General features: G+C 42.4%; 12 protein-coding genes and 2 long non-coding RNA genes across 53 annotated transcripts; 7 read left to right on the plus strand and 7 right to left on the minus strand.

The window, feature by feature from the left end:
• Positions 1 to 5,928: 5,928 nt before the first annotated feature.
• LOC139747441 (uncharacterized) lies at positions 5,929 to 7,353 on the minus strand. Its single transcript, XR_011712393.1, has 4 exons — positions 7,282 to 7,353; positions 6,871 to 7,010; positions 6,676 to 6,737; positions 5,929 to 6,338 (listed from the first exon to the last, which is right to left on the minus strand). It is a non-coding gene; the product is annotated as an uncharacterized lncRNA (long non-coding RNA).
• Positions 7,354 to 22,439: 15,086 nt separating this feature from the next.
• On the minus strand, positions 22,440 to 23,890 carry LOC139747256 (uncharacterized). The gene is made up of 4 exons (XM_071659346.1): positions 23,751 to 23,890; positions 23,239 to 23,368; positions 23,053 to 23,126; positions 22,440 to 22,799 (listed from the first exon to the last, which is right to left on the minus strand). The coding sequence occupies exons 1-4, from the start codon at positions 23,751 to 23,753 to the stop codon at positions 22,710 to 22,712; spliced, it is 297 nt and encodes a 98-aa protein (XP_071515447.1). The 5' UTR covers positions 23,754 to 23,890; the 3' UTR covers positions 22,440 to 22,709.
• Positions 23,891 to 34,617: 10,727 nt separating this feature from the next.
• Positions 34,618 to 46,016, minus strand: LOC139747498 (uncharacterized). 2 transcript variants are annotated; one of them, XM_071659893.1, is made up of 10 exons: positions 45,827 to 46,016; positions 44,034 to 44,157; positions 43,562 to 43,672; positions 41,978 to 42,096; positions 41,689 to 41,805; positions 40,448 to 40,574; positions 39,665 to 39,810; positions 37,599 to 37,656; positions 36,626 to 36,810; positions 34,618 to 34,955 (listed from the first exon to the last, which is right to left on the minus strand). In XM_071659893.1, exons 1-10 carry the CDS (start codon positions 45,856 to 45,858, stop codon positions 34,847 to 34,849), a joined length of 1,128 nt encoding a protein of 375 aa, XP_071515994.1. In that variant the 5' UTR covers positions 45,859 to 46,016; the 3' UTR covers positions 34,618 to 34,846. The 2 variants fall into 2 exon arrangements, with proteins under 2 accessions (XP_071515994.1, XP_071515993.1); XM_071659892.1 differs by lacking the exon at positions 45,827 to 46,016 and adding an exon at positions 45,440 to 45,595.
• A 395-nt stretch (positions 46,017 to 46,411) lies between these two features.
• LOC139747247 (uncharacterized) lies at positions 46,412 to 69,174 on the plus strand. 10 transcript variants are annotated; one of them, XM_071659313.1, is made up of 12 exons: positions 46,413 to 46,446; positions 49,151 to 49,216; positions 50,033 to 50,195; positions 51,679 to 51,872; positions 53,652 to 53,834; positions 55,545 to 55,606; positions 61,003 to 61,058; positions 63,353 to 63,393; positions 66,166 to 66,217; positions 67,321 to 67,430; positions 68,785 to 68,819; positions 68,988 to 69,174. In XM_071659313.1, exons 7-12 carry the CDS (start codon positions 61,012 to 61,014, stop codon positions 69,078 to 69,080), a joined length of 378 nt encoding a protein of 125 aa, XP_071515414.1. In that variant the 5' UTR covers positions 46,413 to 46,446; positions 49,151 to 49,216; positions 50,033 to 50,195; positions 51,679 to 51,872; positions 53,652 to 53,834; positions 55,545 to 55,606; positions 61,003 to 61,011; the 3' UTR covers positions 69,081 to 69,174. The 10 variants fall into 10 exon arrangements, with proteins under 10 accessions (XP_071515417.1, XP_071515419.1, XP_071515414.1 ...); XM_071659316.1 differs by lacking the exon at positions 53,652 to 53,834 and having other exon boundaries at positions 46,412 to 46,446; XM_071659314.1 differs by lacking the exon at positions 51,679 to 51,872.
• Positions 69,175 to 72,822: 3,648 nt separating this feature from the next.
• On the plus strand, positions 72,823 to 201,164 carry LOC139747248 (beta-1,4-glucuronyltransferase 1-like). Of its 9 annotated transcripts, XM_071659323.1 has the most exons (8): positions 72,823 to 73,306; positions 73,494 to 73,602; positions 74,338 to 74,452; positions 76,561 to 76,632; positions 77,117 to 77,167; positions 144,215 to 145,378; positions 171,331 to 171,547; positions 192,739 to 201,164. In XM_071659323.1, coding segments are annotated over exons 2-7 (1,602 nt in total). In that variant the 5' UTR covers positions 72,823 to 73,306; positions 73,494 to 73,600; the 3' UTR covers positions 171,529 to 171,547; positions 192,739 to 201,164. The 9 variants fall into 9 exon arrangements, with proteins under 9 accessions (XP_071515424.1, XP_071515432.1, XP_071515431.1 ...); XM_071659326.1 differs by lacking the exons at positions 72,823 to 73,306; positions 73,494 to 73,602; positions 74,338 to 74,452; positions 76,561 to 76,632; positions 77,117 to 77,167 and adding exons at positions 82,866 to 83,215; positions 126,265 to 126,303; XM_071659324.1 differs by lacking the exons at positions 72,823 to 73,306; positions 73,494 to 73,602; positions 74,338 to 74,452; positions 76,561 to 76,632; positions 77,117 to 77,167 and adding exons at positions 88,934 to 89,335; positions 126,265 to 126,303.
• A 3,401-nt stretch (positions 201,165 to 204,565) lies between these two features.
• Septin1 (Septin 1) lies at positions 204,566 to 245,988 on the plus strand. Of its 6 annotated transcripts, none has more exons than XM_071659684.1 (11): positions 204,566 to 204,912; positions 224,019 to 224,124; positions 229,911 to 230,016; positions 231,947 to 232,033; positions 232,556 to 232,679; positions 234,437 to 234,571; positions 235,707 to 235,824; positions 237,109 to 237,195; positions 238,030 to 238,190; positions 240,042 to 240,212; positions 240,961 to 245,988. In XM_071659684.1, the coding sequence occupies exons 1-11, from the start codon at positions 204,887 to 204,889 to the stop codon at positions 241,088 to 241,090; spliced, it is 1,251 nt and encodes a 416-aa protein (XP_071515785.1). In that variant the 5' UTR covers positions 204,566 to 204,886; the 3' UTR covers positions 241,091 to 245,988. The 6 variants fall into 6 exon arrangements, with proteins under 6 accessions (XP_071515785.1, XP_071515783.1, XP_071515782.1 ...); XM_071659682.1 differs by lacking the exon at positions 204,566 to 204,912 and adding an exon at positions 206,571 to 206,727; XM_071659681.1 differs by lacking the exon at positions 204,566 to 204,912 and adding an exon at positions 211,627 to 211,676.
• Positions 245,989 to 248,588: 2,600 nt separating this feature from the next.
• LOC139747291 (uncharacterized) lies at positions 248,589 to 289,630 on the plus strand. 2 transcript variants are annotated; one of them, XM_071659405.1, is made up of 15 exons: positions 248,589 to 248,748; positions 251,393 to 251,479; positions 251,678 to 251,944; positions 254,458 to 254,643; positions 264,516 to 264,658; positions 266,184 to 266,361; positions 267,964 to 268,117; positions 270,116 to 270,363; positions 271,111 to 271,520; positions 278,776 to 278,902; positions 279,507 to 279,706; positions 281,004 to 281,216; positions 283,576 to 283,707; positions 286,275 to 286,391; positions 288,323 to 289,630. In XM_071659405.1, the coding sequence occupies exons 2-15, from the start codon at positions 251,410 to 251,412 to the stop codon at positions 288,500 to 288,502; spliced, it is 2,625 nt and encodes an 874-aa protein (XP_071515506.1). In that variant the 5' UTR covers positions 248,589 to 248,748; positions 251,393 to 251,409; the 3' UTR covers positions 288,503 to 289,630. The 2 variants fall into 2 exon arrangements, with proteins under 2 accessions (XP_071515506.1, XP_071515507.1); XM_071659406.1 differs by lacking the exon at positions 248,589 to 248,748 and adding an exon at positions 248,811 to 248,867.
• LOC139747295 (uncharacterized) lies at positions 254,656 to 259,854 on the plus strand. Its single transcript, XR_011712366.1, has 3 exons — positions 254,656 to 256,766; positions 258,513 to 258,569; positions 258,676 to 259,854. It is a non-coding gene; the product is annotated as an uncharacterized lncRNA (long non-coding RNA).
• A 3,187-nt stretch (positions 289,631 to 292,817) lies between the features above and the next one.
• On the minus strand, positions 292,818 to 357,487 carry Pi4KIIalpha (phosphatidylinositol 4-kinase II alpha). 5 transcript variants are annotated; one of them, XM_071659412.1, is made up of 9 exons: positions 357,467 to 357,487; positions 357,225 to 357,365; positions 310,337 to 310,455; positions 308,134 to 308,334; positions 306,055 to 306,213; positions 305,432 to 305,626; positions 301,509 to 301,736; positions 299,454 to 299,593; positions 292,818 to 297,075 (listed from the first exon to the last, which is right to left on the minus strand). In XM_071659412.1, the coding sequence occupies exons 2-9, from the start codon at positions 357,334 to 357,336 to the stop codon at positions 296,976 to 296,978; spliced, it is 1,254 nt and encodes a 417-aa protein (XP_071515513.1). In that variant the 5' UTR covers positions 357,337 to 357,365; positions 357,467 to 357,487; the 3' UTR covers positions 292,818 to 296,975. The 5 variants fall into 5 exon arrangements, with proteins under 5 accessions (XP_071515513.1, XP_071515514.1, XP_071515515.1 ...); XM_071659413.1 differs by lacking the exons at positions 357,225 to 357,365; positions 357,467 to 357,487 and adding exons at positions 323,757 to 324,059; positions 344,101 to 344,168; XM_071659414.1 differs by lacking the exons at positions 357,225 to 357,365; positions 357,467 to 357,487 and adding exons at positions 323,757 to 324,059; positions 344,106 to 344,121.
• LOC139747292 (4-hydroxyphenylpyruvate dioxygenase-like protein) lies at positions 322,015 to 364,734 on the plus strand. Of its 4 annotated transcripts, none has more exons than XM_071659407.1 (6): positions 322,015 to 322,376; positions 358,123 to 359,091; positions 360,119 to 360,282; positions 360,670 to 360,821; positions 361,478 to 361,608; positions 363,636 to 364,734. In XM_071659407.1, exons 2-6 carry the CDS (start codon positions 358,130 to 358,132, stop codon positions 363,802 to 363,804), a joined length of 1,578 nt encoding a protein of 525 aa, XP_071515508.1. In that variant the 5' UTR covers positions 322,015 to 322,376; positions 358,123 to 358,129; the 3' UTR covers positions 363,805 to 364,734. The 4 variants fall into 4 exon arrangements, with proteins under 4 accessions (XP_071515508.1, XP_071515509.1, XP_071515511.1 ...); XM_071659408.1 differs by having other exon boundaries at positions 322,015 to 322,226; XM_071659410.1 differs by having other exon boundaries at positions 322,015 to 322,185.
• A 9,277-nt stretch (positions 364,735 to 374,011) lies between these two features.
• LOC139747407 (uncharacterized) lies at positions 374,012 to 385,198 on the minus strand. Of its 2 annotated transcripts, none has more exons than XM_071659737.1 (3): positions 384,939 to 385,198; positions 382,452 to 382,567; positions 374,012 to 376,396 (listed from the first exon to the last, which is right to left on the minus strand). In XM_071659737.1, exons 2-3 carry the CDS (start codon positions 382,565 to 382,567, stop codon positions 374,320 to 374,322), a joined length of 2,193 nt encoding a protein of 730 aa, XP_071515838.1. In that variant the 5' UTR covers positions 384,939 to 385,198; the 3' UTR covers positions 374,012 to 374,319. The 2 variants fall into 2 exon arrangements, with proteins under 2 accessions (XP_071515838.1, XP_071515839.1); XM_071659738.1 differs by lacking the exon at positions 384,939 to 385,198 and adding an exon at positions 384,390 to 384,742.
• A 2,014-nt stretch (positions 385,199 to 387,212) lies between these two features.
• Positions 387,213 to 404,084, minus strand: LOC139747368 (nitric oxide-associated protein 1). Of its 4 annotated transcripts, XM_071659588.1 has the most exons (11): positions 404,043 to 404,084; positions 403,631 to 403,700; positions 399,172 to 400,048; positions 398,758 to 398,991; positions 395,160 to 395,378; positions 392,852 to 393,003; positions 392,181 to 392,316; positions 391,874 to 392,055; positions 390,360 to 390,508; positions 388,922 to 389,139; positions 387,213 to 387,706 (listed from the first exon to the last, which is right to left on the minus strand). In XM_071659588.1, the coding sequence occupies exons 3-11, from the start codon at positions 400,001 to 400,003 to the stop codon at positions 387,525 to 387,527; spliced, it is 2,304 nt and encodes a 767-aa protein (XP_071515689.1). In that variant the 5' UTR covers positions 400,004 to 400,048; positions 403,631 to 403,700; positions 404,043 to 404,084; the 3' UTR covers positions 387,213 to 387,524. The 4 variants fall into 4 exon arrangements, with proteins under 4 accessions (XP_071515689.1, XP_071515686.1, XP_071515688.1 ...); XM_071659585.1 differs by lacking the exon at positions 404,043 to 404,084 and having other exon boundaries at positions 403,631 to 403,708; XM_071659587.1 differs by lacking the exons at positions 403,631 to 403,700; positions 404,043 to 404,084 and adding an exon at positions 402,089 to 402,677.
• A 3,550-nt stretch (positions 404,085 to 407,634) lies between these two features.
• On the plus strand, positions 407,635 to 443,049 carry eRF3 (eukaryotic translation release factor 3). 4 transcript variants are annotated; one of them, XM_071659592.1, is made up of 10 exons: positions 407,635 to 407,948; positions 412,030 to 412,305; positions 414,056 to 414,202; positions 417,931 to 418,076; positions 427,782 to 427,979; positions 430,973 to 431,251; positions 433,839 to 434,012; positions 434,731 to 434,895; positions 436,256 to 436,349; positions 441,355 to 443,049. In XM_071659592.1, exons 1-10 carry the CDS (start codon positions 407,765 to 407,767, stop codon positions 441,396 to 441,398), a joined length of 1,707 nt encoding a protein of 568 aa, XP_071515693.1. In that variant the 5' UTR covers positions 407,635 to 407,764; the 3' UTR covers positions 441,399 to 443,049. The 4 variants fall into 4 exon arrangements, with proteins under 4 accessions (XP_071515693.1, XP_071515694.1, XP_071515695.1 ...); XM_071659593.1 differs by lacking the exon at positions 407,635 to 407,948 and adding an exon at positions 408,053 to 408,179; XM_071659594.1 differs by lacking the exon at positions 407,635 to 407,948 and adding an exon at positions 408,053 to 408,167.
• A 7,626-nt stretch (positions 443,050 to 450,675) lies between these two features.
• On the minus strand, positions 450,676 to 502,657 carry cysu (Curly Su). Of its 2 annotated transcripts, none has more exons than XM_071659590.1 (19): positions 502,453 to 502,657; positions 472,228 to 472,384; positions 471,197 to 471,270; positions 470,757 to 470,847; positions 465,730 to 465,921; positions 464,689 to 464,885; positions 463,489 to 463,662; positions 463,215 to 463,293; positions 462,771 to 462,916; positions 461,862 to 461,989; positions 460,809 to 460,922; positions 460,213 to 460,345; positions 459,782 to 459,909; positions 458,828 to 458,937; positions 457,781 to 457,873; positions 455,325 to 455,494; positions 454,247 to 454,355; positions 452,934 to 453,039; positions 450,676 to 451,506 (listed from the first exon to the last, which is right to left on the minus strand). In XM_071659590.1, the coding sequence occupies exons 2-19, from the start codon at positions 472,371 to 472,373 to the stop codon at positions 451,420 to 451,422; spliced, it is 2,277 nt and encodes a 758-aa protein (XP_071515691.1). In that variant the 5' UTR covers positions 472,374 to 472,384; positions 502,453 to 502,657; the 3' UTR covers positions 450,676 to 451,419. The 2 variants fall into 2 exon arrangements, with proteins under 2 accessions (XP_071515691.1, XP_071515690.1); XM_071659589.1 differs by having other exon boundaries at positions 472,228 to 472,389.
• Positions 502,658 to 520,468: the final 17,811 nt, after the last annotated feature.

Below are 520,468 nucleotides of genomic sequence, written 5' to 3' on the forward strand. Positions count from 1 at the left end.
ATATATATATATATTATATATATATATATAGATATATATATATATATATATATTATATATATATATATATATATGTATATATATATATATATATGTATATATATCCATGGGGATAGGGGAGAAAGATACTTTCCCACGCATCACTCACGTGGCGATAGAAGGCGAATAGAGGGGACTCTGGGAGCGGGGGATGTTATGTATATACGCCCAGAACACCAGAACCCCAGACCCAGAAACGAACCAGATCAGAACCCAGATCACCCCCCCCCAGTACCAGAACCCCAGAACAGCCCAGCAGAACAGAACAGAACCAGACAGAACAGAACAGAACAGAAAACAGGAAGCAGGCCCCCCACAGACCCCCAGCAGACAGAACAGGACAGAACCCCCCAGAAGCCAGAACCCAGAAATCCTCCCCTCCTTGTATTTTAACTTTCTAAAATGGAAACAGAAGAAGGAGTCACGCGGGGAGTGCTCATCCTCCTCGTTGGCTCAGATTGGGGAGTCTAAATGCGTGTGGATGTAACCAAGATGTGAAAAAGGAGAGATAGTTAGTATGTTTGAGGAAAGGAACCTGGATGTTTTGGCTCTCAGTGAAACGAAGCTCAAGGGTAAAGGGTAAGAGTGGTTTGGGAATGTCTTGGGAGTAAAAGCAGGGGTTAGTGAGAGGACAAGAGCAAGGGAAGGAGTAGCACTACTCTGAACCAGGGTGAGTTGTGGGAGTATGTGATAGAATGTAAGAAAGTAAATTCTAGATTAATATGGGTAAAACTGAAAGTTGATGGAGAGAGATGGGTGATTCTTGGTGCATATGCACCATGGGCATGAGAAGTAAAGATTCATGAGAGGCAAGTGTTTTGGGAGCAGCTGAATCAGTATGTTAGTGGTTTTGATGCACAAGACTGGGTTATAGTGATTGGTGATTTGAATGCAAAGGTGAGTAATGTGGCAGTTGAGGGAATACTTGGTATACATGGGGTGTTCAGTGTTGTAAATGGAAATGGTGAAGAGCTTGTTGATTTATGTGCTGAAAAAGGATGGTGATTGGGAGTACCTGGTCTAAAAAGCGAGGAGATAGATATACATAAGTTATACGTATGTAAGTAGGAGAGATGGCCAGAGAGCGTTATTGGATTACGGTTAATTGACAGGCGCGCGAAAGAGAGACTTTTGGATGTTAATGTGCTGAGAGTGCAACTGGAGGGATGTCTGATCATTATCTTGTGGAGGCGAAGGTGAAGATTTGTAGGGTTTTCAGAAAAGAAGAGAGAATGTTGGGGGGAATTGGGTGGTGAGAGTAAGTGAGCTTAGGAAGGAGACGTGTGTGAGGAAGTACCAGGAGAGACTGAGTACAGAATGGAAAAAGGTGAGAACAAAGGAGGTAAGGGGAGTGGGGGAGGAATGGGATGTATTTAGGGAATCAGTGATGAATTGCGCAAAAGATGCTTGTGGCATGAGAAGCGTAGGAGGGAGGAGGGGGCTTGATTAGGTAAGGGTAGTGTGCGGTGGGATGAAGAAGTAAGATTATTAGTGAAAGAGAAGAGAGAGGCATTTGGACGATTTTTGCAGGGAAAAATGCAATTGAGTGGGAGATGTATAAAAGAAAGAGACAGGAGGTCAAGAGAAAGGTGCAAGAGGTGAAAAAAAGGGCCCAAATGAGAGTTGGGGGAGAGATTTTTCCATTAAATTTTGGGGGAAAAATTAAAAAGTGTTCTGGAAGGGGAAAATTTAAAGGCGTAAGACAAGGGAGCAAATGGGAACTTCAGTGAAGGGCCCCAAATGGGGAGGTGATAACAAGTATGGTGATGTGAGAAGGAGATGGAGGGGAGTATTTTGAAGGTTTTTTGAAGTGTTTGTGATAGGTGGCAGTAGAAGGGGGGTTTTGGTTTGAAAGGGGGTGTGAAAGTTTAGAGGGTTAGGGAAAATGATTTGGTAAACAGAGAAGAGGGAGTAAAAACTTTGCGGGATGAAAACCCCGGGAAGGCAGCAGGTTTGGATGGGATTGCAGTGGAATTTATTAAAAAAAAGGGGGGGACTGTATTGTTGGGCTGGTTGGTTTAAAGGGATTTTTAAAGTTGTATGGGGTTTATGGTGAGGTGCCCTGAGGAAATTTGGGGGAATGCGTGCATAGTGCCCCTTGTAAAAGGGGAAAAAAGGGGTAAAGGGGAGTGTTTAAATTACAGAGGGATAAGTTTTTGGGTTTGGTAAATTATATGGGGGGGTATTTATTGAGAGGGTGAAGGCATGTACAGAGCATCAGATTGGGGGAAAAGCAGTGTGGTTTCAGAAGTGGTAGAGGATGTGTGGATCAGGTGTTTGCTTTTTTAAAAAATGTTTTTGAGAAATACTTAGAAAAGCAAATGGATTTTTATGTAGCATTTATGGATCTGGAGAAGGCATATGTAGGGTTGATAAAGATGCTCTGTGGAAGGTAATTTAAAAATATATGGTGTGGGAGGAAGTTGTTTTGAAGAAATGAAAAGGTTTTTTTCGAGGATGTAAAAGGGATGTGTAAAGTGTAGGAAGGAGGAAAGTGATTTGGGTTTTCGTGAATGTAGGTTTGCGGCAGGGGGGTGTGATGTCCCATGGTTGTTTTAAATTTTTTTATGGATGGGGTTGTTAGGGAGGTAAAAGCAAGAGTTTTGGAAAGAGGGGCAAATATGAAGTCTGTTTTGGGGGTGAAGGGGAGCTTGGGAAATGAGTCAGTTGTTGTTCGCTGATGATACCGCTGGTGGGTGATTCGGGGGAGAAACTGAGAAGCTGGTGACTGAGTTTGGTAAAGTGTGGGAAAAAAGAAAGTTAACACGTAATCCAATAACGGCTCTCTGGCCATTTCTCCTACTTAATAAGTATAATTATGTATTTCCGATTTTTAATATATATATATATATTATATATATATATATATATTATATATATATAATATATTTTTTTTTTTTTTTTTTTTCTTTCATACTATTCGCTATTTCCCGCGATAGCGAGGTAGCGTTAAGAACAGAGGACTGGGCCTTTGAGGAAAAATCCTCACCGGACCTCTTCTCTGTTCTTCTTTTGGAAAAAAAAAAAAAAAAAAACGAGGAGGGGAGGATTTCCAGCCCCCCGCTCCCTTCCCTTTTAGTCGCCTTCTACGACACGCAGGGAATACGTGGGAAGTATTCTTTCTCCCCTATCCCCAGGGATATCAAAAAATATATCTATTAGTGTGCGACTGGTGGGAGTGCGTAGGTGCTTGCAGGATGCGGGTATAGGTTATTATGTTTGCATGTTATTATATAGTTATATAAGAAGCGCTCTATTAATTTTATGTATAGTTTGTATTGATAAATATACGCCGTATATATTATATATGTATATGTTATGTATATTAATAGTTAAGTATGTAGTGTTTGTGTAGGTAATAATATTGAGTTTGGTTCCTTGGTGGTGGGTGCAATTTTGTTATACACGTGTTTTGTTAAGTCCATACATATATGGCAATGAAGGGTACAAAGATGACAAACTTTTGATAAGAGAACCATTACCTTTCAGTAGGCTCCATCACATAAATTGTCAAAATGGGTAATTTCTTTACTAAGCCATTTATGGGTAAGATATCAAATTCTAATATCACGAACAATGTAGATTTAGTTAACAAGCTCCAACAATATCAATGTCAATTTTGATTTCAAACTTGTTAGCTTTGATGTTTCCTCACTTTTCACAAAAGTTCCAGTTGATGATCTTTTAGAATATTCATTTGATGTTTTGGATGATATTCATTTACCTGTTTCCAAGTGCTGTTTTCAATGAACTGATAAAATTGTGTATAAAAAGACTGTGTATTTCAATTTAATGGAGATTATGTGTGGGTTTGCTGCTCGGGATGGGGTTGATGTATCGAGCAAAAATTTTTGCATATGGCACTGGGTAACCCTCTTCACCAGTGCTAAGTGATCTTTATATGGAATTTTTTGGGGACCGTCGTGCGTAAACAAAAAAATTACTAAAGGATGTTGACCTTCTAATGCAATTTGGTTTTAAGTATATAGATGATGTTCTTTGTGTTTGGCCAACAAATGAAAATTTACAAATATTTCTCCCCTTACTTAATAATTTAGTACCTTCCATCAATTTTACTGTAGGAAATGAAAATAATGGATGTTATCATTTTTAGATTGCATGATTCATAAGCAAGGAAACAAGTTTAAGTTTAATATATACAAAAAACCTACCAATGTATGCTCATATATCCATTATTACTCATCTCAACATGACCAAGAGGAGTTATTTGTTGGAGGGGGGATTATCATTCATTTCATTCTATGTTCCTTAGGCCATTACGTATTTGCAGCCCAGAGTATACTGATGATGAGTTTTGAGAAAGATATATTCTATTGGATCTACGTTAAAGTACTCTAGATCTTTCATTGATAAATCTCCGTAAGTTAGACATATAAAATCATTTTATAGAGTTCCCGAGTCCAAACCTCCCATTGACACCCAAGGAACTTATAGTTCTCCCTTTCAATAATAATTTTACTTTACTTCCATGTTGCTTAAATCCTGTAATGTAAATGTTGCCTTCAGCAACAATAATACTATAAAGAAATATCTTAATCAGGAACTCACCAGAAAATTCTCCTGGGTGAATCTATAAAGTGCCTTGTAGAAATTGTGTTGTGATAGAGTTTGTGTTGGGCAGACGGTAGGGATCTTTCTGTTCACTTAAGCAACATGAATATAGTAAAAGAACGGGACAAGAATCAAATGCCTTGTTTAATCACGTTGAATACTATGATCATTGTATTGACTTGGAGTAATGCTATCTCAGTTATTAACCAACTCCAGTACCACGAGAAATATCATTGAATCTTCTATTATCAAAATGCACAAAGAATTATAATCTTAATGTTAGTGATGGTCTGTACAAATTGGATAATCTTTATTGTTCGATAAGATATGTGAACAATTCACCTTCTTGTCCACATAATAAGTTTATGATACGCTCGTTGTCTGTCTTGGACAATTGCATGTTTGCCAAATGGCGTCCTGGCTACGTCTCTTCGCTGTATATCAACTAACTGTTATATTTCTCTCTTGTGTCTCCCCTGATAACGTGATTTTTACACGAAGTGCACTTGTGAACTTATCGTGTTTCATTTTTCCTGTGGACTCATAGGAATATATATGATCGCGCGCAAAACTGTGATCCTTTCCAATATATCTGTGTGTGTGTGTGTGTGTGTGTGTGTGTGTGTGGTTGTCTGTGTGTGTGTGTATTAGCTGAGACGGTACAGGCATATTCTTCCCTCATAGATGGCATGAATCACACAAAGGCTGGTCACGCCACGTTGGTGCTCACAGTTAGAAAAATTAGGTCATCGACCATATGTAAGATCACTTCTCCTTGAGAGCGTCATATGCATGTATTGACAATATACCTTATCTATGTATCTTCTTTCTAAATATATGGGCAGCGGAAAAAGGTACCCTTGTTATAAGAAGAGTTCTGGACATCCAACCGACCGCGGCCATCATCCCAGTGTTTGTGTAGAGACTATCATCTTAAACCCTTCCCTCTCCTTTTCATCCCCCACTGTTTACTTTGTGTGCGTTTTCATTGTATATTTTCAACCTTTGTCTACAGCTGAATCATTCAATAAATCATAGAATGTCATTGATATTCAAGTTGTCAGACAGATAATACTTGTCAAAGTGGACGTCATTTTTCAGTCTACATCACAAGTGATATTCGTAAATTTCTTGATGTGGCGCCCGACAGACCAGGTGTTGACCATTAGGTAGTAAGTACCCTTATGGCTGCCCCGGAACATAGAGCTTACTGCAGACACTTTTCCAAGATAAAGAAAGGTATAAGAACTTGGAGCCTTCCCTCAGTATAATTATGGTACAAGAAATTGAGATCTTCTCAGGATAAGATACAATAAATAAGAATTTAAGATAAGTTTATGAAGAACCAACAGTCTTACTTAAAACAAATTCCAATTCATAAGGCGAGGAAATGATACAAAATAGAAATATACGTTGCAATATAGACAACAGTCCATACGGCATGAAGGACGGTAACACATGGACTTGATGTCAACAACTGAACAATGATGCAATAATAGAATAACAATAATAATGGTAGTTTTCAAGTTCAACACTTTCCAGTAACAACTGTCCTGGCAAGGCTTAGAAAGTCAGGCGTGTTGATTCATACTTGGCTAGGATGCAGCTGAGGCAAGTGATGGCTACCTCTAATGCAACTATTCTGCATCTTTGCACGAAGTATGCCCAAGACATGTGTCATAGCAACATTTTTGATGAAGACTACAATATCCGTCATGAGGACACACCTGCAGGGCAGACAGAACATTATTAAGAATATTTACTTATTTTCTAATGAGTCCAGCTGGAGTCAGTATATTTGTGATAAAATTTCATACATCTTTTAATTATATATCATGGGAAGAGAATCTTTTGCTTTCTCATATGTTTATTTTGTTTTCCTTCTATTTCCATCGTGGGGGGTTCATGAGAATTTTCTATCATGTAAAAACTTCCAGGATACAGGGAGTGCCAATATGCATAAGCAGACAAGTAAATGATAACAAACAGAATAATGCTGTAGGTCTGTGATGAATGAATAAGGTACAAAAGTTTGTGATTAGCATAATATCATTTTACACTTACCTGTGCTGACTGTTTAAAACCTGGACAAACCTCTCGGTAGGGAGGACAATCGCCATCGTGGACTGAGGAAGAGGGAGGACATGCGGTCAACCTTAATGTAGTCTTATCGCTAGATAACCGTAACCTGGCAATACATGTCCGTCATATGATCATTTATGTATAATATTTATATATGGACAGTGAATCATCACTTACTTTCTTCAGGAAGTGTGGGAGCGCCCTTCACCTCACAACAGAATTTTTCCATAAGGTTCAACCGGCTGCTTACACCAGTACTTGCAACCGTCCCTGCCGACCACCACACAGACCACCGCAGCCAACACCAACAGACGCAGCTGTTGAAACAAACCACCTTAGACCATAGACAAATACCCACAAGGAAATGTTGCCAGCGAAACCAACATTGTATCTCTTATATGTAAACAAGATTACTGCTGGACACCAAGAAGTGAAACAATATAATAAATCGGCATTTGATGAATGAGTCTATCAATCAATAACTTGGACTGATTACCCACAGTTTTGAGAATGTAAGATAAAGTGACCATGGCATTAATCTTTAATAAATTAGGAGACACATGAGAAAAAATTTCTACCATCACTAACCATAGTTAACCAGATTTGGTTTTAGGCAGGTGCTGAGAAGACGAGGAGCCTCCAGTGAGTGTGTCTAGCCAGGCTGAACTCGCTTTATATACCTGTCGAGGACAGCCCGAGGGCACCCGCAAGTCCATGTGTGTGCATACGTACGTCCCACTTTCTTAGACGAGTGTGAATCACACTCCAACCACACATGAAATTATTTCCCCGTATTCTTTGAATGTTAGATTAGGTTCTGTTTCTTTGTTTATTTGGCCATTGCTTATAGCGTGCATAGTGCCATTGTACAAAGGCAAAGGGGATAAAGGTGAGTGTTCAAATTACAGAGGTATACGTTTGTTGAGTATTCCTGGGAAATTATATGGGAGAGTATTGATTGAGAGGATGAAGGCATGTACAGAGCATCAGACTGTGGAAGAGCAAAGTGGTTTCAGAATTGGTAGAGAATGTGTGGAGCAGGTGTTTGCTTTGAAGAATGTCTGTGAGAAATACTTAGAAAAACCGATGGATTTGTATGTAGCATTTATGTATCTGGAGAAGGCACAAGATAGAAATTGCTCTGTGGAAGATATTAAGAGTATATGGTGTGGGAGGTAAGTTGTAGAAGCAGTGAAAAGTTTTTATCAAGGATGTAAGGCATGTGTACGTGTTGGAAGAGAGGAAAGTTTTTGGTTCCCAGTGAATGTCGGTTTGCGGCAGGGGTGCGTGATGTCTCCATGGTTGCTTAATTTGTTTATGGATGGGGTTGTTAGGGAGGTGAATACAAGAGTTTTGGAGAGAGGGGTAAATATGCAGTCTGTTGTGGATGAGAGAGCTTGGGAATTGAGTCAGTTGTTCGCTGATGATACAACGCTGGTGGGTGATTCGGGTGAGAAACTGTAGAAGCTGGTGACTGAGTTTGGTAAAGTGTGTGAAAGAAGAAAGCCGAGAGTAAAGGTGAATAAGAGCAAGGTAATTACGTTCAGTAGGGTTGAGGGACAAGTCAACTGGGAGGTAAGTTTGAATGGAGAAAAACTGGAGGAAGTGAAGTGTTTAGATATCTGGGAGTGGATTTAGCAGCGATTGGAACCATGGAAGCGGAAGTGAGTCACAGGGTGGGGGAGGGGGCGAATTTTCTGGGAGCGTTTAAAAATGTGTGGAAGGCGAGGATGTTGTCTCGGAGGGCTTTTAAAAATGGGTATGTTTGAAGGAATAGTGGTTCCAGCAATGTCATATGGTTGCGAGGCGTGGGCTATATAGATAGGGTTGTGCGAAGGAGGGTGGATGTGTTGGAAATGAAATATTTGAGGACAGTATGTGGTGTGAGGTGGTTTGATAGAGTAAGAGAGATGTGTGGTAATAAAAAGCGTGTGGTTGAGAGAGCAGGAGAGGGGAGGGTGTATTGAAATGGTTTGGTCATATGGAGAGAATGAGTGATGAAAGACTGACAAAGAGGATATATGTGTCAGATATGGAGGGAACGAGGAAAAGTGGGAGACCAGATTGGAGGTGGAAGGATCGAGTGAAAAAGATTTTGAGCGATTGGGGCCTGAACATACAGGAGGGTGAAAGGCGTGCAAGGAATAGAGTGCATTGGAACGATGTGGTATACCGGGGTCGACTTGCTGTCAGTGGATTGAACCAGGGCATGTGAAGCGTCTGGGGTAAACCATGGAAAGTTTTGTGGGGTCTGTATGTGGAAAGGGAGCTATGGTTTCAGTGCATTACACATGACAGCTAGAGACCGAGTGCGAACGAATGTGGCCTTTCCTGTCGTAGTGCTACCTCGCGCGCGTTCGGGGGAAGGGGGGTGCCATTTCATGTGTGGCGGGGATGGCGACGGGAATGGTTGAAGGCAGCAAGTATGAATATGTACGTGTGTATATATGTATATGTCTGTGTATGTATATGTATGTATACGTTGAATTGTATAGGTATGTATATGTGCGTGTGTGGGCGTTTATGTATATATATGTGTATGTGTGTGGGTTGGGCCATTTTTCGTCTGTTTCCTTGCGTTACCTCGCTAACGCGGGATACAGTGACTAAATATAATAATGATAAAAAGATTATATATATATATATATATATATATATATATATATATATATATATATATATATATATATATATATATATATGTATATATATATATATATATGTATATATATCCATGGGGATAGGGGAGAAAGAATACTTCCCACGCATTCCTCACGTGTCGTAGAAGGCGACTAGAGGGGACGGGAGCGGGGGGCCAGAAATCCTCCCCTCCTTGTATTTTAACTTTCTAAAATGGGAAACAGAAGAAGGAGTCACGCGGGGAGTGCTCATCCTCCTCGTTGGCTCAGATTGGGGAGTCTAAATGCGTGTGGATGTAACCAAGATGTGAAAAAAGGAGAGATAGTTAGTATGTTTGAGGAAAGGAACCTGGATGTTTTGGCTCTCAGTGAAACGAAGCTCAAGGGTAAAGGGGAAGAGTGGTTTGGGAATGTCTTGGGAGTAAAAGCAGGGGTTAGTGAGAGGACAAGAGCAAGGGAAGGAGTAGCACTACTCCTGAAACAGGAGTTGTGGGAGTATGTGATAGAATGTAAGAAAGTAAATTCTAGATTAATATGGGTAAAACTGAAAGTTGATGGAGAGAGATGGGTGATTATTGGTGCATATGCACCTGGGCATGAGAAGTAAGATCATGAGAGGCAAGTGTTTTGGGAGCAGCTGAATCAGTATGTTAGTGGTTTTGATGCACAAGACTGGGTTATAGTGATTGGTGATTTGAATGCAAAGGTGAGTAATGTGGCAGTTGAGGGAATACTTGGTATACATGGGGTGTTCAGTGTTGTAAATGGAAATGGTGAAGAGCTTGTTGATTTATGTGCTGAAAAAGGACTGGTGATTGGGAGTACCTGGTCTAAAAAGCGAGATATACATAAGTATACGTATGTAAGTAGGAGAGATGGCCAGAGAGCGTTATTGGATTACGTGTTAATTGACAGGCGCGCGAAAGAGAGACTTTTGGATGTTAATGTGCTGAGAGGTGCAACTGGAGGGATGTCTGATCATTATCTTGTGGAGGCGAAGGTGAAGATTTGTAGGGGTTTTCAGAAAAGAAGAGAGAATGTTGGGGGGAATTGGGTGGTGAGAGTAAGTGAGCTTAGGAAGGAGACTTGTGTGAGGAAGTACCAGGAGAGACTGAGTACAGAATGGAAAAAGGTGAGAACAAAGGAGGTAAGGGGAGTGGGGGAGGAATGGGATGTATTTAGGGAATCAGTGATGAATTGCGCAAAAGATGCTTGTGGCATGAGAAGCGTAGGAGGTGGGTTGATTAGAAAGGGTAGTGTGCGGTGGGATGAAGAAGTAAGATTATTAGTGAAAGAGAAGAGAGAGGCATTTGGACGATTTTTGCAGGGAAAAATGCAATTGAGTGGGAGATGTATAAAAGAAAGAGACAGGAGGTCAAGAGAAAGGTGCAAGAGGTGAAAAAGAGGGCAAATGAGAGTTGGGGTGAGAGAGTATCATTAAATGTTAGGGAGAATAAAAAGATGTTCTGGAAGAAGGTAAATTAAGTGCGTAAGACAAGGGAGCAAATGGGAACTTCAGTGAAGGGCGCAAATGGGGAGGTGATAACAAGTAGTGGTGATGTGAGAAGGAGATGGAGTGAGTATTTTGAAGGTTTTTTGAATGTGTTTGATGATAGAGTGGCAGATATAGGGTGTTTTGGTCGAGGTGGTGTGCAAAGTGAGAGGGTTAGGGAAAATGATTTGGTAAACAGAGAAGAGGTAGTAAAAGCTTTGCGGAAGATGAAAGCCGGCAAGGCAGCAGGTTTGGATGGTATTGCAGTGGAATTTATTAAAAAAGGGGGTGACTGTATTGTTGACTGGTTGGTAAGGTTATTTAATGTATGTATGATTCATGGTGAGGTGCCTGAGGATTGGCGGAATGCGTGCATAGTGCCATTGTATAAAGGCAAAGGGGATAAGAGTGAGTGCTCAAATTACAGAGGTATAAGTTTGTTGGTAAATTATATGGGAGGGTATTGATTGAGAGGGTGAAGGCATGTACAGAGCATCAGATTGAGGAAGAGCAGTGTGGTTTCAGAAGTGGTAGAGGATGTGTGGATCAGGTGTTTGCTTTGAAGAATGTATATGAGAAATACTTAGAAAAGCAAATGGATTTGTATGTAGCATTTATGGATCTGGAGAAGGCATATGATAGAGTTGATAAAGATGCTCTGTGGAAGGTAATAAGAATATATGGTGTGGGAGGCAAGTTGTTAGAAGCAGTGAAAAGTTTTTATCGAGGATGTAAGGCATGTGTACGTGTAGGAAGAGAGGAAAGTGATTGGTTCTCAGTGAATGTAGGTTTGCGGCAGGGGTGTGTGATGTCTCCATGGTTGTTTAATTTGTTTATGGATGGGGTTGTTAGGGAGGTGAATGCAAGAGTTTTGGAAAGAGGGGCAAGTATGAAGTCTGTTGGGGATGAGAGAGCTTGGGAAGTGAGTCAGTTGTTGTTCGCTGATGATACAACGCTGGTGGCTGATTCATGTGAGAAACTGCAGAAGCTGGTGACTGAGTTTGGTAAAGTGTGTGAAAGAAGAAAGTTAAGAGTAAATGTGAATAAGAGCAAGGTTATTAGGTACAGTAGGGTTGAGGGTCAAGTCAATTGGGAGGTAAGTTTGAATGGAGAAAAACTGGAGGAAGTGAAGTGTTTTAGATATCTGGGAGTGGATCTGGCAGCGGATGGAACCATGGAAGCGGAAGTGAATCATAGGGTGGGGAAGGGGGCAAAAACTGTGGGAGCCTTGAAGAATGTGTGGAAGTCGAGAACATTATCTCGGAAAGCAAAAATGGGTATGTTCCAAGGAATAGTGGTTCCAACAATGTTGTATGGTTGCGAGGCGTGGGCTATGGATAGAGTAGTGCGCAGGAGGGTGGATGTGCTGGAAATGAGATGTTTGAGGACAATATGTGGTGTGAGGTGGTTTGATCGAGTAAGTAATGTAAGGGTAAGAGAGATGTGTGGAAATAAGAAGAGCGTGGTTGAGAGAGCAGAAGAGGGTGTTTTGAAATGGTTTGGGCACATTGTTCTCACCTTTTTCCATTCTGTACTCAGTCTCTCCTGGTACTTCCTCACACAAGTCTCCTTCCCAAGCTCACTTACTCTCACCACCCTCTTCACCCCAACATTCACTCTTCTTTTCTGAAAACCCATACAAATCTTCACCTTAGCCTCCACAAGATAATGATCAGACATCCCTCCAGTTGCACCTCTCAGCACATTAACATCCAAAAGTCTCTCTTTCGCGCGCCTGTCAATTAACACGTAATCCAGTAACGCTCTCTGGCCATTTCTCCTACTTACATAAGTATACTTATGTATATCTCGATTTTTAATATATATATATATATATATATATATATATATATATATATATATATATATATATATATATATTTTTTTTTTTTTTTTTTTTCTTTCATACTATTCGCTATTTCCCGCGATAGCGAGGTAGCGTTAAGAACAGAGGACTGGGCCTTTGAGGGAATATCCTCACCTGGACCTCTTCTCTGTTCCTTCTTTTGGAAAAAAAAAAAAAAAAAACGAGAGGGGAGGATTTCCAGCCCCCCGCTCCCTTCCCTTTTAGTCGCCTTCTACGACACGCAGGGAATACGTGGGAAGTATTCTTTCTCCCCTATCCCCAGGGATATCAACATATATATATATATATATATATATATATATATATATATATATATATATATATATATATATATATATATATATATATATGTATGTATATAATATATATATGTATGTATGTATATATATAGGTCTTGCTGGGAAATTTTGTTTATACACGTGTTTTGTTAAGTCCATACATATATGGCAATGAAGGGTACAAAGATGACAAACTTTTGATAAGAGAACCATTACCTTTCAGTAGGCTCCATCACATAAATTGTCAAAATGGGTAATTTCTTTACTAAGCCATTTAGTGGGTAAGATATCAAATTCTAATATCACGAACAATGTAGATTTAGTTAACAAGCTCAACAATATCAATGTCAATTTTGATTTCAAACTTGTTAGCTTTGATGTTTCCTCACTTTTCACAAAAGTTCCAGTTGATGATCTTTTAGAATATTCATTTGATGTTTTGGATGATATTCATTTACCTGTTTCCAAGTCTGTTTTCAATGAACTGATAAAATTGTGTATAAAAGACTGTGTATTTCAATTTAATGGAGATTATTATGCTCAAAAATTTTGTATGGCAATGGGTAACCCTCTTTCACCAGTGCTAAGTGATCTTTATATGGAATTTTTTAAACAAAATTACTAAAGGATATCTTACCTTCTAATGCAATTTGGTTTTAAGTATATAGATGATGTTCTTTGTGTTTGGCCAACAAATGAAAATTTACAAATATTTCTCCCCTTACTTAATAATTTAGTACCTTCCATCAATTTTACTGTAGGAAATGAAAATAATGGTATGTTATCATTTTTAGATTGCATGATTCATAAGCAAGGAAACAAGTTTAAGTTTAATATATACAAAAAACCTACCAATGTATGCTCATATATCCATTATTACTCATCTCAACATGACAAGAGTTAGATTATCATCATTTCATTCTATGTTCCTTAGGCCATTACGTATTTGCAGCCCAGAGTATACTGATGATGAGTTTGAGAAGATATATTCTATTGGATCTACGTTAAAGTACTCTAGATCTTTCATTGATAAATCCGTAAGTTAGCATAGAAATCATTTTATAGAGTTCCCGAGTCCCAAACCTCCCATTGACACCAAGAACCTTATAGTTCTCCCTTTCAATAATAATTTTACTTTACTTCCCATGTTGCTTAAATCCTGTAATGTAAATGTTGCCTTCAGCAACAATAATACTATAAAGAAATATCTTAATCAGGAACTCACCAGAAAATTCTCCTGGGTGAATCTATAAAGTGCCTTGTAGAAATTGTGTTGTGATAAGTTTTATGTTGGGCAGACTGGTAGGGATCTTTCTGTTCACTTAAGCAACATGAATATAGTAAAAGAACGGGACAAGAATCAAATGCCTTGTTTAATCACGTTGAATACTATGATCATTGTATTGACTGGAGTAATGCTATCTCAGTTATTAACCAACTCCAGTACCACGAGAAATATCATTGAATCTTCTATTATCAAATGCACAAAGAATTATAATCTTAATGTTAGTGATGGTCTGTACAAATTGGATAACTTTATTGTTGATAAGATATGTGAACAATTCACCTTCTTGTCCACATAATAAGTTTATGATACGCTCGTTGTCTGTCTTGGACAATTGCATGTTTGCCAAATGGCGTCCTGGCTACGTCTCTTCGCTGTATATCAACTAACTGTTATATTTCTCTCTTGTGTCTCCCCTGATAACGTGATTATTACACGAAAGTGCACTTGTGAACTTATCGTGTTTCATTTTTCCTGTGGACTCATAGGAATATATATGATCGCGCGCAAAACTGTGATCCTTTCCAATATATCTGTGTGTGTGTGTGTGTGTGTGTGTGTGTGTGGTTGTCTGTGTGTGTGTGTATTAGCTGAGACGGTACAGGCATATTCTTCCCTCATAGATGGCATGAATCACACAAAGGCTGGTCACGCCACGTTGGTGCTCACAGTTAGAAAAATTAGGTTCATCGACCATATGTAAGATCACTTCTCCTTGAGAGCGTCATATGCATGTATTGACAATATACCTTATCTATGTATCTTCTTTCTAAATATATGGGCAGCGGAAAAAGACACACTTGTTATAAGAAGAGTTCTGGACATCCAACCGACCGCGGCCATCATCCCAGTGTTTGTGTAGAGACTATCATCTTAAACCCTTCCCTCTCCTTTTCATCCCCCACTGTTTACTTTGTGTGCGTTTACATTGTATATTTTCAACCTTTGTCTACAGCTGAATCATTCAATAAATCATAGAATGTCATTGATATTCAAGTTGTCAGACAGATAATACTTGTCAAAGTGGACGTCATTTTTCAGTCTACATTACAAGTGATATTCGTAAATTTCTTGATGTGGCGCCCGACAGACCAGGTGTTGACCATTAGGTAGTAAGTACCCTTATGGCTGCCCCGGAACATAGAGCTCACTGCAGACACTTTTCCAAGATAAAGAAAGGTATAAGAACTTGGAGCCTTCCCTCAGTATAATTATGGTACAAGAAATTGAGATCTTCTCAGGATAAGATACAATAGATAAGAATTTAAGATAAGTTTATTTGAAGAATCAACAGTCATACTTAAAACAAATTTCAATTCATAAGGCGAGGAAATGATACAAAATAGAAATATACGTTGCAATATAGACAACAGTCCATACGGCATGAAGGACGGTAACACATGGACTTGATGTCAACAACTGAACAATGATGCAATAATAGAATAACAATAATAATGGTAGTTTTCAAGTTCAACACTTTCCAGTAACAACTGTCCTGGCAAGGCTTAGAAAGTCAGGCGTGTTGATTCATACTTGGCTAGGATGCAGCTGAGGCAAGTGATGGCTACCTCTAATGCAACTATTCTGCATCTTTGCACGAAGTATGCCCAAGACATGTGTCATAGCAACATTTTTGATGAAGACTACAATATCCGTCATGAGGACACACCTGCAGGGCAGACAGAACATTATTAAGAATATTTACTTATTTTCTAATGAGTCCAGCTGGAGTCAGTATTTTTGTGATAAAATTTCATACATCTTTTAATTATATATCATGGGAAGAGAATCTTTTGCTTTCTCATATGTTTATTTTGTTTTCCTTCTATTTCCATCGTGGGGGGTTCATGAGAATTTTCTATCATGTAAAAACTTCCAGGATACAGGGAGTGCCAATATGCATAAGCAGACAAGTAAATGATAACAAACAGAATAATGCTGTAGGTCTGTGATGAATGAATAAGGTACAAAAGTTTGTGATTAGCATAATATCATTATACACTTACCTGTGCTGACAGTTTAAAACCTGGACAAACCTCTCGGTAGGGAGGACAATCGCCATCGTGGACTGAGGAAGAGGGAGGACATGCGGTCAACCTTAATGTACAGTCTTATCGCTAGATAACCGTAACCTGGCAATACATGTCCGTCATATGATCATTTATGTATAATGTTTATATATGGACAGTGAATCATCACTTACTTTCTTCAGGAAGTGTGGGAGCGCCCTTCACCTCACAACAGAATTTTCCATAAGGTTCAACCGGCTGCTTACACCAGTACTTGCAACCGTCCCTGCCGACCACCACACAGACCACCGCAGCCAACACCAACAGACGCAGCTGTTGAAACAAACCACCTTAGACCATAGACAAATACCCACAAGGAAATGTTGCCAGCGAAACCAACATTGTATCTCTTATATGTAAACAAGATTACTGCTGGACACCAAGAAGTGAAACAATATAATAAATCGGCATTTGATGAATGAGTCTATCAATCAATAACTTGGACTGATTACCCACAGTTTTGAGAATGTAAGATAAAGTGACCATGGCATTAATCTTTAATAAATTAGGAGACACATGAGAAAAAATTTCTACCATCACTAACCATAGTTAACCAGATTTGGTTTTAGGCAGGTGCTGAGAAGACGAGGAGCCTCCAGTGAGTGTGTCTAGCCAGGCTGAACTCGCTTTATATACCTGTCGAGGACAGCCCGAGGGCACCCGCAAGTCCATGTGTGTGCATACGTACGTCCCACTTTCCTAGAAGAGTGTGAATCACACTCCCACTACACATGAAATTATTTCCCCGTATTCTTTGAATGTTAGATTAGGTTCTGTTTCTTTGTTTATTTGGCCATTGCTTATAGCGTGCATAGTGCCATTGTACAAAGGCAAAGGAGATAAAGGTGAGTGTTCATATTACAGAGGTTGAGTATTCCGGGGAAAATATTTGGGAGATTATTGAATGAGAGGATGAAGGCATGTACAGAGCATCAGACTGTGGAAGAGCAGTGTGGTTTCAGAAATGGTAGAGGATGTGTGGTTCACGTGTTTGCTTTGAAGGATATATGTGAGAAATACCTAGAAAAACAGATGGACTTGTTGTATGTAGCATTTATGGATCTGGAGAAAGCATATGATAAGAGTTGATAGAGAGAAGCGGGAGACCAAATTGTTAGTAGAAGGATGGAGTGAAAAAGATTTTGAGCGATCGGGGACTGAACATATAAGAGCGTGAAAGGCGTGCAAGAAATAGAGTGAATTGGAACGATGTGGTATACCGGGGTTTGACGTGCTGTCAATGGATTGAACCAGGGCATGTGAAGCGTTTGGGGAAACCATGGAAAGGTCTTTGGGGCCAGGATGTGGATAGGGAGCTGTGGTTTTGGTGCATTACACATGACAGCTAGAGTCTGAGTGTGAACGGATGATCCTTTTTTTTTCTTCTTCTTCTTCTTATTACTGGCGGTACCTCGCTCGGGGGGGTGGGGGGGATGCTATTTCATGTGTAGCGGGGTAGCAACGGGAATGGATGAAGGCAGCAAGTATGAATATGTACATGTGTATATATGTATATGCATGTATACGTTGACATGTATATGTATGTATATGTGCGTGCATGGGCGTGTATATATATATATATATATATATATATATATATATATATATATATATATATATATATATATATATATATATATATAAGGGGAGGGAGTGTTACAGTGAAGTCCAGTAAGGAGAGGGTGTTACAGTGATGTCCAGCAAGGGTAGGGAGTGTTGCAGTGAAGACCAGAAAGGGGAGGGGGTGTTACAGTGATGCCCAGTAAGGGGAAGGGGTGTTACAGTGATGCTCAGTTAGGGTAGGGAGTGTTACAGTTATGTCCAGCAAGGGGAGGGGTTTCAGTGATGTCCAGTAAGGGGACGAGGTGTCACATTGATGTCTAATAGGAGGAGGGGGTGTTATAGTGAGACCCAGTACTGTTGGGCAACTGTATATAAACTGTTTCACACATTCTCAGTTTTCATCTGTTCAGGTCTACCAATCCTGCAACCACGCACCTGCTGGAAGTATATTTCTTTGTGTCTTGTTGTGTGACGAGTTTCTTGTCTGGCATCATGTTACGGTTTGTGATGGCTCTGTCTTTGGCTTGTTCGAGGAAATGCTCACTATTGACGTCATCATCCTAGCCTTCAGAAAACTTTAACGGGGCTGTGATCACATTAGTCCTTGCTCTTTTCTCTTCCATGGTGGACAAATTCATAACCTCTCATTGAAAGAGCTTTCCCAATTCTGATACCATTTTTGTTTTTCTTTCTATTTTACTGCTCCTCTCCTCTGGACCTTCTCTGTACTTCTGTAAGTGCTTTAACCAACTTTAATAAGAAGCATTTTCTTGGTCTCATATATAATATGGACAGTTTGCAGAATATTTTCTCATCCACGGACTTGAATACCTCTCTTATGTATGCCACCAGCAGACAATTATTATTTTCTTTTCTTCTCCCCCTCTCTACACGTCGCCTTAGATAGGACTTTGTCGGGAGGTTCATCTCTACTCGTCGCCTTAGATGGGACTTCTTTGTCGGGAGGTTCGTGCAGCTAATAATATTCGTCCGGGTAATGTTTTTGAAGATGGGGAACCTTCTTTGTCTATACGTGTCATCCTCATGAGTCTCTCAGTCACTCGGGTGTTGGACTTCATCAGCCGTGTCACAGGCTGACTTTAGAGTTGACATAGATCATCCTCTTTTAAGTTTATGCATGCCTCATGATTCCTCTATACTCCCTCCCTGCCCGTGTGATCTTGGTATCTTTCGGAGAAGATAGTCACGTACTGCTCCAGTCGGTCACCTAAATCAAATGAAGCAATGTTCCCAGAACCGAACTTAAGTTACATACTGACGGTGATCCCCATTCCATTTCGAGAGGGTTCCTTTGACATGCGTCCTTTGACCCTTCCCATTGAGGTGATTCTCCAGCTATTAAAACAGTCTCCTCCAAAGCCCTGCCCGAAGATCCAGCATTATTTTTTTTTTTCTTTTTTAACCGCCATCATGTTTGTTACAGTGTCAAACGGTTTCTGGCTGTCCAGCTGTACACGATTCACCCATCCTTCTCTAGAGAGAGAGAGAGAGAGAGAGAGAGAGAGAGAGAGAGAGAGAGAGAGAGAGAGAGAGCTGGGGTGGATAGAGAGGAATAAGCGAGTACGTGGCATGTAAGACCCACGAGGTCATTAACTTGGTTGAAGAATCTTGTCAGCATTTGAGTGGTTCTTTTTTGGTTCCTTTCTGATGCCACATGGTTTTAGTCTCTCTCTCTCTCTCTCTCTCTCTCTCTCTCTCTCTCTCTCTCTCTCTCTCTCTCTCTCTCTCTCTCTCTCTCTCTCTCTCTCTCTCACACACACACAAAAAAGAAACTCACCGCAACCAGATTTCATCGCAGGCGGATCTCACCTCCACGTAAGTCCAGGGCCTGTGGAATTTTCCTAGTCTGCGCCCAACCGCACCGGCTGGGTACACGGAGACAGAGGAGCTTTGTGTGTGTGTGTGTGTGTGTGTGTGTGTGTGACGGGAAGAGATGTTTGAGCCCATGTTGCCCTTTATGTGCAGTTACCTCTATTCCTAATTGGGGGGAGGGAGGGGGGGTAGAGTTTTAAACACACGGGGCCCCACCACTTGACCTTTCTATTCTCCGTGGTGGGCATATTTGAAGTTATCACCTTTTCATTGTAGCTCAAGCTCTCCTAAGAGAAGCTTAGTCCAGTGCTTAGGGTAATTCACCTCGTGAACAATTTAGCAAACTTCTCATTTTCCACGTACATCAGTGCCATTCTAATATCTGCCTGCAGCCACTTGACCAGCTTACCTCCTTAACAGTTCTCCTGGTGATCGAGCAACAGATTAGGCACTGTCAACCCGTACGTCTCTTTCACACAGTTATCTCTATCCGTGTCGTACGGATTTGCCTGGCTGTACTATAGGGTTGGTGAGGGGGGGGGGGGGGGGAGGTTTGTTCGTTAGATCGTCGGACCTCTACTTGGTCCGTCACGGGCCTTCTCCTGTCAGCGGCCCGTTCCGATGGGGAAGTCTGCACTCGTTGGGGGGAGTGGGGGGCATTTCTTGATCTTTCGCTACAATCATGCAACTTTTTCAACTCCTGAATGTCGTCCACGTTGGCAGTTCACCACTCTCACTCTGTGAGATTACTTCGTTACTCACGCACAGACGAGACATAACAATATCCCTTATACTGACCCAAACTGAGAGAGCACATATGTGCTCTCTGTTCCCACCCAGTTCTGTTGCTTTACTTTGCCATGGTAAGTCCTGCAGTAACGTTACACCAGCTTGGGACATACTATCCCCTTCATCCACTTCCTCCAGAGAACAATGTCAAAAGCCTAGAGGTAATGTGGAAATACACAGTCCTTCAGATATGTTATACCAGACTTTTGCCCCCAAATTTATTTTCTTTTGCAGAATTCTTTTCATGAGACCTCATAGAACTTTTTCAGCCTTAAGTTAGTTTCCTCAGTACCTATACCTGCAATTTGCAGAGGGTCGTTTTCTTTTTCCCTTTTGTCTGCAAAGTTCTTCAAATTTTACCTTTATCAAGAGTCTTCCACGCTCCTCTGGAACCATAACAAATGCAGCTCCTGAGATGCAGACAGGAATACGCTGTCAGAAGACTAGAGTACACAGCTACATGACAGTACACATGGCCAGATGACAGGAATACATGACCAGGTGACAAAGGTTAATTGTTTGAGGACAGTTATGATAACCTAGATATCCAGTCGGCAGAGATAGGGACACGAGGGTGAGGCACAAGGCTCCTCCTCCATTCCCTCTAGGGCGTGCTAGGAACACAATATACTGACACTGAAATCTTACAGTAAGTAAAGATTGTCGTAAAATATATTTACTCAGTTACAGCGCCCGAATACTCTAGTCAAATACGTTAAATAGTAATGATGATTATCATAATGATGATAATAATACATGTTAATGAAACTGCAGGTAAAGGCTGAAAAAATGATAAAAGCATTGCTCATGTTTACTTATACCGTCATTCGTGAAACAGCATTTGACACGATATGAATTTGTTAACTGTTGTCCAGTCATTACCATCAGTCCCTCTAAGTATTTGTTGTATTGGCTATGACAGTGCCTAGTGGTAGTCCAGTACAGTCTCTTGTAGATTTGTTCTGGAACTTTTAGCAACATTTACAACACATCTTCCGCCGCTCAGACTTCATTCCATTATTTTTAGGCAGTTGTGACTAGGCTTAACAGGATGCAACAGTGCCGTTTGCTGTTTTTTTTTTTTTTTTTTTTTTACATGGATTTGCTTCCGTTAGATTAATCTGTTGACGTGAGAAAAGAATGATCGATGGATTATTCTCATGAAAACTATTTGATATTCTGAGACTGCTCCAGTGTCGGAGTCTGGGCCCCAGACTGCGTGGAGTAATTTCGTGGGGTTGTCTTCAATGTGACAGAATTTGTTTCGTCGGCATTTTCTGTACGCGTCCTAGGTTGTCGTTCACCTTTCATGTGGTTCATTAAGAAAAACTGAACAACTTCATCATATGGTATTACAAGACCGTTATATAATGTACTGAACTTAGTATTTTATGATCTACACTACATTGACGAAGCAGAATCTAGCTTGCCTTATTGCACTCAGATAAACACTGTTTGGTGTGTATCTGAGGTCGTCACGAATGATAACTTCAAGATCTTTCCATTCCGCTTTTAGTAATGGCCTCCCAAATGTCTTCTACGAGATATGTTAATCGGTGGAATACTTTAATTTGCACCGTACACCCTTTGACTTGCTTCTGACTGCTGTGTCACTGTTTAGATACTTTTGTATCATTAATCAAGCTTCATGTATCATTAATCAAACTTCCTGTATCATTGATCAACTTCTTGAATTTGTATTATTGATCAAACTTCCTTCGTACCTTCAATGAAGCTTCCTGTATCATTAATCAAGCTTCCTTTGTTTATAATTAATCAAGCTTCCTTTGTTTATCATTAATCAAGCTTCCTCTGTCATTAATCAGGCTTCTTCCCTCTCAGGTCTATGTCATATTTTCGTATCGTTTGCAAATTTGGACCTGGCTTGTTTGTAAATGCTGCTTAACAATCATTGGTATAAAAGAATGAAAATGGGGCAATAAGTTTTATTGAACAGAAGAGATGACCAGAAAGTACTGATACAAACAATATAAGCCTGGCACTTAGTCAGTTAACAAATGACCACAAAGAAAATAACAATTGAAGAGAAACTGCAGGCAAACAGCGGCGCCGACACACGGTGCTCCTCACTGTCCCACCTTGCTCCACATCTTATGACAGGTGGTGACAGTAAGATCTCAGTCGTTCCTGCCATGGCCTCTCATCTTCATCACTACATGGTCCTCCGTCTTCGTAAATCATTACTCGGAGTCTTTACAGGTTTTGTGTCCGAGACAAACATCCTGGCAACACTTCTGTGTCCTGGGGCATTCTGGATCATACACACATATCTGAAACAGAAGGTGTCCCGCAAGGTAAAGAGTGGTACCCAAATTTTATATACAAAATACTTATATTGACCAAAACGTGAATTACGAGGATATAGATTGAGGCAGGTGTGTAACAAGATAAAGTCATAAGTGCAAGTGTGTATCAAGAGATGATTCATGTTAGTAGATGTGTATCGATAGACGAGTCACATGTTTGCAGATGTGTATCGAGGGTCGAGCGTGTGGCAATTTCTAGTATAAGAAAGGTACTCACAGTTGGTGCTGATTCTGATTGTAGCTTATTTCGTGGGCACTCCTTACGGACGGGGGGGCAGCTGCCTGGATTTTCTGGAGTGAGAAATAACATATCAATGAACTTTCTACATCCCATCCAAGTGTAACCATTTGTCATTGTTATTCACAAGCCTCATTACTGAGTCTGATCTCCATTGTTACTTACGGTCACAGCAGACGTAGTGCCCAAAGCCTATGACTGGATCTTCGCAGAATAAGACACAACTCGAGTCGGATTTCTGTGGAGCTCCCAGCACCATGGCGGCACAGGCCAACAACACCAGCGCGCGCAGGTTCTGTATGTGTACACACGTGTGGGTAAGGGAGGCAGAGGTAAGGTGTGATAACTCCTGTAGTTACCGAGGTCTTTGTTGTCATCTAACTCACAGTGTTGACTCATAAGACAATAGTTGCCATTTAACTCACAGTGTTGACTCATAAGACAATATTTGCCATCTAACTCACAGTGTTGACTCATAAGACAATAGTTACGGTCTGCATGCGAATGGTTTGGCGACGGCAGCGGCAGGGAGTATTCGCCCAACCCGTATTCAAGCCACATGCCAGCAGACATATGACCAACTTAGCCTTAGAATTCATCTTTAAACAAGTTATAAAATCAAAAGAGAAAATACATGATAACAAATGTGGAAGAATGCATAAGAACTGGCAACAAACCATGCTTTTTTTGTTTTGTTTTGGTGGCGATAACGGTCTGAGCAGGTCTGGATGTGCTTGTTCGGTGGCAAGAACTGTATGAGCTGTGTTCTTCGGTGGGACGCGCTCATATATATACTACCCAGCTCCCACCGCTGTTAGTGCGTGCGTGTGTTTGACGCTCTTGCTGAAGCTGACTTCTTAGTAGCGTCTTCTTCGTCCTCCTTGGAGTTTCTCCCTTTTGCTGTATTTATCAGTCGCCTATTTTCGTGTCTGTGTATGATTCAGTTCGTGTATTGGTGGGTAATTTTACCTATTTGTACAGTCCGGTAGGATAGTTTTACACTCGTAGAGCTAACCAACCTGTGCGACATTTCTTGTTTGTATCCACTTTTTTTTTTTTTTTTTTGCATCTGGTGGGTAAAACTTACCATATGAAACTATGTAATGTATGTACTGAAATACGAATTGTAACATCTTATGGAACATCAACCCACTGGGGTTTGAGTAAGACCCTTTGTGACCTATGTAATCCTTTTGCGTTACAGCTCACAGGATGAGCATGGGATGCACAGTAGATTTGTCGGGGACACCGGCACAAATCAATCGAGGGTCCCGTCTCCCGCGAGCGTTTGTAGTAATATTCGAAGATACATTTGATTACCTGCGACCAGAGTCTGAAGCATGCAGAGAAAATAGAGGCAGCTATAAGAAAGGGTTTGAGAGGGGCGTTGTTGAGCAGCGTACATGGATACGAAAGTGGATGACAGTGAGACTTGTACACTCCCGGCTCTCTCTCTCTCTCTCTCTCTCTCTCTCTCTCTCTCTCTCTCTCTCTCTCTCTCTCTCTCTCTCTCTCTCTCTCCCTCTCTCTCTCTCTCTCTCTAACCCTCATCTGTGATTCATTTAAAACTCATTTAAAGCCTAACGTAAGTTCAGCAACAACGAGGACTTTTGCTTGTGACTGGAGCCTTCGGCATAGAAAAAATAAATAGATGAGGCCGAGAGAGAGAGAGAGAGAGAGGAGAGAGAGAGAGAGAGAGAGAGAGAGAGAGAGAGAGAGAGAGAGAGAGAGAGAGAGAGAGAGAGAGAGAATATGAAGCTTCCCTCCCCCTTCCCTCAAAAGGGAAAAAAAAGAAGCCAATTCCTCAGACCCGTCCCTCCAAGCAAAATTCAAGGAGACTTTACATAGATCAGTTGCAACCGCCTGAACTGGAGACATGTTATGAAGGACACCCAAGGAATTGTACCAACCACACCTCTAGTGTACCTGCCACATCCCTAGAGTACTAGCCACACCCCTAGTGTACCAGCCACATCCTTAGTGTACTAACCACATCCTTAGTGTACCAGCCACATCCCTAGTGTACTAGCCACACCCCTAGTACACTAGCCACGCCCCTTATGTAAAATGCTAGGTAACCCTTGCAGGAAACTGGTTGAACAAGAGGCAACTCAGGGAAAGCCGAACAGTAGGAAAATTTTCGACTGGAACGTTCTCTCTCTCTCTCTCTCTCTCTCTCTCTCTCTCTCTCTCTCTCTCTCTCTCTCTCTCTCTCTCTCTCTTAAGCACGGTGGCATGACCCTTAGAGCATAAGGGTAAAAAAGAGCACGGCCGTTGAACACGATGATGCAACCCTTGGTCACCTCCCTGCCACCTTTATTCGTGTTGGTACGACCCTTAAGCACGACTGTTCTACCCTATTGCATAAATTAATGACCCTCGTGTGTGATGGTGTGCCCTGTTGTTGGTTGTTGGGTTTTACGGGCACCGACCTATGATGAAGGTCATAGGTCTGCAACCCTGTTGAATATGTGATTGAAATTATCCCCAAATACCTATTCTAAAATTTTGGAGTACTGTTCCGGAACCATCTCATAACCTACACGTCAGGAATGCTGGTCTTACTTCTATTCTCGTCAAGAGCGAGCTAGGCTTTACAGTGCTTATTCGTAGCGGACACTGCACGGCGGGGAAAACACACCATCTCGATTAAAAGATAAGAGTACACAAATAACATCGGCCCTTGGGTGGTTTTTCATTGGCACTTTGACAGACTCAGAAGTGAAATATATCGATGAAATTTATTTATTTATTTGTCCTTACGAAATTTTATATCAATAGAGTTTTATCGTGACCAACTGTATTCATTTGCTGAATCAAACATGTGATCAACTGTATAATTAGTTGAATGAAATGTACTGTTATTCTCCCCGCACCATTGTTCTTGTAGCTGCATGATGAACTTTATGTGTCCACTCCTGCCGGCGACGCACATGTTCAGGGTTCATCACTCGGGCAGGGGACTAGCGTGGCTTAGCGTCCGTCGGTGGTCGGTCGATCGCATGGAGGTTATTCAATATTTTTTTTCCCCTACGTCTCGTATATTTTTTTTTCATTTAACTTCTCATTCTTGAGTGAATGGGTGTCAGGAGAGTAGTGTTGACATGTTAGTTACCGATGTATATTTCTTTTTCTTTTATGTTCTGAGCGTAAAACATAAAAGAAATAATATGTGAATTTTTCGTTTCTTTTTATGTATAGGTGTTTAGAGAGAGAAAACAAATGGAGGTAAAACAAATGTATGGCCCATCCATCATTTTGTTTCGTAATCCGGCCTTACTCCTAAAGTAATTGAATAACCCTGTAAATTTAAACCATACTCTTCAGAGTGGAAAGGTTCTAGGAAAAAGGAAAGGCGAAAGAGAGTTCAATAGCTTCGTTAATCATGGAAAGGTGTTGTAACGCTCTTTCCTCGAGTGGCTGGTCTCCACACACAATTTATGGATAACAGCAGCCATTGTGTGGCAGGAATACATCTAGACACCTCACGAGAGCAGTGGTCGAGACGATTTTTAAGTTATATTTGTCTGTACCGTAGACAAAGCAAATCTGGTTGCCGTTTCTCCTCTAACTCTGCTTTGGATGACTAACTTTGTTCCACCCACTGATGCTCCTCTTACTAATCCTATGGCCCTTCCAGTTATGTATTTTCGAACTGTCCCACAAGTGCCTCTCCCTTTGCACACAAGCAAGGCGTATTGGTCCTGAGAGCATCCATCCCCTTGTAATGAAACAGCGTGCCTCTGAACTTGCACCTATGCTTGATCGTCTGTTTCATACTATTTACGAGACAATTGTCCCCTCTTGGAAGCATGCGTTAGTACGTTCAATCCATAAGATGAATGACCGTTCTGACCCTTCTAGCTATCATCCTGTTGCTTTGACATCTACCATTTCCAAAGTCTTTGAATCCCTCTTCAACTCCCAATGGCGAACAAATATAGAAATAGAAATAAAGAATCAGAGGACACATGATGTATTTTTTATGTATTTTTTTAAGAGTTGTGAATTAATGGAATAAAATGAATGAGGACATGGTTAATTTGGGCAGTAAAAGATATAAAAGAAAAGAATGTGCAATTGATGAAAAGGTTCGAGAGAGAGTGTAAAGCCCTCTCCCCGCATAATACAAATAAGTGACTACAATTGGGTGATAACAATGTATATATGATCCATATTGAAATGTGCTTCCCATTTTGGTCAACTAAGGTCCGTATGAGAGCAAGAGGGATGAGCTGAGTTACAGCGAAGGGTTAGAGGCCAAAAAATTTTGCATTACGATTGTTATACAGAGGAGTAAGACGTGACTTGGTCGTAACCTTCAAGCCTGAAAATCAGGTTGATGATACTGAGCAGTTCTCGGAAGAAAAAAAAAAAAAGCCAAGGACAACCAGAGGTCATAACACGAGATTAAGCAATAAGCTTGACAAAAAGATATAAACAAGTGCTTTTGGGAGTTTTAGTGGTGAAGTTGAGAATGCTGACAGTATACGAAAAGCTCGAATAGTTCTGTGGTAAATAAAATTCAAAAGATGGGGCTTCACGAGTGTAGAATTCCCTGCACCATACAAATAAGGTAATTAGATAATTTACATGAGTTATCATGATGGCAACAGGGTATACCACCACTAAATGGAACCCGAGTGCCGCCTACAGTACAGTGAAGGACATACAGACATAAGCTCCGTTTCAGAAGGTCTTGTAAAAACTACTCTTTTGACTTCATCGAACTGGTCCACATCAGATCCAACTTTGAGTCAGTTCTCGTTTTGACGGTAAAAATGTTGGCGAGCGACGCCGGCAGCCCAGGGAAATTCCATGCTTAGTGTTCCATGTTTTCGCGGGCAGTAAAGCGCACGAAACCTGTTTGTAATATTTTGTTTATTTAGAGCATATTTTCGTATTTAGAATCATATTGCAGTTTTCCTATGTTAGTATCTATAAAAAGAGTATTAAGGAAACCATGAAAATCAGACTCGACTGGAACAGTGGGCATCACGAAATCTCCAGAAGCGCTCACCTTACTCAGCTTTTTTCTGCTGTTGAAGGCCCTAGTCACTGTATCACGTGCTCCCACATTGTGAGACGTAATGATTGTATAACCATTCTCAGAAAATCACTACAAGTAGGAAAACATTCCGGTGTGTGCAGACAAGAAGAGCGGGCACAGAGGCGGAGCCTGTTCTGTGACGTAAATAGTTATATAAATTTTTGGTTTCCACCTTTGTTTGATCATTAAATGACCTTTAGTCAGCACAGGAGCTTGTCATAATCATGTTCCATATATATATATATATATATAACCATTCTCAGAAAATCACTACAAGTAGGAAAACATTCCGGTGTGTGCAGACAAGAAGAGCGGGCACAGAGGCGGAGCCTGTTCTGTGACGTAAATAGTTATATAAATTTTTGGTTTCCACCTTTGTTTGATCATTAAATGACCTTTAGTCAGCACAGGAGCTTAAGTCATAATCATGTTCCATATATATATATATATATATGTATATATATATATATATATATATATATATATATATATATATATATATATATACATATATATATATTTTTCATTATTTGCCATTTCCCGCATTAGCGAGGTAGCGGAAAGAACAGAGAACTGGGCCTTAGAGGGAATATCCTCACCTGACCCCCTTCTCTGTTCCTTCTTTTGGAAAATTAAAAAAAACAAGAGATGGGAGGATTTCCAGCCACCCGCTCCCTTCCCTTTTAGTCGCCTTCTACGACACGCAGGGAATACGTGGGAGGTATTCTTTCTCCCCTATCCCCAGGGATATATATTTTCTTTCTTTTAAACTATCCGCCATTTCCCGCATTAGCGATGTAGCGTTAAGAACAGAGGACTGGGCCTTTGTGGAATATCCTCACCTGGCCCCCCTCAGTTCCTTCTTTTGGAAAATTAAAAAAAAGAAAAAAAAACGAGAGGGGAGGATTTCCAGCCTCCAGCTCCCTCCCCTTTTAGTCGCCTTCTACGACACGCAGGGAATACGTGGGAAGTATTCTTCATCCCCTATCCCCAGGGATATATATATTTTATATATATATATATATATATATATATATATATATATATAATATTGTTATTATTTTTATAGATGGTATTGCAGTGGAATTTATTAAAAAAAGGGGGTGACTGTATTGTTGACTGGTTGGTAAGGTTATTTAATGTGTATGTATGACTCATGGTGAGGTGCCTGAGGATTGGAGGAATGCGTGCATAGTGCCATTGTACAAAGGCAAAGGGGATAAGAGTGAGTGCTCAAATTACAGAGGTATAAGTTTGTTGAGTATTCCTGGTAGATTATATGGGAGGGTATTGATTGAGAGGGGGAAGGCATGTACAGAGCATCAGATTGGGGAAGAGCAGTGTGGTTTCAGAAGTGGTAGAAGATGTGTGGATCAGGTGTTTGCTTTGAAGAATGTATGTGAGAAATACTTAGAAAAGCAAATGGATTTGTATGTAGCATTTATGGATCTGGAGAAGGCATATGATAGAGTTGATAGAGATACTCTGTGGAAGGTATTAAGAATATATGGTGTGGGAGGCAAGTTGTTAGAAGCAGTGAAAAGTTTTTATCGAGGATGTAAGGTATGTGTACGTGTAGGAAGAGAGGAAAGTGATTGGTTCTCAGTGAATGTAGTTTGCGGCAGGGGTGTGTGATGTCTCCATGGTTGTTTAATTTGTTTATGGATGGGGTTGTTAGGGAGGTGAATGCAAGAGTTTTGGAAAGAGGGGCAAGTATGAAGTCTGTTGGGGATGAGAGAGCTTGGGAAGTGAGTCAGTTGTTGTTCGCTGATGATACAGTGCTGGTGGCTGATTCATGTGAGAAACTGCAGAAGCTGGTGACTGAGTTTGATAAAGTGTGTGAAAAGAAAGTTAAGAGTAAATGTGAATAAGAGCAAGGTTATTAGGTACAGCAGGGTTGAGGGTCAAGTCAATTGGGAGGTGAGCTTGAATGGAGAAAAACTGGAGGAAGTGAAGTGTTTTAGATATCTGGGAGTGGATCTGGCAGCGGATGGAACCATGGAAGCGGAAGTGGATCATAGGGTGGGGGAGGGGCGAAAATTCTGGGAGCCTTGAAGAATGTGTGGAAGTCGAGAACATTATCTCGGAAAGCAAAAATGGGTATGTTTGAAGGAATAGTGGTTCCAACAATGTTGTATGGTTGCGAGGCGTGGGCTATGGATAGAGTTGTGCGCAGGAGGATGGATGTGCTGGAAATGAGATGTTTGAGGACAATGTGTGGTGTGAGGTGGTTTGATCGAGTAAGTAACGTAAGGGTAAGAGAGATATGTGGAAATGAAAAGAGCGTGGTTGAGAGAGCAGAAGAGGGTGTTTTGAAATGGTTTGGGCACATGGAGAGAATGAGTGAGGAAAGATTGACCAAGAGGATATATGTGTCGGAGGTGGAGGGAACGAGGAGAAGAGGGAGACCAAATTGGAGGTGGAAAGATGGAGTGAAAAAGATTTTGTGTGATCGGGGCCTGAACATGCAGGAGGGTGAAAGGAGGGCAAGGAATAGAGTGAATTGGAGCGATGTGATATACCGGGGTTGACGTGCTGTCAGTGGATTGAATCAAGGCATGTGAACCGTCTGGGGTAAACCATGGAAAGCTGTGTAGGTATGTATATTTGCGTGTGTGGACGTATGTATATACATGTGTATGTGGGTGGGTTGGGCCATTTCTTTCGTCTGTTTCCTTGCGCTACCTCGCAAACGCGGGAGACAGCGACAAAGCAAAAAAAAAAAAAAAAATTATTTTCATTATGATTATTATTATACATAATCGTCGTTTCCCGCGTCAGCGAGGTAACGCCAGGAAACAGACGAAGAATGGCCCATCCACTCATATATATATATATATATATATATATATATATATATATATATATATATATATATATATATATATAATTTTTTCTTCGCTGTCTCCCGCATTAGCGAGGTAGCGCAAGGAAACAGACGAAAGAATGGCCCAACCCACCCACATACACATGTATATACATACACGCACATATACATACCTCTACATTTCAACATATACATATATACACATATATATATATTCATACTTGCTGACTTCATCCATTCCTTTCACCACCTCGCCACACATGAAATGGCACTCCCCTCCCTCCGTGCGCGCACGAGGTAGCACTAGGAAAAGACATCAAAGGCCACATTCGTTCACACTCAGTCTCTAGCACCGAAACAGCTTCCTTTCCACATCCAGGCCCCACAAAACTTTCCATGGTTTACCCCAGACGCTTCACATGCCCTGGTTCAATCCATTGACAGCACGTCGACCCTGGTATACCACATCCTTCCAGTTCACACTATTCCTTGCACGCCTTTCACCCTTCTGTATGTTCAGGCCCTGATTGCTCAAAATCTTTTTCACTCCATCCTTCCACCTCCAATTTGGTCTCCTGCTTCTCCCTGTTCCCTCCATCTATGATACATATATACACATGTACATACTCATACTTGCGTGCCTTCAATCCATTCCCGGTGCCACCTTGCCCCACAGGAAACAGCATCGCTCCCCTTGTTTCAGTGAGGTAGCACCAGGAAAACAGACAAAAAATGCCACATTTGTTCACATTCAGTCTCTAGCTGTCATGTGTAATGCACCGAAACCACAGCTCCCTATCCACATCCAGGCTCCCATAGACCATACCATGATTTACCCGAGACTTTTTACATCCCCTGGTTCAGTCCATTGATAGCACGTCAACCCAGGTATACCACATCGTTCCAATTCACTCTATTCCTTGCACACTTCTCACCTTCCTGTGTGTTCAGGCCCCAATCACTCAGAACCGTTCTCACTCCATCATCGACCCTGGTATACCACATCCTTCCAGTTCACACTATTCCTTGCACGCCTTTCACCCTTCTGTATGTTCAGGCCCTGATTGCTCAAAATCTTTTTCACTCCATCCTTCCACCTCCAATTTGGTCTCCTGCTTCTCCCTGTTCCCTCCATCTATGATACATATATACACATGTACATACTCATACTTGCGTGCCTTCAATCCATTCCCGATGCCACCTTGCCCCACAGGAAACAGCATCGCTCCCCTTGTTTCAGTGAGGTAGCACCAGGAAAACAGACAAAAAATGCCACATTTGTTCACATTCAGTCTCTAGCTGTCATGTGTAATGCACCGAAACCACAGCTCCCTATCCACATCCAGGCTCCCATAGACCATACCATGATTTACCCGAGACTTTTTACATCCCCTGGTTCAGTCCATTGATAGCACGTCAACCCAGGTATACCACATCGTTCCAATTCACTCTATTCCTTGCACACTTCTCACCTTCCTGTGTGTTCAGGCCCCAATCACTCAGAACCGTTCTCACTCCATCATCGACCCTGGTATACCACATCCTTCCAGTTCACACTATTCCTTGCACGCCTTTCACCCTTCTGTATGTTCAGGCCCTGATTGCTCAAAATCTTTTTCACTCCATCCTTCCACCTCCAATTTGGTCTCCTGCTTCTCCCTGTTCCCTCCATCTATGATACATATATACACATGTACATACTCATACTTGCGTGCCTTCAATCCATTCCCGATGCCACCTTGCCCCACAGGAAACAGCATCGCTCCCCTTGTTTCAGTGAGGTAGCACCAGGAAAACAGACCAAAAAAGCCACATTTGTTCACATTCAATCTCTAGCTGTCATGTGTAATGCACCGAAACCACAGCTCCCTATCCACATCCAGGCTCCCATAGACCATACCATGATTTACCCGAGACTTTTTACATCCCCTGGTTCAGTCCATTGATAGCACGTCAACCCAGGTATACCACATCGTTCCAATTCACTCTATTCCTTGCACACTTCTCACCTTCCTGTGTGTTCAGGCCCCAATCACTCAGAACCTTTCTCACTCCATCCTTCCACCTCCAATTCAGTCTCCTGCTTTTCCTTGTTCCCTCCACCTCTGACACATATATCCTCTTTGTCAACCTTTTCTCACTCATTCTCTCCATATGTCTGAACTATTTCAACACAACCTCTTCTGCTTTCTCAACCACATTCTTTTTATTAACACACATCTCTCTTACCATTTCATTACTTACTCGATCAAACCACCTCACACCTCAAACATTTCATTTCCAACACGTCCCCCCTCCTTTGTACATTCCTATCTATTGCCCATGCCTCACAACCATATAATATTGTTGGAACTACTATTCCTTCAAACATAACCATTTTTCCTCTCCAAGATAACGTTCTCTCTTTCCACACATTCTTCATCACCCCTAGAACCTATGCACCCTCCTCCACCCTGTGACTTCCTTCTGCTTCCATGGTTCCATTCGCTGCTAAGTCCATTCCCAGATATCTAAAACACTTCACTTTCTCCAATTTTTCTTTTTTAGTTGAGATGGCACAGCAACTGGGGCCCTAATCAAGGCTATCTCACTAGCCTGGGCCAGGTACCTATTTTATCTACCAAACCCTAGGGGTGGATGAACAGCTGCGTTGACTGTGGCCTGACTGCTGCAACTAGGATGAATGTATGCGCTCGACCCTGGATAGCCTGTGAATGTGTCACACTCAGAAATGCCAGCAACTACAGCATGGAGTTATATATAATTTCTGGCCCATAAGGCCTCTCTATCTTTACGAGATTCCTGCAAAGCTCTGCAAGCTGACCACATCAATCAGTTGAGACCACAGGTCATAAAAAGTAACTATGTTGTGTTGTGTGCCTATGTGCAAAGACCATAGGGCAATTACATTGTAAGTGCTCAGCATCTTTATTATGGTAGATGTATCGTGGGCATAAAGGGTCTTAGGATATGTTGAAATGGTGTTTGTGGTATTGTAGGGATGAGCAATATCCAGAGCATAAGAGTATGAATGTATGTTTGGGGAGTCTTTCTTCTGTTGAGTGAATGTCTAGTTGGATGAAGTTAAAGACTAAGTTAAGAGAGCTGCTGTCTAGTACTTGTCGGGTCATTTAAGTGTGTGCATATTTTGTCAGAGTTATATGTGTTGTAGAAAGGGGGAACTGTGAGTAAAGGTTACTGATATTTGAGGCAATGGCAAGCTGTTTATTTCTACTTAGGGGTTGATGGTTTGTTTTGGAGTGGTTTGGGTAAGCGAGGTCTATATTGCCAATGAATAGAATTGAGTGATGATCATTTTCAGCTAGGACTGAATTGGGAGAATTTTTGTTTCATTTGAAGGTGTTAATTGTCTGTGGTTGCTAAGGAGCCAGTGACTGTTTTCAGTTTATTATTTTGTGTGGCTTGCAGCTTTGTTATAAATGCAGTTGAAAGGACAGAAGACCAGGCAGGCGAGGAGCAGTTTAATTTAGAGTGGATGAATTGTATGTAGTGGATGCTGTGGGATTCTATTAGTCCAAATCTCATGCCACTTAATGCTTTGAGGCCATGGCTCAAATTAGCCGAGTTAAACAACCTAGCCTTACCACTGTAATTTCTTTTGCTAAAAGCATCTACGCTACAGTTGTTCTGAAATTATACACAAAAATACTATTATAAAAAAATTCTTTATTTCAAAAGTTATTACATTTTAACCATGTCACATTACTCAGAGAATGCCAATTTTTCTGGGACAAATGAATTTCCTATTTCAAATTTCATTAATGAGAACTGATAAACAAAGGCATACAAAAACAAAGATTAAAAATTAATTCAAGGTTAATACTATTCTCAAGTCTTGATTATATCAATGCTCTGTTCTTCCAAGAAAGTGCTCATCACATTAGTTGTCTGAGTCTAGATAGCAGCTCTGGTGTGAAGAACCGTGTCAACTGAGGAGCATGTCTGAGAAGTAACTGCTTCTCTTCTTCTTCTAAAATATTTTTCCTGTTACCAGAGAAAAAAAAAAAAAGCAATCTTGTACAGAACAGTGTCAATACAAAAAATGTATATGACAATTTACAAAACATTAAATGACCTGGCTAAAAACATCAGTTTTAAATAGAAGAAAAATATATCTTTAAATTAGACCTCTCCTTTAGTCCTACTTTTATGCAGTTTTCTTTTATACCATTTGATATCCTGGATGAGGGGGAAGAAAATTATTAACCTTGCCACAATTAAACATAATGTACTTAAAAAAGTAACTATAATGTACACAGATCATTCCTAAAAATGTTCTTAAAAAACACTTACTTCCTGCCCCTGGAGTCTGTTCTCTTTATAGGGCTCCTACAGAATTAAGGTGGAACCATAGGTGATACAATGTAATATCTATGTCTATCTAGGGATAGTGCAGGCAACTATGCAGAGTAACTATGTATTATCATCACTGTGGTAATTACATTGTGAGCATCTAGAATCTTAGGATATGATGAACTGGTATTGGTAGTGTTGTAGGGACAGGTGATGTCCCGAGCAGAAACTGAATCTTGCAGGGTGTTGCTTAAGACTGAGTTGGGAGGTATTTGGTGCTTGTTTGGTAATTTCAGCATAAAAGTATTTTATCTGTGTAGTTTTTGTTTTGCATGAAGGCAGGGGTAAACTGTATATTTCTATTTCGGAAATAATGGTTAGTTATGGAGTGGTTCTGATGGGCAGGCAAGATCTAGTGCTGTTGCAAAGAACTGAGTGCCGAGCATGAGGTGGCATTGTTCTGGGATGATCTTGTTTCACTGTGTAGGTGTTAAGAGTTTGTCGTTGCTTAACAGCCATTGACTGTTTTGACTGCTTTATTTTATGTGATTTGTAGCTTTGTTTGCTTTTGAGAGGATGGATGATCAGGCATATGGAATGGATGAAGTATGAATATTATGCTCAAAGATTCTTTACCTTGGAAAAAAACTAATTACTATCTAAATCATTACAAACTCAAACAACTAGCTATGAAATCATCCCACTGACACCCACCCTACTTCAGCCAATATGATTGCCAGTCTTGAACCTCCATCATTGTCCACTGCAGTTCCTAGAGCTGAATTCGTGTGTGAATCTATTGCTCTTTGTATTCAGTTATCTGCCTCAACTCTTTGTTTAATTATTGAACAGGAAGATAAAATTAATGGGTAAGTCATTTTCTTCATTATCCATAGGGACAGGGAAGAAAGAACACTACCTATGTATTTCCTGCCAAATAAGGCTATTAAGAAGAGTGGGAGCACAGGCTGGAAATCTTCCCCCTTGTATTATTACATTCCAAACAGAGGAATTGAGGAAGGACACAAGTTTTGTCCTCTAAAGCTCAGCTGTCTATTCCTAACACTACCTCACCAATTAGAAAAGGGCAAACATGTATGGGAAACAGAAAGATTTTGTTTCATGAGTAGTTCAACTCAATAACAGCAACATATACCACCAAAACCAATGCTCACGGGAGTTGCCAAGTTTCTTTCAAAACGATGATAATAGGCTTCCCCCTTGGTTAAGTTTGACAATCAACTGCTAGGAAGTGTTCATCGTTCAGAATTGGCTAATGCTATTTTAAAATGCATATGTTGTGATGAACTGAATTACCTTGATCCCTTGTTGTATATTAAACAGACATAATATTTACTCACCTGAGCATTTCGTACTGATAGGCATACTCATGCTCCTCCTGCTGCTGCCGCTTGATAGTATTTCGCATGGCTCGCCTTTCCTCCAATAACCGATCGACAAGTAGCCTGTGGTCTAACTGACGGCGCTTACGAGCTTCAGAAACAAGCTTATCAAGGTGAGCCTCCTCTGCCAATACTTCAAGAAGCTGTAAAGTTAATATATTTTACTTTTTGATATTAAAATGACAGATGATTCTTCTAATAACTCTAATTAATTTTCAGTAGAAAATATAGAAATTATTGTAATCATCATATATCATCATATATGACCTTTCTCAGCTATCCTCAATCAATCAAGAGATTCAAAATTCTTAATTTAAAAACTTGAGCCACTCACTTAGAATCCCTCTTAAAATATTCCAATCAATGTCTATGTCTAAACATTCTACTGTAAGAATGAAGGTTGTTACTAAATAAAAGCACACGTACTTTTACAACAGTTATTTCTCAATACCAGGATAGTTTTACAAAAATTACAGGTAAACCAAAGTATATGATTTTTTCAAACATTTATTCTGTTTCTTATACTAGATCATCGTTTCCTATGTCAGCGAGGTAGCACCAGGAAAGACAAAGAATGGCCCATCCTCTCATAAACACACATATACATATATTTCTTTTTTCTTTCTTCGGGAGTTAACTGAAGGTGTTAACTGTCAATTGGGAGGTAAGTTTGAATGGAGAAAAAGTGGAGGAAGTGAAGTGTTTTAGATATCTGGAAGTGGATTTAGCAGCGGATGGAACCATGGAAGCAGAAGTGAATCATAGGGTGGGGGAGGGGGCGAAAGTTCTGGGAGCATTGAAGAATGTATTTGTGCATGTATGGGCATATTTGTATATGAGTGGATGGGCCATTCTTCATCTCTTTCTTGGCACTACCTTGCTGACATAAGAAATGACAATCAAGTATAATAGATAAATGAATATTTCTTACCAAATTCTTATATTCAGCTTCTTTTTCTCGTTCTTTGGCATTTTGTTCTTGTTTGAATCTGAAAATCAGATTAGTACATAAGTACTACAAAAAAATTCATCAAAATATTTTGACTTAAGAATTAAACTTAGTTTCAATCTCTAAAGACAAAATGGCCATTAAAAAAGACCACAAATATATACCTGACATAAACTAAAGTTTGAATAATGGTGGATGTCTAGCTAATTCTATGTGATATACACTTTTAAAAAACAAACCATGTGATACAATATTAACAAAATATGATAAAGACTACCAGTAAGTACAAAACAGGATATACATCTGATAGTCCTCTCATCATTCTGAACTATACTTACTTAAATTTCAATCCATCTGTATTATCATGGATGAATCATAGGTTTAAAACCTCTCATCTCACTCATACATACCCTCAACTCAAGTTTATGCAAAGGCTTCAAAAATACTACATTGTTTCTTGATTACTTCACTCTGCACACTGAGTTAAACTTAAAAGTCAGATAATGGTACAACACATCTTGAGCTAAATTGCTAACCACATCACATATACATAACTTGAAATGAATATCCTACAAAAGGGCCCTAAATCTCTCAAACTTCATTTTATTGTCTCTGTATTTCTTTCTAATACTTCTTTATATTAGTTGAGACAGCATGGGCAGCTGAGGCCCTAATCAAGTGCAGCCCATTAACGCTATATATTTATTCATTTTTCATTTATTTTACTTGATCGCTGTTTGCCGCATCAGCGAGGTAATAAATGGTAACAAGGAAAAAGACCCATCCACTCGTATACACATATATATACATACACACACATAAATACATATACATATATACACATGTACATATTCATACTTGCTTGCCTCCATCCATTCCTGGCGCCACCCCACCCCTCAGGAAACAGCATCGCTACCCCCTGTGTAAGCGAAGTAGTGCCAGAAAACAGACCACAAAAGGCCACATTCAGTCCAGCTGTTATGTGTAATGCACTGAAACCACAGCTCCCTATCCACAACCAGGCCCTACAGACCTCTCCATGGTTTACCCCAGACGTTTCACATACCCTAGTTCAGTCCACTGACAGCACATCAACCCCAGTATACCACACTGTTCCACTTCACTCTATTCTTTGCACACCTCTCATCCTCCTGCATGTTCAGGCCCTGATAGCTCAAAATCTTTTTCACTTCAACCAACCTTCCACCTCCAGTTTGGTCTCCCGCTTCTCCCTTTTCCCTCAACCTCTGACACATATATCTTCATTATCAACCTCTCCTCACTCATTCTCTCCATATGTCAAAACCATACTCTTCTGCTCTCTCAACCACACTCTTTTTATTACCTCACATCTCTCTTACCCTTTCATTACTTACTTGATCAAACCACCTCACACCACATATTGTCCTTAAACATTTCATATCCAACACATCCACCCTCCACCATACAACCCTATCTATAGCCCATGCTCTGCAACCATATACTACTGTTGGAACTACTATTCCTTCAAATATATCCATTTTAGCTCCGAGGTAACATTCTCTCTTTCCACACATTCCTCATCACTCCCAGAACCTTTGCCTCCCCCCCCACCCTATGACTCACTTCCTTTTCCATGGCTCCATTCGCTGCTAATTCCACTACCAGGTATCTCAAACACTTCACATCCTCCAAATTTTCTCCATTCAAACTCATATCTCAACTAACTTGTCCATCAACCCTGCTGAACCTAATAACCATGCTTTTATTCACATTTACTCTCAGTTTCTCCTTTCACACACTTTGTCAAACTCTGTCACCACCTAGGGATTGATAAACAGATGGGTTGACTGTGGATCAACTGTCGCAACCAGGATTCAAACCTATACGCTTAACATCCTGGGCGGCCCGTGAATGCGTCACGGTCAGGAATGCTACCTGCATCACCATATTCACATCATGTGATCTATTCCATGTACTTACTAATTTCCTCTATCTTGTGTACCAATTTTTCTATAAAGAAAAATAATATTCTAAATACCATATACTGTAATACAGCTTTTACTGACTGTAACTGACTATCCCATTCTTCCTTCAAACGGAGCTTTGCTGCTTCAGCTTGTCTCTGATTTTCTTCTGCGTGCTTCTTCTCCTGAGCTTGTTTCTCCATTACCTCCAGTTCCAAAAGTGTATCACGAATAACTTCCCTCTTATGCTGGCAAGGTAAATAAAGCAAAGTTAACCAATAACTTCACAATTAAAGTAATTTTCCTTATTAGTAAACATATATGGACTTTCTAGGCTATTTCAGTCGGACTAATTATTAGTTCTAATAGTAATAAGTTATCTATCATATCAATTATCATTAACCTTCTTCCCATTTACAATGTGTGAATGAGGTGCATTAACTCACTTTTTCATACACATCCTCCATTCATGTTCACTGTGTTAAAGAAAACATGAACATTTACACTAATGTAAATGCTTATTTAACTTTTCCATTCTGCATACCGCATTCATTTGCCATGTGAGACATAAGTTCTGCAAGACCATTTACTCTCACACATTTACCACAGTCATTATAAGAGTTCATCATTAGTCAGAAGTCTTACAAAACATACATGCCATATAAAGTCAGAACTCCCCAGTTAACTCTGTCAAGTGAATGTTTTAATCCTATCAATACTGCAATCACTTTCTTCTTTGAAACTTTCTCCACTATGTGCCTAAGAGCATATCTTGTTCGTCACCTATTAATCTTTTCAACATATCATTCACATTCCTACTATACACCTTGCCAACTGTACTGAGGGGACACATGAAAATAACTGTTGCTTAGTATTTTACCTCACCTGTTCCTTCTCAAGTTCTTTAACCATGGCTAACTCTCGATTGTTCAGTTGCAGTCTCTTCATCTCTTCTTTTTGTCTCTCTAATTCTTTCTGTAGCTCCACTCTCAAATTATACTCCTCTGCTGTCCTACATATAAATCATAAGTTATAAAAAATTATATTTTTGTTATCACTTAATCCCATTTCCAGTTCTAAAGGATGCACATAAACTCCTTTTCACTCAAATAAACCTTCAGTTTACCAGTTATTTGATCTATATATAACTACTTGTTATCAGTGTTAACACTCATTCCTTTATGATGACTGTCATGAAATGAAAGCTGTGAGCATCTACATGCATTTTACTAATCATGTGCATAATTCCAATAACCTGTCACCAATGGTCACTCATCATCCCTTTAAGGAGAAAACAATTACTAAGCTTCATCACTGAGCTGTTCAATCATTATAATTATTATATTTTATTATTATCATTATCAATCACTATTATATCTATTATTATTATCAACATGTAATATTAAAGTTATTATTATTATCATTGTAAAAATATATTTTTGCAGTGTGATTTTATTGACATATGTATGTGATGTTATGAAACAATGGTTAACAATTAAAAATACTTTAACAATTATATTGTAATTTGGAGTAAATTTTCTTATTCTATAACATATGAATAACTTAAAAGTGATCAGGGCTTTGTAGATGAGGGAAATTATAAGGTTAGGAAATGTAAAAGAAAGAAAAACATATATGTATAAGTAAATAGAACTTACGAAAGCGTAACAACTTTCACTGGGGTTAAGATATACCTTACTTTCAGTGCTATGATACATCAATATTACTGTCATATACTCTCATATGCTTGATGCAGCAATTGAACAGGATGTGTGTGATTTAGGTCACTGACCATTTGCTCCTAATGCTAACTTGCTAAGATGGGAAAAGCAATCAGGTGTAGAAAGACTCTTCATCTAATACATGGTAATATTATATAAAATGAGAGGTTGTGACTCTTTATGAGACTATTTAATATAAGAATTACTGTCAGGACTTTTCACATGACTAATAAGTTGAATTACAACTTCTACACCCTAGATCCTTGTGCAGAGTGACACACAGCATGTACAGTTAAATAAAAAAGAATTAAAAAATTTGAAAAACTGGTTAAACTTTTTACTTCAAAATCGAAAATAAACGTAATAATGACATTCTTTCCATCAGAATTCACCAACAGGACCTACCTTGCCAGATTTCTGTCAAGACATTCCTCCTCTTTTAGCTGAAGCTGTTTAAACTGACTCTGCTTCAAAAGGAAGTGACGAGTGAATTCATGACATTCATGTTTCCTTTTTAACTGTCTGAAAGGAGAAAATATCTGTTATTTGTCAATTCATAACAGTTTCAACACTAATGAGTATCGTTCCCTTCAACTGAGCAGTTTATTTTCAAATCATACCCCAAATTGTGTATATAATCACATCAAAATTATATATATAAAGTTATCGCCAGATTTCATAAAACAGAACTTACTCTTCTTTCTCCCTTTTCATTAATTTGTCCTCATCTATCTCAGACAGCATGGCAAGAGTTTTCTCAGCCTCAGCCTTTGCGTTACTTGCTGCTTTCTCTGCTATCTGCTCTTGAAGAACCTAAAGAAAATGGTTTTAAGGCCAACAGACTCTTTGCCATACGACAGGCAGAATAAGCCAAGAACTATGGATAATGAACATGTGCATGGGTCAGGTGAGTATGTCAAATTAAAAATGTTAAAATATTAATGCTGAAAACATAAACATTTGTACTTTATCAATAAGTTCAGTATTAAGATAGGTCACACTATCCTCATTGATGATCACATAAAGATCAACAAAAAATGTAATGTCATCAACATTATTACCACTCACAGGCATCATTCCCCTTCATACTCCTCAAAACATTATTAACAGTCTTAAATTGTTTAAGCCAAAATCAGGGCAACGAGTTGGCTTTAAACCTTCAGCTTACCCAGTCACGTTTTAAAATTTCTTGCTCTCAAAATCAAGCATAATTCAGCCTTTGCTTTCTAAACTTCCTTCCTTCAGCTATTCTCTTTAAATCCTGTCAACAACGATGTCCCTCAGGGTTCTGTCCTATTGCCTACTCTCTTTCCTCTCTCCATAAATGATCATTTCTCTTCAACTGATGACCCTATTTGCTCTTATGCTGATGATTCTACTTCACACATTTCATCTCCCTTTCAATCCTTTCCTCACTCCAATACTCATTGTCTTTCTTGCTCTGAACATACTATATGTAATTTGGAATCGAGAGCCTGGTAAAATTCAACAGTGCTAAAATGCAATTTCTACTTATATATCTTTCTAAATATTACTTTTTCTGTTTTCTTTCATTCTGAATCACCACAATTCAACACTGCAATTACACAAACATGCTGTGGATAACCATCTCCTCCACTCTCTCCAAGAAACCCCACATAATCAACATCACAGGTATGCTTCTCAAAAGTTGGGGATGATGAGTAATTATTTTTCTTGTAAGCATATATTTCACACACTTCGCATGAAGCACTGCTTATCTATTTGGGGTGGTTCTTTCTTCACCTCTCAATTATATTAGCCAAAGTGGAATCAAAAGGCTTCTGTCTAATTCTAATTCTGGCACCATCTCTCTCAGTCAATTTCTTTCTGCCATAATGTTGCTGCTCTCTCCCCCATTTTACAGTATCATTTTGCCTACTGCCCTCATAAGCAGTCTGAATGTGTCTCCTACAGCTAACGTTTGAACTCGTGGCATGTGTCTGGCTGCTCATTACTATACTTTCTATGAAGATACCAGTCATAAGAGGACTGACCATTATGATTTTTCTTTTATTCTTAGAACAATGAAGCTGTGAAACTCTCTTTCATCTCTCCCTCTTCCTATACTCTTTTCATATTTAAGACACAGGTCTACAAACACCAGAGGAACTCTGATGAATTTCTTTACTATTTTCTCATAATATGTTTTCTTTTCAAGTAATATGGCCGTGATTAAGGCTAGTCATTTCCTGTATCATGCCAGTCGCTATAAAAAAATGCAAATGATATGAAAATATCTACAGAAAAATTAACTTGCCCTCTGTGTTTCTAGCATCTTTGCATGTTTTTCTGCATTTGTGATTTTGAGAGACAACTGTTCTTCAGAATCCAACTGCTCCAAAAGTTTGGCATACTGCTTGTCTTTAGTCTGTGGGGAAAAGGAGCAGATGTTATAAAACATGCAAGAATTATCCATAAGTCAAATGAGAACTGTAACCATATGCAGTGAAAAGTATTTTGTTTTTTCAAACTGCTCCAAGTGCTATGAAAAATGAGTCTAATCTTAAAATAATGCTAAGCACTATCTATTTAAATACATTACCTAATAACCTCAGCACACAGTTTATGCTTTAATTTAGTGATGTTAAGTAATTAACATATGAACTTATCAATCCCCCAAAAAATTGTTTGACTAACATTCTTAGAACATACTGTGCTTTATTATTTACCACAGACAAGATGGTGATTAACATAACGTGATGAAATATACACAGATACATATGTCTTACTTTTTTTATTTTCTTTTGGGCCTCTTTTTCTGCAATAGCTGCACTGTTATCACATGCCAAAGCACATGCATGGAGCTTTGACTCTAAAGCTCTTAACTCTGAACTTGAGGACATAATCTGTCGTCTGAAAAATAAGGCCACACATAATTAGATTCATCCCTGGGGATAGGGGAGAAAGAATACTTCCCACGTATTCCCTGCGTGTCGTAGAAGGCGACTAAAAGGGGAGGGAGCGGGTGGCTGGAAATCCTCCCCTCTCGTTTTTTTTTTTTTTATTTTCCAAAAGAAGGAACAGAGAAGGGGGCCAGGTGAGGATTTTCCCTCTAAGGCCCAGTCCTCTGTTCTTAACGCTACCTCGCAAACGCGGGAAATGGCGAATAGTATGAAAAAAAAAAAAAAAAAAAAATAATTAGATTCACTGATCGGAAAATCTTTCCTTGATATGAATGCCTACATGTATGGTATGAAAAATAAGAATGGGTTAGGCTTAAAAACAACCAAGCACTTCACTAACAATATTTAAAATACTGTTTGATGTATTTTGTTTCCAAAGTTAAGAACAGGATGAAATTAATTCACAGCTTCTGACCTGAGGTAAATAAGTCTGGTGTCTCATTATTGATACAGAATGTTGTGCTGAGGTGGTACAAATATGAGAACAGAATTAATTAAAGTACAAGAGAACAAACTGGACTGGAGTGAGCAGATGCAAAGGTGGTAACAAGGAAATTGAAAATGAGATGGAATAGGTATAATATTTTGAAAGACCACTGAATGTTAGATGACAGGGTGTTGGATGTGGTGTTTGGGACATAGTGGTATGTGAAACTGGAGAGTCACAGCAAAAGGTTTCATGAAAGGAGAGGAGAAAGTGAAAGCCTTGGAAAAGAGTTGTGGCAAAGTGGCAGGAGAGGTGGGATTGCAACTGATAATTTAGTCAAACATTTCAACAAATATATCGCCCAAGTTGAGGTGCCTGATTATGGCAGAATGCATGGATAGTACCCTTACATAAACACAAGGTGGACAAAAGTGAATATTAAGCTCGCATAAATATAACTCTATTGAGTATATTCTGCCTCTGCTGGTGTATGGGATAGAAGTCACTAAGATGGCAATGGCATACGTAGTAGCATGGACACATCAAAGTGAAAAAGAGGGCTGCTTAGGGGGGGTTAGTACGTGCTTGTGGGGTTACTGAGGTGCTAGCACCACTAGGTGTTAGGAGAGAGACCTTCCAAAACTGTCAGGGTCAAATGCTTTGCTCAGAGATTTTAAGGAGTATTAAAATTCTTTGCAGTATTGCCGAATAACTAAAGTTAGTCAATCTGTTGTCAACTTAAGAGCTTGGAACAACCTTCCCTCTCCCTCCTCCAAGATATGTGCACAATGCTTGGTGGGCTTACATGTCCATTGCAAACCAATTTTTATTGGAACTGGAAACATCCTTAGGTGTACATCCTTGAGCTATCATCATTGCCTTGATCTCCTCAGAAAATTAGCAGCAGCAGCAATGATTACCGACAGCCTTTAAGGATAACTTGAACAGAATCTGTCATTTATTAAACCTCAAAGTTCAAGGCAGCATTAATGCTAGAGCATCAGGTGCCTAAGTGCTTTTTGCTTTCTTTAGTGCAAATGTCCACTACCATTTAGAGTTATTCATGAACATGTCAATAGACAGCAATAATTTCGTATAAAATACCAATAATGATAATACAATGTTCCTAGATTATATTTTTACCCTTTACAAATTATATTACTTAGAGAAACTGTTTACGTGAAAGATTTACCTTAACGCAGCTGCATTCCAATTATTTTCCATGATTATTCTGTATTGTCATATAATAACCCAACCCCCATTCACCGTCTTTGTTATGCGTTTGTTTGGAGTTGACTTCCTACTACTTTATATTTCCTTCTTTCTTATTTAATTGTTCATTTGTCTTATAGTTATTACAGTTTATGTTTAAACTTTTATTGTGATTTGTGTAAACCAAATCCGCCATAATTGCTAGTTATGTGGAGGATATATGACTACATTTTTTTTTTTTTAAATAATAGGACATTATATGCAAAATGTCATTCATTATATATGTATATATATATATATATATATATATATATATATATATATATATATATATATATATATATATATATATATATATATATTTGGGTTGAATGATACTACAAATGTTTGTGAAAAAATATTTTTCATATAAAGAAATATTAAAAAGCTCCCGAAAACTTTAAAGTAAAAATCGTTTTTTTTATAAAGATATTCCGAAATTATTCATATAGTTCGAAATAACTGATAGTGAAAATTAAAGAAAACATGGTAACTTAACATATCTAAAAAGATTCGCGCACGCCCTGCATCTGCCTCATTCTGGAACACCGGTCAGCTGAGGCAAGTTTGAAAATTTTTTGTCTTTAGGAATCTACTGCATCCGTGGATGCTTTGAGTTAAGATTATCCTTAAAATGTTCTACGATCATGAGGTTTACGGAAGGAATTGTTGATTTGTTCTTGAGAAAGCGTTGTATTTGAATATTTAAACCTATGTTTGTGATGGCTTTTATGGTAGCACGAGTTGCGTGCGTCCGACCCCATTACGAGTATGTGTTGCTGTATCTTGTAGGGACGAGATAATTATGCTTGTATTGTAATCACTCATGGCGAGGCCGTAACTTGTTTTAAGGACATCCCTAAATAACATAGAATTGGGGAAATGTATGTAAATGTAAGGTAGTCTCGAGATATCCTTGGGTGCGTGTATTACAGAACTGCCAAACGTCGAGATGGTAGCCATTGGAATGGCTCTAAGGTAAGTATTGCCAGGAAGAGCCAGGCAGGGCCAGTATAGGTGATATTACTTGTTACTCTTGAAACCTCATTTTCCCCACGTCTTTGCTGTACTCTTGTGGTTGGTTTAGCTCCGCGTCTGTACAAGCTTTTTATTGTGGGTCATTGTGTGGAATGCAGTTTTATTATTTAGTATACATCGAGTACGTACCTTATAAGTTTTAGTTATCAGTTATTGAAAAATCGGATTGATGGATGTTTTGAGCCATAATGGAGATGGGTGTAGACTGATAACAATGAGCCATGTGGTCCATAGCGGAAATGAGTAAGTTTGAAATGTTCTCGATTGTTATTGTTCTATAGGTTTATTGCTCTTAGATTGCCACATTTTTTCATGATAAACTCTGTAACTTTAGGTTTATGTTCCATTGTATATCTGATGAGCAGAAGGTTTCCCGAAGAAGCCTAACCACCGGTTTTGGTATTTTTCTAGTGGTTACAGATTGTTGAATGTTATGTTTATTACTGTATATTAAGAATTGCATTGACATTGTTGTAATTAATACCACGCCATAATCATCCGGCTTGTAAAGTTTTTTAGGAAAGTCCTCTATTGAATCTTGTTAAAACCTTCAATGGACAGCGCCTACTTTTGGTTTGGTTTAAAATTAGGCTCCGGGTTTATTTTTACATATTTGGAAATGTATAATTTCTTAAAACTTGAAACTTTAAGGTTTACTCTGGTGAAGCTCAAGTAGGTTATAGCAATATTTCATGACGTTCTAAACATTAAGTTGCCTTGAAATGAATTATAAATCAACTGTAATGAAGATATTTCATGTTTTCTACCCTCTGCCAGGGCTGGAAAATGAAGATGAAGAAAGCATCTGGAAATGGGTGAGCTTGGGGGATAGAAGTGTGCATTTTGTGGAAGGTGGGAATGTGGAAAGGTAGATTAGGGTTTTGAAGTGAGGTGAAAATCGACGTGAGAAAGGATTGTTTAATAAATTTTAGAGAAAATAGTACTTAGTTACTTGCAGGGAAGGTATATACTTCAACTGAAAAATGGTAAGTGATGGGGCAAGAAGGCTTGGTTAACTTAAATGGAATTATTCTTTTGTATGTTAATGGTACGAAAACAAAGGGATTGATGAGGTGAAAAGGAGATAGAACAAGTATTTAGTTGGTATGCTGAATGTTGATTGGTAGATGTGGAGAATTTTGGAAACAAGGTGGGCTAAATGAAAGGCATAGCAAGTGGTTTGGCAAAAAGAATTTGTGAAAGCTAGTCATAGGATAAAGGTCAGCAAAATGGCTTGAGTGGATGGATTTTGTTGAATTTGAGTAACGTTGTGATATTTATATTTATGGACCTTCTTGAGGTGTTTGTTGGCAGAATACCTGTGTAGTGCTATAGTATAAAGGCTAGGGGTACGAAAGTGGATGTTCATGATAGGTGTATAAGTAGATTGTTTAACCAGTAAGTTTTATAGGAGTAGTGGTCAAGAGGTGGATGGTGTGCATAAAATATCAGAATGGGTTGGTACAATCGATGAACTTGTAAAACCATTATTCAGATGTTAACTTTTATCCTCTTGCCTTCATACATTGGTAATGTAGAGGCTCTTCACCAATCCTGACACTTCACAAAGATCTGTACATGTACTGAATATCCTAAATTACAAGTGGTGCACAATTATCCCAATCTTTAAGAAATTCATCTGCAATCCCATCCACTCCAATTGATTTGCTGGTATCACTGCATGTTTAAAACATCAATGAAGTCTGTGAACAGTTCTTTGATAGACATAGGAATAAAACAATGAGAACTTAAGGAATAAAACAGAGAACTTTAACTTATTAAGCAAGAAACTTGACAAAGATATGCGGTACTTTCTGTTACTCGTGTAAAATGTTGCATGCTAGCGGAGAATGGCGAATATAGGGCCCCACACGTTTATAACTCCTGTCCAGTAAAGTTTAGATAGGTAATTAAGTAATGTGTTGCCATACTGCACCTGCTTGTCATGTTGACACTTGGTGAGGTTTTAGCTTTATCATTTAACAAATGATGGCAGTAGTCTTCATGAAACTTTTTGATGTTAGGGAGTCTATAATTATAATTTCCCTGCTTCTGATATAGTGCAGCATGGAAGTTGTTTTGGGATTACATATAATTGTAACATGTACTTCATCTTTGGTTTATGTAATATAGTAAGATGATGCTCCAACAGGGTCCATCACTTGTCTGAAATAGAGCCATAGGTAATAGAAGTAATGATAATGAACATTTTAAATCATTTTTGCAGGTTATGCAGTTGAAGTCTGTCTCAGCACTTGGAGATATGCTGCTGTGGCCACAATATTCAACCAAGGTAATTATATAAACTTTCTTGTTCGTCTTTCAATATTGTATTTGGTACTTTTTATTCCTGACTTTCCTGATGATAATGGAGAGGGTTCGCATTTATTTTGCTGAAACCTGACGAAATTTCTCCTGCCTGTCTGATGTTTCTCTTTAACATGGTTGCATACCCAGAACTCAAATTATTTCATACATCAGTACTCATAAAGCATGTAATGATCTGAACCACCAGTCCTACAATTTGCTTGAATGGCTAAAAAAAAAAAAAAAAAAATCAGATGTTACCAGTCTTACAGGGTATGAAAGGAGAAAGTTGAACTTATGGTTTAATGTGATTTGTAGATGAATGGAATGGATTAAGTGGATGACCAAAGTATGATTATAGTGATAAACTTAAATGTTGTGCAGTAATTGTAGAACTTCCTCTACATAGTACAAGTTGTAGATGAATAGAATATACATGAAATTGCACAGCGTACAGAAGTCAAGAAATGGCAAATTTCGACATGGCCATGTAAGTATAAATTTCTTCAAAAGATGTAATTATGCACCATGACAAATGTGGAAAAGTACTGGGATTCAGTGTGGGCCAGCCTGTGGTTGTATCAGCATGGGTTCAAATGGTGAGCATTGTAGTCTGCCTTCGACCATCCCTTAGGACGTGTGTACATGGTTATGAGATGGTAACGAGTGTACACCACGCCCCTCAATACAAATATTGTAATAAAAATTCTTTAGTGTGGAACTAGATTGTTTTCAGATAGGTGCTTTGTGACAGGCATGCTCAAGTAATATTTTTGTCAATCTTTTTCTCCCACCATGAAAGCCCCTTGTGTTTGGATTGTGGCAGAGTGTTAGAATGGACATGTGTAGCCACATGGCAGAGCCAGCCTCTCCTGCCCCCAATCACCATGCAGTTGCAAAGTTGAATGATGGCTTTAGGCAATTCATTGGATGGATCTTTGATTTCCTCTACTGCATCCCTCATGGTAAGCATCCATTATATTTTGTTTTTGCACTGAGAATACAGTGCATTGGTTGAATGTTGCATACTTCATAAACTGTTCCACTTTACATGTAGAATGTTTCCCTACAAGTAAGGTTTGAACTGGTATGTCATCCTGCTCATTCCTATAGTTTCTTATAGAAACCAGTCATAAGAGGATTGTCTTGTTTTGTTTCAGGAACAGTGAAGCTGTGAAGTTTTTTTTTTTTTTCTCCTTGTACCCTTTTCACATTTAAGACACAAGGTCTTTAAACTCTAGGAACTTTACTCTTTTCTTGTATGTTTTCATTTCAGATAATGTGGTTCTGATTGAGGCAAGTTACTGTCATATCAGTTGCTATAAAAAAAATACCAAAGGAAAGATTTACTCGCTCATTGTTTCTAGCATCTTTTATTTATTTTTTTTTTTTTTTTTTGTGACATGAATTATTATACTTGATAGCCATTTCTCACTTCAGTAAGGTATCCCTGGGAAACTGGCCCGTCCACTCGTGTATATAAATGCCCATTCACCTAAAGGCATATACATGATTGCGCATACATGTAGACGTATACATATACACACGTACATATTCATGCTTGCCTTCATCCATTCCTGACGCTCCCCTACCCCACAGGAAATGGCATCACTGCCCCCTGCTTCAGCAAGATAGCACCAGGAAAATTGACAAAAAAATACCACATTCACATCATCTTTAGAGGTAATGTGATGCACCGGAACTACAGCTCCCTATCCACCCACATCCAGGCCCTACAAAACTTTCCATGGTTTACTCCAGGTGCTTCACATGCTCTGGTTCACTCCATTGATAGCATGTCGACCCCAGTATACCACATTGTTCCAATTCTCTTATTTGTTGCACATATTTTGCCCTCCTGTATGATGAGGCCCCAATTGCTCAAAATCTTTTTCACTCCATTCTTCCATCTCCAGTTTGGTTTCTCACTTTGTGTTCCCTCCACCTCTGACACATTCTCTTCAATCTTTCCTTGCTCATTCTGTGTCCAAACCATTTCAATGCACCCTCTTCTCTCTCAACCACACAGTATTACCACGTCTCTTACCCCCTTCATTACTTACTCGATCAAACAACCTCACACCACATACTGTCCTCAATTCATTTCCAACACAAGCACCCTCCTCCACATAACCCTATCTTTAGCCCATGCCTCGCAACCATATTGTTGGAACTACTATTCCTTCAAACATACCCATTTTTTTTTCCTGAGGAAATGTTCTAGACTTCCACACGTTCAACACTCCCAGAACCTGTCACCCCCTCCCCTACCCTGTGACTTGTTTTGCAGGGTAACACTGGTGTACACCGCTTTCCCCTTAATGCAAATATTGTATTCAAAATTTCTCTACGAGGCTTCATAATTGTGGAACCAGACCGTTTTCAGATAGGAACATTGTAACAAGCACATGCAAGTAATATTTATCGAGTATCTTTTTCTCCCCCCAGTGTAATGGGTTGCTTTACCCTAGCGTGAAAGCCCCTTGTGTTTGGATTGTGGCTGAATGTTATAATGAACATGTGTAACCACATGGCAGAGCCAGCCTCTCGTACCTGCAATCACCATGCAGTTACGAAGTTGAGTGGTGGCTTTAGGCAACTTGTTGGAATAATCGTTAATTTCCACTACTGCATCCCTCTTGGTAAGCATCCATTCCATATGTTGATACACATACCACAATACTGCAAGGAACTATAAAGGAGCTATTTTTGACTTGGTGAAAAATAGTTAGGCAAACATTGAATGTATTTGATTTATTGTAGTCATCCCGATAGTTCTTGCTCAAAATGTCATATCCAGCCCCTGGGTCATGGCATTATTGTTCTAGTATTCCCTAGCCATTCACCCACCAAATTTATGTTTTAGTACTTTTGGTCAGGAGCTGGGGGTATAGCAATACACACACTGAACCATCTGCTATTTCATGTTAGCAAGTATGGGTCATGGTGGTGGTACACCAGTTTTTCTTTAAAGTGGTGGGTCATTCCCTTAGTGACAACTAGTTATACACAGGTAGCAAATAAGTGGTCAATTATTTAATCCCTTAATGTACAGAAGGAAAAAAAATTCCAAGAATTGTTCATGTGAATACAGTACTGGCATTGGTTGTCTGTAACATACTTCATAAGCTTTTCCACATTGCTCTTTTCATATTGCCTTTTGTGCAGTTGCCTCCATACTTCATCTCTCAACATGCAGGAAAACAGTTTGAACAAAAAATATTGGAAGTTGGTATGTATCATTTTGCCCACTGCTCTTGTAAGCAGTCTGAATGTGTCCCTAAAAGTAAGGTTTGAACGAGCATGTCTTCCTGCTCTTTCCTGTAGTTTCTATATAGAAACCAGTCATAAGCTGTGAATTTCCTTACCTCTCTTCTTATACCCTTTTCACATGTAAGACACCCTTTTCACATGTAAGACACATTTTTGAACACCAGAGGAACTTCACTCTTTTTCTTGTATGTTTCATTTCAGATAACGTGGTTCTAATTGAGGCAGGTTACTGCATGTCATATCAGTTGCTTTAAAAAAGATAACCTAAGGAAAGATTTACTTGCCTGTTATGTTTCTAGCATCTTTGAATGTTTTTAGCATTCGTGACTTTTAGATGACTTTTCTTGATAGTCGTTTCCTGCTTCAGTAAGGTAGCCCTGGGAAACTGATGGAGAATGGCCCATCCACTCGTATATATAAATGCCCATACACACGCACATCAGCATATACATAATTATGCATAGGTATTGACGTATACATATACACACGTGCATAGTCATACTTGCGTGCCTTCCATTCCTGAAGCTACCCCACCCCACAGGAAATGGCATCACTACCCCCTGCTTCAGCAAGGTAGCACCAGGAAAATTAACAAAAAATACCACATTCACACACCATCTTTAGAGGTCGTGTAATGCACCAAAACCATAGCTCCCTATCCACATCCAGGCCCCAGAGGACTTTCCATGGTTTACCCCAGACTTCACATGCCATGGTTCAATCCATTGATAGCACATCTACCCCAGTATACAACATTGTTCCAATTTACTCTTTGTATCACACCTTTTACCCTCTTGAATGCTTATGCCATGATCGCTCAAAATCTTTTTCACTTCAGCCTTCTACCTCCAATTTTGCTTCCCCACTTGTTCCCTCCACCTCTGACACATATCTTCTTTGTCGATCTTTCCTCGCTCATTCTTTCAGTGTCCAAACCGTTTCAACACACCCTCTCTTGATCTTTCAACCACACACTTTAATGCCACACATCTCTCTTGGCCCTTTTTATTACTTGATAAAACAACCTCACACCACGTGGATACTGTCCTCAATTCATTTCCAACACATGCACCCTCCACACAACCCTGTATGTAGCCCATGCCGCTTAACCATATAACATTGTAAGTCGATCTTTCTCTACCCCCCAGTGTAACTTTGCTTTACCCAAGCATGAAAACCTCTAGTGTCTCGATTGGTCGAATGCAAGAATGAACATCACATGGCAGAGCCAGCCTATCATTCCCCCAGTCACTATGGTTATGTAGTTGAATGATGGCTTTAGGCAACTCATTGGTTGAATAGTTAATTTCTACTCTACTGCATCCCACTTGGTAAGCATCCATTCTATTATGTTTTTACATTGTGTCCATACAGTATGTTGATTTGATACACATGCCACAATACTGTAAGGAAGTATATAAAGGTGTCTGAGGAAGCCATCCTTAAGTAGCTCCTCAGGTAGAGATTATCTATTCCATTTTGTATATCTATTAGATTGACTTTTAAGATATTTTGAAGATATTTTGCAAGCAAGATCAGATAGATTTACTTAGTCGTAAGACTTTTCTGTTGGGAATCATCGTGGTTTAGTTGCTTTGTTGTATGGTAGTGTATTTATCCTTAACAGGCCTTTTACTCAGATTATAGATTAATGTTTAATGTAGTTTTAATCAATATACTCTTGTTGCAATAGTTTATATTGATTAGGTACTTTGTTGATGTTTTATCAATTCCTGCAGTTTGCATTTGAACCACTGCTGATCAGATGGTACACTTGTGTGTGTCTGTCTTTTGCATAGTGGAAGATTAAGAGTGATCATCTTTCAGACCTTATTGTATGTATGGTCTTCCCAGAAAATCTCGTACATAATCATTTAACTATTTCTTTATAACTGCCATTTTTATGTGAAGATCATTGGCTCATCAGTATATTAAGGATGGGTACCTAGTGTTGTGAATGAAAATTACCAGCTGGTTGTGTATGCTGGCAAAGAACTAGATTAGGAAAACCTAGTTTTAAATAAGACCTTCAGAAGCATACATTAAAGAGTGAAGTAGATGGTAAGTGGGCATTTTTGGATTATATACCAATTGATAGGCATATATGGATACTCTTGGTTATGAATGCAGTAAGGTGGGCAGCTGATTGTATGTTTAGTCACAGGGTGGGAGAAAGTGCTAGTTTGTCAAGGTTTCAGGAATGAAGGAAATTATATGAGTGGCAAGGGAGAGGTTGAAGTGAATGTGCTTAGAAAATGACCTATATGAAGTGGAAGTACTAGAAAAGATTGAGTGAATGATTGCAAAAAAAAGTGAGAGTAAAGGAAGTTTGGGTGAATGATTGAAAAAAAAAAAAGGGAGAAAATGAAGCTGGTATTGGGCAAGCAGTATGATACAAATGGAAGTGGTGCAACCTTGTGCTAGACCAAGTGTGGCATGTAGAAGAGGGGAATGTGAAGATGATAGATTGGGGTGTTTGATGTAATAAGGTGGAAAATTGCCTTGAAAAAGTATATTTAGATGAGATTAAGAAGCGAGTTAAAAAGAAAAGAGAAGTAAAGGTATTACTAACAGGGAATGTGTACACTTGAAAGAAACTGAAAACAGGGCGAGTGAGTGAGCAAGGCTTGGCAAACTTGAGGGAGAACATTCTTTGGATGTTAATAGTACAAGAATAAATGGGATGATCGATGAAGGGAAAAGTGGTAACAAACTGTAATGGAGTGAAGAGATGGGATGAGATTTTCAGGTATTTTGAATGTAAATTAGTAGGTGTGGAAAATTTTTGACAAGGTGGGCCAAATGAGAGGCATAGCAAGTTGTATGGGAAAAGGTGTAGGCAGAATACCTGTATAGTGCCATAGTATAAAGGCTGGGATTACAAGATTGGATGTTCAAAATAGAGGTGTATCTGTATAAGCAGATATTGTAGCTGATGAATATTTTGCAATTTTGATGGTAATGGAAACTGCCCAAGTCTGTTTTATTAACTAGTACATACTTTGTTGGAAACTAGTTTTACAATTATTTTTCCATTCCAGGTCTGGAGCAGTTGTAGTGGAAAGCAGTGTTGCCCAAGGCATTGACCAGTGTTTTTCCCTTGGTAAGTAATGGGACATTTAATGACTACAAAACCTACATTTTGGAAATTTTGTTTGTCAGGTTTTTATATCTCGTCTTCCTGTTGCCTCATACGAAGCAGCAGCACCCCCTGTCCCTACACGTACGCTAGGAAAAGATGAAATTTTTTCAATGTCTAACCATTGTGTAATGCACCAAAACCACAGCTCCCTTTCCACATTCAGGCCCCGCAAAACTTTCCATGGTTTATCTCAAATGCTTTACATTCCTTGATTCAATCCATCAACGGCACGTCGACCTCAGTATGCCACATCGTTCCACTTCACTCTATTCCTTGCATGCCTTTCACCCTCCTTATGTTCAGGCCCCAATTGCTCAGTCTTTTTCACTCCATCCTTCCACCTCCAATTTGGTCTCCCACTTCTCATTCCCTCCACCTCTGACTCTTGTATCCTTGTCACTCTTTTCTCGTTCATTCTCTCTCAGACCAAACCATTTCAATGCACCCTCTTCTGCTCTCTCAACCACACTTTTATTACTGCATCTCTCTTACCCTTTCATTACTTAATTGATCAAACCACCTCACACCACATAATGTCTCATTTCATTTCCAACACACCCACCCTCCTCTGCACAACCTTATCTATAGCCCATGCCTTGCAACCATATAACATGGTTGGAACCACTATTTCTTCAACATATCCATTTTTGCTCCAAAATAATGTTCTCACCTACCATAGTCTTCAATGATCCCAGAACCTTCATCTCCTCCCCCACCCTGTGCTCTCTTCTGCTTCCATGGTTCCTTCTGCTAAATCCACTCCCAGATATCTAAAACACCAATCACTCCAATTTTTCTCCATTCAATTTAATCTCCCAATTTACTTGGCCCTCAACCCTAATGAACCTAATAACCTTGCTTTTACTCTCATTTACTCTAAACCTTCTTTCACACACTGCCACCGTCACCGACTTCTGCAGTTTCGCCTGAATCAGCCACCAGCACTATCATCAGCAAACAACTGACTCGCTTACCAAGCCCTTTCATCCACAACAGACTGCATACTTGCCCCTCTCCAAAACTCTTGCATTCACCTCCCTTACAACCCCATCCTTAAACAAATTAAGCAACCATGGAGACATCACGCACCCCTTCCGCAAACTGACATTCACTGACAACCAATCACTTTCCTCTCTTCCTACTCGTACACATGCTTTACATCCTAGATAAAAACCTTTCTCTGCTTCTAGCCACTTGCCTCCCACACCACATACTCTTTATACCTTCCATAGAGCATCTCTATCAACTTTTATCATATACCTTCTCCAGATCCATAAATGCTACATACAAACCCATCTGTATTTCTAAGTATTTCTTGCATATATTCAGATCAAACACCTGATCTGCACATCCTCTACCACTTCTGAAACCACACTGCTCTACCCCAATCTGATGCTCTGTACATGCCTTTACCCTCTCAATTGATATCCTCCCATGTGATTTCCCTGGAATACTAGACAAACTTATACCTCTGTAATGTGAACACTCTCCTTTATCCCCTTTCCGTTTGTTCATTGGCACTATGCATGCATTCTGCCAATCATCTAGCACTTCATTATAACCCATACACACATTGAATATCCTTACAGTGGCATAATGCATGCATTCTGCCAATCCTCAGGCACTTCACCATGACCCATACATACATTGAATATCCTTACCAACCAGTCAACAAGTCACCCCCATTTTTTATAAATTCCACTGCCATGTCATCTAAACCTGCTGCCTTGCCTGCTTTCATCTTCTGCAAAGCTTTCACTACCTCTTCTCTGTTTACCAAACCATTCTCCCTGACCCTCTCGCTTTGCCCACCACCTCAACCAAAACACCCTATATCTACCAATCTTCAAACATATTCAACAGACCTTCAAAATACTCCATCTCGCTTCACCACCACCTTGTTACCTCCCTGTTATCCCCCTTCATGAATGTTCCAATTTATCTTGTCTTATGCACTTCACCTCATTCCAAAACTTTTTTCTTCCTAAAGTTTAATAATGAAATTTAATATTCTCTCACCAACTCGCATTTGCCCCCCTTTTCACCTCTTGCTTGCACCTTTCTCTTGACCTGCCTCTTTCTTTTATACATCCCCCAGTCATTCCCATTACTTCCCTGCAAAAATCTTCCAAATGCCTCTCTCACTATAAAAGTTTTGCTTTATCCCACCACTCACTACCCTTCCTAATCTGCCAACAATTCTCATGCCACAGGCATCTTTTGTGCAAGCCATCACTGCTTCCCTTAATACATTCCATTCCTCCCCCACTTTCCTTACATCATTTGCTGTCACTAATTCTATTCTGCAGTCAATCTCCTGGTACTACTTCACACAAGTCTTAAGCTCGCTTACTCTCACCACTCGCTTCACCCCAACATTCTTTTCTAAAAACCTCTACAGATTTTCACCTTTGCCTCCATAAGATAATGATCAGACATCCCTCCAGTTGCACCTCAGCACATTAATATCCAAAAGTCTTTCACGCGCCTATGATTAGCACAGTACGATAACATTCTATGGTCATATCTCATACTTGCATAGGTATACTTGTGTATATCTTTTTAAACCAGGTATTCCCAATCGCCAATCCTTTTTCAGCACAAATCTACAAGCTCTTCACCATTTCCATTTACAACATTGAACATCCCATGTATGCCAATTATACCCTCAACTGCCACATTATTCACCTTTGCTTTCAAATTACCCATCACTATAACCGAGTCATGTGCATCAAAGATTTATCAAGTTGTATATCTGATGGGCATAACCTTCCCCAAAGAAGCCTAATCTTGCTATTTTTGGCATTCTAAAGTGGTTATTGGTAGTGGAATAGGAGTTATAATACTTACTGTATTGAAATTTCATTGACATGGTTTTGTTGTGGAAAATACCACATGACTTAAGGTAAATCATCCAATTTGCCAGATTTTTAGAAAAATCATATTCTTAGAACCTTTTACTAGAGACCAGTGTTTAGATAATCTTTCCCAAACATGTTAGTTGTATTTTTAGATATTTAGGTCAAGAGAAAGGTGCAAGAGGTGAAAAAGAGGGCAAATGAGAGTTGGGGTGAGAGAGTATCATTAAATTTTAGGGAGAATAAAAAGATGTTCTGGAAAGAGGTAAATAAAGTGCGTAAGACAAGGGAGAAAATGGGAACTTCAGTGAAGGGCGCAAATGGGGAGGTGATAACAAGTAGTGGTGATGTGAGGAGATGGAGCGAGTATTTTGAAGGTTTGTTGAATGTGTTTGATGATAGAGTGGCAGATATAGGGTGTTTTGGTCGAGGTGGTGTGCGAAGTGAGAGGGTTAGGGAATATGATTTGGTAAACAGAGAAGAGGTAGTAAAAGCTTTGCAGAAGATTAAAGCCGGCAAGGCAGCAGGTTTGGATGGTATTGCAGTGGAATTTATTAAAAAAGGGGGTGACTGTATTATTGACTGGTTGGTAAGGTTATTTAATGTATGTATGACTCATGGTGAGGTGCCTGAGGATTGGCGGAATGCGTGCATAGTGCCTTTGTACAAAGGCAAAGGGGATAAGAGTGAGTGCTCAAATTACAGAGGTATAAGTTTGTTGAGTATTCCTGGTAAATTATATGGGAGGGTATTGATTGAGAGGGTGAAGGCATGTACAGAGCATCAGATTGGGGAGGAGCAGTGTGGTTTCAGAAGTGGTAGAGGATGTGTGGATCAGATGTTTGCTTTGAAGAATGTATGTGAGAAATACTTAGAAAAGCAAATGGATTTGTATGTAGCATTTATGGATCTGGTTTCAGAAGTGGTAGAGGATGTGTGGATCAGGTGTTTGCTTTGAAGAATGTATGTGAGAAATACTTAGAAAAGCAAATGGATTTGTATGTAGCATTTATGGATCTGGAGAAGGCATATGATAGAGTTGATAGAGATGCTCTGTGGAAGGTATTAAGAATATATGGTGTGGGAGGAAAGTTGTTAGAAGCAGTGAAAAGTTTTTATCGAGGATGTAAGGCATGTGTACGTGTAGGAAGAGAGGAAAGTGATTGGTTCTCAGTGAATGTAGGTCTGCGGCAGGGGTGTGTGATGTCTCCATGGTTGTTTAATTTGTTTATGGATGGGGTTGTTAGGGAGGTAAATGCAAGAGTTTTGGAAAGAGGGGCAAGTATGAAGTCTGTTGGGGATGAGAGAGCTTGGGAAGTGAGTCAGTTGTTGTTCGCTGATGATACAGCGCTGGTGGCTGATTCATGTGAGAAACTGCAGAAGCTGGTGACTGAGTTTGGTAAAGTGTGTGGAAGAAGAAAGTTAAGAGTAAATGTGAATAAGAGCAAGGTTATTAGATACAGTAGGGTTGAGGGTCAAGTCAATTGGGAGGTGAGTTTGAATGGAGAAAAACTGGAGGAAGTGAAGTGTTTTAGATATCTGGGAGTGGATCTGGCAGCGGATGGAACCATGGAAGCAGAAGTGGATCATAGGGTGGGGGAGAAAATCCTTGGAGCCTTGAAGAATGTGTGGAAGTCGAGAACATTATCTCGGAAAGCAAAAATGGGTATGTTTGAAGGAATAGTGGTTCCAACAATGTTGTATGGTTGCGAGGCGTGGGCTATGGATAGAGTTGAGCGCAGGAGGATGGATGTGCTGGAAATGAGACAATGTGTGGTGTGAGGTGGTTTGATCGAGTAAGTAACGTAAGGGTAAGAGAGATGTGTGGAAATAAAAAGAGCGTGGTTGAGAGAGCAGAAGGTGTTTTGAAATGGTTTGGGCACATGGAGAGAATGAGTGAGGAAAGATGGACCAAGAGGATATGTGTGTCGGAGATGGAGGGAACGAGGAGAAATGGGAGACCAAATTGGAGGTGGAAAGATGGAGTGAAAAAGATTTTGTGTGATCGGGGCCTGAACATGCAGGAGGGTAAGGAATAGAGTGAATTGGAACGATGTGGTATACTGGGGTTGACATGCTGTCAGTGGATTGAATCAAGGCATGTGAAGCGTCAGGGGCAAACCATGGAAAGCTGTGTAGGTATGTATATTTGTGTGTGTGGACGTATGTATATACATGTGTATGGGGGTGGGTTGGGCCATTTCTTTCGTCTGTTTCCTTTCGCTGCCTTGCAAACGCGGGAGACAGCGACAAAGCAAAAAAAAAAAATCCATATGTTTTGGAACTGAATTATCAAATTTCTCAACTGATCAATATATTTATCTTTAAGGGTTATTCTCAGTGGTGTAGCACAAGTAGATTAAAGCAATATATGATGATCTTAAAGAGCTTGATTATGGAGATGAAAGCTTCTTATCTTGGAGAACTGAGTTGTTATAATCATAACACTTGAGAATGTATTGAGGATAGTATTTCATTTTACTCCCCTATCTTTGCTAGGACTGTGAAATGAAGATGAGATGCCTAGAACCTAGGAAGAAAGGATCTGGAAATGGGTAAGTTTAGAGCACGAACTTGTATGGTGAGGTACAATATATGTGAAAGATTACAGTGCTGATACAATTGGAATAGATGTTTCATTAAGGTTAAAACACCATCCTCAGCATTTTTATCAAACATGTCATCTGGTGTCTCTAGATTCATGAATGCCATATTCAAGTCCTTTTGTTTTTCCAAGGATTGAAGTCTTCAAAGCAAAGACCTGATCCACACACCGTTTACTCAAATATGTGCATGCCAGTTCCCTGTCATTGCTTTCCTTTGCAACTGATTTAGGCATCCAACAAACATTTCTCTTGATTTAAACACTGCCATACGTCTCCCTTACCATTCGACATTTCATCAATCCTCAGGCTCCTTATCAAGAGCCATACGTACACTGAAACTTGACGAACCAGTTGGTAGCCTAATTATCCCCTTTTATAAGAGATTCAACTAGTCTCATACATTACAATTGCTTTTCTGCAATTTAGCTTTAGATAGATTTTCACAAATCTTCAGACAACTTTTCATGATTCTTCATAAGTACTTGCCACATGTGAAACCACACATTGTTGTACAACACAGGAAATACATGGGAAGAAGTTTTCTTTATCCTAATAATGAAGTATATGTAGCATTTATGAATATGGAGAGGGCATATGAAAGTGTTGATAGAGGTGCTTTGTGGAAGGTTTTAAGGGGAAATGGTGTGGGAGGTAAATTTCAAGAAGTGGGGAAGTTTTTACCAAGGATGTAAGGCATGTGTAGGAGTAGGGAGAGGGTCGTGATTGGTTCTCAGTGAATGTCAGTTTGTGGCAGGTGTGTGATGTCTGATGGTTTAATTTTTTTGCGGATGGTATGGTTAAGGGGGTAAATGCAAGGTTTGGGGAGGGGCAAATATGCAGTCTGTTATGGATGAGAGTGAGTGGGAAGTGTCAGTTGTTCACCAGTGTTACAGGTCTAGTGGCTAATTCAAGCGAGAAATTGCAGAGGATGTTGACCGAGTTTTAGAAAAGTGTGAAAGAAAATGTTGAGAGTAAATGTGAATAAGAGCAAGTTTATTAGGTTCAGTATTTTGAGGGACAAGTTAATTGGGAGGTAAGTTTGAATGGAGGAAAATTGGAAGTGAAATGTTGTAGATATCTAGGATTGGACTTAGCAGTGGGTGGAACCGTGGAAGCAGAAACGAGTCTTGGGGTTGGGGAGGGGTCAAAGGTTCTGGGAGTGATGAAAAATGTGTGGAAGGTGAGAATGTTATCTCAAAGAGCAAAAGTCGCTATGTTGGAAGGAGAAAGTTCCTAAACTGTTGTATGGTTGCAAGGCATGAGCTTTAGATAGGGTTGTACGCAGGTGGATGAATGTGTTGGAAGTGAAAGGCTGTGAGGTGGTTTGATGAATTTGTCATGAAAGGGTAAGAGAGAAGTGTGGAAATAAAACATGGTTGAGAGAGCAGAAGAGGGTGTTTTGAAATTGAAATGGTTTGGACATATGGAGGTGAGGAAAGATCGTCAAAGAGGATGTGTTAGAGGTGAAAGGAACAAGAAGCATGAGACCTAATTGGAGGTGGAAGGATGGAGTGAAAAAAATTTTGAAAGATCGGGCCCTGAACATACATGAGGGTGAGAGGCGTGCAAGGAATAGAGTGAATTGGAACGATGTGGTATACCGGGGTTGACGCACTGGCAGTGGACTGAACCAGGGCATGTGAAGTGTCTTGGGTGAACCATGGAAAGGTCTTTGGGACTTGGATGTGGATAGGGAACTGATTTCAGTGCATTATATGACAGCTAGAGACCGAGTTTGAATGAATGTGGCCTTTTTTTTTGCCTTTTCCTGGCACTACCTCACAGAAGTGGAGGTTAGCACTGAAGGCAAACAAGTATGAATATGTACATGTGTATATGTGTTATGTATGTGTGTGGGCATTTATGTACATTTATGTTTGTGAGTGGATGGGCCGTTGTTCATTGTTTCCTGGCGAGAAAATTTGTGAAAGTTTCCATTCAAAGTTTTGATGATTGACTTCAGTATTTAGGTGTTAGTAATTGCTTGTGTATTCTGCATTTACTAAGCTCTTCACAGCTTATTTAAATGGTATTATAGTTGATGGTAATGATTAAAAATTATTGCAGGATTTTTTTCTCAATGATTACTCCAAACTGCTTGTTTGTGTGTATTTTTTGATGAATATCTTGCGATTTTGATTTTAATGAAAACTTTGACTAAAGTCTGATTTATTATGTAGTGCATACTTTATTGGAAACTAGTATTACGATTATTTATTTATTTTTTCCATCCCCCCTTCCAGGTCTAGAGCAGAAGTTGCAGTGGAATCATCTTTGTTGCCAGGTATAGTGTATTATTCTTAGCGCGCCCCCCCCCCCCCCCCCCCCCCCCCTCTTTTTTTTTTTTTTTTTTTTTTTTTTTTTTTTTTTCAGATTATAGATTAACTTTTCTAAAAGGGGAAACAGGAGTAAGTAAAGGAAGGAGGTAAATAAAGTGCATAAGACAAGGGAACAAATGGGAACTTCAGTGAAGGGAGCTAATGGGGAGGTGATAAGTAGTGATATGAGGAGATGCAGTGAGTATTTTGAAGGTTTGTTGAATGTGTTTGATGATAGGGTGACAGATATAGGGTATTTTGGCTGAGGTGGTGTGCAAAGTGAAAGGGTTAGGGACAATTTGGTAAACAGAGAAGAGGTCGTAAAAGCTTTGCAGAAGATGAAAGCCGGCAAGGCAACGGGTTTGGATGGTATTGCAGTGGAATTTATTAAAAAAGGGGATGACTGTATTGTTGACTGGTTGGTAAGGTTATTTAATGCATGTATGACTCATGGTGAGGTGCTTGAGGATTGGCGAAATGCGTGCATAGTGCCATTGTACAGAGGCAAAGGGGATAAAAGTGAGTGCTCAAATTATAGAGGTGTAAGTTTGAGTATTCCTGGGAAATTGTATGGGAGGGTATTGATTGAGAGGGTGAAGGCATGTACAGAGCATCAGATTGGGGAAGAGCAGTGTGGTTTCAGAAGTGGTAGAGGATGTGTGGATCAGGTGCTTGCTTTGAAGAATGTGTGTGAGAAATACTTAGAAAAGCAAATGGAATAGTATGTAGCATTTATGGGTCTGGAGAAGGCATATGATAAGAGTTGATAGAGATGCTCTGTGGAAGGTATTAAGAATAATGTGGTGTGGGAGTTAAGTTGTTAGAAGCAGTGAAAAGTTTTTATTTAGGATGTAAGGTATGTGTAGGTGTAGGAAGAGAGGAAAGTGATTGGTTCTCAGTGGATGTAGGTTTGCAGCAGGGGCGTGTGATGTCTCCAGTGCTGTTTAATTTGTTTATGGATGGAGTTATTAGGGAGGTGAATGCAAGAGGGGCAAGTATGCAGTCTGTTGTGGATGAGAGAGCTAGGGAAGTGAGTCAGTTGTTGTTCGCTGATGATAGTGATGTTGGCTGATTCATGAGAAGCTGCAGAAGCTGGTGACTGAGTTTGGTAAAGTGTGTGAAAGAAGAAAGCTGAGAGTAAATGTGAATAAGAGCACGGTTATTAGGTACAGTAGGGTTGAGGGACATGTCAACTGGGAGGTAAGTTTGGAGAAAAACTGGAGGAAGTGAAGTGTTTTAGAAATCTGGAAGTGGATTTAGCAGCGGATGGAACCATGGAAGCGGAAGTGAATCATAGGGAGGGGGAGGTGGCGAAAGTTCTGGGAGCCTTGAAGAATGTGTGGAAGTCTAGAACATTATCTTGGAAAGCAAAAATGGGTATGTTTGAAGGAATAGTGGTTCCAACAATGTTATGGTTGCGAGGTGTGGTCTATGGATAGAGTTGTGCAGAGGAGGGTGGGCATTTGTGTACACGAGTTGATGGGCCATTCTTTGTATGTTTCCTGGCGCTACCTTGTTGATGTAGGAAACTGAAATTGAGTATGAGTAGGAGGTATATTTGAAATGACATTGATGATCGATGTGGTTTGCATAATTGGATTGAGCAGGCCAACCAATGTGTGAAGTGGTTTGGGCATGTAGAGAGGTTGTGAAGAGTGGTCAGAGAGGGTATGTCTCAGAAGTGGAGGAGAAGGTTAAAAGTGAGAACAAGGTGAATATGAAGGGTTAAGTCGAAGGAGCTCTAAGGTAGTTTTGGCCCAAACATTCAGGAGAGCAAGTGTATGTGGAAGTGCCCAAATCATATGAAGTGGAAAGGCTGAATTGTGGATTAGTACAAGAAGCCTATCTGTTGTCAGATTATTACGTTTTACATAATAGATGGTATGATACACTGCCTGCTCACTTGCTTTGTCTGCAGTAGTTAGTGACCTCTTTCATACATAAGGGCCCCGGGGTAGCAAGGTTTAGTTTCATGTTCATTCACGATTTAATATTGTAGTATTTGTTTTTCATTGAGCTTATGATCCAATTTAGGAAAAAGATATTGGATATGGTTTTAACCTGAAATTTCTTTCACGTATATTCCAATTCTCACGAACTTTTTGATAGACTAGGTGTTCTGTGAAGTTTTATTATTTGTTGTAATTTGTAAAATTTTTGCATCATTTGTTCATGGTCGATATGAGTGGGCAGCCATTGAATTTTTGTTGTAACATTTCTGTTGTATAGGTTGTGAAGCTGATGAAATTTTATTGGCTAGAGTCGCTGAAACAAATTTGATGAAAAGCGCATCTGAAATGTTACTTAAGTATACTTAAGGATGTTTTTGATTATTTTATTTAGAATTTCTTTTACAGGCAAAGTTGGACAAGATGTAATTGCTTCGTTGTGCACTTTTTGGCCTATTGGGTAAGAAAGATTTTTTCATAATCTTTGAAATGTTTATTTTGAGATTATTTTGCTCATTAGGTGGTTAATATACTCTCTCAACCAATCATCTGCCATGTAGTACATTACCATACAATCCTAATGCATCTCATTTGTTTGTGATTGATATGAGTGGGCAGCCATTGAATTTTTATGTTAGCATATCTGTTGTATAGGTTGTGCAGGTGATGAAACCCTTTACAAGGCTAGAGTCGCTGAAAGAAATTTGATGATAAGCAGATCTGAAATGTGTTACTTAAGTAATTAAGGCTGTTTTTGAATATCTATTTTATTTAGAATTTCTTTTACAGGCAAATTTGGACAAGATGTAATTGCTTCGTTGTGCGCTTTTTGGCCTATTGGGTAAGAGATTTGTACACAATTGAAATATTTTTTGAGATTATTTTGCTCGTTAGGTGGTTAATATACTGTCTCAACCAATCATCTGCCATGTAGTACATTACCATACAATCCTAATGTCATTGCACTTAATCTGTGAAGTGCTCATGATGCCAAGTCTCTGTGTTCATCTGTACATGTTAGTAGTCCTCCTCTTCCCCTTGTACTTTAAAGTTAGCTATACATTTTCTCCACAACCTTTATTATGTATCTTGCCTTTTTTTTTTTTTCCAAAAGAGGGAACAGAGAAGGGGCCCAGGTGAGGATATTCCCTCAAGGGCCTAGTCCTCTGTTCTCAACGCTACCTCGCTAATGCGGGAAATGGCGAATAGTATGAAAAAGAAGAAAAGCCTAACCAAACCATTAATTGGCCATCAAGTTTGAGTGCATTATTTTATTTCACGTTTAGGGTGATTTTTGTATAGTGAAATTTAGAAGCATGGATATGAGTGGGGATTAAGCCTCTTGATATTACTGCACCAAACGTCAATTTTTGAAAGAAACGAGGGTTGTTTAAGAGCAGTTGAGCTAACATCTAGTCCAGTCCCAGGGCCCTAAAACTTGTTCAAGGTTCTCCCCATTCAAACTTTTTTTTGTAAACCATTGTATTTATATGAATGATTTAGCCAAATTGATGGCATTTGTGTAGTACACTACTAGAAATATCTTTGAGTTATGGCGTAGCCCCATTAAAGTTTTGCTGCTTCACTTCAAAGTTCTGGTAAACTTTACCTGTAGTCCCTTGTATAGTTAAAAAGAGTAAGGTTTGTTTGAGTGCATGTAATAATCACTATATAAATTTACTCGTATAGAGTCCTGTTTCTTGAATTTTCATGCAAATCTATAAACTGTATGAAGATGTTAGAAGTATTATGATTAACTTACCTACATCGAATTGATCATACAAATCTATAAACAGTATGAAGATTTTAGAAGTATTATGATGACTTGATTTCCTTACCTATATTGAGTTTAATGAAAACAAAAGTTTCTGATGAACTTATGAGTATAGTCTGGTTTCAGTTTGCTTACTTCGAAAATTAACCCCCTCCTGTCTTCATTTTCAGGTTTGTGATAATGGTAGGAAATATGAGCTACAAATGGATTTTTGAAATACAATTGCTGGTACTGGCTTGTACTTTGCAGATGAATGAATTGGACTATATAGCATGGAAAGGTAAATTGTCAACCATTGTTAGTGGTATATTCTTTCTATGAATGCAGTTTATAGATGCCAGATTTTAGTGGTTTTTTTTTTTTTTTTTTTTTTTTTTTTTTTTTTTTTTTTTTTTTTTATACTTTGTCGCTGTCTCCCGCGTTTGCGAGATTTTAGTGGTATGATAAGGATTTTACTTTGTCAGAAATCGTCCATGGCACTTGCGCGCAAACCTCAGATTTGTTTTTACTGCCATGTGGAGAATGTATAAATGTGCCAGAATAACTTTTATTGTCCCCCTTGAGAAACTCTTGTCTTTTGGGCTCCCACAGCAAAACACATTCTACTGTAATCTGACTAGTAAACTTGTGTACATCACCCAGCTCAAACATAAGTAGAGGACTTGCAACATTTGTTGATGGAATTTTTGATACTTTCCATTTAAAAACCAGAAAGCCTCTTGATATTACTGCACCAAACATCAGTTTTTGAAAGAAACAAGGGTTGTTTAAGAGCTGATAGGTCCTCCAGAAGATCCTCTTAAATTTTCTTTAAGGTGTTAGTGAATTATGCATTGTGCTTGATTCTGTGGCAGTGTTTATTTTGTTTGTGTTGGGTAAGGAAGAGAGGAAAGCATGGTGAATGCAAGTTTTGGAGAGGTGCAAGTATGCAGTCTGTTGTGGATGAGAGGGCTTGGGAAGTGAATCGGTTATCTGTTGATACAACGGTGGTGGCCGGTTCGGGTGAGAAACTGCGGAAGCTGGTGACTGAGTTAGGTAAAGTGTATGAAAGAAGAGAGCAGAGTAAATGTGAATTAAGAGCAAGATTTTGGTTCATTAGGGTTGAGGGACAAGTTAATTGGGATGCAAGTTTGAATGGAGAAAAACTGGAGGAAGTACAATAATAAAGGTACTTAGCGAGGTAGCGCAAGGAAACTGACAAAAGAATGGCCCAACCCACCCGCATACACATGTGTAAGGAGGGTTTATAACAAGAAATTATGGGTAACAGATGCATAGGGAGTGTTTTGAGAGATGGTGGTAGAGGTGACAAGAAGTGGTTATCTCCTCTTTATCTTCCCATGTCCAAACTATTTCAGCATAGGACCTGAGCTCTTGTCTTTTTACTACTGCAGGAATCTTTCTCATTTGTCTTGCAATCTTATTACTACTACTGGACATTTTCCATATCATTTACATGATCCAATCCCTCAGTTTTGTCTAGGGCCCAACCTTCCGTCCATACATCACCGTCTGGACTACTGTAATTGATTTAATGTACTAAAGCATTTTTGTTTCGATATTTAATGAATCACTTCACTGAATTTTAAGGATGTTTATTCCATTTGACTGATATGAATTTTCTTTTCATGTAGGTGCTCAGGCTTGCTGTAAGACGGAAAATGAAATGGTAAGTCAGTGTGTTGGTTTTTTTTTTTTTTTTTTTCACTATATATAAATAATGATGATTAAACCATCTTTCGGCTGAAACTTGATGCCAACCTGTTAACTGAGGTTCATGTTAGCAGTTTCTTCCACTGGTGTTATAACTGTAGTTTAAAGGAACTTAATGTTTCAGGCATGGCAACCAGTGTACTTGAAGATTCCAAATATTTGTTCCCATGCTGGAGACAACGATGCAAGACTGGTTCTCTCATCTACTCGAGTCTGATCCACTGTAAAAATTAAAAAGCTTAAACATGTTAATAAAGAATTTTGTTCTAAATGTTTTATATTTTCTTAGTCTTAATAAATAGAAGAAATGATCTTTTCTTATTACTCCAAGATTACTCGATTATAGGTAATTTAATAACATGAAAATCGAGATTATGCCAGCTTTTTCAGGTATATCACGATTTATATGAGTATATGGTCGCTAAAAGAAGTGAACAAGAAGCGGGACCAAATTGAAGTGAGAAAGAATTTGAGCGATAGGAGCCTGGACATATTAGGAGGGTGAGAAGCATGCCAGAAGTGAATTGGAACTGGTGTATCTGGGTCGACATACTGTTAATAGACAACCATGGCATGTGAACCGTCTGGGATAAACCATTGAACCATTGGCATTTGTCTTCCTGGCGCTACCTTGATTAGGCGGGCAGCGATCAGTTTCCTGTGGGTTTAGATGGCGAGCAAGTGTAAATATATGTGTGTATGTACGTGATGTGTATGGGCGTTTAAGGTGCATGTACGTGTATGAGTGGATGGGCCATTTTTCGTTTTCTGGCGCAACTTCGCGCCCTCTAAGGAGGAAGTGTACTGTTTTATGAGTGGATGGCGACTGAATATGAATATATATTCATAAATATGTGTGGTGATGGGAGTGAATAAAGGCAGTGTGAATTGTGTGCATGGGTATATATGTATGTGTCTGCGTGTGTATATATATGTGTACATTGAGATGTATAGGTATGTATATTTACGTGTATGGGGGTGGGTTGGGCCATTTCTTTCGTCTGTTTCCTTGCGCTACCTCGCAAACGCGGGAGACAGCGACAAAGCAAAATAAATAAAAAAAAAAAAAAAAATATATATATATATATATATATATATATATATATATATAATTTGTATTCGCCATTTCCCGTGTTAGCGAGGTAGTGTTAAGAATAGAGGATTGAGCCTTTAAGGGAATATCCTCGGCTGGCCCCCTTCTCTGTTCCTTTTGGAAAATAAAATGTAGGGGGGGGGATAGGATTTCCAGCCCCCCGGTCCCTCCCCTTTTAGTCGCCTTCTACAACAAGCAGGGAAAACGTGGGTAGTATTCTTTCTCCCCTATCGATAGCCCAGGGATATACCTTTATATACAATCTATCCTAAGCCAGTTGCCCATTTTGACCAACAACCCCAAGGGATACATTAACATCAAGAGGACTAGAACGACAGCCGAAACCTGGATTCGAACGAAAGCTGCCCGTGTAATCATAAGGAATGACAACATAAACCAAGGAAACACACCGAGATCTAGCTGCTCTCTTTAAATATCTCTCCATCTCTGCCGGCAGATCCTCTTTTTGTACTCCCTTAAGGTGACCAATGCCAACCAGTCTCCATAACTAGAAATACAATGCCTCCTATTAGGCTTTTGAACTAGCCTCATCCTTAATAAAGCCACGGGTTTGGACAATGATCCTACATATTTGTCATTTTACGCGTTAAGAACAGAGGATAACTAAAGGCCTGTCTACACGAGCGGGCCTGATCGGCTGGTTTGCCCGTTAACGGGCAAATTCTGGCGGGCCTGCCCGTGAATGTCGGCCACACGACCGAAGTAATGAACAGCCGGGCCTGCCCGACGATGTTGCCAGTAGCGGGTGGAGTGCGGTACGAGAACCATGGTGCCTAGCATTGTCAATAAAAAGATTTTGTGCTCTATGATAATAGCTTTGTGTCTCAAGAAGAAAGAAAAGGATATGGTGTAAAGATTGGTTAAAGAAAAGAAGTATGTTTGGAAGCACTGCAACAATACTTCATGAACTACAAAGTAGTGAGGAACACTACTTCAGACGTATCCTCACCATTCCCAGTGTTTTGGCTTGTGTCCAAGTTTGACAAGGAAGGTCTTTGATTATCACTGTCATGGAGGAAAATCAGGTCATAGAAGCACCACAAGTTAGGTACATAGATATCCTCACTCCCAGCTCCTGACTTATGTGAATGCTTTACTTTCTTGCATTCACGCCGAAATTGGTTACGCAGCGTGTCTATTTTCTTTATGTCATCCGTCGTAACGGAAGTACCATGCTCTCTCATCTCCGCAGCAATACCCTTCACTGCTGTTATGCGTTTGTCTCTGTTCTTATAGCATTTCAGCTTCACATTCCATAAACATGGATTCTTACGTTAAAGGTCAATCAAAGTACTAGTAAGTGCTTTAGACCAAAAAATTGTTGGTGGCTCACTGGAGTTATCCTGGTCTGCCATCGTTAAATGTTCACTGTGCTACTATGCCGTGGGATGTGGGATGAAGGCCCGCTGTGGGTTCACGACATTATCTTGCGTCTGGCAGGGTAGAAACTCCAGCTACCGGGCACCAGCTCAGTGATTTCGCTCGGCGGGCTTTCGGGCAATTTGATCGTATGCCCGTCAAATATGCCCGTTAACGGGCAAGCCCGCTGATCAGGCCCGCTCGTGTAGACAGGCCTTAAGGAAAGCTATTATAGTACAAATATAGTCATGCGAGACCTGGTACAAAAGTTTTGAATGATTTAAAGCAGTATACGCGAGTATGACTTCTTTTCCTTTTTCATACACTTACGTGTGCATGTCTTAGATCCTTTACGCGTAAGATGGATTTCTCGCCGCGTTGCACGATCGCAGTAAGTCTCCCTGGTGCTGCCTTCCGCCGCCTATCTTGTTTCTTCAATATTGAGTTCATTTTTTTTTTTTTTTATTATTTGCCCGTTAAAAAGATCGCGATGCTCGGTGAGGCGGTGATATTCATGTTCACAAGCAAACTCCGCTACCGTTGTGTGTTGTTGAGTATTTTGTTAAGGTACTGGCAAAGACCCGGGTCTATGTATAGGCGTGATTAAGGAACTGATATATGATTTAGAAATCCCCAGTTTCGTATGTAGTGACAGTTCAACCTATTCTCTAAATATTTGGTCAAAAGAGAACGTTGCGATGCTCAGAATTTATGTGCAAGTATTTTCTAGTTGCCTTTCCCACTTTTATATTGTCTACATTGACAAAGTAGAATTTTACCATGGGTTCAGCACTAGTTATGACGGCAGAAATGTAAAATATTTTTCAGGCACCGACTAGCCAGTACCACTAGAGATTCGCCTCCTCCCTGGAACGGCTAGGCTTCTTTATGAAAACACTTGGAGGTGTTTGAAAGATGCCTTAAATTCACAGGAAAATGCCACGGAAAGAGGAAGCTTACTTTGACGAAGTTAATTGCTTTTACGTCATGTTCCGTGTTAGATAGTAATCTTTGGGCAATTCCTATGGCTTGTGAGTTGCAATTACGGGTGAATGGCCTATCTTGATTTAGGATTATTTTCTCGGTGCAAATGAAATGTTTAGATTGATTTTCTATTCTATTCCTTTAGGGAATAAAAGTACCATTAATGGCCGTGACCCCTGAGGACCTCGTCTTAGAAAGCATAGATAAATGGTTAAATTCAGCGAAACGAGATGCGGTTCATGGAGTAACGGTGCGACTGTGACGAACCGATTCCGGGGAGGGTCGCAAGTAGACGCTTGATTGAACCTGGGGGTGGTGATTGAAATAGGGTGGGGGTGGGGAAGGGATGGATTTGAAAGCGTGGCGTGGGAGGACTGGTGATATATATATACTGGGGTCGGTGAGTCACCACCATCACTCACTCAAAACAACAGCGATGGCTGGTGTCAAGTGCAAGATAGTTAGTAGCGCAGCAGTGTCAGTAGTAGTGCTGACAGTGTCTCAGTGTTAGGAGTAGTGCCGACAGTGTAGTAGTAGTGCCAGGAGTATCGCGGACAGTGCTTAAGGTTTAAAGCAGTTGATATTGCATCCGTTGCTTTCACTACATCCTCACCATGAGCCACAGTACGCACTTCACGCTTTGTCACATTGAGCCACAGTACGCACTTCTCAAAGCCACTCTACACTTCACAGTGAACCACAGTACACACACACACACGCGCGCGCGCATCTCACACTGAGCTGCAGTCCACACTACTTACGCTTGCTCCTGACACACGAGGGGGTCAGAGTGGCAGGTCATGACCGAGGGAACCAACGATCTGGTCCGGATGGCTGCTTGTCCCTTTATAGCCTCGTGTTCCTCCTGTAATGTACTTTTTGGTTGTCTCCTCAGAGCCTGGCGACCAGGGTCGTGTGTACGTGCAGCTGCCTCCTCTTGGTGTCGGCCCAGCAACTGCAGCATACGACAACCGCTGACCAGCAGGGTAAGATAAGCTGCATCCACTCTTTGAGTCTGTTTCTACTATCTTTATCATCCTAGAACAAAGCCTTCTATTGTAACAAGCTTACTGGATCCTCGATACACCAAGTGCTGCTGGTCTGGTGCAGGCGGTCCACCTCCACACCAGGTGTCGCCCCAAGTGTCACGTGCGTCTGTCTGTCTGTCTGCAGGGCTGGAGGCTGCGGTTGCCGCCGCCTCTGAGGTCGACCTGGCCACCGCCGCTGCTTCCCTTTCCCCCTACGGTCATGGCGGAACGCACGACAACGGCAAGTTTTTCATGTAAGTAAACCTGCAATGCCTCTCTCATTTAAGTAAATTTTTATCAGCAATTAAAGTAGATTATTTCCAGAAAGAAAAGCCTCCATGAAGATAGACTTTGATTGGTAAGTCATGTAAGTTTATTTTTCTCGTAACTTTTGTTAGTAATATGTGAATTTATGGTCACGTCATATACGTTACTTAAAGTACTTAACTGAAGTACTTAACTGTTGCTTGTACTTGAAAACAAGTATATTTAAATAAACTTCTACTTGTACTTTATGTAGCAAAATATCTTTTCTCACTAATGCTTCATATATTGCAGAGATTTCTCTAAATAACGACAGATAAACCTAAGAATACGAAGATATTCTTAGCCTGATGGTATGTGCACACGCAAACATGATCTGTTTTGCTTTAAGACAACATACGAGATTCCTCCTCACGTAACATCATGGTGTAAATGAGTTCCTTTGGGAAGTTGCTCTTTCCTACGACAAAGATTGTGGGTAATATGAAGAATTTCCTCGTTGAATTACAAGCAACCCTTTAGCCAGCATCACTCCATTTTCTATAATCGTACAAAGCTCGTGAACACTTTGTGCAATTTTTTTTTCTGTTTAGTTTTTAAGAGACTTAGCAAAAAGATATTCGCATCCATCCCAATTTCTGGTGCCATATTTATGAAAATATTTCCCTCGCGCAATGACGACTTGAATAGTAACTCCCATTTTCACTGCTTTTTGCGTCTGGCAGGTACGCGCACCAGCCGGACAAGAAACAGTACGAGTTTGGCTTCAAGCGTGGCAACAAGTACCATAACATTGAGCGGTATGAGAAAGCCGGACCCAACCATAATTTCAAAACCAAGGTCAGTGATGTATCGACCAGTTTATATATATATATATATATATATATATATATATATATATTTCAAACTATTCGCCATTTTCCGCATCAGCAAGGTAGCGTTAAGAACAGAGGACTGGGCCTCTGAGGGAACATCCTCACCTGGCCCCCTTCTCTGTTCCTTCTTTTGGAAAATTACAAAAAAAAACAAGAGGGGAGGATTTCCAGCCCCCGCTCCCTCCCCTTTTAGTCGCCTTCTACGACCGCAGTGAATACGTGGGAAGTATTCTTTCTCCCCAATCCCCAGGGATTATATATATATATATATATATATATATATATATATATATATATATATATATATATATATATATATATATATATGTACAAATGGATTTGTATGTAGCATTTATGGATCTGGAGAAGGCATATGATAGAGTTGATAGAGATGCTCTGTGGAAGGTATTAAGAATATATGGTGTGGGAGGCAAGTTGTTAGAAGCAGTGAAAAGTTTTTATCGAGGATGTAAGGCATGTGTACGTGTAGGAAGAGAGGAAAGTGATTGGTTCTCAGTGAATGTAGGTTTGCGGCAGGGGTGTGTGATGTCTCCATGGTTGTTTAATTTGTTTATGGGTGGGGTTGTTAGGGAGGTGAATGCAAGAGTTTTGGAAAGAGGGGCAAGTATGAAGTCTGTTGGGGATGAGAGAGCTTGGGAAGTGAGTCAGTTGTTGTTCGCTGATGATACAGCGCTGGTGGCTGATTCATGTGAGAAACTGCAGAAGCTGGTGACTGAGTTTGGTAAAGTGTGTGAAAGAAGAAAGTTAAGAGTAAATGTGAATAAGAGCAAGGTTATTAGGTACAGTAGGGTTGAGGGTCAAGCCAATTGGGAGGTAAGTTTGAATGGAGAAAAACTGGAGGAAGTAAAGTGTTTTAGATATCTGGGAGTGGATCTGGCAGCGGATGGAACCATGGAAGCGGAAGTGGAGCATAGGGTGGGGGAGGGGGCGAAAATTCTGGGAGCCTTGAAGAATGTGTGGAAGTCGAGAACATTATCTTGGAAAGCAAAAATGGGTATGTTTGAAGGAATAGTGGTTCCAACAATGTTGTATGGTTGCGAGGCGTGGGCTATGGATACTCTAGAGTTGTGCGCAGGAGGATGGATGTGCTGGAAATGAGATGTTTGAGGACAATGTGTGGTGTGAGGTGGTTTGTTCGAGTAAGTAACGTAAGGGTAAGAGAGATGTGTGGAAATAAAAAGAGCGTGGTTGAGAGAGCAGAAGAGGGTGTTTTGAAATGGTTTGGGCACATGGAGAGAATGAGTGAGGAAAGATTGACCAAGAGGATATATGTGTCGGAGGTGGAGGGAACGAGGAGAAGTGGGAGACCAAATTGGAGGTGGAAAGATGGAGTGAAAAAGATTTTGTGTGATCGGGGCCTGAACATGCAGGAGGGTGAAAGGAGGGCAAGGAATAGAGTGAATTGGATCGATGTGGTATACCGGGGTTGACGTGCTGTCAGTGGATTGAATCAGGGCAAGTGAAGCGTCTGGGGTAAACCATGGAAAGCTGTGTAGGTATGTATATTTGCGTGTGTGGACGTATGTATATACATGTGTATGGGGGTGGGTTGGGCCATTTCTTTCGTCTGTTTCCTTGCGCTACCTCGCAAACGCGGGAGACAGCGACAAAGCAAAAAAAAAAAAAAAAAAAAAATATATATATATATATATATATATATATATATATATATATATATATATTGCCCCAGTGATAAAAAGATAGGAAACATCTCTTTTGGAAACTTAAAAATCTTTGATCCTCTTGAAGATGAAATCATCAGATCAAGATGTCATACGCCATAGTGTTAAGGTGGATGCTATTTCGATTTCTATTCACATTTGTCATGAGTTCCAGACTTTCATTTTATTTAGGTCCCGTTCGATTATTGTTTCCCCCCCCCCCCCCCCTATATCACAACGCATACGGTGCCGAGTGTAATCTTGAACTAAGTTTCCTTACGACACGTTTACTGTATCATAGTATTTTTTTTTTTTAATTTCGGGGATACGACTCACACTCCGGATCTCTCTCTCTCTCTCTCTCTCTCACTTTGGCACTGGTATCCTGCAGGTGCGGTGGACGGACGCTAAGGGAGGTCATGGGGAACACTACTGGGACTACAACCACGGCCCCAAGTACCACGTGAGTACCACTTCCAACCACGTGCCCAACACCAGTGCCACGTAAGTATCATCGCTTTTTACCACGTGCCAACGCCAGTGCCACGTGAGTATGGCCTTGATAGCCACGTGCCGACACCAATGCCACGTGAGATACCACTTCCAACCACGTGCCAACACTAGGTTGGCTGGCAACTCGTGTCATATCCTGGAGGCAGGATTGGCATGTCTTGATATGATCCCATTTGAGAACGACGGTACGACCGTGGCGTATGTGATACGACTTCGCTTGGACCTTGGGTCCTTGGGGGGGGGGGGGGGCTGTGTGTGTCTATGTAATTCTGTGTCCCTGTGTAAGTCTAAGGGTTTCCCATCGGCTGTGTTGGGTTCCATCAACTGATACAAACAAGAGTCACATCTTGAGGAAGTGTTAGATGATTAGATAAGACTGGAGCCTTTTTTTTATTTCTCCCTTTTTCTCACTTTGTTTTCTGTTTCCCATCTAGGACGACCATGGCGACCACCACGGCGGCTACGGGTACCATCACCAGCAGGACGTGAGTACCTTTAGAGGGCCGTGCATGAACTCCTCCTCTAGGGCTGATATGTTCCTTCCCCTCTTCCTCCGCCTCTCTTGTCCATGTCTTCCTTCACTTGGCGTGTTGTCCTCCTCCTCCTCCCCCTCCTCTCTTGTCGTCCATGTCTTCCTTCACTTGGCGTGTTGTCCTCCTCCTCCTCCCCCTCCTCTCTTGTCGTCCATGTCTTCCTTCACTTGGCGTGTTGTCCTCCTCCTCCTCCTCCTCCCCCTCTTCTCTTGTCGTCCATGTCTTCCTTCACTTGGCGTGTTGTCTTCCTTCTCCTCCTCCTCCTCCTCCTTGCATTTCCTTCGCCTTACGATCTGTTTGATTTTTCCCGCTCCTGATGAAGCCAGCGGAGGCTACTTCGTGAGGGTGACACCAGGAGAAGCCTCAGGTTCACCATAAGTCGACATAAGTCATCATCCTTGAATTATCGAGATTTTCACCGTCACTTTGTTCAAGTATGTCTTTGACGCAACGGCAGGAACTTCGTCGAAGGCGGAGTATTGTATCTTCCAGTGCTGGAGGTGTGGTCTCTCCGTCTCACTTGGTAGGGTGCTGGAGGTGTGATCTCTACCCCCACAATGCTAGGTCGCTGGAGGACCGACCGTCTGCACGGTTGGTATGGGTGAGGAAGGCTTTCGTTAACACTCTCTCTCTCTTTCGCGCTACAGGGCGGCCACGGCTATGCGCCCGAGAGCAACGACGGACATGATGACCCAGGACACGGTGGTTACGGACATGACGGCGACTACGGACATGGTGGCGACTACGGACATGACGGCGACTACGGACATGACGGCGACTACGGACATGACGGCGACTACGGACATGGCGGCGACTACGGACATGACGTTAGTATACGGTAGTGTCTACAAAGCAAACGAAATACGTGGCATGAAACAGTTTGGTAATGTGTGGATGACACCTGAACGTCAATGACCGTAACACTGGTGATAGGGAAGGACACTACGATGAGGAGGGAGGGGAAACATGTCCTACTGGATGTAAAACGTATTTTAGAATCAGGTCACGTCGAGTCGGGCCTGAATTCTTCGTCCATGCTGGAGCGTTAGTGGATATTGTCCTTTCGTGAGCATTAATGATTGCTAGGTTGGTTTGAGTATTAGTGTACACGTCCGTGTTTTAGTATTATGGGTAAAACCACATCCATAACACTCTATCTCCTTAAGACTTGACTGTTATTGTTCCTCCAACCAATTGGCTTAAAAGGTGAATCCAAAACAGGTATCTTGCACTGTGCCTGCAAGATACAGGTACAGTGTATGATGGCTTGCAGGTACAGTGTATGGCTCATAGCCACAGTCTATGGTTTACAGCTACAGGGTTCTCTGGACATCATATGGTTCAGTGGCAGTTCACATTGGAATATATCACGATAGCTCCTGCATGAGTCAGTATATGCCTTGGTGTTCTGATACGGCCTTATTATATAATTTTCCATTCACCCCTTGAGCACGACCATACGACCCTTGCATATGATAGCTGAGCCTTCGCGCCCCCCCTCCGTCATATCCAAAGGTCGTACCGTCATGCGCAGATTCAAATGTAAATTGCCAGTGTGCCTGTGTGCCTACAGGAACACGGAGGGTACCACAGTCGGCCCGTCCCTGAGTACACTCCAGCCACACGTGCCGCCTCTGATTCTACCGTGACCTCCGCCGCCGTCTTCACCGACGCCCTGCCTCCGCTGGGGAAGCAGGAGAGGCCCTCCCACCGCAGCGAGCTGCACAGATCCACGGATGTTCACGGGACCGAGAGACAGTCTTCTAAGAACGTCTCTGACGAAGTAGGAGTTGATAAGGACGCTGGGTCGGGGAAGAACTATCATTACTACAAGAAGAAGCAGACCTTCGAGTACCGGGAGACTAGCAGCGGCGATGACCTCGATCTGGGCGAGGAGAGCTCCTCAGCGCTTCCTAAACCACCGGGCTTCAACCCCTACCTACAACTAGGTACTGACAAGGAGGACTACGTACCTCAGAGTCCTTCAGTCCGTCGCCCGTACCGTTCAGCACTAAGGCGCCGCGGAGGAGGGAGAAAAGACTTTCCATCAGCCATGGAAAATTGTGGAGCTTCGACGACATCGGCGGAGGCTTCTACAGCAGCGTCCTCCTGTCTGAGCATCGACCCGGAGACTGGGCGTGTGTACAGTGAGCACACTGGCCTCTGGTACAACCTGGTTCCGGCCGCGTTGCCCTGACCTCCTCTCGCTGGGTCAACCATATCTTCGTCAGCCATTATGTTAACCACCGCTGGAGCCACAGTTTTCATTTTTCGTCATGTCATTTTCATTTTCTGGTAAATTTGCCTCCCACCCCAACTTCTTCCAACTTCCTCCATATCTTCAACGTTCTCGCCGTAACTGTCGACGGCACGCCCCACGGCCAGAGTTACTGTAGGCCGCCAGGTCTCATGCTTATTCGTTCCCTTCTCTCCAGACTTGTACCTTCCCCGTCGTCTGTCACGGTCGCCTGTCAGCCCTGGTGCTGAGTGTGAAGAACGCGGTACGTTGTGTTGTACCCTGTCTACGTTCGACTGTCTTTTGTCCTTGGGAGCATTTCTACCCATCACTTCTGTATTGTCTCCTCCTCTTCTTCTATAGGGTCTCCTTCTCTCCTTATTTACTGAAAATCCTTTTTCTTGAACGGTACTATTGTCTTCTTTGTACCCATGTTTAGCTTTTTTTTTTTTGTCCTCTCCGTGTTGTCGTCCTGAGCGTTGCACAGTTTAGTTATCATGTTTACTTCCTCCTTTCATGTACGTATTTACTTTCCTGTGTACGGTCTTCTGTCGCGTACGTTTCAAAAAGTCCACCTGCCTTGATCATGGTATTGTTTACTTCTGTGTACGTATTTATTGTCTTCTGTGCATATTGTCTTGTTTTTTTGTACCTGTTTACTTTCTTCCATCTGTCCTGTACACGTATTGCTGTCCTCTTTCTTGTACATGTTTACTGTCTCCTGTCCACATCTTTACTGCCTTTTCTGTCCATGATTTTTGCCCCATTTACTTCGTCTTTACGTTTCCCCTTTCTGTCTCGCCTGTCGTCTGTCACGCAGGTATTTCCTGTTGTATATTTAGATGATTTTGTCAATTACTTCCACCTCTCCCCTTGTGTTAGATGCCTTCTGTCCTGTAATACATGTCCTATTTATGTTTCTTGTATTTTGATGTCATGTAATAACTCACGTTTATTGGTCATCCTTACTTGTTTTGCTTGTGATCTGTGGTTTTATTTGCTTTTTACGAGTTTTTCTGTAAATATTTAGTATCTTAAATGTATAGTCATATGAACGTCTGTAATCTCATATTGTTTACATTATGGCCGAGGGTGTTGTTGCCAAGTATCGCCAGGCGCGCCGTAGTTTTAAATGGCCTCCTGTTGCTAGGGTTTCCTCAAGTTTTTAAATTTACGTTGTCTGTATGAGTTCTCGCCCTTACCTGTTGGTATGTGAGGTTATGACCTCGTGCAGGTTTGCTGATAGAACGAGTGATTACTCTGATGACGTAGTCCACACTTGTCAGGGCGTCTGGCTCGTTAGTTCTAATTAAAGATATGGCAATACTCTCTGTGATGACCCGCCGCGTGCACAGTCTCTTAGGTTGGCCACCCAGTCCTCTCCCCTTACCCGTCCAGTGTTACCCCGACCGTTCCCGTACTAAGGTGGTTTATACCTTCACTTGGCCTCCTCATCACGGCGCACTTGTCCCTCCATCCTCTCTTGAGCTGCACTTGTTGCCTCGCCCCTCGTTCCCTCCACCATTGTTATGGTACCCTTCCCTTCCCCTCCACCATTATGGTACCCTCCCCTTCCCTTCCCTTCCCTCCACCATTATGGTACCCTTCCCTTCCCTTCCCTCCACCATTATGGTACCCTCCCCTTCCCTTCCCTCCACCACTGATAGTACCCTTCCCTTCCCTCCACCACTGTTATAGTACCCTTCCCTTCCCTCCACCACTTATAGTACCCTTCCCTTCCCTCCACTGTGATAGTACCCTTCCCTTCCCTCCACCACTGTTATAGTACCCTTCCCTTCCCTCCACCACTTATAGTACCCTTCCCTTCCCTCCGCATGCCCTATCCTTTGGTACATCTCGATGGCCGCGTCGTCCCTCATTGTCCTAAGAATAAACATATGAAATCTAGATCTTGAATTTCTCCCTTTTACCACTTGAGCATTGTGATGCGACTATTGACCTAGGCTTTGACCTCTGACTATGTTAGGTCAAAGTGTTAGTCTTGTACCGTCGCTCAGAAATGCCTTAAGAAAGAAAGGTCACTACCTGCCCCAGAAACTCTAAACTCTGCTGCTTCACCCATGATCGTAGACGAGAGAGACCATGTCTACGTAACACAGTGTGTGAAGTTACATGTGAACGAAAATGATACTGCATTATGATCAAATTTGGATGGTAATCAGGGGTGGGTACGTGTGTGTGTGTGGGTGTGTGTGTCTGTTCCAGGGGCTTGGGGGCGCAAAATGGCGTCGACTTGTGTTGAGTCAGCGTATAGTGTGAAGCTTTTTACTTTGTTTATCGTTTTCTCTTACCTGCCTTTTCTAGTTTCCTTTTTATTCTCTTTTTAAGTTAACTTTCTTGATTGCTCTCTTCTCTGTCTTTTACATTTTATGACGTTCGTGTTCTATTATTTTGTCTTCCGTGTTTATTTTCGCTCCTCTTCCGTACCCTACTCGCTCGTTATTTGATAATCATTTGTTCACTAATGGCCGTGTTATTTGCCGATTTCTCAGCGATGTTGATTTGCGTCGTCTGTATCACTCACGAAGTCATAGAACTTCGTGGAGAAAGCAGCCGGGAGGGGTCGGCTGATCGCCTGCCCAGCATCGGGTCCTCCGCTAAACTCGTAAACAGCTTTGGTTCCTGGGTACTAAACCTGGACGATCTCTCTCTCTCTCTCTCTCTCTCTCTCTCTCTCTCTCTCTCTCTCTCTCTCTCTCTCTCTCTCTCTCTCTCTGTGTGTGTGTGTGTGTGTGTGTGGTTAGCGTCTTTCATGAAGAAGCGGTTCCGTCTTGAGTCCCCTTCCAATACAGATGTCGCCAACATCTGCCGTTCTCTCGTGACATTGCCTATCAGCAAAGTGTACGTAGTTTTAACATGGCTCTGAAGGCCATACAGTCGTGGTCCAGAGAACTTATCTTCCATATGATAGATTCTATCGCAAGTTCCTTACATGCATGGAATATATTCAGTATATTCTCCGTAATTGTGCTTTGGAATTATCATGTCACTAAATGTAGTTGAGAATTTTTCTCAACAATTTTCAGGTCGCATTTCTCTCAAAAAGTTATAAATCTCTTTTGTCACAATGTAGTGGAAACTGTTGAGAAGGTTCGTGCGTAACAAACCCATAAGTGACAAGGTGGTGATGCTTGGCGTGAAGGCGAGGCATCGGAAACCACCAGTTTCATAACAACGAGCGTTTGCGGGTCGCGTCATCTGCCACGCAGGGTCGGGTACTTTACCGCCTGGGCCCAGTCACTCCGACGCTGACGGCCGGGTAGGTCGTACTGCTCTGCCTGCCGAGGCGTCGGTGTGATAAAGTTCTGGTCTCGACGATTTGTTTGTGACGTACAGTGAGTGAGTGACTCGATCTTGAACTGATGTGACCGTCAGTGCTGGAGAACCGTAATTATTATGAGGAGTTTAAGATGAGACAGTTAGATCATTTGTAAATTCAATGCTTTATTAATCTTGTCTACATTTGTGATGACTGATTTCCGTAGATAATGTTCTCAACACTTATGCATACCCAGTTCAAAATACAACTTAAGGGACACGATGTATGAAACATCCTAAAACAAAGCGAAACAAAAACAAAAACAAAAAAAATGTTTTTTTCCTGGACTTCGTAAATTCAGTTAGCAACAAGATCGAGCAATAGGCGAGACAGTAACACCGTGGGACGTCGGAGGGAGGCAGTGGCTTCGGTACCCAGGGGCGGGTGGCTTTATCCCTCTCGTCGCACCTCCACACAACTCTAGGTATGATACAATTGATATGGCACTTTTACTGTGTTGAAAGTAACTGTAAAATTGAGGCCAATTTTACATGTAACTGGGATTGCCATAGCAACAAGGGACGTCCTCACTCGACACAAAGGAGAACCTTGGTGATATATGCTCGTTTTCAGCATTTTTCCTGTTATGTAAGACCGTACATTACACTTGCCATCATAAGTATTCCTTGGTACTTTTTTCGCCCTCCTATTCGTTGCCCAAAGATGACGGGTCATCGATGCTACCCTGGTGAAGAGTTGGATGTGTGTGTGTGTGGGTGTTGTTGCGTGAACGTGCGCTACCAAGATGCTTGGACTGCGTGCTCGCGCAAGCATGGATGTGGAAAGGTTCGCACGTGCTGTGATTGTGTAGTAGTGATAGTAGTAGTAGTAGTGATGCTCTTGAGAATTTTTACTTGCATTCATAAGGGTACGGGTGCTAAGAAACTTGCTTATGCCGTATTGAATGTTTAAACTCTGTGTTGCCAGCTCGAGCGATTGTGGTCGCTTCGCTTGCCTCGGTGGCTGATGCCATTACCTAGTTGTACATATAGGGAAAGATTTATTCACTTGTAGCGCCTCTGTCTGGGTAATTCTGTTTATGTTTGCTTATTTTCTTTTGTATTTATGTGTTTCTGGTCATTTTACGTGGTAGGGCAAGGCTGTTCTGTCATCTTAACGGATAGGAGGACAGTTCATCTCCAGTACAGTCTAGATAGACTGTATATGAAGAGGAGACAGCCCTTCTGGACAGAGGGGCAGCCATACTGGTAGACAGGGTTGCCCATAACATGGACAACGGGGCAGCTAGGATATCCCATAGCATGGACAGAGAGGCAGGCATCTCACGCCAGCCACTTCAGTCTGAGATTCGCCCTGACATAGGCTGGGACGCAGGATTTACCGCAGAACAATAAGGTATACGATTGAGTGGTGTGTGTGTGTGCACTAGGCTACCACTCGAGGGTAATACGACTAGTCTCCTCCAGCCGTCTAACATAGCACTCCTCCAGGTTATGGGCGCCCCGTGAATTTACCATGTTGGAGGAGGGATGGTGAGAGTTATACAAGAAAAAAGTATACAGTAATGCAGGGAGGGGGGAGGAGTAATCACATGTTTTCCTGTAAAAGTAGAGTCGTCCGCTGCGAAACGTTCTGGATGTACATGTTAGTGAACACCTCTCTCTCTCTCTCTCTCTCTCTCTCTCTCTCTCTCTCTCTCTCTCTCTCTCTCTCTCTCTCTCTCTCCCCGCCTGGACAAAGGGGCTGCAGAAAATGTCGAGAATACAAATGAAAGACATAAGAAAAAAAAAAAATAGCGATGAAAGTGATGTAAAGGGAGAAGCACGAAACACAAGCATGGTGTTAATAACTAGAATCAATCTGTACAGAAAATGAAGAGACGAGCCAATGAGACTAAGAAACGATTACACGCTGACAGTACCTGGGAGGCAGACGGGAGATGACTCAAGAATATGTACGAAGGCGTCGCACGAGGGTGCCAGAGGATGCTGCAGTAGGAAAGAGTTTCCATATTTGACAAACATGTTCCCTTAAGATGACGGCCAAGAAGATGGTCTCGATTTTTTTTTTTTTTTTTGTGCGAAATTTTCGATCGATCCATTTGCTTCGGAAAGCTACTTTCGAGACGGTTTCATTAAGGTATTTGGAAACAAGGAGTCAGTTTTTCTGGTGAAGGTTAAGTCCAGAAAACGTGAGCTGAGGAGAGTAGGCGGATTGTGTCATTTTGACCAGATACTCTCTCAGATCCATCAAGCCACATGCAACATTGGGACAGACGTTGATGTATATTATATATGGAAACTTTTTGAACCCGTTGAGAGCGTCGTGAATTTTGCCACTGCCTTGAGACTGAAAAGCTTCAGATGTTTCGGAATCTCGAATACTTTTGGACTGGTAAACTAGTCCCCTGTCGATACCTACATAGACATCAGGCATTGTCCAATAAATACGATCGTTTGATTGGCTCATTAACGATGGATGCAGCCATTTGATTGGCTGAATCGATTTGCCAGCCGTCACCATAGCCCGGAAGCATACCCTCTTGTTCTTGTCCCTTTCTACTTTCGCCTGTGAAATGAGTTTTCTCGACGTTCTTATGAAAAAGACACGAGAATATTGTGTTAACCAACAAGTTTTTATTTTGCCACCTGTCATGTAAAAAGAAAAGAAAATGTAGGTAAATGATAGTGTCTAGCTAATTTCGAAAGAGGGATTGGTGATCTATGTTCCATTTGCACTGGAGAACTTCAAATGGAGTATGGTTTTCTTAACCTTGGTCGTAGGTCGGCAAAGGCCTCACGTACTCCTTCCTGTACCTGGGGCAGACGTCTTTTGTTCCTGTGCTCAGCGTCCGCCGCTTCCAGGGTTATGGACGAGACTCAATCGACGTGGAGGCCGACTCCACCTGAAAACAGATGGGGGCACTGATGGGGTCAGAGCGAGAGCGACGAGTTAGCTGCGAAAGCTTTTGGGAGAAGTCATCGAGGGTTGGGTGCTGGAGCAGATTGCCTTAAGGGATGAGGAAGAGGAGGAGTCAGTCTCCGGTAACTTGTCATGGTCATCTTACGAATATAAGTTGAGTAACTCAACCGATGTACGTTACTCACGTTTACAGTATCTTGTTGCTTCACGAAGATGTAACGCACGAACCGTAAAATATATGAGGCTGTGGACCGTCCATTCTGAGATGTTGACAATGTACAGCGGACGAAAAATCTTCGAACGAGGCCGATCCTGACACCGAGCCTGTCGTGTGTCTCTCGCCAGTGTTCAGTACTGCCTCAAACCACGTACTCGCCCGAACTTCCAGACTGATGTCTCTGCCTGTAGTTTTCTGTCCTTGATGCCTCGTACAGGTGTAGATCTAAGAGGCCAATTAAATGGTTTTCGTTTAATTTTCCAATCCACATGGCAAAGTTGCGTGAAGGTGAGCAAATAAGATTCGAGCTAAGCCATTGTTTTTGGCCTGTACCTGATGATATATATACACGTTACAATTCAAAAGCATATAAAGCAGAACTTGTCACCGCCTCATAAGTGTTTTCAATGAATTGCTTCAGCCCGCTGTTGTGTCAGAATCGTGGATGATAATGTAAGATCAAATTTTTAAGAAGTTACCTCTGGCAGTGCTATACCTAAGACACTTGACGAGACACAGTCAAGTCAAAGAACTTGTTGCTTCAAAAGAGTCCATCATCATCCTGCTGCTAAGTGTCATGCAGCCTTGGAGTTGCAGGAGCCCCTCAGAAAAGTGTCTGGCAGTAAATGAAAACGTAGATCTATCTTAATGTTGACTTTCGTATATGATTGAAAAAATCAAATTTGCTCTGCTAAAAACATTGGAACTCATTGTTGTGTACGACTGTTTTAACGTGTCATCAACGGTAAGGAATTGTCGGAAACGTATACTGGAATGTAGCCTAGTTTAGTGTGTGAGTTTTCATGGTTAGAATTACTGAGGTGTTGCAGTTTGATGGTTGGGTCATTTTCTGTGATGCATTCACAGCCCGTGGGGCAATTTTGAGTACGAAACGGAATTTTAATGGAGGAAAACTTCCGTGGCAGAAGTGTACAAGGACGAAACTGACCCCCTGAAAAAAAAAAAAAGAAGAATCGAATCGTATCTGAATGAAAAGATTGTGTCACGAGAAGCCGAAACAAAATCATGCAGCCTACCGCAAATCACCAGCTCACAAAAAGAAATCCCCTGAAAATAAAACCCTATTTTACACTGAGTTTTATCGTAAAAGCCCACATAACCCAACCGAGCACGAAGCCGCAGCGGATGACACAGTTGACCGAGGACGACCAAGTGGTCATTTGGCCTTTGTGAAAAAAATTGGGTGATGGCTGAGCTTTGACTGATAGGGGAAGACCGCGTGAGGCTTGGCGCGCCGCGCGACTGGATGACCCCTCTCGAGATCGTTATTAGAAAACGGAAAGTCTTGATGGGATCCTAGCCTACGTATCCGGCCCGGGCAGCTTCACTGACGTTCCTTGTAGCTTAATGTAGTTGTTACTCTCATTAGCGTTTCGTATCACAACCTTGTATACAGTAGGGAGAGAAAAGGGGTTGGGTAGGGAAAGTAAATGTTTATTTGTAGTATATGCTGTATTATATACGTTGTTCTTGGCTAGGCGGGAGAATATTTACCCTCCCATAATAGAAATGTATTTCAGATGGCCAGTATTTTGTAATCGAAAACGAAAGCGGCTACTTTGGTTCGAGGGTGGCCTCACAAGAATACAGCAACCACTGTATGAGACGATGTGTTGTTTAGTGGTTAGCTACAGGTTTATGGAGTACACGTACACAGGCAGTAGACCTCCAGCCATAATTGTATTCTAATAATATATGTAGGATGACGAGTGGTGGCTCCTCTTCACCTTGCAAACATAGATATATACGTGACTTGGAATTGGCTGAAGTCTGCTGCCGGTGATAAGCAGACCGGAAAATTCCTTGTATCCCTTGATAAAAAGATAGAATTTCCAAGTTTGCTATTCTTCTCCTTCAGAGGATGTAGAGGCAACAAGTCGAAACATTTGGGTTCCTATGATCGTCTGGATAGTGACTTTCGCTATTTATCGTGCTTAGAATGGTTTTTAGTTATAAAATCAGATTAATTTCACGTAAAATTAATTGTTTACAAATATTGTAGGTATCAGTGTATTTAGTCGTAATATCAGTTTGGTTTGGTTGGATTATTTAAACTGGCCGTAGCCTAGTTGGATCAGTGGCTGCCTAGGCAGTTCGCATGCGTTCGTTTCGACAATGTCCCGAGCTTGATTGTTTGTTTACGGGCTCGACCTGTTGACTCAAATATTTTACATCGATTATCGGTCCTCTTCTTATTTGTTGTTTGGCTTTGGCTCTTGACCTGCAGTCAGAATCGGGATTTATCATCATATAGACTGCAACATACCTATACCTTTACTTCAGCACCATCTGTTGTCAGCTGAAGTTCACATTAAAGAAATGGTTTCCATAAGCAGCATGTTAGGGGCATGTTGAATCTTGGACATGATGGGAAGGTTAGAGGGGCTCTTGGTAAATATTCCATGGGTGAAAGGGGGGGGGGGGGCCTTTAAATGTTCTTGGTAGGTGACAATGGCCTTTGTGAATGCTTGAAGGGTTCTTGTAAGTGCTTGGGGGATTTGGGATGTTTTCGGAAGTCCTTGATGGGGAGAGGGGGGCAAGTGTCCAGAGACTATGTACATGGTGAGTGTATATGTTGGCTTAGATTTCTCTTGAACGCTTCATGTTGTTCAAGATTCTTCTTTCGTAATTATGACTTGACGGTTTTTCGTCCCTGACATCCGATGGTCTTAAACTTTAACCAAATAACCAGCCATCCTAAAAGGCTCCGAGTGGTAACTTGATGCTCCTCGTATGGCCTGCTGGTAAACCCTAGCCTAGCAACACCCGATGGAAGGAAGGAAGGAAGGAAGGAGCACTTGTTGTGGGACAAGACGGCCCCTGGTGGTGTCTTGCGACGGGTCCCCGGCTGTAGTACCCGGTAGGCGCGAGGTTCCCCCTCCCCCCCGCCCCCAGCTCACGCCGGGTGTCACGTCGGCACTGTAGTACCGCCGCCTCCTGCTGTTTTCATTACATTCTTCACTTTCCCAAAGTTGATTGTTGTTCGTGGGGGAGGGGGTTTCAGGACGGTCGGGTGGTTGGCTGCGACGGAGGCCACGCGCTGCTCGACTCTAACCTGGCCATGCTTGTTGCCGCTGACCCTGGAGTGGCGGACAGGGCACCTTTGGGTAGCGTGGCCACTGAAGGCACCCCGTGTGGCCTTCATGAGGGCGTACAGGGGCATGGCAGAGGGGCAGGTGTCGGGGTAGCGGCGTGTGGCATCGGGAAGGTGTTATTGATTGCGCGATGCTGTGTGGACTGCGGCAGCTGGCGGCCAGTGTGGTGGGTGGAGGCTCGCGCGACGCTCAGGCATGGACGGCCCTCCCGCCAGCCAGGCCTTCCTCCTCCTCCTCCCCGACCCCGACCTCTCCGCCATCACCTCCACCATCTCCACCACAGCCACCATCTCCACCACCACCACCGCCCACCCGCGACACCATCACGGTAGGCACCATAGTGTTCAGCATATGATCAGTGCGGATATATTGTATTGTTCTGTTATCTAAGTATTGATGTGATGTGATGTCATGTGCGACTAGCTATGGACCCCTCATGGACCTCGTTGCTTCGGTAATACCTCGATGATCCAGGACACGAAAATGATGACGAAAGGAAAACCTGTTTTAATTCACGTGTGAAAGACATTTGACAGGGGAGAATCATGAACCCAAACAATGAATGAAGTGTATTTTACCATCAAGAAAGAATCGTTGTACATGTGAACAACATCTTTGACACAGACTCGTTGGCTGAGTCTTGGCGATTGTGACAGGTGAATATGTGAGTTACTGTTGACACAATGCGGAACCCATTCATGGGGCAGGTGACCGCGTCTGCTGCTGAGGGTATAAAACTCACTGTTGGAACACCTAACCTCGTTACCTGTCAACCGAAGGAGCGCTTCCATGCAACAGCAGCTGCCACAGCGTAAGGTTCCTTGAGATGCGACTCGGTGTAACGACCACTGATACGTCATTAACTAGTGACAACGACCTGGTGTGACGACCGTTGACACTTCGTTAGTGATAACGACCTGGTGTGACGACCACCGATACGTCATTAACTAGTGACAACGACCTGATTTGACGACCACTTGTACGTCATTAACTAGTGACAACGACCTCATTTAACGACCACTTGTACGTTATTAACTTATGACGACGACCCGATGTAACGACCATTAACGCATCATTAACTGAGGATGACCAGCTGAGGCGACTCCTAACACGTCACGAACCTGACTGTCAACAAGGTCGTGGTGGGGTCGTTCAAGTTCCCTGACTTGTTAAGAAACTGATGACTTATGAACGACTAGATAACTGATGACTTATGAACGACTACATGATTGGTGACTCAGTAACTGACGAGGAAACAAACTGATGAATAACTGACTAATACCAGAATGACTGACAAATGACTGACGATAACTAACGACTGATAAACTGAAGGATATATATATATATATATATATATATATATATATATATATATATATATATATATATATATATATATAGAGAGAGAGAGAGAGAGAGAGAGAGAGAGAGAGAGAGAGAGAGAGAGAGAGAGAGAGACCTGCTAACTGACGGATAATTAACTGGACAGTAAGGAATAACTTACACGCAACAAGTTAACTGACGAATAAAGAATTATCAACTGACTGACGATCAGTTATATTTTATTACAAATAACTAACTTACGATGAACGGACGACTGAAAACCGACGTTTGTCTGACGAATAACTTAATTAACGACTGAATAAGGAAGGACCAGGTAACTAGCTAAGACTACCACAAACTGGGCCTCAGTCACGCCAGTGACGTACCGAGACGACTGTACGACACGACTATTGTCGCCCTTTAACGAGGGGACGACCCAATGATACGACCTCAACGACACAACTGCGTAATGACTGTTTAACGAGACACCTCTGCCACGACGGCCTGTCGGAACGATAGCTTCGTAACGGAACTACGAGTTAACGAGACCACCACCACACGACGACAGCCACGCCGTTGCCTAACGAGCAATTCCACAACCCTGAGGGGTGGTTGGGGAGGGGGGTCAGTAACGAGCGCCCCCCCCTCTAGCTTGATGAAATAAGCAATCTTATCGCATGAACCAATCGCTTCATGAGGAGACGACCATACGGCACGACTACCACCAGCCGACTGCGAGTCGTTTGCACGGGAACGACCCGTAACGAGGTGACAGTTAGCGGTTGTTTAATCGTAAATGACACAGCCTGGTGAGGCGGGCTCGATGATCGCTAACCTTAGTGCTAGTTGTATTACTGTAGCCTAGTCGCTAACCTTAGCGCTAGTTGTATTACTGGAGCGTAGTATAGATAGTCCTATGCGCTAACTAGTTCACACTAGAACGTTGGTAGAGAATTGTATTATCCTGCAGAGGAAGGGTTGGGTTTTGTGTCAGTTTCCCTCTTTGATTTGTACGTTTTCTTTACGAATGTTCGTGGGAATATTAGCTCGCTAATTCGCTTTCGTGTGGTAACAGCATTATGGGGTGACTGTTTTGGTGGTGCTGGTGACGGAGCATCGCCTGGGGGGGCTCGGGTTTTGTGCGTCAGTTCGCTGCTAATCCCAGACATCGTCAGCGTCTGTACATTATGTTTACGTCTACAAGTGTGTGTGTGTGTGTGTGTGTGTGTGACCCCAGATCACCATCCTGAAGCCTACTACAGCCTTCCCATGTCATCCTCCTGAAGGCCATCCACGTTCCAGGTCATCTTCCTGAAGCCCTTCGACGCTCCAGGTTGTCTTCCTCCTCCCTCACCCTACCTCCCAACGCAGCCCAGTTTTTCCCTCCGGTCGTCCTTCACGCTCCAGATCATCCTTCTGAAACCCATCCTCCCTCCTCCTCCTCCTACGCTCCAGGTCATCCCTCTGAAACCCCTTACCCGCTCGAGGTCCTCCTTCAGTATCCATCGGCAGTAGTAGCCGCTCGAGATCTGTCAGTTTCCCGTAGTGGAGCCTCTACAGTGGTGGAGAGGGGAGCCGCTCTTATACCAGGTTGTTGGTTCTTGTCGTGTATCCGAATTTAGAATTATTCCAGAATTGGATATTATCTGGATTTATGTTTTCCTTGGTCCGATTGTCCGATTTTTCTTTTTCAAAATTCAGTTGCATAAGATTATTTAAGGATTTAGCTGTATCATTTTATTTTCAGTTCAGCTATCTAATTTTTTTCAGATATCTGAAAAAAGATTATATATATATATATATATATATATATATATATATATATATATATATATATATATATATATATATATATATATATATTGTAGCTGTAAGTGCATACTTCGATTTTAGAATCCACCTGCATTCGATTTTTTCAAATATGTATGTCTGAATTATAATTTTCAGAATTAGATTATGAATTTTTAAAAATTTAACAGTATTTATGTTCAGATATTTTCCAAATTTGAGTATATTTGAATTACTCGTTTTCAAAATTGAATTTTCGTGGAATATGATTTTTTTGCAAGTTCAGCCGTATCGGAATTTAAATACTTTTATGATTCATTTGTATTCGAATACAGTTTTTTCATAATTACTAAAAAAAAAAGAATATTAGAATCTCGATTATTTAGATTTCAGTTTGACGTGTTCCGAGGACAAATGGAAGACAAAATATGATTAAATTGTTGGATTCCAACGTCACTCACAATCCGACGACGAGTTCAGAACTTCATTGGTCTGAGGATCGGGCGTCGGATGAGGGTCGGGCGTCGGATGAGGATCGGGCGTCGGTTACGGCGTCGGCCAGAGCCGCGTCCTCTTGCCCAGTCCGTTAGTGGGAGGAGGAGCGAGGCGGCCATCCGCCAGCCCTCGTAACCGGATAATCGGTTATTATAGAATATAGAATATGCCCAGCTTAACATGACCCGTTCTTGTTGACCTGGCTTCCAGGGGACCAGGGCAGGTGACCTGGGAGGATACTTGGCCTTCCCTTAATGATGTATGGCTAAGGTCAGGGAGGTTGTTGACACGCTAGGTATGTGACCTGACAAGTTTGTTAACAGGTCATAGTATAGCGTAAATTTACGCCTGTATATCCAGTGTCTCCTCCCGCCATACGCACGGTATATCCATGATGCAGATATTGATAGATTGTCTTGTTCGCAGGTGTTGGTATATCGTGGTGGTGCAGGTGTTGACAGATTCTCATGATGGGGAAATGTTGACCGATCGTCTCAGTGCAGTTGTTGACATTATGGTGCAGTTGTTAACGAATTTCCATAGTGCAGGTGTTGACAGATTGTCATGGTGCACATGTTGACTGACTCGCTTGGTGCAGGTGTTGACATAGCCATGGTGTGGGAACTGACGTTGCCTTAGTGTAGGTGTTGACATTATCTTGGTGCAGTTGTTGACAATTTTGTGATGTAAGTGTTGGCAGATTTGTGTTGTTGATATTGTTTTGAAGCAGGTGTTTGACTTTGTTTTGGTACGTGTTGACAGATTGTCTTCTAGCAGATGTTGACGGACTTTGACATAATGCAGGTGTTGATAGATGGTCCTGTTTGCAGTTGTTGATAGATCTGTGATAGTGTCGTGTGATGTTGGAGTGTGTGTGTATGTGTGTGTGTGTGTGTGTGTGTTTATGTGTGTATTTGCGTGTTATGCGTAGTTTTACACTCGTGTTGCCCTGCCTAGTAACTTTGTGCGTATATTACCATATCTTTACTTTTGTACATACACACACACACCACCTTAAGTCACGTACCCACTTCGACTAGCGCTAAGAGGAGGATGAATAGCTAGTTTAGCCATGGGGCCTACTGCCGCGCCCAGGATTCGAACCCAAGCGGGCCCGGGCGTGACTCATGGTCAGTAACGCTAACCACGACACCACTAAAGCGATGTGTGTCTGTGTGATTGTTTGCCTGTTTGTAAAGTGGAGTTAGTGTGGGTCAGGGTCAAGTAAGCACATAAGTTTAATGGTGATCGTTGCAATAACGAAACGTTCGCCTCTTAATGTGGTTGAGTTGTTGAGTTGGGATTGTTTAGGTTGAAATTAAATTTTTTTGTTAAGGATAGGAAAGATTCCTTTTGGTCAAGCTAGCTTAGGTTACTCTAAGGTAGGCTAGCTTAGGTTATTCTAAGGTAGGCTAGCTTAGGTTACTCTAAGTTGGGATTTCTTAGGTTACTCTAGGTTAGGATAGCTTAGGTTATCTAAGTTAGGCCGGGTTAGTACTCTAGGCTGTGCTAGCTTAGGCTAGGTTAGGTTAGGTTAGGTTATTCTAAGGTAGGCTAGCTTAGGTTATTCTAAGGTAGGCTAGCTTAGGTTACTCTAAGTTAGGATTGCTTAGGTTACTCTAGGTTAGGATAGCTTAGGTTATCTAAGTTAGGCCGGGTTAGTACTCTAGGCTGTGCTACTTAGGCTAGGTTACATTACGTAACTCTAGGTTAGATAAGCTAAGATTAAATACATTTTTTCTTTAAATCTTACCTGTGTTGTAACCTGTGTAATTTCTAGTTGTGTTTATGGCCTTCAAATGTTTAAAAACATTTCACAAATCGGCGCAAATATTTCCGTTCGGCTATAGCGAGTTTTTTTTGTAACGGAAACACGCTTACGAAACTGACCCTCCACTCTTTGATGAAACCTTGTATTGTTATTTTACAGTTTATAGTTTGTTTACCCAGTTGTTATGTTGCCAAGTCGGCACCGGTGGGTTAAGGGATGTTTTACCGACTGGTTTATTGAAGTTTATCCTTAATTTATTATTGGGTTTATCGACTTTTCTGACTGAAGAAAAGATGTTTACGAATATAGAGACGGATACATCCGTAGTGTAGCGGTTAGCATTCACTGGCCGCTCAAGGTCGAGCGCAGAGGTTCGAATCCTAGTCGGTCCACAGTCAACCCAGCTGTTCATCCACACTTTGGGGTTGATCGATAAAAGGGGTACCTGGTCCAGGCTAGGGTGCCATCATACAGCGTTAATGAGATGGCCTTCATTAGGGCTTCCATTGCCCGTGCCGTCTCAACGAACGTCAAAGAAAATGTTATTAGTTCTGATGAACGAAAAGGTCAGTGATGATTGCACTAAGGCCATCGGGGGTCGAGGATGAGACCTCAGACTCGTCGCCATACTGAAGTCCAGGGAAACTGTTGGGTTGAGATAGTCATGCTAATCACCACAGCTTCCTTAGAGCAGGTCGCACGACCAGGCCAGTCTCTTGGGGTTGATAACTGAAGCCTCCACTACGGGCCGTACGGGTGTGGCCTCCACCCAGGGCCCACGCAGGTGTAGCCTCCACCCAGGGCGCACGCAGGTGTAGCCTCCACCAGGAGCTGTATGGGTGAACCCTTCGCCAGGGGCACGTTCAAGTGGATTGTCCTTAAACAACTTCATGGCTGAATCAGCCAGAAAAACCATGTATGTGTTGCTGATTCATTACGGCTGTATGTGATCGCCGTCCACTGCTGTTGTGTGACGCTGCTGGACTGAGGAAGAGAACAATGTGCATTCTTCATGACGTGGAAATATTAATCACGATTATATTTCATCACTCAGGATCGCCAATGTCATACAAGTGATTCATTCGCAGGTGGAATAAAATGATCGTCCTTGATAATTACGTGAGATTAATTTGAATTTATCGTGCCTTCAACTTCAACCGGGATAAAAGAATTCAATTATTTTCATGTATATATGTATTTTTTTTTCTTTACCACATCCCAGCAGTGACTGGCAGTGAAGGCCATACCCAGGTCATGGGGGAGTCAAAGGTCAGGGTTATACACAGATTCATTAGTAGTGTAAAACAAACGTGGCATTGTATAGCATGGCTCTCGGTCGGACCAGGAATTGTTCGAAGTATGAATGACAGCCATTGGCCGCTGACACCCCAGCAGGGGATCGTACCTGGGGGGAGGGGGTGTCTCGTTTGTTGCTGAGGAGCCAGAGCCAACCATCCGGGCCCTCACCGTGTGTGAGTTATGGCTCCACGCCCCAACAACAACACTGATCTGACAAAGATGGTTTGTTTTCCTGCATTGTGGTTTCGGTGTTGAGCAAGTGTTCCCTTGAGTACGACGCTGGGGCGACCCTAGAGCATGACGGAACGACCCTGGAGCAAGACGGAACGACCCCCTCGAGCGCGACAGGACGACCCTCGAGCAAGAAGGAACGACCCCCCCGAGCGCGACGGGACGACCCTCAAAGCACGACGGAGCGACTCTTAAGCTGCTGTTGCAGCTGCTGTCCACGCAGCAACTGTTCTGTCTCCCACTGAAACCCTCCCTCTCCTTCCCCTCGTCTTCCAGCTAAATCTTGTGTACTGACAACCGCTTGAGTGGCAGGCGGTGGGTGCTGCTCACCTGGTGTCGGGGTCTCCCGGCCTCTGCCACGCTGATTCCATGACCTGACGAGGCAGCGTCGGACTAACACACGAAGGACTGTCCAGACGGAAATGCTGGGATGAAGATGAGGACTTGTGTCATCACAACACTGGCAGGAAGGTTATGAAGAGGGAAGTAAGAATGGGAAGTAGATAGTAAGGTCAACGGAAACTAAAATAAACAGTATATAACGGAGAGGGAGACGTGTAGAATGAAAGAACTTGATACGTCAGATAAGGGAGGACACCTTGACTCGCACCTCCTCTTTACTGCCTTTGTTTATGACAAGTTATGTACTGGCCGTCCTCCACACCCCTGTCGCAGGGTGCGGCCGACCCTCCACACATCCCCCACAGGGAGCGGCCCGCTCTCCACACACCTGCCACAGGGAGCGGCCCGCCCTCCACACACCTGCCACAGGGAGCGGCCCGCCTTCCACACACCTGCCACATGGAATCAAGACAAGAATATTATTGACAAGAAACAGTGACGGAGCCCCAGGGTATGGTGCCCTGTGTCACGGGTGACAGGACCTTATGGTGTAACGGGTGACAGCGGGTCTCTGTGGCTGTGTGGACCCTTTGTGACCCCCTGTAATCCTTTTGCGCTACCGCTCACAGGATCAGCATGGGGGTGCACAATGAATTTGTCTGGGACACTGGCACAAATCAAATCACTATGGAAACTGATCCAGCCGGAGTTAAGGGCTGCAGGAGGGGGGTGATGAAGATTATTGTTGATAAGTCTCGGTCACGCTCATGACGCAGATACGGTGAGTCGTCGTCCTGGAGAGAGAGAGAGAGAGAGAGAGAGAGAGAGAGAGAGAGAGAGAGAGAGAGAGAGAGAGAGAGAGAGAGAGAGAGTTTGACGAGATTTACGTTCAAGATAAAAAGAGGACCTCGCGATAGATGTCAGGAATATCGTTATTATTATGTCGGATGAAAAAGGGAAAGGTTGGCATTATGGCAGGAGGGGGTCGCCCCGTAGCTGTTGTTGACATGAAGAGTGAGGCACGCGAGGAGGACTAGCCCTTGAGGGGGACGCGAGACCGGATGGTGTGGCAGGACCACGTGAGGGCCAGCCAGGAGCGGGCCGGGGCAGCCTCGCTAGTGTAGAAGGACCTCTCGCCACTGCCGCCTCACCTATGCAAGGATTGCTGAGAGAAATAGCGATAGATCCGCAGGTTATGAGGTACCTGAGCTCATCGCTGTGGTTGTGATACAGACGACACACAAGGCGCCGTGTACTGCTGGTGCAGCAGGGACGAGTTGTAGGAGGAGACAAAGTCAGGTGGTGAGGTAGTGGTGGCAACCGTGAGAGGAAGGCTCCTCGCGGCATCAACAGGAAAGGCTGTGGCTGCGGTACAGGATGAACGGCGGAGTGTGGCAGTTGGGGAATACTGAGGGTGTGGAAGAGACAGGAGCACAACGGGTGAGCGACGGACCAGTGGGTAGAGGGCACAGATATTTCACCAACGAAGGAGATGGAAACGAGGAGGGGGCATTAGCAGCGCTGCCACGGGTGGTTGTGCCTGGTCCACGCTGCGAAGCTGTGGTGGATGGCAGACCTGCAGAGTATCACTTCGTGCTGACGATGAGACGACCAAGGCGAAGGTGAGATCTCGTCCGCTGGCATTGTAACCACCAGCAGGTTTTTAGAAGCTTTAACTTAGCAAGAGGAAAACACGTCCGACCGGAGAATTCCTTAAAGGAACGTCAGACAGTTTGCCTCCGCCACGATTATGGTTTTTCATTCACGAATCGCGAGGACCTAAGAGAGAGAGAGAGAGAGAGGGGTCCTCCCTCCTCGGCCAGTGCGGCGTTGCTCTTGTTGGTTGAGGTTAGTGTGCGTCCACTGGCGGGGTACCGGTGGTTGTGAAGGAAGAGGTTTTTGGTCGGGAACAAGGTGGCTGGGGATATTGTGGTGAGGGACTGTAGTGGCGAGGTGAGGAGGGGCAGCGGAGGTGTGCTGGCGTAGGTGTGTCTGGTAGGAAGGAGGTGCAGATGAAGTGATGTGTGATGATGTTTTGTGAGGCTGTAGTGAAATGAAAAGGGGTATATAGTGGTGGTGGCGTGGTGTATGTGTGTGGTGGGGGTATATGTCAGGGGTGGTGTATGACGGGGGTGGTGGAGTGTGGTTAGTATGTAGTACCTACTTAAGGTCACCAGTTTGCTCAGGAACAGTGCTATACCCCCATCCCCCTCAAGGGCGTGCCTCCTACTTGCTGCGTCATGATAAACGTCCCTCTGGCACTGACCATGATAGTCCTGTTGCCTCAGCTCTGGGTCGCACCTGTACATTATTGAGATGGGTTTGTTTTGTCAAGGAAGTTGGTCTGGTCGATGGTTTCACTTTGGTCGTGACCTTTGTGGGTTGACTTTTGTGTTGGTCTTGACTATGGCCACCTGCCGCAGGTCATTGACTCACCAGTGGGGTCAGGACGGCAGGCGGGGCCTTAGAGGTCACTTACTACAGGTCACTAACTATACCAGAGACTAGTAGGTTAGGTTAGGTAGGTCTGGTCCTTATTCTGACGTGATTCAATGTATAATCGTTATTTGATATTATAATCCAATCTGCATAGGATGATTAGAACAACCCCGGGTAGATCCTCGTCTGCGCCTGCAGGTAGGGAGCGAGGGTTCTGTACCTGGCCTCAGGCAGGACAAACAAGAGCCTAATGATGGGCAGCCAGATAGGTCTTCTTCCTCGAGTTGGGGACCTGAATGTTTTACCCTGACTGACCGACCTCTCTCACGAGTCAGGTCTGTAGGTTGTGGTGTCATCGTTTCTCTCGCTTTGAGGAACCCAACGTAAGCTACGATTCTTGCGCATGTAGTCGTCAGTGACTCTCAGACTGCTGGAGTCGGGGCATTGGCCGACGGATTCGAGATCTCGGTTCGGAGGGGGTCGAGATATCGGCTGTAGGGGTTCGAAGCAACTTTTCGAAACTTTAAATATTGAACGAAAAAAATACATATCCATCTCCTGGAGTGGAAGAGGGAAGGGATTTTGTCACTATTTTTTTCCCCTCCGTCTTCCCGTTAGTAGACATTTACCTCTCACCTTAGAACTGTTTGTTTTACTTGAATATGATTTTCCTATGGTGATCCATCTACCCGACCCGCCTACCCCTCCGTGGAACTTCAAGTTGGACTTTGTTCATACTCACTGACGAGACTATAGTTCCGCCGTTCTTCCATTGAGGTTTCCAGGATGGAGCAGAGCTGGCTGTGCAGGCCTGTGTCCGTCCGTCCGTCCGTCTGGATGTACGTAGATCCCAGGCGCTGGGCTCCGAGCATCAGCTTTCATACGTTTTGTTGAGGTGGGAGGCGTACGGACCGGCGTCACGCATCCCGTCAACTGCGTCAAAAACATCTTTTATATATATATATATATATATATATATATATATATATATATATATATATATATATATATATATATATTCCTTTGCTGCTTAGCACCGAAAATGATGTACTGTAACCCACGGCATTTTGATGGTTGCTAAGCTACAGAGTTGAAAGAATGTAGGCGGAGGATGTGGACACATGGGCTGAGATGCCAGAACTCAGTAGCAGTGAAAATGAGGAGGATGCACGGCTCATCCGTCCGCCAGTGTGAGTGGACGTCCGGTAGTGTGGGTGATACAAAATGTCACCGTCTTGGGTCTCACCATCAGTTGTTGCCAGGTTATGGAGGTTGTCTTCAGAGTCGGTGCCTCAACCCATAGGTATCAGCGACCATTCTGCGTGTTTGAAGGTGGATCAGAACCATGTTTACGTCGTTCCGCCAAGGCTTACGTCAGTCCGCCCACTCATACGTCAGTCCGCCCACTCATACGTCAGTCCGTCCACGCATACGTCAGTCCGTTCACGTATACGCCAGTCCGTCCACACATACGTCTCATGTTCAAGAGATGTTACTTTTTCATAGTATTTGTTGAAATACTGTTATAACGATATTCTATTCCCACTGTGTTCGATATAATGCATTCACAGAAATGTAATATTTTTCCTGAAATGACGTATTCATTACTGTGGAAAGTGGGATGAAATCATGAAAACAATCGACTCTTTCGTTGTTCAAAAAAAAAAGAAAAGCTCCCATACTCGATTTTCGAATGATTTTTAGTAAAAAAAAACTGTTGTATTACAAGAATATTCTATCCTTATTGACTCGAATATATACTTGAACGGAAATATACAATATATTTGCTGAAACTACCCGCGTTTCAGTGTAAAGTGCCGTATCAAAAAATAAATAATTTGCCGTCGGCGCTTGGTGTTTCAGGCTCAGCGACCCTCAGTTTATAGAACGTAGATTGTTTTTTAGTGTGGATTTTCTGAAAAGAGTTTTATCTGCCATAAAATATGGCGCTTTATTACCCTAATTTGTTGTTCCGTTACCCTCAAAAACTTGGGACGACCTATACACGACGCATATCATGAATTATTGATTTCTTGGCCAAAAATCAAGGGTCGACCTATACACGAGGTAGACTTATAGACGAGTATATACGGTATCTAAAGACGGTATATATCACTCTCTATAAAATGATTATTCGTATTGTTAAGGCTTATCAACAGCTGAGAAAGTGTAGGTCACAAAATGCCTACGAGACGCCAGTGAAACTAAGGTGCAGCAGATTTTTGATTACGATGAACGAAAATGAGAGTTCCACTTCTTTATTGACAAAGAAAATCGCTAATCGAGGATCATCACTGTCACAAAGAGAATAACGCGAGAGTATCAGATGGCGTGTGTGTGTGTGTGTGTGTGTGTGTGTGTGTGTGTATAATTACTATACCTTTGTACGTCCATGCGTATTCATTGTCCGTTTGCATGTGAACATACTCGTGTGTATATGTTTCATGAATGCTGATAGAACAAGGTATATATTTTTTTCGGCGCCATGTGAGAGTGTGTGTGTGTGTGGCCGAGGCGAGCCTGGAAGCAGTGTAGGGTCCCAGCGAGGGGGAGCCTACCGTCGGTGCTGGTGGAGGCGTCCGGCCCGCTCACCTGGCCAAAAATATACCTGACTAGATTGATCGACGACGTCACGTGATACCCTCGTTGGTCCGGGAGAGACAGACCGTCCGGAATTATGGTAAGAGGGGAAACGCAATGACGATAACACGAGAAACTGGACTCTATAAGACAACTGGCGCTTAGATCCGTATTGGCCTAGGTATAGGGTGGGGGCGCCTCCCTTCCTCACCTGGCCCGTTCCGGCAGCCAATCGGGGCTCAGCTGGGAGTCGTGAGGACACAATCTAAGACGACACTCTGGTCGTTAGGGGGGCCAGGCAGGAAGTCTTGACGGTGCAAGATGGACGGGGGTGGGTTGAGGTTGGGGAAGGGATGGGGGGTAGGCGGGGGAAGTGAAGAATGAAAATAGACAGTGGCGGACGGACTCGGGACAGTGTGGAGTGGGTGAAGCCTTCTTGGGACGAGAGAGAGAGAGAGAGAGAGAGAGAGAGAGAGAGAGAGAGAGAGAGAGAGAGAGAGAGAGAGAGAGAGAGGGGGGGGGGGGGATGCATTCGATTTTCCTATCCATATATTCTTTTTCATGTCCTCAGCACAGGTCTGCACCAGCCAGCCCCCGTTGCCCCCCCAGATCTCCCCACACTAACAGTAAGGCAGCGTCGGTGAAGCTGCAGCACCTTCTGTTGTCCATCCTGCTGGGGGTGGTGGTGATGGGGCTCTCCTGCTGGTGGTTCTAGTGATCGTATGGCTGATGCTTGTTGTGGCTGTGGTGGGATTGATAGTCATGGTTGTGGTGGGGCTGATGGTTGTGGTTGTGGTGGGATTCGATGGTTGTGGTTGTGTCGAAGTTAGTGGTGGTGATTGTGGTAGGGCTGATGGTTGTGGTGGGGCTCTGTAATTGTGGTTGTGTTGAGGTTGTGGAGGTGGTGTTGATGGAGAGCTGGTAGTTGTTGTGGTAGTGGCGGAGAGATTTTGGTTGTGTTCAATGTTCACAGTGGCTGCTGGTGGGCTGGACGAGCTGGGATGGCCTCTATGCTGTAGTGCCGAACTACAAGCCCAGTTTGGCTTCCAGCTCGCGTGCATTTTGGCTTCTAGCGCACTCCCAGGACTAGCTGTCAGCACACGTCCAGAAGAAAGTGACACATATTTCAGTCTGTTTGGTTATAGGAGTTTTATTGAATTTGGTCCTAGCGAGTTGTTTGTGTGTGCGTGTGCGTGTGTGTGTGTGTGTATGTGTGTGTGTGTGTGTGTGTGTGTGTGTGTGTGTGGTGGCTTCCTTGGACTGCCGACTGCATGTACGTTATACACCCAGGTATATGACTTTGATGTATAAGAATGATATATCAAACTTGTCATGTTGAGAATTCCTTGATTCCTTAAAGAACTAACAACTAAGCAATTGACCGGAAGTTTGTCCTTTTTAGTTTTTGTTTCCGTCACAAAGACTCGCCATGTGTCAGGATTTTCCCCTGAGAATAGCGCCTTGGTGAACACTTAGAGGGGAAACCAGTGATAAACACGCAGGCAATGGCACGGGAAAAGGCCCGGTCGGTTCAGGAGCGACTACCACCGGCCGGGTTAAGGTGTGCAGGAGCCCCAAAGGATGATTTCGCCCTTCAACTCATCCATAGAGACCAGGTCATGATCCTCAGGGGGTCAGCACCGCTGGTAGCCACGCCAGGACCAGGTCAAGACCCCAGGAGGTCAGCACCGCTTGTAGCCACGCCACGTACCGGTATACGTCTTGGGCAGATCGGCCGCCGCGTTGAGATGGGAGACTCGTGATCGCGTGCCTTCGTGCTTTGTCCCGTGTCGGTCACAACTTCTTGTCTTTCGTTTTCAGGAACCGCAAGACATGACTCCCAGTTTTGCAGTCCTGGCACTGGGACTCACGATGCTGGTGTGGCCGTGTGTTGTTGGCGGAGAGGATTTGCGGGGTGTGGATGGGGAGAGGAGGAGAGCTAGCGTTGATGAGGGATATTTCCAGTCTATTATGTATAATCCACTCACATTCGGGAAATTATATATCCTTCCTGGTGTGACATGCCCCTCATTGTTTTCTTGTAGATTCTATACCTAGATCGGTGTTACCTATATCATTTCTTCCTCAAGTTTTGTGAGTAGACTTTACGAATGCAACGTCCGCTCAAGCTCTGGTCGTCTGTAAAAGACTCAGTAATGTATTGGATGTTAGGACTCGTAAAATGAAACACTCCCACCACTGTTGCTTCCCTGAGCATTAACGTATCTGGAGCACCATCATTACGCGATCATTTTTTCACGATAAAAACCGCAGGATCGATGCTTGTTTCGACACAACTATCGGTTAATTTACTGGCGCGTGGCGGGAGATGACAGCGCCAGATAGCAAGGCGTCGACAAGATTGTGTTTATGTCGGCAGGCCTGATGGCGGGGAGGCGTGACGTCACGGACCCGGCTCCTGCGCCCACCAATCACGAATGACGACGCCGCCTCACACGCCGACGCTCAGTGATTTATATATATACATTCACCTTGAAGATAGCGCAAGCATAGCGTCTTCCTGTAGCGGTCGGAAGAGGTCGCACAATTCCGGAAGCTCTTTGTATAACTGCTCACACTCCTTACGAAAATGATAACACGTACAGAGCATTAATACACCAAGCAAGCGGTTGGCGTTAAGTGCTTTTCATTCATATATAGCACTCTTGCGCAATGCGAGCATTTGAGGAAGAATTTTCGCGGCTAGCATACCTCTGTGAAGCGGACATGATCTCGGGCGTCGGTATGGTCAGCTAACACTAATGTCACGTCATGGATAAGGGGGAGGGGGGGGGGGGGGTTGTGCTGTGGTTTCCTTGAGGTTAAATACTGTGAGCGAACATTGCGATGAGGATGGGCACAGCGATAAGTCAGGAGCGCCGACTTTGAATGAAAATTCAGTCACCTGATATAAATAAGTCACGCATCGTCGGTAAATACGTGTCACAACACTGGATCAACAAGTCAGGCGGACCGGACCGATAAATAAGTCACACGTGCGAGGTAGATAAATCAGTGGTACCGGCTAAATAGGTCGCGTTCGAGATAAATGAGCCACATGCACCTGGGTGAATAAGTAACAACCACGCGCGGGTAAATAAAGTAACAGATAAAGGTCACGGGTATTAGGCAGATGTGTTCACGCGCGGAGGAAATGTCACAGGACAAGGAGCATGACTGGCACCAGGTATGTAAGTCATAACCACCAGGAGAACAAGTCACTGATACTTGGTACGTAAGTCATACGCAACAAGTGTTCAAGTCATGCGCAGGTGTCGGTAGAGCGCAGGCGGCGCGGCGGGTAAACAGGCCTTCATGTAAGTCGCAAGTTCGCAGTGTACTTCACTTCGTTGAACACGACGGTACGACCCATGAACACGATGCTACAACTCTTGAACATGACGGTACGACCCCTCAGCACGACGACCAAAACGATAGTTATGATGGCGTGACCTCTGAATTACCCGTTAAGTAGTTAACTCCCTCCGTCAGTACCTACCTACTAGGCTTGTGCCACCGCTCTCCAGGGTCGTGTTGCCGTGGTATGTGGTGGTACGGTCGTCCTCGATGTCAGAGTGAGAGTTATTTTCGTTTTGACCTACATTGCAAAACTGACAAAAGTAATAAACGCCTTCATTATCACGGGAAATATATTAGTAAAACAAAGCGGTCATGGTGTGTGTGTGTGTGTGGCCGTAACTGTCAGTTCCAAGTGATCGCTCAAAACACCGTTGTTATTAATGGCCCAGTACGTGTTTTGATTTTGGTGTATCTTCTTTTATTCTGGCCCATTGTGACTAAATTTAAATCATACCTGGTTATATAAGTTTCTTAAAAGCAAAAGTACAATCGTTGGTAGCCAGTGTTTTAAATAAAGCAGCGTTTTTGCTCCTTACTTTTGTCGTTTATCTGGTAAGGTTGGTTGGTTGGCTGTATGGGTTTTAGGGATGGCATATATCAGGATCAGTAAGGCTGTCATTGTTAAGCTACATTCACCAAAACCTCATTCAGGTCTTAAGATAATTCTAAGGCTACGTACGCTCTCTGTATATGTGGTCCGTATGATATGGCAGCAGGGCGGACAAAAGGCGCCACCGAATCTGGTATAACGCAGGCTGCGAGGAGTTCCATCCCATCCGGTCGCTTTCATAGAGTTGGCATTTAAATCGTCAAAAGCTGTTTAAGAATGGCATCGAAGCGGTTCGCCATGTGACAGTGAACAAAAATGATATAAATGGCTTGACATCAGTGGCGACATGTAGCATGTTCCCATGTTTTCTGAAATTGTCCTCAAATTTGACAACAAAGGGACAAAGTGACCCCCACCCGCCATTTCCAGGTTATGTTCAGAACAACGGACAATAACGACACATCACGACCAACAGAAGACCCTTCCCAACGCTGCCTTCATCCCAGTAGGACTTGTATAGGTGATCGAATACTACTGTTTTAGCTGATCTTCAATCGTCGGGTTTGTAACGTATTCATAAATGGCGGTAGTATGAACGCTTGCCTTTGCCTAGTTGTGAAGATGGTCGCACCGAAATGCTGCATACTTGTTTCGTTATATAAAGCGTAATATTAAACAATGGATTTGAAAAAGGAATATTTTATACTTCCAGGAGTAGAACTAGTTTTAATACGATACATATCATATATCTTTATTATTTGCGAATTACACATGATATCGTAGCTGGTGTAACATATAAGTGCGTAAATTGTAGCTCCTTAGCCAAGCGTGCAGTATGAACACTATGTATAAATACAGTTCATGGCGCTTACGTGACTGGGGCTTGATTATTTTTCACACAGTAGTCGAGGAGAAGAACAAGTTATGCCTTGAAAGAAACTTCATTTATGAAGACAATTTTTTTTTTTCATTTTTTGTAAGATAGTTTCAGTAACAAATGAAAACATGACATTCACTTGACAAGACATAGCTTTTTCTTTCGATGTACTTACTAAATATTGTATGTGGTCTTAAGTAACATTGGACATATACGACAAAAGTAACATGTAACTGCCAGGCACAGCTGATGTTTATGAGGGAAGTCATTGATTTATTCATTTGTACGTATTTATCAGTTGTGTATTGATATCTTAACGGGTTAATGTGGCATCGTCAGTGTCTGTAACAGGCTGTGTTACATGAATAAAGAAACAGGTTTTGAGGCTGCGTCTGCATAACGTATGTTGTCGTCTCGAGTCATCTGTTAAGTCCGTAGACGTCTCACATATTGAATCAACGCATTCAAACTTAGAGCTATAAGTCACAGATACGTGATAGATAATCACTGTCTCAAATATGATACAGGTAATCAGATGAAAAAAAAAAAGGTATATTACCAAGTAGATAAGATATATCAACTGGATCTATTACATAGTTTACTGGATATATTATAGATTATATCAGTGCTGGCAAAATGACTGGACTCATATGACGACGATAAATGGTTTAATCACCAGAGAAAAAAAAACCTTTTGATTTAAATGGTCAATAAATTTCGTCGATGACTAATAAAAACTCAATATCGGTAATGTCTGATCGAGTCAACTTGACCCAAGGCGATGACGTCATATACGTGCGTAGCTGATTTCCTTTGGTCATACCTCAGGTATTGTTAGGGCAGGTCAGCCAGCTGCTAGATGACAAGTTATCAGCGTGGTGGTGAGGGCGGCGGATAAGTAGGTCATGGCCGGAAGCGAGGGAGGGGTTGCAGGCAGAAGCAACTTGGCCGGCCGGGAGCCGCGGGTGGGTCGGGTCCTACATGTATGTTGGTTGGGATAAAGCAATTTGTGTTCTGCATCAGACAGACCCCGGGTTTATCCTGTGGTCTAATTTCACCTTGATCTCAAGTTGATATTCTGATTGTGTAGTTGTCGAGTGTCTCAGATGTTCGTTTATCTTCGGATTAGCAATATGTTTGAGGTACTTTTCTTTTTTTTTAAGTCTAGTATGCCTAGCTAACCCAACGAACTAGAACATGAGTTTTAGCTTGCTCGAAACACGGCCGTGGTCTCTCTCTCTCTCTCTCTCTCTCTCTCTCTCTCTCTCTCTCTCTCTCTCTCTCTCTCTCTCTCTCTCTCTCTCTCTCTCTCTCTCTCTCTCTCTCTCTCATGTGACTGGAAGATAGTCAGATATTATTTTCCTCGTTCATGCATATGCAGTTGAATGTGGTAGAAGGAAAAGCGATGGTGATGGCGAGGTTTCATATGTAATTTACATTTTTTAGGTGTGGGTGGCTGTATGTAGCTCACATTTTTAGGTGTAGGTGGCTGCTGGCTGGCTTCATGCCCTGATTAATGGATGGTGCTGGTAATGCAGATAGATATATGACACCTGTAATGACCAGTGTCAGAATTCTAGAATGAATGGCTTACAGGTCCCTCACTGTTGACCAGACAGTAACGTGAGATCACAAGGTATATATGTACATTTGATTATTATTGTTATTATTATTATTATTATTATTATTATTATTATTATTATTATTATTATTATTACTATTATTATCATTATTACCATTATTATTATGCTAGTGAAGTCTAGGATTCTCTCTCTCTCTTTCTCTCTCTCTCTCTCTCTCTCTCTCTCTCTCTCTCTCTCTCTCTCTCTCTCTCTCAATTTTAGAAATTTTATTTCCGATTTTAAACAAAAAGCATTTTATTGATAGCATTGGTGAAGGGTGCATAGTTAGGGGTAGGTAAAGGATAGATAGACTTGTGTGCGCAGAGGGTACTCTTCTTTCAGGAATTGGCCGATAAAACTGGTACTTGGCTCATATATATATATATATATATATATATATATATATATATATATATATATATATATATATATATATATATATATATAAATGTGTGTGTGTGTGTGTGTGTGTGTGTGTGTGTGTGTGTGTGTGTGTGTGTACTTATGCCGGTTATGAATGTAGTTCCATCATTTTTAACACTTATTTTGTCGAGATATTTGTTTATATCCGTTCTGTCACAAAAGATAGTCATGTTCGCATTGTAACTCCGTAGACACCGCGGTCTGTACTACCGTGTGCCTGTTGTGGTGTCCTGCCGCCCGCTGTGCTGTATACACAGACACGTCTTGTATATATCGAGATTAATGGCGGTGGCCACATCCCAGGAGGTTCGAACACAGTGTCGATATCTGTAGTGAGATGACAGCGTTGTAGGTGTTCCCCCCCCAGCAACCTACACCAACAGGATCCAGCTTCTCTTTCGAATCCTCCGCCTCAACACCACCCCTCTACCACCCACCCTGCTCTCGTCCCCCGCATCCTTTCTCAGCCTTCCTCCACCCCCGCCCTATCGGGGGCCACCCTTCTCTCTCTCTCTCTCTCTCTCTCTCTCTCTCTCTCTCTCTCTCTCTCTCTCTCTCTCTCTCTCTCTCTCCCAGCCTCCACCGCTCGCCGTCCCCTGTGTGTTTTCGTATCATCAGTTCCGTTTTTCCCGTTCGGCTGAACCGTTGCTTCCTGGGTCGACCCCTTACCAGCACAACGCTTCTTGTGCCGACTTCCCACGCGCCGGCTGGTGCTGATCAGACCCCCCAGACACGCTCCTCCACCTCCTCTCTGATTTCCCCCAGTGGGTATCCATCACCTCAGCCTCCCTCTGCTACATACACGTTCAAAGTAAAGAACAAGAAAAGATGGGGAAAAAAAAGGGCTTTTCGTTTATAATTGAATTCCCCGTGTTGGAGGTCGTGTGATGATGGGCCTGGAGGTGTGTGTGTGTGTGTGCACTGTGAGGCCGCGACCCACCTCACAGGCCCGAGGCCCCCGTGCGCCGGGCCTCCCTCACCGCCGCCTCCGTCCCGGGGGTTTTGCCTCACACTTGACTGACCTCGTAACTTCCCCTCATGCGCTAACTCGCCTTTCAATTTTCCCATCACTTTTTTCGCTCCTCCAGAGCAAACTTCCCAAAGATACGAAATCACCTCTCGCTTGTTCTGACTCGCTTGGGGTCATACGGGACCCTGTATCATTTTGGTCGTTGGCGTTAGCATGTGTGTGTGTGTGTGTGTGTGTGTGTGTGTGTGTGGAGGGGTGAGGTATGCTTGGGTGCCCTCCATCGGGGTGAGGTGGGCTCTCCATCTCGGGAGGTACCAAAGCAATGGGGTTTGTATGGGTTTAAAGAGGTGGACTCTTGTTTTGGTATCTCAGAAAGAGAGGTTTCGAAGGCGTATGATTCTCGAAACTGATGCTTAAGGGTCTTCCTGTATCTGGATATACGGTGAGTCAGCATAGCTTGGTGTACCAGAGGTGTGATCAAATATATTCCTATGAGTCCACGGGGAAAATTTTCCCGTGGACTCATAGGAATATATATATATATATATATATATATATATATATATATATATATATATATATATATATATATATATATATATATATATATATATATATATATATATATATATTGTCACTGCATTTCAATCATTAGTAAGTATGGCAGTTGTTAAGCGTGTTCTTCTCATAATTAACTCGCATGGAAAACGCAACTGGCTGCGCCCATCCTATGCCATTTGTGGCATTTTTTTTGTTTACATTCAGTATGACCTTTGAGATAGCGTAAGAAGATTGCTTATAACGTATCACTTAGGATTTTCCTCTATGAATTTTTCCTTGGTTTACTTTTTGAAGTGAAGAATGGCGATGTTCTGACAAGAGAAATTAGGTTTAAGTAGTGATAAGAGGGAATGTTCCTCCACCATCCATCATATGATGAGCGACACAGAAAACGCGCTCAATGCGAGCCGTGGTTGGCGGGCGCCGACCCTAGGCTGGCTGGTACTGAACACCGCCGTGGCTGACTCACGGGGCTTGACTTATCCCTCAGTGCTCTATTTTTTTTTTTTTTTTTACAATGGGAGATTCAGTTGCGAGTCGTATTATCCCTTTAAGCACGTCGATACGTATGACCCTTGAGCGAGATGGTTCGACCCCTGAGTACAAGTCAAAGATTAATAAGGCATTATACCCAAGGATCAGATCGGTATGATCAAGAGGTTATATATGTCAGGCCCTCGGGGCTGCTTTTTGATTATTTATGGCTATAATTTTCAGTAAATCACAAAGCCTAGATATATTACATACACAGAAAACGTCAAATATTTGCAATTGCCTGAGGATTTTCCCGCCATAATTTTTATCCTAGGCTAAGATAAGAGTGTTTGTATCCGTATCAAGCCAGCGAAGGAAAATATTAGCGAACGAATCTTGAGGTGGTGATCCAAGTTTTGTTTGGAGTTAAAAAAAGAAACGGATTTTCAACATATATTTTTCATAAGCGTCAACTTGGAACATAGCTATTGTGTTGCTTCATCTCTGATTGACGTAGAGGGAAAGGGTCATGTTAACAGTGGTGATGAATTTGCTGTGTTGCTTAAGTCTTGTAATATTACGTGCTTGAGGAGTGAGTAGCGTTTAGTGTGGAACACTTGAGTGAGTGGTCAGGTGGAGGGGAGGTGGTCAGGTGCAGAGCAATGCTATTGTCTGCCACCTGGCGCAGGGAAGCCAAACTCAGTACGTGACTGGCTGAGGGTGCTGCTGCAGTAGCCACCGCTGCTCCTGCCGTTCGTCTGACACCAACAGAGTTTTCCCAGTCCATAGTGTGCGGCCGCTGCTTGGCTGAGGCTCTTGTGTTGTGTCCAGGGAAGATGCGGAGTATCGCCATGCCCGCCAGACGCAGTTCGACGCCCGCGGTAGGTGCACGGCGAGGAGGTACTGGCTCGGGTTATACCGTGTTGGTGTGCGGTGATGGTTGGGTATGGCAGTTGGGAAAGTGTGAGGAGGGGGCACCTGTTAGAACGTGATCCTCTCGCATATGTTGCCGTGCACATAATGCATAGAAAAAAAAAAAGAATAGCCTTATGGCTCATGCGCTTGATATAGATGTTATAGACGTCTTTAACCCATGAACGGAATGTTACGACCCCAGGGCACGACGGCGTACGACCCCTGGCCTTTAACCTGATCCTGAAGGAACGGGTTAAAAGGTCTGGCCATCATCATCCCCCTCGTAGGACTCAAGGGTTTCATCTTGAAGGTGTCACCCCTAGCGAGTGTTCGGGCGTGAATAAATTTCTCTACTTTGGGAGAAAATGGTTCTTTTTTCCTTTACGCTCTGGAAGGAAAAAAAGTAAGAGAGAGAGAGATTGACAGTCAATTGAAAGACCGAGAGAAACACCAGCCTAACAAAAACAGAGCGACGCCCAGACGTGCAAAGGCTAACCTGACAACGGAGGCGAGCAGGGAGGCAGACTCAGCACTGAAGAACTTCATTGACTGGCTCATTGAACACGTCGCTTGGATGTACCAAGAGAAGTTCTCACTACCAGACATTGTACGTGTATACAGGACTGTACTCGCTGGTAACCACGATAATGGTTGTCAGCAAATGCTAGATCACACGCCTGTAACTATAACCTACTGCAGTATAATATTGAAACACACCAGCTCAGGTCTGAAAGAGCAGCGACATTTATACCGACACTGAGAGACGAGTCATATAAGGAAAGTGTTGAGGAAATTAGGTTCTCAGTGCAGAAGACGAGCCTTCGTGGGGACCTGAAGGCAAGAGACAGGAAACATCATGGATCAGCAGCAGCACGGGGGGCTGAGGGCGTGAGGTGAAAGGTTTCACACGGATGTAGGGGAGACATTGTGTAGCCCACGGGTCACTAAACACCGACCGCTACGCGCTACCGCCCACCTCCACGGTAGAATTGTAGACTCATCCTGGGAGAGAGAGAGAGAGAGAGAGAGAGAGAGAGAGAGAGAGAGAGAGAGAGAGAGAGAGAGAGAGAGACTGATGAAATCTGTTCTTAAAGTGAACATTAACTGGATAGATAAGGAGAGAGAGAGAGAGAGAGAGAGAGAGAGAGAGAGAGAGAGAGAGAGAGAGAGAGAGAGAGAGAGAGAGAGAAGAGGTTTTTCAGTGTGTGACGCGACTGCAGGGCAACAGATGCTGTGTTACATGTCACGAGTGTGTATCTAGGTAACTCCTCACTGGCTGGGTGGGGAGGGAAGGAGTGTGAAGCCCAATCGGTGCCTCTCCAACCCCCGGCTTTACTTAGCAACTGATCCCCTCCTGCTTGGCCACTGTCATATATATATATATATATATATATATATATATATATATATATATATATATATATATATATATATATATATATATGACATTAATTTGAATTTTGAGCTCATTTGCTTCACGCGCCAGTTTCTATCTAGCGCAGTCAGTGTTGAGACAAGCGTCGCCGGAGACGCACAGTTTATTACTGTCAAACGTAACTGGCACGACACGTGTTACGGAGATGTTCGAACCCCCGGTCCCGCAGCTCCCGGGGCCGAATACAGATGGCGTCCTTATTGGCGAAGCCGGGGAGGAGGGACCCCCGCGGGGAAGGAGGACCCCCTCCGGTTAATGACGTGCCATGTATAATTTCGAATTGAACGTCTGTGTTTGTTCCGCGTAGCACAAGGCAATGTTGGTGTTTGTTCTTCCTATGCCCCGAGGTGGTGGTGGTGGCGGCACCAGCACCGCAGGAGTGGCACAGGATATACCAGGCAAAGATGGGGGGGTAACATTGTGAGATGAGACGTGTGGACGAGTGTAGGAGATATTGCAGCTCAACCTGCCATGCTAATTGTGGGTAAGTGTTTGCCTCGATAGCGCTAGTTGGTCTAGTGTGACGTGCAATGGTCTGGCTCAGTGTGACGTGCTGTGGTGTGGCTTAGTGTGACGTGCTGTGGTCTAGCCTAGTGTGACGTACTGTGGTGTGGCTTAGTGTGACGTGCTGTGGTCTAGCCTAGTGTGACGTGGCCTGAGATTCAATAACGGAAGCATTCAATCCACTGTGGCAAGAAATGTGTGATTACTCTGTGTGTGTATGTGTGTGTGTGTGTGTGTGTGTGTGTGTGTGTCTGTATTACGTGCTAGGTTGCACATGCTTGCGTGCATGTGAGCGTGTGACCTCCCATTTGCCTGTCTGACTCACCACAGGAGACGGGTTGTCCTGCCTGTGGACCGACCTGAAGGAAAGGCAGCTCCTCCTGGCGTTGGGAGGAACACCCTGCTGGAGACGTTGTCGCGCTGAGCTTGGCAGGTATGTTGCTGGGGGACTCCTGCAACCTGGGATCGCTCCCTCCTCCTCATGCCAGCAGGTCGTGGTTAACCCCCGAGGAAGTCGACTGTTGGCCGCCTCATTCTCGGCGTCGTAAAGAAGCTTTTGATTTGGTACTTCGTGGCGAGTACATGCTGGGGTCAGGGTGTCTTGTCACCTGCGGGCTGGGATACCAGTCTGAAGTGGTACCCCTCGAAAGTCTAAAGTATACTAAAGTATACCGTGATATCCCTTTGTGTAGTGGTACTCTTAGAGAGCCTAAAGTATACCAAAGTTTACCGTGATAACCCTTTGTGTAGTGGTACTCCTAGAGAGCCTAAAGTATACCAAAGTGTACCGTGATAACCCTTTGTGTAGTGGTACTCCTCGAGGAGGTCATGTATACTGTCGTGTGTGTGTGTGTGTGTGTATTTAGAGATGTGTAGTGGAAGACGTTGTGGAGGTGTAGTGTTGGTGTGCTTGTGCAGACGATGACCAGCGTCTGGCAGCCAGACTCACTCACCCACGTAAGGTATGACCAATTAGATTTTACGGGACGGAAGTTAAGGCAGGAGTAAGTTTGCCTTGCTGTCATTACCTTTGTGTTGCTGGCGTTCATTACCTTGTGTTGCTGGCGTTCATTACCTTGTGTTGCTGGCGTTCATTACCTTGTGTTGCTGGCGTTCATTACCTTTGTGTTGCTGGCGTTCATTACCTTTGTGTTGCTGGCGTTCATTACCTTGTGTTGCTGGCGTTCATTACCTTGTGTTGCTGGTAATACGTGTGTGTCTGTCTGCCCTTACCACCCGTCATGTCCTCACGACCGTACAACACTCCTGGAGTTTCCACCAGTGCAGATGTCTCGCCCCATAATGTAGCGGTCCCCAAATACATAAGTTCCCCCCTAGTGTTGGAGTCCCCACACACACCCCCTTCCCTCTCCCTTCATGTTGAATTTCCCTTCGTTTTCCCCTCGATGAACTTCACCATTTGTGAAAGAGAACTGAAGTGGTTTTTTTTTCCCCTCTCTCTGAAACCCACACAGGTTTCAGGTGAGGCAGAGGTTAATACCTAGGTCGAGGTTGGGTTTGTGTGATAGACGAGTCTCGTGTCAGGCCGTGACACAGGCTGTGGGGAGTGTGTGTGTGGGGGGAGGGGGGCGGTCATTACCTTACTCTGGCACCAGGCGGGGAGGGAGGGAGGGAGGGAGGGGTGGTGGGCGGCAGCCTGGCATTACCTGCACCTAACTGTCTTACGACACCTTACGTATCACCAGGTTGATATGTGCTGGCTTGTGAGGTGCTTCTTGACTACCAAGGAGGATGGGTGGGGTTAAGCCTTCTTGACTCTCTCTCTCTCTCTCTCTCTCTCTCTCTCTCTCTCTCTCTCTCTCTCTCTCTCTCTCTCTTCTGCAGTAGTATTTCTTCTTTTTTTTACTTGCGGAAGAAAAAGTTACTTATACTTGAACATTCTATTGTCGTGTGTTCAGTGCTGTCTGGGTTCGGAATAGGAGGGAATGAGAAGGTAGGTAATGCTGTGTGGTTAATGGGACAAGTTTATGGGGTTGGTAAACTTGGGAAAATAAAGATACGATGGTTGAGATTTGCCTGTATGTGTGAAGCGAGGTGCATCTGGATGCTGTAAAGTGAAGTTTGTTGAAGTCTAATTTGTTTTTCTCTTCACATCGCAGTCCCAGCCTTACTTGTAGGCTGGAGTGTTGTTGTGACGTGCGATGACAGTGACGGGCACAATATTAACCAGGCGCACGATGCCTCGCTGCTGGGCGTACGATACTCTGCCCCCCACACGCTTCATGTCGCACATGATGCTGCTGCCGGGCCTACGATACTCTCTCTCTCTCTCTCTCTCTCTCTCTCTCTCTCTCTCTCTCTCTCTCCTTCCACACGCACACACACTCTGCACATGGTGCTGCTGCCGGGCGTACGACACTTGTCATGCAAACTTTGCGTTGCATATGACGCTGCTACCGGGCGTACGACACTTGTCATGCAACTTTCGCGTTGCATATGACGCTGCTGCCGGGCATACGACACTTGTCATGCAACTTTCGCGTTGCATATGACGCTGCTGCCGGGCGTACGGTAATTCTCCCCCTTCCATCCCTTTCCCCACAAGCTGTACATGACGCCGCTGCCAGGCGCACGACACTGACGGCCTGCAACCTTCGCACTGCACATGACGTTGCTGCCGGGCGTACGTGCAGTACTTTGGTTCCGCACGCTTCACGTGATGGGGCGAGGGTCTGCTGCCATAAACACGTCTCGTTTAAGGCTTCTGGTGTATGTAATGGGAAAGGGAAGGGGTGTGTGTATAGTGATGGGTAAATGAAAGCTGCATATAGTGTTAGGAAACGTAAGGGGGTTCATTGTAGTGATGGGGAAGGGTAAGGGTACACGTACTGATGGGGATGGGCAGCGGGCGTGTGTGGTGATGGGGAAGGTTAGCTAGAGGAGGAACTAGGAGAGGTAGTGATCGGGGGGAGGGGACAGAGTTCGCCTGGGGGCCTGGGCGTGGGGAATGGGGCTTGTGTGTGTGTGTGTGTGTGTGTGTGTGTGTGTGGCTGAGGCAGCGGTGAGGCTGTGGTCTAAAAATAAGATATAACAGATTAATTGTCTGGTTTCAGTACCTTCCACCAGGCGGTGGCTCTAGGCTGGTGAAACCCCTTAGGACTCGTTTTCTCTTGGGTGGTGACCTGTGATGACCTGTCGTGTGACCTCAGGGAAACTGACCTGTGTATACAAGTCACTCGCTGGACCACGTCATGCTGGTTTTAGAGTAGTGAAGTTTTCCTTTACATATGAACATAGATTTATATTTTTTTTGTGTATAGTTTTCTGTTCTTTCTTTTCTATGGTGGTCAAGATGGCACGGTCAGTTGTCTGCCACACACACACACACACACACACACACAGGCCTGTATGCCTACAGTTCATTGCTTGAGGTACGGGCGACGAGGACAGCCCCTTCAGGGGAATACTGTAGGAGGGGATGAGCCAGTCGACAGGAACCTCGACCCTCCAAGTGACGCGGTGAATAGCTGGGTCCCGCCCCGCGGTGCCTCGTATCGCTCGCGTTATCGTCCAGTATATGAATACAGGGGTGGTCGTCACACCCCCCCCCTCCTCCCCCCTGTCTTTCTGAGGGTGACGTCACGGCTGATACGGGGTCCTGCAGCCTCTCCACCCGCCCCTTCGCCGGGGCCGCCCTCCCGCCCATCACCTCCACCCACGCCACTTGGGTGAAGGGGTGGATGTGAGTCACTACGACGAGATTTTCGCCATTAGGCGTGGCTTGCGCGTAGCGCTTAACGCCAGGAAACGTACCTCACCTTCCTCAGACCTGGAAATTGTGGAACTAATAAGTCACCACTCGAGGGTAGAGGGTTAGGGCGGGGATGGGGACTGGATGGGGAAGGATGGGGAGTTGTGTGTGTGGGGTTTGAGGGTCGCACACATCTGTAGGTGGTAGGGGTCAGCAGAGCCTGGGAGTGCCTCTGCGGGAGGGCAGCCCTCACCCGGACACACTTTGCCTTGTGTGACTTTCTCGGAACTTTGTGTGACAAACTTTTGCTCTGTGATCCCACCAGGTCTTTCCTGTGACTCACTTCTGCCGTGCGATTCCCGTCTTTACCTCGTGACTCACACCTGCCTTGTCACTCATCCTCTGCCTCACACCCGAGTCATCCTGCTCACCTTGGAAGCTTCGCGAGGCGCCGCTCCACAAACCCTTTGAGTGACATCGAGTTGAGTTTTTTTTTTTTTTGAGGTAAATCGAAGTGAAATGTTGACTACGAAGTACATTTAATTTAGGGGCTGAGGCGGAGTGTTGGAGTGGATTGGTTGGGGGGGTAAGTGGTTACATTGGTGGGGGAGAAGGGGAGGGGGACTGGGTTGTAACACTGGGGGTCGAGTGCTCGTGGATGCCGAAGATGCAGAAGGAAAGAGGTTCTTCCGGTTGTAGAACTTCGTGATCCTATCTCACTATCATCACTAGTCAGTGGTACAGGTCCTCACTATCATCACTACCCAGTGTCCAGGTCCTCACCATCATCACTACAGGTCCCGGGACCGGTTAAGGACCGTCCTATCCATGCTCCCCACCAGGAGACACATATTCCCCTCCTGTGCTACAAGCGCTTCACTCCTGCAAGCGTTAAATCAGTTCCCGGTGACGTGGGTGTGTCAGACGCTTCCTGCAGTGTTCCTGGCTCCTTTGTGGGCCACAGCGGGGTGCTGGAGGGTCTGTTGTATCAGCAGTATGCAGGGTGTCGGTGGCAGGATGTGCTGGCTCAGTCAGTGTTGGTCGGGTGCCGACACCCCCACCCCCCCCCTTCCACCACCACCCCATCCACCTCACATCGACCCGACCTTGACCTCGCCGCCGACGTAGTGTGTGTGTGTGGGGGGGGGGAGTCACTCCCCTCACACACACACAGACACACACACACACACACACTCGAGGCTCCCACGTACCATGTCATGTGTCGAAACACACCACCACCTCAATCCCTGACTTAACCACACCCAGCACCACCTCATCCCTGACCCGCCACCTTAACAACCCTGACCTATTTCCGTCGCCTCAACCCTGAATCATCACCACCTCATCAGCCCTGACCTGGCCACCACCTTACCTAAACCCCACTACCCACTCAGCCATGACCAGCCTCCAGAGAGAGAGAGAGAGAGAGAGAGAGAGAGAGAGAGAGAGAGAGAGAGAGACTCCGACCTGTTTCTGGTGGAGTGGTCGCACAATGGTAGTCATGTCTGTAGCACCGCACACCAGACTACATCCTGGTGGATAAGGAGATCAGGTGTAGTTTGTTCATGTCCTCCTCCCTGGCATGATGGTGTCGTGTCAGCCGTCGGTGTGCGGGGTGGAGGGAGGTAGTCGAGGCCACGTTACTAAAATGTAAATTTCTAACATTTACCTTGAGTGTCGACACTAACCTGCCACCCGCACTGCCCTCCGTCACCTGTCTCTCCTTGTGTGTTCGTGCGGTCCGCGTTGGTTCTCCTCCAACACTGAGGGAGACTGAGCGCTGGGTGGGAGGATGAGCGAGTGTTCGTATGAGCAGCTTGACACTGAGGTCAGCACCTGGCGCCCCTCAAGACACACCCGACCAAGGTAATGTGTTACTCTCAAGCAGAGACGCCCTTGGTTCCCTATACCATCTTCCTTCCCCTGGCTACGCGCCGTCACCGCCTTCGTCAGCCGTATCCTAGCACTCTGGTGTCCATGCTTTCAGTCCGGCATCCCAGAAGTTCGTTACTTCCCAACATTTGGACAACGGGAAATATTAGCTTCTGTTTTCTCAGGTGGGACCTCGAGACTCCAGGAATTCCAGACCTATAATTTCAGACGTCTCGAACTTACGGATTCCAGGCCGCTGGAATACGGACTCCAGTTGTTCCGAGAATTCCGGACTCCAGCTTTGTCGATCATTCGGATCCCAGATGCTTCGAACCTACGGATTCGCAGTCTCGATCCCTGGGAACTCCAGCCATTGCGAGCCTGTGCCGTACTTTTCGTTGGAATAATTAGTGGCTTTAGCTGGTTCGAACCTCAGGAGCTGTGAACCTCCAGCACCAGCCATATACCTGCAACGCAAGTGTTACAGTGCCATGCAAGACAGTTACATTGAGTTACCGATGTTGTCTGTTGCCTTTGACTCCCTGTGAGGGTGTTGTTCCGGCCACCATTATCATGACTTCATCGCTGACGACCCGCCTCATCAAGGCTGGCGTGAACTCGTCTTCATGCAGACGGCGAGACTTGTGGAGGCAGCTTAGGTCAGATTAGTCGTGTGCACTTGGGTACGGACGTGATGGGAGGCTATAAGCCACGGGTGATGATGACACCGTTGTGTGATCTCACTGCTTCAAGCTGGCAGCAGTGAGCCTCGCCCCCCCACTCTCTCTCCCTCACACCGCCATCAATGCAGCCACTGATTCCAAGAAATGACATTCTCAGCGATGCGAAGACATCCTAGACCTGTGGCTGACCGCGAGCGGGACCGCATCTGCGGCGACTTTAGAGAAGTATTTCACGCGAGTGTTAACTGAATGTATATACCAAGGTTAGCACTTCATGTGCTATAGGTTAAATGTTGGTCAGTAGATGACGTGAGCCTAACCGGTGCCGATGTCAATCCCATGTCCAGATAATGACTTCGATCGATCCCGGCGGCGGGAGCCGTGACGCAGGTGGCCAGTGTTGCTGCTGCCACTCAAGGTCTCAGCCTGGTCACGTGAGTGTCAGTACAGGGACCAGGCCACGGTGCATTCCTGTCCTCTCACGTGTGAAGGACGACACCTCGATCATCACGACACCCTCCTGACCAGCACCTCACCCCTGCACATGTACTACTGGAACCCCCTCATCCCGGCCACACACACACACACCACTCCGTCCCTCCCCCCACAGCAGAATAGCATCTTACGCCAGCTTCCACATGTTTTATAGCCTGTGATTCTCTACACTACACACCTTCCGCACGAGCCTCGCTGGCGAGTGTGCCGCCTACCCTGGAGGCTGGAGCAGTAGTAGCAGAACTGTGCCACCCCCGCGGTAGTATTGAGGAACCAAGGGACGTCACGGCCAGGTGTATCAAAGTAAGGTGGCGTGGTCGGCCCTCTGTGTGTTCTTGCCGGCGGGGGAGGCACTGACTGCCTCAGGTCGAGGTTCCTCTCTACTGACGTCTAATTCCTGCTCACTTGATGCTGGATGGTGACTTGCTGTTGCCTCTCAAGACAGTGGTTGATGAGGTGATCATCTCTCTTAACACAAATACCACTCACTAGTGAGGTCGTGCGTCTGTAGTGGTGATCATGTCTCCCGCAGTTAACCTGACCGTCTGGTGCACACGAGCTGTCCCCACGCAGATGACGCATTCGTCCGGAAAATGTAGTGCTTCTACAGTATGCTCTCCTGAGGTAGTGAGGCTGTGGACGAGGTGCCCACACAGAGCCAGACCAAGAGGGGGGGGTCTATACATCCCTGGGGGTAACGAGATATGGTTACTGCACCAGTGCCCCAGGCTGGACCTGTGGTGCGGACTTGGGGAGAGATTAACAGATTGAACACGTCTGAAGGGCCCTTGCGTAAGATGGTCTGGTCTCTCAACCTTAGTGTGAAGTGTCGTGATAAAGGCCAGGCCAAGGATCGTACCGACATACTGAAGGACCTGCCCTGTCATTCTCAAGAGTTTCTGTGTAGACGTTCGAATGGCTGTAATACCACGTCACCAACGACAGTTTTTACCAACGATCGTTCCGCCAACGATTATCTGGCCCGCGACAATTTTACAGGCGACCGTCAAGGTCACTTCAGTTGTATATATTATGACCAAGGTCGTTGTGGTGGTTTTTGTGAGTGCCAGGGTCGGCACTTACCCTCAGGACAGTGCCATGGTCGGCACGTACCCTCAGGACAGTGCCAGGGTCGGCACGTACCCTCAGGACAGTGCCAGGGTCGGCACGTACCCTCAGGACAGTCCCAGGGGTGGCACGTACCTTCAGGATAGTGCTAGGGTCGGCACTTACCCTCAGGACAGTGCCAGGATCGATACGTTGCCTTAATACAGTGCCAGAGTAAGTGAGGCTCTTCGGGACAGTGCTGTAGACATCACGGTGCCACTGGACAGTGCCAGAGTGAGGGGGCCACACCACGGTAATGTCCACAGTAGTTTCCAAACTATCAGAACTGTGAGGTAAATCATCCCGTGATATTTACTGCTGAAGTTTCAGTGTTCTGTGTAAACGCATATCCGTAAATCGTTCACTGATATTCTTTTCTTTCTTTTTTTTTGCTCTTGATTTACCGAAAGTCAATGTTTATTGAAGCATTAGCTATTTGTCGTGTGTTTTTCTTCTTTATTTTCGTTTTCATTCGTTGTTTTGTGTGGTGGTTGTCCTTGTGAGGAGGTGAGGTGGTCCGTGATGTGTTTGTCAGTAAAGTGTTAAGGGAGATGATGGCGTGGACGGAATTGCCTCCCGTGTGTGTGTGTGTGTGTCTTGCACACAGTAGTACACACATACACACACTCGGTCTCTCATCATCATCTCTCTCTCTCTCTCTCTCTCTCTCTCTCTCTCTCTCTCTCTCTCTCTCTCTCTCTCTCGAGCCAAGGGGAGTCCAGGCTTACGCAGGTTGAGTGGGTGGGTGTGGGGCGGGGCGGTGGGTGGGTGGGATGGGGGTGGGTGGGAGTAGGCTGACCTTGAACTCACACAGACGTCGATTCCGTTTCTTTTTTCTTTTTTTTTTTTTTTAGGAAGAGAGAATGTCACGATGTCCCCCGACCCACCCACCCACCCACCCCTCACCATCCACCCACCCACCCACCCACCAGCCCACCCCCTTCCACCTGGTCACGATCATTACGGCTCTTTACACCCCTGCTGGTCAGTGTGTGTGTGTGTGTGTGTGTGTGCGTGTGCGTGTGTGTGTGTGTGTGTGTGTGTGTGTGTGTGTGTGATGTTGGATGAGCAAGTGTACAGTGACGAGAGGTAAGCCTGGGGATAGTAGTGTGGGATCAACCAGGGGATAGTAGTGTGGGAATGCCTCAGGTCATTCTCCCCGGGTCGATATGTGCACGGGTACAGTACACCGTAGTGTACACTCCGTACATTGTACACCACATGTACTATCGCTCCCACTCGTCTTGCTCCTCCTCCTCCTCCCTCCCTCTCCTACCGTTTAGTCTGGCTCCCGTGAAGGCTAGGGAGACCTTCCCTCCCTCTGGTTCATCTCCAGCCAGCCATCAGACCCTCGCCAAGGGTTGTATCTTGCTCCAATAAGCCATAATAACTTCTCTTAGATTAATGACCACATTCTGATTTTACGTGGAGTGGGCGGGGGCCTCGGCGGGGATCAACATATCAGGTTCCAGTTTGTGCGATCCACCTCGCTATCATCAACAGTGCCACTTGCCCGCCCGTCTGTGGCCGGCCAGACCAGTGTTGACCTCCTCCTCCCTCCTCAAGCTCAGTGACCAGTCAGAACTTTTCCCCCTTCAAGTATTTCTTCGTCCACAGAAAACGGCGGGGGAAAAGCATACACGGGGACGTCACTATCCTCGGTGTAGGTCGCTAGCTGGTCAGCGTCCGTCCTTCCTAACGACCTAACCCATCCGATGTCCTCCTGATCGCGCCTTCGTCCGGCGACAGCGGCAGGAGGAGGGAAGAGGGCGGCGGAGGAGGAGGCGGAGGCGGCTACTATGGGCTGCTGCCCGGTGATCTGTGCGCGTGATGAGCGCCACATTCTGAGTCCCTCCTCACGCCACGAGAAATGATATTTATTCCCCGTGGAGGTCGCTCGAGCATGAACGCCATAGAAGATGTGAATTTTAGTGGCTAAGATTACCGTCCACGGGATGAGACGGGTGGCCGTAGACGGGGGTTGTTGGGGACGACTGTGTGGCTGGGGTCCTTCCTGTGGTGGTGGCACGTGCTGGTGTGCCTGTGGTGGTTGTGGTGGCACGTGCTGGTGTGCCTGTGGTGGTGGTGGTGGTGGCACGTGCTGGTGTGCCTGTGGTGGTGGTGGTGGTGGCACGTGCTGGTGTGCCTGTGGTGGTGGTGGTGGCACGTGCTGGTGTGCCTGTGGTGGTGGTGGTGGCACGTGCTGGTGTGCCTGTGGTGGTGGTGGTGGCACGTGCTGGTTTTTTCTGGAAATACGTCGATACTTAAGATTGAAGTCAATATCGTAAGTCGTGTATTTTCAAATGTATTTTATGATGTTTTTTTTTATTCATTTATGTTAAAAAGATTGCTAGGAGTAAGAGGATTTATGACCCAACATGAACGACCATAATGTGAAAGTAGTCAGGGATTTACTTCGAACAAGAGAGTGATGTAATCCGGGATTTGTCGTTGCTCTAAAGTTGGCGAAGCTCCCATCTCATTTGCCAACCATTAATTCCGACTAACTCAGTCGTTAATTGTAATCACAGATATCTCCATATTACTTATATATATATATATATATATATATATATATATATATATATATATATATATATATATATATATATATATATATATACACACCCACTGCTGTACCAGGGTTATGTGGAGCATATGTTCGACACCCCCCCCGTCTCTCTCTCTCTCTCTCTCTCTCTCTCTCTCTCTCTCTCTCTCTCTCTCTCTCTCTCTCTCTCTGGGCACACATTCGCCTCGGCATAACATGTCCAGAACAATACATGATATCATTTTCGTAATTACGCCATAGGATGGGTCCTGCCCCCTTTCCCCCCACTTTCCCCTATGGGGGCGACTAGCTAATTCGATTCTGGGACTCAGAGTTGCATAAATTTGCATACTGATCAGGAGAAGTTGACTTCGTTGTAAGTGGAGTCAGTCTGGAGTGCTGGATGATGGGAAGTTCAGTTTCACGAAATTATCCACATTGGCTAAAGATAAGTGTCGTGTTATGTGATGTATTTTTGACAAATAGAAAACTGAGTAGCTATGTTTCCTTCCATTTGTAATATATTCAACTCCTGGTAGAGCATTATACAACGTCCACAGGGAAAATGAAACACGAAAAGTTCTCAAGTGCACTTTCGTGTAATAATCACATCATCAGGGAAGACACAAGAGAGAAATGTAACAGTCAGTTATCCTTTCCAATATATATATATATATATATATATATATATATATATATATATATATATATATATATATTAGAGAAAGGTATCGTAATTTCTTAAGTTATTTAGCTATTATTTATTTTTCACACTAGTTCATGATAACGAATGTTAGGTTACCATGGCAGGGTCATGGGTGATCTGAGGTCACGGGTCATTACATACACACAGGGAGAGGATCTTTTCCCCAAGCATCAGTATGACCTGTTCTGTGATAGGTTAGTCTTCAGTGTGAGTGTGTTTGTGTGTGTGTATGTATGTATGTGTGTGTGTGGTGTGTGTGTGTGTGTGTGTGTGTGTGTGTGTGTGTTAGGGTGAGTGTAATGCGGCCTCGAATGAACCTTATGATGCAGTATGATGTAGTGTACGTATGATATTTCCTTTTTATACCAAAGGCCTTTGATTAGAAGACGACACAAGATAGAGAAGTAATACGAGAGAAAAATGATCTAAGAATTCTGGAAGACAAGTCTTATTAGGTCGTAGGAGAGACACAGGAAGCTTAAATGTATAGGGCAAGAAACAGACATGACAGTGGCTCATATTTGGCTAGGCACTGGCCAGACATCAGTCATGTGACGTAGTGTCATGCCCAGGTGTTGAGTGGCCTTGCTAGTGAGAAAGACACTCAGGTTGCCAGTTTACGGGAGCGGACACTGGCGTAATATCTGTAGAAGAGGGAAAGAGAACCAACACTGGTTCTCTGGGTTCAATGTAGGAAAGTCGGTACGTCGGATCACTTTGGACTCGAAGTGAATATATACAGCTAGAACCTCCCCTGAGAGCATTTGATCCAGTCAAGGACAAATTTGCTGTGTATAACTGAAGCAGCAAATTCATGAAAAAGAAATGCCATCTTGGAAGCAAACTTAACGATTTGTGAGGTGTGGAGTATCCATGATAGATAGATCTCAGGTGGGAGAACTACGTAGCCATCAGAGGAGAGACTTGTGAGAGGTTTTTAGAAAGATAGATGAGAAGAAGGAAGATTTTATGGACGTTAGACTTAACTAGGTTACATCTGCCCCACTGGGAAATCATGTCCAAATAGAGATAGATGTGAGGGAACGAGACGTAGAGCGAGCGATAGAGAGAATGAAGTGGATTTGAAAGCAGTAGAAGATTGCGGTGTTGAGTCGTCATGAAGCGCTGCTTTGTCGTTATGAGAAACGAAGTATCGCCTGAACGGGCTTTCGTTGGGGATGTAGGTAGGACAAGTTGGTTAGAGTTGCCATTCGCCAGCGCTTAGAAAGACCCATCACTGGAGGACGAGGAGAAAGTGTCACATTTCTTCATTTTTGGATAAAGGAACGTTTCGCGCCCCCCGTATAGCACAGTTGTAAATCATTTGGGCCGAGGATGGAGAGTTGTTGAGGTTCAGATTGGAAGAAGAGCTATTCTTCAGGTGAAGAGGGAATATGTGCCTTTATTTCCACAGCAGTAACCTCTGCTTTATGCTTAATTGAGACAGAAGTATCGCCCGAGGAGAGGCAGTTATCTTCCAAAGAAAATACAAAGAGGATCTTTTCATGAATTAGTCCAGCTGATATTGACGCTGAGGAGGGTCAGGCAGAGTTGGTGGATATGGACTTAGTAAGGAGACACTTACGAGAGTGTGGCCTGATGAAGCAGTCGGGGGGGAAGAGAGCGATCACGTTAAAGGATTAGAGGCGGGAGATAGATCCACAGTACAGTCTGGGAGGCGTAGCTGGTGTGGTGGGTGATTTGCTACCGATCGTGAAGACTGGGAGACGCCAGGGCTTACCACACCTGTGGCGGGATGTCAACCATGCCCCCACTGTGTGTGTTGAGGTGTCCTGTGTAGAGCGACGGTGGCAGGAATATAGATGGTCGATGCAGGTTGTACAGGTCGTAGTGTTAATGTGGGAGATTCGTTAGTAGTGTAACGCTGGAACTCGTGGTAATATACAAGTGTGCTCATGTGTTGTATTTTGTGGCCTCACACTAGCCCTCCCCCATGCAGTGTGCCAGTTGTTCTGAGTGTGTATTGTGTATGCACGTATGGTTGTGGCCTCACACTAGCCCTACCCTTTAGTGTGCACGGAGGTCTGCCGTACGCCAGCAACAACCTGTTGTTTGTTGACTGAACCCCTAGTGTGTAGAAGTAAGCGTACGGTGGGCCAGCCAAGTCAGCCAGCCACAAAACCTGTTGTTAATTGGTCTTCCTGCTGCCAGATGAGCGACCCCGCACTGATCGGTTATCACGCCCTGAGGGTGAGTACCTGCCTCCAGCTGCCTGCCTCCCCAAGCACCCCAGCCCAGCCACGCACTCCAGGTTAGATACACCCATGCCCAGCCTCCCCCACGCACCTCCCAGCCCAGCCACGCACTCCAGGTTAGACACACCCATGCCCAGCCCAGCACGCACCCCAGGTTAGCCACACACTTCAAAATACACACACACACACACACACACACACACACACACACACACACACACACACACACACACACACACACACACACACACACACACACACACACACAGCAGGCTGTGGGTAAAGTTAGGTCTAAGTGATCGTCATTAATGATAGATTGAATAAAGGCTATGTTAGGTCAACCTGGTAATGTTACGATAGTTAGTCGTCTAAAAGTGGCGTAGGTAGATAGTTAACACAACGTCAGTTTACAGCAGGAATTGTTTACGAGTAGATCAAAGGACGGGTCATATCAGGTCATCTAACTAGGTCTCTTCACAGTAAACAATTAAAGAAAAACGTTATCTGTTTTGGTCAGTGACACAGTAAAGATATGCTGGTGAGGAGGGGAGGTGAAGGTAGTTACGTCAAGTGAGGAAGGGGAGGTGAAGGTAGTTAGGTCAGGTGAGGAAGGTAGGTGAAGGTAGTTAGGTCAGGTGAGGAAGGGTGAAGAGGGACGCTAGGTCAAGCAAGGTGAACACATTACAAGGGGAACTAAAGTCATTCCTCCACATCTGAATCTCTTATGTTACTTGCACGTGTCACTGTAGGTCAGGTCAGGTTAGGTCAACTGGGGTCACAGAGACACGGCTGAGTTTAGGGTGTTCCATCACGCTGGCCCACTTGGCTATTTGTATACACTTAGTGCAAGGTAGATTAGGTCAGTACACGCCTTAACCTCTTTTGCCACGACGGGTCGATCCTTGAGCACGACAGCACGACACTTGAGCGCCCCCGGGGAGACGAGACCTTTCCCCCACTTCCCATAGGGGACTGGGGTCAGCCCACGAAACCCAGTGGTCATGGTCGTGCTCAAGTGTCGTACGGTCGTGTCGGTGGTCGTACTGTGGTGCACAAGAGGTTAAGGTCCACCTATCAGACTTGTCTATCAGTTACCTGTCTATTACACACACACACACACACACACACACACACGGCCTCGATGAGGTTACTTCACGGCAAGGTGACCTGCCGTGACCTGCTAGGGGTCACAGTGATCGATTGCCGTGTCACTGCACAACTCTTGCCTTGGCCGGTCATACACTGGTGGTGAGCCCCCCCGACCCACACAGTCCTATTTGTCATCGTTCGTGCCTGGGGTTTACCTTATACCCGTCATGCATTTATAACTATATCGTTTATTGAGTAAGATGTAGCATTTCAATACCTCCTATCCTTGTCCTTGTGTGCATGATTGAAGCACGACAGCACGACCCTTTCAGCATGATAGCACGACCTTATATATACATGATCCTTGGGTTTCGTAGCCTGGCGCGCGCCCCTCGTGAAACCCATCCTGTACGTAAATTGCTGCACAGGGAGGTAAATGTAGACGATAGTTATGCTTCGTGGTACAGGTATGGTGTACCCATGCCACATCTCCCTTGTTTCCGATGGTCATTTGTTCTGTATGGCAACATTTACTTGCTTCAGTGTCCAGTACGTAGCTTGTCCCTTGGTTTCTACGTCTGCTCGTGTTCCCGCAGAGTAATATTGTCTTGCGATGTTTGCAGTTGTGGGTGACTAGAAACGAGCTTCAGTAGATCAGTGATGTTTCCAGATGTTATGATGATAAACGAAATTGTATGTGGAGTGAACCATCTGAAAGGGGGGCGCGGGGGCGAGCCAGACTGTTACTGAGTTGGTATTAATGACAGTATTTCTTATCGTAGGACGTTCTGTGACCTGTGATGACTTAGGCTTTGTGTACTGGTGCATAAGGTGTGATGTTGTCAGTGACCGATCACATATTAGGACGAGGGTGGGGGATGAGAATGGTATACCCCGATGGGATGTTGAAAATATTGCCATTCGTGATTATGGGTTGGAAAGTTGCCAGATGCTGTTAGACAAGGGGAAGTCTTGACATTTCGGTATATGATCCAGTGACCTTCATCTTCCGTTCCATGGAGGATCCGAGACTAGAATTTCAGCAGTTACTTTCAGTATGATACCTCCCTCACCAGGGCCGCTTGTAGTCACCGTGTTATGGCTGAGGTTGAAGGCCACGACGCTATAAGCTTGGGGGCATATATAGGCTGGCTTGTGTTACAATGTTTGTGTGTACTATGTACAATATGCTAAACACGTATGTACATCAAGGAAGATATTTGAGCGTTCCCACCTCAAAGCTCCTGAAGAATATGGTTCCTGAAGGTCGCTTCGTTTGGCTCAAAAATGCTCACCAAGAAAGTGAACTAGAATGATTACATAAGCTCTCAAATGGAAACGTCCAGGAAGGACCAAAAGGCATTAAGAAACGACAGAAATTGATCCATGTCAACTACACCATGAGAGATGTATGAACTCGTCTCGTAGGGGAAGGTAGGTGAGACGCTTCGATAGGACATGGTCATTACTATTTTCCTCTATGACGAAGCCATATATATATATATATATATATATATATATATATATATATATATATATATATATATATATATATATATATATATATATATATATATTGGAAAGGATCACAATTTTGCGCGTAATCAGGATATTCCTGACTGTTATATTTCTCTCTTGTGTCTCCCCTGATGATGTGATTATTACACGAAAGTGCACTTGGGAACTTTTCGTGTTTCATTTTCCCCGTGGACTCATAGGAATATATATATATATATATATATATATATATATATATATATATATATATATATATATATATATATATATATATATATATATACACACACACACATACTCACTCTTATCTTCCCCCACACTTTTTGGAAGCATCGAAACTAAAGCTAAACTTCCTCTGAGTCAACTGGTGTACAAGATCTGTTGGCTGAAACAAAAATCGTATGAAAATTGATTTTTCGTCCGTCTTTGCAACGGCTGACGACGTACGATGAAACCATTCCCATAATGATAGGTTCTGCCGTGTGACCTATAGCCACCATGATGATGCTGCCCTCCCCATTCCACCATGAGACGACCCTCCCACGCCGCCATACCCACCCGAATACTAACCCTGTCTCATGGCACCATACCCACCCTGATATTACCTGAGGCAGTATACGTATGGGTAGTCCCAAGGGAGGCCGTTCGCGTGGTCCTCCCGTGCATAACGTCCATCCAATTTTAAGGAAAATTACATATAGTTATTATAATTGGCTCGGATAACCTCCTTTATTTTAAGCTCTGAATCGCCTCAGTTTACAACCGTAACGCAGACTATTAAATGATGATTTGACGATCGTGTTAATCACTTGGATGTGTAGAATTCTGTAGCACAATTTGTTCTCTGTTTTCTCTGTATCAGATGGGAAACGTTCAGTGTAAATAAGTATCAAACGAGAAACGTTTACCATACAGCTTGGAGTTCAGGGTAAATGGGACCGTATGACGTGGAGGGATTGCATTATGTGGCCCCCTAAGTGGATGTCTCATAAGGAAGTAATGGCTTGGCGTGTTGGTGATATTTTTATCCTGCGATTAAAGCCAAAAATAACGAAATTACCAGCTGGGTAATTGTTGTGTACGACCAAGGTGCGAGGCTAACATTGAGTGCTACGTTGGAAGGGGATAGTCTCCATCCCCTCACTGCCTGGTGACCATCCTTGGTACCCCTCACTGCCTGGTGACCATCCTTGGTACCCCTCACTGCCTGGTGACCATCCTTGGTACCCCTCACTGCCTGGTGACCATCCTTGGTACCCCTCACTACATGGTCCTTAGGTCCCCTCGCTGCTGGGTGTAGACTCTGGTAACAACGGAGGTATGTATATGTAGAGCCACCGTCGGTATTTATAACTCCTCGTCCCCTTTGCTCCCGGCTCTGTCTGGAGACTGGCCTCCTGTGTGGTGTTGGACCCTTAGGGAGTTCTGTACTGGTCCTCGTACTCCTGCACCCCTGAACCTGGTGGCTCTTAGCCCCGTTAGCCGTAGCCCCCAGATCCTAATTCCTGACCCTGAAGTTCCTTATCTCCAGGCATGTCCCCCAGCTTCTGGCCTCGACTACCTAGTACCTTAAGGTCTGACTTAGAGACCCCCTGGTCCTCACCCATAGCCCTAGGTTCGGGCTTTGAATAACCCCCCCTCACAGTCCCTACACCCCCGTGCACCTGGCTCCGCGGGGGCAACCAACTCATGGCACCGTCTTATGGGTCATAGTGCCAGACACCATCGATGTATAGGCCTCAACATCTGCCATTGAGAAGTTAAGATAATGTGTTTCATACCGTTCGTGTATGTCTTCCACATGTTACTACACACTCAGACAACCTGCGTTGGTCTGTGCCACACTGTCGCGCTACTTGTATCTCTGTTGGTCCAGATGGCAACGGAACAGTTGTGCCCAGTAGGCGCAAGTAGCAATGATGTTCCTGTAATGCTACTGCTACTGTTTTAAATGGGATCACAATGATGACTGTAGCCTTTTATTTACCTTCGTAGAAGAGAGACAGAAGATTGACGTATTTCTCTCAGAAGAAGGAAAAAGTAGGAGATTCGGTGTAGATGTGTTGGCGCAGATAGTCGCCACATGGATGCCTCGTGATCAGCATGTCTCTTGGAAGATAGTGAGGACACACACACACACACACACACGGTGTAGTCTGGGATCGCCAGACACCCCCACCAACACCCGAGGCCTGGTGACCACGGCTGTTGACACAGAGGAAAGTCTGGATTGCAGGCGAGATCCCAAACTTATCCCGGAAGTGACGCGGCCTAAGGTGGGGACTAAAGTTCCTGGTGTTTTGACGGATCGTCGTATTTTTTTTTTTTTATATAGGGGGAAGTTTGAGCCAGTCCTGGATCAGAGTGAGGGTTGGAAGGTGAGGATGGCATGGAAGGGAGAAGAGAGGGAAGAGGAGGCGGCATCCAGGACGCTTCGACGCTTGAGTACGACGGGACGACCCTTGAGCACAACGATGAGGACCTTAAATATGACGACCTGGCCCTTCACTTGATCCAAAGGTCGTACCTTCGTGTTCAGGGCGTTCGTGCCGTCAGAAATACATAAAAAAAAAAGTTTACAAGTTACAGGACGTCAGAAATGTCTGACGTAACCCCGGAACCTCCCCAGCAACACCAAGACTCTTAACGTAACTAGTTTAGGCTTAAAGTTGTGGCGGATACCATGTCTTGGGCAGCCATCTCACTGGTCGTCTTGAACACCACTTGTTCTTGCAGTTCCAGTCCCCTGGTGGAACCCCCATGACCCCCAGGGGGTCATGTGTCTCACACCCCTGCAACACCTCACTCCCCAGCACTCGTTTACCTCCCCTGGGGTGACACCACCCAGGCCATCAGGACCCTAGGCTTATGTTGGATGTAAATGATGGTCGTGTTGGAGCGTCGGCTGTCACACCTGAAGGGGTGGGTCGGCCTTCCTCATCGATACATCGAGTTATCGACTGGTGTTGGCGGCCTGGGATGGTGCTGATGGTAGCTAGATACCCTCTCGGTAGGCCATGGGGGCAGGACCTGATGCGACTCGAATTTTGATGTGTTTTTTGTTGTTGTTGTACAGTTAGATGGTTTGTTTACCCTGGACTTGACATGGGGGACCAGAGGGGTTCGAAGTGGAACTACGTGTTGCTCGAGGTCACAGCCTCACTCACCCTAGGCCGAATGGGTGAGTATGGTATGAGTCTCTGGAATGACGCTGAGTATGAGTGAAATTGATGTGGTACAGAGTAGACCTCTCTGGATTGACCTTCAGGATGAGTGAGTGTGAGGTGGGTACAGTGTGGACCTCTGAGGTGACACACACGATGAGTAAGTGTGAGGGACGGTAAAGTGTAGGCCTTTGGGTTGACCCCAAGGATGAGTTAGAGTGAGGAGGTACAGTGTAGGCATCTGGGGTGACCCTGACGATGAGTTAGTGTGTGGCATGAACTAGTATACGCCTTCGGGGTGACCCCTCAGGATGAGTGAGTGTGTTCGGGCTTAGTGTTGGTGTCTTGGGTGGTGGGGTGTGACCTTGGAGAAGGCCCTGACGTCAGTCATCACTCACCCATCCTGCTGACCGACCTCCTCACACCGAACGAATCGATGATCATAAGAAACATTATGTTCCCAGGCTTACTACAACACATGGAGCCCCTCCCTTGTGAGCATATACTCCCAGTAGTCTTTCCTTATGGTGCGGTGTTTGGCCATGACCTGTGGACGAGGTGGTAAGATTATAATCGTCAGCAGCGCTTGATGTCTTACCTCCTGCCTTGGTCTCCCTCAGGTGAGTTAGGAGCGTGCAAGACACCCCTCCTGCCGACACCACCACACACCCCCTCCCCCATCTGACACAGGTCCTTGCTTAGCTGTACACGCGTGTGTGTGTGTATGTGTGTGTGTGTGTGTGTGTGTGTGTGTGGGTGTGTTGATGTGTGGGTGGAGGATTGATGTCTCCAGGAACAGGTGACCGGTGTACCCAGGGTGTGAGCACTGTACATGGAATATTTAAGGCAGATTGTGGTCACCGGCGAGACAGTGACCTTGACTTGGCTTGCTCCGGCTGGCAAATGTCACCTGCCGCAGGAGCGACACTGCCTGGGGGAAATGCACGGTTCCTTCATCGTGAACTTGTGAAACTGAAAATGATATTAGTTGATGTGTTGAGGTCAGGACGAGAGGCAGTGTGGAGTCAAGCCTGACTTTGAGTGTTGCTGTTGACAATTTGGACGTGAGACACCCACCATGAGAGACCATAACGTGAGACACCCACCATGAGTCCATCCTCACCCGCTGGACTGTACCAGCGTCTGTGTTGGTTCCTGCAGGTGGACCGTGAGCCCTCAGCCGCCCATTCAGACGTCGGGGCGCTTACACGGGCCTCCGTGTGCTCAACCCTACCCTGGAGGAGGACTGGTGTGTGCACATGGTCCCTCACACCATCGTCCAGGTGTATGGTGGACCCGGTAAAGGCTCACATCCAGGCAGGATACTGAGTGGAAAATTAGAGAAAGACTTCTCCTGGAGCCGCTGGTGTCGACCAGCGCCATGGCCTTGGAAGACTCGCTTCTCATGTTGACTGAGGTACTGTTTACGGTGTGACTTAGGGCTGAGCACAGTGTCAAGTGCTTGGGTTACACTCGAGGTTAAGGAGAGGGGAGGTCAGGAAGGGGACGGCTCTTGATGGAGATGTGGAGGGTTCTTACGGGTGATGGGGAAGAGGGAAGAGATTTACGGGCACAAGAGAGGACGAGGAGAGGGAACAGTAGGGAAAGGAAGTGTTACCAGTCCATGCCAGGGGGGAGGGAGGGAGGATATATCGGCCAGGGTAGGGCGGGAGTCTGGAGGCGCCTCACACCGGGTGTCCCACCCTCTACACCCCTCACCATCCGCCTCTCATCACTCATCTCATACCCCAACCTTGTTGTAATGTCGCTCCGGTCTTAGCAACGTTGTGGCAATCATAGCGCCACTCTCATTAGCTCATGCGACACATTATGCGATAGCAGACTTGACCTGGAATTCACAGATTTCAGTCGATTTATGAACCGAAATAAGAGATCCCACACTAACGCTCACTAACCTCACAGTCACTAACCTCACACTGAAGTATCACATGAGATCCACTGGTCTTACTCAAGCCTACTCTCCACTGCTGATAGTCTCTCTCGCTCACCAGTCTCCCTCACCAGTATTCCTCATTACCTTCTCTTACTCTTCAACTCTCTCTCCAGTCCTGCTCTCCACCATCATCATCATCCTGTCCTCCAACACCACCACCATCATCCTGTTCTCCAACATGAGGACTGCGTCTCCGTTCCCCACCTCCTACCACCATCCTCACCCTGCTCATACTGGTAACCTGCCCATCCTCCCACCTGGCTGCCCCAAGTTCCCTCCCTCCCTCTCCCTGCCTCATGCACCGTTAGCTCCCCACTCCCCTCACACAGTTTTGCTCTCCTGGTTCCCTCTCTGCTCCTGCCACGGTCTCCCTGTGTTGCCCTAGGATTGTCCAGTGCCCCTCGTCCATCCCCCCCCCCCCCCCGAGGCTCCTGATCCTTCCATCCTCGCCGACCCACAGGATGGTACCACACCTTACCCTCACCCACTCCCTCCTTCCCTCCCCTGGAGCTGCTAATCCTTCCTGGCTCGACGTCGTTAACATTCGCCACCGCCACCGCCACCGCTGCTGCTGCTGCTGCTGCTGCTGTCCTCCCCCACCTGCTGGGGCTGGCCTCGTCCTGTCGACGTGTTCCTTGGTGTGCCGGGGGATACTTTCTGTTGCTGCTCCTGCTGTGACGACGAGAGAGAGAGAGAGAGAGGGAGAGGGTGGGTGGGACGTCCCCATATTTATGATAAAAGTTTATATTGTACCCTTCCTTCCTTCCTTCCTTCCTCCCGCTGACACGCTCTCCTGGGGCAAACTTTATGATGGAGGTCGATACAGTACGGAGGTTTGGTCTGCTGGAGGCTGGCTTGACTTCAGCTATTGTAAGTTTTTGGGTTCGTCTTCAATTTGAGTTGTCATGTTGTTGGTTCATAGTGATGTGATCTGTCCAGGCGATAAGACAGTTGACTAGCCATATTCCAGGTTTAGTTCCCCATGTTCCAGTCCCTATTTCCCCAATGTTTCACTCCCTGTGACCCATGTTCCATTCCCTGTATTCCATGTTCCATTCCCTGTGCCCCATGTTCCATTCCCTGTGCTCCATGTTCCATTCCCTGTGACCCATGTTCCAGTCCCTTTTCCCATATTCCATTCCCTGTGCCCCATGTTCCATTCCCTGTGCTCCATGTTCCATTCCCTGTGACCCATGTTCCAGTCCCTTTTCCCATATTCCATTCCCTGTGCCCCATGTTCCATTCCCTGTGCTCCATGTTCCATTCCCTGTGCCCCATGTTCCAGCATCATGATAGTGTGGGTTCCTCAACTCACCCCCTCCCCCCCTCCTCCCCCGGCAGCATAAACTGCTCCATTCTCCTCAAGTGAACCACAAACTTCCCATATTTTTTGGCTTTTTATACCAGGCGTCTCGTCAGTTACCAATGAGAATATTCAATGATCTTTAAATATTTCATTCCTTATTACTGAAGGTTTGGCAGTGGAGGGAGCAGGGCCGGTGGACGAGAGGAGGAAGTGGCGGTGGAAGATGAGAAGTGCAGGGGAAGGAGATAAGATGAGAGATGATCAGTGTAAGAGAAGTGAAGTGTTGTGAGAGAGGAGTAGGAGAGAGAGAGAGAGAGAGAGAGAGAGAGAGAGAGAGAGAGAGAGAGAGAGAGAGAGAGAGAGAGAGAGAGGTGGAAGGGAAGATGAAAGTGGAATGTGTGTGCGTGTGTGTGTGGCTGATCACCAGCTCAGAGACCCAAGTGTCACCAGACTTCGAGTGTGACATCTGAGGTCGAAGTTGGCCACAACGCAGGGCTGGCCCTTGAGATGCACCTGTGTCTGCCACTGTCAGGGAAGCAGAGTGTAGCTCATAGCTGGCTCAAACTGCCTTCATCTCAACCACGTCATCAGACAGTAAACAATAATAACAACAGAACTGGCGTCTGCATGAAATGAGCAGTTTATGTTTTATGATCATAAGAATCCCCCTCCAGTGTGACACATCTCGCGGGTGGCAGGTGTTAGTAAGGTCACTGCAGGTTGTAAGCCCTGCTCAGATCCCTCTCGTAATGACCGTGCATTCATTAACTTAATCGCTTCGAGGAAAAGACAAGTATGATCCCACCGAGAGGCGGAGTAGCTCGCTTACCTCCCGCCACAAAGACTATTGAGTAGATCTATCGCCTGCGTCCAAACCTTGAGTCGAAGCGGTGTGGCTCGCGTGATTCATGGACTTACTGAGGAGAAACGAGTCATTTACTAAACACGTCCTCGATGACGGGCCGCAGGTCACATTTTGGGGGAAAAGTGGGTCACACTTCGCAGTTCGTGGGAGCTGGGTCAAGGTCACTAGGAGGGAATGAGAGCGAACACGATCTGGAGACTGCAAAGCGCGGGGGACTCCCTCCCTTACCCTGGGGAGTGGCATGTTACGCGTGACATTAAACGTTACGTCAATCAGGTGCGCCAGTGAGAATCGACGTTACCTTGGTGTCGCACAGGTCACAAACGCAGCAGATGCCTTGACGTCGTGAGAGGGCGGAGGGACCAGCCGAGGGACGGCTGTATCCTGCTGGAGGGAGGGTGGCCTTGGTCAGGTAATTCCTCCTCCTCCTCCTCCTCCTCCATGTGGGGCATGAGCGGGCCGGCACACCACCCGCCTCGGTTGTCAATACTTACGTGGCACTTGTCTTAACTTAGCAGGAACTTGTCGTAACTTACTTGACGCTCTTTACTTAACTTGAGGCGTCCTCCACTTGCATCACACTTGCCTTAACGTACCTCACTTTTTATTTTGGGTAGGGAGGGTTAACCTCCCACTTGCTTTTTATTATACCTAACGTTCCTTACGTACATCAGCTCTTGCCCTACACCTGCCTATACCCTGTTGGGTGACACGCGATTTCTAGCACTTGTAGGGCAGATCAGACACCTGCATGTGAACGTTTGATGCAGGTTGATGACGTCTAGGGGTCACTACGTGTTGACACTCGACGTAAACTAAGGATCAACACACATGGAAGGTGGCACTTTAAGCCGTCGACGCTGGGAGCAGATGGTGACCCGAGAGAGCGAGGCCACACCCGGCGGGGTGAGGGAGGGAGGGAGGAAGGAGGGAGGAGGATCCAACTCTCCATTGATGAAAAGGATTAAGTGGCTTTTTTTTACCGCAGGATTAAGGAAGTTCTTGTGGTGAAGCTGTTGCACTTTCCAGGCAAGAGTTAGTCTTCTGTGAGGTGGGAGGCTGCAGCTGCCACTGCTTCCCATCGTCCTGGAATCTGTACAGAGTTGATTTGAATATTATTTGCATTATTCTTATCTATTATATATATATATATATATATATATATATATATATATATATATATATATATATATACATATATATATATATATATATATATATATATATATATATATATATATCGCGTATCTTTGCCGTTCTTTGTGTTTCCATGTTTTCGGATACTTTTAAGGTGGGTGCACATTTGCTCTCTCTCTCTCTCTCTCTCTCTCTCTCTCTCTCTCTCTCTCTCTCTCTCTCTCTCTCTCTCTCTCTCTCTCTGGAACTCTTCTGCCTGGAAGTTCTTGTTGGCAGTGGAACGTTTACCTGTCTGGGAGAGTTGAGCACAGGCTGGAGTTTTTTTTTTTTTTCATGTGTGTGTGAGAAAGTAATTCTTTACCTTCTCCAGCATCCACTTGTGCCTGGAAGTTCTGGAAGGACGGGAGAGGAGGAGGAAGGGAGGGAGAGGAGGGGTTCGGGGTTCTTACCTTCGCTGGAAGTCATGTTTTTTTTTTTTTTACCTTCCCTGGAAAATTCTCCTGGATGGGTCTCACTCTGACCTGCCCTGGCATTGACCTCTGACATGAGGTTCGGCCCGTAACCAGCGATTATATTTGTCGTCCTGGAAATCTCACACTCTTGGCGAGGACTGGTGTCGTGCTAAATGTAATTGCGAGTTTCAAGTAAGTAGTCACGATTACATTTATTTCTTTTAAAGATCCCGTGTGATACTGACACACACACACACACACACACACACACACACACACACACACACACACACACACACACACACGCAGATCAGCGACTCACAAGGGAAGCTGTATAATAGCCTTTCCAGCCTTAGTTTCTGTCTTCCACACAACGCTCGGGAATTTGGCTTTTTGTTTTTCACCCACGTACGTTTAGGAAATTAGGAGGCTTTGTGGTCGTGTGGATGTGGTCGTATAGATGTGGTCTTATAGATGAGGTTGTGTGGATGTGGTCTTATAGATGTGGTTGTGTGGATGTAGTAGAGTGGATGTGTTCGTGTGGGTGTGGTCGTATGGATGTGGCCGTGTGGATGTGGTCGTGTGGGTGTGGTCGTATGGATGTGGCCGTGTGGATGTGGTCGTGTGGATGTGGTCGTGTCTCCTGGGGGCTTTGAGCATATAAAATGCATAACTTTGAAAGTGTGATTGTATTTGTTAGAATACAGTTTGGAAAATCTGAGACCTTATGGTGAATTCTGCAGATGGGACCTTCACCTGGATATATATATAACGTGTGTGTGTGTGTGTGTGTGTGTGTGTGTGTGTGTGTGTGTGTGTGTGTGGAGAACGCTACGCGCTTGCCCTGCTTTTTGGTAAAATCTTGTCTCTCTCTCTCTCTCTCTCTCTCTCTCTCTCTCTCTCTCTCTCTCTCTCTCTCTCTCTCTCTCTCTCTCTCTCTCTCTCTCTCTCTCTCTCTCCATTAACCTCCACCGCTGCCTCCATCTCCCACACCCTCACTCACCCACCTCTCCTGCACCGTATAATCTCTGCTCTCGCGTCACTCTTCCCTCTCCCTGGCTACCACATCCATCACGCCTCGACCTGTGTTTTTGTGTGTGAGACCCTGGCTCTGGTATTAAGTCAACATGATCACCTGGAGATCTGGCAGAGGGAGGCTGCTGGTGGCGTGTGGAGGCTGCTGGTGGTATGAGGGAGGCTGTTGGTACTAGGGGGAGGCTGCTGGTGGCATGAGGGAGGCTAGTGCTTGCAGGGTGAGGCTGTTGAAGGCGTGGTGGAGGCTGTTGGTGGCGCGGGGAGGCTGCTGGTGGCAGAGGGTGGCTGTTAGTGGCGTGAGGGAAGCTGTTGGTGACAAGAGGAGGCTGTTCGTGGCAGAAGGGGGCAGGTGGTTGCGTGGGGGGAGACTGTTGATAGCAGGGTGAGGCTAGTGATGGGAAGGGATAAGCACAGGGGAGCGGAGGGAGTAAAAGAGGAAGGGATGGGAGGAGTGAAAACTGCAGCAGCAGCCAAAACAGTAACAAAGGCAGCAGCGCAACAGCAGAGGCAGCAGCAGCAGCAGCAGTAGCAGCAGCTGTGGTGCGTACCCCGCCCCTGACGCAACACCGAGTCGGCTGTCAGGTTTCCAGATGAGTTGTTCCTGTGTTGCTTGTGTTGCCGTCGTGACTCACCTGTGCCTCACTCATCCCCAGGGCGGGGTGGGTAGTATTACCCACTCCGCCCTGGGGACCGTATTGGAAATGAGAGACGAGACAATATCATTTGCAGCTGGAGACGCCCGCGCCCACGCGAGCGCTGCGTCTTGTATCACACGAAGTAAAGACACGACCCGCTCTGTCTTGCGTCTACACGGAACTCCACCACCTAAACGATTTTTAACTTTTCCATTTTTACCTGAAGTCTTCCCTTTTTCTATGTATTTTTCCCCCTTACGTGACTATAGGTTATATACATGGGTATAGTTCTGAGGGAATGTTGGATTTATTCATAGGACGAAGGGAAGGCGTCATTACCTTTGCAGTTCATACTGAGCGAGTGGAAGGTGGTATGGTCCAGGGGGCCGAGCCACGGCCGGACCCGACCTGTCTGTCAGTTCGGTCCTCCACCGTAGCCTATTCCTCCCTCCCTCCCTCTCTCTCTAAACACCCTCCCTCCCTCTCACCCTCGTCAGGGACGACTGGCTGATGATGTGGGGACGACACATCGGAACCCAGAGGGTCCACGACCACTGAACTGGAGGGGAGTCAAAGGTCGTTTACGGTAGACATTTCCATGTAAATGTTGGGTCAACTGCGTCGGTGGCTGGTAAATGATGAGGGTTGAGGCATGTCTGGTGTGAGATGGTGGGGGAAGGGGGAGGAGAGAATTTACAGAGCCCCAGCCATCATCATCACCGTCATTATCACCATCATCACTATCATCATCATCATCATCATCATCATCACACCATGATCATCATTATCATCACCATCATCATCATCATTATCATCGCTATCATCATTATCATCATCATCATTATCATCACCATCATCATCATCATTATCATCATCATCATCATCATCATTATCATCGCTATCATCATTATCATCATCATCATTATCATCACTATCATTATCATCATCATTATCATCACCATCATCATCATCATTATCATCGCTATCATTATCATCACCCCCCTAAGGGCGCGTGGTCGTATCCACACGTCCCGCGGAGGCGCGTAGTCGTACCCACACGTCCCCGGGGGCGGGTAGTCGTACCCACATGTCCCCTGGGCAGGTAGTCGTACCCATACGTCCCCCGGAGGCGCGTAGTCGTACCCACTCACACCCCCTGGGCAGGTAGTCGTACCCACACGTCCCCCGGGGGGGCTGGCAGTCGTACCCGCACGTCGCGCGTGCCCCCGCACGTCCCCCAGATATACACAGTGAGGACGGACGCTTCCAGCGTAATAGAGTCAGCGATCTCTTTTTTTCCTCCATCAGTTTCAGTGTGGATTAGTGTACCACGTATGCAAATTACTTGCGGCGCCTCGTGCTAATTCCGGCCTCGAGTCTCATCTCCCCCCTCCCTTCCCCTCCCAATATCCCCCCTGCTTCCCCCAACCCCACTCAGCCTACTGCCCCCTCCTTCACTACCTCACCCCGTCACCACCTCCTCCCTGCAACCCTTGCCACTCCCACCCACCCAACCTCCTCCTCCTCCTCCCTCGACACGTCCTACGTCAAAATCATATTTCTCTCTCTCTCTCTCTCTCTCTCTCTCTCTCTCTCTCTCTCTCTCTCTCTCTCTCTCTCTCTCTCTCGCTTCCGAGACTGGAGTCTTGGGAAGCCGGCAGAAACAGTTATGTTAGAAGTCTAAATTTCAAAGACAGTACATGTACGCTACCACGCTCAACGCGGGAAATGGCGAGTATGTATGGAAATCAAAAAAAAAAAAATGAGAGAGAGAGAGAGAGAGAGAGAGAGAGAGAGAGAGAGAGAGAGAGAGAGAGAGAGAGAACCTATGTAATTGTGAGTGACAGACAGACATGATGGTGTTGGTGTTGGCGCAGGGCGCGGATGGGTTGGGGGTGGTAGGAGTCGGTCAATCTACGGTGTTGGGTCGACATGTTTCACTTACAGGCACCTCCTCCTCCTTCTCCTCCTCCTCCTCCTCCTCCTTGCTTGACCAACCACCGAGCGGTAAGATCTATCTATCTGTCTAACTATCTATCTATCTAGCTGTCTATCGATCTATATATCTGTCTATCTCTGTCTATCTATACGGAGAAAAACACACATCGTGACGTCAACTAAATACGGATTTACGAAAATGGGTAAGAAAAACGAAAACAATTATTCACCACAACACTGAAATCCTCACCAGTATAGCAGCGCTTGCTCCTTCTCAAAGAAAGCAGCGCTTTCTAGCGCCTGTAGAAACACTTAACAGCACTTAAACACTTAATAGGAAGAAACACTTAATAGGAATACTCAACGTGGACATCCCTCAGGCGAGTCTTCCACTCCACACACCCAAGTTAAGAAAAGAATTCGGGAAAATCTGGCGAAAATCTAATTGAAAGCCTCACACGCGCTACACAGCAGACCAGAGCGAGAGTACGACATAGACAGCCCCGTTGAAGGAACCCGTTTTGTCTGAGTAGCGCAGGAGGGGCGGTGTTACAGGCCGTAATGAGATAGTTTTATTTACCCCTTCAGCCCGGCCGGCTCTGGAAATTGAAAAACGCAACCCTCCCCCTGTCCCCTTCCTACTCCCTTGCCAGCGAGCGCTCGAGCGCGCGCGCCACCCCAACACTCTAGCCCGAAAAACAGACTCTTTGTATCCCTTCCGCGTCGGACTGCGCCCGTCTGCACTCTTGGCTGGCCTGACGGTTCGCGCGCGCGGGAGGGCCTTCTTCTTCTTCTTCTTCTTCTTCTTCTTCTTCTTCTTCTTCTTCTTCTTTATCTTCTTCTTTATCTCTTTCGTCACCAGCGCACCTTCTGGTATGTGTAGGAGCACCAGATGGTTGATGGAGACTGTGAGCCCCTCTAAGGAGTGTGCTTTGGTGGCAGGGGGAAGGATTGGGTGTTATTGCCTAGTGGGATCGGGTTTTGTTTTCCCTAAACTTGGATTAAGGAAGGAAGAGGCAAATGGTCTGGTCGGTTTTATGGAGCTAAATCTCTGGTCGGTTTTATGGAGCGTAATGTTCTAGTCGGTTTTGTGGAGCCTAATGATTTGGTCGGTTTTGTGGAGCCTAGTGTTCTGGTCGGTTTTGTGAAGCTTAATGTTCTGGTCGGTTTTGTGGAGCCAAATGTTCTGGTCGGTTTTGTGGAGCCTAATGTTCTGTTCGGTTTTGTGGAGCCAAATATTCTGGTCGGTTTTGTGGAACCCTGTGTCTGATGTTACCATTTGTGTTCTCAAGAGCAGGTCTTGTGTTGTCAAGAGTTCTGCGTTTGGTGAAGCGTTTTTTGTGTTGAGGAGACATTGTGTTTCCAGAGAATTTGTTGTTCTACGTGAGGCTGTAGTCTGTGTTGCAGAGCTAGCCACGTGTTGCGTGTGTGTTGCGTTGTAGAACACTTCTGGTGAAGACCATTGTCCTCTGGAGCCTAAGTTCCCTGGGCCATTAAATGGCTGGCAAGGCGTTATTATTTTGCAAACTTTTTTCTAGTATTTTTTTTATCTGAGTTCTGTGTTTTATGGAGTATTTTATGTGTATATATTTTCTTGTAGTAATTCGTTTTGTAAGATGTGGAATATTTAGCAAAATATTGACGTTAAGGGAGCGTTTTTCTGTTATCGATTTTCTGAGCATTTTAATTGAGCGTTATTACTGTGTGGAAAGTTTGATGTTACATAGTTTTACTGGAACGTTTGATTGTTTTTACCGAACAGAGATTATATTATAGCATTTTGTGGTCTTATTTTCATTAATGATTTTTAAACGCATGTTCTTATCTATTTTGAACGTATCTTAACTATTTCTTTTCATTTGGTTTTATTGATATTTGAGGCATATGAGCAGTACTTACTTATACTTGTGGATAATACTTAACGAATGTATTTCATTATGTAATCTGAGCAATCTGTATGCTAAGTGTGAAGTGAGGGCGTGTCTTGTCCAGACGTGTACCCCTTATGAGCCGTGTTTTCCTGTGACTGTTAGTTAATGCACTTGGAGCGTGTGTGTCTTATTGGTAGCATGGTCGTTCATCACACACACACACACGCGCGCGCGCGCGCACACACACACACACACACACACACACACACACACACACACACACACACACACACACACAAAAGAATTATTTCACCAAATGGGGCCTGCACGAGTGTAGAAACTTCCTCCCCGTACTGTTTAAATTGGTCATTACACAAACACTGAACACTGCCGCACTTCTGCTCACACTAAGTAAAGGAAAGTGAGTGTAAAGGCTGTTTAGTGGCGAGGTGAAGCGGTGGCTGGACACGGCCCTGGTGCGGCAGGGAAGTGGAGAGGATTGAGAGGAAGGAAGGAAGGGGGGGAATTAATTACCATGATGTGTGTCGGGGATGATTACACGACCAGTGGCGGCCATCACCCCCTGTCCACGGGTTTTGCCCTCCACTTGCCTCCCCAATATCTTCTCCCCACTCCTCATCTCCCCTGGCAGGAAGCTGACTGTTTCTGTCTTTTTTTTTTACCTCTCTCTCTCTCTCTCTCTCTCTCTCTCTCTCTCTCTCTCTCTCTCTCTCTCTCTCTCTCTCTCTCTCTTTGGTGTCTCATCTTAACTGGTGTTGACCGAGTTCACTGTATTTCTTTGACAGGTTTTGCGTGTAAGTACTTTATTTGTTGAGAGGTATTGTTATACAGTGTATTTGTTACTTTGGTTTGTGTGTATGCAGTGTATTTATTACAAGATACTGTGTGTCTTTGCTAACGCTCGGATGTTCCCTACTACAGGTGATGGTGGGGTGGCGGCGCAGCGTGCTGGTGCGTGGCAGCTTCCTCCTGAACGTGGTGTTCGCGCTGTACGTGGCCGTACGTGTGGCGGCGCCGCCCCGCCTGGTGGCGCCCCGCGGGGCCCTCCCCAACATCCACGACAACCTCACCGCCTCCCCAGAGCTTGCTGACTACCCCACGGAGGCCGAGCCCACCGCCGATGACCCCTCCGAGTCCCCCGCGCCGCCCACGCCCGCGCCCACCCTGCAGGAGAAGGTGTACCCTGACCTGCACACCTGCCACACGCCCACACTCACGGCACGGCCGGCCCTGCACGGTACACACTGGGTGCTATACAACTACGTGCCGGCCGACACCCAGCCCGCCTGTAATGAGTCCGTCACGTACACTACGCACGCCGACTTCACCTTCCTGGACAATGTGGTGCCGCTGGTGGAGCGCTGGCGCGGCCCCGTCAGCGCCGCCGTCTTCGCGCCGGGCGGAGACTTCAACTCGACGCTGCGCACCGTGGCCTTCTTGCGCACCTGCCGCCCACTCGTGGCCAAGCACGTCACCTTCCACCTCTTTTTCCCGGCCGACCACATGCCCAGCCACGTGCCGCCCACCGCCCAGTTGCTGGCTCAGCGTCCCTCCTGCTCCACGCCGCCGCCCTACCTGGCCGCCCACACTTACAAGCGCGCCCACAACCTGACCTACCCCGTCAACATCGCGCGGAACATCGCGCGGCGGGCGGCCGCCACCTACTTCGTGCTGGCCAGCGACGTGGAATTGTACCCGTCCCTGGACTTCATCACCTTCTTCATGGACATGATGCGGCGGCAGGACGCCTCGCGGGCGCCCGCGCCCACCCGCCGCGTCTACGTCCTGCCCATCTTCGAAGTGAAGAGCGGCTTGCGGCCGCCCTCGACCAAGGCTGCGCTGGTCCGCATGCTCAAACGGGGATCCGCAATCCCCTTCCACAAGTTCGTGTGTCCGCAGTGCCACAAAGTGCCTGGCATGCGGGAGTGGGCCGACTCCAACGCTACCGACACCCTGAACGTGGTCATGGTGGCCAAGAGACACCCGCCCTACCACCACTGGGAACCTATCTACGTGGGCACGCACCTCGAGCCTCTGTACGACGAACGTCTCACCTGGGAGGGACGCTCGGACAAGATGACGCAGGTTAGTACACTTAAGTCTTCCCTTCTCCGGTGTTCAGGACCCTGTAGTGTGTATGACCTCGTCCAAGAGCCTGGCCACTCCCAGACCACTGGGTCGAGGTCAGGTCAGGCCAGATGACTTGGAGAGGCTGACTTCGCTTCGGGAGGAACCCTCTTGTTTCCATATATCGTAGTAGTTAATGACGCCATTGCTCTGCCGAAAACACATGATTAACATAACGGGACGGGAACTTTAGCGTCCTGGTTGGTCAAGATAGGATAGACTGGGTTAAGTTAGATTAGCTTGAAATAGAAAAAGGACGAAGTTAAAGGTAGGCCATGTTAGCTGTGTCCACTTCCCTTGAAGCCAACATGGGGACGTCGACCCCCTTGTTTCGCCCTTAAAGGTTATCTGACCCGAAGTGAATACCATTTTCTTCTCAATGTGTCACTGTGATGCATGCCTCCCGCATCTCGTGTCACCTTCCCATGAGCTTCATGTAGATCACGCAGGCAGAACAAAGACTGATGCGAAGATATTCATCTGCACATGTTGCAGATACTGACAGCTGACTGCCAGCTTATATATTAAATACCGAACGCTGAGTATTCATCTGTTTGTATACGAATATTGGCTTCGGAATATTCATCAGTTCCTGACGCTACCTCGTTCAGGCGGGAAATAGCAAACACCTACGTATGAAGGAAGAATACAGAGAGAAGTTAATAAATGACTCCCCTACAATTTGGGAATTTACGACAAAATAGACTGACGGACACGCTGGACCTACACGAAGGGAAGTTAGAACAAGTTAGACCCACACAAGGGTAAGTTAGAAGTGTGGTCGTTCCGTGAGGAGGTCATGGACAGACTGGATCTGGTCGAGGACAGACTAACCCTGGTCGAGGACAGACTAACCCTGGTCGAAGACCGACTGGCCCTGGTTGAGGACAGACTGGCCTTGGTAGAGGACCGACTGGCCCTGGTAGGGGATCGACTGGCCCTGTTCGAGGACCGACTGGCCCTGGTCAAGGACAGACGGGTCCTGGTCGAGGACAAACGGGTCCTGGTCGAGAGCTGAACCTGCGACTTTTCGTGCAAGGAAGGGATCACCCTGGTCGGTCTCTTAACATCTACTTCCCGAGGAGAAAAGGCACATTTGTTTTTTTGTAATTTGGGTTTGAGTATAATTTGCTGCATTGCAGAGTAATAATTTTCGTCCGGGTAATTTGAGCAGTGCCATAAACTGCCGTACTAAGGTAGCAAATGAAAGCGCTTAATTAACCTTGGCTTGAGAGATGGTTGGGGGGGAGGGGGAAGTTGTCAGGTGGGAGGGGCGGTAGGTCGTGGAGGGGGAAGTCAAGGGCCCTCCACAGGGGGCCTTATATGGGGCACTGTCCCGAAAGATCTCCTCACCAGGAGCTCCCTCCTCCCCCACTTACACCAACAGGAGGAGCGCCCTCCAATCCACGTCACAAGGGTTTTTTTTATATATATATACCCTGAGGGCTCCCTTCTTAGGAACCTTTTCCTTCGAGGGTCCTCGTAAGGGGACCTCACACAGCACTTCCCCCTCGAGGCAAAGCCCTCCGACACCGCGCTCTTTAGGGAAAAAGATCAGCAGGATAGGAGGAGCAGGAAGGGGGAGATGTGGTGAAGACTCCTTCACCTTAGGCGGCAGTCGGTTTGGTGAGGTGTTGGTGCTGGCAGGTGAGGTTGGGCACCAAGGGAGGTGAGGGTGAAGTGAACCAAGATTAATCGAGCTGGTGGAACCCCCTGGAGCACGACGGAACGACCCTCGCCTGGCCTTGGAATTGACCCATAAGGTCAGGTCAAAGGTCACATGAGTCGTAACACTGTCATTCTCAAAGGATCAAAACGACTGTGAAGCAAAGTCTTTAAAATAGGTGAAAATCCTCGTAGATAAAAATCAGTTTAGCGGTTGGCCATTATTACACAGACAAGATTGAACACACCAGCTTGTGTGACACACATGTCCCCCGCAGGAGACACACCCGAGCCTGGCACACACCTTCCTGCCTAAAGGGAAGAGACCACGTAATATGAAATATGTCAGGACCATATGTTTACATAAACCCTCTTTCCTGGGGATAAAAGACCCTAAAAAAAAAATATATATATATATACATATATATATATATGGTAGACGTGTATAGAAATAATATCAAGACCCCGGAAACTTTCCTCAAGGAAGCCGTGACGTCACTCGGGCTTAAGACCTCCGTAAACCGGAAAATACGACAACGGCCCTGGCGTATGTGAGGCTTGAGAAACCGGGTAAAAAAGAAATATGTTTTGGACGGGAACTGTTGTACATGTGAGGCCCAGTCTCCCGGCCGACGGGGGGCGCGCGTTCCGACTCTTCTGGTCCTTCATGATGGCGCGGGAGAAACATCTGCAACAGAAAAAGAAAAACTTTCTTACCCTCAATTTCTTCTCCATTATCCCTGTCTGTTTATTTACGATATATCGTCCCTAATGTTCGTGAGGAACACGTTTTCATCGTACAAGCGAAATTACGATGGAAAAAACGACGGGGAAAAAGAAAAACGGATCTTTTTTTTACTTTTTCCTGGAAATAAATTGTTAAGGTTTCAGGTCCACTGGAAATGAAGCAACAGTTTGCCGGAGTTGGTCAGGAACTGAAGTATTTAGGAACTGAACAAATACACTTGGAAGGTCAGGCGGTATGACCTGGCCTTGCTCGGTTGAAAAGGGGGGAGATGGGGTAGTATACTCTTGATGTGGGGGGTTGAGTATACCTCTGAGGGAATGGTATACCTTAAGTACACTACATTGAAAACGTAAACTATAAAGAATATACACTAGAAGACAGGTTATATTTTCTGAATATGATAGTGACAGTTATATCTTACTCTCGTAGTATGATATATGTAGGGACGGAGGGAGAGAGGGGTGTGTGTGGAGCGGGGTATTGATACATAAGGGTCATACGGTCATGCACGAGTGATGGGAGACGATGTTGTCAGTAGAGGAGGAACCAGCCCTCATGATGAGAGCAGCACCAGTGTTGCCTGTTGGCAGAGGTACACCCTGGTCTGCTCGGTACCCTCAGATGTAAACAGCAGCTGTAGCAACACAGGGCACATCCTCACTCCTCGAGGCTGGAGGGACCCATGCTGGACCCATGCTTCACGCTAGGCCAGGAGCAGGCATCACTGGTGGCTGGAAGACGTAGGGAGAAGACCTCGCCAGTGACCTGCAGAAAGTAACCTGAGGCGACGAGGAGTTAAGAAAGTCGGTTCCTTCCCTGGGGGTCGGCAGGAGGTGGAGGGAGATGGATCGCGATGAAGACTCGCGTTCAAGACTCAATCACAGATGATGAGTCTACCAGCGACCTTCTCATACTTGATGGACAGAATGTACAAGATGATGATTGCCTCGCCTCTCTCTCTCTCTCTCTCTCTCTCTCTCTCTCTCTCTCTCTCTCTCTCTCTCTCTCTCTCTCTCTCTCTCTCTCTCTCTCTCTCCAGGGGTTGGGTCGCTGATTTCACTGTTGGATATATTAAGGTCAGGAGGAAGAGGCATGTACGAGGAGCACTTCTAAATCATTGGAAGTGATAGGAAGATTAACTGTATGTTAAGTTTGGGGATCTGATATCTTCGGTCACGGCAGATTTGTGTGGCGCGAGGTCTGTGGTATGCGGACCCGGGGTGGGTGTCAGTCAGCCTTGTATGGTACGAAATCTGGAGTTTCAGGATCCGGGGTGAAGGTCAACCTTGTGTGGTGTCAGCCCTGTGGTATCAAGACCCGGGGTGGATGGATGTCAGCCAGCCTTGTGTGGTACGAAACCTGTGGTGTCAGGACCCAGAGTGGAGGCTCAAGACGTCAGCAGATACAGCCACTTGTCAGTCCAGAATCAACAAAGTTTTCAACTTTCTCGCTGAGTTCAGAGAACTTGCGTCATACAGATGTGAGTCGGGGTTGAGCAACGCACTCTAGGAGGGTTTGTGTCTCATGTGACTCTCGTCCCCTCAGACTGAGGTCAGTCCCAAATTGAGGTCATGCTTGTTGACCCCCAACGATTGAAAGATCAGGCAAAACTGTAGACTGTGGCTGATCGTCCCCATCCTGTAGACTGTGGCTGATCGTCCCCATCCTGTAGACTGTGGCTGATGGTCCCCATCCTGTAGACTGTGGCTGATCGTCCCCATCCTGTAGACTGTGGCGGATCGTCCCCATCCTGTAGACTGTGGCGGATCGTCCCCATCCTGTAGACTGTGGCTGATCGTCCCCATCCTGTAGACTGTGGCTGATCGTCCCCATCCTGTAGACTGTGGCGGATCGTCCCCATCCTGTAGACTGTGGCGGATCGTCCCCATCCTGTAGACTGTGGCGGATCGTCCCCATCCTGTAGACTGTGGCTGATCGTCCCCATCCAGTAGGTCGTGGTGGAGCAGGGGATAAAAATTGCGCAAGCCCACGAACTGTGCCACAGTGATCCAATGCTCTGTATGGCACAGTTGTGAAACAGTGACTCTGCACTCTCCATATGACTTGAGCAAGCCAGAGCCAGCCCAGAGGATGGGTGTAACGGAGGGATGTGGTGCAAGACACGCAGGGAGGATGGTGTGTGTGTGTGTGTGTGTGTGTGTGTGTGTGTGTGTGTGTGTGTGTGTGATGTAGGGAGGTGGAGGGGCCGTGTCAGGTGTCCAGCGGGGCTGTGCATGATGACGCTAACCGGCTGAGTCTGGGTTCAGCTGCCCCCGGCAACACACACACACACACACACACACACACACACACAGTGCTGGCCCCAGTCACTCGCTTTACGGAACAGGAGGTAAACGAAGAGAGAGAGGGAAAACCAGCTAGCGAAGGTTGGATGAATAAGATATAATAATGAGGCCGAAGAAGCGAGAGAGGACTTCGAGAAGCATGGCTGGAGAAAGCGGGTGGGGTGCGTGTGGTGGGCCGAGCACCCCAGCTGGGCAAGACCTGCCTCACATGGAACACTGAGAGACAACATCTTCTGGGCCAGGGAGCTGGTGAGATGAAGCAGTTGTGGAGAGAGACATGAAGAAGTGTGTGATCTCCAGCAGAGAGGAGGTTAAACCACCTTCGTCAAGAAACATTGGACGAGGTTTTAACGTCAGAATTTTTGTGTGAAACTTTCCTGGGCCTTCCCAGAGGCCATCACCAGCCTACTCTTAAGATTACGTTGGTCGGTGACAAATCCTTCAGGTCTCTGACAGAATTTTTTTTTAAAGTTTCCCCCAAAAGTTCTAATATTCTCGTCTGAGAAAAAAAAGAAAATAAAAGAGGTGGAGGAAGCCTTCGTTTGTGTGTGTGTGTGTGTGTGTGAGTGAGTGAGTTAAAGAGAGAGGCCGAGGGAAAGGAGAGAGAGAGAGAGAGAGAGAGAGAGAGAGAGAGAGAGAGAGAGAGAGAGAGAGAGAGAGAGAGAGAGAGAGAGAGACCGGAGAAGGCTCCTGCTGGCAGCCACTGAGCCAGCAAACTGATGTACGTGTTTGCCTCCTGACGGTCATTCACGAACTGGGGAATTTAGCATCTTATCCTCGGCGTCGGCGGCGGTGGTCTTTGTCAGGGGGAGGAAGGGAGGGAGGGAGGGAGGGAGGGTCCTTCAGCGGAGGGAGGGGGTGGGGGTGAATATTGCTGCCGGCCGAACCCGGCCCCCTCGGCCGGCCGTCGGGTCCTTCGCCCTGACCTTTTGTCCTGCAGGATGTACTGCCCCAGGGCGCCTCGCTCACTCCACCGCCAGATATTGTGGCAGGGTCTCCCTGTTGTTCAGGAAGTTTTCGCTCAAGTGCCTCTTATTTTCCCGTGGGTGTGTGGCATTCAGGAATGTTCAGAAGGAGGGAGGAGGAGGGGCGTGTTGAGAACTGAACTTGATTTTCAAATTCTGTTGTGAGAGGAGGAATTCTCTCTCTCTCTCTCTCTCTCTCTCTCTCTCTCTCTCTCTCTCTCTCTCTCTCTCTCTCTCTCTCTCTCTCTGCTTGACGAAGGCACAACCAGCCTGCCATTTTGATCCCGTCAAAACTTTATAGTTAATAATCATCCACTGATAAGTTTTAACAAGTAAAGCTTCATTTCAGTGGTGAACCATTGGGCACTGCGCCTCTTAAGTCGACCACGACTTAGAAAATGGATTCTTATACTGTACAAGAAAACGGGGATGTTTGCAAGAAAACGGAAGCACTTACAAGAAAACGGGAATATTGATATTAGTCCTCCGTCTGTCTCGGTTAATGCGTTAATTTGTTGTTGCAGCAGCGGCGGCTGCCGTCTCCTCACGATATACTCTCCAGTTGCCTCAGAAATCAGGTTAATTTGTCATATTAGAAGATGGTGGTTGATGAACGACACAGAGGTTCTGTTACCAACTTTCCAGTGGATTGTCGCGTGCCCGTTTTCATTATTTAATGCAGCTGCTGTTGGCTGCACCCCCTCCGGCAGCTGTCATGAGGGTGGGGTAGGGTTAGGGTGAGGAGGGGACTGGAGGAGATCCCTCAGTATCTAAGCACGAAAACAAGATATTACATTAAGTTTTATCAAAGATCTTTTAGAGAATTATTTTAGGTCTGTGTGTGTGTGTGTCTGTCTGTCTTCGTTTGGCGTATTTGTAGGGGGAAGGGACGGAATTAGTTTTGTTGATCCTCACTGAACTTGTTCATCTTTTTAAGTTTGTCGACGACCGGGAATTGGACCGTGTATTCCAAATGAGGTCTTACCAGGGTGTTATAGTGAATCAGTTATTATGGCTTAACCAGGGGCCTTCTGCCGACGAATGTATACTTTGGGTTGTGAGGAAAAAGAAAGAAAATGGATACTTCAATACGAAATAGAAGGAAGCAAGATTAGGTTTGTGGTGGAATGTAGGTGTTTTTGTCTGTCCTTCATGTTGCCATGCCGGATCCTCCTCAGTATATTCGTGGTTTGTGCCTTATACTAACCGAACATAAGCTGCCTCTTGGTGTACACGTCCTGGTCCTTCATTGGTGTGGTGAGGTTGTAGAAGGTTTGGATGAGGTTTATGGAAGGTTTGGGTGAGGTTGTAGAAGGTTTGGGTGAGGTTGTAGTAGGTTTGGGTGAGGTTTATAGAAGGTTTGGGTGAGGTTTATAGAAGGTTTAGGTGAGGTTGTAGAAGGTTTGGGTGAGGTTGTAGAAGGTTTGGGTCTGTAAGCGTGTTAACGGCACCATCCCGGGGACCCCCTGCAGCGCGCACCATTTTGCCCCACGGCTGGTAGCGTCCCGGGGCACCACTCACGGTACCTCCCTGGGGAGGGGCTTGCCACCCCACGGATGGTAGCGTCTCGGGGCACCACTCACGGTACCTCCCTGGGCACAAGTCTGTTGTTCCTTGTTTGTTTGCTACTTCCTCAAGCTTCTATTCATGCATTGTTATTGACGCTGCCACAGCACCGTGTGAGCTGCTGGGCTCTCAGTGTTGTGAGCCTGGCATTACCTGCATTGTCTTGAGCCAGCTGACGCCCTGGGGTTAGTTCCTCAACAACCCTTGAAGTGTGGCACAGCTTCAACGTGGGTTTTGGTGTACGTGTGTTGCACTCTGACCTGGTACGACCACCAGTCTATACAGGTCCTCTCCCGTAGGTGGAACGAGGTGTTTCCGCCTCCGTCAGCCCCTTCAGCACGACCATAGGACCATTGAGTATGTTGACCTGGGCTTTGACCTGACCCTCAAGGATCAGATCAGAAGCCAGGTGGTGTAGCCTTGTTAGCGTTTCTGACCCTGACGCATTCACGGGCCATTTAGGGTCGAGCGCATAGGTTCGAATCCAGGTTGCAGCAGTCGGTCCACAGTCAACCCACCTGTTCATCAGCACCTAAGGGTTGGTCGATAATGGGATGGCCTTGATTAGGGCCTCAGCTGTCCATGCCGTCTCAGTTGACATAAGAAAAGAAATTGTATTTCTAGAGAGGCACCGTCGCAACCAGAAAGGTGGCACTAAGTACATAATGGAGCCTCCTCCTTTGCAACCAGTGACCAGCCACCACCGATTTTCGTGTGAAGGGTAGTGTAGGGTAGGGCAGGCACGGCGGACTGTGGTATGATGCTCTTGATGAGGAACATGATGACGGCACAACGAACCACTTGTGTGGCGTCTTGGCGAGGGAGCCGCCACCACCCTACGGTCACTCCCGACCCTCCGCCGCGCCGCGCCGCCCCTCCCGCCCCCTTTCTTGAGTACCGCCAGTCTCCTTCACGAGACCTCCCCCCAACTCCCGCCCCCTCCATCCGTCTCCGCCTCGCCCCTTGTTTATCCTCCTCCTCCATCACCACTGCCTCGTATTTCCTGTCGGGGATGCCGACGCACGTCCTGCCTCCCGTGTCTCCCCTCACTCCACCACCACCGACGCCTCACGCACCTCCTCCCGCCTCTCCCATGTGCCGCTCCGCCACGCCATCAAGGGCCATACACGCTGTGTGTGAGTGTGAGTCAGATCGCACTATCATCTCACCCATTCTGATTTGCGCCGGTACAATTCATAGTGCACCCCGTGCTCCTCCTGTGGGCGGCAGCGCAAAAGGACTCAGAAGGTGCTTGTCCCGTTGGGAAAAGGAGAGGAACAGCGTTGATAACGTTATCATACAAAGTAGAGCAACGTCGGATGTACACAAACAGTGTGTTTAGGTACGGGATTGCTGACGTTGACAACAGTGTATACGATACACTGAAGAAGCGACATCTGACGCGAATGAGGTATACAGTACACAGGGTGTAGCTACACTGTTAATGATACGGAGGAAGTTTATGGCGTATCAAGTGCAGGGTGTATAACTTACAGGGTACGTCTTGGCACCGAAGGTTACATGACCAAAGTTGCATGATGCTCAGACAGACCATAGGAAACTCTGGGTATGGTTACGTAAAGGGTTGTGTTCGGGAGGAGTGGCGTCACGGACCACAAAGATCTCCATACCTTAGGCACTGAGGCTTGAAACCAGGGATTGTATACCACTTGATCCTCTAATGTTCATCTGACTAGCTGGCTGTCATGTGCGGAGGATCTCTTGGAGTTGTAGTTTTTATTGTCACATGCCAGATATACCTGTGACCCAGGGTGAATTCTCGAGGGCTGTTGTGACGAAGACGGTGCCGAGTATGACTCTCGTCAGCCCAGGTCTGGTGGGAAGGGATACCAGCAGACGTGGAAATGTGTGTCGCAAGTTTATAATGGTTATGTCCTGTACGTAAAGGTCCCTGTTGATATATATCGAAAGAACGATTAGAATATTGGACTTCATGAGAATTAGTTCAATATTGGATATCTTTAAGTATCATTATGATACTGGATATCTTAAATATCGTTATCTTACGAGATAGCTTAATTATTATCATGATATTAGATATCTGAAGTATTATTAAGATATTAGTTATCTAAAGCTTCATCATAGCATCAGATATCGTCAGAATTATTATGATCTGTACAAAAGCAGCAGTGAGTGAATGGCTGAGGGAACAAATGGTTGCAGGTCACTCTTTCTTGAGGGCGTTACAAAGAGTCGATTTTGAGTCGGAGAGGATCACAGCTTGAGGTCAGGGAGTCGGGCGGTGTTCGTCAGTGCCATGAGAAAACTGTACAGCTCACACTCCGTGCAGCTGTGGACCTGTTGCCAAGTGTTTCTTGCTAGGAGTGGATGAGGTCGTTGCCGCTATAGACATCGTAACCCCTCACTGTCCTGGCCCGCACGACTCCATCAGTATACGTGAAGAGAATTTTCCTGGCAGGTGGTTGAACACCTCGCCTGCATCTTCCCACGTCAGTCTGTGTAGGGACGTTAGAAGTAAACTGGCCAGGATGACGGTGGATGTGATTAGTTTACAGTGGTCTGCACGTAAGTCACTGGGTTGTATCCACCCACACCAGAGGGGCAAGTGCATCCACGGACCAGGGGTGACGTGGTATGTATGGCACCCCAACCCAACCATCCACCCTCTCCCTCCACTCCCTTCCCTCCCCCTCTCTTCTCCCCTCCCATGATGTAAACTCCAGACCGTTCCGCCTGCCTCCCCTCCTCCCCCACCTCCTTTCCTCACGTCACCTTCTGCAGTAGTTACATAAGCGGGATGGATCCTCCTGTCTCTTCCTCTCTGCCTCATCATCTCGTCTCCTGCTGGATATATGACAGATTTGGGATCCTCTTTTTCATCATCCTGTCTCCATTCTTATATACATCTTACAAGAATAAGACCCATTGCTTTAATATGTCACCATGTAGTAATAATGTAGGATAGTATTATTCTCCTGTAGCAGATAAGCTCGGCAAAGGTCATCAGGTCTTGCGTCATCTGGCAGTCCCCTTGTATTTCCTGTCAACCAACCTCTCCTCCTCGCACCATACACAAGCGTTAGGACCTTCTCTTGCCCTTTCATGCATTAACACAATTCACAAAACATCTACTGCATCTCCAGATTATGAACGAAGGTAATTTTCTTATATAACTCAATTTGGTGCGCTTTATCCTGACCTGCGAGAGATGTGCTCACCCACACCAAAGGCAGCAGCAGCAGTAGTGGCGGCGACAGCAGCAGCAGCAGCAGCAGCAGCAGTGGCGGCGACAGCAGCAGCAGCAGCAGCAGCGGCAGCGGCAGCAGCAGGCTTCAAGTGTCTTGCATAACACTCCGCCGACGCCGCCACCTCACAAGCCATGCTACCTAACTCATCGTACCCATTTTCTTTTATCTTTTTTTTCGGAGATATCCCGCAGAATGAGAATGAGAGAGAGATAGATAGATAGATAGATAGATAGATAGAGAGAGAGAGAGAGAGAGAGAGAGAGAGAGAGAGAGAGAGAGAGAGAGAGAGAGAGAGAGAGAGAGAGTGACTTTTCCCATGTATATAAGACGCAGAACAGTATTGCTGCAAATGAGGCATTCAGCCCTTGTGTCTCACAAGAGAAGTGTTCTTTTCCTCTTCTTTATACTCTAATACACACACACACACACACACACACACACACACACACACACATATATATATATATATATATATATATATATATATATATATATATATATATTTTTTTTTTTTTTTTTTTTTTTTTTGCTTTGTCGCTGTCTCCCGCGTTTGCGAGGTAGCGCAAGGAAACAGACGAAAGAAATGGCTCAACCCACCCCCATACACATGTATATACATACGTCCACACACGCAAATATACATACCTACACAGCTTTCCATGGTTTACCCCAGACGCTTCACATGCCTTGATTCATTCCACTGACAGCACGTCAACCCCGGTATACCACATCGCTCCAATTCACTCTATTCCTTGCCCTCCTTTCACCCTCCTGCATGTTCAGGCCCCGATCACACAAAATCTTTTTCACTCCATTTTTCCACCTCCAATTTGGTCTCCCTCTTCTCCTCGTTCCCTCCACCTCCGACACATATATCCTCTTGGTCAATCTTTCCTCACTCATTCTCTCCATGTGCCCAAACCATTTCAAAACACCCTCTTCTGCTCTCTCAACCACGCTCTTTTTATTTCCACACATCTCTCTTACCCTTACGTTACTTACTCGATCAAACCACCTCACACATCTCATTTCCAGCACATCCATCCTCGTTCACCGGGTCTCAATGATCAGGACCAGCGTGGAATGTAAACATTCGTATACCATTGACAATGAACTAAGGAAACTTGGGTCATTTATAAGTTCTTGGGTTAGATGACTGCCACTCCTGGAGTGGTCATTAAGTCGATAAGCTGCAATGTACATACATGTAAAACAATACATACCTTTTACAAAAAAAGATCGTTTTTCTTTTTTTATCGTCGTTATTAAGGATAAAGTGTGGAATGCTTTCATGTGCCTCACTAGTGTCACACTTATAGTAGAATTAACGTCTTTTTTGCATGGACATTGTGTTTGGTGATTTGTGAAATAGATGGAGATGGTTCGTGGTCGTTACTCGTATTGCCTATAGATTTTTTTTGTCATTTCCTCTATATATTTTTCTATTCACATTTATTGATATATTTGGTTTATATTACTATCTGCTTTATTTCATTATAACATTTTTGTTTCTCGCTTTTCCTATGAAACTTTTTATGTCATCCATGTCCTTGAGTTGATTCCTAAATTCCTGTATGAAATCATCTTTTTTTTTTTTTCAATTTCCTAAAACCCTCCTTTCCTCTGGCCTAACCCGCCCCTTCTTTTATCAGTATTCACCGTTAACCCCAGTGCAAAAGTATCTGGGCTTACCAGCTCTATCTGGCTGTTCGAGCCATTCATCACTTGCTGCCCTCGACTCGGGGCGTACCAAGCCTATCCCTAACCCTCCCTCGCCCACCGCATCTGCACCCTCGGATGTTTCCTGCCATTGCGTTGATCGAGAGTTAATGCAACTAGCTCGTTCTTCAGCAGGTGGTAGTAGGCGAACGACCTTTCTACCATCCAGCAGGTGGTAGCAGGCGAACGACCATCCCACCATCCAGCAGATGGCAGCAGGCGAGCGACAATCCCATCATCCAGCTGGCAAATGATCATCCCACCATCCCCCTTAGGAATCCCTCTCTAAATCCCTTCAGTGTAACGCACTGCAGGAGCCATTTCCCGTAACACAGACGTTTCCTCAAGTTACCGACACTCAACAAACTCTCCCAAGTTCCCTCCCTCTAGCACTGCACACAGTAACGCCCGTAAATTTTCCCTCAGATTCCATTCACTTTCCTCCTCCCCCACCCGCGCCATCCTAGCCTAAACTTATGCCGCCTGGAGAGCGACTCGCGTCATCGTTCCTCAGGCCTCGGCTTGATTCACTACCTCGCCTCTTAATCACGACGGTACGGCAGGGATGATGAAGGGGTTAGGTCAAAGGCCAACTTATCATACCTCAGACGGGACAGGTATTTATTTAGTATCCTCTTGGATGATGTTTACCTTAGTGCCTGTTCACTGTTAGCCGTTTTATACGTTTTCTTAGTCCTTATTATCTCCGAGTTTCATTATTTGTTAAGCTGTTTACTCCGTCCCTGGCCTTGCCCACCTCCCACCTCCAGTGCACCGTGTGTTCCTGTATGATCCTACCCGTGGCATCTGGTATCAATATCTTACCGTCTAATCCTACGATGGGCCAATGGAGGAAGGAGATGTATTCGCCTGTCTTCCTGGCCCAAATCTTAGTGCTACAAGGCCCAACGCCCATTGAGACAACAGTGATCATCGCCCTAAGGACTCCCCGTTGCATAGCCCACTCCAGCCAGTGAGGGGAAAGGCTGGCTACTCACTCCAACCGTCTCAAGCGGTGACCAATTAATGTACCAGATATATTTTTTTAAAATCTTCCCAAACTTGAAGCTTCTTATGTAACTAATTTTTCTCCCCGTGAGGGTTTCAAGTACGTAAGACTGTCGTGGGTAAATGTCGCTTTTCCTTGCCTTTCAGATGAACTGCATAAAATTAGCTGAGAATTAAAGCGGCGAGGGTCGTGAAGTGTGGGTGAATTTTAGTCGTTAATTTGTTGGGTGTTGCCTTACCGGAGGTGTAGTTTTTTCCCGTGGATGGGATGTTGGTTTGGTAACACTGTTAAGATACGTGTTGCTAACAGTAGCAGGTAATCTACTGACCCTAGCGGGATGAGAGATCTGGTATATAGTGTTATATGATGATTGTTTAGACAGGACAAGAGGCTTGGCAACTGCGGTTGTTATTTGTATGACTGGTGACGTCTGGTAACGTCGGCAGAAGGCAGGTTATGTAACACAAGTGATGAGGAGGAGGAGGGGTGAGGGGGGAGATGTGTGTGTGTGTGTGTGTGTTGCAATACTGTTACTGTGGAAACTCGAGCAACTTTGGCCGGGTTGTAATACCTGCAAATGAGATGCAACACATGCAACATTAACGCTTATGAGCGTGTCGGTGCGCCCCTTTAGCGCGTCGGGGACGACCCTTGGGCGCGTCGAGACGACCCCCTTCAGTAGGACGGTACGACCTTTGAACACTGGTTTGAACCTTTGATACGACGGTGCGACATTTGATGACGACGGTACGATCTTTAAGCACGACGACACGGCCCTTGAGCACGACGGAAGGATTTCAGCACGAAAACACGATCTTGAGGCACGACCTTTGATTATAATTTGTTTGACCTGACCCCTGAGAGGTTAGGTCAGAGGCCAGACCATCATACCCGAGGGATGTGACGTCATACTCAAGTCGTATCGCCGTGCTCAAGAATCGTACCATCGTCCTCAAGGGTCATACTGTCGTGTCCAAGGGGTAAAAACACGCCCATTACGACGACCTTTCCACTACCACACCGCACGCCGAGCCTTCTGACCCCTTGCGTTATTTTATTTACACGCTCGCGTGGGTTCCCGCCTCTGCCAAAGAAAAATTGGTATGAGTAACTCTGACTCGGGCTTAAAGGGCGGCTTTTGTTGGCGTTTTAAGGCTAGTAAGGTCCCAGTGGTACCCTTAGATCCTACTCTTGTTCCTAAGGTAAACTTCGCTACCATTTGAGACTCTTGGGTCGCGGTGAACGAAGTGTAATCTACGAGGCCTTTTGAAGAGCGACCCTTTTTTTTGGGGGGGAGGGGCCTCAAAATGGCTATGAAGGCCAGCTTGCGGTAGCTCAAATCCTTGCCTTTTGTTACTACGGCTGGGCACGCATCCGTACTTGTATGTATACGTGTGAATTTACGTGACTCGACATTGTATATCTGTGACTGGCGTGAGTCTCACCTCGGAAGAATTGTAAAGGAGACAAATTGGATGACAACAAATATTAGCAAAAAGACACATTCATTTATGTGGATAAGGAAATATATAACAAACCCTTCACATCCTACATTAGGCCAAAACTAGAGAATGCTTCTTACGTTTAGTCGCTGAGATGCACACAGAATAGTAGAAGGTCTCGTGCTACAGAGCAACAACGAGTGCACTGAATTTAAAAGAGGAGGTTCACATTAATGGGTTGGACGCCAGAGATTTGTCCACCTTGGACGAGGGTGGAGTAAGGGGGTCGACTTGACCACAGGCATTGAAGTTTTAAGACGAGTTTGATGAGGTAAACGGTGAACAGTTTTATCAAAATGCAGAGAGAACAACCAATTGATCAATCTATTTATCAGAAAATATGTCAGAAGTTGTTTGATGGGATGAAAATAGTGGAGGAATGGAATCAACGGAAGACTAGGAATGTGAATGTGGCCATCATGCAAAAGTTCAAACAAGGATATGAAAGAGAAAGTCCAAGAGCTGGGGACCCCACGAGGGTAGAGCTCCCTCCCCACACAGTATAGGAGGGTAATCACTTTTACACACACACACACACACACACACACACACACACACACACACACACATTATATTAAGTCGTTGGTCTTTCTTTGTTGTGCTGAGACTTCAGCAGTTCTGACCCAGGACATGACTGACTTGTTCACCTTGTTCTTTAAGTTCCAAACTGTCTAAATTTTTTCTTGACTTCAGGTAGAACAGGATTGAAATTACAATAACTGATATTCAAACTCATTTGAAATCCATACATTTGCATTTTTTTTTTTTCATTTTCATCAAAAGAATCGAGTAACTTAGGAAGCTATCGAGAAAATTCCATTTTGAAACAAGATGCTTCTCCCCCACACTCGCTGGGACGAGCCGGCAGCGCCAGCCTCGCCTCCAGCCGTCCAATACCTGCGGCAGGTAACAAGATATGCTATTGATCGTCCCACAGATGTACTCCGCTTGTTGTGTCACTGTCACACGCCCAGAGGCAAGAAGACTTGCAATCTGATTTCGTGATACTTCAAGATGGTAGACTCTTCAAGCGTGGAAGGACCAAGAAGCTTCTGTAGAGACACGAAAGCACTTTGAGGCATTTCCAGATGGCGAAGAAGACTGTGGACTATTGATGTGGGGAGCTCTGGCTGATGGAAACAGGTTCACGAAGCTTTGGAGTCTCGGAGACTGGAAGTACTGCTGGAAGCTCTGTGTGTGCTGGAATATGAATGTTGGTTCTAGTGCAAGAAGCGGGAAATTCCTTTCCTAGCTGGAAACTTGATGGCTGGAAGTACTGCTGGAAGCTCTGTGTGTTGGAATATCAATGTTGGTTCTAGTGCAAGAAGCGGGAAATTCCCTTCCTGGCTGGAAACTTGATGGCTGGAAGTTAGAAGTACTGCCGTTCATGGGGCAGGAAGTTGCCAGTGCGTCACAGTGGGATCTTGGAAAGTCAGATGGCTGTTCCAGGATGAGATGATGTAACTTGGAATTACCGTAATTTGGAGTACCAGATGTTGGCAGGCAGTGTCCAAATTGAAATTCTACAAGATTTCAACTGTGCCACTTGCGGTACTGCATGCTGGGGGAGGTGAAAATTGAAGTACTGGAAGGTAAGGAAGGCTTCAACAGAAAGATTATGAGTCTGATATTTCTGTAATCTTGCGATCCAGATGCAGTACTCTAGAGTGGGATGCTAGTGAATTGGGTATCTGGAGACTGGATGCTGGAAGTTCCGGATGCAGGATACATGGTGGCTGGTAATTGCTGGTAGATGGTAGAGTTGGTCACATGGCAACTGGAAAATAGTAGTAGTATATGTGTGTGTGAGAGAGAGAGAGAGAGAGAGAGAGAGAGAGAGAGAGAGAGAAGAGAGCGAGTGATATATATATATATATATATATATATATATATATATATATATATATATATATATATATATATATATATATATATATAAATATATATATATATATATATATATATATATATATATATATATATATATATATATATATATATATATATATATATATATATATATATATGTGTATGTGTGTGTGTGTGTGTGTGTGTGTGAAATCAGGAAGAGGAAGATGTAAGAAAGAACCTTATTCTGTTTACATATCATTTTGATATCGATGCCTGGCTCTCACTGCTGACAAGGCCACACTGGAGAAATCTGCATTTAGAAACTGATTTACAATTCAAATGGCCGGCGTCAGCCGCACTCAGCTGACGCCGGGACCTGCCTATAGCTTGTCAGCAGAGTCAGCGGGTGGAACATGAGCTTCTCGTATTAGTTCGATAATTTCCAGATCATTTAGAGACCTGAGGTAACCAAATCTCGCCGATATTTCCCAGAGAAGAGTGTGATGGAGCAGCCCAGAGTTTGATATTTACGGTGTGACCCAAGCTTCTCCTCGACCAGTCTGGATCGCCCCAAGTCTTAGTCGACCTGGGTCTTGAGGCGCCTCTAATTTCGTCAGCCGTCGTCTGTTCTTATATTCCTGGTCGTCTAGGGTCTTGTGACCCATGCTTCTGGTCGTCCAGGGTCTTGTGACCTATGATCTTGGTCGTCCAGGGTCTTGTGACCTATGATCTTGGTCGTCCAGGGTCTTGTGACCCATGCTTCTGGTCGTCCAGGGTCTTGTGACCTATGATCTTGGTCGTCCAGGGTCTTGTGACCTATGATCTTGGTCGTCTGGGAGCGTATGTAGATGACAGACACCCGGGGCGCATCAGGAGGTGTGTGACTGACTGGTGGCGGTGTCCTGTTAGGGACGGGCGACGGCGGGTGTGTGGAGGGAGGGAGATAACAGCTGCTCAGCTTGCGAGACATTAGCGTGTAATCCAACATCATCATCGTGTGATTATCCAGGTGTCAAGTGTGGCATGTGGGCCCGAGGGATGTGCAGGCCCCAAGTGGTGGTGTGGACCCAGCAGTGTGTGGCCCCCCGTTGGTGGTGTGACCCTTGGATGTATGCCCTTCAGTAGTGGTGTGAAACCAGGGATTTGTGGCCACTACAGGACCCGGAGGATGTGTGGTTCCCGTTGGATGTGGGGCTGTGGGAGATGTGTGACCTCCCATTGTTGGTATGACGCTGGGTGTTGATGTGGCCGTCTAACCTTCGGTGGTTTTGTGTGGCTGTTAGTGTCCCTCGACAATCCTCTCCTTCCCTAAAGCACTCTCCAACCCACCACGACTCCCGGTATTGTTTGACACATTCCAGAGTTTCCCAGGACACTTCCAGGATGGCCCACGACGCTCGCGGGTCGTCCACGACAACCCACCAAATCCTCTGCAGCAATACCCGAACTTGCACGACACCTCTCATCCATCCACGACACACGGGGGAAACGCTCCAATCTTCCATTATAGACGAATCTCCCCGACCACCCTTCCACGACACTGCCTGTCCATCCCTCAGGCCTAGAGAGGCAGGTGTGGCTAAGGGCAACAGATGACTGGCCTTTACCCGCGCACGGTAGAATCTGTGGCTTCCTTCACCTTCCCTTTGTTTTGTCTCGAGCCAAAAGAAGACACCAGTGTGTGTGGGGGAAGGGATCAAGTGCTTCCTCTCACTTTCCTTTAACGATCTGTTGTTCGTTTGTTTCCAGCCTGTGTCCTCCTCTTGCCGGGAAGATGTCCTCACTCTATGATCCCGACTCGTGCGTTCATATAAATGCTAAGGTAATTTTAGGCACAGGTTCTGGCAACCTGGTCTCGTGGCCTGGTGTGTGTGTGTGTGTGTGTGTGTGTGTGTGTGTGTGTGGTTAGGTCTCGTCTCCTCTGGCGACGCCACTCTCAGACAAGCACGTGACCCAGTGTTCCCTGGTGGAAGGGATTTAACAGGCACACAATTTCGTGCTCCCTCGCCCTCCTTTATTTGTTCGCAAGGATGTTATTTGTTCCAGTTTCCCTCCGTGTTGTCCATGCAGGGCGGCTGTACACCTGGGTACACCTCCCATGTGGCCCCTCGCCCCCACCACACACACACACACACACACACACACACACACACACACACACAAGGGTGTAGGTTGAGCCACACACAACGTGAGGTTAGCGAAATATAATGTATCCAACGTTTACGAAATCCTTGTGTGATACCCGTCACGCATGGAGCTACACATCACACACACACACACACACACACACACACACACCGATACATGGGTGCATGCACGCTTGCGTGTAATACTCACATTAGCTGCACGCATGTATGATCTTGAAGAGGTTGTAAACCACAAACTGAATGTGAACTTTGCTAGAGGGAATAGGAAATGGATGATACTCTAAAAAAAAAAAATCGCATCATTTCTTACCCGTTTTCTGTCGGACGCTGAGCAATAGGCGAGTTAAATTCTTCTTGGCCAAATCGTGTGATTGAATGTTTTCTTGCTCTCGTGGTAACCAAGGGAAGGAGGGAGGGGATTAAATTTAGTCTCAGTGCGCTTCGTTTTGCTCTGGGTAAGGTGGACTCCAGAGGCAGGGGAGGGAAACTATTATTCATGCTTTGCTTGCCATGGCCAACTTGGCCAGACATAATACCGAAGTAGGCCGGGATCGTTGCCATGTCGCGCTCGCCTCCTCCAGAAGCGCCCGCTGCGTCAGTGCTGCGGGATTCGTGTACTTCCTCCATTGTTTGGCGATTGAGGAAGTGGAGGCGGCGGCTGTGGCTGCAGCCACGGCCACTGGCCAGTCTGGCCTTGCCCCTCCGCTGGCTGTGGCTGCCCCGGATCAATAGTTTAGTGCCGTATGATGCAGGATATCGCAAATCACCGCCGATAATGAAGATGATCGTCGTAAACAGAGCAGGTGTGTCGGACGGTTGGTGGACGGGACACGCACTACGCCGACGGTGGTGGGTTCTGCTGACCTGCTCCTCACACACCATCCGCCCTCACCTTCCACACACCCTCCCTCACCTTCCTCACACCCTTTGTGGCTTCCTTATACCCTCTTTGCCCTCCTAACGCTCTTTCTGCCTCCCCAACACCACAGGAAGACCGGAGAGTTCCCACTCCCTAACCCTCCTACTTTTCTTCTCGGCTGTTGTGGGACATCCAGGAAGAAGCTTCACACTAAGGAGACAGGCCACGTAACACGAGTGGTAAACACATGTTGACCTGGCGATGGTCTGCAGTGAGCCACTCGTCTCTAGCTTTGCGGTCAACGTTTTTTGTGACCAGTCACTGGAACGTTTAACGGAACGTTTTGTTTGTACGCTTCGTGAAACACGTTTCTTTCCTCGTACAGAAACTAATTAGACGCTTTAATTAGTTCATCAAAGCGATGGTGCCGTGGTTAACATATTTTGTTTATAAGACTCCCCTCGCTGCAAAGACCAAGAGACTAATTACTTAGTCATACAAGGAAGATGGTCGAGAAATACACACCGCCAGATGCCGGTACAGTGTAAAAGTTATTCTCAAGGGTTGTGCATCACTTGTGAAGGTCTGCCTCTGTTAGTCTGGCTTCCTAACCTAGCCAGGTATCACTAGGTGCAAGTGACAAACTGACCCACCATCTGCCACTTGGGCACGAGGGTGACGCCCCTCCAGCACGTCAGTCCCAAACGCCTGGCCTTTGTACCTGCTGGTCCTTAAGGGTCATGTCATAAGGGTGAGAGAGAGAGAGAGAGAGAGAGAGAGAGAGAGAGAGAGAGAGAGAGAGATGCACGATCAGTCAGGAGGGCGACCCTACACCGTCTTCGTTCCAGTCTTGCCCAGCGGGTGTCGGGACGTACCTACAAGTCGGACCTCCACCCGTGTGGTGGCGGGCTGACCCGGCTCTATGATAGGAAGCTGACTCTGTTTTGACTCTGTTGTGCTGTTACCTCCAGCTCGCTTCAAGTACAAACGCCGCCTGGCTTTGATGGAGTTGATTATTTATTTTTGGACTTGTCTTTTCCTTTTACTGTCGTATTGATTATTCATTTCGTCTTTTCGGAGTGCAGACTTTAAGCTTTCGTGGTGTTTGATTTATTTAGGTTTGCATTATTGATAGAATTTATTCTGCTTTCCTGGACTGCACTTTATGCAGTTAACTGCTGAAATTTAGGCTATTAATTTAACTCTTGTCTGAGTATGACAGTTTCTTGGGAGAGTGGTAACACTGCCGACCCATGAACACGAAGACGCCCTGGATCAGGCGAGGAACGAGGGGCCAGACCCCCTGACTGCTTAGATTACCTGAGTCTAAAGAACCAGAGGAAGCAGGTTGGAGGAGTACTAGGGGGTGTGTTGGGGTCCCTAGTGGTGTGCCGTAAGGCTCAGTCTTGGGTCCATTGCTGTTCGTTTGAGACTTGGATGATGAGATTCATGTGTAATAGGTTGATGAAGATCAAGAGCTGCGGCCTCCACGAGTGTAGGACTCTGCAAATAGGTAATGACTCAGCTTCCTGGACATGTTACACGGCAGCCCGGGGGGAAGGAACACGGCTCCTGGGAAGGGAACACGGCACCCTGGGGGAGGAACACGGCACCCAGGATCAATAGGATGGTTTTCCCTCTAGTAAACATAACTTTCTCCCGGTAGGAAGCATAACGACACCCTTGAGTAAGCATAATGTGACCCCCTCCCCTCCGTCTCAGACTACAGTTCCGCTTCCCCTTTGGAATTACCGTACCCAGGCAGGAGACGAACATAAAGAGCAACAGGAGTAAGGTAAGGATTTTCGAGAGACGGCATTTCAACTCTCGCCTGAATCCTGATTAATGTTGTTATTTGCAGCGTTGCCTCTGGTTAGACACAACAACACTGTCGTGGGTAGAGTTATATCAGTAAGTCATAAAATAACCCCAGGTCGCCTTGTACGAGTGTCCTGCAGCTTGAAGACTGCGGTACAGTCAGTAACTGGCTTCACACCATCCTCATGTATGTCTTTCAGTCATGCGTGTGACCCACAGCCTGTGTAAACAGAGATCATATTAGTGGAGGGGTTTGAAGCATCCACCTGAAGCTAACGTCTTGCAATCGCGAATCTCCATCTTGACCTAAGTCTTCCCAGAAGGCCATATTCTCTGAATGAATACATGTGAATCATTGCATAGCACTATGTATGACTGTTTGTCAATCACGTGAAATATGATTGGTATATTGCACACCCGCTGAGGACTTACATCCTCGGCACGCGCCCACCTGCTGCTTCCCATACTTTGTGGAGGCCAGCCACACGAGTATTGACCGTTGATGTACTTCCTTCTTCCCTCGAACAGCTAAGCTGCGGAAGTCCCTTTCCCTCCTTCTTCCTTCCCTCTTCCTTTTACCTTTCCACCTCTCAAGCTCAGGTCTTCGAACACCCCAAGAAGCTCAGATGGATTTCGACATTTTCTCCTTCAGATTTTTTTTTCTCTTTCGCCTTCCATCTGTGGTGGTCGCTATCAGGGCATGTCGGTGTCCGTGTCTCGCTGGCTGGCTGGCCACTGTGGAACGAAAACAAGAGAAGGACATTGGTGGATGTTTGATCCAACACCCAGTCTTGTTGCTATGTTATACCCTGGTGCAGGCCGCGCCACCTGCCGCTGATATAACACTGTCAAACACACACACACACACACACACAGTAGAAAACACCGTGAATGGAGAGAGTGCACAGGAGTGCAACAAAGAGGACACCAGTACTAAGAGAGATGATTTTTTCATTGAAAGGTTTAAAGGTTAAGAATTTGTCCACCAGCACAGAAGAGATGAAGGAGGAAAACCTGATGACGTTATACAAGTTTGGTCATGACGCTGACACTATAGACGGTGGTCAGTTCTATGAACGATATTAAGGAACAGAGCAGCTAGAGGGAGGTTAGAGCAACGTAGAATTTTGAAAAAAAAAATGATGTAAAGAAGTGATTCTTTCGTATCAGAGTTATGGATGGGTGGAATTAAGCTAAGTTATAGAAGTTTGAAAAGCTATAGTTATCATTTACAGTTATAGAAGTTTAGAAAGTTATGGTTATAAGCTAAAGTTGTAGAGGTTTAAAAAGATGTTTAACCGCCCACGATTGTAGAACTCCCTCCCCGTACTGTGCAAATGAGTTGTTACACGTAGAGTCTCTCTCTCTCTCTCTCTCTCTCTCTCTCTCTCTCTCTCTCTCTCTCTCTCTCTCTCTCTCTCTCTCTCTCTCGGACGAATAGCCGGGGCTTTGAGGGGGATGGGGGGGTTGGGGTTGGGAAGGCAATAGCGCTGCAGAGGGGACAAGGGAGCCTTGTAGAAGGATCAAGGGGAGGGTGGGGTATGTGTGTGGTGGGGGCTGAGGAGGGAGAGGGAGAGAGCTGCAGGGAGTAATGCCGGTGGTGGATGACCGTGTACGAGGGGAGGAGGCGCCCCGGACACCACGTCTGCTGTGTACATGTTGGTAATCATCTAGACGTAAGGGGTCGGGGGAACAGCGGTGAGCACCTGCCTCCGCTTCCCCACCAGTTAGATGCTTAACTTTCCCAGTTCACAAATTGTATATTTTCCCGTTTGCTTTTCCTCCTCTCCCCCCAATGCCCAGTTTCGTGGTTTGTACGGAAGGTGTGTCCTTGTTGATTAACTCTTGCTCGTCTTAACCGTTGTATTGTCCCGTTCAATACTGGGTCATCTCGAGGGAGGGAGGAGTGAGGGGCGAGTCAGCAACGACATCATCACCCGGGAGGAATTCAAAGTTTGTTGTCATGTCCTTCTCTCACCGAGCGTGGGCAGTTCGAGGACCCTTCTTGCTGCACTCCCTCAGTCTCCCCTCTTAACCCTGGCACCAGTCGTATGCATTTCCTCGGCATCTTAGTTGCTCTGTGTATGATCCATGTAGCCTCATCGGCAGACGTGTCCAGGGTGTCATTTCTGTCCCTCAGTCGCCCATCGTTACACAGACGAGAAATCACAGTGGTCCCAATACTGACCCTTGAGGAATGCCGGTCGTTCGTTTTAACCAAGTTGGACGGGCACTGACGCGGGTCCTTTGCTGCCTCCCAGTTACGTAACCTTTGGTGGTGCCTCGAGGGAGCCTGCCATATCTAAGAGAGGGCCTGGAATTTTAACTTCTTTATCAGTTTCTGCTGCTGGGGACGGTATCAGTCTCCTGTTGGGGACGGTATCAGTCTCCTGCTGGGGACGGTATCAGTCTCCTGCTGGGGGACAGTACTAAGGACTCAGTATATACCTATATTTGCAGTACAGGGAGGAAGCCTTGACACTCATGGAGGTCCTATACAGTTTATTCCTGTATGTCGCCAGTATTTACTTTGTTCCAGTGTCCCCACCGCCCTGCCACGGAAGCACTACTTCGCTACATTTACAGCCTTATTTTGAGAATGTTCCCTAGACCTCTGGCCTTTGTTCCCTTCCACTGAGGTAATTCTTCTATCCTGTTTTGGAGTCTCTCCCCTCATTCCTGCCCCATGGACAGCACCACCATTACCTGGTACAGCGTCAAACGCTTTCTGACATTCCAGCCATCCATCTCTGTCTACAGTGGAACCAACTCTCTCACCGAAGTCTAAATGCGATCTGTCTCCTTTCCTTATATCCACGTTGCCCCCCCTCACATAAGGTAGTTTTTCCTCTGGCAGTGTAGTCGCTTGTTTGCCTTACACCTCGGGTGATCTGCCTGGCGGAGGGCACATCGCCCCCCCCCCCCCCCCCCCCCGCCAGCAGGAGGTCAGAGTGTATCGGTGGGTGTAGGCGTAGGCCGCGGGGACGGACGGGGCTCAGAAGGTCAGTAAAGTAGACACTCCATAACGGAGGACTTCAAACACCGTCCTCAGGCGCAGGAGAACCCATTGTGCCTGGCATTGTCATCCCCGTCCAATCAGGGGCGACCGTGAGGGGGACACATTTGTGTTCGGTAAGGGGACCTGTTCACGTAGATGGCAAGGGCACGACGTGTCCTGCGAAGTATTTGGCACTACAAGCGGGCCGGAGGAGGCCCATACCTCGATTATGTACCCTTCAACATTACCGACCAACGCTGTGGTCGTCACCATCTCAGTCGCTAGTAGTAGGTTTCTTCGTCCTGATGTTTTACCGATCCTAGTTACTCGGGTACTGGACCACAGCGGTACAGCTGGACCGGTCCTGTGTTGGGAGACGAGGCACCGGCCCGGCACGAGAGTCGCCGCCCTGGCTGGACGGACCGGTACAGCAGTGGATAATGTGTTTCATGGCTCATGAGAGAGAGAGAGAGAGAGAGAGAGAGAGAGAGAGAGAGAGAGAGAGAGAGAGAGAGAGAGAGAGAGAGAGAGTCAGTCTCACGTGAGATATCCTGTTACAACGAGGTTAGCAACGGACCCACAGACCTGGGACGCAGCCTTTGGTTCGTGGTGAACCTTAGCATTACATAGCCACGCTGACCCTAAACTCCACATGGTTAAGCGCCAGATGCCGCCATGACGCTACAGCTCACTCTTGTAGAATCGAATTGGCCGATCATTCCCGCTGCAGGTCACACGGTGTGCGTCGACCACCTACCTCCTCCCCCACCTCCTCACCCTATAACAAACCACCCCCCCCCCCCCTTCCCCTGGGGAGGTGCCCTCATCTTTGTGTAGTGTCAATAGTTCACGTATGACGTAACTTGTTTCATAATCTCATCACTGCAACCCGGGTCCTGTAAACAGTTCCTAGTATTATGTAACTTCTGTACCTTGATACAGTCGGCTGAGGCCCACTTCCTGTACCCGTGGTGCGCTGTATCCGTTTTTTTTTTTTTTTTTTGTTCGACGTCTCCCGCACGACGGTAGACAGATATATAGATAGATAGATAGATAAGTAGATAGATAGATAGACAGATTGATTATGATTTCGTAGCTTTTGAGGCAAAGATGAGAACGACCCGTCAACAAATATGCTAACGCCCCCAGCTCTTCCCTACATGTACGTACGTGGAGGTGTCCACGTACATATGACCCCCACTGTCTTCCTCTCTCTAGAAATACATGTTTGAGTTTTTATTCCTAAGTTCTCATCGAGGCCACAACTTAAGTGATACGTGAAAAAGAGGGAGAAAAAAGATCCAGAGAATAAAGGAAAGGGTTTAAGTAATCTAGTGGTTTCTTGAGGTGGTGGGGGAAAAACATGCCCTTTACATAATGCTCATGAAAGACATGAGGAGATAGAAACCCCAGAGCTTAGCGATGTAAGGAAAGAAATAGATATCACAACCGCCCCCGCCACTCCTGGGGTTACCAGCGGTTACTACGAGTTCCACGTCCATTACCCGCTCCTCCCTCTCTCCCCAGATGTACGTGATGTGCGTGCTGGACTACGAGTTCCATGTGTTGGACAATGCCTTCCTGGTGCATCGGCCGGGCATCAAGCGGCCCCGGAGGGACCGCCAACGAGACCTGTTAACCGCCAGGCAGAACGCTCTCCTCCACAACAAGATCACGCCCGAGCTGCACACCATCTACGGCAAGAGGGGCCTCTGCTACTTGTAGCACCCCCGGGCTGATCCAGGTAGGTTCCTGCTACTTTTTTAGCTATCCTGGGCCGCTCCAAGTACGTTCCTGCTACTTACACTACCCCTGGACCACTCCAGGCAGGCTCTTGGTACTTATAGTACCCCTGGGCCATTTCTACTATTAGTACCCCTGTGCCATTCCTACTTATAGTACCCCTGGGCCAGTCTCGGTAGGTTCCTGCTATCTTTAGCAACACCAGACCAGCTCATGTAGGTTTCTGCTGCTGGTGGCCGAGTCGCTATAAATAGGTTCCTCCCATCACCTTCAGAGCGGCTCTTAAACAGGTTCCTCCTGCTTGCATTACCCCCGGGCCGCTTCAGGTGGGTTCCTGCTCACTGGCACACTACCATGACCATTCCAGGGAGGTTCCCAGTTAATGTAACCGCCTGAGGACGCTCCAGATAAGTTTTCCTGGTCATTTGGCACAGCGGGACGACTCCGCGTTGGTCGAGGCCAGATTTAGTGGATTTATTCCCATGTTCCTCCCATTTTATGTCTGGCAGAGGTTTATATATATATATAGGTTGATCCGTTCTCTCTGTTGTGATAATGTGCTTACGTAGTTTCAGTTACGTGTGTGTGTGTGTGTGTGGAGTGCAGCGTATCCCGCCACTTGTTGTATGGCCGCCGTGTACGTCGTTGGTTTGAAGTAACCTTCTCTATCTTCGTCGATGAGACTTGTTAAAGACTTTTTTTTGTCCACCTCCAGTTCACATGTTCGCGGTTCGAGGAATCATGCCATCGATATGATCCATTTCTGACTGACTCACGGGGGTTTTTGAAAGCGTTCTTGGAAAGGTGGTGTTGACTCATATGCGTCGAGAGATGTGCGTGACGACTCTCTCTCTCGACCCGTTTGTTCCCAAGGAACCATTCGTACGTCAGGTCTCGAACTGTGGAATGAAACGAGAACTGACGTAGAAAACGTAGTCTGGACGAGGCGACCTTGCCGGTGGTTCGGGATGGAGGTGATAGAACTAGTGGGAGGGATATTTTGCCAGTTGAGGGAGTAGATACGGTCATGCTCAAGGTTGCAGTGAGGGTGAGGACATTGCTTGGAGGTGAGGTGGTGGGAGGGGGGTGGGTCGTCACCACGGTCGTAACCTTCAAAAGTTGGATGGTCCGTCAAGAGCCAGCGTGAGGAGAGGCCCACCAGCCAACCCTCTCATGAGTGGACGAAATATTAAAGCTTCTTCACCCGCGGAGGCCAAGGACAAGGACCTTTATCTGGGGAGGGAGAGAGGACGACCTCCACTCTTGAGAGGCCGGAACGAGGACCTCTCGTCTAGGAGGTCCGGAACGAGGACCTCCACTCTGAGAGGCCAGGACGAGGACCTCCACTCTGAGAGGCCATGACGAGGACCCTTGCTCTGGGAGGCCAGGACGAGGACCTCCACCCTGGGAGGCCTGTGCGACGACCCCTTCTCTGGGAGGCTTGATCAGCACAATGGCAAATGAAATGAACCCGCCCTCCATGCTGACGTAGTCCAGTCTGGGTTGCCGACTGAGGCCATACCTTGTGTACAGAAGCGAGCACAGACCACCGTTGCCTGGGCCACAGACACCCACATAGGTCATGGCAACCGACACCACCTCCCATAGTCACGTAGACACAAACCAGGAATACCATTACATTCAAGACGAAGTCGTACCACCTTCACTACCACAGACATCACCGCAAGTCAACCACAGACACCCAGGCACTAGAGACAGACATAGACACACCCTCACAGCCACATTGAACCATCACAGCCAGAACTACAGACCGTTTTAAAGACATTGCCTCAGACGCCATCGTATTCGTAACCCCAGACGAACCCTGCCACATCTCAGGACTGTTACAGCTCCACCACAGTGGTTGTCCTCCTCAACCTTGCTTACTCACCACAGTGATGTCATTACTTGATGATGTCCAATTTGGCAGCCTTCTACCACAACACCACACTGACGTCATCACGTGTCGATGTTCCCTCAGGTAGCCTTCTACCACAACACCACACTGACGTCATCACGTGTCCAGAGTCTGCCTTATGGTCACCCCCCTCCCCTTCCCCTCCACCGCCACACTACCACCACCATTGATTGCCTGAAACACCCATATCGACCACAGTATTGCCACAGTCACTACCACCAGTGTGGCGGCGCTCGGCCACATCTCTCCACCACCACACGGCCCTCACCATCACCCTAATTTAAACAAGACATTCACCATCACTACACAGTCACCACGACGCTCACCATCCATACACTATCACCACTACACTCATCATCACGTCACTCACCTTCACTACACCATAACCGCTACATTGTCACTCATCATCACTACACTGTCACCACCACAGTTATCATCACTACTGCGCCACACAGTTATCATCACTACTGCGCCACACTGTTATCGTACAGTTACCCCACTGGCTTCCTTAACTCATGTCTCTCGCTCTCTTGGCCACCATGAGTCTTGGCTGTATGTCTCATGGTTCTGTGTCTACTGGCTCTGTCTGTGTCTTGGCTTGCAAGCGTCCTGACTCTGACATTTGGGTGGACCTTGGTTCGAGAGTGAGGTATATTTAATTAATTAAACCATTTCATACGAACAAAAAAGTTTTTTAAAAAAAACCATCTGACTCCATATGTATCTTAATTTTGCCATCAGTCTGTCTTAATTTTGACACTACTTACGTCTCGATGCTGACACCAGGTGTCTTAATTGGACTCAGATATACTACACTCGCTAATTATAATTTGAAATTGACAGAGATATTCATTAAGTCATGTGCAACACAAATTAGTTGCTCTAATTAGCGTAAACTTATCTGATTGCAAATTAAATAGATTTGGCAGCGGGTGAGGAGCCTCATGTGGATTATACCACTGAGGCTTTTGGAGGGGTTCTGGTTGTTGTGGTTGACGGGGTTATGCTCTCGTGGTTGTAGGGGGTTGCTATGTTCGTGCCAAAGAGCCTTGGTTGTGATGTAAGTGCTTGTGCCAGCTTGGTTATGGTTGCTGTGGTCGTGTTACCTTACAAGTGGTTGTTGTAAGGTATTGTAGTTTTGGTTGCCGTGTTGTGTTGGTGTGATTGGTGTAGTCAACGTGCTGTGTTGTTGGTGGATTTACAAGGATTACGGTTGTATTGTTGAGAGGTGGAGGAGAAGGTGCATTAAAGATGGAGGGGAGGTGGAGGGGGCTGGTGGATCATGGATGGAGGGGAGGTGGAGGAGGCCAGGAGTGGGGGAGTGTGGGAGGGACTCGAGGGGTCGCTTGACCCTTGCCTGTAATTTGGATAATAATGATGGTGAGGATGGTCGATAGTGGCGTGTTGGCCCCGCTCATGATGGGCGGCGGTACTGGCCCTCCCCCGTTCGTGATGGGCGGCGGTACTGGCCCCCGCGTTCATGATGGGCGGCGGTACTGGCCCTCCCCCGTTCATGATGGGTCGCGGTACTGGCCCCCCCTTCATGATGGGGTGCAGGACTCGTCCTCCTCATGATGGTTGGTGGTTCTGGACCCTTCGTGATGGGCGTATTTGCTGGTCTCCTCACGATGGGTGGCTGGTGCTGGCCCCTCCTCATAGTGACCGTGGGTGGTTGATGTTCGAGGTATTCCTCCAGCTCACGACATGTGAGCTTCAATCAGACCAATATAAAGAAGCAGTTAGTGTACGTATTTAAGGGTAAGGTAACCACCACCTTACATGTTCTCTCGTCTTACGAACTGAAGCCTTGTTGCTATTATCTGGTTTCACCTTCATCATAGAGGTCAGATTGTCGCGTCGGTCTGATTTACCCCCAAATGTCCTAACTTTTTATCTTCGCCATAAAGATAATGGGTCGTAAAATGCTTTCCTTATCTTTATACTGAATTTCCTGGACACGGTAGGCAGCCTGTGTGCGTCTGCTGTACTCTGCTTTATCGTCAGATAGACGAAGTCGTTTTCCGTTCCCGCCACAGTCACCGCACGTACGTCGACACAATGCAGTCCTGAGGAGGATTCGAACCAAGATATCTGAAATATGCGGTGCGAATTTTATGCCTAAGGCCACTTCGCCATACACGTTGAATGATTCATTTGTCCAAAGCTTCTGCTTTGTGTACAGTCGTGGCTGGTTCGAATCCTGGTCAAGACCACAGCATGTCTACACCCCTACTGCCATGATGGGGTCCCTGGCAGTATCTCTATTGTCTCATTCTCCTCAGTGCTGAGGGGATCTATCCCTCACGGGGGGAGCATGGGTGAGGCGCCACATGTTGTGGTATTCCAGGATGTGTTGTGGTCGCTGACGGCGCATCCACCGCCCCTTTTGAGATACGTTATGACTGATGAACTGTGTGTGTGTGTGTGTGTGTGTGTGTGTGTGTGTGTGTGTATGTGGGTGGGTTCCCCTCGAGACTGTGACCGAGCCAGGAGGATCCTGCAACGTTTGTCCTTTTTTTTTTTTTGGTCTCCCGTAGATTTATTGTGTCAGTATAAGGAGACAGCGATGGTCCGGGGGGCCAAGATACTACATCTGGCGAGTCTTGGTCGGGTAGATTATGGCTTGTTAATCATTCTCAGACGATGAGAGACATCCAAATAAATTTCCCCTTTTCTCCCTAGTTTCGTAAAATTGGTGTTTGGCGGTGTTCCAAGTGTATCATCCCTAGACCATAAAGATACAGTGGTCGTGTTTTATTTTTTTTTTTGTGTGTGTGTGTGTGTGTTTGTGAGCAGCGTCAAGTGTGTGACGAACTGGATCAGATGCCCGAAGTCTGCCCAGATGTGGCCAGGCAGATGTGGCCTGGGAGACCTGTGTAGGTGGCGGTGTGACCAGGCGCCCCTGGGCCGCGGCCACCAGGAGACTGCCACGGCACCCAGCGCTCTCTACCTCACCCGTGATGTTCCGGTTGGACGGCGGGAAATCGGCTCATCCCGGGCCATACACTTCCCTCACTCCCTCCCCGACGCCGTAACAGCACAACCTATCTTAACCTCCCACCTCGTTTTCTTGCCTGTCCATCTTGGTGTAGTCTTTGCTCTCCTTCCAGTCCTCCCTCCCTCCTCCCCCTTTGACCTCCCCTTCCCTTGCGTCCTTGACCTCTGGGTACCCCTCCCCCCTCACCCCTTCCCCACCAAGTGCCTCCTCCTCCTCCTCCTCCTCCCCCCACAACCCTCCGCCCCCCCCCATCCCTTCTTCTTCCCTCAGGGGTCTCCTTTAAGGGTCGTTTCAGTAGTCTCGTGAAGGTCCCCGCGCGTTCTTATCTTTCCGAGTGAGTGAGCGTCTGGGTCGTCTGGACGGAGAGAAATGTCGGGTTTTTGTGAGGCAGGTCTGTAAAATTCCCTGCGATAGATAGACCACCCCTCTCTCCCCCCTCAAAAAAAAAAAAGGTATAATGGTAATAATGATACGAGTTTAGATTTTTATATGTCTTATACAACCGGTGGGATGGTCTTCATGCTCTGGTGATTTCCCCCTCCTCCTCCTCCTCCTCATCTCGCTCTCTCCCACCCCCCGAACGACCCAGAGAAAATCTTTTATGAACTTCTGGGACGAAGATTTATATCGGCTGACGCAGTAGAAGGGTTATCATAAGACGCTCTCCTACTGACGGCCACGCGACGGAGGCGATGTAGGAGGGGAAATAAGACGAACGTACAATACACTTAACTTCACCATAAATAATTTTTTTTCTCTCTCGATAATTCCTTGGTGGACTGAGGGAAATCAGTCTGGCTGTGTAGAACATACTGAGGGGAATCTGATGCCATACATGATGTTGGTGATGAAGTAAAAGACGTGAAGAGTAAACAGGGTTTGTCCACACTCTCGGGGAAGGAAGACAAACGCTGTTTTCTCTTCACGTAGACGCACACCAACACACTGTTGGGGTAACTTCAGATTATTCCCATGTATCATACAACAAGAACATCTTGCCATCTCTTCACCTGCGTAAAGAATTATGATGATCATACCTGGAAACACACTGTCGTGTGTCCCCGATGATTATGTGAACTTTTTACAACATTCAGCAGACCCACTTCCCATTTCCCTTTGGTTAATACAGTCAAAGATTGAAGTCAGTTAAGTTTTATATGTGATTATATTAACAGGATTTAATCCTGTATCTCCGCTTATATTAAGTTTCATATACATGAATTGTAATATTGTAGGATAAGAATGGAACTGTAGTGGTAACTGTGGAATCTCTGTCCTTCTTGATGCACACCAACTTTGGCTTGAATACCTTGATACGAAACCTTCGAAGTCCGGGGCTTCGATTCCCACAGTGGACGGCCTCCCGGGACTGAGTCAAGTTCGCTCATCGGCTACGGAGGACCACTGCCTGGCCACACCAGTGATAGTGTAGTGCCTGTGAGGGGTAATAATCCTCCTCCTCCTCCTCCAGTCACCAGAACCTCACCTTTTTTCACGAACTGTTCATGGTTTCCTCAACTGACAATAGTGGTTCGCGATTCGGTTCGTAGCTTTCCAGCTAATGACGCTTGTATCGTATGGTGACCTCATCATCTCGGCCTCTTGGAGAGGTCAGTGTTGTGCTGTGTACGTCGGGAGGTCCCTGGTCTCCTGGTCGAGTGTGTTTTCGTGGTGTGGTCTGTGAGGTCAGTGGTCGGGGGTCATCAGTAGAGCGGGTGAGATCGGGGGTCATCAGTAGAGTGGGTGAGGTCGGTGGTCGGGGGTCATCAGTAGAGTGGGTGGCCGCGAGAAAATCATTATGCGGGGGCGCAATGCAGTGGCGGTCGGGCGGCCTTGCGGGCGCTGGCCCCACACACCGCCTCCTCCAGGTCCTCCACCCTGGCCTTCCTCGGACGTCCTCACCGCCGCTCCTCCTGACACTCCGGCTCACTCCTCCTTCCCTTCTCCCGCCTCCTGATCACCGCTCGTCCCCCGTCCCTCCTTTTACCTTCCTCCACATGGTGATGACTAATCATCCAGGGATTGGTGTCCCTCCCTCTGGCGTGTCCTCTAGGGTAGTATTGACCTCATAGCTTGGCTAATCCTCAACCCTCTACCCTCGCTGTCCCTCATGGTAAACCCTCACCCCCTGGTCCCGCCCTGTGGGTGACTGGTGATCCATACGAGCGTCGGACACTCGCTCTGGTGGTGTACGCCTGGCTCTCATCATATGTGAGCATCGGGCACTGGCTCTGGTGCTGTGTGCCTGGCTCACAGCACATGTGAGCGTCGGATACTGGCTCGGGTGCTGTGTGCCTGGCTCACAGCACATGTGAGCGTCGGACACTGGCTCTGGTGGTGTGTGTGCCTGACTCACAGCACATGTGAGCGTCGGACACTGGCTCTGGTGCTGTGCGCCTGGCTTAGAGCCACTCATCGGTCGGGCACGCACATCCCTTCTTTCCTCACCCCTACAAGTGGGCGACGACCCTCGTCCCGCGCCGCACATTTTACCTCCATTTCTTGCCCTGCCTCCCCATTACCCCGCTCCTCGCAGCCGTGTTTTTAATCTCCATTAAGCTGGTGTTATGTGGTGCGGGTGTGGCTGCCAGAGGAGGTCAGCCACTCGCCCGCCCCCCGGTCACTCTGCCACACAAATTTACGACAATGATTATTCGCCTGGACGAGTCCGAGATAAAACCAGTGGGGATGCCGCTGCGCTCTCTCTCTCTCTCTCTCTCTCTCTCTCTCTCTCTCTCTCTCTCTCTCTCTCTCTCTCTCTCTCTCTCTCTCTCTCTCTCTCTCTCTCTCTCCTGGCATCATGGACGTTGGGGAGCATCAAGTTGTTCCACCGTTTTGATAAAGTCAGCGAGTACGTAATGATGCTCCTGTTAGGATCTGACATACAAGTACCCCTCATCCGCCGGCTGTCTGCCTGGAGGGACACACAGACTGATGGAAAAGTTCGTGTGTTCAGAGACGCGTGTGTACAGCCACTGACCTGACCTGGTGCTCTGTGACTGCCTCCCTGGCCCAGGCTGTGTTGGATGCCAAGTCTGTGTCATGTAACTCTGTAACATAGAAGTGTAAATAGTGATAAATAGATGGATAGCTGTGTGGCCCAGACGTTAGTGGGTTAGTAAGACGCAAGATACCCTCTTGTTATAATTGATACGTTGTGGATTGTGATGACTTTTTAAATGTGGTTTTTTATGGTTGTGATATAACTGTACCTTGTTATGCAATGTTGTTGTGGATGCTTTTGGCTCGTGCCAGCGGTCTCTGTGTTGTGATCAGGATGGGTTGCCAAGGATACATAATGTGACGATTTATGGCAAGCGTTAGGAGGTTGTAGCTCCAGCCTCTGTTGTAGGAAATGTTTTTAGCCAAATGGTCCGTCGCTGTCAGGTTTAGGAAAATATGGCTCTCTCTGCCTAATATATGTGATGCCCTTACTGGGTGGGTGGAAGCCACAGATACTCCAGCAGCGTGGTGAGGGGAGGACCTGAGGGAGGCTGTAGGCACACCAGGAAAGGTAGACACTGAGGAAGGACTTGACGGAGGCTGTAGGCCCACCAGACGCCAGGAAGGGTAGATGCTGAGGGTGTAGGCCCACCAGACGTCAGGAAGGGTAGATGCTGAGGGAACACTGTGAGTCTTGAAGGTATCCCCAGTGTTGACGGTTGACTGAGTCAAGACCCAGCGAGTACTGAGGGCAGGGTAGAGTAAGGGACGTGCGTCGTGGACAGCGGACTCACCACCCGGGGCCGCGTCAGGTGTTCACACCCACCCACCAGCCAGCAAGTCTCGTCGCCTCACCCGCGGAGCACGTACGATGGGTCTCCTTTAACTTGTGGAAGACGCTTTCCATCTTAACTTTGTTGTGATTTCCAGATCGTCAGTTGCTTATTCAGCTTTTGTATCGGAGGAAAGTATGGAGAGTGTTGCATGGTGTGAGAGTGAGGGTCCGTGGTGCCAGCTGGTGCTGTGAGAGGCATCACGTGCCTGGTGTGAGAGTGAGAGGGGGGTGCGTTGTGCCAACTGGTGCTGTGAGAGGCATCGCATCATATATTGAAAACCTGGTCTCAGTCAGGGTCAGCCCCTCCTGGCAGGAGGTTGGCCCGTCAGCAGCCACACCTGAGGTGGACAGGGTTATGCCTATGCCCGTGGACCACCGTCCTCCGATACACTGGCCTTACACACACACACGGACCCAGCACAGACAACTTGTCTCTGTACTCTATACGACCCTCGTCCACCAGCCTTACACATGACCATCAGATGATCTTATGTGTGGACGAGTCAGCGTGTGTGTCTTCCTCACACACCCGAAGGAACCGCAGTTGGAGGAGACATTCATAAATTCCTCATCTGTTGTGGCGAGACCTGAGGCACAGGTGTTGAGCACCCCTGGCTACCGCCTCCAGGGGCATTGGACACCTTCCGCCAGCCACGGCAAAATCATGGAAGACGCTCAGAGCTTTTTTTCTTTTATTCCATGATATCTGGCAGACCAGAGGGTCACACAATGTGAGGCAACGTGTGACGAGCAGACGATGTAACGTGTCCCCACCGAGTGGTAGACCAGGGCCGTGTTATTCTGGTGTGGCATGGGCGGCGTCTGTGTACAGGTGGCGGGCTGTGCGTGGGCGTGGTACGGCCGGGTGAGTGGGTGGAAGCAGGGTAGGTAGAAAGAGGAACGTTGACCTTCGGTGGTAAAGGATACTGCAAAAATGATGTATGCGAGTCACTCTCTCTCTCTCTCTCTCTCTCTCTCTCTCTCTCTCTCTCTCTCTCTCTCTCTCTCTCTCTCTCTCTCTCTCTCTCTCCCCACCCCCCAACCTCCCCATATCACTACCCTCCACGCATCTCCTCCGATAAAATCATTACTTGGCGAAGATAATGAAATATTCACATACGACGGCCCTGACCTACGGCCACACACTAGCCCTTCCCTGGCCATACCACACCCCTGCCACACCCGCTGACCACGCCACCCACATCCCTCCACCACACCCCTGCCACACCCGCTGACCACACCAGCCACATCCCTCCACCACACCCCTGCCACACTTCCTTACGATCCCCACCTACACCCCGTCTTCCACACCACAACCAAACCTCTACCACAATGCAGGTATGTGTCTTGCTTGACGTGGTCCCTTCCTCCGGGTGTTGGAGACATCCTCTCTCTCTCTCTCTCTCTCTCTCTCTCTCTCTCTCTCTCTCTCTCTCTCTCTCTCTCTCTCTCTCTCTCTCTCTCTCTGGTATCTACCAAGTTATTCACGTCTGAATCTTTGGGGAAATCGAGTGGAAAATGTAGCCTGTGTGAAGACCGTGTGAGGAGGAGGACGACCCCCTCCCGCCCGTACTGTACTGAGGAGCAGAATGTTCGTCTCCACAACAACCCACCAGAGGAGGACCCTGACTTCACCCACCTGCTGCTATTGACTCACTCCTTCCCCACTCACACCTCACGCCCACACCTGGGGTCACTACATCCTCGTATTCACTCCCGCGACACACACACACACACACACACACACACACACACACACACACACACGCACACGAGAGTTTCTAGATTAACCACGAGGACGATTTGTTCTCGGGTGGTTCCCATAACAATAATGATAATGAGAGAGAGAGAGAGAGAGAGAGAGAGAGAGAGAGAGAGAGAGAGAGAGAGAGAGAGAGAGAGGCTGGCTGTCTTAACACCATAGGATCTCCATAACTGAGTCATGACAGGAACGGTCATCCTCGATGTGAGGGTCATCCTTGACCTGCCCCTAGCTTGGCGACACCGTCGTGCTCAAGGGTGGCACAGTCTTGCTCAAGAGCGTACCGTCTTACTCGTGGTGTCGTACCGTCGTGCTCAAGGGTAGTACCGTCGTGCTCAAGGGTCGTACCGTCGTGCTCAAGAGCGTACCGTCTCACTCGTGGTGTCGTCCCGTCGTGCTCAAGAGCATACCGTCTCACTCCTGGAGTCGCACCGTCGTGCTCAAGGGTCGTACCGTCGTGCTCAAGAGCGTACCGTCTCACTCATGGTGTCGTACCCTCGTGCGTCACAGTTTTCATACCTCATGGTGAGAACAGTCTCATGCGCCACGTTCAGTTCTGCAGTTGTTATTGCCACAGTTCCCCCTCTGTGCTGGTAGAGGGGGGCCCGTCGTCGGGCTACAGCTTTAACGTGTGATTATCCTCCTACAACCGTCACGTGACATGACATGAGTGGGGACCATCCAGGTAAATGAGCCAGGTTTTGTGTCCCATTAAAGTGGAAGCGGGTTCACACACGGAAGCGGCGTAAGAGTGATCATTTTGAGGAAATGAGGTAATACTGTAGCTATTGACGGGTGGTGAGCAGCGGTCGTAAAGTGTCTCAAGGTTACTCCCTGCACCAGGGAGGTGGTGTACTTCTGCACGTCCATGTACTCTACTGTACTGTGTCGATTCACCACAGTCTTCCATTTTCTTAGACGTTTCCTTCCAGTTACCTTCGTTCTCCTCCGATAGTCTTCCTCCTTTTCCTTCAGTTGTTCGAGGCCTGACGCTCCTCCCGTCCCCACACCTTCTCCTCCTTTCCTCATAGTTTCCCCAACGCTTGCCTCTCCACACTTTCTCTCTCAACCCCCTCCGTTGAGCCGCCGCCTCCTCCTCCTCCTCCTTCTCTACCCTTGCAGAGCGGGTGTAGCCAAGACCCCAAGATGTATAGATTGTTCCTTTTCATCTCACGTTCCAGAATCTCCAAGGTTTTCCTCCCTCAGCATCGATCTCTCGCTCCAGTGTTCCATTTTACAAGGATTTCTCGGGATGACGACCATGTGGGGCGTAGCTCCCTCCCCCCCACGGGGATCCACACACCCGACTGGTTCAGGTCCCCGGGTGACCTCATCGCTGTCTTTTTATTTATGAATATCTGCACGACCGTCTGGCCTGGGAGAAGGATGGGACGGTGTGGCTTCCAGTATGGCTTACCCTGGTCTTCACCTGGATTGCAGGCTGTTTTTCTTCCGCTCCCCAGCACACCACTGGCCCTCTGGAGATGGGCCGTCTTGCTTCCCGGAAGTACCACTCGAAAGGTTGTATCAGTTCTGATTCACACGTCCTCCTCGCAAGCTAAGAAGGCTACCCTTGGTGGAGCCACCTTGGGTCTGGTGGCACCTGGAAGGAGGGCTCACCACGTCCAGGTGGCAACCGGTGGGCCAGGTGGCACATGAGGCAAGACCCACCACACCCAGGTGACACACACCTGGTCCTTGAACCTTTATATGAATTTCCTCCTCCATAACACTTCAGACATTTTCATTTTCAACCTTTTCCTCCAGGTGCCGGTGGCTGTGTCCTGCCGCCTGGCTGCTCGGCCACAGAGCCATCGTCTTCACTTGTTATAATTACCCTCTTCACCTCACCTCCCCTTCCCTGCACAGCTCACCCTGCTTTCACTCTCCCTCTACTTCTGCTCTCACTTTTCCTGGGCCTTTTCTCCTTCCATTTTCTTCCATCTTATACTTTCCAGTTTTCCTTAGATTATAATCAGACGCTTCCATCCCCCCTGTGTCTGCTGCGCGCCCACCATTCTCTCACCTGTCCTTGCCACGTGCACCTACACTCCTCCCTCCCCTGCCACGCCCCAACTCCAACTCTCCTACCCTACCACGCCTACCTCTTAACCTCCACGCCCGTTTCCGCCATATTCACGCCCAACCTGACGCCGAGCTTCACAGCAGAGACGTACACTTCTCTTTCTTCTCTCGTCTTTTATCTCCCTATAGGAGTCTGGTGACAATCGCCCTTGAAGATGCTCAAGGATATGTTGTACTGTCCTGCTCAAAGGTCGTGATGTCGTCCATAAGGGTCACAGCGTCGTGCTTAACGAGGTGAAATGTGTCTTCCCAGTTTCTGTCATCATCCCGTCTATCACCCACTACCTTCATCATGCCGTCTACCACCCACTACCTTCATCATCCCGTCTACCACCCACTACCTTCATCATCCCGTCTACCACCCACTACCTTCATTCTCCCGTCTACCACCCACTACTTAGTAATTTCATCTGTCTCTCTGTCTGTCTGTCTCTATATTTTCATGACTATCCGCCTCTATCTATATTTCTATCCCATCCACCCGTATTATCTATACTATCCCTTCTCTATTACTTTTCATTCTTGTATCCTACCATCCCTTTAATTCAGCGCGCCTCCCTTTTCTTCCCCGAACCCTCTAAGCCTTCCATCATCGAGAGGAATGGTTGGTCTTCCTGTTCCTTCCCCTTCCACTGTGCTCCTCAGGATGACTCCCTCTCCTCACCCACTCTCCCAGACCCAGCTCCATCTCCCACCCCTCTTCCGCCTCACTCCGGAAATCGTATTAGTTGTCAGGATCTCCACAAGATGTCACTGGGCGTAGACAATGACCGCTTCACACCTCCCCGGTTCCAGGATGTGACCTGGGGTCGTGTGGTGGCGGCTACAGGTCAGTAGAGTGACCTGGTCTGCGGTCGAATGACGGCGCGGCACAGGTCATGAAGGTGACCCGGCCTAGGGTCGTACGTTGGCAAGGTACAGGTCAAGAGGTAAGCTACAGTGACGCATTTGTGGTACGATCTCACTGTTTCCATCTCACACACGTCACTGTTGATGTCCTCGTTGAACACACAAAACCTCGTTAAAATGGTAAGGTTGTCTGTGCACGTTAAACAGTTAAACTGTATCTGTGTCAACGAGAATCCTAAACGGTAAATGTTGCAGGCTGGCCATTTACCATCATGATGATTGCTGGAACTGACGGGTGGGTGGCTGTGCCGTGACCTGCACCAAACCCACCCACCCACCCTCACACCAGGCACTTCTGCTGGTGCTGCTGGCTGACCAGCACCACTGGTGGTTGACCCAGTGGTGCTGGTATGCCCTCAGCTGACTGCAGTGCCCCGCCACCAGCCCTCAGCTGACGGCAGTGCCCCGCCACCAGCCCTCATTATACCAACCCTGATTTCCTCATTAGTTCCTCGCCAGTGGACCGTCACTCTCTTCATCAGTGGGTTTTCCGCTGCCTGCCGCCACCCACTACCGGGGCGTCAGCTGCCTCGCGTGTCCCCCCTACCACCACCCCCTCTACTGCCCGGGCGTCACCTACCCACACCGTCTGGGCGCCGCTTGTCTTTTCGCCGTCCCGTTCCTCCCCCCGTTCCTCATCCCGGGCTCCGTCCCGTACCGTCCCGTCTCACCTCAGACCCCGTGATAGTGCTATTTTTCCATATTCATGACGTCATCACTTTCCCATTCAGAGGCGTAAGTAAATCAGGCGCGCTGGGCGTCGCGGCGCCCTCCGCCGGCGGCCCCGCAATTGACGACGTCCCTTTGTTTATAGCAGAGGTCCTTGTGGCTCCCTGACTGCAGGTGCTGGTGTTTTTTTTTATATACGTATTTTATTGGCGCTCTGGAGACAATTTACATTTTCGTAGGAGCTGGTGGCAAAGTTGAGAGTTTCTGGAGTTTTTTTTTTTCTTTTCTTGGTGTAAATAATGATGCTATTGTTGAGTCGCAGACCAGGGCGCGCAGGCAAGTCGTGTGGTCTAGAGGAGGGAGGCAGGTCGTGTGGTCTGAAGGAGGCAGGCAGGTCATGTGGTCTGTTCTGGAGGAGGCAGGCAGGTCGTGTGGTCTGGAGGAGGAAGGCAGGTCGTGTGGTCTGGAGGAGGGAGGTAGGTTGTGTGGTCTGGTCTGGAGGAGGCAGGCAGGTCGTGTGGTCTGGAGGAGGGAGGTAGGTTGTGTGGTCTTGTCTGGAGGAGGCAGGCAGGTCGTGTGGTCTGTAGGTGTTGGGTGCTAATGTGACTGCTGACGCATTGGGGTAGTACCTCACCTCCACACCAAGACCCAGTTGCTGCTGCTATTCCACCCATCACCCGTGACGCTGCAGCTGCCTCACCCATCACCCTTGATGCTTCTGCTGTTTCACCGTCGCCTTCGACGGTAGCAGGCATACGAGGGTGGTTGGGAGGAGTATTGCACGTGGAAGGGAGGGATTACTGGACACGTTAGGAGACGAAAAGGTGGATAACATACGACTGTGAGACGCGTTGACTCCTCCAGATACCTTCAAAACATAAGAACTAGTTGACAAGGAACAGATCGATCAGTCAACACGCTTGGCTCACATGCGAATGAATTAAGGGAAGGTAGACCTCTGTATTCAAAAAAACAGTCTGTCTTCAGGTGCAGGAGAACAGAGTATTATGTTCGTAATTTCCTCCATTTTTCACTCCCGCTCGGACGAACGCACGAAGGACACGACCCATCAGTCATGACGAAGTACAGTCGAGATACTCATAGAGACGCGGGGTGTCGGATATATATATATATATATATATATATATATATATATATATATATATATATATATATATATATATATATATATATATATATATATTACCGAGAAATTAGATTGAAAGACATTAGTAAACTCGACAGATGAAAGAGAAAATGACGCAGCTCCGAGATGACATTATTTTGTCGTTAGTGCGAGAGTTGAAGAGAGCGCGGGGGTAGCACGATACCTCCGGCCGGGAGAGACCGCCGGTATAGATTTATTTAACGTCACAAACCTTCACAGATTTATGGTGCTCAATTCCACGTTTCAGTCTTGTATTGGGATCGATCTATTATCAGGGGGACCCTAGGGATTCGATGCCCCCCCTCCAACCACCACCACTCTTTCCCAACCCTCCAAAAAAAAAAAGATACTGGGAGTTGCCAAGGATTGGGTATTTTTTTATTGTTTTTCTTATTAGTGGAATGATTTAAGTCTGACTTTTATTTGGATTTGAATTGTGCTTCGGTGTCGCTATAAGAGTAGGCGGATCATCTTCCCGGACAGGCCAGAGTTAGTGAGTATGGCTGAGCCTCTCCTGCAGCAGACGTTGGCAGATGGTCATCATAACTTGTGATGAAAGGGAAGGGGAAAAAAAATAATGTGATGAACCCTGATTGATGTTAATGGGGCATCCGTAATGAGGGAAGATAGGCTCAGGAAGGAGGGATCTGACTGGGGGCATGATGGTGATAGGTGGGTAGGTGACATTGTGGTAGATGGTGGGTAGATGATATTGTGGTAGATGGTGGGTAGATGACATTGTGGTAGATGGTGGGTAGATGACATTGTGGTAGATGGTGGGTAGGTGACATTGTGGTAGATGGTGGGTCTCGTGGTGAGATGCCGAACTTGGGATCTTTACAATAGAGAGTGATGATGGGAAAGCCAGCTGTGTTTAGACGATGATAGGAAGCGAGTCCTCTTGGTTTGAATGTTACTGGGAAGCAAGAACTCTTGGCGTAACTCCTTCCCTTCTCTTGGTTGAAGGTGTGAAATTAGCCATTGTTAAGACGTTCTCACAACCTGGCGGAACGTCTGGCCCGACACGAGAACATCAGGAGAACAAGAACATATTTTTTTTTTCCTCTAAAGATAACGAAATAGATCCTTTTACGAAGTGAGGGATGATATGGTGAAGGCAGCTCACGTCATGCCAAAGATATGGAGGCAGAGACGGGCTAGGGGTGGAGGGGTTACCTCCTGCCCGCCCGTCGCGATCAGACCGGCAGCCACAATAAAGAAATCAGAGGGAACCCAACCTCTCCTGATCAGGCGGAACACACCCGTCATCCCGCCCTCCCATCTCCCCTCCCGAATAGCCCAGCCCTCGACACGTCTCTCCTCATGACGCCATCTGGAAAGAATCATACGCAATCTTCCTCACTGTAGCTCACTGGAATTTCGCTGCTGATATTTTTCTTTTCCTTTCGTAAAGTTGAGAGGATTGAGTAAGACTTTAGTACCTTGGGAGTGTATAACATAATGACGTCGCTGTCTTTCGTATATTAGAGCCACATGGTATTTTGGGTGACGCATGTATGTTGCTGGACCTACAGAGAACGTGAACGTGTCGCGTGTGTCCACCTGACGGTGCTGTTCATGTTGACACGATCAGTTTATCCTGGGGGCGGGTCACCCCTCATCTTTCTGCTGACAGGGGGACAGTCACCCTTCATCCTTCCACTGGCTTGGGGCGGTCACCCCTCATCTTTCTACTGGCTGGGGGCTGTCACCCCTCAGCCCTCCACTGGTTGGGGGGTTCAGGGGGCGGCCATCCCTCCTGGGGGTATAATGAAGGAGTAGCGAACTAATGTATTTTATATGTTAGTGTGGCCAGGAGGAGGGAGGAGGCGGAGGAGGAGGTAGGAGGAGGCCGCTGCTGACTCAGACGGTGGCGGGGTAGAGGACCTGGCTGGGGCTTCCTCGTGTAACACATCATGTACCTCCTCTCATCCTTCTCTAGGCCAATATTTACAGCCGTGAGCCAGGACCAGACGCCCGCCCATATTGTGTTCTCCCTGTCTGTAGGTTTTTATGTGTGTGTGTGTGTGTGTGTGTGTGTGTGTGTGTGTTTTGCTTTAGCTTTTGTGAGTACGCGAGCCACCGTCAGGAATATGGAGATTGGTAAGGCTGGGGAGCAAGGCAGGAGGGGAGCCTCACGATGGGAGTGTATCCGGCCCTCACCCTCCTCCCACCCAGGTATATATAGAGGGACATAGCCACATACACACACCACCGTATCTCTTTTTTGTTTCAAAATAGAGGAAAGATAAGAGCAACGATCGAACGGAGGTTGTCACGTGACGCACGCTGCCACAGTGTCTAGAACATTTGGCTCGTGATGCGACGATATCATCCTCCACTGAGCGGGTTTGACCACTAATCCACTTTACTCTCTACCGTGGAGGGTGTGCGTGTTGGCCGTGGTGTTGACACCCCGTCTGACGCTGACAAAGGAATTGTCAGGTTACCTGCCACTTACACACGGCTGGTCAACGACACACACCATTGCTGCTGTCGAATTACTTCTGGTACAGTACTTTATGCACGTACAAACCGCCGCCCTGTTACTGATGGCCTGTCATGTACTGGTCAGTAGCCACGTCTGACCTTATCTCGGTCACCAGTCAGCCTTGCTGACGACAGAGTGTCAGAGCGACACTAGAAACGTCAGCAACAATAACCTGATCACGTCTGACTATTGGCTAGCGAGTTGGGGTACGAGACATGGCCAGTGAGGACGTCATGTAGGAGACGAGGGAGGGAGTACGGCAGATAGCGTCGTGTTCCGGGGTGCTGGGCTATGGACGCGGGGCGGGCCAAGCCGAGAGACCCCCCTGGGCCAAATGTGTTTATAATGCTAGGTGCGGGGGTAAAAACTTTTTTAAAGGGAGTGGAAAAAAAACATTTAGAACGGAACATTTTTTAGGAAGTTATGAGTATAGTTCTGTGGTTTCTCCCGTGTATGCTGCAGAATGTATCGGGAACAACAAATAGATTTATGAAGGAAATTGGATGATGAATGATGTGTATAGACAGTTTTACACTCATATCCCATTGTGCGTGTATATTCAAATTTGGATTCCATGCAGCATATGGATATAAACCACAAATGGCTGGGTTTTTTTTCGTATATAACCAAAAATTTAAGGCGAACTTTAGTATTGTGAAGCGGGTGTGTGTGTGTGTGTGTGTGTGTGTGTGTGTGTGTGCGTGTAGGGTTACTCCGTGGTGGAGGAGAGCTCGTTGTGATGCGCATCTGGTACTGCACCAGCCTCATCACCAGTGGTCCTCCCCGTACTGCTGCAGGTGACAGTACCGTGGTGAGGCAGGGCTGTGGACGGTGTGTCCCGCCCTAGAGGCGGCCCTACTCCCCTCCCGAGGGGACGCTGAAGCCCGACTGTACCCGCTCTGTCCTCCCCTTCCCCCACACCCCCAGTACACCCCCAGTCATGGCCACTCTCCCCCCCTCCCGCCTGTTGGCCACTCCCTCCCTCCCTCCCTCCTCACGCAGGAGAATCAGCCTGTCCCCCTCGTCCTCCCGCCCCAGTTTACGTCGGGCGTTACACTCGCCTTTAATTCTTGCTCGTCTTAAATACATATATTTCCTGCGGCCATCTTGGCGACACTTGCCATTCCAAGATGTTTATTGCCTCTGTGAACGGCGGCCGGCGGCCGGGTGCGGGTCCTCCTGCCCCTCTCTTTATAGCCTCCCGTGCCGTACTTATTGCATTGTTTACCCCCCTGGGCTGGCGACCTCCTCCACCCCTGGCCAGGCGGGGGCGTCCTGTCATCTCACCCTTGGTCCTGAGTGGTATATATAATTAGTGTGACTCGAGTGAATGTTGTTCCTCCTCACCGTAGTACAGTCAGTCACAATCTACACAGTCACGACCTCCACTTATATATATATATATATATATATATATATATATATATATATATATATATATATATATATATATATATATATATATGTATATAATGACGATGATACTGATGCTGTGACATTTGCTGCTACTGTTGCTCGTGCCTCTGTTGTTGTCTTCTCTTGATGCTACCGTTGCCTCTTTTTTTTTCTGTTACTATTACTTTCCTTGTTGTTATTATCATTACTGGTATGGACACTCCTGTATGCTCCTGTTCAGTTTCCTGGTATTACAGCACATACTGTTCCCTCTGTTGGTATACTGCTCATGTTACAGACGTTGATGTTGCTCCTGTTACCGTTTTTACTTCTTTTTTTGCTTCTGTTTGTGAATGCTACTGATTTACAGATAGAGAATGAAAAGGAAAATAAGTCAGAATTCACTAACATATTTTTTTCACTTTGATTGAGGTATCCATTAAATGGGTCTTACAGAAAACAGGGGGAACTAGAATTCTTTAGTTATCCATCAAATTTCAGTTACAGAAAACGAACCGAACTACAATCTTCGGGAGACACTTATTTATTCTCCCTAGTACCATAGGAAAGAGAGAAACAGCATTATTTTGAATATTAGTTTCCCAAGAGTCAGACCGTGTCTGTGGTACTAGCACAGCTCAGAGCTAGGCATGTCCCACATCACTCGGAAACGTCTGCAAACTTACAAAGTTCTGATACAGAAGTCGACTCGATGGGAAGAACTTATGTACTGTCAGCATCAGCAGGGATCATATCTTTGCCTCAGTGACACGCACGAATCATTTCCAAAACCCAACTGGAATTAGTTATCCTTTCTTAAATCTTCTGCCCAGTTTGTTATTTTAAGGTTTTCCTCACAAAACCGCCGCTTACAAAGTTCTGATGAAGAGTTGGTTTTATTTTAATGGAGTTTTTTGTGAATGTGGGAGTTGATCTGATGGGCATTACGGGCAGAGTCGTGTCTCCTTGTTCCGTGTGCCTCTCTCTCTCATGGCCTCGAGTGTCCTGGTGCTCATCACACTCACCCAGAAACCATGAGTGACTGTTGGTAACACTGGACGTCACGTGCTCTCTCTCTCTCTCTCTCTCTCTCTCTCTCTCTCTCTCTCTCTCTCTCTCTCTCTCTCTCTCTCTCTCTCTCTCTCTCTCTCTCTCTCTCTCTCTGTTTAGGTTGTGTGAGTTTAGGTTTGGGGAAGGAGGAGTGGTGACGGACGGAACCATTTGTCATGGTTTAACTTGATTGATCACAGGATACTGCATACCACCGTTGTGAGAATTGGCTTCTGACTGCTTCTTGTGGAGGAATATATATATATATATATATATATATATATATATATATATATATATATATATATATATATATTGGAAAAGATCACAATTGAACGTGTAATCTAGTATATTTCTATATGTCCACGTGTTTCATTTCCCTATGGACATAAAGGAATATATATATATATATATATATATATATATATATATATATATATATATATATATATATATATATATATATATATATATATATATATCATAGAACAGAGAGTTGGGCCTGGCACTGGATGGTAGGCGCTGGTTTCAATACATCATACATGACAGCCAGAGAATGGATATGTGCAAATGAAGCCATTCGTTTGTCGCTGTCGCTACCTCTCTTAGGCGGGTGAATCTATATATATATATATATGTATATATATATATATATATATATATATATGTGTGTGTGTGTGTGTGTGTGTGTGTGTGTGTGTGTGTGTGTGTATTGTTGAAATGTACGGTAAAATAACGTTATTTTGATAACTTATGACACTTTTTAATGTCAGGTAACCCGTAGATTTATGTGTACCTTCAATTAACATTCATTTGGTTGAGTCTTTTTGAGACAGGTTATGTATATAGTAACGACTCCCTGGGTCAGTGATGGTCAGGGTGCACGGCCTCAGCAAGTGTCCTTGACTGATTTTTTCTTGTTATTGAGGTACTTTACCACGGCTGGTAACACTGTCTTCCCTCTTGCAGGCGTGTAGTGTGCTGCCGGAACGACCTGCCACCCTCACGCTGAAGGACGACCACCCACCCCTTCGCTGAGGGACGACTACCGACCCCCTAGATTGTGGGACGACACCACCGTCGCCGGGGACAGCCACTCACCACGACACTTGGTGCGTAGCCTCCTGCTGGGGACGCTGTCTCGAGGCCTGGCTCCTGCTGGGGGATTACATCCCGTCAGGAAGAACCACCTGTGTGATCTTGCTTCTACAGGGACCACTTCGTCAGCACCACCTGCAGGAGGAAGACAAAGTAACTGCACTTGGCGGCCACCAGCTTGGGGAAGGACAGCCGCCAAACCCAAGACATCGAAGTCCCCACTATAGTTCCTAAACAACACTCGGGAAAGACGGTGCTGTACGTAAGGTCTCGCAGGATTAACTTGGTAGTAGTTATGTACGGCCATCACACTGTAGTGACCCAATATTTGGATATTTGGGGTTCAAACATATCAGGAGAAAACTCGGGGCGAACCGTAAGGTCATCCTTGTTAGAGGTCATGTACAGTGTCGGTGGTCTGGGTGCGTGAGAGGTACCTGGAGGAGAGGGTGGGTGGTTGCCCAGGGTGTCCTGTGGTGTGACGGAGGGAACGTCCTGCCGCGCGCCTTGCTCGAACAGGTCGGGTCGGGTCGGTCAGGAGTCTCGGAGCTTCACACGTTCAGAGATTCGGAGTTTTGGAGCTTCGGAGTCGCGCACCTTCGAAGTCTTGGCTCATGTCTTTCATTACATAAACGAAAATAAAGTCAGAACTCGTCGAATTCTGTGGGTATTTGTGTTACAAACCATGTGTTTCTGGGTAAACCATGGTGTTGCTGGGCAAACCATGGTGTTTCTGGGTAAACCATGTGTTGCTGGGTAAACCATGGTGTTGCTGGGTAAACCATTGTTGCTGGGTAAACCATGGTGTTGCTGGGTAAACTATGATAAATGATTCCTGTTGAGAACACAAACTGCTCATCGTCACTGACGAAGTGACGTCGTCTAACACGGGTTGTGAACGCTGTCTCTCCTGCTTCCCTCTACGAGACGATAATACTTGTGAAGAACACTGAACGACCTTCGTCAGCCTCTCTGGTCTTGGCCATGACCGTGATAACGTAGGCTAATTTTCATCCTCTAGTTGTCGAGTATTTCGGCTTCACGTTGCACTCCTCCCGTGGGGGGGTAACGGAGGTGGCGTCACGTGGGACGGGTGACGGTGGTCAGCCTCACCCACAGTGGCGTAGGTATACCCCCGGGGTCATGCAGTGACCCTTGGCCGTGCTACGCCATCGGCATCCCATGACTATCCTCAGACAGGACCATTCCTTCTCGTTGCCACTTTATTCCCACATGTTTAATTACATTGCCTTCCTGATCTTACCTACTATCCTTTTATTTATACGTGAGTCAGTTTAAACCACATTAAATCAACCCCTCACCCGCCTAAACCGATTTGGCTCCTCCCTTCTATGGCCAGTTTCCCCGCCTTACGCCATTTGGTTCCTTCCATTGGTCGCCAAAACCATTTGAATCACGCGTTGTTCAGTCTCATCATAATCCACTCCACACATCTCTACATACCCTTACACTCACCTGAATCACACTGTATCCATCATCAACCACCTAAACCACTATATAACCACCTGGATCACTTTATACTCATCCTTACCCGCCTGAACCACTTAATTCCCACTCTAGCTTGAGTCACTATATTCCTGTCTCACTTATCCTTGCCACTTGATTTCCACCCGCACCTCTATGAACCCCTCTTTATTCCCACCGTAGCAACGTACGCCTTAGTAATATAGCTTCGTTATATTCTGGTGCATTGAGCCCATCGTCTACTGGTCGGCCGTGACGCAGTCAGACACTGGGAGGTTGTGGAGCTCGGCAGGAGTGGGTGCTGGGTTAGGCCAGGTTCGTCTTTGTATCTTCCTTCACCTGTTGACTCACACGAAGGAAGGGTCGGATAATACTGGCCAGAAACTTCCCGGCTCACTGGACACGTTGCCCACCTGAGGAAAGAAAACAAAACATAGGCAGTTTAACAGCATTTCCCCCCTTTCACTAAATTATATATACATTCATTTATATTTTGTTTATGTGGTAAATGATTATATGGAATGTACCATGTGTCATGGGGGTTCAGCAGCTTTTAGAACCGTGAGAGACACATTTCTCCAAGATTTTGTGACTCGAAATACTGTCGAAGTAATCTTGACTTTGTGTTTTCACTTATTGCTGTAGGGAGGGTGAGAGCGGGGTAGTTCAGATGTGCTCCGGTGTGGTATGTTATGCAGGCAAATGCCTGCTGCACCCGAGGAATGAGCCACAATGTTTGTGACGAAAAACAACACTCGTGTCAATTTCGTTTGACTTGAGTTTATCCTCATACCCTCTACTGAATGGGGATCATTTAGTGTTGCACATCTTGATGTAATCATTGGTCACATATCTCTCAGGTGGTCATCGTTACCAGTCGCGTGTCGGCCTCTGGAACAGTAGTTATGATCAGCGTTACCAGTCAAATAACGTTGTCACTTAATTGTCAGGGGTCATTGTTAGTGGTCCTGCAATAGTCATGGGTCAGGTCAGACGTCAGCCCTTCATACTAATGGGTCGTCTCGTCAACCTTTAGTGCTGTATCGTCTTGCTCTAGGGATGAATTCTCGGCCGCTCCAGATGTAGGCCACAACTCAAGACCCACACCCACGCATGGGTACAGATGCCATCTAATCATATGCACATCCCTCAGTTGTACCGGAGCGGGGACTTTGTCATTGGCTTATATGTGTATAGTATACTTTCCTACAGTCAGTTTTACATATACGTTCGGGGAAACTATCCTGGTTTCGGACAAGTAAATTGCCTTTGATTTATGACATTAAAGGGAAGTTATACGAATAATTTGTGGATAATGATATACAAATCTAGAATGCACTTGATTTTTTTTGATAATTATTATTGTTGATTATTATTTTATTAGTTATTTTATTATTATTATTATTATTATTATTATTATTATTATTATTATCATTATTATTATTATTATTATTATTTCATTGAATCTACTCCCACTGAACAAGAACCTGTATTACATTGAACATCGAGCTGACTTAGCTTCGACAAAATACTAGTGTTCTAACTATTCTCTTTAGTGACCCGTCTAATCATCCATTTTCTCTGATTTAGTGAGTAGGCCATAAGGGAAGAAAATTGATATTAGGAACTAATGAAGGGGCTACTTTAATATTCGGTGTCAGGCTCAAAGTTGCTTGATGCACCCAACTTTTCCTTAGATTTGATACTAGTTTGATTTAAAGTGATACTTTTTAGAGCTCATTTATTATATCAAGCACTAGTACCATCTTCCTTAATACCTAAACCCTATATCGCCTTTACCTTGACCTAGTACCATCCACTCAACCCATACGTAAGACCAGTATGTATTACACGAACCCCAGCTCCTCTCACGCTGTCTAAACTCACTGATATCTATACCAAGGCCCAGTGTTATCTGTCTTACATGGAAGTGACACCAGATTTCTTGACTGGACCCAGTACCCGCTCCCCTGGCTCCCCTCACAACCAACACAGTTTACCGCTTGGAGTAGTACCGTGTTGCGTCAGGGTTACCCGTCCCATGGCCTGCCTCACCGCCTCCTGCATCCCCCTAGCGGTCACACTGTCAGTTACTCGTGTGTCATCAGTCACAGTGTCATGAGTGCCATGATGTGTCATCAGTGTCACATACTGTCATGTGTCATAAAGATCCGTACCATTAAATTAGCTTTATGGACGAGGATCCCCAGTCATCATCATCATCTACTACTTTTTCCTCCCTGTTGTATCCCTCGTAATCACGACGGTACGACCCTCGACCATGAGAGTCCGACCAGGCCGTCGTACTTGGATGGTCAAGGAACGTACCGTTGCGTTGGAGGGGGTTCGGATGAAGTTGTACCTACCTTGAAACTAGACCCCCCCCTCTTGCCTTAAACCTAGCACCACATGTCTTAAATGTCAGCGCCACGCGGTTGCCACCGACCATCTAGAGGTTGAGGGACACAGAAGTAATGGATCACACTGGTGTGTCTCCATCCATAAGGAGGGAGCCATATCGAGTGTTCCTCCTTCAAAGCATCGTAACGTGAAACAAGACGATGAAGTAACGCGTGGCGTGGCGTGACCTACTCTCGTCTCCTGGCTGTATATATATATATCGTATACCCATATCTTCGGGGTGGGGGAGGGACGGGATTGGGAGGGTGTAAACGCGTCTCAAAGGTCATCAGTTCGGTGGTACCGCTTCAGCTTCCCAGCACACCTTGGTCCTGCGAACTATGATGGAACTTGGGGCAGCGTAGCTTAAAACAACTGTATTTTGCGTGGCATGGACTGGGTTAATGATGTAATGCCTATTGACCCAGAGGATGCAGCTGGTAGCGGACCCCAGCTGCGCACACAGCTGAAGCCAAGCCTCCTGGGAGCAATCTGCTGTCGAAATATTTCCATTTCTGACGCGTTTCTTTGGACTGGTTTTTTCGCCATCAGATCCGGCTCTCTCTCTCTCTCTCTCCTCTCTCAATTCGAAGCTGATGACCCGCATCTTTTTTATAGAACCTCTATGGTATGGTTGCTTTAGTCACTCCAGTGATTTTATAAGTGATACTTGTACGAGTATTAGGGAAAAAAATAATATGCATAGGCCTAACACGTAGCTTTAGCAGGATGCCATAGGTGCTTCATGTAGTACAAGCTCTCATGACCCATTTGGATGTTCAACACGATTTATTAATGGTTCATTTGGGTCTTCAATAGCTTCCCGATATTCAGCTTCGTAACGATTTTTGCCACCTTGTACGATATCATATTTTTTTTTTTTTTCGATAGTAGACGAAAGCTTTTGCATCCAGCTGGGTCAGCCCCGGAGTTACTAGATGTACATTGGAATTGTCACGAGAGTTTTTATTAGCAAGTGTTGAGAGGACGTGAAGTGTGGTGGAGTGGAGAGAAGCGGGTGGCCTGAGGGAGTGCAGCAGACGTTGTTGCACGCTGTGCAAGGGAACGACATCCAAGAACCCGGTCGTATACTGAGAGTGTGAAGGGAAGGAGCGAAATAGGATACAAGTGTGCTGAAAGGGTGAATTCGAAGAGCTTAGTGTGAAGACAAGTGCTGGCCAGGATGGTGGCCGTGTTGTAGATCCTAGCGCGATCGTTGCAATGGGGGGGAGGGGGGACCGAGGTCCTATGGCGATGGACGAGTGCGTTATTATTAATCAAGAATTTCTTTCTTCGAAGAAGCAATGGTGCCTCATTCTCGGGGAACTTGTTGGTGTTTACTGGAAACCTTGTTATGACAGTACATGTCAGCCTCTTGTTGATATAATGTTGTTAAAGTTATTGAAATTTCTATTTGGAATATGCAAAAAGTCATTGTTTGAAGTGATGTAATTTACACTAAGTTATTGTCTTTATTTGAAGTCATGTGTCTTTGCAACGATCAGGATTTGAAAATGATACATTTATAAATTGTTATATATATATGTCTGGTTGGTGCTGAACAATATTGTAATTGTAATTAATAAATGTATTTGTGAGGAAAAAAAAGTCAAATTCAGGTATTTGAAACTTTGATGTACATGTTAAACAATGGTTCACACATTACCTATTTATCATTACTGAGCTCAACCCGTGTTGATTCCTGGCCCTGTTAGCAGCCCACGCCGCCCACACAAACATACGTACATAGCCATCATCACCCTCACGCCCATATCACGCCCTCGGACCTTTTATCGCGACTCGGGCCAGACTCACCTTCACCCATTTACTTGTAAATATATAATAACTCAAAGTGTATAACAATGTATATTTACTCATGACACATTTCAAAAATCAGATTCATGCATCAACAACGAAGCTCTGATTGTTTTTTCCTCCTACACTCTGCTACAGGAGCATGTTTCTTTGTTATGATTGGCTAGCGCGGTTTCCGCCGACAGCCAATCAGGAAGCAGTAAAGTGTAAATAAATCTCATCGGAGGTTTACCCCGCAAGCCGACGATTACCTTGACTCCGTGTCCAGCAGTGATGGCTACCATGTGCATTTGTGCTCATCTTTCGTCTACCCTGATGTTCCGTGGAAAGGAATACATCACCTGACCGTGAAGGGGAAGTTTGCCTTCTGGGGCAAGTAAGTGTGTTCGGGACGTTGTTACTGGTAATTGGGGGTTTCAACCATGACCCCGGCAGTACGGGACATTTGTAGAACGCTAGTTTGCCATTGATTTCATAACTTTTTATAAAATTGATGTTTCCAAGTAGACTGTTCGTCAGTTCATTATTAGACAGATTCCATCCTCCTGTAAGTTTGAAGATTAGCCACTTTGGCTCCGGTAGGAGGAAGACAACAGCACGTTCCCTTCATCTGAATTTTAGTTTTGCTGTTATAGAAAACTGATCTGCACTGACAGTTAATACCGAACAACAATTTCTTTTCTTGAACGTTGCTTATGTGTCCCATCCGTTGGTCAGTTAGCAATTTCATGATCTTATGGCCGAATTAGACAAATAGTGAGTTCAGGTGATGTGCTTTGCTATAATGCTGTTGAATCAGGGTAATCAGAACGTGGTCTGTTAACAGCTAGGCCATTTGAGGTGTTGCTATTTTATATGGGTATGTATATATGATTCACAAACGTATTCCTTAAAACAATTGGCGGTAACCACACTCATTGCCGTCTAAGGTACTGCCCTTTCATTCATACTTTATTTGGAAGGATATTCCCTACTTTGTTACTGGTAATTGAGGATATACATATACATGATTATATGCGTATATCGTTATGAATGTATTTACATGCATTAAAGTAGATGCATGCATGTACATACATATGTACTGGTATATGAGTAGTGGACTGTTTTACTTCCTTCTTTATATGTGTAAAATCTTGTAACACCATACCCCATTTAATAGCCTATATGATTATGTATTTTCCGCATATTTTCATCATTTGGCTGCAGTTGATTTATATATATATATATATATATATATATATATATATATATATATATATATATATATATATATATTGTATACTTCGAAAATTGAGGTTGATTTATCAGTACGTGTATTGCTATTCTAAGTTCGTTCTAGTGATGGTGGTGTTAGCGATTCCATGCACCAAGCATCTCTGTTTGGTCATTCTTTCTTCCTGGGTAATAACCAGGACGACAGGTACTTCTGTGTTCCTAGTTTTTAATATGTCAGTGTATTACATATTTAACAGTGTAGCCCTTATCCATATTGCATTAGTATAAGTTTATATAAATTCAGGTGTTGCTTCATTGTTTTTTGTTTTAAGTATTTGGAATGTACAATGTATTGTGTATGCATCACAAAGTTCCCTTGATAAACCATCTCTCAGGGAACGCCTTAAGTCGGACAGAGGACACCTAGCTGGCAGGTCTCATGGCTAGGAGATATGTACATGATGGCGTGCGTTCTTTACTTCTGTGGGGGCGCCAGGCCGCATGACACCACTAGATTGTATCTAGCACAAGGACAGAATGAAACAAACCAAACCAGACCTAATCATTCACTGTACTGATACGTCCGGGTGCTCTATGCAGTCTTGCGGTGAGGATGAGGCTGCGGACGGCATCATTGTTGCTCTTGGCGCTCTATGTGGCTATCTGGTGGTGGTAACATTAGCCATCCCTCGTCAGGGCTTAGAACTGGTACTTTAAGGGCACAGTGTTTGTCTTCAAATCATTGCTTAGTTAAACTCTGTAAGTCTTGGGAAGTGTACGAGTCCGTGTGTTGCCGAATGGGAAGGCATGACGGAGAATGATTTTGAAGTGGCCACTGACTAGTATGCTGAAATAGCAATAAAACAGTGCCCTAAAAGAATCACTGTAAAACGTAACAGCTTCCATTACAGTGGTGATAATATGTGACGGGCTCTCTGTCTTTGTAAGCTACACTCCCTGATGATAAGGTTCGCAGTTACTCGAAGCATCATTTTTGTAATTGTTTCCCAGGCGATATGCACTTCATTTATATAGCCTGCCTGTGACACAGCCTGATAGAGAAATGATGAACCTTATCATCTGAGAACTACGGCTCAATTTCGCCTGCCCGTGGCACAGCTTGGCTAGTGGCAGTTGTTCAGTAAGTAGCAGGTTTAGTACGTTGAAGATACTGCGCTGGGATGCCCGCGGGTAGCGGCTACAGCTAGGCTACTACGCTAGAGATGCCGTATATAGCAAGTACGGCTAGGATGCCGTGTGTAGCAAGTACTGCTAGACTCACAAACTAGGAATGGTCGGCGCTATCTTGGGCGCTCATCGAGCAATAACCTTAGCATAAGCCTCTGTAGACGTCATGGCCTGAAATAAACAATAGTTTTGTATGTGTTCTTATTATATTCCTTTCGAGATCCATGAAAAATGAAAGGAGAGTTATGTATTTTATGCATGCCATGCATATAGTATGATTTTGAGTTGTCATAGAGTAGCACGAGATTGCCTTTTCCAGCAGAACACAATAGTGCAAGAATGAGAGAACCATTAGGACATGAAGACCTGTTACTTAAAAGAATGATTTTGGGCCGTTACTTTTATTTTCCCCGCCTCATTATACAGATATCTATTTCATCGCCGTTTTCTGTGTTAATGTAGCTAGCCCAGGAACAGACTTAAGAATAGCATCATCTGTTTACGTACACTGGTTGTCAGACCTTCCCGTGGTTTCCCCGGCCGCTCCATATTCCGTAGATCAGCCCACTGACACCAAATCGCCCACTCTACCATATCGCTTCATTGACCTACATCCACCGCATCCCTGACACCGGCCTGCATGCTTGGGCCATGATGATTGTTGCGTCTTTCACTCCATCCTTCCATCTCGTCCTTGATTCCTCCACTTTGAGACATTTATTCTCAGTCTGTCCTCACTCATCCTTCATACCATTTCATCATACATTGTTCAGCTTTCAGACATACTTCGCTTACTCCCAGAGCTCTCTTGCTTTACCCGATCAACCTCCTTACTCAAACTTTGATGCCACCTTCGGAATTTTCTTACAATTTTTTGCCATCGGAAACTTCATATGCAAACAGCAACTGACTTACCTCCCACCCCCTCCCCCTTACCATTATCCCCAATAGACAGCAGACCCGCCCCTTTCTCCAAGACCTTCGCATTTCCCTCCCATCCATCATAAACAGATTAAGCAGCCTTGGGAACATCACATACCTTGGACGCAAACCCACCACCTGGAACCAGTCATCCTCCTCCCTTCCTACTCGCACACACGACTTATAGTAACCCACATCTGATATGCATAGCAACTTTTACCTTCGCTAGGTTTTGTTGGTGCCACCTTTGTTATTATCCTCCGCCGTTATGTTCAAGACAAAGTGACCCCCTGAACAGGACGGTACCGGTAAGTGTCTTGCCCAAAATTTCTACCTACCATTTAGCCAGAAATCGTAGAGAAGATTACAGAAGCTATAGTTTTCACAAATATCATGTTGGGAAGGATTCCTTGTAAGATCTCTCTCTCTTTCAGTGTAGTGCCGCTTGTTAGATACAGACTGTTTATCTGAGACTCCATTTTGATTTTATCCAATTTTATTTTGCCCTCACTTTATACGTAGACGCGGATATGGCTTCGCTAAAGGAACAGGTGCGGCTGGATCCCACCAGGTGTGTTCTGGAAAATATTGGTTGCGCTGGCATTTTACTCTCGAAGTATGAGTGTGGTAGAAGGACAGATGTGAAGCTGTGATGTTGTGTGCGGTCTATCGCTGAGACAGGTGAAGGATCTGTGGTGAGTCGAGTGACTTGTGAGGCAAAGAAAGCTGTGGTAGGGCAGGTGTGGAGCCGAGGTGAGGCAGCAGGTCCTTGTCCCCGTCACCCGCTGAGCTCCACCACCCACACGCGCCACACTGTGGTGTTGTGGAGGCGGGAGGGATACCCACCACCACCACCACCGCAAGCTGTAAACACAGTTCGTCAACTTTGACACACACACGGTATCTCAAGTGTCACCTCAGGCCGATCGTCGAAAGCCACTGTGTATGAGTTCTTGACCATGTGCCACGATGGGAGTGAGGGAGTGAGGAGCATGCATGTTGTCCCGTCCTCCCACACACACACACACACTATGAGCCGCTGAACCACCAACTAGCAGCATGACTGTTTCTCTCTCGACCCCCATAACTTATTCCCAACGTCTTGACAGATGTTTTAACAATAACGAAACCAAAATGTTTCTCATAGGTCAGATGCTTGTGGTATTTCTAAGCCATTAATTCAGATAGTAATGACGGATTATGAAATAGGTCAATAACAGGAGAATGATCGTTTGACATCATTCATCTGATTAACTGCTGACTCCTTGAGCACAACGGGACGACCATTACATATGATGGCTTGACCCCTGACCTGACCATTAAGGTTGAGGTCAAAGGTCACGCAGTAGCTGAGGGTCGTAGTGGTGCTTAAGTGATGAAAAGTTTAAAAGATATGAAGTACTTGCGAAAACAAGTTGCTGTGAAGGGATTGTGTCAGGGGTGAGGGAGACACCTGTATGGTGAGTAATGCGGTCTGTTTGTGGTTGTGATGAGGATGGATAGACACCATCGGCCAGGTTGTATCACTGACGATAGATAGAAGGGATTGCAGTCCAGTCAAGGACCTTCGCACTCTGAAGGAGTCCTTCGTTTCTCTGCTACTGGGTGTTGTGCAGCCTTGAAGCTGCAGGAACCCAGTGAAATGAGTCACGAGTTTATATAATTGAAAATATATTTTAACAGACCTCGGAACAAAGTAAATGGAAGATAATGTCATTTGAAAGGATATCTATATTAAATATATATTAAATATATATAGATATTAAACAAGACGATAATTTCAGTATCGGGTCTCAATAAGGCGTGTGTCTGGGTTCGAAGTGACTGAAGATAAAGTGCTCGTAGGAGGGCGAGAGGGAATCAGGTCATCAAAGAAAATATGAAAAAAAAAAAAGAATCGGAGAATGATGATTGATCTTCGAGCTTATTGGAGCTGTCGGTGTTGTTAAGTTGTTCACATGTCCATAGGTATTATTACTATTGGGTCAATTACTGTTGTGTCAATGAACGTAAAAAAGGAGAATAGATGTTATGCATCAAGAAAAGCAGAAATAAACACTTTGACAACATCAACAGATTCAAATGTTATACAAATAGCAAAAAAAAAAAAGAAAAAAAAACTTTAGTATTGGCATCTATACCAACATGCGGTACAGGAACACGTCCTCATACTTCCTAAGTACGACACCCACCATTACGACCTTTAGTAGGATGACCGTCACAACGACTATCACCAGGATGACTGCCAGTAGTGGGGAGGTGGGGTAGGGTCAGCAGGGGTCGTGGTGGTACACGTCAGTAGTGAGGTATGTCGGTGCGCGGGTCGGTACGCCCCCTCCTCACCACCACCTGCCACGATTGTTGTCGTCTCGATGGACGTCAACATCCCCATTTTCTCTTTTCGTTGAATGTTTATATAGTGAGACAGATACGTCAAGTCGCGAGTATATTAACATAACGCTGGCTACAGATGTAATAGTAATGTCTTGAGTTCAAAAAAAAAAAGTACGATCCTTGAGCACGGTACGACACCCTTTAGGTCAGATGGCCTGTGACCCTTCCGTGTCGTGCTGTCGTGCTCAGAGAGAGATATTGAACTCGGGGTTAGATATGAACGCGGCTAATAACTACGTCAGTGCACGAGCGTGGCTGGTGTGCTCATGTGGCTTAATTACGAGAGGATGTGGTCGCCAGGATGTCAGCTATCTGCTAGTGTCTCCTCCCCTGACGGGGGCCCTAGCGTGTCACTCGCCAAGCTCAACCCGTCGCCTCTCCACCGCCGGCCTTATCCGCCGCGCCCTTCTGTACTCGTGTGTGAAACTCCGTGGGTTCCTCCTGGTCGCATAACTTGCGAAGTAGTGACCAGTGGATTTACTCGCCCGGGTCGGGACAGTCTCCGCCCCGCACGTACAACCTGCGCCAGACACTTGATTCATCAGGCTTACGAGGGGTTAACCCACTGGACGGAGGGGGACGAGTCATCTCGGTCGTGAGGATGAGTGGTGAAGTGACGCAGCTCGTGTAAGTTGCACGTTAGTCACGTAACGAGTGACTCCGCTTGTTTGTGTGTGTGTGTGTGTGTGTGTGTGCCCAGTGAAAGGTCAGCTTGCATCTGTTGCAGGCTGGTGAGGGTGGCATTACTCAACGTGCAGCGATGTTGGTTTTGGGAGGATGAGTGTTGTCACGGTGGGACACGTGTGTCACCAGTCCCTGCCCACATCGTTGGCAGTGTTGGACACGTGTGGTACCCGTCCCTGCCCCACAGTATTGGTTGTCACTGCTCGTGTCTGCCCTCCTCACCTACCCACAGTAGTGGACACGTGTGGCCCAGTAACTACCCACCCACAATGTTGGCAGTGTAGATCCTTAAGTGCCTACAGTGTCGGACACGTGGCACCATTACCTACCACTGTTGGCTGTGTTGAACACGTGTGTGTGTGCGTGTGTGTGTGTGTGGTACTGAAAGCCTTGAATTTAAGTGCATCACAACTTCCTTTTATTTTTTAAGGATACTTTCTGGTTCTGTGAAGTCCGTCAGCCGCGTACAATACAACAAGAACCTATTGTGTTTAGAACCTGGTCTGACAACTTGGTTATTGTTATCTCTGAAGACAAACACGTTGTTGACATTGGAGTCTTAACCAGAGATTGTTAGGCTTTTGTTGGGGACTGTCAGAGCACAGACATATCTATGGTTGGGGACTGCCTTAGGACAGACATCTCTGTGATCGGGGAGTGGGCAAGTCGTGAGGTGTGCCCGGCTTTGACCTGATCGTGTATATTAAACACATTTTAGTTATTACCGGATGATAGACACTCTCTGGACACCAGTTAGGATGAATATCTTTTCACGTGTTAGGAAGAACCTGCGGTAGAGACTGTAAATTCTGTTTCAATCTCTCTCTCTCTCTCTCTCCCTCCATTCTCTGGGGAATACAGCGACCCGCCCACACGTCCACCTCTGAGAACTATAACCTACGATGTGGTGGGAGTGAGGAGTCTGCATCACCCCCAGAGAATGGGGACAGGTTGCTCCACACGCACACACCCCCACCCCCCACTCCTTCTCCCACTCCAGCATGAGCAGACGTGATTTGGAGGGCAGGTGGGTGGGGACTGGGGAGCAAACTCAGTATGGGGGAGGGTCATGGACTTGACAAGCTGTACGTAGGCTGGGCCGGCACACGCCGACGACGGCGGGCTGCACAAGCAGATGTTGTTGTTTACTTTACCCAGATACAGCCGGCAGAAGACACTCGCGGGCAACGACAATGCAGGGCATTTGGTTGAAGTTCAGTACGTTCCTTATTCTGTTCTCGTAGTAGATAGACAACGAATCTTTGACGAATTCATGGAATGGAATACATAGAGAAAATGATGTAAACCCGAATGTGTCTATTGTGAGGTCCCAGGGCATGAATCTGCTAGCCATCAAGAGGTCATAAAACTGAACATCAGCAGAGTAAACATAAAACTCCCAGCTGCTGGGATGGAGGGAGGGAGGTGGAGGGGACGCCTCTCTCTCTCTCTCTCTCTCTCTCTCTCTCCGAGTGACCCTCCCGCCTCACAGTGGAAGGTCACCGTGGCCGCCTCAGTCACTGGTGAGTCTTGTGTCCTGGTGGTGTGGCAAAACCCCCGCCACCACCAACCAACGACCGGCCTCCCTCCCTCATGTGTTAGTTGTGCCGCCCCTCAGTGGTCTTTCCTCCGTACTACTATCCGAGGAAGGTTCATGTCCACCCCTGCGGGTGGTGTACGCTTGCCAAGACACAAATGTCACCACGAATGTCACAGATGATCGCTCTCTGTCTTGACGTCTAAACTGATTCTTCAAAGGTAATACTTTTTTTCATGAAAATGGTCAAAGCTTACTGAGAGAAAAAAAGAAGATAGATCCCATTCTGCATAACATGTTCATGTTTAAATGTGGCTTGGGGGTGATGGCAAACATATGTCTGATCATATATTTCGTGGCGGGGGCGGTGTGGTGGTCTAGTCAGTCAGTTGGTAAGTGAGCAAGTAGCGTGTAAGGGAGCCCCCTGTTTCTCACTACGGGATACTTAACGATACACCCGCACTTAACGGCGGCCAAAGACTCTGTTGTTGTGTGAGGCTGGTGATCCGCTGTGTATTTACCATCAGTGTCTCACCTCGGCTCCAGCCGCTCAAGGACTTTACACCCACCAGTGCCCCACCTCTCCACTCTCTCATGGTACCCAGTGAATTTATGCTTTTCAAGCAATATCTCTACCGTATAATCAGGACTGCAAAGCAAATAAACGATGGAGTGATAAGCCAGCCGTAGAGATAGACAGCATATCATATGGACGGTGACAGTGTATGTGTGTGTCTGTGTGTGCCTGTGTTTGTGTGGGGAGGGGATCAGGGACGGAGTGAGGAGTGTTGCAACCCACCACTGCTGCTGGCCACACAGTACTGGATCCCATCCTCCATCACCAACGCTCACTGCTGCTTGGTTTACCGTTGGATCTCTTCGTCTGTATGGCTGTTCTTTGGTGCGAACCTCTTCACTTCATGACCACGGGTTTGGTGGTGACTGTGTCTCCAGAGTGGTGGTGGTGGTGGGATGGGGGACAACATGACTATGTGTGTGTGGGTCCTGAGGTGATGCTTGAAGCATTTTGGTCTACGTAAAGATTTTTGTTCTTCAACCTGCCACTCACCGACGGTGACGTCACCCATGACCCAGCTTATCACCTGACCAATCAGCGTGCGGGGGAGGCACCGGGAGGAGGAGGAGGTGGTGGAGGCTCCACCAACATTTACACACTGGACTTCTGTCTGAGGACACGACCAACTTTGTGTGTATGTGTGTGATGGAGGTGGTGACGATGCAGGATGGTGTGGTGGTGAAGACAGAGCTCTGTTGGTGATGGTGGAGATTATGCAGTGTGGTGGTGGTGATGCAGTATGCTGGTGATGGAGATGGTGCAGCATGCAATGTGCTGGTGATGGTGCAGTATGCTGGTAGCTAGTGCTATGTGCTGGTGATGGTGCTATTAGGATGATGGTGCAGTGTGGTGGTGATGGTGTTGGTGATGATTGTGCAGTATGGGGGTGGTGTTGAGCTGTATGGTGATGGTGGTGATCTGTGTTATGTTGGTGATGATACTGGATGGTGGTGGTAGTGATGGTGTCGTGTGCTGGGGTCAGTGGTGTATTAAATATTCTGGGGTCCCTAGGGCCAGAAAAGGAGAAATCTAATCATCCATATGACCTTCCTATCTCTCGGGCTCTGGGGCCTGAAACCCTCCCCTACGTATACCACTGACGTTGGTGGTGGTGTATGGTGGTGATGGTAACCATGTAGTAATGGTAATGGTATCTGGTAAGTACTGGTTTCGGTAACAGGGAGAGTTTCTCGAGGGTGTGCTGTCATGGCACAGGTATCATGGTACAGGTGTCACGGTACAGGCGCCATGATACAGATGTCATGGTACAGGTATTATGATGCAGGTGTCATGGTACAGACACCATCATGCAAGAGTTATGGTACAGGTGACCTTGGATGGGAGTCGAGGTGCAGATAGCATAGTAAGGGGGTCATGGTGCACGTCATGGTCTGGATGTCTTAGTAAAGGAGTCGCCTGGTACAAGGGTCAAACTATCGCCTGGTACAAGGGTCAGGCCACGGTGTGTCCTGGGACAAGGATCGTGGTACAGGGGTCGCCTGGTACAGGGGTCATGGTGCGAATGCTTCATCACCTTCGTCCGTCAATGCTTAATGTTCTCCATGACGTATGCAGTATGTGAGGATGTGGCTGGTGTGTGAGGGTGTGGCTGGTATGTGAGGGTGTGCCAGGTATGTTAAGGCGTGTCTGGTATGTGAGGTGCTATGTAAGGGTATGGCAGGTATGTGAAGATGTTGCTGGTATGTGAGGATGTGGCTGGTATGTGCGATGCTGCCGGTATGTGAGGGTGCGGCTGGTATGCTAGGGTGAGGCTTTGTACGTAAGGATGCAGCTGATACGTGAGGATGTGTGTGGTGGTATGAGGTTGCGGCTGGTGTGTGAGAGTATGGTGATAATGTGAGGGGGTTTGTCCGGTGTGGCTGATATATGACAGTATGCGCAGTATCGCTGGCACGGTGTGGTAGATCTGGACCTCATCGTGTTTGCTGTCCAACACCTGCCCTGATGAACCTGTTCGCCAAACACCTGCGTGACGAAGCTGCTAAAGAGCTATGAGCAGGTGGCATTTGGCAGTGCTACCTGCCCCACCATTCGTGTGGACGAGCCGGGGTGACACACCTGACATACCCCCTCGGGTGGTGTATACTTGTCATTGTGAGTATATATCCTGCCGTCGTAATTATATCCTCCAGTAACTAGGTGAGTACTCCCGTCTCTGCAGCTGAGAGCAATATAAGTATGTCTGTGTTTGGCCTCGCATGGCCACCGTGGGTCGTGGTGTACGTGGAAAAGGATGTGGTTGTGTGTGTACACAGGGTCGCACATCGTCCTGTGGAAGATCTGTGGTCGTATAAGGACGTATGTGTGTGTGTGTGTGTGTGTGTGGTTGTCTCTGAAGGTGCGACAGCCGACGAGCTACGGGGAACCTGTCAACTCACCGCCCTGCAGCTATTGTGACCATCGTTGTCACGAGTCTTTAACATAGTCCATTACGGTCTAGTCGGTCAGTTCTCTATGATCCTATCGGTTTTATGGTTATCTTCCCGGTTATCGTGTGTGTGTGCGCAGGATTCCCGGCCATACTACCCCATGTTTATTCAGTTCGCTGTGGAAATAATCACGCGGCCCATACCCCTCCAGCTGACGGTGCTGGGCCGGGCCTCACACCCAGTGTTCCTCCCACACACACACTCACGCTCTCACCCTGCTGGTCATCCTCACCAACAGGAAAAGCAAAGAGCACGTTGATGTGTCTGGGATTACGTTCCGATGTATCGTAAATGTAAGGATATCGCGCAAGGAGAACGGATTGATCGAAAACAATGAATAATATTGATCGAGGGCAGCGAATGATGATCATTGTATTGCTCTTGGGATACATTGGCCAAAACGCTTGAGTACGCTCATACGACCCCTTGGATATAATGGCCTGGTCTCTGACCTGACCTCTAAGGGTCGAATCAAAAGGCTAGGCCATATTACGTAAGGATAACATAGCCGTGCCTTATACCGACGTTGCCATGGGGTTCAACAGTATATTTCCCCATCCCCGAACTGTGACCGTTATATAGTGACTTTGGGGAAATAACTAGTCTCCACTAGCGTGTCCCCCCAGCAGTGTACCGGGACGAAGCCCTGACATGTTAACAACGCTGATAGCATCGCGTACACACACACACACACACACACACACACACACACACACACACACCCTTGCTATGAATCGTTGATATACAAAGGAAAATATTCTTTAAACGGAGAAAAACATATTTTGATGGATTGAGTGAAGGCGAGTGAAAAAGGTCGCCACAGAGCGCATGCGTTGCCTCACCGTTGCTGGAACGTTCTGGTCGCTCGCTCGGTAAGGGAGGTGAGCATTACCTACATGATAACGAGGGTTCCGTCGCCTGCCTGGCAGGTGGGCTGATGCAGCAGCAGCTGGGGGTGTGACCAAGAGGTCAACCCGTCGCCCAATGTGTTGATGTACTGATGTTACCTTATACCCCTGCGGGTACATGGAGCTACTGACGCAGCTGCGTCAGGTGGGTAATACATGCATCATCTGTTTGATATAGATATAGAGAGATAGTTTTAGAGGGATAGTTGGTCGTGAAGCATTTAGATGAAGAGGCAGACATTGTGTGGCAGGAGGAGGAGGAGGAGGAGGGAGGGCTGCGGGCGCCCGCCACCGCAGACATCACTTTACCATCATCAGGCAAGACTTGTGCCGTTTTATCAAGGGATCAAGAGAGATTCAGCTTATGAGGTGACGGTTCGTGATGCTTCTTTTTTTTAATGTATATATATATATACTCAGATTGTTGATAAGATTTTAACGCTGGTGCGCAACGAGGGGCGGAGGGCGAGAGGTTTGGGGGTGGGTGGTGGTAGAGGGGAGGGATGACAAGGCCCCGGGTGTTGTGACCACCGGTTCTCAGCTGCACCGGGGACGCTGCTGCAGGAAGCTGTCACTCTCTGTTGATACGCTCCCAAGAAGTGCCATCATTTGAGGGGTAGGGTTTCCATGAGAGTGGATCTTTCGCCTCGGCTGTCGTGAGATTGTAAAATATTAGCACAGATCACGTCTGTCCAAACACATGAACTGGTCGAACATAAATATATTCACATATCGGTTACATGTACACGCACACATCAACATATTCAAGACGAAAGTGATAACATACAGAGGTGAATGAAATTTGCATAAGCAGCCTCAAGTGTGGTGTGTATAAATGAGGGTGACAGACAATAACATCGACCAGTCTACCAGGTGTGGTGTGTGGTGACGACCTGTGATGGGCCGCCAGTGTTGCCAGGCCCCAGTTTGCCCACCACCACCCAGGGCGCTGCCCCACACGGACACTCCCGCCTGTCATCACAAACATCCCAGGAAGTGGCTGCTGCTCCCACATCAGGAGAGATCAGGTGTCCCCCCGCGCAGGCGCACTACCGGCTCTAGCTAGTTCCCGCGTGTCACGCGGCAACCGCTTTGCTTTGTAACTTTTTTTTCTTTTTTTTTTTTTGCCTCCCCTGGAATATGGAGGAAGCGAGAGCGGCGGGTTGAGGTGAGGGTCGCTGGTAGTGAAGTGTGCGGCGGCTCGAGGCGCGGTGGTGCTGGGAACACTGGTGGGGGTACGTGAGGCTTGGCCCCGGGGGTCGTGAAGTGGTTGATGACTGCGGCCGTGCTAGTGGTGAGGGCGGTGCTCTCTCTCTCTCCACACACACACGCACACACACACACACACCACAATGCCTCTTACATTCACCCAATAAGAATGAACTGTTTATTCGCTCGTTTGTCATTGGGGGACCCCCTAAATGTAGGGGGGGAAAGACGAACGAGACCAGCTGTACTGGACGAAAGAGAAGTGATGAGTGAAATAAAACTAACGAGATAGTAGTTAAAGTGGAAATGATATGGAAATGTGATTTACGAAAAGTGTGTGTGGGGGGAAATGTGCTTGGTGCATGAACAAGAGGGCTGGTGAAGAAGGCCGCTTGGGGGAACGGACGGTGCCAGAGATGCAAATGAGTGCCACGCTGGGCCGGGCAAGACTAGCCCCTCCAGTGTTGGTGGCACCCCCTCCTGCCCGCGAGGGTCATTATGTCTTGCTTCCCTCACCTGCCACGAGATGGCCTGACGAGCCTTCCTCCACCTCGTGCCCAGGCCACCTGGGGGGCCTGCGCCTCCTCCTCCTCCTCCTCCTCGCTCCACCCCCTGCCCTTGTGACACCTCGACCGGCCAGGTCTCTATCTCTGTGACGTGTCTGGTCAGATTTCTGCCTATGTGTGACCCTAGCTGGTCAGGTCTCGACCTTTATACGACCTCGGATGGTCCGGTCCCAACCTGTGTTCCTCCCTCACTATATCCCAGAATCCGTCGCATTAAAACTCATGATAAATGCTGTGTGTTACGTAGTGTGAGGGAAGGCACATGAGGTTGTGGTGGTGGGAGGTGGGGGTCCCCTGACGCCACGGCTGGACACACTGGAGTGTTGGCCTCCACAACAGACAACCACACACACACACACACACACACACACACACACACACACATACACACACACACACACACACACACACACACTCCAACCGTCACGCTACCAGCTGAATTATACGTGGGGGTCGACCAGCGATGTCACAGATCTTAGGCCATAATGAGTCAAGGGAGTTAATCCTCCCTCGGGGGGGGGTCTACGTAGGTGTATGGGGGGGTAGGGTGGTGTCGTAGTGGGAGGTAGTGTGGTATGTACGGGGGTGGGGCACGACGCGGGGACGGGTTTAATTACCGACATGTAACACTATTGTTATGTTACCGTGAGTCACGCTGTGACAGGAAATGCTTACAGGAACGCTAGCAAAAAACACTACTGTTGTGTCTCCCCCCCCCCCACCCCAACCCTGTTTTTTCTTTCTCTCTCTCTCTCTCTCTCTCTCTCTCTCTCTCTCTCTCTCTCTCTCTCTCTCTCTCTCTCTCTCTCTCTCTCTCTCTCTCTCTCTCTCTCTCTCTGAGAGAGAAAAAAAGAACTCAAACAGATATGCATCCACCCACCAGCAAATCGGTGCACACACACACACACACACACACACACACACACACACACACACACACACACACACACACACTGATAACTGGTCCGTGCGCGTCTTGCTCACTATGTTCGTACTTAACTCCTCGCCTCCAGCACCTAGGTCCTCTGTCGTTACTGAGGCCCTGGGAGAGATCTACTGCAGGAGGGCCAGGTCCTGCCCCGTATAGCCCACTTCTCCTGGGCAGGAGGGCCAGGTCTTACCCCATGTGGCCCACTTCCCCTGGGCAGAAGGGCCAGGTCCTACCCCATGTGGCCCACTTCCCCTGGGCAGGAGGACCAGGTCCTCCCACATGTGGCCCACTTCCCCTGGGCAGAAGGACCAGGTCCTGCCCCGTGTGCCCCACTTCCCTTGGGCCATAAAGGCCAGGTCTTGCCATGGGTGATCCCGCTTCCCCTGGGCCATAAAGGCCAGGTCTTGCCATGAGTGACCCACTTCCCCTGGTCAGGAGGACCGGGAAAAGGTCATGAGGGGTCACCTCCTCGGGCCAGGCAGCGCGAGGTGCTCGTCACCAGTCTGTCAGTGTAGTACAGGCGTTAGTGAGGTGTCGGTGGTGTCGGGTCGGTGTACTGGTGTCGGCGCGTCGGGTCGTGAGCCAGGGGTCGTCCGGCCTGTGGGAGGAAGGCACGAGCCCGCCACATACCTGGACCAGCCCTCCGGTGGGAGCGGGAGGAGCTGCCGCCGGTGCCACTGCTGGTGGAGTGTTGAGAGGGGCGGCCACAGGCGTCACCCAGTTCACCAGTCACAGCCAATCTGGCGCTTATCTCGTCCACACACCACACGCGTCAGGTTAGTGGGGCGGGCACACCACAGCACGGGCCAGCCTAGCGTCGGGCTCCCATGGGTTCGAATCCTGGGTGCAGCAGACGGCCCGCAGCCAACCCAGGTGTTCATTCTGCCCTCGGGGCAAGTTGATAGATGTGTGTATTCACACAGGGGTAAAAAAAAAAAGACAAAGTAAATGTATACAAGGTCGAGAGACGGGGTAACACGAGTGTAAAACTCCCTCCCCGTAACACACACACACACACACACACACACACACACACACACACACACACACACACACACACACTGTCCTAGAAATCAGGCTCTTCCCCCCAACGAACGTTGTAGATTGATGTACATGTACAGTATAGTACATCAAGCAGGTGTACATGCAAGCACACATCCACACCTCACCAGGAACACCCACAGACATAAGCATGTATGCAAGCAATCCCTCTCTGCCTCCCGTACTCCCAGTGAGACGGCGAGAAAGTGAAAGTTTCTCCGACTCTGCTGGAGTGTGGGCGGCAGGCTGGCCCTCCTGCAGCAGCAGCAGCAACACCCGTGTGGCAGGCCCCCAGCAGGCTGGCCTCCTACAGCATTAACGCCCTTGTGGCAGCCAGGCCTCCACCCTCCCACAAGCTGGCCATCTACAACAACAACGCCCCCTGCTGCAGGGGGCCCCTCACAGGCATGCCACCCACAGCAGAAGACGCCAACCTTACCTTAAAGACAAGAACAAGAAAATGTCATTTGTGTTGTTATTACTGACGGGATGAGTGAGTGAGAGGCGAGGCCCCGTGGCTGCTCCCTGGTGGTGGCGACCCTGGTGTGACCACGAGTGCCTTGAGAGGTGCTGGGTATTTTAGAAAATGATGGAGTGCCTTTGTTTGCTGTTTGCAGGGTGATGGAAGAGACTGTTGTTTATGTTTACTGTCACATGAGGATGATGGGGTGGGGGAAGGCGGGTTTGTTTTGGTATTGCGGGGTTTGTGATGGGGGAGAGGAGAGGGGGGGGGGGCGACCTGATTGTGAGGTGGGAGATGAGGGAGCAGCAACACTGTGTTTGTTGACTATTGTTTTGATGGTGAGGTGGAAGAAGGGGTGTGTGTGTGTGTGTGTGTGATGTTGGTGTCGCTGCCTTTGTGTTTATTTGTCATGTGGGCTTAAGGGAGCGCGGGTGTATTTGTTTTTTGGTCGTGTGGGTTGGAAGTGCTGGTAATTTATTTGTTTATTGTTGCTGATGGTGACGCTAAACACGGGTCGCAAATCTGGAAGGATAAAGGTAGTCTTAAGGACATTTTTTTTCGTATGGGAGAGGATGTGGCCTGTATATACACTAGCGAGATTTCGTGTTTCAAAAGTTTATTTTCAGAAGAAGAGAAAAAGGACCTCATCCATTCACACCACAGTGAGGCGCCTGTAAAACCAACTTTGTATGGGTGGGAACCTCTTTCGTTTACCCCCAGCTGGTACAGGCAAGGAAGGCTCTTGACACCCAAGAGATTGACACATGTGTTGATAAATGTCATGCCAGAGTGAGGTGGGGTCTGTGGGTAGTGCCAGTGTGTGTGTATGGGTGGTTGAAAGGTAGCCAAACGGCAGCAGACTTGAGGTGTGAAATTCATGAGTTGTTGGTTAAGGGAAATAGACTTGGCGTACGGAAGGTTGCTGGGGCCAGACTAGGACCACAGACCTTTACTCTCTGGGTGTGTGTGTGTGTGTGTGTGTGTGTGTGTGTGTGCAGTCAAAATTCTTGACCCTCCCCTTCTTTACCCTTCGTTCAATATATTGAGGCTGGAGGTACTCTTGTCCATACCTCTCTCAAGTGAATATCACAGAATTGTTACCCACAATGCCTTTGCACCTGGTTCCTGAACTCCGTTCGCCAATCTTAGTTATCATGGAAGTGACTGAGATCTGTCTAACTTGCAGGATGGTAGCTGCTCTGTCAGTTAGGTCTAGTGTCTGCTCTGTCAGTTAGGTCTGATGTCTGCTCTTTTTTTATGGCCTCATTTATCCCACACTCAAACACCGGTGTTGTATTGATCACGGCGGCTGAGTGTGTGAAGGTAGGGTCTCGTACTGATGGTCCATCAGTCCCCGTTGTGTGCTCAGTGATACACGTTCGTGTAAGAAATCTTACGTGCGTACATTCTTCAGAACTCGTGTGTCTCCACGACGGATCCAAATTCCCCCCATTTCCCCCCACCCCGAGTCATTCCGTTTACGATGGCAGTGCGGGGGTTTCTGTTATTTCACACACACACCACCATCCCTTTTCCTCCGTTGTCATGATGGTATGTTTGCTCTGCTTCATTAGGATCCTACGTTGGGTTATCAGCACCACTGTGCAAACCTCCCCTACAGGTGCTCTTCCCAGTATGTGTAGTTTGAATGACCCATCATGGTATATACGAGATGGGGTTCATTCAGGAGGGGGGCGGGGCGCCCCTCTCCCTCACCACAGTCCACCTCCCTCCCCCTGACTTGACCACAACACACCCGGGAAGTTGAAGACACTCCACATCTTGCCAGATCAAGGCAGTCTTGTCTCCCGTTGCTGCTGTTAGACTCAGTGTGTGTGTGTGTGTGTGTGTGTGTGTGTGTGTGTGTGTGTGTGTGATTACTGTCTGAGTCTTATGGGGAGAGAGTTTTGCACTGGTGTTCCTGCGTCTCTTAACGTAGCGTTTACTCCTGTCAATGCACACACATACACACCCTAATGTGTGTGTGTGTGTGTGTGTGTGTGTGTGTGTGTGTGTGTGTGTGTGTGTGTGTGTGTGATCCAAGTCACCTCTGACCTCCCATGTTAAGAAGCCTCAACCCCCCACACACCACAAGTGGTGACCTTGATCAGTCACCGTCATTGGCCACACGTCTCCCAAGGTCATTATTGAGGAGATGGGCCACAAAGTACCCGCAGTGCAGCCAGTCCTCGTACACCAAGCCAGGGAGGGAGGGCACCAGTGGTCTACGCCAGGGTCATTGTGCCAGTGAGTAACGGGGAACACTAACTTGATATTTCAAAACGAACAAACACGACCATTCTGGATTTTGAGAAGAACAAGGATGATTAGAATGGTATCTACATTACACTTGCGTATGAACAAGAAAATGTATTTGTGTTTGACGTTACTACCTGTTTGGCGACATGGTACGTCTTTTTCAATACAACTGTAGTCACAAGTTGAACATTGAGGGGTGATGGGACACTGGGTACATGCAGAGCTGCCATACTGTTGTGTGGAGGTTGGAGGAGCTGCCTTACTGTTGTGTGGTTGTTGGAGGGGCTATCTTACTGTTGTGTGGGTGTTGGAGGGGCTATCTTACTATTGTGTGGGTGTTGGAGGGGCTATCTTACTGTTGTGTGGGTGTTGGAGGGGCTATCTTATTGTTGTGTGGGTGTTGGAGGGGCTCTCTTACTGTTGTAAGGGTGTTGGAGGGGCTATCTTATTGTTGTGTGAGTGTTGGAGGGGCTATTTTACTGTTGTGTGGGTGTTGGAGAGGCTACCTTACTATTGTGTGGGTGTTGGAAGGGCTATCTTACTGTTGTGTGGATGTTGGAGGGGCTGTCTTATTGTTGTGTGGATGTTGGAGGGGCTGTCTTATTGTTGTGTGGATGTTGGAGAGGCTACCTTACCGTTGTGAGCTGGTTCAGTCGTTAACGTGTGTTTTCAGTAATACATAATGTCACACGAGACTCTGGAACTTGTCGTGGTGATTGTATCATTTGGACCACGTCTCTGTTACACCTCAGATACCGCAGACACCAACCACACAGCTGCTGCTGCTGCTGTGTGGTCTGTGTGTGTGTGTGTGTGTGTGTGTGTGATGTGTTCCCTCGCACTTACTCGTATACTGTTATCAACACTCATATTCAGTGCTCTTTTCTCTCTTTTCGGTGACATGATACATTTTTTTTTCTCTCTCTCTATTTCGTAACGTTTTGGACAGTCTTCTGTCGTAGATTTTCCCATGCGGGACAGAGTTACGACGGCAGTGGATTGTTGACGATTGTATGCGCATCACCGCGGGCGGGCGGGCGGGCGGAAGTGTGGAGACAGATAATGTAGAGCGGTGTTTCCGCCGCTGATGACCGGGGGGGCCGGAGATAGCTTGTCCTTTCAGCGTTGGCGCCCCTCGGGCACAGCCACAGTAACGCAGTGTTCTGCCGGGGGCGTGGAGGACGTACCGCTAGTAGCACCACCTTACACTAGGCACGTAGGGACGTGCTGTTATCTGCCTTGCGACCGATGTATTCGTCTATTCAAGATGAGGTTGATGGAAGTGCATATAGTATGGGTGACTGTAGGGCAGGACACATAGCACATGGGGGCCCTTGTACGTTGACAAGACTTGCAAAGTCTTGTGCGTGTGTGTGTTTTTGTGAGTGTGTGTGTGTGTGCGTGCGTGTCTGGTCTGGTACCGACGCATCCTCCTGTTTGTAGCGTACACTCAACATTTTTCTCTCCCAGCCTCACCACACTGCCTCTTGTATTGCTGCTACGGCCCCCCGTCATTGTGGTCGAGATTCATCCTTCCTGTGCTTGGGTTACTGTCCAACCCATTGCCATGAGCATCTGTGGCCCGGGGATGACCAGTCATCGTCTGTGCCATCAAGAGAACGCCTGTCTGTGCCTCAAGCCACTCGTGTTACCCTCTAGGTTCTGTTTCGGACGTGACATAGAAAATGAGGGAAGTAATGTATCTGTGGAACACAAGCCACCTCCCCCAGCCGCAGTAGTGACCACTGACCTCACCGTAACCTATTATTTATCATGTAACGCAGGAGTATCAGGGCCACGAAGGACATGGCCACGAGTGAGAGGACCACGAGTACTAGGGCCATGATTACAGGGGAAACGAATGCCAGGACCCCAATTGTCATGGTCACGGGTACCAGGGCCAAGAATACTTGGCCCACGTGTACCAGGGCCAAGTGTACCTGAGCCACGGTTACCAAGGCCAAGTGTATCTGGACCACGAGTACGAGGGCCACGAATACCAGGGACAAGAGTACCAGGGCCACGAGTGACGTAAGTGCCCAGGGAAACCTTTAAGGAGAGTGTTATCGGAAGGCTGTTATTCTAGCACTATTCTTATGGTTCCTTGGGAGGAATGTTGCGTCTCCCGCGGCCTACGTCACAGGGTGTGGCTGCTGGTGGGGTTGAGAGCCACACCTGCTGGTCCTCCTCACCACCCCGGTACTGTGGTAGCAACACCACAACTCCACCACAACGCTCTCTCCAGCCAGCGAAAGTTACGTTGGGAGAAAATCGTACGTCAAAGAAACATGATTTCGTGGCATGGTACGTCTGTCTGTGCCACGCCTATCTGTTCACCTGTGTATCTTGGGAGGGGATTCTTCGCAACATATTCTTCTCAGATTCTGTCTGCGTGATGTATCTGTTCCTGTCTGTTGTACAGACCAGTTTTGCCAGGGCTACAATGTGTTCTGCATTGGTGTTGTTACGTCAGTAAGGGTCATTGATATATATATAGCACAACTGTCTGTGCCACATTTGCCAGTGTTACGCTGATCTGTGCCACATCTGTCGGTGTCACGCTTGTCTGTACTACATCTGTCGCTGACGCACTGGTCTGTGCCACATTTGAAAGTGGCCTTCACTGTGGTTGCTGTAGCGACACCCTGTTAAAAAAAGGAAAGTACATGTTTGAGATGTTTTACCTCCATGTTTCCTCTCGCTCATATGGGTCGCTGCTTGACTAATGCCTCGTAAACAAAAGATATTAGTCCCCCGTATAGCATGTCTTACCACCAACGGATGATCCAGTTTACCCTCCCTATAGGAATGATATATATATATATATATATATATATATATATATATATATAAAAGGCAGACCTTGTTGATGAATATATTCTCCTAAAATGTGCTATTTAAAAGGTCTTGTTGACGTCCCCCTCCCCCACCCCTCCATATACACACTCGCACACACACACACTTACCCAGTCGTCTGTCTGCCTTACCGGCGATTTACCTGCAGTAAAATTTACTTGCGTTTCAGTATCTTTCGTCGCTCTGCCATCAGATATGAATGGGATATCTCTACATTTGCGTGCGTGTGTGTGTGTGTGTGTGTGTGTGTGTGTGTGTGTAAGGCACTAGCTGAGGAAGTCTTGGCAGAGGTTCTCTCGGTCCGACAGCATTAAAGTGTACTGAGGAAGTAGGAGGTAATGATATACACACACCAACGGGCGCCGTAAGCCTCAGGTATGTTGGCAAGAGCCGCCGAATGTCTCACGGGCTAGGGAAGTGAGGGAGGGAGGCGGGCAGGCGTGTGGCCCTGTGTTGTCTCCGTAATGCAGCAACCATTTCCGTCCGTAGGGCATGGGTTAACCTGGTGTACCGTGCTGCTGCAACCATGTGCTGTGCCCCGTGCAGGAGCCGGAGGTGGGGCCACTGTACACCCCGTTCCCTGAGGCTGGAGTTGACAGTTCTCCGTGCTAGTGTGTCTGAGGGGGATGTCCATACCGTCATTGCATGACACATGTCTCCCCGATGTTGTAGACGATGATTTGACCGCCAGGGGGGGTGGGGTGGAGTAAGTAGCCCCCTCAGTCTTGTCAGGTCAGGGGACCAGCGACCAAGGTCGTGGATGGAATGGTAGTGATGTTGGGGGGGGGTGGAGGGGCCGGGGTGTCAGCGTCTGGCCAGCGTGTCGTGCAGGCCAGGTGGGGCGCGAGTGAGTGACCGGCCACCTCCAACACCACACACCAGGGGAAGATGTTCCCCTCCCTCTCTACCACGTATGGTGACCTCTGGGTCACCCAGCTGGAAATGTCACATGGACTCGCATGGATACCTTGATATACTCCTGGCGGCGTGGCGCACATACCGACACCCTCTTAAAACATGCCCATCTTCGCCTATAAACATCACCCACGCATTCACTCAGCCTTCCCTGGGTCCACGACGCCCACATTCACACTCAGCGTCCGAGGCAACACATATACCCACACGACCACAGTAACCATTATCTGTTATCCTCACCCTGTACACCCACACGGTGGTGATACCCTCCACCTGCAACACACCCACGACCTGCAACACACCCACCGCCTGCAACACACCCACCGCCTGCAACACACCCACCGCCTGCAACACACCCACCATCCGCAACATAACCACCGCCTGCAACACACCCACCGCCTGCAACACACCCACCATCCGCAACATAACCACCGCCTGCAACACACCCACCGCCTGCAACACACCCACCACCTGCAACACACGCATAGAAGTAATACGAACACATTGACCTCCTGCAACACTCGAGCATCAACAATGACAGTACCTACAAGCGACCACAGCGTCTGAAAACCTTGCAACACCTCTACAACACACACACACACACACACACACACACACACACACACACACATATACCTCTGGTAGCAGCCATGAGGTGTGAGAGAAACGAAAGAAAAAAGGACACAGAAAGAGCGAAAACTACGGTGTTTACGCGAGGTCGGGGAGTGTGGTAACCTGGAGTGAGTGTGGCTTCCAATGACTGGTCCCCGGGTTATGGTTTTCCTCAGTCACTAACACTCATTCCACCAGATCTGCCCTTGACCTGTAGCCACACCACCAGTGCTCTCAACCACACTACCAGTACCTAACCCACACCACCAGTACCCTCAACCACACTACCAGTACTTAAACCACACCACTGGGACTCTCACTACACTACCAGTACCTTCAACCACACTACCAGTACTTAAACCACACCACTGGGACTCTCACTACACTACCAGTACCTTCAACCACACTACCAGTACTTAAACCACACCACAAGTACCCTCACTACACCAAGTTATTGTACCCAGTGGAAATATAAGTGTTCCCAATACAATCATCAATGTTAAGAGCCATCTGCATCACATGAGGCATGATAGATGAGAAGCGTAATTGATTATGAGCATGATAGATGAGAAGCATTATATATGAGCATGATAGATGAGAAGCATCATATATGAGCATGATAGATGAGAAGCATTATATATGAGCATGATAGATGAGAAGCATTATATATGAGCATGATAGATGAGAAGCATTATATATGAGCATGATAGATGAGAAGCATTATATATGAGCATGATAGATGAGAAGCATTATATATGAGAATCATTATTGATTTGAAGCGTAATGGATGGGAAGCATAATTGATTAGAAGCATAATAGATGAGCTCCATAAATGATTAAAAGTATGATAGAAGCAAAATTGATTAGAAGCATGATAGATGAGTAGAAGCAAAATTGATTAGAAGCATGATAGATGAGTACCATAAATGATTAGAAGTATAATAAATGAGGAGCATTAAATAGATCATTTTTGCATCACTGTTGAGAAAATTTCTTGAATCCCTTACAGTCCAGAACCAAAGAATGTTCTGTACTAAGGGCTGCTCCACCACCCATACGAGATTGATAGTACCCACATGAGACACTGGTACTATCTGCTTGAGACTATTCATGCCCGCACGAGACTGGTAGGACCCGCACGAGACTGGTAAGACCCGCACGAGACTGGTAAGACCCGCACGAGACTGGTAGGACCCGCATGAGACTGGTAGGACCCACACGAGACTGGTAAGACCCGCACGAGACTGGTAGGACCCGCACGAGACTGGTAGGACCCACACGAGACTGGTAAGACCTGCACGAGACTGGTAAGACCCGCACGAGACTGGTAGGACCCACACGAGACTGGTAAGACCCGCACGAGACTGGTAGGACCCACACGAGACTGGTAAGACCTGCACGAGACTGGTAAGACCCGCACGAGACTGGTAGGACCCACACGAGACTGGTAAGACCCGCACGAGACTAACTACAATAAACTACATTCATGTTTTAATAACAGTAACTGCGATAAACCAAATTGATGGCAATAAGAGTCACTACAATGAACTACGTCAATGTTAACAGTACTCGAGATATTTAGTCGATCTGAAAGGTTAAGTTCTTGTTATTCAAAGCTTTTAGCCGTCGGTCTGAAAGGGTCAGTTGTACTCAAGATGATGTTAAGTCGTCTGGCGAAAAAGTTTTGTTATTTGTACACAAGGTATTCAGTCGTCGTACTAAAAGGTTTCGTTGTTGTGCTGAAGTTGTTCAGTTGTTGTACTCAAGGTGTTCAGTCGTCGTACTAAGAGGTTAAGTTGTCGTACTCAAGGTGTTCAGTCGTCGTAGTAAGAGTTTAAGTTGTCATACTCAAGGTGCCTTTTCAGTCGTCGTACTGAGAGGTTAAGTTGTCGTACTCAAGGTGTTCAGTCGTCGTACTGAGAGGTTAAGTTGTTGTACTCAAGAAGGTTCAGCGAACTGAGGAATATGCAAGAATGCGGCCAGTGTGAGGGAGTTGTGTTTCTTACTCAACTACGTGCAGGATAAAGACAAGGTGTTGGACGCTGAAGGTGTTCCCTGACCTGGCCTGCCTACCGGCCTGTGGATCCGGTTCTGGGGCGCGCGTCGCCCGCCGTGACCCGCGGGAAACCCAAGCCCCCACGACACACGCCGACACCCTCCTCCTCCTCCTCCTGTTTATTGTCTGCTTAAAGTCTTATTTACCCCCCTGTGTACCTTGTTAAATCCAGACCCCCTTTGTAATGTACCTACTGTACACATGTACATCAGGTTTACCTCCCATTCCACCTTTGTCTGACGCGCTGGTTATCCCGTCCCCCGTGTTCACTACGCCCGTCTACCTTTGTTCACCCCCTGTCCACTTGTTGTTTACGCCCTGTCCACTCTCGTTGCTTATCCCCTGTCCGCTGGTGACCCCTTGTCCGTGTTGTTTACCCTTCGCATCATATTGTTTACCCGTCCACCTTTTGCTGTGTTGTACCCCCTGCCCACCTTGTTGTTTACGTCTTACAGACGTAACACCTGCTCACCAGTGTGTCCTAGTGAGCCAAGGCACGAGTGGGCGGGCCAGTGTGTCCTGGTCAGCCAGGGCACGAGTGATCGGGCCAGTGTGCCTTGGGGAACTAGGTACTGTAATATTCAGGAAGAGTAAGTAACTGTATCAGACTAAACAATATTTTCTTTCACGTTTCCGGCGATGTTGTGTTGGTGATGTTGGGGGCACCAGTACCGGAGACATGACGTCATCGCCATACATCAGCCCGCTGCCCAGCCCTCGCTCCCCCAACAGCCCGGTCAGCCCAGGTCGCTGCGTCAAGGTCAAGAAGAACCCGGTAGGTATCCTCATGAGTCAGGTCAAAGGCCTAGCCATCGTGGCCAAAGGTGGAATGGCCGTGTTTCATTGGGTCTTGTTTCATATGCCAATATGGCTGTGTGTGTATGACGAAATCTTACGCATTCCCGTCGACAAACGGTGATACAGCCTCGCCGAAGTGACGTAGCCTTAAGTTTGGTAATAAATAAATAAATAAATATATAGATATATATGCGTGTGTGTGTACGCCAAGGTGTTACCGGACTCGTGTAAAGTATTTACGCCACGAGTGCAAAGTTAACCTTCGGCCAGGTTGCATCATTGGCAGTGGACGGAAAAGGAGTACACTACCTTCCAGGAGCTTCCCACTCTACAGGAGTCATTCATATACCTGCTGCTGCTGCGGTACGATCCTCAGAAAACGAATCTTGGAGTTGCACAATTATTATTATTATTATTATTATTATTATTATTATTACGCAACCCCTAGGAATACTGTTTAAGAGGGATCCTGGGGCTGTAACCCAACGGATCCCCCATCCAGGGGCTCTTCTATCTTTAAAGTAGTCCGGGTTTGACCGGCTTGGGTTCGGATTCCGGGCGCAGGAGTTGGCCCACAGCCAATCCCAGCCGTTCATCCTCCCGTTGGAGCTGGTCGATAAATGAGTATCTGGCTTAGGCACGGGTGTGTGTTTTCATATATGCATAGGATTAAAGGCACTGTACATATATACAAAGGTAAGAGACTGGGTCGCACGGGCGTAAAACCCTCCCCCTGTAACCCATAGATACTAATCACAGGATGGACTCCGAAGCGGGTTCTTTTACAATGTACAACTCTCGTCAACTGACATAATTCGCTAAAGTGACTTGTCATTTTTTATGTGACATAAAGTGAACCAGGCTCTTGCAGCCCACGGCTACTTTACTTCCAATAGCAAGGAAATGAGGACTCTTTTGAAGTGAGAAATTCCTTGACGAAAAAGTATTCCCAGTGGTGTATCCTCGACTGCCCTGATATCAGTAGACAAGACTTATGGAAAATGTCCTGCAACCATTCTCAATGTCTCCGGCTAGAGTATCGGTACTTATTGATATCATATCTCATATAAATTGGAATTAACGCATTTTACCTCTGTATCATGCAAAATGAAATGTGGTCTTGTGTTACTGTGGATGCTAGAAAGACGATACCGTATACATGGTTCACGTAACATGGTGTTGTTCTTTGTGGTATATTTCTTGCATTATAAGGTACATATTATCTTTAGGTGGAGGATTACATGTACAAGTAGCTAAAGTTTCTTATCCATATATAAATAATGTCCCTTTATTATAATGTAAGATCTCTGGTTGCAGAACATGCCATGCAAACCGGAAAGTCTGCACCCTCTGCCACACCCATCTCCCGCCAACAGTTACCAGGTCTCTTTGGTCAAATTAAAATCGCAACATGAGTTTCAGTGTCACTCACAGAGACATGATATAAAATGTTAAGGTAATCAGTACAATATACTGAATGAAAACATTTAAATTATACGGTAAAAGTAATCAGACTTTATTCTTTTCATTATTAAACTTACAGTTTCTCATTTGACGGTGGGGAACATTGTGCGTTTGTCAACAAATGAGGGAGGAACCTGGTGATTCATCAACATAGAACCGCTAACCATCCCTAGATAGTGTCTTTTTTTTACTGCTTTCACGAATCACACACCGGAACTCCAGTTATGTCTACTGATACGGTATGAGATACACAGTTGTTATATCAGGGTCTTGGTAACGGCAGACTACAGTAAGATCCCCCTCTGTCCTGACTATGTTGGGTCCGCACACTTATGTAGTTCGTTGAACTAGGTCAATACTCTACATTACGTTTTTTAAATAGTGTAGGAGTGATGGAACTTATTTATGTGCTATGAGTTTAGGAATGATAGACAGTGATGTAACTTATGTGATTACAAAGTAAGGTTAATGGTACATTGTATATATAGGTACTTAATTTTAGTAGGTACTCTTAGGGTGTTGCAGCTTTTTCCTTTGATGATAACTGGATCTGTTCTTGTTAATATTTGAGGTGAAGTTCCAGTTTTGGGGAATCACAAAACTAACATTGGAATGTCAATGATACTGTTTTGCTGTTATGAATATACTGTATTGAAAATGCAAATGCATTTGTTAGAAGGCAAGTTTAGGTGTACAGTAAAACTGGGGTAAAGTTGTGTTTATTGAATACCACAGAAATAGATAACGGATTTGAAAGTCGTGCATAACTGATGACTCCTCATATTTAGGAAAAGCTATTTAGACTAGAAGCGTGATTTAGAGCGCTATATTTCATAGAAAAATTGATTTAGACTAGAGAAGCATGATTTAGATTGCTATATTTCATAGAAAAAGAGATTTAGACTAAAGAAGCATAATTTAGAGAGCTGTATCCCATCCTAGGAATGATAAATGTAGTAGTGGTGAGGTTAACGACAAATAAGAAAGTACGGTGTAAAATTAAGTGTAACACATCTAAGGATCAAGTGAACTCATGAAGACTTTGATTATGTATAAGGGGGCTTTGATTTACCTTAAAATTTTATGAAATCAGATCACAGGATGCCAATGGCATGTTGGCTAGTTGCATGTGGCTGGAGGAAGTAAACACTCGGCAAACACAGTCAACAAATAAACTTCCTAGAGCTTCAGTGCAACCACTGTAACATATGTGTATATTTTTTCCATGTGTCTGGTAATTTTGAAAAGGTAGATTTAGGTTGTTAGAGGAAATGATATCTCTAAGCACCAAAGTGGAGCAAAATATAAGAAGATTGATGAAATACTCCTGTAATACTGTAGGAAATTCAGTTTTGTAATGAAAATTAGATAATTTTTCAGTTGACAGACACACGTTTTATTAGATAAATTTTAATGAAATTTGTACTGTTGGAGTCTTTACACAATCTTGAGTTGATATCAAGTTGAATTTTAGGTGTAGCTCTTCTTACAACAATTTTGATTCCTCATAAATTTGGTATGGCTTTGAAATAAGAGATAATTGTAGCGTAAGAGCACTCTCTGTCAACAGTTGAGAGTATACAAAATCCATTGATAACACTTTCGTCAAGGTCTCTGAACTAGAACATGAATAGGAGGGATTCCAATGGAATCCCTCATGGTCCTGCAGACAGCTGATTGCCATATGTACTTACTTGGTGCTTGTACAAACTCAGCAATTTTCTTCAGATCGTTTTCCCTTTACTGTATCATGTCTAACTCACACAAGTGCGACCGCGGCATACGTGATGCTGCGGCCCGCCCAGCCTATTGTAATAAGTTGATATGCAATCCAATGGAAGTTGTGTAACAAAACAAAATCTTGCATGTAGGGTATAGAAATTCTAATTTCCTTTATCATTTATGCATTCCATGGAATGCTGCCATGCATCTTAACGTTTGAATCCAACTGAACCTGAGATTATCTGATATGTGAGTTTAAATGTATATGAATATACAGGGATCATTTAAATGTTTATGAAATCTACCCTGCACAAGGAAAGATTCTTTTATTTTAACAGACATCTGAACCCACTGTTTACCCTCTAAACCAAATGATCCATAGCACAATTAAATGGAGTACATTTTGATAACGATGGAATTTCACCAATAATAGAACTCACAAGACATCTTTGACATTAAAAGATATGGAGATCAGAATAGTTTAGGGAAATCATCTTAGTGAGGAAAGATTGACCAAGAGGATATATGTGTCAGAGGTGGAGGGAATGAGGAGAAGTGGGAGACCAAATTGGAGGTGGAAAGATGGAGTGAAAAAGATTTTGAGTAATCGGGTCCTGAACATGCAGGAGGGTGAAAGGCGTGTAAGGAATAGAGTGAATTGGAACTATGTGGTATACCGGGGTCGATGTGCTGTCAGTGGATTGAATCAGGGCATGTGAAGCGTCTGGGGTAAACCAGGGAAAGTTCTGTGGGGCCTGGATATGGAAAGGGAGCTGTGGTTTCGGTGCATAATTACATGACAGCTAGAGACTGAGTGTGAACGAATGGGGCCTTTGTTATCTTTTCCTAGCACTACCTCGCACACATGAGGGGAGGAGGGGGATGTTATTCCATGTGTGGCGAGGTGGCGATTGGAATAAATAAAGGCAGACAGTATGAATTATGTACATGTGTATATATGTATATGTCTGTGTGTGTATATATATGTATACATTGAGATGTATAGGCATGTATATTTGCGTGTGTGGACATGTATGTATATACATGTGTATGTGGGTGGGTTGGGCCGTTCTTTTGTCTGTTTCCTTGCACTACCTCGCTAACGCAGGAGACAGCGACAAAGCAAAATTAATAAATAATATATATATATATATAGAGAGAGAGAGAGAGAGAGAGAGAATTTTACACTACTTATTTATTGACTAACCCTGCATTTCTCCCTCATAACTCAGCCACTAATAAGTTATTTAATATCAGAAGATTAGTTTTAAGGGTGAAAAGGAAAATGCCGTACTCCTAAATCACTCTTTGCAGTGGACTAAGTAATTCCCAAAGAGCAGAGGATTTACTAGATGATTAAGGATTTACTAGATGATTAATTTACTAGATGATTTCCTCTTATCCTCGGATGTCTTTGTGATGCTGCCCACTACCTGCTTAACCTTCTTGACAATATGTGCAGTGTGATTACCAGATCTTGTTGACTCACTGATATTAACAGTAATGTTTTTTTGCTATTGACATTGGCAATGATGAAGTCTGTTGTGATCTTTCTGCAGAATATTTTTATCATTGGGTATACCTACCTTTCCACACTCTTTAGTGTCATCCGAATACTTAACTATCTTTCCCACAATATCAATATCTGTAGTATATTTCTGATATATGTAGTCAGGGTAGGTCATGATACAGTACTTTTCATATTCACCCATTCTAACTTGGTACGCCATATTACTACACTGTGCTTTTTATATTTTAGTCATGCCCCAATCCAACCTGAGACTTTTGTGCCCATTCCGTAGGCATCAGTTTTCTTAATCAGTTGAACAATTGGAATATTTCCCCGACTTATGTATTCTGCTTGTATTTATTTCTATATTGATGTATTTGATTGTATTTTAGTGTTTAGGTGAGGCCCTAGGGGAGGTTAGTTGTGGTTTTCTTTGGTACTGTTGATTTCTAGAAGTGTTTGAGATAGGTTAGTATCATCCAGTAACAAATGGGCAAAAGATAGGAAGGAAAACTGAAAGCAAGCTCTAGAAATTTAACTTTCTCTGCTTGTTTCAACAGTCTTATTCAAAAGATGATTTTGTTGAAACTAGTTAAGATCGATTTTCTACCTTGTTTCCATTTTCCCATGTTATGTTTTACCCACTTGTTTCAATTACTTTTACATAACAGTTTTCTTGGTCATCATGCCCCTCCCTGCTATCTTATTTATCATTGTCTGATAAGAACAATTCTTCAGATCACATTTTTCCAGTCTAGATTGCTATTACAAGATGTAAGGAGTCCAGTGATGTTCAATTCTTCCAAATCTATGAGTCATTTCTGTGATGCTTCTAAAATGAAATTGCCAAGACCAGTAATATAGTGAATGAATATTAGAAAAACACTTGCAGAAGATGTTCATTCATCATCCTTTAGAATTGAATGAAATTTGGTTGTGGTGAGGGTTATGAAAAATAGTGAAATTTTGGGGTTATTTAATACATCATAGTTTCTCTTTGGAGACGTAAGCACACCTTTATTCTTCTGTTGTATTTGTTTTTGAAAGAAGAAATTTCTACTTTCCAGTTCAGTAATCCAGACATGCCTGGATATGTTGGGTTTGCTAATCTTCCAAATCAGATCCACCGTAAATCAGTCAAGAGAGGCTTTGAGTTTACTCTAATGGTTGTAGGTAAGTTAATCTCGTATGACACTAGCCTGATTATTTGACTTAGTATAAGAACCCAAATGACCACTTAAGTAGTGGCAGGTATGATAGTTTATATTTCAATTTAAAGTTGATAAGGTATGTTCCCAAAATTAATGCATGTTAACTTATGCTTTTTACACAAAGAATAACTGTACTCTGATTGTTGCAAGGAGTCTCAGCATTTTAAGGCTTAGACCGCTTGTATACTTCATAATGTTATTTGAGTGTGGAGTTTAGTTCTTCGTCTTGATAAACATGTACTACATGACTTTTTTATAAAGGAGACAAATTCCTCGAGGTTGTACTGAACTTCTGTTACCACTACATAACAGAATTTTTACACATAGTAGCATGGTAATAGGACATTAGATATGAAGTTCCTATTGGAAAGAGTGATCACGTAGTGTTTGATTTTGAATGCAGTAAACCCCTACCTATTCTAACACACTGACTAGGGGATGGATGGTTTGTTAGAAACCTAATTCTTTTACATCCCAAATGTCTCCAAGAAACAGTAATAAATGAAATATCAACAATTGTAATGGAAATCTACCAATTTCCTTCGAGGTTGGAGTTGTTCAGGAAGTAGCAAAGACTACTCTGAATCTCACACACATCATTACTACTCTTTATGACCTATAATCCCAGCCACTGGACATGGCCAGTATCCTGAGCAGTGCAGGAGCCTCATAAAAACAGTAGGGACTCCTGGGGCAGGAAATGGTGAGCAAGTATGAAAAAAATGTATATTTACCTACTTACCATCATACTTTTTTTCTTCTTATCATAGGTGTCCTTGTATTTATGTATTTTGTATATTGAATATAGTTACCCCAACACCAATTCCTATGAAACAGTCCTTTCATTATAAAGGCTTCTGCATTCCAGGGTTGCAATACTTCCAGTTGCAGGGAAGTGTAGACTCCTTTGGAATGAGAACACTATTCTCATTATTACTGACTTGCCAAAGATGACTTTTGACCTGAGGTGTAACCATGGGCATGTGATGTCCAGTGATACTTATATTTATGTATTCATATTTTATTTTATGTTTTTGCAAATAAACCTAGACCAGTTTCTCTAGATGAATCTTGGTGTTACTTAGGTCCTTTCACAAGGGTCCAGCTGCCCAAGGCTGTGCTTCTCCCAGTTGCAGGGAAATGTAGCCTCCTTAAAGTGAAAAGGTCTTTGAGAATAATGTATTTCCAATGCTACAGCTTTGCCAAAGGTGACTTTTCATTCAGTGTGACCTGGAGCAGATGGGATCTGGCAACACCTGCATTTATTTATGTATTTATACACACATGTATAGAGACATATTACTGGACTGTGCCTGGTTGGTTGAGGTTGCACCAAGGGTGAAATGTCACCTTTGGCAAGTCTTTATCATCATCAGGTGACAAAACAGAGTACAGTCCCAACACCCATCAAAGAACTTTTTTCTCTGAAGCAGTCCATCATGTTCCTGCTACTTATTGTAGCACAGCCTTTGGCTGCAGGGCCCCTGAAAAAGGGGTCCTGGGTAACACCTGGACACTTTCAGATAGGAGCCTGTGATAACACTAGGACTTGATTTGTATTAATTAATGAATTATTACCCGAGGACCATTTTCAAAGAAAGCATCTTAACTGTTACTCAGGATCGTTTTTGAAATGTTTTTTGCAGCCCAGGCCATTTTACTTACATTAGCAGGGAAACATAAACTCTAAAGTTTTTCAAGTGAGAAGTTAAGACTGGCTCCCATTGATACAGCCTGTCAAAAGGTATAACCCCATGTGGGTGAAGTCTAGTAACACCACCCAGTATGTACAGAGAGAGAGAGAATGTGTATGTATTAGTGCTTTCATATATTATAGTGAACTGTATTAAGAAGTTATATTTGAGATACTTGTCCTTCTTTTGTCTGAATAGGTGAGAGTGGATTGGGAAAATCCACACTTATCAACACACTCTTCCTCACTGATCTGTACCCCGACAGAATTGTGTCATCAGCTCAAGGTAAGTGTATTTTTCAATTATTGTTTATAGATTTTGAAGTTAGTTTGTCACTCATAATATCCTGTGTGCCCAGTGCCCTGAGGTGGCCATGATTAAGGCATGTTTTGCTGGTGTGATGCTGGTCACTTAGAGAAAATGAATGAGGAGACATAAGGTGGTGAAGTTTTCAGAAAAAAGTGTCAGGCAAATCATGAGTTGACTTGAAAAAACTAAATGAATTATCAATCTTATCTACCACTGAATCAAACACTTGTGGAGGAATGAAAGTTCCCCTTTGTAAACTGCACTTCTTATAGCTTTTTTGGAGCATGACTTACAAGTATATAGACATCCACTGCAACATATAGTTTTTGGTTTATATAAAAAACAGTTAGGCATAAAATATTCATGTCATCTTGTATTCATCTTTAATTGATTGTTGCAGTGAAAGGATTAAATGTAGTTGACCAGTTTGATTTGAGAACCAGTGTTTGAAATGAAAGGCATCATCTCATTTATTATCATTCCATTTACAACAAACAGAGAACATTGAGAAGACAGTGAAGATTGATGTATCAACAGTGGAGATCGAAGAACGAGGTGTGAAAGTTAGACTGACTGTAGTTGATACACCAGGGTATGGGGATGCTATTGACAACACAGATTGGTAAGTGACTCTGTAAATAAGTAAGCACTGATTGGTTTGAGTATGAACAAGCCGTAAAGATATCATTTTTTCTTCTGTAGCTGGAACCACTAAGTATTATTGAACATTGTGATCATATATGTTTTAGTTTTTGGATTTTTCACATTAAAGTTTCCTCACATTGAGCCAAAATCTGTGGGCATGGGAACAAAACACACTTAATTATTGCAGATCCAAAAACCACTATCCATAAACATTTTGCACGTTCAAAGCACCCCCAAAATTCTGAAAAGAGTGCATCAACCTTATATCCTTGGAGGATCCAGTTAGTGCCAGTCAAACTGATGTAAAAAAAAATTCATCCAGTCACGCCTTTAGATTACATCTTGGAAAACTTGATCTTCCCCTTCACTGTAACATCTTTTGTTATCATACATCATCTTATTGATTATAGAAATTAACAATAACATGACTTTTTTTCTGTATTTTCATTGAAGTGTGAGCATGGCTTCAGTATATGAAAACAAGGAGGTCAGAAGCTCAAAAACTTCTCTAATTTTCTGAATTTTTCCCATGTCATTTTCAAAGATATGATTTTTCTGTTTTTCAGTTTTAGGTTAGGGCTGAAATGTCCATGAATGTTTTCATGGAAATTTGACATTAGAGAAGAAGAATGTGACTGATCTACCCACTTGCTGTGATTTTTAGCTGTGTATTTTGAGTAGTATACTGAAAACTACTGGAGGGTGCAAACTCTAAAATGACTGTGCTTGTGCTTTGTAAATCTTTGAATTTGAAAGTTGTACAGTATATCACAACTATCTGACCACAGTAACAAAAACTAACATGTAGCACTACATTGCTCAGCTGGAACAATGGCTCACCCCCCACAGAAATTGTCAGTCAGTCTTTTAATCCAAGACGATCACAAATTCAGCTCACACACTCTTGTCAGCTTGAATGGACTGTCATTCATGCTGAACAAATTACCAACCATTTAAGGCAACACATACACCATACACAGCATTCAGTCTCCACACCAGTAGTGTCTGTACAAAAGCAACACACAAGCTGAATGCCCTCAAAAAACACACTGGCACTAGATTTGGACAAAAAATAATCCCTGAACATCTACAAACAGTTCATCCACTCCACTTTAAACAATGCCTCACCTTTCAAAAACAAATAAACAAGGATGCAAACAACACAAAATAGTACAAGAGGTGATTTATCTCTTACAGTGGAACCTCATGGTTTTGACTATTGGGAACATGAGCTGTATGCCTGATAGATTTAGAAAATTTATTTTCTGATAGATTTAGAAAAATTTATTTTGTGTCCTAAGCATTGTAAGGGGATGATCACTGGCATTTAAAAGATTTCTTAGTTCAGAATAGTAAATATAAGCATATTTTGAAAATGCCATCATTTCATGTAAGCTTGTCAAGTAGCCATAGCTTATCTTGCACTAATGCAAGACTTAAATAAGACTCACCAGCCTTTCAAAATTTTGCAATTAAAGAATATTTCTTAGTTTACATACCTTTCACCAATGATAATATCATAAATTATTATTGTAAGTGCATGATGTGTATTTGAGAGGGATTTGTGGAGGAGGGTATCTGTGGAAATAGACTGATGCATGGAAGCTGTGCATGACCTTTTCCTGTTATGTAAGAGTCAGAAATACTGCAGGATGATGTTAATTTTACTTACAAGATGCAGATGTTCATTTTTGAAAAGGAATTTTGATTTAATTTTTTAATCCTTATTTTCAGCTTTCAATCAATCATACAGTACATAAATGATCAGTTTGAACGGTATCTCCAAGATGAATCAGGTTTAAATCGTCGCCACATTGTTGATAACCGGGTCCATTGTTGCTTCTACTTCATCAACCCTGCCGGTCATGGGTATGTTTTGGAACTCCTTTTTTACTACAGTTATAGAAGTACAGTGTTCTTTGTATGATAGGTAGGCACCATACAGATATAAGTCTAGTGTGGAATGAGTTTAAGAATTTTTTTCTTTATATACTTGCTCATCATTTCCCACATGAGCGAGGTAGCTTCAAGAACAGATGACAGAGCCTTAAAGGGAAAAAAATCAATATGACCTCAAAATCTTACAAGAAAATATATATTCCAGTGAATAATATTTGTGTTGAAGGGAAATATGAAGATGTAATTCTGTTGAAGGGAGATCTTAGATTAAGACAGATATCAGACAGGAAAAAAATCATTAAATGTAACCAAGAGTATGATTTTATAGCATATGTAATGGTATTAGTACTAGCTTACTCTTTCACTGCTACAGTCAACTAAAATTGATCAAACATTTTGAATCATTAAATGCAGAAATCAACTGTAGACCATAGTGGCTAAAAAAAAATTTCCTTTAGTGCTGCAATTGACAGCCTTTTCCTTGCTTGCTGAAAGTTCACTTTTTCAGACTTTAAGTGAATGGCATACTGGCCAACATTGTACTAATTATTCTGTTCGCCTGATCAAAAGAATCAGTATGAAATACTTGAATCAGTGATTCAGATGTAGTACACTTAAAGAAATATGTAACATAAAAGTCTTAATTTTTGAGGTATGAAGAACTTATAAATTTCATCACATTTTAACTTACGCCAGGAAACTTTGGCCTAGGAGTGCCATTGATTAAGATGGATATTTAAGAAACATGGTATGAAAAGAGTGATTAGATTAAGAAAAGATTATACAATAGATATAAAGGATGATATAGTATTCTGATATAGTTTTTGCCATGTGAAAGAACACATGAAATATTTAAGAATACATAGAATATTTCAGTATAAAGTTTGTTAAGTGAGAGTACATTTTCAGGTTGAAAAAAGTTAACATTTTAAAAGACAGTGAGTATGTGTAAATGGGAAGTGCTGTGCATGTTCTGTAGGAACTTTAGCATGGAATATCTTTTTGTTGTGGAGAATGGCATATTGTGTATAAGTAGATGTATAAACATCATATTTTACATGAAAGTGAAAATCTCTCTAATTATCATAAATCTTTATACCATCAGATTGAAGCCATTAGATATTCAGTTTATGAAGCAGCTGCACAACAAGGTGAACATTGTTCCTGTTCTTGCCAAGGCTGACACACTTACAAAGAATGAAGTAACAAAGCTCAAACGAAAGGTGAGTTCAGTTACGAGATTCTTGAAGAAAATTAAATCTCTTCCACACAGGTTATGGTGATGAGATACCTTTAAACAGCAGGCATGATCCAGATATTCCATCATGTGTGAAAAAATTATACATTTATGAAATATTTTAGCATTACAGTAACAATTACAGGAAAATTAGAATGTATCAATGTATCATTACCTATTCATTGTCAAATAAGCACCCAGAGGGTCCTCGAAGGGTTGTGATTGATCTGTTTGACAGCTCATGATAACAGGAAGATGTTAAAGTGACATTTCTTTCCATTGAGTTTTTCCTTCTTTCTTTCTTTCTTTCTTTTTTAAATTCTACTCTTATATCCTACACAGACATAGTTTTTTTGGTAAATAACATTAATATACTTAGAAAAATTTCACCTTTCACACTATTTGTTAGTGTGAGGGAGATTGGTTGGCAAGTTTAGGGTGATTATTGAAATACAAGCAGACCCCAACTTAGGGTTCCATTCTAGAAAAAAAAAATTATAGAATATAAAGGATTAGTGGAAGTGAGTCACAGGGTGGGTGAGGGGGCAAAGGTTCTGGGAGCATTGAATAATGTGTGGAAGGCAAGAACATTATCTCGGAAAGCAAAAGTGGGTATGTTTGAAGGAATAATGGTTCCAACAATGTTATATGGTTGCGAGGCGTGGGCTGTGGATAGGGTTGTGCGGAGGAGGGTGGATGTGTTGGAAATGAGATGATTGAGGACAATATGTGGTGTGAGGTGGTTTGATCGAGTAAATTATGAAAGGGTAAGAGAGATGTGTGGTAATGAAAAGAGTGTGGTTGAGAGAGCAGAAGAGGGTGTATTGAAATGGTTTGGTCACATGGAGAGAATGAGTGAGGACAGATTGACCAAGAGAATAAATGTGTCAGAGGTGGAGGGAATGAGGAAAAGTGGGAGACCAACTTGGAGGTGGAAGGATGGAGTGAAAAAGATTTTAAGGGATCGGGGCCTGAACATGCAGGAGGGTGAAAGGCGTGCAAAGAATAGAGTGAATTGGAATGATGTGGTATACTGGGGTCAATGTGCTGTCAGTGGATTGAACCAGGGCATGTGAAGTGTCTGGGGTAAACCATGAAAGAATTCCTTCTCACCAGGAAGGCCCTCCATATGGCTCCCATCAACAGTCTAGTTGTTTAAGTTGCAATTTCTTGTTTGTCCAACATTCTTAGGTCTGTCTTGGCTCAGAAAAGTATTTTGATGTAAAACCAATTTTCTTATTTATGTCTTATTGAACTTTGTGATTGTCAGGTACTTGATGAAATTGAGGAGAATGGGATCCATATCTATCCTCTGCCAGACTGTGACACAGATGAGGAAGAGGACTATAAAGAACAGGTAATTACTGGCAATTTTATTTTTTTTCACCTGCTTTCCTTTTTCCATCCTACCAAGGTGGGGTTCAGGAACAGACAGTAGAGCCCTGCCCTTTTTGCTGCAAGCAAATTGTTGTACAGTTCAAATTATTATACAAGAGTCCCTTGTGTCAATTTAGAGTGTAACCTTTCCAGTGTGTTAGTGGATTATGAGTCAGATGATGCAAAATCTCAAGTAGATTACAGAAAGTTTGGTATGACATTGGTAACTTTTAAGCCAATTGTGGGTTTAATGGTCTTAGTCATTGGTTACTATTCATATGGTCCTGTGCCACGTGCAGCCCTCAGGCGCACAGTGAATACCACTGTGTTAAGGGATTCATACCACTGGGGGTGTCAGGTGGCTCTTTTAGGCTCTTGTATTACCACCTTGATGAGAAAGTTATTCATTCTTCAAAATTCCATATTTTTTAATATTTAAAAAGAAAATAGATCTAACATGGTCATTGTACATCCGTAAGATTAGTAACGTTACTCTCATTTTAGCTGGTTTCTTTGTATAATGTAAACTTATGTACAATGTGAGGAAAAAAAATTACACAGTATTCAATGCCCCTCATCATTCCTCCATATCCTCCATTTGCACCCAAAATTGAGACATTAGGTCGGAGTCAGATTCATCAAAGAATTAAATTGATGCATACTTTTATTTGTTCAACATATGGATGAAACTTGCACCCCTGGGATAGAACCCCATTGGACAGATCAACAGTTTGATTCATTTTATATGCAGAAATAATATGTATTTTGTGAAGCATAGATTAGTGATATTGAAAAAGAATTTTGACTCTTTTAGGTTCGACAGTTGAAAGAGGCAGTACCATTTGCAGTTGTAGGATCCACAACAGTTTTAGATGTTGGTGGCAAGAAAGTAAGAGGAAGACAGTATCCTTGGGGTGTCATTGAGGTTGAAAATCCTAGTCATTGTGACTTCATTAAACTTAGATGCCTTCTTGGGTAAGTAGAAATGTTGTTTAGGTTTTTACCCATCCACTATTGTCTTTATGTTGTATGAATACACATGTGCACATCTATACAAATGTTTTATGTAGGTTTCATTTTACTAACAAAACTTGAGATCACACAGAACCCAAGATTTTGAGATATGAAGCCCAAGTAACAAGTGTTTTAAGATATAAAGCACATATTAAAGTGCTGTACTATATTTTCAACTGTACTGCAGTATCTCTAGCACAAACTTTGCCTTGCATTACTATGCATACTTCAAGGAGGAGTAGCCTAAACCATATGTGATTCTTGATATAGGAAAAAGCTTATAAGTGGTATGCTAAAGAATGAACAGTCAAGAATATTTGGTTTTGACAAATTTACTTACAGTATTATATGCACTTGAATGGAGTTACTGGTCTGTGGCCATTATCTGATTATATGTTGACTGACAGATATACAAGGGGGAGGTTTTTGGATTGAGTATGTTAAAAAATGCAATTGGTATCCACATAAGAAAAGTTATCATTTATATGATAATTTATGGATTACTTTCAACCAAACCCAAGCACTTTGAGTCGATATCCCTTTTGTCATCAGTTCATGGGAGACTTCTTTAAGAAATCAGCACCTTTTGCCTTGAAGTCTCTTAGTCCTTTGGAAATCAGAGTTTTTAAAGGGAAACTAGAGATCTAATGATATATGGAGCACATTTTAGTGAGGATCATGGAGTAAGAAACTCGTCAAACAAGCTCAACCTGTAATTTACATTACCACTACCGTAGCCTTTCTCAGGAACATGACTTTGAAGGAAATCAATAGAAGAGGTCTTTGATGGATGATTATTTAGTCTAGACATTGTGGATCTACCCTGCTTGGTATGGGATTTCTCCTTGAGGATGGTCAGTTTTTGGTGTGCTTCTGAATCACCTTTGCAAGATGTTTGCTTTCACTTTTAGGTATTTTCTTCTCACCTGAGATGTTCTGTTCTCTAAGCTCTCCTCCTTCATGCTGGTATACTGTTATTTGTTCATGGAACAAACCAGGAAAGGAGAGAAATGTAGGTTTTGAAGTTTGAAAGACATTTTCCTTCCAAGTTGGTGTTCTAAGAACAGTTTCCCAGTTATCTTACTCTGCTCAGCCTTCTCTTCTCTCTTTTTGGTAAATTTTCCTTTTTCCCAGTGGTAACCACAGTATGGTTGATGCATATGATTTGTGAATTCAAGAGCTGCTGATTGGATCAGTCCTTAGGAGTGAGATGGTCATGAACATTATCAATAAGTTTGACTCTCATTGGTCGAAGAAGGGCTTGAAATGAGATTTGCCTGTAACGTGGTTTGATGTTTAGAGACAGTTGGGGAAAGTTAGTGCATCCCTGCTAGATGAATGAGGTGTTAATAGATCCAAGCCCCCTAAATATCCAGGAGATATATCATTTCTTGTACACCACCTCAGATAGAAAATTTTCTCACAGAACAAAATCTTTGTTCTTACTTTCAAGTATATGTTATGTTATTTCCCACAATCAAAGCAAGGTTACTCAGTATCCCTCCCATCTTCTTCATTTTTACTCTAGTCTCTACACCTTCAAATGTCAAAGTTCCAGAGCAACACCTCAAGCATGTACTGCAAAATGAAGTGACCCTGAGCAAGTACATGGAATAGTGAGGAAACATCATGAAGTAAAAAAGGTTACAGAAGGATAGAATCGTGGAAAAAAATAAATGATAGACGAAAGCAAATTAGAGATGTGTTAGAATGTTGATCATTTTTCAAAACATTTTTTGCTCCTTAGCATTTTTCATTATTATTGTTGCACTATTAGAGCTTGAAAGATTTTATTTGAATTTCTCTCCATAGAACCCATATGCAGGACCTGACAGAGGTTACACAAGATGTGCATTATGAAAACTACCGATCAGAGAGGTTGGCCAAGGGTGGTGGTTCTCCTCTTGCTGCTGCTGCTAGTGCTGCTACTGTCAACAGTAATTCTCATTCTAATGCAAACTCAGTATCATCTAAAAAGCTGATGTAAGTTTTCCCTCATCTTATGTGTGTGCTGTATATCTTTTTCTTTGACAGAATGGGGTAATGTATGCAGATCCTCCTTTAATTGCCGCATTGTTTGCGTATCTGTACACCCCTCTCTCTTTATGTATGTGTATAAAACTCCTTCATGTTGTCATTCCACCTTTTGCTGTATCTCTCATGTAAGCCTTTTCCATGTTATCTCTTTTAGATACTTCTAGTTCTTTTTGCCCTCATATTTTAAAGATATCCATGCCATCATAGCATTTCATTTCATATAATTTTCCTCAAGCACTCTCACTATGCATGTGGCCATGTGGGAGAAAAGACTCAGAATGTATGGTATATGTGGTTAGGACTCTGCCAAACAGGTGTATGCTGTACTTGTTTATGAGTAGAATGGTTAAAGAAAGAAAGTAGGGGATGATTCTTCTCTTCCTATCTTTTTTAAGGATATTTGATAATTTGAAAAGTTTCATTGTTTATTTACTCAGTTGTTGTTTAATGATACCATCAGAGTCATATCAGTGGACAAGGAATGTGCTCCCATCATTGTGCTTTAGAGTTATAGATGTTGGTGCTGCCAAGTAAAAAACATCCCTTCTTAACTCAGTTTATTTAACTGATTTAATGCCGATCCATTGTTTGTACATTACAAATGAAAGATATGCTTTTCATTCTCTCTTATGTGTGAATTTCAAAGATTTACAGGTTACTGCTAATTTTGTTAATAAGAGTGCCTTCTTTTCAGTAATTCTACTCCAGTTGTTGGACAGGAGAAGGACCGTATGGCCATAGAATTAGAAGAAAAGGAAGCACAAATTCGTAAGATGCAAGAAATGATGGCCAAGATGCAAGCTCAACTTCAAGACAAAAAATAATTCATATGTAATATAGAAATGGATAGTTATAATAAAAGCAAGTACTTAGCATAACACAAGTTTCTCAGAATAATGGCAGGTACTTACTCCATGCGAGGTAAACTAACTGAATTGGCTAAGAAAAGAATCCTATTGAGTTGCTGTTTAAAAGTGTATAGAATAAATTTAATTAAATCATTTATTGATGTCTTATGAACCTTTTATTGTATGCAGTTGAATGCTGTGTTTTTATTGAAGACTATGTTGTATTTGAATATGAACAGTTTTATGCATAATACTGATGGAAACACTTCTGGTACAATGATAAAATTCTGATATGTACCTTTTACAAATTTTCATTTGGTAATGATGAATTATTTGTCACTGTATTTTGTAAATGATACTGTGCTTGAGGATGGTTATCTTGAATATCAGGGATCATAAATATTAATATCGTATCAAGTATGCACTAAATAGTCACTGGGATAGTAATATGCTTGAAATTCAGGGATTTGGTACTGTGATTGTCTTGATAAGCTCATATGAAATAGTCATTGGGATGATAATCTGATAATATGGCAAACATGCCATATCCCTAAAGGTCAAGTATGCTGGTGGTAGGTTTCATGACAGGTTGATTAATTTCTTGTCTCATTTGTTGGAAGAGGTGATTTTTTCTCCTGTTCCAGCATTTTTTTGGCATTTTGCTCATCATCATAGATATAAAGGATAAGAAATATTCCTTTGAATTTAAGTGTCAATTAGTTTATTATCTTCAGAGTTAGTGAATATCCAGTAATCTATTACCAGTTTACTACAATAATTGCTCTTGTATCATGTGGTACTTCCATGAATATTGTGGCTGAATGGTAAGAGGATTAGATTGTTGAGCTTTGATCATGGTTGTAAGTCATACTCTTCCTGCATTCTTAGGTATTCACTTCTATTTCTGATAGGCGCCTGGTAAATAGGACTTTTATAGTGAATGTGTTAGACATAAATGTCATCCACTTTATTCCCTTACATACCTTAAGCTAAGAAACTGATTGTGTTCTAACCATGTCAGCTACTAGTAGTGCCATACCACTGGTACAGAGAAAACAGTTATAGAATGTGCATATTCAGACAACTTTTATATTTTTGTTACTCCTTTTTGGTCATTTAGATAGGTCCCCTAGGGATTCTTTTTTTTTCAGTGGTAAAATTTTTTTCAGTATTATTTTGTATGATGCTTGTGGAAGTCTCATCATGATGATGTAGCCTTTTTTTCCACTGCTGTTTTTTGATTTGTTTTGTTTTTCAGCCACAGTCACCTGCACCATACTCGATAGTTTGTCTGTCATACTTTCTTGCATCCCACAGTATCCTTTGGAAGCTTATTTTTTATGTCTGCATTGTGTTATTTCTACTTAATTCTTACATTGTGTTTCCATGTTCTGCTTTTATGTTCTTTCCTTGTTGATGCTTGTTTAGGTACCCTTTTATCATATAGTTATTTTCAGCACAAGCAAGTGGCATATATTTCATCAAGTCTCCATGTAGAATTTATCAGCAGGTATGTCTTGTGTTTTTGGATCATAGCAATTAAAGATGTAGTGTTTATAAGTGGAAATGCATATTTTCAGTTTTCCCAAAACTACCTTGCTATGAAGTGGAATGAATGAATGGAAATGTGAAACAAATCTATAGTTGATAATCTGTGCGACATGGAAACTTGGGTAAAAGATACTTTACGTTTCCAGATAAGGTGGCATTTTTTTTTTATGTAAATAACAAATATGAAAATATACACCTGCATTATCTATTTTGAAGGTAGAATTCACTCGTGTAACACCTCAGTTCATCAGAATCCAGAATGATGATACAACATGGTATGAAAGTGCCTATGACAGAAAAAAAAAAGACATTTGTGGCTGAATTATATCTGTGCTCTCAGGAAAATAAGAGAAATTCAAGGACTCAACATCTTACTTGATTTGATGAGTAGGTTGATTAAAAAAAGTTGTAGTTATCATTGCTACTTTGACGTTAGTTTGTTTCCATTTAGAAGGTTGTAGATCCTTAATATTGGAGATCTTCCTGAATAGCCATTTCCCACCAAAGTATGTTATTAATTAGTTTTTAGGATAAGAGTGCATGTAATAACTTAATTGTAATGCCTTAGGATACTGACTGTTTAGGGACACTTTATCAGTTACGATCTAGTCTTCCAGGTTTAGCTATCATCTCAAACGAAATAACAACAGGGTTCGTATGGGTGTACAGAAGTCTCAGTTTTTCATAATTAGATATTCACACTTAATGAGCTTGAAAAATGGTCTTAGAATTGTTTTGCATTCTGAAATTAGGCCTTGAGGCTTGAGAATAATTGTGAGAGTCCAAAAGATAAGTGTTCTCAAGAGCTTCTCTTTTCCCCCGAGGCTTTTTTCTAATTGATTATATGTATTCAGATTAAATATTGTGGTTGTAGAATTATGTAGTTCTTTAGAATTGATAATGGTCAGGTTCTGTATGTAAGTTAACAACCTTTTTTGAAGAAGTGGGTGTGAAATATCTTATTACTGGGTCTTAAGAATGTGTAAACAAGGTCAGAATTTTGACCTTGCAATAAGTGTACGAACCCTGTAACAAGGAAGGCTGTTCATCAATCAAAATAGATGCTTGTCAGATTTACACTGGATGTAATGACTTGAAGTTTAGGTTATTCAAAACATTTGATTAAATCTCATTACAGAGAGATTCTTAGTACATATTGTGTTTTTTATTAGTTACAGTTACTTAACGAGTTTGATTTATTTGCTGAGCTGAGATTATTTTATGTATATATATTTTTTCTTTCTTTCTTTTTCATACTATTCGTCATCTTCCGCTATAGTGAGATAGCGTTAAGAACAGAGGACTGAGCCTTTGAGGGAATATCCTTACTTGCCTCCTTCTCTGGTCCTTCTTTTGGAAAATAAGAAGTGAGAGGGGAGGATTTTCAACCCCCCGCTCCTTCCCCTTTTAGTCACCTTCTGCAACACGCAGGGAATACGTGGGAAGTATTCTTTCTTCTCTATCCCCAGGGATAACACACACACACACATATATACATACATACATACATACATACTTACTTGCCCTGTTGCCCCAGGAGTCCCTTCTATGTTTATGAAGCTCCTCAAGCATAATACCCCTGTCATATATTATCAGAATTTTTGCTGATCATCTGGTGTGTCATTATTTGAAGATATAGGTACTTTTTGTACTTGTCATTGTTAAAAAAGGGTATACACTTGCTGCTAAGAAACTAGGTAGCCAAAAAAATCTCATAATATCCTTTTGCTTTCTTGCCCATAATATGGATCAATCTTTTGAGATACTGACCAGTTAACCTCGCTCTTTCACTCAAGTTATAAGATTTTTTTTTTTTTTGTAGAACTATAGTTGCAGTGATATTGATATGCCTACATAAGCTGAGTGTGCCTTATTAGAAACAGAATAATAGAGTTTGTTGATATATTTTAGGGAAATAAAATATGTACTTCACCTGTTTATTCATGTCTACCACTAACTGACATCTTGATGGTAAACCAGCCTTTGAAACAGCTGATTAATGATTAGCTCCTTTCAAACCTCTTCTCTCTAAAGTTCATCAACACTTTACCTAAAATATATTCTTTTTCCTTGGTCTTAATGTTGTACAGGTCTGAAAGATTTACAGTACAACCATTATCTAATAACAGTGAGGCAGTTTTATCCAATAAGCAAACAATACTCAGTATTATTGGCTTGTTATCAGCACAGCTTGTTGTCATGTTTGATGCCATCACTGTCTTTCAGCAAGGTGTAAATGAAATCTAATAGATCTTTTCTTATCACATCTCGGGGCCTATGTTTTCTAGCATTGTACAGAAACTTGCATTCTGACCTTATTTCGGAAGTTTCATGGAGTAAGTGATTCTGTCATGAAGTGTTCAGCTGAGTGCACTCTGTTTATTCGTCTTGTGTTGCACCAGTTGTGTGTTTCATCTTCTAAACCTTGTGAGATATTACAGTGAAATAGGATGCATGTATAGTCGAGGTTTGCACCCAGAGACAGGACTCTTAGATATAGATGAAGATTAATCTTGTCAAATATGTGAAGGGGAAAGTGGCCTGTGCCTTTTTATGCTGCATATATTTTGCTTTTACTCCCTGAAAATCCATTAAAGAGAGAAAGTCCAAGTTCAGCAGTGTAAAAGATCTCAATCTTATATCTTCTTTGGTTGACCTTTAGTTGTCAGTTGGTGTGAAATTTGTATGAACTTTTGAAGATAATCTCTAACAAGATGCTTAGAAAATATACTGTTTCATGTGGCATCTGATATTTATACATGAAGATTAACCTATTTGGGTGATACTGTTACAACTTCATTGTATTCCAATGTACCTGTGTGACTAAATTGGATGATAAGTTTTCAGAGAAGATCTAGGATTTATTATGAAATCATAGATTGCCCAATCTTTGATCATTTTTTGAGATCTTGAAAGTTAGAAAGGAGAGCAAGTTACTGTAGTGATTTCACTTCGTGATAAACCAAGTCGTAGCACTAGGTTTATTGTTTAACATATTGACCATCTCAAGATAGTGAGTCCTGCATGAAGCACTTTTGCCATTGTTCACAAGTGTTTAATGTAATTATACAAAATATGAAAATGACACTTTGGAATATGATATTCACCACATTCCAGTGATACAATCCAGTCTGTATATTTTCAGCTTATGTATAGTATTTGTGAATATTTTTTAATCGTCTTTTGATATTTTATATTCAGTGTCTTGTGACCTCCATTTCCATTTTATGTATCTTGTCACACATCTCATTGTTTTGAGCTAGTGCCAATAATTTTCTGCTCACATATGTAATTCAAAGGTATGCAATAAAGCTAGTACTTTATCTTTTTTTTTCTTCACTGCTAATACCTGTCATGACTTAAGTCTAACTTCCTCTGACCTAAACATTTGCAAATGTCGTAGTATCTTTTTAGTTTATTTGTTCAGAGTAGAGGAAGAACTGTTCTACTACCCATGGCATCCACTTCTATATCCATTTGTGTACACATGGGCATACACATCTTGGTTGAGTTGTATATCTGAGTTCAGTTTTCAGTCACAATTTGATGTAAAGTCATGTAACTTTGTACGCAGATGCATAATGATGAATTTTTCAGAGGCAGTGTTCATAATCAGAGATCTCTTATGTTTTCAACTAAAGGTCCACTTATTCCTTTGAAGTTACATTCATTATTAAGCAAACAGGAGCTTGCCAGAACAACATTCAGGAAGTGTATATGTGGTTAGTTCTCAAGATGTTCATTTTTCAGTTTGCCTCCTCAGTGAAGAGATAGAACTATTCTGCTACCCTGGGTGTGTGTGCATATGTGCATTTACCCCTCTTTGATATCAGAGTTTGAGTTCTCAGTCACTATTTGACAAATTCATGTAACATCACAAGCAGGTACGTATTGAATAGTGCTTCAGTATCCCACCAAAACTAGAATGCTTGGACATAAATGTACCTGTGTGAATGATATCCATGTTGTTTATATACAAGTGTCTCATGAATTTCCTAATGAACTGCTCAAGTGACATGATTCTGACCATTCTACTGAGTGGCTTTTAATGATATAATAAACCTGGCATGAAGGCTAGATAGTATTGAAGGAATTATATGTGTACCCCCATGTCAATTTGCAGACCACCTTAGGTCAAGCCACTCCTGATCATAAGTGTTGTAATCAGATTAGTATGTATCTCATCACTTCAGACATAGATAGCTAAGATTGGATTGTAAATGAGGCTATGATGATTATTTCCAATTAAGCCTCAGCAACATCATATCCCTCCCCACTCACTTTCCTTATTTTGCATGTTCAGCATGTGAAAATGAATTTCCTGCATTTATCAGAGCACTTCTTACTTTTTACCTCCCACACTAAACTAATCCATTGCTTGAGACCAAAGTTGCCATTCATACAAAATACACAAAAAGTTGCCATTACATTTGATCCCCAATCACATCATCCAATATATTCCTTGCCCTAATGAAATATCTCACCACATCAAACAGTCCACGTAGTGGTCTACATCTCTTCCTTGTACATTCTTCTGTAATACAATATAACCTCTTGATCTGCCAATTATCATTCATGTGTTCTGGATGACATACCATCTTAAAAAGACTCATCCATGCACCTTTCCAATAACGACATAACCTTATAACAATATTCCATCCATCCTTCGAGTTCCAACTACATTACGCAAATCAAGTACTGTAATTGCAGTGAATTTCGAATCAGTACCCAGTAATTAAACAGGATAAAAAAAGCCTTCCCCTCTTGCACAACTGCTGACAGAAACAAATAACAGTGATGATATCTAATTGTTGGATTATGGAAGAGAAAGACATGAATATATGATTTTTTATTGGCAAAATTCCAGATGCCTTTGATTTCACTGTGTAATCAGGAGTAGTTGAAGATACCTGTAGGAGGTTGGATTGTAATTGATCCAATGTGATTTTTGTGGAAGTTTGAAATGTCAGGGCCTGTTGCATGGTAGTTTTGATTACTTAGGGGTAGAGTAGGTCAACTGTTGTGTCAGGATAGAGCTCTATTTTGGCTTTTCATACCAATTATACATCATGGCAGAACATACAAACATGTGAGCAGCATTAATTAGTTCATTTGGATGATTTGTGATCAGTAATTGCATACTACATATTCTCCTAGGTGACAGGAATGCCCTTTAAAGGCTATATCGCTTTGGCCCCTATCCTGTTGCGCAAAATATACATTTTTCCGGAGCAGTGGTGAAAGTTTTCAAGATGTATGAATGTTATTTTGTGTAGTAAAATGTTTCCCTCTAGCGAAAATTTAAAGCGAGATAGACACGAGTAGAGGAGGTGCGCAGCATTTTCCTTTTATCCTGGTTCTTGTTTACCTTGAACCACTTCGTTTGCTCTTAATTAACACAAATAGTCAAGATAATATGAATACATTAAGTGTGCAGCATCTTATTTAAACCCGTCTTTTAGTTACCATGAGCCGCCTTGGCACTTGCATATATCTAATGGGTTCATCTGGTAAGTTTTCGGAATTATTGACATAGTTATATGCATTAAACTAACTTTATTGCATTTGTAACTCTTAGATTATTTACATCTCTCAAAGTTGTTGAGTAGTGATAAGCTGGCTGAAGCCGGAGATATCGGCTTATCAGAATTGAATGTATAACTTTTTCTCCTTATCAGTTACCACGTACTGATATTTGTCGTCTCCATCATGTCTTTAGAATCATCGTGCAATCGTACTACGTTTTGTGTAGTTAGACTGCTCTTTCTATTTATCTCGTTGTGTTAGTGTAGTAGCCATTTACCGTGATAATCACAGATTATCTGCATTTGAGATTAACCGAGAGAAAGAGGCAAGTCGATAACGTTCATACGCAGGATGACCGTCATATGTGACGTCATTAAGTGTGACGTAGTTCCCAAAACAGACCGATTGCGCGGGAAAACGAACGCTCCAAAGAATCAATAATTTGAAGTGGACTTTGAATTCAAGAAATGTTGAAAGTCGCCGTTTCCGACTCGTTAATTCGTGGGAATTTTGAAAACTATTGATTATTGTCTGAAAATTACGTGGATGAAAGAAAAGTAAGTGAAATCAGAGTAACTCCTGAGGCTGTATATCCAGGAGAACTGATGGGCCGAGTGATGTTTACAAATTTACGTCTGTTGTATGGATCTGTCTTTCCAGTTTAATGATGTTGAAGGCAAGTACCACGATACAGAACGAAACCCTTAAAGCACCTCTCATCAAATTGAGGCTGCTGATATCCGGCGACCTTTCAGAAGTCTTGAAAAGTCCAGTAAAGTGTATTGTATAATGGTGGAGCTGTCAGTGGGGGTGAGTTGTCTGGTGGTCAGCTCCATGTACCGGATGTGCTCCAAGATATCTCATGAATACACCTTCCTGAAGGACTATGGTTCTAGGTGAAGTGTTATGGTATTTGATATGGATATGCTCTCGACCACAGCTATTGTTAAGGTTAATAAGAGTTGTTATTGCTACTCTGAATTCAACTTAGTTATAGGGGAACTGCTGCAGGGTTTATAAGAGAGTTAAACAGATTTATAGACACAAACTGCATTTCAAAAAATATAGACATATGTGTAGGTAAAAAATTGCATCATCTTGAGCAAATGTTTCTCACATGTAATTTTGAAGCTATTTTGTTTTGGTAGTTATAGTTTTGGAATCTGCATGTTTCAAGTTTGTCTCGGCAGTTTATCATACTGATTGCCATTGGTAGAAAGTTTATGATCTTTCCAAATTTAGGGAGACTGGAAAGAAGCCTTCGTTAACGGGAACATAACCCAATCTTAGCAGGTTAACTGAAAAGAAACTTGAGTTACCCTTTACCCTTCATCTTTGGCAGCATAATGTGGCATTACTTAATTACAAATTCTTAACAACCTGTCTTTGATTATTTCATTGATAACATGGGTAAAGTTACAGTTTTCATCACCCAGAAATATGTAAATCATTAATAGATAATGAACTTTGCTTGCACCAGTATTGTATCACCAGCTGATACAATTCCAGCTGAAAGAAATTAATGAAAATCATGAACAGTATAGGACCAGCCCTTAGAAATAACTTTCCAATTAAAGTTGAAAGTGAATGTATTACCTGTGAGTATTGTGACAGCCACAAATGTATAGACTGTCTAAGTATGAGCTACTTGGTTCATAAAGAAATATGTAATCATGCAGACATACCATGGTTCTGCAATTTGCTCATCAACAGTCTTGGGGAATTGTGGAACAAATAAAAACTATTGAAGGTAGGCACATTAACAGTTGAGGGACAGCGATTTTATTATCTTTAAAATAAGAGTGATACATGTACAGTTTGCAGTGATAGTTTACATGTAGAATAAAATGAGAGCGGCATATCATAATTGGGACATTTTTTAATCATAATATTCAAGGTGATAGTGGTGAGGATTATGTTCAGGGAAAATCCGAACTTTGTAATGAAAACATTTGATGTAATATAAATATCAACAGAATCTTTGACCTTGATTGAGTCAGTTTAACTAGGCATTGAAATTAGCTTTGGATTTTGAATTGTTTTAAGTTATGGTAGCTTAGTGTTAAGAGATTTCAACATTTTATTCTTTGATGTAAAATTGGGTAATATCAGGAAGATTTAGGGTTAATTAATGTAAAATTAGGGTAAACACTTGCAGAAAATCAACAGAACCTGCGAAAGTCAAGCGAACCTTCCCTTGTCGTATCACTACATACCAAAATGTACTGATGTACATTAGAGTACAAGAGAATTGCAATAGTGTCAGGAAATTGCATATGTAATGTTGAAGGAGATTTGGTTAACTAATGAAATATATGTTTACATAAGCAGTTTATCGTATTTATGCACTTGTTATGCATTTGTATAATATTGTTTCATCTACATTCTGCCAGTGTGACATTTTGGTCCATCCAGATTCAACAGGGGTACAGCATTATGTGCCTTTCACCATCACACAAATGTGATGCTGTTATGTTTTAATTATATTTTACTATCATTTTTTCCTATAGGTAAGGTGTTAAGGTTCTTATGATTGCTGTAGAACTATCTAAAGAGGTGTGTATGTGCTTTCAGCACAGTCAGCACATGAAAGTCTCAAAGTACACACAAAAGAAAAACAAAATGTTGCTATACTTAGGTCACTTGCTTGCTCTGGTATTGTCAAATGCAGTTTTGAGTATGCACATTTAAGATGGTATATACTATTTTACCAAACATTGCAGTTTTGTGTATCAGTGGTATTTTTTTCTACCAGTTGGACAAGAAGAATGGCAGCCGTAGGCTCCCTATTACCAAGCCTGGCAGTTTCATTACTTCCTGTGTTATTTCTCCCCTGCTTCTGTTTATCCTCGTAACAGAATCTAAGAAATGTATTTTACGTTTGTTTTAATGATTACAGCAGTATATATGGTGTGTATTGTCACTGTTTAAAGGTATATGCTTCATTGTTCTACTAGGGTGATACTCACAGTACTGGTTCAAGCAAAGTCCATTATCTATCAATGATTTGCATGTTTTTAGGTGATAGAAACTGTTTCTCTCCCCAGTGCAGTATTTATTTGTTACACACTTTTATGCTGTATGGAATTGAGTTTGTTTCGAGTCACAGTAATTTAAAAAGGCACTATTGCAGTGAAGCAGATTACTAGACAAGAATAATGAAGCAGATCTGAAGCAAGCATTATTTTTTTTATTTTGCAGCCTGATGGGTAACCACAATGGTGAGGCCAGTCAACTCCAAGCGCAAACTCTTCAGTGCCAGCAAGGAACAGAAGGAGAATGAGCCAGGTAGTGTACTGGTCTAACTTTCATGTATTTGGTCTTCTCATCATGCATGAAATAATCGAAACATTCATTTATTGATATCCATGACATGAGCATGTATTGTTGGTTGTGTTGTTGCCTTTCATGTTGACATCATTTGGTTTTTGTAACTGATGGACTTCGTTTATATATGACATATTTACAAGTGTTAATTTTGTACAGGTAATGGTGAATTAAGAAGTAAAAACTGTAGTGAACATTTGGGCCTGACTGATACCTTCAACAACATCAATATTGGTAGCCAGAAGAAGAGTGTTAACAACACCAACACTAGTGAAGCGTGCAACAGTGCTGGTACTGGAAAAACAATGGTGGGGTGGGCTGAAGATGTAGCCGCAACCCACCGTACTCCAAGCCGGCCAGTCATGCCCATGTCAGAGAGGCAGCAGATTGCTCTTCTTATGCAGATGTCCTCACCATCACCTCCAGGTTGGTTCTATATGTTTTTTGTGTATCACCATCTATTCTAATTATCAGAAAATTTTACAGTGAGTGGATGAAACAGATTTCACTTATAATTGTATGCAGTTTGTTATAGGCGACACATCTGCAAGCCAAGGAAATGAACTGAGCTATATTGCATATCTGCAGTATCATAAGACCCCTAATGTCTATGATGCAAGTTACACCATGAACAAAAATAACACTTATTCAGCTGTTGTGTGTTCTCCCCACAAACACATCACTGTACTTTTTAATTTGTGATCCTGCCTAATAGACGTGGTAAATTCTCGGAGCACTACAAAAACCTCTTAGGAAGAGAGTCCTGGGGCAGGGTCATGAGGTAAGGTAATGTACTTCATACTTTCCTGCCCCAGACATGTACAGAGCATCAGATTGGGGAAGAGCAGTGTGGTTTCAGAAGTGGTAGAGGATGTGTGGATCAGGTGTTTGCTTTGAAGAATGTATGTGAGAAATACTTAGAAAAGCAAATGGATTTGTATGTAGCATTTATGGATCTGGAGAAGGCATATGATAGAGTTGATAGAGATGCTCTGTGGAAGGTATTAAGAATATATGGTGTGGGAGGCAAGTTGTTAGAAGCAGTGAAAAGTTTTTATCGAGGATGTAAGGCATGTGTACGTGTAGGAAGAGAGGAAAGTGATTGGTTCTCAGTGAATGTAGGTTTGCGGCAGGGGTGTGTGATGTCTCCATGGTTGTTTAATTTGTTTATGGATGGGGTTGTTAGGGAGGTGAATGCAAGAGTTTTGGAAAGAGGGGCAAGTATGAAGTCTGTTGGGGATGAGAGAGCTTGGGAAGTGAGTCAGTTGTTGTTCGCTGATGATACAGCGCTGGTGGCTGATTCATATGAGAAACTGCAGAAGCTGGTGACTGAGTTTGGTAAAGTGTGTGAAAGAAGAAAGTTAAGAGTAAATGTGAATAAGAGCAAGGTTATTAGGTACAGTAGGGTTGAGGGTCAATTCAATTGGGAGGTGAGTTTGAATGGAGAAAAACTGGAGGAAGTGAAGTGTTTTAGATACCTGGGAGTGGATCTGGCAGCGGATGGAACCATGGAAGCGGAAGTGGATCATAGGGTGGGGGAGGGGGCGAAAATTCTGGGAGCCTTGAAGAATGTGTGGAAGTCGAGAACATTATCTCGGAAAGCAAAAATGGGTATGTTTGAAGGAATAGTGGTTCCAACAATGTTGTATGGTTGCGAGGCGTGGACTATGGATAGAGTTGTGCGCAGGAGGATGGATGTGCTGGAAATGAGATGTTTGAGGACAACGTGTGGTGTGAGGTGGTTTGATCGAGTAAGTAACGTAAGGGTAAGAGAGATGTGTGGAAATAAAAAGAGCGTGGTTGAGAGAGCAGAAGAGGGAGTTTTGAAGTGGTTTGGGCACATGGAGAGAATGAGTGAGGAAAGATTGACCAAGAGGATATATGTGTCGGAGGTGGAGGGAACGAGGAGAAGAGGGAGACCAAATTGGAGGTGGAAAGATGGAGTGAAAAAGATTTTGTGTGATCGGGGCCTGAACATGCAGGAGGGTGAAAGGAGGGCAAAGAATAGAGTGAATTGGAGCGATGTGGTATACCGGGGTTGACGTGCTGTCAGTGGATTGAATCAAGGCATGTGTATGGGGGTGGGTTGGGCCATTTCTTTCGTCTGTTTCCTTGCGCTACCTCGCAAACGCGGGAGACAGCAACAAAGCAAAAAAAAAAAAGAAAATATATATTTATATATATTGTTATATATATATATATATATATATATATATATATATATATATATATATATATATATATATATATGTATAATGTTTTTTTATACTATTCGCCATTTCCCGCATTAGCGAGGTAGCGTTAAGAACAAAGGGCTGAGCCTTTGAGGGAAATCCTCACTTGGCCCCCTTCTCTGTTCCTTCTTTACCATTTCCTGCATTAGCAAGGTAGCATAAAGAACAGATGACTTGAGCCTTTGAGGAAAAAATCCTCACCTGGCCCCTTCTCTGTTCTTTCTTTTGGAAAAGTAAAACTGGAGGTGAGGATTTCCAGCATCTTTCTCTCCAGCTTTCCATCTCCCCTATGGTTTCCCTCATAAACTTGTTCCTTCCATTTCTGACATATATACCCTCATTGTCATCCTCTCATTACTGCTGGATAGATGAATGTGAGTAAAGAATTTATTAGGGCTCAAGATATTGCAGGTGTCATAGCCAAAAAACTGACCTGTGAATAGTTGCAGTAGAATTGTATTGTATGTGAAGTTGGAGATGTGATTAAAGGGTTTTACTTTTGTAAATCTTCTTTAGTATTCAGTATGAAAAAGTGAGAAGGACTGATATTAGCTTGGAAGTCCATGTATGACTCTCTCACACTTGACATGGATTAAGTACTTTCTAGGTCATATACACCACTTTTTGTGCAATTGTCTTCTATGCCTGTATCCTCTTCAGCTTGCTGTTAACCATTATACAGTGTTAGTTTCCATCTCTTTTCAGAAAAGGCAGAACTGAACTGTTCTAGTAGCCCCCGTACACCAAGCACTCCAAATTTTGGTCGTGGTGTTAACAAACGCAATGAACGTGGTGAAACCCCTCTTCATGTGGCTGCCATCAAAGGGGATACTGACCGTATAGCACAGCTTATATCTCAAGGGGCAGATGTGAATGCCACTGATTATGCTGGTAAGTACAATACAAATACTCTTAAGTGAGCCTTTCTAGATACTCATTTCAATTTGTTTATTTTCCTGATATCTGCCAATTTTGTTGCTAGGGGAAGAATTGACCTTTACTTCATTTTTATATACAGTAGGTAGAAGGGGAACAATTTGATCTTTACTTGATTTTAATGTCTATATATGTCATTAGCATCTAAGATGTGTTGTTCCAGCTGCTAGTAGCAGTCGTTTGTGCAGTTTGCTGCTTCGCTTTGTTTGCTTTAGACAGGGTGGATGACCAGGCAGGTAAAGCACAGTTTAGGGTGAAGCCGATGAATTGTTTTTAGAGGACTTAAGGATTTTTTCTAGATGTTTGTGATGTGGCAAGTAAATATCATTTGTTTGTCGTATTTGACACCCAGCATGGTTGGAATTTTGTTAATTGGAAGTGTTTGACTGTTCAGTGGTAGTCTGGATTCATATCTCCAGGTTTAAGAATGTGATGGTGGAGTTTTTGGGGAATGAAGACATTCTCTTTTGGGTGAGCCATTGCTCTAATTGTGTGATGTACTGTTGCTCTAACATTGGTATGATACCTGGTTGATGAAAATCATCTCAAGCAAATGTAAAGTAATGAGGAGGGGGAAAAAGTGAAGGAAGGGCCTCAATAAGATTATTATCAATCAAGAACTAAGCTTCAACTTTATATATGTGAGAAGGACTTGTGAGTCAGCAGTCAACATCATCCCTACCCTGTCACCAGTGTTCCACAGTAGGGGATTTGTTGGAGACAAACTGTCATGTGGCAGATGTCAGAATAGCTCTCAAGTATATAGATAAGTAAATGTTTAGCAAGCTGTTTATATCCTACATAAGGCCAAAACTAGAAACAAAGAGCTAATAGAAAAGGTCCAGAGGAGGACAGCAAAGATGGTATCAAAATTAAGAGAGCTGAATTAGAGCAAAAGGAGTGTGGCTTTGATTTGTCCAGCTTAGAAGAGAGAAGAATGATGGGAAATCTTTAGATTTTTAACAAAACAATCATTTGGAAAATGAACACTTCTTCGAGAGATGTGACAGAACAACCAGAGGACATAAGTTGAAATTAAGCAAGAGACTTTTTAGAAAAGATGTAAAGAAGTACTTTTAAAGGATAAGATTGATGGATGATTGAAATAGAATGACTGAGGACATGGTTAATGCCGACAGCAAACATGAATTTAAAAAAGTCTTATGATGATAGAGAATGATTAAAGAGATGGGGCCGCATGAGTGGAAAACTCCCACCCTGTGCAGTATAGATAGGTAATTACACACTATGTGTCCTCCTGATGAGGAAATTTTTATTACCAGTTTCTCGATAAAGTGACACCTACGATTCCTTCCTTTATTTCAATATAACATGGCTCATTCCTAATAACGCGGTGCGGTACTCTTCCATTCCATCCATACATGTTCGCCTTATCCCGCGTTAGCGAGGTGGCGTTGAGAACCGAGGAGTGAGCCTTAGAGGGTATATCCTCAATTGGCCCACCTCTATGTTCCTTCTTTTGGAAAATTATAAACGGAAGGGGAGGATTTCTAGCCCCCCCACTTCCTCCCCTTTTAGTCGCCTTCTACAACACGCAGGAAATTCGTGGGAAGTATTCTTTCTACCCTGCCTGAGGTACTTCACACGGTAAAGATAAAACCTTCCAATCTCAAGAGCTGCATGACTGACTGATGAGCTCAAGCGGACCTCTTACGTCTGTTGCTGCTTTTAGACGAAATTGTCCAGCAACAGCAGAAGATGATTAGTCCTTTTGCTCCATTCCATTACCAGTTTCTCCCAAAGGTGAGTGCATACTTATCTATTCTTCCTGCTTAGTGTTGTCAAACAAAATTGTTTCATGAAAAGATGAGGAAAAAATCATAGATTTTCCATGGAGCCAGATGTAGAAGTTGTGCATGAATTAATTAATGACATAAGAGAATGAGTCTGGTAAGTAGAAAAAATGTTGTGATTAATGCTGTATTTAATTTTCTTCTGAATAGAGATGGTGTAAGGATGGCAACAGTAGACTTGGGGGCTGTCGGTCTCAGTGATGGTGACAGATGTGGTAGCTGCAGTGTCAGAGCAGGCTGGTGCCATAGACACAGACATAGATTGTGAGTGTAAAAGCTTCTGTTTTAGTACATTATAGCAGAACCTTACAGACACTGGGACCATGTCTATAGTGACTGGCTAATATTCACAAATTATCCAAAAACACCCAAGTGTAGTACTGTAAATATTGTTTATGTATACACATGTGTATGTGGGTGGGTTAGACCATTCTTTTGTCTGTTTCCTTTCACTACCTCGCTAACACGGGAGACAACGATTAAGTATGATAAGTAAAAAATAAATGAATTGTTTATAGGAATTATTCTTGATTATAGGAGTTTTATAGCAATGTTATTACTGTGATTTAGTAGTAGTGTTATTACTGTGTAGTACTGCAGTTTTTTCTTGATGTCAAATTTCGTACATTTTGAAATACAATTCATTTAGGTACTTGATCATCATTACTCCATACAAAAGTTGATCCCCTTGCTTAAGCACATTTAATTTCATATTTGAAGTAATAGACATTGCAGGAGGAGCATTGAATGGCTGTTTTTTTCTCATATGACTAGGTTTAGATTTATGCTGCAAGTACAGGGACAGAATGTACAAGGTCTTGAAGTTATCTTCTCCTGAAACCCACTCTGCTTTCATTTCTGTGCGGAATCACACTGTAGATCTCTTCTCCATGATTAAAAACACTTTCATTTAGATAGTGTGTTGATATGACTTTTTCTTCCAATGACAAATCACTTTGGTCCATTATGTCAGATATTCCCAGTAAATTCTGTAGTGCAATCTCCTTTTTTCTGACTTGATCAATTTACAGCTAACTCTTCAACAGATAAAGCTGCACTATTTGGTACCTTACACTCCTATAATTCACCTTTGGATGAATCTGCTTATAATCCTGTGTCACCGTCTACTCTCACTGAACCTATTCTGTCTCCTATTTTCTTTTTGCGCAGAGTCTTCCAAGTAATCTCTCAGCTCCAGGTGGACAAAGCATATGTTAGCTATCCATTAAGTAGTGTCTGCTTTTTTGTCCATATGTCTCTCTGATTTTGTCAGTTTGACTGTATGACTGTGGTTGCATATTTTCACCTTTATGTTGTATGGGGAAGGAGTTCTACATTCATTGGACCCAATCTCTTGGGTTTTGATGTCATACAGCTTTTTGAACTTTTGTTTGCTGTTATCATTTGCTCCATCCACTATTTTATTTTAAGATTTCTGACATCATCTGACTTCTTTTTTGATAAAGTTTCATGCTTGGTTCTTATGCTTACTGCTTACATTTGTTTAACATAGCTATAGAAAGCCTTAGAGAAAGGAAGAGAGAAAAGAGAGACCACTGGTTAGACGTTAACATATCTTCGTGTCACAGTAGGTATTACTCCTTACATGATACAATTTGGACTTCACAGCAGAGACTTTATATCATTCAGAGAATTAAAACAAATTTTAGAGTGCCTGAAGAGATACAGAAAGGACGTACTGTGCAACTGAAGAAGAGCATGATAGGCACTAATGAAACTTTTTTTTTGTGGGGGGGGGGTCCCCACACAACTGTGTAGTCTGCCCCACCCAAAATCCAATCATTAGTTATCTGTTAAAATAGCTTAGGAAGTTCATCTTCACTTGAAACAGTTCTGAATGTTACAATTCTGGGAGTGATCTAGAGCACCTTACTGACCTTCCTTTTTCCTCTTGGTAACAAACAATGATGAATGACTTTGGGAACTGAACTCGATGAAGAGAATATAAGTTATTGCAATTAATATTCTGTTTAATTTTGCCATGAACAGGCATGGCACATTGTGGCAAGGGGTAGAAAGAAGAAGCCATGGAAACAGATATTAATGGTAAGTGAAAAAGGCATTTTTTGTATGCAGAAATTGTGACATAAACTAAACCTGATGAATAGAAAACAAAACTGTGATTAAAGTTTATTTTATTTTTCCTAAATAGATGGTGCCAGTGGCAGTAGGAACAACCAGGAGGCAGTCAAATGCAGAATGATGGTGTGGGCTAGAGTCAATTGAGCTGTCTGGCGCAGAGTCAACCCACTCTTCCTTTATTTACAGCAACTTCTCTGCTTGTTTTATTTTCTACAATTATGTATTTTGTTTTAATACACTAACTGAGAACTTTTTGTGCATCATTTGGCCTTTGGTTTCTAACCTTATAGTCCCATTGAAACTTTGCAATATATGAGATAACACAATTTGCTCTAAGAAAAAGTTTTTAAGTCCTTAACTCACTTTATCATATGACCCAGATGTTTAGGGGAGCACTACTAACTTGTGTGAAAAAATGCGTGGCTTGCAGAAGGCAGACAGGTGAGAAAGGTTAGTGTGTGGTGGGATGAGGAAGTTAATTTGCCTGTGAAAGAGAAAAGTAAATTGTGTGTACAAAAAATATCAGCAGGACATCATGAGGAAGGTGCAGGGTCTGAGTAAAGACAAATGAGAGTTGAGATGGGTGAGTATCAGTAAACTTCAGGGAGAATAAAAAAATATTTTGAAGGTTACTAATGTGATGAAAATATGATAACAATGGTGAAGGGGGCAAACATGGAAGTGTTGGGGCAGAAAGGAGGTGAAAAGGAAATGTAATAGGCAGAAATGAGGTGTGAGTATGTGTTTGACAATATGATGGCAAATGTGGGATGTTTTAGACTTGGAAGTATGTGAGGTGAGAGAATCTGGAAAGTGGTCTAATGAAAGAAGAGGTGGTGAAAGCATTGTGTAAGATGATGTGTGGCAGCTAATTGGCTGGGATTGCAGTTGAGTTTCTTGTTGGTTAGTTAGGATTTTCATTGTATGTGTGGCTCTTGGTAAGGTGCCTGAGGATTTGTGAAATGCCGGTGCAGTGCACTTGTATAAGGCATTATGAGTTCACTTGTTAAGAAGACTTTTTTGTCATGGCCACCTTCTTGAGGGAGTTCTGGTTGGGAACAGGCATCAGAGATATAGATAGGCATAGAATTGCTGAGATTGGTTGAAATTGACATCCTGGTATAGGAATTTTCCAGTATACACTCAAGAACTCGAGTCTCCATGATTTTTGTCCGTGAAAATCCAGATTCATTGGTCTCTTTATAACAGAAATGTCCCATTATTACTAATTGTGTCTGCAATTACATATCTGGATGATACAGGGAATGAATTTTACACTCTTGAGGCACAATCTCTTAAAACATGCTCTTCTGTCATACGACTTTTTAATTTTCTGTATGTTGTATGCATTACCATGTATTCATTCATTTTATTCCATTCGTCCATCACTCTTAAACTATGTAAATACTTCACATCTTTTTCAACAAGTTTCTTGTTTAATGTCAAGTTGTCCTCTGGTTGTTATATCCCCACATCTCTTGAAGAACCTGTTCATTGTCTGTGTCATCAATCTGTTTCAGAAACTTAAAGTTGTGAACAGGTCACCCCTGACTCCTCTGCATGTGTGTTTGTGTGTAAGTTACTGAGTTCTGTATTCCATAAACTAATTGACCTGCCTTTTATTTGTGGATGGCTCCACTTAACCATAGACTAAATAACACTTTGTCTCTATGGCTCATGGATGTCTTGATCTCTTTTTCCAATGGTGGCCATTCTTGGACTGTGGAATAAATTTAGTGAATACCACTGAGACATTGACAACTAACTCTTCTAGAACCCCACATTAGAACGTAGATTAGTAAATTTAGCTTTCAGGAATTGACATGATTCAACATTCTGACCCATGCGGCTTTCTGATGCATCCATATGGATATAATTATGAACACTTTTATATTTCCGTTATTCCTTCCTCTATCTTCCTTCCCTTACCAATTTTCATTTCAACTTGCACATATATAATGGAAGTCATGGTCTTGTCATATTAAAGAAATTTTATAAGTGTTTGTAGTGAAGATTATAAGAGAATTACCTTTCTTTTTTGGTATGCTGTATGTTCAGGAATTTACTTTTTTATAGGTTCATCAGAAATGTTTTAACTTTTTCATTACACTCTGGAAACAGGTGGTTTGGAAAAGATAGAATGATTAAGGATTAGTATTATGTGTAATATTACATCATTTTATTGTAAAATTGGAAGCCATGGTATATGGCAAGTACAAAGTTTGGGTTGCATGTTGGGGCATTTTCTTGAGCTTTGTGTATGAATGTGATACATTGGTTTAAAAAGGCCAGGACATGTGAAAATTATAAACAGTAAAGTTGGATAAATTATGTAGTACATTTGAAAAGAGAACAGAATTGATAATAATATGATAGATATGTGATAGGAAGAAAAGGCAAAAGGAAGGCCAGGGAGGGAAGTTTTGTAAGCTTGTTATGGTCAGGTAGAACATATTGTAGATCCTCGAGGATAATCAAGACTATGCGTGATAAAGGTGCAAAAAAGACTTAAGTTACACAAGAGATAGACAGATTCAGAGGAATAGTTTTCTGTATGAAGATGAAAGTGCTAATGGAGGCCAGTGTCATGTGAAGAATAAACTGAGCATGGAAAGTCGAAAAGTCATAATCTCCGGAATTAGAATTTCATGTTTCAATTTGATATATTGTATGTGGTATGGGGATGTGTATAGAATTTAAGAAGCTGTATACAATTATTTCAATATACGTGGATAGAATTGGCGCTGAAGATATATATAATGGAATGTAAGTTTAGGAAATGCAAGCAGTAATATCACATAGACTTTGGTTATACTTTATTTCTGCCAAAATTTTGAAGATGAATGATACATAGTAAAACTTAAAACAATATTAGTGGAACATATATAAATGCTGTTTAATACTCAGGTTTTCATGTGAATCCACATAAGTTTGTCAGCAGGTAGTCTTCGTATATTTATTGGTGTAAGAAACTCATTTTGGTGAATTTTGTATTAGCATTAACGTAACTCGTGTAATATAAGGGTGTTCAGCCAAGGCACTTAATGTAATTAAGTTTACTTAAGGAAGAATACGTAAATTGCTTTGTGAGTGTATGCAAAGTCGTAAATTACTTAAAGAAATATCTAAGTAAGTGATAGTAATGATTTTTGCCGTTGAAAATATAAATTTACGAATTATTCATGTTAGTTTTTGATTCCACGAAAGACTACCTCGTGGTGGAGATCGTCAAAGAAAATGGAGGTAATGGAACCGAGTAAAAATGGGAAGACTGCATTCTTTGTTCGGTTAATATTGCAGTGTACATCATTAAACGTAATATATACATCTGAAAACATTTTTTTGTATTTCATGTTTATTTATAGTATTGACAGAAGAAGGAAGTCAAACAGCTTTAGAAGTAAATAATATTTTTTCGTAAGATTTCGAAGTTACGTTGTACTAAGTAATAGTGGTGCGTTGTTTTCCTTGTTTTACGCCAAGTAAGTTCTTATCAGCCTTACGGTTTGTGAGAAAGATCAGATATATTCCTGAGCATTCCATGATTATCAGAAAATGTAAGAGAAAGTAGAGAGAAAGATAAGGAGCGTTGTCGAGAGAGTAACGAAAGATTTTTGCTTTGTGTGGGTTGGTTGACCTCTGGTTTGGGCGTCTCTTGTAACTCCACAGGCTTGTAGACGTAGCATTTACTGTCATTCATGGTGGATGAGCTTCCTGCTGTGACCTGAGTGCTGGATGTATGCTTGGCATGGATCCATCTTCATCCTCTTGGGATGAATCCGTGTAACAGTTTAACCGCGTTACCTAAAATGGCTACCACATCTTAGGGGATGCCAAAGGAGTGGTTGTAATCTTCTCGGAGCCAAACCCAGTCGTTTTAGGGCACTCTTGATTCTGTTTTCTCAGTTCAGAATGGTTTTGAACGATTAGGGAGCCTTTTCGTCCAATGTTGCTGCACTGAAAGTAGTCCATATTACTGAAGGTTAGTAAGTTGACTCTTATGCAAGTCAGGCAGTAATAGATTCATGGTAGGAGTTTGCTTATGTCAGATTTTCCGTTTAATGTCGTCCTGTGTTGTTTATTGCCTTGATATACCCAAGAAGTGTGTTCTTAGTGTTTTGTAATTTCATAGTTTTCCAGGTAGTTCCCCCCCCCAAATCCTCCAAATATGTCAACTACTATGTGAAATTGAATATAGAATATACATACCTAATCTAAACAACTGGTTTACAAAACTAGTTACCGTGTGGACATACATTTTATAATATTTACGCCGGGAGTCTAGTTTTGCTCCGCATTGCTAGTAGCTTTCGGTATTGAGTGATTTTGTTCTACAGTGCTAGTGTAGAGTTGTGGAGCATTATATTTTATTATACAATATTAAGGCAATAGTAACGAGGGGTATTTACATCAGGGTTAATGTGAAGTTTAGAAATGTAAAAGGGGTGAAACCTGTAGAAAATTAACTATGTAATGAAAACTTCCTGAATTAGCTAGAATGTTTCATAGTCTGTGGACAGTAAACAGGTCTGCTGCTGGAGATTGCATGGCTACTTGGACTGTCTGTTTATTGACATTCATCGACAGTTGCCCAGTGCTCAGTCATGTGTGCGACTTGGATATTTCGACTTTGATTTTGAACATTGAGACAATTCTTGACTACTTGTAGGTCAGAAAATAACATTCTGCTGGCTCAGCATGCATAGAAGACAATCAAATGCCATTTCTGAAATTTAGATTTATGTTTTATGTAAGAATAGATAACATTTTGAACATCCTTGGACCAAGACGCTTCAACATTGCCTAGAACTGCCTAAAACAACATGGTATGGACAGTAGATAAGTTGATAGGGGCTCTGAGCAAGCATTTACAAGTTGTTTTAAACTATCCTGGCTGTGGGTACTACGTGGGCTTGTGGACTGTGACTTCCGACAGCTTGGTCGATTAGCAACTTTTCCCGGCATCCAAGATTGATCAAACCCAGGATGTGGAGTAGAGGACTGAAGATTGCATTAAGGAAACTTTGGGTTTTGTTGAATTTTACAAGTGTATAACTCACTTTTATGTTATTTAACCCATATATTCCGTGTTATGCAATACCGTCACTACTTTTGCTGTATTTTATCTTAATTAGATATAATGCTCAGAATCTAGCTCTGGAATTGCTATTGTATTCTTTGTACACTACATAAGCATTGTAGCACTTGATGAATTATCAGCTTAGGTTAGCCTTGCTTCCTTCGCTGACATTCAGAACATGGATGTGACCTGTTGATCACATAGTAGCTGACAGACCAATAGATCATCATGAATTTCTGTAAAGAAGTTAGCTGTGGTTCCAAAAGTTGGTGTTGTTTTCTGAGATGATAATTCCAGGACAAGAATTCTTGGTGACATAGCCCTTGAATATGTGTGAGAAGGTCAATGCTGCCAAGTCTGTATTTTTGGTTCCAGCTGCACTCTGCTCACGGTTGCACACAGTTAAATATAAAGCTTCTTCAGTATGTTGTTTTCATTGTTGTTTGATGAAAGCACCAGAGTTTTCAGTCCGAACTACTTGGAAGGTACAATATAGATCTCATGTTCATTTAATGCTTGAAGGGGGCCTGGGAGTTTCTTGAATATCCACCCTTGAATATTGCTTTTAATGTAGCCAAATTGATGTGTTCATGAACCCCATCTGCAAATGGTAACAATGCACATGGGAAGTCACCTTTTGAGGCTGTATCAAGATGCAAAGAGTAGTTTTGCATACCAAAGGAGCTTACCTTACTCTGTTCCTGCATTGAGAAATATCAAAGCTGCAGTAATGCAGTGGTTACCAGTTGTACATTTTGCTGTATGCATTTCTTTCTCCAGAATAACATTTTTCTGATTGCTGCACTTTAATTTCTAATAAATGTCTTCAGGTTGGAGTGCACTACATGAAGCATGTAATCGGGGATTTTACAATGTCTCCAAGTTGTTGATTGAAGCGGGAGCTGACGTTAATGCCAAAGGTTTAGATAATGACACGCCCCTACACGATGCATGCATCAACAACCACTTCAAGGTAATTTGTTTTGGAAGTATACCATTTTCTTATTTCAAATTGGATTCGAACATTTTAAGTAGTAAATGTATGCGTGTATTTTTGGAATTGGTGTAGATACAGTTGCAGGTTACAGACATAGAAGTGCAATGGCTTTTAATAAGGCCATTTGTATCAAGAGTGTTAGGTGATGGAAATATTATAGTGAAAAGAATGTGCATACAAATGATGGAGTTGGAATTTAGGGATCATATTAAGAAAAATGCTCCTGATATTGTTGGAGTTGTGGAAATAAAGCTTTTGAAAGAGATAATATTTCACCTTTTTTGCCCTGAAAGAAAAGGATAAAAAGCAAAGGAGTAGGTTGATTTGGCCATCTAAATATAGATAGTCGTAGAGTTTCAGGAAAATAGTGGAGATGACCCATTAAGACAGAACAATGATAAGAGTAACTGTAAGTAAGAAGTAGATTGTGGTGTTAAGGACAACATTGAAAAGAAATGTAGTGATTGAAGAATGGAATGTTAAACAAATGAGTTGGGATACTGTTTTCATTAAAGCTTAATCACAAACAAGCATAAGAATTACTCATGTGTGGCAGCTGTCAAAATGATTCAGTCAAAGATATCATCCTGAGGTACAGCATTCAGTAGTGATGCGTTTTCCTGCAGAGCCAATTAGCGCCAGGAATGGATGAAGGCAAGCATGTTTGAATATGTATATGTATGTGTATGTAGTATATTTTGATATGTATATGTAAGTATATTTGTGTTTATGGGCGTTTATGTATATATATATATAAACGTATATGTGTGGATGGGCCATTCTTTGTCTGTTTCATAGCACTACCTCGCTGATGCGGAAAATGGCGATCAAGTATAAAAAAGATATATGTATATATATATATATATATATGTATATATCCAGCTGACTTATTGTTCTATCAGAAATCTATAGTGGTCTCCCTCACCAAGAACGGATGGGAAAAATTATGCCCTCCTTGGTATCCCCACAATTACCATGTGCCAGAAGGACGTGAAGGACATGCCCACAAAAAAACCATGGAAATTTTTATCATAGTTGGATGGTAAAATGTGAAGATTCTGAAGTTAGGATTTGTTATGTGATGGTCATTAGAGTAAGAATGATGAAAATTTGTTGGTACTGAAGCAATAAAAGCAGTGCACAAGCATGGGATGATTAACTTGTGAAGGTTATGAAGTCACTTGGTTATTCAGATTATCTTTGATTATGCCATTCCTGAGTATGATGTTACTCACACATGTAGACAAGTGTAGCTTTCACACTGATGTATTTTATATACAAAGCAAAAAAAGTGAATGCTGGTATGTTATATTTATTGCTGCATATATTATTGTCAAAATGTTGAAAGTTAGCCATGTGTTGGTGACTGAATGTTTTACATGCAGTAAGACAGAATGTGTGTGAGTTTTGATATTTGTAAATGTACAATGTATGTATTTACTTTTTGAGAAATGTGTGTCATGTTTTAAAAGCAGTCTAACCTTGCTCTTGCTTCAATCAGCTGGTGCGGCTTTTACTAAGGTGTGGTGCTGGTGTTGATGTTGTGAACCGACGAGGGAAAACCCCACGAGACGTTTGCCGTTCACCGGGTATTGTGGCACTAATTGAAGCAGCAGCACGTGGACATATCCAGGAATTGGGTTCATCTTCTAGTGACGAACTCCCACAACATTACAAAGGTGTTTTTGATGATATAGCTATCTTGTTATGATTTAGATTTCTGTCTGAAAATTTTTTATTCTTAATTGAAGGTATATTCTTGTAAATCTTTTTATTTATTTTAGTGATTTCTCGTTGAGGAATGGTTTTAGTCTCAAAATTCTTTATGATGATACATGACATATACAAAGAGGAGCAAAATAGTATAGCATGGTGTCTTATAGGTAAAACCAAAGTAGGTTAAGATGTTAAGTTCAAAAGGTGGAGAGAGAGTATACAGGAAGAGTAAAATGTAAATGTGCAGAGGAGAACATAATGGAATTCAATGAAGAGTTATTTCAACAACTAAGTTTTGGAAAGACTTAAGTACATGTTACAGTGGGCCGTCAATAGGGGAAATTGGTAAGCAAGGCAGATTTAAAGGTCAAGGAGTAACCATGAATAACACTTGGAATGCATAGACCTTTTAGGAAAACCTGAGTATGCATGAAGGGTATTCCATAACATTTAATCCAAGAGTTATTTGTCAGTTATGGGATCCATAGCACTGTTCATTGTTCATATACCTTCACATTTGCCATTTTTCAGCCCCTGCTCCTTGCTCTAGACCTCTTGCCATTTTCCTTTGTACATCTCCCAGTTGGGTCACTTGCACTCATTTTTTTGCAAATAATGCCCTCACACCTCTCTTTGCTCTTTCACTGGCAACTTAACCCTCATCCCATCACTACCATTTTTTAACTGGTCACCTCTCAAAATCTGCATGCTACACACTTCTATTGCACTTGCAAGCAGTGCTTCCTTAAATATCTCTCATTCCTAACCATCTCCTGTAGCATCATTTGCTCTCACCTTTTGCCATTTGTACACTATCTCTTTTGTTATCTCTTGTCACAAGTGTTTTTTCCAGTTGTGATCACTTATTACTCGTATAATTTCGTCTGTAACTGAAGCCTCTACCAACCTGTATCCCCACTTTCACCAGTGTGATCACATCCCAGCACATTCATATCCAGAGAGTCTCTCCTTCGAAGGCCTGTTGATTAGTGCCTATTACAGTAATATCCCCTTCCCATCTTAGTGTATAATCCAGTAATGGCTCCGTAACATCTTTCCAACGTACAAATGTGTACTTATGGATGTCATTTTTTTTATTTCGGGTATTCCCAATCACCTCTCCTTTTTCAGCACAACCCCACAAGCTGTTAACCATTCTTATTCACAACACACACACACATACACACACAGTCATACCCTCAACTGTCACTTGCATCAAAACTGACCACATTCATTGATGTCAAAATCTGCCTGAATGAGGATGTGTAACTAGTGAAAAGTCTCCATTGTAAGGCTGTATCATCATCAGTTGATGAAAGAGAGAGTAACCTCATCAAAGAACTTTTCCATCTTGTCCCTGCTGTTAAGTTTAGCTCAACCTTGAAGCTGCAAGACCCCTGGGGTAACATAATGACCCTTCCAGAAAAGGAACCTTGGAGTAATTATGAATAGATAAGTAAATATTCATTATCTTGTGCATGTATAAAACCACAGTTCCCCTATATTAAATGTGTAAGTTTATAAACCTTTTTCATTTAATCTTCAAATTTAATTTCATTCATCAGGTGGCAGTTGCACAAGTATGTCTAGGCGGACTCCTCCTGCCAACAAGTCATCTGAGGAAAAACCTGGGGGTGGGCCTGGGTCACCAAGAGTTACCCTTCGTTTACCCAACACTGTTGCACGCACACCAGAGAAACCAAGACCACACGATACCAAGTAAGTACAATACTTAGTACGAACATTTTTAACTTTTTATTTCACTATAGTAAGTTTTGATAGGAAATTTTGTAATGTTTTAACTCTCTCTCTCTCTCTCTCTCTCTCTCTCTCTCTCTCTCTCGTACTGGGAGGGAGTTTTATAATGAGGGAGTCCTATGTCTCATACTTTCCATATAAACTTTCCATTATAATGCAGTCATTCACCACCTATTGTAGAAAAATTTTATCTCCTCCCCTAACTCCTTTGATAATTTGTTTCTCAGTGTGTACTGCAGTGGTTCCTTTGGTATTTACCTTTTGCAGTTATTAACCTCTGTATGCAACAAGGGGGAAAAGATCACCGAAAAGCACAAACCCAGAAGTGGAAAATGTTGAAATGGAGTGCGATGGAGAAGCCGTAGTCACTGACACAGCTGTTTAGGGTCAGTCAAGAAATAATGAGGGAGGTGTATTGGAAGCCACAGTAAATTTAGGCTTGTAGTGCGGGGGGGAAGCAAGGTTGTTGATATTTTGGAGGGTGACTCAGGAGATGAAGAAAATACTGTGGAATATGTCTTGGAATGAGACCAAGAATCCCCAGAAATAAAGACATGGACATGAAGGTTGTCACTGACCCAGATATAGAGAAAGCACACTGGGAGGTATACTTCAAGTTACTGCTGATGCTGATTCATGACAGAAATTGAGAGAGGGTTCGCTGTGGAAAGTTATGTTGAAGCATACGATTTGGGAGGAACAGAGTGGTGACCAACCCTTAGGGGGGATGAACAGCTGTGTTGACTGTGGACTAACTGCCTCAACCAGGATTTGAACCTATGCATTTGACCCCAGGCAGTCACTGAATGTACCACATAGGAAGAGAAGTGTGAGTTCTGATCCAAGAACAGTGTTCAAGTTTTTAAAGAAGATTTACAGCAAGACAGTGAATGGTTCATTGATATATAGTGCAACAAAACATCCAGAGGACATAACATGAAATTTAGCAAGAAACTTTTTAAAAAAGATGTGAAGTACTTTTATAGCATAAGATTGGTGGATGAATGGAACTAATTGAATGAAGATGGCTAATGCAGACAGCGTACAGAATTTTAAAAAGTTGTTTTATAGTAGAGAATGTTTTGGAGAGGGGTCCCATGATACTGAAACTCCCTCTTTGTGCTGTACAAATAGGTAATTACATACATGCCATTGATTTCTGATTCTGCCTGTTGATAGTTACATTGAAAGCAAGAAGTCACCTTTAACACTAAATAGATACCCTCCCAACCCATTCTTAAATTTCTCTTTAGTAGGCGTACACCATTCTTCGATTACATTCCCTGGCATGTGTAATTTACTCATCTTTGTTTTCAACATCACCCCTCTCTCCAACATTACAAACACCATTTCAGCATTTTATAAGTTCCCATATGTCAAAGATGCAGCTTTCATGCTGGTCAAAGAAAAAGCCTTGCACTCTCCTCACACTGTTGTGTGCACAGCATCACTACATTTCTTGACTTGATGGTCCCACTCAAAGAATGTGACTAGTTTTCTGAGTGCTGCAGTACTCCTATTGAAGGGGATGAGGGGCAGGAAAGTAAGTACATTTTGCTGTCCTCCTCTTTCTCCTTTTCCTCCTCCTCCCTTTCCTCCTTTTTATGGCCTTACATATCTTCTACCATAGATTTATTGATGATATGGAAGCATAGGTATGAAGCTTATTTTGTTTGTCGGCCCTTGCATTTATATTCAAGGTTCAGTTTGTGGGGTTATCTTAATTATGCCTGTAGTATGATCAGTTTGTTAATTTAGATATCTTTTGTTCAGACTATTGTTTTGATTTACAAAGGGTGAATTACTTTTGTACAGATGCATATTCTTAGCCTAATTTAGGTTAAAGACAGGTGCTTCTGCTCCACTAAGCAAGTGCTTATACCTCTTCATGATGTACAATTAAGTTAAAACTTTCTTGTATTACTCCTTCCTACAATTCAGGAATTTGATTATTTTCAGAAACATGATGGAAAGCAGTGAGGATGTTTACGAGTTCAAATGTAGCAAAGATGAGGGAAGAGGAGAAGAGGAGGAAGACAAAGGAGCTGGAACTACTAGGGTTGAGGGGACTCCCACAGAAGAAAAAAATGATAAGAGGGGAAGAGAGCCAGAACCTGAAGAAGATGAGGAGGCAAGAAAAAAGAGAAGAAAAGAGGAAGTAAAAGAAGGAGTGAAGGGTGTAGGAAGAGGAGCAGGTCGACCCACTGGTATGTTTTATTGTTGGATATGCATTTGTTATGCACATTATGCTTATCTATGCAAGTTCAAGTTTTTTATATAGTCTACCACTCTTGTTAGTACCCACCTGGGTACTGGAAGGGCTACTGAATGTTGTGCAGTATACCTGCAGTTCAGCAGCTTTTGTCACTCCTTTGGTCCAGTTAGTTGTCTTTACTTTGTTTCACTCATACCTGGGCTGCTGGCTTTCAGTCCACAAACATACAGTGTCTCCCTGTCATAAATAGCACTTAATAACACAACTCACTCAAATTGTTCTTCTGGATTATACATTTTCCTGCGGTGATCACTACGTGCTATCCCAACCTTTTGGTGAAATCCTGTCGTAAATACTTGTAAGTTAGGATTATCATTGTTACTGGGCTTTCCCTGCTTGAGGTGACTCTGTAAGGGAAGTACCCTCTTTGGCAAGGCAGTATCATGGAAGTACAGTCTTGTTAAAGAAATTTTTACTTGAAAGGGATTTACCTATACCTGTTACTGGGTGTAGCCAACTGCTGCTACCATGTTTGAGTGGATAACAAAGGGTAGGGAAAGTCAGTGCTTCCGCACATATGATACTGAGGGTTGGAAGGTCCAAACCCTTATTTTCTTAGTAAAACTTTTAGAGAATCTGGTTTGCTCATGGGACATTGCCTTGGAGAGAAAATTTTTTGATTTTTCAAAACTCATTTTTAAGAAACAGAACATTAAATGAAAATTTATACTCTTATTAGGGACTACAGACAAAAATATTAAATCTGGAGGTCGTGGCAGTTCTGGAAATAACAGTGGAACTGGAGGAGCTAAGCAGTCTTCTTCAGCCTGTGGAACTGCAACTGGGGAGCGCAAAAGTCCAATGGGATCTGCTGCCAACAGCCCTAAACCTCCAAGTACAAAAAATGGTGGAGAAAGTAGTGACACAGAAGATGATGTAAAGAGTGAATCAAGCTCTGGTGCTGGACCTAAGGTTCCTCCTTTGAAGATTGTGCTTGGAGGTGGTGCAGAGCAGGAACCCAATACGAGAAACGGCAAGAGTTCTAGTAACCGCCAGTTGCCTTATGTTGTCAATACTAGCTCAGGAGAAGAAAAAGAGATTGCAGCAGAAGGGAAAGAAGTGGTTTCTACTGGCAAGGTGAATTGTGATGTAAGTGAGAATTGTTTCATATATCTTTAGGTTTAATGTTACTGAGAATTGAAATTTATCACATATATGCTATAATAATCTATATCTCTGATATGTTGTATATGTGTTCTTGATGCTAACATGGGAAATGACGAATATGTATGAAAAAATTTACTATTATTGTTTTTTCTCAAATGTTCGCCATTTCCCACATTAGGGATATAGCCCCATGAGCAGATGAAGAAATGACATCATTTGTTCACATTCACTCAACTGTTAGGTGTGATTCACTGAAACCAGAGATCCCTGTCCACAACCAGGCTCTACAGACCTTTCCCTGATTTCCTACAACCCATTGCTTCATTCCCAGCATATGTCCCTTGTAAATCACATTGCTTTAATTTTCTCAAACTATTACACAATTCACACGCCTGCATAATTAGACACAGAGCCTTATTATTATGATTTTTGTATATCTTGATCGCTTTTTCCTGTGTTAGTGAGTTAGCGCCAGGAACAGATGAATAAAGGCCACATCCACTCACATCTGTTCTCCTGCTGTTATGTGTAATGCACCAAAACTACAGCTCCCTGTCCACAACCAGGCCACAGCAACCTTTCCATAGACATTTCACATTCCCTAGCTCAGTCCATTGATAGAACGTGAACCCCAATATCCCACATCGTTCCAATTCATTCTATCATGCTAATGCCCAGATTGCTCAAAATATTTTTTGCTCCATCCCTCCATCTCCAATTTGGTCTCCTTGTTCTTGTTTCTTCCACTTCTGACACTTATATCCTCTTTGTCAACATTTCCTCACTCATTCTTTCCACATGTCCAACCATGTCAGCATAGCCTTTTCTGCTCTCTCAGTCACACTGTTTTTATTACCACACATCTCTTATGCCTTCTTAACTTACTTATCAAACCACCTCTCACCACATATTGTCCTTAAACATTTCATATCCAACACATCCACCTTCCAACACCAAATTGGAGGTGGAAGGATGTAGTGAAAAAGATTTTGAATGATCGGGACCTGAACATACAGGGGGGTGAAAGGCGTGTAAGGAATAGAGTGAATTGGAACGATGTGGTATTTGGAACGACATGGTATACTGGGGTCGATGTGCTGTCAATAGATTGAACCAGGGCATGTGAAGCGTCTGGGGTAAACCATGGAAAGGTCTGTGGGGCCTGGATGTGGAAAGGGAGCTGTGGTTTCAGTGCATTACACATGACAGCTAGAGACTGAGTGTGAATAAATGTGGTCTTTTTGTCTGTTCCTGGCACTGCCTCAAGGGGGGGAATGCTATTTCGTGTGTAGTAGGGTGGCGATGGGAATGGATGAAGACAGCAAGTATGGATAAGTTCATGTATATGTATGTATACATTGAAATGCATATGTATGTATATGTGGGCGTTTATGTATATACATGTGTATGTGGGTGGGTTGGGCCATTCCTCGTCTGTTTCCTTGCGCTACCTCGCTAACGCAGGAGATGACAGTTAAGTTTTTTTATTTTGCTTTGTCGCTGTCTCCCACGTTTGCAAGGTAGCGCAAGGAAACAGACGAAAGAAATGGCCCAACCCACCCCCATACACATGTATATACATACACGTCCACACACGCAAATATACATACCTATACATCTCAATGTACACATATATATACATACACAGACACATACATATATACCCATGCACACAATTCACACTGTCTGCCTTTATTCATTCCCATCGCCACCTCCCCACACATGGAATACCATCCCCCTCCCCCCTCATGTGTGCGAGGTAGCGCTAGGAAAAGACAACAAAGGCCCCATTCGTTCACACTCAGTCCCTACCTGTCATGCAATAATGCCCGAAACCACAGCTCCCTTTCCGCATCCAGGCCCCACGCAACTTTCCATGGTTTACCCCAGACGCTTCACATGCCCTGATTCAATCCACTGACAGCACGTCAACCCTGGTATACCACATCAATCCAATTCACTCTATTCCTTGCCCGCCTTTCACCCTCCTGCATGTTCAGGCCCCAATCACTCAAAATCTTTTTCACTCCATCTTTCCACCTCCAGTTTGGTCTCCCACTTCTACTCGTTCCCTCCACCTCCGACACATATATCCTCTTGGTCAATCTTTCCTCACTCATTCTCTCCATGTGCCCAAACCATTTCAAAACACCCTCTTCTGCTCTCTCAACCACGCTCTTTTTATTTCCACACATCTCTCTTACCCTTAAATTACTTACTTGATCAAACCACCTCACACCACACATTGTCCTCAAACATCTCATTTCCAGCACATCCACCCTCCTGCGCACAACTCTATCCATAGCCCACGCCTCGCAACCATACAACATTGTTGGAACCACTATTCCTTCAAACATACCCATTTTTGCTTTCCGAGATAATGTTCTCGACTTCCACACATTCTTCAAGGCTCCCAGGATTTTCGCCCCCTCCCCCACCCTATGATCCACTTTCGCTTCCATGGTTCCATCCGCTGCCAGATCCACTCCCAGATATCTAAAACACTTTACTTCCTCCAGTTTTTCTCCATTCAAACTTACCTCCCAATTGACTTGACCCTCAACCCTACTGTACCTAATAACCTTGCTCTTATTCACATTTACTCTTAACTTTCTTCTTTCACACACTTTACCAAACTCAGTCACCAGCTTCTGCAGTTTCTCACATGAATCAGCCACCAGCGCTGTATCATCAGCGAACAACAACTGACTCACTTCCCAAGCTCTCTCATCCACAACAGACTTCATACTTGCCCCTTTTTCCAAAACTCATGCATTCACCTCCCTAACGACCCCATCCATAAACAAATTAAACAACCATGGAGACATCACACACCCCTGCCGCAAACCTACATTCACTGAGAACCAATCACTTTCCTCTCTTCCTACACGTACGGTTAAGTATAATAGATAAATAGATATTGTCATTATTATTTTATCCCTGGGGATAGGGAAGAAAGAATACTTCCCACTCATTCCTGCATGTCATAAAAGGCGACCGAAGGGGGAGTGAGCAGGGGGCTGGGAATCCTCCCCTCTCATTTTTAATTTTCTAAAAGAAGGGGGCCATGTGAGGATATTTTCTCTAAGGCTCTGTCCTCTGTTCTTAACGCTACCTTGCTAGCATAGGAAATGGTGAATATGTATGAAAAAAAATGAATTATTATTATTATTACTCAACCCCAAGGATCTTTTTGAGGGACTCTTTCATATTAAAGATTGCATTGCACAAGATGCAGTATCAGGGAAATAATGCACCACTCTGGAGTGGGAAATCCTCATTGGGACTGTTCTTAACCCTTGCCATTCAGTGATAACAAGAGAGCCTTGCAAGCATAGCTTAGGGCATAACCTCTTGCAGGCATAGTCTTTTTTTTTTTTTTTTTTTTTTTTTTTTTTTTTTTTTTTTTTATACTTTGTCGCTGTCTCCCGCGTTTGCGAGGTAGCGCAAGGAAACAGACGAAAGAAATGGCCCAACCCCCCCCCCATACACATGTACATACGTCCACACACGCAAATATACATACCTACACAGCTTTCCATGGTTTACCCCAGACGCTTCACATGCCTTGATTCAATCCACTGACAGCACGTCAACCCCTGTATACCACATCGCTCCAATTCACTCTATTCCTTGCCCTCCTTTCACCCTCCTGCATGTTCAGGCCCCGATCACACAAAATCTTTTTCACTCCATCTTTCCACCTCCAATTCGGTCTCCCTCTTCTCCTCGTTCCCTCCACCTCCGACACATATATCCTCTTGGTCAATCTTTCCTCACTCATTCTCTCCATGTGCCCAAACCATTTCAAAACACCCTCTTCTGCTCTCTCAACCACGCTCTTTTTATTTCCACACATCTCTCTTACCCTTACGTTACTCACTCGCTCAAACCACCTCACACCACACATTGTCCTCAAACATCTCATTTCCAGCACATCCATCCTCCTGCGCACATCTCTATCCATAGCCCACGCCTCGCAACCATACAACATTGTTGGAACCACTATTCCTTCAAACATACCCATTTTTGCTTTCCGAGATAATGTTCTCGACTTCCACACATTTTTCAAGGCTCCCAAAATTTTCGCCCCCTCCCCCACCCTATGATCCACTTCCGCTTCCATGGTTCCATCCGCTGACAGATCCACTCCCAGATATCTAAAACACTTCACTTCCTCCAGTTTTTCTCCATTCAAACTCACCTCCCAATTGACTTGACCCTCACCCCTACTGTACCTAATAACCTTGCTCTTATTCACATTTACTCTTAACTTTCTTCTTCCACACACTTTACCAAACTCAGTCACCAGCTTCTGCAGTTTCTCACATGAATCAGCCACCAGCGCTGTATCATCAGCGAACAACAACTGACTCACTTCCCAAGCTCTCTCATCCCCAACAGACTTCATACTTGCCCCTCTTTCCAGGACTCTTGCATTTACCTCCCTAACAACCCCATCCATAAACAAATTAAACAACCATGGAGACATCACACACCCCTGCCGCAAACCTACATTCACTGAGAACCAATCACTTTCCTCTCTTCCTACACGTACACATGCCTTACATCCTCGATAAAAACTTTTCACTGCTTCTAACAACTTGCCTCCCACACCATATATTCTTAATACCTTCCACAGAGCATCTCTATCAACTCTATCATATGCCTTCTCCAGATCCATAAATGCTACATACAAATCCATTTGCTTTTCTAAGTATTTCTCACATACATTCTTCAAAGCAAACACCTGATCCACACATCCTCTACCACTTCTGAAACCGCACTGCTCTTCCCCAATCTGATGCTCTGTACATGCCTTCACCCTCTCAATCAATACCCTCCCATATAATTTACCAGGAATACTCAACAAACTTATACCTCTGTAATTTGAGCACTCACTCTTATCCCCTTTGCCTTTGTACAATGGCACTATGCACGCATTCCGCCAATCCTCAGGCACCTCACCATGAGTCATACATACATTAAATAACCTTACCAACCAGTCAACAATACAGTCACCCCCCTTTTTAATAAATTCCACTGCAATACCATCCAAACCTGCTGCCTTGCCGGCTTTCATCTTCCGCAAAGCTTTTACTACCTCTTCTCTGTTTACCAAATCATTTTCCCTAACCCTCTCACTTTGCACACCACCTCGACCAAAACACCCTATATCTGCCACTCTGTCATCAGACACATTCAACAAACCTTCAAAATACTCATTCCATCTCCTTCTCACATCACCGCTACTTGTTATCACCTCCCCATTTACGCCCTTCACTGAAGTTCCCATTTGCTCCCTTGTCTTACGCACCCTATTTACCTCCTTCCAGAACATCTTTTTATTCTCCCTAAAATTTACTGATAGTCTCTCACCCCAACTCTCATTTGCCCTTTTTTTCACCTCTTGCACCTTTCTCTTGACCTCCTGTCTCTTTCTTTTATACTTCTCCCACTCAATTGCATTTTTTCCCTGCAAAAATCGTCCAAATGCCTCTCTCTTCTCTTTCACTAATACTCTTACTTCTTCATCCCACCACTCACTACCCTTTCTAAACAGCCCACCTCCCACTCTTCTCATGCCACAAGCATCTTTTGCGCAATCCATCACTGATTCCCTAAATACATCCCATTCCTCCCCCACTCCCCTTACTTCCATTGTTCTCACCTTTTTCCATTCTGTACACAGTCTCTCCTGGTACTTCCCCACACAGGTCTCCTTCCCAAGCTCACTCACTCTCACCACCTTCTTCACCCCAACATTCACTCCTCTTTTCTGAAAACCCATACTAATCTTCACCTTAGCCTCCACAAGATAATGATCAGACATCCCTCCAGTTGCACCTCTCAGCACATTAACATCCAAAAGTCTCTCTTTCGCACGCCTGTCAATTAACACGTAATCCAATAACGCTCTCTGGCCATCTCTCCTACTTACATAAGTATACTTATGTATATCTCGCTTTTTAAACCAGGTATTCCCAATCATCAGTCCTTTTTCAGCACATAAATCTACAAGCTCTTCACCATTTCCATTTACAACACTGAACACCCCATGCATACCAATTATTCCCTCAACTGCCACATTACTCACCTTTGCATTCAAATCACCCATCACTATAACCCGGTCTCGTGCATCAAAACCGCTAACACACTCATTCAGCTGCTCCCAAAACACTTGCCTCTCATGATCTTTCTTCTCATGCCCAGGTGCATATGCACCAATAATCACCCACCTCTCTCCATCAACTTTCAATTTTACCCATATTAATCGAGAATTTACTTTCTTACATTCTATCACATACTCCCACAACTCCTGTTTCAGGAGTATTGCTACTCCTTCCCTTGCTCTTGTCCTCTCACTAACCCCTGACTTCACTCCCCAGACATTTCCAAACCACTCTTCCCCTTTACCCTTGAGCTTCGTTTCACTCAGAGCCAAAACATCCAGGTTCCTTTCCTCAAACATACTACCTATCTCTCCTTTTTTCACATCTTGGTTACATCCACACACATTTAGGCACCCCACTCTGAGCCTTCGAGGAGGATGATCACTCCCCGCGTGACTCCTTCTTCTGTTTCCCATTTTAGAAAGTTAATACAAGGAGGGGAGGATTTCCGGCCCCCCGCTCCCGTCCCCTCTAGTCGCTTTCTACGACACGCGAGGAATACGTGGGAAGTATTCTTTCACCCCTATCCCCAGGGATAATATACATATATATATACATATACACACACACACACATACACACACATACGCACATACACACACACACACACACATACATATATATACATATGAAAAATATACATATGAATTTAAGCATAAAATCTCAGGACCCCCTTTTACACATTCCTTCAGTTTCAGGGCTATGTTACAATCAGTTGCAGGTAAATGAAGGATTCCTGTGCAGTAAGATGTTCTCTAATGAAGTTTTACTTACTGTCATCCAGAATTAATGGCACAGCCTTTCTGAAGGTGAATTATTGATTTAGTCATTTGCCTTAACTAAGGCATGTAACAGCACAAAACCACAAAAAGTGGTCTGTGGGGCCTGTCTCAAGATAATGTATTTTAGGCTTGATGAATGATGACAATGAGAGAGTGGATGTGAGCAAATGAGGCCATATAAGAGGATCTTGGTGCAGGAAGGTTTAAAAGGAAGTGCTGAACAAATACACTGTTCATATCCACATGTATATATTTAATGCACTCTTTTTTCCAATACCTTAGGTAGAGGATCAGGGAAACCTGAATAACACCTGTAGCAGTAGCTCTGGCAGTGAAAAGGGCAGTGGTACCAGAATCACTAGATCTCAACGTGGGGGAAATTCAAGCTCAGCAGAAGAATCTACAACAGGTTAGGGTGCTTTGTACTCCATGGTATAGAAATACATTTTTTTTTTTCCAACTAAGATTTTTAATGAAATATGTGGTGTTAGTTTATATATGTTTCTCTTTAAAGTAAGCCAACAGTTACAGATTCTAAAACAAATTAGTTCAGTTACTAGTATTAAGTTGCTATTGTATTTGGGTTGGACACACTAACCTTCTTTACAGTTTAGTATAAAGGATTTCTATTGTAATCTGTATTTGCAGTACCACTGAATTATTGGCACTAAAATTTATGAATTGGAATATTGTGTACAGAAAAATTTTAATTGTGGGGGTGATTATTTAGAAAGATTAATTTAGTGACAGACAGGTTACAGTATGAGTAAATAAATGTGAAAACTTCATTTAGCTAACTTTAGGGAGAATTTGATAGGAACAGCTCAAAAGTTCATTATCATATATATTTTGTATATTTGAGGGTAGTGTCTGAGGTATTATTGGAAGAACAGGAAGCAGGTCTTATGATGTAGCTGTTTGGAATAATAGGTTTTCACAAGGTTTCAATGTGTGGTGTAGGTGTGAATGTGTTTTTTGTGCCATCGGTGTTGAAAATGTAAATATCCTTGCAGCGTCTACATCTGCAGTCAAACCTGAGCCATCAGTAAAAGTAGAGGAATCTGCTCGTCCAACTACCACAATAGACGATGCTGTTCATCCACGCAAGAGAAAGATAAAGATGAAAGAGCCAGAAGCTGAACCTCCTGTTGTTTCTCTTGTGGATCAACCAATGAACAACTGTTATGAAACTTTTCTTAATATTAGAAAGCAGGTAAGTCTTGGAATGTGCATTTCCCTTGGCTATAATTAAATGCTTGAATAGGGTTGTACGGAGGTGGGTAGATTGTCAGAAATTAGATGTTTGAGAACAACATATGTATGTAAGTGAATGGGCCTTTCTTCATCTGTTTCCTGGTGCTACCTTGCTGACGCAGGGAAACAACAATTAAGTATGATAAATAATAATGAGAATGAGTGAGGAAAGATTGACCAAGAGGATATATGTGTCGGAGGTGGAGGGAACGAGAAGTGGGAGACCAAATTGGAGGTGGAAAGATGGAGTGAAAAAGGTTTTGAGTGATCGGGGCCTGAACATGCAGGAGGTTGAAAGGCGGGCAAGGAATAGAGTGAATTGGATCGATGTGGTATACCGGGGTTGATGTGCCGTCAGTGGATTGAATCAGGGCATGTGAAGCGTCTGGGGTAAACCATGGAAAGTTGTGTGAGGCCTGGATGTGGAAAGGGAGCTGTGGTTTCGGGCATTATTGTATGACAGCTAGGGACTGAGTGTGAACGAATGGGGCTTTTGTTGTCTTTTCCTAGCGCTACCTCGCACACATGAGGGGGGAGGGGGATGGTATTCCATGTGTGGGGAGGTGGCGATGGGAATGAATAAAGGCAGACAGTGTGAATTGTGTGCATGGATATATATGTATGTGTCTGTGTGTGTATATATATGTGTACATTGAGATGTATAGGTATGTATGTTTGCGTGTGTGGATGTGTATCTATATACATGTGTATGGGGGTGGGTTGGGCCATTTCTTTCGTCTGTTTCCTTGCGCTACCTTGCAAACGCGGGAGACAGCGACAAAGCAAAATAAAATAATAATAATAAATAAATAATAATGAAATCAAAGACAACTTTTGTTAGTTATTGTATTGTTTTCCTTTTGTTTTATGTTTAATCCAAGCTTTTTTTTTCTAAGAGCTCTCATTTTCTTTGCTACAAAACAAAACAAATTTTTTTAATATTGTCAGAAAACCTAACTTTTCAATTCTTAAGATAAATCTTGCTTTATAAATTGGAATTCTTTTTAGATTTAGACCTGATTTTCAGGTCTAAGAACCGTGTTGATTAGTTTTTTCCATATCTTGCATTGCAAAACCTTCGGACTTAATATTGATGAGCCTTCAAAAATGTAATATCCCCTTTTCTTGCTCAGTTTAATGAGCATGCTCATATATTATGTATCAGTGAGAACAGGTTTTCTTGACATTTTTGTAAATCTAGCCATGACCCAAATTATCAGGCTATTAAAATCTTAAGTGCATCTGTTCTTCCTCAGATTGAACGTCGACGAGAGAACTTGCGGCCTGTGCAGCCAAAACCACCTCAGGGGTTCAAGGACTACTTAATGAATCGCTGCTCCTATGTACTAGCTGGAAATGCTACCTCCAGGTTATCTGTCCCAGTAATGTCCCCACCAGCATCACTTTCACAGTTATTAAAAGATCTTTTTAATGATCAAGAAAAAGAACGATATCGACTCAGACTACAGGTATGCTTTATGTTTTTTATAAGCATTTTCCTCTGAATGTTAGTTGGAACATATCTTTTTCTTCTTTATTGTGGTAGTTAAAGAAACCATCTGGATTTGAAATAGATAAGCAACATGATGCATCAGCCTTGCACTATCCTCCACAAGTTGCATTTGAGCCAAGTTATTAAAGCTTTTTCGTGTATTAAAAAATAACGGTATTATAACACTGCTGAAATGCGTAAGAAGTACCCATCATCTGCATCCCTTTCCAGAAACATGGAAAAAAATATTGAACACAAAACCAGATGTGTTAATCCCATGATAGTGGATGAAGTCCTGTCAATATAATAGTGCAATTTATTTTGCCATGTCTTCATTATCTTTTAACATTTCTAAATAGATGTGGTATAATGTGGTCACCTTGCTGTCAGTGGACTGAATAAGGTTATGTTAAGTGTGTAGAGTAAACCATGGCTAGGTCTGTGGGGCCTGGCTGTGGATAGAGCTGTGGTTTCGGTGCATTACATGACAGTTAAAGAATGCATGTGAGCAGATACAAGCTTCCTTCGTCTGTTCTTGGCACTACCTCAATAATGTGATCAAGAATGAAAAAATGTCTAAATAGCACACAGAACAGCATATGTGAGAAATTGTGTCCAGAACTGTACCCTGTGAATGTATCCCCATTTGAAACAGTATCTTTGGTAGAGTTGACTTCATTTTGTTTCACTTAGAATAACACTTTTAAGGAGTGCATATAATGCATTAATTGACAAGCCCAGTTCACAAATCAGCATAGCTCTTCCCACTCTCAGTAAGGTTTTCATGTATTCTCTATTAATGTATTACTTTTAATTTACTGTAACCAACATTTTCCCAGATTGATATAGTCGTCCCTGCTGTTGGTTATGCAAGGATTTCTTTGGTTTTGTCATTTTTTTAAGAGCTTTCCACTTACTTTTACAATGCCATACATGTTCCCAGATGTATAATGATTATTCCAGTCAGTGCTGTATGGATGGGAGGCATGGGCTTTAGTAAGAAAAGTAAAGAATTAAGTGGATGTGTTGGAAATGAAATGTTTAAGAACATTTTGTGGTGAGTTGTGCAAACACTTCATTAAGAGTTGACCTCTGCTAGTGGCCTGTTAAGGGTAAGGCACTGAAGGGTAAGAAGTGGCACTAGAGTTCACCAGTTATGGAGACCCTATTTCCTTGTATTGAATTTAAATATCTGTAAAGTTACATATTTGGATAATTTACTAAATTTCTTTTTGATTTATGTTTGTACTTTGTTGAGATGAAAATTTTTATCATACTTATTTGGAAGTCTTGATAAACCCTGGTTCTGATTAGTCCCTTGAATTTCTTGTCTGCTTCTTTTAAGGTTTAAACTACTTTAATTTTTCAATCAACTTGGCATGGTTCTCCTTTTATCATTTGTTGACATTTTAATGGTTGCCACCCTCTTTAGAATTTCCAGCCAATGCTTGATTCCTCCAGTTATCGATAGATATTACCAGTATTCTCCTGACATATCTAGAAAAAAAAATATCACATGCTCGAGTCACTCATATATATCATCATAAATGATATACATTAAGCAAGCTTCCACTCGTTATATAAAACCCAAGTAAAACACCAACTCCTGAAAACTTAAGTTTAGGTTAAGAAATAGTTATTGCTGTATTATTGCATATATTTTAGTGACAAAATAACTATCAGTATTATCTAGTATATAATAGAAATATTGTTTTTAGTGTGAAATAGTTTTATACAAAAAAAGGAAGAATTACATAGATAATTTAAGGATGTTTGTGTTGCAATTAGTATACAATTATGCCGGAAAAGTAAGATAAAGTGTTTATCGTGCTGAGGTACTCACTTGGGAAAAATTATGCACTGGCCACCCACTTATTTCAACACAGCCCAATCAAAACTGTACTTTTTTCTTTTTTTTCATGGTTTAAGGTAGCTCCAGGAACATAAAGAAATGGTCTCATTTGCTCACATATATTCTATAGCATCAAAAATGCATCAAAATTCAAACTCCCTTATCACAACCAGGGCCCACGTTTTTAATGGATTTTTATTAATAATGGATAATATAAGTACCTTCTCTTCCTTCTTCCTCTCTCTCTAAGGAGAGCCCTGTAGGACCAGTTGTGAAGCTTTAGGGTTAAAGCTTTAGACTATAGTGAGCAGTATTATTTTCAGAGTATTGATATGTGGTATTTGTGCATACAGGTATCCTCTTAATACTGTTATTGAATAACAAGACTTTCATAGATATAATTAGTTATTAATGAAAATTTACTGTTATTGAATAACAAGACTTTCATAGATATAATTAGTTATTAATGAAAATTTACTTACAGCACCTCATAGAGAAAGAGAAACTGGTGCTAAGTGTTGAGCAAGAAATCCTTCGTGTACATGGCAGGGCTGCCAGGGCACTTGCTAACCAAGCACTGCCTTTTTCAGTCTGTACATTTTTAAAAGATGAAGAGGTCAGTAAATGAGCCACTGTTTTGTTTTAACCATTTGCACTTATATAGAACATCACTTAGAGTTAAGAAATAACAACAAAATCTTTTATTTTAGGTCTTTCAATGTTCTGGTGATACTGAAGTATTGTTAGATGTTTATTCAGGAACAGGAGAAGGAGGACCCATATGAGATTTTGTCTCGGAATGCTCAGGCTAAAGTGTCAGAATATGTGAGATTTTAACCAGGATGGAAAAAAAGGAGCTAAAGGTGTTACGTTTGATGAGAGAAACTTGGATTTTCTGGCCAAAACCAAAACAAGAGTTGAAGGGTTATGAGGTAAAAATGTTTAGAGAGGTAAAGTGTTGGGTTAATAATACAAGAATGCAAGTGAGCAAGATCTTGGTAGGCTTTAAAACTGTATGCACCTATTAGTAAGAGGAATGAAGAATTGAGTGCATTTTGGGAAGACACTAGTGAGTGTTTTGGTAGCTCTGATGAAAGGGATTAAATCTTGATTATTGGGGATCTGAATGAAAATGATAGATGTGGCAATTAAGGTTCTAGTTGAGGGGTTTGGAGTACCATATGTGAATGAGAATGAGCTCTTAAGATGAATGTTGATAAGGAATCTTTCTTTCTTTTGTACTTGTTCATTTTCTTGCATTAGCTGGGAAGTCCTTGGAATAGCTGAAGAAATACACTCATTCATTCACATCCACTCATTAGCTGGTATGTGCAATGCACTAAAACAAGAGCCCCCTATATGCAACTTGGCCCCACATGTCTTTCTAAAGTTTCTCCCTGATTGGTCCATATGCCCTGCTCCAGCCCATTGACAGCACATACCCTCCCCCATGTACCACATTGCTGCAATTCTTTTGTGTCTTGCATGTTCAGGTCATGGTCACTCGGTGCATCTTTCACTCCATCATTCTAATCTACTCTTTGATTTCCCTTTTATTCGTGTTTCCTCCACTTCTGATATGTATGAGCTCTTAGTAATTTCACGTATCCTATCCCTATATCCAAACCATTGCAAATACACCCTCTTAAGCTTTTATTTTTTTTTTTTTTTTTCAATATGCCTCTTGCTACTGCACCTCTCTTAATCCTATCATTCGATCAACTCTCCAAACACCACATTTAACAACATTGGAATATTATGCCATAAAACACCTTTTCCATGACAGACAATACCCTCCTACATCATGGAAAGGCAGCTAAAGGGTGAATTTTGGTCTATAAACGCTCTCCTTTGTATTTCAGTTTCTAAGAGTAGGAATAGGAGGATGAGTTGAGCAGAGAATGCTAATTGTCTACAAAAGCTCAGGTTGGTGTGGCTGAATGCATGGATGTAACTAGAATGAGAAGATTGGATGTAGGTATGGGAGAGGAACCTTGATGTTCTGGCTTTGAGTGAAAGCCCCAAGAGGAAGGGGGAGGAAAGGTTTGGTAATGTCTTGGGCATAAAGTCTTAGGGTTAGTGTGGGGGCAAAAGCAAAGGAAGGAGTGGCTCCTCTGCTGAGGGAGGAGTTGTGGGAATGTGTGAAAAGTATAAGAAAGTGAGCCTCAGACTGATATGGGTGAACGTGAGAGTGGATCGTGAGAGGTGGATGATTTATTTAATAGTTTTTGACAGTGTAGCTCCTCAGTGTCTTCTTATGAAAACTTCTTTACAATAAGCCTTGTGTTCTAGGAGAGTTTGTGAATGATATGCTTTTCCTTGATAACAACCCCTTAAGAGTTAAGAGGAGACCATACCCCAGATTCCTGGCTGAGAATAAAACTATCAGATATAAAAATAGCCCTATTATCAACTCTTAGAAGACATTGCCTAGAGACTAGCACCATGCCTTATGCCTCCTTGAATGTAATGGAAACTTCTCCAGAAATTGTCAAGGGAGTCATTCGTGCACTCTGGAATTTTCAGATCCTTTAGGCAGAGTGGATAAGTTTTTATTAGCTAAACCCAGGCTTTACACTAGAACACAATATAACAAAGTTGGGCTTTACCCTTTCCTCAGAAACCTTTTAACTTTTTGTTCAGTTATCCATCTATGGTTAGCCATTAGTACCTGCAATGCATGTAGAATTCAGTGTGGTGAGAAATGTCATACATAAATTGACGTCACTTGCACTTTCCTACATAAGCTCTTGCATAGACTGTAGTTTCAAAGTTAGAGGAGCCCCATAAATGGTGGAGTCCTGGGGTTGTATAATGATGATAAAAGTTATTTACTGTATGAGCTAAAGTTTCAACATTATTATTCTCAAATCTAAAATATTTTTGAGTGGGTTGGTTTAAAAGAAATTGGAAATTTTACCACAGTTTGCAGGTCTCTAAATTCTAACAGCCAGATTTTCAGGTTTAGGCTGTATACTTATGCTTTATCCCATTAGCATCTAAGTATACAGTTGATTCATGTTATATGCTGTGTTAAGCCTTTGTAAACTAATATACTGTAGCTCCTCAGAGTGTTTAATTCACAGTGATACAGGCCATCTGGCATAAGTTGATATTAACTGCCCCATTATTCATGTTTGAATTGTAACATGAAAGCCACATCAACAGTTACATTTTATGCAGGTTTACAACATTATTTCTCCTGAGCAAGAGAAGGATGGCAATGCTCGTTCCCGTTACAATGGCAGATTGTTTCTATCCTGGCTTCAGGATGTTGATGACAAGTGGGACAAAATCAAGGTATTTTAATGTTATTGTTAACATTTTTGATGTATCTGTATTGTAGAATCATTCTTTAAGAATTTCAGCCAAAGTGATCTCATTTAGTGTCATGGTTTTTAACCCTCTACTGCTCCAGCCATATCTGTGTGGATAGCCTCTCTGCTAACTCTACCATTGTGACTGTCAGGAAAAACCTTAATAAAATAAGGTCTCTCTCTGTCTGGCAGTTCACTAAGTGTTACAGTAGTGAGTAGGAGCAAGTAAGGATGGAAAGCCTCCTTAGTACTATACATAGATTGAGGACTAGAATTAAGGTACATGATCTTGTTTAAACCTATCATCCAATAAAGGGCAAGGTTATTACTTGCTGAATTAGTCGAATGAAGTAGGTGGTTCAAGTCAGGGGGAGAAATTTCTCGCAAGTTGGGGGTGGAGTTCAAAAACCATTGTTGATATTGAAACAGTGCAGTAGTACCTAGAACATTTAAGGAAACTCGTTGGGAATATTTATTAAGGTTCAAGGAAGCCAAGTATTGCATGATGCTACTACTGGGATGTAATGCTGAGGGATATTTTGAAATAAGGCCTGTTATAGTGTTTCATTCTGAAAATCCTAGGACTGTTTCATTATCGTTACTGGTTCCGTCCCTCCAGTTATTGAGTGATACTACTTTACCAGTAAAAATATAGCCCTTAAATCATTGCTTATTCTTGACAGTGAACCAGGCCATCTTCAAAACTTGACTAAGATTAATCCACCTATTAGTGAGGAGTTCCTCTCAAAAGACACCACTTTCCTACTTCAGCCCATGAATCAAGGAATAAATGCTGTCTTCAAGACTTTTATATATTACTTCAGGATTTTCCAGGAGACGATCAAAGGTACAGATGGGGAGGGCAAGCCTTTGATCAGAGAGTGATGGAAGAATTTATAACAATGCAGGTCACGCCTTAGTATTACAAAGTCATGGAGAAAGTCAAACACAACAGTAAACTGTGTTTGGGGGTAAGCTATTGCTTGATTATATTGTATTTCAGTTTGTGCGCTGTAAGAAACAGTTCTTCAGATCCATCAGACAGTTATGACTTGCCAGCAGTACTGGATTTGAAGTAATTAAGCAAGATGTGTCAGGTGTTGTAGTCACATTGTGAGGACTTAATTAGTGAGGAACTCATGTAGTAGTTGGGGGGGGGGGGGGGGGTTAAATTTCCAAGGTTAAAGGGAAGAAGAAACATCCCCAAAATTGGTTTATAGCTAAAAGTTAACAGATATTTAACTTGGTGGTTTGAATTGAGAGACATCCAGGAACATGTGCTGCAACTCGAGGCCTCCTGGTACTGTGGTTCTTGTCTCTGTTGCAGTGTTTTACTGTATTTCCCATTCTTCATTCAAAGAATTGGTTAGACATTTCATATTCCTTTGAATATCAATAATTGAATTGGAACGATATGGTATACCAGGGTCGACGTGCTGTCAGTGGATTGAACCAGGGCATGTGAAGCGTCTGGGGTAAACCATGGAAAGTTTTGTGGGGCCTGGATGTGGAAAGGGAGCTGTGGTTTCGGTGCATTATACATGACAGCTAGAGACTGAGTGTGAACAAATGTGGCCTTTGTTGTCTTTTCCTAGCACTACCTCGCACACATGTGGGGGGAGGGGGTTGTCATTTCATGTGGCGGGGTAGAAACGGGAATGAATGAAGGCAGCAAGTATGAATTATGTTCATGTGTGTATATGTCTGTATGTATATATATGTATACGTTAAAATGTATAGGTATGTATATGTGTGTGTGTAGACGTGTATGTATATGCATGTGTATGTGTTGGACCATTCTTTTGTCTGTTTCCTTGCACTACCTTGCTAACGCAGGAGACAGCAAGAAAGTATAATAAAAATAATAATAATTTTAAGCTTATTCCATCACATTTTTAATTTTTTTTAATCCAGGAATTCATGGTGTTGCGACATCATAATGAGGCAGAATCACTGCATGCTGTTCAGCGAATGGACTGGGAGTGGAAGCTGAAGGAGCTGGGAGACTGTGATGTTAACTCCCGACCACACATAGATGATCTTCATGTACCCATGGTTCACGTCTCTGATGATTTTGATCTTCTTCCAGAATGAAGTGTAGATAATATATGTATTTGAATTTATCACCATTACATATGTTTGAGTGCTGAGCTGGAATTATGACATGCATGTTTTAGGCATAGATGAAATATGTCTATAACTTAGCATAAACATGCTCAAGTCAAACTCATACGGGCATAGGCAGCTTGAATCATACAAAGGAAGTGGTTTGTAGAGGCGAGATATTTTGTGGCTGTGATATTTGTTAGAGGGTTACATTTTTTGTAGATTAATCTTACTTAAGGGTAGTGAAGATAATTCCACATACCCAAGTCTAGTTCAAATTTTGCTTAAGGTGCCCTAGAACATAATATTGAGAGTGTATTATTATACGAGATCTAATTACTGTTCTTAATTCATCGCTCTTCCTTAACAGTATAGGTTAATGAGTTGTCTCGAGTTTTAGGACAAGAAAAAGGTCTGTATTTCTGTGATATACATTTGACTTTAATAGTATCCAGGGCATGCTGCTCATGATTATCAGTACATCCCATGTGAAGGGTTTGTATTCTTTCTCCAAATACTCGACATTTTGAGAACATTTCATTGCAGTCCTTTTGGAATTAAAAGTTGTACTAGTGATACACATTGTTTTGTCAGAGTATATAAGATAAACTTGAGATTGAATGTGAATGTGCATTAACTGTATACTTGGAGCTTAAGGCATTGGCAATTCCAGCAGCCCTGGTTCTGCATGAATGCATTTCACTTGTCAATTTGCTAAGTGTTAAAGATAGATGTCTTGCCTTAAGCCAGAAATATTATATATGTAGCACTTATGGAAATGTACATAAAATTTTAAATTGGATTTCAATGTATACTTGTATATGGTGATGTATGAAATGAAAGTTTTATGAATGGTTTCAAACTGTACTGTAATTATGATCAGTCCATTGAATGAAACTTCTGTTAACAGTAGTTATCTGTAAGACTGTTACTTGCTCAATTTAGTATATAATCTGTTCTGAACCTTGATAATGAAACTAAAGACATAGGTATTACAAGCCTATAGAAAAAAATATATATGAGAATATAATTATAATACATATACCATATGTGATGTAAATGCTTAACACAAATGGTAATTTCATTCTAAGTCACCCAATAAACAATTTATCAGGTTGGTTAATATTCATTATCATGAGTATACAAATTAGAATGAATCTTTATTACCCTTGTGTGTCCAAGTGAAACTGACATTTACATTATTTGAGATTGGGACTCCTAAATCATAACATTCCAGTACCTCCTCTTTGTTATGGGTAAACTATTAATATATTTAAGTGGACTGTTGAGTGGATGCGAGAATTATGAGTCAAATCACTTTTTTTTTATTACCTAATATCTTCTGCCTTAGTGAGGTAGCAACATAAATAAATAACCAACCTTCACTGTTTATTATGCCCATATTAAGACCATTGACAGCACTCTCTCTCTTACCCTTTAATGACAAACATTTCATTTCCAACATCCATCCTCTGCACATTCTTGTTTGGACTACTATACCAATAAAATGCCCATTTCACCCTCCCTGATAACTTCTCTTTCCAAATATTCCTTCACACTCCTAGAACCTCTGCCCCAATTACTCACTTCCATGGTTTAATTCACTGCCACATCCATTACCAGGTATTGAAAACTACATTCAAACTCGCATTCCAACTAATCTGTTCCTCTGCACTGCTGAAGCTTGTGATCCCTAACCCCCTATTTACATGAAAATTAATTTTATGATACAGCACAATTTATCATGAGCTTTCTCTGTACATATCTTGCACTATGTTACAACCTATAATGTACACAAGTTGAAGACATATTCAAGCAAGCTAAATAAGCTGTATGCACCTGATCCATCCAATGTAAATGAGGGTTAAGCAGAGGCATGGGCTTCACTTAAAAAAAAAGTCAACCTAAAATATTATTCTCACTGTAACACTTGCACAGAGCTTCCCCAAGAACAGTTCCACAAAGCTATGGTCATTATTGGCAACAGCCTACTTAAAAAGCAATATAATAACCTTTTACATATCAGGATCAGTTACTAATTAAAGATACAGTAAATAACATCAAAGAGCTTCCATTCTTAATGCTGCCAAGATTGCAGTCACAGATTACCCAAGACTATGACTATATCATTCCTAAACATAGGAATATTTAAGCAATTCAAAACCTTTATCTTACCTGTTTTATTTAAACAAATGTTAAGACTAGGTATATTCGTAAGGAAGCTTTGACATACGGTAATAAAAGATAAACAGGTATTGAGCATAACATCCAGCATATAGATGGTTGACTGAAGGTTATGCATTTGCCCAACTATGGTTTATCAAAATATGTTATGAAAGTTTCAATTTTCATTAATGACATTCTTAGAAGTATGCATTGCATCATTTAAAAAAAAATATATGTTTATATAATCATCAAGGCAAATAAGGTGCCTTTTGTAATTACAAACCACCTTTGAAAATATTTTAAAAAAATTACAAGACATCCTTAAAAAATACTGTTCAAGTTCAAAATACATATGTGGCAAAGCTCCAAGATGATTCTTATGACATTAAGCATATACAATATTTAGACAATGTACAATATGAAGGCACCATCCTAAACACACATCTTTCTCAAATTCACAAATCATCAGTAATCATTGAAGAGGTGGAGACTGGCAGCTACAGAGGCACTGTCATCAACATTACACTATAATTGCTTTGCTATTGAGAAATGGTTATACTAACCAGTCAGTCAAACGTCAAATTAAACCCAATTTTTACCAGTGCAGTAACTATACATATATTTTGTTTCTTTTGCACCCAACTTTTACCATCAGCATGTCAGACAGATGTGTCTATGTTAAGGGAATAGCTAGTAGAGCACAGACATTCAGCACTGAGATCTTGAGAGGTGAATTAACTAAAGTGAAAAGAATATGGAATGAGAATTTTGAATGAACAGCCACTGAAGTGCATGACAGTTTCAAAATCTATGGGCATGTAAAAGAAAAAGTGCAAGTTATGCTTACAACCTGTATTAAAAGGAACTGACAGCATGAAGTAAGTGATTTTCCAACAAGGTCAATCCTGTTTTATGACAATATGGATTGGGAAAACTCTTTTCTTTACCTGAAAAATTAGTTACCATTCTTTTTGACATAAAACATATCTAAATTAGGGATTACATACCTAAAGATTATGAAAATTAACACGAGCTTTTTTAATCCAACATAGTAACGAGGTTTACTTTCAAAAACAGCAGCAGCAAAATGGGAATACACAATTGAAACCTTTCTTCAAATATATAGTCGTAATGTTTGGTTAAAACCATTACAACCTGCAGCAAGCACATTATTTACATTGTTATAACAGAAAGTACAAACAAAATGTGGGATTATAATTAAAGAAGTCAATATGGTAAACCTCAGCTTTAGTACAAAAGATGTACGGGAAACGCCTAACATCCATGTGGATTTGACGTACACATTTTCCCCTAAATTAACTGAAACAATACTGTCCTTTCAATTGACTTCACATAATACATCCATGCACTTGGAAACAAAAGAAAATGTTTAGGTTTTTTTTATTACTGTAATTTGATCTTTTGGCTTCATTCACTAAAAGTGATAATGAATATTGTGTATTTAAGTAAAATATGAAGTAAATACAATCTACTACTATCATCAAATCCATTCCCATTCAGATGGAGTGGAATGTAAATGAAAAACAAGAATTTCCAATATATGGATTTCACTGTGAAAGAACATGAACAAACTTTTTTTTCTTTTTCAGTCAGCAATTATTGTTTATATGAAAATTTCTAATCAACCTAGGATTTTTATAACGCAACTGCTTTCTTATTCCATATTACTGCAAAACATGCAATTAGTACTATGCTCCTTAATGCAAAGCAGCAAAGTCATAAAAACCATCCTCAAACATGTGATACTAAACAATGTACAATATACTAGATGTAATTTACCTTATATTCTATATATTTCAACTGAATCATACACAATATAATAAACTGCACACCACACTAGGTCATCTGATACTCTATATTCTGTACACCTTCAACGTTCAAGTGATGCCCAACTTAATTATCAAAAGTTATGTCAAATGTTCTATTACCCACCTGATGTTATTTAATTTTCTCAATACAAAGCAAAGATAGATTTGATTCAGTGCTTTATTTTATGTCACCTGATGACTGATTACCCTTCATAACTCTATCCACAGGAACATTTGATTGGGGGGATGCTACTTCGTGTGTGGTGAGGAGGCAACAGGAATGGATGAAGGCAGCAAAAATGAATGTATGTATGTATGTATGTGTGTGTGTGTGTTTGTGTGTGTGTGTATGCACTGAAATGTATATGTGCAAGTATGGGCGTTTATGTATATACATGTGTATGAGGGTGGGTTGGGCCATTCCCTGGGGATAGGAGAGAAAGAATACTTCCCACGTATTCCCTGTGTGTCGTAGAAGGCAACTAAAAGGGAAGGGAGAGGGGGCCTGGAAACCCTTTCCTCCCATTTTTAGCTGTCCAAAAGGACAGAGATGGGGGCCAAGTGAGGATATTACCTTCAAGGCTCAGTCCTCTGTTCTTAACGCTACCTTGCTGACGCGGGAAGTGGCGAATATGTATGGAAAAAATATATATGTATATACATAAATGCCCATATATGCATATATACATACTGGAAAGGATCACAATTTTGCACATTATCAAGTATATTCCTATGAGTCCACGGGGAAAATGAAACACGATAAGTTCCCAAGTACACTCGTGTAATAATCACATCATCAGGGGAGACACGAGAGAAACACAACAGTCAGTTGATAAACAACGGACGTAGCTAGGACGCCATTTGGTAAACATGCGATTGGACAATCACATGTTTACCAAATGAAGTCCTAGCTACATCTCTTTGTTGTTTATCAATTGACTGTTATATTTCTCTTGTGTCTCCCCTGATGATGTGATTATTACACGAAAGTGCACTTGGGAGCATATCGTGTTTCTTCCCCGTGGACTCATGGGAATATGTACATAGATAAACATTTCAACATATATATATTCTATTCTATTATACTTAATTGCTGTTTCCCCTATTAGCGAGGTAGCACAAAGGAACAGATGAAAGAATGGCCCAACCCACCCACATACACATGTATATACATAAACACCCACACACATACACATATACGTACAAAGACATATACATTATTTATCTATTCATTCTGCTTTGTCGCCGTCTCCCACGTTAGCGAGGTAGCGCAAGTAAACAGACGAAAGAATGGCCCAACCCACCCACATACACATGTATATACATACACGTCTACACACGCAAATATACATACCTATACATCTCAACGTATACATATATGTACACACACAGACATATACATATATACACATGTACATAGTTCATACTGTCTGCCTTTATTCATTTCCATCGCCACCCCACTGATGAGTCCACGGGGTGTGTGTATATATATATACACACAGACATATACATACATACACATGTAAATATTCATACTTGCTGTCTTCATCCATTCCCATCAACAACCCACCACACATGAAACAGCATCCCCCCCATCAATGACATCTTAGCTACGTCTCTTCCTTGTATATCAACCGACTGTTCTGAGTCTTCCATCTAATTCTTACATCTCCCCTGACGATGTGATCAATACACAAAAGTGCACTTGGGAACTTATCGTGTTTCAATTTCCTCTTGGCTATCAGCAAATATTCGATCGCATGCACCACTGCCCCCTCTTGCAATATACATATATTAGCCTGTGCCTCATGATAAATGACAGCTGCACTTTGATAAGACTGTTTCATAAAAAGAAGCAGATGAAACCAATGCTGACAAGTTCCATGCCTTTGTAGGTATTATTTGAAAGCTCATAATCCCACAACAGAAGTTGATAACTTCAATATCCCCTCTTCCATCAATTCATAAATGCAGCCTTTTAACAAGACAAAAAATAAATTCAGAGTACAACAATACGTAATAAATACTTCCTAACATCTTATCATTAATAAGACATGCTGCTGTATGTCACAAAATAAAAGCTGTATTATACCTGGTAATCCTGCCACAAAAACATGTAAATAGTAAGAATGGATAATTTTCTGGAATGCTTATATAACAACTTTCATATAATATCCAAATTTTTTCAGCAGTTGGCTTTTTTCAGCTTTTTGTGTTACCAGTTCATATATCTGAAAGTGTTATAACAGTAACTGAAGTCCCGAATGCTGCTTCTTAAGAATTTGGGGAGTCTGCTCATATTAAAAAAAATAATTCCTTATACCATTCTGCTTGTAAAACCAATGTTTGTTATATAAGCACATACCAGAAACATGAGCTAATATAAAGAATACATATCTACAACAAAAAGAAGTGTATATATCACGTACTGTACAAACTGGAATATTTGCCACCCAGTATTTTTTGCCAGTTGAACAAATATTTTTCCCACAAACATGCTTTATAGTCATTCACTTCATTCTAAGCAGTCATTACAGATTCAATATGAAATTGAAAAATATAGTAACTACACCTATAATTTAATTCCTGCTTTGGTTACTTACTACTGATTATGAAAGTTTTAAGGAAGTCTTGTCATACATAACATGACTCACTCCAAAAAAAAAATTTAGAGCCTAAATCCTGAAACCTCAAACAGATTTGCTTGGAAAATATCAGCACTCAATATTTGTCTTTTCCTTGAAAATCTATCACAGTGCATTCCAAAGGGATGTTTTCTTTATCAACCATCACGACCTGTTCCAGTATTTAGGACAAAGAAAAGCAGCACAGATTTCCATATTTTCTAAACTTGGGGTGCATAATTGAGCAATGGCCAACTTAATGTTCATGACTACCTCAATATGACTTAAGTATATTAAATTAAGCACTGAAAGAATATTATATATTAACATACTTTTCATAATTGCCCCTTGATCCCTTTCTTGAAAGGGTCCTGGTTTTACTGAGAACCCCTTTACTAGGACCTCTTGCAGTTCTAAGGCAGCACTACTTCCAGCAGCAGGGGCATAATGGACTTCTTTGGATTGAGAAGTTCTCTGACAAATATGTTGTCCCTTTCATCACCAAGAATAATTCTTTCATAGTATGTATTAAAAAAAATTATATATATGTGTAAGTGTGTGTGTGTCACTGGACCTCCCTCTACTTGAGGTTACACCAAGAGTGAAAAATCTCTAGCAAGACTGTATCACTCCAAAGGAATCTACAATTCCTCACTACTGGAAGTAGCATATTCTTAAGCAGCAGGGGCCTTTAAAAATAAATCCTGGGTAACAACCAAGACACTCATCGAAAGAAGTCCTGGGGTAGTTATGAATATATATATATTCTTTCATACATAAATTTTTCTGTCCTTCCAGTAGATTTTCATCTCTAGAAACATATATCCAGACACGACTGTGTATTTGTAAAAAATATATAGTAAATCTACTCAATGTGAGTAAATCACAAGATGAAATCTCTCATAATTACACTGGCCATAGGTGGCTTTTCCTTAAGTTACAGTAGACTCCTCTATATGGCATCAACCAAGTGGCATTGCAAAGGATGACAACAAAAGACCTCAACTATACAAAAAGTATCTTTTGGGACCAGAAAACCCCTAATTACTTACTGCTGATGGAGTGAAAAAACAGGACTGTGCCATAAAATATTTGATTTTTGAAGAGGTCAAGTATTTATACACAGTACAATCATGAACAGACCTGAACATCTAAATCACTGATGATCCCCCATACATAAAGGTTTTTACACCATTTAGAAAATGAAGATCTACAAATCAATCAATAAATTACCAGTAAAATCTGAAAACCAAGGTAACATTAATCATGACTAAATTACATGTAAAAAATTGAAAACTAAGTTATAAATGATAATAGTCTTACGTGTATAATCCATTATGGTATAATTTCCACTCTTGGAAGATACAGAAAACATTACCAACATTATGTACATAAGTGTATATTATCTTCTATGAACTTGTCTAGACTATGTATGGGCTTAAAACTTGCATTCAATAGTTTCAAAATATATGGAACTGATCATCTTTACCTATATAGTTAAATCATGTTGGATTTTCATCTTTTGTGCATTTGTCCAATACCTCCAACAAATCTTATCTGACAGCACTAATTTTGAAGTATAAAAGATTACCAACAATTACCAACTAATATTAACCTCCATGAGTACCCCTATCACAAAAGAATATGGTAAAGAATCAGCAAGTATGTCCTATTAATCTGATACAAGCTAGACACTTTCCTGCATATCTATATACTGATTTAAAAATTTAACAAACATTATCAAAAAGATATAATCAATGGTTAACTTAGTTAAAGGTAAATACCTGCCAAATCACTTGAAACAGTTGATTCAAACAATATCACAAAAAAAATCATCCTCTCTCAGCACCACGAGAAGAATGGACTCTTTTCTTGGAATGACTGTGTGAATGTGTCACTAAAGGATCGGAAGCGGGCAGTTGTGCCAACCCGACCTTTTGACCTGTAATAAAAAAAAAAGGGACTGTAGAGAAATTTATTTTAATGATGACTTTCACAAAGAAAATATTTTTCAGTCATGTGGGAAGAATGATACATATCGTAATCCTGAAAAACGCAACAGAAACAGCAAAGGCACCAACTAGTAAACCTGGAGGGTAATACATATAAATTACTGATTATTTCTGGATGCAGATCATGAACTACATGATGAGGAAAGGGGAGAGAGAAAAGTTATACTCATCAAAAGATTACTGGTGGTCAGAGAATTGCCAGATGCAATTCCGTAAGAAATGTATATAATCCGGGAATAAGGTGGCCTATTTATGGTCACATTTGTTCTGGAGACATCGAGCAAGAAGGTATTCAAAATGTTTAAAAAATTTACAAAACATGGATTTCTTTAGGGTATTCATATTTGACAGACCAATGGAAGTGAGAAAGGAAAGCAAATACGACAGTCAGATGGATAAAAGGAGTATCACCACTTGAGGCAAAAGGAAGACGGAACACCCATACCAGCACTTCAGTGTGGTCAAGAATGTTAGGTGATGGTAGTGTCGGAAAAAAATTATTAGCAGTAAACGATAAAAAGCTGGACTTTAAAGAACGTATAATGAAAAACATGCCTGAAATTGTTCAAGTTGTGGAAGAAAATCTTACTGGGAGTCTTATCTTTTCTGTTAAGGTTTCATGATGGTAAGGAGAATAAAGAGAAAGAGAATTCTCTCTCCTAATACAAAATGATAGCCTTAAGTTTCACAAAATTGTAGCACCTGGCTCATTCAGGAAATGCATAATGGGAAGGGTAATTGTGGAAAACAAGTGCACAGGGGTGATGCACAATTCTAACAATCCAAAACAAATATACAGTGAAGGAACAATGCGAGTGGTGCATGAAGCAATACATCCACTTCAAGAAGATAAAGTAATACTGGATTCCAATTATAAAGAGACTGATAAGGAATTATGATTCTCACTATGACAGGGAATTGAAGAGAGACACTTTCTTAAGTGCATGGGAAATTATCCCATAGCAGCAAGAGTGAACACAATAGAGATGAAAGGAATGATGCACCATCATCACTAGATCTTATCTTCATAGATAATATCTTCTTATTAGACTCCTTCAGCTTTGTGGCTGTGCTATAATCAGCAGCAGGGAAATGCTGGATTCCTTTCTTGTTAAATTCTTCAAGAGATTGTTCTCCTTTTTGTCAAGTAACAAGGACACAACCTTGGGTGACTTTTCACTTGCAATGTAACCATATGTAAGTGAAGCCAGTAACTCCAATTCTAAAAGTTGTATGTTTATCATTATACAGCCCCAGGACACCTTATTCAGAGGTTCCTGCAGCTTCATGACTGTACTACAATCAGTAATAAGGGCATGATGAACTCCTCGGAAGTGAGTTCTCTGACAAAGCTACAGCCCAACCATGTCTCTTCACTAATGGTGTAACCTTAACTATGTAGAGTCCATTAACACCTACAGATAATTCAAGAAATGGAGCCTTATCAATGTAGAACTTCCTGTACTATACAAAAATGTATTAAAAAATACATGCATGCAAATACATGTGTGCAAAATGAAAACAGAATGGTATCCAAATGTGAATTTCTGGGCCAAAATAATAGCAGTCAGAGGAGAATCAGGAATAAGAAGTCATAATAAGAATTTAGGCAAAAAAAATCCCACAGCAGGATGTATGGATGCATTTCTTCATGAGCCTAACTGGCAAGGAAATAAGTGATAGCAGCACCAAAACATTAGAAAGCCTAACTGAAAAATGTGAGGATCAGAGGTGGGACCCAATAAGCATAAAGCTCCCTCCCTGTATACAAATTCTAGAACACTAAAATGTTACACCTTACAAAGATAATTGTTTAACAATGAATCTCTACAGTCATTAAAAAGACAGCTCCACGAAAGATCTTCAGGGAGGTCTGTGTAGTCAAAATCAAATGTCTCAGCCCATAAAAAGTATCAGTTGACAAGGGGAAAATGCCACTCAAAGTTTATTAGCATTCTTTTGAAGATTGCTGTCAGAGGATTAACCTACAAAAACTGGCACTCTATCCTGAAAGAAGGACTGGAAAACCATTCCCACATACTGACTTTTATTCTCTCTACATCCCCATTAGAAGAGGTACAAATGTTTACTGATACAGAAAAGGAAGCAGTAATAAGCAAGTCAAATGAGTAGGACATTCAAACATAAGAGAGGAGTGTGTACATGAAAATATACTCTGATAACTGTACCTACCATTACATATAAACTTCTTCATGTGAACAAAGGTCACTCTTTTGAACACCTAATACATTCACTATGTAACAATCAACTAAATAACACTCATTCAAGGTAATACAAACAAACTCACCTTTCAACAATGACAGCAGGCATCTGAACCAGCTGTACAGGACTCTTGCCATCTCTAAGGGCCTGGGTTAGATTCAGAATTTGTCCACGCATCACAGACATTTGTCGCTCAAAAATGTGACGATCAAACCCTTTGTCAGTCTGCCAATTACAATATCTTAATGAAATATTTCATCAATATTACTCATATAACTTTATAATTACCATGGCCAATGAAGTTACAATGATATTTAAAAATAAGCTTCATTTCCTTTTAAGATTAAGAAACTGGGAATGGCAAGATAGATTTTCCCTACAGCATAATTACATTATTCATTTGATGGTAAATACTCTTATGCATGAGCTGAGCTAACAAGGCAGCTAATAGCAAAGGAAATACTACAGAATAGCTCCTACATGACATGCAGACACTGTAAAACCAGTGTCTACATGCTTTTAAGCATAAAATGTAATCTTAGTTAATGCTATAAAGCATAATTTCTTGGAGTTAAAAACTGGAGCTAGAACTAGGATTCCAACTTCTGCTATAAACACAATAATAAACAGCAGTTTTTCCTCATTAATATATACCAACTTTTAAATAAAAACACTGGTCCCTTACCAACCACACTTCATCTGATGCAAGGCTTTCATCATCTCTTCTCTTGCTATGACTCTCTCACCTCACATCCCTCCATTTGCAAAACATCCCAATCTGCCACCTAAGCATTTTTAACAGTTCTTTAAAACAGTCACTCCATCTCCTTTTCATCTCATCTGCTTCCTAATCTACCCCTTTCTCTGGTGCTCACATCATTCTCTGTTTTACATGCACAACTAACATTCTGAAACATTTTCTTGTTCTCCCTGAAATTTGCTGATACTCTCGCTCACTCCAGTCTCATTGCCCTCTTTTTCAGGAGATGCACCTTTCTCTTGACCTCCTGCTGCTTTTTCTGGTGCTTTTTCTTATCATTCACACTTTCCCTGCAAGCAATATCCATTAACCTCTCCTTTCTCTTTTAACTATCAACATAACTTCCTTATCTAACTTCCCACTACCTTTTATTACATGCCAACTTCCTACCTTCCACATCCCAAACAAATGTAAACACTTCTTCTTGACATACTTCCCATTCTCATCCACTCTAGGGCCCTCATTTCATTTACTGTCATCTCCCATTCATATATTAATCTACCCAAAGATCTCTTCACATAAGCCTCTTTTCCAAACTAACTCATTTACACCACCCTTTTCCCACCAATATCATTACTACCTAAAGCCTTTACAAACATTCACCCTTACCTCCACTATTTAGTGAATAAATATCCCACCGTCTACCCCTCTCAGCATTCACATCCAAAAGTCTCACTCTTACACACCTATCAACAAGTAAATAGTCCAATAATGCCCACTTTACCATCTACCTTGTTCATTCACATAAACTTATGTATGTCTTCTTATATCATGCATTCCCAATCATCAGTACTTGTTCAGCACTCAACTCCACACTGTGTTCCCTATTTTCATTCACAGTGTGTACCTCAAGTCCCCCATATCAAGCACTAACAAGGAGTCGGTGTACAGTTAAAGAAATCACGGTCAACTTTCTTAACCTAATATGGAAAATTACAACCATGAAACCTATCAGTTGGAAATAAGTTTTGGTTTGTCTCAGCCCTTAAATAGAAAGTTTCCATTCATAGCCTGAACCAAAGAGTTATCCATAGCTGTTATCCACAGCTGGGACTACACAATTGGATGATCAATACTTTTTAAAAATAAAAAGTTGTCCAACAACATAGGGAATTGAAGGGGAAAAAGTGTAAGACTGCTCACACAGTGCACTATGTACATGAAGGATAATTGGGAGATTTGTATTAAAACCAATATACTATATGCCTAGATTCATGACCTAAATACAGGTTCACTTGCCTACATGAGCTGGATGATATTAAAAAAGCCATGAAGAGGGTAGCTCACACTTTAGCTTAAAAGACAAAAGCACACCCTTCTGATAAACACAAAATATTTTCTTGAACAGCAATTAGTCTCAGTAAAATCATAAATCCTTACCTGGAACAAATTATACATATCATCACAAAGCTCTTGGACAAAGTTCATATCAGACAACAATGGAAGGACGAGGTCCCGGGTTTCAGTACTAAAAGAAATTTTGGCCCATGGTAACCATGCCCAGTGATATGGGTAAGCTCGCCATGAGTCAGGATGCTTGAAGGGGAAGGCAAGGCCATTATCAATTGCTGCAACTTTGACTTCCGGAGGCTTCACCATAGACCAATCCTGAATTTATAAACCAAATTATATTAAAACTGGTCTGTTCTTGAATCATTCTTTACATGTATAATACAAAAGATTTTTCAAACACAAATGTTTTTCCTGAATTAGTGCAGTAGTATAAGGTACAGACAAACAATAATCTCATTTGCACACACACACTCAGGTTGTCATACATAATATATCAAAAACTGAGCTAAGTCTCATAGAAAACTGTATTTTGTGATTTACTATGACTGCTTCAAAGTCCCTGATTCAGCCTAAAGAAAGCACATCATACCCACCCCCAACATCACTATTTCATTCTATAATATCACCCTCCTAAAAGTTCATACCCCAATACCTAAAAGCATTTTTCACTCCATCCTTCCATTTTCTTCTTAGTCCTCCCTCTCTATTCCATGTGCAACTACTGAAACTGAGTGAGGCAACTTCCCCAAAATTTGTATATAATTACACTTCTAAACTAATGCTTTACAAAGGAAGGAAGAATACACAGCCTATTTCAAGTCACAGACACACTGGAGAATAAACAAATTGGTTAACAAATATAGATTTGTGAAACTATTTGAAATAAAAACTATGAGGAAAATGGTGATGCCACAAGATGGTAAATATTGATATATAAAGAATTACGAGAACAATATAAACATCAATTAAAAGTCATGAAATTATCTACAAGACTAGAATGCAATAACCATCACAAATATAAAATGGTGTAAGGAAAAAATACAAAGTAATAAGGGAAGCTCCATTCTAACATAACTACTGCAACTGGAGGTATGCATCGGTTTGCGAGTGAAGAATAGAAATGTTAAAGATATAAGGAACTGAGAAAGTGATTTTTGTGGGATTACATAAGAGGGAGGAAGGCAAGCAAGGGGGGTTAAACTATGCAGCAGTCAACTAATCATCGAAGAAATGAGCAATTACTGTCATAGAATTATATCAATTATATTGATTTTTGATATCTGGGAGTGAACTTAGTAGCAAATGGAAGCAGAAGAGTCACAGGGTGGGGGAGGGGGCAAAGATTTTGGGAGCGATGAAAAGAGTGTGCATGGAGAGAACGTTATCTCGGAGAGGAAAAATGGATATGTTTGGAGGAATAGTAGTTCCAACAAATATTATATGGTTGTGAGGCATGGGCTATAGATAGGGTTATGTGGAGGGTGGATGTGTTGGAAATGAAATGTTTGAGGACAATATCAGGTGTGAGGTGGTTTGATTAAGTAAGTAATGAAAAGGTAATAAAGATGCATGGAAATAAAATGGGTGTGGTTGAGAGAGCAGATGAGGGTGTGTTGAAATGGTCTGGACATATGGAGAGAATGATTGAGGAAAGATTGACAAAGAGGATACATGAGTCAGAGGTGGAGGGAACAAGGAGAAGCAGGAGACCAAACTGCAGGTGGAAGGATGGAGTGAAAATGATTTTGAGCATCCTGGGCCTGAACATACGGGAGGGTGAGGTGTGTGCAAGGAATAGAGTGAACTGGAACGATGTGGTATAACGGGGTCAACGTGCTGTCGATGGATTGAACCAGGGCATGTGAAACATCTGGTGTAAACCATGGAAAGATCTGTGGGGCCTGGATGTGGATAGGGAGCTGTGGTTTTGGTGCATAGCACTTGATAGTTGGAAAACGAGTCTGAACAAACGTGGCCTTTTTTTGTCTATTTTCCTGGCGCTACCCTGCTGAAGCAATAGCAATGCTGTTTCCTGTGGGGCGGGGTAGCGCCAGGAATGGATAAAGGCAAGCAAGTATGAATATGTGTATATGTTGATATGTATATGTTCGTATATGTGCATGTGTGAGCGTTTATGTACGTATATGTGTATATGAGTGGAGGGGCCATTCTTTGTTTCCTGGTACTACCTCGCTGACACAGGAAACAGCGATCAAGTATAATAGAAATAAAATATAATTACATTAATGAAATTATTTTTGTAATATCTTGCATCATCAGTATATTCATTATCTATCCAGGCAACCAACTAATAATACAACAAAACATTATCACAAACAATAAAACAAATTGAATATGCTATGCACAAGATGCCACATGTGGGAGAGATCAAGCACTTTCTTCTTTCCTCTCTAACCACTCTATCTTAAGGGTTGGGCAAATCTCCTTCACTTGCCAACTTTAAATTGCTCTAGAGGAAAAAATTCTGTGCAAAATAATCCCATAATTCAGTATTCCATAATCTATTTTTTGCAATACTGCAGCTATTCATTCAGGGTTTCTGAAACTCTTAAAAACTTACCATAATCCAGTGTTTTGATAGGGCAATCAGCAAAAGAGAAACAGGAAGCATGGTAGGAATGACTGGAAAACATTCAAAGCGAAAACTTTCTAGGAAAACATTGATCAAATTAGTGAATCATTTTTAAAGTCCTTGTAAATCGATTCTGACTCTCTCATAAATCAGTTCAAACTGCCAACATCAAGATAAGGATTCCCATTCAATAGTCCTTGATGTTGTCCCCAAAAGGCAGTGCTTGCAAAGTTTCAAGCAACAAATGGATCCGGAAATTAGACCTGCAGATCATGGTGTCTGTGAGGACTTCATGGTCAACATGCTTTCCCAAGAAGACAATGATACATATCTTGAGAAATGCTTTTCTGAAGAAGCTTGATGCTACATCCCTCAATGGGTAAACAAGAACAAGTTTTGCATCTGGGGAAGCAAAAACCCTGATGTGTTGGTGTCATATGAACAGAACTACTCCAGGCTGAATGTGTAGTATGGTCTTATGAAGGTGCACATCATAGGGCCCACTTTCTTTGTAGAGTCCACAACCAAAGGTACAATTTGTCTGGAAACGCTGCAAATGTATACAGCCACTAAACTTCTTTGGTTGGGTTTCAGGTGGGGTATATGTCACATTACCAAACATTTTTAATTTTCTGAGTCCTTGTCAAATCTGTAACTTAATGGTAGCTGCACAGGATTAACAGACTTTAATTCAGTTAATCACAGACTGCACTGCACCTTTTCCTGACAGGTGCACATACTTCCACCTTAATGTGTTTCACATGATTAGTGAACTAGCAGCAAACAAGGACAAAAGCCATTAACTTGCACACCACATGCACATATATGTCATTTTACATGTGTGCAAAAACAAAATTGTCAAATTTCTGTTGTACAGTGTGAAAACTTTAGGGTACTCACTCCCTTTTCTAGAATATAAAATTTTGTTTCTTGTAAGCTCTAATCTGGATAAGAACAATTTCTCCAAAGTGTGAATCATCAACTTGGTAAAGCATATCCAGTGAAAGTTCATATGGAAACAGAGAAGTCCTTAAAGGCACTATAATATCAAAGTCTCTAACACCCTCTCTCACAAAAAAGCTACATAATGACAAAACACCTGTTCCAATGTTTTTCTATCATTCTGAGGATTGTAAATATCAACATTTCCTTTTTGAGCAATTTTTCCTTTCTCTGTTTTTAGATAGATATCTGATCAGTGCCAACAACATAGAACTTGGAAAAAATAAAAAGAATGATAAAGCAAGGCTTTTAGTGTGGAAGCCTTTGCAAAAAAAAGAAAAAGAAAATGGATGTTTCATAAAATCCAAAGTTCTCTAGGAATTTGCCACATATGGCAGCCATCCTAATTTCTATTATCACACTCTATAAGCTAATTAACTTAATATGTTACAAACTAGCTTTTTGCCTCTCTTACCTCTCCCTCCCCTTCATCTGCAAGCTCTGGTTTTTCATATCTTATCAGCCAGTTGTCATTTCCACGATCTGTGTTTCTGATGATGTAATCCAGAATAACAAGCCGCTCAAACTGTAGCTGGAACTGTTTGCCAGTTGTTTCTCCCAGTGGTTCAGCCTCAAAACGTCGCAACCAATACTCTGCATCTTTGAACCCCTGGTAGATTACAGTTAAATCTTACGAAAAATTAAGTACAGAACAAACTAACAGAATACTTTGTATTTTGTGAATATCATAAACCTAAATGGTAAACAGATGGTGTACAATGTTAACTGATTTCAGCACTCCATTACATAAAGATATTATTGAATAAATGCTCATGGATTCTGTACAATGAGCTTATTTGTGTCCTATTTGATAAGTCTAGTTACCTACATTATCAGCATTCCCTGACAAACATCTGAGGGGCCAACAATGTGAGTCCGATAAAAGAATCAAAATAATCATAACACCGAACTGTCTGTCAGACAAACTGATTTACATTCTTACTGAAAATTCTCCTTATAAGTTTTATAATCTACAAATAGCATCCCTATACTTCATTACAACTCATACCTTATTATAATTTTGATGTATTCACTTACCTCCACGAAAACCTGGAATGATCCAACTTTTGGAGGAAGTCCAATTCTGTGAAAATGTCGACCAACTTTTGGAAATCTTTCTGAAACCATCTTTTTCGCTCTGGATTTCTCACGATCTATCCTTGTGTAATTGAAAGTTTCACTAGCTAATTTGACTACCTGAAATACAGAAAATATCCAGTTAAGATGAGAGTAAAAGAAGCAAACACAACTAATGGGAAAAGTACAGAGCAAACATTTACAATTCTGATGGATTATAAACAGAGCGCATAGATTAGGCACTTCAAACTCTAAACAGTGTATGCCTATATTCAGAGCAATATAAACTATCTCTTTTTACAAAATTTGACATTATGTGAAAAAGCAAACTGTTTTGCATGTTCCAGCAAAATCATTACTTTTGTCCTCTGGAGAGAGTTTTAATTATTGTACCACTCCAGAACTAGCTGATATAACATCACATCTCAAAACCAAAAACCTATACTATACATAATCATACATTAGAAACTAAGAGGATGGGGGGGATGATTTATGTTACCTACACAAGGTTTGCAGTTTTTTTACATGTGGTATCACAGTTACAAAATTTTCACAAAGGTATAAATAGCTAACTTGGATAATTTTCTAATATATCCCAAATAGTGAAAGTAATCATCCAAAATCTGCTGCCTTAATTATAAAAGCTTCATCCAATAGTGAAGTATGTACTTCAGTACTTTTCTTCTTTTTTTCATACTTGTTTGCCACCTTCCAAGCAAGAATAGTAGTACCAGTAAAAGATGAAAAAAAAAAAGCTTCATTCACTCACATCCAATCTAGACCTTTCATGTGTCGTGCACTGAAACCATAACTCCCTATCAGTAACCAGGCCCCACAAACCTCTCCATGGTTTCCCCCTGTGCTCCATGTGCCCTGACTCAGTCCACTTACTGTATATCACCCCTTGTATATCACACACCTCCAGTTCACTTTATCTTGTACATGTCTTCCAACATTCTGCAGGTTTAGGTCCTGAGCACTCAAAACCTTATTCACTCCTTCCTTCCATTTCCAATTCGGTCTCCCTAAGGCCATATCCCTGTCCCCTTCATTTCAGACATGCATATTCTCTGGCAACCTCTCCTCATTCGTTCTCTCCATACATCCCTGCTGTTTTAATACACCCTCTTCAGCTCTTTCAACCATATTCTAAAGTTTTATTCTCTTCAACTGCTTTAGCCTTAAAATCTGCTGTTTCATTACCATTGATAACATCATGTCAGAACACAAGGAAAATTTTACATTCTTATGCTTAAAGTGGATTTATAAAATCCAATCTTGGACTTTTTGAAGTGTGGGATGTACTGGAGCATAGTATGATATGACTTGGCGTGCACTTTAGTGATCAGAAAAGATTGTAAATTTTGCTTAAGGAGACTGCATAATGAATTCAAATCTAGCATGAATACCATACAGTTCTCCAGTAAACAGGGAAGATTCTCCTGATAGTTCTATGTATGTCTGCTCTTTCTTGATACAAAGTAAATTTTTTTTGAGCCATGTCATTAATCACACCAACATGGGGGAATACCATACTCTAATATCTGAAACATCATTGTCTTACGCAATGAAAAGATTAAAAAAATAAACTTTTGGAAGGCACTACTGTATCACACAAGCATTGACCAAGAAAGAACATATGGCAAATGAAAGCTTTCATTATTATTTTACTAAATAAAAACGTACCAAGGAATGTCTTCCAGGATTGTGTGACACACTGGAATAATATAATTCTAAACACTAATGCTGGAGACAGCAACAAAGCAAAATAAATATTCTTACAGTCAAGATCTGTACTAGCTGTAACCCCTCCACTACAAATAATAAATTCAACAAATTCAATTAATATAATGCAACAGATTCAACAATTAAAACTGCAATTAACATAGCAAACATTTCTTACTTCTAAATGAATTCAACAAAAAAAAAAAATATTTGTTTTACTTATCCTCTTTAAAAAAGTTCCAGAATAAACTGGAGAATTCCCAGTCAAGGGATAATCTAATTGGAACGTGAAAATTAAACAGAAAATAAACATACCCTAGTTTTGGGAACTACATTAAGCTGTAATTTCTGATCTACTAGTGAGGCCCCAGCCTCTGATAAGTATCCCTGGTTGGGCACGAGGCACGAACGACCAAAGCAGCATGGACAGCAAACTTTATGTAGCCACTTGGTCCACTTGGGGTTAAGGCGGCCATATGGCTCCTCATCTTTAGGTTTGTATACAGCAATAACTTTCTGTTTGGAAAAAGAAAAAACAAAACTTTGTAGATTACATATCCACAGAATATTCATAATCTTTTTTTCATACTCGATTGCTGTTTCACATGTTCGCATGGTGGTGCCATGAATACGCAAAGAAAGGCCAAAACTGTAATGCACATTTTCCATGGTCTACCCTGTCCATTTCACATGCTCATAAATATATATGATAAAATGTAAACCTAGTAAACAGGAAAACAGTCATTATAAGGAGCTATATGAATGAGGAATTACTTAAATGGCTGCCAAGTAATTTGAAACCATGGACACAGAACTACACTGCATTCAAGTTTAATCACCTCTAATTTCTGTAACTAATAAATCAGTTGTTTGATACATGATCAAAAAATGTAAATAGTTCCTCATACTAAATTTTTGATGGAGAGATGTCTCACTGTTCCACTGCACCATACATACACAAATCTGAAATTACAATATACAGTATGTATAACTTATGCTTTCTTGTCTGCATTATGAACACCTGTGCAACATAACACAAGATCCCCTCTCATGCCAAAGATGTGACTTACATACTAGACATTGTCCTGAGCTCACTCCATAATGATATACACACATCACAACACCTCTTGACCACTGGTCTTAACTCATGGACATGTCAGCTTCCTGAACACTGTGAGAACCCCAAATCAAATATATCTCCTCTTAATAAAAATAGAAAAGATCAAATTAATAATTTCATATTTTGGTTGATTTCTGACACTTTGGGAACCAACACGAAATTCAATAACCAAGCTAAAGGGTCAAAAAGCAGCTAATCAGGATTAAGGATTCAGAAGGAGAGTTGTAAATGATGTAAATGAGGACAATATGTGGTGTGAGGTGGTTTGATCGAGTAAGAAATGAAAGGGTAAGAGAGATGTATGGTAATAAAAAGTGTGGCTGAGAGAGCAGAAGAGGGTGTATCGAAATGGTTTGGATACATGGAGAGAATGAGTCAGGAAAGATTGACACAAAGGATATATGTGTCAAAGGCGGAGGGAACAAGATGGGGGAGACCAAATTGGAGGTGGAAGCATGGAGTGGAAAAGATTTTGAGCGATAGGGGCCTGAACATACAGGGGGGTGAGGCGTGCAAGGAATAGAATGAACTGGAATGATGTGGTGTACGTCAATGGATTGAACTAGGATATGTGAAGTGTCTGGGGTAAACCACAGAAAGTTTTGTGGGGCCTGGATGTGGAAAGAGAGCTGCGGTTTTGATGCATTCCATATGACAGCTAAAGACTGAGTGTGAACAAATGTGGCCTTTGTTGTCTTTTCCTGGCGCTACCTCGCGTGTGCACGGGGGAGGAGGGTGCCATTTCATGTGTAGTGGTGTGGCGACGGGAATGGATGAAGGCAGCAAGTATGAATATATACATGTGTATATATATGTATGTGTCTGTGTATGTATGTATACTTTGAAATGTATAGGAATGTATATGTGCATGTGTGGGAATGTATGTATATACATGTGTGTGTGGGTGGGATATATATATATCACCTTTCATTACTTTCATCAAACTTCATCTAGTTATGCCTGCCTTTCAAATTTAGTACATTCAAATAGTATTTCCCCATCCATGATCAATATTCTAACCAAGCACTGAAACCTGTAACTTCTGAAAATCTGAAATATCTTTTAGAATAACTCACTTCAAACACAACTACATTGCTTTTAGCAACATGCATGCCAATTTATTCCAAACCTTTTCAAAATCCCTCAACAATGTATCAAATATTTTCCCTATTCAGTTAGTTATATGTATCATCCACTGATAACATTCCCAAAACTTCAAATCCCTATCACCACTTTCTACACCACTGCCTAAATTTATTCAGTACCTCTCTACACCATAACACTTATAATAGTGATCCTAAATCACTCACTGCATTGCAGTTTTCTACACATCTACCTATGTTTATTTAATACCCCTTTGCACCATCAAACTTATTATAGTAATCCTAAAACACTCACCACATTGCTGTTTTTCACAAAGTAGCTCCCACTAGATCCCTGGTATATCCTCTCAGGGTATATTCCACTTTCTATTGATGTCTCTGCTTGCCTGACTAAGTCTGTGAAATGTGGGTCATCTGAAAAAGAAAAAAAAAATAATTACGATTGTATAATGCACACATTGTTCCCCTAATAACAAGAATTTCACAACAGAAAAGAAAGTGAGACTACCACTACATTAGCCTGACCTTAAAGCTTAAAAGAAAAACAGCAATATCAACATTACCTTACTATCAAGTTACAGACAGAGTGACAAGCATTTTGCCATACGCTAAACTACCAACTATGGATAATGCTGGAGAAATGCAGTGTTGAGTCATCAGCATATATATATATATATATATATATATATATATATATATATATGCGGGAGACAGCGACAGCGACAAAAAAAAAAAAAAAATATATATGTATATATATATATATATATATATATATATATATATATATATATATATATATATATATATATATATATATTTTGCTTTGTCGCTGTCTCCTGCGTTAGCGAGGTTGTACAAGGAAACAGATGAAAGAATGGCCCAACCCACCCACATACACATGTATATACATACACATCCACACATGCAAATATACATACCTATACATCTCAATGTATACATATATATACACACACAGACATATACATATATACACATGTACATGATTCATACTGTCTGCCTTTATTCATTCCCATCGCCATCTCACCACACATGGAATAACAACCCCCTCCCCCCTCATGTGTGCAAGGTAGCGCTAGGAAAAGATAACAAAGGCCCCATTCGTTCACACTCAGTCTCTAGCTGTCATGTAATAATGCACCGAAACCACAGCTCCCTTTCCACATCCAGGCCCCACACAACTTCCCATGGTTTACCCCAGACGCTTCACATGCCCTGGTTCAATCCATTGACAGCAAGTCGACCCTGGAATACAACATCGTTCCAATTCACTCTATTCTTTGCACGCCTTTCACCCTCCTGCATGTTCAGGCCCCGATCACACAAAATCTTTTTCACTCCATCTTTCCACCTCCAATTTGGTCTCCCACTTCTCCTCGTTCCCTCCACCTCTGACACATATATCCTCTTGGTCAATCTTTCCTCACTCATTCTCTCCATGTGACCAAACCATTTCAAAACACCCTCTTCTGCTCTCTCAACCATGCTCTTTTTATTACCACACATCTCTCTTACCCTTACATCACTTACTCGATCAAACCACCTCACACCACACATTGTCCTCAAACATCTCATTTCCAGCACATCCACCCTCCTCCACACAACTCTATCCATAGCCCACACCTCGCAACCATACAACATTGTTGGAACAACTATTCCTTCAAATATACCCATTTTTGCTTTCCAAGATAATGTTCTCGACTTCCACACATTCTTTAAGGCTCCCAGAATTTTCGCCCCCTCCCCCACCCTATGATTCACTTCCACTTCCATGGTTCCATCTGCTGCCAAATCCACTCCCAGATATCTTAAACACTTCACTTCCTCCAGTTTTTCTCCATTCAAACTTACCTCCCAATTGACTTGACCCTCAACCCTACTGTACCTAATATATTAACCTTGCTCTTATTCACATTTACTCTCAACTTTCTTCTTTCACACACTTTACCAAACTCAGTCACCAGCTTCTGCAGTTTCTCACATGAATCAGCCAACAGCGCTGTATCATCAGCAAACAACAACTGACTCACTTCCCAAGCTCTCTCATCCACAACAGACTGCATACTAGCCCCTCTTTCCAAAACTCTTGCATTCACCTCCCTAACAACCCCATCCATAAACAAATTAAACAACCATGGAGACACCACACACCCCTGCCGCAAACCTACATTCACTGAAACCAATCACTTTCCTCTCTTCCTACACGTACACATGCCTTACATCCTCGATAAAAACTTTTCACTGCTTCTAACTTGCCTCCCACACTATATATTCATAATACCTTCCACAGAGCATCTCTATCAACTCTATCATATGCCTTCTCCAGATCCATAAATGCTACATACAAATCCATTTGCTTTTCTAAGTATTTCTCACATACATTCTTCAAAGCAAACACCTGATCCACACATCCTCTACCACTTCTGAAACCACACTGCTCTTCCCCAATCTAATGCTCTGTACATGCCTTCACCCTCTCAATCAATACCCTCCCATATAATTTACCAGGAATACTCTACAAACTTATATATATATATATATATATATATATATATATATATATATATATATTATATTTTTTTTTTGTTATACTTTGTCGCTGTCTCCCGCGTTTGCGAGGTAGCGCAAGGAAACAGACGAAAGAAATGGCCCAACCCCCCCCCATACACATGTATATACATACGTCCACACACGCAAATATACATACCTACACAGCTTTCCATGTTTTACCCCAGTCGCTTCACATGCCTTGATTCAATCCACTGACAGCACGTCAACCCCGGTATACCACATCGCTCCAATTCACTCTATTCCTTGCCCTCCTTTCACCCTCCTGTATGTTCAGGCCCCGATCACACAAAATCTTTTTCACTCCATCTTTCCACCTCCAATTTGGTCTCCCTCTTCTCCTCGTTCCCTCCACCTCCGACACATATATCCTCTTGGTCAATCTTTCCTCACTCATTCTCTCCATGTGCCCAAACCACTTCAAAACACCCTCTTCTGCTCTCTCAACCACGCTCTTTTTATTTCCACACATCTCTCTTACCCTTACGTTACTCACTCGATCAAACCACCTCACACCACACATTGTCCTCAAACATCTCATTTCCAGCACATCCATCCTCCTGCGCACAACTCTATCCATAGCCCACGCCTCGCAACCATACAACATTGTTGGAACCACTATTCCTTCAAACATACCCATTTTTGCTTTCCGAGATAATGTTCTCGACTTCCACACATTCTTCAAGGCCCCCAGAATTTTCGCCACCTCCCCCACCCTATGATCCACTTCCACTTCCACGGTTCCATCCGCTGCCAGATCCACTCCCAGACATCTAAAACACTTCACTTCCTCCAGTTTTTCTCCATTCAAACTCACCTCCCAATTGACTTGACCCTCAACCCTACTGTACCTAATAACCTTGCTCTTATTCACATTTACTCTTAACTTTCTTCTTCCACACACTTTACCAAACTCAGTCACCAGCTTCTGCAGTTTCTCACATGAATCAGCCACCAGCGCTGTATCATCAGCGAACAACAACTGACTCACTTCCCAAGCTCTCTCATCCCCAACAGACTTCATACTTGCCCCTCTTTCCAAAACTCTTGCATTTACCTCCCTAACAACCCCATCCATAAACAAATTAAACAACCATGGAGACATCACACACCCCTGCCGCAAACCTACATTCACTGAGAACCAATCACTTTCCTCTCTTCCTACACGTACACATGCCTTACATCCTCGATAAAAACTTTTCACTGCTTCTAACAACTTTCCTCCCACACCATATATTCTTAACACCTTCCACAGAGCATCTCTATCAACTCTATCATATGCCTTCTCCAGATCCATAAATGCTACATACAAATCCATTTGCTTTTCTAAGTATTTCTCACATACATTCTTCAAAGCAAACACCTGATCCACACATCCTCTACCACTTCTGAAACCACACTGCTCTTCCCCGATCTGATGCTCTGTACATGCCTTCACCCTCTCAATCAATACCCTCCCATATAATTTACCAGGAATACTCAACAAACTTATACCTCTGTAATTTGAGCACTCACTCTTATCCCCTTTGCCTTTGTACAATGGCACTATGCACGCATTCCGCCAATCCTTAGGCACCTCACCGTGAGTTATACATACATTAAATAACCTTACCAACCAGTCCACAATACAGTCACCCCTTTTTTTAATAAATTCCACTGCAATACCATCCAAACCTGCTGCCTTGCCGGCTTTCATCTTCCGCAAAGCTTTCACTACCTCTTCTCTGTTTACCAAATAATTTTCCCTAACCCTCTCACTTTGCACACCACCTCGACCAAAACACCCTATATCTGCCACTCTATCATCAAACACATTCAACAAACCTTCAAAATACTCACTCCATCTCCTTCTCACATCACCACTACTTGTTATCACCTCCCCATTTGCGCCCTTCACTGAAGTTCCCATTTGCTCCCTATATATATATATATATATATATATATATATATATATATATATATATATATATATATAATATATGTATTATCCCTGAGGATAGGGGATTAAGAATACTTCCCACGTATTCCCTGCGTGTCGTAGAAGGCGACTAAAAGGGGAGGAAGCAGGGGGCTGGAAATCTTCCCCTCTCGTTTCTTTTTTTTTTAATTTTCCAAAAGAAGGAACAGAGGGGGCCAGGTGAGGATATTCCAAAAAAGGCCCAGTCCTCTGTTCCTAACGCTACCTCGCTAACGCGGGAAATGGCGAATAGTTTAAAAGAAAGAAAGAAAGAATATACATATTGTTTTGGTGAAACATCATTAATCCAAAAAGTACGAGTAAACTACTCTAACTGTCTCTGTCTTCTTCCATCCTTATCCACTCATTCCCCAAGCCAACACATACCTAATAAATACGAACCATAATCATAGAATCTTCTACGAGAGTAACAAATAAAAGTAACCCCAGATAAAAATTCAGCATAAAAAATAGACCTAATACCGAGGTTTTAAAATTGAAATATGACATAATGCAATGCCTCTATACTTAACATAATCATGGAAAATAACTTACAGTGCTTCCCCAAGCCGACAGATACCCAATAAATACAAACCGAATAATATCAGAATCTTCTAAGACAGTAACAATTTATTACAAATGCTCCCAGACTTACAATAATTCGACTTACAATATTTCGACTGTATGATGATGCATTTACAATACGCATTTAGTAGAAACTGTTTCGAATTATGAATTTTGATCTTTTCCCAGGCTAACATTATGTGGTGCGATACTCTCATGATACTGCACAGTGGCAGAACCGCAGCGTCCAGTCAGCCATGTGATCGTGTGTGAACAACCATTACTCTAAAGTGTACTGTGTTGCCAGCAATCTTTGGATTTTATGTGTTGGCATCCCATCATGTTTACAAAATGCCCAGCTTTGTCTCCTCCCTCTGGTGAGAAGAGGTGGAAGGCAATTACTCTCGAGATGAAATTAAAGATAACTGCCCAGAATGAAGTTATAACTGAGGCACCAAGAAAGTTCACAGCAGAGAAACACTATATTATAAAATAGGTTTTGGGTTAGATGATTTTGTCCAAGTGTAGGATAATGTAAGTGTTCTGAGAATGTTAATTTAAGGTAGGCTAAGCTAAGATAATGTAAGTCTTCTGAGAATGTTAATCTAAGGTAGGCTAGGCTAAGCTATGGTGTTCTGTAGGTTAGATTGCAGTATTAAATGTATCAAATGTATTTTTGACATGATATTCTCTACTTACGATGAGTTCATCAGAACATAACCCCATCATAAGTTGAGGAGCATCTGCACTTATTCACAGGCCTACATGTCTACTAATATATATATTAGTTCAGATTTTTTGGCCAAAAACTTTTTTACTTTAAAATTGAAACATGACAATGAAATGCTTCTATACTTGAAATAATTATGAAAAATATCTCATAATGCTTCCCTGAGCCAACAGATATACAATAAATATGAAACAAATAATCACAGAATGTTCTAAAGGAGTTTCCATTAATTACTTATCTACATGCCTTACCATCGCTCCCCCACCATATATATCAACCCTATATTCGATATAACTTATTTCAATCCTTGGTTAAGTATTCTATAATTAATTTTGTTTTGTCCTATCACTTGAACACAAATCTGAATGGCAAACTCTGTTATTCTGTTGTTTCAACATATCTCCACCTATTTTGGGGTTCTGTCACGTCCCTCTAAACACTACAATAGCTCTGCAGGGTAAAATCTCACAATATTCAAAGATAATAGTGAAGGTAGTTAATAGATTATGACGAGTGGTACCAATGGATTCTTTAAACTCCCTGGAACCAATTAAAGGAGTGATATTATAGGTGTAACACCTCTAATTCCAATAATTTTAAGTTCTCGTAAAGTGGGCAGGGCTTTGATGCTGGGAGAAAGTGTGGAGTACAAGCAGTTCATAGCTACAATTCTGATTGTAAGTAATCCACTGGCAACATGTAAAGAACTATTAACTAAAACTAAAATGCCTTGTCATTTACAAATGTCCCTACAGAGACATTTGAAGTGATCATCCTGCAGACAGTTGAAAACAAACCTTCACTTAGATTCTAGAGCTTTATTAGGTTTGTAAACCATTTAAAAACCAAATGAATACGAAATACATCGAGAAAACTTGCTAGTGGGGTCTAGAAATCAATTATTACTTACATTACCAATGCATTCCACAGAATGCCTACATGCATTGTACTATATGAATCTAATCAAATCAGGTTAAAAAAATATGATGGGTGAGTTCAGATACTTGATGATATGAGGAGTGAATAATTGCATAAAGAAATCTGACCCACATAGGTCAGATCATTTATCAATGTTTATCATTCTTGATCCAAATGATACATGGCACCATCAAGAGTAAGCGTCTTTAATAACTATGCTATCACATAATTAACAGAACTAACATGCCCTGTAGCATTATAAGTCATATTATATTAGTATTATCTTATTCAATGGTATTTTGCAAATATCCAACCCCCACATTTTCCTACTTCATAATTCAACATAAAAATCTATAATATCAAAACATATGAATGAAAATAGAAAAACCCACACTCATAAATCACTTGCTGGGGCAACGAAGATTCCATGTGAGAACACTGACCTCAATCCTAGAATTTGCATGGACAAATTACCGATGTGAAACTGATAAATTGCAATCATCTAAAAGTCTACGCTCTTCATTATGCTATCCCAGCCCAAATCACTTCTAAAAATATGCAATGAGTACACTCCTGTATATCCTATCAATCAATACAGTGTTTCTGTGGTGCCCCTAAACTGGAACTTTATACTTTCTCCTTTCACAAATTTCTCGTGAATACCATGAGATCAATTACCAGGTATATGAGAGTTTTCTCAAAACAAATCTATAAGATGGCATAAAGACAGTAAATAATTACCATACATTTCATAATCTTTAACAGTCCCCAAGAATAGGACCTGTTTCCTTGAACCTTCAGTCAAAACAGTAAGAGCAACGGTTCCCACCTGCCCAGTGATTGAAGTCGTCTAAATCATGTCTCGCCCCAAGGAGAGGTTGACTCTCCCGGTTACTTCGAGGTGACCCCATACCAGTGTGATTCCCTGGTCCGAAGGTAACGTCTGGCAGGAGAGCAGTGGCAGAATCTTCAGACGCCTCCGACGCGGTGGACAGAGACCGTATTCTCTCATCTACCACAGCGGCCGCCGTCGTGGCTGCAACAGGGCTTATTTCCTCTGTGTCTGACGTCATCTAGCACTCTCAGCGCTCACTTTTTAGGTCTAGCCACTTGAAAGACCAAAATATGTTGGCTAAATCATGGCACCCACTGGAATCAGCTGATTCTCCACCAAAACATACTGACAACATTCGCCATGACACTCAGTTATTTACGTCACTTCGCAGACAAATAAGAGAACATCACTACTGCGCAGTTGAAATAAATACTAAAGTCAAACGATAGTACCAGCCAAAAGAAAGGTAAGTTATTAGTGTTTCACTAAAAATGATGTAATACAATTCACAGCGTCACGTACAAGGTATAATAAGCACCATTTCATTTGCTTTGTCGTCATTCTGTTGTGAACCTACACTGATATACCGAAAAACTATACTATATGTAAAATTATAAAGCAACCAAGTTTTAGAGATATCAAGATCTTAAAAATTTCTCGCTAAAGTACAAGACAGCTCATGAGAGTATGAGTCACGGGGCCAGGGGGAGTCATATGACCCTGGGTGCAGGTGTCGCCCCGTGATAAGTTTCCACATTTCGTGAATAAAACAACATATGCTTTTATTTAACGATATGGTGACAGTGCTGGGTCAATGACTAACAGTGTCATCAAATATCTTTCAAGATGGACATAGAAATGTTAAGCGATCCCGTTATCACACAACTAAACTTTGAACACGTGACCACTGGACGGAAAACCACACTGGACAACCAGGTTGCGACCTAACACTGTGATACAGATTTTAAGTATGAATATGTGATTACAAAACATTATTTTAAGTGGGCTAAGCAATCACACTTTCCAGGTAACAAGAATTACGAATTATTTAGGAAGTTAGACATGACTGTTCAGCATGAACCAAATTATGAACATGAAATTCTAATCAAACCACCACATACAGACACAAAATCAAACTTTTTGGCGTCATGAAACCAACCAACAGGCTGGTAGACTAAGGCGCTCAGTCATACTCAAGACCGTGTTTGGACGTACCTCGAAAGGATTTACTTCAAGCTTCACTTACAGTCTTTCTCCATCCCTGGTTTCTTTGCTCATATACCCCTTTACATACAACTGAAGATATAATGGATACACACACGATAGGCAGTGGTTACTTTGCCAATATTGGCACCACTGGATCAATCTGTATTACGCTGTATATCCCTTCTCTTCGACAAGTTTTTTCTTTTTTTTTTTTTAATGGCAAAGGACAACGTAACCTCCCAGGAAGTCTTGCTGCTTATCTTCATTTATCAGCATCTTGTTAAGTCTGGTACGATACTGTCTAGTGTCGACTAAGATCCCTTTCCTCTATCAAGGAGTCAGCACTACGATCCTTTTCTTCTATCAAGGAGTCAGCACTACGATCCCTTTCTTCTACCAAGGAGTCAGCACTAAGATCCCTTTCCTCTATCAAGGAATAAAGTATTGAAATTGAAATTTAACTAGATACTGTCCTCAGGTAGTGGTCTAACGGTTTAGTGCCAATCTTATCTCGGTCCAAGCGTTTGGGCACAGGACACTTGTTTTGTTTCTCACCTTCTATCTAGACTATCTCCGTAAGCATTCCCGCCACAACCGTGTTCTGGATTTATCCCCATTAAGCTGCTAGAGAACAAGTTAGTTCTAAATCATACATGATTCAGGCCGAAATATCATTTAAACAGACGGGTACAAAGTCTGATAATCTAGTTCCGCTTATTTCCTAGACAAACCACAGCATGTTCTAATTCATACTCCCCGTAACATCTGTGTCTTCTATTCTCAGATTCTGCCAACTGATCAGGTCTATACTCATGAATGTGCACTGTGATCCTGTCAGAAAACTCCGGTTAATTCGAACAGTGCACCTGGACTGAGCCCCAAGAGCTATTCTCTTTCCCTTTTCTTAAATTTCCCTTTCTAAAAACTCCCTAGAACTTCATAAAACTCGCAAAATCTTTCCCTTCACCCCACCAGACTTTCGTGGCTCTATCTCCAGCCACCAGCAAATTCTGCTTATCATTCACTCACTTCCGTTAGGGTTTGAGATTGCACGCAGGCAGCTGGTAAAGATGTAGATTTGACAAACGTTATTCACTGCTACCATATATCACGCTCCATGTTAGGACTCAGGTAGAACTTTAGCGAAGACCTTTAGACTTCTCAGATCTTTCAATCATTGGGAAATTATTACCAACAAACGTCTGGTTTTGTAATTTTCTGGAACATGTAAATCAAGAACATTACAACCTAGGCTTCACTGATCTAACCACTTACATTAAGAACAATCCCATTCCAAGGTTTGATAGCTGACCTTAAATTTCTCGTGGAGAAAAGCAAAAGACTTTTGGCGGAAGTAGAAAATGAAACGTAGCTAAATCAATGATATAATAATTTATCTACAATTTGCAGTAATAACTGTAGTCAGATACGAAGAAATCAAATATGCAAAACCTGACAAATGAAATACACAAAGCTAATTAAAGTGAAAGTAAACTAGATATCCATATGGGACACTAACACCTAATTAAACTTTTTACACATTCATAGTTCCTTTCACATAAGATATTTTTAAAGTAATGATTGGAATATAACATAGAGTACTATATCTGTGAAATCTATACATCAATAATCATGGGTTTGTCTGGCTTTCTATGGAAACGGTTACATTGCCGAAAGTTTGGGCAATGGGGTGTAAAGACAATCGGTTCCGATACCACGACAGTTTTTTCATACACAGAACAGACGGTTCTATTCCTAGAACTGCCAGTGTACCTAAAGAAACCGTTACCGTACCTAGAGCAAAATGAACCATACCTAGAACAACCGTCACCTCCTTCTTATCTTACACTGCCCAACAGAATATATATATATATATATATATATATATATATATATATATATATATATATATATATATATATATATATATATATATACCGTATTAAATGTATGTATTTGTATATATGCGCCGTATAGAGTGTATACGGTATACATTTCCAGTCCTCTCCTTCAACATGAAAAGCTGCATCCTGAAGAGATTGTCGATTCTTAACATACAAACTTTTTTCTCGCTCCCCTTATGGCCTGGCCTTGATGGGAAACTTTTATCCGTGCCTCGAGCTTTCACATTTACTGGAAAAAAAAACATTCCTTCTATGCCATGGGTAATTCAAATTCTGAAAAAAAAAAACTGGCTTAACGATGAGTATGGGAAATCAGAATTATGGTGTGTTTTTCCAAAGTATCCTGTGGAAATCCCCAGGTTTAATATTAAGAAATCTCTGTTCTGAAGCGCTATCATCGCGCTGGCAGACGGGTATCCCCCAAATCCCGTGAAGCAAACTGTTAAATGCTCTTCAAATTCTGTTCCCTCAAAATTTAAGCACATTCCCAATCTTGTTCTTTGCCCTGTCGATGCGTCCTCATTCTTGTTCTCTGCCCTTTCTGCACCTCTCACCAACTGTTCTTTAACCTCTCCGTACCAATTTCCATTCCCCCACTATTCCTACTCTCTCTCTCTCTCTCTCTCTCTCTCTCTCTCTCTCTCTCCGGATGAATGACAAGGTCGCAGGCAATTCCAAACCAATGAAATAAACTAGGTGAAGAACATGAAATTATACATGTGAGCTTTCTGCCATAAAAATTCATTTCAATACTCTGAAGAGCTGGAGAAAAGGTTTCAAAAGACTGACAGAAAATCGAAATATATGATCCTCTTTCATTCCTATAATGAAAGAGAAAAAGTCTAGAAACGTAAACAATATTCAATCCGTCTGAGAATTCATAAATAATGTTAAAACCGACTAAGAATTCATAAACAATATTCAACCCAACTGAGAATTCAAAGCTTCACCTTTGCGGTGGGTTTTCTCGTATTAAATATATTATCATTTGTGTCATACAGTCTACTTTATCAACAATCGCTCTGGCAGTCATTAACTTGATACCTCTTTGTATCTGTAATGGGTATAACATAGGCATCCAAAGGACTACAGATATCGTCTGCACAAGCATTACATATGCACGAAGAGTTTGTAGGTGAAAGCGGTAGATAAGTTACAACCCCGTTACATGATTGTCAAGAAACCGTCAAAAAGTATATGCTAAATTGTGAAAATAATAGTACACACATTAACTATAAATTACATTGGGTTTCTTACTCTAAAAGGTGTAAATATTGATGTTTGGAAGCATTGGCAGGTAAATGACACTTGGCAACTCTGGCCCACCACGTGTGCCAAATGTATGACTTCTGCATCCGTTCCTGGGGCCAGGTTTTAAGTAACCTCACTACTGTGTAACCCTCCTCACCAGTGACACTTCTTGAGAGTTCAGGATCCACCTCTGGTAGTACTGTACCAGTTCAAGTGTTCAGTGCAAACCTCACAGTACGCAGATAAGTTGAAGTGTTTCGTGAGGCAACACACCTTCGTCCGCACACGCTTACAGACACCAAACAACATACTAACCGACGTCTTCCTTCTTTGATGACAATGATGATATAGTCTGCTCTGCCTGCATACCTGAGCTCCAATACTGTAAGTTTTCCCTTTAATAGTTAATAATTTACTACATCACAGAAATCAAACATTCAATATAGGTATATATTTATATTTTTGTCACCCCGCCTTCTATCAGCCGTTTGACATACCGGCTTAAATAATATTTGGCCAGCAGGACTGCACTACTGATAGGGGTGAGTGTCGCAAGTCGACGCCTGTCGGTGGTCAACGTTGGACTGCTCCAAACCAAACGTTCCGGCCACCGACAGCAAACGTTCTCAATAAAGGAAGTATCTTATCAACACGGTACAGCCACTAATCTCAGTATTTGCGAGTTTGTCATGTAATGCTCTCATGGAAAAAAAAGAATGGGACAGTGGAGGGACGTAAATTAAATCTCATGTTATGAAAATAGTACAGTCTTCTTGATCATTCGTATCAAAGACATGTCTACAGAGAACGTTGTTCACTATTGCTGCATAGAAGCCAGTTTCCGAAACTAATGCGGTATGAAAAGTTATTAGACATAATATGGACCACGTGGTCAATGACGGTATCAACTTATTTCAAGCAATCCCAACAATTATATGGAATACGCAGTGTATCTTTTTCACTGATAAGAGAAAGTCGGTTTTGGCGTGCAGACCACCATGCAAAGATGTCCCTGAGATGATATGATTCTTCCTTTTAGAGAGCGTGTCCAAGAATGCACGTGAGAGATTAATTGTTCGTACTGCACCAGAGGAGGTTACGAAGTCGGTATCCAGGGTGTGCTGGGTTTACCGCATAGTGCCATCTGAAGTCCTCATCTCACCCTTTGTGGAACAGGTGCTCCAAATGTAAGCTGCCTCACTGGATGGGTTATATATGATGATGATATAGTGGAAGGATATTCTGGGGTGTGCCATCCATATCCAGGCCATTTCATTTTCTCTCATAAATCATCGGCTCATCGCTTTCTTAGAGCGCTTGCCATTGTTCTAGTGTGACCACTCTTGACCCTACGTTACACATTATTTCCCCTTGGAATTCTAGGGTGGTTCACGTAAACAAGCTTTTGAATGATACCACAAATATGCGGCCGTTCATGACGCAGCAGCATTCACGGACCTGTTGATCAAGTCACTACTAACCCCTTTGATCAAGACGGTGATGGCGTACTCTACCGTTGTACTCAACCACTGAGCAATGAACATATCAGTTTTATACAGTTTTGCATCCTATTAAAAATAAAGTGTTTAAATCAAAAGGTATCATAACTACCAGCTAACTAATTTTCCCTCACTAAATACATAAGAGAAAAAAAAAAAAAAACATTCAAGGTGACAAAAACTAATACTGTGCAGCAAGGGTGAGGTAACAAGTCTCGGGTATAGACATCGAGGGAGAGGAGCCTTTCCCTGCCTCAGTACTCACCGTTGAAACTGTTGGCGATGATGTAGTGGTCCTGCAAGATGTCCTGGTCCAGCAGCCCACTGGCTGGGTCAGCTGCCATCTTCATTAGTTATACAATACTTTTTCTCCTGAGTCACTGACAACGTCTGACACACAGCCACACATACACGTGCGACTATTGTCCTTGCGTTTGACCACACCTTAGCCAGGCATGGTTAGGTTGTGTTCCACCTAAGTTCCACCGTTCACTCAGTCACAACATATATAGTTACAGTTTAACTCGACGTTCAGTCATTAATTTTACCGAAGCTGCCGCTAGATCACCTGAAAATAATGTTAACATCACGGCACTTGCGAGATGACCAAATACAAACCAACGTGTGGAGTGCATTTGTAATTACCACTGTGTTCGTAATAGCAAGTCTGTCCTGGTGTCCAAGGGATCGGTGTGTTGCGTCATAAGTAACGATTTCAGGAACACTGTCAAAACGCTGGCGTTTGGTGGGAGTGGATGGGTGAGTGGATGTTAACATCACGGCACTTGCGAGATGACCAAATACAAACCAACGTGTGGAGTGCATTTGTAATTACCACTGTGTTCGTAATAGCAAGTCTGTCCTGGTGTCCAAGGGATCGGTGTGTTGCGTCATAAGTAACGATTTCAGGAACACTGTCAAAACGCTGGCGTTTGGTGGGAGTGGATGGGTGAGTGGATGTTAACATCACGGCACTTGCGAGATGACCAAATACAAACCAACGTGTGGAGTGCATTTGTAATTACCACTGTGTTCGTAATAGCAAGTCTGTCCTGGTGTCCAAGGGATCGGTGTGTTGCGTCATAAGTAACGATTTCAGGAACACTGTCAAAACGCTGGCGTTTGGTGGGAGTGGATGGGTGAACGCCGCCTCTCCCTCCCCCGCCCGGCCTCCTCCCTGCGTCTGGCTTGGTGCCCTACCTCCCAGCACACCACCAGTGTATGAGTACGACTAACTGACCCTTGGGCAAGGCCCGGCCTCTGACCTGATCTTATGGGCCAGATCGAAGACTAGTCCATCAAACCCGAGGGTCGTAACCTTGTGCCCAAGGGAATTACATGGATAGCTCACGAACCCCGAGCCCGTACCATATGTCAGCTGTACAGAACACAAAAATTGCTTATTTTGAGAGCAAGTGTGGTCCAAGTACGGCCTAGCCGGAGGCGGTGGCTCGCCAAGAACCCGCCCTCCCGCTGCCGCAGACACTTGTAGCCTGGCCGGCTGGCCTGGCGCCCCCATTGACCCACACACATACAACATCTCACCTTGAACATTGTCCCGTTGCCTCCTGACGTAACCCACTCACCGCGAGCACTGCTGATCACGAGACACATGGACCCCCCCCCCCCCCTCCCGGTGCACGAAGGTACAACCCACAATGATGACCCAGCCAATGACATGACCCTTGAAGGTTAGACGAAAGATCATACCACAATATAACCAATGGGTCATATGTCGTGCATTACCGATCATACCGTCGTATTGAAAGCGTTCACTCAATAACAGTCATACGTTCCTGTCTTGGGTTATAGAGGTCGTGCTTGGCTGCCCTAAGACGTCACTTGTGTGCGTCTATTCAAGGTAGGGGCTGGGGCCCTCCCACACACGTAGCAGCTCTTGCGTCCACAATCACACCACAACAGAATGATGAATTTCGTCACCTTCCTCCCCAACAAAAAAAAAAAGGGGGGGGGGGGTTAGCCCAAGACCAGCAGTATGACGATACATACATAAAAAAATAAATCCCACGAGAAAATCAACACGTGGAGGCAAAGGCCGGAGAATACGAACCAACAAACGTCCACTATGTACTAGTAAGGCAGCAGGGGGAGAGCGAGTAGCCAACCAGGGTTATCACAAGACTGTCTGTCATCTGCACCGCTGTTTCCTGCTGTCACATACGTTCATCACAACACAATCTTACTATTTACATACCATCAATATATATATAATATACATATATATATATATATATATATATATATATATATATATATATATATATATATATATATATATATATATGTATATATATATATATATATATATATATATATATATATATATATATATATATATATATATATATATATTTATTGCAATGCACGTACAACACATACATATAAATGTACCCTAGAGAGAGAGAGAGAGAGAGAGAGAGAGAGAGAGAGAGAGAGAGAGAGAGAGAGAGAGAGTATTGAAGGTGATGTAGCGTGGCGGTTGGTGGCTGCCCCGTGGTCATGAGGGGGATGAGGCAAGCGGCCCCTCCCTCACAGGGAGGCACACCACGCCCAGCACTTGCGGCATGGGCCAGGGGTAGGGGACATGACTTCCTCACGAGGGGGCACACCATACCCAGCACCTGCGGCATGGACGTGGCATGAAAGACATCACTCTCTCAAGGGGCACGCCGCACCCAGCACCTGCGGTAGCGGCCAGGGGTTGCACTACTCCCTCACAAAGGGCACACCACACCCAGCACCTGCGGTACGGGCCAGGGGTTGCACTACTCCCTCACAAGGGGCACACCACACCCAGCACCTGCGGTAGCGGCCAGGGGTTGCACTACTCCCTCACAAGGGGCAAACCACACCCAGCACCTGCGGAAGGCGCTAGGACTGAATCACGCCCCGCGCTTCTCCTGATGAAGGATTCTGGAAGACTGGGGAACACGGGAGGATTTGGAGAGTCTCATGCACCGAGGCTGGAGGAAGCAGTAGGATGGGTAAGGCGGGTGGAGACGGAAGCAGCAAGATGGAAAGAGTGGCGAAAAGGGAAACAAAGAGAGGGAAGAAACAAAGGACGTAGCAAGAGGGAAGGAGCGGGGGGTAAAAGTTTGTGTGAGGGAGATGGGAGAAGTCGGGTGTTCTCTCTCCTTATAACTTAACAATTCCGTGCGCCTCTTGGCTGCACCCAGGGGGATTCATCTCCGGTGCTGGCCGGGCCGGCAACGTAATCCTCGGGAAGTGCACACGGCCGGGCGAGGGTCGGCTGCGGCGGCAATATCCGCTCTGACGATGCGAGTCTGGGGCCCTTCAGAAGACGAGGCCCAATTGTCATCCCCTCATGGTTAATTCCTGCACTTCTCTCAAGTTCACCAAGACCACAGAAAGAAGAGGCGTGCAAGACCCTGATGGTGCATAAAACACAAGCTCAACATCTGCATTTTAACGAGACACTGCTGGTGTGCGAATACAACGGACATTAGACCGGTTGCGATAAAGCTGGCCCCCGAGCCTCGTACCCCCCACCAGGCTGTACGTGAGAGCATCCTACTTTATTGCTGGTACAGGTTAGTGGGTTAGTCATCCACTGGCGAGTACTGTGTGTGTCAGTATCGACCTTGCATGATCCCGGTGAACCTGTTCTCTCTAGGGTTTAATGACAATCGCCTTCAAGGAGGGCACCAAGTCTGGCGCATCTCCTTCGATGACATAACCACGTAGTCAACGTCTAACAATGCAGAGCTTATACGGAAAAAAGGGGCAGGACTAAAAAGATACTAAGTGAACAGTTACGAAGCGAACATGTCAGTAGATGCAACTCTACGGTTATAGCACTGACGAAACGCATATAAAATTTATCGTTTGTGGGAAGGAAAGAGTCCTGGCAATAACTACTGCCTTGCAAGTCGTTTTAAATCCTAAAACAGTAGCTCATGTTCCTGCGCACCCGCAGGTCTGCGCCAGCTGACACTTAGGTACGAACCAATCAAACTGCCTTCCCCTCCCCTCCTGCCCTTCCCCCTAAGGCTTGGCTGCCGTGGAAAGCCGAGCCGCCAGACCCAACAGACTGAATATGACAAGTGGGAGGGAATCAAGATGAGCGGGGGAGAGGGTCTGCTGGTGAATGTCAGGAACAGGGAATCGGTTACTGGGAGGGACAGAGGCGCGGGGAAGCTGTTACTGAGAAAGATAGGGGGAGAGGAAAAGGTGGGGGATAAGAACTGGAGGAGTGTGCTCCGGGGTAAGGGAAGAAGCGAATACAGCACAAGGGAAGGTGAGGAGAGCGGAGCAGGGAGAGGCAAGTAATGCTACACAATGCCACCTGAAGGTCAGGAATGTAATAAGGAATTAGAATGATACAAACTGTGATTAAAAAAATTCTGTTGTGTTAGCTGTAACTGCCCGCCCACCTTGTGCCAACACGTGTTGCTGACGACAAGCTAAGATGCCCGGGGTAGTGCAGGCAAAGCTCGCACCTGCACACGAAGGATAGCTAAAGTGAGGCCACATTTGTAAGCGACGGAAGCCAGCCAGGGTTAACCCCGAACACTACAATGACAAAATCCTCGACCACGGTGACTCAACTCCTTGATCAAGACGACTCGGTGACTCAAACCACGACGATTTAAACCCCCTAAGTACCATGATTTCATACCCCTTGACCACGACGACTCACGTAAATCCACAGGGTGAAGTAAAGTTTACCTGAGAACCTTCGTAAACACGAGCTGTTGGAGGCTGTGAGCCTACCCCCACCCACCCCCGTCCTTGTTCCTTAGCTGGAGACTACGAGAATCCTCGCCCCAGAGTTCCTCGTTCTGGTACATAACTGTAGGTTATCATGCCGTAGTGTGAGAGGGTCCGTTTCTCGTGAACGGTAGGAAAAGCTCCCCTCCCCCCTCCCGAGCACGGCGGTACCACTGTTGGGTATGACGTCCTGACCTTTGACCAGGCCCTAAAAAGGTCAGAGGATGGTGTCGAGTCTTCGAGAAACCGACCAGCCATGGCACAGGGGAAAACGGGCCATGAAGGAAGGGACTGACCCATCTTTTGTCTACGAAGCGACCGCAGAGGGACTATGACGAAGAAAGCTACAGAGAGCAAGCTACAGACAGTAGGCTATAGAGCAACCTATACAGCAAGAGGTGTTAACACGCTTGAGACAGCAGGATACTGAGTAAGCTAAGGATCGGAAGCTACTGCAAGCAAGCGAGAGAGAGAGAGAGAGAGAGAGAGAGAGAGAGAGAGAGAGAGAGAGAGAGAGAGAGAGAGAGAGAGAGAGAGCTGAAGCAAACCCGCCACCGAACAGGCAACAGAGAACGAGCCAAGGCCATCAGCCTGCCTCTGGCCATTAGCCGAAGCATTTTTCCTTGTTGCTGGCAGGTCCCGGGGGTCATTACCTGACCTCGCGGGAGAGATGGCCAGTTAGGGACCACGGAGGGAAAACCACCTGAAACTTAGATGGGAGGCGGGTGGTTACTGCGGGCCAGAAGGGGGAAAGGTAGAAGGATGAAAAAGGCCAGGGGAGAGAGAGAGAGAGAGAGAGAGGAAAACGCTAATAAGGAAGAAGATAATGGCAGAAGAAGGGAGTAATGGGTAGGCCAAGAGAATGGGGAAGGAACTCGTTCAAAAGAATATCGAGACGCGTCAATGGTTCGGGGGGATAAAGGCCATACCACACTGTTATCATGAGCACCTTCGTTATCACGTAACAGAATGATAATGGAGTGTCGCGGAACTGAGCTCATCCGGATGTAAACATTGCTCACAGAAAGTACACAACACACAGGCTCGATGTGTTACAGTGCTACATAGAGCTCTACTGCATAAAAAAGGTAATGTAACTAATGTAAAGGCGAGTTGTTTGGACAAACCGTTATTATTTTTTTTTTCTGAGACGGCACTGGCAGCTGAGGCCCTAATCAAGGCGACTAAAAAGAAAAAAAGGAACAGAGAAGGGGCCCAAGTGAGGATATTCCCTCTAAGGTTCAGTTGTCAGTTCTTAACGCTACCTCGCTAACGCGGGAAACAGCATCGCTACCCCATGCTTCAGCGAGGCAGCGCCAGGAAAACAGACAAAAAAGGCCACGTTTGTTCACACTCAGTCTGTAGCTGCCATGTATAATGCACCGAAACCACAGCTCCCTATCCACATCCAGGCCCCACAGACCTTTCCATGGTTTACCCCAGACGTTTCACATGTTCTAGTTCAGTCCACTGACAGGAAGTCGACCCGGTATACCACATTGTTCCAATTCACTCTATTCCTTGCACGCCTCTCACCCTCCTGTATGTTCAAGCCCTTACGGGTGGATGAACAGCTGGGTGATCTGTGGACCGACTGGTGCAACCAGGATTAGAACCTTTGCGCTCTACCCCTGAGAGGCCAGTGAATGCGTCACGGTCAGCAACGCTAACCGTTACACCACGGGAGTTTATGCCAACGGGTCTCCCAAACCACGAAACCTTAAATCAGAACTGGGAAGTCAACACACACGCACATCTTCCACTATAGACACTCCCTTAAGCGTTGACTGAAGATAATTCTGACTGAAAATCCAAGGCAACTTATTCCTATGCCACAGACAGTATGTCTACATTATACCACGGATGAATCAGACTCTGCCGCCCTTTCCTCAATGTTAAACCAATGGAAAAAAGCAAAAACACAAATCCGACCCGATATATTAAGAGCGAAAACACTGTGTCACTGACGAACTGTCAGTGGGAGACAAAGTGCGGAAGGTAAACCAACTGAAGGACATTGCCAAGAATACGTTCACCGAGTGTTATTTGCCATCACCATGATCCCTGTGATTATAACAAAGACGCGCGAGAATATCACATTTCCGAGTTAGGGCGTTCTCATAAATGTCCTTCAAAAGTAGCAACTACGTTTGTCACGTAGACATGTATGTGTGTAGGTTGCGCTATCTGTGGGTACCCCTTGACGCAGGTACGACTCGGACACCAGTCGCGAACTAAATTCCACATCAAGGCTGGGCCTCAACTGAAATACAAGAGAGAATTATAAAAGAGAAAAAAGAAAAGACACGAGGATAAGAATTTACGATTTTTTTTGGAGGAAGTGAAAAACTTTGTCTTTTAAAATGTGCCAGGTCATAGTGACTGGGAAAGACATGAGAAGGTTGAGAGTTCCAAAGCCTCGAGGCGTAGGGAAAGAAACAGTTATCAAAACCGCCCACCCTTGAGTTACCAGGCAACGTACCCTATACACACAACGTAGAATCATTTACAATAGTGTTGGGAGCTGTTGGTTTCGAAGAGTAACAACACCCTACTGCTATCAACCAGGGGACCCTTTGCCTTGTTAGGAACGAAATGGGAGGAGTGAAATTGAAGTTTATAAATAGGGTACAAAACACACTTAACCAACAAACGTCCCACACACATCAGTAACTCTACACCATACATCTGTATAATCCTTTACTCTTTTTCTCCACTCCAAACTATGCCTCCCTCTATCCAACCATTCCTCTCTTCACCCCAGAATCACCCTATGGTAAATGAAGAGAGAGAGAGAGAGAGAAAACAAACAGGCGAAGAAGACTGGCAACCTTTAGGATGAGGGTGAAGACATATGACTGATGACACCCAATCTTTCCCCACTGTACGCTTATTTTTTTCTCAAGCCTGTGCAGAAACATACAGTCAGTCATACAGCCTTGAGCGAGAGAGAGAGAGAGAGAGAGAGAGAGAGAGAGAGAGAGAGAGAGAGAGAGAGAGAGAGAGAGAGGCGCACCAGTGTTTGTTTCAGGTGGAGCGTGACGTGCCGGCCTAGGATTACCCCTCCCCCCCACCACCCCATCATCGTACAAGAATGTGCACTAATTAAACTAGATTTTTTTTTTTTCATGGCAGCCAGTCTTACCTTCTACACACACAAACATTTCTTTTCCATTATCCTTTTCCCCCACGAGGTGAAGTACTGGATTTTGTCCCTTCCATACCCAACTCTCTCTCCCTGAGCCGTGTCACGTTCAACCCTTGCAGGTAGGTGATGGGAGCGATCCTCCATGCACAGTGTGTTCCATTATTTCTCCACTTCTATTTACGACAGAGATATCAGGCCAGCGTTCAGCTAACATTATCCTGACCTCCCCCACTACTTATCTCCTATGCTGCCTAGCGCTAAAATTTCAGGTTCGACAGGCAGATATAACTGGTGCGTCCTTCTGCATTTCTACAGGAAATCGTCCCTTTAGCTTTAAGCGCATGGCTGACAGGAAGGCAGACGCGAAGGAAGAGCTGGGCGTTGAAGCAGAAAAGCCAGTGTGACGGTGTGTGTTGCGCGCGCAAGCTACACGCAATGCTCAGAACTTTTACCACGCAGGAAAGGAGTCGATGTTATTCCCCGTTTTTACTAAGGACTTTATCAATACTTCAATTTCTCCCAACACAGCTCCTAACGACCCCACCCTCAGAGGCCCCCCAAGACCACCCCGTTTAAGTCACGAGTTTCAAAGCGGAGCAATAAGGAAAGCGGTGCAGTCGTAATATTAGCCAGAGTATCGTGCGCTCTGAATGAATGAGAAGCTCGCAAAACGCAATCAGCGGATACCGGAAGTACACGCTTAGCTTAGCGCTAGCTTCACACACAGCCCAGTGAGCGGACATGACTGTCATCCCCTCAGCACGACCCTTGGTCATGATGGACCGGACAGTCATGTGACCCAGAGGGGTAAAGGTCAAAAGTTCAGGTCGTCATGGCCAAGGATCGTAAACGTCGTGATCATGGATTGATCACCCATACCTATGACGTGACACCTTAAAAAAAACAAAAAAAAAAAACACCCTAAACATGCAACCAAACATCAGTTGAAAAACTTAACCGGAAAGGTCGTCAGTGTGAACTGTTGCCCGTGCACCGTCAGCTAACAGCTGTGAACGCCTGTCGAATTATTATTACTCATTTATCTCGTGTACGTCAATTGTACAGCTGAAGAAATCAATCAGGCTTAATGGCAAGGGAGTGGAATAATATTACAGGTGAATGCGTGTCCCATGTGTCGGTTGTTTTTGCATATCTACCCAAGGGAGGGGGAAAAAAACCATGAGTCAATACAACCTCGAGGCCGTTGTCATAAAACATGCCACGTGGAGCGGCTGGACACCTTGCCGGAGTCATGGAGGACAAGACGAGGTTACTCCATCGTCCGAGATTTGCTTTTGCCAATGGAAGCAATGAAAATAATATGGTTTATGATAAGTTTGAAATGAAGTTCATGCGAGGCCTCAATTCATGTGCATCCTTCGCATCTACCTTTGTTTTATCTATAGGTACATTATTTTTTCATCGGTTGAATTTAAATCTACTGAGGACGGGTTATTCACAAGGTCCAGCAGTAGGTGGAGACCTGCTGAATAAATAATAGCAATAAATAAGCTATTAAGCATAGCCAGTATAAGAGCAAGTCCGTTAGTACAAGATACAGGTGTCGACTGATAAATCAAATTATTTCCAGTCTACTCTTCCCCCCCCCCCCCCCCCCCCATTTTGTTTTACCACAAGATGCGCAACGAAACTACGGCGTTCGGCTGGATTGGGTTAATGACTCAACCAGTTCCTAGTAGGGAGAGGGCTTGGGTCTTTTTTTTTGTGTGTGTAGCCTAGCTGCTCCTCCTGTGGGCTGAGGGCTGGCGGCTTTAAAGCGGTGAATCAGTCCCTGGGGCCCGATGCTCCACGCTGTCTTTGCGATCACTCCACGCTCCGGCCTCGCCCAAGCCCTTCGGCGCTAGCCACAGAGATGGAAAATGAGGGATGGAAGATATATATATATATATATATATATATATATATATATATATATATATATATATATAAGACAATATAGAAAGGCATAGTGCGTAGGAGTGCAGAACGAAGGCTTGGGTAAACAGGCGGAACTTCGAGCTCAGATAAACAACCTGCCTTGCTCTTCCGATATACCACACGTACCTGGGCCAGGGTAACTAGCCGGGGTTCCACCTATGGTAAACAATGTCTAAGGAGCCAACACCGTGCAATCCCTCTGTTGCTTTGTTGCACGACTATGTAATTAACATGAAAATCAATAAGACAAAATTGTAACAAGACCTCTGGGACGCTCTGTCTTACGCTAACTACGAGGTGAAAGATATACGCAAAACATTTCTCTACCAAAGATAATTTTAATCCTGTCGCATACCAAACGTCACCAATGGTTTAACCACTTGGGTACGACGTAATGACCCTTGATCACAACGATGCAACCGTTAAAACACGACGTAACGACTATCTGCGCTCTATGTTCTTTGACCTGACCTTAGAGGGTCAGGTCAAAGGCCACACAATCAAACCCAAGAGTCGGACACCCGTCGTGCTCAGATTAAACGTCCAGTGGCGACAAGTGAGAAAGACACCTGACAACACACACACACACACACACATTCTCCACTTGCTGTTGGCCGTCTAACTTGTGAGGAGGATGACGGGGAGGACTTTGTAGGGCTGCAGTCCTCGCGTTGCTGCTGCTGCTGCTGCACTCCCAGACGTGTGTGGCGGGACGGCCACCCATGTATAGCTTGCGATGCCATGCATAACGGCCACGGAGGGATTGTGGTGGAGTGGGGGGTTTGGCACCATGTCACGTCTGACTTGACGCTGCATGACGACAACGGCGGCAGCAGACACCACCTGTTTCCCCGATGATTCATTGTGGCAGACGACATCGGAGGGGCTGTACCTTTACCCATCGCCATCGTATGAAGTGAGTGGCTTATCAGAGTGCGTTGTCTGCCCAATTTTCCACACTCGGGAGAAGGACGGCGCGACCCTACGACATAACTGTGCGACCCCTGAGCATGCCAGCCTGGCTATCGACGTACCCTTTTATGGATCACATCAAAAGATTCGGCCATGATACACAGGAATATTACAGTTCTGTTTCAGAGGTTAAAACTGCATGAAAAGGACGTTCCGAAGTTATGACCTCTCTGACACTCGCACATAAGACGGCTAATGCCTTAATTAACTGTGGATTCTATCGTTCGTATCAGCTGCAGCTTGTTAACGCCACGCACAAGCTTAGCTTTTGCACTCGCAAGACCCTCACCGTAAGTGTAGTTTATGTTTGATGCTTCCAATGTCCTGGACTCCAGCAGTAACTGTTCCGTTGTCCCTACAGAGGGTCTTCAGGTCGTACAGACCATGTCTAACTAACGCAGTTAACGCACCAACTTGACATAACCAATACCCGCCTCACGCTTCGATCGTCAACTGTCCACGCAAGTAAATTCCTCTCATTACTACTTGGAACTGCTTGTAAAAACTAAATTAAGGAATAAATAAAATAATAATAATAATAATAATAATAATAATAATAATAATAATAATAATAATAAGGTAAGAAAATAATAGAAACCGATTGCATAGTGGCTACACGAATATGCAAGTGAATGATAGAAGCTATGACGACCTCGCAGCACTAAGGTCCGACACCCATGTGAACTGTATTACATGATGTTGACATCATCATGAACGGTTATGATCAGCTTAGATCGCTTCTAGTTACAGTCTATCGTTAAATTATTAAAAAACCCATCATCTTGGTATATATATATATATATATATATATATATATATATATATATATATATATATATATAATCTCGGGGATAGAGGAGAAAGAATACTTCCCACGTATTCTCTGCGTGTCATACGCAACTAAACGGGGAGGGAGCAGGGGGCTGGAAATCCTCCCCTCCCGTTTTTGATTTTCCAAAAGAAGGAACAGAGAAGGGGGCCAAGTGAGGATATTTCCTCTGTCTCAGTCCTCTTGTTCTTAACGCTACCTCGATAACGCGGGAAATGGCAAATATATATATAATCACCCACTGATCTCTGCTTTAGCACGACGGTATGACAGCCTAGGTCTGCACATAACGCCTCGAGTTCCAGGATGAATGTCACATTATCATCCCGAAAGAAGTTAGAGTCATCGAGTCTATTACGTTTATTCGACTTTAATTTACGAAGAAACTCTGCCAGCACTGTCAGGTCACAGTCGTTATAAAGCAGACTTGTTGTCCTGCTGCCAGATATCACTGGAGGAAACGTTAATGTAAATCTGGCTTGTAGCGTCTAAGACCTGCATTGACAACAAGAGATAACCATTTAAAAGTTACTCAGCAACTTGCTGATTGAAAACCATTATTAATTTGCAAATAATACCAAATATAAGTAAAGAAATTCGGAATGGGAGGAAGAGGGGTCTAGCGCGATCGATAGAGGAAATGGTGTCTGGGGGATTTTGTAAAGGGAAAAGGGCGTCTGGAGGTGTCCGACAGAGGGAGGGTGTGACTACAGGGGTCTGGTCTGAGCAAGAGACGTTTGGAGGCATTAAAAGGGGTGTAGAGCTGCTTCGAGGGTTCGACACGAGGAGAGGGGACGCCTGGAACCCTCGAGCGGGTGTTATGCTATGTCGAGAGGCCGACAGGAGGGAAACCACAAGGAAAATATTTGTATGAATTATGTTGTCATTTTGCAGCCATTCCAACCGGTTATTAACACCATAAGCACGACAGAGTCGCCCTTTGGTATGATGGCGTGACCTCCACCTCAAAAGTGTCTACGTACCATCGTGCTGGAGATTTTAATCAGCATAAAAATAAATTCCTTTAAAAAAAAAGTAAATGCCATCCTTTCATACGGCTTCTATTGAGAGAAGGTGACATGGGTCTTGGATCAGTGTTATCATTCAAGGAGCGGCACCCACTTGTATACTATTGATGATAAGGTTACCACCGTCCCCTTCCCTGCCAAATGAACCGGGAGAAAACGGGTCCAAGTTGGACTACTCCTGGCCAGAACTGCCAATGTAAACATTCATACCGACTTCACGGTGCACGTCTCAACTGTATACGCCAATTACAACGTAACCCGAGTCTGTAAAGACTTTATCAAAAGTAACGAGGGTAAATACACGTTTACATTAGTTACTATTATTATTATTAATATTATTATTATTATTATTATCATTTTGCTTTCGTATGTATGTATATCAATTTGACAGCAAGAATAATCATCCGTTGTGTCATTAAATACATCGTACTTCACGCAATAAAATGACATTTATCTGTTAGTGATAACTGATAAAATGCAACACATCACTAAAACCCTATATGTATCAACAAATAAAGGAATAATTAACAAGAAAACTTCAGTTCCAACATTTGCATTTTTCCATTGCATTTAACATTGTTAGGCTGCACAACGAGGTTGGAAACTAGTTGTTATTAATAAGAAACCATTTTTTTGTTAAATTCTAATAAGACATGAACTTCTACAAACATAGTAGCCAACTGTTTCTAAGCTTTTTCAACGGCAAGACCTTAAGAGGACTAAGTGAGGCATGCTGAGAACAAGTGGCAGGTATTGACCGGTAGCGCGCTACGCACCCGACCTAGATAACCAGGCCATGTTTATTTTCTTTTCGGGACACACACGCACACACGACACCTGTAGCCTGCATTTCTTTGAAGAATTATCCTCTATATTTCAGTTAAGAAAGCACTGGCGCTGTGCCTAACACATTTTCCAGCCAACTCGGTCGCTAGTCTAGGCTCAGAGAGACCCAAGTCATATCATCAACAGTTATAAGACAGGCGTCATAAAGATTTTGACTGCCGTAAGAATGTGGCCTAGAGAGCCCCACCGCAAGTAAAACCCCGAAACAAACGTGCAGTTCTGAGCCTGACTTACATTTCTCCCATTTGAACGTACACCCAACGAGCTTCAAATCAGACATATAGATACCACAAACTCTCGTTTACAGCTTGAAATCAGACATATAGATACCACAAACTCTCGCTTACAGCTTGAAATCAGACATATAGATACCACAAACTCTTGCTTACAGCTTGAAATCAGACATATAGATACCACAAACTCTCGCTTACAGCTAACTCTTTTGTTCTCACTGTGTTGCCCTGGACTATCCTCGAGTGCTGTAAACATGAAACGTTAGGTGAGGCGACTGAGAGGTTGCTGTGCTTACTGCATCTCTGTCCACCAAACGACTTGACACAATGATAACGACTCTCCGATACACCTCCCCGACGTAAACACCCCCACACGTCATCATCAGACACATTCAATAATTCTTCCGGGTCCTACTAACACTATCTCACATTCACCTCATCACCGTCTGTTCCCATTTCCCCATTTGCCACCTCCCCCTATGCCCCCAACTGTGCTCTCGTTTTTCCTAGCCCGGTGAAACAAAGCTGGAGGGTAAGGGGGGAAGAATGGTGTGAGAACTTCCTAAGGGTACAGTCATGGGTTGGCGTGAGGGCAAAAGCTAAGGACGGGGTAACATTTCTGCCGGAGGTGGTGTGGAAATGTTGAAAGAGTGTAAGGAAGTGAACCCCCCCACTGACGTGGGTACAAATGAATGTGGATAACGAGAGGTGGGCGACGACTATACCAGTGCTTATGCAACTGGTCACGGAAAGGAGGAGGAAGCCAGAAGAGTGCCTCGGAAGGAGCTGACAGTGTGTGTGTGTGTGTGTGTGTGTCAGCAGTTTTGCAGCGGGAAATCTGATATTAGCGATAGATAATTTAAATGCAAAAAGAATTAATGTGGCAGCTGAGTGTATGATTAGGAGGCATTGAGGGTATTCAGTAATGTGAATGGGGGAAAGATTGCGGTGTTGTGTGCTGACAAAGGACTGGTGTCTGGGAACACCTGGTTTAAAGGGGGACATGCATAAGTAGTGGAACGAGGAGGAAAGATGGTAAGCGCGCATTACTGGATCCCACACTAATTAATAAACATGCTAAAGTGAGACTTCTGGATATGCATGTGCTAAAGTCGGTTCCTGGATGAAGCAAGGGTGAAGATTCTTAGACGCTTTTGGAAACAAGAAAATTATGTAGGAGAGAAGATGGCGGTGAAACTGAGCACACTTGGATTAATGAAGAGATTGAGTAACAGTGGCAAGGGGAGAAAGTGTGTTAACTGAAGCTAGGGGAGCGGGTGAGGGGCGGGGGAAAAAGAAGTCAATTGGCAATTATATCTTGCATCAGCACGGACATCAACTGTGCCCAGACTCCGACGACAGCCAGCAACTAGTAACTCGGGGTTGGTCTTGTGCACTTCTCTACGTAACCTCGTTACGAACCGTAGCCGTGAGGCGGAGAGGCCCTGGAGGAGGATTGGCATAACCCCCCCCGACCGCACATGATCCCCTTGGGATACGTGGGGCAGGCGCGGGGCACTTGGCGGAAATGTCAATAAATGTAAATTTCGAAAAACTCGTTTGTCACTTAAGATAGTCCATTCTTTGATCAGATGCTTCCTTACTTTTAAACTTTGTGTCCCTTTTTCCCTAAAAAGTCTCTAGTTTAGAAACTGGAGACTTCTGAGGAAAAAGAGGACAGGACATTTTCTGTGAGATTAAATGAAAATTTCTGGACATTTAAGAAAATATTTACAACGACAAATCTATGTACTGCCGACTCATATTCATGACCTCACACGACTGCAGAGGGCGTGTAGCCTCCTGCCTTGTCATTGTGCCCCGCATCTTGGCTGCGCGCAGTTCCCTGGGTCATATACGAGTTCTCACTCCTTCTCACTCCATCAGCCAGGTAGGTCTGGCATGTGTGTCTTCAAGCTGACGATGGCATTTTGAAATTTAAGATCAATACTCCTGTTATGGTTGTGTGTGTGTGTGTGTGTGTGTGTGTGTGTGTGTGTGTGTGTGTGTGTGTGTGTGTGTGTGTCAAAAGGAGGAACATGATTACGTTAAGAATGTGCGAAGATCTTGCTGGAAGCAGTGTCAAGTGTACGCTTAGGACAACAATACCTACGCAACCTGTTACTGCGTGAAGGCACCAAATATTGTAGAAAAAAAAAATATTCCGTGACCCCCTGATGAAGTCAGATTACAAGGCTCTAGACAACACTGATACATCAACAACAGTAAAATGTGAGTATTGATTACAGTGAGGTTTTGCTAAGGCACGTGTTAATTGGCCTCATATCTGACCTTTCCTGATGAAACGTTAAGGCTTAACTGTGCAAACCTAGCAACCCTGGTTAGCCAACCCCGCGTTTGTTTCTAAACCCATGACAGCTACTTGTTCCAGCCAGGGTCTGTGCCGTCATCTGTCCCACAGTGTCTGTGCCGTCATCTGTCCCAGTGTCTGTGCCGTCATCTGTCCCACAGTGTCTGTGCCGTCATCTGTCCCACAGTCTCTGTGCCGTCATCTGTCCCACAGTGTCTGTGCCGTCATCTGTCCCACAGTGTCTGTGCCGTCATCTGTCCCTCAGTGCCTGTTCCATCATCTTCAAGAAGCAGTTTTATGACGCGCATCGCGCACTTGTATTTCTCCCTCTCGTGTTTCATGGGCTTTCAGACGCATTTAATTCACTTTCCAAAAGTCAGGAATCTACTTCATATCTGAACCCCAAACCCCAGTGTTTCACAAATACCCACCCAATTCCCAGCACCTCACAATGTACGTGCCCCTCGTTTCATAACCTTACGAACCCCATGTTTCATAACTTAAGAACTGAAAAATCATAAAATCATAAAATTCACAGAAACCCAATATCCAAAATACCTTTCATAAAAAATACTGAAATCTTTCTCAAAAAAAAAAAGTGCTCAGAAACCAAAAGAAAAACATGCGGTACTTTTACGATAAAACCCACACACGTTTCAACCATCTAAAACGACGCAATCGCAGCACACAGTCTCCGCCTTGCTCCGACGAGCATGTTTCCCGACGTGTTCCGCCATTTCCCCACCCTTACACTCGTCCTTTCAAATGCAGTTCCTACCTAACCTAACCTACGACCAGTGGAGCTTGTCCCAGAACAAAAACGATCCTTCCTGTGTGTTACAATACAGGAGTACGATCCTTGCCGAAGGTGATGATGCGTTGTACCCCCTAGCGAAGTGAAAAGTTGGTTCCAAAGGTAAAATAATAAAGCGCATTGTTTACTCTTCCTTAACACCTCTTAAAACTCCCATTTTGTTCATGCGATACCAAATCCGCCCCTCTCCCCAAGAGTAAACATCGCCATATTTACCATCTAAACACGATATTTCAAGATGAAAAAAAAAATGTCTGACGTTGCTCAAAAGGCGTATATCTCATGACCCACTTTCTCGTGTATATTCTGTCCCATGCCTCCTGGCGTATCATTCAGAGCCCTAATGAAACGCCAACACTACAGTCAGAACGCCACACAAAACTCCAAGATTCTCAACTTCCTGGAAGGTGGTTAGCCCCCCCCCCCCCCTCTCGCCCCCACCTCCTTCCACAAGCCTCAGAAATCAAAGGAACACACCCCTCCCCATCCCCCAGGTGCTCCAACAATCCTGGCCGGTTGGCAGATACTGTGGGGTCGAGAGCACACTTGGGTAACAGCGCGGTTCCTCCTCCTCCTCCACCATGTTGAATGCCTTCATTTTGAGGTATCAATTTAAAAGATGACTGGAGTCTCACGCTCACTCGAAAGCCGTTCTTACGAAGGATTTAACGGAGAGAGAACCTGCCTTCTTCATTCCCCTTTCATACGCCTGTACCACCGTCATACGTGATATTTCTACCCGACGTAGTTATGTTTGTGGCTGCGTGAACTAAAAAATACACTGTTGTCTACCTTTAAAGCAGTCCCTAAATAAGCTAGCGACATAAGCTACCTTTCTCTCCCGACCCCCTTGCCCGCACTAACCCACAGGCGCTCCACTTTAATTACCCTTAAAAGCAGACAGAAAACAGAAATTCAGCTGAATGCCAGGCAATATCTACGAAAGGGGGGAACGTTGTTTTTCAGTGCTGTAGAATTACTGTGGGCAGAGTTCAAGCAAGATTAAAAACTATTTCACCTCATAAGTATGACACTACGTAGGACCCTAGACAGACCATCAACTGTCTTCGAAAAACTTCTGCACCAACCACGTCAAACGTCACCCTCAACCACATGAGATCCCTCTTCCCTGGGATGCAGGTCGCCTCCACATCGAAGCCATTCGGGCAGGTAGACCCCAACATGAACAGCCACATTCCAGACAATGAAAAATCTCATTAATCTTGTCCTGGCCTTTGACCTGACCCTTGGGAGTCAAATCAAAGGTCACCCCCATCATATTGAAGGGTAGTTTCGTCATGTTAAAGGAGTTGGTATATACCGAGCACACGTGTGGGGAGGTGCACAGCTTATACACCTGCAGGTGTGAGCCTCACTAGCACACAGAGCCAACACAGGCAGGCCAGTGGAACCCTGCGCACTGTGTAAACAATAAACACAGGCACTGGTTGACGCCTCGAGCACGGCAGTACAACCCTGGGGGTATGACGGCCTGCTCTAGCAACTGACATCTAGGGACGAGACCATTATACCATAGGTCGTATTGTCATGCTCAAGGATTTCTCTCTCTCTCTCTCTCTCTCTCTCTCTCTCTCTCTCTCTCTCTCTCTCTCTCTCTCTCTCTCTCCATGTTGTTCCCAACATCCACTGCCTCGGTCATATATAGGTTCCCCTTAACGTACCGCTATCCTCCGTGTCTCACGCGTGTACTTACGTCCCCGGCGCCACCATACAAACACAGCTAGACACACTCCCGTGACCTGTAACACCTAAGCTCCCCGACTCCTGCCCACATTCCTCCCACTCATTCACCCCCACCCCCACTACTCACGCCCACACTCCCGTCATGCACACTCGCTCCCCTCCTTCGTACATCCCACTTGTATCATACACACTTGCCCAGCCTCCTTCATACGCCCTATTATACATCTCTTCCTTCATGCATCCTTTTTTGTGTGCCTTACACATTAGCTCCCACTACGTGCACACCACTCCTGCTAATACACACTAGCACCTCTCCATGCACATCACCCGTCATACACACTAGCACCCCACTCCCATGCACACCAATCTGCCATCCATACTCCCTTGCTACGTCTACCTATTTTTCTTACAAGGACGCACGCACATCTCATGTCCCGTCTCATCAACCTTGTTCAGCTACGACAAACAGCATTTCCGTGACAAAGTCCTTCAACATGGTGAAGAACTGTAAACGTTATGTCACCGTGAGAACTGGCACAAAACCAAGCCAGTGTTAAGTGTAAACTAAAATGTTAACGTTTGTTAAAAGCACTATCTAGACAAGTAATACGTTTAAGTCACAGTGACCCATACCAGTGTGATCGGGAGTAATCAACTAAGTAGGGAGTGTTTTTAGTAGCCTAGCCTCCATATGATGTCATCGCCGGGCGGCCCATGTTTATGTAGGTCACGTGACCACGCATGCCTTATGTTCATCCTCCGTTATTGCTCTAACTATTACCCGAACGTAGCTCATCTTTTATTCAAAGTTCCCAAGATCACTGAAGATGAAAATTATCACGGTCCCAGTTACCTTGCTGTTCTACACAACCGGAAAAACAACAGCGCTACATATGTACCCCGTGAAGATCCCGCCGGGGTTGATAAATATTACATTAGTATCAAGAGAACAAGACAAGCTTCAGTAAGTAACCTTAGACCTTATGACACTGCATGACTCATAAATCTAGCCGGAACCATTCGTTATATCTCATACCTACTAAGAACGAAAAAAAAATTACTGTAAACAACGTATTTCGACGTCATTCTCACAATTAACATGCATAAAAGATGATAAAACACACAGGATCCGTCAAAAAAAATAATACAGTAATTCCCCACCTTCACAAGTCCCCGAGTAACACACTAATCGTCAACTTCCTTGTATCAACGCAGCCACATTATTACAACTGTATTCTCCCAGTCTTTGCTGATGACCAACATCGTTTTTATTTTCTATTTTTCTTTCCTCCCAAGAGTGATGTAATCGCGAGGAGAAACAAGCTTGGTGGAGTGCACTCTACTCCCATGATGTGTTGCCACTCATGGTACACACATATGCGGGCGTCACCATATTTCATCAACACGTAGCTAATCACTAAATGAAATGGGACACTACTATTGGGTGTTTGTGTATTACAAAGTATACGATAATCAAGGCGATATGACTCAAATTCAATTCTCAAACATGCACTTTCCCCACTGTGGCCGCTAAATCTAACGTGTAACACACACACACACGTCCTTTGATGATGTTTACTAGATATTTCCACTGGTTTCCTAAATACAGGAACAGTGTTTCCAGAAAAGCAGGTGGGCGTAGCAGCCACGGGCGAGACGTGAACCTCGATTGCGACCCCAACTTTCTGCAGGGTCACCTTACCAACTGTTGGTGAAAGCGAGAGTTGTCTGCCTCTTGCCATTTGCCACCGAACGCTCCTCTACACACAATGTACGTTTTCCTCTCAAGTGTTCGGTAGGACGTTCATTCCACTTGTGCACAGTGTTGGCAAACGAGTAATAAACGTCATAACTAAATTACTTTAAGTCTAGTTTCAGTATGTATATTAAATGCACACAGATTTTTAAATTATTTTTTTTTTTGTTTACGGATTTCAGCCTCTTTCAAACAACTGAACTGTGAATACTCGATCAACAGTAGTTTAGCTCTTGTACTATGATAACATGCACGTTTTTTTTCCCCCAGTTGCGCACCTCACTTTTAGGATGTGAACGCCATGACGGCCAACGTCAACTGACTAGTGAGACAGCGTGCATGTTCCTTCGACCATGGCGCACTTTTGCCGGAAATTTAATTTCGCTTTTACTATTCTTGGGGTAAACGATACCAAAATCGACAACTATATCAGTAGGATTGTTGGCATACGATTTACCTTTGGTAAGCCAAACCCCAAAACATAGAAATATTAAAGATAACGAAAATAATGACGATGAACATTGGTTGATATCTTTCTCACCTGCGATCCAGTTGGCTGGCGCGCAGGGGGGTAAGGGGGGAGGGGACTAAAGATAATGACGTCACAATACTCTGTACTACCATGGTTATATCGACTGTTGTTTATGCACGAGTGGCGAGTTACCACAGTGGAATAATTGAAATACACGACTAACATGGACAAACCAAATTCAAATTTCCAGTCTCTACGAACGATGTTTCCTGACCTAAACCGAAACCAAGGACATTAAACATAAAGTATCGATCATTCCAACCCGTTTTGATTTTGGAACAATACATTTTGTAAAGAGAACAGCGAATTAATGATTATTACGTCATCACACTTTATCGACGGCCACCAGGATTCGAAATCCAACCTGAGGTTGCTGCTTCCGGTCGAGAACACCACCGGAAGTGAACGAAACTTAAAGGAACTTTCGATCTCCCGCCTGAAATTATTAGAAATAAGTACAGGATGAGTTACACTGTATTGAATCATCGTTCATATAAGCCAGTCACCCCTCCGTATGCACAGACCAAACAACCCCCAGGAGGGAAAACGGCCGGGAATTCTCATGGCTGTGCTCCACGTTGGCAAGTGTGCGAGAAACAAGGGAACTTCTGCTCCTACGGCCCGAGTTGTGCCGGCGAAGGTGAAGGTGGAAACCCTGACAACCACAGATGACCAAGGATATCCTCGTCACCCCCCATCACCCCCACACACACTATACATACGTCCAGACATACATACATGCAAACACGGACGCAGTCTAGTGGGAACGCGCGCGCATATATACATCTAAAAGCACATGCGCACAGCACACATGCTCGGAAACACAGTTGTCCACACACACACACACACACACACACACACGAGCTAACAAACTCACAATGGGAGCCTCAGGATGTATAACTCCCTGCCGGTAAAGTACATACAGGTTCATACACACTCGCTTACAAAAGTCAGCGACTTAGACGAACATTCTGGGGCTTTGGGGAGGCTGCATCCTACCCTCCCCGGAAGGAGGTGAAGGTCACGCAAGTTCACGGGTGCACGACAGCACCAACCAACCAGCGCCACACAGTCGATCACACGGTGGCCTCCTCACGTCAGACCCGGCCGTAAAGACGATTATCAGCGGGTCCTTACGTAGACCGAGAAGAGGAGTAGTGCAGCAGAGACCGAAACACTTCGGGAGGATGAGTGGACCCGCTAACCTTGGCCTAGCGACTGTTGACGCTCGACTCCTGACCTACTATAGTGACGGTGGAGGTCCCCCGGATAGTCATCAGTCACTCGACACTGGGTGAGCACCATGGCGCTCCTCCTCCTCCTCCTCCTCCTCGTCTGAGAGCACACAAAATAAGTGGTAACTTACTACTGACTGGTATTCTTAAGCGTTATCATGGATGACCTCGAATCATCGTTACCAGAATACGAAGGTAATTGAGTAGGATCTTGATGGGTGTGGTACCGGGTAGCGAAGACAAGGCAGCTACAGGATCACCTTAGTTTACTTTCCCATCCACACACACACACACACACACACACACACACACACACACATACCCACACCAGACACCCACATGATGTATTTATTTCTATTTTTTACTTATACCAGTCAAGGCATAAGCAAATCAATACCCCATCTCGGATGAAAGGTAAAATGACGATTATGAAAAAAGAAAGAGAATTTAAGAAACAAAACTGCGTTTCCTTGGGTGTTTGTAGACCTGACACTGAGGAAAGGTTACAGGAAGAGGGAAAGAAATGAAGAGAACACCATAACTTCGCTGTTCATGAAAATAAAAGGTATAACGGTCAGTCCTCGAATGGATGGTCTCCACACACAAAGTAAGGGAAGCAGCAGCCACTCTGATTCCGCGGGTCCAGCTTGGGACACACATGGGGAGCTAACGTGAGCAGTGACCGAAGTAATATCTTTAAAATAGGGAAAGAGTAGCACCAACACGACGGTGGACGTAAGGGATGGCGGAAGGTGACTGTAGGACAGTCAGTAAAGGTGGAAGACTTTTAGTTTTCACTGACTACGAAAGAAGTGAAAGATCAAGCGTTCCACATATGAGAGGAGTACCTCATATTGGGGCGAGTGAGACATCTGTAGACGTGGGAGAGCTGCTTACAAGATTGCTGTGGCACCAAAACAAAAACATCAGCTTTTTAGGAAGCGGAATTTTCGGTGTCCATAATGGGGGTTCTGCGAGAGTGATGGATATGGTGAAGGCAAACATGTTTACGTCGTTGCAGGAGTGAACTGCAGTCTTTTGATTTTAAGTAAACGGAAATGAGCAAGATTCACAAGACAAGAGGTAAAAACTGCGTTTTTGCATTGTTGCACTTTGCCAGGTCACACCTTCCTCATTCCATGCTGCTGCTCAGGAACGAACTGAGATATGAAATACATCGACCGAGTATAAGATAACGAGCATTGGAGTCACGTGGGTAGGGAAAGCGACCTGAAATATGAAGAGTGTAACGGTGGGAATAAGGGTGATCATGGTTAAAGATTACAGAAAGATGATCATTTATAGAAAGAAAGAAGAGAGAAAGCGACTATAGAATCCTTAGGGACACCAATGTTGACACTGTTTAAAAGTCACTGCAATGACGACCGTGATGGAATATCTAGCAAGGAAGCAACGTATGAAAGAACAGATGGAAGCAGGAAAGCCAAAGGAAGAACGTTTAGAGAGCAGACACTCGTGTCACACCCTTCAAATGCTCTGGAGATGCTGAGGGCCACAGGAGTCATCAGAATCACAGAGACAGAACTAGAGGCCACTCACATAACACAGATCATCTGTAGACCTGTAAGCAGTAATGGCAATATGAGAGGAGGAAATTAGATTATATATATATATTAAAAAAAGGTGAGTTTCTGAGACTTTGAGGATAGGAGAACAGAGCAATGGGACGATAGTTGGAATGGTTAAAAGAACGGTCTCCCTTTCTTGGTGATGGGCTGCACGCAAACATGCTATCGAGAAGCAAAAGCGTAAGCTTTCAGAGACACGAGACAGACGAGCAAGCATCGGAGCTACGGTTAAAGGGGCATAATCCCTCGAGGAGGAGGCGACGAGGTGCGACTCCAGCAGGATCGTACTCCTTACCCACTGATAAAGAGCAATCGGAAGACGTTTTACGTGGAAGGCATAGGAGAGGGAGGGTATGGCCCTCAACCGGAGGGTGGGGAGGGCTGAAACTAAATGAACTATCTAAATCAAAATCAAAGGGCGGTGAACAACAGTAGCTTTCCCGGTTGGCGTTTGATAGAAACTGATGTGGGAACGAAGACGAAAGGTCGAACCGTAGAAGTTACTGGAAAGTGTTTTCATTAAGGACCGGAAGGATTTATCCGAAGTTAAATCAGCAAACTTTACGTATTACGAGGTCCTGAAAGACCCTACTGAGGACGGCTTTATGTTAGGATTCCCAACAGAAATGAATGCGGAATGTGAATCAGGAGACCATTCAATCACCGACCATATATATATATATGGACCCCTTCTACAGAAGCTTCTGCAGCTTTAAAGCTGAGCTACAATCAGAAGCGCCAGGCACAGACGAGTTATGGCCTCATTTGAGTATAATGCGCTCAAAACGGATCCCCCGCAGCGAGCCAAGCCCCTGCTCGAGTGGGCCACACAGGCATTCATGCAAGAAAAAATCTAAATGACTCACCATGTGAGGGATTCAGTTACCCATATGAGTCACATCATGAAATACAAGGTTTGTTTAGTCGTGACCAACGAGATAATCTTCGCTATCGCCTTTGTTTTGTTTTTTGTTTTTTCCGCTAGAAAAATCTTCTGGAAAACCAGCTTGTGAGCGACGAGTGAGAGGTGGCGCCTGGCACGGCCGCGCGTGAGTCAGCCTCCCTCACCCCGCTGCACGACACGCCTACACGTAGTGCATCTTATCTAAAGTATATCCAGATAATGGCGTTAACTTCAATGTACTTCCGGATGACGTCGAAGAGTTAAAATCTACAGGGAAATAAAGGTTCAAGTAGCTTTATACCCATGATGCTATCTAATTTACCTAATGTACCATCACAACCTCAGTGATTCTCCTCACACACTGATCTCCTGTCTATATAACTGTGTGATGACCGTACGCATAACGAGTAGTTTTAGAAAGTGAATAGAGAGGGGGGGTGGCGCCCTCCTCTGCAACTTGCCCCTACACTGCTTTACTATCCATCCATATCGTACCTCTAACTAACGTCCAGAATACGTGGGCCCCTCAGCCCACCCTAGCTAGTACCTTGGCTAGTCGACATCACTGTTGTCCATATGTATCTTTTACACTGACTGTAAAGGACCCTCGCCCAACCTTTTCCTGTCCACGTCCATCTTGTGCTGTGCCACTATTTATGTACCGGATACACAGGGGGGCCTCCTTGACCTGTACTACAACTGGTGCGACTTTATGGAGCGCCTGTAAGTGTGCTGGCCAGGAGAGAGAGAGAGAGAGAGAGAGAGAGAGAGAGAGAGAGAGAGAGAGAGAGAGAGAGAGAGAGAGAGAGAGAGAGAGAGAGAGAGAGCAAGTGCCTGGTAAACAGGTCATCCAAGCCATAGAGCTCTTCAGTGCAACAATTACCTGAAAACAAAGACAGTTACTCCCCCTCACGCTCCAGGTTGGTCGTCGTTCCTACCTTGGCGTCTAAGATGTTTCTGGGACGCTAGTCATTCCTACGTCAGACCTAATGATGTGATGTGGTGCTTAGAGTGGCCGGTGAGCCCAGGCCACAAAGGTGCGGTGAGGAAGGAAAGAACCGGCTGCGCGCTAAGGTTGTGAGTCATAACCACAGTATGGCCCCCACCTCACAATGGCACTGAGGGAGATTAACACACTCTAGACCAAGCTCCCCTACCTCACCATGAGGACCCGAAGTACTTTAACATCTTCCAAGCCAAGCCCCCTATCTCACAATGACGCATCAAGGACCCTACCTCACAGTGAGGCATCGGAGGTGGTGAACACACTCCAGGCCAGGCACCCACCTCGCAATGACACACCAAGGGAGGTTAACACACTCCAGGCCAGGCCCCCATCCCACAATGACGCACCAAGGGAGGTTTACACACTCCAAGCCAGGCCCCCACCTCACAATGAGAAACCAAGGGAGGTTAGCATACTCTAGGCCAGGTCACCACCTCACAATGAGGAACCAAGGGAGGTTAGCATACTCTAGGCCAGGCCCGTACCTCACAATAAGACACCGGAGGAGGTTAACACACTCCAGGTCACGCCCCATCTCACACTAAGGCAGGTGGAGGTGAACACACAAGCCTTTGGTTAGTCTGCTACGGTGTTTAGTCACACTGCCATGAATATGGCGATGTTAAGTTTGGTGAGCCCACACTGACATTTAGTTTCGACCCCAAAGCTTTTTTTTACATTTTTCTACTGAGCTATCCCATCAAAGCGATTGCCCACCCCACCGCATATGAACCCAGTCTTAAAATTCGTGTAAATTTGAATCGGAAACCACTTTTTTCCCCCCCTGGTATAACGCCCTACCTGAAAAGAAAACGGTCACAGAAAACGTGTCTAGTGGGAAATGCACAATTTCCTCTCGGGATCAACACAGCGGATTCTCCGTCATCAGTACATTTACACTTGTCCCACACAGGCATCCCTCCCTCCCTGCACACCAACCAAACCTCCTACACAAGATATGGGGTCTCACTAGTTTAGCACACCCCACCCTCCCCGTACTGTATAATTACACACACACACACACACACACACACACACACACACACACACACATCAGAGAGCACTAAGACATCAAGAAGAGTCAGTAACAGAATACTAAAGGGTCTTGACCAACATAAGGCTTCTACTATTCAACTATTCAACAATTCAACTGTCCAAAAATGTCGCTGAAGAACTACGAAGAAAAGGGGCATGCGACATACCCAATTATTAGGGGAAATAAGCCTAGAATGACAGCCCTGTCTCCTTAACGAATGAGGTCTGTAAGGTAACTGCTGGAAATACTCAGAAAGTCAGTGGATGACTTGTACAGAAGAGGAATTACCTGAGCGAGTAACATTATGGTTTCGGGGAAAGGTCGTGTGTAACGAGCCTCATACATTTTCCACGAAGTATTTACTTTGTCCAAGACAAAAGAGAACCCTGGGTGGATTGTTTACTATCTAGACAGCTAGAAAGTACCTGACACTGTAGTTTAACGCTCCCTCCTCTTGCATATTAAATAAGTCATTACAGCTGGGTAATTTTACTCACACACACACACACACACACACACACACACACACACACACACATGGGCTTCCGTGGTGTGATGGTCATTGTTGCTTGCCATGATTCACTAAATACAGCATTACAGCTCTTGGGTATGATGGCTTGGCCTCTATCCCGACTCTGTCAAGTATAATGCACGGGAAACAAAGCCTATCATCCACAGCCAATCTCCTCAGACCACTCCAAGGATATACCTTCAACTTCCCCGAATCAGCCTTAGTGATAAACCTGTTGCCATACCCGATACGTCCCACTTCATTCTCTTCCATACTCACCTCTGCCTCTCCTGAACGTTTAGGAGACCCCGGTACCCTAAAGCCTCTTTCAAAGTCTTACCATTTCCTTCCTTCGTCTTGCACTCCCCGGTACGGTTGCTGAAGGTAAGGTTAAAAATTCTTCCCACCACCGTGATCTCTTCCATCTACCATCACCAACCCCCTAACCCAACCCCCCTCCTCTACCTACTACTACTACTACAATCAACCTCACCACCGCTTTCACCGAACCCTCCCTACCACGGGTCTCACCACCCCACTCAAACAATCACCATCCAAAACACCACCCACACCCACCACCACCACTCCTTCTCCACCTGCTGCCTCCGTCTCCCCAGGGGGAGGTCTCTGACAACAGGCTTGGTCCTAATCACACCGGATGCAGCCCGCCTCCTCCCCTTCCCCACACGCTCTTCATTATAAAAGCAAGATTCTGCTTCTTACTTTAAAGGTGCAGTTACTTAGCTACCAGTCATGTCGCATTTAAGACTCTCTCTCTCTCTCTCTCTCTCTCTCTCTCTCTCTCTATATATATATATATATATATATATATATATATATATATATATATATATATATATATATATATATATATATATTTCTTTTCTTTCAAACTATTCGCTATTTCCCGCGTTAGCGAGGTAGCGTTAAGAACAGAGGACTGGGCCTTTGAGGGAATATCCTCACCTGGCCCCTTTCTCTGTTCCTTCTTTTGGAAAATTAGAAAAAAAAAAAAACGAGAGGGGAGGATTTCCAGCCCCCCGCTCCCTTCCCTTTTAGTCGCCTTCTACGACACGCAGGGAATACGTGGGAAGTATTCCTTCTCCCCTATCCCAAGGGATATATATATATATATATATATATATATATATATATATATATATATATATATATATATATATATATATATATATATATATAATATAATATAATATAATATAATATAATATAATATATAATATAATATAATATATAAACTAATACAAAAATCCAGAAAACACGAAATAAATTAGACACGGACACGGTCGACCTACTTCAGCTAGCAAGCCACAAAGTGACAGAATATCACCGCTGTATTGCTGGCAAGGCCAGACACGGCAGGTCCAAGACTCAGGTGATGTAATTCGCCATCTAGGTGGCGTCACATGAGCAACGATTGTGAAGCGTGAGACATGAAGCAGATAGCTCCATCCAGACGTGTTCCTAGAGCAGGAGCCGAGAACCCTCATGGATGGATCACTTTCTACACTCTAAGAGGCATGTTTGCTTCGACCATTAACTGTTGACAGAGTTAGTGTCCCTCATATCAGCGACTTTTGTGTCAGGGTTACCTGAGTCACTCTTCGACTCGCTACAGAAATTAGAATCAATGTGATAATAATGCTAAACAATATCTAAAAAAAAAAAGCTACAAGTATCCTTATTGTATAATTTAAAGTTTTCAAGAAAAATCGCTTTGAAATATTGGAGAGCCAATTTTCAATTATATGGTATTTCTACCGCTGACAAAATCTATTTCACACCCTTCATATTCACTATAATCTACTCTTCGTTTCTCATACGCTTAACAAAATCTACATTTTGACAAAGATCCGAAATTTTACGAAAATCCAAAATAGATAGGGACGGAGACAAACAATACTCCATCATGTTTCATGAACGAATATTCTATCAACAGGAACGATTAAAAACTCCAGATTAGTGAGTGGCCTGTGATTCCCCTGTATCTTGCACCCGTTAGCATACCATTTTCATACTTGTAGTTTCCTTCCTTAAGGAGGTAGCACCACGTACAGAAACAGCAGCCTCGTTTGCTCACATCCGTTCTTTATATGTCATGCATAATGTACAGACACTACAGCATACCATCCAATTCCTAGGGCTGCTTAATTATCAAGGAGGGTGGTAACCAACCCAATCAACGAGCAAGGAACTCGAACCTACACTTAGTCTGACGGTCTATCACATTTGCCACCCTGTCAACAAGGAGTCAAAGTTGACTTTCTTACACTTCATTGAAACACTTATCAATCTTCGATAAGGAGAAAATACCTACAGCAAACATCGAAAAGAAAAATATCAAACTTGGTAATTCCAGATAAACTTTAAACTGCATAAGAATCGCATCCACAGTTGGAGAATCTGTGCTCCCATTAAACATGAAATCATGAAACAGCTTGGAAACTCCGAATCCGAGTGGCGTCACAGACCGACTCGTTTTGTCAGCTAGCTTCTGTTTACCGAGTCATATTTATTAGATTATGGAACAGGCTTTCCATGTGGCTGGCCAAGTTCACCTGTGTTGTTACATTCGCCGGATCTCTCCTGTACGGGCCCTTATCAAACTAGCGGCCCGTTCACCGTGAACTCCATGGTGAAGTCTGCAGAGCGTTGCTTCGCTGTCTTTCTGCATTTTACAGTTTCGTGAATGGAACAGCACAACATGCTCTAACTTCACTCACAAATGCAATTCCCATAAGATAATCGTGCAGTCCACTAGTTGTGTTACATCAGTTTTTTTTTTTTTTTTTTTAAGATTCTGACTGTGGACAAGAATACAAGCCAATCTGCTCCAATGATCGTGTTGCTGTTTGATGAGATGCACTACATTAAACAGGTTATGCCTCAACTGAGACCGCCGATACAACATCCACACCGTAATATATACCTACATGTGATATTCTATATGTACTATTCACCTAAGACTAAACTGCCCACTATTACAATTACTTTCAACAAAAAAACAAAACAAAAAAAAAAAAAACAAGGCTGTTAATCTCTAAAAGAAATAAATGCGTTTATCTGCTCTGTCAAATGACCTGCAAGGAAGTTTCAATGTCTGGGTTTCTGTGACTTGTAATTTATTGAGAAATAATGTAATAGCTCAAACATATATACAGGCACTTACTGTTTACAGTTTCGCCACACAAGTCATTTGGAATTCTTAACATTGCAAAATTTTGAGACCCATCCCGTCTGCTTGTTTATTTCTTGATGCTGTATTGGCATTACGTTAGGCCTACACCTCTGATGATGTATATTAAAGGAACTTCTTAATGTTGTCACAAAGAACGCCAGCTTACACCATCATTTTCATTTTTCTTCTTTTTCATTACAGACAGAACCTGTGGTCAAACCAATTATAATTCGCTGCTCTCTCACTATTACGAATCCAAATAGAGCACAGTAAAAAAAAAACGTAAAGTATTTCTGAATGGACAATAGCAACTTCATAAAATATGTTTGCTCCCTGGTACAGCATAAAATGTTATGGTCCTTCGGTTCAATGAAAAAGCTAAAAACTGAGCAAGGCAAAGCGTTGCTAAACTGGCTAACAATGAATTAAGTCTGGCAGGTGTTAGTGAACACAAAATACCCAGAGCGACGAAAAACGTGCCAACAGATTTATTAAAGTCAGCAGAGCTCCCCCACCAGCAGCTATCAATATCGAGCGTGCACGGTTAATTTGTTTCTGAATCAGGTTTCTTGTGTTGGTATAGCGGTTCTTTTTAAGGGAAAAAAAAAGAGATAATGATAAAGACAATGCCATTCCCAAAACCTAACTTAGCTCCCTAAAAAGTGTTTACTGCAGGTGGATAGAGTTCTGACTGTATGGAATCCTTCGATATATAAATTTCGTCTATATTTATTTGTTGCGCGCCCAAATCAAAGTAACGTAATGTTATATATGTATTAAACACCAATCTTCCTAAATAGTACGTAGGCAGAAAATTGAGACGCGATCTGTTAACGCTCAAACAGAAAACTACATAGTCTTCCAATGCAACAAACAGCACAGCATTAATATCTATTGTAGTACTGCCAATACGTAAAATTCATTAGCAAGATGCATTAGTTGTCTAGCACGGTGTAATAACACTGAGTGCTATCTTGATTTACGTGAATCATTGCTAAAAATTAACAAAAGATAAGAGATTATCACTTCCTTTGTGAGAAGAGACACATCGAATCTAACCTCGTATTTGAGAACAAGAACTCGCATATTGCTTACCTGTGAAAGCTTCGTTCCAAAATTCCTGTCCTTGGTCTAACATTTTCTTATTGTTTTTCAAAAGTGATGCTGTCCAATATGTAGTAAAAGCTTCCCGTACTGAATTCACTGCAAACACTTCGACGGCATCAAATATTTGCACATATTTCCATATAATATTCCCTGTTGTCAAGAAAATTTTACTTTTACATAAAAAGTTTATAACATTAAAATAAACAAATTTTCAAAATTATGTATCAAGTGAAGTCCACTTCACTAATTAGTTACTTATTTCTCATTTTCATATATACACATATGTTTGCTGTAACGATAAAGCTACTAAGAGAGTCCAGCACTGTGCACAGCAGGTAGGTTTGCCTTGAGTGAAGGCAACAGAACGGGCTTAGCAAAGAGTGACACGTCACTCCCGCAGGCATTCTTTGCAACTGTCACACATCCTGGCAGAGAGTGTTACGCTCCACACAAGTTGCCCTTGTGCCAGTCCATGCAGCACTGACAATGATGATATGATCCCCCTCCTACTCTCTATATCTCTCCCCCTCCCATTCCGCCTCTCTTTTCCTCGTCGCTCTTATTTCTCGCTTCCCCTCCCTACATATTTCTCTCCTCTTTAATTAAAAAGTGCTGCCCATCGACATCAGTATGAACCCTTACAAAGAGAGGCTTTAAGCAACCCGAGAAATTCAGAAAGAATCTGATAAAGAAAAGTTACCAAGTAATTCTAACAAATATCTACATGAATGCTATCAACACACACACACACACTTTTATAATATATTTTGTACAATCGCATGTTTACCAAATGGCGTCCTGGCCACGTCTCTTCGTTGTATATCATATGACTTATATTTCTCTCGTGTCTCCCCTAATGATGTGATTATCACACGAAAGTGCACTTGGGAACTTATCGTGTTTCATTTTCCCCGTGGACTCATAGGAATATATATATATATATATATATATTCCTACCTTTTATCGTGAAATTAGTTACACGTTATTATTACATTCCTTACACTTACTAGAAAAATTCCAGACACCTATTTTTTTTTTTCATCCCACGACAGAGTGATATAAATGGGGGACAAGACAACAGAAAATGTGGTTAAAACAAGGAAAACGTTAAGAAATCATCAGAACCTATGTCAAACCTCAATTCCCCTAGCAGCAGAGATTTACCTTAGTTTTCAAATCGTCAAAATATACCAGTAGCTCCCACGACATGGCAACGCACTAAGCTGCCGATCAGCCTCCCCAGAGGCAATCATTTCATGTTGGTGTATTTTAATCTCGGCTGCTTACAAATGATAGGAATTTCATCTTTTAAACTGTCTCATTTCCTTTTATGATAATTCACCAATTTACCTTCAGTTTCACAACCTTCCCTAATATCATCAATTACAGTCCAGAAACAAAAAGGATAAATTACACAGCATCCGATAATCTTGTCATAGTGCATGGAATAAATTGCCAGTTTAGCCACGCATCGACATATGTATTTTTAGGTACTGAGTAATTTTGTTCTGCAACATTACTGAAGTATTTCAAAAATGCGCTTTGCAGTGAGCGTTACGGAATGTGAATTGGAACAGTAATTCTTATTCTGGGGTTTTACATAAAGCGATGTGGGTTAATGCAAAAATAAAACTTTTGTAAACAATCATTACAACTTATGAAAACCACTTTATCTCCCATGCAATCGCAATGTATCTTAACGTTCAACATTCTTGTTAAAATGCACTAGTTACGCCCATAATTTACCAAGGCGTTAATTGCCGAAGAATATTAATTAACGACAGGTCGAGCAGTCACTCGTGCAACAACCAGATCTCCCCACACACAGCCATTCCATGCCATCCCCACAAGCAGACCAATTTAATTTTGGTGTATTTCTACCATACCTATCATATACAAAAGGTTGTTAGTATATCTTCGTACATTCTGATGGTTTTCTAGGTGTATTAACCTACTGTTACATTAAATGTCACATTTTCCCCTGATAATCAAACCCTCAAAACCATAGCCTTAATACTGTTGAATGTAATCTCCAAATCTCAATCAGCAATTCTTACTGTATTCTCAAAATACTACATAACATTGCTGAACAAGCTTGCTTAGTATCAAAAGTGATTACTGATGAATGTATAAAGTGTTAAGTTAGTTATTCGTTGCTGACTTTTCTAGAATCTGTATTCTTCAAATCGATAATAGGCTTCGCTTACCAATTTGCAAGAAACTGCAATTTTCGCCGAGCAATGTACACAAAAGTACCATTAATGTATCTCATGTTGTAGTTCTTACCTGTGTCTTTGTTGATCAGTGTTCCGTAGGCATTATTATTCATTGTACCCTGCACTATGGAGGAGTGAGGATTCTGCAAAACACGACTGCTCAAAGTTTCTGGAGCTGCCATATTTGATTGTGTTGAAGTTGAAATAACACCTGGAAATTCAGACTTATATTAGCTATTCATCTTCAAGTCATCTTTTACAGTATGCCTATATTATGAACTTTCCTATCCTGTGCCCGTAAAAGCTGTGTACCTTGCCTGTGAAAGGTTAGCGAGACATCCAAGTGGTATTGCAGCAGATCATGTTCGCCATCGCCGAATGCTAAACAGTCAGAAGAATTGGGTCAAAAATTATAATCGAAAGATAGGAAAGTGGTTGCCTTAATCACAGTATAAAATGTGCTGCTTGACAGTAACGCCATCTATTGAATTTCTAAAAAAGCTCGTCTCACTCTCAGATGCCAGATACTTTCATATGCGAATTGTTACTAGATACTTCCAGATATTCAGGCAAACATGGCTTGCACCACTATATACATTATGGAGGTATACATGTTGATATTTTCATCTGCTACGTTCCATGCCATGATTACATTAGCTTCATCTGTTTCACCTTTTATTATATTGTCAATGACATATTATGTGTGTGTGTGTGTGTGTGTGTGTGTGTGTGTGTGTGATATCAAAGTCACACAAAGTATGTATAACACCGCTTTGAAGCTCATGTAAAGTTATTCATTGTCGTAAAATAATTCTTACCACTTTCTTTGTCGTACTTTATTTTCATATTGATATGAATTCAATCCCATCCGACGTAAACCTCACATAGCTCCTCTTTAACTGAATTTGTAGATATTAAGGCAACGCCAGCTAAATTCTTTTGAAACAGCAGTGATTTCTTTTCCACAGATCTACAATGAGCTGCACAGTATTACATCATGTCGAGATGTGCGTGAAGGATGAAAGCAAAGTGTTAAAGCTTCTGGTGGATGGATTTGGTTTTCATCCCATTGCTTACCGTGTAACTCCTCAAGCTCTCAAGTGGGTTCTCAGGAGTGGTAATTCAGTCTTTATCGTCACCAAAAGGAATTATCTAGGATGTAATAATGAAAATCATAGTTTTAATGTTAGACTGGCCAAAGAACATGATATTGCTAGCAACAGCAGAAATGACATTTTGACAGACTCAGGTTTACAGAAAATGAATGATTACATGGAACAACATCAAACTAGAAATCATCACAACTTTCAAGAACCCTCTAAAACTCAACAGCAAGAGCACTGGTCCGTATTCTGTTGTCGAGATACTACGAACCACATCATTGACTCGGTATTTAATGTAGCATTGGTAGTCAAAGACGTAGATGTTATAACCAAGAAAATCAGGTCAGAGGGAGGGCAGATAATTAGAGGCCCGGCCAATATATCTGATGCATTTGGTCACGTGAGGTACTCAGTGGTGTCTCCTTGTTGCGGTAATGTAATCCACACACTGATAGACACAAAGAATTATAAGGGAAACTTTTTACCGGGCTATGAACCTGTCGCAAAATGCTATACAAATAAAACAAATGGTGTGGAGGACGAGAAACATGACATGAACTGTATGACTTCTTGTAAGACATGTGATTCCCCGCCAGTTATGCAAGAAATCAAATTAAATGAAATTTCAGAAAAATTGCATTTACCCAATTTCAGTGCACCATATGATATGAATAATATTCTCAGTTGTGTAAAGGATAAAGCACCCGATACAACAATGATCCCATTCACAGCCTATATAGACCATGTGGCCATTGTGTGTGATGCTGGAAAATCAAGTGATTTAATTTCATGGTATGAACGCTGCTTTGGAATGAAGAGATTTATTACTAATAGGTGAGTTCCTCTGTGATAATGTTTTATTTGTTTTTCTTCATGTTCTTCCTCATTGTCACTGACTTGATTCTTGAAAATGCTTAACATTTCACATATGCTTCACATATGAGTGTCACTTCCATCATTCTTCCATGAAATTGTAGTTTTTACCCCCCATTGTTGTACCTCTTTTACACATGACATTATTTTATTCTTGAATATCAGTCATCTTGTAAGTATATCAATGTAGATGGAAATATGATTATAAGTGAATTAATAATTCCTTTTCTCTTTCTCAAGATCCAATTCTTGATCATTTCTGTGCTTCCAGCCTTATTTTAGTCGAACACTGTTTCATCCACCTTCCATTTAGAACTTGTTACATAGCAATCCCATTCCTTAACCTTCCATTAGATGCCACTTCATTTTATATATTACATGATTTATTATCGAGAATTACTTATGTTAAGATCCTTGATAACACAGGGGTTACGAGTATGTCTGAACTTGTATGTAAAAACAAATAGTATCATTCATATGGCCTGATATTTTCTTTTTTGTTGAAGTAACATGTTAATGCAACCTTAAAAGATCTTTATCCAATATTCAATCATAACTTTAGCTGGGTATTAGTTGCGTAATCGTCTCTTGAATTATTTTTAAAAATACATACTAATTGATTTATACTAGCATATATTTTAATGGCATACTGAGTCATTCTGTCCATCCACCTTACAACATTTGCTTTTCATTATTCATCCATTCTGCTTTCTTATTCCTCTCTCTATATGCACATCATTTTCCAAATACAAAACTGTTGTTCCCCTTGAAGTATTCAGCTTGCATCTAAGTATTCATTACTTAACATGTTTTCTTCTCTTCATCTTCTCCTGTCTTGCTATCGTTTAATCTGTTTTTCTTTCTATTTGTATATCATATATGTTTTCATGTGCATTTTCCCTCTCTGCTCTCTCTCTCCCTTACTTCTCCTGCGTTCCCTTTTGTCACCTTCATTCTGGTTGTTGTCATCATTATCTCTAATGGACAGTCAAGAAAGTGAAGAGGATGGGTTTGTTCTGGGAGGAGATATTGGATTACGCCTCAAGGCCCTCGAATACTGGAGGTGTGCTGAGACAGGCCTAGGTCCTCCTTCCGCCACCACAGATGAATTTTCTCTGAAACTTGTAATTGCTGAGGCTTTACCAGAAGTCAGTAAGTGCATAAAACTTTCATTATTTTTATGCATTTATAACAGATTTAGTATATCATACAAATAAAGCTGAGTTATGCTTGAAGACAATTACTGCAAATTCTTTTATGAAAAGATATAGGTTTCTAAAATGTATTGTATAGTAAATGTATTTCTTTGTCCCCTGAATAGTACCATGGAAAAGTCGAAGTAATCATTAAAGATTTTAGTTGCAAAGAAATGTACAGAGGGATATGCATAATTATCAAATAGAGAAAATTAAAGTAAATAACTATGCATTAAAGCTTTGATTATAATTTCATGCTCAATCAAAGGAGTCATTCTATTTGATAATAATACAACATGTATGCCATGTTTTTGTGTGACGAGGAATAATGTCTTATTTTCAGGTAAAAGTCATGTGAACACTTTCCTTCAAGCACACAGGGGCCCAGGGGTGCAGCATATTGCACTCCATACACAAACCATGACTGCAACTGTCAAGTGCATGTCTGATAATGGAGTAATATTTAGGAAACCTCCTCCTGTTTATTATGAAGAGGTAAATAGCACATTGATTCATTCATGTACAGTGATATAAACCTCAAAATCTCTCTGGGTTTACTAAACAACTGATTAATATTTAAGCCATGGTGGCTCAGCAAGGGTAAATGATTAAGAAATTAAAACTACAGTATTAAACCTCTATGTATTCAGCACTGCTTGGAGTTCCCAATACCTAGTGCTGGTTGATGCATTGATGATAATTTTGATGCAGGTGTTTTGTATTCTCAAAATAACAATGGTGTAAGCATCAAAACCTCTCATATCTCCATTAAAAACTTTCTGATATGACTGTTACACTAAGTCCAAATATAATGGTGTGTGAGCATAGGTGATTGAAGGTTATAGTTATAGTTTCTGTATTCTTTCTTGCACTGTAGTTACAAATTAAGATTTAAGATAGCTGCTTTTTCATCTTGCCTTATTTGGCGTCAAGTTTTTTGTTTTCTGACTGTATTATGTGCTTCTTTCCATCTCTTCCTTCATCACTATTGATTAATTTTTCAGATGGAGGATAAGGCAGTTGTGAGTAAATATGACTGCACTGAAAGAAGCAAAGAAATATGCAATGTTTAACATGCTTAAAGTTATTACAAAATTTAAGATTATGACAGGAATGCACATTCAACAGTTTAACAATGATTTTACCAACAGGGTATCAAACTGGAAGAAATTACAGAGGTAGGTCATGGAAAAGAAATTGAGGTATTCCAGAAGTTGGGCATCTTACTAGATACAGAAGCAGATGTCTTTACAAATATTGATACAAAGCAAGAGAAAAAGAGGTAAGCAATAGTGGACTGTTTAATCAACATTATTGACGTCTGTTACAGACTACTGTATAGTTAAGCTTTCTCAGCCACATGGAAATGTTACACAGATTTATCTACGTGGGATACAGTAGCTATAGGAATACAGGCAATGGTAGTTTTCATAAGATTTGTACATGAGTTGAGAATGGATAAAGGGTTACAGATATCAAAAATTAAAGAAAAAATCATGAAAGAAAAGTTGTTAATCAATCAAATGCTTAAGTCCTGTAGTATAGACTTGTGGAAATAGTAAAGGCTCTGATATAGGTAAAATGAATCATAGTACAGTTAAGAGGAGGAAGGAAAAAGAAACTGAATACTAAGGATGAAGTGAAAAGATATCATGTTTTATTGTGTGAGAGGTATTTGGTAAGGAAAACTAAACAGAGATATGAAGTAACTGTAATGTTAATGATATACAACTTTATTATACAATGGGAAATAGCTTAACTTAGAAATATGCAGCAGAGGATGTCAGATAGGTTGGATCTACATATGTACTTTCTGCAAGGAGTGAGAAGAAGAAATGTGGTTTCATTTCTCTGTATTACGTTTCTGGTTTTTTTGCTATATATTCAGTGTTCACTTCAAACTTCCAATTTTATGTAAAATATTTGAACATTTCATACTTTTACTCAAATTTCTTGTGCCATATCTATTTACGATGAAAAAAAAATTGTGTAGCATTTACTTTTGTCTTTAGTTGATTTTTAAGTCTTCTTCACTTTCTACACAATCTATATATTACCAGAATTACCTGTCTGGTATCGGGAGGGTTAGTGATGGCTGCGAAGTGAGCCACCGCTTCAGTGGTTGTCAAGTTGCTCTCCTCTGACCTAGGTAGCTGTCTTTTTCCCCTCTCCTCACCCAGTTGTAGACTACTAGAATTCTGTCCTCAATTATGCAATCTCTCCTTATCATACATAACACTTAATACTTAACTCACAAGCTCATTCTTCACAAATTTAGGTTTTCCTATGGTGAGCACTAAGTGCTAGTCCTGCCTTTTAGCAATATCGTAAAAGCAATAGATAGAAGTAGTTGGTTGGAACATTTAGGCAGGGGCATCCGGGAGTAATATTATTAACTTTCATGTTCTAAACTCATTTCATGTTACTCATGTGTAATACTTACGGATTTCAGGAACTATAATGTAGCAAAGTGTATTTACTTCCTCAGCAGGGCTTTGGAAGGATTCTGTGCAGTGTCTGGATCTCTAACCATCTTTATATGATATGTCATCGTGTTCCATGGCATTGCTATTACTCTTCATATTGTCACATAAAGTATCTCCTTCACATACACATTAAATACACCGATCCATAGTGGCCACTGCTGATGTAATTGAATGTGTGAGGTGCACTTAATGCATAGATGAATGTAAGATGACCATTCAATATATGGATGAAAACTTTGTAATGTACAGATGAAGATGTGGAAAATAATTATATCATATAGATATATCTAGATATATGAGTCAACATGCACTAGAACTTATGGAAGTTCAGTTCATGTATAAATGAATTCTGCAGCATGAGCATTGTCCTATGCAGGTGATCTATTTGACAGTGGAGTCATCAAATGGGCAATGATAATGTTATATATGTTTTGCTAATATTCATCCCTTTACTGTTTGTCAATAATTGCTCTTAATATTTTTAAAGCTGTTCTTGCTTCCCTTCTACTTTCCTCTTATTATACTGTATATATTTACTGAGGTAACTTATTTATTCACACACATTATATATGACTAAAAGTAAGTGGGAATTGCTTTACCTAAGTAAAAACCAAACTAGCTGATTTGAGTAATAATGTCAAATTTTTGCCATTTAAAGCTTTAACAAGGATGGTCATTTCCTAAATATGTGAAAATTCTGCATGTGATGTCATGCTCTTAAATTAGAAAAAGCATACATGCTGTAGTCCTAGAAAATGGAACAAGTCATTTAATTTCAATTTCTCCATTATAGCTGCTAAATTATTAATTTTTTGGATTTCAGTTATCTTATGCAAGTGTTCACTGGACCCATATTTGAGGAAGACACATTCTTCTTAGAAATAATCCAGCGTTGCGGTGCCACAGGCTTTGGTGCCGGAAATATAACAGCTCTTGCGAAGTCCATTATCCTCTATAAACAACAACTTGAAAACAGTGGCCCTAGAGAATGAAATGCTCAAATAATCAAACACTGTAATTCAACTTATACTCTACATACTTATGTGCTAAGAGCATATTGGTGTAAAAAATGCATTAATGTATCACTAATAAATATCAAGGAAATTTTAGAACATTATTCTGGAGGGGCATTAGTGATTATAATATAATACAGAATTATGACACCAACATACAGAACCTGGAAAAAAAAAAAAGGTGCAGGTTAAGATTCATATCTGGCAGGGGTTAAAAGTGATGGTAGATTTCTGTGGTTGTGAAAAGACTGTTTTGTGATCCAATGATCTTGTTGCATGATGCAGTGTTTCTTGTTTCTTGCAGCTTGGGTAGTGATGGAGCTTTGATGCGATTGTTAAATCATATTGACAAAAATAGATAGGTGTTACTGTGCTCCGCCTGCAAGTGGTTACACAGCAAGTTAAAAGACACCTTTAGTGAGCTGTAGCATTGGGAGCACAGTTTTATTAAAGAATTTATCACTCCAGAAGACTACATTTCCCTGCTAACAGAAGTAGTGCAGCATTAGGCAGCAGAAAGAGGCCAGGGGTGATACCTTAACTCTCATAGAAATTGCTCCCAGGGTAATTATGAATGAATGGATGTATTATTTTATTTACAATTACTCCAAATGGATATATTACTTATTTTATTTATAATTACTTCAAGATCAGTTTCCAGTAGCAGGGAAATAGTCTCCTCTGGAATGAAAGTTCTTTGATGAGATTCTACTTTTAGTGATACAGCCTTGCTAAAAGTGCCTTTTCATTCAAATATATACACTCCCTCTCTGACATATGTCCAAGTTCCGTTCTGACCGACTGGTTGGATCTTGAAATGGATGCAAGTCGGACACACGTCAGAATGGCATGTAAACATCGTATACCTGTACAGCATTCTTTTATTCTAATCAATTTCCATATGATTATCTCGTGTTTTTTATTAACCAGCTTTATGATACGATTCTGTAGATTCTTTTTACCTTTTATTTCAAATTCATTAGTTCATTTCATTTTTATTTTTTGAATTCATAATTCTTTCCAGTTGTATGTACGGATGGTCGTAAGGCACATAGGCCATGGGGGGGGGGGGGCACGTGTATATATACATATATAGAGAATGAGTGTGAACGAATGGGGCCTTTGTTGTCTTTTCCTAGCGCTTCCTTGCACACATGAAGGGGGAGGGTGTTGTTATTCCATGTGTGGCGGGGTGGCGATGAGAATGAATAAAGGCAGACTATGAATTATGTACATGGGTATATATGTCTGTGTGTGGACGTGTATGTATATACATGTGTATGTGGGTGGGTTGGGCCATTCTTTCGTCTGTTTCCTTGCGCTACCTCGCTAACACGGGAGACAGCGACAAAGCAAAATAATAATAATAATAATATATATATATATATATATATATATATATATATATATATATATCCCTGAGGATAGGGGAGAAAGAATACTTCCCACGTATTCCCTGCGTGTCGTAGAAGGCGACTAAAAGGAGAGGGAGCGGGGGGCTGGAAATCCTCCCCTCTCGTTTTTTTTTAATTTTCCAAAAGAAGGAACAGAGAATGAGGCCAGGTGAGGATATTCCCTCAGAGGCCCAGTCCTCTGTTCTTAACGCTACCTTGCTAACGCGGGAAATGGCGAATAGTATGAAAGAAAGAAAGATATATTTTTTTTTTTTTTTTTTTTTTTTTTTTTTATACTTTGTCGCTGTCTCCCGCGTCTGCGAGGTAGCGCAAGGAAACAGACGAAAGAAATGGCCCAACCCCCCCCCCATACACATATACATACACACGTCCACACACGCAAATATACATACCTACACAGCTTTCCATGGTTTACCCCAGACGCTTCACATGCCTTGCTTCAATCCACTGACAGCACGTCAACCCCTGTATACCACATGACTCCAATTCACTCTATTTCTTGCCCTCCTTTCACCCTCCTGCATGTTCAGGCCCCTATCACACAAAATCTTTTTCACTCCATCTTTCCACCTCCAATTTGGTCTCCCTCTTCTCCTCGTTCCCTCCACCTCCGACACATATATCCTCTTGGTCAATCTCTCCTCACTCATTCTCTCCATGTGCCCAAACCATTTCAAAACACCCTCTTCTGCTCTCTCAACCACGCTCTTTTCATTTCCACACATCTCTCTTACCCTTACGTTACTTACTCGATCAAACCACCTCACACCACACATTGTCCTCAAACATCTCATTTCCAGCACATCCATCCTCCTGCGCACATCTCTATCCATAGCCCACGCCTCGCAACCATACAACATTGTTGGAACCACTATTCCCTCAAACATACCCATTTTTGCTTTCCGAGATAATGTTCTCGACTTCCACACATTTTTCAAGGCTCCCAAAATTTTCGCCCCCTCCCCCACCCTATGATCCACTTCCGCTTCCATGGTTCCATCCGCTGACAGATCCACTCCCAGATATCTAAAACACTTCACTTCCTCCAGTTTTTCTCCATTCAAACTCACCTCCCAATTGACTTGACCCTCACCCCTACTGTACCTAATAACCTTGCTCTTATTCACATTTACTCTCAACTTTCTTCTTCCACACACTTTACCAAACTCAGTCACCAGCTTCTGCAGTTTCTCACATGAATCAGCCACCAGCGCTGTATCATCAGCGAACAACAACTGACTCACTTCCCAAGCTCTCTCATCCCCAACAGACATATATATATATATATATATATATATATAAATATATATATATATTTTTTCATACTATTCGCCATTTCCCGCATTAGCAAGGTAGTGTTAAGAACAGAGGACTGGGCCTTTGAGGGAATATCCTCATCTGGCCCCCTTCTCTGTTCCTTCTTTGGGGGGGAAAAAAAACAAAAAAAAATACGAGGGGAGGATTTCCAGCCCACCGCTCCCTTCCCTTTTAGTCGCCTTCTACGACACGCTGGGAGTACGTAGGAAGTATTCTTTCTCCCCTATCCCCAGGGATAATATATATATATATATATATATATATATATATATATATATATATATATATATATTGGGAGGTAAGTTTGAATGGAGAAAAACTGGAGGAAGTAAAGTGTTTTAGATATCTGGGAGTGGATCTGGCAGCGGATGGAACCATGGAAGCGGAAGTGGATCATAGGGTGGGGGAGGGGGCGAAAATCCTGGGAGCCTTGAAGAATGTGTGGAAGTCAAGAACATTATCTCCGAAAGCAAAAATGGGTATGTTTGAAGGAATAGTGGTTCCAACAATGTTGTATGGTTGCGAGGTGTGGGCTATGGATAGAGTTGTGCGCAGGAGGATGGATGTGCTGGAAATGAGATGTTTGAGGACAATGTGTGGTGTGAGGTGGTTTGATCGAGTGAGTAACGTAAGGGTAAGAGAGATGTGTGGAAATAAAAAGAGCGTGGTTGAGAGAGCAGAAGAGGGTGTTTTGAAGTGGTTTGGGCACATAGAGAGAATGAGTGAGGAAAGATTTACCAAGAGGATATATGTGTCGGAGGTGGAGGGAACGAGGAGAAGAGGGAGACCAAATTGGAGGTGGAAAGATGGAGTGAAAAAGATTTTGTGTGATCGGGGCCTGAACATGCAGGAGGGTGAAAGGAGGGCAAGGAATAGAGTGAATTGGAGCGATGTGGTATACCGGGGTTGACGTGCTGTCAGTGGATTGAATCAAGGCATGTGAAGCGTCTGGGGTAAACCATGGAAAGCTGTGTAGGTATGTATATTTGCGTGTGTGGACGTATGTATATACATGTGTATGGGGGGGGGGGCCATTTCTTTCGTCTGTTTCCTTGCGCTACCTCGCAAACGCGGGAGACAGCGACAAAGTATAATAAAAATATAATATATATATATATATATATATATATACCTCGCTGAAGCAGGGGTTAGCAATGCTATTTCCTGTGTGGTGGGGTAGCAACAGGAATGGATAAAGGCAAGCAAGTATGAATGTATATTTATTTTATATATGTCTGTGTATGTATATGTATGTTTTTTTTTTTTTTTTTTTTTTTTATACTTTGTCGCTGTCTCCCGCGTTTGCGAGGTAGCGCAAGGAAACAGACGAAAGAAATGGCCCAACCCCAACATATGTATGTATATGTTGATATGTATATCAATGTATATATGCGTATGTGGGTGTTTTTGTATATATACATGTATATGAGTGGATGGGCCATTCTTTGTATGTTTCCTGGTGCTACCTTGCTGATGCAGGAAACATATATATATATATATATATATATATATATATATATATATATATATATATATATATATATATATATATATATACCTCGCTGAAGCGGGGGTTAGCAATGCTATTTCCTGTGTGGTGGGGTAGCAACAGGAATGGATAAAGGCAAGCAAGTATGAATGTATATTTATTTTATACATGTCTGTGTATGTATATGTATGTATATGTTGATATGTATATCAATGTATATATGCGTATGTGGGTGTTTTTGTATATATACATGTATATGAGTGGATGGGCCATTCTTTGTATGTTTCCTGGTGCTACCTTGCTGATGCAGGAAACAGTGATTATGTATAATATTCCTTGTAGTAAATCACATTCACAAATGAAGCACTGGTATAAGTAAACACACAGAGGAAAGCAACTCAGCACTTTCTTTAGTGTTGAGAGTTCCACTGATTGCTTGATGGTATTTGCATTACTGTGTGCATGGCTGTAAGTTATTCCATATTTCCTATTAAAGGAAAGTAAGACAAAATATCACTAAATGGAATAGGGGGTCACTTTTACACTGATATGGTTAGTCCAACTTATAACTGTATGCTAAAGGTAATTGAATGACACCATTTCCACATACAAATTATTTGTGTGTACTTAACCTTCTGGTATGACACTGAGAAATCACAATACTTCAATTTACTAAACATAAAGTATTAACATATTCAATTCTATATGTATTTTTTCTATAAAAATATTTTTCTTAATGAAACATTTCTACATGTAGAAGTGAACAATATGTGTAAACCTGATTTTCTTTCCAGTTAAGTAGTTGAAAGACCATCAAAAAGAAGCTGCCATAGTATCAACAAAGTGAAAAGCCCTCCTGCTGGCCAATGGTTGCTATATAAACATGTAAGCTGCAAAAGCAAAACTAACAAATACACTATTTTCACCTACATGGATTTACACCAAACCCAGGATGTTAACCTCCTGCTTCCTCATATTCTGCATCACACATAAAGCCACACTAGTGAATGTATGCAGGTGTGTGTCTGGGAACATTGGAAATGAAAAGGAGCATATGGAGCTTAGAAATAAATTTCTTTTAAAATCATAATTTTTAACCTGACGGTGGGCTGTTCAGAACTGTGCTAGAATTGAGAAACTAACTAGTAAAATGAAGTCCAACAGCCATCAACTTATCAAAATACTGCATCTCTTGATTTTGAAACAGAACATCATCCTTCCCTTAAAAAATAGGACCAATATAGTATGATGCAATCCTTTTCACTTACACTGACTCATACCCACACCATCAATAAAATCTTAACTCAGACAGTATCACTAAAGAATTTCAACATTTTTAAAGTTTTATGGGATGGCAAGAACTTCCCGAGATACCTAAAAAAGTCAATCTCAAATGAACAATTGAGTTGCCTGTTAAGCTTAATTCCAGTTCAAAGGAAGTAAATAGGTATACTGTACTGGAATGATACAACATGCATTTGTGGACAAGAGAGAAACTGAATGATAGGTAACTAATCCTACAAGTATATAAAAAAGGAAAACTGTTAACTAGACTCAATCTATATTCTTTGTAATATAAATATATTGGGTAAATATCTGAGTACAGGCTGCCATTTGAAAAAAGACTGTGCTAGGAATATAGAGAATCTATCAATTGAGTTGTATATGTTTGTTGTGAAAGCTTCCAGTGACACGACAGCACACCTCTATAGGCCAATATAAAATGCAGAACACAGGAATTTGGAGACAAAGATTTAATGCAAGAGTAAACAAAGATAGTGCCGTGGTCAAAACATGCAATAACAAATATAAAAGCCTGTAAATGAGTGAAGTATACCTTTCCTTTCCATCTCTCTAAATGATTTTGAAAGTGTTATGAATATATGGTGTGAGAGAAAAGCTATTGGAAGGGTTAAGGCATGTGTGCAAGTAGGTAGAGAGGAAGGCACATTCCCCAGACATACATGAGATATGGTTTCCTAAGCTCAAATTACAAATTACAAACACCACTTCAACACATATCAAGACTTCACGGCCCATGATGCACCTTCTGAAGCAGACAGAAGCTTTCAAGAATGACAAAAAAATATGGAGATGAGCATTTTAGTAACCCTAACCATTTCCCTATAGAAAAAATTGCCATAATTTACCAATATTAAATTGTCTAAAAAGAGAATATCACACCATATTTAATATACGATTTACTTTAAATCTTAAAGTGGTCTCCTGATGGATCATTAAATAGCAATTCCATGATACTGATTAAGAATATCAAAGATATCATTTATAAGTAGTGTATCAAAACTATCAGTCTGTCAAGGACTAATTTTGACAACCCTGAAAGTTATGATACTTGATACCAACAGAAATATTACAAATGGAAATAAAAAACTAATTCTGGGAAATAATTCCATTACAGGTAATCTCATTCATTTACATGTAGATCAGTTTTAAATAACAAACTTACTCATCATACACAGTCTGATAATCAGCTAATGAATATCATCCAGAAACCCAAGCACTAAAGTGCAAAGTACAGTATAATATTTTTTCCATAATTTGGGCACATTATGTATCTAACACATTAACAAAATATCCAATGTATGAATAGTAATGCATAAATTCTGATGACAGTAAGGGCATGCAGTATAAACATGGATATTAACCCCCCACAAAATCTTTCATCCACCAGCAACCACACAAAACACCAAAGTGTCAACTGAATTCACCTTCAGTATTTATGCAAAGTTTTTATCAATTTGTCATTTCATATCAAAATCCATTATCATCTGTAATTAAATACACTGCTTTATTCACTACAATTTTTACCTGTCATTAAAGAAGACAATGCAGTTGACCCCTTCTGCCTCTCATAACTTAAAGAAGTTACACTCATTCACTCTAAACAAAACAAATATGCTATATTCACGGAAAAGGTCCAAAATACTTATACAAAATATCCTGGATACCAATTTTTTACGAAAACCACCTGGGTGTACTTGAAGTTAAGCTACTTAAGCAACCACTGTAAGGGCTTATTTATAAATGAACCTGTACATTCAGCAGTAAACTGAGCTGTAAGAATCACCAGAAGGATAATGATTTAAAGTAGCCAGAGTCAAACAATAATTTTCATGACAGAATTCTTTGAGCCAACTCAAAGTGTAATTAACAACTGTTAATACTCTCATCATACATGAACAAAAGCAATAAAATGAAATTACTCCAACAGCAAATAAAGTAAAACTTGGTAAAATTAAATCACTACAATAACATGAATAATAAAATCTAGTATCCTGCAGGCTTCTGCTACCTCAAAGTTGGGTTATTACTTTTGTTAAATTAATTACTTTATCTATACAAACACAAACATACAATTATATCTATAAATAAAAAATACATTCTGACCCTATTAATTCAGATTTCACTAAATCAGACCAGCTTAATTTGTATATTTTTCTCAAGGCCTAAAATTTTGACAATGATAAAAAATTTCTTGTTTTTAATTGTAACAAACAGCAAGGGCAACTGAATAAGAGAAAGGTGAGATAATAAGATGAGTCATTGAAAGAGTCTGAAGAGGTGTGCTCAAATGGTTTGGACATATAAAATGAGTTTGGGGAGGATAACAAAGAGAATATGTGTATCTGAAGCTGAGGCAAGGAGGAGGAGGTGACCAAATTGGGGACAGAAGGCTGGAGTGAAAAAGAGTTTGAGTGCTCGATGACTGAGGTTGAAAGGTGTGCACAGAATAGAGTAAATTTGACTGATGTGGTATACAGTGGGTGACATGCTGTCAGTGAACTGAAGTAGGGCATGTGAAGCAGCCAGTTGAAGTCATATAAAAGTCTGTTGAGCCTAGTTATAGAAAGGGGGCTATGATTTCAGTTCAATACACTTGACATAGAATGGGTGTGAGCAACGAGTCCTTTGTTCATCTATTCGTGGCACTACCTTGCTAAAACCGGAAATGGCAAACAAATACATATTTATCTCTGAGGATAGAAAAGAAAGAATACTGCCGACATATTACCTACATGTCATGGAAGGCAATTAAGAGGTGAAGGAGCAGTTGGCTGGAAATCCTCCCTTCCTGTATTACTTTCCAAAAAAAGGAATAGAGCAAGAAGCCAAGGGAGGAATTTTCCCTCTAAGACTCTGTCATCTGTTCTTGATGCAATTTCGCTCATGTGGGAAATAGTGAGCATGGAAACAGGTATATATATATATATATATATATATATATATATATATATATATATACACACACACATTTGATTTATATGTATAATACATTACACATGATAACTAGAGAACAGATGTGGGCAAATGAGGCCTATGCTTCATCTACTCCTGACTTCCTCGATAACATGGAAAACTTAACATGTATAATAGATACATATATGTGTAAAACGGGAAACGGTGATCAAATATGAATATATATACGTGGGGGAGAAAGAATACTTCCCACATATTCCCTGCATGCCATAGAAGGCAACTAAAAGGGGAGGCAACAGAGGTTGGAAATCCTCCCCTCCAGTTTTTACTTTTCCAAAAGAAGAAACAGAGAAGAGGCCAAGTGAGGATCTTCCCTCTGTTCTTGACTTTACCTCACTAAAGTCTGGGGTAAACCATGGAAAGGTCTGTGGGGTCTGGATGTGGATAGGGAGCTGTGATTTTGGTGCATTTCACATGACAGATAGAGACTGAGTGTGAAAGAAGGTGGCTTTTTTGTCTGTTTTCCTGGTGCTACCTTGCTGAAGCAGGAGGCAGCGACGCTGTTTCCTGTGGGTCAGGGTAGCGACAGGAATGGATGAAGGCAAGCAAGTATGAATACGTACATGTGTATACATGCATGTGTCTGTGTATGTATGTATACGTGAATATGGTGATATGTATATGTATGCACATGTACGTGTAGGGGTATTTATTTATATATGTGTATATGAGTGGATGGGCCATTCTTTGTCTGTTTCCTGGCACTACCTCGCTGATGCGGGAAAAGGCAATCAAGTATTATAAAAGGGGTGGAAGCAGAAAAATCCCTTCAGTTTTTACTTTTCCAAAATAAGAAACAGAGAAGGGGGCAAGTGAGGATTTTTCCCTCAAAGGCTCAGTTCTGTTCTTGATGCTACCTTGCTAGAGTAGAAAATGGCAAATATGTATGAATATATAGCATTAATGGGATGGCATTGATTAGGGCCTCAAGTGCCCATGCTATCTCAGCTCTAAAAGAATAAAAAATCACCTGGTCACTTTAACCAGCTAATACTATGGCAGAAAATATGTTACTCTATTAGATAACAGGTCATCCACATGCCAAAGTAGAAAGCTGTTGTCTTGGGAAGCTAATGGCACCTGTAAAATTATTCATCTGTCCCTGGATATGTTATAACGCTGCTGAATGGCAAATTATTATTGTATCACACCAGGATAACAATCACAGGGCAATGTTTAATTAATTTCACAAGTAAACAGCACTTGCATCATCTGATACTGCTAATCAGAGTTACTGAGTTGTGAAGCTATCCAGATACTAGGCCTGCAAGTCTTCAAAATTTTCACCTAATTCTTCTGACTATGAACTTATGTGTCACTGCTAATGAGTAGAACAGACAACAGGAATTCAAGACAAAAGCAACTTTTGCTCAAGTCATTCTGACCTACAGGGTCTTTTAAAAGACAATGATGAATGTTTGCTGTTTTTTCAAATGGGTAGGAAAGTCACATTCTATATCAAAAGTAGATACTGCACATCATCCTCATCCACTTTCAATTCACACAAGACTATATACCTTCCTTTCTCCGAAAGATACTGGCAGTATTTCTCGCAAAAAACATATAGCTGTTCCACACAATTCTTCTGGAAGGGTTAAGTTTCAGTAACTGAAATCCCCTGAACCTGGTGCACCTTCCCCTTGGGAAGATGGAGTAGTTGCTAGTTTTACTGGCCTAATTAAATAACTTCTTGTAGCCAATGGCTGTTGTGGTAGTTTTATTTTGGTCTGATGGTTGTCCATACTTCATTTGTGACAAGTTAAAAGAAACACAGTTTTATAAGTTTGCTATCAAGTGCAGGAATAAATTATGGAATACATCTTATACTCCAATTTATATGAAAACAAGGTAACATTCAAAAAATCATAGCAAGATATCACAAAAGACAGACAAGGTCAAAGGTGGAACACATACTATTTATGCCAACAGGAAATCATTCTACTAAAAGCTGACACATACTACCACTAGTACTGACTTTGTACTTGCATTACAAATCTACATGTCTGATACACTCCACTTATAGGCTTCTTCATCATGAGCCCTCCTATTATTCTGACGTTCAAACCACTGTTTTTCAAAGCCATTTGACCTATCTACTCCATCCCATCTGTAGCCAGGACGAATACTTAATCTGTTTGGAGGAAATGAACCTTTATATACAGGTTTAATTGACTGTTTACTTGATTTACCCTCTTTCTGCATCAAGTACTCCAACATTGGATCTTCCTTCCTAGTTATAACTTTCAATCTGTCATTCATGTCTACATCATCAGCACTTCTAGCAAAGGCTTTGCCCATTTCATGTATGTCATCTGCTACTCTCTGTTGGTATTCTTGTACTTGCTTCACACCATGTTTCCATTGTTGGTGCTTCTCCTCTGCCTGACGCTGTAAAACTGCCTCCCTTTCCTTTCTTGCAAGATCCTCTGGGGTATCTTTCTTTAGTTTGCCTCGCTTCCTTTCCATCAAAAATTCTTGGGTGGTCATTTTGCGTTCTGGACGATGTCCACTTTCCGTCTGAGAGTGGCTGTGTGAATCATCCATTTTCTTTCTAGGTGGGGAGAAGTCAGAAACATTTCTTTTTCGTCTTAGTGGTGAGGAATCAGAATCATTTCTTTTCCTTCTAACAGGTGAAGAGTCAGAATCATTCCTCTTTCTCCTGGGAGGTGAGGAGTCAGAATCACACCTTTTTCTCCTGGGAGGAGAGGTGTCAGAATCATTTCTTTGTCTCCTAGGTGGTGATGAATCTGAGTCATTTCTTTTCCTCCTTGGAGGTGATGAGTCTGAATCATTCCTTTTCCTCCTTGGAGGTGAGGTATCAGAATCACTTCTCTTCTTTCTTGGAGGTGGAGTGTCAGAATCATGTCTCTTCTTCCTAAGTGGGGAGGAATCAGATTCAATTTTCTCCTTTCTTAGCGGTGCATTTTCAGAACCATGTCTTTTCTTCCTAGAAGGTGAAGTTTGAGAATCCAATTCTTCTCTTCTTGAGGGAGAAGCTTCTGCATCGTGTCTTCTTTCTAAAGGTGAGGCATTTGAATCTTGTCTTTTTTTTCTTACGGGTGAAGTTTCTGAACCATGTCTTTTCTTCCTAAGGGGTGAGGCATCTATATCATGCCTTCTAGGAGGTAAAGTGTCTGAATCATGTCTTTTTCTTCGAAGAGGTGAAGAGTCTGAATCATCTTGTTCTCTTGGAGGTGAGGTGTCTGAATCAAGTCTTTTTCTTTCTGGAGATAAAGATCCTGAGTCATGTCTTCTTCTTGGAGGTGATGTGTCCGAATCATGTCTTTTTTTCCCAGAAATTGAAATGTCTGAATCATGTTTTTTTCTTGGTGTAATATCAGATGAACTGACACTACGTATATTCTCCATACTTCTAGCAGGCGATGAATCTGAATCATGTCTCATTCGCTTTGATGGAGACATCTTCACAACTGGATTTTGCATTGTTCGTGGTGATTCATCAAAACTTCCCTGCTTTCTTAAATGGGGAGATTCAGAGTCACCTCTACTCTGTAGTGGGAATGAAGAGTCATGTCCAGTTCTCCAAGGTGGAGATTCAGAGTCATGCCTTGCCCTCTGCAGTGGTGATCCAGAGTCATGTCGTCTCCTCTGTGGTGGAGACCCTGAGTCATATCTTCCTCTTTGTGGTGGAGATCCAGAATCATGTCTTGCCCTCCTGGGTGAAGATTCAGAGTCATGCCTTGCCCTTCTTGGTGGAGACCCTGAGTCATACCTTGCCCTTCTTGGAGGAGATCCAGAATCATGTCTTCCCCGCCCTGGTGGAGAACCAGAATCGTGTCTTGTCCTTCTCGGTGGAGATTCAGAGTCATGTCTTGCTCTCTGTGGGGGAGAATCCTTCATAGCTTGCCTTCGGTAACCCAAATGAACACGGTCAGAGCCATCTTTTTCTTTATTCTTTGTTACTTTCTTCCACATCCGACTTGCTTCAAATTCTTCCATTGCTTTCATTTTTTCATCTTCATATGTAATTTCTGCAACTGTAGGATTATCATCATCTGTGTATCCAAAAGGTACATTTTTCATATCAAGAGAATCTTCAATGATGCGCATTCTGTAAGGCAAAAGATGCAATAATTATAAAAAATCTAGTTAAAGATTAGACTATAACTCTCCGAAACAAAAATCCTGTCAAAAGAAAAAACTGAAGTTGAAGTATGTTCAAAGTCTCTTATCAAGAATTTCACTCCTTAGGTACTGTTTTTAAAACATAATCTGAAAATTCTATAAGATTATTAGAAATTACAGAAAAAGTACCACTGAGAGAAAATCAAGAATATCTACAACTTTCCGTATATGAAATTAGTAATGCCAGTAAGAGATCTCTTAAAACAAATTCAAAGATCAAAGAACTATGGGCTTCTGTCATGTAGTTGTTAAAATAGTTGACCATAAGTCATGCAAGGAAGTGGCCTGGGTTTGATTCTGGTACACAGCAATCAGCCTGCAACCAACCTACAGGACTGGCATTCATATGTACATATAAAGTACTATACATGACATAACTATCATAAGGACATTTGTTAGCCTGTGTTGTCTCAGCTAACATGAAAAGAAAGATAATTTTCTCTTCACAGACCTCTTCTGCTAATCAATCAGAGAAACATTAATTGTCAAGGAACAACAACTTAACATCAACAACCAGAACACAGGCCAAGACAGGATAGTACAACTATATGCTCTAGCACCATGAAACAGCTTAAGAGAACACAGCACTAAATGCATGTCTGCTGACAGGTATTGCCAATCCTCATCCCACTATCCACAATCATTCCTACCTCCTCCAATGACCTCTCCACATGCTCCCGAAGATGATTTGACAACTTCAAACTGAAACATTGAGACAACCCTTGGAAGTATCTTACACAACCTCCCTATCCATGTAAAGATATAATAGGCAACTTGAAAGATTTAGAAAGAATCCAATAAAAAACTAGCTATCTGGTCTTTTTTAACAGAATATGTTTCCAAGAACAGCTGCAACGAACATACACATACACACACACACGCAATATATGTATATATGCCATTTCATGTCAGGCAGGGTGGCAACGGGAATGGATGAAGGCAGCAAGTATGAATGTGTAGTACATGTGTATATATGTATATGTCTGTGTATGTATATGTATGTATATGTTGAAATGTATAGGCATATATATATATATATATATATATATATATATATATATATATATATATATATATATATATATGTTGTATGGTTGCGAGGCGTGGGCTATGGATAGAGTTGTGCGCAGGAGGATGGATGTGCTGGAAATGAGATGTTTGAGGACAATGTGTGGTGTGAGGTGGTTTGATCGAGTAAGTAACGTAAGGGTAAGAGAGATGTGTGGAAATAAAAAGAGCGTGGTTGAGAGAGCAGAAGAGGGTGTTTTGAAATGGTTTGGGCACATGGAGAGAATGAGTGAGGAAAGATTGACCAAGAGGATATATGTGTCGGAGGTGGAGGGAACGAGGAGAAGAGGGAGACCAAATTGGAGGTGGAAAGATGGAGTGAAAAAGATTTTGTGTGATCGGGGCCTGAACATGCAGGAGGGTGAAAGGAGGGCAAGGAATAGAGTGAATTGGAGCGATGTGGTATACCGGGGTTGACGTGCTGTCAGTGGATTGAATCAAGGCATGTGAAGCGTCTGGGGTAAACCATGGAAAGCTGTGTAGGTATGTATATTTGCGTGTGTGGACGTATGTATATACATGTGTATGGGGGGGGGTTGGGCCATTTCTTTCGTCTGTTTCCTTGCGCTACCTCGCAAACGCGGTAGACAGCGACAAAGTATAATAAAAATAAAAAAATATAATATATATATACATATATATATATATATATGTGTGTGTGTGTGTGTGGGTGTGTATGTATATACATGTGTATGTGGGTGGGTTGGGCCATTCTTTCATCTGTTTCCTTGCGCTACCTCGCTAATGTGGGAGACAGCAACAAAGTATAATATAATATGATATAATATATATGTGTGGATGTAACCAAGATGTGAAAAAAGGAGAGATAGGTAGTATGTTTGAGGAAAGGAACCTGGATGTTTTGGCTCTGAGTGAAACGAAGCTCAAGGGTAAAGGGGAAGAGTGGTTTGGAAATGTCTGGGGAGTGAAGTCAGGGGTTAGTGAGAGGACAAGAGCAAGGAAAGGAGTAGCAATACTCCTGAAACAGGAGTTGTGGGAGTATGTGATAGAATGCAAGAAAGTAAATTCTCGATTAATATGGGTAAAACTGAAAGTTGATGGAGAGAGGTGGGTGATTATTGGTGCATATGCACCTGGGCATGAGAAGAAAGATCATGAGAGGCAAGTGTTTTGGGAGCAGCTAAATGAGTGTGTTAGCGGTTTTGATGCACGAGACCGGGTTATAGTGATGGGTGATTTGAATGCAAAGGTGAGTAATGTGGCAGTTGAGGGAATAATTGGTATGCATGGGGTGTTCAGTGTTGTAAATGGAAATGGTGAAGAGCTTGTAGATTTATGTGCTGAAAAAGGACTGATGATTGGGAATACCTGGTTTAAAAAGCGAGATATACATAAGTATACTTATGTAAGTAGGAGAGATGGCCAGAGAGCGTTATTGGATTACGTGTTAATTGACAGGCGCGCGAAAGAGAGACTTTTGGATGTTAATGTGCTGAGAGGTGCAAATGGAGGGATGTCTGATCATTATCTTGTGGAGGCTAAGGTGAAGATTAGTATGGGTTTTCAGAAAAGAGGAGTGAATGTTGGGGTGAAGAAGGTGGTGAGAGTAAGTGAGCTTGGGAAGGAGACCTGTGTGGGGAAGTACCAGGAGAGACTGTGTACAGAATGGAAAAAGGTGACAACAATGGAAGTAAGGGGAGTGGGGGAGGAATGGGATGTATTTAGGGAATCAGTGATGGATTGCGCAAAAGATGCTTGTGGCATGAGAAGAGTGGGAGGTGGGCTGTTTAGAAAGGGTAGTGAGTGGTGGGATGAAGAAGTAAGAGTATTAGTGAAAGAGAAGAGAGAGGCATTTGGACGATTTTTGCAGGGAAAAAATGCAATTGAGTGGGAGAAGTATAAAAGAAAGAGACAGGAGGTCAAGAGAAAGGTGCAAGAGGTGAAAAAAAGGGCAAATGAGAGTTGGGGTGAGAGACTATCAGTAAATTTTAGGGAGAATAAAAAGATGTTCTGGAAGGAGGTAAATAGGGTGCGTAAGACAAGGGAGCAAATGGGAACTTCAGTGAAGGGCGCAAATGGGGAGGTGATAACAAGTAGCGGTGATGTGAGAAGGAGATGGAATGAGTATTTTGAAGGTTTGTTGAATGTGTCTGATGACAGAGTGGCAGATATAGGGTGTTTTGGTCGAGGTGGTGTGCAAAGTGAGAGGGTTAGGGAAAATGATTTGGTAAACAGAGAAGAGGTAGTAAAAGCTTTGCGGAAGATGAAAGCCGGCAAGGCAGCAGGTTTGGATGGTATTGCAGTGGAATTTATTAAAAAAGGGGGTGACTGTATTGTTGACTGGTTGGTAAGGTTATTTAATGTATGTATGACTCATGGTGAGGTGCCTGAGGATTGGCGGAATGCGTGCATAGTGCCATTGTACAAAGGCAAAGGGGATAAGAGTGAGTGCTCAAATTACAGAGGTATAAGTTTGTTGAGTATTCCTGGTAAATTATATGGGAGGGTATTGATCGAGAGGGTGAAGGCATGTACAGAGCATCAGATTGGGGAAGAGCAGTGCGGTTTCAGAAGTGGTAGAGGATGTGTGGATCAGGTGTTTGCTTTGAAGAATGTATGTGAGAAATACTTAGAAAAGCAAATGGATTTGTATGTAGCATTTATGGATCTGGAGAAGGCATATGATAGAGTTGATAGAGATGCTCTGTGGAAGGTATTAAGAATATATGGTGTGGGAGGCAAGTTGTTAGAAGCAGTGAAAAGTTTTTATCGAGGATGTAAGGCATGTGTACGTGTAGGAAGAGAGGAAAGTGATTGGTTCTCAGTGAATGTAGGTTTGCGGCAGGGGTGTGTGATGTCTCCATGGTTGTTTAATTTGTTTATGGATGGGGTTGTAAGGGAGGTAAATGCAAGAGTCCTGGAAAGAGGGGCAAGTATGAAGTCTGTTGGGGATGAGAGAGCTTGGGAAGGAAGTCAGTTGTTGTTCGCTGATGATACAGCGCTGGTGGCTGATTCATGTGAGAAACTGCAGAAGTTGGTGACTGAGTTTGGTAAAGTGTGTGGAAGAAGAAAGTTGAGAGTAAATGTGAATAAGAGCAAGGTTATTAGGTACAGTAGAGGTGAGGGTCAAGTCAATTGGGAGGTGAGTTTGAATGGAGAAAAACTGGAGGAAGTGAAGTGTTTTAGATATCTGGGAGTGGATCTGTCAGCGGATGGAACCATGGAAGCGGAAGTGGATCATAGGGTGGGGGAGGGGGCGAAAATTTTGGGAGCCTTGAAAAATGTGTGGAAGTCGAGAACATTATCTCGAAAAGCGAAAATGGGTATGTTTGAGGGAATAGTGGTTCCAACAATGTTGTATGGTTGCGAGGCGTGGGCTATGGATAGAGGTGTGCGCAGGAGGATGGATGTGCTGGAAATGAGATGTTTGAGGACAATGTGTGGTGTGAGGTGGTTTGATCGAGTAAGTAACGTAAGGGTAAGAGAGATGTGTGGAAATAAAAAGAGCGTGGTTGAGAGAGCAGAAGAGGGTGTTTTGAAATGGTTTGGGCACATGGAGAGAATGAGTGAGGAGAGATTGACCAAGAGGATATATGTGTCGGAGGTGGAGGGAACGAGGAGAAGAGGGAGACCAAATTGGAGGTGGAAAGATGGAGTGAAAAAGATTTTGTGTGATCGGGGCCTGAACATGCAGGAGGGTGAAAGGAGGGCAAGGAATAGAGTGAATTGGAGTCATGTGGTATACAGGGGTTGACGTGCTGTCAGTGGATTGAATCAAGGCATGTGAAGCGTCTGGGGTAAACCATGGAAAGCTGTGTAGGTATGTATATTTGCGTGTGTGGACGTGTGTATGTACATGTGTATGGGGGGGGGGAGGTTGGGCCATTTCTTTCGTCTGTTTCCTTGCGCTACCTCGCAAACGCGGGAGACAGCGACAAAGTATAAAAAAAAAAAAAAAAAAAAAAAAAATAATATATATATGTGTGTGTGTGTGTGTGTGTGTGTGTGTGTGTAAAGCACTGAAACCACAACCCCCTATCCACAAATAGGCCCCACAGACCTTTCTATGACTTACAATGAACACTTTACATGCCCTGTTTCAGTTCACAGACAGTGCGTCGACCCCTGTATACTAAACCCTTCCATTCCACTCTATTCTGTGCATGCCTTTCACCATCCGACATATTAAGGCCCCAATCACTCAAAATCTTTTTCAATCCACCCTTCCATCCCCAATTATGTTTCCCCATTCTCTTTGTTACCTCAACTTCTGACATATATCCTCTTTGTCAACTTTTCCAAACTCATTCTCTCCATACCATTTCAGCAAACCCTATTAAGCTCTATCAACCACACTCTTTCTTATTACCACACCTCTATCTTATCCTTTCATCACTTACTCAATTGAACAATCTCACACCACATATTGTCCTCTAACACTTCAGTTTCAACACACACACACACACACACACACACTATATGGCAGCATAATGTCCTAATTACTGCCACCTCAAATGAAAGAAAAAGAAAAACTGCAGGAATAACATGTAAATCAATTTGAGCACCTGTCATCAGGAGTTTGTAGAACTGACTTATTAGAGGTGGCAAGGTTACAGGACAAGGGAAAACAAATGAAGGAAAAGAATTTGACAACTATGTTGTTCAAGGAAAGAAAAGGGTATCATAACAGTAAATCCTCATATGATTGGTCTCCAAAGAAAGCATAGAAAGCTAGTCAAGCACATGCCATGAGTCTATGTCTTAATGTCTGGGCCACACTTAGGCAGTCCATGAGAAGAGTGATCTACATAACACATGCACTGGAGAAAATGCAACATATCACAATGTGGAAGAGATGTGTCAGCAGAAAAGTCAATAAAGTGGAAGGCTTTTGATTACCCTCCACCTACAGATAAGGTGGAAAAATATTTACAATAATTGTCAATATTTACCCTTTATTATGAGCTGCAAGCTTATCCTTTTTTTTCTTTTTCTTCTTCTTCTTTTCAATGTCATTACCACTAAGATACTTCTTAAGATACTCTTTCTGACTTAGTGGTGCAGCCATCTGTCAAGATAATAGAACACATTAGAAGAGAGTCAACATGCACCCAGTACCAAAACTTACTCAGTGGGAGAGCATATAAACACCAGAAAAAGTTCTAAGACACATCTCCAGTTAAGGAAGATGTCATTCCATGTACATACAACTATTTAAGAAAAAAAACTTGAATATATAACCCAACTATGCGTGAAGGGCATATACTTTATGAAGCAAACTTTCTTTAAAAATGAAGTGAGAAACACATGTTTTAAACAAAGAATTAAGACTCCTAGAAATTTTGGTTGGAATCTGTTGACCAATGTTGGGGAAACTGAGGCTAAAGACTTGGTAAATTCCCCCCCCAAAATGTCCCTCCAAACTGATGTGGGAGAAACAAACCTGACAAATTCTTAGAAAGCCCATTTTCACATCCCAAAATAACTTTTTATGTATGAGAGTTTCATTCAGTCCTAAATGATATATGCCTCTGACCAAGCAGAGACAGTTAGCACAGACTACATAAGCAAAAAAAAAAAAAAAAATCCAAAAGGAAACTTAACATATAGCCATCAGGTACTCTCATATCATGGGCAGCTCCAAAGGGAGAGTGTGTGAGTTGGAATCTCTTTCCATGGCTCACACATTCATCCACAACACAAGAAATTTCTAACAATTTAAAACTAATTTTCAGCATTCACTGAACCACAAATACACAAACATACATTCACAAAAACATACATGTTGAAGAGGCTACAACTCTGAAAGAAGCTATTTTTTTCCTTCTTCCCACAAATTTGTTTCAGAATTAAATAGTCAATAATGATCAACTTTACAATAAGGGAATTTTCATGGTCCTTAATTTTTCGGATAAAAAAGATTAAATTTTCTTTAACTACTCCCATTCTTTTTAGTTAAACATTTAAATTTGATCATTTCTCACTCATTTCTAAACATCTCAAACCCTGATACAGTACTTTGATACATCAATATAACTTCCAAAAGTTTATGCCTTTGCTAAAAAGTATCAGTGTCACGAGATATCAATAAAGTATTTGACAATGACTGATGACACATCCTTACCTATAAAGATACTTGACACCACCTTCTAGTCAAAAAAACAGTTAGCCAACTTCATAGCTGGCCACCAGGCCAAAGTCACTTACAAAGCTTTCGCCTAAAAATCCAAGAGATCTACAATATTTCTTTCTCCAACCTTCTTCAATCTCCTCCTTCATGAATTTCGATCACCCCCTGCAGATAATCTCAAAATCACAGCACAGCAACCTGCTACTATAGCGGTAACAAACATACAACACTTCATCTCCCAATCAGAACACTGGCTTGCCTAAAACAGAATGCATTACCAAAGTTGTCCAATTTACCCTCTTAACTCCTGAAATATATAAGTTCAACCTACATCCTCCCATCATCCTAGATGATTAACTGATTTAGTCCAGTAAAGGATAATCCAGACCATTACTATCTTAGGATAATGAATCTGATAGAGGGGAGGGCTATCTTTGTTTGGGAATGCTGGGCAAAAACACAATTCGTAAAACTATTACACAACAGAACCGATGAAAACTTCACCTACAAGCTTAGATTTCTCTTAACTTTCATTACTACAGTAGAAATATAGTAACAACACTACTGTCATCTTCCTTTCACTGTACTGATAGCATGCAGTGTTGGAAGAAATTAAACACATCAAATACAGTCATCACATGTGTGTTTGTTAATGGACACATTAAGCTTTAAAAAAAAAGTTATCAGTTATATCATTGTTTGGAACATGGTTAGTAATGTAAATCATCACAGTAAAACAAATAAAATATAAGCAATATACCAGAGCGTATCAAGAGTGGAGCTCCTTGCTGAATATGGTGGTTTTAAACCTTATTCTCCAAATCATACTAGCCCAGTCTAAGTCATTTCTACCAAGTATAATGAGTTCACTAATATGCAATTCTTTTAAATCCATATGTTTCCTCTCTCGCACTCTTTTACTTCCACTTTAATGTCCACGTTCAATGTCTTAATCACTTTTCTTCTCTTAGACAAATCGATAATATCGTCAATCAGATGGCACGGTATTATGAAACTATTTCCTAATTCCATTATATACTTCAACATCTGCAAACAACAGCTATCATAATAATCCTGACATCACAACCACCCGACGACTGAAATGACCGACTAAATTATACACAAAACTGTCACCCATGGTAAGTTATGTAGGCCCCCCCGTACAAAACTACCCCGTCCATCAAGGCTCTGAAACAATACTTTAATTGCGTACCAAAGCCTTAATGGTGCATTAAACGTCAGAGGAAATCTTAGAATCTATCTAATATAATATCATTTGAAGGGTTATTCTTCCCCGCCGATGGCTTACCTCGTCTCGCGCGATTGTTTACATGTTGGCAGGAGCTCTCGTTCCCATCCACCACCAACAACCCTCAACCCCCAGCGGCATATATATATAACCCCCACTCGGTAATTTCCAGGTCAACTGGAAACTACACCATCCTCGGCAAACTACCCTTGGTTTAGAGCATCGGGAGGGTATGCCCTCCAAGGAGGACAAAAAAGAGCGGTAGTTGGACGTCTTCAATGGGGGTAGTTACACACGGATACTTGAATAGATACAAACGAATTTCATACCATCATGCGAGAAAGAAATGACTCAAGCGTGCTATTTTCTCTTTTGGCTTATAGTTTGCCGAAAGTACTGGTAGGGACACTCAGTCTCATTCATAATTATTATGTTATGAAATATCAGTAACAGGTCAAGTAGGCTTCGGAAGGAAATAAATAGAATTCAAAACTGATATTGCAGCTCATTGTGTTCACTCAACCACATATCTTTTTTTTTCCTTCGTTTTTCTTCCGGTAACTTGAATTATCATATTTTACTTGTGTTTCCGGTATGAGTGGCATCTCTTCCCAAAGTAATCCGCCTTTCAAACCAAGATGCAGGAAATTTAACCAACGGAATCGCTGAGAAGCTTCATTTTCCCAATCAACCTTTTTTCTTTCAGATGACTGTTCAATGTACCATTATATCTGACTATTTACTAATCGATAATCGGTGGTGTATATAAAGGGGGGGACAGGGACCGATTATTTTGAGGCCCTTACAATGAGAAAATCCATTTTCTTTTTCAACTATCCCATAGCCCAATAGATTGGGGGTCAGAGAATGAGATGATCAGATTTAGATTAACCCTGGGTTCAATAATTTCATGTCTCTGAAAATAAAAGAATGCGACTTTCCTTACATATATGTCTATATCACTACAGGGTTGAATTGTGGTGTTTTTGACCAGAGGGAAACAAGGGATTCTTATACTGAGAAATAGCGTTTTTGCACCATTGAATTTATGTTAGAGCTTCCACGGTCTGCCATTCTGGATAGGTCGCGTTGATAGAGGAAATATGATCAGTATGAGAGAGAGAGAGAGAGAGAGAGAGAGAGAGAGAGAGAGAGAGAGAGAGAGAGAGAGAGAGAGAGAGAGAGTAAAGGAATGAGGGCTGGAGAAACGAGTTGACTATGCATTAGAGAACTGGGAAAAGCTGTGAAACCAAAGGAAGGGAGTTTATAGAGCAAAGACATGTGCCACACAGAGTGCTATGTAGATTTTTTCGTAAATCGCATAGAGGGAAGGGCCAGAGATGATTATAAAGATCACCAGTAGACTAACACTACCAAATCCAGAAACCCATACTGGTGATCTGAATAAAGTGAATGGAATTCTAGGTGTTTGAGAATTTAAAAGAATTTGGAAATAGATGATGTAAAAGTAATGGGGATGAGCTGTACCAAGCAAATGGGAAAGTTTAGGTTTTTAGACAGAACTGAAACAGGCAGACAAGGACTGGCACTTGCTCAGAGGCACACTCCTTTAGAACAGGAGGTATACCATCTGAGCCATACCACTTGACCCCTTGGTGCTGGGAGAGAACCTGTTAGACCCTGTATGGAGAGAAAATAGGAGGGAATAGATTCAATGCAAAATGAAGGGGGGGGGGGGGGGGGAATTAGAATCTGAATGATCCAATGCTGTTAGATGAAAACAAAGTTCCTAAAAAGCGAATTCAATGGTTAGAAGGCTAGTAATAGACTGATTAAGTTGGAAAGGTTGAATTACTGTTGTTGGAAATGCTTTTGGGTAAAAACCAAATAAGATTTATTAGTACATGTCTAGTCAACTCAGTTTCTTTGTGTAAAAGAGTGCTTGGCTCTTCAAAAAGCTTTACAATGATTCCAAGTACTCAGTGTAGAGTGGGTTTCAGGGTAACAAAAGAATTTCATGGTTTAGTATGCACCATTCCTGATGCATCAAGTATCAGAGCAGGAGTGATGATCCTCTTTCTTTAACTTTTCCAATTTCCCTAGCTCTTTATATCTACTTTCCCCTTGTGTTTGCTTTCTGGGGCAACCTTCATTTTTTTAAAACCTCCTTCATATCACTGAAAGCATCAGACAATGAATATACTTATAAGACAGGACAACCAACATAAACAGTTCCTCAGCAGTTGTTTCAGTCCTTGCTATTGGGTCTTTGATACTGACAGACATACAGACGGACAGTAAATGAATTGTCTGAGGAAGATTCTGTGTACAATAGCTTTACAACCAGGAAGTGGCACTCATCATATTGATAAGTAAAATAAAACTTTTTATTATAAATTTGGATCAAGTATTACAGCTATAATCTCTGACTACAGTGCCCTTGGTGCAACACATTTTACTCATTTCATTCTAAACCCTATTTAGTTCATCTATACAAATCTCAGCTTACACTGCAAGTGCATAAACATATTACAGACAGAGAGACTGGTAAAACATTTAGGCTAATAATAAAACAAGAGTAATAAAGTGAAACTTCTGCCATATCTATCATATGTACATAGATAAAATCAATACAATAAAAAATGAACAGAGAAAACATTACCAAGTCAATAATACTCAAAATAATTAGCATCTTGGAACAAAGATTTTGTGAGATTTATATACTGGAGTATTTCTTATGCGGCGTCCTCTCAGGTTGACAGCTAAAGGTAATACAGGAGGATCCCTAATATATATGCCATGTCTACTTGGAGTCCAACCTCTCATCTCTATGATGTGATCCTTCATTCCAGTAATTGCAACCCACCCTGTAAGAAAAACTTTTAATTATATATACCATCTTAAAGAGGACTGTTCTGGAAGCCCTTCCCTTCTTGAATTACACTTTCTAAAAGGTGGAACAGAAGAAGGAAGCAAATGAGGAGTGCTCATCCTCCTTGAAGGCTCAGGCTGAGATGTCTGAATACGTTTGGATAAAACCAAGATGAGAAGAGACATAGATAGTATCTTTGAGGAAAGGAACATTGATTTTCTAGATCTGAGCGAAACAAAATGCAAGGCTAAGGAGGAAGAATGGTTTGGGAACATATTAGGGTAAAGTCTGTGGTTAGTGTGATACTGAAAGTCGATATATTGTGAATATATCATAATTCATTTCTCCAAGAGTACTTTGAAGCTTATTTTACTTCTCTGAACTACTGAAAGTCAACATGTTGCAAATACAATTAATTTCTCCAAGGGTACCTTGAAGCTGACTCTATCTGTTTCTTTCTTAGATGATTTTTTTCATTTCATAAGAAACTGTTTTCCCTCTTCCTGAGAAAACAAATTTTCAGAAGTTAGAGAAATATTCTGTCTTTTCATCAAGAGATAATAGAAAAATACCCAATCACCTACAGTTTCTGTCTGTCTGATATCATTCACTGCTATATAAACATTTCTATCTAACTAAGGGTCCAAAGCAACATAATGGTGACCAAAGGATATTTTTCCTTCATGTGCTGTCAGCTTAGATAATAAAGCATGGAGCTCAGTCATAGTAATGACATGTGGAAAAGATGAATGTAAAATTGGCTGAAGATATGTATCAGAGTGAGACAACAATGAGAATGAGAATATGGTGGGAATCTGGAGTAAGGACATAAAGCACATAAAAGATATATTACCATGCAAGAGTGAGCAATGGAATGGACAAAATGTCTGTGATGCCCATCCTGTTGAAAAGTGAAAAAGTTTCCAAAATACTAACAGAGAAGAGAAAATACAAAAGTAGACTGAGTGGCCACATATGGAACATTTTCTATTCAAGTTTGAAGGGCCATTCTGCTTTGTAAAACACTGGAAATTGGAATAAATAGAAAGATTATGTAAAAACGAAATAAATGATCTGTTACATGTTGAAAAGATTAAAAGAATTTACTCTTAGACAGATATATAAATCATTTTGTCATGGCCACCGTCTTGATGGGAACTCCTGGAGGGAAAGGGTGTCAGAGATACAATCAGACAGATAGAAAACTCACCTGCAGAAGACAGTACCACATCAGCACAACTTCTTTGCTTTTCTGTGCTATATACCCTAATATTCTTTGGTTTAAGTGCAGGCCAACGCTGAAGACGCTCCTTACTTCCCATTGGAACACCAAGTAGTTCTGATCCAAGGTACTCACGATAAAATGTAGAAGCATCCACAGTCCTCACGACTGTAACTGGGATGTGTTCAGATCTGAAGACCGTGAACCTTAAGAATATGAAAAGAAAAAAAAAAATGGAGTAAACATGCACACTATGGTATGCTATTCTTACATTAAATAATACCATTAAGCTTTTTTTTCTGTCCCACACTAGTCATTTTGTTACTTAGAATAATTCAGTCCTTCAGAACAATGATAGATAGGTATAAAACAAAATACCTTGAAGGAAGTAGTACAAACTGACAACAGTCAACGATACACTGTCACTGAGTCTGATGCACAAGAATCACCAAACTGCCAAGAATAAGGCTATTCACCTTAAATCTAACTCCAACTACTTTCATGATATATGTGGGTCCTACAACAACAACTTATGCTCTGCACCACCCATGGAATGACAGGGTAACACTTTGGATGGTAAAGAATGCTCAAAGGAAGTTTGCCTCCTTTGTGTCACTGCATCTAAAGAAGAACAGAGCAGAGAAGGTCCAGAGAAGGGCAACACTGATGGTACCAGAATTAAGTGAAGTGAATTACAATGAAAGGCAAGAGGCTTTAAATCTGCCCAAGGGTAACTGTGGCAGAAAATCACATAACCACCTATTTGTATACTATGGTGAGGGTTTTAAGTTCACAGAGCCTTTTCCCTTGAAAATGGAGATGAAATTTTGCTTGCTGTCCTTGTTGTCTAAGATATTTCTGCTACTCTACCCGCAACTAACCATGGGCCCTAAGAAAATGTCCCAGTAGGAAAGCAGTTAAATATGTAAACAAGTGAGATTTCATGACTTATTGTCAGGGCCAAGTTCACAGTCTGAACACTTTTTGTTTTCACTTTTAACATCATCCTTCCCTAAAACACTGGGTCTAGACAATCTAAAAAGACTAGCTTGGGCACTGATAACCTAACAGATGGGAGTTCCAATGTATCATGCTTTATGCAATAATAGGTATGCATATGAATGTATATAATATTCTTTAGAGTGATAAGCAATGGAAATCAGTGACAAATATGTTTTACTAATCCAGAATGATTACTAGACATTTGTTAATACTGAGGCCTTAACATAACTGAGGTTTCCCTATTTCTATAAGAATAATTAGTTTCCATTAGCATAATAATGAAATATTCATAAAAATTCTGTTGCTTCCTTTCTTAAAAACTGTAGTTAAAAGCCTCCTCATCTCTGTACTAATAACACTCTTACTAACAACAGAGCAAAATAAAAGTTCACAGTTCATATTATTATCCATTAAGGTCCCTTACCTTACAGACTGTGTACTATATAAAAGATCAAGACGGGCTATACCTCCAATAAAGAGGGTTTGTCCAGGCTTAAGACAGAAACTCTGAGGAAGAATAAGCTTCATGGGAATCACCTTCATCAGTTCTTCATGAGACAGTAGGTTAATTACCTGAGAAAAAGAAAAACTTTTAAGGGAAAGTTTTTATGCATTAGTTATCATTCAATATATTACAGACATGTTTGATAAATGCTTCAACGGCAGCACATCTGTGGTGCCCACCTCCTTGAAAATTATTCTTACACAACGAAGATTATGCTACTATTAAGAGAAGGGTGTCTAAAGCAAAGACATTTCAGACACTAAAGTTAGAACATATCTCTGACATTCCACTAAACTTACTACAATTCAATACAAATAACTTTCCATTGTGTTCTTCAATTTCAACCTCAGCATTCAATTAATCATACATCAATTACACTGCCCAAAGAATTTGTCATTTTACCTACCCTAATCAATGCTCATACTCCTTAAACACACCATCCTCATCCTCAATAACTGCTCCCACAGAACAGCACTACCTAAATCTTCCTACTTTTTCACTGCATCCACTCCTTCAATTTCAGTGTATCCCTCTTGAAAACTATTTCAATATGCAGTTTTCATGGATAATTCTACTCTAGAATAGTTTCACTAAAGTACTGATAAAGAACTTTTGCTGCTTGCATTGAATCAAATCCCAACTTCTGTCCTTTCTTTACTTTTCTAAACACAGCACTTCCAAGATCATGCTAATTTCATCGGCAAGGTGATGGAAAGTTCTATCTATGTCTTTGATGCATGTTCCCTTTGAGAACTCCCTCAAGCGAATGGCCACAGCAATAGTCTCCACAACTGTTGAACTTCAGCCAGTTTTTATGCTTTAGTGCCACACCCTTAACATACCACAGGCAAAGGGCAACTCTAGTACAGTGTTTTCATAAGCTCCTACCTAATGTTCCCACCTACTACTTCTAACTGTGTCTACCTAATATTTCAACCAACTACTTCCACCTAATACTCCCAGCTAATGCTCCTACCTACTACTTCTACCAAACGTTCCTACCTACTACTTCTATCTATTGCTCATACCATTCTGCCCAACAGCAGGACTAGCACACAGTGCTCACTGCAGGAAAATCTAGAGATGTGAAGAATAAGTTGTGTGAGTTAAGTGTTCTCAAATGTTGTATGTGGCAAGGAGAAAACTGTATGCTTCTTCAAAAAATGCCAGCAGTTCATGTGTAAGTGAGGCAGAAAGAAAAGAGCTGCCTAGGTCAAAGGAGTGCAACATGACAACAACTGAAGTGCTGGCTCACAAAGCAGCCATCACTAACCCTCCCAATATCCAGATACATAGTACCAGAAATATACTTCCCTGGTCAGTGGCTGCCTACCAACTATTACCTACAAAAACTATGACACTGATTGCTCATATCCACAAACAAGCCCTTTGCTCTTATATGCATGAGTATCATCACCACATATGATCATTACCTGATCTGGTTGTATTGTCCCAGGAGTGTCATAACACCATTTGCCAAAAGAATACCGAGGATCAGATGTATTTATACCAAGAATCTTTCTCTGAATTTTTGTCGAAGGATTCATATTTGTTGAGAAAGGGTCAAATTTCTCCTCAGGCTCCTCTTTACTCTCTAATGTTCTGCCAATGTGACCTAAGAGGTATGAAGGTTAAGGTTAAATCCAAGATTAAATCATAATAAAAACTACATATTCATAAAGCAGATATAATCAATAGGACAAGATGATCCCAGCATCCACTGATGCAGTAAAGACTCACCAGACAAAGTCCCAACTGAGACACTTTTTGTGTAAACTGGTTTTAGCTTATCAGACATAGATTTAATTTTCTGCTCTTCCCTCAGCCTCTTCAATCGAAGATAAAGATTATATCCTGCAGGCCGAAGAATGGGAAACTGGAAACAGTAAAACACAGATTTATATGAATCAATGTGCAGGTATAATTTATTCAAAACATCTGATGCCCTGTCACTTTATATTCTATTCAACCTATGTAAAATTATTTCTGTGGTGCATGCAACACTTTGGTCTCTTTGCCTATGTCACATTTGCTGAGTTTTCTAGAATAATAATTCCTTTCTTCCTGACTTTAAGAATTCATTACAACTGGAAAAATACAGAAACTAGTTTCATCAAGTGCAAACAGTTAAAGCTAAAAATGTGAAAAACCTGGGACCAAGGAATATTGGTATTCCTGAAAATAATATATTTCTGAGTGAATCTTATAAAATCACATCAACCCCTAATTTCAGTTCACAGCAATCAAATAAACATTATCAATATATCAAAATACTAATCAAAACACAAAGGCTTCCAAAATGTCCTATAAGAAATCCTCCAATAAATCAATGGCCCACAGATTAAGCCTCAGCTTTTTAGAAAAATACACATGCTGCACCTAGAATAAGGACTATAGGTATAACATATTACCTTGAGCATATTCAAAGTTGTTCCCGGCCACAGGGAAGTGGTAGCACGACGAATGAGACTGGAAGCTTTTGTCTTACACATGTCAGATCCAAGGAGTGCATTGAAGAGTGTTGACTTGCCAGAATTGGTGCATCCCAGAATGTATATATCACCTGAGTGTTACAATCATTATGTAATGTGCAGTTAAACTGCCTTCAAGTATAATATTGTTAAACTTATCATAAATGAATTTCCTTTGCTGTGTACAATATATGTAAGAAAATCTCTGACATCAATCCATTCATATCTAAATATGATATAATATAATCAACTCTTCTGCTGCATAATCAACTTTTTAGGGGGGCCCTGTGAAGTGTCAAAACCCACAAAAACTTATCAAACCTATCATGTCTGAAAAATGGCCTGTAAGTGCGAGTACAAGTAAAGCATCCACAGTACCCAGGAAAGTGATTAATATAGACATAGAGAACAAAGTGATACGCAGGGTTGAGGCAGACAAGGGTCAGGTACATATGGGTGAGTCATTTGGTTCCAACATCATTAAATCGAAACTTGATAACAGTGAATGGGTAAAAAAAAAAAAAACATATTCCACCACATTCTAAGTTGCAAGGAATTTTTCTACACAAGGATAGAAAAGCTGAAGACAATGGAAAGCAGACCAGGACAGTGTAGGTGTGTTGTATATATATATTTTTTTTTTTTTGCTTTGTCGTTGTCTCCCGCGTTTGCGAGGTAGCGCAAGGAAACAGACGAAAGAAATGGCCCAACCCACCCCCATACACATGTATATACATACGTCCACACACGCAAATATACATACCTACACAGCTTTCCATGGTTTACCCCAGACGCTTCACATGCCTTGATTCAATCCACTGACAGCACGTCAACCCCGGTATACCACATCGCTCCAATTCACTCTATTCCTTGCCCTCCTTTCACCCTCCTGCATGTTCAGGCCCCGATCACACAAAATCTTTTTCACTCCATCTTTCCACCTCCAATTTGGTCTCCCTCTTCTCCTCGTTCCCTCCACCTCCGACACATATATCCTCTTGGTCAATCTTTCCTCACTCATCCTCTCCATGTGCCCAAACCATTTCAAAACACCCTCTTCTGCTCTCTCAACCACGCTCTTTTTATTTCCACACATCTCTCTTACCCTTACGTTACTTACTCGATCAAACCACCTCACACCACACATTGTCCTCAAACATCTCATTTCCAGCACATCCATCCTCCTGCGCACAACTCTATCCATAGCCCACACCTCGCAACCATACAACATTGTTGGAACCACTATTCCTTCAAACATACCCATTTTTGCTTTCCGAGATAATGTTCTCGACTTCCACACATTCTTCAAGGCTCCCAGAATTTTCGCCCCCTCCCCCACCCTATGATCCACTTCCGCTTCCATGGTTCCATCCGCTGCCAGATCCACTCCCAGATATCTAAAACACTTCACTTCCTCCAGTTTTATATATATATGTACTATATATATATCATATATTACAATTAACATATTTACTTCTCCATACAACGAAACTTAGAGAGGAAATGTTCGAAGCTGACATTAAGTTAATATGTCTATACTGAAGATAGCAGCAGGATATTCTATTTTTTTAATATAAGCAAAGTATTCCTCCATATATTTCTGCAGAATATTTCAATTATACTTAAAATTCATATTCATGTCAAATTCTAGAATTCCATGGAAAAAGCTTGTAAAAAAAAAAAAGTTAGGAGTTAGATTGCAAGTTTAGCTGCTAGAATAAAGGTAAAATTTTCAAGATCTATTGGCAAAATAGCTAAAATGGCAATAGATTCTTGGCAGAACTTTTTTTTCAAGTTTTTCAAGTTCTGTGTCCAAGATTCTCCACCAAACATAACATCCACCTCTCCCTCCTTTCATTCTGATTACAACCATGCACATTAAAACACCCTAGCCATAGCCTCTAAGGGCATATCCTTGCTTGTCTCCTGTTTCTAAGTTTCTAAGGATAGTTATAATACTAGTGGAGAAGGTTTCCCGCTCCCTGCTTTTGCCCATTTATCACCTCGTACAACATACATGAAACACATGGGTAGTTTTCTTAAGTCCCTACTCCTAGGGATAAAGGAAATTTGTGATTGAAGATAAGGAATGATATGAATTATGTACTGTTAAGTGTGATGTGAGAAATGAAGAGAAAGTCTGTATTTCTGGTTTGAGTTTCAGCAATTGGCATGCATGTGAGGCAAAAGACAACACACATTTCAAACTTTCAAGACAGAATTTCAACTAAAAAAGAATATGACAAACCTTTAGTGCCCCATGAATGCTGTATTTTTGTGATGAGACTTTCAATTCCAAAACCAGTATGAGCTGAGACCAGAGCCACGTGACGAATATTTGCACGTCCTAAATCAGTCTTTTCTATGGCTGCAATGAGACATTCCTTGACTCTTTGAAGGTGATTCTTTCCATCAGCAGGAAGAAGGTCAACTTTGTTCCCCACAATTACCACTGGCCTACGAGTCCCTATAAACATTCTTATGATTAGTCACAACAGATTTATCCAATGAAATATATTTTGAATTAACATAATTACAGGACAATTACCAGAAATTCAAAAAGGTAACTTACTGGGCATAACATTCATCAACAAGGTAATGCTTTCAAGCCATATAATGACAGAAATGATATTGGGAATATTGGCAACAAAAGGCAGACAATTAATGAAAATGTTTACTGTATATCCACCTACATCTATATTTATTATACTTGATTGCATTTACTGCATCAGCGAGGTAGCGCCAGGAAACAGACAAAGAATAGCCCATCCACTCATACATACACACACACGCACATGTAAATATATATATCATTTATTTATTCATTATACTTAGTCACTGTCTCCCGCGTTAGCGAGGAAGTGCAAGGAAACAGACAAAGGAATGTCCCAACCCACCCACATGTACATACATATACATAAACACCCACACACACACACATATACATACCTATACATTTCACGTATACATCCATTTACATAAAGACATATACATATATACGCATGTACATATTCATACTTGCTGCCAATTCACGTTGCCACCCCGCCACACATGAAACAGCACCCTCCTCCCCTGTGTGCGCATGAGACAGCGCTAGGAAAAGACAACAATGGCCACATTTGTTCAAACTCTCTCTAGCCGTCATGTGCAATGCACTGAAACCACACATCCAGGCTCCACAAAACTTTCCATGGTTTACCCCAGACACTTCACATGCCCAAGTTCAATCCACTGACAGCACATCCACCCCAGAATACCACATCATTCCAATTCACTGAATTCCTTGCACGCCTTTCACCCTCCTGTATGTTCAAGCCCTGATCCCTTAAAATCTTTTTCACTCCATCATTCCTCCTCCAATTTGGTCTTCCACTTCTCGTTCCCTCCACCTCTGATACATATCCTCTTTGTCAATTTTTCCTCACACATTCTCTCCATGTGACAAAACCATTTCAATAAACCTTCTTCCATTCTCTCAGCCATACTCTTTTTATTACCACATATCTCTCTTACCATTTCGTTACTTACTCGATCAAACCACCTCACACCAAATATTGTCCTCAAACATTTCATTTCCAATAAATCCACCCACCTCCGCACAACCTTATCTATAGCCCATGCCTTGCAACCATATAACATTGTTGGAACCACTATTCCTTCAAACATACCCATTTTTGCTCTCCAAGATAATGTTCTCGCCTTCCACACATTCTTCATCGCTCCCAGAACCTTCACCCCCTCCCCCACCCTGTGACTCACTTCTGCTTCCATGGTTCCATCTGCTGCTAAATCCACTTCCAGATATCTAAAAATATTCACTTCCTCCAGTTTTTCTCCTTTCAAACTTACCTCCCAATTTACTTGTCCCTTAACCCTACTGAACATAATAACCTTGCTCTTATTCACATTTACTCTCAACTTAATGCAGATTTAAGAAGTAAATATCAATAGTGCTGTGTTGTATGGATACCAGTAAAGCAGACTGACATAAAAATAAGACATAAAGAACAAAGAAACACTTAACCAGTAACATAAACATACTGGGGCTAAAGAACGTTGTCCAGGAAGATATATAACATTTGCCCAGTAACAAATCGACGAAATTCAGAACAATGTTTTAAACCTTACAGCAACTTAGCAAGGATAATTTAGAATTATCAGGCTAAGTAATTTCTTGAAATTCACTTGAAAGGAACAAAACAAAGATACATGATCCCCTAGCCTGGAAATTAGAACAGCTATCTAATGCAAAACCTGGTGATCTAAGAAATTTACATGGAGTGATTACAGAAACATGGAAAAGATGATTAGACTCATAACAGCTAACTATGCTAGAAAAGTACCAACTGAATATAACAGCTTTGTACAAAAAGCAGGACACATAATGGTATGAGGAGAGGCAATTGAAGCATTGTTTTTCAACATACAAGTCAAGTAGTGAGTGCAGTGAGCAAGCCCTGCTGCCTTGGTAAAATCTTATCTTTAGTATAGGTAGGAAGTCTTCCCTCTGATAACCCTAACTCCACTACCATCTCAAGCTCTCATCACTGTACTTTCTATTAAGTCTTCCTTAAATATCACTGAAATTAAAAGATAAGAGTGAGTGGTAAATTGATCTCAGGCAACATTGTTGCATCTATATTCCATACACATGAGGTAAATTTGGAAAATTAGTGCTCAGGAACATAACTCTTTATATAGTAGGTTTCAAATGCTCATTTTGACATTTTGTACAGTAACAAGTTTCTTAAGAATGTAACCCCATCACTAAGCAGAGGGACCCTGTACAACAAAATATCACTTGAATACAATTATGAAGTCATTTACTCATGTCCTACAATTATCTAGAATGCAGGCATTTTCATGAATATTGATTCCCAAAGTGGCATGTCAAGATAAATATCTACAACCTTCAGGCTCCTCTGTTCCACAACAATCAGTAACCTTTGCTCCATCTGTAAGGGCAAAAATGAAATGCAAATGGACAGCTCCATTCACTTGCATCTTACTACACTCAAGAAGGTGTTAAAGACCTCATGGTAGTATCTAAGCTAATGAGAGAGGGATGATGACACGATTACAATTTACATGTTTCTGAACAACTCTGACCATGTTAATATCTGTATGTTCTTTGAAATCATCAGAAACTGATCAGTTAGGTGACAAAACTACATACTAAAACGATCGAGTCAAAGATGCAAAAAATACGTTTACAATAACAGAAACCTGGATGAATGAAATAATCTAAATGAAGAAAATGCTAATCCAATAGGGCTGTACAGATGAAAACCTTCCTCCAAATATACAGATGGGTAATCACATGAAGAGAGACACCCTAGATAGTAAACTGAATAAATGAGATTAATTTGGGGAAACCTACTCTTGCATAATCAGATATTCTAGATACTGATAAACTCCCAAAAATATGAAATGCATACAAAATCAGGACAGTGCATTCATACAGATTATACATCTTTCTTAAAAGAAAAAGTTTTTCATGTAACATTTGGAAAGGAAATGCATTAAATAAATACTGGCAGCAATCATGGAAAAAAGATTCATATGACTGATGGGTGAGGTAGAGGAAATTCTTGTTGCTCAGCTGAGGGCTGACAAAGTTATGGCATCCCTTCCAGTACAGATACTTAACAACAAAAAAGTTCCCCATGATAAATATCAACGAGGAATAATGGAAAAATCTTTCTTATAATACAAACTTAACCATCCTGTAAGAGACTGAACAATGGCCTTACACCTTTACACAGGTAAAACACACTAGCATAATTAGTCAAATTATCATTACCTTGTGACTTCAGAAAATGTAATCATACATGCAACATACCCACCTATGATATCGATTAATTTTGGCCAAATAGAGCATGGCACATCTAAAATATCAACCATCACAATCACAAGTGCTCTTTGGGCCCTGATAGGCTCTAACACCTTCGAGTATACTTCCGGTGAGACACGTACATTCAGGGCCATTTTGTGATACTTCATAAAGTAGCAGCGCTGGCAAAGAACACTACGAAGCTGACCACGATCAAGACCATCAAAAAGCTCTTTTGGAATGAAACCTACGGAAAATTAAACAAATTAGCTCTGGATATTCTTAAAAATGTATTAGATGAATCTATTCTGAATATTTCTAAATAAAAAATCAAATAGTTTAGGGTATTTCTAAATAAAACATTAAGACATTAAACCACAGAAAAACAATATCAATACAGAGAAAATATCAATTCCAATATAGTTACCTGGGAAAGCAGGATTTTGACAGTGTAGGTGTGCTCCACATCCGCCACAAGGCACATCACTCACAGGAATGCTGGCATCAGCTGTGCCGTAGTCTTTTCTTCGTGAATCTAGATCAATAATCATATCTTCTGATGCATCTTCAATTACTGAGTTACTTAAACAATATTCTGGAGATGGATTAACATTTGGGCCTTCTAGTCTTTGCAAAGTTCCATCTTCATAGGCTTGCATTCTATAGGCAATATCTGCTTTAACAGCTGAGCCAGAATTAATAAAGTCTGAGTCATCTACTTCTGTTTTTGACTTCTTGATAATGTCTTCTAAATCTACTTTTTCAGTGTGTGAATATGGGAATGATATAATGGGATCTTCTCTTTTTGCATCATCACCATTCAATTCATTACTTGTACTCACTGCCTCAGGTGTATGCAGCCATTTTTCTATGATAAGAGGAGGCGCCTTTATTCTTTTTTTCTTCAGTCCAGCTTTAATTTTCTTTTCAATTTTCAATCTCGAAATGTAATCCAAATTAAGAGTTCGGTCATCAATGTAAGAGCTGTAGATGATCTGTGTGTTTGTGATACACTGAAGAATATCTGGTAATTTTTTCCTTTCAGTATCTTCACTACCGAGGTCCTTTTGAAAAACCATCATAGCTCTTCTTCCTCTGTTCATATGAATAGACCTAAAGTGATCTGGATCATTGAGTCTATTCAGTGCTATATCCTTAAACAGATGAGGGGTTTGCGTTATTGGAACTACAAAACGATATGTACTTTTCCATTTCAGTATGTTCTTAGCAGCTGAAGTTCTTCCAATGATGTGTGCCATTGTTATTGTTCGGATATCAGAAGTTCATGCATTTCATAGGATGATCTAAATACAAAAAATAAGGTGCATTAGTAAAATTCTTGACTCTTTTAGCAAAGAATCCATTGGCACATCCACTCTCAAGTATGCATACCACTCTACTCCCTCTAGGTCCTCTCTTTTAACCAAAAAACTTGAGCCACTCTGTCTCACACACGGTCAACACCTAATCATCTTACTTTTGCTTACATCTACAATCTACTCTCCCCTTTTATACACTCACTAAAACTCTGTCAACAACCTCTGAAGTTTCCCTCAGGCATATGCCAATAAAACTATTGTTATCGGGAAACAGCAATGATTCACCTCCCATGCTTACTGACCAACATACAGCAGACCCTTCCTCTGCTCCAAAAGTCTTGCATTCACCTCCCTCATCCCCTCGTCCATAAACAGATTAACCCCTTAACTTACCAGTTAAGTTTCCTTTCCAACTCTGGAGAATCTCAGTTTTTCAAGCAATGCAGATTATGTACTTAATCTTACAATTTCTAAGATATTCTTATAATAATGAAAAAAATCAGAGTATATTTTGTCAACTATAGTCACTGATGATGTGTAGAAGCTTTGTATGTCAACAGAATATCCTAAAAATCCTGAGTGTCAAGTTGCTACTACACTTATTTTATTGTTTATTATACCTACAATGAAGAACTGATTAACAGTTATTATATTTTATCTAAAATAAATCTTTTCATGTTATAACCAACATAATTCATCGATACTTTTTAATAAAAACAAAGTTATAAAGTGTACAAGTCAGATACAATATTGCCATGGGTAAGAGAGAGGTGTATGAGACAGCTAAAGATGGTGTGATGAAATAGTTTTGACATGTGGAAAGGGAGAGTGAGAAAAGGACGAATAAGAAGATATACATACCTAAAAAGGAGGGAACAGGGAAAAGGGGAAAACTGACAAGGAGAAGGAAGGATGCAGTGTAAGAAGTTTTGAGTGCTGAGGCCTGAACAAGCAGAAGGGTGTCTGGTGGGCATGGGATAAAGCATCTTGGTATGCAGGGGGCAATGTACCGTCAGTGGGTGAATTCATGCATGTGAAGCAGTCAAAGAAAACCAAAGAAAGGTCTGTGGGGACTGTCTGTGGATAGGAGGCTCTGGTTTAAGTGCATTATACATGACACTTGAGGAGTGGATGTGAGCATATGAGGCCATACTTCCTGTTGCTGGTAACTGAAAACAAGTATGAAAAGTATGCTCTGGATATCATCCATCCCTTCCTTACTACATACACCAATTCAACTCATCTTAAGATCCTTCATGCCTATGAAGCAACTACCAAAATGAAAAACACTAAACTTTTACTGCTCAATTAACACCATTCTCTCCCAACACAAACACACACACACCACATCACTAAGCTTTATGACCTATAGTCCCATCCTCCCTCCAGTTTTACTTTTCCAAAAGAAGGAATAGGGAGGGAAGCCAAGTGAGGATTTTTCCCTCAAAGGCTCAGTCATCTGTTCCTTACTCTATCTTGCTATTCTGGGAATTGACAAATACGTGTATATATATATGTATATATATATATATATATATATATATATATATATATATATATATATATATATATATATATAGGGAAGGAGCAATGTGGTTTCAGAAATAGTACAGGATGAGGATCAGACGTTTGCTTTGAGAATGTTTGACAAATAGTTAGAAAACAGATTTGTATGTGGCATTTATGGATCTGAAGAGGGAATATGATGCTTTGTGGAAAGTCTTAAGAATATATGGCATGGGAGATGAGCTGCTAGAAGCAGAGAAGTTTTTATCAAGGGTGTAAGGCTGGTGTACAAGTAGGAAGAGAGGAGAGTGACTGATTCCCAGTGAAGGTTGGTCTATGGCAAGGATGTGTGGTCACCATATATATATATATATATATATATATATATATATATATATATATATATATATATATATGTGTGTGTGTGTGTGTGTGTGTGTGGGTGTGTGTGTGTGTACTATTTTACCCATGGTACTAAGATCTCTTACAACCACATGAAATACCGGAATAAACACTTACCATTCAATATGATTGCCACAGTTGAGCCCAACAATTTGCAGAGATCCACAGACTGCTCTGTCCATTACCATGGCAGAATGACACTATTCACGAATGCATTAACACAAAATGTTAATTTCATACAAGAACTTAGTTGTTGACTTTAGTTGCACCCATAAATTGAATGAAAAAAAAATAATCATATTCAGTTTTCACTGAAAATTCAGGCTAGTCCACCATGATGAGCACCTGTGTGTTTCTAATAAGAATAATGATATAAATATCTAAGCTCTGAAGGCAAAATCAAGGAGAAAGACAGCCTCCATTCCCACCGTTAGCGTAAACAAACCAGTCAACCCAGCTGATCGCAACCACAACTGCCGATCAGCCATGTGACCCACACCACAATTGCCATATGACCCGGACTATGCAACTGTTGATTCAACTGCCAGCTGACCAGGATAAAAAATTTGCCGACTTAACTGCCAGTTAACTCGATCCACAACTGTCGTCCCAGTAACCAGTTCACCAGACCATAACAATCGACCCAACAGTTAGCTTCTCCGAAGAACGATTGTCGATTCAGCAGTCAACCCAAGATGGACCACATCTGTTGACTCAAGTCAGGTCATCCTGTATATACTATAGTCGACCCAGCAGCCAAAGCATCCAAACTCTAAAGTGTCGAACGAGCTGTATGCACATGCGAGAGTACCCACACCGCATGCATAAAAACAATTATCTGGGTCATTGCCCCTTGTAAGGTCCTCTACATTTTTTACTAAATACAGCAACAGAACAAAGGACGTGTGCAGTAAATGAAACTTAAGTTACCACAAATTACCTCAGTAAAAGGGTAAACCCCGAATTGCACGAAATCAGCCTAAATAAGTCAGAAAACCAGTGTATGGTATTCATGTTATCTGCGCTCACATAAGTTGGTTGAACACTATATGATTTATTTCCCCGTTATGATCTCACCAAATCGGTCACTCAAACAAGACATGCATCGTCTTTACACCTAATACTATTTCTTTCTTTTGAAATTAGAAAAAAACTTATAAGAATGAAAAAAAAATTGAAAAGTTGGCATAAATCTCAATTTACCCAAGAAAAAATTATAGAGGAAGAGTATTTGTCAGATAACGGGAAACGCTAAAAACAGCAATGTCCCGACATATATTCTAGGCGGTGGTGCCACCCCATCGTTTATATCGTATTCTGTTTTGTGCACTTTCTATTTATGGGGTCTGGATCGTGGGGAGGGGGAATGGAGAGGTTTTGAATGAATAGAGGAGAAAGTCGGGGTACAGAGTTGGGGTTTGGGGGTGGAGAATGGGGAATTTTGGGAGGGGGGGTAGGGAACTGTGTTGGGATAGGGGAGGGTGAAAGGGCATGTTAACCTTTCTGCATTCAGCTCGAATGAACAGAAGGGAATTTAATATGCAGTACTTTATGTTACTTTTTTAACATTGAAGGTGTTCATGAACAGTAGAAGTGGAGTTCAGGAGGGGAAAGACCTTAATTTCAGAATTTTTCATGATATTTTACATTATTACCTACCGTATAAGAATTGGCACTTGAAGAAGTTCAGGAGGCAGAGGCAACCGTCAGTGGACGCAGCGTACAAAGCCTAAAGTAAAATATAGAAAAAAAAAGATATGAAAATTCAAAGTAGATTCCATATACACGTTTGTGATACATTAATACCTTTGAAATTCTAGTTAATGAATTTTAAGACAACAAGACTTAAAAGGCGATGAAATAAGTGACTACTATTTTACGAAGAAATGCACCTTCCATGTCTCGTCCATTCTACTGGTTTGTTAGGCTCACCGAGAGTTCAGGGATACCCAAACAAAAACCCCGGGCCCCGGAATAGTGGAGATGAAATCTGGAAACGCTAATAAAGTAAGTGATCGAAAAATAGATAGTATACGAAACAAATCAGAATCTTATAGAGATTATCACTTGCCTCTCCCGGTACGTGGGACTCCAGTTCCCCTTCTCGGAAAACTGGCGGTACTCGTTCGTCAAAATCCCTTTGAATCTTCAAAGACTATTACTTTGAATTGGCTGTTTTCTAATTTCGTGTCGTCGGCAAATTTCGAGATTTTACTGGTGAGTCCCATCTTTATTTCGTTGATGTAAATGATGAAAAGTGTGGACGGAGGACAGAGTATTGTGGAACTCCACAAGATCCGTGACTCAGTCGGATGTTTCTTCGTTTAAAACCACTTTTCTCTCTCAAAGCCAATCCGCCAGCCATGCGGACAGCCTTTCTCACGCTTTGACCTTAAATGTTATTTTTGAATCATTGACATTGTTACGAACATGGTGTGTGTGTGCCCACATGTTCGTATGAATCAGAGGCGCCAGGTTAAGTCGTGGGGTCAGCTGGTGACGTTCGCAAGATGACGAGTGTGAGTACGCAGAGACTTTAGGACCCTCCAACCAATCAGAATTGCTCTTAGTCCCATAGCTAATCAAGGGTAGCGTTGTATAGTAGCAAGGGTGAACGCTTGTCTTTACTTGTAATAAATACTCACAACACCCGCTGAGATTTAATTCCTCTCTCTAGCCCAGCGAGGTAAGTGGTCCCCCTGCTAAGCCTGTAAGCCCTGCTGTGCTGTAAGCCTGTTACCCGAGTGCTGTGCTGTAAGCCCGTTACTACTGTGTCACGTTAAGTAGCTAAGTGTAACGATGATGTTTACTGTGTCACGTCAGGTCTAACTAAGTGTAATGTTATCGAACAAAGTGTCATAAAGGAAAGAGATCTCCTGGCTTGAAATCTTATCTGGAATGTTAACACATGTTCAATGTTAACTCATGTTCAATGTTAAACTCATGTTCAGTGTTAACGTAAATGATTCATGCCTGATTTATGTGCCTATCTTTGTACACTTGAATTCTTTCATTATAAGAAGAGTTAATGAAATCCCATAACTTTCAGACAGTGTTCTCCCGAGTTGTGCAACGTAACAAATCTAACGTCCTTGCAAAGACGAGGATCAGTATAGTATTTGTAACATATATATGTTACTGGCGACCTTGCCCCAACAAGTATTGAGCTCGTAACAACATGGTTCTTTATCGAAGGTTTTAGGTAAGTCCAAGTATGTACCATTAGAGGATGTCTCGGAATCCGTTGTGATATATGTAACCAAAAAGAATAATCAGTTTCGTTAAACAAGATATCTTACTCTTGAAACTTTGTTAATGGTCGGTATAATTCTATTTTTTCTATGAATTAAAAAAAAGATTCTCAATTATTGTTTCTAAGCATTCTGAATATAACCGAAAAGAGGCTTATGGGACGGTAATCTAGATGGGAACACAATCACACAAAAGGAAGCCTGTGAAATCTACAATTGCCGTAGGTGGCGACCAGGCCAAGTAGACTTGGGTAAATGGTAAACTTTAATATGTTGTATAGTATCCTTTGGGATCAACGGGAAAACTAAAGATTTGGGCAATTCTTGATTTTCAATTCGGCAACCTCATTGCTGGATTCCCCATGCTTCTGTTCCTTACTGGTGTGCAGAATATGTCTGCTTCATATTAGTCAGTGTGCTGCTTTTGATGATACCATTGGATGATGTAACATTTCATGTATGACGAGTGCCCCTTCAGTGGGATGCCTTGACTTTGTAGGGACGCATTCTGTGCTGCCTCAAAACCTCTGTCGCTTTCCGTCTTACTTCACGGTAAGTCCTTACAAGGTGCATAGGTTTGCAGTCTGTGTTTACAACTGTAGCTTTCATAAGCATAACCAGATGGCGCATGTGTTTACGACAGTAGTTCATGTAGACATACCCAGCAGTTATGTTGCATTATGCAGGATTAGCTAGCTTGAAATAAAGCGTTCTTTTGTTATGTTAGCTGAAACGGTACGGCCAACTTAAATACCTAATTCAATGCCATCTCGTTTACACACACACACATACGTGTATATATATATATATATATATATATATATATATATATATATATATATATATATATATATGCTCCAAATTTGTCGACCACCCTAGGCAGGGATGAACATCTGGGTGGATTGCGGACCGACTCCGTGACTAGGATCCGAACCCTGAGCTGCCCGTGAGCGCTTCACAATTGGGAGTGCATACCAATACAGTCTACATTCAGGTTTCGGAATGATATCACCGAGGGTACTCCGATACCTCCAGCAGCAGTAATATGGAACGTCGGCCTCGTCTCTCCTTCAAGGAGGATCACGGGACCCAAGTATTCTGTCCCCTAGCAACGGCTCCTCCTCCCGAGCTAGCGCCACAGGACCCCAGTCACGCAGGGCCTCACCATCCCCTTTCTTATACCAGCAACCATAAGATTACTATTACATTCACCCCTCTTCTGTACCATCAGTAGTAACGATTCATTGTCAGCTGAACACCTCTATCTATATTGATATTATTAATTATGTTTTTCATGTGTTAATACCTTTCTGAAAGTCTTCACATTCCAATAGAGTGTAGTCATATACACCCGTAATAAAATGTAACACTAGTGAACTGCGAATCAACAGATCTCGTAAGTCCTTTATCGATGTTGTTTTCGTAATATGTTTTAGCCACAGACACAAATATGTACAGTGCTTTGAGCAATGAAACAAATAGCACAGCTTATCATTAATTTACTTGTAAGATGATAATCTATAGATTATTAATGGGTGCTGGTTTCCCGTTGGCAATGACTTGCTAGTACTAGCAGAGCTACCTGATTTTTTGATATTTAGATGATAACAATAAGTACTGTACTTAGTAATGGTTAATATTTCTCTTTATAGAAACTAAGTAAAATGTTTGTTCGTGAAGGTGAAACGAAACGTACTTTGTAAGCTAAATAAATCACTCAAGTAAGTCGACAGATTCGTGTTCCGAGGTGAATGTTTCTTAATACGGAGCGTCTTTGTGAGTGTTTAAGTAACTGAATAGCTTTGTTCATTAGTTCATTTAAAGGGTGTGAATATGCATGCACGTGTTCATTATATATTATGGCATTGGCTACATATGCTGGTAGCAATCTGTGAGGTGTTTCCTGCGGTTATTGTGTATTTTTTGTTTGTGAAAAAGCGCTGTTTGCCTCTTGTAAACGTTTGAATATATTCTTCACATTTTTATTTCATTTTTATAGTTGCTTTAGTGTTTTATGAATATTTTAGCCAAAAAGTGCTTCCGATTAACGGGGTCAAGACGTAGGCCGTGTTGTAAATACTGCGTCCGAATGCTTGCTTTTACGTATATTATATAAGATACATGGAACTATTTTGTTGTCACATGATTATTGATTACTTCTATCGTATAATTGACTTTAAGATTGAAGGTATTCATATAGATATGTAATTATTAAGACATTAACTATGAATGTGTTGGAGGAAAAAAAAAACTTTAGATGAGGGAGAAACTATTACTATCGTTACATATCGCACTCTTTTGATTAAGTTGGGAATAGTGCTTATGTAAGTACCGTATATGAAAGTATGTAAATACATATGTTTTACTAGGATCTGATGAAAAGTATTACAGATAATCTGTGCTTAACGTTCGTCAGTTGTTGATGTCATCCGCCATACTGGACTGGCAGCTCCCCGCGAGACAACTTCCGGCTCACGTTGCATCTCGTTGTGTCATTCCTTGACTTTAGAAGTCCTTTGAGACTTAATTGTATCGATTCCAAATGTCTGGAAACAATTGTGCACCGGATTCCTGGGAGGCGGCAGCTGACGACAACGTGGGTACTCTTTCTTCCAACTTCACTACATTGAACGTGAACGCCCCGGTCTTCATCCCCAACGTGAATGCACCCGAGTTCGTACCGAGCTTTATGAAGGAAGGGGGCCAGACCCAACCTGCGGCGCCAGGTGAGTACGTCCAATCCACACCAGGGCTCCGGCACGAGGCTAACAACTGAACCACTTGGGTAACGGGATGGAGGGAGGAAGTAGGTCATATGTTGTCCGGTAGTTTTGGTGTAGGGGTCATGTTACCAGCTGGTGTCTTGGTAACTGGCTTTCTTCCTCCTCCTGGTGCCCTCTACTACATCCCTCGGCTTGCTGTGCACTACACCCGCAGTGCTATTGGTGCTGGAAAATGTTGGATTGATTATATATCTAGTTTATTTGCGTGCCTTGGATTGTTTTTGTGTTAATGGAGAGTTGAAAGTAATCGTCCAGGTCCATAGGTTGTAACATACTAATGTCTACAATTATGCAAGAGTCAGATTAGTGGTGTGACCTGATGTATAGTGGAGGAAACTTACTATGGATGTGTTGATATTTTTGTATATATTATTAGTTTAGCAACAAGAGACCAGAGGAAAAGGGAAACACAAAATAAAAAAAAAGACCATCTTTTCTGGAATCTGTGGATTTTGGACTTTGTATGCATGCCTTTTTAATAGCTTGTGATGAAGGTATGTCAAAACTTTATTATTGGGAGAAAAGTAATCGAATAAAGCAGTGTATGCCATACATTTTGCCTGAGAGAAGCTGGGAGAGCAGTGTTTGATAAGAGATTCATAGCTAATCTAAGAAAGAGTAATTTTATCTTATTGGTGGTTTCACATGATCAATCTTCCTCTTAGATAGTGAAATAGTAGAAGTTATTAAACTATTTCTCAAAAAGAATTGGTGAAACAATCAAGATTTAGATAATACAGGCTTACCTTTCCCCATAGGCAAATTATAAGTATGGTGGGAGCATATTGATATAATGATTGAAGGGCTAAATCCCAGGTGGTGATGACCACCATTTGCAGTATAGTGTTTTGATGCTTTAGCTTTTTCATAGCGTTCATTTTGTTCTACATGTCCTCATTGCTTCTGAAGATGTTTGAGTAATTTCATTACGACGTTTATGATACTCGTTGGTTTATCATTACTGATCTTGGGCCATTCTTAATACTACAAGCATGGTTGAATGATGATACTGTGATTGATAGTTGTTTGTTTATTCTACTTCAGTGCATACACAGGAATAACACACAGAACAGAATCTACAGATATATATGATGACCTGTTGACACATTGATCTCAGCCCAGCTTTATTATGACTCCTTGTGATGATAATGTAGGTTGATAACTATCAACAGTAATTCAACTAAGTGAATATATATATCTTTCTTTGTGGATAATGCCATACATTATTATTTCTTCCCATTTTTTTGGGACAAATTAAGAATTTTTAATTTTTTTTACTCCTTTTGTGCATTACAAGTTTCTTGACTTCGTTCCTGATTTCTTCAGAAATTTGTATTCAAGCACATTCACTATTTCTTTCTTATTCACCTCCAGCTTCTTTCTTCTTCAGTATATTCACGTAGGTGCATTGAAATTTATCCTTAGGGCATTGTTCTGACCTACATCTATGTCTTTTTGTTCAAGTTAGGGACAGTACACAAATACACTCATCAGTCAAGGATACAGAATGTTAGGAAGTATTTTATAATGATTTTACAAAAGTAATGTAATTTCTTCCCTCAGAAGAATGTTAGTAAGTATTTTATAATTTTACAAATGTAATTTCTTCCATCAGAGAGAGAGAAGAAGGAATGCAGTTATGATTTCATTCATTCAGTGTATATTATGTTGATTAAGTCGGATACATCATCTACAAAACTATCAATCTTCGTGTTATCATCACTCAATGACAGTAATTTTAGTAATGAGGCTGGGCTGAGATCGCTGGGTTGACAACTCTCATCATTTCACGTGTTTGTATATTTTATATTTTGTTTATATATATATATATATATATATATATATATATATATATATATATATATATATGTGTGTGTGTGTGTGTGTATATATATATATATATATATATATATATATATATATATATATATATATAATAGCTGTTTCCTGCGTCAGCAAGGTAGTGCTAGGAAACAGACGAAGAATGGCCCATCCACTCATATACACATGTATATGTATGTACATAATTGTATGTGGGTGGGTTGGGCCATTCTTTCGTCTGTTTCCTTTCGCTACCTTGCAAACGTGGGAGACAGCGAATAAGTATGATAGATAGAGATAAATAAATGTACAATAATGCCCACATACACACGTATACATATCACCCTATACATACATGTACATACACTTGCAGACATTACAGACATACATATGTACATATTCTTGCTTGCCTTCATCCACTCCTGTGTTACCATGCCCCACAGGAAAATAGCAGCCTCTCTCCCAGGGGGCCAAACCATGCCTTAAAGCCATTCTATTTCATTCATCTACTATTATACTATGAAAGTGTTTTTTTAATGGCTTCAACAAGTTTGTGGCATAATTCCATGTTGTCCTCTGGTTGCTCTGTCATTTTGTCTCGAAATGTTTGAGCTCTGTGTTCCCGGTCTGTTTTAAAATCATTTAGGTTGTGATCATGTCATCCCCCTTTCTTTTTTTGTCTATGGTGGAAAAATTTAAGCCTCTTAGCTTCTCCTCATAACTCAACTCCCTTAATTCATGTACTGCCTATGTTACCTGTCTCGACATTTTCTGTTAGTTTTTCTAATAACCTATGTGTACAACATGGGGAGGAAGTTATTACTCTCATAGGGCTTCATCTCAAACATTCATTACTATCATAGAGCTTAGACTTTTATATCGTGTCTCCAGTAACTTAGTCCTTAGTTGTTCTGTTCCCTTCATCCACTAAACTTAGCATATAAAAGTACTTCATTACATCTTGTAAACATTTTGTACATTATCTGGTAAGATCTTTGTGCTTCTCAAGGTACTTGAGAAGCATATTCTGGTTTTGGGCATATTTAGGATAGGAACATCTTGTTAAATATATCCTTATTCATATACCTAGAAGTTATTCTAATATTTGTCAGCAGACTGTTTGTCTCCTTAACTTTTGTCCTAATGTTGGACTCTGGTAAAAGATTGGGATGATGTTGACTCTTAGGTAATTTTCACACACACACAGTCCTAAAGCTTATGTCCTGCTAGATGATAGCCATATATAAGCCTTCTTTTACTTTGCTCCATTCAGTATGTATGAAAGTAGAAATAATTGTTAAGCAAGCTGTCAGTGATCGTATCATCACTTAACTGTGATTTTAGTAATAAGGATGGCTGAAGATGAATGATAGTAAAGTAATGAGTATGTATGATATCACTACAAAGTCATAATGAAATTACATAGACATCCTCCAAGGCAATGAAGACATTTAGAATAAGATGGAATTTATGAAGCAGGAAGAGCACTGAAACATTATACTGGAAATGAGGTGGTGTCATAATAAAGATGGGCCAGGATGATAATGATAAACTAATAAATTATATCAAGACAAATGTCATTGAAACAACATAAGCTTCTTCAGAAATCAGTTCTCCAAAACACTATCATGTTAAACAAGAAGGTGATAGCAGCATCAGGCTCCCCTGATGGTGTCAACACGAATTTTAGTGTTCACTGTTATCTTACCAGTACTTTCCCACCATGAGATCTATATTTCTCAGTTGGATTTATGGATTTTGTGGTTGATTTCTTTCATTTTCTGCTTATTCAAGGCCCTGTAGTTTATTTGGCAAAATTATATAAATAAAACAAGGTATTTAATTTCAAGATTTAGATGTAGTAAGCAGCTATAGGGGAAAAATTGCTTCATAGTTAAACTTTGGTAGTTTTAGTTTCATTAAAAGAATATGTGAAATAACTGACTTAAGAATGTGGTATTCATGTTCCAGTTTAGACCTCAGCTTGAAAGATGAACAACCATCTGCTTTAGATTGGGAAACTTCATTTCCATCCCCTGGCAGGATGAAGATGTCGCTTTATATTAATGATCATTATCTTTAATGTGAATGAATACTTGTTGATATTTTAGGATCATATATGCTTGCTCCGTTATGCATACAGTGCAGAAGTGGCACATGCAGTAGGCTGTAGGTAAATTTTTGCTTAATTGTGTTGTTGCAGATCCGCCTCCAGAGCCTTTACCAGGGACGCCAGAAGAGCCAACCATGATAAACAATGATGGAGATATTCCTGCGGATTCATGGGAGGAGGCAGCTGATGCTGCTACTCCGTCACCTTCACGTGAGACCCCTCCAACACCTCCCACCCCAGGCACACCAGATGAGGATGATGATGAAGACAGTGATGAATTAAAGAAACCCAAGAAAAAAACATTAGATGAAGATGATTCCTTGCCCAAAAAAGAACCGGTCAATGTAATTTTCATTGGACATGTTGGTATGTATTATACGAGACTCATCAGAGAAAGAATGTAGTGAAGATCAAAGTAATATTAGTATAGGAAGTCAGAAGGTACTGAGTCTTATACATCATTTGCTGGATAATACGTACATACAGTGTATATATTTAGGATTTTTGGGGCTTGGCTGTTGGTAGGGAGAGTTTAGATGCGATAATGCAATTTTTGGGTATGGAGGGTTCGGAAGTTCTCAAAGTCTTGAGTAATTATGTGTACTTGTTCCTATATTGAGTTATCATTTTGGTTAACTGGATGCTTTCACTCGTATGTTTGATATCAGGCACACTGTATGTGAGTTCAAATGTTTCTGGACTCTGCCTGCAAGTGGTAATACTGTGAGCAAGAAGATGCCTTCGGCAAAGGTGTGTCATGATCAGCATATTGAAAGAGTATTTTGTTGATAACCCTCTTTCTTTTAAGAATTCCACCCTGCACTACTTTTACATGGAGTGCAGTGGAGTGAGTAGCTTCTTCACCATGCCTGGGTTGGTTTGATATGTAATTTATTGTTGCTCCACAGTTTTTCATCATGTACAGAGAATGGTTTTTGAAGCATGAGAGACCAAACCAGTAGTGCTTTTGTATTTTGGCCTCTTGCATCTGGTGTGTGGTTGGTACATAAAAGTTCCAGCAGACAGGTCTCATGCGGAATTGAGAGTTGAGCTGGTATCATTTGTTGGTCATGAGTGCTATCATGATTTCTTGGAAATTAGCCAAGATGTCATTTATGATTTACTCTTTAGAGAATGTGAAATTATTTGGAAGTCTTGAAACAGATTGGATGTTATTCTTTGATTTGTTTTCCATAGCACAGCAAAGTGGTCTCCATTGGTAGAGTAGGCCATTGTAAAACCTTTTATTTGTAAATTGTTATTTATTTATTTATTATACTTAGTCGCTGTCTCCCGCATTAGCGAGGTAGTGCAAGGAAACAGATGAAAGAATGGCCCAACCCACCCACATACACATGTATATGCATAAATGTCCACACATGCACATATACATACTTATACATTTCAACGTATACATACATACACATATATACACATGTACATGATTCATACTTGCTGCCTTCATACATTCCTGTCGCCACCCCGCCACACATGAAATGGCACCCCCCCCCCTCCCCTGCACATGCACGCACAAGGTAGCGCTAGGAAAAGACGACAAAGGCTACATTTGTTCACACTCAGTTTCTAGCTGTCATGCGTAATGCACCGAAACCACAGCTCCCTTTCCACATCCAGGCCCTACAAAACATTCCATGGTTTACCCCAGATGCTTCACATGCTGTGGTTCAATCCATTGACAGCACATTGACCCCGGTGTACCACATCATTCCGATTCACCCTATTCCTTGCACGCCTTTCATCCTCCTGTATGTTCAGGCCCTGATCACTCAAAATCTTTTTCACTCCATCCTTTCACCTCCAATTTGGTCTCCCACTTCTCCTCGTTCCCTCCATCTCTGACACATATATCCTCTTTGTCAATCTTTCCTCACTCATTCTCTCCATGTGACTTAACCATTTCAATGCACCCTCTTCTGCTCTCTCGATCACAAACTTTTTATTACCCCACATCTCTCTTACCCTTTCATTACTTACTTGACCAAACCACCTCACACCACATATTGTTCTCAAACATCTCATTTCCAACACATAAACCCTCCTCTGCACAGCCTTATCCATAGCCTTGTATCATCATATAAACTTTTTTTTTCCTCAGATGCAGGCAAATCAACAATAGGTGGTCAAATAATGTACTTGACAGGAATGGTTGAAAAGCGAACCTTGGAAAAATATGAGCGGGAGGCGAAAGAAAAGAATAGAGAGACTTGGTACTTGTCATGGGCACTTGACACAAATCTTGAAGGTAAAGTATGTTTTTGTGCATCATGCTGGTTTTACTTACACTTAATGTGGATTACAGAGGTGTGGAAGTATACGAGAAGGGGAGGTAATATCATATGCTTCTTTCGTTATTTATATTTATTTATTATACTTTGTCGCTGTCTCCTGCATTAGCGAGGTAGCGCAAGGAAACAGACGAAAGAATGGCCCAACCCACCCACATACATGTATATACATACATGTCCACACATGCACGTATACATACCTTTACATTTCAATGTATAAATATATATACATACACAGACATACATATATATATATATATATATATATATATATATATATATATATTATCCCTGGGGATAGGGGATTAAGAATACATCCCATGTATTCCCTGCGTGTCATAGAAGGTGACTAAAAGGGGAGGGAGCGGGGGGGCTGGAAATCCTCCCCTCTCTCTCTTTTTTTTTTTTTTTTTTTAATTTTCCAAAAGAAGGAACAGAGAAGGGGGCCAGGTGAGGATATTCCCTCAAAGGCCCAGTCCTCTGTTCTTAACGCTACCTCGCTATCGCGGGAAATGGCGAATAGTATGAAAGAAAAAATATATATATATATATATATATATATATATGTGTGTGTGTGTGTGTGTACATAATTCATACTTGCTGCCTTTATTCATTCCTGTCGCCACCCCGCCACACATGAAATGACAACCCACTCCCCCCCCCCACACACGCGCGTGAGGTAGCGCTAGGAAAAGACAACAAAAGCTACATTCATTCGCACTCAGTCTCTAGTTGTCATATGTAATGCACCGAAACCACAGCTCCCTTTCCACATCCAGGCCCCACAAAACTTTTCATGGTTTACCCCAGATTCTTCACATGCTCTGGTTTAATCCATTGACAGCTTGTCAACCCCGGTATACCACATTGTTCCAATTCACTCTATTCCTTGCACGCCTTTCACCCTTTTGCATGTTCAGGCCCCAATCGCCCAAAATCTTTTTCACTCCATCCTTCCACCTCCAATTTGGTCTCCCACTTCTCCTTGTTCCCTCCACCTCTGATACATATATCCTCTTTGTCAGTCTTTCCTCACTCGTTCTCTCCATGTGACCAAACCATTTCAATACACCCTCTTCTGCTCTCTCGACCACACTTTTTATTACCACACATCTCTCTTACCATTTCATTACTTACTTGATGAAACCACCTCACACCACATACTGTCTTCAAACATCTCATTTCCAACAAATCTACCCTCCTCCGCACAACCCTATCTATAGCCTGTTCCTCACAACGATATAACATTGTTGGAATCACTGTTCCTTCAAACATACCCATATTTGCTCCGAGATAACATTCTCGCCTTTCACACATTTTTCAACGCTCCCAGAACTTTTACCCCCCTCCCCCACCCTGTGACTCACTTCTGCTTCTATGGTTCCATACGCTGCCAAATCCACTCCCAGATATCTAAAACACTTCACTTCCTCCAGTTTTTCTCCATTCAAACTTACCTCCCAATTGACTTGTCCCTCAACCCTATTGTACCTGATAACCTTGCTCTTATTCACATTTACTCACAGCTTTCTTTTTTCACACAATTTACCAAACTCAGTCAGCAGCTTCTGCAGTTTCTCACCCGAATCAGCCACCAGCGCTGTATCATCAGCGAACAGCTGACTCACTTCCCAAGCCCTCTCATCGACAACAGACTGCATACTTGCCCCTCTCTCCAAAACTGTTGCATTCACCTCCCTAACAACCCCATCCATAAACAGATTAAACAGCCATTGAGACATCATGCACCCGTGCCGCAAACCGACATTCACTGAGACCCAATCACTTTCCTCTCTTCCTACTTTTACACATACCTTACATTCTCGATAAAAACTTTCCACAGCTTTCAGCAACTTGCCTCCCACACCATATACTCTTAATACCTTCCACAGAGCATCTCTATCAACTCTATCATATGCCTTCTCCAGATCCATAAATGCTACATACAAATCCATTTGTTTTTCTAAGTATTTCTCACATACATTCTTCAAAGCAAACACCTGATCCACACATCCTCAATGACTTCTGAAACCTCACTGCTTTTCCCCAATCTGATGTTCTGTACATGCCTTCACCCTTTCGATCAGTACCCTCTCATATAATGTCCCAGGAATACTCAACAGACTTATACCTCTGTAATTTGAACACTCACCTTTATCCCCTTTGCCTTTGTACAGTGGCACTATGCATGCATTCTGCCAATCCTCAGGCACCTCTTCATGAGCCATACATATATTGAATATCCTCACCAACCAGTCAACAGCACAGTCACCCCCTTTTTAAATAAATTCCAGTGCAATACCATCCAAACCTGCTGCCTTGCCAGCTTTCATCTTCTGCAAAGCTTTCAATACCTCTTCTCTTCTTTTGTATGTCTATGTTTTGTAGGATTGATGGAAAGGTTTTTTGCTTAGGTCTCTATCTGTAAGAAAACAGTGTTTAGAAGGAATTTTGATATCAAGATAGGAAAACAATTAATTAAGTTGGATTTCTTAATAGGTTGGTTAGAGTTGGAGAGAATGTATGATATGCCTGCAGTAGTACATAAATAGGGCTGGTCAGTATTTGGTAATAGTTAGTGTAGGAGGTGGTATATGTAAGAACAGTAATTATTTTTTTTTTTACTATTCTTCTGAGCAGTTGTTTTGAAAATGAAATTGAACTTTGTTGAAACGTGAGTTTCCTAAGTTTGGAATTGAGGATGATTGAATATGAGACTGCATCCAGGAACTGAAGATAATTGATAACGAGAATGCATCTGTTGGATTAAGACGTCAGTATTGGAGGCTGTACATACGAGTTTTGGAGAGGTACAACGTGGAGAAAGTTTTTGGAAGGGAAAAAGAGTCTGGAAGGAAAAGCTGATATGCTTGAGAATAGTAACAAATGTAGAATGAAGGTTGTAGAGTCTTCACTTTTTACTTCTCTCATGACCATTGCTTCTAATGAAGCATATACAGGTAGAAAATTCTTACCTTCTGGCAGATCCCTCATGCAGATGAAGAGTAATGATTCTAGAGCAGGACCCTACAGCACTCCACTGGTGACCTCAACTGACTTTGAGAAGGCTCCTGTCTACCAGTCCAGATACAGATAATTCCCCAATTTCCCGTTTTTGTTTGAAAGGTTCATATCACCTGGCCTCTTCTCTCCAAAAACATGCCTCTTAGGAAGACCGTCTGTTGTTAAGCACCCCTTCCTGGTCTGCTTTCGTACAGATATGATGTTTGCTCTTTTCCACTCCTGTGTACTTTGCCTGTGTTCAGTAATATCTTGAACAGTATTTCAAGTGGTTTATCAGGTGTATCCACAGACATTTTCAGTACATATAGTGAAATTTCATGAGGACTATGAGGCTCAATGGTCAAGAACCTTGATTATTCTTTTTGTGACTTTTCCAGATTTATAACCGCCTCTTATAACTACTACCCTACTCTGTGTCATTGGTGTATGAGTTGTATTGTTTTCTGCTCTGAAAAGATTTTTGAATTTGTCATTCACTTCATTACTTACCCTTGCATCATTTTCCACAACTCTCCCCTCTGAATCCCTTAGCCTCTGGTGAGCATATTTTGCTATCCCTATACTTTAATGCTCATTACTTTAGCCTCCTGCTTGCATAACTTTTGCCCTTCACGTTTTACATTGATTTTTTGCTCATGTCTTGATTTTTCCCTTCTAACAGAACGCGACAAGGGCAAAACGGTAGAGGTGGGTAGAGCGTATTTTGAGACAGAACAGAAACACTTCACGATCCTGGATGCTCCAGGTCACAAAAGTTTTGTGCCTAACATGATTGGTGGTGCCTGCCAAGCTGACTTAGCTGTTTTGGTAAGTAATATTGATACTGTGCTGTTTTCTGCTCTAGTTTAAGACTGATAGAATTTTAGCATATTCCACATTCCATTTTTGAAGCTGTGACATGCGAGAATATGATTGCAGAAGGTTAGTAGTTTTAATGTATGACTTTTTTTTTTTTTTTGTCACATTGATGGTCACAGCTTTCTCAGTACTAGTATGTCAGCTCCATTAAGGTCTAGTACACATTCATCTCAACTGATTCTTGGATTATAATTATTCCCATATGTAAAAATTTTTATTTTATTGCATGCATGAAAATTTTTATGTGTAAGGGATGCCAGAATTAAAAAATTGATGAGTCAGCATAATGTACACCTTCAAATTTTTCCTGGGGAATCTCTCTTTCCAGTTACAGATTTAACATGTGTAAACTGAGAAAGCTTTGATACGTGTTGAACTGTACATTTATTTTTCTTTCATCTGGGGTTTTCCTGCGAGCTTGAGATATATAATCCCGGTGAATATAAGAGAGTCAGAACTTCTTCCTACCCTCATAATATGGTGGTAAGGCATCAGCCTCTGTTCACCTTTTACAAATTGACCAAAGGTATCTGCAGCTGCCCACTTGATTACAGGTACACCCATGGCCAATCAACTCCTACCACTGGTGTCATCACACCACCTCATACCTGCTGTTAGAGCTCTCAATTTTCTCTGGGGTCTTAGTGGAGTCAGAAGTGCTGCTTGCCTTTTCCTGTTTTCAGCGGGCTTCTTGATGAATCAGTATCTTTTTTTTTGTTTCATATTTTTTTGTATTTTGATGTAATTATTTATATAGAAAAGTTGTTGTATATGTATGTGTGTGTTAGTGTATCACCTTATACATTCCACATTTCTAGATCAGTCATCATCATACTTGACACACTGATATAAGATGACATGAAAGATATGAAACAAGTCTTTATGTGGATGGGGGTTAGGACCCTACCATCCAATTTCTTTGGATTGGGTGTTGAAGGAGGTAAACGTAAGTCTTGGAGGGAGGGGTGTTTGTGCAGTCTGGGGGATTAGAGGGCCTGGGAAGTGAGTCAGTTGTTTGCTGATGATACAGCACAAGTGTGGCAGATTTGAGTGTGGAAATGCAGATATTATGATCAAGTGTGTGCGAGGTGATAAGTTGGTCAGGAAGATATGCAAAAATGGTAGCTGAATAGTTTGACGGATACTGTGAAAAAATTTTTGGTCGAAGAATTGTTTGAGATCAAGATGCTTCCGGAACAATTCAGGATCAGATGTAGTGGATGCATTTTATTTTTGGAAGTGATGTGTGTGGACACTTGTATCACTACACACATCAATCTGGTGTTCAAAGCGAGAAAGTAAGAAGCACTTAGCAAGGATGTGTATGTTTCACCTAAACACTGTAGATATGAGTTTAGGATTTACAGAAATGAGCTGAGTGGCAATATTCACCAGATCCAATCCATGTATTTCATAATCAGTTAATGGTAATGGAGCAGTGTAATGTCTTTCCACAACAAAATCATATGTATGAGATCTTCATCACCCATGTATCTGTCTGTCTGTTTGTGTACACATTCTTGGAATGATAACTCAAGAACAGTGCATTGCAGAAATTCGTAATTACACTATAACTACTTCCTGTACTGCATAAATTTTCATACTAATTAGAAGTCATTTTATTGTATTGCAAATGTGATAGTGGTTTTGACTGTTAGGAAGATTAAATGTGTTATGCATTTATCAAAGAAGTGGCATAGAGAATTTTGCAAGTTCGTTTATTTTTTGTTATTATTATTTTTTATCATTAAATTTAATTATAAATTAATTATACTTAATCGCTGTCTCTTGCATCAGCAAGGTAGCGCAAGGAAACAGATGAAGAGTGGCCCAACCATTCATATACACGTTTTTATTTTTGTTATACTTAGCCACTGTTTTCCATGTTAGTGAGGTAGCACAAGAAAACGACGAAAGAATGGCCCAACCCACCCACATACACATGCATATACATAAACACCCACACATGCACATATACATACCTATACATTTCAATGTATACATACATATACATACACACATGTACATATATACACGTACATAGTCATACTTGCTGCCTTCATCCATTCCCTCGCCACCCCGCCACGCATGAAACAAGGTAGTGCTACGAAAAGACAACAAAGGCCAGATTTGTTCACACTCAGTCTCTAGCTGTCATGTGTGATGCACCGAAACCACAGTTCCCCTTCCACATCCAGGCCCCACAAAACTTTCCATGGTTTGCCTCAGACGCTTCACATGCCCTGGTTCAGTCCATTGACAGCACGTCAACCCCCGTATACCACATCATTCCACTTCACTCTATTCCTTGTATGCCTCTCACCCTTTTGTATGTTCAGGCCCCAGTCGCTCAAAATCTTTTTCACTCCATCCTTCCACGTCCAATTTGGTCTCCTGCTTCTCCTTGTTCCCTCTGCCTCTGACACATATATCCTCTTTGTCAATCTTTCCTCACTCATTTTCCCGTATGTCCAGACCATTTCAACACACCCTCTACTGTTCTCTCAACCACACTCTTTTTATAACCGCACATCTCTCTTACCTTTTCATTACTTACTTGATCAAACCACCTTACACCACGTATTGTCCTCAAACATTTCGTTTCCAACACATCCACCCTCCTCCATACAACCCTATCTATAGCCCATGCCTCGCTGCCAATTAACATTTTTGGGACCACTATTCTGGCAAATGTACCCATTTTTGCTCTCCAAGATAATATTCTCTCCTTCCACACATTTTTCTTTGCTCCCAGAGCCTTTTCCCCCCTCCCTCACCCTGTGACTCACTTCCGCTTCCATGGTTCCATTTCCTGTTGAGTCTACTCCCAGGTGTCTAAAACACTTCACTTCCTCCAGTTTTTCTCCATTCAAACTTACATCCCAGTTATTATTATTATTATTTATTTATTTGTTTAATTTGTTTATGGATGGGGTTGTTAGGGAGGTAAATGCAAGAGTTTTGGAAAGAGGGGCAAGTATGAAGTCTGTTGGGGATGAGGGAGCTTGGGAAGTGAGTCAGTTGTTGTTCGCTGATGATACAGCGCTGGTGGCTGATTCATGTGAGAAACTGCAGAAGCTGGTGACTGAGTTTGGTAAAGTGTGTGGAAGAAGAAAGTTAAGAGTAAATGTGAATAAGAGCAAGGTTATTAGGTACAGTAGGGTTGAGGGTCAAGTCAATTGGGAGGTGAGTTTGAATGGAGAAAAACTGGAGGAAGTGAAGTGTTTTAGATATCTGGGAGTGGATCTGGCAGCGGATGGAACCATGGAAGCGGAAGTGGATCATAGGGTGGGGGAGGGGGCGAAAATTCTGGGGGCCTTGAAGAATGTGTGGAAGTCGAGAACATTATCTCGGAAAGCAAAAATGGGTATGTTTGAAGGAATAGTGGTTCCAACAATGTTGTATGGTTGCGAGGCGTGGGCTATGGATAGAGTTGTGCGCAGGAGGATGGATGTGCTGGAAATGAGATGTTTGAGGACAATTATTATTATTATTATTATTATTATTATGGATATTATTATTTTCACTTGAGGTGGGACATAAGGTTACACAAGTAGTCTTATTTCCATTCTTGAATAAGTATTAGAATTATTGATATTGTTATTGGTAATTCTTCACATGAATACAGATTCTGCTTTTTCATATTGGAACTTAATTGGTCATGAACCTGTTTGACCGAAAAAATATTATGAAGAGTTGGTTTTTATCCTACCCTCTTTACTGTTCTTGACTTTGACAGATTCAGGTTTGCCTTGTGAAGTTGATTGACAGTTGACAACTGTATTCAAATGAAAATTTACAACCACTTAGACAATCAACTGTAAATACATAATACCCCAGAGAGTCTTAGGAAATGTAAGAAGAGGAATATGAAAGGGAATGTAAGTAAAAGTAAAGTGTTTGCATTTGAGGGAGAAGATTGAGGATGAACATTGTAGCTTGATGGCTAGATGTCATAGAGAGGGTTAGAGACAGGTATGGTATGCTGCCAGCAAGAGGGAGGGCTCAGGTAGTAGAGTGATGGTCCCTCCCATGACCCCTGCAAATTTAAGGCATATTCTGACTACACTTTATAGTGTGACTCTCCCACCAGTGAGAGGGAGGGCTCAGGTGGTAATATATTAGCCCTTCCCGGTACCCCAGCTAACTCCAGGATTATCCCATTCCCAACCCTTGGAGCAACCTAATAGGTAGACACAAGCAAGGCTTATGATCCTGATGGCATCCTTCCTTGTGTGCTGAAAGAGTGTGACTGAACTTGCACCAGTGCTTGCTCATCTGTTCCGTTTCTGTTTAAAAACCAAACTTTTCCTTCTCCTTGGAAGTATGCATTGATACATCCCATCCCTAAGAAGGGTGTTTGTTCTGACCCCTCTATCATCCTGTTGCTTTAACATCTACCATTTCCAAAGTCTTTGAATGCCTCCTCAACTCCCATATCCTTTAACATTTTGAAAATCAGTCTTCTCTCATATCACCTTCAGGCAATATCCACTGATGACATTTTTCCTAGCTTACTAATGTCTGGTCATCATCCTTGAAATTTTTTGGGGTTGTATATAGTTGTCCTTGACATATCTAAGGCTTTTGACAGGGTGTAGCATCAGGGTCTCATCCCTAAGCTCCCCTCTTCTGGCTCCCCCCCTTCACTTTGCTCCTTCATATTTGGCTTCCTCTCTGGCCAGTCTATCTCGTGTCATTGTTGATGGATCAGCCTCCCATTTTCTCCGACAACAGCAGTGTCCCACAAGATTCTGTCTTGTCCCCTACATTTTTTCTCCTTTTTTTCAACGATTTCCTCTCCTCCACAAATAATCCACTGCACTCATACGCTGACGACTCAACACTGCTTTCATCCACATCTTTCAATTCTGCTCCCTCTTCTCTCACTCTATCTGCATTTCTTCTTGATAGTTTCCTCGATAAACTCAGACTTTGACAGGATATCTCATTGGGGTACATAAATTCTCGTTAAGTTTGATTCCTCCAAGACCCAGTTTCTACCCATCTCTGTTGAAACTCCTCACAGTTTTCATCTCTCCTTTGACGGTTCTGTAATAATACCTCTTGACTCATTGAGCATACTTGTGACTGTAACATCCACACTTTCTTGGGAGACTCCACATTATAGGAATAGCTAAGTCTGCCTCTTAAGAAACTTGGTGTCCTGTTTAGGTGTCAAAACTTCTTCTCGTCTGTACAGTTGCTCCGTTTATACAAGGGATTGATTTGTCCTTGTATGGATTACTGCTCTCACGTTTGGAGTGGTTCTAGCTCTGCATCCTTACTTGACAGAGTTAAGTCAAAAGTGGTCGACTTATAAATTTGTCCCAGGCTAACTTCCGAACTTGATCCCCTTCCTTGCCCTACTCCACAATGTTGATTCACTTTCCTTCTTTTATAGGTACTACGTTGGTTTTTGCTCCCAAGAGCCTGGCTGCTTTTGTTCCCACACTAGTAGCTATACTAAGCAATACTTTGCAAGCTGCCGTGTCACATGATTATTGTGTGGCCATCAGCAACTCGAGGGTGGGCTGTTTTGATACCTGCTTCTTTCCCTGTACGTTGAAGCTCTTGAACTCTGCTTTCTCATGTCATTTCCAGTAACTATGACCTGGCACATTTCAAAAGACAGGTTTTTCACTTTCTCCAGAATTCATAAATACTTTCCCCATGTCTTTCTGTTTCATAATTCTCTCTCCATATTTCAAATAAGGCCCAGCCTTTATGTGGACTTTTGTCTGTGACTGGAGCCATCAACATGAAAAAAAAGAAAAGAAAAAGACGAGTAGCGTTGAGGGAGTTGAACTTTTACTGAAATGGTTTAGACATATGGAGAGGATGACTAAAAGGGTATATGTGTCAGAATTGGAGGGGACTAGGACAAGGGGAGACAACTGGAGATGAAAGGATGGAGTGAAAAATGTTTTAAGGGGTCAGGGTCTGAAAATGTAGGGGGATTTAATGCATTCATGAGATAGAGTGAATTGGAATGATATGGTATACAGGTGATGTACTGTCAGTGGACTGAACCAGGGCTTATGAAGTGGTTAGGCTTGGGGAAACCACTGAAAGAGATGGTATACAGGAGGTGATGTACTGTCAGTGGACTGAACCAGGGCTTATGAAATGGCTAGGCTAGGGGAAACCGTTGAAAGAGCTTGGTTGTGGATAGGGGTCTGGTTTTTGTTCATTATACTAGACAGCTAGAGAACGTATGTGAGAAAATGAGGCCATTGTGCCTCATTTTCTTATGTTCCTGGCAGTACATTGCTAACGCAGGAAGTGGCAAACAAGTATTGAAAAGATAGTTATTTTTATTATTTATTATTATTATTATTATTATTATTTATTCTTGGATAGTGGAAAGGAAAACTTACCCTGTATTTCCTACTTGTTCTAGAAGTTGATGAATTGGGGTGGGAGTGGGTTGCTGAAAATCCTTCCATTTTGTTTGATTACTTTTTGACAAGAGTGAACAAAGTAAGGAGCCAAGAGAGGATTTTCCCCCTGATGTGCTTACACATATTCATGATGTTACTGTTACCTCACTGAGGCAGGAAATGGTGAAAAGGTATGAAAGGAAAGAATTATTATTATTATTATTTTGGTGAGAGGGGTAAGTCTGCAATCTGTTGTGGATGAGAGGGCTTGAGAAATGAGTCAGTTGTTGTTCGCTGATGATAAAGCGCTGGTGGCTGATTCAGATGAGAAATTGCAGAAGCTGGTGACTGAGTTTGGTAAAGTGTGTGAAAGAAGAAAACTGAGAGTAAATGTGAATAAGAGCAAGGTTATTATGTTCAGTAGGGTTGAGGGACAAGTCAATTTGGAGGTAAGTTTGAATGGAGAAAAAGTGGAGGAAGTGAAGTGTTTTAGATATCTTGGAGTGGATTTGGCACCGGTTGGAACCATGGAAGCGGAAGTGAGTCACAGGGTGGGGGAGGGGGCGAAGGTTCTGGGAGTGTTGAAGAATGTGTGGAAGGTGAGAATGTTATCTCGGAAAGCAAAAATGGGTATGTTTGAAGGAATAGTTGTTCCAACAATGTTATATTTGTGGTGTGAGGTGGTTGATCGAGTAAGTAATGGAAGGGTAAGAGAGATTTGTGGTAATAAAAAGAGTGTGGTTGAGAGAGCAGAAGAGGGTGTATTGAAATGGTTTGGTCACATGGAGAGAATGAGTGAGGAAAGATTGACAAAGAGGATATATGTGTCAGAGGTGGAGGGAATGGGGAGAAATGGGAGACCAAACTGGAAGTAGAAGGATGGAGTGAAAAAGACTTTGAGCGATTGGGGCCTGAACATGCAGGAGGGTGAAAGGTATGCAAGGAATAGAGTGAATTGGAACGATGTGGTATACTGGGGTCGACGTGCTGTCAATGGATTGAACCAGGGCATGTGAAGCGTCTGGGGTAAACCATGGAAAGTTTTGTGGGGCCTGGATGTGGAAAGGGAGCTGTGGTTTCAGTGCATTGTACATGACAGCTACAGACTGAATGTGAATGAATGTGGCCTTTGTTGTCTTCCTAGCGCTACCTCACGTGCGTGCGGGGAAAGGGGTTGTCATTTCATGTGTGGTGGACTGGCGACGGGAATGAATGAAGGCAGCAGGTATAAATTATATACATATGTATATATGTATATGTCTCTATTTATTTTTTATTATTTTGCTTTGTCGCTGTCTCCCGCGTTTGCGAGGTAGCGCAAGGAAACAGACAAAAGAAATGGCCCAACCCACCCCCATACACAATGTATATACATACACGTCCACACACGCAAATATACATACCTATACATCTCAATGTACACATATATATACACACACAGATACATACATATATACCCATGCACACAATTCACACTGTCTGCCTTTATTCATTTCCATCGCCACCTCGCCACACATGGAATACCATCCCCCTCCCCCCTCATGTGTGCGAGGTAGCACTAGGAAAAGACAACAAAGGCCCCATTCGTTCACACTCAGTCTCTAGCTGTCATGCAATAATGCCCGAAACCACAGCTCCCTTTCCACATCCAGGCCCCACACAACTTTCCATAGTTTACCCCAGACGCTTCACATTCCCTGATTCAATCCACTGACAGCACGTCAACCCCGGTATACCACATCGATCCAATTCACTCTATTCCTTGCCCTCCTTTCACCCTCCTGCATGTTCAGGCCCCAATCACACAAAATCTTTTTCACTCCATCTTTCCACCTCCAATTTGGTCTCCCACTTCTTCTCGTTCCCTCCACCTCCAACACATATATCCTCTTGGTCAATCTTTCCTCACTCATTCTCTCCATGTGCCCAAACCATTTCAAAACACCCTCTTCTGCTCTCTCAACCACGCTCTTTTTATTTCCACACATCTCTCTTACCCTTACATTACTTACTCGATCAAACCACCTCACACCACACATTGTCCTCAAACATCTCATTTCCAGCACATCCACCCTCCTGCGCACAACTGTATCCATAGCCCACACCTCGCAACCATACAACATTGTTGGAACCACTATTCCTTCAAACATATATATATATATATATATATATATATATATATATATATATATATATATATATATATATATTTTTTTTTTTTTTTCATACTTTGTCGCTGTCTCCCGCATTTGCGAGGTATATATATATATATATATATATATATATATATGTATACATTGAAATGTATCGGTATGTATATGTGCGTGTGTGGACGTGTATGTATATACATGTGTATGTGGGTGGGTTGGGCCATTCTTTCGTCTGTTTCCTTGTGCTACCTCACTAATGCGGGAGACAGTGACAGTATGATAAATGAATAATAATATATTATTACATTATATTATAAATAATATAGATATAATTATTATCATGATTATTATTTTTTTTTTTTCATACTATTTGCCATTTCCCGCGTTAGCGAGGTAGCGTTAAGAACAGAGAACTGGGCCTTAGAGGGAATATCCTCACCTGACCCCCTTCTCTGTTGCTTCTTTTGGAAAATTAAAAAAAAAAACAAGAAAGGGGAGGATTTCCAGCCACCCGCTCCCTCCCCTTTTAGTTGCCTTCTACGACACGCAGGGAATACGTGGGAAGTATTCTTTCTCCCCTATCCCCAGGGATATTATTATTATTATCATTGAATTATTATTATTTTATTTCACACTTTTTTACCATTTCCTATCCAGTTAAGCATTGATAACATTATAATATATGACTGACCTTCAGAGCTGTTTGAAATTTCTCAAAATTTGGTGTGCATTTGTTTATTTTGTTGATGGATTTGCTTGATCTGTCATGAGCACTCCTGGAAGTATTGAGATTTAGACTAGATATAAAGGGCTTCCTTATTCATCCTTTAGAAAAGTCCACATTTTTTGGAATTCATAACTCATAGTTGTTTTATTCTTCAAGCAAAATGTAGCTCTGTATTGGTTTTATTTATATTAAGATCATGTCTGGATTTTAACTCTAGTGGATGGGTATCCTGTAGGTGATATTCAGTTATGTGGTTTTACACTGTCAGATCAGAGAGTCTTACCTGCTTAAGGGTTAGAGCTTGTTCACTTCTGAATTCCAGAACTTTTAATAAAAGTGCAGCATTTGTCATTATAATTTACAGATTAATGAACTCTAGATTTCAATTTTATAGGTTATATCAGCAAGAAAAGGCGAATTTGAGACGGGTTTTGAACGAGGAGGCCAAACAAGAGAACATGCGATGTTAGCTAAGACTGCAGGAGTAAAACACCTTATTGTTTTAATCAACAAGATGGATGATTCAACAGTGCAATGGTCTGATATTCGCTACAATGAATGCAAAGATAAGCTGGTTCCCTACCTCAAGAAGGTTAGTTGTTTCATTGTATTTTCAGTATTGTTTACCTAAGTCTGACAGCAAGGCAAATGGACCTCTCTTCAAAAGTTTTGTTTGGAATATGGGTAAAAATATTCCATGCAATTCTGTCATGACACTGCCATCACAACCATAAACAACCATGGTGATCATATTCAACAATGATTCTTTTCTGTATTTATATATACCTACTCATTCTTAATACTATTAAGTCTTACAAAAGTGCTATTTTTGTCTTTTACATAACTTGGCAGACATACAAGGATTGCCTTGTCTTTTGTTCTTGTCTTTAATCTGTCTGTGTCTACATATGGAGATACACTTCATTTTGTTTAACCTTCATCTTACCCTTGGTCACAACCAGAACACTTTAAATCAGATACTCAAGAAGCATTTTACTGTTGTTAACTCACATAGCTCATTCATTGTAACTAGATTTTCCTGTAGTGAGAACTGTGCACTAGCCCTGCCTTTTGGCATAATGTTTTAGGAGCAATAGATAGAAGTATCCTGGGGATAGGGGATTAAGAATACTTCCCACGTATTCCCTGCGTGTCGTAGAAGGCGACTAAAAGGGGAGAGAGCGGGGGGCTGGAAATCCTCCCCTCTCGTTTTTTTTTTTAAATTTTCCAAAAGAAGGAACAGAGGGGGCCAGTTGAGGATATTCCAAAAAAGGCCCAGTCCTCTGTTCTTAGCGCTACCTCGCTAACGCGGGAAATGGCGAATAGTTTAAAAAAAAAAAGAAAAAAGATAGAAGTAGTAGGTAGAAACATTTAGGCACGAGCATTAGATGGAAATATAGAAATAGTAGGTTGAAGTAGTAAGTATGAAACTAGGCAGGAGCATTAGATAGAAGTAATCAGTAAGAACCACAGGAAACAATGGATTAGGGTTGACCTCTGCCAGTGGCTTGTTTAGGGTGAGGCACTGAAGGCTAAGAAGTGGCACTGTTCACTAATTATGGAGACTTTATTGTAAGGCCACCTCCTTGAGGGAGTTCCAGCAGGGTACAGGCATCAAAGGTATAGATGGATAAATTCACAGAAATTAAAGAACTGAAACAGCTCTCATCAGATATACAAACATCTGAAATTAAATTCTAGACCTACGTGAGCTACTCTTTCTCAGTTTCCTCCTGGATTCCTCCCATTTCTCTGCCATTATAAACACTAATTCAGCTTATCACTTGACTGAAGTGACCCTGATGCCTTTTTCAAGCTGAAGATTATGAGCACTTATTCCATTGTCCTGTTGTGGCACATTTCAAAAGACAGGTCTTTCATGTCCACAAAAATTCATAAATACTTTTTCTTGTATTTTCTTTTTCAGCTTCATAATTCTTCATTTCAGTTGAGGCCCAGCCTTGATGTGGACTTTTGTCCGTAACTGGAGCCTTCAACTTAAAAAAAAAGGTAAAAGGTAAAGAACTGAAGGCATAAGACCCAAAAGTTTAATTTGGATTTTGCCTGAGTTTTGACATGGAAAAAAATGTGTGTTAATTTCCTGATAAAGAAAAATCACCCTTTGGCAATGAAACTTCATTGTTTTTCTTAGCAGCTAAAGACTTTAATGGCATAGGATCCCTAATTTCAGTTTGTCTCTTATGAAAAGGTTTAACTTGGAGTGTGGCTCATAAGAAAATTCCACCATTGGCCATGGAACTTTAATATAAATTTTTCTGATAATCTCAAAATTATATCTCCACCCATTCTTATTTCATTTCCAATAACTGCTGAACTGCAGTCAACATGAGTGTTCTGTAAAGCACATTTTATCATGATCATATTGTATGCCTTTTGTAAATCTAGCAATGCTGTCTACTCTTTTTTTTCTTTATTTTTTTTTTGACTGCTCGTAACAGTACACGGTCAGATCTCTTTACTGTGAGTCCAGTTTGCTTTTCATTGACAAGTTGTTAAGTGCTGAATAATGAAGCAGTTAAGACAAATTGTAAGGAGTGTTGCATATGTTAGAGTTGGGAAGTCATGGTATATTAGTAACAGTTTAATGACATCAGGATGCTGTTACAAAAACCAGGGAAGTCAAGTTTATTAGTGAAGTGAGTAGTGAAACTTTGGTAAGAGTGAATTTAAGGTAATGGAAATTTAAGGATGCTGAAGTCAAGCAGGTTTTTAAGATATGCATTTATGAAATAATTTTGAGTGTTGGATATAGGGAGTAATGAAATTTTATTTTGATTACTGGAGTCATAGGAAGAAGTTAAGTTTTAATGAGTATGAAGTCATTAGTGAGTTTTGAAGTCAAAGGGATGAGTGAAGTCATGGGTATTATGGATTTTGGGTTATTAGATTGTGGATGTATTTTTGTTATGAGAGGTGTAAGATGTAATTACTTTTGGTCATTTTCATAGGTGTAACCATTTCATACAGGAATGCTCTACCTTCCTTTCTGATAGTTTTTGTTTATTTTGATTTCTTCATAGCTCACCAGGTTCATTCCTATTTTATCATGAAACATGGTTATTCATTTATAGCACTCACTTTCTTCCTTTCCATTTAGGATAGCACCAAAAATTTTAAGTTTCCTATGCTCAACATAGTTTTTTTTTGTGAATATGATTGCCGTCAAGGCTAGGGGAACTATCCTTGTGAGTTTTTTCTCTCCACAATGAAACTGTGCCTTTCTTTATAGCACATAGTATTGCACTCACAGGCCAGAAGATAAAGGGATAATAAAATTTTTAATTGGCATTGTTTGCTGTGCTATGCACATAACTAATGTCGAGTTTGGGTCTGGGCCTTGCTAAACCGTATTTCCTTGGTAGGGTCTTCCTGTGTAAGTGAGGGATGATGCAAAGGATATCCTTTCGTAGTTTATGATTTATATAGGTTCAGTGAAGATACTCAATCATATGCTTCAGTCATAAGTTCTAAAGTTGATGCTAAACTGAGATAAACATGTTGCCAGTACAGTATTCTGTTGTTTTTTTTACTTGAAAGTTTATTGTTTTTTTCTTCCACCCACAGGTTGGCTTCAATCCCAGCAAAGATATAATGTTTATGCCATGTTCAGGACTCACTGGTGCTAACCTAAGAGAACCAATTGATGATTCTATATGTCCATGGTATAAAGGCCCTGCATTTATACCATACATTAATGCACTACCAGCTCTTAGTCGTAATGTAAATGGACCTTTCATGATGCCTGTGGTAGACCGCTACAATGACAGAGGAACAATTGTCATGGGAAAAGTTGAATCTGGATTTTGCAAGAAGGGCGATAATGTTATTGTGATGCCAAATAAGGTCAGTTGATATATTTATTACCCACTTGTGTGCTTTGTACTTTCATCTCTGTAGATTAGGCTTGATCCCACATCAATGCTAGTCTGCCAGGCATTACCTGCTATTTGTAATTCATATTAGTCATCATAAGTCATTGAAATAGTCTGCTGGGTGTGGCTGTGGATGGTATGCTCAGGTTTGATGACATTATTCTTGACAATTGGAGAGTGGATATATGCAAATGAGGCTGTTCATTTGCTCACTGCCTTGCAAAAGCAGGAAAAACAATTAGATATTATGATTTATTTATATTTACCCTGGGACTAGTTTCTATGAAAGAGCCCTGGTGTTACTGAGGACCTCTTTTGAAAGGCTGCAATACTTCCAGTAGGAGGGAAGTTGGTCTCTTTGGAGGTAGAATTTCTTTGACGAGGGTGTACTTCCAGTGGTACAGGCTCAACAAAGGAGACTTCACTCACGGTGTAACCTCAAGCAGTTGGAGTTCAGTAACATGATTAAGTATGTTTATAGATACATCTATACTTATTTGCAGTTTCCCATCTAAGTTGCACCAAGAGCAGATGAATGAGCCCCTAAGACATTGGCTCATTCCTCTGTTATTTCTTTTGGAAATTGATAATACAAGAGAGAGATTTTCAGCACCCTGCTCCCACCCCATACAGTTGCCTTACCTGATATGTTAGAGATACGTAGATAGTATTCTTTTATCCATATCCCCAAGGATATATACACAGATATTTGTACATAAATACCCATACACATACATATACATAACATATACCCATATACTTATGTGTTGGAAAGGATCACAGTTGAGTGTGTGGTCATTCCTATGAGTCCATAGGGGAATGAAACACTGTAATTTTCCAAGTGCACTTTTGTGTAATAATCACATTATCAGGGGAAATACAAGAAAGAAATATAGCAGCCAGGTGATGTAAAGTGAAGAGACGTAGCTAGGATGCCTTCTTCCCTGATGATGTGATTATTACATGAAAGTGCATATGGGAACACATCGTGTTTCATTTCCCCATGGACTCGTAGGAATATACATACACATATACACTCATACACATATATATACACGTATGTATTCGTACTTGCTTGCCTTCATTCCCTGCGCCACCCCGCACCACAGTTAGCAGCATCGCTACCCCCTGCTTCAGCAAGGCAGCGCCAGGAAAACAGACCAAAAAGGCTGCATTTTCTGACTCAAGTCTCTGGCTGTCGTGTAATGCACCAAAACCACAGCTCTCTATCCACATCCAGGCCCCACAGACCTTTCCATGGATTACCCCAGATGTTTAACATGCCCTGGTTCATTCCATTGATAGTATGTCTGCCCCAGTATACCACATCGTTCCAGTTCACTCTATTCCTTGCACCCCTCACACCCTCATGTATGTTCAGGTCCTGATCACTCAGAATCATGTTCACTCCATCCTTCCACCTCCAATTTGGTCTTCCGCTTCGTGTTCCCTCTACCTAACTTATGTATCCTCTTTGTCAACCTTTCCTCACTCATTCTCTCCATATCAAACCATTTTAACACACTCTTTTCAGATCTTTCAACCACTCTCTCTTTATTACCACACATCTCTCTTACCCTTTCATTACTTACTTGATCAACCACTTCACACCACATTTTTTTTTTTTTTTTTTTTTTTTTTTTTTTTCTGTCTCCCGCGTTTGTCTTTAAACATCTCATTTCCAACACATCCACCCTCCTCAGTACAACCCAGTCTATATCCCATGCCTCACACCCACATATTGTTATTGGAACTACTATTCCTTCAAAGATACATATTTTTGCTCTCCGAGATAACATTTTCTTTTTCTGCACACTCTTCACTTCCAGAACTTTCTCCCCCTCCCCCACCCTATGACTCAGTGGGGTTAACGTGCTGTCAATGGACTGAACCAGGGCATTTGAAATGTCTGAGGTAAACCATGAAAAGGTGTGTGGGGCCTGGATTTAGATAGGTATCTGTGGTTTCATTGCATTACACATGACACCTTGTGTATGGATGTGAGTGATTGAGGTCTTTCTTTGTCTGTTTTCTGGCACTACCTTTCTGACGCATTGGGGGGTGATGCTGTATCTCGTGGGGCAGAGTAGTTTTACCCTTAGTGCCTGTGCTTCATTTGTGCTGATCAGAGACTGGTCTTACTTAGATCATTTAATCAGACTGGTCTTACTTAGATCATTTAATAGACTTGCTAAAAAGGAAGACTGGCATCTTGAAAAGAATTTTGATATATGGGAAGAGGTTTATATTTTTTATATCACTGAATTTGGTTTGTTTGTTTACATGGGAGTTGAGAGGTTGTATGCATTTTATCCATTCCTGTGGTATTGGAAATGGAATTAATCATATATATATATATATATATATATATATATATATATATATATATATATATATATATATATATACTTTATGACTTACATATGCCTAGATTTGTGTTATGTGTATGTTATCATATGATAATGATTTATTTTTTCAGTTGAGCTGTATTGATAATTTGATAAATATTTTAGAAGTTTCTGCCTCTTTAGTTTTAATTTAACATATTTTTGCTTCAGACCCCAGTCAATGTTGACCAGTTATGGAGAGATGACGATGAGACTGGATTAGTAAATTGTGGTGAGAATGTGAAAGTGAAGCTCAGGGGAGTTGAAGAGGCTGATGTTGCTCCAGGATTTGTCCTGTGTGATCCAAATAATCCATGCAAAACTGGGAGGATGTTTGATGCACAGGTATTTACTTTTCCAAAAATGATTGAATGGACCTGGAGGTGGTCTACAGTATTGTTACTGGAACACCTCAGTTATGAACTTGAATGTGGTTTTTACTTAAGTGCCACTTTCTAGAATACTTTCCATCCTTCTTTCATATATTTTCTACCCCATGCGATTAATCACAGTTCATCTTCATAGCTTTGCATACAGTCCACATTTCCAAGCTCTCACTTTCATGACTTCTTTCACACACATATCAAGTCATCTTTTCCTAAATGCACAACCGACTTTCACACTCGCCTCCAATAAGGAATGGTGAGACTTATAGTTGCCACCTTTCTCAGCATATTCACATCAAACATCTTTTTCATTGCACTCATTTCAGTTACCACATAATTCATTCATATCTATTGGTCCCCAACTTCAGTCACTCAAATATTATTTTGAAAGCACCAGTTGAAACTGTATTCTGATCACCATTCCCCTATTAATGTACTGTACAACAAGATTTTCTGAAGTTGAATTAACACTATGGCTAAATGTTTTTCAATTACACCCTCCTTTTCCTCATCACCCACCATTGGATTCAGATCCTTTAGCACTGAGATTCAGTTTCATGGATCAGAATTACTAAAGCACCCACTTCTTCGAAGTGATTTTTGCACTTCTCAAAATGAATTTTCTTATTCTAGGGATTTTTAGAATTAGGCCTAACTGTATTTATTATTTCTTGCAGGTTGTTATCCTGGAACACAAGTCAATAATCTGTGCAGGGTACTCTGCTGTCTGCCACATTCACTCAGTAGCAGAAGAAGTCACAGTCAAACTCCTAATATGCACAGTTGATAAGAAGACGGGAGAAAAGTCAAAAGTTCGGCCACGGTTCGTGAAACAGGATCAGGTACAATCACTGTGTTAGTGCCTTTTTCTGTGAAATTGGTACATGATTGTAGAATTGAAAGAATAAGAGAGGCCAGAGAATGCCTTTTGAGAAAATAGAGATGATGAATTAAAGAGAATATTTTAAAGGACTAATGGCTTTGTAGGAAAGGAAGGAGGCTGTACAAATAATGCTAACTGAGCAGTCTTATAGGGTAATCCATAAGCATATTAAACTGAAGAACTGAATTTGATGATTAGGTTGGTAGTGGAGTAACTCTTGTAGCAGGTTAATGGATTCACAACTTCTGCTCACTTTCCTTCATATGGTAACTGCTGCCTCCTCCTGTCACAGTACAGTTTACACTGTAGTAGATGGGTATTACTGCAATAGTTACATGACTGTATTCCTTATAGTATCAAGTATACATATGATATTGTTGCAGTCATGTATAAGTAGTAGACACTAATCAGTGAGTAGGCCTGTGTATTGTACATTATCTTAATATTCTGTACACACTAGAAAATTACTGACTGTGCAACAGGTAAATATCAAGGGTTAAGAGCATATTCTCTTTGTATTTAAATGGTTAATGGGTCTCCACCTCCCACTTCAATATCCCCCCTGGGACCATATCCATCCCGCTACCTACACCTGGCTATCTCATGAAGAGCCATCCCCATCGCTCTCCATCACAGCATATATGCAGTCCAGCACAATTAAGTTATTAATGTATTTACATGACTGTATAGATTATCTTGGGTACATATAATATTGTTACAGTAATGCAGTAGTCATAGACAGAGATGGGTAAGTGGTTTAAGGTGAAGATGGGTCTGTGGCAAAGTTGTATTATGTTACTGTTGGTGTTTAATCCGTTTATGGTGGGGGTGGTTGGTAAGAGAATGTTAGGGTCTTAGAGAAAGAGGCTTTAAAGAAAGGAGGAGGTCTGCAATTTGTTGGAGGTAAGGTACTTCAGGAGAGGTAAGTCAGTTGTTGCTTGCTGATGATACATCTCTGGTGGTATATTTGAGAGAGAAACTGCTGAAGATGTTAACTTGGGTTCGGAGAGTGTGTGGCAGGAGAAACTTAAGCTAATGTGAGTAACAGTATGATAATGGAGTTTTGCAGGAGAGAGAGAGACAGGTTGGTTGGAGTGCCACTTTTAATGGAGGGAACCTGGAGAAAGTTGAGTATTATAAGTGCATGGAAGTGGAGATGGTAGCAGGTGGAACTATGGGAGCTGAATTGAGCCATGGTGTGTGAGGCGACGAAGGTCCAATGAGCACTGAGGAATGAGTGGAAAGAGGGGTCACATTTATAAGAGATGATTGATTTTCTTTTCATAAAATGCAGTGAGCATAATTCTTTTATATTGCAGATAGCCATTATGAGGTTTGAGACCTCAGGAGTTATTTGTATGGAAGCTTTCAAGGACCACCCACAACTTGGACGGTTTACATTAAGAGATGAAGGTAAGTTTCTATATGTCATTGGTACTAGGCGATTAGTTGGTGAATAATACATTTTTATGAAATACTTCACCATTATCTCTAATAATTTTGCATCCTGTAAGTAAGTGTCTCAAACCAAATATATAGATCTTACATGTAGGAGTAGCTTTATAGTCTTTACTATCACCATTATGCTTTTTCATTTACTTTGCTGCAAAACTTTATGCTTTTTATCCTGTGTTTGCCGTTAGCTCAATATGTAGTTTTACTGTTTTGTAATTTTATGTTGCTTACCTCCATCTTGGTGTAACAAAAACAGGCCCATATCCCTTTTAGCTTCTTTTCTGGCCAAAAGAAGGAAACTATTCATTACTGTCATTCATATTATTGAATAAATAGTTGAAGATATTTTCTTATCATGTCATCTTGTACATCATTTCTCTGTCACCATGTATGGACATGTAGGCATTACCCTGTAGCATATATCTGTTGTTTGTGTTATGTGCAAACCTTATAGTTCATTATTTCTAAATTATCTGAAAGTTTGATGTTTAATTTGTGTTAGTAGTAACTATCCAAGATAGGTAGATTTACATACCTAAGCCCAATACACGTTATATGTTACTCATAACTAATTTACTTGACACGTACCAGTTGTTTTATGTAGTTTTAACCAATATCCAAAACTTTAAAAGTGGAATAGATTATATGATTATCAGTACAAATAACAGTTAGTAATTGAACCAGGGCTTATGAAATGGTCGGAAGAAATCACAGAAAGGTCTGTGGGGCCTGGTTGTGGATGGGGAGCTCTGGTTTTAATGCACTGTACATGACAGGTAGTGTCTGGGTGATAGTGAATAAAGTCATTCTCTCATCTGTTCCTGGTGCAGCCACACTAATGTGGGAAATGGCAAACGCATGAAAATGCAGAATAAGGAATAATACTGTAGTAATTGTTTCTTTTGAAATTAACTGAATTTTAAGTAGTTGACATTTTACTTGGGAGAGAGAATGGGAGCTTGCCTAATACGCATCATTTTATGATATATATATATATATATATATATATATTTTTTTTTTTTTTTCGCTGTCTCCCGCGTTTGCGAGGTAGCGCAAGGAAACAGACGAAAGAAATGGCCCAACCCACCCCCATACACATGTATATACATACGTCCACACACGCAAATATACATACCTACACAGCTTTCCATGGTTTACCCCAGACGCTTCACATGCCCTGATTCAATCCACTGACAGCACGTCAACCCCGGTATACCACATCGCTCCAATTCACTCTATTCCTTGCCTTCCTTTCACCCTCCTGCATGTTCAGGCCCCGATCACACAAAATCTTTTTCACTCCATCTTTCCACCTCCATATATATATATATATATATATATATATATATATATATATGGGTGATTGAAGTATGTGATATTTTTTCTAGCAATGGCAGGAGAGAGCTGTTGACTTCGTAGGGTAATTGATGGGAATTCAAATGAGTATTAGTAGTCAGTAGGAACATCAGTTATTAGCCTCTGCAAACACTGCTCTAGAGTTTCCCTCTGCCAATGGCCTGTTAAGGGTGTGGCACTAAAGACTAATAGTGGCACTAAAGTTCATTAGTTATGGAGAAACTGTTGCTGAGGCCACCCCCTTGAGGAAGTTTCAGGAGGGAACAGGTGTCAGATATATACATATATGTACATGTGTGTGTGTGTGTGTGTGTGTGTGTGTGTATTCAGATGAAGGTAGGAACCATTAAGCCATTAATTTACATTAGTAGAAATGAACTGCATCATCATTTGATGATAGCAGCTTAAAGGTTGAAATGAGCTCATTTTGTAGGAGGAGCAGAAGCAGACACTTTATTTTTAGCTGCACTTATTTATAGTTGGGTGTTGTGTTTAATGCAAACAAATTTCGTACTTTTCTTTTCATGCATAGTCAGTATTTCCTGTTTTAGTGAGGTAGTGCTAAGAACAGAGAAGTGAGCCTTAAGAGAAAATATCCTCACTTGGCCCTCTTTTTTTTCTTCTTTTTGGAAAAGTAAGAAATGGGAGTGGAGGAAATCCCCCCCCCCCCCTTTATTGTCTTCTTCGACACGCAGATAATACATGGGAAGTATATATTTAATGTTCTTGGAAAATTCTGTCCTTCCTAAGGGTTCTTGTACTTTATATGCATCCCCTCATGTGGTTCATGTTTCCTTTATTTAAAGTGTACTCCTACCAGTTGGTGAAAAATCAACACTATTAGTCAGGTTAGGTTAGGTTAGGTTATCTGTCACAGTAGGATGGATCTTTTAGAGTGTCCTCCATAGTAAAATTCGAAGATTTGTCCATTGACTGGGTGCCTCTGTCAAGCACATTCCTACATTCTGTCACACCACTCTACTTGTCTGCTACCACTTGCCTCTTGCTTTTAGTTCCCACTTCTGGTTTTACACATATGTACTTGCTGTTATCATTCTTACACATCTAAACTCACCAAGTGCTTTCATTAGTGCTGCACCCTTCATGATATAATGATATATTTTCAGCAATATTTTTATACCCTTACTGCTGCTGCCAGATATCTATTTCTGCTGCTTACGTTATATGGTTATACTTGCATGCATTGGACCTGCTAATCTGATGTGACAGGAACATTTTCTTGGGTGTCCATAATTGTGGGTTTGTTTGTCTTGGTTTACAGTATTTTGGGTTGCATGTCTGACAAAAATTGCCACACCTAATAGCTTCGTATTTTCGTAAGCTTTGGCACTTTGCTCGTCTTTCAAATTCGCATGTGATATTATGGCTTGATTTTTCTGTTTTTGCTGAATTTAATGGCCAGATTTAGAGATTCTTGTATTATATCCATTTGTTTATCCAGTCTTGTTTTTTGTTGTTTTTTTGGCCAGCCACCATTTTTTTATATAAGTTTTAGTGATATTTAGAAAATTTTTCTTGTTTGTACCTTTTATTATTGCGTTTATTTGGCATTTCCATTGCTAGCTCCAACCTATCTCCTCCCATGATTTTGTGAATTGATTTCCCAAAGTGTACTTTTGGTACTTTACCTTTACCTTTCATCCATTTGGTCCATTGTAACTCATTTTACCCTTTGTGGAAAGGCTTCATATGCGCTAATGACTTATCTTCCCTATGACGCTCTTTTGAGTCTTTTCAGTCCTCAGCTAATTAATGTCACTGCCATATGGTGAATGTTGAGTGCTTCATAAATGCTTTTCTTTTCTAGCATTCACTCAAATATGATCAGAAACGCAGAACTGCATTTCCAAGTGATTGTTTGTTTCTCTGATGTTGCATCACTTGATTTTTTTTTTTTTCAATTGCCAGTTTTTGCATCTCATCCAGACTAGATTATTAAGGTATCTGCATCTGCCTAGTCTGTCAGTGATCACTTACCTCCATGCTTATCTGAAGACATCTATAGACTATTCATCCCTTTCCATTTGGCGTTACTCTTGTTACATGACATACTTTGTCATCTTCCACTTTTTGCGACTTTTTTGCCCTATCACCCAGAATGGGATTATTTCCTTAGTTCACCTTCAGCCATATTGCTATGTCTCCTAAAGTGGGATTATTTCTTTAATCTTGCCTTCATCCTATATGTTGGTAATATATTTTATTTACCTCAGCTCCTTATATCTAATAAACTATAGAAGATCCATATTTATTGGTTCATGAATTTTTACTTCATATTTTTTCTTTCTTGTTTACCTTTTATCATGGCCTTTTTCCCTAAAGTAGTTGCTCCAAGCTTCATTGCAGTTTCTGTAACTTTCTAATTGCTGTATGATACTAGCTTTTTTCCCTCCTTTGCAGCTTATCTCTTTATCTCCTCATTTTTCCCACAGGATACATCTTAATGTGTTATGCTTTGTACAGCTTCATAAAGCTCTTTGTATCCTCTCATTCCAATTTGCTGCTGATAGGCCATAGTTTAATGAACAGAGCTGCAATATTTAAAAATCATGAGAATTAACTTCTTTTTGTATCTTTCAGATTGTGTTAATTTTTTTGTCCTTTTTATATTATTATTATTGGTATTGTAAAACCTACATATTTATATACTGTGAGAAACAGTAGTTGGTATCTGAGTTTAGGAGAGTGTGTGAAAGGAGAAATTAAGGGAGACTGTAAATAAGATTAAGGTTATTAGTATTAGCAGTGGAGAAAGACAGGTTATTTGGGTTTGAGATTGAACTGAGAAAACTTTTTGGAAGTGTTGTGTTTTAGTTACCTGGGAATGAACATGGCAGCAAATGGAAGCATAAGAGTTGAAGTGAGTCATAGGATGGGGGAGGAGGTGAATGTCTTGGGAGCAATGAGGAATGTGTAGAAAGAGTGGTCACTGTCTTGGAGGGCAAAGATGGGCATTTTTGAAGGTGTGGTAGTTCCGATGTTGTATGGATGTGAATCATGAGTTATAGACGAAAATGTCAGGAAGAGGGTGAATGTGTTGGAAATGAAATATTTAAGGACAATATGTGGTGTGAGGAGGGTTGATCAAGTAAGCATAGTTGAAGAGAGTTGAAAAGGTTGTACTGAAATTGTTTGGACTGACGGAAAGAATGAGTGGAGAGCAGTTGACAAAGAGAATGTATCACAAGTGGAGGGAACGAGGAGAAGGGAAAACTGAGCTGGAGGTGGAAGGATGAAGTGAATGAGGTTTTGAGTGCTCAGGGCCAGAACATGCATTAGGCTGTTGGGTGTGCATGGGATAAATTGAATAGGAGTATTGTGACGTACAGGGGACAACCTGCTATCAGTGGACTGAATTAGGGAATAAGAAGGAGATTTGGGAAACCGTGGAAAGGTGTGTGGGGCCTGGTTGTGGATAGGTGGCTGTGGTTTCAGTGCATAATACATGACAGGTAGGGAATGGGTATGAGTGAATGAGGCTGTTTCATTATCTGTTTTGGGCACTAACTTTTTAACATAAACAGCAAACAAATGAGAAAAAAAAATCTGTAGATAGATAATGATACTTAACACTTTTCTTTTTCAGGCAAAACCATTGCTATTGGTAAGGTTCTGAAAGTTGTGGAGTAAAATGTTTGGACCTTGGCGAGCCTTCAGTAAACTGTGCATCAAACAGCCAGAGATAATGCAAGGGTATCAAAGTAATGTGCAATGCCTTTCAATAGAGATTTTGCTCACATCAAGAGCTTAATGAATTATTTTTGAGAGGTTCATTTACATTAATCAGTCCTTGAAAATGCATGAAGATATAAACTTCAAATGAATCACATGAGAGCAGAAGACTCGCACAACTGGTCCATCCACCAAACAACTGAGAGAATCAAAGTGTGGGTGTCCTGCCAGAACCTCCACCTTTTCCCTGTACCTGCCATGCTCAACCCTCGAAGACAAATCTTCACTGCAAGAGAATGTGTCTTTCTACACCCACCATGTGGCAGGCTGTTCAGAGAGAAATTACGGTGGACGATATTACATGTAAATACAGTTGGTGTGGATTGTCTCTTTTTAAGACATCTCTAATGCAAAGAGGTTGCCAGAGATAGCTTCATGAATGTGGTTTTTGTGCATATAAAGTGATAAAGTTTTTAATGGTATGGGTAGGAGTATGGTAAGCAGTGAATCTTGAGGTGATCACAAGATCTGAATGTATCCAAGGATACAGCTATGCGCATAGACTAGGCCTAGCAGGTGACAAAATTCTTGCACCAAACTTTAGGAAATGTGCTGACCCCAGTCACACTATGCTGCAGTAGAAAACAGGTTTTTATTGGTCACTACAAGGGAATGCATTGTTATCTTGAGTGAAAGCATGATTACTTTTGACTGTGAAGAGATAATTGAAAGTGTTTACTGATGGTTACTAGCACAGCTTGATCATTGCAAGGAAAATATGAAGAACAGCAATCAGTTTTTAACAGAAACCTGCTAAAGCCTTCTTGACTGGACTGTGTGTTTAGCTCTTCTGAGGGTGAGATGAAATGGCAGTGGGTATTCCTTCTTATGTGATAAATAGCACATACAGGTCCTACGTGCATCCTTGCTTCCTCCTCTGTGCCTGTGGTTGCACGTTTTAGTGTTAACATGCAGTGGCTTATTTTTATGGTGGTTCTCCTTTTTGGAGTGTTACAGCTGTCTTGTCATTCGCACAGCTGGCCATTGGCAGGCTGTTTTTATTCCAGATGGCACAGAGGAGGAGAGATGGGACATTGCCTGTGCAGTGTGAGCCCAGTGCTACCGCTAATCTTGGAGTGAGGGCTCCAGAACTCCATAGCTTTTTGTATATTTTTTTTTATATATATATATATACATATATATAAATATAGCCTTCACCTTCAGGACTGGGAATGAGAAAAGTACTGGTGCTATGGAGTGTACTGGGTGCCTTGCTCTTTTCATCATTCGTGGCTTGTTCATGCGGCTAAATTGTTTAACTTTTGTTAAATTTGAGCAATTGTATGTAATTCCAAATGGAATTGCTAATGGTTCCCTATACTGTTCATAATGCTATATTTGTTTTGGCTGTTTATTAGGCTTAATGAAAAAATAGGTTAGTGTATCACATAATTTTTTGTATTCCAAGAGCTGCCAGTAGCCCTTGTATAAAGAGTTATTTATATATTTGCTGTTGCAAATTTTTTCTCAATAACCCAAGAAATCTTTTTATTGTGGTTATCCTGTCTAAATGCAAAACTTGTTCGAATATACAGGATGTGGAGGGTGACTATTGTTTTTGTGACCTATGTTTTTTAACCTTTATTAATGGGACTTAATGCTGAAAGCATGACTTTTTTTTTGTATTTTATCTTTATCATTTGTATAATAGTTCATTGCCTTATTAAGAGGGTTATCTTTTTCTCTCCATGTATATCCAATAGGATTCCGAATTTAAAGTAGTTCCCTCATTTAGAATTTTCACAGAACACTTTGTCATTGCATATCCACTCTCTCTACATGTGGACACTCAGCAGCTTTACTCGGAACAGTTTGACAGGTAGTCTGTATGTTGGTGTGATTATCACATCAAAAACAGTTTTCTGTTGGATTGTTATCTGGAGAATGAGGTAAAAAGAGTGTAGGTAAGGGAAAAGTCATTGTGGTCAAGAAAGTAAATCCTAATTAAGAGAGACTAGGCAGGAGTGGAATATTCTTTTTACACCAGTTTTCCTATTGAATTAGTTTCATTTGCAGTAGAGGCCAGTTGAGTTACCTCCTATAAGCTAGTTGACTGTGATCTTTGTACATTCTTTGGTTTTGTTTTCAGAGGATGACCCATAGCAGCTACCTTCCTTCTCAAATGGGAAGAGTGCACTGAATTGAATACCTTCTCATATCTTTTCTCCATACATTTAAAAAAAAGTAAATTTTTATAGTTACAGCAAATGCATAGTAATACTGAATTAGGTAATTAGAATGTTTGTAAATTTGAATGCAAAGTGGTTATGTTTAGTGCATCAGCCTAAAGGAACTGGGCAATCTTGCCCTTTTTCAGCTTGTGGAGAAAGGAACCCGAGTTCTGTAAAATTCTTGCAAAAGATGCATGCATTTGTGCAATCTTTCCAACCCTTGGAAAAGGTTTGGTTTAATGATGAGGGAAGGTAGATAGATAAGGAGAGATAGGGTACACACCTACAATGTGATTTTGCATTGATGGCAGGGATAGCATGTAAGAGAGAGAGAGAGAGAGAGAGAGAGAGAGAGAGAGAGAGAGAGAGACATGTGCAGGATGGGGAGTTAGGATCTGTATTATTGATTAGAATGAGAAGAGGGATTATGAACATGAATTTTAGAATTTGGGTGGAACATTTTGTAGATAAACATAAAAAATTTAAAAGTCATATAAATTGCCAGTGATCCTAGTAATGAAAAGTTGAAGTTAACTGAGGGGGGGTGATGAAGTTACTGCCACCTCCCCCACCCACCCATTCATTCCACCACAATGGGCTCTGTGATGATTACTTAGATTTGTTGTTATTTTGTGTAACTTTTTAATTCTGTGTTCAGCATTTGTATATTACATCCTATTTTGATAATGTTCACCACCGGTATAATAGAATCATTATCAGTAAGAGATGAGGAAAGACCTGAAGGTAGTAGTTAGTAGGCAGCCAACGACCAGGGAGGTATATTACCTTTACCACCTGCCTGGGTATCAGGAGGGTCAGTGACATCTGCTCAGTGAGCCAGCACTGTAGTGGTTGTCAAGTAGCACTCCTCTGACCCAGGTAGCTGTCTTTTGTTTCGGCCTCACCAACATTTTGATTACTGGCATTCTGTCCACAAACATACAGTCTCTCCTTGTCATATGTAACACTTGACAAAACTTCATTCATGCAGCTTATTCTTTGCAACTAAGATTTTCCTTCAGTGAGAATTATGTGCTAGCCGTGTCTTTTGGCAAAATGGTAGGAGCAGGAGATAGAAGTAGTAGGTAGGCACATATAGGCAGGAGTAATAGGTAGAAGTAGTAGGTAGGATCATTAGATATAGTCATTAGGGACGTTAGGTAGGAGCCTCTGTAAACACTGTGCTAGATTTGCCTTCTGCCAGTACCCTGTTAAGGGTGAGGCAATAAATGCTAAGAAGTGGCAATAGAGTTCTTTAGTTGTGGAGACTGTTGCTGTGGCCACTGCTTTGAGGGAGTTCTAGTTGGAACAGGTATCAGAGCTATACGTAGATAGGTATATATGAATGAAAAGAATAAGAATAAAATCATGTAACATTGAGAAAACACAATTAATGAAAACATTCATACTCCATAAAAATTGATTTTGCTATTAAGCAAGCTTTTCATAAACTTTCTATATTTCTTTGAATTTCATCCAGTCCATCCTTTATTTACGAGCTGTAATCATTCCTCTATTAGCATCTGCTAATAAACATGTAGGCCCATTTTATTCACTGAATCTTCTCACCACCTGCGTAGTTTTCCTTACCTTGTTAGATTATAATTTCAGCCAAGTTGATTATCATGTATATCGGCCAATATTTTTCACCATTTTCTTATAGTATCTGTACTATCTGTGTGATTGATAAACTTCCTTGCCTGATACTCACCCTTTCAGAGAGGAATCTTGAGAGAATTATAAATGAATGTATGATTATATTTTTTTCTGTATTTATTTGGCTTCATGCATTAGCAAGGTAGTGCCAGGATCATAAGAAGAATTGGCCTCATTTGCTTGCATCCTTTCCCTAACTGTTAATTTGTAGTGCATTGAAATTACAGCCCCCTATCCATAACCAGGCCCCCACAGATCTTTCCTTGGTTTCTCCCAAATGGTTCATATTCCCAGGTTTAGTCCATTGAAAGCAAGAATGTCACGGCCTGTATATCACTTCTCTTCGGTTCACTCCATCCTCTGCACACTTGCATCCTCCAGCATGTTCAGTCCCATCACTCAAAACCCTTTTCTGTCTATCCTTCCATATCCAATTCTGTCTCACCTCTTCTCCATTCCCCTCCACCTCTGACACATAAATCCTCATTAACCTTTCCTCATTCATTCACTCGTATCTCCAAACCATTTCAATACACTTTCTTCAGCTCTCAACCATACTCTTAATTACCACACTTCTCCCATACCCCTGTTGTTCCTTATTCTTATAATACTGGGCTTATTACTTTCCTACCTTGTTACATGTCTACAGAGAGACTCCACCTTTACCCATAAGAGCCTGTGTTTGATTACACGTTGCTGCTGTTCTGGTATGGAGTTCTACGCACATGGGACCCCATCTCTTGAACAACCTTTATCATCAAAGACTTTTTAAACTTTCTTATAATCGGCATTTACACTTTTAGAACCAAATCTGTCGCGCTAACTGCTGGGGCTGAATAGAAGATTTGAAAAGTAGAGGGAATAAGGAAAATCACCTGTGGACCTCACTGTGAAAGCCATGTGGGTGATTACCAGGAGGGAAATGGGATTCAGTGTTTGAGAAAGTGAGAGTCAAAGAGAATTTTAAAGAATTTGGAGATAGAAGTGAGAGCACCAGGGTAACGGTTGAAAGGGTTAGTGTAATATCCTCTTGAGACTGGGGTTGCATCACAGCATGCTTTCAATAAGATAAATCCTGGTCTGGGTTTTTTTGACTTACATTAAATAGGTGACCAAGGATCAGGACATATTTGCTTTGGCTGCTTTGCTCGAAGGACTTATTTTCGGTTTTCATTGATTTTTCAGGATTTAGCACTTAGTACAGTACTCTTTCGGTCATTTTCATGCTTCATAAGCACCTTATTAAATGTTTGTGTTTTAAGAATTTATGTACTGGTTATCCTTTCTAATCATGATGCATGCAAAGGTTTGAATCCAGTGTTTGAGTTTGAATCCTGGTTTGGACAGTAAGCCTGCAATTCACCCAGCTATATATCCTTCCATTAGGATTGGTTGATTAATGAAGCATCTGGATTAGGCAAGGTAGCACCAGGGAAACAGACAGAAAAAAAAAGGCCACATTTGTTCACACTCAGTCTTTAGCTGTCATGCGTAATGCACTGAAACCACATCTCCCTATCCACATCCAGGCCCCACAGACCTTTCCACGGTTTACCCCAGACGTTTCACATTCCCTGGTTCAGACCATTGACAGCATGTCGACCCCGGTATATCACATCATTCCAATTCACTCTTTTCCTTGCATGCCTCTCACCCTCCTGTGTGTTCAGGCCCTGATCACTCAAAATCTTTTTCTCTCCATCCTTCCACCTCCAATTTGGTCTCCTGCTTCTCCTTTTTCCCTCTTCCTCTGACACATATATCCTCTTTGCCAATCTTTCCTTACTCATTCTCTCCATATGCCCAAACCATTTAAACACACCCATGTCTGCTCTCTCAACCACACTTCTTTTATTTCCACACATCCCTCTTACCCTTTCATTACTTACTCGATCAAACCACCTCACACCACATATTGTCCTCATACATTTCATTTCCAACACATCCACCCTCCTGTATACAACCCTGTCCATAGCCCATGCTTTGCACCCATATAAAATTGTTGGAAGTGCTGTTCCTTCAAACATAACCAATTTTGCCCTCCAAGATAATGTTCTCTCCTTCCACACATTCTTCATTGCTCCCAGAACCTTCTTCTCCTCCCCCACCCTGTGACTCGATTCTGCTTCCATGGTCCATCTGATGCTAAATTCACTCCCAGATATCTGAAACACTTTGCTTCCTTCAATTTTTCTCCATTTAGACTTACATCCCAATTAACTTGTCCCTCAACCCTACTGAACCTAAATAACCTTGCTCTTATTCACATTTACTCTCAACTTTCTCCTTCCACACGCTTTTCCAAACTCAGTCTGCGACATTTGCAGTTTCCCACTCAAATCAGCCATTAGAGCTGTATCATTGGCAAACAACTACTAACTCACTTCCCAGGCCCTCTCATCCCCAACCAATTGCATACTTACCCCTCTCTCCAAACTCTAGCACTTTCGTCCCAAACCACTCCATCCATAAACAAATTAAACAACTATGGGGACATCACACATCGCTGCTGTAGACCAAACTTCACTGAGAACCGATGACTCTCCTCTCTTCCTACTCTCTTACATGCCTTACATCCTTAATAAAAACTTTGCTTCTAGAAGCTTACTTCCCACACCATATACTCTTAATACTTTCCACAAAGCATCTGAATCAACTCTATCATATGCCTTCTCCAGATCCATAAATGCTGCATACACATCTATCTGTTTTTTTAAGTATTTCTCTTACATTCTTCATAGGAAACAACTGATACACAAATTGTCTACCACTTATGAAACCACACTGCTCCTCCCAATGACACTCTGTACGTACCCTTCACTCTCTCTATCACTACCCTCCCATATGATTTCCCTGGAAAACTCGGCAAACTTGTCCCTCTGTAGTTTGAACACTCACCTTTATCCCCTTTGCATTTTGCCAATCTTCAGGCACTTCACCCTGATCCATACATGCATTGAATATCCTTACCAGCCCATCAACAACACAAGTCACCCCCTTTTTTGATAAATTCTGCAATACCATCCAAACCCACTGCCTTGCCAGATTTCATCTGCAAAGCTTTCACTACCTCTTCGCTCTTAACCAAACCATTCTCCCTGACCCTCTCGCTTCGCACACCACCCTTACCAAAACACGTGACATCTGCCACTCTATCAAACATTCAACAGACCTTCAAAATACCCACTCCATCTCCTCATTTCATCACTACCTGTTATTGCTTCCCCCCTTTCCCCCTTCACCGATGTTCCCGTTTGTTCTCTTGTCTTATGCACATCTTTTTATTCTATCTAAAATTTAATGATACTCTTTCACCCTCTTTTTCAACCCTTGCACCTTCCTTTTGACCTCTTGCTGCTTTCTTTTATACATCTCCCAGTCATTTGCACTCCTTCCTTATAAGTATTGTCCAAACACCTCTCTTTTCTTTCACTAACAACTTTACCTCTTCGTCCCACCACTCCCTACCCTTTCTAATCAGCCTACCTCCCACCTTTCTCATGCCACATGCATCTTTTGCACATGCCATCACTGCTTTCCTAAATACATCCCATTCCTCACCCATTCCCCCACGTCATTTGCTCTCGCCTTTTGCCATTGTACACTCAGTCTCTTCTGGTACTTTCTTATACAAGTCTCCTTTCCAAGCTCGCTCACTCTCTTCTCCCCAACATTCTCTCTGTTGTTGAAGACCTCTACAAATCTTCACCTTCGCCTCCACAAGATATTGTTCAGACATCCCTTCAGGTGCCCCTCTCAGCACATTAACATCCAAAAGTCTCTCTTACATGCCTATTATTTAATACATAATCCAGTAATGCCCTTAGACCATTTCTCCCACTCACATGCGTATACTTATGTATATCTCTCTTTTTAAACCAGATTTTCCCAATCACCAGTCTTTTTTCAGCACACAAATCCATAAGCTCTTCATTTCCAACACTGAACGCCCCATGTACACCAATTATACCCCAACTGCCACATTACTCACCTTTGCATTTAAATGACCCATCACTAATACCTTGTCTCCTGCTCCAAAGCTGCTGACACACTTACCCAGTTGCCCTTAAAACACTTGCCTCATGATCTTTCTTCTCACGACCAGGTGCATAAGCACCAGTAATCACCCGTCTCTCTCCATCCACTTTCAGTTTTACCCACTTCAGTCTAGTGTTAAGAACAGAGGACAGAGCCTAAGAGGGAAAAATCCTCATTAGGCCATCTTCTCTGTTACCCCTTTTAGAAAAGTAAACCAAGAGGGGAGGATTTCCAGACCCTGGCTCCTTTTATTTGCCTTGTATGACATGCAGGGAATATGTAGGCAGTATTCTTTCTCCCTGGTTCCCAGGTATAATATATACATGTATGTATATGCTGATAGTCATGAGGAAAACGAAACACAATAAGCCAGCAATATCCTGACAAGTGCTACACTACTGACCTCTCAACTTAGTCTAAAATCCAGCCTACCAGACAAACACATCAGAAACCACACTCCCCAGACAAATAGGGGTTGCACATTCCTGCTTATTTTCTGGACATAACCCATCACTACAACACCATAAATACCATTCAACATATCCTAAGGCCCCTTTTACCCACAGTGCAACTACCATAAAGAAGACTCCTAGCACAGTACAGTTGCACAACACACACTGCACATAGACATGTGTATACACATCATCACAACACTTTGACCTGTGGTCCTGCCTGATGGACTAGGAATAGGCCAGATTACTGAGTGCTGCAGGAGCCTCATGAGGATAGAAGTTACTCTGTCTTGCTGTATATCAGCCATGAGGTGTGTAAATATAAATTCTTAATGATAATTAGGCCAAAAGGAATTAATGATAATTAGGCCATTATTTCCTTTTGTTTTTGAACACTGCCAATATTGACCAATGTTTTTTCAGAGATTAACATGAGAGGATTATGTTTGCAGTAATAATTTTCCTTGCAATACTTCATAACATATTAGGAAGCATCTTTACATTTGAAAAACGTCATACAATGGATTTACTTTTACTATCATAAATGATCCAAGGTTTCATTCAGTAGAAGACCATGTCACATGTTAGGTTAATGAACATGTGAAAAGTAAGGCCATTATTTCCTTTTGTTTTTGAACACTGCCAATATTGACCAATGTTTTTTCAGAGATTAACATGAAAGGATTATGTTTGCAGTAATGATTTTCCTTGAAATACTTCATAACATATTAGGAAGCATCTTTACATTTGAAAAACGTCATACAATGGATTTACTTTTACTATCATAAATGATCCAAGGTTTCATTCAGTAGAAGACCATGTCACATGTTAGGTTAATGAACATGTGAAAAGTAAGGGTTTATAAAACATTAGTTTATTTAAAATATATATTTGGAAATTCAAAAAAAAATATTACAATCCAGTAAATATTTTCTGGAGAATATCTTTTCTTAAGTGTGAGCTGGGCTTTAATCAAATGTAGAAATCTGAAACCTATATAGTATGTTTCTAGAGTATTGTACAAGACATCATTTACATATTTTGAGTTAAATGAAAGATGATTAGCTGTAGTATTTGTGTTTATGAAGTAGTAACTGTTATGATTTTTAATGTGTCAAAGATGCTTCTCTTGTCAAGTGTTAATCACTGGAAATGCACTATTCATCTAAAGGACTAAATATCAACTTCTGAATGCCTTTTCAAAAAAGGTGGTCAGTTCCAGCAAAAGGGGTTCAAAAGTCAGAAAACCATTTGTTATACGATTCTTAGGGTTAATGATGAGGAGAAGTCGAAGGTTTACTTGTGTGTTAAAGCAGTCAGCAAGCAGTACTGGTATGGCAAGGTACTGCAGGGAGGGATGAAACACTATGCCTTTTCCAATAAATAGATTATTTGTTTTGATTGAATTAAAAAAAAATTATCAGAGTGACTAAGTCACCACAGGGTTTGATAAAGTTCCAGTGACTAAAAATAAAATCTGCCCATGCCCTCTTAATAGATTACTGCTGGCTGATAATTACAGACTTCACCAACCAAACTGAATATTCTTTCTGAACACTTAACCGATGGAAAATATGTACAAGTTGGTGAGGATAGCTTTTTTCAGTGTAAAAGACCAAATGAGTAGTAGAATGAAGAATGTGCTAAAGTACTGGGAACACCAGTCTCCAAACTCTTGCTGTTGAACACCTGCAGAGAATGAGAAACATGAGTACGTATGAAAAATATTTGAAAATACAAGTACATGAGTCAGCTTTTCATAGATTAAAGGTCATACGTATACACTCAGTCACAATACTCTGCATATTTAACTGAATATAATACATTTTCTATATTATAGGTTATTGCTCAGTGTGGGAGTATGTTAGATATGAGAGTAATAATTTATCTTAACATCACTTGACAGTAAAACCAAATACTTAGATAAATTTTAAAAGCCAAAAGACAGTTTTCATTTTTCTGTATACTGCTCCTTACCTCTTACTTTACCTCCATCAACTTTTTATTGCTCAAATATAACAACACAAAGTTCATCCTTTGTGTATATTTGCTATATGTACTTGTTGCTATAACCATCAATCTTTTTTTTTCTTTTTACAAACCTTCAAGATGCATGCTGTTGGTTACTGCAGAAGGAAACTATCATTTTAATCACTTTTAGGTGGTTCAGTTTGCTTTTCATAAACAACAGCAGGTAACAGATAGATGAATTTCTGTAACTCATTCTCCTTGCATATAATGCATCAGAATGTAGTTTTTCAAGCCAAACCTTAAAACATTCTGAAGGACCATGTTCATACCCTAAAACAAAGCTTCGAATTTCAGTCTTCATTGAAAGCATAACCTTAATCAGTATCCTTCAGTAAATTTTTTTTTATGTGATAGGTGTGTAAATGTTCGAAGCCTGAAGTGGCATAGAAATATGCGGCACTAGCCCCAATGATTTGGAAAGAAATTGCATTTACACAAGATGTAACTTAACTCCACATAATGTAATTCAGCTGTAGAAGTGGCACATAATGCTATTTTATCAATTGCAAACCTTGATTTTGTAGGCTGGACTGCATGGGTATCTACTTTCATTTAAGGTCTGGAAACCTGATATTATTTTGGCATTATTTCACCTCTTCAGGGTGCTATATCTGTTTAATGAGGCATCACTTTGGATCATCAGTTATATAAACCCCCCAATAAAGAAAAAAAAAGTACAGTGGCCCCAAATTTACTGCAGGTGGTTCAAACCCTAGCAGCCATTTAAAAACCATGTAGACATATTTACCCTGCTTACTGATTTTTCTACTACATGGTTTTATCTCAATTTTAGACTGCTATGCAAAGCAGGAGTAATGTGCCAAGACAAACATATCAAGGAGGTGAGTGAATATCCCATGCTTATTTGTACTAAACACACCTGCAGATCGTGAAATTTTTCATGATCCTAGTAATGTGTGTACACTCATTTGTCTGACACCCATGGTGTCTTTCCCACCTAAATGAAAATACTGCCTCCCAGTAAGTTCACAGGGATGCACTGGCAAGACAGGGCAACAATATCCTTAACTTACAGTGACAAGTTTAATATACAGTGACTAAGTGTAATATATGGAACTACTAACCTGTGAAGATGGTAGTGGTGCGTGAAGAGGAGAATGGGGAACCTCTGCCCATGGCGTCAGATCCATATGTGGAATGACACCACTCTTGCATGATACTCGTGGGTTACTGCAAATGTCAGCAGTATCGGAGGAGATTAAAAATTCGGTTAAGTATGGATGGGAAAACAAAGTGATAAGATGAAACTGTGTGGCTTACCTTTAGCTCATGTTATAACAGACCTGGTGACTCCAGTTTTGCAAATTGAATTCCACAAAAGGTGCATATAGATTCATATATAATCACTGTGTTTGTAACAAATGATGGAGGTAAGAGAATTTTTGGGCCGATTGGAATGAGGAATTTCTGATGAATGTCTTAGGAGGACAGCAATTATAAATATTTCTAAGAATTTTAAATAATGAAAGGTAATTCACTAATATTGATTGTGTATGTGTAACAAAATAGGTAGTGGATTATTTGACCATATAGTGCCCTCCAACAAAAGGACTTCAACCTCTACCACGTGTGTGAGAGGGGCTGTACGCTAGTGGTTAGCATAACCAGCTCCCACACAAATGGAGAGGTCTCCCGTTTCTCCTTGTTCCCTCCACCTCGGACACACACATCCTCTTTGTCAATCTTTCCTTACTAATTCTCTCCATATGTCCAAACCATTTCAACACACCCTTTTCTGCTCTCAACCACACACTTTTTATTATCACACATCTCTCCCACCCTTTCATTATATATATATATATATATATATATATATATATATATATATATATATATATATATATATATATATATATATCGCGGGAGACAGCGACAAAGCAAAATAATAATATAATATTTTTTTTTCAAACTATTCGCCATTTCCCGCGTTAGCGAGGTAGCGTTAAGAACAGAGGACTGGGCCTTTGAGGGAATATCTTCACCTGGCCCCCTTCTCTGTTCCTTCTTTTGGAAAATTAAAAAAAAAATGATGAGAGGGGAGGATTTCCAGCCCCCGCTCCCTCCCCTTTTAGTCGCCTTCTACGACACTCAGGGAACACGTGGGAAGTATTCTTTCTCCCTTATCCCCAGGAATAATTATATATATATATATATATATATATATATATATATATATATATATATATATATATATATATGAAAATAATGATAATAAAGATAAGAAAGTGCGGACAAATGAGATTTGAATAAAGAGATTAGATGCAGGCCCTTCAAGAGACCTTTCCCCTAGGCAGCGATCCTCATTCGTCACTGGGTCTGACCAGTGGAGTGAAAAAGAGCATATATTATTCCAGCTTATTATTGAAGTAATACTCACATATGTGGATCCTGCATCACCATTGGGTACATCTGCAGGTTATCAATTTTGTCACCGTTATCACAGATGAGCCTTGCCAGACGCACCCTTCGTATCGATTCCAGTTGCTCTGTGAGTGATGGACACTGGTTAAGTTAGCACAAAAGAATTATTGGCAGGAAGTCTAGTTTGGCATGACGTGTTATTGCATGTAAAGCAGTTGTAGGGTAGCTTAGAGTGCCAAGCGAATCCATGTTGTTGACTGACCTTACCACATTTACTATGACAATGCATTTGATGTTTTCCCACTCCTAGTTTTCCTTAGGTAGTGGTTATGTATGCGTGAAGATATTATATATAATGAATACTCTGATTTGAGGAGTATCTTGAAATCAGTCGGAAGAACCCAATTTAATACGTCAACTGTGCCAAGAATGTTAACACACACACACACATGAACCTTGGAACCCAAAGATTTCTTGTATGGGGCTCCTGTAGCATTTAGGAAGTCAGCTACATGCGCCAGCCAGAGTCACAGTTCTTAAAGTGAAATGATATTGTACGTTCATTTAGGCAGTATAAGTACAGGACAGTTGGTGACTAGGTGTTCAGTGTCTTTAATATGAAAGTTGCATCATGAGCATAAGGGTCCAGTGATATGTTGAACTCATGGCTTTAATTTTTGATGTCATTGTGTCCAGGACATAAACATACACGTTGGCTTCATATACGTCTGGAGAGTGCGGTCACGTGGAATGAATTTCAAGTCCCTCCCTTGTGTGTGAATAGTATTTGTGTTGTGGGGAGAGAGTATTTACGCTCGTGTTGCGTGGTCTCTTAAATTTGTACCTGTGTGCTATGCTTTTACTTTTATGTATGTCTGCATGCATGCACATCCTAGTCCATACCAGGTAACCATTAAAGCACAAAGCTCAAGCCGCAACCATGAAAGGGGATAAATCAGCACATACATACTGTGATGCCGTATAGATTTTCCCAAAATTCAGATATGTTTGCAACAAAAGTGTAAGCACTAGGGATGAAAGAATGAATGTGAATCAGAAGTATGACCAGAATGAAGGAGGCACTTGGGACTTACTTAGGGTGAATGAGGAGGGCTGGTTCGGTAGCTCGTACCAATAGCGATCGCCCCGCCTGAGCCGCTGCATTTGAGTCGCGATGACACAGGAGAAAGTTGGACCCAACAGTGAGCCTGGAAGTGGCCGCTCTGACACTCCAGCACTCCACAGGTCGATGTCTTCCACTGACCTGAGCCACAGAACAATTACTCTAAATGCGCTAACGTTTCTGGGGTTTTGTCTCTCAGTACCAATAATCTTAACATCAAGATTGATTGTGAAATTTCTCAAAACACAAGACCATGAAATTGTATTAAAGGTTGATGTAATATGCTGGACCTGACCTGTGACTTTCAGTAATGCTTTAATTGTGTCTCCAGTAAACTACTAGGTATCCCTGTCCTTTGCCAGCTTGTAAAAAAGAGGATAACCCATTTTTGTTATATACCACAATAAAAAGTACATATCTGTATGTGTAGGTCTACCAAAAGTAAATCGGAATGGAATATTTTATATATATATATATATATATATATATATATATATATATATATATATATATATATATATATATATAATGTGTGTATGTTTCTTTTTCTTTTCATGCATTTGTGCTGTTTCTTGATGGGCGGGGTGGCGTCGAATGGATGACGGCGAGCAAGTCTGAATATGGATGTGTATATGTATGTGTATTTACGTGTGTATATATATATATATATATATATATATATATATATATATATATATATATATATATATATATGAGAGCGGAAGTCTTTCTTCGTATGTTTCTTGGCTCTAACGGTGGAAACTGCGATTGCATCTCCCATAAACATAACACTGTGCACTCTGCACATTGATGCACACAACATTTTTATGACATGTGGTCCTGACTTGTGGACCTGGCCAGATTCCTGGTTGCTGGAGGAGCCTCTAAGGGATGGAAGAGGAACATGGGGCAGGAAATAAGTAAGTACCGTATATAATCGTCTATAAGTCTCCGTGTATAGGTCCACCTTTGATTTTGGACCAAGAAATCATAAATTTATGCGTCGTGTATAGGTCGTCCCAAGTTTTTGAGGGTAACGGAACAACAAAGTAGGGTAATACAGCACCATATTTTATGGTATATAAAACTTTTCAGAAAATCCCCACTAAAAACAATCTGCGTCCAATAAACTGAGAGTCGCTAACCCCGAAACGCCAAGCGCCGAAGGCAAATGTTTTATTTCTTATTACAGCACTACACTGAAACGCGGGTAGTTTCAGCAAATATATTGTATATTTCCGTTCAAGTATTTATTCAATTCAATGAGGTTAGCATATTCTTGTAATACAACATTTCTTTTTTTACTAAAAATCATTCGAAAATCGATTACGGTATTTTTTTCTAACAATGAAAGAAAGCGAGTCGATTGTTTTCATGATTTTATCCCACTTTCCACCGTAATACGTACGTCACCAGCAAAAAATATTACATTTCCATGAGTGTATTATATCAAGCACAGTATGAATAAATATCTTAAAACTATTTTAACGGAGAACTATTATAAAAACCAGTTAACATCTCTTGAACATCGGAAGGTTAGGTGAAGTCTTGTTTTCATGTACTTTATCATATTTTACATCAAAGTACATCATATTTCAGCAAAACTACTATTTATTTCTGAGAATATATATTCATTCAGGCACAGTTAAGGTTATATATACTTGGTGATCCTATTGCTGATGATGGTGTTGATCCTTATGACGATACTGTTGAAGGAGAGGCTTTGGAGGAAGTGTTTGGTGTTGAAGACGATGACAAGGAAAATGATTTATGATGGATTTTAATGAAAATATCAGAAATATAGTATCGTAGTCTTCTTTTGTTCCAGATTTAATGAGAAGTAATTTGTTTCAAATTCATTGAACAAAAATTGAGGTATCTTTGAATAAACTTTTATAAGTTAATAATCCATGTTTTACATGGTCTTATGATACCATACCGTAACTAGCATGAATTTGGCTACTTTGGGCTTGCTACGTTGTTAACAAGGCAGCAACCAGGAACAGACGAAGAAAAGACTTCATTCGCCGACATTCGTTCTTTAGCTATCTAGTGTAATATACCGAAACCGTAGATCCATATCCAAAACCAAGCCCCACAAACTTTTCCGTGGTTTCCTCCGAGTCAGGAGGTCGGTTTTTTAGTGTGTGCTGGATTATTTGATTGCTCATGTGTTTATAGTCGTTATATTAGCCGAGAGTGGTGGTGTCTGTGAATAGGTGCACAACACTTTAGAGTTGTGCCTCTTGAAGGTATTACCTCTTGAAGACCTCATCCTCCATAGTTCAAAACTCCTTAGTGACACAACCTCTGAAAGCTCTTATCCCTAAATGTCACGATTTCCCGTAAACAAGACCCATGAAAACCCTAATTAAATGAAACCACAAGCTTATGCAACACATGCAGAAGTCAAAGAGTATAACTTACCTGTAGAGGTGTGAGTACATGGCAGCAGTGTTGTTGGTCATGTAACTGGAGAGGGCTCCAAAGGACAGAATGGGTTCGAGGCCGCAGAACCTCCTGTTTGGGGGAAGTCAGAGACTGATGATGACACGACCCTCAAACAACACGACCAAAGCCACCACCACAAGTACCAAAACTACCACTGTTACTATCAATACAGCTTCCATCATCATCTATACGTATCACCAAGATCCAACCCCCCCCACCCCCCAAAAAAAAGCAAGCCGTGCAAAATGAGCTTAGATTAGGTTAGCTTTGCACCTTAACCTAGCAAATGTACCTTAACAGAATTTAATCTAATCTTACAGCTACAAAAACGTTGGGGGGGGGGGACAAGCTTCAGGTGTCCACGTTGGTTTCTTTATCATAATGAATTTTGCTTTGAGATACAAAAGTCTGATGGACTGTGAAGATGCCAGTGAAGTGCAGTTATAGAGAACAACTATCGTTGAACTGTTAAGAGTCCAACATATAACAGTAGTAAGGAAACAGGACTCTTCACGGGATCCTTAAAGTCACAAGCACTGACGTCTTTGCAAGTGTAGCTTCTTCGCTTACCTACTAGGAAGGCTTTCATGGGCACCGCAGTATATTTAAAGAGGTTTAATTGTCTGTCAGCCTATTTATCATGCCACAGTTGTGCTCAGTTATTTGGTAAAATACCACAATATCCAAGATAAACCGATAAAGGAACGGAATATTTTCGTTCTGTATTATGTTTAACGGATCCAAAATTCTGAATAAATTTTTCTCTCCCAGTAACTATTTTTTTTGCTTTCATATGTAAGATTAAAACCAAATACCAAACAAAAGATGGACTGGATGGAAACTGGAGAAAGGAAAAAAGAGCTTAAAAAGATACATGTATGATACAAATTTAACAACAAAACAACTGAGGGTGGCAAATAATCATGCAGATGATAGAGTTCGACAGACCCATTTAAAAGCCTAGTCGAAACACAAGGGGTCAAAAAAAAAAAAAAGAAATACAATGGCGTTTATGATTCTCACCTCCACGCCCCGTAACCTGGCACGCCAAACTCCCGACCGCGTTGTAAGTTGAAGGCCACTAAATCAACGCCAAATTTCTCATGTACTTCCTCGAACAGATGATTGGTAACCTGGGTAATAAGAAGGGCTACGCGTCACTATAAAGTCTACCAGGAAGGTGAATCGTGAGGTCAAAACATGAATTATGTAGATGACAAGACTGACGCATGCTACAGCTCATTCAAATTATCAATACAAAGTGATGGAAGTTACGAGGTCAACACAGGTTATGAAGGTCAGGATACGTAGTCACATGTGGGTCACAAAATTAATACAAGTATGTCATTCGAAAGATCAAAATGGATCCGTTGGTTCTTCAGTGTAAGCCAAAACGTCAACACGGGTCACACACCACGAATTATATTAATAAACCTCATCAGACTATGAAGCATGCGAACGTCATGTATAGAAAAAGAAAAAATAATAATCTTCACTAGCTATCTCTTGTTGACACTATTTAAGATGTAAGTAATTTGAATACAGTAAAACAAAACAATAATATTTTGATCACTTAAAGGCATGAAGAGGTTTCCAGTAGAGAGATAGCTAAGAGGTCATTCCGTGACAACAATTTATAATAAATAACTGATGTTATGTGAGGTTTTCATTAAGAATTGAGTATTGTTTATTCTTGGATTTGTATTTCTGTGGCAAACCTTTGTTTTCTAAAACAGACGAATATTTGAAAGTAATGTTACCACTTGAAATCAATGAGTTTCAAAGATCAAATACAGTATTTTCCACCCAAAAATTCTTCCATGAGTAATACAGCTTGGTTATTAGCATTAAAACTGCCTTAAATGACCATATAGCTCACATTACCTCATTCATATACGTGAAACAAAAGTGTAACTATGTGTAGAGATACCAGCAAGTGAGTGACGTTATACATTACAGGTGTGTGGCAGACATTACCTCCTGTGTGATGCCGTCATCCATGGCTTGGCTGGGCTGGTTTAACATGCCCATGAAGTACTCCTCCAGCACCCCTGGTCGGTACAAGTCATACGGTTGTCTAATCAGCTCATGCAAACGCTTCGACGCTGGAGGGAGTAAAGGACATGTGCATCACTCTAGGTAAGAACAGGGTAATAAGCGCAGGGGTTTCTGCCATGGCGTGAATTTCAAGATTTTTTTTGTTTTATGATATTTAGTCATGAAGACTTTGTATATTCTGTGGTGTGGCTTTTGTCTACAGGTAACAAAGACTTTGTACTGTGTTTTTGTGGTGTGGCTTTTGTTACGTCTTGTGTATTCTTTCTTTTTTCTTTTGGTGAAAAGTTTTACAATAAGTTCGCTCGCAAAAATGATCTCATATTCAGCCTTCAACATCCAAACTTCCTCACCAATAAACTTATGAGAGGGACTCCAGCGCTCGACTGTAGACGGCAGGAGGGAGTGCCCAAAGCGGAAGGCAGCAGCGGAGAAAGAGGCTGAGATACTTGGGTCAACCTTGGGGTCATATCCATCCCAGTATCCCTGTGGTCAAACAGGACGAGGAAGAAAGGATCAGCGAAAAAAAAAAGGAGGTAACAGAAAACGAGGAATAAGCACATGGAAACAGCAAAGGAATAAGAAAGAAGAGTAACAGAGGACAACAGGATGGAGAAGATGAAGTAAAGTGGATGCTAAAAGGTTAGATTGAACTTGGCAAATAAGAACAGGATATGGATGAGAAAGAACATTAAGAAAAAACACAAAACATATGGATAAAACAATCATTACATTTTTCAACATACAAAAACTTGTATTATCATAATCAGTGAATATTTTAAGTGCATTCCTCTCCAATTCTTACATCATACATTTGATATCTTTATAGTGTACAAGTTGGAGTCAAGTTCAAATTGGCTTGTACGAAAATCAATCATAATCATTGGTAGGAGTGGCTCCTGACCCCAGACGAGAGGTGCACCAACCTAAATGGCAGCTATACACTCACCTCCTTCTGAAGTATGAGGCCAAACTGCTTCATGATATCGTGGCCCAGCAGCTGAGGCAGGAACTCATTGTAGGTGATGTGCTGGATCTGTGCAGCCACGATCCTCCGGGTTTCCTGGTGTTACGGACAGATGTTGGTAAGGACTGATCTCTTCAGAAACAAAAAAATACATCTCATCTCTGATCGCTCAAGGAGACAGAACTTATTATCTATGAGAGTACATGAAATACCTAGTTTATACAGGGGTCTGAAGCCTCCAGTCTGTTTGCAGGTGGACAGAACCTTCAGTGTCTGCAGGTGGACAGAACCTTCGGTGTCTGCAGGTGAACAGAACCTTCGGTGGCTGCAGGTGGACAGAACCTATTGTCTATCGGGGACTGAACTAGTCCGTGCATGCAAAACCGTAATTGTGTATAGTGGGACATAACCTCCAGTCTGTGGAGGTGGAGAGAACCTCCAGTGTGCACACATGGAGGGATGACAGAAAGAAAGCAGCAATGAGGGAAGAGAACCATGCCAGTGCAGGAAGAACTGAGAGAGAAGTTGGTAGTGCAAGAAGTACCTGGTGAGGAGGGAAGGAGGATGGATTGAACGAAGACACTGGGAGGGAGGATATACTGGGAAACATGAAGGATGAGAGGAAAGGCTGTGGGGCGAGCGATGCTATAGGAAGTCCTTAGTATGGTGACGTGAAGGAATGTTGAAAAGATAGGGTACTGGGAAGAAGGCATTAGAGGGTACTGGGAAGAAGAATGAAAGTACTAGGTAGGAAAATATTAATTGGGAAATATTGGAAAGGAAGATGAAAACATAAGTACTATGATGGAGGGATGGAGAACTGGAAAGGAAGATATTGGTGCGAGGAGCAAGGAGGAAGGCAGAAAATAAAGACATAGGAAGAGGAGAAGAAGAAGAGACAATCATGATAGTAGAAGGTGACAGCCATGTAAGGTGGTGATGACCAAGAAGACGCTAATGACGGAGGGGAAAAAAAATGCTACAAAAAAAGGTGAAGGATGTGAATTAACACAGGGAGGTAAAGGGGAGCCTTACCTGGTAAAGTCGTTCATCGTCCCAGTGGGGGTTGATGTTCGCCAGCTGGTGGGCCAGGCGGTTGTGCTCCCTCATCATCAAGGTGTGGACACACGTCAGGATCAGCTGCTCGTTCACGCGGATCTCCCCTGCAACACCGAAGCTTACTGTCAACACCCGCTATCACTACCGACCCATCCGCGAACACTGGCATCATCAACACCAGTCATGTTATCAACTAACCTCTCCCACTGGTATGTTGCTCAGGAGCACATCCACAACACCACTAGTGACACCCACTAGGGATCTCAGTCCGACTAACTAGTAATTAGTATAAACACACTAAGGTTACTGGTATTAACCCACCCATACCACAGCCCTAGTACGAATCACTGGTGGTACCCACCTGCACCGCTGGTAACACCCATTGGCAACCGAAGAAATACGAATTGATAAAGTGACAAAAGTACTAATCAGTGAGGGCAGGACACCACTAGGTGTCATCTGGGTTGGCTTGCCACAGCTGTGGCCTTTACACAAACCGAAAGGTAATTTCCGCTGGTTATCACCGGTAACAAGTACTTGTATCATTGACAATGACTATTAGTGTCACTGGCAACAGCTCCTAGCATCATTTTGTAATATCTAACTACTAGCATCACTCTTATTAACACCCAGTAGTACCACTGTTAATAGCATCTACTAGCACCACTGGTAAGAATACCGAGAAACATTACTGAAAACATACAATTGCACCTCAGCTAACACCTAATGGCATCCTAGATTAACGGCTAACTAGCACTATTAAAACACCACCAGCACCACTAACAACATCTATTAGTACCAGCAGCAACAGTGGCCATCAGTACTAGTAACATCTAGTTGCTCCACAAAGCTTCGATAACCACTGGTACCACACCAGCCACCTACCAGCAAGGAAGCAGTGTTGAGAGTTGTGAGCGCGGATGCAGCCCTCGTCAGGGATGTCTGTCTTGAGGGGAAGGAGAGGCTTGAGGGGCACGCCAGGGAAGGCCTCGTGATGGCGCAGGAGGCCGCCAACGCCCGCTCGCAGATCCCTGCACCCCCACACACACACACCAAATTATTTACACTCAGGAAAATCCCTTCAAAAAAAACCTTTTTTTTTTTAACATCGAGTCAATAAAGTCAATGAAACATGTGTGTGATTACATGATACTATATCTATCTTTTAACATCGAGTCAATAAAGTCAATGAAACATGTCTGTGATGACATGATACTATATCTAGAGCAGCGTTCTAACATAGATTACGAGTTTAAGTTCATGTTTGAAAGCATAGTGATAACATATGGATTAGTAGCTGAGGAAAATCATTGCTGTGGATTTGGTTACCTCGCCTCTCGATCGTTGCCGCCATAGACAGTGTTGCCATCAATCACACTCGTCAGAATGTTGAACTGTAAGCGCGGACCTGCCGGTGGTAACTGTGCTCAGGCGCACATCTGGATGCGGACAATTCAACTACAGATGCTACAAATAGTCATCCTTTAAAAAATCCAACATTCACATACATTTCACCTCAAATATCACAATATTCCTGTCCCTTACAATCACACACACACATATGAATATTCGAATTGGCCCCCCGATACATTGACTATCTCACCTAGTCTGCAGTTTTGTGGAACACCTGGGAAGCCCCGAGCGAAGTCGATGCACCTGAATTTGAACAAATTGTAGAACGGGTCTTCTTGGGGGATGGAGATCTCCAGGCAGTAGGGGTTCTTGTGTGACGGAGGCACATTGCAGCACTCCTCAAACTCGTTACGGCTCCGGGCGTCTGTTTGCGATAGATCAAATCTCATAGGTTACTACAGCTGCTCTGAATATGACGTCCCTGTGTTTAATGTCAATTTAAGACGAAATGATTTTGCACTCTAGTCGGCCACTGCCAGCTAGGGAATGCTGTGACCTGCTCACCATACGAAGTCTGGCACCAGCTACCTTTTTTTTTTTTTTATATGTTAGCCCTACAGCATTCGGGTTTACGGACAGATTACACATTTGTTAGTCACTGGCTACACTTTTCTGCCTACTGGCTACACAACGTGGGAATCTACTGACTGAACAACTCTCGGTGCCTACTGGCCACCAAGCACTGAGGACTTAATTTGCTACAAAATATTACTTAATAAGTCTGCTCCACACAAGCTAACTACATAGTGCTCGCTTCCTACTGGCTACACATTCTGACAACACAAGCTGGACTGTAAGTACTTACTAACTAACCACATAGACTAGAGTATAAGCACCTACTAATTGCTTAAGCTGGAGTATAAGTGCCTACTTACTACGCAAGTATTTTGTAACCGCTTGTTACATTATTGGAAACACAAGGTGGGAGCGGTAGATACCTCCACACAACACAAAGTGGGAGAGCTAAGTACCAACTAACAACACAAAGCGGAGTGTTTTGTACTCACTAGCTACACAAGAATTATTTCCAAATCATTTCAGAAGCCCCTCTGGTCTCAAACGCTGTACTAGAAACAAGTGAAGGTAGTATAACATAAAGTACATGGTATAGTGAGGAGCTGGGGCGGGTCTGTGAGGACAAGGAGAGATATTAGTCCCCAGAGCACCACCAGCTGTCGAGCACCACCAGCTGTCTCTAAGACTGAGGCGTTCATCAACCATCTGCCCTCGTCAGGACTGAGCTGAGTGTGAGGTGCGGACGGAGCGGATCCAAGCTGGGAGGGATGGGTGGTTAGGCCTGGTCTAGAGGGATGACGGTGAACCCAACAGGAGTGTGAGGGATTTACCTAGAGGGGTGGCGGTGAACCCAACAGGAGTGTGAGGGATTTACCTAGAGGGGTGGCGGTGAGGGTGAAGTCGTGGTCCATCATCTGACCCCAGGCGACCAGTATCAGGGTGGCAGCGTGGTCGTGGAACCCATCGTCACGATGAATGGTAGCGGACACCTTGCGAGGGTTGGGGAGCTCCGTGCCGTCATGGCTGACCCGGGGGGCGCTGAGCCCATCACTGTAGTCGGGCGGGATGAACCTGCCGGCAGGAGAGTGTCAGGCGATGGAGAACTGGTCAGCAGGAGAGTGTCAGGCGATGGAGAACTGGTCAGCAGGAGAGTGTCAGGCGATGGAGAACTGGTCGGCAGGAGAGTGTCAGGCGATGGAGAACTGGTCAGCAGGAGAGTGTCAGGCGATGGAGAACTGGTCAGCAGGAGAGTGTCAGGCGATGGAGAACTGGTCAGGAGGAGAGTGTCAGGTGGGAGGAACTGGCCAGGAGGAGAGTGTCAGGCGTGAGGAACTGGTCAGGAGGAGAGTGTCAGGCGTGAGGAACTGGTCAGGAGGAGAGTGTCAGGCGAGAGAAACTGGTCAGGAGGAGTGAGTCAGGCGAGAGAAATTGGTCAGGAGGAGAGTGTCAGGCGTGAGGAACTGGTCAGGAGGAGAGTGTCAGGCGGGAGGAACTGGTCAGCAGGAGAGTGTCAGGCTGAAGCTCCATCGCTGTGGCCACACATCCTTGGGACCGCTCGGTTCCGTCATGTTGCCTCTCAGGCTACACCCTCCACTTGATCCAACAGAACACGTAATATGAAAAGAAATGTATGACAGATGGGGCTACAGACAACCTGGGATTAAGAAAACGGCCACGACTGCGAGCGAAGGGACCTAAAATATCAAGCAGGATCATGACCCTGGCTTTAGAAGATGGGGGTCAAAGACGAAACCATCCTATATATATATACTCTTTCCAAAAAGGGGTCATACCGTACGTTATAAAGATGATGATGAAAACATAATATGGTGGTCAGTAGAGAGAGAGAGAGAGAGAAAGAGAGAGAGAGAGAGAGAGAGAGAGAGAGAGAGAGAGAGAAGTAAACATTTCTTACCTGGAGAAGACCGCCCTGGTGGCGCCCCAGGAGGGGCTGTAGAGGTTGTTGCAGAGGCCGTCGTACCTGCGGTACTTGCCGGGCGTGCACGTCATGGGGGAGGTGAAGCGGGGACACATGGTGGCGGCGGCCGTCTTGGTGGTGTCCAGGAGCGGCAGGTTGTGCGACACCTCGGCCGGGGTCAGGCCGTACCTGGTCAGTGGCGGGGGAAAAAAAATGGAAGGTTCTGATTCACATGTTTTGTTGATTCTTATTGTTGATAATTATTTTTTTTTTTCCTGCTTTCAGATGAACATAAGCAGGAATTTAGGTTACTACAGTTATTATCCCCCCCTCCACCCCAGAATATAACCTCGCCAGGCCTTCTATAATCTGGATTTCTATTGCGCTTCCCGTTTTCTGTTCGCTGACACAACTTCTGTCGAACTGCACTGCAAAAATTTCATTGCGCTCGTTACGACTGTTATTGCTCATGGCCGATTTTCGTCTACAGGCCATTAGCCCCTTGCAGGAGAGAGAGAGAGAGAGAGAGAGAGAGAGAGAGAGAGAGAGAGAGAGAACGCCAGTTGTAAATGACCACGAGCGAGGTGAGAGTGAGCGGGAGGGGAGACCCACCAGCGACATACGTGCTGACACAAGGTCACACACACACTCACACACACACACACACACACACACACACACACACAGCCTTGCATGAGCACCCCTGAAGGTGACATATTTCCGGCTGGTGTGATAAATGATCCGAGCTCCACATTCTATGTTGTCTAGAAATGAAAGAAAAAAAAGGAATAATACTATTGTTCTTTACTGCACGACCATTTCCCCGTTGCGTTTAATATGCGCATGCGTCTATTAGTTTTAGATGAGTAGGGTAATTTCATGTAATATTTCTGCTCGAAGTATCTGGCGGAATTGCGGTTTTTATATATTTATTATCTCTACACGCCACTGATTAGTTAGTATATGTATTCCGCATCAGTGTGCATGTATGCACGTGATAATTCGTGTATTGTACATATACGGATATTGATGATTTAGGGTGCGTGCATAGATTATATACATATATACATACATGTTGGAAAGGATCACAATTTTGCGCGTGATCAAGATATTCGTGTTTCGTGTTTCATTTTCCCCGTGGACTCATAGGAATATACATACATACATACATAGACTGCCATGATCCAGATGGTAAACTAATAAGGTCTGGCAAACTCCAGCAGGGTCCGATTTTGTGGTTTAACGACGTACGACTATGAGATATAGCTATTCCGCTCGAATCCAAGAATTGTACCGTCGTGCTCAAGGGTCGCACCGCTGCGCTCAAGGGTCGTATCTCTGCGCTGAAGGGTCGTACCTCTGCGCTTAAGGGTCGTACCGCTGCGCTTAAGGTTCGTGCCACCGTGCGCAGTGATCTGATAAAGCTACACAAATAAAAGTATTCCTTGTATATGAAATACCACGTCACCTGTCCCTCAGTACCTTTCTGTCTCTCCTCCCACTGTCTCGACTCCTCTCAGAACCGCTTCTCATCGTTATTATATCCTTTCCTCATTTCTTCTCCTTGCATCGGCCGTTATGAGGGGGAGGAGTGTGTCCATGGCCGCTTCCCCAGACATTCCTTACTTGCCGACCATAACAACACTTGAATTCGTTCCGCCTCAAGACTGCAGGTGTCGTTCCTTTAACTTAATACCCGGGGCGGTGGCACGCTTTTCTAAATATCCCCCCCACCCTCCCTCATAGGCACACACACCCCCATGATCTAGCATCCTCGCATGTGAATTCCAAGGTCTGTTCTGCCAGGATATGACTGCATGTCCCTCTCTCTGCTATCATGTGCATCTCCCTTGCAACTTAGACGGAGAAAAAGCGATGATTTATATGGTCCAGTGAGTTTTAAGATCAACAACAGGCGGATGGAAGCACAGTTCCTCCCGCCGCACAGAAACAAACTTGTACACACGGGGAGGTCAGCTCTTCCTCCGCATATCGCTGTGGAGGTGACGACTTCCACACACACACCAGCATCAGTCACCTTTAAGGAGTAGCCCTCAACAGTTTGTGTGCTGAGGAACTTACAAGATATATCACAAGAATTGCATCTTCCTGTTTCATGATGTGAAACGTTCCCGTCAATATCAAATAAGCATAAATCCTGACTCCATATATACACAAAGGAACAATAGATTTCATTAGAGACAAATATTTTCTAAGGAGGTAAATACAAAACACAGAATTACGCCTTAAAACTAAAGAAAAACAACACCCCATTACAAATCTTGCACTAGTAGTAAAAACATACAAGAGGAATTATTTAGAGTGGCCAAGGCTTCATTATCACTATGAGTAATGGTTCTTTGAATCTAGACCAGTACCTCATAAACCGCATATTTCGTGGGAATTAATTCCTTTCACTTACAGGAAGGCAACACCAGGTATGTGTACTCTTTGTCCTTACGGTATTTTACCCTATGTACTTAACGGAGTTTGAATGATTACTCTACGAGCGATTTGGGATGTCGGAACTCGATGGAAAGGTCCAGTGTCTAGGAAGATGTATGTTTTGCCAGTTTTTGCGGAAGGTGATTGGGAAACATACAGTAAACAGTACTACACACAGGCTAACGTCACTGACGAGCAGAGTCTGTTATCTTTAAAGAAAATAACCAGGGAACAAATGTACGAGAAAATTACACTTGGATTGACGTATGGCATTTAAGCTCTCCCCTCCAAGGAGGCATTGAGATAATGAAAATGGATAAGTAGGAGGCTATGATGGTGGACTTCTACGCTGGATCGAAAATTATCTAAATGCAAGACACCAGATGGCAAACATATCCGCTAGGCTCAGTTTTGGGGTCACTGGCGTAGTCTCACGTTTATATAATGTAAAAGACGAGCAAGAAGGGTTTGAATCCTACCTGAGCAAGACTGAGGATCATGCTAACTAAACCCGTGAGAGACGTGAGTGTCCAAGGATGCAACAAGCGAAGATCTAGAAAACCCTCCCTCCCCCAAGCAACGGTCTGGCATTGTTGATGAAACTCGACAAAAGATCAAATGCAATGTGAAAGAAAAAGGAGTTACATGCAAAGCAATGGTGTATCACCTCGCTGGGGGCAAATTACAGTTACGTGTGAAGATGGTTGGTTGGTTAGGGTTGTACGCTTACCAACTGCCAAGGTCATTACGTGGGTCAAGATCAGATTATAACCACCATCTGGAAAAGTCTTCCACACCCTCCTTCAGATAACTGTAAGGTCACATACACTCACTATGTCTATGGCCCACACAGTGTGTCAATCCACGCAGTGAACATCAGCTTCAATATGATTCAGAATCTAATACTTCATGGAAGAACGTGTGATCTAGACCAATGAAAGTAAGTCTTCAGGAATTCGAGAGATGGCCTGTCTTGTACAACCCACTAGCAATCACGTGACTGTACAAATCCCCCCCCCCCCCTTTTTTTTAATGATTTGCAGTTTTGTAAACCTAGTTTGAATGTTTCTGTCAAAACCACACCAAACCGAACGGCATGTTAACGATTTCTAGTGTCATCTTATATAAAACCTACGGAGTTAAGGTTATGGAAGAACAGAAATAGTTCGCCTTTATACAGAGTGTCCCAAAAAAAATGTACTCACTTTTTGACACCCTATAACTCTCTGAATTTTGAGGGTCATTTAGATCTGAATAAAAAAAAAATCAGTGAGTGAAATGGTGTCAAAAAGTGAGTACATCTTTTGGGGACACCCTGTATTTTGTCAGGAAGTAGAAACAGCTGCGCGTGCCGCTCGACTACCCAACTGCTCCAGGTTGTTTACCGTTAACTTGGCCAACGGAAAAGACCTTGGGCTGTCTCGTCTTTCGCTACATGATAGCCTGATTTTTTATTACCAAACGGTAGGATATATAGGCTTCCATCTGAATGATTGTTACTTTCAATTTAGAACCTTGATTGACATGTAGGTGGAGGAAGAGACGAACCAATCTAACAGGTTAAAGCTGGGTATAAGGAATTAACGGCGTTGACAAATTATATACCGTGAACTTTACAGACCCATGAATTATGATGTTCGTTTTCTCCTCTTCTTAAAACACCTCCCCTCACCTCCGCGTTCCTTCCACCAGTGCACTTGCTGCCTTCAGCTTCTTGTTGTCAATATTCTCGTCAGTGTGGATACCGCTTGTGACTTTTTTTTTACCGTCTGCCCCCAAAACAGAGCGAGATCTGCACGTGATTTCGTTTGTCAATATCAGTTACGATATGAAACCTTTGTCAATCTCTCGTGTTGATGTGACGTTCAAGGTTTAACCCTCATAATAATGATGGGTTTGGCTCCTCGGATCACACCATTTTATTTTCACTACGGCTTCATCTTTATAAACCTGGTGATAAGTCACATATATGTGCAAGTGTAGAGTATGATCTCACGGACTACTGGTATACGAGGAAGGAAAGTGTTGCCGCATTCACCAACGCTCCTAACAGGGACCTACCCCTACGATGATAAGTTAGGGTCAGTATATTCGTCTGCAGCACAGACCATCATCCCGTTGTAATGATCAAAAGCTACGCCAGTACTTCTCATCTCCTGTACATTCTACTGTTTATTTTATAACTAAGATGAACTGAGAGAGAATCGTGGTGGATTAGTTATTCTGTTCATGGGGCTTTTCAACCGGACTTGAATCCAAAGATCATTGTCTATGGTAGGTTTTTTGTGTTTTCTTTTACAGGAAGAAGTAAATGTTGGCCATAAGAGTCCAAGGAAGAGCTTCCGGGAGGGGCAGTGGCAGTAGGCCTGGGGAGGACTCAGTGGGTATTGGTAGGTACGCTGGGGAGGACTTAGAGGGCAGTGGTAGGTATGCTGGGGAGGACTTAGTGGGTATTGGTAGGTAGGCTGGGGAGGACTCAGTGGGTATTGGTAGGTAAGCTGGGGAGGACTTAGTGGGTATTGGTAGGTAAGCTGGGGAGGACTTAGTGGGCAGTGGCAGGGTATCAGGAAAGCACTTACTGGTTGGCGAGGATCTTAGTAGCCTCCATCAGGAGCTCTCCGACAGGAGCCAGGTCCTCCGGCGTCCATTCTCCTTTCGGCGGGTTCACCACTGATGGCAGTGGAAAAATAGTGAAAATCATGTATTCCAACGAGAGATTTCCTTCTTAGAATGTAAAATGAAATAGAAGCTACTTGCATCTGAAATACTTCACAGTTAAATTTCCTCTTGAACATTCTTGCTCTTCCTCTTAAAATGTGAAGAAATACAATATGATCATAAGAATGAATATAGTGTAACCTAACTTACATGGTGGTTACTAATAATGAGTGGGTACTATTGTACAGCACACATGGCACAAAGTAACAGTAAACGAACTTTCATAACACAAATGTCTGTGCCATGCGGAGACCTGACGGATCTAACAACAATATGTTACAACAGGTTTTGGGGGACTAACCGACTCGTGTGGAGGCGGAGTAGAGCGCAGCGTCCACGTCGGCGTACGTGATGCACACAGTTCCGGACGGCAACCTGCAGACGCCAACCATAGTTCAAGATTAGTCTTGCTTCATTCCCCCGTTGTTTGTGGTATGTAAACATAACTCTCGTCTGTAGTTTGATCTTTAGGTATTAGATTAGAGAAGATAGACATAGATCATTTGAAGAAGTGCATTGCCACTGACACGAGGATTTTGATTTTTGAGGCAATTCTATTGTCACACTTTTGAACACATGCTGAATTTCCCATGGAAGACAGGATGATGATTGCCTAACTTGAAGTTAGTCTGACAGTAGAAGCATTAATCTCTTCCGTGCGATATAGCAATACGAATCGTTCGCTGACGAAAGCTCCTTTGCGTAGACAGTATAATTCAATCCTTCCATGCTCATATCAACATGCAAATATCGAAGGGATTATAGTTTCCAACAGGATCTTCTTCCATAAACGTTTAACTTTAGGTTGGATTAAGTTTCAGTTAGGCTTTACAGGATTAGATTTCGGAAGACTATTTTGATCACGCTGTTCGTGCTTTTAACCGAATGATGCCGTAACAAACGTAGCGAACAACATCCACTACCAATTAAAACACCTTCCAACACATGAATTAGCATCTTGGTGTACTCTTATATCAATAATCGAATTTTCCCCCTTGGTTAATGTATGTATAGAGTTTACTTTCCATTAATGAGCACTTGTTAAACTAATATATTCTAGTGCAAGTAAATGCATTCTTAAACATGTCCACTGCTCATATCAGTGCCCAGATGCCTCCATGCAGAGAACGAAAAATGTAGTTCACAACTGCGCGTGTCTATTGTAATATCCCCGAATACATACAGTTTCATGTGAAGGGCCCTGAACCAAATCTAGTTGCCTCTGTACTTAAGTTACCACTCCAATCTTTCCATGCACAAAATAATTCATCATATCATCCCAAGAGACGAACGTAGCTGACGCGCGTTTAAAGCAGGGCGCCAGGTACTCACGGGACGTTGAGAACGTTAGTGAAAAGGTGTTGCTGGACGGTGGAGTGTGGCGACCCTCCGCGGACAATGTGTAGGGCGCAGCTCGGGTCCTGCACAACCCCGCATGTCCACGCCAACACACTCAGCAGCAGTAGGGCGTGCCGCATGGTGGCTGCTACTGTCCTGGGAGGGAGGGAGTTAAAAGAAAATGCCATTAGTCATACTTCTCTTCTTACCCTGCTTGAACAAACATAATCAGCTTCCTCCTCACTTTACAATATTAGTGGCTGTGTTTTCAGTAATATAAGTACTATCGACCAAAATGACTTACCAGTATGATTACTCACAGTGAACAGTTCTTTGGGAGATAATGGGATAGAGCAACCAAAGGAAATAACACGAAATTAAGCATTGAAGTTGTTTTGAAAAAAGATTCAGGGAAGTACTTTTATAGTGTAAGAAAGAAGGATGATTGGAACAGAATGAATGACATGGTTCAGGCAGACAGCAAACAGATTTAAGAAGGTTTATGATGTTTACGAATGTTCAAGAGATTGGGAGCCCACGAATGTAAAATCCCAACCCCATACAATACAAAGTGATAATTACATAAGTAGAAGGACACGGCCTCTTCACTTTTCATCCTTGTGCCTAAATATTTTTATTTTTTTTTTATTTTTAAGATCTGAAGTATCAAACTTTGCATATATTCGTGAACAGCTCGAGATTATTAGGAGCATTAGGGACACGAAGAGAAAATCAGTGGGAGAAATTCCATAACTTCTCTTGCATGATAGACATCATGTGACCTGTAGTATGCATGAGCACACGTCATACCTTGACACGCCATGCTGTCAGTATTTTTACTTTAATGTGTTATATCACTTGCATTGTGTATTTTGTTTGAGCATACACCGCCTCCATTTTCGAAACACCAGACCGATTTTTACTGAAAAAAACATTACACTATATAACAACTTACGTAAAAGGTTCGGATGAGGTATATTACCCACACGTTTCTGGAGTGGAAATGTGGTACACGACATAGCCTAGTCTGTGCAGCTCTCCCAGTCTACAATATATGAAAGTAAAATGATAACAGATGTTTTCAGTTTAACCTCATACGCCATCATCATCATCATCATCATCATCATCAGAGTTTGAAACTACATAATATGTTATGACCTAAGAGTCGCTGTGACCACTATTAACTACGAAAACGATAGGTGTCGTTAGCCTTCCAGAACGGGACTATGCCATTCACTGTAAATAATGGTACCAGTTATAGCAACCGATATCGTCATGCACAAACGTGCCTGTCTTCGCTATCATTGTTATGTAAAACATCCTTTACAAAACATGTTTGGATTATTTGTTACAATAAGGAGGCAAATAGAATTCTGGAGTGAGGTGAGGTGAGCACAGTATTGCGCCCTTGTTCAATTGTTACCGAGTCTTGCTGAATAATTCTGGTCGGTCCCAAGGAGCAATCATTCATGACTCCTGGATATTGAAGAGAAAAGCTTGCTCGGGTGTTCTGAAGCTACCAAAGTCAGTCCCATGGTGACAGTTTTGAATCAAACTGATATATAATGAGAGGAATAGCATCAGAGTATTATGGTATATGTTATACAATTAATTAAATCATGTTTCTACTTGAGATGTGATTTTAACGGATAGGAACTTATATATATACATATATATATATATATATATATATATATATATATATATATATATATATATATATATATATATATATATATATATGCAAAATTCATGTACATTTCAGTTTTTGCATGTTTCGAAACCATTGTAACATCAAGTCTTCAGTAAGGTGATAAGCAAAAATCAGTGATGGGTAACAAGGAACTGCAGATCCAACAAGGCCTCGAAGTAGTCACTGCTGACGACTTCCAGTCTCAATCGGAAAACATGCATCACCCACAGACTCGCAAGCTTTGAGAGGCAACTATGCTTACAAAAGCGCGGTCAGCACGACGTGGGGGAACGTCTTGACATTTCATAAACTCGAAATTATTTATATAAACTCACACATATTGATTATCCCAATATCGGATGTGCGATAACAATCTAATAATTCATGATGAAAAATGCGATTCGTGAATTAATGATAAAAGCAACTTATTGATTATCGTTTAAGAGGAAAATCAAAAATAAAGATCTCTTTCTTACTAGCTGTTTCTACTTAGGTAGTCGGTTTTGCCGCGGACGCCATAGCATACGACATGTATTCACGGTAGAACCTGCACCGAAATCTGAAGTGTCTCCTGCTTGTCGTATGGGTTTAGATGAAGTGACTGATGCACGCGTGGTTTAGCTGGTTAACGTCTCGTTTAGTAAAGATGTTGAAATGAGTTAAAACTGTCAAGTAATGTTCCTAACACACCAAAGAGGTATACAAATGTTTTAGAGAATGATGTGCAAAGTCATCATCCCTATTCAAGGAAATGCAACAGACTGTGGCGCGATTAGGTGTACTTGATATATTTGAACGTGCTCATCAGCCTTAATGAACGAATGATTATTTAAGGCAATTCTAATCTTATTTAAGAATAACTGGCGTGTAAGAACCCACTTCTAATGATGCTAAAGTGGTTGACATATATAATGGCTTTATTTGAGAATAAAATATAATTCAGAGACTGTAATATCAGTTCTCCAATATTGGAAAACGTCGCACTCACCACTAAATATCTTTCATATGGTAATTTTTTTTTTTTAATTCCTTCATTGTCCATAAACATTTCATGGCCATTACTATAGGTCGTTAGCCAGCGAGAAGTTGGTATTTTGATACTAGCCAATTGTTTCCGTAGGTCACGTTCCTTTAGCATGCTAATGCAAGGGGAGTTATATGATCTCATCAGAGTTCATCTACCTCACATTACGAGGTGTTGGTTCTCAGTGCAGTGTCACCGATGAAGCAAGAGTAAATTTCGTCAACATGTGTGAGTAATCTGCTTGTGGGGCGGACAAAAATAAAAGTTAATAGAGGTAACTTTCCCACATTGAAGAAAAAAAAAAATATCTGAGAACTTTATGAGGGTGTTTATAAATAGAAAGTTTGTCTAATAAAAGCGTTTGATGGCAGAGATTCGACACTTTCGTAATAACGACAGTGACAAAGCAATTCTTTCTGATGTGTCCCCAGCACTACTGCACTGCATCGCTCTCTTCGTTTTAAACGAAGAAGTAAAAATTTCTGTGTAATACTGTATGATATGTCGTGCCTCTGCAACTTTTGGGATGGATGCGTTTTGATGTTAAACCTTAGTAAGTTCACAAAAAACTTAACATATCGGTGGTGGTTTACTGAGAAAATATATTTACCGTAAAAATAATGCATTGCAAGATGTGACAGCTAAATTTAGTGACTGAATCATTGAATAAGTATCATTTACTTTTGTGAAACAGTCTTCAAAAGAAATTTACATATTTCTGTATTATCACGTACTTTCATAAATGCTGCTTCCTAGGCATTGCGTCCTTTTGATCACAATTCTTCATGAATATTTCGGTAAATGTATATTCACATTAAATAATTTCGTTGTACAAAATTTCTACAATAATCATGCCGTCAAGCCAAGAATGACTACAATCATGAACGTGGCAAGCTGGTCATGACGGCACGTCAGCGATTTGGTACACACTTCCAGCACGTCCGTCGCTCGCGTAAATAGTTCACGTTTGCGTCTCGCATTTTACCCTGTGGCCGGCTGGCCCTTCGAACTTCAGCCTACCAGCCTACTGACGCCAACAGCATGTTTTGCCATCAACTTAACCACCATTAACTGAAATATTCTGTGAGGAACTTTTTTTTCACTTGGAGATAAGCTGAAATTGCTTTAAACGTATTATCTAATAATACATGTTCCCACAATCGATTTCATAGTCATCAGACTGACCAATATTGATCATACGTATCTTGTCGACAAACAAGGGTCTCAAAATTCATACTCGCTGTGTGGATCATTTGCTAAGACAACTTGTCATAGTTAAACTCGAGTAACCTAATAAACAGTAGTATATGGTTTGTATGTAAACGTTAGACGTCTAATGACAGCGAAATAACGAATTAGATGTTGAATTCTGTGTAGATCAACAGGAAAAAAATTTTTTAAAACTATATGGAGTTAGGGCTTGGGACACACCGATCCCAAATATTTCGATAGATTCCTAATGTACCAAATTATCTGCGAGGTCGCGAATGTACAAATATCCATAAAAGATGTCTGCTAGTCAGATTGAGCTGTTGGAGTATTTTCATAATGTCGACTGATGGTAGAGGAGGAGGTCACTTTGGACACTTGTCGGTTTAAGTGTTTCTATGTTCTTCCACCACGAAATCATCTTGTGATGACTTTGAGCAAACGTCGATAATTGTCAATCGCCTTCCACACTCTTCCCTGGTTATTGGTACAGGAAATTTTAGTTCCATAAACGAATTAGGAATGAAAAGTTACTGTGCTCAGGATTATTTTTTTTTAACTCGAATCTTTTCCCGTTGGATTTAATGGCCAGCGACCTATAGGAGGCATCTGTGCCAGACATGTTATTCGAGTTTTTGATCAGCTATAAAGAAAGTGTTGTGATAAAAAAAAATGAACAGCGAATGATATAAGAAATTTATATGTTGTGCGATGGATGTAAAAATAGAAAGTACAGACAAAAAAATGACATTGATCAGAAATATGTAAATATGATAATAGTATCGAGAAAATAAGTAAATGAGGTGGATGATAACCGAAATTTGCTAAGATATGATTATGTGTGAACTACGTCTGAATCTTAAGACTATTGTCTTCAAGGGGAACCAGTACCTAGAAGAGAACTCGACAGAAAATGTAGCACCATGACATTCCGAGTTTTATGGCACTTTATAACAATACTTTTATTTTCCGAATATTCTCTCAGTCACGACTCTCCCAAGAACCCACCAGTAAGATCCTTCCACTTTCTTCAACCCGTCACTTTATTCGGTAATGAAGATATATCTCCACTCACCTGGACGCGGAAGATCATCTAATGTTATTATTTTATGAATGGATAACCCACAAGACGAAATGAAATGAATGATATGGCTTATAAAATGCGCTTACGATTTAGTTCTGTGAACTGTATACATGGAAGTGGATTTTTAGGTTGTGGATTGTGACGTTTCTACGTTATATATGGTATTTTGGGGAAGTTCTTTTGGAGGTAGGGTTGGAGGTAGGTGATCATGATGCTACATGTTCTCATTGGGACAGTGTCCTTCCTTATGTTATTCGAGATGGCGGTGTTTCGTGTCGTGTAATTTCACATTTGATCATATTTCTAATGTCCGACTGGTGTTGTGGTCTGTCTCATCAGACACCGATTTCTTTCCCAGAAAGAAGCAGGACTGCAACTCACGAGGGGTCCTGTGGACCTCCTCCTGTTCTGCAGACGATATTGTAAGTTAATCTTATTCACTCCTACAGATATCGATATCACCAAATACCCAAGTGAAGATGATCTGTTTAATACCTATTTATATATTCATTTTATCAGTACTTCGGCTCTGGTTTTCGTTTTACTCCGCATCACCAACATCTGTCGCTTTTAATGTGAAACACACAAACCCAGAGGTATGATTTGCAAAACGGAAGCTGATGACACATGCAGTCGACCAAACAATGTCGCCAACTTATTCATCCGTTCAAGATCCGTCTATATTTAGATGGGAAAAGTCAAGGTGGTCTACGATTGGGCCTCTTTCAGTTCCCTACAGGGGCGTCCGCATAAGGGTAGAGGAAGGGGCGCTAATAGCTCCATCCCTTTAGAAAAAACTCCTATAAACACCCCACGGTTTCCTTCCATGTCTCTTCTTGTGTGTGTATTTGCAGAGAACCCCTCCCTGTTTTCAGAAGACATATATGAAGAGAAGAATTCTTCCTTATGTCCTGGGAATGAGTCATAAGAGAATGGTTTTTTTTTCCACAGTTCCTAAATGTTTTACAGTGAACAAAACGAGCGTGTGGAGGCGAGTGCCACTCCTTCATGATTCTTATCCCCACTAACGATGCGTGAGTGAAAGGGTGAGGGGAGACACTTTGGTCTCACCAGACGCACGTATTTGTGTGCCAAGTAAATCAACTGATACTGGCCATATTCATACACGTGGTCGAACCCCTGGTAAACGAAATAGAAGCACGATTGATTGAGTAGAATTGGCTGCTTGTTCCCTCTGACTTTGTCCTCTAATACAGACCAGCACTCATTTCAGCACAGGCAAATGAGAAGGGCCGGTTATGGGCCGAAATTGTATGAACAGATGGTGGCTGAAAATGACACGAGAGGACTGGACGAAAAGTAGGCTATAACAGACAGTAAAGACTGTATCAGAACATCGGATGAAACAAACACTGTATATGCTAAAAAAGAAAAAGATGAAAGTATGGATTGTAAAAGTTTCAAGCCAGGAAAGGTAATAAAGTTTATAGGGAATGAATGCATGCGAAGCTAAAGTGATATGGACAGTGATGGTAGTTGTGACGAAGCATTCACCCTTCTAGAATTTGTTTTGTTAGTGCATAGGCTACATACAGCAAGCAAAGTGATATTCTTACGTGCTGCAAGAAGAATGTAGATACATGTCGGTGGGTAGTAAGTCTTATTGATATATATGGTTACAGTGTAGGATTAAACAATACAACACAATGTACATACATGTGAAGAAAAAAAAGTCGTTTGAGCTCTAGTAATTAGGTGGACAGCCCTCTCGCTATCCGCTCTTATTTATTTGCATCGTGTATAGTCTCTAAATTCTTCCGTTCTCTCTCCGTTATTATTGTGTTCCACTTAGTTTCGTAAGACAAATTCTCTTATCTCTAATCCAGCTGACCAGAGAGGTCACAAAAATAACACTTCGTCTCTGCTAGATGGACAGCCTACTTGCTTTCTACCCCTGTATTCTCCTTTCTCCTTAATTTTTTTCTTACCTTCCAGTGTGTCCTTTGGGACATAGATTCTCACCCCTGACTGAAAACAGCAGTCTGTGTTCATATTATTACTAATAGGCTCATACCATTGCTTATAGCCTAGTAAATCTAATCGCAAACGCGTAACAAAAACGTAGGTACAAAACAATCATCGAGTAGCACATTCTTTCAGCTATTGGCCCTAGAATAATATTTTAGTGTACTGATGGCAAGTCATGCATCGTAAGTTTTGTGGTGAGGTTTTTGTTAAAGCAAGTGTCACCAATCTTGAGGTAGTGTAGGAATTCGTTAAGTATCGATATATATATATATATATATATATATATATATATATATATATATATATATATATATATATATATATATATATATATATATTTTTTTTTTTTTTTTTTTTTTTTTTTCTCATACATATTCACCATTTCCTCACGTTAGCGAGGTTGCGTTGAGAACAGAGGACTGAGCCTAATAGGGAAAATTCTCACTTGGACCCATTCTCTGTTCCTTCTTTTGGAAAAGTCGACACTGGAGGGGAGGATTTCCCGACCCCCTTCCCCTTTAAATCGCCTCCTACGACACGCAGGGAATACGTGTTTTGCTGGGACACAATTTAGTACAGTCGTCTTTCAGGGATCGATTTTAGATGCTGTCTAGTCCTGTCTATGCCAGTGGCCTATGAGGCTTCTTTACAACGGCTGAACTTGTCGACTTAAAAACTTTGTTCTCACCGTCAAAATGAATCAACAATCAAATCACTTCAAGGTTATCGGCAACAATGAACTTCTAGCCACAGTGCGAAACGCTGAATGTTATTCCAGATGAAAGAAAGAAAAGAAGAGAAAAAAAAACCCACCTACCGTCATCTTGTTTCAGTTCTTGAAATTAGTTTCGAACAACTTGATTTCTACCGTTAGAAGTAAGAAGTGTCGGATGTTAACATTATTAGTTTGGTCTCACACTAGATCATATGTGTCACATCGTACCTCAGACATTTTGAGATCGTGAGATACGATCAAGGGAACAATAGGTTGAGGCAGCCGTAGACCGCCCGAAAGGCCGTTAGCCTTGTGTGGTATATAATCTTGTACGTTGAATAACAAGGCGTGTTAGTCTGCCTGGATCTGTCATATGATTCTGAAACACTGCCACACCCTCAGTCCCGACAATCACCCGAGACGACTTGTGACAAAAGAGAATTAGCTGTCCTTCACTCACCGTCACCTCACGCCACGCCAGCACTTAAGGAGAACGTCACGGCTGGACCATCAAAAACACATTAATGTTTCTACTGAGGTGTGAGACTGAGGGATATTTCAAAAGTATTTTCACTTCCTCCAACATTCGTTTAGATAACTTTTTCTTGTCTCTTCCCCCTTTTTATTCCTTTCGATATATCAGTTAAGGCCCAGCCTGGTTGTACACTTTTGTCCCTGACTGGACCCTCCATCTTCAAAAAAAAGACTTTCTACTCATGGAACAGCACCTCACATTGTGATGGGAATTTCATACTTGGTTGACAATATGAGTACGACGGTTCGATCTTGGCGTATACGATGTCGCCTGACATTTGACTGACCTTGAAGGGTCAGGGCAAAGGTTTTCACCATCATATCCAAGAGTCGTGTTGTATTTGATAGCTGAGCAGTCGTGCACATGTGCTCAAGGGGACTCAAGAATGCAGGACGACTGCTAATGGGTGAGGTAGGGTGGCTCTTGCTGCGATTCCTCAGGCCTCCGCTACTGTCGAACTCTTAGGTTTTACCATCGTGTTTATAGATATTATTGATTAGGAGTTTCGTTAGGTTTAGCCGGAGAACAGAAGCCATACCCATACAATAGAGCTATTGGTAATGGAAGAGCAGCGAAGCAACCAGGGTAGGTGAGGTCTCTGGGTTTTGGGGGGGCGAATCTCAAGGCTCGAACACTCGGGGAGTTTGGTCATCTGTAGCGGTGTTGTTGATTGGTTAGCAAGAGTGGCTGGCAGCATCCCAGAGGACTGAGCGCCACTTCTCAAGGAAAACAGAATACAGGCCAAGAAGGAATTTGGCAAGGAGAGAAATCTTCAAGATTACCTTTACTAATTTCATCCAAGAGGATTTGATTGCTGGAACAATTTAAAGGGGAGGAGCGAGAATATTTCGTGCTCATGCCCCACCTATGGGGGCCGTAATGAAAAAAGGGGATTACAAAAGGACCAAGAGGTCTCGTTTAGATATGTATTCGGACAGAGACGAACATAGAAAGGACAACTTTGGAAACAAGAGTATTAAAAAAAGAAATCGTATAGCAATAGACAAAAACTGTGCAAGAGACGAACTATATATGTATGTCAATTTAGAACGAATAAATCATACGACCTTTGATAAAGACATCAAGACAATAGACGGCGACATTGAATTCAGAAGTAAAGCAAATTAAAAATGAAAAAAAAAAAATATATGATCGAAAACGATTAACCAGAGTAGCCGGAAGGCATATATCGCCAGCCTGACAATAAACTGAAAAGAAATAGTGAAAATCAGACAAAAGAACCGTTTTCTTTGGAAATAAATTTTAGAAAATGAGTATATTGTTTTTGAGGTTACGTTGCAAGTGCGAACATATAAAAGAACTTTAAGAATTGAGTGGGTATAAAACTCTTGAGTGGGAAATTCAGCTGAAACGACGGGAGGCCAATTTCTTACTCTTAGCGGTTGCCAAAGTGACGATCAATGTGGACAGCAAGTTAGATCTACCACTACACTGTTCTGTGAAAACTACGGCATCATGAATATCAACTCCTAAAGAAGGATGAATAGCAGGATTGACTGTGGACCGACTGCCGCAATAGCTAATAGCTTTGGCGGCCCATGAATGCATCACGGTCATTGACACTAACCGCTATATACATAATAACAGTGTAAAGAAGTTTGTAGACAAAAACACGTTTCTTGAGGCAAAGCTGCACATTCTTTCACTCAAATGCTCTTTGTAGATGGGCTACGTATTTCGACGACTACACTGTTACCTCTTTTACATATATTCCAGTACTTATCAATTACCGCGGTGAAGTCAACACTGGGAACTGGATATTTGTTTGTAACTTGTGGAACCCGATTTGGCGTAGGAGCCACGTTCACACGCAGACAAGCAAAAACTGGAAATCGGGTGTTCTACATTTCTTTGACACTCGTTAAAGATGGCATGAACGTTGCAACGGTGAGTGCGGGGTGTGTGACGCAGGGTCAGGCGCAAGGTTGGCAACACGAGTTGTGGTTGTCGTTGTTATTGTAATTAATGTTATAATTATTATAATTATCTTTGTTATATAACTCCCACGTCACCTTTCATTGGTGGGTCTCTCACACTCATCCCTTCAGGAAGGAATTACATAAATCAAGCGTTGTCATTGTCTCACCCTCCGGAACCGCTTCAATTACACGCATGTTGCTTCATGTGTCGTTCGTCGAACTCTCGGTTTACTCCCTTACTCTATCAGGTTTACTTCCTTACTCTATCAGGTTTACTCCCTTACTCTATCAGGTTTACCCCCCTTACTCTATCAGGTTTACCCCCCTTACTCTATCAGGTTTACCCCCCTTACTCTATCAGGTTTACCCCCCTTACTCTATCAGGTTTACTCCCCTTACTCTATCAGAGCGCCTGAGGAATACAATGAATTGACAAGATGCACATTGCTTTGTTGTCGAGAGAATATGTAAGGTCTTATAATCATCTTGAATTCCTTCGTTATTTTGATTGGTGGTTTTAATTTGTCGCGGATGGCCTTAATGACCCTGGTAGTTGGTAGGCACAAAATTCAGGTCATTTTGTTTACAAGGAATCAAACAGACAATTCTCAGAATGAATGTCTGACATTTCCCTTCGGAGGAGAAATTAGATTTTGCTTGTGGTGTAAAATTAGATTTTACTTGTGGTGTAACAATATATATATATATATATATATATATATATATATATATATATATATATATATATATATATATATATATATATATATATATACAGCGCTTTTGGTGGAACAGAATAACTGATGAAAAACACATCAGATAAATGGCTGAAGGCCGTATGTGATCGCCCTAAACGGAATGAGGAATAATTGTATGAAGACTTTACATATATTAGTTCATTAGCGAATCTTTAGCTGCCAATTAAAGGTTAAAAAACAAAACAAAAAAAAGTAGCATAGTTCTGTTCTGGCCAGACATTAGGATCATGATCAAGGGCTCACTGAACCCGGATCAGCTCACCCCAGGCCGGACGGAAAGATGTGGCAAGACACCTGGACTCGCACGTTACGTATGTTGTGAGATGATATATACTAATAACCCGAAGCGCTGAGGTCGACTTGTGCCTTGCTTCTTTTTCTGGAACCTGGAGACGGGCGGGAGTTACATAACTCTGTGTGGGAGAAATGCAACTTCTTGTACCCTTCAGACCTGTTTTGATGTACCTTGTGGTGACCTAGCAATTCAGGCCCCGGTTTTTTCGTATCCTCCCCCGTCGGTTGTGGCAGTATGGAAAATTTTACAGGAAAAGGTTGAATTACCTGTTAGACAGGATAGGGAAGCGCAACCACCTTCACTGGTTTGGTACATCTGGGTCAGTGTTGCTGATTGACTTGAAAGGGAAGAGAAGTTTGTCTGGCGGTGGTACCAAATTTCAAGAGAGATATAGAATGGTCCGATGATTTTTGGCAACTCACTTTATAAGGTATTAATCAGAATATACATTATCATTACCATTCGTCTTGTCTCACGGCAGGATCACTAACCTCATCCAAGTGTGCTACGTGTCTTTACGAGAAATATGTGGCTGAAAGACGGGGAAGACCCATCAGTTGCTGCCAAAAGCAGAGACGAAGCCTAGTTTCATGGAGTAGTAATGCTCCTGACAAACACATTATTGGTTCTGGCAGGTGCGTCGATGGTGAGGAAACTGAGGTAAAATGAATGTTGGTTTAATTGACTCTTTTTTAAGAGGCACTGAGTAACATTTGATATATGCATGAGCTGAGTTATGCCCATGTAAGCGAGGACAGTATAAAGCGCGGACCCACACCACACACACAGCATGACTGTTAGGTGGGAGGGGTGAGGGGTGTTGCTGGTACGTACCGTCTCATGTGACTGGCATACTTTCAGATAATATATATATTTTTTTCCACTTAGGTCAATTTATACGCGTCATCTGAAAGCATTCTTGTGTTTTAAGATAACGATTTGAAATATAACTTGGGGTTAAAGCCCTTATTCTGTATTACGTTTGGCACGTCTTCCAAATCACTTTCATACATGGAATCAAACACACGTCTTCCTCACCTACTGTTAATGGGATCTGTAAGCCACATTCACGGGGTGGTAGACTGAGAAATAGACATCAACGTCTCTAGGTGAAGGGTGAGGCGATGTACGAAAGCCTTTACAAAAGACCGTTGGAATAGAAAAGAATAATCCAATCATGTTGTGCGCATCATCGAAAGTAATAATCCAATCATGTTGTGCGCATCATCGAAAGTCGAGCGTAAGTTATACATGTTCACCAGCATGTCTTCTCAGCTGGGTTAAAACTGCTGTCTCGCGATCATTCCATCTTGATCAAGCTCACGAGAATGAAGAGAAGAAAAAGCCAGCACATCATTGTTCTTTTAGAGAACCACTGTATTTTCCGTCGGCAGGAGGTGAGTTTTCGGAGGTGGTGCACGTTTTGCTTTTTTTTTTGTTGTTCTGGGGGAGGAGGGAGGGGGTGGGGGGGGTGATGCAAGGAAGGGGTCACGCGCGACCTACGCTTGCACTCGCAGGGAAAAAGCATCAGTCTGCGTGGACAGGCGTAAAAAGCTTTAGATATTTATTTATAGTCTCGTGAGCCATTCTGGAAAGCCATCAGTCACGTATCAAGACACACACGAGCGTGTTGGGGGGTGTGTGGTGAAGGTTTGATTGCAGGGTGTGGAAAAAGAATAAATAATCGATTTGTTTCCTTAAGTATTTGGATAACAGAAAAAAAAAAAAGCGTAATGGACGTGGCTGAATCTAAGCTTCCTGGAGTTTCCTGTGACGGCGACCTGTCATTCAGTTTGGCTGCTCAAGTACGACCCCTCTTGTTGTCCAAAGAATTAACGTAAAAAAAAGAAAGAAAGACCATTTCTTTGCGCTCCAGAATTCAGGTCACAACATAAAAGGGAATGTGTGCGGTATTAAAAAAAAAAAAAACCTTCAAATGGTGAATGTATAATGATTCTAGTAGTTACAGGATGGGTCAGTTACTTTTCTTTCCCCGGATGACCGTCTCTTTTAAAATCATACCACCACACTTGACAGAAAGAAAATAATAGTTCAGCTAGTGTTTGGGTCAGTGTGGGCGGGTAGCGGGAGAGCTATGTGATGCCAACGTTCGTCAGGCGTTGGCCGTAAGACCGGTTTCTGTGGTAAAAAGCAGTGAACGAGCACCAGCTTTAAGCATATTACATAATGTGCTGGTCTAGATTTTTCTCCCCAAACAGTGAGCAAGAAACGGTGCGTGAAAACAGCTGAGTCAAGCAGTGTCCGAGTTAGAAAAAAAAGAAAAAAAAAAGGTAGCACCGCCACTTGAGCTCTTCCTTCGCCTAAGATTTCCTTGCTGGCTTGTCCTACCCAACGCTTCCGCTGTGCAGTGACATCACTTAAGCTTCATTTAATGCCGTATTAAACCCAGCCTGAAAACGTCAGAAAGTAACAAAAGCTTTTAGAAAGTAACAAATACTTTTAGAAAGTAACGGGAATTTATAGGCTCAAACGGTAAATCATTCTGGTCCTTCGCTATATTATAGAAGATATCGGTTTAATGTATTGACTAGGCTCTTAGCACAAATAGGTCGCAGTGGTTTATTTTTTTTATTCTAAGACAGGCGACCACTTACTAATCAGTTGTCCAAGGTTGTAGCTCTTTTTTTTCCCCGTGCAACTGACGCAAAATCCGCAGAATGTTGCATGCGTCGAACTTAATGTGGAGAACTTGAGGTCGCAAAACTGTACAGACAGCGTACGATGCAGGTTGGCGAAGGCTTTAATCCCCCCCCCCCCCCTCTCTGCCCCAGTAAACCAAGAACTGTGCGGGAAGTGATTGTGCTAATGAGGGAAGGACCCAAGCGAGTCCTTCAGTCTTGGGTCTGGCGGAGTTGCTGAGTCATAGGCGCTCCGCCATGAAGCCTGTTGCATGACATGATCTTCCGGTTTGTTTACTAATACCGTATGTTTACGGAACAGATCCAAATGGTTACGCGTGTGAATTCCTCTTTAACGTTTATTATATACATATCAGCCGCAAGATGGAGTATGCTCAGCTGTAGGATTGTGCAAACAAAACAAAGTAATGAAAGTGGAAGGATGAGTCATATATAGCAACAATGGGAAACCGGAGAACCGTTCGCAAATTGGATTCTTTTGAAATGACCGCAAGGTGGTTCTGTAACTCTTTTCATATCAAAATGCTTCACACCTGATCACTTTCCGATTACAGATGCAACATGATTTTAACTGATAAATTAGAGTACAGCATTTTTTTTATTCCTTTGATTATTATTATTTATCATACTTGGTTGACGACAGTATTCATCATGCATTTTCAAGACAGCTCTTCCAAGTCAGGCTGTACTTTCTCGTTGAACAGTGACTGCACTGCTCCACGTCACGCGTTCCTTTCTCGTTAATTGTGTCCACTCCTCCTTCAGGTCAGACGCCACTTTTTGTACATTCATGGCCATTGTTCCATCTCAGGCTGTAAGTACTTGTTTTTGGTCTTTACTTTTCACTTTATTCATGACGACTGATCTAGGACAAATGTTACTTTTTGTTTGTTCTTGACTTCCAGGTCATGATCAGTGCTCCAGATCAAATTGTACTGTCTTCATTATCTATGACTTCCACTGCTCCAGGTCAGACGTCACTTCCTTGTCTGATTACGACTGGCACAGGTCAGGGTCAACAAGCCTTACCATTGTGCTATCATGACCACTGGGTCAGGCATGTGACCTGGGAAACATCAGTCGTAAACTCTGGACTGATCTTAAGAAAAATATCTCAAACGCTTGGAGCGCAGCACAGACCATGGTTGTTAATTGACAGCTCCCTCCCTGGCCATCCGACCGTCTACTTTCTCTGCAACATTGACCTGCATTACCTGTACCCACGAGTTTTGGCAGGGTTGGTGGCCAATCAACGAGCGTTCTCTCCGTCTCACTTGTGTCCACAGCCGCCCCGTGGGGTTTGAGTCAAACCAGTACAGAGCGATTGAGGAGTAGCGATTTCTTGTCAGCTGTGTGGTAGAGATTCGGGCGAGGGAGCTTTCACGGTGTACCTAAGTGTGAGGCGGTGAGACCGGCGCTGGCTGAAACCGGATATCAAATCGACATTTCCATTTTCACCGTGGGGTTCGATCATGTGTATTTAGGTTGGGTTAAATGAAAATATAGAGTTCGACTTTCCAAGAAATACGTTATGATATGAAATGCATTGTAGTGTTCATAATTATAAATGATTATATATATATATATATATATATATATATATATATATATATATATATATATATATATATATATATATATTATCCCTAGGGATAGGGGAGAAAGAATACTTCCCACGTATTCCCTGCGTGTCGTAGAAGGCGACTAAAAGGGGAGGGAGCGGGGGGCTGGAAATCCTCCCCTCTCATTATTTTTTTTTTAATTTTCCAAAAGAAGGAATAGAGAAGGGGGCCAGGTGAGGATATTCCCTTAAAGGCCCAGTTCTCTGTTCTTAACGCTACCTCGCTAACGCGGGAAATGGCGAATAGTTTGAAAGAAAAAAAAAAAAAATATATATATATATATATATATATATATATATATATATATATATATATATGAAGGCAGCAAGTATGAATATGTGCATGTGTATATATGTATATGTATGTATACGTTGAAATGTATAGGTATGTATATGTGCGTGTGCGCCCGTTTATGTATATACATGTATATGTGGGTGGGTTGGGTCATTCTTTCGTCTGTTTTGATGACGCGGGAGACGGCGATTAAGTACAATATATATATATATATATATATATATATATATATATATATATATATATATATATATATATATATATATATATATATATATAATCGAGATAAAAGAATTCCTCAGAAAAATCCGTTTCGTGACCTTTGTCATTTGAAAGAAAAAAAAAAGAATGTGATTAAATAGTCATCTTGAAACCTTATTAATTGTTATGATTTATACGTTGAGTGTAACGGACAAAGCCTTAGATTAAGATATATTCTATAGACACTGAGACGTGTATTTCTTACTTGTGTCCTCAACCCGAGTTTGATGACGAAGCTGTGCGTGTAATACAATAGTGAGCTTGAAAACAAAACAAAACAAAAATGTCCCTTGAGTTTGACAGCTTTAGCCCTATGTATATCATGTCAGTCCTTGAGTGCAACTTAAAGTCCTGAGTACATATATTCCTCACCCCTGAGTACAACTTTAGTCCTGAGTACATGTTCGTACAACCTCATTTCTCAGTATATCATCCTCATTCCTGAGTACATCATCCTTATTGTGAGTGCAACTTTATCCAGGGGAAAGAGGCCTAAAGGTTAAGAAATGACAAATCGCATTAGATTCCTAACCTCGACGCACAAGGAAGTGATGTGGTCTGTGTAATTTCCGCCCGCCATTATGGTAATGATTCTGTTGTACCTCGTCACAGCTGTGTCGACTCAATGTTTCCTCTGTTTTCGCTAGAGGGAAGAACATTTGGCCAAATGGACGAATTGGAAGGTAAGGGAAAAAGGATGAATGGAAGATTATATAAAGTATTACAAACTGAAATACAGAGGAAGTGGAAGCGAAGACGATGAGTTGTTTCGCTTCCACTTTCTCTGTATTTCAGTTTGTTATACTTTATATAATATATAATTCCTTAATGATATCTTAGTATAAAAAAACCTCGACTGAGATGACGTAGATAATGTTAAATAATTTCATGAGGTTTCACGAGAGTAACCTTTTCCAGCGTACAATAACAAATTTCTCCGTACATCTGAGCGTGATGGTGGTGGAGCCAGTGCCTGTGAATGTGGCAACGATTCCCGGCACAATAACCGAGCCCGAAAGACGACAGCTGGTATGTGCACGCACACAACCCCACCAGTATCGTAACCAATTGTTCTGGTGGATATGACGATAACAACCCCCAACTACCTTACTACCTCTAAAGATAACGATGGAACAATACACGGGCAACGTGGAAGTGAAGTGTGTGTGTGTGTGTGTGTGTGTGTGTGTGTGTGTGTGTGGATCAGACAGCATCTCTTGTCTCAGTTCCACAAGTGAACAGCAACACGCACAAGCGCTCGCACACCAAATAATTGGCGCGGAAGGAAAATCAGGCAGTCTCTTCAAGGCAGTCCGGCAGGTTTCCTCAAAACCGCAAAGTGCAGGACTCTCTTGGAGAGCCAGGGAACCTCGTCCTTCTGTTCGGATATCACTCCTTCGAATAACAGACCAGCGCCTGATTGCGCTGTGAACCAGAAGCCAGGCTGCCATCCTGCTCCGTGCCTCAGTGTTGGGACGCAGGCGTGGCGTCTGCATTTAACGCTCTAAAGCGGTGAGCACGACGCGTGCAACCCTTCGCGATGATGGTGTGGCCTCTCTGAGGGCCATCGCCAGGCACGCTCCTTCGGGTAGAACGGGTCGTACTGTTATGCTCAGGGCGTTAAAGTTAGAAGTGTTGGTCAGCCGTCTAGAACGGTTGTGAAGTAACCTATTTCCGGTGATATATTTCTTTTTTATTCCCTAATGCCCTTGTGAACCAGACAAACCCTGGTTTATACAGCATTAAACGGGATGGTACGATAGAACTCCCTTATAGACAAGAAAACACTGGTTTATAAATCACGAAAGAACTGGTACGATATAAAACCCTTGTATACAGTAAGAACGTTCGAGAATGATAATAGCCTTTGAGCCCAGTCACCCAAATCATGGCATTCATCGGCGATATGTTTCTTGTTGATTTCACCTACACTAGCAGATTCGGGTCCTTTCGGGCCTTCGTGTGCTAGCTTCTGCAGCAGATTGGCATTCTTATTCTGTCAGTGAAATGCATAGACTTAGCAGCGAATGTGTATGGCAATGGGAGGGGTGGGGGTTAGTCATCGTGCTTCAGATAACTTCCTCGGCATGTCTAATGGACAAACAGGACGGCCTTTTTATGCCATAGATTTTGGATTACACTATTTCATGCTTTCTACCAGGAGGTCACAGCCTTGGATGGTACATGCGACAGTTTCACCAAACTAGCACGGCACATTTGACAGTGTTACCACCCATGCCGCTATAAGTGACAGTGTCACCACCCTGACCGGTTCAGGTAATTGTGTCATCACCCTGGCCGGTACAGAGGCTGCTGGTCTAAAGGAATGTGTTGGCTTTTGTCGCTGGCGTCTCGCGTCGACCCACAGGCCGCCACGAGAGGGAAAGGTTGGAGCCAAAAGTGAGATCTCGCATATATATATATATATATATATATATATATATATATATATATATATATATATATATATATATATATATATATATTGCATTTCCATCACGCTTCATATCTCGCTTGACTGACCTTGGACCGTCAGGTTTACACCAGTAAAGCAAAAGTAGGAAGCCATTTATTTCACCAGAATCTAGCCGTCGAATTAGTAGCTCTGTCCCCAAGGAATACACAGAACAGTTTGAATGACAACAGTAGCTCGTATTTTGTACTAAGATCTTACCAGCGAAGTCGGCTTGGTGACGTCAGGTGCGGAGTTGAACCGAGAGTTTGTGGAGCAGAAAATCCAATGATTAAGCGAAAATAAACTATAGTGTTTCTCTCCTCAAGTCACAGGTAACAAAATGGCCGTCGTCTTTCATGATCTCGGCTGAAACAGGTCTTAACATTACCACAATAACAGGTGCTCGCACACTTGAGGTATTCTGTATACATTCAGTTAATAGCTGTTTACGCTTTCAAATTGTATCTTTATTTGATGATGAGTGACATCTAACGACTCGGAATCATTGTTAATATGTTCAAGATATCGCACCGTTGACATACCTTAAATCATGCAAGACTAAGATGATATACTCTCTCAGTGGTAAGAAATTTTCTTTTTCCATGATTTCGAAATTTCATGGAGAAAAAAAATGCAAAATGATATATTCTCAGTGGATAATAACTATTTTTTAAAAGCGACTTAACGTGTAACAAGAATTGGGCTCGAGAGCGGCCGGTTCGGAGGGAGAACCCTGAAAGAAACAATGGCGACAGCAAACAAAAGCGCAACGGTGAGAGTGTTGCGTGGGGTGGGGCTGCCAGGCTTACGTAACGCACACAGCGTTCGTGAGGCATGCCTCCGTTATTGCTGTGTCATATAAATCAACTTATTGTTTGTTAAAACAGTACCTACAGAACAGCAACGTACGTTGAAACAATAATGCCTTTCATGTCCATCACAGCAACAGTCACTCGTAGCCCGTAAAGCCAGGCAAAACCAGTTTGGCAACGCGTTTCACAATTTAATTGTGCCAAAATACACGTTATAGCATCGGGGTTATATAAGAAGCTGAGGTTGAATGGAAAAACACGCTCAGGCATGTCGACACGAGAAAAAAAGCCCGCCAAACTACTGGCTTTACTGACCACGCTGGCCTCAGCAAATGGCCGCTGGGAAAGGCGAGAACTGTGGGATACAGCGTTCAATGTATCATTAGTAATGATTTATAGACGACTTGATTCGTGATGTGAGAGTGTACACATGGAAATACATAACATTCACACATATAGACAAACGAAAGGCACGCGCACGAGCGCGAACACATGCACACGAGCACTGGCACACACACACACACACACACACATACACACACACACACACGCATGCACGCACGTACGCTCACTCACATATTTGAACGGTACATTGGCACAGTTAAGAATAAAACGAATTTCATTCTCAATATCAAGGCAAAAAAATATAAATGTTTTCTCTCATGCATTTCGACGAAACTTTTGCACCGAGATCACAAAGTCCCAGCCCAGCCCTTGTCTGAACTGTGGACAATAATGAACGTTTAATGTATATAGTGTTAACAAGTGACAACTGGCGGTGGAAGGAGAGAGAGAAGGGGGAAAAAAAAAGATTTAACAATATCTGTGAAGTTAACTTGTGGTGAGAGAGGCCGCTGGCGTTGGTGATGGCAGGAAACAGCGAAGGTTAAGTTTATGCCATGTTAACAAGTGACAACTCATGCTTGTAAGAAATATTGAAGGTTAGATTTATGTAGAGGGATAACCTAATGTTTGGCATCTGGCGGATGAAGGAGATAATGAGGGATGAATATATGTATATGGTCGTGGCCCGTGGCGAGGGGCGGTTGGCGGAGGTGGCTGGGCCAACCAGGCTCCATGTGGCAGTGAAAGGCTGTGTAGACTCATTCTTTGAGTCGTGGGGAGAGTCGGGGGTGGAAGGAAGGGTGGGGGGGTCTCAATACTCATGGAGAGAGAGAGAGAAGAGAGAGAGAGAGAGAGAGAGAGAGAGAGAGAGAGAGAGAGAGAGAGAGAGAGAGAGACTCACCTGGTCTGACTCACTCTCACCTCAGGCCAGGTGGAGTGTTTTACCTTGGTAATAATGGACGTATTGATAAAGTTACAACCCCAGGAGTCTCTTCTGTCTTTATGGAACTCCCGCAGCGCTCAGGAAGCCGGCCACGTCTACCGGCCGTGTGTGTGTGTGTGTGTGTGTGTGTGTGTGTGTAATGATAGAACCCCCAGACTTCTTTTATGGGGCTCCTGTGCAGACTCAAGTTTGCGCTCCAGTAAGTAGCAGAGAAATGATAGACTCATTCGAAGTGAAAAGTTCCTCAGTGACGCTGTACTCTTTATCGTCCAATTTTGGAACAACCCTCGGGTAAGATGGCTTAAGGGTCAGGTCAAATGTCGGGCCACCCTACCCAGGCGACGTTACCGTTGTGCTCAAACGGTCAAGAATGAGTAGCGAGTCCCCAGCGCCACGGGGCCTAAGACGGAGGTCACCATAGGGGACCCACGTCAGACCTAACCTGTGCGGCCGCTGCTCTGGTCGACGTCAGACCCCAGCTTGGGGTGGCCGCTGCTCTAGACGAAGTACTCCGTGTCATGTGGGAACCCCAGTTGTCGGACGCATTAATTACCGACTAAACTGCGTGTGTAAAGGTATATGATCTGCCGTGCTAGAAGACCTCACTTACCCGCGATGAACTGGACACTTTGCTATTGCACGGCGGTACGACGCTTGAACACGACGGTACGATGACCCAGCCTTTAGCTAGTTCAACCCATCAGACCCAAGGGTCGTTCACAGAGGGTTCAGTAGTGTTCCCTCCCCAGAAGAAGCCAATGGAGATTGTTCTGTCGTATTGACCCTGTTATCTGCAGGCGGGAAAAGATTATTATCTCCATGTGCAGTTATTTGGCTGAGCGATCACTCATCTCGATATAATGCCCGTCATTCTACGGCCTAAGGTGTCGATACCGGCCGCTTGGGTACACCAGGTGCCTGCTGCCGGGGTTGTATCCCAAACTCTCTTACGGTAGACCAGAACAGGACCTGAGGGGGTAAGATCGTGAGGTTTACTTCACAATATTAGGGTTTCCCGCCTCGGGGGTCGGTCGCCATCATTGTTGTTGTTCTGGCGTCCACGGTTCCTCGTCTTGATGTAGCCAGGAACCCTCAACACTCGAGTGATTGTGGACATCATTTTACATTATTTTTCTCGTAACATCCGACCTCACCCAGGTGTGACTCATGTCCCGTGAACTTTGAGCACTATCAACTGTGAACGTAAAACTAGAAGGCTATCATCTGTGAAACTGAAATGTGTATGATACAAAATAAGATTTAGTCAGTCAATCAACGACGTCTCAGAGTTCACTGCAGAAAGTGAAATGCAGTGAATGCTTTCACCTGTGGCAGTGCTGATGCACTAGTCATTGTAGAGAGCTTGGTGTGTTAGGGTGAATAAAGTCTGTCGAAGGGAAATATTGCCCTTGATATCACACAGGAAACAGTAACACTTCAGGCTAGTTAAAAGGCAACAGTCAGATACCATCTGCTACCGACATTTGCTCGGCGATCCTTTTCCTTATCTAGCAATAATCTGTGACTAATATTTCGTCAGTTTCGGCTCCATTGACTGTGAAGGATCGTGGAATGGTTTAGCGTGGAACGAACCGCTGCATATCCTGCAGGATGGTTCAGAGTGGAACGAACCGCTGCATATCCTGTAGGATGGTTCACGGTGGAACGAATTATTGCATATCCTGCGAGACGGGTTCGAGTGGAACGAACTATTGCATGTCCTACAGGATGGTTCAGCATGGAGCGAACCGCTGCATATCCTGACGTCAGACGGCCATCGTAAATACTATTTCTTTTAGGGAACTGGCGAAGGAAAATCTTGGCGCTTAGTTGAGGCTTTGTGTGTAGGAGTTTGTCTTGGCTCGTCTATGCAATCGGAAGCCAAGACTGCTTCTCAGAGTCATCGGGAAACTGCGGAGTTCAGTTATTGCTCGAGACATTACTCTTTATCCGGAAATGTAGAACAGCAAATGAATCTTGGTCCGAGAGACGTGCATCTCCGTATGTATCATTTTCTCTCCATCATTCCACCTTCCATACCCTCCCCCGAGCGGGCTAGGCTACGGTGCAAGGTATCGTGGGCTTCGGGTGTTCTGAAGGCACACATACGAGTAAAATAGACATACGTAGATAGGGAGAGATTTCTTAAAGGAGTCCCAGACGACATGAAGCATGATCAGGACCTTAAAGAAAAGAAAAAAAAGTATGCAGAACAAAAGGGTATGACAAGAAGTTAGGCAAACGTGTAGAAGGGGAATGTGAGGAAGCAGTTCTTCAGCAACAGATTTGTGGACTCGTGCAACGAGCCGAGCCAATGGGAAGTAAATGTGCGAGACTGTGTACAATTGGACATCCTATACGGTAAAGATCCATCGATAATTTGCCCGTGTCGAGCCACCCCACCCCGACCGTATGTTTGTACACACACATTGGTAATAGTTGCAGTGGTACGCAAGCGAGGCTACGCTTCCTCTGGTATGCAAACGAGGCTACGCTTCCTCTGGTATGCAAGCGAGGCTACGCCTCCTCTGGTATGCAAGCGAGGCTACGCTCCCTCTGGTATGTAAGCGAGGCTACACTTCCTCCAGTAAAGGACACTCGAGTGTAAACTTTCACGACCTTGAGTGTAAACTTTCACGACCTCCGGACCAAAGCTTTAATTTTTTGTTAAACGATCGTAAAGTTTACAGCGTTGATTACGCTTGATTTTAAGTGAGTTTCAGCAGACTATCTCACGCATTTTATTGTCTGAATTTCTTTTTTTTTTAAGGGGATTAATGAATTATCACTTCGTTGCCAGTTTTGATATAATCTTCTTAAGAGTCATTCATATTGCAAAATACTTTATATATATTTTCTTATAAAGGTCGTTCATATATATATATATATATATATATATATATATATATATATATATATATATATATATATATATACTTTCTGTTGAATACATTTCAAACGAAGATAGTGTAACCAGTGGTCCTCGAAGTGTAAAATGTGAAATCATTAAATTAGGTTCGGTGTTACAGATGACAGCCAGATTTTCACGTGTGGCCGGAGCCTGAAACACGTGAAAATGAACATGGTCATGAGACGCCGGGAAGTGAAATGAGGTGACTTGGTGAACGAGACCCCTGGAGGCCATTTTCTCAGCGCGAGACCAGCGAGACACAGTGACGAGACCCGGGAGCAGGACACCTCTTTTTGTCCAGGTGTGTCCCCTACTGATGGGGGGCTGTTAGCGAAGACTTCGGAGTGTGTATACTGTGGGAATATCGTCACCCGCTGTGACCTTGTTATATACCTTGTTATATACACGGTATGAGCACGAAACCGCGCCTTTCTTGACGTGCTCCCGGCCATAGAACCGAGACACATCATCACCAATGAACGAAACGTAATGAAATTCACAAAATACTATCGTTCTCCCTCTGTACATCCAAGGGAAGCGGCTCGCCTGACGGTGAGTGACGGCTTTGTGAAGCAGAGCAGGAGGCAGGAGGCTTAAAGAGAGCGGTCCAAGCCTTACACGAATATCTAATGTTTGGACTACCAGTCATAAAACTGCCCGGGAAGCCAACATTATTAGGCGGTCTATAAGGAAATCTTTCACCCAGATAGAATACGTTTTGTGATGTTGTACACAACATGTATAAGAACCCCCACCTTGATAAATGTATGAAGGACTGCGTCTCCGAACTACAAGAGAAATGTTACTCGCTTGGAAGATGTCCAGCGCGGAGCCATCAAACTTACTACCGAGCTACGGAATAAAAGTTATAAGGAAAGGTTAAAGGTTTTAAAGTTATTATCAGTGGAGAAGCGACGGATGAGAGAGGATCGAATAGAGATATACATAATGGTAAAAGTTAAAGAGCAAATTGATAATAATGTCTTCAAACGTGCAGAAATCACATTCTTAAAAAATTTCAACGAATTTACATAAGGAAAAGTGTTTGGACGACGGATGAGAGAAAAACAACAACCAGAAAAATAAATGGAAGAACAGTCTCCCACATGTAGTGGACGTCAGTACTACGAATGAACCTTATTTCTTCCACGACGCGGCGGCCCAGCACAAACACCTTAACTTGAACATGACTCAGAGACAAGTCTTGGACCCAAGACAGACCATCGCTAGCTTACGGGAGCATCGCCAGCCATCTGCTGTGCTATCGGCATCGGCCACATTCCCCTGCCACACTCATGACCAGCGGTGGCTCTGGGGGTCGTCTCGCTGACTCTCCATTATGTAGACATTCTCTCTCTCTCTCTCTCTCTCTCTCTCTCTCTCTCTCTCTCTCTCTCTCTCTCTCTCTCTCTCTTTGGGGCGACTTTCACCCTCCAGCCTCACCGATTTTACCTTGCGGGCAAGGGTTCTCTCGGTGTCGCCCGCGTCAGGTAGTGGAGTTCTATGAATACTGTAATGCCGGGCGTTCGCTGACTCTTTTTCTTTTTCTGGAAACTCCAAACCAAACTTTTCTCAGTTTGAGTTGAATTTAGGTTGAGCCAGTTCTGGTTCAGTTGGGATTTTGTTTTCGTGTGAAGTTGTGAATTTTGCTCGTCAAATATTCACACATTTTCCCCTGTGATGGCGGATGTAATGTGACTCGAAAATACCGCGAACGCAACTACTGTACGTCGCCAGACACGGAACATTTGTCAGGTGATTCCTTTCCGGATTCTGGAAAGTCCGAATTTAATCCGTGTTCGGTTAACGTGGGTTACCTCTTCTTCTTCTTCTTCTTCTTCTTCTTCTTCTTCTCCTTCTTCTTCTTCTTCTTCTTCTTCTTCTCCTTCTTCTTCTTCTTCTTCTTCTTCTTCTTCTTCTCCTTCTTCTTCTTCTTCTTCTTCTTCTTCTTCTTCTTCTTCTTCTTCTTCTTCTTCTTCTTTTTTCTTTATCATTCTTACGTTCAGGAAACACTTGCACTGCATTGCGTGCCTCACGCGTCGTAATCTAAGTTCTTTCCTAAATAAAAACATTGACCTCGACAGCAGCAGCAGCACAGCAGCAGAGACTGGTATATAGGAGAAACTGTTAGAGTGTGCAGGATGATAACGTGGTGTATGTGAGTCCTCACAATGGATGGTGTTGTCGATGATGGGCACAGTCCCCAGAGAGAGGGAGGCGGGAAGGTAGGACAGGCTGAGGGAAGGCAGCCTCACACAGTCATGTCTCCCATTGCGGCCCGAAGATGCGCGCCAGTAACACTCCCTTTTCGCTGTCCGTCACCCTTCAAAGTTTCTGTGAGCTACCGGTCAGTATCATGTCCGTGTTTTAGGCAGTTCGTCCTACCCCAAATCCTCACGAACACACACACACACAAAAAAAAAAAAAAAAAACCCGAGTTCGAGAAATGTTTGCAGTCGAAGTCTGCCCTCGTCTTCCACGGAGTTCGAGTTGCACTTTGCCTTCAAGACTGTCCTTGAGCGGGAGCACGAGACCCTCGTCCTTCACAGTGACAATGAACATGGGTTCCCCCCCGCCCGCCACGCCCACCTGTGCTTTACGGTCCCTCATATATTTCATGTAATGGCTTAAAAAAAAAAAAAAATTGTTTTCTGTGTTTATGATTCCACCAACACACACACACACACACACACACACACACACACACACACACACACACACACACGCACACACACCTCTTGAAACATCATCCAAGATGTCGCTGGAGGAAAGGCAAAGTACCAAAGGAGAGGAAAGGGACATAAGTCACCCATTTCTGTAAGAAAGGAGGCTAGGAAGAGCCACTGAATTATAGACCAGTGTCCCCGGCCAGTGTGGTCTCTTAAGGTCTTGAAAAAGATAATCCGAAGAGAAATGGATGCCTTTCCATAGAAGAGAAATGATGTGCAGAGAAACAGCACAGTTTTGAGGAGAGTGGGTCGTGTGTAACGAATCTCAGATTTCGACCAGGGAGTGAGCTCTGCCTTGAACCAAAGGGAAGGCTGGGTCGATTGTTTGTGCCTAGACTGCCAGAGAGCATTTGACACTGTATGTATGGATGGCTGGTTAAGAGGCTGGATCACCAAGCAGAAATAAGTAGACGGGAGCAGAGGACCCTTGGCTGAGGAGTCTTCTCAAAATTGGTGGAGGTCACCAGTGGAGTGGCGCAAGGTTCAGTTTTGGGACCATTTCTCTTGATCACAAGGTCGTCATGAGGTTGGTGTGATACATGACTGATCAGGTCCAACCCGAGGGAATGTAAATTAATGAGGATGGGTATCGATTCTTCGACCAACCTCGAGGGAAGGATGAGCACCTAGGTTTTGAGTGTGGGTCGACTGCTGTGCCCAGGATTCAAAGAGAGGCGAGCTCGACCTCGAGCGGGCTCGTGCTAATTCATGGTTAGTAACGCTAAACACTATACCACGGAGGCTTTAGTGTTGTACGTGTGCGTGTGTGTGGATTGCCTAAATGTGAACATGGATTGAGAGTTGTGCACTCTTGCCCTAGTGCACTTCTTAACCTCACCTTTTTTTTTTCTCATGTATTATTTCGAATTTTCCCTTCGTTGCTGGCCTTGACTTCATCTTTGTTTAGTGTGTTCCATATGTTCACTATTCCGCTGGTGAAGTGATGTTTGCCATGTCCTGTCTGACACTTTCCTCTCCTAATGTTCCTTTATCTCCTCTGGTTTTGGAGTCCCATTGAAAAAGAAGAAGAAGAAAAAAAAAAGGACCATGTCAACGTTATCGTGACTTCTCTGAATTGGAAGGTTTCATCTTATGTCGTCTTCTCCTACCGTTTGGGTAAGTGGAGGGGCTTCCCTTCTCTTCTCATAAATCCCTCCACTTAGTTCGGGCAGCGTCCTTGTTGCTTTCCGTTGGACCTTCTCCAGGAGCTCTGTGTCCCCAGGTGTGGAGAGCAGTCTGCTGGAGCCTGACTCCAGCTGGGGACGACCCCTTACTTTGTCTGCATCGTCTGGAACACTTCGGTGTCTGTTTACAGGGAGGTGATGCACAAGACTTGTTTGCTTCTCTTACGTTCCTCCTCACGTGATATTTTGGTGGTGAGGTCGAGCTGCTTTGAACTTGGAAGTTCCCTTACACAGGCAGAGTCGTGTGATTTGTTTACCACAAAGTCGTAGTTACAGTCTGGTTTTCTCTCATCCTTTCCCATGACGTGTGTGTGTGTGTGTGTGTGTGTGTGTGTGTGTGTGTGATTACATATTTATACAGTGCAGGTAGGAAGTCCCACGCTCTGGGGCTCTGTTTCTTATTAAACTTTTTTTCCTTTCATAAACTTTTTCCCTTTTTACATTTGATTTTGTTTGCATTTATATTTCTTCATTTAGACTACCCCGTTCATTTATTGAAACAAAAGTCCTTCATACGTTTTTTTAACTCGTTCCTTACAGCATTTTGCTATTTGTTATTAACGATTTCGAAGAACTAGTCTTTGCCAGGACAGTCAGCTGGGCTTAGAAAGCCAAAGTTGTTATCGCGTCTCCCAGCATTCCTCTCCTTCCGGATTGATCAAACTCATAGCCACAAACTCCTCCCACCAACTCAACTCCCTTGATACCATTCACAATCGCTGTTGTTCTCTTCTAGACCTTCTCTATCATATCTGTACGTTCCTTCATGTAGGATGACCAAACTGGTGATGGGTACTTTAGTCTACTGTAACATGTAATCGTTATTCATGAGCATTTCCTTGTCCATGCATGTGAAGGAAGCTTTGATATTAACCAATAGTTTGGATAATATGTAAACCACCAAGTCCCTTTCTCACTCACATTCCTGTAATTTGTCTCCTGTGAGATGAAGGTCATCATATAGGCGTCCTTACGTTATGTCTCGGCTTCACCACTTTGCACTTGGTGGAACTGAACCTCATCAGCCGTGTATCTGACCAAGGCTGAGGCTTATATTCAGTCTTCTCTGTAGGGTTTCAAAGTCCTAGATTGTGCCGTGTGAGCAGGACGGTACGTCCTTTAAGCATGATGGTACCATCCATAGTGTCTGGATGGTACACATCTTGACCCCGAGGTTCCGATCCTAAGATATGATACCCTGGGCCTTTGACCCTGACCACTCAAGAGTCAGGTCAAAGATACCCGGTCGTCGACGAGACCCAAAGGAAATGAGCAGCTGGGTTGGCTGTGGGCCGGTTGCCAGTCTCCGGGTCTCGAACTCCGGCCCGTTAGACTGGTGGGTCGGAACGCGTAACCACTGCACAGCGAAGGCTCGTGTGTGTGTGTGTGTGTGTGTGTGTGTGTGTGTTTCATGACACCCGTTCCGATGACCTTCACTCTTACCTTCTGTGGTTCATTTGTCTGAATGTGTGTGTCTGTGTTCCACGCGACTATTGGCATGATTATGGAAACTCGCTGAGGTCAGGACGAGGTGTGTCCACTGCTCTGCCTCTCCTGCAGGACGCATGAGACCCGTTTGCTGGGTGTCGATGCACTTGAGCAGACACGAAGGAACATACCACCGTGATAGGGACATCAATGAACAACTTCGAGTCAGTAGTTTTGGTAGTTCGATGTGAACCCCTACGTCTTACACTGCCCGCAGCAGTCGAAGTCTTAGTCCTTGTTTAGAAAACGGCGAGTGAGCTGTTGTTGTGTGTACTGAGGATTACCAATGGTGTAGAATTTAAATCGATCGCAGGTTCTGGGGAAAGTGAGAATGCAAAAAGAAAAAAAGATTTTTTTTTTTTTTTGTGTGTGTGTGTGTGTGTGAACGTGGTGGTCATTGTGTTGCGTCAAGATTGTAGCTGCTGTGCTGCACTTAGCACAAGTGTTGTGTCATTGGCCTACAACATAGACCAACTCTACGTGATGTAAAAGAGTTAAAGAGCACTGAGGAATTGAAATATGTATACATTTTTTCAGTTACAGAAGTCATATGATGATAGCTTAAAGAAAAGCTTTATATATATATATATATATATATATATATATATATATATATATATATATATATATATATATAAGACAAATTTTCTTGATTACTCAACCATTAACCATGATTTTTTTCTTGCCAGACTTGGTCCCAGTTTTCAGTAAGTTAAAGTCACTATTTTTTTTACGAACTTGAGATTATCGTCCTGTTCTAAAAGAGTAAAATCCTCAGTCTTCCAAGGTTTCTGTAAAGTGACTAACGTTGTCTATCAGTGTAATGAAGAATTGCGAAACAAAACAGTTGATTCAAGAGTTTTAAGAAAAAGGTTATCGACTCCAGGATTGCTGGCGGAACCCATTTCCTCATCCCATGTACAATAGGTGGGGAGCAGCCCATGTACAGTAGGTGACGGGCAGCCCATGTACAGTAGGTGTAGGCAGCCCATGTACAGTGGGTGAGGGGTAACAACACTACGTGAAGCATGGATGTAGTACCTCCGGTTTGTACTGACTCAATGGTGTGGCATAAGTGAAATTGACTCATCTTTTCAACATGAGTCATAATTATTCCTAGCGACGGCTGTATTGTGGGAATGGAATACGATTTTCTGTTTCCCATCGAGCACTTAGTTCCAGTTCACGTTCTGATGCACACTTTCGTTATCTCGTGTTACGTCCAACGTATCTTAATGCATTACGACACATCTTGGAGCGTGAGGGGACCCACCTCATCTTAGCTGCGGCGAGGAGGGGGGGCCAGTGTCCGGCCGTGACAAGTGCGGGTAGGGCTAATGCAGCCGCAGTAGTCCAGGTAGTCCGGGGGTAGCGAGCGAAGGGTTGGGTCGGCGAGCGCGGCACAGGGAGATGCTGGCCGCGACTGAGGGAGAGAAGCAGTCACAAAGTTGGTGCGGTTAACACTGACTCCGCAATGATTCGCCACCTTTTATAACCCCGACTTCCCCACATTGTGTCGCCTGCCCCGCCCCCCTGACACGCCCCCCCCCTCCACCCTTCCCAGAGCACACACACACACACACACACACACACAAGCCTTCCTCTCTTACACGTCAGCGTAAACGGCCCCCTGCTACGCCCCCACAGGTGTCCGGTGACAGCCCGCCCCGCCCTGTGCCACGCCCGCCTTCCTGCGTGCACAGACCTCCCTCCCCTCCCGCATATACACCCCTACATCTACGAACACTGCGCCAGTATACCTGCACATTCACACACACACCCAGACCTACACGCCCACAGGTCACACACACCTGACCCACACACCCAGAACCATATATTCCCAGGCACACCTGCCCACGCACCGCGAGACTCACCGACGCGCTAACCCACGCTTCCGGGAACCCATGCAAGTGACCCATACTAAACCTTGACCCACATACATACAGCCTAGGACCGTTCAGGTGACCCACACTAGTCCAGACCCACACACAGACCCTGGCACACCCGTCACACCCACACGTCCATTGTAGACTCAGAACCTTCATATCCCTCACTTCCGTACATTCAAGAGAGGCTCTTGCTCCCACCAGACCCAGCCAGCCACCATGGATCCTCCTGCCACACCCTCATATCCCACAGTCCCACAACATACATCAGAGACTCCCAGTTACTTCACTCAGAACCACACGTGTTTAACCTTCCCCCGCGAACACCCCACCCTCACTCTCACCAGCCCCAACCGTAACTGAGACCACGTATAACATTCAGACTCACATGTTCATGAGACTTCACATCCAGGAGACCAACACATCAGTCAATGAACCCTGTCGCAAACTTACTCATGGTTAAGACTCATACCCCCGACCCACACACTCGTGGCTTGTTAGTGTCTTGTTCGTCTTTCAAAACAGATTTCATTTACAAGCTCTTCAGACAAGGTATGTTCATGTAAACTGTCAAAGGCGTCAGCGCCTTGATTAGTTTTATTGATACTTTCACATTTATTAGTATTATTATCATCTTTTCGGCCGGGGAATCTTTAGTGGGTAAGAGATAGATCGCTCTTACATTAACAGTGGAATGTCTGCCACCGATCACACCAGATACTTCCTACCATTTTTTTGGTACTTGAAACTTTTCACGCCATGAGAATGGATTTCTGGCCAGGGGCTCTTGACCATTAAGCAGTCATGCACTACCAGTCGAGGTATGAGTGTAGAGGTTGTGTTGTGAAACAGCAAATCCTTCGTCTGTGTCACCACAGCTTTAAACGACATCTGTGGCTGCTTTATGAAGGACCTCAGGGATCTTTGCTGAGCCGTCTGATGTTCCTGGAGTAAGTAGGTGGACAACGCTGGTACGTCCTCGTCAACAAGCTGGTCTCAAAGTCCCAGCGGATGACACCGACAGGATGATTCTGCCTTCACGTCTTAATCACCTCATTACTCGAGTCACGACGCAGTTGTACACGCGCTGCCCTTGGCTCCTCATAGATTATTTTTGCCCTTAGATTCTCAGTGATCCATTACTTGATGTTCCATGGAAACCAGGGCCCTTTAACTGACGCTCAGGTTCCTGTGCAGTATACAGACAAGAGCATGTTCCTGACACGAAATTCTTTAGGCTTGCGCATCACTGGGTCAGTGGAGTGGAAATCGCATTCCCTGAAAGTCCTGCAGGACACAGCAAAAACATGTCGGATATCGGCTTGCAATGATTGTAGGATATCGGCTTGCAATGATTGTAGGATACCGGCTCGCAATCTAGAATATCGGCTTGCAGTCAAAACCTGACTGACCAGGTGTACTGCTCCATTTACTAATCAATACTTTATCTTAAGTTATAGTATACTTATATGAGTTGGTGGTCGCAACACATCACGTCCACCTGATTAGAATGATTCATACATGTAACTTTCCTCGCTCGCTCACACACACACAACTCAGATTTGAAACAATGGAAATTTGTTTATCGTGAATCATTATTATTCGAACATCTTATCCTCCGCTTTATGTGCAGAAGAATGAATACCCTCCTAGAATACTGGAACTTGCTGATGAAGACGGATGGAAATTATGCTAAAGCAGGTGCAAGAACACTTTGTGTACCAAGACACGAAAAGTTCTAAGCCACAGAGACCCATATGTCGGGGTCGTAGGGGGTTCTTGTCTGCCCACCAGCCTCATGGACACCAGGCCAGTATTCAACTTCAGATGTGAATTGAAAATAACCTTCACCATTTATCCTAAGTGAAAGTATGAGTGTTTCGTATGATTGTGTAAGTCACTGTGTTACGTTCTTAAAGAACCGTCACTTTAGCGTTGGTTGGCGTCCGAATTTGTCTTCACTGGTTCTCTCATTCAGCGTCGTGCCATCAGCCACGATTTCTTATAACCATTTCTCGGGGTTTGATACACCAGACGGAAAAATTTTCTATCACTCAGATGACCAGGAATATCTTGACACACAGTTGTTAACTTATTTTTCTCTAATTTTAACGCCTATGGATTTTAATCAAAAGACTACGATGATATATGTTTTGCCTCGAATCTCAAAATATATATATACAAGTGCAGAAAAATGTTGAAAAACCTCCTGCTTGTGTAAAAAAAAAAAAAAGGAAAAAAAGCTATATAGAAATCCAAAGGTGTTTATAAGAGTCGACTGTGTCAAAGAACCAGGCTATTGTACTACATGTCCATGTCTGTATCCACATTGTCTAGTGTATATTGTCTCGATGGCTGGTAAAGTATTATTATCATCAGTAAAGGTCTGAATGTTCCGTTTCTCGCGAAGATTATGTTGAGGAAAAGGTTGTGTGAAATGTCCCTCTTTTTTTTATTGCCCCCGCGCCGGAGTGATTCATTTACTGATTTCGGACAAAAGAGGTTGAATGTCCTTCTATTCTGTTATTCCTTGTTGTTTTAAGGCAGTAATTTCAGGCAGGGAAACCTGTGGTATACTGAGTACTAGTGAGGTACGCATGCCGACACTGATTCATGTAATACTCAGGTATATCACTTTGTGGTTGAGTTTACCTCAAGTTCCTCACTCTGAAATGAATGAATGAGGTGTCACAGCGTAAGAGCGGTGGAAAGGGAAGGACACACTCAGGGCGTGGTGTGGGTGCCACGCCGCACCGCACCTTCCCCTCCCCCCGCCACCACACCAGCTCGGCTGGCGCGCGCCACGCCTGCCTGGCGGTAACCTTCGCCCCAGATGCCAGGAAAATCTGAACATGAACAGGAAAACTTTTGACTCATCTACGGTGAAAGATAGTCTTCAGTACGCAGTTGGAACGGCGTCCTATACATGCCTGCTACTGTAGGAGACGAAGGGGAATGTAGGTGTGTGAGAAGCGGTGTGAGACCCGATCCAGAATGTGATTCTGGTGATAGGAATCGATTCACACTAGGAATGATATTTTTTTTTTTTTTTTGCCTGATTAACCATATATAGTAAGAGTTTCGGTTACTTTCACTTAGTAAAGAAAAAAAAAGACATCAATCAATTTCTCATGATAAATGTGCACTCTCGAACATAATTTACCTGTTTTCTTTTACTTATATTTACTTTTTTTATGAAAACAATGGCATGGCCGGAGGCAAGTGTGTGCGAGAATAACCTGTGGTAATTCCTGTCTTTTCTCTGGGGTATATTTCCCTTTGTTCCCCACCCACCTGGGGAGTGGAACATTACGAGGCATTATCATCCAAGTACACGTGTTGTGGCTGGGGTTCTCCCCTGCTGAGGACACTCCCCTTGTACCTGAGGTCACCTGCTTGTGGCGCCTGTCACCTGTGGCTTCTGTGTTTTTCCGGGGAGGGACAGGACCAGGGGCTGTTAGTGCCAGTTCAGGTTTTCCTTCAACTAAGAAGTGATTCTGAGATCTCCGGCGAACCTCAAGTGATCAAGATCCCTGGCGAACCTCAAGTGACCAAGATCCCTGGCGAACCTCAAGTGACCAAGATCCCTAACGAACCTCAAGTGATCAAGATCTCTGACGAACCTCAAGTGACCAAGATCCCTGACTAACCTCAAGTATTCAAGATCCCTGACGAACCTCAAGTGTTCAAGATCCCTCACGAACCTCAAGTGACCAAGATCCCTGACGAACCTCAAGTGATCAAGATCTCTGACGAACCTCAAGTGACCAAGATCCCTGACTAACCTCAAGTGTTCAAGATCTCTGACGAACCTCAAGTGACCAAGATCCCTGACGAACCTCTAGTGACCAAGAAAGTTGACATACATTGTGGTAGGAATGCACTGTGGTGAGGCATTAGCCATTAGCCCCCCACCCCTTACCCCCAAACAAGGCCCTAAGGCTGTCTGTAGGTGTCTACAAGGCCCCACTGCTGCATGACACCTATCCACAAGGCCTCAGAGGCTATAAACCGCGGACTCTCAGGGCCATACTGCTACTTAGCAACAAGAAAGTGTGGAAATGAATTCTACGTGATGTTGAGCAAGGTTCGCTTTCAACGGTAAAGCAACACATCGCGAGCCGTAAAGTATATTTGGCCGAGGCGCAGCATTTGAAGCCCCACAGCCCTGAGACACGAACAGACGTCATCTAATTACGTGTGCTGTTGATAATGCTCAGCTCTGACATAAAGCGCTGCTGCTCTCCAGGTGATGCTTAGTCTGAGAACACGCCTCAGCGACCTTAAACCTCTTGAAACAGGAAACAAATTGGATTCGAGCAAGGTACTCAGCTGGCCAGAGTAGGATGGTTCGAATCACTGAAGTCGAGACACAGGAGTTGGTCGGACGATTGAAGGTACACAGCTGGGTTCGAGCGGGACTTAGGGATCACTTACGTTTGTAGCGCTTTTTGCTGGCAGTCAGCGGGATTCGTGACGTGTGTGACGACACACTTAAAGCACAACTCTGGACGTCTTCAATTTGTGTACTAAAGTAAGAGTGAAACTTCAGCCAGTCTTAACTGTCGGGAGTGAGTGAGTATTAACAGCATGAGATGAATTAAGAACTCGGAAACACCGACAACGCTGGTCGAGGTGATAGGCGACGTGGAATTTAGTTCCCTCTTTCTTCTGAAACTACAGGGCATTTAAGCCTCTTTATGAGACATACTCAAAATCTTGATGCATGGTCCACTCTTGAGGGGGAGCTCTGATCCACGGGACAACACCAGGCGTGATGGAGATGAATAAGACCCGCCTCGCCTCAGAGGCTGGTGGAGGTGTGCCTGACGATGCACGGCGAAGGGCGCGCAACCCCTCCCGCTGAGGAGCGCCGTTTAGTATGGTTCTCCGGTGGTGATCTCGGAGCTGAGATTTCAAAATCTTCTACGAATCTTTTTTGATGAATTTGACCGCTGTGGTCAATAGATGAGAATCATCAAATACACGATGAATATATGTTTGTAAGAAATATGTCGGTTTGACCTTTATGATAATGTTAGATATGAATATTGGATTCGCATTCCAGTAATTTTGTTTTTGGTGCGTGAGTGGAACGATGCGTTTCGACCGTATCATATTGTACCTTATTCTTTTGGACACAATAGAAATGTCATACATATATCTAGTTACAATTTGGATGCTTGATAAGAAATACGATTTCACAAACTTTTTTTTACATGTGAAATAGGCTACATGGTGATAAGCGTCTTTCTTATCATGCAGGAAAAAAAAACTCGCTTTCACCTGATACATTCGTACAGTCTTAGAAAATGTGCAGTTTAGTTTTTGTTTCAGATGCACTTAAGACACAGTAGGTTTGAGTCTTGTGATTTTTGGTAAGTCGAAATAGATTAGCTTCGATCTGTTGTTTTATCGCCTGGAGCACAACGGTACGACCCATGCGCACGGTCAGACGACTCATGGGTTCATGATGACCTCACCTTTGATCTGACCCCAGCAGGGGGGTGGTCATGCCATCAAACCCAGTGATCGCACTGTCTCGTGTTCAAAAGGTGGTGCGTCATGTTCGAGGGTCGTACCGTCGTGCTTGGGGAGGGTCGTCGTACCATCGTGTTTTGGGAAGGGGGGGAGGGGTCGTACCATCGTGCTCAAGGGGTTCAAACTTTCGGTGAGTTTATAAAGGTCAGCAGTGGCTGCATGGCGGCACCTGAGGAACTTTCACTTCTTGACAAGTTGACTCGGGATGCCGGTACCGTCTCTCACTATGGACGCCAATTCACAGCGGATTTCTTTTTTCTTTCTCTTTTCTTTTTTTTTTCCTGAATAGATATCGTTTCGATAAACTCTTCATGTCTCAAGTCGGTTTGACATCTCTCTTTTCGTCCAGTGGTTATGAACGAGACACGTTGTGTATACCTAGTGTGAACTGAGACAAGTTGTGTACACTAGTGTGAACTAGGAAAACACCGCGTCTAGGGACTTATGATCTGCCATAGTTTGACAGTGTGTCTTGCCGTTTGTGCCAGAATTCATTCTTTTATTTTCCCATTATTATCATCCGAGCAAACTATTCGGTTGTTCTAGTTTGAGTTAGTCAGTGTACAATAATTTGATCCAAGGACTTCAGTCGTAACTTTCTGCTCTCGTCAGGGAGACAGCGAGAGCCTAGCCATACCTTACGAGTGGGCCAAGCATTCAGAAACATATGGAAGAGTAGAAGGAAGCCTTGCAACCCGACATGCCTGTGGGATCGGTGTTTGAAAGAAATACATTCATATCTGTATGACACACGCACACACACACACACACAAAAAAAAAAGGTTGGCGAGACATGATATGGCATTTCTTCAACCAGAGTAATGGACGCGCGTAACAGGCCAAGCAAATATTAAATAAATCCGGAGCGTTTGAAATTACAAGTTTCATAATGTGAGGATAAGATATGGGGCCTCACCGAATGTTAAAGTATGACGAAAAAAAATAATGCAGAAATGGTTCACCGAGCTCCATATACTGATCGCCGTTTTCCGCGTTAGCAAGGTAGTGTCAGGAACAGATAAAGAAAGGCCGCATCCGCTCACATTCATTCTCTGTCATGTGCAGGGCACCTAAACCACCGCTTCCAGGCCCCACATACCTTTTTATGATTTACCTGGACGTTTAACGTTCCCTGGTTCAGCCCATGACAGCACGTCAATATATATATATATATATATATATATATATATATATATATATATATATATATATATATATATATATATAAGCCAGGTATCCATGTATCCATTTATCGAACAGCAGGGTTGACTACCGCGCCCTGGGTTCGACCCTGGGCGGGCTCATGCTAACTCATTTTCAGTAACGCTAACCATGAGTATTTTTTTTTTTCCTTTTGTGTGTGTGTGTGTGTGTGTGTGTGTGTGTAGTTCTTTGTACGCTTCAATCTTTTTTTTATCATCTGACGACACCTGTTGAGTCAGGTTCACAAGTTGCTACGAGGTCTCCCGTTAACCTACCAACCTCAGCCGTGCCTTGTCCTTCATATTTTTAAAACCATTATTGTGAGAATTCCTGTGGCATTGCCGTTGCATTTCCTTGAATTTTTTCAAGGTTAAATACAATGACAAGATGATATCCTAGGATGTAGAACCGTTGTATCTACTAGGAAGAAGCACATTAAGGGAATGGGATTAATATCTACTAGGAAGAAGCACATTAAGGGAATGGGATTAATATCTACTTGGAAGAAGCACATTAAGGGAATGGAATTAGTATCTACTAGGAAGAAGCACATTAAGGGAATGGGATTAATATCTACTTGGAAGAAGCATATTAAGGGAATGGGATTAACGAAGTCAAGAACAGAAGCGATACCGCACGTAAAATTGTCTCGTAATTTGCTGGGTAGAGTAACATTCATCTAGTGTGTTAATAGTTGGTATCGTACGACAAGAACATGTATAAATCTATATAATGGAAACAATAACTATAATAATCCGATGTTTTTGGAATTGATCGTGATTAGCGTTTGACAAATATGATGCTATTAAGAGATCCATAACAAGATAATTTTTGCTTTCAAGAAAGCAAAAAAGCGGCTGAGAAGTTCTAGGACTTAACATTAAAGCAACGACAATTGTTACATTTTATGCTCGAAATATTGAGGGAAGATGGAGCTTAAACGACGGTAGGGTAAGATGGACCAGTCATCTCGTTTGATTTGTGGATTTCTAAGTTTCGCATAGTTCCCGGCAAGGCCTCTAATCGCCACGATGCTTGAAGGCACTTGCACGATAAATACCATTATCTAAGGCTAAATACAGGGAGTTATAGGAAAGAGAAAACGAAGCAAAAGTGATTGGTCGACATGATGTGTACAGGGTTATCTATCAACAGACAAAAAAACAAAAGAATTTGAGGTGGAAGAAAGTAAAAGTAATTTCTATACTCACGGACAAAATAAAAATGGGAGATATCTTAAGGTTGAACCCTCCTGTCAAGTATAATAAATGGAAATGTGTTATGTTATGAACGCTTCTAGCGACAGGCGGGGTCGGGCGCATGGTCTGGAGCCGCCCAACTTTTTTCAGCGGGAAATTTGTGATGTTCTCGTGAAAAATATTTTGATTTGAGGAATGAGTATAATTCTGCACGTTCGTATCGTGTACAAGAGGCATGAGCTTGAAGATGTCAGTGCTCCTGGGGGTTGCTAGCTTCGAGATGACATTAGGAAGCGGTCAAGAATGGAGAAGCCTTGTGTGATTAATTCTCTGTTAACCACAATATTTCTCTCTTAACTACATACAATATCGTAATTCATCCACCTATCAAGGAAGTGCAGTACTTTGACTAAGGAAACCTGACCACATTCCGTGGTAATATATATATATAAAAAAAAAAGACACCCAATGATGATTAAGTTTGTGAAACTGGCTAGTCAGTTTCCCCAAGCAGTAAGCTTCCGTAATCTGATGTCTCATCAAATGAAAGCTCACTTAAAGCTGTTCACGACTCAAGGCGGATTGTAGTCTGTGATATAGCTTTAGCCACTGCACTTCTCAACATTTACAACGTTTTTATTGTCAAGGAGAACTGGATTTTCAGTCTTGAGCCATGACGGGTGAGGTGAAGGCGACTAATGTCGATGATAGCCGTTGCAGCATCGCTAATTTAGATTCTTACAAATTACGGAGGGGTAAGGCATGGTTGGAATCCTCACAAGGTTATACTTGTAGGATAATTGATCATTGTTATGGCCTTTTTTTTTATACGTTACTTTTACACCATTATAGTTAGCTACACTAATGGATTTTTCCTTGACTTCCTTTCGTTTTCGGTTGTAGCCTCATAAAGTCATGTCCATAGCAGTAAAACGGCTTCTGGGAGCAGCTTCACCTCCGCTCAAACGTTTGGCTGTTACCCAGCTGACAAAGATAGACTAACTACTGCTGTTAACATTTCCTGATATTTCACTAGTTTATACAAACGATGGATTTCCCTCACTTGTTTAGCCCTTTATGAGAAACTAGATATGTTGTATACGGCAACTGCGCTTGACAATCGCCAGATTTTCAAGCCTGTATGCAGTCGTAAATGTTTATATATATATATATATATATATATATATATATATATATATATATATATATATATATGTGTGTGTGTGTGTGTGTGTGTGTGTGTGTGTGTGTGTGTGTGTGTATTGGAAAGGATCACAATTTTGCGCGTGATCAAGATATTCCTATGAGTCCACGGGGAAAACGAAACACGATAAGTTCCCAAGTGCACGTTCGTGTAATAATCACATCATCAGGGGAGACAAAAGAGAGAAATATAACAGTCAGTTGATATACATTCTTCAAAGCGAACACCTGATCCACATATCCTCTACCACTTCTGAAACCACACTGCTCTTCCCCAATCTGATGCTCTGTACATGCCTTCACCCTCTCAATCAATACCCTTCCATATAATTTCCCAGGAAAGCAAAAATGGGTATGATTGAAGGAATAGTAGTTCCAACAAAGTTATATGGTTGCGAGGCGTGGGCTATAGATAGAGTTGTGCGGAGGAGGGTGGATGTGCTGGAAATGAGATGTTTGAGGACAATATGTGGTGTGAGGTGGTTTGATCGAATAAGTAATGAAAGGGTAAGAGAGATGTGTGGTAATAAAAAGAGTGTGGTTGAGAGAGCAGAAGAGGGTGTTTTGAAATGGTTTGGTCACATGGAGGGAATGACAAAGAGGATATATCTGTCAGAGGTGGAGGGAACGAGAAGTGGGAGACCAAATTGGAGGTGGAAAGATGGAGTGAGAAAGATTTTGAGTGATCGGGGCCAGAACATGCAGGAGGGTGAAAGGCCTGCAAGGAATAGAGTGAATTGGAACGATGTGGTATACCGGGGTCGACGTGCTGTCAATGGATTGAACCAGGGCATGTGAAGCGTCTGGGGTAAACCGTGGAAAGTTCTGTGGGGCCTGGATGTGGAAAGGGAGCTGTGGTTTCGGTGCATTATTACATGACAGCTAGAGACTGAGTGTGAACGAATGTGGCCTTTGTTGTCTTTTCCTACCTCGCGCACATGAGGGGGGAGGGTTTTTTTTATTTCACGTGTGGCGGGGTGGCGATGAGAATGAATAAAGACAGACAGTATGAATTATGTACATGAGTATATATGTATATGTCTCTGTGTGTATATATATGTATAAGTTGAGATGAATAGATATGTATATTTGCGTGTGTGGACGTGTATGTATATACATGTGTATGTGTGTGAGTTGGGCCATTCTTTCGTCTGTTTCCTTGCGCTACCTCGCTGACGTGGGAGACAGGGACAAAGCAATATATATATATATATATATATATATATATATATATATATATATATATATATATATATAGTTTCATCATGAGTTCTGTAACAATTTTCCGTGCCATCGTAGTCGCAGTTGCTATTCTTAGCGTTTCATTACTAATAGATATTATTAGTCACAATGTAAAACGATAACACGTCTGAATAACATTTCACATAAACAGCTTATTAAATGACAACAATTTATGTTAAGGAATAAGACTGGATCGTCGTCAGATTTTTCTTCTCTATCAAACAGGAAATTTTAACATTAATAGTAAGAGGCATCTTAGAAAGCGATGTGTCAACACACGAGACACTACTTGGCTCCTGCGGCCACCAGCCTTTATAAAGAACTTGCTGTGTTGGGTGTGGCTGCAGGGTTAATGACCATAATTATTTATAGGTCGCTGGACGCTAAACCCAACAAACTGGGTGTGGGTCCAGTCGCTCATAAAGCGTGAATTAAAGGGACGCGAATTTTGCGATAATGATGAGCGAGAATTGTTATCGATGAATCATATACAGCCTTGAGTGACGGAAGCTATTATAATAGAATGGTGACCGGATGACTTGGCCTGTCAAATGTTTTTAAGGTTCAAGTAATGCTTAGGAAACAAGATATGGATGGTCTTATGGGGCACTACATTTAAATTGCATTTACTAGTCTATCTGCTGCCACCAAAAAAAAAAAAAAATATATATCTTCCCATTTTCTTACCCATTTTCTATCAATTTTTTCTCATCAACATATCTATTAGAGTGAGCGAGGCAGGGTTGTAAATGGCATTCAACACGTAGCGCAAATGCTGAGGTGTTGCAGGCAGCGTGAGACTGCGTTCGTTCATGGGAAACTGAAGTGCGTTCACATTGGAGAAAGTAAAGAAAAATTTCGACCGTTCTTGAGCACGATCCGTGGAGATAGGAGAGCTGTGCGAAGGATGTAAGATGAGGAGAGGCTGTACTGAGGTTTATACTGAGGAGGAAAACTGAGAGACAAATGTCAGTGGAGTGCTGAAAGTAAAGACGAAAGATGGCTAATTTTAGCAAGGTGTTGAGCATTATGCTAAGAGGCAAAAAGTGACAGACTTGTGTTGCTGAAATGTTGGGCATGATGCTAAAATCTAGAATTTGATATATTGATAAAGTGATGAGGAAGGGGTAACTGGCAGAGATGCGTTGTCAAGGCGATAATCATTATGTGTTGCCGGAGTGTTTAAGCTTATTCTGAAGGATTATTATTATTATTATTATTATTATTATTATTATTATTATTATTGTTATTATTATTATTATTATTATTTTTTTTTTTTTTTTTTTTTTTGTCGCTGTCTCCCGCGTTTGCGAGGTAGCGCAAGGAAACAGACGAAAGAAATGGCCCAACCCCCCCCATACACATGTACATACACACGTCCACACACGCAAATATACATACCAACACAGCTTTCCATGGTTTACCCCGGACGCTTCACATGCCTTGATTCAATCCACCGACAGCACGTCAACCCCTGTATACCACATCGCTCCAATTCACTCTATTCCTTGCCCTCCTTTCACCCTCCTGCATGTTCAGGCCCCGATCACACAAAATCCTTTTCACTCCATCTTTCCACCTCCAATTTGGTCTCCCTCTTCTCCTCGTTCCCTCCACCTCCGACACATATATCCTCTTGGTCAATCTTTCCTCACTCATTCTCTCCATGTGCCCAAACCATTTCAAAACACCCTCTTCTGCTCTCTCAACCACGCTCTTTTTATTTCCACACATCTCTCTTACCCTTACGTTACTTACTCGATCAAACCACCTCACACCACACATTGTCCTCAAACATCTCATTTCCAGCACATCCATCCTCCTGCGCACAACTCTATCCATAGCCCACGCCTCGCAACCATACAACATTGTTGGAACTACTATTCCTTCAAACATACCCATTTTTGCTTTCCGGGATAATGTTCTCGACTTCCACACATTTTTCAAGGCTCCCAAAATTTTCGCCCCCTCCCCCACCCTATGATCCACTTCCGCTTCCATGGTTCCATCCGCTGACAGATCCACTCCCAGATATCTAAAACACTTCACTTCCTCCAGTTTTTCTCCATTCAAACTCACCTCCCAATTGACTTGACCCTCAACCCTACTGTACCTAATAACCTTGCTCTTATTCACATTTACTCTTAACTTTCTTCTTCCACACACTTTACCAAACTCCGTCACCAGCTTCTGCAGTTTCTCACATGAATCCGCCACCAGCGCTGTATCATCAGCGAACAACAACTGACTCACTTCCCAAGCTCTCTTATCCCCAACAGACTTCATACTTGCCCCTCTTTCCAAGAGTCTTGCATTTACCTCCCTAACAACCCCATCCATAAACAAATTAAACAACCATGGAGACATCACACACCCCTGCCGCAAACCTACATTCACTGAGAACCAATCACTTTCCTCTCTTCCTACACGTACACATGCCTTACATCCTCGATAAAAACTTTTCACTGCTTCTAACAACTTGCCTCCCACACCATATATTCTTAATACCTTCCACAGAGCATCTCTATCAACTCTATCATATGCCTTCTCCAGATCCATAAATGCTACATACAAATCCATTTGCTTTTCTAAGTATTTCTCGCATACATTCTTCAAAGCAAACACCTGATCCACACATCCTCTACCACTTCTGAAACCACACTGCTCTTCCCCAATCTGATGCTCTGTACATGCCTTCACCCTCTCAATCAATACTCTCCCATATAGTTTACCAGGAATACTCAACAAACTTATACCTCTGTAATTTGAGCACTCACTCTTATCCCCTTTGCCTTTGTACAATGGCACTATGCACGCATTCCGCCAATCCTCAGGCACCTCACCATGAGTCATACATACATTAAATAACCTTACCAACCAGTCAACAATACAGTCACCCCCTTTTTTAATAAATTCCAGGGAATATCCTCACCTGGCCCCTTTCTCTGTTTCTTCTTTTGGAAAAAAAAAAAATGAGGGGAGGATTTCCAGCCTCCCGCTCCCTTCCCTTTTAGTCGCTTTCTACGACACGCAGGGAATACGTGGGAAGTATTCTTTGTCTCCTATCCCCAGGGACATCATTATTATTATTACTATTATTATTATTATTATTATTATTATTATTATTATTATTATTATTGTTATTATTGTTATTATTATTATTATCATTATTGTAAGTGAAACGAAAGAGGGTAAAGTCTCTTATGAGACATTCTCAGCCATAGTGTTCTTAGGTGGAGTGAATACGAACGCCCTTCATATAATTAGGGAATGACAAAAAAAAGAAATCATGCTAGGACGAATAAAAGATCTGTAGATATGAAATACCTGCCCACCAGAGAACTGAGTACGGCACCTATATAGCAGAAGGATCGGTGTCAGGGTTCATGTAGTATTTTGGTAACTAGTGCCACACTCCTGTAGGTGTACCCATCCTGAGGAAGGGAGAGTGGGGGGGTCACAAAGACGTATACACCCGGGTGTCATGGTACGATTGCCCAACACAACCTCAAAGACCGATTCACTAGATTTAGGAAAATGCGTTTCGGTTTTTTATTCCACCGAGTCTGTAACTAATCAGTTTAATAACTGATTAACTACATGCATGTCAGTGTTTACATCCGTCTTGTTTATAACACGCAGCAAAATATATTGTCATGTGCTTTCTCCAGTCATCAGTCTTATTCACAGAATGTTCGAAACCAAGGAACAATCATGCTCGGAATTTGCTTAGTCTTCATATTCTCTGGTTCCGTCTTACAAATTTGTTTTTATATGAAACATTTTTTTTTTCCATTGTCCTAATTATGATAACACTGCCCACGGAAGCATAGTCCATGATAAACATCAACATTTCTGTATGTCTTCTGTTTCGTCTGTATACTACATTCATGCTTTCTGTAACGAATTGTGTTATTATATAAGGCAGACGTCTGAGTTAATATCTAACCAGTAGAAATATCGAGTAGTGATAAACGGTAAATTAAAGTTGACTCCTTGACTTAAACCACGACGTTGCGACCTTTAAAACGTTGCTATGATCCTTGGGTATGACGGCCTGGCCTTTCACTTGACCCTTAAGAACCAGGCGAAGAGCTAGGTCATCATACCAAGGGGGGGGGGGGGGGTCGTACCGTCGTGCTTTGAAGTCGTAAAGTCATGTTCAAAGGTCGTGGCACCGTCGTGTTCCAAGGTTTAACGGTTCGATTGCAACATGATGCTAGGATTTGAAAATTGCCAAGTAGGTTTATGCTTTTGGTTCAACATGTAAGTTGTCTCTGATGTGGTTGGCAGACTGCTGTGGTGCTGTTTGACGTACAGTGGTTACAGCTAGAGTGGTCTACAGCTGGTGTGTAGAGTGTTTGAGGAAAGAGTCAGTAATGTTCCCACAGTTGGTTCATCTATTGCTGGGACATCTTTAATGCTGGAGTGGTCCAGACGGACCGTTCTTTTTCCACTCTCAACAAGGACATTGGTTCATTTTCTTAACTAAAGCACTAAACCTATCGCCTTTGTTCTTGTAGCCTATCTTATCGTGATTAAAGCACTAAACCTATCGCCTTTGTTCTTGTAGCCCATCTTATCTTAACTAAAGCACTAAACCTATCGCCTTTGTTCTTGTAGCCTATCTTATCTCGATTCTGGGCATTAATCATTACTCTAACTCTTATTCTAGTAACCTAAAAACTTTTTTCCTTGCCAGAGACGTTTTGACAGAATTAAAGTACGTAAATCATACCTGCAGCTTTTACACCTGCGTCGCTTGTGAATGAACCCCCGAAGGGAATCTCGAGTTCTCGCCGCCTGTGGATTGGCTGTGATGGTCTCAGATCAGAGAGAAGTTTCTCCCAGCGTTCGTGACCAGTGAAAGCTCTGATGACCACCAGGGTCTCCTTGCATAGTTCAAGTTCTACTGGAAGTCATTCTGCTACACCATCGACTTACTTTAGCGGCACCTGCTGTTGAGCAACCCCACTCACCTGCCCGCTGACTAGCGCCAGTACAAGCGGTAACCCGAGGCAAGCCATCATTGCTATTATCATTTTCACTTTGCTATAAGTGGGTTTGGAGTACTACTTATACAATACCTAGATCCTATCCATCACTCATCTAAAATCGTTGAATTAAAAGAATTACTAGAAGTGAGGGAATATGCTCTCATAGTCACGAGAAGGCATTTAACCTGACATTTAACCTTTCGGCAAAATGCAAAACAATTTTTGACGTAATCTGTTCCTGATATAATAAAAGATTGCAAGAAACGTGTCAAACACAGAAAAGATTAATAGAAAAATATTTTTAGGAATTTTTTCTTTTTTTTTTAAGTGCCAAGCTAAAAATAACTTAGTCTTTGTTCCGAACGCAGAAATAAAGGTCAAGTGATCGACATATTTTACCTCGGTAACTACCAACCAATTTGCAATTTTCTGCCTTATATTTTTTTTTTTTAACTCATGGTGAATATAAACAAAAACAAAAACAAGCGTATACAAACATCATACATTACGTATGGTCGGGTAAATCTTTAATATTGACCCCTTGAACATGACTGTGCGACCGTTAGATATGACGACATGACCCTTGACGTGATCCAAAGGATCATTTCAGTGGGCATGAGGCCATCGTACCAACATGTCATATCGTTGTACCCAATAGTCGTACCGTGTGGTCAAGGGTAAACGTTAGTACACGAGTGTCGTATATAAAGTTCCATGAACAATGATCATGTCGCTGTTTTGTGAAGGTTCCGAACACCAGTAACATCCAAATTCAGGGCCAAATTCTCGCTTTGCATCAGCTAATCAAATGGCCATCAGCCACACGCATGTACTACTCACAACGTATCTGTGACACCATCACCCACACACGTAACGACCATCGATCACACTTTAATACTACCATCAACGACATTGCTCGAGACGTAAACAGTTCCATTAGCCACGCACATCACGTGATGACCCTCACAGCATAGCACTACCATCCAACACACACACACACACACACACGTCCAGACCACATCACAACGCCCACAACGTAACACTGTGATCAGCCACACACACTCGTAAGTGGCACTACTTTTAACTTCACACGTTACGACCCTCAGAACGTAACACTGTAGTGGCTGATCAGCAGCCAAATGTTATGAAGTAACACTGCCATCAATCACACACTTTAGGACCCTCACATCGTAACAACACAACCAACTAAACACGTCACAAACACAGCCAACAGCCAGCCACACATCACGACACGACCCTCACAGCGTAACTTCTCGTTGTTAAATACTTTTCATGATTCACTCCTGAATTTTAGCTTTTAGGCGATGCAACGTTAAGCCAGTAATGCTGACGTTTTAAGCAGACTTCTATGAGGATTGTAGCTTTGTGCAACATGTATACAGTAAACAGAAGCGGCATACATCAGGCTAACAAGTTTCGGCCGACGTTTTACGACCACCGTCCTGCATTACCTTGTTAAAGATTTGACACACATTACAACGCCATCGCGAAAATAAAGGAATACAGTGTTATGGAAACATTCTCCTGTATGGCATCTAGTTGTATTGAGGAAATACATTACACTTCTACAGATGAAAGGTATTTTGTAGGTTAAACCACCTTAGTTTAACGATTGTTTATATAAATATAATGAACTTCAGTAACTTAACAGTTGTAGAAATACTGCTACACACCAGCATTTAAGGTAAACATGATTTTACTGCAAAAATGTGACAAAGATTAATCAAATGATATGACCTACAGAGCTACAGATGGATTTACATAACTGGGGTCAGGTTGAGTAAACTGGCAATATGATTACACGAATTTCAGTCCCTTTAGAGCAATGGCAACAATTTGGATCACACGGAACCACCCTTGGGTAAATTAGCGCGTTATTTCACCTACCCTTAAGGGACACGTCATGATACTCAATGGTCGTACCGTCAACCCTGGAGCCTAGTATACCCTTTCGTAATATTAACGACGATACCAGATTGTGCGTTTATTGTATACCA

Source organism: Panulirus ornatus, chromosome 68 (genome assembly GCF_036320965.1).
Source record: "Panulirus ornatus isolate Po-2019 chromosome 68, ASM3632096v1, whole genome shotgun sequence".
Taxonomy (NCBI): Eukaryota; Metazoa; Arthropoda; class Malacostraca; order Decapoda; family Palinuridae; genus Panulirus; species Panulirus ornatus.

Bases quoted from the DNA above. Each gene is read 5' to 3' on its own strand.
- LOC139747256 (XM_071659346.1), bottom strand. The intron at 23,127-23,238 runs GTAAGTAACAAT...TTCTCACTCCAG, and splicing joins GCACTACGTCTGCTGTGACC to AAAATCCAGGCAGCTGCCCC. The intron at 22,800-23,052 runs GTGAGTACCTTT...CTTCTGTTTCAG, and splicing joins AATCAGAATCAGCACCAACT to ATATGTGTGTATGATCCAGA.
- LOC139747498 (XM_071659892.1), bottom strand. From the start codon at position 45,510: ATGATGATAGCTCAAGGATGTACACCTAAGGATGTTTCCAGTTCCAAT. The intron at 39,811-40,447 runs GTGAGGTAAAAT...TTACCTTGCCAG, and splicing joins AAGAACTTGAGAAGGAACAG to CATAAGAGGGAAGTTATTCG. The intron at 37,657-39,664 runs GTCAGTAAAAGC...TCTGATTTTCAG, and splicing joins GAATGGGATAGTCAGTTACA to ATTCAAACAAGAACAAAATG.
- LOC139747247 (XM_071659312.1), top strand. From the start codon at position 49,154: ATGCAGTTGAAGTCTGTCTCAGCACTTGGAGATATGCTGCTGTGGCCA. The intron at 49,217-50,032 runs GTAATTATATAA...CCACCATGAAAG, and splicing joins GGCCACAATATTCAACCAAG to CCCCTTGTGTTTGGATTGTG. The intron at 50,196-50,829 runs GTAAGCATCCAT...CCTACCCCACAG, and splicing joins CCTCTACTGCATCCCTCATG to GAAATGGCATCACTGCCCCC.
- LOC139747248 (XM_071659323.1), top strand. The intron at 74,453-76,560 runs GTCAGTGATGTA...GGTATCCTGCAG, and splicing joins ACCATAATTTCAAAACCAAG to GTGCGGTGGACGGACGCTAA. The intron at 76,633-77,116 runs GTGAGTACCACT...TTTCCCATCTAG, and splicing joins ACCACGGCCCCAAGTACCAC to GACGACCATGGCGACCACCA.
- Septin1 (XM_071659680.1), top strand. From the start codon at position 218,772: ATGCCAGGACCCCAATTGTCATGGTCACGGGTACCAGGGCCAAGAATA. The intron at 218,942-224,018 runs GTAAGTGCCCAG...TGGGGGCACCAG, and splicing joins GTACCAGGGCCACGAGTGAC to TACCGGAGACATGACGTCAT. The intron at 240,213-240,960 runs GTAAGTTTTCCC...CCTTCTTTTCAG, and splicing joins GTATCATCTAAAAAGCTGAT to TAATTCTACTCCAGTTGTTG.
- LOC139747291 (XM_071659405.1), top strand. From the start codon at position 251,410: ATGGTGAGGCCAGTCAACTCCAAGCGCAAACTCTTCAGTGCCAGCAAG. The intron at 264,659-266,183 runs GTAATTTGTTTT...TGCTTCAATCAG, and splicing joins GCATCAACAACCACTTCAAG to CTGGTGCGGCTTTTACTAAG. The intron at 283,708-286,274 runs GTCAGTAAATGA...CATTTTATGCAG, and splicing joins CATTTTTAAAAGATGAAGAG to GTTTACAACATTATTTCTCC.
- Pi4KIIalpha (XM_071659411.1), bottom strand. From the start codon at position 317,869: ATGACGTCAGACACAGAGGAAATAAGCCCTGTTGCAGCCACGACGGCG. The intron at 305,627-306,054 runs GTAAGTGAATAC...GTAATCTACCAG, and splicing joins CATTCCAGGTTTTCGTGGAG to GGGTTCAAAGATGCAGAGTA. The intron at 299,594-301,508 runs GTAAGGATTTAT...TGTAATTGGCAG, and splicing joins ATATGTATAATTTGTTCCAG to ACTGACAAAGGGTTTGATCG.
- LOC139747292 (XM_071659407.1), top strand. From the start codon at position 358,130: ATGAGCTGCACAGTATTACATCATGTCGAGATGTGCGTGAAGGATGAA. The intron at 360,283-360,669 runs GTAAGTGCATAA...TCTTATTTTCAG, and splicing joins TGAGGCTTTACCAGAAGTCA to GTAAAAGTCATGTGAACACT. The intron at 360,822-361,477 runs GTAAATAGCACA...TTTTACCAACAG, and splicing joins CTCCTGTTTATTATGAAGAG to GGTATCAAACTGGAAGAAAT.
- LOC139747407 (XM_071659737.1), bottom strand. From the start codon at position 382,567: ATGGCTGCACCACTAAGTCAGAAAGAGTATCTTAAGAAGTATCTTAGT. The intron at 376,397-382,451 runs GTAAATATTGAC...TTTGCCTTACAG, and splicing joins CTTGCAGCTCATAATAAAGG to AATGCGCATCATTGAAGATT.
- LOC139747368 (XM_071659588.1), bottom strand. From the start codon at position 400,003: ATGGCACACATCATTGGAAGAACTTCAGCTGCTAAGAACATACTGAAA. The intron at 395,379-398,757 runs GTGGGTATGTTG...GAATGTTTATAG, and splicing joins AAAATTAATCGATATCATAG to GGACTCGTAGGCCAGTGGTA. The intron at 389,140-390,359 runs GTAAGGGACCTT...CATATTCTTAAG, and splicing joins TATAGTACACAGTCTGTAAG to GTTCACGGTCTTCAGATCTG.
- eRF3 (XM_071659592.1), top strand. From the start codon at position 407,765: ATGTCTGGAAACAATTGTGCACCGGATTCCTGGGAGGCGGCAGCTGAC. The intron at 412,306-414,055 runs GTATGTATTATA...TTTTTTCCTCAG, and splicing joins AATTTTCATTGGACATGTTG to ATGCAGGCAAATCAACAATA. The intron at 434,013-434,730 runs GTATTTACTTTT...TATTTCTTGCAG, and splicing joins GGAGGATGTTTGATGCACAG to GTTGTTATCCTGGAACACAA.
- cysu (XM_071659589.1), bottom strand. The intron at 470,848-471,196 runs GTTAGTCCCCCA...CACTGCCATCAG, and splicing joins CTCCGCCTCCACACGAGTCG to TGGTGAACCCGCCGAAAGGA. The intron at 459,910-460,212 runs GTGAGGAAGTTT...TACTCCCTCCAG, and splicing joins TCCCTCTCATAAGTTTATTG to CGTCGAAGCGTTTGCATGAG.